This window comes from Lissotriton helveticus, chromosome 11 (genome assembly GCF_964261635.1).
Source record: "Lissotriton helveticus chromosome 11, aLisHel1.1, whole genome shotgun sequence".
Taxonomy (NCBI): domain Eukaryota; kingdom Metazoa; phylum Chordata; class Amphibia; order Caudata; family Salamandridae; genus Lissotriton; species Lissotriton helveticus.
Genome location: NC_136072.1, coordinates 490,061,596 through 490,547,899, shown reverse-complemented (window position 1 = coordinate 490,547,899; position 486,304 = coordinate 490,061,596). Strand labels below are relative to the sequence as shown.

At 45.3% G+C, this 486,304-nt stretch overlaps 1 protein-coding gene and 1 pseudogene across 1 annotated transcript; one reads left to right on the top strand and one right to left on the bottom strand.

Moving 5' to 3' along the window:
• Positions 1–64,769: 64,769 nt before the first annotated feature.
• Positions 64,770–66,585, bottom strand: LOC144792916 (uncharacterized; annotated as a pseudogene).
• Positions 66,586–75,037: 8,452 nt separating this feature from the next.
• LOC144791421 (vesicle-associated membrane protein 2-like) lies at positions 75,038–411,196 on the top strand. Its single transcript, XM_078666103.1, has 5 exons — positions 75,038–75,132; positions 274,982–275,099; positions 329,562–329,720; positions 354,147–354,198; positions 404,068–411,196. Coding segments are annotated over exons 1-5 (348 nt in total). The 5' UTR covers positions 75,038–75,130; the 3' UTR covers positions 404,085–411,196.
• The last annotated feature ends 75,108 nt before the right edge of the window (positions 411,197–486,304 follow it).

Here is a 486,304-nt window from a genome sequence, read left to right as displayed (position 1 = left end):
TAGTTGGCTTTTGTGCTTACTACCATTCTTATGTGAATTTAGAGTTTTTCTGTTTGTATCTGTTAAGTAACTCATGTACTCTGAAATCCTTATGTAATGTAACTGGTCCTTTTGTAAAGCGCTGACACCTTCGGGTAACGTTTGTGCTATATAAAATTGCATTAAATAAAATAAATAAATACATAAATAAAGGTAATCCTAAAAAGAAAAAAATATTCTGTAGCTATTTTGTTGGTCTTTCACTTTCAGTTAATTGTATATAGAATAATGCACACCTTAAATTAAATAATAAATAAAAGTTAAACTAATCAGTTGGAAAGTTTACGTTATGTTAGTGATCACTGCAAAAGTCGGTATGTGTAACCAAAGAGCCACCAAATTAAATAGTTTTTGGTTCAGTGGGGAATAGTGACTTTTATTTTTATTTTTGGTCCTACAAGGTCACAACCTGTGACAAGAAGCACTGCAAGTCATTATGTTTAACTTCATTGCACACAGTTTTAGATAGCCTGCAACACACTATATTAAAAGATTTAGGTATAAGATAAAAAAGTAAACATATTACAGTATTGTGCAGCCTGTACCTAGTGCGAACATTTTTATAGGTTCCATAAAAGTACACACTCCACAGATTAGATGATAGCCTTACAATAGCTATCAAAAAGAAGACATGTTTGTCAACAAAAAGCTTCAAGTGAACTAGTCTGTCCCTCCCTTGACTTCACAGCACAGGAGACTCCCTCCCTTCCACTTCCAATGAGGCATCTCAACTGTCAGAATTACCTCTTCCTAGACCGTTATCTTTTAACAAGAAGTAGGGAACTGTTTTTGTTAAAAGTAAAAAGTATGGGCACCTATGGTTGCAGGCCTGGCTTTGTGGTGTGTGCTTCTAGGAAAGGAACCTTGGCTCATCTAAGATGTGATAGGCTGAGATGTGTTGCTGAGAAGATCTATACCTATATGTCAGCACTTCAATAATCCAGAAATTGTGAGGCTAACCTGGGTTTTCCGCAGAGGCAAAGTGGAAGGGACAGATGCTGGGGCTTAACTTCCCTCATCCACCTCTTTTGCCCAACAAAGTCAAAGTCAAAGAGGAGAAGGTGGGGAAGAGGGGGAAACAAAACAATGGAAAAAGACACAATTCTTAAGTAGTGAAAAGACAATTGGTAGTGGTGTTCCCTAAAGGGAGTAACCGCACAGTAAAATATGTGTAAGTATAAACAAACCTATTAATCAGGGCACACAATATTACGATTACTGTAGGTACAGTAGGAGTGCTAAGGACACCACTGCCACCCACTACCCAGAGTGACTAGAGCAAATCAAAAGGACCTGCCGGCACAGAAATTCAGAAGGGTCAATACAGCACTATACAGCACTATCCAGATTACAATATTAGTAATGACTTGTTGGTCTCAAAATTCTTTCAAGAATACAGTTGCTATAAACATGATGTATCAAAACATTGTTCTTCGGACAAGATGATCAAAACGAAGACTTTGAGCTTGTGATGTTCTTTTTATTCGTATATTCAAATTCAAATGTCAAAAGCAGCCAGCTAACACGTGTTTCGTCAATACAAAATCCGTACCAAGACTTCCTCAAGGCAAAAAATCTTAAATCGATCAAGCCGCTTGGAGTAGTGGTATGATAACCACAAAGAATTATGTCAGTCACTGTAGGATGTGGAGTTGATATCAAGCAGGGAATGAATACGTCGGGCAGGTCCCGACATGAACTGTGACGCAGGTAAAAGGTTCTTTGATACCATATATAAAATGGCTCACTTCAAAATGACCAACTTGCGTTCTTGAGAACTGTATCCGCTCATTATGAAAACGCAAATATAGTAAGAGCCATAAGATCAACAATTGTTACCCGAGGAATTAAAATAAAGATGTTGAAATTAAACCCGAGCAACAGAGTCCTGCCCATCCAGTGTCGTAAGTACGGAAAAACCGCCCGCTACTAGTCGAGGTGTGAGTTTGGCCTGAAAAAACGGGACAGGCAGCTCTGAGACACCCCACCTACCACAGCAATCACCCCCTGGTAACTCCCAGATGCAAGCAGGTGTGGGCTACAGAGCACCTGGACATAGGGTGGGATGGCATGCGCCCTTGGGGTTGGGTGCTCCAAAAGTGGGTGGAGGTCCCTGATCAAGTCCAGGATGGTTTGGGGGTGTAGCCTGTACCTTTGCAATATCTCTGGCTCAGTGAGTTGAAAGAGCATAATCCTCTGTCTGTACACTTGCTCCTCCCCTCTGTCCTGCTGCCTGTAGCCGTAGCCTCCTTGCTATCACGTAAAATGCCGCCATTTTGGTCAAACTGTTGCATTTTGGGGCCTTTTTAATGGCCTGCACCTGGTTACCACCTGCTTTCAATCCATGGTAAATACCGACTCTTAAATACCGAATTTCATGAAATTCGTTATTTTAGAAGTTTCCTACATCTCAAAACTCATTTTTTACCATTTCTTATTTACCGATTTGGTAAATAAGAATTCGATAATTTCCGAATCGGTAATTTTCGATTCGGTAAATTCAGAATCAGTAAATTCCGAAATCAGTAAATTACTGACTCGTATTTACCGAATCTCAAAAGCCAAATACCGTTCGGTAATGGCCGAAATTCGGTATTTTCGCCCGTTACCGACCGGTATTTGGATACCTACATCTGACCCTTAGTTTCAAGAAAAAGTGCAAATATATTGCATCCTACCGTGTCTGTGAACTATGATTCTTTAATTAATTTTGTTTTATCGTATACAGGCACAGGAATAGCAGAGGTAGGAAAGGCAGAGATTGGAAAGTTACAGACTGGCCAGCAAGGGAGGCGCTGATACAGCAACTATGCCTCGGAAGAGGAGCGGTGACCTGGAAGCACTGATTCGGAGGACGATAGGAAGAGACTGTAAGAATGTCCCTGCTCTCCGACGTGAACAAGAAAATCCAGGTAAGAGATGGCAAAGGGGGTAGCGATGGAGGCCTAGCAGGGGTTCGTGACAGAACACGAATCGCGTTCCCCTCGCGCCACCTTCGCCAGCCGCCAAGAGTCGGCAAGCGGGGCGTGCGCAGGAGTCTGTGGGCGGGGCTAGAAACACTGCTGCAGGCAGCGCTGCATGACAGAAAAAATACTGTTCAGTAGTGATTGGAAATTGACCATGATTGCTGGTTCAATAACATTGTTAAAAACAGGAAATAATAACGATACTAATAGTAATAACAATAATAAACAAGAATTGGCAAAGCCAAAAGATCTGCTGGCTGCCATTTCTTCAGTTTTTTTCCATTCTAGTTTTGTTTTGTCGTGGTTTTCGCAAAACTTTATTGTTGCAGAATCTACCAGGCCCTCATCAATCTAAAAGAAAAACACATTACCATAGCAGTCTCTGGCACTTTAGGGAACTGATTTGACTGTGAGTGGGCTCCTTGTGAAAAGGCTGCATGCAGCAACTTACAGTGAAGCAAGCCAATGGTTGATGTGGATGATCCATTGCCCCATGATGCCTACTGGAGTGGGTAGAAGAAAAATGGGAATGACACAAGAACAGACTAATGGATAATGTCTGACTGAAATCCTCTAAAAGTAACTATGTTATACACATAATTGTAGTAAAATCAAAAAGTCTTGGCTAATACCAGACCTAAAAAATCAATTTGTTCCCGAGTTAGCCTGCCAACCTCTTGCCTTTGCTAGTGCTTTTTTGGATTTTTTTGTAAATCTTGATTACATCTAGATGGAGAGCGCTGAAAAGATAGATAAATAGCGAGGTTTACAAAGACAGACAAAGAGGGTTGTATATATAGATAGTGTTGCATAAATAGACAGATGTAAGAAATTGGGTTATTAGTTGTAAAGGGTTGTGAGTCGTTCACAAAAAAATAGGTCCACAACTGTTTATTTACTGGGAATTAAGAACCCCATTGCATCCCTTATTTCTCTCAGGGTAGTGATGCAGAGCAGTCTAAAACTCCAGGGAGGTGGTGTGGGCCATCAATCTCAACGTGCTGGCAAGCACAACAATACTCAAGAAATTATTGTCCAGTCAGTGCTTTTTCTTTTAAAAAGGAAAGGAAGGAAAATGATATAATACTGTCAAAAAAGAGAGCTGATATTCTCTTGCTGCAGGAGACCAAAATAGGTAAGGACATTGCCCAGAATCTCATAAAAAATTAGTATTTGGAACTGGCTTGTTCCCCTGACTCTGATAAGAAAAACGGTGTTGTCACTGTCTTTGCCAGATCTACAGGCCTTAAAGTAATTAAGAACATACATGACACAGAAAGTTGTTGGGTCATCTCTCAAATCTCCAAGGACAACCAGGAACTTTTTGCTGTCAACATTTACGCAGCATTGCGGGTCTCTAGAGAATACACCAATCACACAACAGTCCCCACCTACTAGCCCACCCCCAGGCCTGCAATCTGAGGACCCGAAAGATGAATTCCAATGTCGTGCAGTAGGAGTCCAGTGGTAGATGGTAGATGTGGTGTGAGTGGGAATGGAGATTGAGGCCAGCACCCTAGAGGCTGTCCGTAGGTGTCTCAGTCCTAATAAGAATACCTCTGCTGCTATAAGAGGCACCTACCCTCCGCTCTGTGGACTCAAACAGTCCCTGGATGACATTTCTGATGTCATGAGGCAAAGGCATGAACAACTGCCAAGCCAAAGTGACACCAGCTTGCTTGCCTAACAACTGGGGGCCTGGAGTCCATGGAGCAGAAGCAGGACACACACAACCCAACTATGGGTGCCTACTACTTTGTCATTACTGCTGTGCAGACAAACCAGCAGTCCCTTTTCAGGGCACTGCTCCCTCATGTGTTGGCACAGAAAAATGATGCTACTGTGCACCAGGGCTCCACATCTTCAGCCATGATGTGTGTGTGCCTCCTTCACCTAGAACACCCCCCTCATCTGAAGCACCAAACACTTCAGAGGTCGAAGTTGTGGACTTCAGCTCTTCCCAACGTAAATCTGCCCGGTAGCATTTCTCTGTGATAAATTGCCAATTTCTCCTTTGCCTAGTGCTGATGACCATGCCAGAGTACTTCCCACTGGTACTGTCCTCAATTTGCTGTTCCACCTGTTGAGCTCACCCATTTGTGGACTGTCCATGTGGCCTATCTTCTCTATCATCCTCTTCATCACTTACACTCCTCTCCTCCACTTGTCCCATGCAGTGTTACCCCATGGAGTCTATCTGGACATCCAATAGCTCACACAAGCTGTTGAGGTTGTTTTTGAAAGAACTGTGCCTGTGATCCTAATCAATTTTGCACATGTAAATACATGCACTGAGTTCAACATGTGTGTTGTATGTTTGTGGATGGAGTAAGTACAACATGGTGGATTTTGGGAGCAAAGACACCAACTACTATACAAAGGGACATGTGTGTCATTGAGCCAAGGACAAAGCTACACAGGCCGAGGGAAACATTATTTTGGTTAACCCTATGTGTACAAAGACTAACAAGAAGTTACTTACGGTCACAAGCATAAAGTGAAACAAATAGCATGCAGTCAATGTTAATAGTGAATGAAGTCACAGCACTGGTGGTGAGCATATCCATGACTACTAGCCAGCTAGTATAACTGCTGTGACAAGCAAACAATGCAAGGGTGAGTATGTAAGAGATCTGCATCAGTGTGTGACCCAATGTGGTGCTTTTAAGAGGCTGGTCCGGAGGTAAATGTGAGGAGGCTTAGGTGGTTTCTCGATGGTGTCTTTTTATCCAAAGTATTTTAGATATTGATAATTGCCCATAAAGATTGGGCGTGTAAGTATATAAGTCCTCCCTTTTTTGTGTGAGTGAAAACTGGCGGTTTTCCAGACAAACTACGAGAACCATAATCCCTTGTGATATACTTTGTATGAGCGGAGAATGGAATTGCCTCTATAGGTTAGGAATACGGGTACATGTGTCCTCTCTTTTGATGTGAGTGAAAGTTGAACATATGGTCCATTGTGAAATGAGCCTTGTGTGACCCATGGGTTCACTTTCTGTTTTTTTTTGTAGGCGGTGCGCATTCATCGTGATTCAATAACGATTAGGGGTACCATCCCACTGATATGACTTTGGTGTGGTTGATTCTACTATTACACCAACTGGATCATGGTATTTAGTAAGCTTATTCTTAGACTTAATCCGAGTGGTGTATTAAAAGTTTAGTTCCCCCTCGCTGAATGTAACAATTTTGGTGGTTAATGAAATTTAATATGAGTTGTTCAATCGAGTTCCACTCACCATTATTTAAAGCACTGTTGACTTATGGAATTTATGATAAGTAAGGCCTATTATTATTATTATTTATTTTTTGGGGCTCATTATGGCCTATACCAGAGATGTCTGATTAAAGCCCCCTTTATCTATCTCTAAGAGTAGGTTGGCTAATTAATGATAATGTGATATGTTTAAATTAAGTCGCTCTCATCTATATAAAAAAAAAACTTTTTATGCATGTTAGGTTTATGAATTTTATCATATGTATATTAAATTATGGTATTATATTAATTGTTTTAGACCTTGCTTCTTTTGATCAACATTGACATTATCAAAACAGGATTGTAAGCAGCCATTGCAGTTATAATTTAGGCAAATTCGTAAAGATGAAGACTTTAATTGTCTGTCCTTTTCCTGTATCCTCCTTTTTTTGCTCCCTTGTATGGTCCATTAAATCTTTGGTTCGTGCTCTGTCTTGTTAAAATAATCATGCTATGTGCGCAGAGATTAGACACTATACCACAAAGATTTAATTTATAATAATGAGGTAATAACTATAAATGTGATATCGGAGACAGGGAAAATAACCAAAAGGTGAAATAATGTTTGTTTTAATGCCCCCCCCAGACCCAAATTGTGTAATAGCCTATATGCAAATAATCTTAATTATGTGATTTGTGTGTGATATTACTAAGTTTTGTTTGTGATCATTTTCATTTATTAATATGTTTTTGCAATTATGTTGTTCTTTGTTGTTGTGTATTAAATTGTAATAAATTGTATATATGTAGTCTGTCAAAATGTTATGGTTCTGTATGTCTTATATATATGTTTTGTGTTACTTTATCTGCAGTCCTGAAGAAGTTCTTGTGGCAGTTTGCCAATTGGAACGAAACACATTGGCTGCTTTTTTTTTTAGAGAAATGCATAACTTGAAATGATAATAAAGGATTAAAAGAAACTGTAAAAAGGCTCAAATGCTTTCTGATCACGTGCACTGCTCTTTGAAAAGTATACGTTTGGAATTTGTGAACAGTGGCATAAGAGCAGTGGGTGCTGAGATGTGTGCACAAACCTGGCTATTAATAGGCCAACGGTATCAAGTGAGGTGCTTATGTTCGATAATTCCGTTGCTCTTTTGTAGTTTTGGAATTGATGCATTTGAAAACAATATCTTTTCCAATGGAAATTTCCGTTTTCTTCAGTTAGTAATGGGTACAATAATAATGCCTAGAAGTCTCCGTCAGCCACACCTCTGGTGATTAGATAGGAAAAGAGGGAGGGTTTCAGTGAAGACAACCAAAGGTTATTGGTGTTGTCTTTGTTACTCAGTACGTACAAGGTTAGTTATGTCTCTGTATATTTTCCCTGTAATTGAAACGAAGAGTGTTCCAAAGAAAAAGAAAGGGAGGGGAAAAAAAGAAAAGGAAATAATATATGCCCCTTGTTTTGGGACTATTAAGAGAAGTTCTATTCAGGGTGGTTTTCAGAATAATATCCCTTGTGTTTAGTCTGCCTTAAAGTCTTATGGGACTTGTAGTCGTTTATGGTTAGATATTTTGCTGGCATTTATATGCATGCGGTGCAGTTTATTTTAATTCATGCTTTCATTTAGAAACAAGGTGAACTGTGCATATGCCCTTCACCAACCGTGCCCGTATCTAACCGGCAATCCCTCCCCGCTCTAAAATGAAATGAAATGAATTCATACTTGTATAGCGCACTTATATCCTGAGGTGTCTTAGCACTGTACGCATACTGCTGTGGAACCCTTTATGGCTTTTCCCTGTGAAATGCCCACTCCTGGGCACCCCCAAGGTGAAGCCAGGCATCCCAGCGCTGTTGGGGCCGTTGTGGAGATTAAGCAAGCTATTGCCCAGAGGTGCAGAGTGGGACCCATGATTAGAATAGGCACGAGGCGAGAATTATCAGGTCCGAGGAAATTGAGTCCAAGACTTGCCGAGGCGGGAATTGAACCTCTCCATCAGGGTCTGCCGCTCTAACCATTGAGCCACACTTCTCCACTTTGGCCCCGGCACTTACTTGTTCTGCTGCAACGCTCCAGATTTGCCGTGGCTAGTCAACATCCTTCGGGGATATCCACCATTCCTTGGGACCTGACTCAGCATCCTCTCGACCATGACTGACACAGCCTCTGGCTCGGCAGCTTCCGATACAATCCTCCTATGGGTTTGGCACTCCATCCACTCATCAAGGGTGTTACAGGCACTCCTTCCCTTCTCTGACTCAGTTTCATCCTCTGGGAGTTTTGTGTCCACATCCTCTCTCTCCTCTTATGATTTTGATGTTTCAGTCTTCTTTGGGCTAACCTCTTCCCATTGGTTGGCTCAGTGAGCCTGTTTAAAGAGACAGGCCCCTTTTATTACAGTGTCAGTCTGTTTCACATTTCTTTCTTTCTTTTACCAGGTCCTGCAGAGACAAGGAACTCCAGCAGCAGAATGTCCAGGCAGTGATTTGGCAGGAGAGGACTCCCTGGTAGGTAAATCCTCACACCCAAATAATCCATAATGAATTACAATGGTTTAACAATGCCATCCCTCAAATCCATGTTGCATGATTGACACAAAGTGCAACAGTAGGCAAATACATGGCTTGACCTTTCTATCTACTCACGGTAAGATGGCCACTTACATTGCTCATCTATGTTTGTAGATCACATAAGTGACTCTATTGAAAACTTGTCAGGATCCTCTCCTTTGGTGCTCACCTAGTTACACATGTATACAAATACTGCCAAGGAATCCTACAGCATGTGCTCTGCCCAAAGAAAGCATATATGACAACTGCCAGTGAGTCAATGAGCAAGCAGGTGTGAAAGTGGCAACATTTTTTTAACTTAAATCACCATTAAAAAGTAATATTCTAAACTAACTAAACTGCACTAACTATGCCTACCTAAACTATGCCTACACTAACCTATGCTAAATCAACTACACTATCCTAACTTAATACTAACCCAACCTACCTAAACTTAACTTATACTTTTCTACACGTATACCACAACAGACAGGTTAAACATTAATCCTCAACCCTTAATAATAATAATAAATATAATAATATCCACATTTGTAAAGCGCACAATCACCCGTTAGGGTCTCTAGGCGCTGGGGGCCGTCGGGAAGATTAAGCAAGCTATTGCCCAGAGTCACATGGTGCTGGGCTAATCTGCCGCCGGTGCCGGGGATCGAACCGTGATCCCCAGATTCCGGAGTCAGTCGCCCTGGCCGCGGCGCCACACCTCTTCCTTTAATACACATTCGCACATGAGAAAAACAAAAACTACACCTGTACACAAACTACCTAAAGATTAAAACCTAAAAAAGTATTTTTTATATATATTTTTTTAATACACATACTAAACATTAACCCTCATTCACTTAGTAACCCACCCACCCATATCCCCACCTAACAACAGATAAATATAAAAATCTATATTAACACCAACACTTACCTACCCTATCACTAATCTAAAACCTATCCTAACGTATGTTAAAACTACATACACTATGAATTATATAAAAAAATAACTTGGGAGGGGCAGAATGTTGGAGGAAGAACCTAAATTTGCTCAGCAATTTTGTCCACTAATTGCTGCTTTTTTTTCACCATCTGCAACAGTATTACCATATGAAGTTCAAGCCCTACCAGCCTCAAGTACATGTCTGCATTGTCCTTCGGTCTTGCCTCTCAAAGTCTGTAGGCTGAGCCGAAGTAGGGGTCACCTGTGGTGCCACTGCTTGCGGAGCTGTGGAGGGTCCTGCTACCGCACTAGGATCAGATGCATATGAGATGGCCACTTCAGGGCTGGTCCTTGTACTGTCCTGTGCTGTCTGGGCCCGAGGTGGTGACTTCCAGGTCTCTGCTGCCCTTGCGTTCACGTACTGCCTCCCAATCTTCTGGAAGACCTTGGCCACATGCCTGATGTGGTGGTACCTCTTGTTCGTGATGCAGTACCGGTGTTCCTGCTCAGGGATCATGTTGATTGTTGGGGAGGAAGGACATATATATCAGACCTAGCTGAACCAGGTATCCATCAATTACTTGCATGAATTACAATAGGCTGCACAAGTGGCATGTCCAGCCAAATATGCAACATCTATGGAATAAATCATGACCAAACATCACAAGAAGCATGTACTGTTCCTAAAGTTACAATACTAAAGTACTCAGGCCTTGGCCTTGTAGGCATATGAAATGGCAGTGTCTGGCCTAATAAACGTTGACCCATGTGCATATTAAGATAGATTCTGCACAATTATTTTGAGTACACATGGAACAGTATTAATAGTCCATCTAGGTACTCCCTTTGGGATTGTAATGTAGCACACAAGAGGATAAAATCAATGGCCTATCACCTTTGTGCAATTAGTAATGTGTGGCATGTACACATATTGTGCCTCAGCAATGCTTCACTATTATGGCACATACACAAGGTCACACACATTGCAGTATAGATTGACACTGTGCCAGGTAGTTGAGACATAGAGTGTGGCTACCTCCCTCCAAATCAACAGATCTGTTTGACACTTTTCCAAGGGTGAAACATGGACATACCTGGAGCACATTATCCTAGACCACTTAATGGAAACCTACCTATGGCACGTGGCCATTCACATATCCAAGATTGTGCCCATAAATGTCCCGTAAGAATTGTTACCTAGATGCATATCAACTATTACTTAATCCATGTGATGAGTGTGTGCATGCTTGCTCTAGATCTCATATGTATGAGTATATTGTGCTGTATCTTGCAGGTAATTTGCAAAAATTGTACTATGGTGACATGCTGTCAGGCAATCAGGCAATCTTGAGGGCGATCTCGACCTCCTGCAGACTTGGCTTGTGGAGAGACTGGACGAATTAGCTCCGGCGGTAACCACCCGTAAGCCCACCTGCCACGCGTCTGCCCAGTGGTTCACGGCTGCACTGGTTGAGAAGCGGCGGCAGTGTAAGAGAGCCAAAAGGGTCTTGCGCCGCCACTATGATCCCAGAGCCAAGATGGCTTATAAAGAATCTATCAAATTATACCACTGTGACATTATCTTGGAAAAGAAAGCCTACCTAGCTAGAAGAATTGAAGCAGCTACAAATACCAGCAAAGAAATATTTTTTATTGTTAAGGAATTCACGTCCCCCACTACGAGCACGCCTGCTCACTCTTTTTCCGAAGTCTGGGTCACCCAACTAGCTGATTTCTTTGCAAATAAAATCAAGTCCAGTCAGGACTCTTCTTTACTTTCTGATGCAGCGGTAGCTCCCGGTACTACGGTTCTCCCTTCTTCGCCCCTTGCTACCGACGGCCCTACCCTCTTTAACTTCCCCTCTCTCTCTCTGTCAGCATCATTGGATCTTCTGACTAAATTAAAATCAGGTTCCCTTCTGGATCCTTGTCCAGCCACATTTCTCGCAAAATCAGCACAAGCTATTAACGCTCTAATTAATCCTGTGCTTAACATTTCACTTAGCACGGGAGTGGTCCCTTTGGCTTGGAAGCAGGCTCTTATTTTACCGCTTCTCAAAAAGCCTAATCTGGATCCTTTGGTACATGCCAATTATAGGCCCATCTCGCTCCTTCCAGCATTTGCCAAGGTCGTGGAGAAACATGTCCACTGCTCCCTCTCCAACTTCCTTGAGACCAACAACATCCTGCACAACACTCAGTCCGGCTTCCACACCAACATGAGCACGGAGACTGCTCTATTAGAAGTTACGGAGGCAATCAAGGAGATTCTGGATTCGGGGGGAAAGGCGAAGCTGGTAATGCTGGATCTCTCGGCGGCCTTTGACACCGTCCCCCACTGCGGTCTCCTTTCAAGACTCAGTGAGATTGGTCTGCGGGGGACGGTGTTCAGCTGGCTCGAGTCCTTTCTAGCGGACCGCCGTCAAACGGTCTGGGCCCCTCCGTACTCTGCCGTAGTGCCGCCATTGGAGGTAGGAGTTCCTCCGGGCTCAATTTTGAGCCCTACTCTCTTTAACATCTTTATGGCCCCCTTGGCGACACTGGCGGAGTCATACGATGCCCAGATCGTTTCATATGCGGATGACACCCAGCTCCTCTTCTCTTGTATGAAGGGCGCTGATTTTGATGGAGAGAGCATTAAAGGTTGCCTTGAGGCCGTGTTCAAATGGTTCCAGCTAAACAGCCTCAAGTGCAACTCGGACAAATCAGAGGTGCTCTTTTTTGGCTGCCTTTCAGACCCTAGGTGGAAGGCTTGGTGGCCTGCCGCTATGTCTCCTCCCTCCGCCGCTTCTGCAACAGCCAAGAATCTAGGAGTAATGATTGACAACTGCCTCACTTTGAAGCCCCAGATTCTTGGCCTAGTTGGTAAATGCTTCGGCATTCTTAAGATGCTCAGGAAATGTCTTCCGTTGCTCTCCCCTGGCCATAGAAAAGTCACCGTGCAGGCACTCATAGGTTCTCGCCTGGACTATGCTAACGTGTTATATCTCGGACTTCTGGAGTATCTTCTATCACGTCTTCAAATAGTCCAAAATTCGGCCGCGCGCACGATTTTTGGCCTTCACCGGAGAGCCAGTGCTAAAGATCTTCTGAAAACTCTCCACTGGCTTCCTATTCGGAAACGTATCGTTTTCAAGACGCTTACGCTGGCCTTTAAAGCTTTTCACGGAACTGGCGCGAAGTATATCAGTAAGCGGCTGGTCTTCTACCAGCCATCTAGATCACTTAGGTCAGCTTCGCTGGCCTTGGCAGCCGTTCCTGGTATTCGGCGGGTCCGTATCGGAGGCCGTTCTTTTAGACGCCTAGCGCCTCAACTGTGGAATTCCTTGCCGGTCACTCTGAGAAAGACTGTCACCCTGCTGGCTTTTAGGAAAGACCTGAAGTCCCGGCTTTTCATTCAGTAGAACCGGCCATCCTTTGCCTGCCCTGCTCCTCATCGGGTTTGAAGCTCCGGGACACTCCTCGGAGTAGCTGAGCGCTATACAAAACATACAATAACATAACATAACATAACATAACATGGGGGAACGGTATGGGTAACAACAGCAGTAGGTGGACTATGAAATGGCCTGTATGCTGACTCCACAGTGCATACATGCCTGTGGCCTTATATCTCACAAAACACTGCTAAGGTGTGGACACATGTCTATTACAGGGCATTGGATATATGGGCAGGAATCAAGCATGAAATAGCAGTGGCATATGTGGACTGGTGACATGTTCCACATCCAATCATACCTATTCAGTCTGCCTGGTGTAAGATTCATCACAGCCTGTGTGGCCCTACCACACAAAAAAACAATAAATTCCCACGCGCACGCTTAAAGTAGCAATGTGCAACAGACATGCAGATAAAAGGTCATCCCTCCAATTCCATGTTCACACTGAGTTTTTTTCACAACTTCCTTTGTTCCACCATCCCATATCGGCAAGATCACCTCTGGCATCCCATCTCACATGCCACCCATGTGCAGCACTCTGAGGGATGTGCTGGTACCAATGATGTGGGATGACTGTTGCCACATATCATGACCAACGTGGGCTTAGGGGTGAACCCAAGAAAATCATTGTCTTGGACAATAGACTTATGGACTCACTGCAACAAATTGGGCTACGTAACTTGCCCACTGGTTATGCTATCATGAATGAGACATGTTAACTACGCCACCTCACAAATACATATGCAGCCTCTGTACTAGGATGGAATCATGTTTTGGTATGCCGAGCCTGCTCATATGGTTGGCCAAGTCTATTGGGGTCCAAACTTTGGGTAGACGCTGTACTACAGGTACATGTATGGATCACAAAACAATTTGCTGTTTGAGTGACATAACTGTCTGACATGCCTTCAATCATTTAGATTGTACCAATGTTGGTAGGGTGGAGGCCGGTATTCTGCAGGCATGTGCATGGTAAGATGTGAACACACAATAGGAGGACACATATTTTGGTAAAATGTCCACTGTGCACATGTCAGCAATCAATGTGCTGTTTACATTTTGAAATATGGTTTATGATATGTGTTACACCCCAACCACACCTTTGTCCTGCTCAAATTTGGACTTGGGCAAACATGATGAGTCCAGGAAATCAAAGCCTATTCCATGGAACATTTGTGTCACATATTTCAGCTAACATGTTGGCACTTTCTGTCCATGGTATGGGTGAGAGACATTAGAACCAATGACCATCAGTTGGTTTTGGGGCAGGTGATGGTCCATGTGCCAGAGCATCCACACCATAGCTGCAACAACAGTTGCTCAGAATATTAAGAGGCATCCATCATGTGGGCCTGCATACATTGGAAATGATTCCACATAGCAATTTGGTATGGTCAATTACACTTACAACTTTGTCCTACTTCTGTTGTCAATCCACATGTAAGCTACAGCTTTTTCCACATAGTGATAAAAGCTCTTGCACATCTCACTGCAAACCATTTAAGCAAACACACACACACTTCTTACATAGCACAGAAAAAATCAGGTGACACTTACTAGTAACATGGGATCTCGGAAGGTCACCACCTAACCACGGGTGTATGGGTCTGGTCCACTCCCAAGACAAAAACATGGTACATTGATCTGTGAATGCTGAACATGTACACTGTGTACATATGAAGCATGGTACATTGACATCACAAATGCCTAGTATTCTCTGTACATTGGACTTGTAGCATGAGGCACAGTTGGAACACCCTCACGATGGAGATATGTAAGTCATGTTGCAGAGCATTCAGATGATAGCAAGCACATCACATATGAGGTGCACAGAGTGCGGAAAAGGTACAAGACCAGCCTAGCTTGCGACATGGTGCAAGGGTGCCAGGCATTAATGGCTATCTGAAGAGTCCTATTTGAGGGACCACACTCTGCATAGTATGACAATTCTGGGACCTTCTCAGGTCAATAGGTGTTCTTTACATTGGTACACACATCGCACAGTACCAATGCTGGTTTGTCTTCTTCACTTGGCTCCTTACATGTGACCAGTGCACTGTAAATGAAGAATGATCAATCAAGGCCCATACAGGCTCATAAATGAATGATTTCCATTTGTTTACACATAGACATATGTCTGACCATTTGGGGGCGGAACCAAACACCCTGTCCAACCTTTGCTTGATGACTAGTGAGTGTGATCCCTTGCAACATACATGGCGGGTGTTCTCCACAGTCAGTAATGACCTACCAGGCCATGTGAAAATACTCCCTAAACAGTGCTGGATGGACATCACCAATGGGCCTCCCCAGCACTGTATGGTAGGGTTTGGCTAATGTGATGCCTCTGTGAACAGACCCCTGTGGCACGGCCAATGTATGTATTGAAGTTATCCAGTATCATACCATAGTAACCTATATACATATCTAGGCCTTCTGGAATGAAAGCTATTTGAAGGCCCTCATTTACAAGAGGCCTGCGCCACCAGAGCATCACTTTTTCTGATGATTCGGTGGCGTAGGCCTCTCAATCATATTGATGAGGCAACGCAAAGCCACCCTGCATTGCTTTGCATCTCCTAATAGATATGGAGTAAGTCAAGGCAGTGCAAAGCGTGGCCTTGCTTTACTCTATGTCAAGGAGGTGTTCATGGGTGTTGCTGTGGGTGTTCCCACTCATCACCTATGGAAGATGAGACTGCCCCAAATTTACAACTTCATATACATCTGGGGCAGTGCCAAAAATGTACATCTCCCCAGAACAGGTAATGTAAACATTTCTCCTTGTTTTTTCCACTTTCCATGACACATGGAACATGAAAAATGCCTCTCGTGATTGTTTAGGTGCAGGAAGTTGCCACTTCCTGCACAAAAACAAGAATGTCAACAAAACATACACCCTTGCACCATGATGTAAGGGTGCCTGCGTTGGTGAGCAGCTGCAAATTGTGCATCAGCGCTGGCTGAAAGGACAGGAATGCACCATGTCTCTTAAATATTGTGCATTCCTGCCCTTTCGAATTGTCGTAGGGCAGTGCAGCAAAATGACTTGCGGCGCGGCCCTACACCAATTCTTTGTAAATGAGGCCCAAAGTATTGTGCAAAAGTCACACAACTACAAGCTCATGTTATATAGTGACTTACCGGTAGCCCCACCAACTTCGATCCCCAGGTGGTCCAGAAGATCTTGCTCCTGGCTGATGACATCAGCCCACCTATGCTTGAGTTAATGAACGTTTTGCTGGACATTGAAGAGGTGCGATAGCTGAAAGCGAACCTTCTCTCAATGCTGATGCCTCTCTGGGGTTGGGTATACCTGGCTGATCCAGCTTCCACAGACAATCATGTTGGGCAGGTACCTGTATATCAGCCAGTGCAGGCCCCCAAACTCTTCCTCTGTCAGGCTCTTGGCCCTGCCCCTGCCCAACATATCCGTAACCCCAAAAGCCACCCTAAACCAAAACAAAAAGACTATCCCTTCCCGAATATCCCTACAACTATAAACCCCTATTTGGACAAACACCCAACAATACACTACACAAAACAACACAAATTACAATGATAAAACAAAAATGACAGTTTGGGGACACAACAGGAAAAGCACAGACACAAATAAGACCAAGAAAGAGCACCAAACTCTCCAGCAAACAACAAACACCTTCACCAGCCAGCACAAACAAAAAGACTGTAAGTCAAAGTGAAAGGAACTTGAAAATTCCTGGTTTGCAGCATGGCTGAGCCATTGCATAATTTCCTGGGTGGATGCGTCATGTTTCCGACCTATGCTTAATGTTTCCTAATAAAGTGTTATTTCTTTCTAACACATAATTAGGGAAGTAGCCAAAGCGCAAGTTACATACAACACACTATAATGCCCAGAGCAGTGTTTTGATACTTTTGCGTTGATGTGCGGCTTCTGTCTGACACAGTTTCCACTGAAGCGTCATGTTTTCAGGTAAAACTGGACTTTTCCTACAAAAGCGTTGTTTCCTACAAATGGGTCACCTTTCCTATCAGAGTCTGTCCTTTCCTACTCAAGTGTCACGTTTTCTGGTAAAGCGGGACTTTTCCCATAAAAAAGTCACCTTTCCTACAAATGCTTCACTTTTCCTCCCAGAGTGTCACCTTTCCTACTTAAACATCACATTTTCAGGTAAAGCAGGACTTTTTCCACAAACGTGTCACGTTTCCTACAAATGCATCACCTTTCCTACTAGAGGGTCACCTTTCCTACTCTAGAGTCACGTTGACTACTATAGTGTCACACTTACTACTATAGTGTCACGTTGACTACTATAATGTCAGATTTACAAATTTAGTGTCACGTTGACTGCTATTGTGTCATGTGTACTACTATCATGTCACATTGACTACTATAGCGCTATGTTTCTTAATAAAGATTTGTTGATTGCAGACACATTGCTAGGGAACTAGCCAATGGGCAAGTTGACCACGACACATGGCAATGCACAATGCATTGGTACTGAGGCTTTGATTTTTAGTTCCCCAGACGCTGCATTCACTGCTGGCTGTATCCGCGCCTGCCTGCCTGCCTGCTGTTTAAGCGCACTCAGCGCTTGGTATCGTTTTTCAGTAGATTTAATTATTTATCTCAATATTGTACTCGGCGCTTGGTGGTATCTGCCTGCTTGCACTATACTGATCTCCTGCTGCGCACTACTGCTAATTAATCAGGGGAAGAGTCGATTGTGTGGAGTGCATTTTACTGTGTTTAGAAACGTGTTGCCCACTCCGGCTGTGACCCAGTTTCGATTCAGGGTCCGGGCTCCATTGTAGCTCTGTTTACCCTCGGCAGCACGTGGCTACTCCCAGATCCCGCCTCCCAGCTGCCCCTCCCACCCACAAGCACAGCTAACGCGTCACGTCCTCCCACCATTTGTGACCGAGTGGACACTCTCCTGTGCGGTTGCTCCCCTCGCCCTCTGCCTTCCCCAGACGCTGCATTCACTGCTGGCTGTATCCACGCCTGCCTGCCTGCCTGCCTGCTGTTTAAGCGCACTCAGCGCTTGGTATCGTTTTTCAGTAGATTTAATTATTTATCTCAATATTGTACTCGGCGCTTGGTGGTATCTGCCTGCTTGCACTATACTGATCTCCTGCTGCGCACTACTGCTAATTAATCAGGGGAAGAGTCGATTGTGTGGAGTGCATTTTACTGTGTTTAGAAAAGTGTTGCCCACTCCGGCTGTGACCCAGATTCGATTCAGGGTCCGGGCTCCATTGTAGCTCTGTTTACCCTCGGCAGCCCGTGGCTCCTCCCAGATCCCGCCTCCCAGCTGCCCCTCCCACGCTCCGCCCCCCACCACTCATTTATGGCTGATGCCTCAACGCGCAGCGTCCACGCGCTGCGGCCGCGCCGAAGGTGCGCCAAAGGTAAGCCCGTCTACGCCCGTCCGCGCCTGGACCGCGCCCAGCACCAGACCCCCTGTTCCACGCAATGCCCAGCCCACCCGCATTACATACGACTCAGCCACCCTCCTAGCACTTAATCCTGGCCGACTCCCTAACTGCGCCCAAGCAGCACCAGGACACACCCATGGACCCTTCGCCTGCCACTCCTGCAAATTCGACGGCACCAAGTCCAACTCCACATCCACTAAAACCAAACTGAGACCTGACACCAACCACCTAAAATGCATCCTGCTCAACACCCGCTCGGTCCACAGACATGCCATCGACCTTTGGAATCTACTAGACACCACCTCCCCGGACGTCGCCTTCCTAACAGAAACATGGATGAACGCCTCCTCAGCCCCAGACATCACCATTGCCATCCCGGAAGGCTACAAGATCATCCGGAAAGACCGCGCCAAGCAAACAGGAGGAGGCATCGCTATCGTCCATAAGAATTCCATCCGCATCTCAACCACCTCAGACATCAACCTCGCTAGCGCCGAACACCTTCACTTCCAGATCCACATTGACCCCAAGACTACACTCAGAGGCACCTTCCTCTACAGGCCACCAGGACCCCGTGCTCAATTCAGTGAAGACATCACTGACTTTATCACCCCTCACGCCCTCCCCTCCGAGGACTACATTCTATTGGGAGACCTCAATTTTCACCTGGAAAAACAACGACAGCAACACCACCACCCTTCTGGACAATCTCGCCAACCTCGGACTCAAACAACTTGTTAATACCCCCACTCACGACGCAGGTCACACACTCGACCCTATCTTCACCTCCAGCAAACATATCTCCTTCAGTCACACCACAACCCTCCATTGGACGGACCACAGCTGCGTTCACTTTTTCTACAAAAAGCCCACAACCCACAACCATCCTCAACCTACTATGCGAAGAAACTGGAACAAAATCACTATCGACCAGATCTCCTCATCGCTTCTTCAAAACCCCCCTGCCCACTCTTCGAACCCCAACCAAGCAGCCATTAACCTCACTCAATGGCTAACCAACAGCGCCCACAACCTAGCTCCCCTGAGAAAAGGTCAAATCAAACTAGGCAACAAAAACGCCCCCTGGTTCAACGATGATCTTAAGAAATCCAAGAAACTCTGCCGCTCCCTTGAGAGGGCATGGAAAAAAGACCCAAACACCAGTACCAGGGACGCCTTCAAAAACGCCACTCGCATACACCACCAACTGATACGGACTGCCAAGAAAGCCGCCTTCAAAGACCGACTCGACAATAACGCCCACAACAGCAAGGAATTATTCAACATCGTCAAAGAGTTTACCAACCCCGCCGCCAACTCTAACGACATCACTCCCTCCCAAGCCCTCTGCGACTCCCTAGCTTCGTTCTTCCACGACAAAATCGCAGACATCCACAACAGCTTCGTCAACCAACCCGGAGAACAACCCACCCAACCTTCCGCCGTACCTTCACCCCCCTTGAACATCCTTACTGAATTGAACACAATCTCCACTGAGGACACCATCCGCCTGATGAACTCCATCCACTCAGGATCCCCCACAGACCCATGCCCTCACCACATCTTCAACAAAGCTGATTCCATCATAGCACCACACCTCCGAGACGTCATCAATTGCTCCCTCAACTCCGCCACATTCCCGGAAAGCTGGAAACACGCCGAACTCAGCGCCCTTCTGAAAAAACCCACAGCTGACCCCTCTGAACTCAAAAACTACCGCCCCATCTCGCTACTTCCATTCCCGGCCAAAGTCATCGAGAAAGCTGTCAACAACCAACTCGCCGCCTTCCTCGAAACCAACAAATCCCTCGACGCCTCACAGTCCGGCTTCCGAGCAAAACACAGCACGGAGACCGCACTTATCGCAGCAACAGACGACATTCGAACTCTACTGGACAATGGAGACACAGTCGCCCTCATCCTCCTTGACCTCTCCGCAGCCTTCGACACAGTCTGCCATATAACCCTGTTACAACGCCTCAGAAACATCGGAATCCAATGAAAAGCACTGGAATGGATCACCTCGTTCCTTGCCGGAAGAACTCAGAAAGTCCGCCTCCCACCATTCAAGTCAGAGGCCACTGAAGTCAGCTGTGGCGTGCCACAAGGATCTTCACTCAGTCCCACCCTCTTCAACGTATACATGAGCCCCCTCGCGGCCATCGCACGCCAACACAACCTCAACATCATCTCCTACGCTGATGACACTCAACTGATCCTCTCACTCACCAAAGACCCTAACACCGCCAAAACAAACCTACATGAAGGAATGAAAGAAGTAGCCGATTGGATGAAGCACAGCCGTCTGAAACTGAATTCCGACAAAACAGAAGTCCTTATCCTAGGAACCTCCCCCTCGGCCTGGGACGACTCTTGGTGGCCAGAAGCCCTTGGAAAAGCACCCATCCCAACGGATCACGCACGGAACCTAGGCGTCATCCTGGATTCCTCACTCTCGATGACCAGACAAGTCAACGCCGTCTCCTCATCTTGCTTCAACATTCTACGCATGCTCAAAAAAACATTTCGCTGGATCCCCACCGAAACTAGAAAAACGGTCACCCACGCACTGGTTACAAGCCGCCTTGACTACGGAAACACCCTTTACGCCGGTACCACCGCAAAACTTCAGAAAAAACTCCAACGCATCCGGAACGCATCAGCCAGACTCATATTAGACATCCCGCGTAAAGAACACATTTCTGGTCACCTGAAAAACCTACACTGGCTCCCCGTCAATAAGAGAATAACTTTCCGCCTCCTCACCCACGCACACAAAGCTCTCTACGAACTTGGACCCGAATGCCTCAATTCACGTCTTTCCTTCTACACCCCCTCACGCCAGCTGCGCTCTTCCAACCAAGCCCTCGCTACTGTTCCCCGCGTCAACAAAACCACCATGGGAGGAAGATCATTCTCCTACCTAGCGGCCAAAACCTGGAACTCACTTCCCACTCACCTTCGCCTCACTCAAAACCACCTAGCATTCAGAAAGCAGCTTAAAACCTGGATATTCGAGAAGTAATTCCCCACCCCTCCTCAAGCGCCTTGAGACCCTCTGGGTATGTAGCGCGCTATATAAATTTATTGACTTGACTTGACTTGAATCCATCACGCTTTGGACCAATGTGTACTTTTTTCATTGATGCAACTAGCCCATTGTATGTGGTACAGTGTATTGATAGGTGCAATGCAGGTAAACACTCCCAGTGGTCACTTTTCTTGATAATATTTTCTTGGCTGACATGCTTGTAAACCTGGGATGTATTGCATGTGTATATTGACAGTGCACATATGTGGTACTTGTTGCATTACTAGGACCCTTTACACATAGTGTGAACTATCCCCATTTGCACCACGGCGTAATTTAGAGTGTGCAATGTGCGCTAAAAGAGAAAGTGTGCCATATTACATTGAATGTGCAGCCACCAGGGCAACCCGCAACTTGCAATGGCCTGGGGCAGTGCATGCACGTGTGAAACGGAGCAGCTGCTTTAAAGCCACTCCATGTTTCACTGTGTATGTGGCAACCCGCCTGCAATTTAAAGTCATTAGAGTTTCCCTTTGCATGCGGGTGCAGTGAGTGACGACCCCCCGCTCAATACCCCAGCAATGTCCCAATGGCACAGAGTTCAGCAACCTGGCCTATTGAGGTGCCTTGATTTACTCCATAGCTATGAGGCCATGATGAGCCACACAGGGTGATTGCTTGAGGCCTCATAGTTATGGTTTAGAGGCTTGCGCCTCCTGAGATCCCCAAGTAGTGAGCCACCAGCGACACCAGCCTGTGGCACATGGGCCCTTATCTAGCTCCTTTGCTATACTAGGATATGTGATGGATACATTACCCTCTCATGGATTGACATATGCTGGCTGGTTCAGCCAGTCTGCAGTGTATGTGGCATCCGGGCGGACACATTGACTGTCTAGATGTGCAATAGATGTGGCAAGACATATACGACGCATGTTGATGTGTGCAAACCAACAGTTTCGATAGACTGATAACCTACAACCACCATATCATGTCATGGAATGCACTCATCAAATCTTTGTCTTTATTTTGGTGATCACAAGGACAGCTTGGGTAGTAACCCTGGGCGTAGTTCGCGGAGCCGCACTCCGCGGAGCTACGCGAAGACCCACTTGCACTCCGCGACCTACGCGTAGCTCCGCGGACATGCGTAGTTGCTTGCTAGACCCGTTCGCGCGCCGTTTTTCGTCTTCGGGAGCGCGGTGCGCGTGTTCGGGGCGCTGCCTGCATGCTCGAGATAGCTAGCGCGCTAAGTTACCCAAGAGGTTTGTCCCGCCCGCTTGCGTTCCCTTATTTCCTGTTCCGGGTCACAAGTAACGTGTTCGCGTTGTGTAAGACATGTTCGGGAACTCATCTTCTCGTTCGCACTACAAAAGTGCGTGATCGCGTCAAATATCGCGCGAACCTACCCAGGCGGTCGCGACGGGCGGAGCCATCTTGGATTTCACACTCTGACTATGGTTTTGGGCCTACTTTAGCATCTAACTCCTATCTCTGCAATCCTGGTCTTTTCACTCACTTTTTCAAACTTTCTTTAGTTATTACCTATCTCTCTCTGTGCCTAGGTTTATATTTTTCATTTTATTTCTACTTTTACAACTTTTTTGCAACTTTTCTCTTGTTTTATATTACTTCCTTCTTTTACCTTGCTTCTTCCTTCCCCTACCTTTTTGTCTTCAACTTTTCTTCTCCCCTCCACCCAGAACCATGGTGAAGGGTGCCAGCAGCATCGGCGGCTCAAAGGGCAAGGCGGCTGTGCCCAAAAAAACCCGGCTGCCTTGCGGCAGAATGCGCCCCGCAGGAGTGACGGCCCGCCAACTTTTTGGGGAGGAGGAGGTGGCTGCCTTGGTCTTTTTTATCCAGCGCCACCTCCCCTTGACCTTGGCAGCAGGCAGCAGGCCCGACTCCGGCTACCGGCGTATTGAAGAGCGTCTCCGGCGGTGGGCGAAGGTGCGCCGGGCAGTCTTCCGCTGCTCCGGTATCCGGCGTACCCACCATCAGCTGTCCCACCGCTGGGCCGACATTTTGGACCGGGAGCAGGACCTGTTGGACCTGCTTGGTGTCGAGGTTGTGGGTCTTGGTGAGTGGCTACCCAAAAAAAAAAGTGTGTGTGTGTGTATATATATATATAGTTATATATATATATATATATATATATAGTAGTATAAATATTGTTATTGTATCTTTGTAAATATTGGCTGAATAAGTAACGCGATGACTGTTGCTCCTAGTTACATTTCCGATGTATTCCGGTATATCTACTGTAATTGTATGACACTGTTCTTCTTCACTGACTCTTGCGTGTTGTTTCAACTTGGCGCTAGCTGTTGCTGTTTATTGATGTGAGATTTTCTTTATTGTAGAGAACTGAAGTTAGTTAATGCTATTAATAGAGTCTTGTCCTTTCTTTGTCCGTCAGTGAAATAGCGGTGGATGGATAATTGTACGTAGTTTGCATATTGTAGCATTTTTTTCACGGCCTTCTCTTCTGCATGAATCCTCCTCTGGCAATGAATGCTGAAGTTACTTTGTTCTTCTTACCTCAGCCAGGGCCGGCTTTAGGCATGTGCAAGCTGTGCAACTGCACAGGGCCACCAAACTTCAGGGACCACCGCACCAATATATCCTTAATTTAATAATCCTCTGAGGATGGATACATATTTGCGTGGCGGCCCCTGGCAGGGATTTGTTGCCTCCGGCTCTGTTCCACTTCCAAACACCCTGACTCCCCCTCTTCACTGTCCTCCGTCCTCCGCCCCGACCTCCTCTTCCGGGGCCCCCTACCTACGCTCCCTGCCCAGGAGGGCCACCATGAGCCTAGAGCCACCCCTGCCTCAGCCCTCCATAGAACTGATGTAGTTTGTTTAATGAGTGGTAGGCTTGGCAGCAGTAGCATTCAGTCAGTAGGAGAACAAAATATGATGCAACGAACGTACAATTTCGTGTATGCACAAAATTTCTGCATGTCTCCTCCTTGTGATCTATGCATTTTGCTGGCAAAAATGAAAAAGAAATGACTACTCACAGATAATTGATTACCCCATTCTTGAATCTCTTGAATCGGTGGTGTTGTTCAGGTGTTACTGCCTCTGTGTTACTTAGTAATCTGCAATCAGAATGTTTATGGAACATTTGATTTGTTTTCTACAAGTATACAGTCAGTAAATCCTGCAAGGCAGTAGTCATTTGGTAGATCAATGTTTGTTTCTTTTAATGTTCTAGCAGTGGTTTTTGAAATGATGTCTATGTTTCACAGCACTCAATGTTTGTCTCTTTGTTTATTATTTCTTACATGAACCACAGAACCCAGGGGCAAGCAGAATGCTGGGACCGAGTCGGCGGGTGAACCACCACAGGCACAGAGCTCCTCTACTGAGGATCCTGCTGCTGTCCCCAGTAAGTCCAACAGTGCTTTCTTTTGGAACAATGATATTTCCCTAACTTTGTAACGGAGCTTTTTTTTTTCAACCGATTAATTACATTTACTTCCTAAAGAAATTTTGACTCTTTAGTAAAGGTATTAATCTTTTCCATAAATATGTGATAAAAAAAAATTAGAATAGCTGTAGGCACAGGGTCCAGTCCTGTCTTAGGTTTTTTCCTCTGTAATGTCTCTGCTTTGGCAATTGACACCAACCAAGTATGCATCCAGATGTTTGTTTAGTATTTTGTAAACGTTAGTATACCACTACTAGTCTTGTGGGTATTCTATCTTCTATGGAGTCATATACATATTACATAACTATGTATGCACCAGAAAATTGGATGTTGGTGCTGATAGGCAGGTTGGACCTTACTTACACCTCAGTCACAGAACTCTGAGGAACCCACAATTCACTGAACGACAACCTATATGGGCTCAGTCATTGGTCAATTATTCAATTATCACACTCCTGAACCCCAATACCAAGATGCCCAATGCTTTTATTACACAAACCATAACCTAAGAAACCCCCTTTTGCTCACTCACTCGTGTGAGTCTACAAGACAACAGACACTGAAAATAAACTTCAGTTCAGAGTCAAAGTGGTACTTCAAAAGCTTTATTTTGTTAGAAGTAAGTAAGTAACATCAATGTTTTTAAGTTGTTCCGTGAAATACGTCGAGGGGCCCACCAGAAAAAATCCAGAGTTAAAAAAGGCAGAATAAAGTAATCAACATTTGTACAGCTACTAGTGCACGATAGGGAAATGTGGGAAATGTCCCCTCACCATTCAACGTATACTGGTTACATATGCCTCTTTTTGGTAAGCTCTGGAAATGTCAGCTTCGTAGAAGGAAATCTTCTCATCTGCCGAAAATTAATGACAAAAGTGGTGCACGTTAGACAGTATGAAATACATTTAGGCCAGTTTTATGCAGCCATGCTAAAAAGAAGTTGTAACCTGTAAGCAAACTCTATTCCACAATCCACATAGAAAACTTAAATACGGGCCCTTTTATTTTCCAACCTCTTCAGGTGTATGCATTGTACAATCATGTTGCCTCAAAGGCGTCTTCTCGTACTGCGCAACAAGCTGCGAGGTAGCATGCGCAAAACTGGATACATTGATGTACAAAGGTTACATAGTTCACTTCAAATTTCCAAGGACTAGAGTAGCAGTACAGATGAGATGAGCTTGGGTACCATACCATAACAATGAATGCTAATATGTGTAGTGACTCTGCTGTACTATGCAATGTGGACTCCTACTGATTACGTACATTGTACTTAACTGTTTGAAGAACTCCATTCTTGGTGAACAAGTACAATGGGGGCTGTGTATCCATCTAAAAAGGTGTACTTATTTTTATAGGTACAGAAGCCGTACCATCCACCAGTGCCGACGGGGACAGCGGCGCAGCGTCAGCGATCCCGGCGGGGACAGGAGGATCAGAGGCACCTACACCAGCACCAGCAGCAGTGGGGGGGGGAGCCAACAGCGGTGGGCGATGGTAAGTTACATTCAATAGTGATCCGCATTACTTGGTGGGAGGGGAAAACTTCCTCACTGTACTCTACTGGACAATATATGATGTTACCTTTACTTGTCATTACCATGCTTAGCATTACCACTACAGTAATGCAGGTGGCTGATAGCAGTCGGATGCATGGGTTGTTGTTGAAGCATGGAAAGGGGAAAACACAGCTGCCAGCGTGGTTGGGAGACACACCCTATATCGGTGGTTAGTGGATAGTCTCAGCAGCAGCGGTGTTTTGGTCAAACCCCAAGGGAAGGAGGGGACGACTGGATGCATGGGTCGTTGCTGGTGAAACACAAACCAAATAAGGTTTGTTGCGCGATATAAAGAATGATAGTCTCTACTAGACATGTACTACTAGCTGCCCCCTGTTAATTAATGTTAGTTTGAGACTGTTCCCGCCTTCCCGGAATCAGAGTATATAATATAAAACGAGATATGAAAAAGACAGGTGTTCGTTCTAATGTGTGTGACCGTTGAAGTACACCCATGCTACTAGGGCAGGCATAATGCCGTGCCAAAAAGTCCAACAAATTAATTATATAGGCCGTAGAATGTTCAAGATAGATGCAACACAATTTTTTGTACTCAGCTTGCTTGCTAGTGCTACTGTGCCACTATGTGTTGAATCAATGTTGTGTTCTTGATTTGCGGGGATTTTGGATTACAACAATTCTGTTTCTTTCTTTATAGTTACTCCTTCCAAACCAACAAGGAAGGAGTTGGCAGTCCGGGCCCGGCAGCCGAAACTGCAGGCCATCGTAGAGGCCTACCGCCGGCTGGTGGATCAGGCCGAGGAAGAGGAGGAGGAGGCGGCGGCAGCAGCTGCTGCCTCTTCCAATGCCCCGGCCCCCAAGCCTGCAGGACTACGTCGTCGTGGTCAGGCAGCCGCCCGCCGCCGAATTGTTACATCATCGGCGGCCCCCCACAACATGCGTGCAAATGTAGGTGCCGGGAATTTCAAGAAAAGATTCTCCGCCGGGTAGCGAGGCTTGAGGATGGAATAGAGGAGCGTGTCAAGATCATGGTGGACAAACACCTGAAAGCCCGCCGGCTTTGAAATGGACCCTGTTGTTTGCCCCTTTTTAAATCCTTTTGTTGGTGGGTGGGATTTGGGTGTTGGGGTTTACATTTAACTTTGAAATTTGGTTGGGGTTAGGGGAGGGTAGGGACAGCTGTGGGCCTGGGGTAAGATTTGATATATATTTTATTTTTCTATCATCTTTCTTTATGTTATGTTAAAATAAAAATGAGACAAAGTTATTTTCAAAAGAAAACATTTGAAGTTCATTTGTGTTTGTTGGGGGGGTGGAGGGGGGACTGTTTCACCAAATAATGTACGTTGTGCAACATCACAACGTTTAATTGGCCATGCAGGTCAGGGGACAGTGCTTTCAAATTAAAAAATATATTTTCCACATCTTTTACATGCAGACAGGTAGATGCGGTAAACCCTCACCGAGTTATATTTAGAGTATTAGAAGAACTACCAGTCTGTCTTGCGTTATACCTCACAGAAAACTTATCTTACCTGTGATTGCTGATGATGAAGTGGGCTGCATTTGTTTCCCAAGACAATGGATAAGAATCTGTTGTTCTGAACTTCTGTGATAGTAGTAGTAGACAGACCCTGCCAGTAGCATTTTGAGACAAAAAGAAAGAGGCAGTCATTTTCGTGATAGACAATGTGGGGGTAGTATAAGTATTAAGTACAGTACATTACACGACTGACCCAATACAATTTTGCAACTGCTAAACTGAAACAAAACAATGGTTTTGAGTAAGTGCAAGAGAAGATAAGAAGTTCAACTGTAGTTGTAGTACTCACGTCAACGTCAAACTTTTCTAAATCATAATGCTGTAAACTTAAACACAAACAATGACGCCAATTCATTACGTATTCGTTGTTTGATGGTAATGGTAAATTAATTGGCATTATACACAGAGCTTGAGTTGGGAAGCAGAAGAAGATCCCGGCCATGCCTTGTTGAAATGACACTATTGTTGCTTTCACCACATCTGCCCCAGCAAGCGCGTGATCAAATTGTTGGTGTATATTTAATGTAACAAACATCGCACCTCAATGAAACCACGCAGCCCGGGGGAAGAGGGTTAGGGTTTGTTGAATGGATGGGTACGGGGGTTTGCGGAAAGGTTTGAGAAATAAAAACAGTACGCATGTAGACAACAAAAGCAAAACAATGAAGACGATGATTTATGATGTTGAATTTGATCCACTAGCCAATGAATGTAAGGAATAAACGTAGAACCAGGATACGCAGAATATCATTCTTTGTTTCCCGCCATCCAATTGCTTGATGATGATGATGATTAGTGGTAATGGTGAGTAGACGCTCATAGTATAATAGCAGTGGGTGAAAAACGTCCAGCCTGTGTGGATTGAAAAAGAAAAGGCAAATACAAAAGAATGTGAATGACCTAAACAAAGTGTATTTGAAATACAGTGCAGATCAAAAAAATAATACAAGCGGAGTAGTCGTAAAGAGAGGACTTTCAGACTGAGGCGGCTTCGATACAATATGTTATGTATAAGTCTACTAGTTGCACATCATTATTAATCTAGAAGTACAAGAAAAGATAGGAGCCAGCAGAGAACAGACCCACGACACAGGGTCGCCAGTAACACAAACTGCATTTACCTAACAATTTGGCTGAGCCAGAGAAAGGGGCATAAAAATTAAAAAAGCAACCTAGCGTTTTCAAAATTAATCAACAAAATCAATGCGTCATTCTCAGTCACCACTGTACCACTGCACAGTGCACACACATGAAGTAGCCTGGGTCTACTGTGCTGTGCCTCTTATTTGTATTTACCTTGTATTCCACTCCAAGAAACATCGTACATCAATCAGCGCAGATCCAACTGCCTGACAGCGTGCAATGATATGTGTGGTGTCACCATCATTATCAGGTCTGGCACGTCTAGTCCAACAGCACCAGCAACTCAGTCTACTCTGTAGTGAGTGACTACGAACGATAAATTAAGTCCTGACTGCACCTGTAGTAGTAGGATCACAAGTGCGTAAATAATTTATATTATTAAATAACATGGAAAAATTGCCCATCACGTGAGTCTGAACTTACTAGTATACTTCAATTCCATGCACATTTGCTCAGAGTCAGCTAAACATCCTATGCAATGCATTGCATCATTCATTTAATATACCTGTCTTGCTCTTGTCTTTCACTATCAGATGATTGATCACAGATGCTGCCGAGCCTTTTAAAAATAATGACGAGTCACAACAAGTTGACTTCAGTTGTGGATGCCTGCTCAATGACACTGAAGAGTCGTCTATGAATGCCTGCAGACAGAGGTGGTAGCCTTAAGAGTAAGACAGTGATGAGTTGCAGATTTCAAATGATATAGCGGATGGCTGTAGTCATGACTGTACGGTTCACTTGTTATGGAGGGACTGTTAGAGGCTACATTATTGTACTATACTCCATCTACATACAACATCCAATGTATGGCTGGCAAGATGGAATTGTATTGACTTGAGTGGGAGGCAAGAAGATGGAGCAAGACTCTGAGGAGTGCTGCAGTCAACAAATGCACAGGTGTGCAACTCCAGTAGGTAAATAAAAAGATACAGTGAAAATAAATGCACAGGCGTGCAACTCCAGTAGGTACATAAAAAGAATCAGTGGTGGGGATGGATTTGGTTGTGGTTTTGCAGTTTAGCACCAGGAAGCCATTGTTAATAAGAAAATAACACAAATAAAGGAAGGGAGAAAGTAACAATTTAAAAGCCTAGTTGTCAGGGAAGAGGAGCTCGTCCTCAAACTCTGTGCGTTCGGACAGAAGTAGGTCATGTAACCCAGTAGTGAGGAGGTCTTCGGACTCGCTTTCTTCATCCTGCTCTGATTCACGTACTTTATAGTCTGGTGGTATGAAGCGTTGATTCATTTTTATCATTGTCAGCCTCTCCACGCTTTTGGGGGAGAGACTAGTCCTTTTCGATGTCACAATGGCACCAGTAGCACTGAAAACCCGCTCAGAAGAGACACTGGCTACAGGACAAGCCAGATACTTTATCGCCAGCCTGCTCAGCACTGGCCACTGTCTCCTTCTTTCATACCAATAGACCAATGGGCTTTGCTCCATGAACACCTCTGTTGTGTCATCCAGATAGGCCTGAACCATCCGCTCAGTGTTCATTGGGGCTCGGCTTTGCTGGTCCTCTTTCCCCTTTCCAACAGCAACGGACTTACCCATCCCTTTCTGTAGAAAAAAAGCAGTTATGCTTTTGGTTGGGTCTGCTGAATCAGATCGTGTAGGTGCTGCTTTTGGTACTGTTGGTGCCTGCTGGAAAGCAGACGCACTGCTCTCATGCTGTGAAGAACTTGCGTCAGGACTCGGTACTTGGACTGGCCTGGGCTGGCACTGGCAGACCTTTAAGTAACAGCCGTTCAGTTTCTAAATCATTAGCTTCCGCAGCTATGGAAGTTTTGTACTTGGCAACATCCTCATCTGAAAAAGGAATTACTGCGCTACTGCTGACAAATAATTTGTACCGTGGATCCAACATTGTTGCAGTTATGTAATGTTCACCTGACACAATCATTTGAAGCCTTGCGTTTAGAGATAAGCGGTTGTCTAAGCCCTTGGCCAAGGTATATGCCTCAACTTTTAGTTCGTCACTTTCGTATGTTTGACAGACCTCCTTCACCTGTTGCTCAAGCATGTACAACAATGGGATGGCTTGGCCCATAGTACAGTCCTCCCTGCTAACTGCACGTGTGAAGACCTCAAAGGGTAGTAGCATCTCTGTGATGCATTTAATGAGGTCCCACTGCCACATCTCAATGGTCAGGGCTTTAAGATTAACAGTAGGATCCCCTAATCTTCTTGACATGACATAAGCATTCAGTGGTATGTACTGCTCAAAGAGACGCTCAAGCATGAAATAAGTTGAGTTCCAACGTGTTGGGACCTCCTGGATCAGTGCTTTGACTGGCAATTTATGCTCACGCTGAATGACCCGTAGCAGCTTCCGTCCTTTAAAAGAATGGTTAAAGTGCGTGCATATTCTTCTGCAGATGATCAGTATGTTGCTGACTTTGGCTTCAGTTTTCAGAAAGTCTTGCACGACTAAGTTGATGCAGTGTGCCAAACAGGGTACCCTGAAATAATGTCCTTCTCTCATTGCCTTCACTACATTACTGCCATTGTCGGTGGCAACAAAACCAATCTTAAGGCCTCTTGGTTTCAGCCATTCAAAGACCTTGGTGTTAAACTCTGACAAAATGTTTTCAGCAGTATGACTTTTCTCCATAGCAAACATGGCTATAGTTGCATGTCTGCGCGTATCATTAAAAATCCCAGCAACGTGAAGGAGGCCTGAAGTTAACTTGTCTTTAACACCTGCAAAAGAGATCCAGTGTGCGGTGATGCACATGAAATCTGTAGCATCGCAACTGCTCCACATGTCTGTTGTCAGGTGGATACAATGGACAACACTCTGTTGTAAGGCTTTCCCAATCAATTCCAGCACGTCGTGGTGTAGTGCTGGAACAGCAACTCGGGCAAAATAGTATCGACTGGGAACTTTCCATTTTGGGCAGAGGGTTGCCACTAATTCCAGAAATCCAACAGCCTCAACAAATGAAAATGGGAGAAGGTCCAGTGCCAACATTTTCGCAAGTTTCGCATTGTACAAACGTGCTATTGGGTGGTTCCGCTCGTACTTTCCCTCCTGCCTAAACATGCTAGGAATGGTGGGCTGCTTTGTATTTCTTTCAGTTATGCTAGACGGACCACCTTGCATCGCAGACTTTGCACTCCTTGGTGTCTCCAGCTGACTCTGGTGCCACTGAGAAGTTGCTGATGCGGAGGATGTGGACTTTACCACTCCAGTGCTGGCGACAGGGCTCATTTGTGTACCACTCCTAGATAGAAGGTCATCGTCTCCCTCTTCTTCTACCTCCTGGTCAACCATGAGTGGACCTTGTAGCACTGTATCCCCACCAACACCAGTGCTCACATTTTTTAAGCTTGCAAGGTGGTTCTCCCACCTGATTAAGTGTGTTTTTTTCAAATGGGTAGTTTGGCCTCCAGTACCATAGTTTGTACCAATCTTACCACGACTAACATTGACATGACAAATGGTGCATACAGCAATGTTCTACTGAACTGGGTGAACCGTAAAGAAGTCCCACACTGGGGAGGTAAACTTTTGTCTCCTGCCATAGGAAGAGGAGGACCCACTCCCAATGCCGGATGGACTGGAGGATTGTTGAATTTCACTATGTGACAGCTCAGTCCTAGTACTGCCACTACCTCCTTCTGTTGAAGTGGCGCTTCTGCTGGATGTCGGATGCTGCCGGGCCTTCGCTAATGAAAAAATGGGAGCTGGTGTTACTTTGGGTGTTGAGTGTGTAGGAGTTATGCGTGCTACCTGCTCATCACTAATCGCAGCATTTCTGGATAGGGTAAAAATGTTGGTCTCTACATCCTCTGCACCAGGAATACCGCTCGTGATGATGACAGTGTCAGACCCGTCTTTATCACCAGCAGTATCCTGCTCACCTACATCGGCCTCCATAAGTTCAAGCCTTGCTGGAAACTTCCTTTTTCCTAGCCTGGTCTTCTTGGGATGTCTCTCCTTTGAATGCTCAGATAGTTGTGGCTGCCAATCCGTATCAAGGTCATCGGAAGGGATGCTTGGCGAAGAACTCGATGCACTAACACTCCTTTCCCTTGGTGAATTCAAAGACAATAGATCACCTCCAGAAGTGGCTTCCTCTTCTTCTTGCTCGGAATGAGGCTCTACTTCCTGAACTGCCCCGACTTCGGGAGGAACAACTACTACTATTGCGTGCGGAGATGGTGGTTGTTGTTCTTGAGGAAGTACTATTGTGGCCTGTGGTTCTTCAACAACTAATATTGTGGGATTTGGTTGTTGTTGTTGAACAACTCCAATTGCGGGCGGTGGTTGTGGTTGTTCAACAGCTGTTGCGGGCGGTGGTTGTGGTTGTTCAACAACTGTTGCGGGAAGTGGTTGTGGGTGAACAACTCCTATTGCGGGCGGTGGTTGTGGTTGTTGAACATCTACTGCTGGCGGTGGTTGTTGAGCACTTCCATCTTGCGTGGATTGTGTACTACTTTGAGACAGCGATAAGTTTAGTTCAGGCTCAGTATCACTGCCAGCAAACATTAGGCTGGCTACCTCTTCGACCCTCATCATGTGCTTGGCCCTGGGTTGGTGGCTTGACGCCACTAATGCGGATGTGCTGGTCCCAGCTTGCACCCCAGACACCGCTGCTGCAGGCGTACCTTTTGGGGTCCCAAAAAAGGTTTTGGGGTCCATACCAGACTTAAGTGACACTTCCTTCTTCTGTTCCTTCTTCTCAGCAACTTTCTTGGTGGTGGAGGACCTGGTAGCTTTCTTAGGGCCCATCTTCTTCTGATGTCAGCTCACAGCAGCACAAATTGCAGAGATGTCTGGTCAGATGAGTCACACACCACACGTGGCGTACAACTGAAGGACGTCCGTCTGGCAGTAGAACGGGCGATGGATGAAAAAACAACCAGCACCTCCTCAGTCTTTTTTTGTGCACCTACAAGCAAAGAAGGCAGAACAACATCAGTCAAACAAGCAGTAAGGCAACATGAACAATTGAAAGACACACAGGCCAATGTATAAAAGACAAAACAGAAGACTAATACTACCAGTCCAGCACCACAGCTCCAAGCCACATGAAGTCCAGAAAGAACCAATAAAGTCAAGCAGGCTTATATATACCAATATGGACAGAAAAAGGAGGATGCCTGCTGCACATGACAGGTTAATGCAAGGAATAAAAATACCCCATGGCTAAGACAGAGGTTGTAAACCTAACACCGCAAAAACACATACAAAACCCCTGCCCAGACAACACATTTTGGAATGCAATGCCAGACACACATGCCCTAATGATGTTAATTGCATACACCGAATGAAAACAGCTACATAAAGGCAGCACCCCCGCTAACTACTACCTCTGGGACTCTGGCCTACTGTCAGATCAGACCAAAAGCTGGGAGACCAATGATAAATGCACAAAGGAAGTACCTACAAAATGGCCGCCACCACATGGCCTGGCCACCCCCAGCAACATGAAAAGAAAGAGAAAAGAGAAGACAGACAATAAATGCCTATGGGAAAGGGACAATGCTTTGTTTTGCTTCACAAAGTAGCCGCACCGCTGCCCACGTGGTCAGCCCACCCACAAACCAGAAGACAGACACAGGAATTGTTCCAGGCTCCAAAAACTACAACCAAATGACAACTTCAGTTTTTTTGGGTGCACAAGAAACACATGCAACATTTTCGAGAAACTTTTATGCAACTCGGGACATATTGTTCGCGAGAATGCAAAATCGGCGTGTTCGGCAGCGCGAATGGAATAAAACGTCGTTATCGCGTTCCCGAGCAAGTACATTGAGCGCGCGAACAAGACAAAAAATGTAATGTCGCGTGTCAAGAGTTGATTAACTTTAATGCACCTATGGCTATGAGTGGTAGTAACTCTGCCCTACTGCCAGAATAGTCAAAAACCTTGGATGCCTATGGCAAAAGCACAAAGGAAGGACACACAAAATGGCCGCCACAATAGGGCCTGGCCACCAACAACAACATGGAAAATTCACAAAGGATGTATACACAAAATGGCCTCCACCACATGGCCTGGCCACCAACAACAACATGGCAAAATCACAAAGGAAGCATACACAAAATGGCCGCCACCATAGGGCCTGGCCACCAACAACAACATGGAAAATTTTAATGTATACACAAAATGGCCTCCACCACATGGCCTGGCCACCAACAACAACATGGCAAAATCACAAAGGAAGCATACACAAAATGGCCGCCACCACATGGCCTGGCCACCAACAACAACATGAAAAGAAAGAGAAGACAGACAATAATGCCTATGGCAAAGGGACAATGCTTTGCTTCACAAAATGGACACACCACCACCGCCCAAATTGGTCACCCCACCCATAAACAAGAAATCCTTACATAGAGGACAGAAAATGGAAGTGGTCCATGCTCCAAAAAGAGAAAACTACAACCAAATGACAACATAAATGAGGACTTTTTGTAGCACAAGAAACACATTAAACATTTTCGGCGTGTTCGGCAGCGCGAATGGAATAAAACGTCGTTTTTGCGTTCCCGAGCAAGTACATTGAGTGCGCGAACAAGACAAAAAATGTAAGGTCACGTTCTCACACTGTGCGAAGTTACCAAAACTACCCAAGCTGTATTCCTAGGGTTACCTAATGGCAGAAATTGACAGAGTATTTAAACACACCCAAAACCTGAAATACCCCACACATAAAAATAAGATTTTCTACATCAATCCAACCCATCAATGATTTTCAAATTAAGGGTACACCACAAAAACAGTTGATTAACTTTCATGACCCTATGAGTGGTACCTCTGGCCTACTGGCAGAGTAGGCCACAAGGTTGGAGGCCTATGGCAAGAGCAAAGTGGCTGGAAACATAAAATGGCCGCCAACATATGGCCAGGCCAACCACAGAAAGTTAATACAATGAACTCAAGCATGCCTACACACTAACTACATGGAGTACTAGGGTCAGCTATTGGCTTAAAAAATAAAAACATTTTAAATTCCACAAACAGAAATTCCACAACAGACATTGCTATTGCATAATGAACATAATCCAATGCCATCCATGATGTTTGTTTACAAACTGGAATAAAAATTTCAACACAGACTACAGAAACATGATTGGACCCATGGGTACCTCTCTATGTAGCCTAAATGAAATAAAAAAAAAATACAAGTTGGGACCTCATAAAAGTACAGGCCTCCATCAATAATTTAACTCCAGGATTGAATACTGTAGTTAAAAAAAACTCAAATCAAACAAACACAAGTCTACATCATACTCACTCATTCATTACACAAACTTACTTGAAAAAGAGAATTCCAAATCCAAAAGTCCTCAATAAATCCAAGAAAAATCAGTAATGCAGCCAACACACACAGAAAGTGATCCTTCCAGCTCAAAATCCAAAGGAAAGTGAGCACCACATGGACAAAGCACTGGGAGGAGCCTGGTGGACAGGAACAGGAAGTTGTAAACTCAAGGGCCCTTCCTCCTTACTCCTTACTCTTCAAAACAAGAGTAGAAACAAAAAGAGGGCTCCTTCCCCCCAAAAAATACAGCCAAAGGTACAACTTTAAGGTTTTTTTCCATTTTTTTGCTAACCAAAATGGTAATTTATTATGGTTTTAACATGCTCACGAGTTATTCTGTGCAAGAATGCAGTTTCTGCGTGTTCGGCAACTCGATCTTACCAACAAGCATCCTCGCGCATCCTTATGACGCTATCGCGCATCCAAATGACGTTATCGCGTTCGCACAGTCGCACGGGATTGTGCGAGAGTGTTTCCAAACATGGTGGCACACGCGACCAGGAAAAAGCGAACGCAGAACCAAGGTAAGCCATTGCCGCGCACGCGATAATGTTATTCAGCGCGCGAGAACTACGCTACGCACCGGATCGCGGAGTAATCGACAGCTTCGCGTTCTCCGTAGAACGCGGAGTTGCCGAAACTCCGCAAGCTCCGCGAACGGAGCGTAGTTCTTCGCCCAGGGTTATTGGGTAGCCACATTAAGTCTACTTTATTCCAAGGAGATGTATGTTTGCTATTGGCATGAATCACAAATTGTGTTGTTGCCTCAATGGTTTTCATGCAGCAAGGGACACCTTCCTGCACCAAAATCAATCATTGGAGACTTTTTCAAATTTCTATGTGTTCTGCAGAATGTAGCACACTTAGAAACAGGTAATAACCATGAGAGATAAATATATTTCTCCTCATTACGCACCCCCTGGTGAGGCACAAAGTTTTGACACATTTCCAGGTTTACATATACCTGAAAATATAGGCATTTGTGTCAAAACTCATTGGTGTTGGGTGGGAAAAGGTACTGCAAGGCCCATGGAATACATCCTTGATGTAGAGTAAGGCAACGCAGCACTTTGCACTGCCTTGCCTTACTCCATATCTATGAGGCTATGTAAAGGCATGCAGAGTGACTTTGCTTTGCCTCATGGATATGATTGGGAGACCTGCTCCACCAGAGCCTCATGGAAATTGAATTTCCAGCAGTGCAGGACTCTTGTGAATGAGACTCACAGTCACTTACCAGGTCTTCACATGTGTGACTTGCAGGTTTGTGTAGCACATGTGCCATGTAGTGTGGTGCAAGTATGAGGCCCACACCTGCTATGTATCGACTATCTCATTCACCCAACCCAAATATGGCTATTTTATCCAACATTTTTAACTGTCATGAGGTCAGTCATTTGCTTCCAATGTACTTATCAACCAGTAGGCCATTCCCTTATGTCCCATTCTGGAAGCACTTGTTTATGATGTCTAAAGATGTATGCATCATGATTACTCCCAGGGTACTTTGCCAGCACATTGACGAACATTCCCACATGGCCTACTATTCCCTGCATGTTGATTGATTATGTGTGCTTCCAATTGCAGTACAGGTGGGATGTAGCAGGAGAAGGCACCAGGAGGTACTGGGGAGTGAGGCTTACCATGGCATCGAGGATGAAGGGGAAGAATGCATAAAAGGATGGCTGAGATATTCACACCACTCTGGTTGTGGTGGTTTGGAATGAGCCAGACAGCAGCATGTGGAGTACTGACATTGGCTTGGCCTGCAGAAGGATGTTGGTGCACCTCTGGGATGTTGTCTGGAGCATTGGTGCAATTTGGTGCAGGTGCTGGACAATGGACTTCCTTAGTGAGCCTCTAATAGGCGATGACCTCCTCCCTCCTAAGGTCAATAAGGGTATTTCTCTGCAGGTATGTCCGCTCCCTTCTCCTGTGCTGCCTCTAGGGTGGTCGTGGAGGTGGAGGTGGGGGTGTGGGTCGTCATCATCTTCTCCCTGCTCCGAGCTGAAGGATGAGTGGCTCCATGGCATAGTAGAGCTTACCAAAGTGCTCTGGGTATGTTCTGCTTATGTACCAATGATGATGCATAATTTTTACGCCTGTGTTGCTGATGCGCAAGGATTTTGTTGCATTTTAGACTCAGCGCAACGATGCGTCACTTTCCAAAAATGTGTAAATATGGATTTTGTTTTCTATGTGGGATTTTACGGGGGAACGCCTACCTTGCATATAATTAATGAAACGTGATGCAACCGGTTGTAGAGTTGGAGAAAAACGATGCAGGACAGAGAAAAGTGAATTAGTATGCCTAATGCATCACTTTGTAAATATGGAGCAAGAAGTGTGCTGCTATGTCAAAAAAAGCTCCTTGTAAATATGCCCCCAGAGTCCTGGTGGCCAGACCGGAAATCCTAATCCGTGACAAACCCTATAGCTTCAAACTGGCAGGACTTGATTTGTAAAATAATGAGTGCCGGGGCCTAAAGATCGGCCTAAAGAAGCCAGCGGCTATCACAACTAAATGTCAGCATGCTGAAGGTTGAATCCACTTCAAGCCTTTTTAATCCACAGCTAGGTACTCCCTGACCTTTTATCTCACTTTTGCATCTTACTGCTTTCTCCCTTTATGGCGCTTTCTCAGTCCTTCTCTTCCTCCTTCTTTCTGCTTTGTTTATTTTTGCCTTTCTTGGTACAGGGAAATGTTTGATGATAAAAGGAAAGTGTTGGTCATCAAAATAAAGTGCTGATGTCCCCCACTGGAAACCACTCGCTGGAAATAAGCACTGCAAATGGGGCCTCCATAAAACCGACCGATAAAAATGTTGAAGTTTGACCTCTGTGCATTAGTCCAAGACTCATCATCAGGACAATAAAACACATTAGAAGCATCTGAGATCGTTGAAAGATATAAGTAAATAATGATAGTACATAATGCAACAATAGTGCAGATATTGTGTATGAGTACATGTCGAAAAAGCAGGAAAACTCACTAAGTTCAACAGAAGTCAAAAAGATCCGAGTAGTCAGAATGCTGAATTATTCCAGCTTTTTTTGTACAGCACCTTTTCACTACACTGAGCACTGCGACATTGTTGCACTTTTCATTTTCACCTATTATAATTTCGTACAAGATTAAAGAACTGCATATTGTGACCTTTATGTGATCTCTATTATTATTACAATTAGTGGATGGGGTAGTCTTTTATGGAAGTTGCTGTAGGAAGAATCATTATTGCCATTTAATGGAGTACCCACGTTCCTCTGTACCTTTGGATTAACCTGTTTAAGTTTATGTAGAAGTATGTAAAAATGTCCGATTTTGTAAAGAACACCCTTTGTTAACATATTCAGTCATTTTACTTTTCTGCATCTAACTTTATATAATTGACACTTTAAGTACTGAATTCTACAACTCAATGAAAATCCCCCTTCCCTTGAGATTCATATTGTATCTGCTACTGCTTCGAATACTTTTCCTAATATTTAGAAGCATATACATTTTTTTTTAATAATATGAATGCCTGCTGTTTAATTATTATTAAAACACTTCTCACTAGTATCAGAAGAGTGTAAGAGAGAACATTGTGATAAACAATGTTTTTGCATTTGTTTGGTTTGCCCATGTCAGCATGTTTAAACCTAGTTTACCACACTCAGCTTGTTGGTCATTGACCACATGGTATGACTTTCTGCCATGACAAAAACACAAAATTTACAAAGGGGTCCCAGGGGAAAAAAAGTTTAAAGACCAACAGGCACCCTATCCCCTAATCTAACTAATGAAACAACACCTAGGGGGTACTAATGGTCTGAGGGGGTTATAAGAAAGAGTAGTGTGCATGTGTACGAACTCCTAGGTGAAGAAAACCCATCAGCCCACCCATTGGCGGAGCTTCATCATTTGGGATTTTATGTACAGGCTGGTATCCACCAGGTGCCTTGCTTCCAAAGGTGACAAGGAATTTACTGGTTGCGGATTACCAGTGAAGAGCTGCCAAAGAATGATGGTAGAGGGCTGTGGGGGAGAAGAAAAGAAGTGTTGCAGTGTAAGAGAAAGAAGTGTATGGTGATAATGTGATAGTTAAGATTGACTATCAAGGTGCCAAATAAGAAACTTTATTAGGAGGGCCACCAAGATGTCAAGATTAAAAACAGAATGTGGACAGCATTATAAACAAATATTACTGTCTGATGGTCAGTATGTTGGTCAACATGTTTCAGCCAAGAATGGCTTTCTTCAGGACCTAAATTAGTTACTACTGCAACTGTAAAAGTAAAAACTAGAGTTTCAAACCATGCAATTTGTGATGTCACCTACCATATAGTGATGCTAAATGGTAAGGAATGAAGTCATAGTTGAGGAGGATTTAAACCTAGGACAAAAAATAAATACAAACACACAATCAAAAGCTATGTAAAGCAAATGTGGAAAAATGAATACATGATACTTTAACATGTACTAACCCCAGGAGCACTAGCTCCATACAAACAATTTTTATTAATTTTGATCACTCACCCAAATTCTGTTTGGGAGTGGCCTCACCTCGCCTGGCGCTCGCTCAGGAAAAAGAGGCCCCGCTCTGAGGGGATGGAAAACAAAAGGTAAAATATACCAGTTACAAGAAGATTACAATGGTATATAAACCATCTCCTTATATCAACTATGATGTCTGGGTGTATCTGACAAGACTGCACACTCCATTAGCCTCATGAAGTGATGAACAATACTAGACGTGACGTTGTTGGTAGATGTTTTCACACACAAGTATGATTATTGTCAATATCCAAAATGAAACAGCATTTAAGGACTCTATAAATAGACTGTAGTGCCTCCCTCACGATGTTAATATGCAGGGTATATATGCACGTCGAGTTCAGATATGAGCACAATTTGCTTCAGTCAAAAATACTGTAAAGCAAACTTCAGAGCGCTTGAACCAGAAATGCCATACCTTGTACCCAGTGTAGAAGCTCTGCAGCAAAGAGCCTTTAGGATTAAGAGGGCCCTATTTGCAAGCTCCTTGGGCTGCCGATGCATCACTTTTTTGACACAACGGCGGCACAGTGTGCTAACCCATATTTATAAGGCCAAGCAAAGCAACCCTCCATGGCTTTTCATGGCTTTGTAAATACGGCCCCTTTTCACGCATCACTTTCCATGGAAGAGCCAGGCCATGAGGAGGGCCGGCTTTAGAGCGGTGCAACAGGTGCCACTTAACAGGTGCCAAACTGAGGGGGGCGCATTAGCGCTATGCCCCAAATGAGCACCACTGACGTTGTCATGGAAATAAAAAAATTTAAAACGAGCAGCGGTGCTTACATGGTAACGAATGGTTGGACTCTGCCACGAGGTGTGACCTACCCGAGGACAAATTCAGCTGCAGAACGTGCAGCCCGCATTACTGCTGACACATTTTGATCAGAAAGCTTCCTTCGACCTCATGAAGCAGCCACCACTCCTCCAGATTTCTTCTTAGGAGGCAGACACCTACTGATCCATAGAAGCGCCCAGGCATCCACTTCTCATACCGGAACTCGCGGTCACCTTAAAGGTCAGCGTGGATGGTTTGGAGCAGGGAAGGAAGGGGCACTGGCTTTTGTTTCATGCCTCTTTAAAAATTCATAAGCACGTTGGCTGCATCTTCTGTGTCAGCCTACTGGGAGGAGACCCTTCAATAGGCCTAGTTTTTAGTGGGCGTGCTACCTCAGAATAATTCAGAACTTGAAAGGAAGTTTTGCTATTGCCCTTCACAAAGCAATCCAGGTCATTAAAAGCTCATCAGAGTTGGCATGGAATGGCTTTACCTTTGTCTGCACAGGGAGCTCAACAGCCTCTTTTGGGTGTGTTTATTAATTATGATTCTCCTAAACTGTCAAGAGAATAAGGGCACCTTGAGGACACGAGTAATGCCCTTCTATTTGCTATTCTCGTGCCCATCCAAACATCGGCATTTACACTGCTGCAAACAACATGACATGTGAGTTGCCATAATGTATGCGAACTAGTGGCAGAACAATAGGCAACACTTTTCAGTGTTATTCCATGCTTTCAAATCTAGATTTATTCAGTGCTATGAGGGCGTAATGTGCCAAATGCTTTTACCCCTCAGTGTCTAGGGGAAAATGGGTCGATTCATAAAGGACCTTCTTCTAATTTCTGTCTTTTTGAGCCTTCTGAAGCAACACTTTGTTCAGGCAGCGTGTGTGTGTGTGTGTGCGTGCGTGCGTGCGCGCGTGCGCGTGTGTGTTTTTTGCCACACCTGTAAGCTGCCTGCCTCTTGTCCAAATACTTTTCTTCTTTTAATGACTGAAGTAAATGCTACGTTTTAAATCAAAGTATGTGCCCAGAGTGGCACACATCTGAGAATGCATTATAAACACGACATCAGGCCATTGTTTACCTGCATAAATTCAACATACAAAACCTTGTTGGGGGCACAAAGATTGTCGCATCGCACCTGGGCCCCACTCAGCCTAAAGCCTAGGAATATCTGGGAGCCTTAGGGGCCCCTCACCATGTTCTCTAGGGGGGCAATCATTTTGTGTTACATTACTTCTTTTGAGTGATCAAGCACAGCGCTCTAAGGTGTCAGGGGCAAGTGAGCTCCTAAACTCCATCAAGAGAAACAACAGAAAATGTGACCAATCTGCACACTCTAGTTCTTCAGGCAGTAAGTTAAAATTATCTTCTACATGCCTAGGGTGTCCGATGGTTGGACTAACCAGTCTCTCAAGCTTGGCATCGTCTGCTTACCCCATAAGGCCAGCATAGATTCTGTTGCTGAGACTAAGGCGAGTGTTAGCTTTTTGCCCCTTGTGATTTGTAGGATCTCTTCCCTACAAATGACAGACTTAAAAGGACTACCTTCCTCTCTTTGGGATCTGCGACCCAAAATATTTGTCGCTTGGGGTACCCGTTCTCAATAGAAGCCCAATTTCGGTCACTGCCTGAATAAATGTGTGAAGGTACGGGTTGCCTTGCTGCCCAGCACCCAGCATCAGATATTTAACCAATTCCTAGCCCCATATGAGTCCAAGGTCTACTGCCAGTACATGAGAAGCTTGCACTGTGGACAGTCTCGCCTGCCTTGTTGCACACGTCCTACTGGCAAACTCTCTCCCCATTTCTCTTTCTTGTCACTTTTTGACCTTGGCTCCTGTCTTGGGACAACTTCTTGTATTATGTTGCCGAGATCGCATGTCTATCATCGCTAGCAGTGTTTGGTCAGGTGTGAAACAATGAAGTCTAGTAGTATTTGGTCAGCTGTGAATCAATCACGGATAGCAGTATTTGGCGAGCTGTGAATCAACCAATGCTATCAGTGTTTGGTTAACTGTGAATCAATCATGGCTAGCAGTAGCTCGTCAGCCAGTACTGGCATGCCCATATATTGCAACCATTAAATGATGGGTAATACATTCGCATCAAGTTTGCTAAGCCTTATTCCTCTTTCAATTGCAAAGACTGATATGGCCATGTGATCTAGTGTCAGAAGATAACCCTTGATTTTGTTCACTTAGTGGCTTCCACTCAGTTGGATTTTTTTCCATGCTTTCTACAATGTTGTAGTTCTAGTATACTCTCAATCATATGCTGAGACACATTTATCACAAATTGTTCTTGTTCCACTTGATGGTACTTAGCAGAACAAGGGTACTCTAGAGCTTTTTCTCCACCTTACAACAACTTGTTCTTTCACTATCACCGATGAGCCTATTGAATCACCAAAGATACCTTTTCTGTTGAATAGATCCCATCTTTTTCCCTCACATACCCCTTTTCGGTAAGGCTGTAATTCTGCATAACAGTATATGTAGCTAAACTGCCCATATCACCTGCGAATTTCTACATGTATCGGGCGTATAACATTTTTTAAAAATGTATGTCATTGGTACATGCCCATAACCTGCTTAAAAAGAAATGCAGTGTAAATCAACTAGAGCTAATCTACCATTCATTTGCAGTATATTTGTGCCATATGTCTAGTTTATAGATGATATGTCCATTTTCTGTTGACATGATTTGCTGAAGACAGCTAGAATGAGATGTATAATCAATTATGAACATTGCTTCGTTCCCATTCTTTGATAGTTAATATTTGTGCTGTAAAATTGTTTGCTGTAATCACTATATTCATATAGTTGTTCAATTTTCAGTATTGACATAGGTATTTTTTTCCTCAAACGTGCAAAGAATTTTTAACAGCTTTTACCATCTCGATAATCCATGCATGGTATTAGGACTAGAGGAAGTAGGACTACGTTTGATGTGGTGACAATGTGCTCTATACAACCTGAAGCATTAACACATATTTTCACCCTACTGACTTGGGCTATTCTACATGTTAAAGACCCTCTCCTTCATTGTAGGCTGTTATCTGAAGCTCAGGCCTATACCTCAAGTCTGGCACCTTTATCAACCTTTAAACCCTTGGCAGCAGACTATAATGCTCTATTAGAACATTGGAACGTTGACAGCTCATCTGGAGACAATGGAGTGGCTCCGGGCTTATAATGACTGGTATAAGCCTTCTGTTCCAACATTCCAATGTTTGTCTTTCTGTTTCTCCCTTTTTAATATAGAACAGTCTACCCTTAGTGGGTGGAATGTTCTAATAAAAATAAACAACAAGAATCCACCAGATGGGGTGAAGTGTTCCCTACAATGGTGGGGAGCACAAAGTGTTTGTAAAATACCCCTCACACACCAAAAGGACCCTTGGTGTCATGCTTCATCATTGGGGTCTTCGCACCCCTCTACGGGATGCGGCGTGCTACGACCTACGGCTACGCGGGAGCACTGATAGTTGACTATGCGTGGTGCATGTGGGGATTAGGTGTGAGTAGGTGGTGAGGTAATGTGAGTACGTGAATGTTATTTAAAAAAAATACCTGGCTTGTGGGGTAGGTCAGAATTAATTTAATGAGCCCCCGGGCTGGTAATATTAAAATGGGTGCAGGATGAGGTAATAGTGTGATATTAAGCACAGTACCTCTTTGGGTGCGTCAACATGTTTCGGAGATCAACTCCTTCTTCAGGACGGGGTGCACCACACCCCACCTTACTCACGTTTATTTAACAAAAATGGTGTATAATACAGAAAAGTGAAAAGTAGTGCTATAATGTTCCTAATGATTGAATAAAGTTACGCCAATATGCAAGCAACCTAGAAGGAAAAAAGAAGACCACGTTTTGCAGCAATCAACTCCTTATTATTTGCACTGGATATGGTGACCTGTAAAAATAAATAGTGGGGGTCACTAGACAAGAATTATGTCATACTACTAGTGCAGGTGACCCTGTGAAAAAAAGGACAAAATACAGTACAAACACACATATAACATAAAGCACACTCTCTATGGTGTTAGATTCCTTGTGCCTGAGGGAACATAACTTTATGGAGTGGAAGAATCAAGTATTGGAGGGTTAAGAGACATACTTTTCTGTCCTAGGTAGAGTGCCCCATGAGCCTTCAAGAACGTTGGGGGTCAGACTCGCCCAATGGCTCCTGTAAGATAGTACATATTACAGTGGTTGTTGATACTCACAGGCTTTTGAAGAAAAGGTCCCTTTGTTCTAGCCAGTTTTTACTCACGGATTACAGCAGTTGCAATCCTTGTTCCCCCTGAGCGCGGCTCCGCGGTGAATGAGGTAGCGCGTTAAGGATGCCTTTTTATAATGGTTGGGGATTGCGTAGTTATTGGTTAATTGGTAAAGCTAAGTGGCCGGAATAGCCTAATATGGGAGTTCCGTTTTTTGTAGTTATCGTGTCCGGATGGTCAGTAACACTCATGCGCGTGTGTTACCTCCTTGTGTATCGAATGAGCGCATGCGCGGTTGTGCGGTCCGAGCTGCCCATGCGCATAATCTTGACACTAATCCCTTCGCTATTTGTACAATACATGGTAAAGTATAGGGGATAGCCCGGCAGTTAAATACGAGCGTGCATGGTTCCCAGTGCTGTTTATATGTGCACGATTGATCAGACTACGCAGCGTTAGACTGTGGTCCCTCCCAGTGTCAATATTGCCCGTATGGAGAAAGGGGTACATGTTATTGTAAATCCCACAAGGGGAGGGTGGCATTTATGTTAGCATGGAGATAACAGTGATCCACACACGTAGATGATAAAGATTCCTTATACTGATCAATACAGGATAAGTTTTTCTTGATATAGAGACAGATCCTGTGTAGGTGGTTCAACCAACAAGAAAGTACCCAGTTGGTGATATAGATACTGAATCAGGTTAGTTGCCCCCATGGGATGTCATCATTTAATCCATGAATATGTGTTCCCAGATGGAACACGCAACGTTGTTCCTTTTGGAACAGGCCCTTGTCTGTTGGTAATTGTTCGATCACTGTCCATTTCATGTCATTTACACAGTGGTGTGCCTCGAGAAAGTGAGTCGCCATTTTGGTGGTGCTCTTCTTGCACCGGATATTACTCTTGTGTTCATTAATACGTGTTTTGACTGCTCTCGATGTCATACTCACGTATTCCAGTGTGCATGGACATGTAATCAGATAGACTACATTTCTGCTGTTGCAGGTGGTGAGACTCCTTTGTTCCCATTTCGTGCCGTTCTTAAATGTTAGGTTTTTACTTTTGCTGGTGAGGTGGCAACTACTACAATTTCCACAGGGGAAATGTCCCTGTATTCCATGTATTGACGGTGTAGTAGTGTGGCACTCTTTTGGGCGGGTGTGTACCAGAATGTCTTTGAGATTTCTCCCACGTTTTTGGACGAACATGGGTTTCTCATAAGTTAGCTGGCCACAATTCAGGATTCGCCAATTCTTGTTAATGATTTTGGTGACCTCATTTGATAGTGTGTTGTATGTTGTCACACATACTTGTCTTTTTTGGTCACCGTCTGTTATTATTTTGTCTTCGAGGAGGGCATCTCGGTTATTATTCCTTGCCCTTTTCATTGCAGTGTCAATTATTCGGTCTGGGTAGTGTCTATGTTGTAGTTTGGTTTTGAGATCCTTGGCTTGTATCTTAAATTGAGCAACATCAGTGCAGTTCCGCCTGAGGCGGAGGAACTGGCCATATGGTAGATTTGTACGGAGATGGCGGGGATGGAAACTGTCAAACCTCAGGAGACAGTTTCTAGCAGTCGGTTTGAAGTGGGTTGATGTCTTGAGTGTACCCGCTTCGGAGTATATGTTCAAATCAAGGAACACTAGGGACTCACTGGAAACAGAGCTCGTGAATTTTAGGTTGACATTCCGGTTATTGGGCGAGTCTGACCCCCAACGTTCTTGAAGGCTCATGAGGCACTGTACCTAGGACAGAAAAGTATGTCTCTTAACCCTCCAATACTTGATTCTTCCACTCCATAAAGTTATGTTCCCTCAGGCACAAGGAATCTAACACCATAGAGAGTGTGCTTTATGTTATATGTGTGTTTGTACTGTATTTTGTCCTTTTTTTCACAGGGTCACCTGCACTAGTAGTATGACATAATTCTTGTCTAGTGACCCCCACTATTTATTTTTACAGGTCACCATATCCTGTGCAAATAATAAGGAGTTGATTGCTGCAAAACGTGGTCTTCTTTTTTCCTTCTAGGTTACTTGCATATTGGCGTAACTTTATTCAATCAGTAGGAACATTATAGTACTACTTTTCACTTTTCTGTATTATTCACCATTTTTGTTAAATAAACGTGAGTAAGGTGGGGTGTGGTGCACCCCGTCCTGAAGAAGGAGTTGATCTCCGAAACATGTCGACGCACCCAAAGAGGTACTGTGCTTAATATCACACTATTACCTCATCCTGCACCCATTTTAATATTACCAGCCCGGGGGCTCATTAAATTAATTCTGACCTACCCCACGAGCCAGGTATTTTTTTAAATAACATTCACGTACTCACATTACCTCACCACATACTCACACCTAATCCCCACATGCCCCACGCATAGTCAACTATCAGTGCTCCCGCGTAGCCGTAGGTCGTAGCACGCCGCATCCCGTGGATGGGGTGCGAAGACCCCAATGATGAAGCATGCCACCAAGGGTCCTTTTGGTGTGTGAGGGGTATTTTACAAACACTTTGTGCTCCCCACCATTGTAGGGAACACTTCACCCCATCTTGTGGATTCTTGTTGTTTATTTATACTACCTGGGAGAAAGAATCCATTCTTATCTCTCTCTCCCCCTCCTTGTTTTTTATGGAATGTTCTAATAGCCTTATAACCCTTCTGCCTTGAGGGATCACTGACATAATATCGAGGGACATAATATCGACTAGCAAAAATATCGGTGACAAAATATCGACAGACAGAATATCGAGTTTGTATCTACAAACAGGTAAGTACAAAAATATCGATTAAAAAACATCGTTTACAAAAATACAGTTTATAAAAATATCGACTTTATTAAAAACAGTGTTAAATTAAATTAATATAATTTTTTTTAACTAAAATATACTTAAAAATACTTAAATTAACTTATAATAATTAAATAATTAATGAAAGTTATAAAAAATGTTTTTACTATAATATTTGTTAACACATATATATATAGTAACATAATAATAATTAAATAATATCCAATAATATTACCGTACGATAGCGGAAGTGTAAAAATTAGAGAGTGCAACAGTAGGGAAAGCGTTGGATAGCGTAGGGATCAAAATTACTATTCCCACTCCAGTGAGTACAACAGTAGGGAAAGCGTTGGATAGCGTAGGGGTAAAAATTACTATTCCCACTCCAGTGGGTGCAACAGTAGGGAAAGCGTTGGATAGCGTAGGGATAAAAATTACTATTCCAACTCCAAAGAGTGCAACAGTAGGGAAAGCGTTGGATAGTGTAGGGGTAAAAATTACTATCCCCACTCCAAATAGTGCAACAGTAGGGAAAGCGTTGTATAGCGTAGGGGTTAAAATTACTATTCCCACTCCAAAGAGTGCAACAGTAGGGAAAGCGTTGGATAGCGTAGGGGTAAAAATTACTATTCCCACTCCAGTGGGTGCAACAGTAGGGAAAGCGTTGGATAGCATAGGGGTAAAAATTACTATTCCCACTCCAGTGAGTACAACAGTAGGGAAAGCGTTGGATAGCGTAGAGGTAAAAATTACTATTCCCACTCCAGTGGGTGCAACAGTGGGAAAGCGTTGGATAGCGTAGGGGTAAAAATTACTATTCTCACTCCAGTGAGTGCAACAGTAGGGAAAGCGTTGGATAGCGTAGAGGTAAAAATTACTATTCCAACTCCAAAGAGTGCAACAATAGGGAAAGCGCTGGATAGCGCAGGGGTAAAAATTACTATTCCCACTCCAAATAGTGCAAAAGTAGGAAAGCGTTGGATATCGTGGGGGTTAAAATTACTATTCCCACTCCAGTGGGTGCAACAGTAGGGAAAGCGTGGGATAGCGTAGAGGTAAAAATTACTATTCCCACCCCAGTGGGTGCAACATTGAGGAAAGCGTTGGATAGCGTAGGGGTAAAAATTACTATTCCCACTCCAGTGAGTGCAACAGTAGGGAAAGCGTTGGATAGCGTAGAGGTAAAATTTACTATTCCCACTCCAAAGAGTGCAACAGTAGGGAAAACGTTGGATAGCGTAGGGGTTAAAATTAGTATTCCCACTCCAAAGAGTGCAACAGTAGAGAAAGCATTGGATAGCATAGGAGTTAAAATTACTATTCCCACTCCAAAGAGTGCAACAGTAGGGAAATCGTTGTATAGCATAGTGGTAAAAATTACTATTCCCACTCCAGAGAGTGCAACAGTAGGGAAAGTAAATACTTCATATATTATTTTAAAAAATATAAATGAATATCGATAAAAAATTAATTAAAAGTAATTACCAATTTAATATAATATAATAACTAATCAATTAAAATTACACATTAAAATTAATTATTACAATTAATTACCTATTAATACAAATTATTTACAAATTAACAATTAATAATTTAACATTTAAAAATTAATTAACAATGAATTCAAATTAAATACAATTAAATAAATTGATTTATTTAATAAATTATAAATAAATTACTTCCCACCCTATTCCCCTATAAACCCACAACCCGCTACAGAAAATAAATTAGTAAAATTAACATAATTAGCAATTAATCAATTAAATAAAATTATTTGGCAATTCAAATGTAATTAATTACCCATAAAAAATGAATTAACAATTAATTCTAAATAAATACCACTAAATAATTTTACATATTTAATCAATTATGAATAAATTACTTCCCACCCAATTCCCCTATAAACCCACAACCCGCTACAGAAAATAAATTAGTAAAATTAACATAATTAGCAATTAATCAATTAATTAAAATTAATTGCCTAATAAAATTTAATTAATGACCAAATATAAAATAATTAACAATTAATTAAAAATGAATACCAATAAATAAATTTACATATTTAATTAATTATAATTAAATTACTTCCCACCCTATTCCCCTATACACCCACAACCCGCTACAGAAAATAAATTAGTAAAATTAACATAATTAGCAATTAATCAATTAATTAAAATTAATTGCCTATTAAAATTTAATTAATGACCAAATATAAAATAATTAACAATTAATTAAAAATGAATACCAATAAATACATTTACATATTTAATTAATTATAATTAAATTACTTCCCACCCTATTCCCCTATAAACATACAACCCGCTACAGAATTGAATTACGCAAAAATTGAAAAAACAAAATTAATTAATTAAAATAAATTATAACATAAATACACATTTTTCACACATATAATAACATAAAAAACACTATAAAAAATTCTATATTATTAAAAATTCGATAATTTTAGTAACCTATATTATATACTTCGATATTTTAACTTTCTATATTTTTAACATTCGATATTACATTACTTACCTTAAAAACGATATTTTTGATGTCTATATTCTGTCCATTTGATATTTGGTCCATTCTATATTTTAAACTCGATATTATGTCCATTCGATATTTTGTAGTCGATATTTTGACTGTTTACCGCCTTGAGCTATACCTGTTGTTAAAGAACATCGCACTCGTTATAGGCTGCTCAATGTCTTTATCTAATGGTATAGCCCTTGGCAGTGGGCCATAACTCTGTATTTTAAAACATTAGAATGTTGACAGCTCAACCGAAGACAATGAAGTGGGTCAAGGCCAATAATGGCTGTTCAACATTTCAATGTTTGTATTTCTGTTCCTCCCTGTTTATTTTGAACACTCTACTCTCAGGAATGCTCTAAAAGCATTAGAGCTCTTTTGTCTCAGTCTATGCCAGTTGTTAAAGCTCTTCTCCCCTGAAATAGACGTTCAGCACTGGGGGCTAGTGATTTAACTGCCATTATAGGCCTTGGCCGTTGGCTATAATGTGTATTACTGCTGAGGCATCTAAGCAATCATCTTCCCACTTACATTAATTCAGACCAGAACTAAAAATCCATGCTGTTCTTTCAAATGTTGGTACTCCACTTTCGTATGTCCGACATCTCGTTTCCTTTTTATTTCATGTATGGAAGAGAAAAAGGAAACAAAACATCAAGTAATATTCAGCTTTTTTGATTTCTTGTTTGCTCCTTGCCCCTTTCTAAATCATCCTGTTGCTGATGTTGTGATGTGTTGTAGTTGCTATCCGGTGCTGCTATTGCTGGTAAATTTTACCCAGTAAAAGAGAAAAAGAAATGTTAGGCTGGTCTTGCCCTCCTTTTGTGAGATTTTGCTTATGGAGAAAGTTATTTATTTTCGTTTTTTCTTTTCCTTCTTGAACTCCCTGCAATTTGTTTACTTTGTGTGATATGGAACTACTGTGTGTCCCAATCCTGGGATGTGCAGTAAGTGGACTCTGTATTTGGCTTTATCTGTGAGTCGCATATGGCCCTACACCAAACAAAGTATCCCTTGTAGCACCTTGGACGTTATATGTTATACATAATTAAAATCATAGCCACAACTAAAGGCAGCACGAGAAACTTCCAGGAGTGCGGAAAGAGTACCTTCTTTGGCGCAATAAGGAGGAACAGTAAAAAGATTAACAACAAAAGTGTTATGTGAAGCCCTGAGTCACAGCAACCTTTGACCCCGTCCTCAGGCAGGTCGCCCCCCCAGTTGCCGCACGGTCCTCCTGCGATGCCTGCCCCCGCTGACCTTACCGCCTCGCTCTCGCCGCCGCCTGGGACTCCTGCGTGAGTCCTTCGCCCTCTGATCTATTTATCTTGCCCTCTTACTTATTTTTCCTTTGCCCCTCTGTTCTATCTTCTTTTGTCCACACTTGCTTGCCCACCCCCTCTGTTGTGCCCTCTGTGCCCCCCCCTGCCCCGTCCCGCTTTCGTGTCCCTTCCCGCCGCTGCGTCCCTGTGTACCCGCTCCCCGCTGTCCCATTCGCCTGCCCCGCTCCCGCCTCCCAGCTGCTCCTCCCTCCCACAGCCCCTCATATGGAGGCCGCGCAGCAGCCACGCTGCTGGCGCGCCGGCAAGCCTGTCTGTGCCCGTCCGCACCTGGACCGCACCCAGCACCAGAACCCCTGGCCCTCGCCGGAGCCAGGGCACCCAACTGAGATACGACACCACCACCCTCAACGCACTCAACACCGGACGACCACCCGCCTGCTACCGAGCCACCCCAAAGTGAACCCACGGACCCTTCACCTGCCAAGCCTGCAAATTTACCTGCCTCCCAACCTACACCCCGCCCGTCGAACCCAGCAACAACAACAACCTCAAATGCATCCTCCTCAACACCCGCTCCGTCCATAAACACGCCATCAAACTCTGGGACCTCCTCAACACAACAGCACCGGACGTCGCCTTCCTCACGGAAACCTCGATGAACGCCTCCTCAGCCCCCCACATCGCCATAGCCATCCCGGACAGCTACAAGATTACCTGGAAGGACCGCGTCAACCAAACCGGAGGAGGAATCGCCATTGTCTACAGGAACACCATCAGTGTCACGACCAACGCCGAAGACACTCTCCACCGTGGAACAACTACACTTCCAGATCCGCACCGATCCCAAAACCACACTCAGAGGAACCCTCATCTACAGACCCTCGGGCCCGCGCACACAATTCAGCGAAACCATCGCCGATATCATCAGCCCAGCACGCACTAACATCACCAGAATACATCCTCCTAGGGGACCTGAACTTCCAGCTGGAGAACAACAACGACAGCAACACTACCACCCTGCTCGACAACCTCGCCAACCTCGGACTCAAGCAACTGGTGAACACCCCCACCCACTACGCCGGCCACATGCTGGACCCCATCTTCTCCGCCAGCAACCACGTCTCCTTCAGCCACTCCACCGGACTACACTGGACCGACCACAGCTGCATCCATTTCACCTACAAGAAGACTATAACACACCACCGCACGCTACAGATCCCCCGCAGATGCTGGAGCAAAGTCACTATAGACCAGCTTACCACATCACTGAGCCAGAACCCACCAGCCAACACCTCCAACACCAACGACGCAGCTCACAATCTCACACAGTGGATCACCAACTGCGCCGACTTCCTCGCTCCGCTGAAGAACCCCCCCAAGCAAGATCAGCAACAGAAAAACTACATGGTTCACCAACGCCCTGAAAGACTCAAAGAAATCATGCCGCACGCTCGAATAAATCTGGCGCCACGAACGGACGACAGAAAACCTGATAGCCCTCAAGAACGCCACTCACGAACACCACCAGCTGATTCGCCACCAAAAGGACATCATTCAAAGAGCGGCTGGACAACAACACCCACAACAGCAAGGAACTCTTCAGCATCGTAAAAGAGCTCTCCAACCCCAACGCCAGCAACAACGGCATCACACCATCACAAGACCTCTGCAACTCCCTCGCCACGTTCTTCTACCGCAAGATCGCAGATATACACAACAGCTTTGATGCCCAGATGCCGCCTCCAGTCACCAAACCAACAACCCCCACCACCACCCTAAGCAACTGGACCCCCATCAGCACCCACGTCATGAACACCATCCACTCCGGCTCTCCCTCTGACCCATACCCCCACCACATCTACAACAAAGCAGACGCCATCATCGCACCCCACCTCCGGAATGTCATAAACAACTCCTTCGCTTCAGCCACCTTCCCAGAGAGCTGGAAGCATGCAGAGATCAAGGCCCTTCTGAATAACCCCACAGCTGACCCTAAAGACCTCAAGAACTAACTTCCGCCCCATCTCACTTCTTCCCTTCCCGGCTAAAGTCATCAAGAAGACTATCAACAAACAGCTGACTGCATTCCTCGAGACAAATAACTCGCTCGACCCATCCCAATCCGGATTCCGAGCCAACCACAGCACCGAGACAGCCCTCATAGCAGCCACCGATGACATCAGGACCCTGATGGACAACGGGGAGACAACCGCACTCATCCTCCTAGACCTCTCAGCCGCCTTTGATACCGTCTGCCATCGCACCCTAATAACCCGCCTCTACAACACTGGGATCCAAAGAAAAGCGCTGGACTGGATCACCTCGTTCCTCTCCAACAGAACCCAGAGAGTCTGCCTCCCGCCGTTCCGCTCCACGGCCACCAAGATCATCTGCGGCGTACCCCAAGGCTCCTCACTCAGCCCATCCCTCTTCAATACATGACCCCCCTCGCCGCCATTGCACGCAAACACAACCTCAACATCATCTCCTACGCCGACGACACCCAGCTGATACTCTCCCTCACCAAAGACCCAACCACCGCCAAAACCAACTTCAAGGAAGGAATGAAGGACGTCGTGGAATGGATGAAGCTCAGTCGGCTGAAACTGAACTCAGACAAAACGGAGGTCCTCATCCTCGGACAATCCCCATCTGCCTGGGACGACTCCTGGTGGCCCACAGCGCTGGGCTCCGCACCGTCACCCACGGACCACGCATGCAACCTGGGATTCATCCTGGACTCCTCGCTCACGATGACCAAACAAGTCAACGCCATCTCATCCTCCTGCTTCAACACCCTGCGCATGCTCTGAAAGATCTTCCGGTGGATCCCCACAGAAACCAGAAAGACGGTCACGCAGGCCGTCGTCACCAGCCGACTGGACTACGGGAACGCCCTTTACGCAGGAACCACAACCAAACTTCAGAAACAACTTCAGCGCATACAGAACGCCTCCGCACGACTCATCCTCAACATCCCTCGCCACAGCCACATATCGGTCCACCTGAGAAATCTGCACTGGCTCCCCGTCAGCAAGAGGATCACGCTCAGGCTCCTCACCCACGCACACAAAGCACTCCACGACATGGGCCCCGAATACCTCAACAACTGACTCTCATTCTACTCTCCTACCCGCCAGCTCCGCTCCACCAGCCTCGACCTCGCAAACGTCCCACCGATCCGCAGAGCCACCACCGGAGGAAGATCGTTCTCCAACCTGGCCGCCAAGAAATGGAACTCCCTCCCCGCACACCTATGACTGACCCAGGACCATCTCACCTTCAGGAAACACCTCAAGACCTGGCTATTCGAGCAGTAGGAGTGTGCAAATCTTTCCTCGTCATATTTCTTTTATTAATATTTGCTTATTTACTTGTATCAATGAACTGAAACGGCACACTTGTTGGTCTTAAAAGCACTGAAACACGTAACGTGCAGCAAAGGGAAAAAATAAAGTGTGAAAGATAAAATAATGGTGGTACTATGATCTGGCATATACATTACATTTGAATGTTTGCACCCACTCAAGGGGGCAGCATGTTTTGGCGCTACGATTTGCCTTCACAGGATACAGCCCCTGCTTGAAAACCTAGGCACACACTTGGATCTGTTCTCACAAACTCATGTGGTGGCTCTCAAACCGTGAAAAGCACAACTGTTGGATAAATAAAAGGGAATGTTTATTCCCCTGTGGTGGTGAGCCTCAGCAAGGCCTACCAGTGCTAGGGGTTCTCCCTTCTCTGCACAGAGTCCTCAGACCAATAGAAAGAAGTTGACACAGAAGCTGGAATAGAAAAGACAGAGTTTATTAAACCTCATGAGGTGGAACTACATTCACATTACACCCTTCGGCAATGTATGAAGTAGCACTCTGACTGGAAGGAGCTTGGTCCTTTTATACCCACACAGGGGCTCAAATGAAGGCAGTACAAGTACATAATTCTGGTTTTAAATACATATAAGGTCATACAGAGAGTGAGCTGGCAACAAGTGGGAGGGGCTGACAGTTAGCTAATTCTGGTGGACACATCCTGACAGTTACAAGTTGGAGACAGCTTAAGCTCAACTGAGCATGTGCGAAGCAGAAGAGCCTAAATATATCTCGTCTCTAGGCAGATTTCAAGAGCAGTTGACAGGAAGGTAGGACAGAGCACATGGCGAGCACATGGCAAACAAAATGGCTGCAAAATGGATTCCACACAACGGACAAGATGTATTTTGCTAATGCTTAACCTAATCGCTGCTAAATTACAACAGAAAATCCTTTCAGCATTAGCTGAAGACATTCGTTTATCTGGGGTAATCTTGATATGCATCCTGTACATTGATGTTTATCATCTCAGTAGTTTCATTATTTAACATTTGTTGTGCTTTTATGTTTGCAGTATTTCCTTTGGCAGGTGTACAAGCAGCGATGCACAAGGAGCAAAGCATAGGACCACATTGTATACAAGTGCAGCATGTAAATAGTATCACCAGTAGTATACATAGAATAGTCAGTAGCTTCCAGCCCCAAGTAGCAAAGAGTGTCCATATCCAGTTTGAAAATGTCCATGTACCAGTCTCTGTGTGAATTTCTGCAGCAATCTTATGCAGTTTTGAGATTGCATCATATACTGAAGGTGAGTGATCTGGTATGGATACACAACAACTGCTACCGATGATGCAACATGCACCACCTCGATCAGCCAAAATCACGTCTAGCACCATCCTATTTTGGAGTGCTACGATCCTCACAACTTGTACTTCCTCTGTAATGTTCCCAAGTGCCATAGCTGTTTGATTCGTGACAGATTCCACAACACGAGTTAATCGCCTTATCTTTCTGCTATTCAGTGCAGCACCCACAAAGAAGAACAAAGCCAAATTGAAATCGACATATTGTTGCAAAGTGGTATCTGCCTGGTCAACCTCATCTGTATTTATTGTTTGTTTGTATCTATTCTTGGAAATATCATTATACAACTTAAGTTCGAGGTGATATGACGCAGGTGCTAAAAACACAGGGGGTAACAAAAATGATATGTAACATACCCCGGACCACCCAACAGGCAATTGATAGTATCCTTTATTACCACATACAAAGTATTTATTGTGTGATGATATAAAACTACTATTATTAGCTCCTTCAATAATCAATGTCAAAATACATTCACTCCGTCCTACGGGAATTCTCCCAGCACTGCCAATACATAAATCTGCTTTAGCTCTGGTCACAGAAATAACAAAGGGTCCAGTGTTTTTGATTGTTCTCATATTTGTGAAGACATATGGAGTCAAACTATTGTCCGGTTTATACTCTTCCCATTCCCATTTAGTCCCTTTAGCTTGAGGATAACCATCTTCATCTTGGTAGCATACTTTATTCAACCGAAAGATGATTCCACCTACTGAGGGCTTTCCAAAAGCAAACAAAAGGGCATACCAAGCTTGACATGAACGATTGTGGGAAAACGGTAGAGGAATAAAAGGTGTTCCTCCTTTCTTTTGGTGTGCAGGTATCATCCCACACACCCAACAATTGGTAGTATTCGTGGCATTGTGTGTATGATGCAACATCTGGATGAATGTGTTATTTAGGTAGGATTGTCCATGCTTCTGCTCGTAATAGGGAAGTGTAAAATAGTGATGTTTCACTGAAGCTGGAGTAGTGGCAACAAGCTGTCGAGCAGGAGCCACTTTCTCAACAAACCAGGTGATTATCGCCATAACCACCAGAGCAACAACAAACCCTACAGCACAAATGATTCTTTTGTTATTCATTTCAGCAACATCGATAATTGATCTTCCTAAAAACTCATTGAAAACAATTGTTGGAGCTCTTATCCTTTGGGCAGCCGCTGATTTCTTCACCACGGGCCAAGACGGGTGTCACTACATTAACGCAGGGCTGATCCCCCCCTTGCCACATCGGCTCTCCGTTTCACTAACCCAGGGCGGTATCTCAACCAGTCTTTTTCAACACTGCAGATTCTTTCCTTGGTCTCAAGTGGTATCGCGATGCTCCAGGAATCATGTGGTCGATGAAGACTTTCGCAGATTCATCAGGTGAGATAGCTTGACCTTTCTCCGTCTCCAGAATCTCTTGATGGTCGGTCAGCACAGCAGGTTCCACCAAGGCAGTCGACATACGCTTACAGTGTGTGCTGTGGACCCAGTTCTTCTTGTTCGTCACTCAAACTGCTGTCCTTGTAGTCAGGAGCACCTGCTCCGGACCTCGCCACCTCGGTTCCAGGCTGTTCGATCTGTTGTAGACCTTGACCATCACATAGTCGCCAGGACGGAGTTCGTGGGCTTCACCTGTAGATCTGTCAGGAAGCGCTTCTCAAACCTGTTGATGAATAGAGATCAAACTGTCGGTTAACTGTGCTAAATAATCATTCATCAGAATACAAGGAACATCATGTATGGGGCGTGGCTTAGGAACTCCCCAAATATTCATCGGTCTCCCAAAGACCACTTCGTACTGGGTAAGACCCGATCGTGAATGTGGCACTGATCTTATGGACAACAATGCCAAGGGTAATGCATCTGGCCACTTTAAAGACTTTAAAGACATGGAAGCCAGTATTTTCGCCAACTTCAATTTTAAAGTAGCATTGTATCTTTCCACTAATCCTGCGCAGCTTATGTGCCATTTGAACCATAGGTTGTAAATAGGCTGCAGGCAATTTCCACTTATTAATTTCTTTATTACGCCAACAACCCTCATCATCTAACATTCCTTCTTTAGACCATTGCTCAAGCTCTTCCACAGAGGCAGATCTCTGTATATCCAATACTTCCTCTCTAGCGTCACGCCAACGCTCAGCTTGAGACTTCACTACGGGGTGAATGTTTTGCCATTGTGCAACATTCCGTCCATCATCTTGTGTGTTTTGCTGAGACTTCACTATGTACATGGAAGTAGTGTTTCACTGCATCGCAGTTTCGCGAGCTACGCGATCTGCAAAGGCATTGCCTTGTCCTATTTTGTCAATGATTTTCTTGTGTGCGCTACACTTCATAATAGCAACTTTCTTTGGGTATGTAAGTGCAGTCAAGAGATTATGTACTAATTCTTCGTGCATTATCTGCATCCCGTGGGATGTAAGAAAGCCTCTTTCCTTCCAGAGTAGACCAAAATCATGAACCACTGCAAAAGCATAGCGGCTATCCGTGTAAATGTTCACACACAAGTCAGTGCTAAGTTCATACGCTTGTGTCAAAGCTATTAGTTCAGTTGCTTGAGCTGACTTCTGAGGTATGCGAGCTGTTTCCACTACTGTCTCAAGCATGGTGATTGCACAAGTAGCTGAAGTCGTGCCATCTGATAACTTCAGAAAGGACCCATCAACCCACAGTTCCCTATCTACATCTGGAAGGGGCGTATCTTGCAAATTGATGCAACACTTTATCTGTTCCTTAATAAGGAATATACAATCGTGAGGTTCCTTTGACTGGGACTGAGTCGCAGGATATGGCAACAAAGTGGCTGGGTTCAGTGTCGCGCACCTCTTCAAGGTAATATGAGGTGCTAACAGTGTCAATTCGTATCCTGTCAGGCGAGCATTAGTTAAGTGTTGTGTCTTGGTCTGATTCAAAAGGGCATCTACTGCATGGGGTACTAGCACCAATAGCTTGTGTGACAAAACTATCCTTTCACTCTGATCTATGGACACAGCTGTTGCTGCAACTGAACGGAAGCATCCAGGCAACGCACGAGCAACAGGATCAAGAACTGCAGAAAAATATGCACAGGGATGCTGCTTATCACCATGTGTCTGTACTAAAACTGACAATGCACATCCATCTTTCTGGTGTACATAGAGTGTAAAAACCTTCGTGTAATCTGGTGTGCCTAACACTGATGCAGGGCAGAGAGCTTTTCTTAACTGACGAAAAGCATTTTGGCATTCATCTGTCCATGGAAGTGGGATCAGGGTGTTTTTAGTCAAAAGCGCTAGCAGGGGTTTAACAATGTGTGAAAAGCCCAATATCCATTGCCTACAAAACGAAGTCAAACCAATGAAGACACGGACATCTTTCTGTGTGGAAGGTACTGGGGTGTCTAAAATTGCTTGAATGCCATCTGGTGTCAATGCACGGCCCTCCTTAGACAGAAGGTGACCTAAGTAGGTTTCCTTAGGTCTACAATATTGCAATTTCTTTTGTGATACTTTATGATGGCATGTAGCAAGAACAGAAAGCAAAGACAAAGTACATTTTTCACACTGCTCAGGCGTATCAGCTGCCAACAAGATGTCATCGACATATTGTATGAGAGCCACTCCTTCAGACAAAGTATAGGAATCGAGTTGTTTTAAGGCTTGACTATAAATACTCGGACTCTCAGTGTACCCTTGAGGAACTCTACAAAATCTTTATGATCGATTATTCAGAGTGAAACCGAACCAATATCAGGATGAATAGGAATCGAGAAGAAAGCATTCTCCAAATCGATTACAGAAAATGTAGTTGCTGTTGGAGGGACCAGTGTAAGTAATGTCGTTTTGTCTCAGAGTCCTTTGATGAGACTGAGTTACGTGACTGAGAGGCCGTGATTATTATTGAGGAGGTACCGCGCAGGGTACCGAAAAAATGATTAGAAGCTAATAAGTATGCGGACCTAGCGAACTGCGTTGTAAGAGAACTTACTGTTTGTAGTGCAGGGGTGCAGAAGATGGAAGCAGGAAGCTGGACCCTGCTGGACCCTGCTTCAGTAACAGCAGTCAGTCAGCGCGCAGCGGGCGGCGTGTAGCCGTGGAGCAGAGGTAAGTGTAATTACGGTGTGGGGATAATTGAAGGAGGCATCTCCCATGGAACTTTGTGGGGGTACTAAAGGAGTACGATAGGAGACCACGCTTATACGGAGAATTGTTATTAGACACTAAGGACATATTAAGCTGGGTAGGGCACTGAAGATGATGGCCCTTGGGAGAACAAGAGCCGGGAAGGGCATTCAAAAAAAGAAGAAACAAAACCCGGATCTCAGCATAACGGAAGAAGAAGGTATGGAAGAAAGGGGTAAAGAGTTGGTTAAGGGAGGGACAAAAGGTATACATGGCACAGATACCGGCACGTAAAAAAAACCCACTGAAGGAGCAAATACCCCCGGATACTATACTGCAGCAGGCCTGCCCAAGGAGGGTAAAGGGCAGTTCTTCTGCTACAAAATCAATTAAAGACTTTGTGGGGAAATATTATAAAGGAAAGAGCTCGAAGGATGGGGAATTAAGTGCGGATATGAATCCCCCAGCCTCAGCAAATATGATATGCTCAATTTCAGACAATTCAGTAAGTTTAGGACAAGATTCACAGGTGCTGTTTGACCTTAATCTCTCCGGAGCATCGTTGGACCCAAGATTGTCCTCATCCCCAAGACTTTCGCCAAGACTATATACCTCACCAAATGCCTCGCCAAGTGTCCAAGAGATAGGGAGGGAGACGGAGGAACGGGGGATAGAGGTAGAGGAGTATCTAAGAATTATTCACCCTTCAAAAGAATATCGGGATGAGAGGGAGAAGGACGGAGCGGAAACCTATCAGGAAAAAACAACTGACTCCATCAGTCCATCTGTGTCCAATCTAGAGGTTACGGGGACTTCTAGTGTTTCAATGTTGGATGCGATGTTGATACTACAAAATACTTTGCAAGGTTTACTTGCGGTAGCAGTATTAAATAATAGAGCCATAAAGGCTCAAAGGGATCAGTTAATTATTATGATAGGGGAGTTAAAACAAATGAAAGATCTTATGCCTTCTATGGTTAGACCGGTTGGAGAGGAACTTCGAGAGGGGGGAAGTCAGCTGCCCAATATATTGATAGAGAAGTCCGAACCTAATGTGTACGTCTCGAGATACCCAATGATAATAAAAAAAAGGAGTGAGAGGAGGGGTTTCAAATTACGCATCCCTCGACCACGAGTGTGGGAGGGTAAGAGAAAAATTAGAAGGACCCAATCTTCTACTCAGCAGAGTCCAATAAATGAAGTTTTTGAGAAAGAACGAGAGGGTGAAAAAGAGGCAGTAAGTTTTGCCCAGTTAATGGAAAATAAGCGAGGTGAAGGAACTGCCTCTGACGTGCCCGAAGTGGTAGGCACAAGTAAAAAATACATTAGAAATCCTAAGAACAAGAAAGATAGCCCTGGTAAGGATCGTGTGGCACAAGATCAGGGGATAAAGGCTAAATAGAAGGGAATGAGACCGCAAGTTGGTGAAAGTAGTAGCTCTACCAAAGGGCAGGTCGAGACTGGTATCCTCCATGAAAGAAGTATAAGCATAAGGGACCCATTAAGGATCCCCCGAGAGCTAGAGGTAAAAAGTGGGTCAGATTTGTGGTTATATTTTGAGCCGAGTGACCGGGGAAATGGGGGGAAAAAGGTGAGGAAATGAATCCCGCTAAATAGACCACAACTTCTTTTCTCTCTTGCTAACTGTAAAAGTTTACGTAGTATTGGCTCAGCAAATCTTAAAGAAGTGGGGTTCTCTGTAAATAATAAGGGGACTGAAGTCACTAAGGTTCTGCTGTATTCTGAATTAGTTAAGTCTGCATTAATTAGAGCGGAACCAGAGTTATATAAAGAAGGTATTAGATTGGTTAAAAAGATAGAAATGCAAGGATCAACTACGCATGAGAGACCATTCCTATTAAACCATGCAGGTCTGGGACAAAGGCAGGTCAGAATGATTGGTGCCTGCTGGGAAGAAAAGGATGATATAGAAATTATGATAAGAAAGAGTGATCAGTAGTCAGGTGAAGAAGCAATATTAGCTGGAAATAGATATAGAGCCTTGGCACTTCCTGATTATGATATAAACAGGAGCCTAAATGAAATTGACTAGGTATCTGGGTCGTTGCACAGCCTAACAGTGTTATCTTGGAATGTTTATGGGTTTAAAAGAATAGAAAATCAGGCAAATTTTAAAAAGATCATTGATAGCTGTGAAATTGTGTGCCTGCAAGAGACCTGGCTGTGTGACGATACCCAAGTGAGTGTAGGGTTTGTTCAGCAGACAAAGGTAGTGGTAAGAAGACGCTTTGGTAGACCTTCAGGTGGGCAAGCGACGTAGGTATCGACCAAAATTGCCAAGAAAGTGGTTCTGTTGAATGTAAAATGTAAATGGGTTATAGGATGTACAGTGTTATTGTTGAACTCTGACCCTCGGTTTGACTGTATTATTATTGTAAATGTGTACATTCATAAGGGAGAAGAAAGGCCGTACGGGGAAGATATGGAAAAACTAAATGAAGATCTGTCAACTATGACAGAGAACTATCCAAGAGATGTAGTTAAACCCTGCGAGGACTGATCAATGGTGTCAGGATCTATTGCATTTCTATAAAATTGGGAACGAAATATTTCCAAGGGTGGCAAAGTCAGAACATGACTCGACTTTAGGTCAAATGATGGGGGCCTTGGGGTTGATTTGTGCAAATGGTAGACTTGATGTAGATAGACCAGCAAAGCGAACCTTTAAGTCAGGCCAGCAACTCTGCCCAATCGACTATGTTTATTTACAAGCTTGGAATTTTGAGCTGATCAAAAAATTTGAGGTGCTATGTGAAGAAGGAAGTGATCACTTCCTGTTGAGGCTGGAAATATGTGAGCAAAAAAACAAAGGGATAAGATGTTGCCGGTCCAAGTTGATTATCCCAGATGACTCACAACCCGGATTACGGAGGAATATTTGGAAAAATTAGTAGCTGTTCAACAGACGTCGCTGGTAGAAGATATCCCAAACGTATATGACAGCTCCTGGTTTGAGAACTCAATTAGTGTATTAGTGGAATGTCTGAGGGTAAAAATTAAAGAAGGAAACCCCAGATGTGGGAGGGAAAATACAGTATATATAGGCTTTCCTGTTTTCAGTTTCTATTTTGGGTAAATTCTGGTGGTGTTTTGTCAGTGTTTTCCAGTGATTTCAATACCTGAAAAAAACAGTGCTTTTCAGTGATTTCTAATTTTCGCGCCATAAAAAACAACTGAAACGGTGTTTTTCCGGTGTTTATGAAACACTTTGCTATTATTATTGCTGGCTTTCTTCATTGATGCATGGCATATAGACAGTGCATGTACGTGTATATGAAGTCCAAATACATTTTCACAAGTCAAATTTATTGTAGTACACCATACAATATTTCTTCAGAGATTCTTTAGTCATTCGTGCTCTCTCTTTCCTTCCCATGTACACTTTTATTTGTGAAAATGCCCTCTCAACATTGGCACTTGAGACTGGCAACGCCAAAACAGCCAGTACACAACTTGCCAACTCTGGCCACTGACGTAGCTTCCCATGCCAGTACTGGTGCACCTCAAGGTTGACATTCTCTGGGACAGGTTCTGCAACATACGCGTTGAACTGGGTGCACATGCCCTCAGAGGTATTAAAGCGGTCAAAAATGAAGCTGTACTTTGAAAAGTCCGGAGAAAATTCCCCTTTACGGAATGGATCTAACCTTTGTGCAGCGTACCAAAGTGAGGCTTCATTGACTTCAAACACCATGGTTGGTGAAGGGACATTTCTATGCATCATAGCTAGCCATTTCTCATGCATGGTAAAATAAAATTTCCTGAATTGGTTGTCAACACTTCTTTGCTTCCCAAGTGGCAAGCATTCTAACAGGGAACATGTTGCCGTGCCAAAGTCACTAAAAGTGTCGTCTAGCCTACTCTCGAGGAGATGTTTGACATCAACACCAATTATACTGAACACTTGGTAGACAAGGGTGTTTTCTGACTCTAGTTTTTTTTATTATGTCCACTACAGCAGTCATGTTTTCCTGTAAAAATCTAAGGATGCAGTACAGTGTACTTTTCTTGACATCACTATCAATATGCACCCGAAGATCCTCACATTTCTTGCCTTTTGCATCATCACTAAGCAAAAATTCAGTAAGGGGTCGCCACATAGATAATATTGCATTCACGGCCTCTAGTACTGAGAACCACCTACTAAATGACACAGTTGGGATGACTCTTTCTTTGCTGCCACACAAATCACAAAATGAGAAATATTTGCGTTTGAGTTCCCGCGCATAACGAAACAGTGCGCCTGAATGTACTACAAAATCAATAGCATTCTTCATCAGCTCAGAAGATTGTAATGCTGCTTTCAGCATACCATCTAGCAAGTGGCAAGGATCTCTCACAGGGAAACACTTCAGCTCAGGTATTGCTTTTGACAGGTCATCACATAACTTTTTCATATACGTAGCTGAATCGCTGCAAATACAAACAATATCTCCCCAATCTTTGCTAAACTTGGTAAGAACTCTCTGCAGCAGCATTCCAAGTGACACTGCATTGCATGTTTCCAGTACATCCAGATCTGCCATGATGGTACGTCTGTGCCATCCATTTTTTGCATCACAAAATGTGATTAGCACTGCCACTGCTGGGTCGCCACGCATCTCTGGGGTTTCATTAATGGTAACAGAGATCTTAACATCACCTTGCAGTAACTCTGAAATATGTTCAATATCTGCAAGGAACACCTCTGGTAGGTATTTCTCATACATTTGTGTTGGTTTTGGTAATGTTTTGAATGCTGGTGCACGCTTGCGGAATAGATTCCCAATCGGTCCATCAGCTTGGTGTAAGCTGGTTCCAGATTGCACTAGGGCACGTACAAATTCATGTGCCACATCCTTTTCTTCCTCACGTTTTCTTTTGAAGCGGGTCATTGTCTCAGCAAGAGACATCTGGCAAAGGCTGTCGCTATTAGGTGGCTCTTTCAATTTCAAGTGGGTCTTGGTGACAAGATGTTCAGCAATTCGGCTTGCAGTTTTCCCACTTACTATTGGGACAGTCACTCTGCAAAACCTGCAAATTAACATCTTTTGCCTACGCACTTCTTCAACCATGAAATCTTTGTTTTCCAGCACATAATCTTCTGCCGTCTTTATTCTGTGGGGCATTTTGTTCTGCGCAAAGTAGATCATAAAAAAAGACACTTAGAAACCGGTTGTGTACTGTTGAGAAAATGATGCCACTGAACAGGCTGCCAACCAATTGGTGAAATTGAAGAACACATATTTGAGGCGTAGCATAAGGATCCATTTTATCTTTAGCTTTTGATTTAAAACTTTAAAAATCTGTAACCTAGGTACCCTAAATGCTTATTAACCATCATGCTTTAAAAAAAAGAATTAGTTTCTGGATGTATGCAAATTAGCTAACCTCCAGCTTGCCTAAAAGTGATTAATACTTGGTGGTCGAAAGCCCTCAGGCCAATTTCACACTTTATAAAATTGCAAAGGAATGCAATGTATATACAGATGCAGGTCAGGTAACCTATTGTCAGGAGAATGTTCAGCTTAATGAAAGGGGAATGTTGAATCCATATGTGTCCAGTATGAAACATTCAAATACAGTTCAACAGTAATAACGACCAGTGGCGTAAATATACTTACATAGCTCCCAGACGCGCAACTACAGTCAAATTTCGGGGTGGAGGGGTAGATTCTTCCAGCAATTGGCAGAATGGAGATGCAGGGGTTCTAAGAAGGGGTGAAATCAAGAAAGCCTTGTTAAGTAAAATGTTCTTGTTCAGACCTGTGAAGTACTCAGGTGCGATTGCAGTAAGACAGACGCCAGAACACAATAGCTCCTCTCCCCCCCCCCCATGTGAGTCAGGCAGGGGGCCTGGTGTTTCTCTGGCCTTTGGCCTTTCACAGCTCAGCTCCCCATTCTCTTGTCTGTCTTCACCCCCTGCACTCTGTGTTGCACTAAACAATGTCAGAAGAGGTTGTATCGCAAATGGTGCTCATGTAAAGCGCTCTGATACCTCCGGGTTTTGTGTGCGCTATATAAAACCCTCCCCTCTGTGATTAGCAGTGCCACTGGAAAGGAGGCGTGAGACATACACAGTGCTGGGCAGGAGCACTGTCGAAGACTCACGGGTGGGAGGAGACCTTCTGCACCCCACAGTTGGATAAGAGACCTGTTGGAGCGCGAGGGTGGGGAGGGGGCTGCGGGCAGTGGGAGCAAGGCTGCCATGGACCCCTATGCGAGTAGAGGAAATAGAAGTCCAGAGTGCCCAGTTGGATATCAAAAGACTGTTCTGAGCAAAATTATTTTTTTACTGCAAGGACATGGCACTGAAATAAAAATAACAATGACGCCTCTACATATAGTTGCCAAGTCCCTGCAACAAACACTCGCTGGTGTGGCGCTGGTGACTGCTGCATCGGCGCGTGGGTTGTTATGCTCAGCACGGGGTGAGAGGGGTGGCAGGGCCCTGCTGAACCCATCAAAAAACGCATTTAAAATAAGGAGGTGAGCCTGCAGAGGCGCTGTAATTTACACCGAGGCACGTTTTAACTGTGCAAAATTGACTGTCTGGTGGCGCTAAGCTCCCCATTCTAAGAAGGGGTGAAAAACAAGAAAGCCTCAACAAGTAAAATGGTCTTGTACAGACCCGTGAAGTACTCGGGTGCGGCTGCAGTTAAACAGACGCCAAAACACATTAGCTCCTCTCCCCCCCACGTGAGTCCGGCAGGGGGCCTGGTGTTTCTCTGGCCCTTTGGACTTTCACACCTCGGCTCCCCATTCTCTTGTCTGCCTTCGCCCCCTGCACTCTGGCACTCATGTAAAGTGCTCTGATACCTCTGCGTTTTTGTGTCCCCGCATGCCAGCAATCATACCCCTAAATGCGAGTGCAAATGCACTAAGAAAGTGCGAACATCAGCAAAATATGAAATACAAGGCAAACAATACAGAATAGATTGGTCAGAGCGCACTGCACACAATCACCACCACTGCTTCAACCAAGGTACACAACTCTCATGAGTTGGGGGAGATCCGTTTTAAAAATGTAAAACTCAATGGAATTGGACATTCGCTACAATGTGTTTTACCTAGCGCTTGAGACCGTACTTTGCTATCGCAGCGCTGTGTCTGGCAGATGCTCTTTCTGTATGTGTTCCAGTCCTTAAACAGAAGGGGGAACGGAGACCATGCAGGGGATCGATCATGTGCATTTGTGCACGCTTCCCCCGAAGGTGTCCCCTGGCTGAAACACAAAAGTCTATTGATGGCCAACTTAATGGTGGTCCTCATTTATCGACCTCAGAAGGATGTCAGAATGGGTGGACCTGCCGGGATTTACCTGAGCCATAGGGTCAAACACAGTCCTCATACAGTGGATGCAATAGTCTGCTAGTAACTACACCCGTATCTTCATTCTACAAGGGGAGTTTGCTTTTCCCCCTCTTTTTTTATTAAACAAGGAATGCCACGCATGCAGCGCTCCCTCTCTACCGAATAATAATGACCTGCACTGGCAAGATGAGGGGAACACAGGTGTATATCGCCTGCAACATTCTCTTACACTGTGTGAGACTAATCTCAGGATGCCATGGAGTGCTCTATTCTTTGATTTTCCATACCCACTCCTGTCTCTGCCCCAGCCTGTGCAATTACACGGTGTGGGAGGGGCCCTCTAATGCATTTGAAGATGCAGCTGTGAAATAGGCAAACATATCAAGCATGTGAATGTGACTGTTTTATACTAACTTCTCGAAGCAACATATAGAAAACCTGTGCGCTCTCTTATGCTAGGAAATGTTTTCGCATTACTGGACCCAGCTTTCGTATCTGAAAATAATTACCCTGAGTCCCAGCGGCTAATTAATACCACCAAGACGATGAACGAGTGGGGACACTTTGGGGCTTCAGCAAGGACATGCGTGCAGTCGCTGCATCTGTTGGCCTCGCGACATTCATTTACACCGAAGCACATTTTAACTGTGCAAAATTGACTGTCTGATGGCGCTAAGCTCCCCATTCTAAGAAGGGGTGAAAAACAAGAAAGCCTCAACAAGTAAAATGGTCTTGTACAGACCCGTGAAGTACTCGGGTGCGGCTGCAGTTAAACAGACGCCAAAACACATTAGCTCATCTCCCCCCCACGTGAGTCAGGCAGGGGGCCTGGTGTTTCTCTGGCCCTTTGGCCTTTCACACCTCGGCTCCCCATTCTCTTGTCTGCCTTCGCCCCCTGCACTCTGGCGCTCATGTAAAGCACTCTGCTACCTCTGCGTTTTGTGTCCCCGCATGCCAGCAATCATACCCCTTAATGCGAGTGCAAATGCACAAAGAAATAAAAATAACAATGACGCCTCTAGCCCTCTACACATGCCAAGTCCCTGCAACAAACACTCGCTGGTGTGGCGCTGGTGACTGCTGCATCGGCGCGTGGGTTGTTATGCCCAGCACGGGGTGAGAGGGACGGCAGGGCCCTGCTGAACCCATCAAATAACACATTTAAAATGAGGAGGTGAGCCTGCAGAGGCGGCACTGTAATTTACACCAAGGCACGTTTTAACAAAAGGCCAACCCTGTCCTCCCTCCGCTATTCTGCCCCTGCTTGTAAGGTACAGGGGGCATCAAAGCTGATGATTCTGTAGCAATTTTAAAGTGCGACAAAACACACACTTTCACTTACCAGCTGGGCCTTAGAGCACTTGCAGTACTGGCGGTCGTCCTCTGGTCGTCTTCTTGTCGTCGTGCGGGACTGGAATGTGCTGCGGTGTGCTTCGGTGTGTGGGGCCAGACAAAGTGCGGACAGCATTTTCAATGGGACCTGGCCCCACCCACCAACCTTGCCAACCAATGTGTCTCCCCGAATTTAATGGGGGTGACACACATGCCAAACTGCTTTGTTCTCGGCCTAAATTGGAGCTTTTCTTTGAATGCTTTGGCTCCATCAAGTGGCCAAGTGGTGCAATAACAATGAAAATCGGTGACACTCGGGTTAAACCTTGTCAGCTGATTTTCACACCGGTAGTGTATTGTCGGGCAGATTCGGTTTTAACCGAATTCCAGACTGCCTAAGTATATAAGAAAGCTGGGGGATGGTGTGACGAGGAATGTAGGAAGGCCAAAATCGTAATTTGGCAACAGGAACGAAGATTAGAATTGTTGTATATCTCCAGAAGCAAAGGAGACTTTATAAAATGTTGGTGAGGAATAAAAACGATGTTATAGAGAGAGTTGCTGGGATAAACTGCTGACCGCAATAGAATCCAAAGATCTGAAAGGGTTTTGGAGATTGGTACAAGAAAGTTCAAGTAAAGTAAGGGGAGCCCTGAAATGTGTGATTCCTGAAAATGAGTGGGCAATATTCTTGGGGGAAATCTATGGGGACTGGAAAGAAATTGAATGTTTAAATTCAATAGTATGGTGTGGAGTGAGTAAAGAAATGGAGGATCATTTTTCAGTTGTTAATGTAAAAAAAATTATATCTAACTTAAATTTGACGCGTGCAGCTGGCCCTGGTAATCTCCCTGCGATGGTGATAAAAAAGAGGTCGGAGTGGTGGGCTCTGTTCTTTTCAAAAATGTTCCAGGGGATACTTACCTCAGGCCAAATCCCAGAAAATTGGAGAGGGGCAATTATAAGGCGTATCCGCAAAAAAGGTGACCTGAAAATGATAGATTAATGAATCTGTTGGATAAAGGCAAAAAAGTATTTGCCAAATTGATCCTGGAAAGACTAAAGGAGTGGTCAGAGACGAATCAAGTTGTACCTCCAGAACAAAGGATGTTTAAGGAGGGCCATTCGACGGTCGACCACTGTTTTGCACTTTGGTCTATTGCAGGGAAGTCCATGGAGCAGAATGGTAGGTTGTGCTGTTGCTTCGTGGACTTACGTGCGGCATTTGATTTAGTGGACCGAGAGAAGCTGTGGGAGACATTGATTGGCTATGATATTCCCAGAGATTTGTTGAGCCTAATACAGTTTCTGCGCACTGCAAACTGAGCACGGATTATTTTAGACACAGATGGGAGTATATCTAGAAAAATTCAAATTGGAAATGGGCTAAGACAAGGGTGTGTTTTGGCCAACTTTTTTCACTTTTTATAGCAGACTTACCCTCAATTTTAGGTAGAGCAAGGGGGGCAAGCCCTAAGATAAATTGGAAACATATAGCATGTCTTTTATATGCAGACGATTTGGTAATTTTCGACCAAACAGAGATCGGGTTGCAAAGAAAGTTGAACAACTTCTATGAGTATTGTAAGTTTAAAAAGTTAGTAGCAAACATGGATAAAACAAAGATTCTTTGTTTTGGGAGAAGGGAAATAAGATATAGCTGGTTCCTAGGTCCTGTGAAGCTGGAAACAGTGGAGGAATACAGGTATCTGGGCATGTGGTTTCTGAAAAATCTCAAATGGATCACCCACCTAGATGCATTTAGAACAAGGTCAGCAGCCTCGATAAACGGCCTAAAGAAATTTAACGGAATCTACAGAGAAAAATAAGAAAGGCCGGTTTTAAAGGCATATCTAGCTATGGTCCCCCCGCAATTTCTATATGGGGCCGAGTTATTGTTTTTGGGTGATAAACATGGTTGGGACATCGAGGAGGGAAAAACTTTGAAAAATCTATTTTCACTCCCTAAATGCTCAATGGTGCAAGCTGTAAGGTTAGAAACATGTGTAAACCTCATGGAAGATTACAGTTTGTATGGCCTTAGTTAGATGCTGGCAGCGCCTGGGCTCTGAGGAAGATCATAAAGTCTCGCAATGGTGTAGGAGGGAAGCCATGATGAGTGAACTATCATGGGCTAAAGGGGTTAGAAATTCCCTTAGGATAGTTGGCAAACTGCTGAGACTGGATGTAAGCCCCGTGACCCTCCAAATGGAGGTTACGAGGAAGGCTCTTAGGGATGTTGGATATGAAGTATCCCGAGCCGAGGACCAAGTTTACCTGGTGACGAAAAAGTCGGTACAGTTTATGGCCCAATCCTGGCTAAAAGACATACATTTTCCTTATATGGATAGACTACCAAATAGATGGCTGAGGAGAGAAGTTCTAAGGATAAGAACTGGATTGAATCCTTGCTATTGTAATATTAGAGTAAGAAAAGAGATGATAGATAGCATTGGGAACTGTAAGTGTATATTGGGAACTACATCCGATATGATGCATATTTTATTGGATTGTTCAAAGTTTTTAGAACCACGGAAAGAGATCTTATGCCCCATTTTAAAAAAATACGGTATACATAATAGACTTGCTGCAAGTGTTCTCCTAACAGAAATGATGAACTTAGATATTGTTTGTGCATTAGGGAGATTAATGCAAAAAGTTAAACGAAATTTGAATTGTGATTAGCTTAAGTCGTGTGTGATCTATTTTAATGAGTTATAAGTCATATACTGTTTTAAAGTTTTTATGTAAAAATGTATTGCTTTTAAAATGCTTTTATCTGTTTAGGGACAATGGTCCAAATAAACTTTGATTTTGAACTGAACTGAACAGAAGCTGTACGATTTTAAAAAATTACAGTTCACTGTAGATCCAGTTGGTCTGAGATGAGTCCTAAAGCTCTGGCTGTGGAATTTGTCACCTCCTCTAAGGTCCTTGCCACAGTTTTGAAATCCTACATGGGGATCCCTTGGGAACAAGATTGCAATCCTAGCATTGGAAATGCCGACTGCGTCAATGAACAAGCCAGAAAAGAGCAAGGAAGGGAATTCTGAGGTTTTCATAGCAAATCAACTAGGGACAGTATCAATAATTCAGAGTTTAGTTTTGTTATAATTTAAATTTTTGAAGCATGGACCATTGTAATCAACTGGAATCAAGGTATTCACTGGAAAGGCTGGCACCTCTCTGGCTGTCCTAATAATTAGGGTACTGATTTTGCAATATCTGCATAACTTTGAGATGATAAGTTTTATGTTAAATTGGGAAAATGTAATTTCTAATGTCCTAAATACCAACAATTAAAACATGATGCTCCTTGTGTGGCTCATTCTCCTCTTCTTCTTTTTCCCTTCCTGGGCTTCTACCCTCTTGACCTCCCTGTTGCTCATCCACATCTCCAGCATGAATCATCTCTCCTCTGCCCCTCCCTGTTACCACTTGCTGGGACTACTGCATCTGCAAATCCATCAGATGATATTCATTAGAGTCCTTTTTACTTTTCAGCATTGCCACAGATAGTTGGCGGTGGAGACCGAGTCAGACAAACTCTTTGTCTGTCATCTGATACAGATGGTACACAATTGTTCATGGACCAGTAGCAATCCCTGAATAATGGCAGCACCTGAGTTTGTTCCCTATGCTTAGAAGACTCTAAGACTCCGCGCATGAGCCGAGCTAAGACAACGTCTGCCATGTATATTGTGCAACATCCATAACGTAAAATATGATGCCATTTTTTTTAAATTCATAAAAGTGTATTTCATCAACACGTGCAAGCGTTTCACCTTAGTACATCAGATTATATCACTGCATTGACAGACATTTATTAAAAGTAATCATTTTTAGAAACGTTCTTGGCTCGCCCCCAATGATATTGCCATTGGTGATCTAAGAACCAAGCTAGTAGTCATGCAAGCCCTTAATGTGCCCTTGATTCCTATTATAGATGGAGCAACATCATAGTACATTAAATCAAACATAAGCAGTGCCTGTACAGTGCTCATCCTCAAGTCAAGCATTTAAATGTGTGCTCAGATGTGATAATAAAGAAAAAGGAGAGAATGAAATAAAATATGTGCCTAGGATCACACAATTAGGACAAGCAGAGAAACTGGTATTGATTCCAAGTTATCCGGATTCACATTTTGAAAACTAGCCACCAGACGGGTATCTCTGTCTCTATTTCCCGTTCAGTGCCTTAAATTGAAATATTGAAATGCAGGTACACACTATTTAGAGTAACTGTTTGCTCCTGAGAAGTGCTGGTACTCTCTTATTAAAATATATGGCAACAATGCTGAGAAGTGCAGGTACTCCCCATTTAAATTAAAGGAGGGCAGGAACTCAGTACCGAAGAGCACCTGCCCATTTAAAACACTGTATCTGTTTAAATCAAAGGTCTCAAAATGTGTCTTTCATTCTTGGCTCACTACCAGAACTTACACAGAGATAGCAACCCGGCTTGGGGCCCCTGACCCATCAAACAAACCAAGAATGCATTTATTCGGAAGGTGCCACACTCCAAACACCCCACCTGGAACTACACTCCGGCCCTAACCGGTAATGCCCCCTTCAATTCCTGAGGGCACGCCATGCCCTATATATGCATGTTTCCATCTGTCTCTTCCTCCCTGTCTGTGATGCGGAACAAACGTGCTCAAACACCGCCCTTTCCCTCCCGAAACCACTGGCAATGCCCTGTGTGCGCCTTGAAGCGACCCCAGCGTCTCTGCCCCTTTGCCTCTGACGATGCAGGGGCAGACATGCTCAGTCGCCTCCTGAGATCCCTGGCACTGCCCGGTGCGCGCACGTCCCCCCCTGCCTCCGCTTCCACGTCTGTGATGCTGGAGCGGGCATGCTCAGTTCCCTCCCGAGATCACTGACAATGCCCTGATTGCCTGGCAGGGGAGGATCCGCGCGTGACGTCACGAGCCGAGCCAGAAAGCCATCTTTGCTGGCTGGGAAAGAGGAGCTCGAGAAGCAACAGTCGCCCCGGAACCCCATCGGATCCCTCCTGACGGCCAAACAATGTGAGTAGCTGGCAAAAACTGGTTCCAAAAACACTGCTTTTTATGGGGGAATGGACGGGCCCGAGGCTTCTCTGCCCCAAGAGCGGCAGCGGCGAGATGGTGTTGAGGCGCTCTCCACCAAGTGTGGTGCTGAAAGTCTCGGCGCTGCCGGTCCGTAGTCTGCTTGGCGGAGCCCGTCTCTATTGAAAATCCTGTTTGCTTGCACACTATTTGTCAGTTATGGCGGACGATTTCCTTGGTTTTTGAGACGGTGTGAATGAGGAGCGGTAAACGATACATGTGGAGCGAGAGAATATGATGCTGTTTTAATCGGTGTTTTCAAAATGTATTATTTTTAAAGTGCTGCGTATACGGTCATCGTCGTGCGTGTGACTTCGTCAGACACACATCACGACACGTAGATGCAAATTCGGAGTATTAAGAGAATAATAGTTTGAAGGGGTGTTCTAGTATCATTAGCAGACAGGACGTATGGATCTTTGCCTTTCAGGGACCATAGTGAGACGAAGTGTCAGCTTCATAGGGTGCACATTTAATTAGGCAGCTTGTGGATAAAGGTGCCAGACTTTGAGGGTGCAGAGTAAGCCAGTAGCCTGCCTCTTAGGATACACAGGGAATCAGTTGGCTTCTCTTTCCGGGTGCACGGGGACGAAGGACTCGCATGTCAGGGTGCACAGTAAGCCTGTCTTTGATGGTACACAGTAAAATCAGGAAGCATGCAAGACAGGGCTCAAAGTGACTGAAAGTGCCTTCGTTTGAGGCGCATAGTAAATGAGAGTGCCAGCGGCGCAGGGTGCAGAGTGCACGGGAGTGACTGCCTTTCAGGGTGCAGAGTTTATCCGCCTTTCAGAGTGCACTGTGAGTGTGCACGCTGGATCTTTGTCTTTGAGAATGCATATGAATAGGTGCTCTGACTTTCAGGGCGCATAATGGAGGGAATGAGGGCAAAACTCGGGCTTCACGGCGCACGTTGAATGAGTGTCTTTGGCGTTCAGTGTACAGGTGAGTGAGGGTTTCGGTTTTCCATTGTGCATGGTGAACAGGTGTTCCTGCATTTCATTGCGGATGGTGAGTGAAGGTTTCTGCCTCTCTGGGAAGACAAAGAGGCCATCATTTGTTTTGTTTAGAGAATAGGAGCAGGGCTCGAGTCGGGGGGTACACGCAGGTACACGGCGTTCCCCCACTTTTTTCACAGGGTGGACGCCGCCCCCCCTGCCAAGAAGCTGGGATCCACAGAAATATGCTGAACGTGCCCAGTGTAATTGTCAGACACCGGGACACGTTCAGCACGTGATGTCATGAGGTCATTTGCATATTGTCAGTCAGCCCACTTCTTTTTATAGGACTTGTGCCCTGAACAGGAGTGTTTGTCATTCAGCTTGCCCCGTAGAATGAGGGTTTGTACCTTTTGGGTAACAGGCTTTTAGACGGCATGACGAGCCATGAGGGGCCCTCAAGTTTTGGGTACAGAGGAAGGGGGGGCGATCCCGAACCGCATGCGTGCGGGCGGAATTCCGCTCGTAGGCTGAGATTTTTAAAAGCGCACTTTTTACGTGACAAGCTGGGCTCGTCATCAGCGTGCGAGGAGGCTACCTCATGACGAGCCCAGCTCGTCATCAGCGTGGAAGGGGTTAAGTGAACTTTAAAAGTGAGTGAGTGTCCCTGCTTTTCACTGATGTGCAGAGGGAATGAGGGCCATTGTGTTCATGGTAGAGAGTGAGGGCCCATGCTTTTTTCGATAGAGAGTGAATCGGAAGTTCAGTCATTCACACTTCATAGACTCAGAGGGGCTTATTTACAAGCGACTGGTGCCACCCGTACGTCACTTTTCCCATGTTAGAAATGACGCAAAAGTGTCGCAAGGGGCTTGCAAATAAGCCCCAGAGTGTCCATGACCTCTGTTACACAGAATACACGAATGTGGTTGCTGACGTTTTGAGTTACAACGTGAGTGAGAGTTCATGACATTCACGGTACATAGGGGCATATTACCAAGCTATAGCGATAATTATCGCTAAGCTTCGTTAGCGGGAATTAAAATATCGCAGCGCACCGACGATTTTTACCGCTGAGATACCTTGATATTATCAAAGTTTATCTCAAAAGCGGTAAAAATCGTGGGAAATGCATGAATATCGCTGTAAAATCAGTGATATTCATGCATTATCGTGACAATGCTCTTAGCCATGTTATCCACCTTCCATTGGATAACATGGCTAAGAACTGCTCTGGGCAGGGGATGGCTTTTGGAGATAATCGCGCTTAGCACGATTATTTTCAAAAGTTGGTAATAGGGGATAGCGATGTTAGCGACTGTTTCCAGTCGCTAACATCTTGGCACGCCCACTTTGCATGTCATTAGCGATAATCATCGCTGACATGCAGAGTGGGCCCTCAAATGCCCGCTATTGCCTATTAGCTGTCGCTGACAGGTGTTAGCGACAGCTAGGTAATAGGGCGATACAATTATCGCCACTTTAGCGGGAAAAATGCCCGCTAAAGCGGCAATAATGCCCTTGGTAATATGCCCCATAGTGAGTTAGGAGCCTCCCTTTCGGAGTAGTGAGTAGGTGAGGGCGCTACCTGTCAAGTTGTAGTGTCTGAACTTCATATTTTAAGGGTACCTGGTTATGAGGGGGCAAACCAACTGAAAACCTACAGTTTCACGACTCAGACGGGGCTGGTTTCCTTGCATCTCATAATATAGGGGGGGGGGTGAGTTTTCCCACCTTTCAGCTCACAGTGTGAATGCCCTTCAGGGTCCATAAATTGTGAAAACGGCAACACCGAAGACAACTGGGGTCTTTCGGACCCATCACAGAAACGTGACTAAGCAGCACCCATGGAGAAGCAGCTGTTTGCGTTGTAGACTCCAACTCTCGCACCAAACGTCACGCTCGCGCACGGCCCATGAATCAGATCTCGTGATGTCAGTGACTCAGCCCTACATGCTCACACCTATTTATACACCGACGGACATAAGCGTGCATATCACGCAAGCCCCAGGTTACTCACACTCACCGTGCCAACATATAGAAACACACAAACATGTATCTCCACATGTTGGGACACACTCCTGCACACCAGCACACATCCAGGTTCTGTATTTTTATACCCAGGCACGTGACTGTAACTGATTTGTTGGCCCACCTGATATGCATATTAATGCATTCACCTCATGTATGGTCGTTTATGTAGCTGTCATTCAAGCGTTATTTTTTAATTATATAATTAAACGCGTTGTGGTGTTACAGTGAAAGAAAGCACCATATTTGGGGTGTAGAAAACAAGAGAGATAGACCAAGTGGCGAACACCCACTTGGAAGGTATGGTGGCCTGCCTAGCACACTTCAACTCGCGTTTCTCATTGGTTAAATCACAAATAATAGAATAATCAATGGCTTGTGTTGGAGGGAGCATGTCTTAGAAGCCAGACGTCATTGCAATGGCCCTATCAAAGTTTAGATCACCTTCAGAAGTGCCTGACTTGACGTCAGATAGCTTCACGGTGTAGCCATTGCCTACAATTTTCCATCCAAGTTGCCATCCTTTGAAATAACTTTCCTAACCATTTTCGGGCCTATACTTGTAACATCACCAACAAATGCAGGCTGAAGATCCAATTGTCCTGACTTAGTTTTGATCACTCGTGCCTAGCGGTCTAAACGGGTAATTGTTCACAATACAAATGTATGTAGTCAGTCAGTTAGAAAGTTGTTTCCACCTGCGCCAAGGAGATGGACTGCCCGCCCTTCAACCGCATCCGGTGTCCTCATCTCTATGAGAAGCTGGAGTTCATCAGTGGCTCCTGATTGGCTGGAAGGTAGTCTGACTCTACAGTATGGGCAACCAGGGGACATAATGGGATGTCTGCCACTCCTAAGGAAACCATAATGAATGTTCATTCGGTAGCTCGTAGGACAATACCTTCAGGAAAGATGCACATTTGAATTAAAACTTTGAATTTGAGTGGCCATTTGGGTTGGATCAACTGCCTGTGTTATGAATTACAGTCAAAATCAAAATCATCTTTATTCGGTCATAATTTGACATTAAAAGCGAAGAATAAAAACATCTACATCTTTAAAAATATAAATAATACTTTACAAGCATTGTGAAAAAATGTGTCTTTAAAGTGCATAGGTTCTTCTTAATTTGATAACAGCAATGATATAACTAAGAACAGCAGTGCAAACATCAAGTGATTGTAAACGTTGTGTTATGAATTGTAGCTATTTTTATATAGACCAGCTCAGATTTCACTTTGTACTTGAAAAGCTCGGTGCACATGTAAAGAGAAAGGTCTTGGCAAAATGGGTTCAGCTAAAAAGAAAGCCATCTTAAAAGCCTGTTTTAAAAAATGCTTGGATTTCTTCATTTCTAAATTCAAAACACCCCAAAACGGGAATTTATTGCCAGACACTGATAGAGAAAATTACTAAAATGGCAGAGCTTTTCCTGTTCTCAGAGAGCACCCTTGAACGTTGTTTTCAGGTCTGTTACCGTCACAACCCAACAAGGCCAAATTCTGCAAAAGAATAAATATTTCACTCTCCCATATTCCTCATGGGCTCACCCTCAATTCCTGCTGCACCTTATCCAAGAACTCTTAAGCCACTCAGGTTGCTTGCAGTGCATTAACATATTAATTAAAATAAAGAGCGTTTCTGTAAATACTAAAATCCGTATGTTGACGATGAAGCTTTTGCAATTCTCTTAATATGAAGTGTTCAAAATAACTCCTACACCTCTCATCCTCTATGCCACGTGGTAAAAAGCTAGATCACAGCCTAGCATCAGCCAAGTAACAGGTCTTGTAGGCATATGGGTGAGACCACTCCTGTGCACTCAATCCCTGCTAGTTTACAGAGTAAAAACCCTAACACTCCACTGAAGCATAGGACCAACCGTAGCTTACACAAGGAGATGATGGACGGAGTGTTGAAACTTTTCAGACACTCACCCACAGTCACAGATCTGGGTTGAATCCATCATCGTTCTTTAGCTTATTTCGTCACCCCAGTTCAGACCCAGCCATATGCAAATCAGTCTTGACTCTGTACCTCATGGGAACAGTCCAGCCCGAACTGCCAGGCCAGGACCTCCCTGGACCGGAAACAAGCATCCTGGAACCGGTTTCGGGATAACACTCCTCATACCTCACCCTGCGCTTTTGACTTGTTCTGCTGAGTGATTAGATAGGTCAGACAGGGGTCAGTTGTGAATGTGTCAGTCTTGACCCAGGAAGCTAATGAACAACCAATGAAGAGCACATACAACCTGGTGCACACAATAATCCCTCAGGCTTGCAGGACCAATAGACACAGACATGTCACCCAATATATGTGGTGATAAGGATTTTATGTTTAGTGGACATTGAACCTTACTTGAAGCACAAGCATCAGTAGTTAATCTAGGGCTATGTGCTTGACATTTTACATGACTACACAAGAATACAGGAAATGTTGTACGTGTGTTTTTTTTTTGACACTCCATTATCTACACCTCAAAACTCCTTCACCGCCCCCTAAATAATGTGAAAAGCCTAAAAGCCTTTTCCTGGCACATACTTGCCAACACTTGGACAAAAATAGAGGCAGACTTTTCAGGTTTCAAAACTAAGCGACATAAGGCTAACACCACGGCACATGACGTCACATGACCTTAGGGCTTATCATGACGTCAAAAGAACTCACATCACAGTACGTGGACCCAGATTGAAGGATTTTTATCCAGACTGCACTGTGCCTTTAGTAGCTGCTGGCTGCTGTGAGGCCTGTATTTCAAGATCCCGTGTGACGTTCAGTGAGTTGATAGGGATGTTCTTCTTGCTCAGGGTCTGCCTGGTTTTCAACCCCTAATAGGTTCACTCCTCAGCTTTCCCATAAGCAGTGGGATGATTTTAATAACTGCGCATGCCATAGTTTTCCAAAGATTGGCAAGCGCAACCAGGTATACACAGACTATCTATCTTCCTCTGTGGGTTTTGTTTTCATCCTCTGAGCCCTCACCAAACCGACAATGAAGCTGTGGCGGCTGCAACCGCCGGCCTTGAATCCACCATTCTTGGCACACAATGTCGCGTCTCCAGGTGCAAGAGCAGGTTGTTCAGCAACTCCACTAAAGCACATTTCAAGTGACTCTGAGGGCGTTGGACCTACAGGGCACTGTTGCTGCCCTATTAATTATTAATGTTCCAGTAGACACGCCTGATGTAGGTAGGGCGGGTCTGACACACAGGTGAGACATTCAGAACTGCTCCTGTAGGGTTGTACCACACTTCAGATCTCTGGTATCACCAGAAGAGTCAATCATGATCCCTACTTGTGTTTAGAGCAGATTTAAGGAGTACCCGTCTCTACACATTTTGGCCATGGGCATGTAGATCCAAGTGAGATCCCGGTGCTTTGTCGCAGATCACTTCAGATCAAACCCCGCAGGCAAAGCAGCGAGTGTTCAAGATCCTACCGGCTCTTCCATGGCAGGGTTTGGTAAACAACGTTTACCACGAAGTTTTGACAACGCGGTACCTTTACCACACGGCCGTTACAACGCAAGTCGTTACCACGACTTGCGCTGGAGGGCGCTGTGGGATAAGGAATTTAATAAATTTATATTCCAACACCTTCCCTAGTATCCACGGGACTGGTGTTGGAATATAAAATTATAAAAACCCTAAATCCGCGCCCTCCAACGCAAGTCATGGTAACGACTTGCGTTGTAGCGGCCGCGTGCTAAAGGTATGCGTTGTTACAACCCGCGTTGTAACAACGTACATCCCAGGGTTTAAAGACTGGGATTGTTTGCCTTGAGTGGTTTTGTGCTTGGTCATTCAGTGAACGAGAGTTTTTCTGTCTTTGAGTTTGCCTGTACACAGATCCGGTCAATGGAGTGTGTGTGTCTCAGATGTGTACCTAAAATTTCACTACCTGTTAATTGGAGTGTGTGTGTGTTTTCATGGATTCAGTGACTGGAGTATGCGCAGATGAGCATCTGCTTAGGTTGTCCCCCCAAGAATTCAGTACATGTTATTGAAGTGTGGTTATGTACACTGATGCAGTAAACAACAAAAGCATGGAGGTGAGTATGACTAGGGTGTGTCCGTAAGGTTTGGGTACATATTAACTGGCGTGTGTGTGTACACATACTCAGTAAAGGGAGGGTGCGCGGGAGCAGTGTCTGCCAAGGGTGTGTCACTAAGAATACAATCAGTGCCGGACTGGGAACAGAAACCGGCCCTGGGGTGACGGGGAGTGCAGCCGGGCAGTTTGCGAGGGCCAGTTTTGGCTGATTTTATTAACAGGGGCCGATATTACCAACCCCGGTAACAAAAACGGCCCCCAGGGCCCAAAACTGGCCCCACCCTAACGCCTACCGGGAAAGTGCCCGGTGCCCGCTATGGCCAGTCCGGCCCTGGATACAATAAGGGGAGGGTGTCCAGAGATGTGCCTATCCAGAGTGGGTCCTTAAGAATGAATTAGGTGGTAATTGGAGTGTGTGATTGCCATATTTGAGAGATATGTGTACGTAGGAGGGGAGCTGTGTGCACTATAGTGAGAAGGGCGTGAACTATTGTGATTTAGTAGGCTCAGCTTCTGTGTCAAACACCTGTTTGAGTGAGCGAACCCGATGTAGTTGATAGTATGCGTGGATGTCAGACTGCATTGCATATAGGTTCCTAATTTGTTGAAAGTAGTGTTTGTGGGAAGATGAAGTGCGTAAAAATAGATTTTGGGGGATGAAGTGGTTGAGTGGCGGAAATAGGTTCTTGAGTGGAGCAGGAATGAACATTAGAACGACGGAATGCTCAGATCTCAGTTGAAGAAATTAGAGTGCTGCATAAGCTAATATTGGCTGGTACAGATCTTTTGTTCCAACTTTCTATATATATGTCTTTCTGTTTGCCTCTGTTTATTTTATAACTTTTTACACTTTGGCCCTGATTACGAGTCTGGTGGTCCGAGAACTGCCAGACTTGTAAGGATGCGGCGTTGGGGGCCCAGCCACCGCCGCACTGTTGGTCCGACCGCCCCATTACAAGTTGGGCAGTCGGACCTCCCTGCGATCACTGCTGCCTCTAGGGAACCGCCATTTCCTGGAGGTGGCATGGTGGTAAGAGGCCGCAATATGCTTGGCCGGACTGCGGCAGTTCCGCCAAGCATATTACAAGTTTCCTCTCCGCCGGAAATTACATGGAGGTTTCTAATTCATGTCAACCCTAGTAGAATGGAGACAGAGTGGGCCCTAGAGGGCCCCATGTGCCTCCTCTGCTTGTGGATGCACACAGGGGGCATAACATGTGCCCCGCCTGTGTGCATGTACAACAGTTCCTGCATGGCATGGACTCATAAGTTCATGAAGTGCAGGAATCTTGTAAGGCATTCCCATTGCGGTGTCTTTTCCAAAGGCACTGCAGCCTTTAAAGGAGGGACCTCCCTGGGACCACCCTCCAGACTACTTAAAAGTCATAATCTGGCGGGTGTGCGGTGGCGAGTCTCGGCGGTGCGGCTGTGGCGTGCCACCCGCCCACTTCACCTCCAAAACTTGTAATCAGACATTTAGTGGATGGGATGTTCAAATAGCATTATAGCCCCTATGCTTCAGGCTGTACCCGTTGTTTGAGGCCCTCACCTTCGTTATTGACCCTCGTCTGTGGTCTGGACCTGTAACTTGAGTTCAGAGTCTTTAACAACTGTTTTAGCCTCCTTGTAGTAGGCTATAATATCACATTTAGTGTGCATGCATGAAACGTTTACAGTACAGTGACAGAGTGGATTTTTACGTATGTAATACATAATAAAAAAGACACTTCTTTATTCTTTTTGTTTTGTTTTCTTCACTTTATTTTGTAACTTGACTTCCTTTTGCAGATTTGGAAACTCTAATACCTCTTAATGAGGTTCTATCTATGAAAATCCCTCTATAGCAGATAGCTGCTCGTTTATTTAAAATGTGCATAATTTATCAACCATCTGACACATTCATTTTTAGTCTGCTGCATTACGAAGTGAATTAAAATAAACTAAAATGTTTGAGGCAAAGAGCCTTAAATGCTTTAACCATTGCAAGCTAGAGAGGTGTTTTGTTTATTGACACTCTACGAAGGACCATTCCAAAGCACTGTCTCTGTGATTGGGTAACCCCAAGATAGACAGTCCGAGCCTGGTGGAACACAAGCGTGGGTGAGATGCATCAAGATAGTCTGACTTCTGGACAGGGCGTATGTTTGGGAAATACCGCACTTGTGGTCAGGAGGCCCTTGACCACATAATGAAGCAAACTCAGCAATACTGCCTTTCCCACTCCAGCACTCGGCATCTAATTTATTCCTCCACCTCCTGTGTTTCTGTATATCTAATGTTCTCCACCAAATACCGCTTAGTTGTTACACTTGATGTCTTTCAAATGTACATTTTGTAAAACCCCCTGACATCCTACGTTCTCAAATATTGTTAGGAACTCAGATTTTCTATTTTTTGCTATTCTACTTTGTTCTTCTTCTTTTTATTTTTTATTTTTAGAAAACGACCCCCCCCCCCACTTCTTCCCCTACTGCGTTATCCACATACCATCTTCCTCCCCCGCTTTTTTCTCTCTTCTTTTTTTTATAAACAGTCAAGTACTGCCTCTGGCTCCTGCTCACTGGTATCTGTTGTTGTGCTGTGTAAACAGCTGTGCTTTCCCTCGGGGGCAGGTCCCTGCTACATAAATATGGCAACCAAAATAATTACGAATTATCAGCAAGCGAGAATATGTTTCATCTCAGAAATATGGAACAATCAACTATTTATTTACAGCGTCTTCTGACGGGTAAAGGTGTATGCTATAGCAAAATGTATATCCCCAGTTATCTCAATCTGGTGAATCAGATGGTTTGAGGAAGGTCCTCTTTAAATGTCTGTCTTTTTTGTATCTTCAGACCTTACTTGCTAGGAGGAAGGGGTGCTTGAGCTCTGTGTTGCACTGGCGTATCGAATGTTGAGGGGGCCCCTTGCAAGGTACATGGGGGGACCCGTTCCGGAAGAGGTGTGGCGCCGCGGCTAGGGCGACTGACTCCGGAATCTGGGGATCACAGTCCGATCCCCAGCACCGGCAGCAGATTAGCCCAGCACCATGTGACTCTGGGCAATAGCTTGCTTAATCTTCCCGACAGCCCCCAGCGCCTAGAGACCCTTACAGGTGATTGTGCGCTTTACAAATGTGGATTATTATTATTGAATCCGGAGCTCTCAGGACTGACTATTGTGCTGATGCCCCCCCGCCCCCCCCGCACCGCGGGGGATGCGGGTGCCTGTGTTATGCCTCTGCTGTGTTGCTGTCATACATAAGGTGGCCTTTACTAGTGCAAAGGAATCCTCAGGAGCATGGCGGGATTGGGAACTGCAGCAGCCCTGGAAACTTTGTCCGACCAGCCCCGGTGGGTACTGGGGGTGTGCAAGTGTCAAGCACTGCTGCTTTTAAATTTCTTTTTTTTTTACTGGGGGCCAATATTGCAGCACTGCTGTAAAAAAGCCCCACAGTAACAAAACCGCCCCCCACAGCTGCAAAAGCGGCTTCCACCTTTCCAGTCTCCCAGGGAAATGACCGATGCCTGCTATGGCCAGTCCGGCCCCTGCTCAGGAGAAGCAGAGCGGATGAAGGCAGCAGGGCGTGGAGACAGCGGAGATATTTCTGGAACGTCAAAGCCAAGCACACAGGAGTCATGATTCCTTACCGATGTATGCTGAGGAAAATTAAACTCATTTCCGCAGTACGCAGCAGGGAAGCAAGAAGTATTTTTAAGCTGCTAATGAAAGGTCATTTCCAGAAGGTCTCTCTTTTGGTGATAACTGCTGATTTGGCTACACAACGTTCGCCCCTGTATAGATTCACAACACATGTGCTAGAGGTTACATAAGTGAGACCTTAATTGTCCAGTTCAAGTGCAAAAAGTTTAAACACAATCTGCAATAAAGCCTTTTTCTCCCACAACTTAGTGTAAGTAGGTACTCCACATACTACATGTGCTCATCTGAAAATGGGCAGTAGTAATTAGCTGAAAAAGTCTTGCCGACTGCTTGTCTGGATGTTGGAAATGCAGACATACTTTCTGGCCGCCATGTCTAATGTGTCCTGTGGTGTCACCCTACACAAGAATGGAGCAGTTGACCAATATCTGGCTACTGCTTCCACTGAAGGAAGAGATGCTTGATTCCTAGAAGTAGAGAGGTGGGCATTTCCTTTAATGTCCTCTTTCTTCCCGACTGGAGCTAAGAATTATTAGCCACTCTGAACTGAGAAAAGTGAGAAATGTACTGGGTGGGTCTTGCAAGTAATATCAATTATCCATCTGCTATGTTCACATCGCCCTCCTCCTAAACTGGGTTGGATCGGCCAGTATCTGGATGTCCCTTGTCTGTCATTCTGTGATATTGTGGCATAGGCCAATGTCCCATCTCTTTATTTGTAGGGCCCCTACAGCCAGAACTCTTTTATTTTGTACCCACATTGTTGGCCAAATTGTGTGACTCACTGGTGGGAGTCTGCTTTTTCACATTTTTTGGGGGAATTTTCTGTCTTTTCGTTTGAGGTAATGGGAGATTAGGAGAGGCTCTCCAACCTTCTCCTAGGCTGAGAGTGTAGAAGCACAGCCATCCCAGCAACCAGAGATTTCTCTCCAACCCTGTGTGTGCATCCGTTAGTCAGAGGCGTTAACGCAAAATGATGGGAATCCCCGCAGAATGTGAAGAGGGGCCCCTGAGGCTCCCATTTCTCACTGATACTCATTGACCTTGGACTGAATGAGTGACACTTGAAGGGTTGGGGGCCCCTGAAAGGTTTGGCCCCTCCCTGTGCCACAGATGTTGTATGGGCCTGCGTATAGCACCTGTTGTTTGCCGCAAGATGCTTGGCAGGGGATTGTTGAGACAGTTTGCTGTGTGTTGGTTCCTCGCCTCTACACTCTGCTCCAGCTGACTCTGCCGCTTGGTGCGCCATGCTTGTTCATTCTACAAAGTTGAGGTGAAGCACATGGCGGTTGAGACAGACACAGTCTTGGAGACAGGCTGCGGTAAGGTTGAGATGCAATGCCCAAGCCTGACACTTTACTTCTGAAGTTGAGGAGAGGATGGAAAGAGGACACTGCAGTGGAGCTTGGGCTCCACCTACATGATGGTTGCCCCCTACTTGTTAAGTAAACTGTTTTACCATTCCACGTCTTAGCTGGTGAACACAAGGCTAAATGCAGGTTTGTGGCTGTAGTGCACAGGAATGGCATAGCTTGCACTTTCAGTTTGAGTAGTAAGCAGACACTCTTGAGTCAAACAGCTACAGTCTAAAAGTAAAAAAAAAATCCAGAGCTTGCTGTTTTAAGACTAGATGTGCTAACCCCTTCCTAGGGAGGAAGGGAAGTAGGCAAAGCAGTTAGACAAAATGGAACATCCTGCTGGAGCAATACAGACCTTGACATTGAAATCTAGTACAATGACCTCAATAAGAAATATCTGGTACTTTCTAATTGATAATAGCAGAGTATCGAAGTAGAATAGGATGTTAAAGTGATGACTTCTAATGTAGATGGTGTATCAACCGAAGAAGCGGTGATATGGCATGAGATACAAGAATAAAGACAAAATATCATCAAGCAGAACTTTCTTTGAGAGTGATCCAGTCAGGAACAGCACTAACGAGGCAGTGGAATTGTTGCTTATGCTGAATATGGGTGGGGCTGACAGCATCATACTATCTACTAAGATGATCTACTACAAAAAAGTGATGGATGGAATGCTTGAAATAATCTCAGCCACTGGTAATTACTCAGGCAACATTGTGTTTTAGCACACCATGCCACCTCAGTTTGGACCCAACTATATGAAAATCAGTCTTGATCCTGCTCCAATAGGGACAGTTCAGCCAAACAGCCAAGCCAGGTCCTCCTTGATCAGGAACAGAAGTAATCCAGGATCAGTTTTGCCCATGAGAGTTCAGGCTGGATTTTTCCAATTTTAGCAGGGTCAAGACTGATTTGCATATAGCTGGGTCCAAACTGAAGTGAAATGGTGTGCTAAATAATGATGGTTTGGGATGCAGCCCGAGAAATTACCAGTGGCTGAGAATAATTCAAGCATTCCATCCATCATTTTGTTGTGTTCTTTATGTTTTGCCTTAAGTGGGACGCGTATGCCCAGACGTAGGTCCCATGCACAGTGTGTCATTGAAAACAAGCTGTACCCGGCTGATGAGCCCATAACTAGGGTGAAACTGGTCCTGGGTTGCTTGTGTTCTGGTTCAAGGAGGACCCAGTTTTTTGTGTGCTTTAATTGACCCTCTTACCCCAGCATCAGTAGGACAGAGGTATGGGATGAAGAAGAAATGTCCTACTTACTCTCCCATCAGACACACACATATAAAGGCTGAATGCCAAATGTCCTGTTGCTCACAATGTCACTTATGAATGCTCTGAACATCTGACAAACACAGCTGTATGCTACTGACATATACAGTTCAATGCACATTTACACGCAGACAAGACGGGAATGGCAAGCCCACGGCAAGGGATTATTGGGCGTGCACACATTGGACACCTGATTGGTATCCATGTTTGTGTTCTGGCACATGCTGTGTGAGTGTGACAACTAAACTCAGTCACCGCTTGGGGGCCTTGTACCATATTGCCCATGCCAAGCCCAGCCTGCTTCAGCAAATAGGGGTGAGTGCAGCAGGAGCCCTAGGCGGGAGTTGGTTGCAAGAGTATCAGACTTAAGTATGGTACTAGGGTCTTTGCATCGCTGAGGCAGCCGATCCCTTTATCAAGTGAGGCTGGAACCACCTTGGGTCGAATTGAAGCTCAATGCATGTGATGGCCAACCACAGCAATCATTGGGCGGCGGACACTGGATGCATGCAGTGAGAATTATATGATATGTTTGGTCACTGGATTCACTGAATTCCCCTAGGGCTCTGTTGAGTGGAGACCTGAGCAGAAGCAGAGTTTACCCTGGAATCTGCCTTATGAACTTAGTTGCATCAAGAATATGCAATCCATGACTGTAAGCTTACCTAGGTGTCCTGCCATGGTTAGGCACAAGAGTTGACTCTGGATCAGTGGATCTGCTGATAGCACCACCCAGACCGTTTCACACTAGTTCTATGACACCATATAGTATGTTACATTATATTATTTTTTCCTATGTGCTCCAACACACCAGCTTTATGGCGCTATCTAAAAACACAACGTCATAGTAAAATAAATATTAGAGAAAAATCATCCTGTTTTAAGATATTTTCTAAAAGTACAGAGAATCGATTCACGAAACACCTACTCTTCCTTTGGTCTCACTCAGTGACCTTTTGATGGAAGTGAGCAAGTTATACCTCTGAAACGCCAATACTAGCCAAAAAATGGAAAGTTGCCTGGTTCTGCCTGGTTCTGTTTGTTTTGTAAAGAAAAAAGGTATATTGATGCCACCACATATGTTTCTGTTTGGATCATTGTCAGATTTACGGTGTTATAATTGGGTTTAATATTTCAGCATGTAGATGTGTTGCTTTGCTCTTTTGCTATTTATTATAAGCTTTGCTGTACCTTGTTGTTTCTGTTTTATGTCATATGTTTAAGTAAGGTCTGACGTTTTTGTAAGTGGATTTTCTTCATTAAATGTAAACCCCATATATGACTGCTTCAGTGTCACATTTAACTATGCCACGCTTTAGTAATAAATGAGAGATTCCTAATAGTTCAAATGTAATATTTTGAGGCACTTGATAAAATGGCTGCTTTAACCCACTGCAAAAATATCAAAAGCTTAAGATTTTGAGTTTCATATATTGGTTTGCTTTTGGCGGACGACAGTGAAGTTTATTCAATAGGAATACATTGCTGGCTGGGCATTCCTCATTTTAGTGACAAATTCCAGTTAAATGATGTGCCTCATCTCCAAAGCTGTGGGATTAGAGAAGAGCACATCCTCGATCAGGGCTGAACCATTGCCTCAGGATTTCTGCATACCTAATAATATTTTATATAGCGCTTCGTACAGCACTTCTGCGAATGCTAAGCAATGTAAATATCACGTGTAACTGTGTCACCATATATTGCTACTCATTTTGTCAATTTCGGAAGGATTGGAGGCTCAGCTGGTCTTGCCTGGCTGGACTCAAGACCATGATGTACAGATCACAGCCAATGTCAGAAGTGAGCTTTTAAATTATGCAGCCATCTTGATGACTAGTGAAGGGGTGTACCATTTCTAATGATGTTGCTCATGGGCCAATTTGCCGGTGTTCCTGCATTTGAAGTTACTGAGTTTGGGAATGGCAGCTGTGATATTGCTCAGTGCATTTTTAGCCCGCGGTAAAAGCTCTACAGACTCTGGAGTTAGGCTGCAGACAGAGGATGAGGCCTAATGGCCAAAGCTGCTGACTTCAAAAACTGGGGAAACAGGTTCGAGTCCCAGCGTCAGCTCAACATCCTGTGATTCTGGGCAAATTACTAAATCCCCCCATAAATTAATGTATTCTTAACTGGTGCTCATGAAAAGTGGTACTGTTGATGATTAAGTGCTGGTGCTGAGTACTGGAACCCCCCCGGCTCGAATTAAGCACTGGTTCGAGATTCAACTTGCTCTTATGGATCTGTGCAGATTTCTTTCCTACTTTGGATGTGTGCCCCATTGTACAGCACACATACAAAGCATGACAAGTATTAAAGGATAGTTTTGTACTGGAAGGCTCCCTTTCCAGTACAAAAACTGTTCCTTAAAATGCACACACACCTTTGCACTTTGGCACAAGGATGTATGCATTAGCCCGTGGCAGTCAAAAGTGGGCCAGCGAGGGAGAGAGAAAACAGCACTACATCTTTGAAGATATGGCACTGTTCTGCTGTCTTCCATTCACACAATGCAGTGTAGCCACTCCATTTGCTGTGCTGTGCTTCGTTACATTTGAGTAAATCTGGACCTAGTGTGGCCACTTCAAATATTTGTAATACCTGCTAAACCACAAATTAACGATGTAGATTAATTCAAACATTTCAGTTAATCACTTTTTTCCTTTTTCTCACAGTACAAATAGGCAATGTCTGGGAAATGTATATTCCTTCACAGTTGTTGTCATTACCCATTCAATGTACACCGTTACTTCTGGTTGCTATTACTTTCAATTTGCCCTTTTATTTTTAGTTGACATTATTTTTACTATCAACATTAAATATACATCCTTTAGTAAAATACTGTTCTCTTTGAAGCTGCAATGTTTTAACAACTATTAACAAATCCAGTAGGCTTGGTTTTAATGTTTTAAGCATAGAAACTGCACTTGTGCATGCTCATGTTTCTATCCAATACAATATTAAAAACAAAGCCATTGGCTTTGCCAATGCTTGTTTAGTTTTAAGTGTCTGGATTGTGTAGTGGTTTGCAGGGTTGTGTTTGTGTGTAGACATATATGGGTACATGTAGGAAGGACTCACAAATGATTCTTGACCAAAACATTTAAAGAAAGAAAAACTGTTGCCGTGAAAAAACACAAAACAGGATGGTTTTCCTTGTACAATGCACATGTGAAATAAAGAAACTAGGGCCAGGTGTACTAAACACTGGTCACAAAATGTGGTCGAATTTGTGACCAGAATTTTTACGACCCATGTGGTATTTTGCAAACCAATGTATGTAGTAATAGGTCAGTTCACTAAATACTGAATAGTAGTGGGTTGTAATTCGACCTATCTCATGAATATTAGAGAGGTAGGTTGTAAATTGCAATTTACTATAATCCACTGCCATCACAAGGATTGCTGGGGGTCAGCAGACCACCAAGTCTGTGATTGCTTTTAAATAAACAAATTATTTTTTGTTAAACGAAGCTCGTTTTTTCTTAAAGAATGGAATGTATTTAAAAATAAGTAAAGTTTAACAAACATTTTCTAAAACTAGGTAGTGGTCCTTGGGACCACTGCCTACTCTCAAAAAATATTTTTCTCAACATTCACATAGGGGAAGACGTCCCTTAGGGACCCCTTCCTGTTTGCAAATAGTTTACCACTAACTTTTAACCCTTTCCATTCTCATGACGGCTCCACGCCCAAGCGGCACTAATTCACCTCCTGTGCAGGCGAATTAGTGAGTGGGTGGGATCATGACTGCTCCACGCCATCATGAGCACCCGCCACCTGTTACTCATGACGGCGTGGATCCGTCATGAGTAAGGGAGTGTCAGTAGCACATACATAAGTGCAATTTTGCAGTCACAAATGGCCCAATTTTGAGAATCGTTCCCTTTGTGACCACAAAACAGCTTAGTACATCTGACCCTTATTGTGTAATAATTCAGTGTACTTTGAGATGTAAAATAGTCTGTCATGCATTCCAATGCATGCGCTTCATAGGAGGTGGAATGATATATCAAACAATCAATAGCATGAAGTGCGAAACAAATCCTTCTTTGGGTGGAGCCAAGCTCACTACAGTATATGCTAATGAAATGTTAACAATAGGTCATAGAAACGTTGAACTATCAAGTCAGACCCAAGGGTGCGTTTCTTTGGTGTTATGTTTACTCTCAATGTGCTTACTAGCAGCAATAATGACATACCACTGACGCTTATGCAGAATTCAAACATTACCATCTATAAGATTGCTGACAGACTGTGGTTCACAAGTGTCAGTACATCTAAAAATAGACCATTTGGTCTCTATTCACCCAATTATGTTTATGCTATTTGAACTCTACTTGGAATGATATTATTAGACTTTGTCATTCTTTAAATCATCCCTGAGTATCCCCATCAGGGTACTGCACATATTCAAGTCTCTTCTTTCCCTCCTAGCTACACGACTAATCCATCCCCTTATTACACTTACTCAAGCCTAACACAGTCCGAAAGTCTATGCCCAGTGATCTGTTCCCCAGCCTCGGCGGCCAATAACGAGCCCTAGATGACTCAAACAAACGCCCAAAACAGACACAAACACCTCCTTAGTACCAGCCTTTCTTGCACGGATGTAGCCCTCCTAGCTTCAGATGTTCAGTCTTCTCTATCACACTTATCTAGTTCTGGGCTTTTTGGCTGCTGTCTCTGAGCAGATCTTCTCTCTTAGCTCTTAAATCAAGAGGCATCCGAATCAATGTTAGGCCTTTGGATGGTAGCGATAACTAAGGATTGGGCGGTTGAGTATTCCAATGAGATAGAGTGGTCTGAAGCAGGCAGGCTTAGAGGTTCTGCTTAGCCATGGTGGATGCAGTGTAGATTTATAGGTAGTCCTACCTGAGGAAATTGAGGTTTCTAGGGACACCCTATCGGAAAGGGAGTGTCGTCGGTAGCCATGTGGGTTGAAGCTGGCAGTACGGCCGGACTAGGAACCGAAAGCAGCCCTGGCAATTTTGATAGGAACAGCTCTGGGGGATGAGGTGGTTTACAAGTTTGAAGCATGCTTTTGGTACTGTGGGCAGATATTGCAGCAGTGTTGCAAAATTGGCACCAAGTAACAAAATGACAACCCCCACAGCTGGAAAACCAGCTCTCACTTTTCCAGCCTCTCAGTAAAATACCCGATTCCCACTATAGCCAGTCCGGCCCTGGCTGGCAGTCAGACCAACAGTGGTAGGTGACCCAAAGAACACTACAAGCTGAATATGAGGGCAGGTGTGGAGCTAAGGGAAGTTGCTGGGCTTCTAAAGAAGGACATAATAAAGCATAATGGAGCACTAGAAATTTGTTTCTCATGAGGGGTATATTAGAAACATGCTATATACATCCTAGTTTGGGTAGTTTCTTTATGTGCAACTTTGCTTCGATTTGCCCTCTATGCTCTCATAAAGGAACACAATTAAAACAACTTAGGCAGACACCAGAATGGCTTAACTGGAAATCAAAATCCGCTATGGCATTAATACTTATACCAGTCCAGACTGCAGGAGGCCACGAGTGCGTGCATGGTGGTGTCATGGCACCCATTTTATCTCAAAGCAGACCCCTAGCCTGAAGTCCTCTGGGAAAATACCAGAAGGTCTAGTTCTTTGGGAAGAAGGAGCAGGTGTCAGGTCTGAAGAGGACATGTATTTCAGTGCTTGATAGAGTTGTACAGGCCACATGTGTGCAAGCTGTGACTTCTACTATGTTGAAATGGAAAATGCAAAACCAAAAATCCCAGAAACCGTAAACTGCCAGTTGTGACTAAGGATGACTTTCACAATTAAGGGCCAGTTATAGCTGTGGAAAGTATTGCTGTTTAACTATATCAGACCTCCAGGTGTGTACTGGGGGATGGTAGCCAAACTGCACTTTTGCCACTACTTCCATCTAAAAAATGACCTCTTCTGCCTTTAGGAGCATGAATGAGGATGCCGTAGCAAGTACATGAATGACTGGCACTTTGGTGGAGAGTTTCTGCTAGAAGAACGAGTAAATGCAGAGCACCAGTCTGCAGGGACACCAGCAAGTGCACATATGGTTGGCCACGGATGTAGAGTTTTGGTTGGTGGAATGGGTATATGCAGAGTTTCAGCCTCTAGGAATTACACAGATGGCTAGCCCGGGGGTGGAGAGTTTTTGTGGCAGGTAACGGATGTAGCAGAACATGAGTATGTGTTGACACCACAGTAAGTGCACAGATGGTTGCCACGGGTGGTTAAATTCATATCCGTCATCGGGATCTCAAACTAGTCCTTCAAACATAGAGCTGAGTATTGTTTTTAGTCATAATCAGTTAGATTTCTCCTGTTTAGTTCACATGGCTGAGGCGTGGGTGGCATCTGTAGTTTGAGTCCAGCACACTGGGTTACATGTAAAGATGATCAACGGATGTGCACAACTGAGGCATTCCAACTACAAACAATACTCAGCTCTAAGTTTGAAGCACTAGTTTGAGATCCATCGTACGGATTTGAATTTAAGTTGGACACCATCGCAGAAATAGCTGGATATGGGAGAAGCCATGGAAACCTCCGTACTTTAATATTTAGGAACAATTCATGATTATTTCTTTGGCCCTGAAGAAGGCCAAATGTTGGGCAAAACGCGTTGGCTGTGCTGAACTGTCTTTCACATTTGAGAAGATGTTGAATAAAAGAATCATAACAAGCTAAGAAAAGACCTCTCAAATCATTCTTTTGTTATAAATACAGCAATGTGCTGTGTCATGTTTTCTTTTGGAAATTGCCTCTCTACTCTCTGGTATATATTGGAATATGAAAGACTAATGTTGTTGGCTAGCCTTTTGAGGCAGGCAAGAAACGTACGTAGTGGTGCAGTAAATAGTATCCCTTGCCGCCGATACTTGTGCGGGCTTCAGACTGTGTTGACTCAACAGGAAATATACAGATGGGTGGCCCCAGTGGTGGAGATTTTCTGCTGGAGTAATAGATGGATGCAGAGTTTTAAGCTGTGTTGACACCACAGGAGGCACGCGGACAGCTGTTCCCGATGTGGAGTTTCTGATGGAGAAATGAGTAAATGCAGACCATCAGTCTGTGTTGACACCACAGGAGGCATGCGGAGAGTAGACCCAGAGTTTGAGAGTCCCCCCTGGAGGAACAGATGGAGGCAGATTTTAAGACTGTGTTGACACCACAGGAAGCACGCTGATGGCTGGCCCAAAGATGAGGAGTTTTTGATAGCAATACGGGTGGCTGCAGAGCTACTGAATGTGCTGGCACCGCTGGAAGTACAAGAATGTTTGGCATTGGAGTGTAGCGTTTCAGGCGAAGGAACAGACGAATGGAGAGCTTCAGACCGTATTGACACCACAGGAAGTACGCAGATGGCTGGCCTGGTGGTGGAGATTTTTTGATGGAGGAACGTGTGGTTGCAGAGCTTCAGAATATGTTAGCACCAATTGGAAGCACTCAGTTGGCTGGCAGCGGGGTGGAGCATTTCAGCTGGAGGAATGGATGGATGCAGTGTTTCAGACAGTGTTGAAACTTCCAGAAGTCTTCGAATGGCTGGCACCAGGGTGTAGAGTTTCAGATGGAGGAACAGATGGATGCAGTGCTTGATTACGTGTTCTTACCAAAGGAAGTACGTGTATGGCTGACCTGAGGTGGTTGCAGAGACTCTGAATATGTTGGCACCTCAGGAAGTATGCGAATGGCTTGCACCGGGGTGTAGAGTTTCAGCTAGAGGTACGGATGGATGCAGTGCTTCCGATTGTGTTGACACCACAGAAAGTACATGGACGGCTGTCCTCGGGGTGGAGAGTTTCTGTTGGAGGACTGAGTGAATGGTGAGCATCAGTCTGTGTAGACACCACAGGAAGTATGCGGACAGCAGGCCCTGAGAATGGAAAGTTTCACCTGGAGCAACGGGTGGAGGCAGAAAATCAGAAGGTGTTGACACCAAAGGAAAAATGCAGATAGATGGCCTGGTGATGGAGAGTTTTTGATGGAGTAATGTGTGTTAGCAGATTTTCAGAATCTGGTGGCACCACTGGAAGTACACAATTACTGGCACTGGGGGTAGAGTTTCAGCCGGAGAAATGGATGGATGTAGAGCTTCAGACTGTGTTGCCACCACAGGAAGTACGAGGATGTCTGGCCCAGTGATGGAGAATTTTTGACGGAGGAACATGCGGTTACTAAACAGTCAGATTGGGTTGGTACCACTGGAAGTAGGTGGATGGCTGCCACTGGGGTGGAGAGTTTTAGCTGGAGGAACGGATGGATGCAGGGCTTTAGACTATCTTGACACTTCAGAAAGTATGCGGTTGGCTGGCACCGGGGTTTAGAGTTTGAGCTGGAGGATTGGAAAGACACAGAGCTTCTCACTGGGTTGACACCAAAGGAAGTACATGGAGGGCTTTCCCCAGGTGGAGAGTTTCTGGAGGGAATTAAATTAAATACATGTTTTCATAAAACGCTTAAATGCCCAGAGGTGTCTTGGCACTACAACTACATAAGGGTATGATGGGAAGGATTTACGATGACAGGGCAGGATGAAGTAATGAAGATGGATAGTCTATTGGCTGAGCAGCCATGTTTTTAATGCTTTTCTGAAGGGAAGAAGACCTGTCATTACATAAGAGGAAGAGTGTTCCAGAGGTTGGCAGTGCAAATTACAATGCTTCTGCGCCCAATGTGATCATCTGAACTTGAGACTGACATTTTTGGGTGAAGAACTCAATGACCTGAACGGAGAATGCCAGGAAAAATTGCTTTTAAGATAGTCTGGGTCAAAATCATGAAGTGCTTTAAAACCAATACACAGAGCTTCGAAATCAATACGTTTCCTTATAGGCAACCACTGTAGCTTAATTAGGGCCTGTGAGGCTGACTGATGCCTAGAAGTCTCTAGCAGCAAACAAGCTGCAGCGGTCTCACAGAACCTGCTGTTTATTTAGGAGTTTTTGATCCGTGTTGATGTAAGGGGGATTGGTATAATCCAGTTTGGATAGGATAAGAGCAGTGACTACAGTCTTCGGCAGCTTATGGGGAATTATTTATTTATTTATTTTATTTTATCGATTTTTAGAGCGCGCAAATACCCGAAGGTGTCTCGGCGCTATTGTTGCAGAGCTTCACTGTCGGAGAAAGGGGAAGTTAGGCTGAAAACAACCAAGTTTTCAGTTTTTTTCTGAAGTTGAGCAGAGTTGGTGCACATTTAATGTGGAGAGGGAGTGTGTTCCACAATTTGGGTGTGGCAACAGAGAAACGTTTGTCTCCCCAATTGGCCCTTCTTGTGCGGGGAACTCTTAGCAGGTGAGCCGAGGATGAACGTAATGTCCTTTGGTGTTCGAGCAGGCTGAAGGATTGTTTAAGGAATAGGGGGCCATGGTTGTGAATAGCTTTGTACGCTATACATAAAGCTTTAAATTTGATGCGGCTCCTCACCGGCAGCCAGTGTAGCTGTTGGATGTAAGGGGAGACAGATGCAAATTTAGGAATGGCTAGCAGGGTCATTAGAATAAGAGGGAGCACTTTCCTGAGAATCTTCAGAGTGTAAAAGGATGACAAGGTCATGGTATTGATTTTACTTTCAAAGAAAAATTTGTCCTCAAAAAGAATCTTGATGTCGACTCATCCCTCAGCATACCTCAGAACCACTTGTGCCGGGAAGCCTCTTCTGAGGTAGCCTAGTGCTTTATAAATTTTATTGTATGGTATTGTTAGTTACTCACTTTCCTTATAGGGGTTGGCAAGGTGCACAATTCTTGAGGCCACTAGCTAGGGGACCAAATGGAGATGTTGTTGGCAAACAGGACAACCTCAGTTTTCCTGAGTTCTATTTAAGGCAGTTGTTATACATCCAGTTGCCTATATGCAGCATGCAGTTTTGGAATCTGGCTGCAGTGTCATTAGGACTACTGGACATTGAGACCACAATTTGGGTGTCATCAGCGTAAGATTTTACAGAGAAGCAAAAAGTTTGTATAAGCCTCGCCAAAGGAGTGGCATATAAATGTAAAAGGCTGGGACTCAGGGAAGACCCCTGCGGCACACCACACGGTTGAGAGAAAGGGTTGGAGACAAATTTGTTCAAGGCAACAAATTGTTCCCATTCAGACAAAAAGGATTTCACAAAAGCGAGCCCTGCTCTCCTGATTCCAATAGTGTATATATGGTCAATCAACAAGTCATGATTGACCGTGTTGAGCGCCGCCGAGAGATCAAGGTTGCATTTTCTCCTTTACCCAGGGTGGAACTTATGTGTTCGGAAGTAACAATCAGGGTTGATTCAGAGCTGTGCTTGCTCCTAAACCCAAACTGAGTAGGATTGAGCAGTTGGTTAGTGATCATAAAGGAACAACAGAATGTATAGGATCAGTCTGTGTTGACACCACAGGAAGTATGCGGACAGTAGGCCCCGCGAGTGAAGTTTCACCTGGATAAACAGGTGGAGGCAAAGCAAATTATGTTGACACCGCAGTAAGTACCTGGCTGATTGACTTGCCTAGGGATTTAGAGTTTTTGATGGATGCAAGGGTGGTTGCAGAGCTTCTGAATGTGTTGGCACCACTGGAGGTACGCGGATGGCTGGCCGAGGGGTGTGGAGCTTCAGCTGGAGGAACGGATGGATGCAGAGCTTCTGGCTGTGTTGACACCCCAGCATGTACGCAGATGGTTGGCTCTCAGGGTGGTGAGTTCCTGCTGAAGGAACGGGTGGGTGGAGAGCAATAGCTTCTATCTATGGTGCTTGTGCTCCGCAGCGCAGTCACAAGGCCGCGCCTGCGCTCAGAATGAACGTGGCTAGCAACCAGTCAGCCTTCACCCGCTTCTCTAATTTAAGTCGTTACCACACAACCATGGGCAGAAAATGCAGCAGGGGACAGGGATGAAAAAAGGCTTTTCAATTACAATAAAGAGTGAGTCACATTTTACCAAGGTTACCAAGTTAAATTCAGCTCGACGGCGAAAATAGAAATTCTCTCTTACTACCACTGAGCAGGAACATGCAACAGCAGGCATGCAAAAGCAATGATTCCAGCTTTTGCTCACACCTGTTCCAGCTAAGAACCTTGGTTTTTGGAGTCCAGTCTTCCGGTTTTTCACTATTGATGATGTAAATGATATTCTTAATGATTCATGTCTGTAAATGTAGCTTATGTAGATATTCTGAAACCTGTAGACATAAAGATGCCCCCTGAGTAGTTAGCACTTCTTTTCACTTCTTTGTGTGATTGGTTTTCACCAAGACACTGGCCTTTCCTCCTGCTCTTATATCGTCCCTGCCCCTCTGATTTGATTTTTTTTCCCATTGGCCAGTTGCAGAATGGGAAAAGCAATATCCTTGTACACAAGAGTGGATTGCTGCTCGGCTCTCCATGTCTTTCTGCTTGGACATAGACATGCTCTTCTGTCACCAGCACAGATGAGGTCTGCTGATTCTGAGAACTGCAATTGGTGATGAGACTTCCTGAAATGCCCACATAAAACAATATTCAAACAACACATACTTACCCTTCTAGGGATTGGGCGACCGGGGCATTTAACAAAATCCCAGGGATTGTGGTACTTCAACGCGGCCTTGGACTCTCTCCTGCATCTATGGGAAACCATAACAACCTCACATACAAACAGGCCTGTGTGATCACAGGTTTTTTGTTGAATGCCTCTTAACTGAGAATTTCTATTTAATATAAAAAGCATCAATTTCAGCAATTAATGCTCTGACAGGCTAGTGTTTTAACTGTTGCATAGTTTCACTTTAGATGGTGTCATTCGCTTGTGGTTTTTAGACAATCCATCAGAAGGGTCACTTCTTCAGAACAAACCTGTCTGCCTTGTCTTAAATGGGTCAACAGAAAAAACACGGGGGCTTATTTATGAGAGGCTTGAACCACCGGAGCATCACTTTTTTGGACGCTCCAGTGGTGCACGCCTCCCTGCGTGGGTTTGCTTGGCCTCATAGACATGGAGTAAGGCAAAGCAGCGCAAGCCACTGCGTTGCCTTACTTTGCTTCAAGGAGGCATTCCATTGGCGTTGCGGTGGGTGTTCCCATGGATTTTGACACTGCCCTAGATTTACTTAATCACGTAAAAATGGGCCAACGCTTAAACCTGGGGAGTCCCCAGAGCAGGCGTAATGAGGAGAAATATATTTTTTTCTCATTGTTTTTTCCTCTTTCCGCTTTCATACAAAGAGGAAAACGCCACTCGAGGTTTGTTTTGTGCAGGAAGGTGCTCCTTCCTGCACAAGAACAATCCTGCTGGCAACGGAGGGATCCTTGTGCAAGGGTGCCTACTACGTTGGCACTAGGCAGCAAATTGTGTGCCAGTGCAGAGGGAAAGGACAGGAATGCACAGTTTTTCATTAGCACAGTGCATTCCTGCCCTTTCAAATTTGCGAAGGCCAACACAGTAAGAAGACATGTGGCACTGCCCTATGCCAATTCCTCATAAATGAGGCCCACAGTTTCTACTCCTGGTTTGTGGAGTGCTGGAACCGGTCACAGGTGACAGAACTCACAGACACATTGTGAATTGTTTTTGCTTCTTAACCAATTGATTGAATCATTAACTGCAATAGGTAACAGTGAAACTCATATGTTCTGGGGCCTATTCACGAATTGATTTTGGAGTAGGTAAAGTAGAACTTCTGTAGTCCATTAACCCAAAACATCTAAAATGTGAATTAAATGGGAATATCTAGTGTTTTTTTACATGCTATTAGTAAAATTAGAAAGGGCTGTATAAGCTTTACAGTATTACAAATGGAGTTGGACGTTTCAGACCCTACTAATAAACAATTTTTTGACTCGGCCCCAATATATCTTAATCTTGGTGAACAACCGTTACAACGAAACTTTTACAACGCACTACCATTACAACGCGGTCATTACAACGCAAACTATTACATCGCATTGCTCTGAGGGGCCCTCTAGGATAGGGAATAGGTTAATTTACTATCTGATAACCTTCCCTAGTGTCCACGGGGACTGGAGTTGGAATAGTATATTAAACTATTCACTATCCAGCACCCCAAAGCGCTATGCGTTGTAATGGACTGCGATGTAAAAACCGCGTTGTAAAGGCATGCGATGTAAAAGCATGCGTTGTAATGTCATACATCCCTTAATCTTTATCATTGTTTCTATTTTTATTGCATTATAAAGAATGATATTACCAATGCTGTAACCTGTAATTTAAAAAAAATATTTATGTCTTAATATATACCGGTGTGGTGTACAACCTTTACAACGCAACTTTTACCACGCAGTGCCTTTACGACACAACTTTTACAACGCAAACCAATACAACGCATTGCGCTGGGGGGCGCTCTAGGATAGGGAATATATTTAATTTACTATCCAACACCTTCCCTACTATCCACGGGGACTGGAGTTGGAATAGTAAATTAAATAAATCACTATCCAACACCCAAAAGCACTATGCGTTGTAATGGTATGCGTTGTAACGTCATACATCCACCGGTGTACATCCCCTAGTCATACCCCTAGAATTCTCCTATTTGTGGTGTTCATGTGCACTTGTGGTTCATGTCATCTTTGTGAAATAAGCACTTATGACTATCAGCTGTGTCATCACCAGGCTGCTTGGAGTAATACCTGAGTTAATACTCAAATATTCCAGGTTCACCTTGACGTACAGTAACCAGACGAATATAGTAGTTCATTTATATTTCATCAGTATTATCAGCTGAGGCAGAATCCAAAACTGACACCACAGGCAAGTCTAATCGAATGATGCATTAATGATTTTTTGGATAGCAAATTGACCAAGGAGCAATGCATTGCTGCTTGTATTCCATGGCATTCCTTGATACCTCATTTAAATGATCTCACCAGAGGTTGGTGCTTCTTCAGCAAGAGGTGATTGATTAAAGAGGTGTCCTCCCCAGGTGTGACTTCTTTCCCATAACCGCTTCAGTGCGGCGCCGATTCCCCCCCTGTGCTGGACATTCCAGAACAGGGTGCGGTCGTGACGGAACCGTTCTGTCATCAGCACAGCTCAACCGTGACTGATGACGGAATGGTTCCGTCACAAGCATTGAAGGGGTTAATAAGATCAGTGCACTAAAACATGAGATCTTTGCCAACATGATGCATGATCTTGGGTCATGCAAGCTAGCCTTGTAAAATATGGAGTCTATATAAGAGAGACACAAAAATGATATGTTTTTGAAGTATGTTTAACATAAATAATATCCTAGGATCTAAATCCCTGATCCAACCTACCTTCATTCATTTCTTTTCAGCTCTTTACTTGCTTTCTTCTTCGAAGCCTCAGCAGCCAGTTGGTTCTCTCCTGGACATCTTAATTGAGGAAGTCCTTTGCCCATTTTATCATGAGCTACCCACATGTGAACAGAATAAGATCTATTTGTCCAGGATTCTCTGACCGACTGCCAATATAGCGTAAGAAAGGAAAAGTCTATCAAAGCAACTCTGAGGGATGTGCATTAGCTCCCTCTAAGATCCTGAAACAAGTTTACAATTCTGGCGCAAATGGGCAGACAATGCTGGTGATAAGAAGAGGAGAGGCTTTAGAGAATCTCGGAATGGTTATATGCAATCAGATGCTATGCTTGATTTTGATTGGCCTGTTTCTGATTAAGCAACCTGGCATTTATCCCCATATAGTTGGTTTTGTAGAAATCGAGACGTAAACCTGCTAACGCAGCCAGCGCTGTTAGTCCACCAACAAGGGTAAGCAGGGGGGTGATTTACCATCATTTGCTGAAATAAAAAGTGCTGGAAGACACCACTGAGGAAACTTGAGAAGGCAGGTGGAGCCTGTTGTGCTTTTGACTGCACAGCTTTTTGCTGAGATAGACTGATTGGGACATGAGTCTAAATCAGAAGGCCAGACAAAGGATACCTCGAGAGTGGGTTGAGCCAGCAGCTGTCCATCTGGTCCGTAATATTTAGAGACAATGTTCAAGTGGAAAATTACTGCTTAAGGGACTGTAAAGATTAGCATAATCTTCCTGTTGTCAGTATAAGGGTGGAATTTGAGGCCCCAAAGCCTCATCAGTGAATCAAATTGTATTTGTAAAGAGCGTTAATCACCACAGGGGTATTCAGGTGCTGTGTTGGAGGGGGAGCTACTCAAACATCCAGGTCTTGATGCTGCTCCTGAATTCGGAAAGGGAGGGGAAGGTTCAGAGGGGGATGGGGAGATTGTTCCAGGCTTTGGCGGTGAGGTGAGAGAAGGCGCGTCCTCCGGCTCGAGTGGGTTGGATTGGGGAAATGGTGGCGAGGGCCAGGGAAGCCGAGCCAGGTGTCTTGTGGGGTGGTGGAAGTCAGGCAGTTGCCCAGGTATTCAGGTCCTGAGTTGCGGAGGGCTTTCTAGCCATGGATAAGATTAGCCCATAGATGGTTGTATAGACTTAACGAGTTAGGAGAAGTATTGAGTTTTGGGGAAAACTGTGTGGGAAAGCCAGCCGCGGCAGTAGTGGGAGTACCGGCCGGGCGTTGACGTGGGGAGGGGGATGGGCAGGGTGGGGGGTAGTAATGTATGGATTACGGACTTTAACAGGTAAGTAAACATAAAAATAAATAAAACGAATTTCGTTTCGCACACTGCATCGTATTTGGTGATGCAGTGCATGCAACGAAATTCGTTTTATTTATTTTTATGTTTACTTACCTGTTAAAGTCCGTAATCCATACATTACTACCCCCACCCTGCCGATCCCCCTCCCCACATCGCCGCCCGGCCGGTACTCCCACTACCGGCCGCTGCTGGGGAAAGCAGTAAAGGAGGAGGAGAATTGCCAAAGGAGACCGTTTGAGTCCGATTGTTGAGAAAGGAAGGGAACCAGTCTAGGGCTGTACTGCCAATGTCTACGCTGCTTAATTTGTGAAGAAGCAGTGATTAGTCGACAATGTCAAATGCCGATTTTTCCTTTTCTGAGTTTTGACGATTATTCTGAGTTTTTCTCTGGAAAATAAAAGATTTCAAATAGAATCCACGTGTTCCTCGCTGAATTATGTATGTGTCAGAATTTACAGCATATATATTATGCCCCTGAAAATTTCAGCAGCTTTCACCTGCCGACATTTTTCAGAGGACAATGCAGGGGTGCACTGTTGACCCCAAATCTCAGAAATTCTAACCCCGTGCAAATGGGACTTTGGGGAGTAATTGGAATTTGACTCCACCTTGAACCACAAAGCTCATGGAACATTCTCCAGCTTTACCTCCAGGGACTGAGAAATGGGAATTTACAAAACACATCAGAAAGTTGTCAAAAGTAAAACTCAACTAAAACACTTCTCTAAAACATCTTACAAAGTCCACCCAGACATGGATCAGAAGCAGAGGGCGCACTAATGATCACAGGTTCATGGTAATTACAGTACAGCAAAGGAATGGGCCACGGCAGGAGTGCGCTAAAATGGTACAATTAACTTATAATGTTGAAAGGAAAACCTTTGCGTTCTAAAATACCAAAAAATGAAAGACTGAAAGTGGAGCACTGTGCAGGAGTTTGAAGCCAGCCAGAGAGCAGAAAAAGTACAAAGAAAAGTTTGTCATAAAATAAAACTCAAGATGACTAGTTAAGTTCTTAGCAGACTGAATAGTTTATTTTGTTAAATCTAGCAAAAACCCTTTTATCGAACTTTAAAGATGTGATTTTGCAGCAGACTGGCAGTTATGCAGTTGCATTTTGAGCAGCCACACTTCCCATGTTGTACTTCCATTATAAGAGGGACATCTCAATAGACAGCTGCCAACTGGTCTGATATCACCTGGAACACTTTCAGGCACTTCATACTTTGTTGCCAAAAGTATATTTCCCTGGCACTTGTAGTTTGCTTTTTAACATTAGGATCAATGCTGGCATGTACGAAGTCAGTCAATAATAATTGATTTGGTAATTCAAAACCATATAGAGTCGACAAGCCATTAAAATCAAGTATATTAATAAATATATGTAACAAAATACAATTCTGGCATGCAAAGTGTGTTGTTGATTGAAAGATTCACACATGACTTGGAGGTACTTGACAGCTGTGGCAGTAACCATGCAGGCTCGAGTGTTGGACTGGTTTGGAGGGATCTTCGATCGGGGTCCTCTATGAGGCTGGGGTCTCAAGAGGCTCACCCTTACTGTATGTACATGTATTTGCTCTGTGGTGAGAAGAATCTGTTCTTAGTAGTCACGTTTGTGTTCTAGCTCCTGATGTATTAGACATGTTGTTGATCTATCATCCATTTTAGGTCTTGCCTCAGACAGAACATAGGATGTCCATTACAAGACATTTTGTTCTTAGAGCCTGCCCATAATTTACAATTGCTTGGCTTCCTTGTCACATGCATTTACTTGCTTCTAATTTATCAACTTCTGCAGTCTTTCCTTCCTCCCTGAACAATGAATGTTTTACTGTGCAATCCACAACTCACTTTTTCAGGCACTACATTTTTCTTTTTGTTTAAGCACTATACAAGAGCGCATGTGTTTTCCAGCTTTCTCTCTAGTACTTTCCCCTTACTCTGTGTTCTTCCTCTATTGTCTCCCACCCACCCCTGTTGTCCATTGGCTTCTACCACCCTCTCCCTCCCTCCCTTCATTGTCTTTATGCTTGCCCCAAACCCCTCACCCACCCTGCATTGTCCATGTGCTGCCCCCAGACGATCTCACCCATCCTCTGTTGTTCATGCACTTTCCGTTGCCCGTTTGCATGCCCCTCTCATCCATCATCTGTTGTCCGTGTGCTCTTCTGCCGACCCTCCATTGTCCATGAGCTACCCCATCCTTTCTCATTTGTCCTCCACCCGCTGTAGGATCCTCCCCAGCCCAGGTACTCGCCAACGACTACTCGACACACGGAGTTTAGCATAACATACCTTTTTTTCTTCCATGTGAAACCACAAACTCAATATTCTAAACCTGCATTAAAATCACTATGCTGTAAGGCTAATGTCATTGTTCTACGGAGTCCATCAGTAGCCGCAAAGGTTCCATAATTACATGTGCAAATAACATTACATTTCCTCTTTGTTAAATACATGTTTTATTCTTTTTACAAATATATACAATAAGAGCTCTTCAATGAGTCTTCGAGGTGCTTTGATCACACGTCCTGACCATGTCTGTAAAAACTGGAGACCGTCAGTAGAATTGTCCATGACTGACATTGGTGATGGAGAGAAAGCAGCAGGCAGGGTCTCTTCACTTCTTTTTCATGCCCATTCTTTGCAATGACATCATTGTTAATTGTTAATTGTTAACTTCGGTTTCTATAGCGCCAACTCACCGGCAGGTCTCAGGGCGCTCACGACCGAAGGACAAGACAACTCTTTAACAGATCGACGAATCAGTAGCGTATACAAATTAATGTGAACCCAGGGCCTCTCTGAATAGAAGTGTTTTTAATGATTTCCTGAAGCGTAAGAGGTTACCTTCTTTACGAAGGGACATCAGTGCCTGATGAGCAACCCGTCTTCAATGTGAGGAATCTTGCGTAATGGACTTCCCAGGACCCTGGGCAGGCAACATTGTTGTTTGCTGGACTCAACATGACATAGTTCAGCATCGAAAGGAGCATCAGACCTTCTGTTTCTATGCTGACGCACAAGAACTCGATCTTCTTTCATGATGGTGACCTTTTATGCATGTCAACACTTGTCTGCGTAGACTTCCAATTTCCTCTTATGACCCAAGTCTTTCATGCGTGTTTCTTCTTAGGTATTTGCTCTTCTGTTGGTTCATTGCGGTAACTTGGTTGTCATGGCTCCCCTGAACATCAAAGTTGCAGGGCTTTCCCCCTTGGTCGGGTGAGGGTTTGAGCTGTAAGCTAGAAGGGTGGAATTCAGAATTACTTTAAAGTTGAGCTTTTCTAACAGAGCACACCGGTTAGCTTTCTTTAGAGTACTCATGAAACGTTTGCCATGGTCATTGGCCTGTTGCCACAGAGGAGTGCTCTTCTGATATGTCACATTAAGATGACTAAGAAAGTCTTTGAAATCCCGACTGTTAAAATGTGGGCCATTGTCAAACTTTAAAATCACAGGAACACCCCAGGTCACGAAGTTGCTGTCTAATCTCTCAATGACACGTTCTTGAGTGATAGATGAGAGATCTTTGATCAATGGAAAGCTGGAATGTTCATCAGCGATTACCACCAGGTGATGTCCTTTGTCAAGTGGACCGAAGAAGTCCACTGCAATTCTTTCCCATGCATGTCTTGGCAACTCTGACATGCTTAACAGGTGTTGAGTGGTTTTCGATAACAGGCAGTTGCATTAGTGAGAGGCCTTTAATTCTATTTGAACCCTCTAGTTGAGATGGGGAAACCAGACTTGGTCTTTGAGAGCTTGCTTGGTGGCAACAATTCAATAATGTCCTACCAGGGCCACTTCAATTATCTGCTGTTGCAGACTCTCCGGAATGTCATTTCTCAACCCTCGTAGAATAATACCTTCCTGAGTAATGGACAGTTCATCTTTGACATTTTTAAACGTTTGATATTCACTGTCACTTGTAAGAGGTCGAGGATGCTGGTACGAAGACTGATCTCTAATAATGTCATTCAGTTTCAGCATGTCACTTTCTTGACTTGTGGCTGTGACGATTTGTTTTATCGAAATTGCAGCTGGAGGGCTTGATTTTACTATGAAATCTACGTAGAATGGGTGCCAGGGCATTGGGGAGGCACTTGTGAAAAGTACTCAGCAGGTTTCTGACATTTCCCTGGATGATGTAATTGTACATTTGCTATCAAAGACCCCAATGTTTTATGTTAGGAGGCATTTTTGCAATGTCAAAGATAGTCAATAATTCTTCATAATCAGTTACAAGCATAAAGGGCATCACATACAAGAACACGTGGAAATGTTCACAAGCCCACACCACTGACAAGCTCTCTTTTTCAGGTTGTGAGCAAGCATGTTCAGTTTAGGACAAATTTACAGTTGCAAATGCCCCGATATGTTTTCAGCATTTGGATGTCTGCTGGGCAAGGATGGTGCATCACTGGACAAGGCCGGCCTCAATAACAACCTCAGAATGAAGCTTTGTATCAAAATGTACCATTTCAGTAGTGTTCCCAATAGCATGCTTGATTTTCAAGAAGCTCTGCTCACATTGATGTAACCTAAGAAAATAATTTTTTTTTTTATTATGTCTCTTAATAGCACACTGACAGTGGCAAATTACTGTATGTATCTAGAGCAATAGCTGTCAAGGAATGAATGTTACATGGAACCATTGTGTGGGGGACTGGCATTTGACAGTGCTTGCACTTTAGCAGGATCCATTGCCATGTCCCATCAGGAAAGATGTGGCCACAGAATTTTAACTTTGTCTTATGGAACTCACATTTGTCACCATTCAATGTTAAATCCGCATCAGTGAGTAACTGACCCACTTGAGTGAGAGCTTTGTCATGGCCCTTCTGTGTAGCTCCAAAAATAAATGTCATCCCTGTAATTGAAAGCATTCCCGGCATGCTGTATGATAAGTCAAATTACATCTTTGAATAGTTGAGCAGCTGATGACTCACTAAAAACGTATTCTCTTGTAATGGAACAGACCTACACGTGTAGAAAAGTTTGTAATGTACCTGCACTTCTCCTCGTGTTTCAACTGATGATATCCTTTATTCAGATTCAGGTGAGAGAATACCTTTGCCCATTTCAGTTGTGCTACCATGTCAACAATGTGCATACCTTGATGTTGTTCTCTTTCAAAGGCTTTGTTTGTTTGATGCACCTATTTTACAGCTCCTTCACTGACCTTTTTGGGTGCTATCACTATGGGAGAAACACATGGAGTTAGACCAGAAGAAAACTCAATAATATTGTACTTAAGTAAAAATTCAAGCTCCTTTTTAGCAGCTTCCTGTAAGTGAAAGGCAATTCTTCTGTGTCTTTGAGCAATAGGATGGACCTCCTCAATAATGTATAATTGGACGTTCATAGTCTTGAGTCTTCTCATCCCATGAAAAAATGAAGGGCATTGACTTACTATTATGTGATGAGCATTCATGTTATACTTCTCGGATATCAGTCTAACATCAGCAGCTGTGCTGAAGCTGAGTAAACAGGTGCTTGCTGCTGTACCTTGAAGTACGTGATTGGAGCTTGTATTTTTGTTTTCTTATACTTCATTGTTACCACAAATGAACCTTGACTTTTTAGTGACACCGATGCAGCCCACATATACACTTTCCAATTCAATTGTGTTGGGTCACTGGAAACAGTTCATTAGTTTTCTTCTCAGGCATAATATTTTTTGATGCACCACTATCAATAATAAAAGCTATTGAACATCCATTGACCTTTAGTGTGATCTTTGGACAATGTTTGAATGACTTTGGTGCTTTGTCATGTCGTTTTTTTAGGATCAATGTTTTTCTTCATTGGTGGCGAGTTCAACATGCGCGTGCTTCTCTGAGGTGAACATCAATGTGGCACTCCCATCTTCTTCACTTTCACTTGCTATTGACACGGAATAATGTTTTGATGAAGATTTGAAGGTCGATTGAATTCTTTTGGTGTTGATTTGCCACAGCTGATGGGGTTGCTTGGCCTCATGGGAGTGTGTTGCTTCTGGAGCGTTCTAGTGACCATTTTGTCTTTATGCTGTGATGCATCTACGTTTTCTTTCGTCTTCCATACCATCACAAAATGGTTCTCCATTCCACACCCTTTGCAGACCTGCCTAATGGCGAAACATTTACCTTTTATGTGGAAATGAACATCCACACATGAAACACAGCTTCTTTTTCTGTGGAGAATTCACTCTGTGTCCCTCGGCCTTGTGCTTTGGCCTATTTCTCACATTCATAACTGACTCATTCTGGGCACCCCTGGCCTGCATGTCAGTTGCTTGTCGATTAGCATGATCTTCATCTCTGGCAGAGAGGAGTACTTTCTCCAGACTAAGAGTTACTCTCAGCATTCGTCTTCTGAACGAATCTGACAAACACCTGTCAATCACTCTGAGGCACATATCTTCCTCATAATTAAATAAATTGAGCTTACAGTGTTTGATGAGCGTATAAAGTCCCTCAAAAAATGTGCTGATGGTCTCACCAGCTTTCTGTCTTTCTTGAATGAAGATGTATCTTTCATAATTTGCATTTGGCATTGGTTTAAACTTAACATTCAAGACTGCTTTGATTTGTTGTGTATGTGGTATGTTTCTGGGGGACATACCAATGTGATGGTATGGTGTGATTTAATTGATGTTTAATGTTGAAGGGTGCGCTAGCAGTAAGTGGTGTGGCTCTGCCTCGTGTGGCGCAATGTGAATGATTTGTTTTAAAGTTGTGTATAGTGTGCGCTGATATAGGGAGGCGGTGCTACGGTGCTGTGCAGTATAGTGTGGTGCTGTGGGACTTAGTGGGGTTTAATGTATAAGAAGTTGTTAGTGTTGAGGCTAAAGTGCAGCAAGAAGATTTTAAGTTTTGGTGCTAAGTGAGTTGTTGTGGTGATGTTCACTGAGGACTTTTGTGATATGATTGCTCAAATTGCATTATGGAATGTGCGGTGATGTGTGGGGAGTGTGATATTGTGTGGACAACTCAAATAATGTGTAACGGTGGTAATGAATATTGTTGTATGGTTTGCCGAAGAGTGTAGAGTGTGGTGTGTAGCGGTGGGAACTGGTCTAAGGCTGTGGGGTAAAGTGTGCTGATGTGGGTGTTACAGTGTAGCCTATTGAGCTATGGCATTCTGGTTTGTTGGCTGGGTGATTTAGTTGAGTGAAGTGGTGGGAATGGAGTGCATATCTCCCATATTTTCTGACATTGTGTATTGTGGTGTGGTGGTTTTGTGTTTGTTTGTTTATGTTACAATGTGTGAAACTGTAAAATGTCATGTGTTATCAAGGGGTTTCGAGGGTGGTCTGAGGTAATGTGCTGAGAAGTTGAGTGCTATGTTAGTGTCTTCTGCCCAATTATATGTTTGCACTGTGTACCCCTAGCTTCATCTCTCTGCTGTTGCTCTGTAGTGCAAACTTTGCTAGCCATCAGACTACCAGCTCTTCATAGTCGTTGACCGCGGGCAGGCTTCATTTTCGTATTAATATACATATATATATATTAATATAGTAATTTATACCTGCCTTTCTATGCTCTGTAAATATCAAGTGTTACTGTTCTCCAATTAATTTAATGTTAATTCATTCTCTGATCTCAGAATGATGGATGGCTGACTGGGCCACGACAGGGAAGCTGTAATTCGTCATATTCGTCAGTGGCGAGAGTATACCTCACTGAGCCATTTTACTTAAAATGGCTACTCTGCTTGCCTGTGGGAACTTATCACTCAACCCCTAGATCAGGTGAACGAACTACTCGCGCATGAGGAGTTTCCTTTCTCGAAACTAAAACATATGCTGCACAGAAAGCCTTGTCGGTGGCTCGCTGCGCCCACCATCGAATTTTTTTATCTCGATCTAAAAAAAGAAAGATGTTGGAATGCTAATTTATGCAGATGAGAGGCAAGAAATACCATCGTCAGCCTGGAATGTGTGAACATAGGTGACAATTTATGCAGCGCTTGACAATAACACCTTCAGCTGGCAGCGGGCAGACGCATCCAGATTGCTGTTATGTATAATAACGGCACTGTGCAAATGTTTTCGACTACATGTAATTAAAACATTATGCCGTCACGCTGAAGAAACTGTTTAAGATGCATACCTCAGCATCTAAATGGAATTTATTTATAGCGAGAGCGCTTCTAGTGCACAGCTGAGAGTTAGGGTATCTAGAGTAATAGCAGACACTTCCGGAAAGATCTGATCATTAAATAGCGTCCCCTACTTTTCATTATCAGTGGGATAGAGTACCCCTGCCATACATTATAAGGATATTGCAATTCACTGATAAATTCCTTGACTATGCAGAGGAATGAGGCCGAAGGCCGAGTTTATTTATAAGGTCATGGAAGGCTGAGGTGATTTTCAAAATCCTTGAAATGTAGAGCAGTGGGTATTTTATTCCCTATAATTAGGGCTCCTGGTTTTATGGCATATATTATTTTGTCATTTCCGTCTGTATTTCTGTATTTATCAATAATAATTTTTTGCAAATTGTATCCGTATTTATCCATATTTATTTTGGGTTTTATGGAAAAAGTACGCGGAAATTAGTATATTTCCACATTTATTTAACCGATAAATATGCACTCATGCTTGAATGTCTGCCAGGTTTCAGTGCTGTGAACACCAGCAGAAGATGAATCAGTGCACTTATATGAAATTATGCAAATTTCAGTATCAATCTTGAGCATTTCTACTGCTGTTAAAGCCTCTTTGCTAAAATCCCTTTCTTTTTTAACCCCGTTATCTATCAATCCACACATCTATTGGCCTGGCAGTCATGGGAGACAGTATTCAGAATTACTCAAAAGCAACCCATTTTCCGTTTTTATCCACGCCCTTTTGGCTGCCTTGCACCAATGAAGGCACCCTTAAACCATGGTGCAATGGTGCTTGTGCTGCATACTGGATTGTTTTTGTGCAGGAAGGGACACCTTCCTGCACAAAACAATCCTGAGAGGCATATTCATTTGTGTATGTGTGCTGCAGAATGCATTACAGATAGAAAGAGGAAGAAATACGGAAAAAATAGAGATATTTCTCCTCGCTACCCCTCCCCTGGGAAGGTGTTAGATTTTTGTGCATTCCTAGGTTTACAAGTTCCTGTAAATCTGGGAATGCCTCAAAAACCATGGGAGTTGCATAGGAACACCCCCACAGTGCCCAGGAAATGCCTTCACAGGGCAGATTAGAGCAACGCAGTGATTTGCGCTGCGTTACAAAATCTGACTCAGAGGTTTGTGTCACGCATGTGCTATGTTGCATAGTGCAAAAGCCAATAAGCCTCTCATAAATATGCCTCATACTGTCTTTCTCTTTCACATGAAAGAGGAAATATGGTTGCAGACATTAAGAGTAAAAGTGGACTCTAATATGAAATTAAAAACATCAAAAAAATAATATATTGAAAAATTTATTAGAATCAGTCTAACCTAAGACATTTTTAAAAAGTACAGGCTCAGACTGTGTAGAGAAAGGCAACAAGGCTCTGTATTTTCTGTAGTGAACTTAAGTGTGCAAAAGATAAAAATTTTGTCATAAATATCTCCCTTTTGTGCTCCACTATTTGTTTTAGAAAAACAGGCCACAATAAAGAAATGCAAGTTTTTGTGTTTGTGCTTTGTTTAAACTGCAGCTGCAATTATACTGTGTGACATGCCTTGCACCTGGACGCCTGGCTCTGGCAGGAGGCATTCAGACATCAGAACTGAGCTGTAATAAGTTATTACCATTGAGCAGCTATGTCGTTTCATTATTAGAGGCAACTAGAGATGTAAGAAGTTGCCTGGATTAAGGAATTTAGAAACAGGATTTTATACAGGGATTGCAGGTTCCTATGTGTTATAAGGATATTACAGATCAATGAGGGTTTTTGTGACCATATAGAGGGACAATGGCAATACATTATTACAAGTCAAAGTTGGGGTATATTACTCCTTGGAATATATGATCACTATTAATATTTTCTCAGCTGTCATTTATATATATATATATATATATATATATATATAACTATATATATATATATATATATATATATATATATATATACAACAATCCTTCAAAAAAGGAAGCAGAGGCCACGTCGGGGGAGACAGGGAACACCTTTATTGGAGCTAGGACTCTCATTCAGCGAATGCATTTCGGCATTTCTAAAGCCTTCCTCAGCGCTTAGAGTCAATTAGCAGGGTGTGGGCAAAAGTAAAAAGTTTATACAATGTCCTGCCGCACAACCATTGGGTTCGCCACTGACCCCGCCTCCCAAGTGGTCAATCTACTACACCTGAAGCTGGGAGACTGCAGCGCGACTACAGGTCCCAGAATGCAGCGCTTCAATGAGGTGAGTGATGCGGGGGGATCAGTTGCATGTTGCGGCGACAATTGGACTTTTTCTTTGCTGCCACCAGTGTCCTGTTTGTCGCTCCATGTAAAGTGCCCCCTTGAGTCCCCTGAACCGCACAACCTCCGAAGAAAGAGCAGGAAAAATGACGGGGGCTCGTCCTGGGTTCCAACTTGCCCGTCGTGGTGCATGAAAGCCTCCAACACCGCCAAAGTCCTTGCAACTTGAATCCGAGGGTGGCCTGGCAAGATTCAGTAACCTGAAGAGGGATGGCGCCGAAGCGGTGGTCAGTAGAAGCCAGGCCAGCTTGTAGTGCGGGGGCCCCTGAGACGCGATACTGGCAATCGCGTGAATTACACAACAACAATCCTTCAAAAAAGGAAGCAGAGGCCACGTCGGGGGAGACAGGGAACACCTTTATTGGAGCTAGGACTCTCATTCAGCGAATGCATTTCGGCATTTCTAAAGCCTTCCTCAGCGCTTAGAGTCAATTAGCAGGGTGTGGGCAAAAGTAAAAAGTTTATACAATGTCCTGCCGCACAACCATTGGGTTCGCCACTGACCCCGCCTCCCAAGTGGTCAATCTACTACACCTGAAGCTGGGAGACTGCAGCGCGACTACAGGTCCCAGAATGCAGCGCTTCAATGAGGTGAGTGATGCGGGGGGATCAGTTGCATGTTGCGGCGACAATTGGACTTTTTCTTTGCTGCCACCAGTGTCCTGTTTGTCGCTCCATGTAAAGTGCCCCCTTGAGTCCCCTGAACCGCACAACCTCCGAAGAAAGAGCAGGAAAAATGACGGGGGCTCGTCCTGGGTTCCAACTTGCCCGTCGTGGTGCATGAAAGCCTCCAACACCGCCAAAGTCCTTGCAACTTGAATCCGAGGGTGGCCTGGCAAGATTCAGTAACCTGAAGAGGGATGGCGCCGAAGCGGTGGTCAGTAGAAGCCAGGCCAGCTTGTAGTGCGGGGGCCCCTGAGACGCGATACTGGCAATCGCGTGAATTACACAACAACAATCCTTCAAAAAAGGAAGCAGAGGCCACGTCGGGGGAGACAGGGAACACCTTTATTGGAGCTAGGACTCTCATTCAGCGAATGCATTTCGGCATTTCTAAAGCCTTCCTCAGCGCTTAGAGTCAATTAGCAGGGTGTGGGCAAAAGTAAAAAGTTTATACAATGTCCTGCCGCACAACCATTGGGTTCGCCACTGACCCCGCCTCCCAAGTGGTCAATCTACTACACCTGAAGCTGGGAGACTGCAGCGCGACTACAGGTCCCAGAATGCAGCGCTTCAATGAGGTGAGTGATGCGGGGGGATCAGTTGCATGTTGCGGCGACAATTGGACTTTTTCTTTGCTGCCACCAGTGTCCTGTTTGTCGCTCCATGTAAAGTGCCCCCTTGAGTCCCCTGAACCGCACAACCTCCGAAGAAAGAGCAGGAAAAATGACGGGGGCTCGTCCTGGGTTCCAACTTGCCCGTCGTGGTGCATGAAAGCCTCCAACACCGCCAAAGTCCTTGCAACTTGAATCCGAGGGTGGCCTGGCAAGATTCAGTAACCTGAAGAGGGATGGCGCCGAAGCGGTGGTCAGTAGAAGCCAGGCCAGCTTGTAGTGCGGGGGCCCCTGAGACGCGATACTGGCAATCGCGTGAATTACACAACAACAATCCTTCAAAAAAGGAAGCAGAGGCCACGTCGGGGGAGACAGGGAACACCTTTATTGGAGCTAGGACTCTCATTCAGCGAATGCATTTCGGCATTTCTAAAGCCTTCCTCAGCGCTTAGAGTCAATTAGCAGGGTGTGGGCAAAAGTAAAAAGTTTATACAATGTCCTGCCGCAAAACCATTGGGTTCGCCACTGACCCCGCCTCCCAAGTGGTCAATCTACTACACCTGAAGCTGGGAGACTGCAGCGCGACTACAGGTCCCAGAATGCAGCGCTTCAATGAGGTGAGTGATGCGGGGGGATCAGTTGCATGTTGCGGCGACAATTGGACTTTTTCTTTGCTGCCACCAGTGTCCTGTTTGTCGCTCCATGTAAAGTGCCCCCTTGAGTCCCCTGAACCGCACAACCTCCGAAGAAAGAGCAGGAAAAATGACGGGGGCTCGTCCTGGGTTCCAACTTGCCCGTCGTGGTGCATGAAAGCCTCCAACACCGCCAAAGTCCTTGCAACTTGAATCCGAGGGTGGCTTGGCAAGATTCAGTAACCTGAAGAGGGATGGCGCCGAAGCGGTGGTCAGTAGAAGCCAGGCCAGCTTGTAGTGCGGGGGCCCCTGAGACGCGATACTGGCAATCGCGTGAATTACACAACAACAATCCTTCAAAAAAGGAAGCAGAGGCCACGTCGGGGGAGACAGGGAACACCTTTATTGGAGCTAGGACTCTCATTCAGCGAATGCATTTCGGCATTTCTAAAGCCTTCCTCAGCGCTTAGAGTCAATTAGCAGGGTGTGGGCAAAAGTAAAAAGTTTATACAATGTCCTGCCGCACAACCATTGGGTTCGCCACTGACCCCGCCTCCCAAGTGGTCAATCTACTACACCTGAAGCTGGGAGACTGCAGCGCGACTACAGGTCCCAGAATGCAGCGCTTCAATGAGGTGAGTGATGCGGGGGGATCAGTTGCATGTTGCGGCGACAATTGGACTTTTTCTTTGCTGCCACCAGTGTCCTGTTTGTCGCTCCATGTAAAGTGCCCCCTTGAGTCCCCTGAACCGCACAACCTCCGAAGAAAGAGCAGGAAAAATGACGGGGGCTCGTCCTGGGTTCCAACTTGCCCGTCGTGGTGCATGAAAGCCTCCAACACCGCCAAAGTCCTTGCAACTTGAATCCGAGGGTGGCCTGGCAAGATTCAGTAACCTGAAGAGGGATGGCGCCGAAGCGGTGGTCAGTAGAAGCCAGGCCAGCTTGTAGTGCGGGGGCCCCTGAGACGCGATACTGGCAATCGCGTGAATTACACAACAACAATCCTTCAAAAAAGGAAGCAGAGGCCACGTCGGGGGAGACAGGGAACACCTTTATTGGAGCTAGGACTCTCATTCAGCGAATGCATTTCGGCATTTCTAAAGCCTTCCTCAGCGCTTAGAGTCAATTAGCAGGGTGTGGGCAAAAGTAAAAAGTTTATACAATGTCCTGCCGCACAACCATTGGGTTCGCCACTGACCCCGCCTCCCAAGTGGTCAATCTACTACACCTGAAGCTGGGAGACTGCAGCGCGACTACAGGTCCCAGAATGCAGCGCTTCAATGAGGTGAGTGATGCGGGGGGATCAGTTGCATGTTGCGGCGACAATTGGACTTTTTCTTTGCTGCCACCAGTGTCCTGTTTGTCGCTCCATGTAAAGTGCCCCCTTGAGTCCCCTGAACCGCACAACCTCCGAAGAAAGAGCATGAAAAATGACGGGGGCTCGTCCTGGGTTCCAACTTGCCCGTCGTGGTGCATGAAAGCCTCCAACACCGCCAAAGTCCTTGCAACTTGAATCCGAGGGTGGCCTGGCAAGATTCAGTAACCTGAAGAGGGATGGCGCCGAAGCGGTGGTCAGTAGAAGCCAGGCCAGCTTGTAGTGCGGGGGCCCCTGAGACGCGATACTGGCAATCGCGTGAATTACACAACAACAATCCTTCAAAAAAGGAAGCAGAGGCCACGTCGGGGGAGACAGGGAACACCTTTATTGGAGCTAGGACTCTCATTCAGCGAATGCATTTCGGCATTTCTAAAGCCTTCCTCAGCGCTTAGAGTCAATTAGCAGGGTGTGGGCAAAAGTAAAAAGTTTATACAATGTCCTGCCGCACAACCATTGGGTTCGCCACTGACCCCGCCTCCCAAGTGGTCAATCTACTACACCTGAAGCTGGGAGACTGCAGCGCGACTACAGGTCCCAGAATGCAGCGCTTCAATGAGGTGAGTGATGCGGGGGGATCAGTTGCATGTTGCGGCGACAATTGGACTTTTTCTTTGCTGCCACCAGTGTCCTGTTTGTCGCTCCATGTAAAGTGCCCCCTTGAGTCCCCTGAACCGCACAACCTCCGAAGAAAGAGCAGGAAAAATGACATATTCATTCATATTTAGGTCTGGCTTGGCAGCACAGCTGTTGCAAAACATTACGTGATTAACCTAAAAATGGCTTTAAGACGCATTGCTGGATGAGGCGCTTCAGCTCAGCCCACATGGTGGTGGGTAGGAGTACATGCTTTGATTTGGCTGGCATTGTATGCTTCAACAAAAATGCTTTCCCTCCAAGCAGCTGTTATCATTTCATTTATTTATCCAGCTATCTGTGATTGAACATTCAGGAGCATGCACATGATATTGTAATGTTATTAAAGTATCTTAGATAACTAGATAATTTACAGTGCTCATTTGTTTCTGGTAGCAGCAGGATAGGAGAAGGACACTAATTAACTTTAGTCTTCAGAACGCAGATTGTGTTTGAAAACCCAGGGCATACTAATTTACATGGATTTTTCAGATTTGGCTTGACAGCGGCACTCACCTTATGCGATGAACAAAAAGAGCTCACAGTGTCCTACTGAGATAGGAGTTTTCGCACATGTTCATTTCAGTACAGAATTCGATCGGGACACATTTGTGTGCTTCCACTAAAAGACTGGTTGTAGTGTACTTTTTTGTCTTGTGGCAAACTTTATACCTGATACAGCAGGACTGGGTTAGTTATTGTGGTAAATCAAAGATTATGGCTCTAGTCCTGATCAGTTTATCATGAAATAATATGATAAAGGTGCTAGGCCTGACACATTTATTGTAAAAATCATATGTTGAAGTCAATAGATATTTAAGGGTGAATTATATACCTACAGATAAGTATTTTGTTACATGGAATTTCACAAATTACCGTACTAGGTAATGGTTTTGATGTTGGTCCCCCGGTGTGACATGCCATGGATGTAGAAGATCTGTTTGTGAGAATCCTTGTTAGGCTGCTTCAGGAGAGATAGGGCCATATTATCAAGAACGGCAATAACATTATCGCCGCTTTAGCGGCAGGAAACTGCCGCTAAAGCGGCGATAAGGGGCTTGATAATATGCCCTTGAAAATTCCAATAGAAGCCCAGGTTTGTGGTCCTTCACACCAGAACCTGGGCTTCTATTGGAATTCTCTAGGGCATATTATCAAGCCCCTTTAGCGACAGTTTCCTGTCGCTAAAGCAGCAATAATGTTATCACCGTTCTTGATAATATTGCCCATAGACTTTTGCAATTTTTCCCTTGTGGAAAAGCTTATGCTTAAAACTGTCGGCCTGAGTTGGCTGTGGCGACAAGCTATACACCAGTTGAGTGCACTGGGAATGTTATGTTCAATGACATAGGTCTGGTCTGCTTTTTAAGAAAGATTATGACAAATGCACTTGGGCTAGCTAATTAACTGAGCAGGGTAGGTTTCAAAAAGTCCCAGAAAATAACATTAAAATGTTAATAAAAATAATTTATTACCATTTTATTTTTCACCAATCTGTTCCGAACCGAGTTTCAGGGCAGGGTAGGGCCTGCTGAGTGGCAGCAGCAGTGAGTAGTGATGGGCTGCCTATGCACTTAAGTATAAAGCGCGCATGTCCTTTTGGCCGGATGTCTTGCGCACTTTAAACATTTCTAACCCAGCTTTCCTAGACAGTTGGGTTGCTAGCAAGCACAGACCTACAGTGCCCTTGGGAGCTTGGAGAGACGCCACTCCCTCCAATCCTGGCACTTCTTTCCTGCTGGTTAATAGTATGAGAGCAGGCCCAGGATTGGTTAAGGGTTTTGGTTGGGGCCCATGCTGAACATGGGACTGGAGCGAGGAAGACATGTTGTGCAGAATGTAAAATAATTGAGTTCTCATTTATTTTATTTGCCCCCTACATGTAGTGCACGATATTGCATGCACCCACCTACCACCCATTTGCCCGCCGACTACTCTTCATAGATGCCAGCCACCACTGTAACTGGAAAAAAATATGTTAGAACCAGTAAGCCTTTAACAGTCTGTTGTTGTCACATTATGTTAAAGGCTATAGGCAGGTATTTTGTTACATGTAATCTCACAGATCACCATGTTAGGTGAGGGTGGTGGCATTGGCCATCCACTCTAACAAACACTGGGGGGTTTCACTGTGATGATTCTTGTAGGCCCTGTTGAGAGTTGATGTATATTGTTTTGTGAGCAAGCTGTATTTTTCTGCATATTTGTAATTTATGACTGTATATATAATGGTTGCAAGTGAATGGGCAATTGAATAGGCCGGTTTTGTGAAAGGTGTAAAGCTAATGTTAAAGGGAAAAGTCATACTGAATAGATTATTACACTGTGCTAAAGTCTGTAAGCAGGCATTTTGTTACTTGGAATTTCACAGTAGTAGTAAATGTCTTTTGTGTTGTTGAGCCCCCGAATAAACTGTGAGGAAAGAAGGTATGCAATAATCCTCGTTGGAATTTCTTATCTCAGAGATATAGTATTCTGCTTTGGCAACTGTAATTTTGTATGCTACATAATTTTATGACTGCATGCCTGATGCTTACGTTACCTTCTGAGAAAGCTTGCACTCAGCACAGGAGGCTTCAGTTGTTTGGCGTGATAAGCCAATAATAACAGCTACAGGCCTGATTGGTTTAACAAGGAAAAATATTTTTGTTGCCATAGGTTGATCTGTTTATTATGAAAAGTTATGAGAAACACATTAGACCTGGCATATTGATTGTGAAAAGCATATATTGAAACCAATGGGCAATTAAGGGCGGGTTGGTATTTATCTCTATTAAAGCCTACAGATTGGTTTTTGATACCTAAAATGTCACATATGACATTTGTAAGGAATGATTCTGATATTGCTTACTGCACTACATTAATTCATGTTAGAATCACTTCTTAGCCATCTTCCAGGATTTCGAGTAAAGAAGTAATGGAATAACACATAGATCCATATATATATATATAAATATATCCATACACATACAGAGAGGATCTTTGGGTCAGCTCTGTTCTGCCATTGGTCTGTCTGACTGTCATTTATACTCTACTTCCACCAATGAGAGCACACTTCTTGGGGTAATGGTTCAAACCATGTCTGTCATTTGCTTTCTTGCTCTGTGAATTAAGGCATTGTTTACATGTGTACAGCCACCTGAAAATGAGTGTGCTTCAGTGTCAGGGCTGGTTGGCCAATCCTGTAGTTCTGGATGATTTTCTTCTATAGCTCTCCTTTTATTTCTTTGCTTCTTCCCTTTTTTTTAATGTTTCTTAAGAGGATACGTCAGCTCTTCAGGCAATGCTAACGTATTGCTTGCTGGGCCCTATTCTGTCTGTTGAGTGCCGCTCCCCACAAGGCTCCTTTCTCTAAACTAGGATACCAACATGGAATGTGGTTATAAATGTGGAGGCCATGCTTGAACTTTAAGACACCAATAGACCATTTGTTATACCTATTATATCGCTGCAATATTTAGTTTTGTTTTCGCAAGCATACGCCCATCATGGTAGATGGCAGTGAGATTTTTTGTACTTATATTCGTTTAATTTTATCTTGCATATGTTGTTGTATTTGTGTGTGTTTTAGCACAGTTGTATCAGAGGGTGAATGCAAGAATTAGTCAGTGAATACATTACTGTATGCATGAGTGCAAGGATGAGTGACAAAGTGCATGTATGATGATTTATGGGGTGCCTAAATCCATCAATAACACAATTGGCATTTATATTCATAAGCCAGAACTGTTGTCATTGCCAATGCTTGTTTTTTTTTTTTTACAGCATACCAAGAGTCAACATGTACAGTTAGCATAGACACATCAGCATTAAGTCAATCAAATATAAAATAACATAGCAGAAATACTTAAGAGTTGAACAGAGCTAGTAATCGTGAGAAGGTCATCCTTCTTGCCCTGCTCACCCCCATTGTTTTGACTGATACTGGTGGTAACTGACTCTGGTAACCACACCCAGGGCCACTTCTCTATTTAAAAATGTATATGTAATTAGGTGTAATTACAATTGACACTGATAACCTTCATGTAAGCTCCTAGTACATGGTAGGGCATGTAGGTTTAGAGACCCAGCATCTTTGAGGCACTAAAGTGTGCACTGCTGCCTGGTCCGCTGTCAATCTAAAAGTCAGCCCTGCTTTGCAAGCTGCTCTTAAGTTGAAAGTATATGCAAATTTGACTTTGGATTTAAAGGTATTTTCCAAAAATGAAACTACCTAGTTTTTACATATAGGTCACCCATAAGGCCTACCCTAGGTGCTCCCAGGTTAGAGTGCCCTGGAAAAATAATAGGGACATTTTAAAAGAAGATGTTTTATATGTGCTGGTGAGGGAACAACTACCAATTTAGGTTACCCCATTGTAGCATTTTAGTTCCATAGGCTAACTTGGGAATACTGTAATGCAGGGCAATTATTGACAGGAGTGAGCTAAAATACTATTTTAAGGACGTAAAAGATTGGTAATGATAAATCCAATAACCTGTCACTGTTGAAGTTATCATAACTAGTAGACAAAAAACGTTATAGAACTTTCTTTTCTTTGAGCCAAAAGTCAGCTTTCTAGCAGCCTCTCCTGATTGGCCAGTCTTGACAGGCTGAGCCAAACTGCTTTGATGAGGTAATGAGTGCCCTGCATAGAAACATAGGTTATCTGGTGGGGGGGGGGGTATGCAGCTGCAGACACCAGGCCAAGAAGGAGGCTGAGTAAAAAACTGATCTTCAAAGAAAGCAGGACAGTAAGGAATGCCAGCCAGGCCAACCCCCTCTTTCTGTACCCCACAGCCAGATGGGAGCCCCAGGAATGGAATTTGCAGGAGGTCTGGAAGGGGAGTATTAAGGGAAATGAGCCACACCAGTAGGTTGGCTTAGCCTGATCTTACTCTCAAGGAGAGAAGTTCTCCATCTTGAATTTTAAAGTACAGTTTTTATTGGGACAAGAACAGGCCACACTTTGGAAGAAGCTGTCATGCTTTTGGGTGGCAACCTGTACTTCATTGGTCAGGTGTGCCCCCCTGCTTGTGATCCCAGGCCACTGGATAAATATGTGAGAGCTGCATAGCAACTCAGACCTACTGCTTGAAACTACAAGGAGAAGAAGGACTGTGCTGCTGGAACTCTGGTCTGCACCCCAAAAGACCACAACTGCTGCACACTTATAACTACAGCCCTGAGGAGTTTACCTTGCTTCAGAAAGGATTAAGGAATGGACTCCCTGAAAGCAACATGTTAACAGAGATCACCTGCACTATATCCCCCAAGAAGTACCCAGCCTGACTGCGTCCAGTGAATATTTAAGGATTTGGCCAAGTGCATTGTGGGAATTGTAGTCCTAAACTTCCAAGGACCATCTCAGAGGTTCTAGACCATTTGATTTGTGATTTGGACTCTTTAAACCCACAGGAGGAGCTTCAAAAAGAAGTTCGAGACGTTTGGAGCAACTTTTGGAAAAAGCTTCATAATGTGACCAACTGACTTCGAGAGTCAAGTCAACTATGTCTAACTGCGACCAAGCCTAGATTTCAGGTACATCCCACTGAAAGTTCCAGAGCTTAAGATTTCCAGGAGTTGACCTGGGGTTCACGCTGAACCAAGCAGATGAAGCCGGTGGAAATCCAGCCTGCTGAAGAGACCTGCTCGACGTCGAGAGAAAATCCTCCAGAAAGGTTTCTAAGTGCAAAGGTACAATTTTGACCGAGGCCTCCCTCTTAGTGTATCCGACCAGGGCTCCATTGCGGTCGGCCTTAAACTTTGACTTTGTCCCGGTCAATCGTGACCAGAGGTCCCAAAGTGGAGCCATATGTTTTTAAGCACTAGAAAGTGTTTATTCTTTAAAAAGTCATATCTCATGTACCCTACTTTGGATTTTGTCATGTTGGTGTCTGTGTTCATACAAATATAACCTTTTTGTATAACTTGGTCTTGGATTTTATTGGGTACTGTGTCTTCCTTATTTAATGTATTGATGTTTTTAAATGCTTTACCTACCTGTCTCCTACGTTAAGCCTGCCTGTTTGGTGGCAGCTACCAAGGGTTGAGCAAATTGAATAATTTATTGAGACCTTATTTTGCGTTGGTGTCTTTATTGCTAGTGGTAGGTGCAGGCTTGCCTCTACTAATAATCCACTTTCCAATAGTAATTATCTATTGGCAGGCCTGATTTGGAGATTGTCAGATCAGAAGGAGGATTCTGGGCCTCAACTGTGTTGGTTGAGGTTTTTTTGTCACTGGTATCCTAGGGTATGTCCAACAATGGTTGTGCAAACTTGCCACGTACGCCCTTTTCACAATTCACACTCAGAGTAGTGAGGGTGAGCTACCAAAGAGTTCTCAGGATAGTATTGTGAAGCACATGAGTTAAGAAGGCAACAGTCAACAAACAGACATAATGTTGTATTGGCCAGTCCAGTGCTTAACTTTGATTTAATTGTTTTTATTTAATCACACAGAGTTGCTCAATACTACAAAGTTTAATCAGGGGAGTGCAACAGAGAGTTCAATTCCCGTTTGTGATCCTCAGCTTCTGACCTCTTCAGTACCCATCCCTGTTGAGTTCGCCTTTGTATGTAATGCCCAGAGTTTCTTCTGGGATACTGAGCTGATTATGCACAGATGTAATTAATTCAGTCACCCACGTAGATTAAATGCACCCAATAGTTCAATTAACTTTCCATTTCTTGATATTGTGCATCAAAAACCTTAGGGACAGATTTACGAGTTCTCTGCTAATCATCAGAGATGCGCCAGAAGAGTTGCGATGCATCTGCCCACCCGTGCGCCACCGCTGATGCGCCGCATTTACAATGTGGCGCACCGTGGCGCTCGGATGGGCAGATGCGTGACGCATCCCCGGCGGAAATGTGGTGCATTGCTGGAGTTGCGTCGCAAGCGCGACGCAGCTCCCGCAAGGCTCGGGGGTGCCCTATCTCCAACATGCTGCGTAAATCCTTACGTCTGCTTCAAGCAGGCGCAGGGTTTTGAAGCAGCATGGCCCTAAAAAGTGACAGAGTGAAATCTTGTAGATTTCACTCAGCCACTTTTAGGAGGCGTTCCTGCATCGAAACGCCCCACCCCCCCTGCGCAGGACTGCCTTCTTGTGGCACAGGGCTTTACAACGTGATGCATCTCCCTGATGCGTCACATTGTAAGTACCCCGCACCATGACCCTGGATTTCTGCCACAGCTGCGTCAAAGTGTTGCAATGGCGGTATAAAACAGGCGCAAGGGGCTTGTAAATCTGACTCTTAGTTCATACTCCAGACCTCAGTCAGCTATTCGGTCTATCATTCTCACATAGTTTGCCAGTCCTGCTGTCACCTGTGTGTGTAAATTGCAGTAAAAGCTGGTGCAGGATGGATGTGTGTTGTGCTCTTGCACCACCTTTTGAGCTGTAATAGCTACAGCAGCAGGCTTGCTTGAAACTTGAGACTTTAGGGTTTTCAGCAAATAGCTCCCAGTGTTGGTGATTAGCTTCAGCAGCTGTGGCTTCCCTAGACCAGATGCAGATGGGATGCGGGTCTGGTAGGTGCGACCTCCAGGCCAATCTCAACCTCATGGAGGACTTCCACAGTTGTGGCTTCCGGGATTATTTGTGCTCAGACCTGATGTCAACAGTGGCAGCACCAGAGTTTCGGTCATTGTGGGCTTCCAATCACACTCGATTCATAATGTTTGCAGAATAATTGATGTGGTTTATGACCAGTATCATTTAGGGAGACAGGGGGAGCCTTTCCAAAGATGGAACAAGTAGCCTTCTAGGCTCTAAGCAGACCATCAGCTCCTCCAGCAGAAAGTACAGACTTCAGGCGAAATCCTCTCACCACTGGGAAACTGAGTGTCATGCAGATACCAACTCTGGGCACACAGCAGTCGTTTGTTCAAATACCTTTATTCGATTTGATTAAATCATAAAAGTTTGCATACATACATTAAAAAAAGCAAGACAGAATATACGTAGGAAACTTTTGTGCAAGGATTAAATATACAGTACATCTATTTTCTTTTCCCAGGTCATATTATCCCAGCACTAATTCTAGAAGTTTGAAGAAAAACCTCCTGCCGTTCTACAACATATTTATACAAGATATTAAAAACCCATAAAATCACTAAAATTTATATTCATACATTAAAAAACAAGACTTAATATACATAAGAAACATTTTGTGCAAAGATGTAATATACAGTACACCTAATTTCTTTTCCTAGGTCATATTATCCTAGCCCAGATTCTAGGAATTTGAAGAAAACCTCCTGCCGTTCTACAACATATTTATGCAAGATATTAATAACCCCTACAATCACTAAAATGTAAATGAATGTTACGATTCATAGCATTTCCTAATTAAAAGTGCAGTTCTAATGAAGTTGAGCACAGCACTGCAGATGGCTGCAGAAGATTAAGACAGCAAATAATTAAAACCCTCCTGATAGGAACAGGGACGTATTTCCTTTAAAATAAGCTTGATAAAACGTGCCATTGGGTCTTTATAAAGTGTGCAAAACATCATAAAGTGCATTTTGCTCTGATGGACTAAATTATTACAGGGACAGGGGGTTAGTCTCTCACACCAATCTGCCAGATTGGGGAAAGCCACAAGAAAGTGCAATGTGCAAAGATGGAATTTGGTCATTAAGAAATGTGATTGAATGTGCACGGTAAACGACAAGTAAAATTGCTGTTGACTTGGAAACACACAATCTAGTAATATATGATCTAGGTTAGACATACATATTCAGTCTGAAATTCATTTTTTATGATCTGTTTCATGTTTTGTTGGACTCCCTCTGGATTATCATAGCAATTTTCCAAGCCTATTTTATAAAAAGTATCTTTGATATAACATAGCCAAGGAAGTGACATTGCATTACCTAGATTCATACAATCTCTAAGGATATTCCTTGAGAACAATAAGTCCTCTGAGGTCCAGATTTTCCCCCATAAAATCAATGGGGCAATATTTATGCTATCTTATACATAGTCCAGACCCACTTCAGAGTGACAGAAAAATGTTGAAGAACTGTTCAGAATCATCAGTAACTTTTTTTAAAATGTGTTCTCTAGAATCTGGATCTGGGAACTTTTATGGTAGCCCCATACTCCAGCGCCAAAGGTGGGTACTGACACCCATTTCGATTTATATAAGGTTAACATTTCTGCTACCGGCTTATGTTCGAGTTTACCAGCAAAGCAAAAGAGCCCCTCTATTATTCTACTGGTATATTGACTCCTAGCCACAATTAGATTATCCCAATTTAATTTATTATTAAAAACATTCCCCAGGTGTGTAAAATTTGACACCTTGTCAATAATGTTTTCCTTTACGATAAATGTTCTTGTTTTTGTCGGATTGGGACCGCATACCATAATAAATGATTTACTAAAGTTTACCTTTAAATCCAATTCCATCATAAATTCGGTAAATGCGTTCAAACATTTTTGGAGACTATTGGCCGTTAAGGATATCAACACTATAACATCTGAATAAGACAACAATGGAACCAGTTTACCTTATATGCATGGGAAGTCCAATTGCTGTTCTAACAGGAATGATTCTAATCCATTTGTATATATTAAGAATAAAAAAGGGGCCAGAATGCAACCCTGGCATACAATCTCAGTGAAAGCAATAGGCCCAGTCTTCTCTCCTCCAGGTACAAGCGAATAGCTACAGTAGTAGACGTATGTAGCCTAAGCAACAGGGTAATGAGGGGTTCTTCAAAACCTATATTTTCCATCGGTGTCCACAACTTCCCCCGGCTCACTGTATCGAAAGAACTGGACAAGTCCATGAAGGCCAGGTGGATCGACCCCCTCCTGGCCTTCATATACTTGTCCATGATCATGGACAAGTTGAGGCACTGTTCATTTGTTCCCATACCCCGTCTGAAGCCATATTGAGTATTCAATATAAGTCCCGAGGCATTGGCCCATGACTCCAAACGTGCAAGGATTACCCTCTGTTAGAAATGGGATCCCTGGCTGGCCAGGGCTTGCGCCAAAGTCAGTCAGAGACCACCACTTCCACATCAGGGCAAGGGTGTTACACGCCAAGATAACCCCTGCTCACCCCCTTGGTAACGTAGCACGAGCAGTAAGGCTAAACTCGGAGGCAATGTGAGTTAAGTGTTTGCGCACGCACCCCAGCAACAACACCCAAGGCCCACCACAAAGGAAACTCCACACAAGGTTATGTATAAAAATAGCCTTTGTATTACACCAAAACACATTAGAATCATAATCACAGGTTGTACATTGTGCCAACTGGCACGGGCAATATTTACAAGGGCTTATATGTACACAGGACAGGGCCACACGGGCCACTGTCAGGAATAAGCACTTGGTAAAGAAATAGCACTTTTAGAACTTAGAATACAATACTTGTAGGCCTAGAACTCCGAACATAGAGCCTATCGGACAGTACCTTCCGTCCTGGTTGCGCGGGATAATGCGAGTGATCTCCTTAGTAGGCTTGAGCGGGCGGCCGGCTGGCTACAAGCGTTTGTCTGGGGCGACCAACGTGTGGGACTCAGAGGAGGAGGGGGGAAGGGTGCGGGCGGAGCCAGCATTGTGTGGGAAAAGCCCAGCCCTATTCAGGATCCAGGTGCATTCCTCCCCAGCCATCAGCATGCTAATCTCTCCATTCACCACCGGGGCAGACCCACACAGACTCCTGGAGCCAGGCTCCCCAGCCAGCTTGAGCCAATCACGCGCCAGCATACTCACTGCACAGACAGGCACATGTCTAGAAGTGGCACTTCCATACTAGACACAAACACGCCGCAAACATCATTTCGCAGCATTCAATCACACGAGTCCACACATACCAGACTCGAGCCTGTACACACCACGCATCAGGAACTACCAGGGACACATACATTCCCCATGCATTCCTATGGGAGGGCAGGCCTATCTCACCACATGCACTCAGGGAGCGCACACACTTTACACTGCGCCACAGTGTCAAAGTGCGCAAACACCAGCAATCACCATCACCAATAAAAGCAAAAAGTTCAGGGGTGAACCTGCCAGAAGGGCCAAGTCCAACACCCTCCCCATAACCTTTCACGTGGCGTCAATTAAAGAGATCAGCCTGTAGCATGTGGGGTCATTCCTGTTACCTTTTTTAAAAATCGGGACTATCACTGCATTTCTTCATGATAATGGAATACAACCCACTATAACAGCTTTGAACACATTTAGCATCAGGGGACCCCATGGATGACTTCCGCAGGTGTGATTTCCGGGATTATTTGTGCTCTGACCTGATGTCAACAGTGGCAGCACCAGAGTTTTGATTATTGTGGGCTTCCAATCACACTCAATTCATAATGTTTGCAGAATAATTGATGTGGTTTATCACCAGAATCATTTAGGGAGACAGGGGGAACCTTTCCAAAGATGGAACACGCCCTGGCAGGTTCATGCTTTCTCAGGCTAGTCCCCACATAGGAAATACACTGGGCTTCTCTTCCTGGAATGTCTGTCTTCCTGCCGGGTCAGGGGCACTTCTTCCCTATTTCAGTGGACAGGTAGGCTTCTAGGCTCTAAGCAGACCATCAGCTCCTCCAGCAGAAAGGACAGACTTCAGGTGAAATCATCTCACCACTGGGAAACTGAGTGTCATGCAGATACCAACTCTGGGCACATAGCAGTCCTTAGAATCGTCTCTGGAAAACTCTCTTTCTTGGTAATGAAAAACGTGGAGTTGGGACATTGCGGGGTGGTTTGAATCCCATTTTAATACAAGTATTCTAGACTGGGTATGTAGATCCACTTGTTTGGAATGGTTCACTTTCTGAGGTCATTTTATGACTTTTCCTCAGACACAGCCTTTGTGCTAAGTGATGTCTCTCATAGTAGCTAGAGATGATGTTCCAAGCAGAAATATCCAAAACAAGGGCACAATGAAGAGTGGGTTCTCTGCACCTTACTCTCATCAGCCTTCCTGAAGCAGTTTAGTTTTTGTTTAGACTGCACTTGTCTGAAATCATTGGCCTCTGGCTCCTTTTTTTCAAAGAGATACCATGGAAACAGATATGTAGAATAGATGTGAAATCTGGCCTGTGAAAATAAAAATGCCAATATGCAGCTTGTTATAGGTTGCAAAATGTACTGTAAAAAAGCTTAACGTAACTTTATAATGAGGTGCTAGTTTATGCTTTCCTTTAACAAACTCAGTCATTGCGTTAAATACATGTACTACTTTAGATGCCTACTTCTCAGCTTTTGATAGTTCTTTCAGCAAAAAGAGTTCAATATTGAGCAGTAATAGTTCTGCTCTCAGGTTCTCCTTCTGCATTGTCTGCCTGTTAGCTCTGTCCCAAGTATTGTGAGTTCACAAGTGCAATGTTATGAGTTTTACAGCTGTTTTATAGAGAAAGAAAAAGCCTTGGGCTGGTATGGGCAACACATCTTTAACTTTCTCTTTAATGCTGGAATGTGCTCTTATTGGCTACTTTCCACTGGAGTTGGGTTCCCTACCCATTTAATGTTCAGTTAATAAATAAAACTAGCATGAGCACCCCCCATCAATTAGATTACATACCTGTATTTATTATCATCAAGCACTTTAGAAAGTACAATGGTCCATAGGTAGACATTTAGCAAAATGTGATTCTGGTATTGTTTAGGTAAGTTCTAGCTGACATGTGTTTCACTCATATGAGCTTTAACAAAGCTAGGAAAAATCGCATTCAGTTCAATTAGGCTTTTCTGCAGCTTCAAGTCAATTTATTTTGGCCCCTTATTTATTTATTTAGAGAGTTTTTATATAGCGCTACTGGACCGAAGGGTATCAGAGCGCTTTACAAGGTAGGTATACATACAAGAAATCGTCCACAATGTGCATTAATCATGAAAGATATATATAAAAAAAACACATTACATTCAAATGGATGTGGAGTGGCAATATATGACGACTAAAGCCGCAAAAAACATAGCCTTTAAATGAGTGAGTGGGGAGGAGAGGCCAGGTGATAATAAAGGGGATGGAGAGTGTAGAGAATCCGAGACATAAGGGGTGTAGAACAGGAGGAGAGGAGGAAAGAGAGGCGGGAAGTGGGTGTTGTGAGGGGATAGCAGGGGAGCAGGAGTGGACAGTGCTCGAATCAGAGACATTAGGTGCCCCAATATTTGTTGAGAAGAAGCGATTTGAACCTTTTTTTGAAGAGAGGGTAGGAGGGGTTGCAGTGGAGATCCTTGGGGAGGGAGTTCCAAATCGTAGGGGCATTACCAGAGAATGCATGGGATTGGGCTTTTTTGCATTTGAGTCTGGGAGGGATTAGGACACGGGAGTTGGTGCTCCTAAGGGACCTAGAGCAACCAGCTTTTTGTAATTTGTCAGCAAGATAAGAGGGGATGTTTAGGTGGAGAGCTTTGTGTGTGATACATGCAATCTTGTAGTTGGATTTTCCTTCGATTGGGAGCCAGTTGAGGTTTTTAAGGACAGGAGCGATGTGGTCGAATTTTTTACATTCGGAGACGAGTCTGGCACAGAGGTTGAGAACACAGTTAATCGGAGCCAGGTGGATTTTAGGGGTGCCAGCGAGTGTTGCGTTACTATAATCAATTTTGGATAGGACAAGAGATTGGACAACGATTCTAAAGTCATCGGCTGGAATAAAAAGTTTCAGTTTTTTGAGGTGGTGAAGGGTGAAAAGGGCACTTTTGGCAGCATTTTTTATGTGTGGGATGAGTGTCAGGTTTAGATCAATACTGATGCCTAGGGATTTGATAGAGTTGGAGGTGGAGAGGGGGCAGTTAAGAGCAGTGATATCGTTGCTCCAGGGCTGGATAGGGAGAGAGTTGCTCTTGGGACTAAATAGGAGGATTTCAGTTTTTTAGGGTTCAGTTTCAGATGATTAAGGTGGATCCAGGCTTGAATTTTCATCAATGTGTCGTTGAGGTGAAGGATGTCATTGTGGGATTTGATCTTGTAGTAAAGTTGAGTGTCATCGGCATAGAGGTGGTAGCATATTTTGGCTTGTTTGAGAATGAGGGTGAGTGGTTCCATGAATAGATTGAATAGGGTGGGGGAGAGGATAGAGCCTTGTGGCATGCCAAGTGTGACCGGTTGGGGTTCGGAGAGGCAATGACTGAGCTTAATTTGTTGGGATCTGTTTTTAAGAAATGAGGAGAACCATTTGAGTACGGTGCCCTCAAAACCAAGCGAGCTTTAAGGGTGCTAAGATGGGTGGGATGGTGGACAGTATCAAATGCCGCCGAAAGGTCAAGGAGGATTAGTAGAGAGGATTCACCTCTGTCTAGAGAGCGGTGAATATCGTCTGTAATATTGAGCATGGCCGTTTCGGTACTGCATCCTTTTCTGAAGCCCGATTGGAACATGTCAAGGAGATTGTAGGAGATGATGTGGTTATCAAGTTGGGAAAGGACACATTTTTCCAGGGCTTTAGAGAGGAAGGGAAGTTTAGAGATGGGGCGTAGGTTGTTAAGGTCATTGGGGTCGGCGGAGGGATTTTTGAGGATGGGGTAGATTTGGCCTAACTGAAGGGAGGCGGGAACACAGCCCGTGGAGAGAGAGGAGTTGATGATATTGGTCCAAAGCGGGGCAATGATGTGTTTGAGTTCTTGGACCAGGTGAGAGGGAAGCGGGTCTTTGGTGTGAGAGGAGGGTTGGAGTTTAGAGATGATGTTGACGATAGCTGTTTCAGAGACAGGGGAGAATTCGCTCCAGGAGGCATTGGTTTTAGCTTGTTGGTGTATGAGACTGGAGACTGGGAGGGGGGAACAGAGAGTGGTTGGGAGTTATCTAGAAATGGGGGGCGGAAGGCAAGTTAGTGCTACGAATGTTAGGGACGAGGTGAAGTTTGAGGGGCGGTTGGGGTGGGAGGGGGGTGGAGGTGAAGGAAAGTTTGATCGCATTGACTTTTTTGGAGAAGAAGCTGGCGATTTCATTACATCTTTCAGTAGTGGCTAGAATTTTGGGAGGGCCAGAGGAGGTTTGTTTTTTGACAATGTTAAAGAGTTCTCTAGGGCGGTTTCTAGCCTGGTCTAGCTGCGCTCGGAGAAAGGAGGCTTTTTCATTAAAGATGTGTTTTTTTGTATTGGGTCCTGGCATTTCTTAGAAGCACTAAATTGTCAGTGGTGGGATGATTCCTCCAGGTACGTTCTGAGTGCCTGAGTGCCCATCTTTCCTTGTTAAGGTCCGCATTGAACCAGGATTTTGGTGGGATGTTTTTTTTCTTGTTTGTATTTGATAGGGGCAATTTGATCAAGGGCTTCTAGAATAGAATTGTTGTAGTGTTCGGTAAGGTCATTGGTGCTGTGGGAGAGAGGGGTGAGAAGTAGGCGGGATTCAATGGCGGCTTCCAATTCGCCCGGCGGAATAAGGTGAAGTTTACGGGTAGGTTTCAAAGGTAAACTGCCTCTGGGGGCCGGGTGTATAATGGAGCTATTTAAGTTGAAGAGGATACGGTGATGGTCGGACCAGTCTATAGGAAGGATCTTTGAGAGGAAGGCGAGATCCTTGCTAGTCAGGATAGCATCAAGGGTGGCTCCTTTGGTGTGAGTTGGGGATTGGCAGAGTTGGGTCAGGTCGGCGATGTCCATGATATCATTAAACCGGGAGACAGCAGGGTCATCATTCTTGTTCCAGTGGATGTTATAGTCCCCTAGAAAGATGTTCTTAGAGTGGGAGAGTGACGCTTGAGTAATAAGATTGGACATCTCTTCAGTAAAGGAGATGGAGTTTTCAGGGGGGTGGTAGATAGTGTGGAGCCAAATGACGGGGGAGTCCGGGGTATTGATATCCGCTCAGAGGTACTTAAATGTGGAAGGGTCTTGTACTTCGATAAGCGTGAGATTAAGATTATCTCTAAAGATGACGGCAAGGCCCCCTCCTATTTGTTCACTTCTATCTTTTTTGATGATGCGATAACCAGGGGGGATCAGCAAGTCTAGAATAGGAGTGGAATGGGGGTTAAGCCAGGTTTCGGTAAGGAATGCTATGTCTATGTTTTTACCGAGAATAGTTTCTGCAATCTCAGTTGCGTGACAGGAAGCGGATCGGCAGTAAATTAGCATGCATGACAGGGGGGTGGGGTTGGGTAATTGTAATGGGGGACAGGGGGGTATTGGTCTTAGTTGTTGTGGGGGTCTAGGTGATGACGGAAGGAGGGGTAATCTACTCGCACCCAGGAGTACTGGGATAGTGGACCGAGGGCTAGGGGGAGTAGGAGGGTAGGATTCTGGGGGGAAGCAAAAGAGCTAGTAAGGGAGTTGGATTCAGCGAATGGAGTGCATGTGTCATGTGATATTTGGGGGAAGTGTTGGCAATGAAGGCATGTGCGATTTTGGTGAGTTCAGTGGGTATGGATGAGGTATTAAGGTTACGAGGGAGGGTAGTGCAAGGTGGAGTGCTGGTGTCGGTGGTTGCGCCAGGAGGCGTGTTGGAGTTGATAACCGCATCAGTGCTGGCCGGGTGGTTATTGAGGGGATTGAGAGGAGAGGAGTTGGGGTGTGGTGATAGGGGGGGTAGTGATTTGCGAAGGGACCAGTGTGTGAGCCTGGTCAGGGGAGTGGGTTTTAGTGAGGAGTGAGACATCAGTACTGAATGAGGCGAGCTCAACAACCAGTGACATCAGGAGTAGTTCAACATTAAGGAGTGATTGAGTGAGAAGTGAGGAGTGAAGTGGATCGGTAGTGCTGGGGAAGTTAAAGGAGTTTGTGTAATCAAGGGGACGGGTATAGATGAGCGGAAGGGGGGGATAGCCTGGGGGGGAGGGGACTTGGAGTATGGTGAGAAGGGTGATCATCTTTTGGGAGAAGGGAGGCAAAGGAGGACGACGTGGGAGGGGAATCAGTGTAAAAAGTAGTATTCTATCCTCTTCTGTTCATGTTCAAACTTCATTTGATAGAGTTTGCCCTTGCCTAATAACTAACTTAAAACAACAGAGTTGGGTATGTCCTTTATTGGTTAATGATGTCACAACTAGACTGTTTAAAAAGAATTAGAGCTAGATTTTTATATAGTCATTAGATTCTTTCAAATATTACATATGTGTATATATATATATATATATATATATATATATATATATATATATATATATATATATATATATATATATATTATTCCAAAAGCCTCCGCGCTTAGAGAATGCACTCCACAGGGAAAAGTTTGACAAAACCTTTAATGCAGGGAGCATTTAACCCAGTCCGACAGATTGATTCCCCTACGCGTTTCGGTGCCCTGCACCTTAATCATGGGGTAGTGAGGCAAGTTAAAAACAGGTGTTTGCATACCACATATATTACCCTTTGAGGCACGTGTCCACCAGTGCACAGCATGCCGGGAGTGGTAGTCCCGATTTTTCCTCTCTGGTGAGGTCCGTTTTTTAACTTTCATTTCTTCAGCCTCTGTAAACAACAATGTTCCGACCCTCCAGTGGGTCTCAGTTCCGTTTAGACGCTTCCCAAATGGCTTATTTCCTTGTGCTGGAACAGGCTGTTGCAGTGCACAGCCACACAGACCTTCCTTCGGTGATTTCGGCGGTGCACTCCCCCACGGCTGGAGCTGCCGTGTGTCATGTTATTCCAAAAGCCTCCGCGCTTAGAGAATGCACTCCACAGGGAAAAGTTTGACAAAACCTTTAATGCAGGGAGCATTTAACCCAGTCCGACAGATTGATTCCCCTACGCGTTTCGGTGCCCTGCACCTTAATCATGGGGTAGTGAGGCAAGTTAAAAACAGGTGTTTGCATACCACATATATTACCCTTTGAGGCACGTGTCCACCAGTGCACAGCATGCCGGGAGTGGTAGTCCCGATTTTTCCTCTCTGGTGAGGTCCGTTTTTTAACTTTCATTTCTTCAGCCTCTGTAAACAACAATGTTCCGACCCTCCAGTGGGTCTCAGTTCCGTTTAGACGCTTCCCAAATGGCTTATTTCCTTGTGCTGGAACAGGCTGTTGCAGTGCACAGCCACACAGACCTTCCTTCGGTGATTTCGGCGGTGCACTCCCCCACGGCTGGAGCTGCCGTGTGTCATGTTATTCCAAAAGCCTCCGCGCTTAGAGAATGCACTCCACAGGGAAAAGTTTGACAAAACCTTTAATGCAGGGAGCATTTAACCCAGTCCGACAGATTGATTCCCCTACGCGTTTCGGTGCCCTGCACCTTAATCATGGGGTAGTGAGGCAAGTTAAAAACAGGTGTTTGCATACCACATATATTACCCTTTGAGGCACGTGTCCACCAGTGCACAGCATGCCGGGAGTGGTAGTCCCGATTTTTCCTCTCTGGTGAGGTCCGTTTTTTAACTTTCATTTCTTCAGCCTCTGTAAACAACAATGTTCCGACCCTCCAGTGGGTCTCAGTTCCGTTTAGACGCTTCCCAAATGGCTTATTTCCTTGTGCTGGAACAGGCTGTTGCAGTGCACAGCCACACAGACCTTCCTTCGGTGATTTCGGCGGTGCACTCCCCCACGGCTGGAGCTGCCGTGTGTCATGTTATTCCAAAAGCCTCCGCGCTTAGAGAATGCACTCCACAGGGAAAAGTTTGACAAAACCTTTAATGCAGGGAGCATTTAACCCAGTCCGACAGATTGATTCCCCTACGCGTTTCGGTGCCCTGCACCTTAATCATGGGGTAGTGAGGCAAGTTAAAAACAGGTGTTTGCATACCACATATATTACCCTTTGAGGCACGTGTCCACCAGTCCACAGCATGCCGGGAGTGGTAGTCCCGATTTTTCCTCTCTGGTGAGGTCCGTTTTTTAACTTTCATTTCTTCAGCCTCTGTAAACAACAATGTTCTGACCCTCCAGTGGGTCTCAGTTCCGTTTAGACGCTTCCCAAATGGCTTATTTCCTTGTGCTGGAACAGGCTGTTGCAGTGCACAGCCACACAGACCTTCCTTCGGTGATTTCGGCGGTGCACTTCCCCACGGCTGGAGCTGCCGTGTGTCATGTTATTCCAAAAGCCTCCGCGCTTAGAGAATGCACTCCACAGGGAAAAGTTTGACAAAACCTTTAATGCAGGGAGCATTTAACCCAGTCCGACAGATTGATTCCCCTACGCGTTTCGGTGCCCTGCACCTTAATCATGGGGTAGTGAGGCAAGTTAAAAACAGGTGTTTGCATACCACATATATTACCCTTTGAGGCACGTGTCCACCAGTGCACAGCATGCCGGGAGTGGTAGTCCCGATTTTTCCTCTCTGGTGAGGTCCGTTTTTTAACTTTCATTTCTTCAGCCTCTGTAAACAACAATGTTCCGACCCTCCAGTGGGTCTCAGTTCCGTTTAGACGCTTCCCAAATGGCTTATTTCCTTGTGCTGGAACAGGCTGTTGCAGTGCACAGCCACACAGACCTTCCTTCGGTGATTTCGGCGGTGCACTCCCCCACGGCTGGAGCTGCCGTGTGTCATGTTATTCCAAAAGCCTCCGCGCTTAGAGAATGCACTCCACAGGGAAAAGTTTGACAAAACCTTTAATGCAGGGAGCATTTAACCCAGTCCGACAGATTGATTCCCCTACGCGTTTCGGTGCCCTGCACCTTAATCATGGGGTAGTGAGGCAAGTTAAAAACAGGTGTTTGCATACCACATATATTACCCTTTGAGGCACGTGTCCACCAGTGCACAGCATGCCGGGAGTGGTAGTCCCGATTTTTCCTCTCTGGTGAGGTCCGTTTTTTAACTTTCATTTCTTCAGCCTCTGTAAACAACAATGTTTCCTCTCTGGTGTTGTTTACAGAGGCTGAAGAAATGAAAGTTAAAAAACGGACCTCACCAGAGAGGAAAAATCGGGACTACCACTCCCGGCATGCTGTGCACTGGTGGACACGTGCCTCAAAGGGTAATATATGTGGTATGCAAACACCTGTTTTTAACTTGCCTCACTACCACATGATTAAGGTGCAGGGCACCGAAACGCGTAGGGGAATCAATCTGTCGGACTGGGTTAAATGCTCCCTGCATTAAAGGTTTTGTCAAACTTTTCCCTGTGGAGTGCATTCTCTAAGCGCGGAGGCTTTTGGAATAACATGACACACGGCAGCTCCAGCCGTGGGGGAGTGCACCGCCGAAATCACCGAAGGAAGGTCTGTGTGGCTGTGCACTGCAACAGCCTGTTCCAGCACAAGGAAATAAGCCATTTGGGAAGCGTCTAAACGGAACTGAGACCCACTGGAGGGTCGGAACATTGTTGTTTACAGAGGCTGAAGAAATGAAAGTTAAAAAACGGACCTCACCAGAGAGGAAAAATCGGGACTACCACTCCCGGCATGCTGTGCACTGGTGGACACGTGCCTCAAAGGGTAATATATGTGGTATGCAAACACCTGTTTTTAACTTGCCTCACTACCCCATGATTAAGGTGCAGGGCACCGAAACGCGTAGGGGAATCAATCTGTCGGACTGGGTTAAATGCTCCCTGCATTAAAGGTTTTGTCAAACTTTTCCCTGTGGAGTGCATTCTCTAAGCGCGGAGGCTTTTGGAATAACATGACACACGGCAGCTCCAGCCGTGGGGGAGTGCACTGCCGAAATCACCGAAGGAAGGTCTGTGTGGCTGTGCACTGCAACAGCCTGTTCCAGCACAAGGAAATAAGCCATTTGGGAAGCGTCTAAACGGAACTGAGACCCACTGGAGGGTCGGAACATTGTTGTTTACAGAGGCTGAAGAAATGAAAGTTAAAAAACGGACCTCACCAGAGAGGAAAAATCGGGACTACCACTCCCGGCATGCTGTGCACTGGTGGACACGTGCCTCAAAGGGTAATATATGTGGTATGCAAACACCTGTTTTTAACTTGCCTCACTACTCCATGATTAAGGTGCAGGGCACCGAAACGCGTAGGGGAATCAATCTGTCGGACTGGGTTAAATGCTCCCTGCAATAAAGGTTTTGTCAAACTTTTCCCTGTGGAGTGCATTCTCTAAGCGCGGAGGCTTTTGGAATAATATATATATATATATATATATATATATGCAGGAAACTCCTCCACGCCACAATCCAGTTGGACCAACGAAGCGTTACATAGGAGACGGACCACAGGATCGGTTACAGGTATTCTTTATTCAAATACAGCTGGGAGAAGGTGCATAACGCGTTTTGGGCTGTGTAAGCCCTTGCTCACATGCAACAATTGTTTGTAACTTTTGCAGTTTTATAGTGCTTGGTGACTGCGCAAACCCAGCCCTCTGATCCAGTCATGTGACCATAGACATAGAAAACATGTCAATTGTTATGTATCATTACTGTGCAAAATACGCAAAAAAAGAGAAATAAAATTAACATTTCTTTATAAGCTTATTCTTTGGAATCTTCAATTATTACAGGATAAATACTAGAAGATGTTTTTGAAAAACATTATGTAAACCAAGAATTCTTATTTATATACCATTGCGTACATCACATATTGTCAGGGAGGACTTACGTGGGAAAGTGCTTTTTTAAAGTGAATAGTATAGTGCAAAACAATGCATGTCTAAAGTGCAGAACTGGAAAAAGTGCCATGTGTCGACATTAGAGAATAAAGTGCTACAGTCAAAGATAAAACTACCTGTATACATATATATAAATAAATAGATTGAATGCAATTAATACTATTTTTAGAATATAAACATATTTCAATATGTATTAAAGCATAACCTAAAACATTTCATAATGAACACAGACTTTATCATAAATAACTGTTTAAAAACACCCTGTGACTAAGAACAATATTAAAAAGTGAATAGAAAATTGAAAGGAAAACAGGATATTTAATATATTTACACATGTTGAAAATGCAGAAGGACTGAGAATAAATCCCATCTGGCTAACAGGGAACCTGACTAACCAGAAAGGATATATATATATATATTACCTACTGGCGGTCGCCAGGAGGTATATATAGTTAGGACCTAGTTACCATAGGAATTTCCGAACATTCTATTGGGAATAACTTTGACGCCGATTGAGGGATCTGCCTGTAATTTTCCTTAAATTTGCCTCGCTCCGCTCCGCTCCTTTCTTGAAAGTTTTGGGGGGATTCGTCAAGCGGGGGCCGAGAAAAAAGGGGGGTCCCAAAACGTGTTTTCCCCATGTTAATTTCCATAGGGACATTTTGACAAGGCTACAGCCCGAACGGCTGAACGGAATTACACCAGATTTGGCAAAATGGTAGGGACTGGTATGCAGCAGTACCTTTTGTGTTTGGTGTAAATCTCTCCAGTAGTTCTTGAGAAAATTGAATTTGAAATTTTGCAAATGGCATTTTCTATGGGACCTTTAGACGCGGCTACAGCCCGAACGGCTGAACGAAATTACACCAAACTTGGCAAAATGGTAGGGACAGGTATGCAGTAGTGACTTTTCTATATTTGGTGAAAATCCCTCCAATAGTTGTTGAGAATTTGAATTTGAGCAAATTATATATCTATATGCGCTCAACATTCTATTGGAAATAACTTTGGCGCCGATTGAGGAATCTGTGTGTAATTTTCCAGAATTTTGGCCCGCTCCGCTCCGCTCCGCTCCGCTCCGCTCCGCTCCTTCCCTGAAAGTTTTGGGGGGATTCCTCAAGCGGGGGCCGAAAGAGGGGTCCCAAAACGTGTTTTCCCCATGTTAATTTCCATAGGGACCTTTAGACACGGCTACAGCCCGAACGGCTGAATGGAATTACACCAAACTTGGCAAAATGGTAGGGCCTGGTATGCAGATGTGCCTTTGCTATGTTTGGTAAAAATCCCTCCAGTAGTTCTTGAGAAAATTGAATTTGAAAATGTTCAAATGGCATTTTCCATGGGACCTTTAGACACGGCTACAGCCCGAACGGCTGAACGGAATTACACCAAACTTGGCAAAATGGTAGGGACACGTATGCAGTAGTGCCTTTTCTATATTTGGTGAAAATCCCTCCAGTAGTTGTTGAGAAAATTGAATTTTAGCAAATTATATATCTATATGCGCTCACCGAACGTGCACCGTACGGTACGCGTACCGTACGCGTACCTGCGCGTACCCTTACGTGCGCGAGCGAGTTTCTGATTGGCTGGCAGTTGACTGTCAACATTCCAAACTGTCCAAACCAGGAAGTGTTGGCCACCATCTTGTTTTTCAGGAGAACTGAGGCACAAGAGAGCCCAAAACAAGAGTGGAAAACACAAAAAGGGGGCAGGGTAGAGACCCCCCAATCCTCTAGCCCTTCTCAGGGGATCCCAAAAGGACCCCCAAGGGCAAAAAAAAAAATGTAAAAAGAATCGCGGGGTACGCGCACCATACGCGCACGGTACGCGTACCGTGCGGGTACCCCACGATTTTAAAAAAAAGATGTCACCAGTGATGTCATCAGGGATGTCACTGACCATGTCATGAATGATGTAATATGTGACATCATCAGCAGTGGATTGTGGGTGCGCAAAATATAGTTAGTACAACTAACTATATAGGAGCAATTTCAATGGTTTTTTAAATGCTAATTCCTAACTATATAAGGCCTAAAACCTATGGTTTTTTAAGTGAATATATATATATATATATACAATAAAAAGTTGAGGTTTATAACATGGTTTATGTGAATGCAAATGTTCTTTCGCCCATAGAGAAACAGGTTTTCCTGACATTCTTTAATCGCAGCTGTTAAATCTCCTCCGCCAAAGCTTGGCATTGCAGACCGACACAGGTACATTGGGGGATGAGCGGTAGTGGTCTAGTGGGGTGATATGTTCTTTTATTGTAACTTGGACACTCAGCCCTGCCATGTACCACGCTTCAGGGGTTAGAGAAATGGAGTTTAATGCTGGTACTAACATCACTGCACTAAAATGCATTAGTCATGCATTATAGCAACCCATAAACCATCCTGAGGCATGCTCAAGCATTTAAGCAGCGAGCATGCTCTGGTAATGGCCCTGCTGCTGCCCATAGATAGCCTCTTCATGAATGTCTAAAAAAAAAACATCGGATTACAGATATCAAGCACTGGTGGTGGGGTATTAAAGACCAACCTTAAAGCAAATATATGCAAGAACCAATAGTGTATTGTCATACAATTACCATTCGTAGCTTTATTATTCAAAGTAAGTCTGATCAAGGTAGGAAGAGTCATTTTCCCGGTACATGGCCCAATTCTGAATCATTGTTAATAAAATGTTTCCTTGCCAAACTTTAGAAGTGGGCATTTTTTTTTCTTATAGTGTCTCTCACTTCGCTTCTGCAGTTTCCAAGCGCATTTAATAAACACAAGCCACTGTTAGCCAATGTATAGGACTTAATCTTCTGAACTCAATGTAAAATAGACGATGTCTGTCTTGCTTGTTTGTGACACGCACATCACCGTAGATAGCCACGGCAGGAAACATCCTTTACAACGCAACTTTTACCACGCAGTGCCTTTACGACGCAACTTTTACAACGCAAACCATTACAACGCATTGCGCTGGGGGGCGTTCTAGGATAGGGAATAGGTTTAATTTACCATCCAACACCTTCCCTACTATCCACGGGGACTGGAGTTGGAATAGTAAATTAAACTATTCACTATCCAGCGTCCCAAAGCACTATGCGTTGTAATGGTATGCGATGTAAAAACCGCGTTGTAAAAGCATGCGATGTAAAAGTATGCATTGTAATGTCATACATCCAGCCACAGCTAATATTAGCTACCATGGCTGTTAACTCACTGAGCCATAGTGCCAGTTATTGATAGACAAAAGGGCGAATCTGCAGACGAGTGGACTTGCAGCGTAAGTAGTTTTCCTCTTCTGTCCAACTTGGAAGTAGCTATAACATAAACTTAGTTCCAGTTTTCTGTGAATTTCTTGGTTTATAATTTATGGCTAGTTTCTATTTTTAGAGACTTTCACTTTCTCTGTTTCACTAGGACATTCTTGATTTACACACATATTTAGGATTTACCATACATGTCAACATTGGGAAAGTAGAAAGTTCAAGATTTTACAAACATTAAAAAAAATTATTGGGGGATTTATTTCTACCATTGACTTGCATTGAAGTAGGGACAATTTCAGGCGGGAAAAAGCTGTAAAATTGGAAGTATACCACTTAAATCAGTCTGTTGGCATGTATACATTTCCAGTCTGGGCAGATAGCTATGAGCAGAGGTTTTCTTGGCACGAGAAGAAAAGAGTGATGTTGAGCTGGGGTCAGTACAAAAGAATCCTAATGTGAAGCGGCTAATGATTATCGCATGGCGAACTGAAAGGACAGCCTGGTGAGCTCAAAGGAACCGAGTTTCCCTTTTTGGAACACGCCCTTAGCACTGAACATTAGAAATAGTGCATTGTTGTGGGGGCTTCAGGAGGAGTTTTAGCTGTGCTTGGGAGCTCAAAGGACCTGAGTCCCCGTTTGTCAGCAGAAGTCTCGCTTACAATCTCACGGCATGTTTAAAAGGCACACAGCCAAATATTGCAGGAGACACGCATGGTAGGGTGAACAGATTTTGAAAAGCAAAACTGGGAAAAGAAGGAGGACAATTTAACTTCAGCCAAGGGGCACATAATGACTCAAATGATAGCACTCATCAACATAGAAACACAAGCAAGGCACTCAGGGCCATATGTATCAAGCAAATTCGCATTCGCAAACGCCAAAATTCGCAGAATTTCGGCGTTTGCGAATTTGCCAAATGGTATGTATAAAGGAAAATCTGGTGCAAAACAAGGAATTGCAAAATTTGCAATTCCTTATTTTGCAATTGCATTTAAGAAATCGCAAATTTGGCAATTCCTTAAATGCAACGTATGAAGCAAAAAAAAAATGCAAATTATCCTTAAGGAATCGCAAATTACCACCAACTTCAAGTTGGTGGTAATTTGCGAATTCCTTGAAAAATGCACATTTTAGCATTTTTCAAAGTGCCATGTGACACACATACATGTGCGTCACATGTGCACCCATGCTTATTTCATGCTTATTTCAGGGGTGCAACAGGGTGGACACCCCTGCACCCTTGAAAATATTTTCAATTTGCGATTCTCGAATTGCGAATCGCAAATTGAGAATAACTTCCCATTCATTCCTATGGGCCTCCTGGCCCATAGAAATAAATGGGAAAGTATTCCTTAATTGCGATTCGCAATTTGCTAATCACAATTAAGGAATACTAAGAATTCGCAAAAAAATTGTGAATTTGTACATACATCCCAATTTGCGATTCTGAAAGAGCGATTAAAAAAAAATCGCTATTTCAGAATCACAAATCTGGTTGATGATACATATGGCCCTAAGGAACTAAATTAAATTCAACTTTTAGACCCAGCCTCATGCATGATAACCAAATTGCTTTCTGATAGGAGCTGCTAACACGTTTTGCCTTGGTACTCATAAAAATATGCCTCCCTCTGTTTTCAATTGATGCTCTTAAGATTGTGACACGTACAAAATTTGACAAAATCTGCTGGGACAGCTGTGGGAAAAAGGAGACTCACCCCGCAGTTCTACAATGCCTGTCTTAACGCATGGGCTCTCAGTCGCAGACCAAAGACTTGGCCCGTCTTTTGGTTTTTAGTTCTCACCTAGGCAGCACATGCGCTGTTTACTCGAGACATGCTGTATCTTCGAGACATGCTGTATCTATTCTGTGGGCTTACAGCCTGCCCATTTATTGGTTGGTAACTTCAAGTGTCCATTGTAAATCCTTGCTTTTAAGTGGTCATTTGTTCTCATATGTCCCTCCTTTTCATGTGCTGCTACCGCCCAGGAAGCAACACCGTATTCTTGTCGCCTTTCTCCTTTCTACATTTGTGTTCGTGCGCTCAATTTCTTTTTGGGTTTCTGTTCGTGTTTCATGAAGGTTCCCTTTTTGTTCTCTGCATTGGCCGTGTAGCTTTAATTCGTTTGTCATGTGCTGTTTATGTTATTGGCAATACGGTAATTCTTGTTTTCGCATTCAGATCAAAATACGCTCAACCTACGGATGTTTTTTTAAATTTGGAATTATAATTACCTTTATTTTGGGTTTATTGAGTCAGCGTCATTCTCTGCCATGTTGCTGAATCTTTAAACCTTTTTTTTTTGCAGTTGCCTCTGAGTGTCCTTTAGGAGCTGCCTGCTCCTCGCTCTGCCTGCATTTTGACCCCCTGTGGCCCCTCTCTGACCCAGCCTGCACTGCACTGTTGTACTCACACAATAACCATCTGCGGAAATGGCGCCTGAAGCAGCTCAGGACCAAGTGCAACTGCCTGCCCCTCTTCCAAATTAAAACAAGCCAGTGAGTTCAGAACTTCTCCAGTTCCTGAGAAGAATGCTTTCCCAGACAAGAATGCTGGGTTTGCTTCAGTTGTTTTTTACAGCCCTACTTGTCTTTCTGAGGCATCAACCCAACATGTGCCTAAATGGCGCCCATCCATTCCGAAGGCACTAGCCTGAAATAAGACTGTCTCTGCCCCAACCCATCTTTCTTTGAGAGACACCTTCCTGGCATGTGAGTGACTACAGAAGCCCTTTGGGCTCCTGAGCTGAGACAGACTCTGCCCCAGCCCCACAGCTCTTTCAAAGGGCCCCAACTGGTATGGGACTGTCAATTCTGTTTTCTTTACCTGCCAGTTCAGACCTAACTTTGGGGCCCATTAGGATGGCGGAGGGATCGCCACCGCCAATGAGGCGGTGGCGATCCGTCCGCCATCCTTGCCATCCTTGCCCGTCCGCCATCCTTGCCATCCTTGCCCGTCCGCCACCTTTCTTCTCCCCGCCATATTACAATGGCGGGGGAGACCGTGGTGGAGGGGAAGACTGTCCGCTGCTTTTCCGCCTGGGGGAAAAGGCCTGATATGGTGGCGGTGCCTATCAGACACCGCCAGCCATATTAGGATGGCCTGGGAGGAATGCCTTTCCGTGGCGGCAATGCCGCCACAAATAGGCATACGGTTCCTGCTTTGGGGGCCCGTTGCAGGCCCCCAGGGTGAAGGGGGGTTGGGGGGTGCACATAGGGGTACCTATAGTACCCCCCTGCGTTTCACAGCACAACATGGCAGGCACCGCACGGTGCCTGTCATGTTGTGCTATGAAACGCACAACAAGCATTTTTCACATTGCGGCGGCCGGTGCTTTAAACACCGTCCGCCGCAATGTTAAAAATGCGGGATGCACCCGCCACTGTGGCGGGTGCATCCTAATTGGGGCCACGGTTCCTCCGCCCTTGTGGCGGACGGTACCTGCCCCCGACATGATGACGCCCGAACTTTGTCCGTCCGCCATCCTAATGGACCCCTTTATTGGCACTAAGGGCCTGATTACGAATTTGGCAGATGGGATACTCTGCCACAAACGTGAGGGATAGCTGTCTGCTCTATTACAAGTTGCATAGGATAAAATGGAATTGGAATAGGTGGACAGGATATTCGTCACATTTGTGACAGAGTAACCCTGTCCGCCAAACTCATAATCAGGCATATTAATGCTCCTAATGCAAATATCTGTATATAGCGTTCCCTACTGATTCAGCTGACTCCAATATACCCATATCCGAGTTCAATTAAATTAGTCCTATGTTAAGTTGTGTATTGAAAACGGTGTAAGTAGTTGTTTGTTAACCCTGAACATGTAATTCTGCCTTCCTCACCTTCATCCCCCTCCCCCAAATACCTGCCTATTAAGTGTGCGTGGGAGGCGCCAATGCATTTAAAATAAATTTGAGACACCTGAATTTTACGGAATTTCCTTCATTTCTCACGTTTCCCTAACTTCCTATGCAGATTATTTTTTAACCCAAAAATATTGTTTCCATGCTGTGTGTAACCTGGACGGGGCATATTCCAAACTCAGAAAAAGAGCCCAGACGGTTAAATATACTTTCTAGGCACATCTCTGATTATCCTGCAGAACACAGGACCGAATAGCATGAGATAGCTCCTGAGGTTTGTGTTCCTGTTGCAGAGACCTTCCCTCCTGCATGCTGCAGGGCCCCTTTGCAGTAAAGTGTCTCAGTAGATCTATGAACCTGCTGCAAATATCTCTCTATATCGGACAAATCACACACCCCGGCTAGCTACCCTGGTAGGTGAGTGTGCCTACGGCAGATGTACATGTCGCCTGCAGGCTGTGGGTTACAAATCAAGAAATATTCGTGCACGTGCTCCAGAAATCTAGGTGTAACGTGCACATCTCTGTTTCAAGCCTGCATGAGATAGACATGTGGATAAGAAAGACACTTGCTGCAGAGATCTTCCAAACATCTAAGTCCACAGATTTTAGTGCTATTAACATAGCTTAGTGTGTTCATGCACCTGCGGACAAAAACAATATATCCTCTGGGCCACAGACACTGTTACTGGAATTATGCAACAATGTTAACTAAACTATGCAGAAAGGAAATGTGCTTTATGTGCCATGTTGTGTGATTTTAGGCACATTCAAATTAGGCAACTTACTTTGAGGTATTTGTTATGTATCAATTTTGACCTTGTACAACGCAGATACTCTTATGGAGAACAACTATACACAAATGGTCAAATTCAGTTCACAAAGTTAATCACCAACAATTAACAAACAGGCCATGCGAGAAGCACAGGCAAGCCATTTTATTAACAGTTTTTCCTAGGTTCCAGAGCAAAACACCTTGGCCCAGATGTAGGTCGCCATTTACCGGTCGGTAACGGCCGAATTCGGCCGTTACCGACCGGTATTTTGGATTTGGCATGTAAGGGGCATCTTATTTACAGAATCGGTATATTTACCGATTCGGTAAATATACAGAATCGGTAAATTACCGAATCGGTAAATTTACCGATTCTGTAAATCAAGATGTAGGTGGCACTTCAAAGAGTGCCACAGGGCCTTTAGGAGTCGGTATTTACTACCCAATCCTATTGGGTGGTAAAATACCGATTTCCAGTGTACATGCACATCTGTGCATGTACACCTATGCCATGTGACACACAGACATGCCCTTAGGGCATGTATGTGTGCCACATGGCACACAAGTCTGCAATTGGGGTGCTACAGGGTGTCAAAGTGACACCCCGTTCCCCCTGCCAGGATTCGGTATTTACCGATTCGGTAAATACCGAATCGGTATTTCCCATTGATTCCTATGGGCTTCAAAGCCCATAGGAATCAATGGGAAATACCGATTCGGTATTTACCGAATCGGTAAATACCGAATCTTAAAGATTAGGGGCCGGATGTAGGTAGCCAAATACCGGTGGGTAACAGCCGATTTTGGCCGTTACCGACCGGTATTTGGCTTTTGAGATGTAGGTGGGTCGGAATTTACAGAATCGGTATATTTACCGATTCGGTAAATTTACCACTTCGGTATTTTTCCGAATCGGTAAATATACTGATTCTGTAAATCCATATGTAGGTGGCACAGTTTGCAGTGCCACAGGCCCTTAGGATTTCTTATTTTACCACCCAATCCTATTGGGTGGTAAAATACCGAATTCCAGTGTACATGCACATCTGTGCATGTACACCTATGCCATGTGACACGTAGACATGCCCTTCGGGCATGTATGTGTGCCACATGGCTTACAAGCCTGCATTTGGGGTGCTACAGGGTGTCAACGTGACACCCCGTTCTCCCTGCCAGGATTCGGTATTTACCGATTCTGTGAATACCGAATCTGTATTTCCCATTGATTCCTATGGGCTTCAGGGCCCTCATGAATCAATGGGAAATACCGATTCGGTATTTACAGAATCGGTAAATACCGACTCGTACAGAATCGGTAATTTTTTACCTACATCTGCCTCCTTCCAATTTACCGACTCTTAAATACCGATTCGGTATGAGTCGGTATTTAAGAGTCGGTAAATCGGAATTACCTACATCTGGCCCTAGGTAATTGTAAATTAAAAAATACCTACATGTGCCTCCTTCTAATTTACCGATTCATAAATACCGAATTGGTAAAATTCGGTATTTATGAGTCGGTAAATTAGATTTACCTACATCGGGGCCCTAGTGTGCAACAAATGCAAAAGTACACTGAGAGGAAGGCAGTTTGCATGTATGTGTTTCTTCTAAAAGAAAAAAGTGCACCTTGTTTATTTCGTACAGTATAGCCCAGCTACATTCTAAAACATGTCTGTTTCTTGGGCGTCCATGCGGTGGTGACCTGGAAGCACCTCTTTCCCTCAACCAGCTGCCATGGGGAAGCAGTGCAGTAGGCTGATGTGGACTGACAGCATCTCACGAGGGGACACTCTTGAACACAAAACATTGGCGTTTTATAAAGATGCAAGAAGTCTGGGATTCTTGTCACATCTTAATCCCCTCTGGAAAGATCTGCCACTTTGAGAACACTTTCTGGGGACAGCACAAATGTGTTTTAATATAAAAAATAATTAGAACAAAGAAGAAACCATTCGTTCTGCACTCAAATTGCATTTACACATTCTGGGGTTTCGTTTCCTGCTGCAGACAAAAGCCCTTCTCTATGCAGTGGTAAACATAATGGGGCATATTACCAAGGGTAACTATTGCCATTTTTTCGGCGAATTGTGCCTAGAAAGCGGCGATACTGCTAGAGCCCTATTAACAAGGGCAATTTAAAGCCTGGCGCAAGCCCACTTTGCATGTCGGCGATAAACATCGCTAATGACATGCAAAGTGGGCGTTCCCACGTCCAACCACATCTAAAATGTGGTTGGAGGTGGGAACACCCTATTACCTAGGCAGGCGTTGGGAGAGGGAGACCTGCGATAAACTCGTTTATCGCAGGTCTCCCAACGCCTGCTCTGACCAGGTGTTAGGGCATTGCTAACATGGGGGAGTGGATCATAAAGCTGAATCCACCCCCCATATTATCAAGGCACACATTAGCTCATGAAAACAACGTTTGTTTTCATGCGCTAATGTGCCATATCGCCGACTATCGCCGGATTTCAATTCGCCTACGTGATGCGCATTGATAATTGCGCGCTAAAACGGCGATGAAATCCGGCGATAGCTGGAGATATGGGGATGCGCGTTGTGCGTTTACTAACGCAATTCTTGGTAATATGCCCCAATGTCTTTAAAAGCCTACAGAAAGAAACCAGCTGCTGAGGGTGACCCTTGAAAAAGTGAGATTTGGCTATACAACCTCTGTGCAGAATTGTGAGAACTGTTAATGTGTCTGATATAGAAATAAAACAGATTATGGAGAAAAAAAATGGCAAATGCAGCTCATTTATATGCCGCAAATTCTCATTTTTCCTGTGGTCCTGGACAAAAACTTCAATCCCAAACTGATAGCCCTGTGAACAGAACTTTGCATCCTGCGATTTGTAGTTTCATCATTTCCACTGTGGACATGTGGCTATAAAGTGCGAAACTTAAAATGCTGTTGGCTTAGGGTCAGGGCAGATGAGAGGTGCCACAGCCAGCACATGGTCATCCCATCTGGCAGATCTGGTAATGCTGTTCCTTTTTATGTCTCCAGTGATGCCCTGAAACCACATGTTCCAATAACCCTTGTGGCTTAAGGTCATCTGACACCAAACTGTGAAACAGTTTTCCCACACAGGCCAGAGATTTCCCAGACAGACCAGAAGGGCTGGGACATTTAGAGCTACAGAAGTGTGTGTCTGTGTGTCCCCCCATAGGTGCGATGACCTACTAAGCTTCTCATCCTTCCGAGGTGAGTACAATGTGTGGGATGACACCATCAGCTATTATTTTTGCAGGTGCCTGCCGTTAGTTCAGTGTGGGCTTTGGCTTGCACACGACAGTCGTTATCCATTTAGTAAACCACCCGACTGCGGAAAGATAACTTTTATAGCGCTTTGAAGCTCCTGTGCTGTCTATCGCTGTTTTCACAAGCTGCTGCGTTACCTCCCAGTACTTCGACAGGTCAGAGTATTAAATTCCAGTATTTATAAAAGACACCATTAACTTTCAGCATGCGTGCAAGCCCCGATATGCCCCTCTGCATTAATCTAGGCAAGCACATGGTATCTCTGTATTTCTAGGAGTTTCAGCATAACCTCCAATTTTATTGTAGACTCTAGAAGTGCCCCTTTCCACAGCAATCTCTTGATTCTAAAGCCTACCTTTTGGAATTTTTGCATGTTTCAGTATTACTCCCACACCCCAGTATTTCTCCAGATCCCATTTTTAGTGCTCACCTAGGCAACACGTGCGCTGTCTCTTCGAGATATTCCGTATCCACTTTGTGGGCTTACAGCCCACCCATTATTTTAGATTAATTTCTTTGTGTGTCCTTCCCAAAAGCTTGCTTCTATGTGGGTTATCTGTGTTTTTGTCCTTCCTTCTCGTGTCTTGCTCCTTCCCTTGAAGCAGTGGCCAATTACTTGTATCCTTTCACTTTTGCCTATTTCAGTTCGTATAGGGGCACTATTTTTTTTTGTATCTTTCATTCCGTGTTTTGGGTTGTTCCCTTTTATTTCTTTGTAGCGTTGATGCTCCTAGCGCAGTTTCAGTAAACAGCCCTGCAAAACTTGTCCATATAATCACATTTGCTGTTTTCGAGGAGGCCTGTTTCGTCCACCCTCCCCCTCCATAATCACTGCTTGCCCCCTCCATTGTCAGACACTCTTTCTGTCTCCTTCCCATAGATTTGCTTTAGCTGCCCAGCCCCTCGTTACAGCTGCTTCCAATGGAGAACTACACACACGTGCCAATCAACACACAAAGTCACAATGCATTAACGATAATTATTGCAACCATATATGCAAACCAGCTATGTATTTCATAAAACAAACCATGCACTTTTGTCTATTTCAGTTCGTGTGCTAGCACTGTTGTTTTTGTTTTTTTCATGCTTGTGTTTCGGGAAGGGTTCCCTATTTTTTAGGTCTCGCCTGAGCCAGCGCAAGCGATGCTCTGGTGAGACATTTGGTGAGTGGGCTTTAAAAAGCCTACCACAGTTTTTTGTGTGGCATACTGCGTGCGGTTATACGCACAGGCACGAGCAGAGGCGCCATCTGGCTTTCCTCTCGCTCTCCCAAGCGCGAGCGCGCGCCTCGCCCGCCTCTCTGTCTTGCTCGCCCCTCCCCCACCATAGTGCGCGTCTCACGGCTGCGCGTCTAGTGCTTGATATTTCTTGACTGGGTCGGCTTGTCCTAGGATTCACTCTTCGTTTTAGAATATTGATATTCTTTTGCTGCCTACCCAGGGCTAAATGATGAGCCCTCGGTCCCTGACTCCTCACCACCCGTTAATGAGAATTTTTTCCCCCGGCTCTGGAGATCACATGTACATGATCACATGCATATGGATGTACTGGGTTCTTTAACCCAGTACATCCATTGATAACTCTTTCCTTTCCGGCGGTTTTGAGCCCTGGGATTTTCCCCTAAGCTGTTCACCCGCTAGACCGTCATCTGACATCAAAATCTCGTTTCCGAGCATATCCGCTCCTTCCATTGGCAACATTGTATCTACGGATGAGGTTTGTACGAGCCCCGCCCGTCACTTCCTTCTGCGCAGGTGCTGAGGAAGCATTCTTCAACTTAGACTCACCAGAGGCAGCCTTCGTTCCTACGGTAACTGACAAGAAAGTTCCCACCATTAGTGGCTGCTTAGAGCCGCCAGGATCTGTGCTCGTTCTTTGATGTTTCCCCTGAGTTTCTCTCTCCACTTCCTTCTCTGCTGTAGCAGCGGCTTCCTCCTGCTTCTTGGCTGAGACACCTCGGTGAGGTTGGCTCCAGGTACGTCCCGCTACTGCTCCCGCCACGTCCTTCACAGCCTTGTTGCTTTTCGGAGCCATTTCCATTAGGAGAAACCCAAGCCTCCTCAGCAGGGTGCTGACCACCGACTTGATCACCGACAGAGCTGCGACAATCGCGCTACGTGTTCCTCGAGATTGGACATCACTGCAGAGCCGCGAAGGGTCAGCGATATATGTATCTTTCAGCATACTAATACATCATTCATGTTTTTTTAGGGCCAAAGTGCCAGAGCGCCTCACGCAGTGGTCAAGCAGCCACCATCTTGCTCCTCAAAAAGTTCCCTCCCACTTCTGTTGTAGTAGGCACCTGTATGCAGTAAATTCTAACATTTTCACTTTATTTACTGCTTTTAGAACTTCATAAATAGTGATCTACTTTCTTATTGAGGTTCAGCTCCAAATATCTTACAGACATTCCCTTATGTTGTTCAGGTGATCTTTGTGTATTCACTGCATTTTTGTTTACATCCCAGTTGTTAAGGGTGGCAGCTCTACTAAGAATAGTGCATGGTCTGACTCTGTCATTGACTCTATTCTAATTCCGCCATATGGACAAACAAACTCTAGTGCAGACCCAGGAATTCTTCACTCTGACTTACGAACATTGCAAAAGAGGCTATCGCTAATGTGCAATAGCCTTCCTCTACCAGGCCCACTCCTTAGCTCTCCTGGGACAACTTTCGATCTGCCCCAAGTCCTTTTTAATCTGTCTAAATTTAGATGGTTATCTAGAACCAGCTCCACCTGCCCTAAAGAACTGAAATATGCTGTTGATTTTATTATTCATCAAACAGCTCCTGTCCGTGGCTCTGTGTGTATATTGATCCTGATCTTAATTTCTCTGTACTTTTATGCCATTCAGAAGAATGCACCTCCTGTGCTTCTCCACAAACCTTTCATTGAGCCTGCATTCTGTAGTTTTTAACTTCTGAGATATGTTGTAAGGAATTTTAAAGGTACATTGTACAAATAGTAGAAAAATAAATGTTCACATTAAGTAGTGGATTACATTATATATTTATGACACTGGCCAGGATGACTATTAATATTGAAACATACCTATTACATGAATATCTTTGGAGAGAAAATCTTTCAGTATGTGTATTTAATTTGGTGTACAGAGAGGTATGAGAATGATATGCACATGGGTATGATTATTAGAATCTTCATGTTGCAACATCTGCCCATGTATACATGTGTCCATCTTTATTTAGGGGGGGGCTGTACCCCCGGGCCAGGTCCGACAGTTCTGCATCTAGAAGAGTTGTTATATATATAGTAGCTGCCTGTTGTCAGAAGCTTGCTCAAGCATGGCTGGCTGAGTTCATACAAATTAACAGTGAACTCGCCAGCAATATGGGAATATTCCAACACATGCTATAAACACAATAGGATGGTTCTGCGAGGTCAACAGTCACTGTTAGAAGATGCAGTAATCAGAAGGTCTCGCTTTTAGGACCTTATAAGTGTTTAGCCATGCAACAGTTGATGTTGTTGCACCAAGGATATTGTGCTGCATAACTAAATACTTATAAGGTCCCAAAAGCGAGACCTATTGGCTATGCCAATGCTTGTTCTCTATAGCCTTTTGTATTTGTTTCGTTTTGTAATTGCATTTATATAGCGCTTACTACCCCTGATGAGGCGTCGAAGCGCTTTTTCGGTGAGTAGCATGCTACTCCGGGACCCATAGAGGATTAGTGTTAAATTAGTATAGTCAGTTATTTGGATTTGGAATGATAGCAGAAGGCTAGAGGAGGAAAAAGGTTTGTATTTATATAGCGCTTGTTACCCATGATGGGGTGTTGAAGCACGCTACTCCAGAAGCCCATAAAGGATTAGTGGTGAATTAATATGGTGAAATATGAAAGTAATTTCAGTGGTGGATATTAGTCAGTCTTTTGGGTCCTTCGGCAACGTTGCAGCAAGTGAATGCATTTATGGAGGCCATGCTTCGTATTTTTAGCACATTACAGGTTCCCTCTAGTGCACTTTCAGGCCTCAAAGAACTGCAGAGGCCTCCAGTTGGCCTTCTCAGTGTCGTCTGCGCCTCTTGAGCCCACCTCTGGTCCAGTTCTAGTGTAGATTTTGGTCCTGGCGCCACCCACTGTGGCGGTTCCCTTCACAACGACATTGGTGCCACCACCGAAGGAGGAAACGCAACCTATTGTGATCTCAGACTCTGAGCAGACTAAAAGGTCGACTGAGGCTGCGCAATGATCCCACCGGAGCTCTGCCAGTTGATAACCTTTCGATACATTGCCCTTACCATGAGGTCAGGCCCAGAACTTGCACTATCGTTTTGGCAATGATTCAGATGGAAAATGATACTTACCAGTAGGCATCTGTTCTTGGCATGTAGAGCTGCAGAATGACATACCCATGCATAGACCGCCATCCGGTGCGTTGATACCCCTATCGCAGTTTCAGTAAATAGCCGTGTAAAACTTGTTCTTATCTCATCACATTTGCTCTTTTTCGAGGTGGCCTGTTTTGTTCACCTACACCCTCCCTCCATTGTCGGACACTCCTTCCATCTCCTCCCCACAGTTTTGCTTTAGCTTCCCCGCCCCTCATTACAACCGCTTCCAATGGAGAGCTACTCACACATGTGAGACAGCCAATCATCATACAGAGGCACAATGCATTCACAATAATTATTGCACCCATACATGCAAACCGAAACCTTTAGAGCTATGAATTTTATAAAAGGAACTGTTAGTGCACAGTATTGCGGCTACCCCGCATGTTCCAAAAGGTAATGTTCAAGAGCAAAGATAGCAGGTGTGTGTGTGTGTGTGTGTGTGTGTGAGCAGTCTACTTCATCTTCTTCACCCTGCAACACGTGACTCAAGTTCTCTGACGGGTTGCGCAGAGAAGATGCTGCAAGAGGTGATTGATTTACAGACATTAATTCACACTTTTACGTCAAACCGCATACACAGCACTCCACAAATCAGCTATTACTTCTATCATATGTTGTGATGGCTTAGCCTTGATAATATACAGAGTTCTGCTGCCTTTCAATTAGGTTTATATATAAATGCCTTATACATAAAAGTGTTCTAAATGTAGGCTAAAATAGGACCCCCTCTCCTACTGAAAAATTCAAACCTCTGTGTGCTGTGCTAAAGTGGCTTAATTCAAACATGTACTATAGCATGCTGAACACATGCAAAAGGGAGCTTATGTAATCTGCAGCGATGGTTTCCAATGCCATTGCGGCAGTGCAGTACATGCTTCAGTTGGCTAACATCGACAAAAAACATTTGCAAAGCCAATAGGTCTACTGAGGCAGACAAAGGGCCCGATTCACAGAACTAACCTAAGCCAAAATCCTAAACTTACTACCATTTTGGTTTTCACAGAAGGCACTTACTCATTTCGGTATTCACAGAAGTTAGGAGTCCTAACTTTAGGACTCCTAAATGCCTTCTGTGAATACCGAAAGTTTTCTCAGTTTAGGAGTAGTAAAGTTAACTTTACTCCTCCTAAACTGGGAAAAATCCTAACTTTAAGACTTTCGGTATTCATAAAAGGCATTCAGGAGTCCTAAAGTTAGGACTCCTAACTTTACTACTCCTAAACTGAGAAAAGTCCTAACTTTAAGACTTTCAGTATTCACAGAAAGCATTTAGGAGTCCTAAAGTTAGGACTCCTAACTTGTGTGAATACCGAAATGAGTAAGTGCCTTCTGTGAATAACATAATGGTAGCAAGTATAGGATTTTGTCTTACGTTAGTTCTGTGAATTGGGCCCAAAACATCCAACGTACATCACTTAGTCAGCAAAACATTAAAAACTATTTTATTAGCACAAACATAAATAATCTACACTTACTATCCAATCAAATACTGTAGAATACAGAAGAAAAAAAAACCTCTTGCAAAGGCAAAACTGATTGTCTTTGCCAATGCTTGTTTAATCAAAGTATTCGGCATTTTGTCTGCATAAGCACTTGTCACCATGGGGAGATGTAAATCTTCTGTTCCTCTCATGAAGGACACTGTGGGTAAGAAAAAGCAATCTACCAAAACTATTGAGTGTTTTTGGAAAAGATGGTGAGGCTTATTAATCAGGCGATTGCACAAGCAGTCACGCTTTAATGCTCTGTAGGATGTTAGTCGAAAGACAGCATCTGGCAACCCTTCAGTTTCACCTAATGAATTTACATCTACCAACATATATAATGATGACATTACCAGAATATATGCCAATAACGTTACTTAAACTAATGTCAAGGTTTTTTGAAGATTGGAAATAATCTTCAATACCGACTTGCCCTGACACTCCAGCTGTTGCAGGAGTCTTTTAACAATAATTTTTCTGGCAAAATTAATATTAAATTACAAGCGATGGTAACTGTTCTGAATAATTTTGCTGATAGATGTACTACCCGGAAGCTTGTTTCCTTTCAAGTAAAGAATTGGCTTGGTAGTTTGGTCTGCCCTGTTCCCATGATGCACTGGGCCAGGGTCAGACTAATTTGCATGTAGCCAGGTTCTGAACTGGGATGGTGCAGTGAGCTAAAAAATGGTGATGGATCAAGCCCTGATCTTTTGACTGGGTAGGAGTGTTCTGCTTAATTCAGATACTCTGTCCATGACCACCCCCTTTTGAATCGTTTTGGCCACCACAAGTGTGGAAGGGTATGCTCAGATGTGAGTCCCTTGCTCACTGCACCATCAGGATTCAAGCAAGCCGGGCCGAAGACGGCTGTAATGCCAGAAACCGGTCCCCGGAAGCTTGTTTCCTTTCCAGTAAAGAATTGGCTTGGTAGTTTGGTCTGCCCTGTTCCCATGATGCACTGGGCCAGGGTCAGACTAATTTGCATGTAGCCAGGTTCTGAACTGGGATGGTGCAGTGAGCTAAAAAACGGTGATGGATCAAGCCCTGATCTTTTGACTGGGTAGGAGTGTTCTGCTTAATTCAGATACTCTGTCCATGACCACCCCCTTTTGAATAGATGTACTACCCGAGCAGTTATTTTCCAGCCCTAAGTAGCACTTCATCACCAGGGGGATTTTATTCGCCTTAAATTGGCAGGTTATGCCAGACGTGGGTCCCTTACTCACTTTGCAACTGGATTCAAGCTAGCCTGGCTGATGAGGGTTGTTACCCCGAAACCGGTCCCAAGATGCTTCTTTCCTGTCCAGGGAAGACATGGCTTGGCAGTTCAGGCTGGACTGTTCCCATGAGGCACAGGGTCAAGACTGGTTTGCATACAGCTCGTTCTGAACTGGTGTGGCGAAATGAGCTAAAGGACAATGATGGATTCAACCCAATTTTGTGACTGGGGGTGAGTCTCTGAAACGTTTCAGTGCTCCGTCCAGGGTATGCCCAGACATGAGTCCCTAGCTCGCTTTGCCACAGGATTCAAACTAGCCTGGCTGAGGAGGTGTGTTACCCCGAAACCGGTCCCAGGATGCTTGTTTCCTGTCCAGAGAAGAGCTGGCTTGGCAGTTCGGGCTGGACTGTTCCCAAGAGGCACAGAGTCAAGACTGATTTGCATATAGCTTGGTCTGGACTGGAGTGGCGAAGTGAGCTAAAGAACGATGATGGATTCAACCCAGATCTGTGACTGGGGTGAGTGTCTGAAAAGTTTCAGTTCTCCATCCATCATCTCCTTGTGTTTGCTTTGTTTGCCCTAAATTGGCAGGGTACGCCCAGTTGTGGGTCCCTTGCTTACTTTGTCACTGGATTCAAGCTAGCCTGGCTCTGCCTATCATCTCCTTGTGTTCGGCCTTTTTTTATTAGACTGCATTGCTAGATTACATTTACATAATACCAACTAGCCCTTTTCACATTTTAGACCTCATCTTCTTACATTTTCTGCAAGAGGTTGTTCTAGCACCATATACTATATTTCCGAGTCTAGTCCTGTGCTGGAGAACCGTACTGATAATAACCTTATTTCAAGTTCATTTGCTCTCTAAAATTCACAAAAAATTGTTCTTGAGACACAGCATTTTCTTAAACTATATGTGTTAGCAATTCTACTAATCAATTCTATTAATGATTGGGTATTTTTAGACTACGTTAGAATGGTACTGATCCCTTGTAGACCCTTTCTTAGGTCTCAAATATCATTAGGGCACATTTTTCAACCTAGCAACAGGTCTGGTAAATGGTTTAAAAGATCATGAAGTGCAGCTAATTGGAATATTCATCTTACACTGAAGCTCTCACCTCATAACTAGGAGCAAGTTACCGAGCTCCTTATGAAATTATTATGAAGGAGAGGTAGTTATTGGTTTGAAACAAAGCATAGAATATCACCTGTGTTGCTAAGGATCTGGCTGCTTTTTGGAAAGTGGTTAATCTCTCTCTATTTCAGAAGGATCCTCTTTAAGCTAAGATGGAGGCATATATCATGACTGAATCATGGGTTACCCATTTTCCCAACATGTATAACTCTGCAGGATTTCAAAGCCCATATCTTTCATGCATTGCAGGCACTAGACAGTTTTTTATTCTTGCTAAAATGATTGATGCTGTTATGGATAATCCCTTTGGTAAAGTCCAAAGACCTGATGGGATGCTTCTAAATTGTATCAAGCATAACATTGAATTGTGGGCCCTTATGATAACATATGTGTTAAATGCTTCAAGTAATTCATCTAATCAGGTTTACTGGTCATATTCATTTATCATCCTCATTGTTAAAGAGGAAAAAAGAGACAATCCTAGTTGTCATGGCCAATCTCTTTGATAGATCATTTGCTAAGGTGGCAGGAAGAATTTAAATTACAGGAATTCAAGCTTGGGCACAGCCTCATGGAAGTCTGGCTGAAACTCAGTAGGGCTTTATTGATGGACTGAAGATGATGGAACAGGGACACGTTTTACATCTTACCTTGTAAATATGAGGTTGTCCATGAAGGGTTCTTTTGTCTAGACTTTATGGACCCTAGTTCGGCCTTCTACTGTGTCATCAGGCTGAGACTCTGCTGTATTATAAATTCTCTGGTGGTGACCCAGCAATTTCCTGGGGGAGGAGGGTGGGAGTGCTCCGAGGGTTTCAATTGGGCTAGAGGTATTTTATGGGGTGTGTCCTAACAACTTTCTCTACTTCTCTTTACTGGGAAACATCCTTTACAACGCAACTTTTACCACGCAGTGCCTTTACGACGCAACTTTTACAATGCAAACCATTACAATGCATTGCGCTGGGAGGCGCTCTAGGATAGGGAATAGATTTAATTTACTATCCAACACCTTCCCTACTATCCACGGGGACTGGAGTTGGAATAGTAAATTAAACTATTCACTATCCAGCCCCCAAAGCACTATGCGTTGTAAAGGTATTCGTTGTAAATACCGCATTGTAAAGGCATGTGTGGTAAAACTATGCGTTGTAACGTCATACATCCCTCTTTACTGTATACAAAAATCAGTTGGAGGCTGGTTTCAGGAAACTGGGACAGGATACCCCTAGACTGGGCAGAAATACTGATCCTATCTTACCGTATGAAGATAACCCTCTTCTAATATGTGGAAAACCTGGAGTGCCCAAAAAAGTGTGGGTTGCTTGGCTTGCCGGACCTCCATTAAATTACATTTGGCCTGTAATTGTGTTTAGGTCCTACAATTTTCAATTGGTGCCTTATTTCCTATGGCAACATTTTTGCCTTAGAACGTATCCAATTTTAATCATTTTGGTGTTTTTTTTACTCAATAAAGTTTTCTTGATTTTTCTAAATTGATTTGTGAATTTTATTGTGCTATGTTCAACACTTGGAAATTCTTTGGCGCTTCTTGAATGTTACACTTACTACTCTTTTGAATTTCCTGCAGCTTGTTCCATTGCTACCAGTGGTTATTTTCGAACAGTGTTGTTGTAACCTAATCAGATTTTGCTTATTATGTTGGTACTGCTCTAAAAGAATTTGGGGGAATATTTACTGAACATTGACACAGCGCAGAAAGCCACCTTGCTGTGCCACGCTGCTTGAAAGGGCAGGCATGCGCCATATTTAACATTATGTGGCGCATTCCATTTCTCTCCTTCTGCTGGTGCCCATGGTGCAAGGGTGCCTGAGTTGTAGGCAGGATTGTTCTTGTGCAGGAAGGGACACATTCCTGTACGTAAACAATCCTCAGAGGCATTTCCTCTTTCTAAGTGTGCAGCAGAATGCATGCAACAAGGAGGAATAAAGATATTTCTTCTCATTGCCCCTCCCCTGGGGAGGCACAGCATTTTGACACATTCCCAGGTTTACCAGTGTAGGTAAATCTGGGAATGCGTCAAAATCCATTGGTGGATGTGTTGGAATACCCACGGTCCACCGATGGAACACCTCCCTGGGGCAGATTAACGCAACACAGTGATTTGCACTGCATTCCATTGCTCCAGATTTATCAAGCCATGAAGGGCCACGCAAGATGTCCTTGTGTGGGGAAACAACCTTTACAACCCAACTTTTACAACGCACTACGATTACAACGAAACTTTTACAACGCAACGCAACGCAACATCCATTACAACGCATGCCATTACAATGGAACCATTACAACGCATGACACTACAACGCATACCACTACAACGCATACCACTACAACGCATGTCATTACAACGCATACCATTACAACGCATACCATCACAACTCATAGTACCCTTAAACTATCCAACACTTACCCTACTGTTGCACCCCCTGGAGTTAGAATAGTAATTTTTACCCCTACACTATCCAAATCTTACCCTACTGTTGCACCCCCCTGGAGTTAGAATAGTAATGTTTACCCCTACACTATCCAATACTTACCATACATGCAATGTAATGGCATGCGTTGTAATGGTATGCGTTGTAAAGGTAGTATGCGTTGTAATGGAATGCGTTGCAAAGGTGTTTTTAAAAAATTTGTTGTAATGACATGCATTGTAATGGAATGCGTTGTAATGGATGTTGCGTTGTAAAAAATGCGTTGTAAAGGTATGCGTTATAAAAGTATGCGTTGTAACGTCATACATCCCCTTGTGTGGCTTCATAAATCTTACTTTACTGCTGCGTCCCTCTTCTGCACCCCCTCCCTGCATGGCACAAGGGCCACGCAACACTTTGATAAATACGCCCTCAAATATCTGGTAACTAGTATATTGTAAATTGAGTGAAGACTGGAGTTATTTGGACACTTAAGTGATATAAACAGTACGTTTGTTAATTGTTAATATTCTGTGGTGCACATCATCTTATTCACATAGAACCCTGCCCTGCGTGTGGTGGGTAACTGCCTTGTGAGGCAGTATATTTTACATTTATTTTTAATACGATCATGTCTGCTTCAGGCGAACTCTTTCACGCTTCGAACACCACACTCAGCTGATATAAAAAGATTGAAAAATTCTTTGCTTGAGACGACGCAGAGGCTAAAAAGTAGAAAGATAGAAGGAAACAAAATAAATAATAAATTAAGTGAACAAATATATACATAAATTAAAACTGCCCATGTTTAAGTGTTTGATTATCCTGGTGCAATAATAACGAAAATTGAAATTGGAAATTTTCTGAATCATATTGTAGTGTTCTTTTCTTTCAGGTTTTTAGTTGGCTTGATAATTCACACATGCGACAGGAAGCAATAAGCTGACTGAAATAGCAAGTTTTTTTCTTCACAGATGTGGCGGGATATGTGAGAATTTTCTAGTTTTAACAAGATTAGTTTGTGAGATAATTGCAACAATGTAGAGGATCTTCGCAGGAACTATTCTTAAGTCTTCAAAGCCAAGGAATGTTAGACTCTCAAAATAGCAGGAGCTTATTTTCCTCATCTGGAAGCAGGTAGCCAACAGGTTGTGGTGGGAGATGGCACCAGGTGACAATGACATGCTGGTAACTGCTGATAGACTGAGCTCTTGACGATTAAACAGTAGGAATAATACAGCGCTGGTGACCCAGCTCTCTTTGTTTAAGAGAAAACACTCTTCTTTACTATTATAACTTCACGTGGATAGTTAGTTACATTCTGAGTTCATATAGTCAGTGTTTAATTTGAGCCGGTGGTTGCAGCTAAGTCCCACAGGCACTCATTTTTGAGGACCAGCCCTTATTTTTCCCAAACAGACTTTGATACAGAGTGAGGGAGATAAAAATACAAAAGGAGAAAGAATGAGGAAGAAAAGAATGGAAAAACAATGACAGCAAAAAGAAGGATGAAAATGAACCTGGAAGAGTGAGGTCAAGGGGCAGGGAGAGTCTGGTAATAGATTAACCAGGCATAAGGTGGAATCAAGACTACACAGTCTTGGGTGGTGGCCAAGATGGCGTCGGAGTAGGACGCTTCTTCAGGTCTCTCCGGCGCCGATCCGAAAAAGCTACTAACAGCGCGGTCCTGGTGTAGCTGCCCGGGTCCAGAGGGGTGGCGGAAGGGCCCCCAACGCAGCGGAGTGCAGCGGTGCCGTCTGAGGAGCGGAGTGACCCTTGAACGTCCGCAGGGATACCTCGCCTCTGGGGCCTGTGAAGCACCGGCCTCGCGTAGTCGGGGAGCCGACGTGGTGACTTGCTGCGCTCGCGGCACTTGGGGAAGTGCCGCCTGTGTTTATTCAGCGCCTGCCGGAGGTGGGGGCAGGGGTCCTGCCGGCAGGGACACGAGCCTGGGCTTCAGAGCCCTGTTGCGGAGGACGGCGGGGACAGCAAGAAGGTGGAGGTGACTCCGGCGGCCGGACAGTAGAGGTGCGGTGAGCACGCCACGGAGCGTCCAGAACCGGCAGACTACCGGCGGGCTGCGCAGACCAGGGCCACTGGAGGAGCGTGGTATCACGCGGGGCCCAGTGCTGATGTGAACAGGCGGTGCAGGGTCGAAGTAAGGGCCCGGCTGCGGTGCCGACCCGAGCGAGGGCTGTCGGCAGGGTGAGTGCCTCTCCAGGAGGGGGCGTGAGCGGCCGTGATACCTGGGGCAGCGGGACCTGGAGCTCTCTACAACTGCTGCGACACTGCTTTGGCTTATAGGCGGGGGCTGGCTGGACGATTGCAGTTGCCACGTGGTGCCAGGGCGACCTGCGTCGTGATCCACGGCCTCGAGTGAGCAGTGCAGACCCGTTTGGATCACAGACCCCGTTAGGGGACCGGATTGCTGGGGCCGGACTGCTGCACCCTTGCCCCCTGGGTCCGCATCTCATCTGCATCTGACGCAGTTCCAGTTCAGTTACTTCCCGGAGGCCACGGCGTGGACAGCGCTACCCTTGGAGTGGACTGTGACTGCCTTGCCCTGAAGAGCCCTGCCTCCTGCTCGCACCTAGTTGGTGGTAGGGACCCCTGACCCCCAGCATCTGGCTCGCCTGCTTCAGATCTGCCTTCCGGTGATCCCTGGATAGTGAGGGGGTTCCATTTGAGCTGCCTGGTAAGAAGCGTTGCGATCCTCGGGCTCCACGAGCTCCCATAGCGCCTGTTTCCTGTCTGACTGGGGGGGTCTGTTCCCCCGGTCTGCGTGTCACCAGCCAAGATGTCCACCGTGTCACGCAAGGGGGGTCGACAGGGTAAGGATGGAGCTTCCAAGTCCTCTCAGCAGCCGGCGTCCCCGGGGGCCAGTGGCTCGCAGAAGGTGTCGGATGACGAGGCGCCTGCTACTAAGGCCTTCATGTCTGAACTATTTGCATCCATTAAGGAGGATATTTCTGAGCTCAAGGCTCAGTTGGCCTCTGACCTGAGGGAAGTGCGCAGAGACGTGGACGGCATTGGCGAGAGAGTGGCGACCCTGGAAGACCATGATTTGAGCATGGCTAACGATGTGCACTTGCTGCAACAAGATATCATCCGCCTCACCGAACAGAATCTGGACCTACAGTTGCACACGGAGGACCTGGAAAACCGTTCCAGGAGGAACAACATCCGCATTCGGGCGGTGCCGTGGGATGGTGAGGCGGGAGACCTGCGTGGTTACGTCCGGGACTTGTTTTTACAGATCTTGGACGAGGAGGAGGTGAGGGAAATCGAGATGGATAGAGTACACAGAGTGGGTCTGCCTAGGCGAGGAAGGGGTCCCCCTCCTGACATCCTCGTCTGTGTTCATGATTTCCAAATCAAAGAACGCATTCTTCGCAAAGCCAGGGCCATCACGTCACTGCAATTCAGGGGCCATGCCCCTCAGCTGTTCCAGGACTTGGCAGCCTCCACGCTGCGGAAGAGAAGGGAGTTTCGCCCGGTGACTACCTTCTTGAGAGAACGTAACATCTCCTACTCATGGGGCCACCCCTTCAGGATCATCTTCCGATGGCAGAATCGGCTGGCACAGATTAATTCTCTTCAAGCAGCAAAGGACCTCTTGGGTCTACAGGATGTCCCTTCTTCACAGGAGGCGAATGCTTCGCCATCTAGGAGACGCCACCGCTCGTCCTCATGGCATAGGGTTGGGGCTTCCCCAGACCGGCGGCGGCCGGATCGTGCCTCTGGTTTGCAGGAAAGGGCCGAAGCAGTGGCTTCGGTGGCCTCAGCCACTCTGGCGGATACGCAAGAAAGCTCTGGAGCGGCATGACCACCACGGATTTGATCTGACCAGGATCGGCGCTGGGGGGGCTTCGTTGCCTTGGTCTGGGTATGGATGTACTTTTTGGGAAGACACCTCAGACCATGGCCGCGGGGGTTGACCAACTGGCACCCCTGCTCCACTTCCAGTTAGGAAGGCCCCTCACGAACTTTGGACTACTGGACCTGATGAGTATTCTCTTTATCCTTTATGATTTCCACTTCTTTTGTTTGTTGTTTCTTTCTCTACGGGTAGGGTTGGGTGTTGGGGAGTTTGGGGGCTCGGGGTTGGGGGGGCGCTGTGACTTGTGCTATGCTTGGATTGCTTATCTACTGGGGTGGGGTGGGGATGGGGGTTGTTGGGGACGGTGGGGAGGGACCCGTGACGGAGGGCCGAAGGGGATGTTTGTTGTGTGTCTGCTGCTGAGTACGTACTTTACTGCTGGCACCTTAGTGCCACGTACGTTCTGGAAGCTACTGGTTGTCTGCTGCCTGATGGCGGGGCTGAATGCGGGGTGGGTGGCACTTGGCATGCTGAGAGCGATTTTTGGGTTTTCTTTCCGCTATGCCACTTAGTGTAGGGACGTGGAATGTTAAGGGCTTGAATTCGCCACAGAAGCGGCAGAGAGTACTGAAGTATGTGATGGATCATCAACTTGATGTGGTTGGATTGCAAGAAACCCACTTGGCACGAAAGGATGAGGCGAGGCTTCGCCATAGGGCATACCCCATTGTTTACAGGTCCTCTGCTGTTACGAAGCATCGGGGGGTGGCGCTTCTGTTCAGGGCTACGTTGCATTTTCAGCCGGTGGAGGTCCGACATGACAAGGAGGGTCGATGGCTGATGGTTAAGGGGCACATTCAGGGCAGGTTGTGTACGTTTGTGGTAGTATATTTGCCCAATGCGGGTCAGAACAAGTATTTGCAAGAATTGCTGGAGAAGATTGGGGACTTTGCGGAGGGGCTCTTGCTCCTGTTGGGAGATTTTAACTTGGTGTGGGACAGGGACTTGGACAGCTCGGGGGGGCGCAGGGCGGACACAGGGGTCTTTTCGGATTCCACGCAGCAAGGGGTGGGGGAGTTGGGTCTAGTAGACGGATGGCGAATTTTCCACCCTGCCATGAAAGACTACACATTCTTTTCACATGTGCACCACTCCTACTCTCGCTTGGATCACATTTTTCTTAGCCAGTCCCTCAGAGGGAACATTTTAGATGCCGCCATTCTTCCGATTTCGGTATCGGACCACAGTCTCTTGGTGCTCACTCTCCGTTGGGCGCCACCCGACACCGCGAGCCGGAAGTGGTACTTCCCGGCGTCAGTGGTCAGGGATGAGGTTTCCAATCAAGCCTTACGCCTGGCCATCCGTGAATTTTTCGAGTGCAATCCACCGTCGGATACTTCTCTGACGACTACATGGGACGCCTTTAAGGCGACGATCAGAGGGACGTGCTTGGGCCTCAACTCGCAACTTAACACCCTGCGTAGAAAGGAGCGGGACGCACTGGAAGCCGAGGTGCTTGAACTCGAGAGGGCTCATAAGCTCAATCCCTCGAGGGTGACCCTGCGTCCGCTTACGGCGGTTAGGGGCAAATTGAAGGCACACTATGCAAATAGAGCCGAGCTTACTCTCTTGCGATTGGGGCGACATTCATACTCTAGTGGCAATAAGATTGGCAGACACTTGGCCCGGCAATTGCGGGACAAGAGGGAACGTGAATACATAGGAGGGATCAGAGACCCCGCAGGAGTTCTCCATCATCGAGACGGGGCGAAGGCGGACATATTTGGCCGCTTTTATGCCGATTTGTATACGGGCGAGGAGTTGGATGCGACGGCGCAGCGGGAGTTCCTGCAGCGCTTACCGCTCCCACAGGTCTCCAAGGCGTGGAACGATCTGTTAGAGGCTCCGATCTCGAGGGAGGAAGTCCTCTCCGCCATTAAAAACTTGAAATTACATAAAGCCCCCGGCCCGGATGGGTACACTGCTGTCTTCTATAAAACCTACGCAACTGAGGTGTGCGACTTTCTAGTTGCCCTCTTTAATGACATGGCTACGTCCGGAGTGAATACCGGGACTCTGGCGGAAGCGGTGATTACGGTCCTGCCGAAGCCGGGGAAGGATCCTGAGCTCTGTCCCTCCTTCCGCCCCATAGCCTTGCTTAATATTGACGCGAAGCTGTATTCGGCGATACTAGCGAGCCGCCTCCAGGACTTGTTACCGGCGATTGTTCATCCGGATCAATCCGGTTTTATCAAAGGCCGCCAAACGCACGACAATACGCGCAGGGTGATTCATCTCATTGAGAAGGCGAACAGGTTCCACATTCCGGCGGTATTGGTAGGCCTAGATGCGGAGAAGGCCTTCGACCGCGTGGACTGGAGCTTTCTATTTCACACGTTGCAGGCGTTTGGGTTCTCCGACCGGTTCATCACCATGGTGAGGGCTAATTTCTGTAGCCCGCGCTCGAGGGTGGCGGTGAACGGCCACCTATCGGCCTTCTTCCAGCACTCGCGAGGTACCAGACAAGGATGCCCCCTCTCTCCCTTATTGTTTGCGCTTAGCATTGAACCCTTGGCGATGGCGGTCCGGGAGCATGAGGGGGTGAAGGGCATTCCATTCACAGGGGAGCAGCACAAAATCTCTCTCTTTGCGGATGATGTTCTGCTATCAGTGGCTGACCCCGCTAACTCTCTCCCATGCGTGCGGGATCTTTTGCTGGAATTCGAGGGAGTGGCTGGCTTCAAGGTAAACTACGGCAAGTCTTATGTCCTGAATTTAACCTTATCACAAGCCGACGTTGCTCGGGTAGGCACTTCGACGCCGCTACCCTGGGCTTCGGGCTCGATACTTTACTTAGGAGTCCACCTCACTCCCACGGTGGGTGGCTTATTTGCAGCCAACTTCCCGCCCTTGGTGGCTAAGACGCGGGCCGAACTGGAGAAGTGGAAGCCCAAATTCCTGTCATGGTTGGGTAGGGTGCATGCCATTAAAATGGTCCTTCTCCCTAAATACTTGTATCTCTTTCAGGCCCTACCGATTCCACTGAGCACTTCATTTTTTGGACAGCTCAGAACATTGATCTTAAAATTTGTCTGGCAGGGAGGCCGGGCGCGGCTTTCGTTTGCACTCTTGCGACGGTTGCGGGCTGACGGAGGGGTCGGCCTCCCGGACCTACACCTCTATTATAAAGCTGCCCAACTAAGAGTCATGGTGGAATGGTCACAGCAATTTTCCGACAAACATTGGTTGCATATGGACCGGAGCGTGACTGGCCGGTCCATATGGGATTTGGCCTGGAAGCCCAAGCGTGATCGACCGTTGAACGCGTACATTAGTACGCCCACAGGGACTACACTGAAAGTGTGGGACACCCTGGCGGGGGATGAGCGATGGACGACCTTCCCGTCTCCATTCACTCCATTGCATTTCAATCCGGCGTTCCGGCCGGCACTCGCCGAGGGTCCCTTTGATACTTGGAGGGAGGGAGGATGCCGCGCATTGCTCCATCTGTTCCATGGCTCTGATCCCCTGACTTTTGAGAATTGCATGCGGGACTACCATGTGCAGCCAACTGAAAAATACAGGCATATGCAACTGCTCCACTGGGCCACGTCACCAGGAGTTCGGGAGGCTGCCACGAGGCCTCTCTCCGAATTTGAGGCCTTTCTGCTGAAAACATCTGCCATGAAGGGGGCCATCTCCTTTCTATACCAACTGTTGCTTCGTTCTGCCCTTTCTCCTAGACCGCGCTACATGGAACAGTGGGAGGAGATGGTGGGGAGGGACATCGCCGATGGAGAATGGTCGGCGTTGTGGAGGGACATGACGCAATTTAACCACTCAATTCTACTGAGGGAGGCTCATTTGAAGACTCTCACACAATGGTACATGGTCCCCGCCCGACTTCACCGTATTTACCCGGTAGTTTCGGATAGATGTTGGAGGGGCTGTGGCCTGCTGGGGGACTTCCGCCACATCTGGTGGGATTGCCCGGTCATCAAACCCTTCTGGGACGAGATTCTATCCCATATTAAAGATATTTTGCAGTATCCCATTGATAACTCTTTGGCATCCGTGGTCCTGGGCCTGCGGGATCCTGGCCTTGAGCACCAGACGCGCGCGGACAAGAAGATTCTATGGCTCTGCCTCGGCGCTGCCAAGCTCACGCTGGCGGCCGCATGGAAGCGGAAAGAGGCACCGGCGATCTCACTTTGGCACGCTAGGCTGTGGAGGCTTCTGAGTCTTGAGAGAATGGCGGACATCTTCCTAGGCAACTACAAAAACTTTAAGCACACATGGGGCCCCCTGGTGTCCTTTCTCTCTACTGGTTTACCCTCGGCAGTTTGCCCGGCATCGCTGAGGACCCTACATCTGTTTCAGTTCTAAGTGTGTGTGATGGATGAGTGAGGAATGGATGAGGCGCCGTCACGGGAGGGGGGGGGGTTGGGATGGGGGAAGTTAAGTTTGTGTTCCGCTATTGGGGCATATGTGCCGCTGGGACGAGGCTTAGTTTGATGGCTTTGTGACTCTGAACTTCTACCGGCTGGACTAGACGTATTCCCCAACTGGGGTTACATTCGAGACTACATCTTTTCTGCGGATGTTGGAGCCTGGCATCTACTCGCTTCTCGTGCACTGCATTATTGCCTCGTCTTGCATTATTGCTTTCCCACTGTATGGGACCATCTATGCACCCGATGCGGTAACTTTTGTTTACTGTTTTATCTCTGTGTTTTGCAAAATAAAAAATTTTACAAAAAAAAAAAAAAAAAAAAAAAGACTACACAGTCTTGATATTCAGCACTCTGACCATTGACATCGCCAGCGTCGGCTTCAAAGGAATACTTTGAGCCCGGCACTTATTTTTTTTTTACAAATTAAGCTCTGCTATTGGTATATATTGTGTTCAGTGATGTTCATGTTGTTGTCAAGGCTATTTGTGTGCTGCCAGATCCCTTCATCTCGGTCTGAGTAGCAGTTGCAAGGTCCAGCCTGTGCCCAGGCTAAGAAGTTCTAAGAAGGACCTGTGACCAAATACAGAAATCAATGATCAGCTTTACACCCAATTAGAACATTGGAATGTTGGGAGCTCCATTGCAGACAATGGAGTGCTCCCTGCTTCTACGGGCCGGTAACGGCCCGCAGAGCAACATTCCAATATTCTACAAAGGCTTCTCGAAGCTCGAGGGGATTTATATCCCCTCGAGCTTCGAGAACCCTTTGTTAAATTTGTTAGAACATTCTGCCCTCTAGTGGCAGAATGTTCTAATAGCCTTATAGCCCTTCGTAGCAGGGCTATACCGGCAATTAAAGTCCCGCTGTCTCGTTAAAGTCCCTCGCCTTCGGCTCGAGCCTTTAACGATTCAGCGGGCCTTTAATAGCCGGTATAGCCCGCTACGGCGGGCTATAAGGCTATATTAGAGTGATTCCATGATCCAATAATTGGCCATGCTCGTAGATTCCAAGTTCCACTCTGGGAACCTTATTACAAGTGCATTATGTCCTAATACAATAAGACAGGTGGTATAACTGTTCCGTTTGTGATAGTGTACCTGTCTGTCAACCTCTAAATCAGGCCTGAAGATCCAAACTAAGCAGAGGCGGAGAGATTCAAAGATTGAATCTAGGCACAAACGTAGCGAATCTAAAATCCAAACTTGGCTCGAAATTCAAGGTGCAATTTGTGCCTACACACATGAAATCCAACTGTCAATCTCTGTCCATATGTGGTAGTTCGACATTACATTCTATCCCGAAGGATAACTAAAATCCAGGCAGAATAGTTGCCCCACAGTGGGATCCAAGAGTGCTCTTGCATCCAAGCCCTAGAAGTACAGTTTCAAGATCCAGTGGTAATCTCTGGAGAAGCAAATTCAAAAGCAAAATCTATGCAGAAAAGTTTAAGATTTCAGAGAACTTCGAAGATGTGGAGCTGGAAGTAGGGGTTGAGCAAGGGGCTCCAGCAATCCCACATAAACTATAGGAGGCTAAAAAGGCAAATGGACAAAAAAGAAGCTGTTAATCTTGTCTTTTTCTTGCAGCATGTGCTATGAAGTTTAAAGACAGTCAGTCGCAGTATGGGTGTAATTAAACCAGGGATCATACTTCTTTTTTACAAACCAGTATTTTGTCTATTATTACTCGAATGTATTTCACAGTCATCTGCCTGCGAGCTGAGTGCATTTTCACCTTTCGCACACCTTAGATAAACAACTTCTGGTATTGTTTTGTTATTCCATTATGTAGTTGATTTAGAAATGTGAACTCTAAAGACACCCTTGATGGTGTCAAGGAGCAGGTGAAGAGGTGAAAGACATTCTTATCTCAGAGGCGAAAGCCATTTAGTTGTTTCCTTTCCATACTTTAGAAACATGGGAAAATATATTATGAAGATATTTTCAATATAAAACCATAGTATGTTTAAATATATTACCACTATCAGAATTACAAATTATATACAGTCCCTCTCAATGCTGAAGTTTGAGGAGAATGTATGTACTAAGCAATGTAAAAAACACAAGGCAAGACACATTTAGTAAAAAAAAAAATGCTGTGATTTATCATTCTACTTTTGTAAGCATCTCCTCTTTGTGATAATCCTATTACAACTGCAAACCCGCAAACCAATGTTTTGAGTGATATTACTGACAAGTCCAAAGCATTACTTCTATACATTGCTGCTTCTCTTCTAGTGTACATATAACTAGGTTAGATTTTTCATGTTGAAAGCCCCTCATTTCTTCAAATGCATATTTATTCATGCTTTAATATTTATTAATTGTAGGTATTTGATACTGTACAAAGTTGTAAGGAAAGGTAGAGACGTTTACGTAGAACATATTTATTGCAGCAGTAGCATCTGAAACACAAGGTACTCCATATAGAATTGTATGCGTGTGGAAGTGTGCGCGCGCCCCCATACATAGGGTGTGATTGAAGTCAATTTATCAGAAGGCATGGTGTGATGAGAAGGTGTTGGGGTAATGCCAGACAGTGTACTTATTGTACATTGTGTATATTTACTATTTAAATCACATGTAGATGAAGTGATTTTCTCAGAATCGCACATTTTTTTGTCAACGGCCAGAAGCCAGGATTAGAAAGTAATTCTCAGGGATAGAAGATAAATCGCTAAGCTTTTGAATCAAATCCCTTTCTTCATTTTATGCTACTTTATTATATATTGTTAAAGTAGACTTACCTCTACGGTTTAGATTTTTCCCTGAACAACCGTACAGTTAATAAATTAATAGACATTCAGCTGTTCCTTAGGAGTCTGTCTGCTCCTGGTCGTCCCCTTTTTTAAAAATATATTTGTATTTGTTTTCAATTGTTTAAGAAACATGTATACTGTACAGCAACGTGTTACAACAAAAATATGTCGGAGGGTCTAACACAGAATATATCCCAACAGGGTGCCCTATACAGACCTCAAACCAAGTGTATCTAAAACAAGAAGGTCATCCCCATAATGATCAAAGAGGGATGCCCATCAGTCACCACACGGAACCGCCCTTCATCATTTGGGATTCCACCAAGACCACTACTGGGGTAGCCAAACAACTATCACGGTCGGGGGTCCTGATGTTAAAAGGAGCTCCACCGCCGATCAGTGAGGTCTAACTGAGGTCTTGCTACTCAAGTTCTGAGGATGAAAGTATCAAAACTTTGGGACTGATGTTGCAGTGCTCGAAAAAGGTGTAAAGATAAGAAAAAACTAGTGAATGTAAAATAGGATAGGGGGGTACTAATAACTTTATTCCGGTGTTACCCTACCTTCCAATCTTAAAAAGTAGTAGTTAATGACAGTCAAAGATATACAGACCGTCTGGAGATTTCTATGTGGTCGACATGTTTCAGCAAACTACAGACATATTCGTCAATTGCTTTCTTCAGGACCATATTAACTATTGGCTACTGCAAACTAAGTGATGGTGAATACAACTGAGTGCTCAAAATCAAAATAAGATACAGAGGTCACCTGATGTCACTAGCCGCCATATGTATCATCAAACAATTTTGCATTTCCTAAATAGCGAATTTTAAGGAATCGCTATTTAGGAAATGCAAAACGGTATGTATGTACAAAATCGCTATTAAATAGCGATTCTTTACCATTCCTAATTTGTGATTAGCAAATTGCTAATCGCAAATTACCCATTCATTTCCATGGGCCAGGAGGCCCATAGGAATGAAGGTGCAATTTGGATTAGCAATTAGCTAATCGCAAATTAGGAATTTTTCCAAGGGTGCAGGGGTGTTTCAAGAACACCCTGCTGCACCCCTGAAAAAGAAATTTGGGGGCATGTGGCGCACATACATGCCCTAAGGGCATGTTTGGGCGTCATATAGCACCTTTTGTTTTTTTGAAAAAAGCTTTTTGAAAAGAATTAGCAAATTACCACCAACTAGAAGTTGGTGGTAATTTGCTAATCCTTAATGGCATTTTTTGCATATTTTTTGTTTGATACATTGCATTTAAGGAATCGCAAAATTTGCAATTCCTTAAGTGCAATCGCAAAATAAGGAATAGCAAATTTTGCTATTCCTTATTTTGCATCAAACATGTTTGATACATACCATTTGTCTAATTAGCATTCGCAAAGGCCGAAATTCGCAGAATTTCGGCCTTTGCGAATGCTAATTAGCTTGATACATATGGCCCTAGGTGTTCTGCTCCCTCTTAACATGAATTCTGAAAAAGAGGAAACAGTAAGGTTTGAGGGATGTAACCAAGGCTGTTCTGTTGGAAAAACGGCGTAACATTAAAATCATAGTTATGATTAATAACGAGTATCAATACAGTATACTAGCTGCTTCTATTCATGAAGTGCATATGTATAATCACTGGATCCAATCTGTTGACTACCAATGAAGAGTTTTAACCCATCTTACCATCTTTGTAAGAGGTATAAACCTCACCCCACCTGGCCACGGCTCAGGAAAGAGGAGAAGCACCGCTCTGCGATAGAAAGAGATGCAAATACGCAAGTATTAGTACACTCAAACTACCGTTCTACTCCAAAAATCAAAGTGGCACACTTCGAACCAGGCAATCGTTCGCTCTCACCCCGCACACATAACAGTATGCACATGGATGGCTAGAGACATGCCATCACAGGGTACATGCTGAAAATGAACACGGCTCCATAACGTAATTATTGCTGCCTCTATCTCAAAGAGAAGACAGAGTCCACACCGAGTTTTGTTCATCTGTATATCACGGACAGTTCAGTGTGTTTCAGTCACTCGATATATTAAATACATTCAAGTCATGTGTGGCCTGTTATGAGTGTCTCTCAATGGCACACACATTTTTTATCTCAACCATTCGGGGTGTCACACACACAGAAGAATAAACTAAAGTAAAAGCCTTTTCAGACGGTGAAATGACCCGGTATGCATTCCTTACCTGTCCGTCGGTACTACAGCGTCGGCATCCAAGCCGATCGGGGAGGTACCGGCCGACGGTCAGGTGGACAATTAAATTGTGTCGTGTGATTGGTCTACCCTGCTCACGTGGTGGTATTTCGCAGTCAGAGAGTAAGCTCTCTCCTGATTGACTAAAGAGAACGAACTAGTAGCCAATCAGGACGCCGTATTTATCAGATGGCGTGCTGCTGTTGGTAAACACCGCCCTGCACGCAAACTCTCAATAACTTTATTTAATGAAAAACACAGACATCGAACACACAAACAAATCACCAAAAAGGGGGAATTTAATCCTCTGCATGTGATCACAGGGATTAAATAGGGCTATTGTGCACCCAATAGAATATTTGGCGATATCAATACCAAAATTGCCTGCTAGTGACAACAGACTAAGGTAATACTGGTAATCGCAATGTGACAATGGGTATATCCCAAGCAGATTATAGATAGGAAAAAATCCCGGACCGGTGGTTAATTGTACCAAACCAAAAGTAATCTCTAGTAATGCACAGGATTAAACATCTTCGGATCAGACAAAGAATGATTGTACTTCGCACTGATATGCGACAAATCAACAGTATGAGGTGACTAACGAAGAGTATAGATGTTTGTCGCCAGCACTCATCCACAGATCTTATACTAAACATGTTTGATTATGTCTGAGGACAAAATGTTGGTGTAGGGAATGATAACTACTCCTATATACAAGGGCAGGTCCATGTTCACTTGAGGTTACACTGACCCTAGCAGACTGTATGGTAATCAAAGAAAAACCTATTAGGATCACAGGGTTGACCAAGGTATGCCATCATTTAACCCCACCCGGTTGGTGCCCATCCTAAACACCCATTTTTGTTCTCTGAGTAACAGGTATTTGGATACATCAGTGATATGGGCAGGGATGTGAGGCTGTTCAATCACAGTCCACTGGAACGCAGTTGAGGGATGACGTGCTTCTAAGAAATGATTCGTGAGTTTGGTCGCCTGCCTTCTACACCTAATGGTGCTCTTATGTTCGGAGATTCTTATCCTGATCTTTCGAGTTGTCATCCCTATGTACTTCAACCCACAGGGGCAGGTGATAAGATACACAAGGTTCTCACTGTTGCAGTTTGTGAACTTAGACTGGATCCATGGTCTGGAAGTGCCAATGTCCAATTTAGTAGACTTTTTCGTTTGGGGACACGAGTTGCACATCCCACAAGGATGGTGTCCTACAACTGGAGGGAGGTCCCATAACGTGCCTAGAGCCCTAGGTCTGTCCTCACGTAGTCGTGTATGGACCAGTCGATCCCTGAGATTGGGTCCCTCTTTCCTGAGCCGTGGCCAGGTGGGGTGAGGTTTATACCTCTTACAAAGATGGTAAGATGGGTTAAAACTCTTCATTGGTAGTCAACAGATTGGATCCAGTGATTATACATATGCACTTCATGAATAGAAGCAGCTAGTATACTGTATTGATACTTGTTATTAATCATAACTATGATTTTAATGTTACGCCGTTTTTCCAACAGAACAGCCTTGGTTACATCCCTCAAACCTTACTGTTTCCTCTTTTTCAGAATTCATGTTAAGAGGGAGCAGAACACCTAGTGACATCAGGTGACCTCTGTATCTTATTTTGATTTTGAGCACTCAGTTGTATTCACCATCACTTAGTTTGCAGTAGCCAATAGTTAATATGGTCCTGAAGAAAGCAATTGACGAATATGTCTGTAGTTTGCTGAAACATGTCGACCACATAGAAATCTCCAGACGGTCTGTATACCTTTGACTGTCATTAACTTCTACTTTTTAAGATTGGAAGGTAGAGTAACACCGGAATAAAGTTATTAGTACCCCCCTATCCTATTTTACATTCACTAGTTTTTTCTTATCTTTACACCTTTTTCGAGCACTGCAACATCAGTCCCAAAGTTTTGATACTTTCATCCTCAGAACTTGAGTAGCAAGACCTCAGTTAGACCTCACTGATCGGCGGTGGAGCTCCTTTTAACATCAGGACCCCCGACCGTGGTAGTTGTTTGGCTCCCCCAGTAGTGGTCTTGGTGGAATCCCAAATGATGAAGGGCGGTTCCGTATGGTGACTGATGGGCATCCCTCTTTGATCATCATGGGGATGACCTTCTTGTTTTAGGTACACTTGGTTTGAGGTCTGTATAGGGCACCCTGTTGGGATATATGTGTGTTAGACCCTCCGACATATTTTTGTTGTAACATGTTTGTAGGGAACATATTGGAGCTTGGTCTTTAAAATTCCCTTTGGTCCTAACTACCTGTTTATTCCCTACTGTACAGCAACAACAACAAGTTGCACTCAGGTCAGTCATGTTAGTTCAGCTTTCTCATCTCAGTTCTGGTCCTCCTATCTCAACCGGCTCACTCACTATCCAGGTATATATGACAGATACTAAGAGTGTGGTCTCTTTTTATTTAGTTGGCTTCGCTTATAAAAAAAGATGTAAGTGACATATTGTTTATGAAATTCTGCACGCTTTTGGGAGCTACACACATTTATTAAAAAGTGTCTCTGATTTACAAAGTGGTTAAGAAGGGTTTGAGGCCCCCTTTTTTAGGTCGAGCCTGGGCAGCGCATGCGCTGCTGCGAGTTGTGCCGTATTGGAGTATGGCTTTGAAGCCCCGCCCACTCTCCGCACATATTTTTAATTGTCTTTTGTCATTGTCCTTTATAAACGGTGGCTTCCGAGTCGTTATTATGCTTGCTAGTCCCTCCTTTGTACCGCCTTGTCTCCATTTGTAACCTCCCATGGCGACTGGCCCTTTTACTTGTGTTGCGACACAGTATGTCTTATTTAGTCTGTGAACGCTATTTTCTTTTATGAGTTTCTCCTACTGCAGGCACAACGTGCTTTCCTCGCCATGCACGCTTTCACTTTCAAGCAGCGCCGGACAATGGGGGGCGCTTCCTTGAAGTGAAATAGGTCTCGCATTTACTAGAGTTTGAGCTATTGCCATTGTAAATAACAATAGCTTAAACTCTTGTAAATGCAAGACCTATTGCATTGCATATGCTTGTTAATAAAATGCTGTTTAACAAGAAGGTTGCTCATATTAGTATTGCATTACTATTTGTTTTACAATGATGTTCTAAATGAATATTAGGACAGGTGCCATCGTCTGTACCTTTTAATTTAATGGGCATTTATCATAAGTCTCTCGGGTCTGATCATGTAGACACTGGCTATTTTACATAGATAAAACACTAAGAATATTTCAGAATACTGTGCACTTTAATTGCTTACAACTAGCAAGTGTAGCATTTTGAGATATATGTTGCAAGTGGTGCCATACAATAATCCTTATTTCAGCGTATAGGCCTGGAGAGCACTTTATTCGACCATGCATCATGAGGCTAAAGTGTGTGCCCTCAGTAATCTGTGCTCACGACACATTTCATAGGAGCACTCCTTTGTGGCATTATTTACACTAGACACAGAGGATTTTAAAGGTCAATATGTTTCAGTGGCGGGCGGGAGAGGTGAAAAAAACAAAGAAATTACATTTCACTTACCTTTGCATACAGTCTCTCCAATGTTGTCTCTCCTCCGCTTCTCTTCCCGGAAGCAGGAAGCACCCAGGCTCCCCTAAGCCAACCACGAAGCCGCTATCACCATGACAGCAGAGTCATGATTGGTATCAGTGCCATGGGTCGGTGCTCAGATGGGAACTACAAGCCTATGCATGATCTCTACCCAGGCTGTGCATTACAGCCTGCTGGAAAACATGCTAAGTGCGCATGAATGTTTGGCCGGCCCAAGACTGCCGGACAAACTGTCATGCGCACTTAGAAAGTGCCCCAACTTCGAGTTATTATCATTTTATTTTTAATTTTTTACACAGCTGAAAAGCAGTGTGGTGACGCTCCTCTGCCTTAGCGGGGGAGCTGCCTCTGATATGTTTCCTGGTCAGTACTGCCTATGGTGTTTTTTTCTGTAACCATAATACATCAATCCTTGATGCCCATTATTTCTTCTTTAATTGTCTTTATGATGGTCAGGACTTCAGCTGTGGTTAAGTGTCTCAGTTGGGCACAGTTTTAAACATGAGGCTGCAGAACTCGGCATCTCAAAAATCCATTTATCAGATCAGATATATGGTGTGTCCAGGTGCAACACCAACTGTGCACACCATATTATTAAGGGGCATAAATTGATTTCCGAGGTATAGAGGAGAGGACTATCACATCTGGGCACAGTTGAAAAATGAGCTGCATTTTTTATTTTATTTTATTTATTGAGTTTTCTCAACATATAACATAACAATACAGATTGCATATCAGTTAATACTGCACATAGTTGGTAGTGTCATTCAAAAAATGCAAGATGGGTAGAGGGGGTGCTATAGGAGGAAAGGGGAGAAGAGAAGCAGGAGGGGGGATAGAAGGGTAATATAACCAAGAAGTTAACCAACATCTTGCCCCTCAAAGGGTATACTTCTTGCTAGATGGTTTAGGGCTGGATTAAGCCCATCTGTTCATGGCAGATTGTTAAAGTGACTATTGGACTAAGTGTGGCGTGCAGGCATATCGTCTCCATGTGGGGGAGATGCAGGCTGGGATGAAGTCTATGGCTAGCAGCCATGACATGGTGTATCCTCTGTCGGATCGCTAAGTGTCCTAGGATAGCTTGTCAGTGGAGTCCAGATGTCCCTGGAGCGGAGGCGGACTGGCATCCCCTCCCAGTACGCATCTAGCTCCTCTGGGCAAAGAGCTGCATCATGTAACCATGCATTTCTTTTGGGGACCTTATGTCTGCCCAGTGAATCGCCACCCTACTCTTGGCTAGTAGGAGCAATTCTCTTAAGAATTACATTGTGCTGCATTGGCAGGACTCTAAAACACTTTTTTTCCATTTTGCCTGTGCATTTTAATTCTCCTCCCATATTCTAACATTAGCACAAGGTGCCCTCCACGGACCACAAGATCTTTATCTCAACATTTCGCCTTCACATCATCCATTTACACCCTGATGGCTATTTTGGTTCAATAGGGATGGTTTTACATGTGTACGAAGAGCTGCCTGAGGTAGGCAGGTTTCTGCTGAGATTAACACATTGTAATATAAATAGCCAGCTTTCACAGGCTTCCATCTGCCACGATAATGTTCACGAGTTCTGGGTATTTTTTCTCGTGCTGCAAATCCGTGTTTTATCAGGTTCATCAACACTGAGCTCGAGAAAAATGGTGGTTGGGAGGGATGTGTGCTTAAAAGAAAGTTGGTGGAAGTGGGGAAGGTTTTAGGTCTGGTCCTGATCCTTTGTAATAAAATTATATATTTATATATTAAACTTACTTATAGAGGCTTCCAGCATACCTCTTCATTAGGGGTGGGCGGAATTTGCAGAATTGCATTACGCAAATTTACGCGAAACAGTAAAAATCTCCGCGAACACGCAGAAATTCCGCAAACATGTGGAATTGCTTGTTCGCGATGCTTTTTTACCGTTCGCAATCGCTGTTTGCGTGCTCGGGGGGAAATATCTCGCAAACACGCATTTGAGAACGCGAACAAGCAAAAAATTCCGCGAAGTCACGGATCGCAGAATTTGGGACAATTTCACGTTTCTGTGGAACGCAAAATTACCCAAATTCATCAAATTCCACGAGCAGAACGGAATTTACCACCCAGGCCTACTCTTCATCCATTGGTCTGTGTTTTTGTCTTTCTCATTTTTCTTCCGTCCACTGCAGCATACAGCATGGAGAAAGCAGTCAGTTAGCTACAGCCATTGGCTAACCCTACTGTGAAAGACAGCATTCTGTTCCTTTGCCGGGAGCACAGTGTAGTAACAATCGTTGCCAGGTACTACTACGTAATGCATGCTTTTGGTGACCCCAAAATACTTTTGCTTCTGGTGAATTTTATTATTTAATAATTACATTTTATCATTTAATAATGAAAAAAGGCCCCCCAAAATAATGCTTTGCAAGAAAAATGTTAAACAAAAGAAACACTTACAAAGCCTAAAGGCTGTTAGCCAATATCAGAGGTTTTGACTGTACCAGTGCTTGTTTCGAAAACTAGCCATCACCCTATAATTTAAGGGAGGGTGTGCAAAGACATCAGTGTTAACATGGAGTTAGTTTGTTAATGCCATGTATGTGATGGGAATACAATTGCAGTTTGTTTGTGTCGGTATTCTTGAAAAATACAAACAATCTTGGTTAGAGAAGTGTTTCCTTTTCTAAAGTCATTATAAATTATATCACGCATAGCTCCAGACATAGATGTGCAAATTCTCTTAAAGCAACATGGTACCTTGGTGGCCATTATGACTGTAGGAATGAATTATTTTGCTGATGCTATTTGCTTTGTTATCACTAAAGATAAGAATGTAAGTTCTGGTTGAGATGCATAGCATGTTTCCCATGTCTCTTTTCATTGCTGTTATCGAAATCCTGTTCCTTACTTCACCTTCCTTGATTATGGGATTTGCAATTTAGTATGTTTTGATTACAAAGTTAATTTCTCCATTGATGATCAATTTACATGCTAGCATGTCGAATGTGGAATCTTTCCTCTCTTTCAATACATTGATCAAAAGCATGTACTTTAGTGAAAGACCTATTAAAGACTCAAAGTGATTTCCAAGAGGGAATGGTAAAAAACATGAAATGTCTAAAACAACAAGCTGGAAGTTTGATGTGGGTTGTGGTATCTAAGACTCGAGGTAGCTAAGGCACAGGAGAACACAACAAATTATTTGATTTGAGATTTTGAAGGACACAACCTATCCATGTCTCAAGTCAAAAGCTGTGCTTGCATTGGTCCGTGATTGGCGGTGGGCATCACAAGTACTATTATCTGGAATCTGTGGATTGTGGGATTTATAGTGGTTACATCTTTGGAGGTGTGATATTGTCAAAGCTGTCAATCATGTTGAGTCACGTGGTGTCAGATGCTTACTGTCACAGGGAAGGATGTCACACACACAGTGGCTCTCAATATGCATGAGCACTCAGTGACGTAGCAGGGGAGGGCAATCCCCCCCAGGTGGCCTGAGTTTTGTGGGCAACGGCCTCCTCCCCCTCTTACCTGCCATCTCGGGCGGCAATTGCCAGCACCTCGCACTACTCTGCTCTACAATGCAGCCAACGCGGGGCGGCAATCAGCGGGATGTCACCAGCACCCCTCCCGCTCATCCCGGGGTGGCAAACACAGGGACCGCCATGGGCGGCCAAAGGGCTAGCTACGTCACCGTGAACACTGCCTTACCTATTCAGCTGTTCCCCACCGAGAATCTCTGGAGAGATATGGCCAAATGGCCCAGACCAATGGACCCAGTTCTGCCTGCCCTCCCTTGTCATTGCCATTCGGTGGGACTGGGAGGGCGCTGGGAGTGTGGAAATTATTGGGCTATGACAGCCTCAAAGTAAACCTTGTGTCTGCAACACGTCTTCGCCACAGACAATAGCACTTGTTTTTCAAAATTACAAGTCTATTACAAGTCTAATAGTGACATAAGTCACCTGTAATAGGAAAGTAGTATGAAATTGACATAAACATTTGTTGCAGCTGAGTCGTGCAGTGACAATATCTGCTGCCCACGCCAGCCGCAATAAAAAAAGCTGATTACTCAACATGCTACCAACAGCCAGTAAAGCATTCGTATTTAGAACATAAATACTCCTAGTCAAAAGATGGGCTTTTTATTCATTATATTCCATCTGATTCTCTTTTTCACAATTGGATGCACATTTTTGCCTTACCCAAGTAGTTTTATGCACAACTCACATCTTTTGACAAATGCCTCTCAAGGTATTATGTTGCCTAGGACACTGTACATTTTTGCCCCCCCCCTTTCTTTTTGGCACATGTACTTTCATACTTGATCAATGAGATATTGTGTGAGCCCCTAGGATGTTAGCCTTTGCTTAGAACGAACCCTGCATCACTTACTCTTTGATGCTGTGGAGATTAGGAACAATAGCCACCTCTCTATCCATTATGTAATTCATTTGGACTTTTACATGTTCTTATTAATCCGCAATATGAGTCATCCCTCTAAGGCATATTTTTAAGAAAACTACATTTATCTAATTGTGGATATGGTAAAAATCTGGCATGGATCCGGCCCTCCAGGAACGACATTGGAGAACCCCGCTCTAAGGCATTGCCTTCTTTTAGACCTTGCTTGAAGCTGGAGATTGGATCCTCGTGATTTTCAATCTCATACCTCCATTAGGCATTGGGTCTCTCCAGAGTAGGCTGATCTAAATTCAGGCGATGGATACCAGTGATGCCAATCACAAAGGTGTTGCACTGTCTGAGCTAGATGGACCATGGAACAACAAATCAACAAAATTATTCCATGAGAACATGTGCGACACATATCAGGCACACTTGCCAACATACAGTACTCTTTGGAATCCATTTGGAATCCATCTTTGTTGCACTTGTCTTTTCTGGTGACAGCCTAACTCATGCAGACTTATATTCATTGTCACCTTTAGATCTCTTGGCCAAGCACTGCACTATAATCACAATAGTCCCATGCCACTACACCAGTGGCAATGTTGCTAGGTATTTGTATCCTTCTAGCATCCCTCAAGTGAAGCCCCCTCTCTCCTCTGCCTCAGCCTGGGACCCTGATCAGGTCTGACCCATTTAAGGAATAACAATGTTGACTCTTTGAGCCACCGCCGTGGTTGTGGCATTATTGAAATACATTTATCCTATCTGTCATCTGGCCAGGTGACAAGAATCAGAATCAGGACAGGAACGGGTGAGAAAATGATCCCTGGCTAATATCCCTACATGATGGCAGGCCACAAGTAGAATGGGTCCAGGGTGTCCCGGTTGAATCATAGCAGCCTACCCCGCTACGAAATCAGCCTCCTCACCTTCAGCCCACCAGGAAAATGGAAGAGTGGTAGGGTGACCAATCTGGCCTTGAGCAGGAAACAGAATCTTCATCCGTCTTCTGTTCCTCTGTCAAACAATGGCACTTGTGGAGTTGCTGTATTACTAGGACCTCTGGGGCTGGCCTCCTGCATCGCCAGGCGGAACCATGTCAGTGTCTTGCTTTAAATAACTCTTGACCAGGTACCAAGATAAAGCATTTGCAAAAGAAATTTACAAAGCCCAGAAATAATTTATACCATTTACACTTACAGAGACACTTTCAGGCTTGTGTTCTGGTCTGTCCTTCTCTGGTTAGTCCTTCACCAATGCTGGCCATAAAAGCATAGGTCAATTATCATTACTGTTCTTTTGATGAATTCTTGCAAAAATGCTAATGAACTATTACAACACAAAAAAAAACTCTTTAGGTGGGAAACTTTACTGTTCTTTGCAATTGTGCTTTAACACTCAGTTAGAAATTAATACACAACTACATATAAAACAAAACGGGGACTTTTTTGTGCATATTATTTTATACGTAAGAGGAAAAATTACCTCATGACTGTTGTCAAATGGAATTTGTTTTTTGTGAGAATTTTTTTTAAATTTCTTTTGAACCCTGCCTTGCTAAAGTTTCAGCTTCTTTCAGCCCATTCAACTGTTTTTTTCTGTCATATTTATAGTCACGGAATAATTTTGGATCAGAGATAACCATGCACCAATAGCATTCAGTTTGTCTCACCCATTATGAGAAGCATATGCTTCTAAATAGTTTTGCTTTTCAAGCTAATTGCAACACAAAACGTCTATTTGATGTTCACCAAGAAGGGCATCTTGATGCAGAAAACAAATGTTTATTGGTAGCCAACTCAATGGTACTCTTTTGATCAACCTTGGGAGGATGAAAAGCTGAGTAGACCCATTGGGGTTTGAACCTGTGACCATGAGGTCAAATACAGGGCCCAACAGTGGGAGCATTAGTCAACTCAGCCACCAGACCAGTACACTTGAATAATGGATTTTATCCAATGTGACCTTTTGAATTTCTATCATCTCTTTGTGTGAAGAAACGTTTTTTAATTCACGTTTACAGTGTCTTTCTCACCTTTTTGTTCACAATTCTTTAATTATTAGTTATTTAATTAATTTGCAAAGTGTTCGGGTGATATAATATACACATTTTTTATCAGTTGGGTACCAGTATGTTAACTTTTACAATATGTGCATTATATCCCCTCTCTCAGTGCCTAGTGTGTTTGGGATCATGCTGCATTGACCCAGTGCCTCTGCTTTTGGCCCTATATACTTCTATTGTAAATGTTAACCAACAGATTTAAACAAATGATATATTAATTATAATCCAGATTCATAGTTTTCCATTAAAGAAGCAAATGTCTAAAATGTTGCACTTGCTGGTAAATTCTGCATAAATTCCAGGCAATTGTGCACTGGAGTAGTGCAATTTTGCATCAACCTTCAGACCAACAAGCCGTTGAACAAATTCTCAACAACTAATCAAATCAAAAAAGTAATTTTGCAGCAGTCAGCTGGTCGAAATATCCGGGCAAAAATAGCCCATGCAGTTTCTCACCTTGATTCTTTGAATATTTTGAATTGTAATTGGTAATTTTTTCATACAAATTTTAGATATTTGGTTCCTTACCCTGATTTTTTGCATTCTAATCATGGGCCAATAGTGTCCAAAACCTGGTCTGTTCTTTTTAAACCATAATCAGTGGCTGCTGCTACCAACAAAGGTGGTGTGGCGGGTGGGGGAAGCGCGGGGGTGGCAGAGCGAGCATGGGGGGGATTAATAATAAATCATTTAAAAAACGTACCTGACGCGCTGGCTGCCTCCAACGTCACTCCTGCTGGCCTCTTCCTGGGTCCTAGCAGCCCTTGGGACAGACTCCCATCCAATCCCCGTGCTGCAGATCAGCGCAGGGATTGGCCTGAGCGGGCAGGAACGACTCTCCACTCAGCTCATAGAGTCTGTGGGATTTCTCCAGCCCGGCTGCTGAATGTAGTGGGCTGGAGAAACCTAAGTGCTCATGTGCATTTTGATCGGCCCAAGACGGCTAGCCAAATGCATTTGCGTACTTAGGGAGTTCACAAGCACTCCTCCTCCCCCTTGCATTGCCCCACCCCTCCATGCACCAGCTGGCTCAAAGCTCAAAAATGAAAAATAAAACGATGCTAGAGCATCGTTTTATTTTTCATTTGTTGGCTCTGCGCCAGGCAGTGAGGTGACGCTCCTCCGCCATTGCAGAGGAGCCGCCACTGGGAAAGTTGCCTTTTCAAGCCTGGACTTTTGTGTTCCATGCATAAACTGTTCAATTCTAACCTGGGACCAAAATATTCAAATGTTTAATCAGATATCTCTCACTCTGAGGGGATTGTTTAATGGTTGGTGATCATGGTACATATGCTATGATCTGGCTAACGCCCCGTTGCACCAACATTGCGTTTCTCTGTCTCATTTAGAGGTGCAGAATGGTGCAGTCTCATCTAGCTCTGCCATTGCAAACTCCACCACTCATTGGTGTCGAAAAGCTCCCCCTTTTTAGGATAGGTCTTTCCAACAATTTTTAGGTTTTGCTTGGCAATGCGTACGAAGTACGCATGCGCTAGCAAAATCTTATGTTTTGCTCTGTGGGGTCGGGTATCCGCCCCCTCCTCGCCCCCTCCTCCCATTGGCTAGCTCCATAAATGGAGGCTAGCCATTGGGAGCGGGATCTGTCCGTCAAGGCCGGACCAGATTCGGGGGCGTTCCCGAGATTTTTCCCTCTCCGCCTCTGCGATGTCGTCATCGCGGCGGTGGGCGGAGTTACGTTTTTTTTTACATTTGTTTGTTTTTCCCATTATGCGTCCGACCGCCGCTGGAGGAAGTCGAGGTGAGTGCTGCCGTTCCCTCCCCCCTCCCGCTGTCCGCGAGCCCCCCCTCCCCGCCCACCTCCCATGAGTGAAAGAACGGCGCTACACGGGAGGACGGCGAGGGGTGCTTTTTTTTTCGGAGGTCCCGCAGACAAGTACCATGGCGCACACCCTGCCGATAGGTGAGTCCTCTAAGCGCTGGACAGCGATCTTCCAAGCGAGACATCTTCCCCTCACAGACAGCCCCGTGACCCTCATCAAATTTGCACGGCCCGTGCACTGGGGGTCTTGACCTCTCGTGGCTGTCTCCGTTCTGAAACGGTCTCTAGCAAGGCGCTGTCAGCTGCGCGCCCCTGAGAGGGAGCACGACCCGGGGTACTGGTACAACATTGGGCGGCTCTGCTCCTTGGATGCTTTAGCATCTTGCAGGGCCTTGCCCCCTGCCGTACATACACGTGAGTGCGTGCGTGGCTCTGCGTGTTTTGGGAGACTGCACGGTGCTGTCATCTTGATCCCTTCGGTTTCGGGGACACTGGCAGATTGCGCGGCTCCTGGTGCTGGGGCACATTACGCGGTGCCGCCACCCTGTACCCTCCTGGGGCGCACACTCATGGTACATTGGATGTATCCTCCCGGAGTGCAGGGCTCATGGGACATTGGCACATTGCACGGTAGCTGTCATCCTGCACCCTCCCGGGGCGCACGGCTCGTGGGACATTGGCACATTGAGAAGGGGGGCTGCCACACTGGTCCCTCCCAGAGAGTATAGCTCGTGGGACATTGGCACAGTGCTGTCACTCTGTAACCTCTCAGAGCGCACAACGGTGGAGCGCACACTCGTGGGACATTGCCACATTGAGGAGGGGGCTGTCACACTGGTCCCTCCCAGAGAGGGCAGCTCGTGGGACATTGGCACATTGCACAGTGCTATCACTATGTACCCTCCCAGACCGCACGGCGCGTGGTACATTGCCACATTGAAGAGGGGGGCTGTCACACTGGCCCCTCCAGAAAGGATAGCTCGTGGCACATTGCACAGTGCTGTCACTCTGTACCCTGCCGGGCGCACGGCTCACAGCGGGGTGCTCTTACAGTGCTTAATTTGTGCCGGTGCTTTCCGGTGCTTAGCACCGGCACTTAATTGACAGGGCCGGGTCTACATGCATTGCAGAACGTCATTGACTTTCTTGGATAATAATTTACCTGACCTCTATTACTGTACTTGGCTGTGTGTATCACAGTGTGTTACTGTTATTTTATGTTACAGTGTCTGCTGCTAAGTTCGTCCGTCTGTCTCATTCTCATCAATCAGAGTCAGTGCAATGAAATCTCTATGTTCCGCGGCCGTGCTGCCCTTTGTTCAGTGTTCCCGGCTGGAGGGGCGGGATGGGCTGGATTGTGGTTCTTCTGCGGGGGTTGGGCGGCAGCAGACAGCGTGAGCGTGCGCAGATTTCCGATTGCGCATTGCCACGCCCTACCATTGCCGCGCACGAGCCGGTCGCACCCCACCACTGAGTAAACGTGACTACTGGTACTTCAATCAATGGCCGTTCAACTTAAGTCTCCAGCGACGACCGACAACTACGTTGGTTGAGGATCGCAGGCAGCAGTAGTAGTGGGGCCATACTACAGTAAACAGGCAACAGCTGCAGCACAAGGTGAGGCAGGCACTGCAGGCCCGCCTGGCCCAGTGTGCCCTTATTTTTCAGTTAACGCACACACCGCAGCGCACTTTCTGCACTCTGCAGTCACTGCGTGTCTGCGTTCTTCTGGCTTTGCTGTATTTTTGAACACTGACTGACTGACGACTCACCTGGTCCCCGGCCCCCTCCCCCGACGTTCCATTGATCCTACACCCCCCACTCCTTGAAAAAGTATGCTAGTCTACTGTAGAATGAGCACCTACCTCCTGCACATTGTCTGCGTGCGTCTGCGGTAGTAGTTCACCTCTGGCCTTAAAATGTTAGCGCAATAATATAAACAAAAGAATGCATTTTATTTCGAATGCAAACACATACAGATTTTTAGTAATCCAGGCCAGCCGCCCGGCCCACCACGTCAACAAACAAACCCTAAGTTTAAGTAGATGTAAGCAGGAAGTTAGTTAACTAGACAAGTAGTGTAGTAGCAAGTGCGACGTAGAGTAGCCACCATGCGCCTGCCGTCCATGCCATGATGATTGATGATCATCTTCAGCTAGACATACCTCTCCAGCGCTCCAGTTACACTGAGCACTTCATTGTCTGCCTTGTTTTCCCTGCAATGTTACCTTAGGGCCCACAACATCGCAGTGCGAATTTCCTTTCAGATAAAAAAAAAGTTTTAGTTTTAATATGTTTATGTAATCTTTTTATCGATCCACTTAAAGGATATATTGCAGGTTTCCCAATTGACATAAAACACGAAGTGACAAACAAACATATTGTGGATAATGGCGTGATTAAAATGAGAACCCGATGTTCAATCCATAAGTAATTTAACAAGACTGTTAGTACCTTCCAAGTCACTGCTTAATACTGCTTTGTTTTCGTCTCGTGTCTTCCGTGCCTCTGCTACTTCATCTCCCCTTGCTGTGTTCTCCCCATGCCCCCACCACTAGCTGCTTTAAAAACACTCTTAAGATGGCCTTTTTTTAATGTACACTGTTTGTGTGTAGACTGACTCATGGTCTATCAAGTTACCCAATCTGGTGGTAAGTGGTTTTATTTTATAAACTGTTGTAATTCATTTTAATTTTCAGGCTGTTAAGTTGTAGTTTCACTCATGTTTGTTTTTTTCGACTCACTTGTTTCACTTGTTCGAATGCCTGTTTCACTTGTTCAAATGGAATATGCATAATGATGTTACTTTCACCCTATTAGACAACAAACTCGTCCTGCTTCCTTCTTTTCTAATCACACTTTACGCTCTTTGGCTTGTTACCTGATCTGCCATGTTTTATTGTAGAAAGAACACCATATCAGCCAAAATACTCCAAACAACAATTAATTTGCAATGCAACAGGTCTTGCATTTATGCGAATTTGAGCTATAGGCATGTAAATGACAATGCCTTTTATGTATGGTTTGGTTTTTAAACTGACGTGTAGTGGCACTTCTATCATTCATGCTGAACATATATTCTATACATACTCCCTATGGCTTTGGTTCAGCCTCCTTCTGCTTGTGGCTTCTTTGGTTCAAGAACCTTCAGACATTGGCTTGAAATATTGTCAGTCACATCTTGGATCAGCCACAGGAGTATTTTTGTTTCATCTTCTGTATGAGGGACTATTAGATTAAGCTATTGACATTGTAAATGATAATGCCATTTATTTATCTGTTTTCAAAACCAACACATAAATAAACAATTTGTCATTTACAATGCTAATAGCTCTAACTTTGGCAAAGGCAAAACCGTTGCATTGTAAATGCTTGTTTATCTGGTCTCGACGGATTTGTAAACGACAGCAGTTGCGTCATAAAAGAGAAACAATGACCTCCCATTTAATAGGAGAACATTCCAAGCATTTCAGGGTCGCTTTTTTTTTTTGAATTTCAGAACAAAACCTCTGCTTCGGGGTTTTGGTTTTTGAACATCAAAGAAAATGTTGTCAGCATTACATTTTCAATTAAAGTTTGCCAGCGGAGGCAAGGAACACACCTTCAGAATAGATTGGCAGATATTCCGCCATACTCCTAATGACTCATTGATCAATTCATGCTGATCTGGATTTATTGCAATCAAACTCTGAATAAGTGTAATACAATGCAGGATAACGTGGGTGCTGTCTCTCAGAAAATATGTATGATTAAGGGAAAGCGCCCAGAACAGGGCCAGGGATGGGGCTCTCCTCAAGAATAGATGAGGCAATGTGTGATAAGATTCAGAAAAGCATTTCAAGATATAGTCAATAAAAGAAGGAAAGACTCAAGGATTGGATCATTAATTTGGGAAAACCATGAAAGTTTATTAAAATGTTAAAGTGCAGTACAGAAGGCAAAATATAGCCAGTCTCAATTAATCAGTCTTTAGAAATGAATTGCCATGAAGGCTTTTGAGCATTTTAGATAGATGCAGCGATGAGCAAAATCCGAAAAATAGGTTCAGTCCAAAGGGTGCAGCAAATCATTAAAGAAATTGGCAGCATCCGTAGTAGAGACCCCAAAAGTGCTCTGCCCCACCCACAAAATCACAGAGCCTTTTATAATAATTTTCAGCATAAAAAGCAATGGAAATCACACAGTCAGCATGGGGTGAGCACTTGTAACAACAAATAAAAAAACAGCATTATAAAACATTTTATAATGTTATATATGTATATTATATATAATACCACCATCCTAGCCCTTCCCCAAAATATATAGTTATGAGCACTTATGACCTAATGCCATTGGAGGTGTCAGAACAAATGTGGGTACCTAATCATTGAAAAGACTCACACATGAATTGCCCACAGTGAGTGAGCAGGAAGATCCTTGGAAGTATCAAAAAGACTTCCTCTGGAGTTCTTTGAGAATAGTATGTCAATACAAAACAATAGAGCAGATTTGTGTGTCTGCGGTGACAATGTGAAATATAAACAATGATTTTCATGAAGCAGCCTCACAAGTTCAAGATGGAATTGCACCGCTGTGCTTGTGACGAGCTCAGCTCGTCATGAGGCACAGTGGAGCTGCACTCATGACGCGCTGAGCTCGTCATGGCCACACCCGTTTTGGAACGTTCAGCACAGCGTGGAAATTATCCCCGCGTGCGAACGTTCCAACGGCCGTGACGAGCTCAGCTCGTCATGAGTGCAGCTGCACTGTGCCTCATGACGGACTGAGCTCGTCACAAGCACTCTGCGGGTTAAACAAATCCTATGCATGTTCTGCGCCTGCCCGAGGCCACCCGGTGGCCATCAGGGGGGCGGGCCCTTAGTCGCGGAGGGCCGCCCCGCCCCTAGCCAGCTAGGGTCAGCCACCCCCCCTCAGGGCAGACTTGCCTGGTGGAGGTGGGCGGACCGGTGACGCACGTCCGGGGGCGGCAGGCAGGAAGAGGGTATATCTCTCCCTCGGGCCATCTTGGTGGCCTCTTTGCCGCCCCGGACGTCACGTGGACACGTCGGGACATGCTTTTCGGGACACTCCGCATCGGTGAGTGGCCTACGGGTTGAGCCTACGGGCATTACCCCCCCTCCGCCTACTCCCTCCCCGTGGAGGTTGTCGAGTTATGGCCAGGCGGCCCGCTTAGCGTCGGGCCGCTGTGGAGGTGGGGGTTACAGGCTGGTTAGCGGCATCGGGGACGGGGTCCTGGCCTCGGCCTGTGGTACAGTTCCGCATCTCCGTGGTCCGGGCGGCTTCGAGCGGCGGCAGCCTCGTTTGTCCGCAGACTAGGGCTGGGGCCACGTGGCAAGGCGACGGATCCCTTTGTCTTCGGCGGGTGCGGAAGGGGATCGTTGGCCTGCCCTCCCAGTCCCCCTCTGGCACTGTGTGTCTTCATGTGCCTGTAGCTGGGACCCGCCGAGAGGTAGGCGGGCGGGAGTTATCGGGGGAATGTGTCGCGGCCTGCACCATCTCCGTGCGTTAGGCGGAGGCGGAGTTACAGGGCAATCCGGAACCAGAGAGGTGCAACACTGTACTTCAGCGGGCACATAGGGGTGCCAGAGCCTAACCTAGAACCTCAGGGGAGGTCTAGGAATCCGAGTCGGCGCCCCAGTAGTCCTTCGGGTGGTTGTGGGCCTGTGCAACCGGGGGTTTGCCTAGATACGCCCCGCAAGGGGCGTGAGTAGTATTACCATAATGGTCAGCAGCTGGGTTGTTCGCCACGGTGCTGATTGGCTCAGCAGGCGGGCAGGTGGCGAGAATGCGGCCTGCCCTTGGATTGCCCGTAAGATAACCCACCGTGATTACATAATGTTGTATGTAACAATAAACCTGCAGCAAATTTTCCCAATCTTAACAATCGTGTCTGTGTGTTATTTGCGGGATGATGGTTATGTTGGGGGCGGGGGGTTCCTGTGGCCCTGAAGCGACTATTAACAAGTGCAATGCGCAATTGCAAGAATCATTATCAAGGGAAGGGACCCATACAAATGTGAGCTGGCTAAAGATGGACACTAAAATGAAATGCCTCTTCAGTTCAATGTAATGTTAAAAATGTTGCACATAATCTTTACACATGGAAAAACTGCAAGTCCCACAAGGACATCTAGAAACGTTGGGATTCCAGGAAAATGGAATCATTTTGCATGGTAAAACTTTTGTGACAGCTGAAACAAGCATTGCGTGATGCCACCGTTCATCACACCTAAACAATAGGTTTTACGCTTATGTAAGTCGGCGGTATTTTGTTTAATCACTGCAGATTCATAGAAGCCGGCTAGCCTTTCAATTTTTCAAAATCCAGTTTATCGAGTCATCCTAGTGTCTGACTAAGATTGTACCCTTTTTCTGTGTAATAAGGTGGGTGCATCTCTTGGCCTGCCTGGAATAGCAGCGTGACAAACACTTGTGTCGTGCTGCACCACTGGCTGTGCTCAAGGCCCTCGGAGGATGTGATCTCTCACAGGTGTGCCTCCTCTGTTAGTCATCGGATCTGCACACTGTGCGCACGTCACCGACTGCGGATGCCCTTGGCAGCACAGCGCAGCTGCTTGTCTTTGAAACGTCACGTCCTGTCTCAGCGGTGGGTTGCTGTGCTCCGTGTTTACTCAGCTGTGTCATGCTCATTCAGATGTTCAGACACGAAATAACAGAGTGCACTTCAGTGACAACACAAAGGGGACAAAAGATCAAAAGGGGGTTGTGGTCTTGCTTTGTTTGATGGCCTCTACGTCAGAGATGTAACTGCTGAAAATATCCTACCGCGCGCTCTTCGTTCGAAACACGGGGAAACTCGCCCTTCAAAGGGCTATAGTGCTCTTCTTGCATTGCGCAACACGACCAGAGATGCGTTAACTACTACAGCCGCATTAGATTTAGGAAGTTAAAACATTGTTAACTTTTTTATTTTCTGCTGTACTATAACAGAAGAAATTAACTTCTAGTGAGACATAGAACATTCATGAATATTCTCATTTATGACAACATAACAAGAAACGTCGATTTATAGCACATGGCATAGCGGAGGAGGTCCCAAAATGCATGGGTGTCAGACGTTGTCCAGAGGAAGCATCCATTCCATGACAGGTTTTCAGCACCTACGTGTGAGATACATTTACAGACATTGAATGTCAATGAGAGTCATTGAAATATTCCATGGTTATCCTGAAGACCTGGCATGGATCCGTCCCCACTCGTCCTCCATTTTCACCTCTGCATCAATGGAGCCTATAGTGGGCCTGACTATAATCAAATTAGTGCTGTCATCAAAGGATATTGTTCTATTCACTAGAGCCATGAAAAAAAGAGCATTCCCTCTGAGAAAAATGCTTATATTGCACGTAACTAGCTGTGCATATTACAGCTTCATTAAACAATGTATTTATTTGTACAATTTTATATATCGCATACGAGACCATTGGGGTATCTGAGTACTTTATATAAGCTATATGCTTTTACAGTGGCAAAAAACATTGTATAGACCTAAGGGCCAAAAAGGGGTATTCCAGATTGTAATTTTAAGGTGATGTAAACTGCACACTTAGTCCTATGTGATTATTGATGCAAGAATTGTTTTAGTTTCTTTTTGAAGGGCTCAAATGCAGTGGCATAACGCAAAATGATGGAGCCCAGCACCCCCGTAGAATGTGAAGGGGCCCCTGAGTCTTGCATATTTGACAGATACTTATTAGCTTTGGGTCGAAAAGAGGTTCCTCTGAAGTATTAGGGACCCCTTGAAGGATTGGGTACCTCCCACTGCAGTGGCTTGCAGGGGCCAGCTTTACTACCCTGCTCAAGTGATGGGCTTACGCATATTCAAGATACATTGGTGTCGTGCCCACACGATGGCACTAGGACCCTGGGGACTCAGGGTCTGGGGACAAGGACACCGGACACCACATCCGGTCAGGGAAGGGAATGAGGGCAGTCGGGATCAGGACCTCGGGGCAAGAGGTCAGGGGCAGAGCATGCAGTGACAACAAAGCAACAACATAATAAAGAGATCATCGGACTGGGAACTGAAAGCAGCCCTGGCAAATTTTGGCAGACCAGCCCCCGTCCGGCGCGTAGCGAGCGAGCGTAGCGAGCGAGCCCGACTGCTACTAGAGGGGTTTGGGGGGGTTCTCCCCCCACGAAATTTTTTGAAAAAGACAGACCAAAATGGTGAATTTTACAGCACCTTTTTCATTACATATTCATTACATATTCAATTGTATCACCTTTTAAAGCACAGTAAATAGTAGATGATGACCTTAAAGAGCATCAGGTTACCCACCCAGTCATATGTACTTATAGACATTCTTTCAGAGAGCACCGAAAATGGGCACAAGTAGTGAATCTGAGAACAAGGTAAAAGTGAACAGGCACACAGGCCCATACGAGCCCAAAACAGACTACATTAATATCTGTATTCTCAAACATGAGTCAGTTCGTAAATCTCTGTATACAAAACATGGCTGCTGCTAAAGAAAAAAATTCTATACAAGTTCAATGTTTTGCATATGCAAGTGAATTCAAGCTTCACCATTTCCGATATGTCCATCCACAGCACAAGATTCTCTAATGCAGACAGCACAATTACGAGATGTGCATCAAGCATGCACTCTTTCCTAACACACAGGCGCATGGGAACATAAGAGGAAGCAGTGCAAGCTTCCCCCTCAGGCAGGTACATATCACGGTCTGCAGTATTTTTTTTTGTTTTAATGCAAAAGACCAGTAAAGCACAGTGACAGTGCATGCTTTGCCAACACGCATCAACACGTTAGCATGGACAGAATGACTGCAAGGTTTCTTCACACAAATTTCAGTGAGAAGGATAAGCTACCCTCACCTAGTAACCGTATAGGAGAATGCTGGTTGAAAACAGCTAAAGCCATGGCAGATTTAGAATGCCCACAAAAGAAATTTGCATGCATTTAAATCCAAACAAGAATCATTTACGTAATTCAGGATTACAAAATAGATGTGGAAGTACTTCTAAAGCATGAATATGTTTGGCGAAGCAATGGAGCAATAAAGGTCAGGAGCCCAAGGTACATTGTAGATGTGTAACCAACACGTAAGGTGGCAGTATTTAGTGAACAAGGGCTTTTTCGAGATCATCTGAACCGCAGGATTTGAGCAGTTTTTAGGTCTGTCTGGATGCTGCTCCAGACCCCTGCTATAGAGGGCAGCATTCCAGTCTTTTGGCCCAGTGTCTCCAGGTCTCCAATTTGGCAATGTTTTGGCTTCCTGTGTGCACTGTCCACCTGAGATTGCCAAGTTCTGGTCTAGGTGTGCAGGGATGTTGTTTCTGAAGTCCGTTTAAGTGACGCATGATGGTTTTAAACATGATGCAGCTCCACGGCCAGAGCCAGCATGGCTACTTCAGGGAGGGAATGGCTATTTTCTATATACCAATGAGGAGACCAGCAGCAGTATTTACGATTCGTTTGACATAGCTGCCAAGGTTTCAGAATGTTGTGTGTGGCATTTTCACAATTTCAGTGTAATTATGAGTGACACTTCAACTTCTATGAGTGACACTTTCTTGCAAACAAAAATCAAGCAATGAAGAGGAGGGAAACATAGAAATATCAGACATCACACCCATTGGAGCATCGAGAAACTTTAAGAAGATATTGCAACTGCTGCAAAGCACCAGAAATCAGGTGAGTGAGGCACACATTATAGCCAGCCAGGACAATGTATTAGACTGGACTATAGAACTGTTTGCTCAACCCTAATAAAAGTGATTACCAGCACTACTGAGTGGTGTCTGCCCCAGTGGGCGCCCCGCTGCCTGCTGGGCAACCCCGCAGCACCAGATGACAGCAACAGGTGGTGGCTGCCAAGGAGCTACTACAAACACCAGGCTCTTCACTATGTCACGCCGGATGGACTGAAAGTTGGACCAGCACCACCGTGGTCACTGCGCGCTAGATCTATAATTATAGGCTGCACTGACTAGGGCTGCCTGAAGCTCCAGAGCTCTCTTGGTACTAAGAGGAGTTATCTCAGGCCAGTTTCCTATGAATCACTGTGCGGCCCTAGTCCGCGTCCCACCCAGTGTGGGTGCTGCAAGATGGCATCAGGTTGACCACTGCTTAGAAGAGGTAGCTGCGTCTGATACCTGTTCTGCACACCATATGATCATTGCCCAGACTGACCAGATAAGTTGCAGAGCCAGTGGTATCAGGCTAACACCATTGGCACTGCGAGGCACAAGCAGGGACCAAGGTAAAAGTATTCAGAAAGCCACCACTGTAGACTTTGATGCGAAGTGTACAAATACAGGCACAGAGATGCACGTATTCAGCAGATGGAGCAAGATAGGTGTGACTGTGTGTGCATTATCAAGTATACAGTACCAGGTAATGTAGCACTCCTGTATTGTATTCAGGGGCTGATGCTGTTCCTCCGCCTTTGGGTTTCAGGTATGATGATCAATTTGGCTTTCTGGAATATCCGAAGCGGTTATTGTGTCTGTTAGTGAACAGAATGAATGCTTTTACTGTGTTACGGTGTATAGTGTCACTATAAAAACAATTACAGTGGTTAAGCCCTTCCCAAGCGGAGCAACACATGTCCGGGATTTGTCATCCCTGTTTGCAATGTAAGAAGGACCTGAAAATGCTCCTCAGAAGGTGCTGAATCAACGTATGCTCCTTGTGTGCAGCGATGCTTGGAGAGCTGTTTTAGACACTGGCTTACGCCTGCCCCTGGGGATAGGAACACCTGTTATCTAGGCCACAAAGGCATCGGCTACAAGTGGCATCTCTCAGGCTGCTGCCACTGATGGCTGTCATCACTCAGGCATGAGACTGCAATGGCGGAAGTACAGCTCACCAGAAACTCATTCACCTACAATCCACCCTTTCCGGAATAGCTAGAAATGTGATGTATGTGTGCGCCAATACAGTATATATCTACAGCCAGTTACTAGGAAGAGAATTGAGGCTGCCGATCCTGCGCTTTCAGTTCAACGCAGAAAAAAAATTCTATTACCACGTTTTTTTTCTCCCCGTTGCATTTCTATTTTTGCAATATCTTGCTACGTCACATGTCTTGTCTTTTTATTTGACACTTATGTATGGAAAAAGCTTGTGTCATTACAAATAATGAATTTCATAATGTTTACCTTCTTGTCAAATACATTGAGACAGCAGGCCGTGGTTCCAGGCCGACCCCAGGGCTCTGGTCCCATCACCCAGACAGAGCCACCCTTATGCCTAGGAATGCAGACACTTCCGCTAAGCATGGACAATGAGGACAATTCAGGTGGTTCAAACCCTGCTCCTTGGTCATTAAACCATACACTTCTCGCTTTCATCCTTTTCCTGCTCTGCCTCCGACCAGCACTTGTTTCTGTACCTTGTAATCTGCAGCGGCTCTCTCGTCCAGTCCTGCCGCTAATTTAAATGTCTGAGCTGATCACGACTTTGTTGTGTGCCTGTGCCTCTCTGCTAGTGTCCCTATGTTCAAGTGATGCTCTCTTTGTACCTGTGTCTGGTTGTGTGCCTGTGCCTCTCTGCTAGTGTCCCTATGTTCAAGTGATGCTCTCTTTGTACCTGTGTCTGGTTGTGTCTCTATGTTCTAGTGTTCTCTTCTCTTTCTCTTTGTTTGGTTGTGTGCCTTATCCTTTCTTTCCTGCTGGTGTCGCTCTGTTCTAGCAATGGTGCTTGTTCGTTTTTCAGAGTGGGGGTGCTGCCATCAAGGTAACTGCACTGAAGTCACAGGAGTTGTGAAACATCCAAACATCACACAAACAGCTAGTGTTACAAATGAGCCACGCCCCTTCGGCAGGAGAGGGGTGAGGGTGGGGTGTGTAGCCTGATGTGTATTAGGTCACACTCTCACAAATATACTACTAAAGGAGTGTATAGTAGTACAGTCATTTACAGACAGCACCTTTTCCATCGAGATGGGCATTACATGTGCACAGGTATCCAGTTTTACCTATGAAACTACCTACAGCACAAACAATAATATTTGTGGAAATCTGTTTTTCAGCAAATATTTGTTGTGTACATCCCCATGTAAAGTCTTGTGACTTTGTTTTGATCCTAGTAAAAACTTTGTTTCCTTCACATTTCTAAATTACAAAAAGTGCTTATTTTCTGGTTTCCGAACAGCTGACGCAGAAAATAAAGAAAACACCAATCTCCAGGTTAAAAGAATAAGCATCGATTTGTCTAAAGGCATGCATGGCCTGGCGTTTGACCTCCGTCTATGAACTCACAGTAAACGTGACAAAATAAAAACACAAGTTAAGGCGTTTTATTCCTAATTCACTTCTAAACTCTAAGGTGGTTATTTTGGGGTTGCAGCAGCACCCCTACACTCAGTGCCTCTGGGTTGTAGCATTCCTCTGTATGGTGTATCTTTGTCTAGTGGTGTGTTTGTGTCTCTCTGCTCATGTCCATGGGTTCTAGGGTTTCTCTCTTTATCTGGTTCTGTGCATGTTTTTCTGCTCATGTCTCTTAAGTTCTAGTTTCTCCCTCTCTTCCTCTTTGTCGGGTTGTGTACATGTCTCCGTCTGTTCATTTACCTCTGATCCTGTCTCTGCATCTGTGTTCAGTTGTGTGCCTGTATCTTTCTGCTCTACTGTTGTCCCCCTGCTCTATTGTTCCTCTCTCTGTATCTTTATCTGGTTGTGTGTCTGTGTGTACCTGCTCTAGTTCTCGAGAACAATTCGTAATGTATGTTAACAACAGCGCTCCACGTGTCTTAAATACAAAGAACCCCTTTCACGGCTGCGATGCCAGTTCCAGCAAACTCCAGGCAGGCCCTGTATTTTTGTGATTAATGATCAGGAGCCTCCTTGCCGATTATCATGGGTAGGCCGGGGCCTAATGGCTTTTGTTTTTAATTGCGGGCCGGGTGGAATTCCTGCAGGACACACGTGTCGACCTCTCCGCCTCACACGGAAGATAGCCACTTATTGCGGGCCCCGCTTCTGTCACCAGTGGTGGCCTGGCGAGTGGCGACTGTATTTAGCAAGGGTGAGGGTATCTGATGGAGGGGGTCTGTAGAGTAAACCCTTCACGCCTGAGTCACCTCCAATGTATAAACTACCCCCACCCAGGCGTGAAGCTGCCATTTCAGAGTATTCTCATCCCTCCCTCCCAGATCTCTCTCAATAACAGGGTCTGCGGCAAGGTGCGCGCAAAGGAGACTTTTATATCCAATGCATTATAATAAAACGTTAGTGCAGGACATGCGGACTGAAAAATAACATGCCAATTTCAAATTTACATGAAACTTACTGGCAAAGAGTCACTCGAGGATTGTCAGGGTTGTACATGACAAAGTACAGAACATCAACTACAATATGGTGCGCAGTTTATGATGAATGGAAGAACATTAATAATATGAATATTAATAAGTACACTTATTTTATATGAAGGAGATCGGCGTATACGAACACTTGCAGATACAACGGCTTGCATTAATAGTAATTCATGGTCGGTAAACTCAATACCATTGAGTTGGTTGCAGCTAATAATGTTTACAGCACATAGAGCGATAGAGGTGGTATTGAAGCGCTACATTTAAAACATGTTGTTATTCGGAGAGCTGCACCGGGGCGAGCGTGGCTGGGACCAGGTGCGACACCCCCATCGGACTCCTCCCACACTGCTGGACGGACCCTCCTGGTGGTGGTCGCAGAGGGGAATGAATGAGTCCTGCAGCCTCTCTGGAAATGTTGCGACGGCTGCGAAGTTAGCAATTGTTAGGGGCCTCCTGCTAGAGGCCATTCCTGCTGCCTGTACAACTCCCCTCCTCCCCCCTAGCACCTGACTACGGTGGGGCATTGTCGGTGGAAGGGTCGGTCAGTCGCCCCTACAACAACACAACCTATCAAGTGTCTCCCACGCCTGAGAAATAAACAGCCGAGATAACACATGATGGTGACGCTGCCTCTGTAAATGGGTCTGTACACCACTGTCCCGAATAGCAGTTTGCTATCCTGTGTAAACTCCCTCGGCTGTCGAATTACCAGCCCAGGCGCTATTTGCGCCCGGGACCGATCGAACGGCATCCGCCCCGACTCCCTCCCCCCACCCCACCCCCCAGCCTGGCCATGAAAATCAAGCCTGTCACTCACCTTTGGCTGCGGCCGCCGGGCGGGAGACACGGGGGCAGGCTCCACACCATCCATGTCAGCCTGTCTTTCAGTCTTCTCTCCCATGCGCACTTTTTATTGCCCGACCCGCCGACCCCTAATGCGCTTGCGCTCCCTCCAGACTCCACCCTAAGGGTGAATAACTATACCGCGGCACGTGACATCACTGCGCGCCGCGCATCACGGTGCGGTGCACCCTGGCCCACCACCCAACCCAGGTCAGAGGTGACAGGCGGAATTTTTATAATTTAAATAAAATCGGCTGACCTCAAGGTCACTGTCCCAGAAGGTGCGTGCAGCACCAGCAGCAGCTGCATTTTATACAGATTGTGCTCGTTTGCTCGGTCACGCCTCAGGCTCCAAATCGGCCCCAGGAACAAAAACCGGCCCCCCTGTCACCAAACCGGCCCCCACCCCGTCCAGCCGACCGGGGGATTGCCCGGTGCCCGGAATTGCCAGTCCGGGCCTGGCTGCACCCTACCGTCTCCTGGTTATTGTGTGGGGGTCGACGACGCGACAATTGGGTTCCATATTTTAGGTGCATTTCCTGGGAAGAAAGAAGCTAGAGTTAGTTTTTTGTTTCTGGAACCTTGGGGGGTTGCATGAGCATGGATACCAAACTTTGCAGGGCACAGTTTCTCCCAGACAGGATGCGTGTCTGTACCATGTTCATCAGAGCTGTGGATGGAGCTGTGGGTAATACATGTTATTTTGAAAGTGCTTCTAGCTTGTATGAAGAGCTATTGGAGGTTCGCAAAGGTTGGTGTAACTTCTGTGATGAGTTTTGTAAAAAAGTAGGTGCTGTTTAGAAATGTCAAAAGAATATTCAGAATCGCTGTGCGACGACATTTCCATAGTCCTATATGGCTCAATCCTGTGCTTGTACTACTATTTTTAAATCTGGCTCTGATAAAAACGAGTTTTATCCCTCTTGAAAGTTTCAACTCTTATTTAGCGGTTTTGCTAGCATAGTTATATGTCATTGAAGGTTCAATGTTTCTCAAATGTTGAGCTTTGTTGGAGTGGGGAGAAGAAATGAGTTGAAACTCTGAGCCTGATTTAGAGTTTGGTGGACCAGTTGCTCTGTCACATCCTGTCTGCTTTGTTACAAGTGCATGATATCCTAAGGCACATGTGATCAGGCAGACAGCCTAAACCATTCTCCAAACTCTAAATCAGGCCCACAGTCTGGACGGGGTTTGTTTAGGTCAGGGGTACTCAAAGTACGGCCCGCGGGCCAGTAGCGGCCCGGCAAGCCTTCAGTGGCGGCCCGCGGAGCTTGAGACACATCGCACCTGTGTGTGTTTTTTTTTTACTTCAGCAAACACCTCGGATTCCAGCCACAGTCAAGAGTGGAGCTGCAGGGGCGCTAAGAGGTGAAAAAAGCCTCTTTTACATACAAATGGTCGTTTAAAGACCTGTGCAGTACTGGGGTGCCCGGGAGGCTGTGTCAGCCAGGCTGACGCACAGGGGAGAGGGGGTGGGAGGGGGGAGGACATCAGGAACTGAGAGCCCAATGAGGTGGGAGGGCAGAGCAGGGAGTGAGAGCCCGGGTGAGGGAGGTGGAGGGCAGAGCATGGAGTGAGAGCCTGGGTGAGGGAGGTGGAGGGCAGAGCAGAGAGTGAGAGCCTGGGTGAGGGAGGTGGAGGGCAGCATGGAGTGAGAGCCGGGTGAGGGAGGTGGAGGGCAGAGCAGGGAGTGAGAGCCTGTGTGAGGGAGGTGGAGGGCAGAGCAGGGAGTGAGAGCCCGGGTGAGGGAGGTGGAGGGCAGAGCAGGGAGTGAGAGCCTGGGTGAGGGAGGTGGAGGGCAGAGCAGGGAGTGAGAGCCTGGGTGAGGGAGGTGGAGGGCAGAGCAGGGAGTGAGAGCCTGGGTGAGGGAGGTGGAGGGCAGAGCAGGGAGTGAGAGCCTGGGTGAGGGAGGTGGGAGGGCAGCAGGGAGTGAGAGCCGGCTGAGGTGGGAGGGCAGAGCAGGGAGTGAGAGCCTGGGTGAGTGAGGTGGAGGGCGGAGCAGGGAGTGAGAGCCTGGGTGAGGGAGGTGGGAGGGCAGCAGGGAGTGAGAGCCTGGGTGAGGGAGGTGGGAGGGCAGCAGGGAGTGAGAGCCGGGTGAGGTGGGAGGGCAGAGCAGGGAGTGAGAGCCTGGGTGAGGGAGGTGGAGGGCAGAGCAGGGAGTGAGAGCCTGGGTGAGGGAGGTGGGAGGGCAGCAGGGAGTGAGAGCCTGGGTGAGGTGGGAGGGCACAGCAGGGAGTGAGAGCCCGGGTGAGGGGGAGGGCAGCAGGGAATGAGAGCCCGGGTGAGGGGGAGGGCAGCAGGGAGTGAGAGCCGGGTGAGGGGGAGGGCAGCAGGGAGTGAGAGCCGGGTGAGGTGGGAGGGCAGCAGGGAGTGAGAGCCGGGTGAGGTGGGAGGGCAGCAGGGAATGAGAGCCAGGTGAGGTGACAGAGGGCAGCAGGGAGTGAGAGCCGGGTGAGGGGGAGGGCAGCAGGGAGTGAGAGCCCGGGTGAGGTGAGACAGATAGAGATAGAGACAGATAAATACATATAGAGACAGATAGAGACAGGGACAGACACAGAGCTAGTTAGGGTCAGAGACAGACAGAGACAGAGACAGACAGAGACAGAGACAGACAGCGATAGAGACAGACAGCGATAGAGACAGACAGCGATAGAGACAGACAGCGATAGAGACAGACAGCGAGACAGAGGGAGAGAGGGAGACAAACAGAGGGAGAGAGGGAGACAGAGGGAGACAGACAGACAGACAGAGGGAGAGAGGGAGACAGACAGAGGGAGAGAGGGAGACAGAGGGAGACAGACAGACAGAGGGAGGGAGACAGACAGACAGAGGGAGGGAGACAGACAGACAGAGGGAGGGAGACAGAAAGACAGAGGGAGGGAGACAGAGGGAGGGAGACAGAGGGAGAGAGGGAGAGAGACAGACAGACAGAGGGAGGGAGGCAGACAGACAGAGGGAGGGAGACAGAAAGACAGAGGGAGGGAGACAGAAAGACAGAGGGAGGGAGACAGGGAGACAGAAAGACAGAGGGAGGGAGACAGAGGGAGGGAGACAGAGGGAGGGAGACAGACTGAGGGAGACAGACGGAGGGAGGTACACAGAAAGACAGAGTGAGACAGACAGAGGGAGGGAGATAGACAGAGGGAGGGAGATAGACAGAGGGAGGGAGATAGACAGAGGGAGGGAGATAGACAGAGGGAGGGAGACAGGCAGAGGGGGGGAGACAGGCAGAGGGGGGAGACAGGCAGAGGGGGGAGGGAGACAGAGGGAGGGAGGGAGGGAAACAGAGGGAGGGATGGAGACTGACAGAGGGAGGGAGGGAGACAGGGAGATGGACAGTGGGACACAGATAGAGGGAGACAGATGGAGGGAGATGGAGAGAGGGAAGAGAGGGAGGGAGACAGAGAGAGAAAGAGAGGTAAGACAGAGAGAGACAGAGGGAGACAGAGAGAGAGGGAAGGAGGGAGCGAGAGAGAGATAGAAGGAGGGAGACAGAGGGAGGGAGAGAAAGAGAGATGTGTGTGTATGCTGGTCTGTTGGCTCAGTGGATGAACGTCTCCGCTGCAGGGGCCTGTGTTCAACTTCATGGTCACAGTTTTTTTCTTTCTAGCCCCTTCCCCCTCCCCCACTGACCCCGCCTCCACCGGTGCGGCCCTCAGCCACAAACCACACTGTAAATTTGGCCCCCGAGAGAAAGTTTGTGAGTACCCATGGTTTAGGTGGTGACATTACATCCAGGACAGTATGTCCTCTAATATTCAACTTATGTGTTGATGTTATCCGGAGATGTGACTTTCAGGTCCAGTTGTGCATCATCTCCATAGAGATGGTTTGAAATGTGTTTTGATAGTGAGCTGAGATACTCTACATAAAGACTGAAATTGTTAGGGGTGTGGATTAAACCCTGCTTTAAGGAGAAGGGACAGAGAGATTCCAGCACATTTTTATTTATCAAAAGTTATTTTCATGGTAGAAGGAGAACCAATGCAAGATGATTCAGTTTATCCGCATTATCTCTTTGAGGATGCTCAGGAGTGTGTAGTGGCCAAATGTCAAAATGTCAGGGGTAACCAGAAGAAAAGAGTCCCCACTGTCTAAAAGACACAGTGTGTCATCAATTATTAGGTCGAGCCTGAGTCAGCGTGCATGCGCTGCAAGACTTATTGAAGTGGAGTATGGAAGAGAAGCCTCGCCCACTCTCCACCCATATTTTTCATTGGCTTGTGTCATTGTCCTTTGTAAATGCTGGCTTGCGAGTCGTTATTAGGGTTGGTAGTCCCTCCTTGGTACCGCCTTGTCTGCATTTGTAACCTCCCATGGCGACTGGCCCTTTTACTTTGATGCAACACGGTACGTCTTATTTAGTCTGTAAGCACTCTTTACTTTAATCTGTTTCGCCTACTGCAGGCACAACGTGCTTTCTTCCTCATACCTGCTTTTACTTCGAAGCAGTCCTGGACAATGCCGGCTGCTTCTTTGAGGTGAAACAGGCCTCGCATTTACAAGAGTTTGAGCTATTGCCATTGTAAATGACAATAGCTTAAACGCTCGTAAATGCGAGATCTAATGCATTGCAAATGCTTGTTATTAAAATGGCTGTTTCACTGCTAAAGGCTGGAATAAAACTGAATTTGAGATCATGGAACAGGTTATTTTTTTCAATGTATTGATTGTGTTGAGAAGCTACACTTCATTCAATTGATTTCAATAGACACTGTAGCTTTGGTGGCAGTGGTTGAATCCTTCAGGGTCCGCTTCTGTTTTTTAGGAGTGGAGCAGCCTTGTAATATTTGAGCGGGATTGGAATTTTGCCTTGCTGCAAGGGTGCGTTAATTGGTTAGGCAAGTATGGGATGATGTGAGTGCTCACCTCTTTTAACACTGAGGTAGGTATCTGATCACTAAAAAGAGAGTGTGACCTTGTTTTTGATATCCTAGTGCTGAAATCTATTTCTGTGATTTCTCCAAAAATGTCCCAAAGCACTTTTTTCTCTGCTTCTAATTATATGGAGTGGCTTTTTACTTTAAAAAAGAGAATGTGGTAGCTTCAACATTCATGCCTCTTTTGAGTTATGAAATCCAGTCATTAGGCAGTTGTTTATTGTTTTACTAGGTTAAAAAATACATTTGTCCCATTTTGTTCTATGTTTAGTAGGGCTCTAAAGAGGGAGGCCTTGACGTCAAAGTTATTTTAAAATGTTATATTTGTTTATATTTGTTTCCCTTTCAGTGCACTGAGAATCAAGGCTGAGAATCAAAGTTTTACTGCCAAACTCTTTCTGGTGCTGTGGGTTTTCTGGTGTGTTCAGCCCGATGTACTAATAGATGAAAATAATGGGTGTACATTACATTCTGACTCAGGCGTAAAAAGGCATTACAGATGATTTGCACTCTAGTGGCTTAATGGCTTTCCAGTTGCCTGATCTAAAATCGAATGATACTCAAAGAAAGTAAAGGCTGAGGTGGTTGACCCGAAATCACTCTCTAAGTATTTTTAGGTCGAGCACATGGTCCATGACTGGCTACCCGCCCCTCCCAGCTTACCACACCACACCTTGAAGAATTGACATAAGCAAATTGTCTTTGGAAGGCGGGGGGTCAGGGACCCCCCGGCCGTATTTATTATACAAAACAATAAAAGTATGAATATCAACATGACATCAATATGTTAGAATAACAAAATTCCAGACATTAGATTTACAGTATTGAAGACAAGTATTGAAGGCTAACCTTAACAAAAAGTCTAATACAGCGTGTTTCCTATCCGAATCTAACATCCTACCTGAATTTTGCATTCTAACATTTCAGGCCCTGACGACAAGGTCGCTAACCGGTGTCAAGTCCTACCACCACGCCCTTACCTACAGGTGCGCATGCGCGACAGGGGACCGCCTACCCCGTCGGCATCCTGAACTCCATTTAACCAACAAGGAGGGCCCTTACACTCTGCGTCATATGCTGACGTCATGGTGTATGTGCGGGGTGGCTAGTGGCCTAAGGAAAGCGTGACTCCCTCCCCCGCATTTTTAGCAGCTAGCGGATATACCTGCCCCTGAAGTTCTAGGAGGGACCAGTGGCCCCTCCCCCTGGGCCGTCCCCTCCGTGGATGGTGACGCCCCCCCTTAGGACCTTAAATTGCTGCTCACAGATCATGACCTTACCGCATGACCTACCCTAATAAATACGACGATGAACCTAGAAAAGAAAACCTCACTAAAGGACAACTACACTCAACTAAAACAGAAATAGTACCTGTGCATGCTGTACTAATGGGAAAAAGGCCTAAGAACACGTAATATTATATTTTATAGGCAAAATGGTCACAGCTAGAAAACGGGAAAAAGGCCTAAGTATACAAAACCATAATTGAACACAAGTAAAATTAAACAGAAGCATTCACAGCTATACACGGGAAAAAAGGTCTAAGTACACAAAATCATCATTGAACGCAAGCCATCACAGCTATAAAGGGAAAAAAGGCCTAAGTACTTCAATCACGTCCAACCGCCTAAACATGAAATGGGAAAAAAGGCCTAAGTTACAAATCGCATATTGCCTACAGCTATTATTGTCTTTTAGCTTGCTTTTTGGGGATGGTGGGTGGGTAAAATTAGGATCCCCAAGCGTGGGGTGGCGAGGTCTGCGGGGAGCGAGTCAGGGGCAAAGAGGGCGCACCGCTCGCTCCCCGGCCCTCTTAAACTGCTGACCCGCCGGGGGGTCGCCGGCCCCGCTGACCCGCCCCCAAGTCTACCCGCCCCCATGCCCCGGAAGCTATCCAGCTGCTTCCGGGTCAAGGGGGAGGCTTCAACCTATCGGTGGTGGGGCGCGCCGCGCGCGTCATCGCCAGGCGACACGCCCCACCATCGACAGGCCGGGGGAGGGGGGGCGCCGCACCGCCATGTGGGCGGGAGGGCCGAGCGGCCCCCCCTTTTCACATGGTCCGTGACTGGCTACCCGCCCCTCCCAGCTTACCACACCACACCTTGTAGAATTGACATAAGCAAATTGTCTTTGGAAGGCGGGGGGTCAGGGACCCCCCGGCCGTATTTATTATACAAAACAATAAAAGTATGAATATCAACATGACATCAATATGTTAGAATAACAAAATTCCAGACATTAGATTTACAGTATTGAAGACAAGTATTGAAGGCTAACCTTAACAAAAAGTCTAATACAGCGTGTTTCCTATCCGAATCTAACATCCTACCTGAATTTTGCATTCTAACATTTCAGGCCCTGACGGCAAGGTCGCTAACCGGTGTCAAGTCCTACCACCACGCCCTTACCTACAGGTGCGCATGCGCGACAGGGAACCGCCTACCCCGTCGGCATCCTGAACTCCATTTAACCAACAAGGAGGGCCTTTACACTCTGCGTCATATGCTGACGTCATGGTGTATGTGCGGGGTGGCTAGTGGCCTAAGGAAAGCGTGACTCCCTCCCCCGCATTTTTAGCAGCTAGCGGATATACCTGCCCCTGAAGTTCTAGGAGGGACCAGTGGCCCCTCCCCCTGGGCCGTCCCCTCCGTGGATGGTGACGCCCCCCATAGGACCTTAAATTGCTGCTCACCGATCATGACCTTACCGCCACAGGCCAGCATTGTTTACCGACGATCTGGCCCCCCACAACTCCTCACTGAAAGGTCATCCCTACCTCACAAAGCCCTTCAACCAAGCTAGGATATTATCGCACCATATTGCATTCCCTGCCTCAGTCAAATGGACCCCATCTTGTAAGTACAACTCATCCCCCCAAATGGTCCCATGAGGGATGGTCTGTAAATGGGTGGTTTGGAATAGCTTTTCTAACTTGGTATTGATCCTCTTTACCGAGTGATTAAATGCCCTGACGGAATCACCCCCACGCCATTGCAGCCGCGGTATCAGCTGAGACCAAACTACAGTGCAGTCAGGGCAAACCCTCCTTACCCAACCCGCTGCTGAGATGATCTCCTCCAGAAGGACCCTTCTACCCAGTCTAGCAAGGTCATTCCCTCCCAGGTGAAGAATGACCACCGCCGGCGGTGTAGCATGTTGGGCGACCAATTCTGCAAAGAATCCCCTACATTTGCTAAGGCAGAGACCCCCCCTCCCAAAGAAGGAGATTGACAATCCTTTGTGCTCTAGCTCCCTTCTATCCTTGCCTGTAAAAAATTCATGTTTAGCACGATTCACATAGGAATGACCAACAATCCAAACCCTGCATGACTGCGTCCTGTGTTCCTGATTGTCCATGCCGTGATGATTTGCCGATGAACCTTGATGATGACCCGAAGCGAGTCCTCTGCCTGCGTCACAGAGCGAAGAAACTGCAAAAACCAGAAAAACAACCTGATGTCAGCAACGCTCTAGGTACTTTACAGCATGTGTACCCGCACATAACGTTTGTAGCAATTGGATGACCATCTCCCAATTCTCTTAACACTGTTCACCTGCAGACCCCTTGTGGTTGCCTCGGTGGCTGCGCCTATCCTAAAGGAGTGTGTGCCAAAATCCTTCGGGTCAAGGCCCACCCTGTTAATAGCCAACTCCATGACTCTCCTGAACTGGTATTTAGTTAAAGGGGTGCCATCGGCGTGCAATAAGAGCGGCCCACCCAGCAATCCCTCTCGCTGTTTGATGAAAGCCTCCAGATGGCGTACCGGGCAGCAAGGATTGGCTCTTGCCCTGTGCAGCACCACAGTCTCCCCTCGCGCCTCCTGATCCGTTTTCGATCTCAAAATTGTCACCCGCAATGTGTCTCCCTGTATTGTTGTGTTCAGTAACTGAATACCCCCTTGCCTATCTGCCTTGGAGGCAGCAACCAACTCGCTCAGTCTTAGGGCTCCATAGAAGGCCAATGTGAAGGCCGCTTTAAATAATTGTATCTCCCAGTCTGAAGTACAGACGTCATGCAGTGCAGGCAATAATGCTGTTAACCTCCCCAAGCCTATTGGTTTCCTAGTGTCAGCTGTGCTGCCTTGTAGGCGGCGCCAACCCCTCAATCCCTTACGCACCACAAAGCTATTAGTAGGGTCTTTCACTCCTTTTGTCTGTGCGTAGAAGGAGACCACTGCCCTATGCCTGTTAGCTGTTGCCACTGAGAGACCCTCCTGGTGCAATCTACCCAGGTAATCTGCAAAACTATTCTCCAGATCCCATTTGGATTCCCAGTCTTGCCCTAGAAAAGTACAATATGAACCAAACGCCCCTTCATAGGCTGTTCTTGTCTTGGGGGCTAAGCTAGCAGCCACGAGGTCCTGTAATTTGGGGCACCAATCTGCCAGAGTGTGGACGGGAAGTGTGTCGGTGTAGGTTCTGCTGTCGGAAGATGCTCCCTGAATACCTGCATTTTTTGGCGAGAGAGTGCATCAGCTGCATTATTAAGGACACCTGGCACATGTTTTGCCCTGAATATAACCTTCAATTTCAAGCATCTCAACACAATCTCCTTCAAGAGGCGGAGTATGAACCTACAGCGTGCTGCTTGCTGATTAATACACTCTACTACCGTCATGTTGTCAGACCAGAATATCACTGATTTGTTGCGCAGATGCTCAGGCCAAACCATCAATGCCACCCAAATGGGGAACAACTCCAGGAAGCCAATGTTTGTTGTCAATTCACTGCACACCCAGTCCTCTGGCCACCTGTGGGTGACCCACTTGTTTCCAAGGATGGCACCAAACCCCACACTTCCAGCAGCATCAGTCCATAAACCTAACTCTGCTGAAGTCGTGGGGGGGCCGGACCACACAATCCTGCCATTGAAGCCCTCCAGAAATGCCATCCATATTTGCATGTCCTGGCGAACCTCAAGTGACAGTCTAGTGCGGTGGTGTTTTTCTCGCAGACCTCTCATTGCCTGCGCAATTGAGCGCGAAAAGGGGCTGGCCATTGGTATCACTCTCAACGCGAAATTCAATTGGCCCACTGTTTCCTGGAGTTGTTGTAAAGAGACCTTCTCTCTGGACAGGCACGCGCGTATTGCCGCCTTGAATTTTGTTACCTTCTCCTTTGGGAGTCTGAAACAACCCTCCACAGAGTCTATCTCTATGCCCAGAAATTCCAGGCAAGTAGCTGGACCCACTGTCTTTCCTGGTGCCAGCTGACCCCAAGAGCCCGCATAAGCATGCAAAATTCCTGCAGTGCAAACGCACACTCCTGAGACCCAGCCTTGCCCAGGAAGAAAAAATCATCCAGGTAGTGCATGACCTGTTGATGTCCGGTAGCCTGCCTCATTACCCATTCCAAGAAGGAACTGAAGGTCTCAAAATAGGCACAAGAGATAGAACAACCCATAGGCATGCATTTGTTCATGTAATATTTCCCATCAAACTTGAAACCCAAAAGGTGGTGATCACCCTGATGCACTGGGAGAAGACGAAACGCCGACTCTATGTCAGACTTGGCCATCAATGCCCCTGGACCCAGGGCCCTAAGCAACTCCACCGCTTGGTCAAAAGAGGCATATTTTACACTGCAGACATTCTCATCTATAGCATCATTCAAGGATGCCCCCCTCGGAGCTGAGAGATTATGAATGAGTCTAAACTCGCCTCTCTCTTTTTTGGGGACAACACCAAGTGGGGAACAAACAAAGTTGCGCACCGGCACCTCATCATAGGGACCTGCTAGCCTGCCCAGGCGTAATTCTTTCTCAATTTTTGCAGCCACTACCCCTGGGTTATGCTTCACTGACAGTTGGTTCCTACACTCACTCTTGCCTGTGTACCCACCTGCAGGAATCCTAAAACCCCGCAAAAATCCATCCTGAAGTAATTTAGCCGCTGAGTGATCTGGGTATCTGTTCAGCCAAGGAATCATTGCCATAACATCAATGGGAGTTTGTGGTACTAAACCCCCCTCCTGTCTATTCAGGTTTCCTTCTCCCCCTGGCCCCCTGGTTGCCACCCTTAAATCTGCAGGAAGTCTCGGGGTGTGAGGGGTGTCCACACAAGGCACAGGCGTGTTTAAACTTACATGTGCCCGCTGCCCTAGTACAGGACCGTTTGTTGAAATCCCAACATACGCCCTTTTTATCCCCTCAACCCTTACCCTTTCCTGGCACCTCGCTTCCCTGCGCATGGCAAAAGGGCTGTTGTGGTTTAGACAGGTATATTTTCTGTGCACCTGTTGGCCCCATCGCTGCTGATCCCCCAGTTATCTGGCTGTACCATGACAGGGAATCTACCATATCCCATGTTAAAGAGTTATTGAATTCTTTAGCTTTCCTAAACACAATGTCATATTCCTTCCACCCGTCCCCCACGTGTTTCTCGCTCCACATTGCAATCCTGCTTTGGTAGCAGGCCATCTCTGCGTGTAGATTGGGTGACTTTTCAGCAGTAATGGCACTGAATACGGAAAAGGCCCTCATCCAGTTAATAAATGTCTCCTCTACTCTGAACTTAACTAACTCTGTTCTCCATTCACTGGGTAACATCCATTCCTTTTGTTACTTAGCATATTCAAGTTCCCTATTATCAAGTAGCAATGAGAAAATGTTGATATATTTGCCTGCCCATATCATCTCTTTCACAGCCTGAGAAACATGTTGCGCCAGATTCTCCCTCCTAGAGGGTATAGCAGCATCCTCTAGCAATGGTAAAGCCACCTCCTTACCACTGTCACTGACTTGCGATGTAGCACCATCCTTCTTAGCCGTCTGATCGCTGGAGGGACCTGTATGGGAAGGAATTGGAGCCACTGGTGCCCCTTCACTCGCCCTGGCCAACTTAATCACCTCAACCAGTTTCAAGGCTTCCGCCGAATGATCCTGGGAAGATGGCAAAACCCCACCCAACTGTAACCAGGGTAGAACGGCGGCTATCTGGGATGCCAGTTCCGCCGGGACAGAGCTGGCCGGTGGTGTTGGTACCCCGGCGGGGATGGGAGCAGTGGTCACGGGGGTGACAGGGGCAATGACCCCGAGTGGGGCCACCGGAATTGCTGCATTAACAGGAGCTGGGACCGCCGGTGGAATTGGGGGCACTAAGGGGGTGTCCATAGGCAAGGGAGTATCCATAGGTACTACCACTGGCGTTCCCTGTCCTGCAGCAGTGTTCCTGGGCACTGTCCCTCCCCTTTTTTTGGACTTGCCCCTCTTAGGGGGAGTGACAAAATCACCTCTGGGTAATGGCGGATTAGTAGTCCTTCTCGGCCTGACTTGTGGTCCCGTAGGGCCATCCAACCTCTGATTAATTTCAGCCACACTCCTCCCCAGCTCGTCTATTTTCCCAAGACGCTTGTCCATCGCGGTCATCTTACGCATCATAGTTTGAAACATTAGCTCCATGTGAGCACTCTTGTTGACTGCAGTCTTATTGACTCGTGGGCCTGGCATTCTAATACAATACCCCAGTGCACTCTACTCCCAGCCTAAACAAGTCTCTGAGTGCATGTGTGCACTTGTACCTTCTTTGTAGATGGGGGAAGTGAAGATGGCCGTAAGCACCATGCAACTGTGACCGCAAACACACTAGCTAGTCTTAGCGTGTGGGCGAGCGCCAACCCCTTGTAGGAAGGTCTCAAGCCCAGCGGCCCTCCAGAAGCAATGAAGTGCAGGCCCGCCTCACTCCCCTTACCACCAATCTCCTGCGTGTCCCCTGTCCGATGCCGTCCTCAGCGCACGGGCTCGGTTGACTGCACCGGATGAAGCAGCTGAAACAAGAAGCACCACCAAGCTTCCTAGGGGGAAACAAATGTTAATATAATGCACACATGTTTTAATCAAAAAGAGGCTACAAGGGCACTATCCAGGCACAATAAAAGTTTGTCCCAACCTGCACAATAGCTTTAGTATATTTGAACCCTGCAATATACTTAAAAAGGCTTGAAAAGTGGGTTAAACAATCACCACATGTATTGACAAAATTATTTGGCAACCAAGCTCTGTAAAATTGGCTTCTAGGCAGTTAAAATTACAGTCCCTCAATGGTCTCCCATCCACTGGCTGCCCTGCCAAATCCTGCTTCGCCCCACATGCAGTGAATTGCCAGCGTTTGACTCTCAATCTTGCTAAAAACCTCTTCGGCTCGCTAAGCGATATAACTAAATGATGCTTCACTGAGCGCTGTATTTAAACGGTGTCCGTTTCCTATACAGAGCCCCCTCCTTCGCCTAAGAATACAAGGCGCCCAGCAGTCTTGAACTCGTGGTAGCCGTAATACTGAGAACACTCAGCCGAGTGTCTCACGCCACCAAACTGCACCCCAGCAGCACGTGGGCTCCTAAAGGCTCCGGCTGCCGAATATTAATGCCGCCTTGACTCACCGGCAATCGCCGAAGGATGCTCCCGCCCCCGATAAATACCTGGTTGCTTAGGCAAACCGCTGCTCTCCGAGCAGCTTGACCTCACGCCTCCGCGATCCGAGCAATGGCTCCGGCTGCCAATCCACGAGCCTCCCGACGTTCTGGCTTCAAAGCCACGAGGCCCGTGTTCTGGAATATAAAAAATAGAAAATTAGGAGCCCCAAGCGTGGGGCGGCGAGGTCTGCGGGGAGCGAGTCAGGGGCAAAGAGGGCGCACCGCTCGCTCCCCGGCCCTCTTAAACTGCTGACCCGCCGGGGGGTCGCCGGCCCCGCTGACCCTCCCCCAAGTCTACCCGCCCCCATGCCCCGGAAGCTATCCAGCTGCTTCCGGGTCAAGGGGGAGGCTTCAACCTATCGGTGGTGGGGCGCGCCGCGCGCGTCATCGCCAGGCGACACGCCCCACCATCGACAGGCCGGGGGAGGGGGGGCGCCGCACCGCCATGTGGGCGGGAGGGCCGAGCGCCCCCCCCTTTTCATTCGAGACCTCTTGTATATACTTTAGTATATACTTATATATGTATGTACTTTGTGGGCTCTGGAGATCAGCCCTAGGATTTGTCTGCTTCCACATAGAGACTTTTTTTCTGTTCAACTGCCTCAATTTAATTGTCTTGATAGAAAACGACCAGTAGAGGTTAGTAAAATACCAGAATTGCTTTCTGCTGAGGGACTTTCTTTTTTTAATTTTTCTGGCAACTGCCTCTATTTAACTTTCTTGATAGAAAATGACCAGGAGAGGTCAATACAATACCGGAATCACTTTAGCATCCTCTAGATTCCAGTCCATAGACATTGTGCTCCACGAGCACCCGTAGACAATTATATTTTTTTCAAATTTTGTATTTTCAGTGATATGGCCGCCTAAGGCCCTGCTTTTATATTAAAAACAGAGCTTTGGACTATACCATTTCCTGCTGAAAGGCAATACTTCTCTCCATGTGTTCCCATACCTGGTGTGTCACACAGTTTGGTGCTTACTTTCCCTCCATGTTAAAGAACAGTAGATGTTTCAGCACCCAGGCTAATGTGCTGCATAGCTAAACACATATAAGGTCCCAAAGACGCGAGACCAATAGCATTGCAAATGCTTGTTTACTTCATTCTTACAAAAGCTCTGGCAGACAGCTAAATTGATCCCTATGCCAGAACTAAAATTAGACATTTAGTAAGAGAAAAACAATGGATAGAGAGGCTCTGAAACATAAAGGGGTTTCTAAGTTTGAATGTTGGTACTCTCAGAAGGAGTGTAAAGAATTAAACTATGCATTCACTTATTTCTGGATCAATACGCCCCAGCGTCATTGAATGGCCAACACTCTTAGAATGGCTTTGTTTAGTACCCTCCATAAACCCATGCATCTCAGCAGCTTGGACTATGGTGATACCTTAAAGAAACAGAGCATGTACTTGGCTGACTTGTAGTGAACATACAGCTTATTTGAAGTGAAAGTGCACTCCTCCTTGAAGCAGCCTAGAATTCTTACCTGTTCACTGACGTTCAATACTGACTTTAGTAGTTGTTAGATTTTAGATGCAGGATGGAAATTCTTTTAGTTTTTTCATTGGCCCTGCAGAAGAACAGTTGGTTAACAGGTGCCTGGGACTGCCTAGACTTGTAGAACACTGAGATACCCCTGTAGGGGTGTTTTGTGTGCGATATCAAATTATGCTAACATAGCATGCCAGAACGTATACTGCTGGTGGTAAATAAAAATAAACAAGCATTGGCATGGCCCATAGGGCTCCCCATTTTGGATCTTATAAGTGTTTAACAGATCTATTTGCCGTGACAATATTTTTCAGCTGTGTTGTAGGGCAGTGTGGCTGCTGAGCAGCATGATGAGAAGTTGGTTAACACATATGGAACATCTTTTCTCACTGTTTAGCAAAGCTAGTGCCAAGACACCTTTGGGTATTCCAGCGCTCTGGAAGTTTCCGTAACATAACATAACCAATCCTGATCTTGAGTTCACGAAGTTGTCATTTTGAATATTTAAATTAAAACATATTTGAACATTTAAATTAAAACGTATGTGTGCAAAAAGCTTTGTGGATCTGGCCTTCTGAAAACGTTACATTTTCATGTTTCAGGAAAAACTGGGGCTGATTACATTTTGGGATTATTCCTGGATTTGCCATAAAAATGGTTTCTAACCAGGCAATGAAGAACGCTGGGGATAGGAATCTGCAAGATTCGGAGTAACCTACAGGAAACATTGTCTAATCCCATGCAGGTGGGGTCAGGGCTGGGGAAGAGTCAGTCATATGGCAGACTACTCATGGCACATGACTGAGTCAGCGCCAAGCCTCCCAGATTTAAAGAGGCATGATTGGAATTCTCCTCTAGCCCAGTCCATGTTGGCAGAGGAAGGAAGGAAATGGGTGAAGTGAAAAACGGTGGGAAATCTGAGATTTGAGCGAGCGGTTTAAAAAAAGCATGAGTATGTTGTTTCAAAACATGACATCTCTTACATGAGCATCCAATTGCTGGAGGAGCGCATCCCTGGAGGACATCCGTGGCCTTTCACACACTAACCAAATGAGGGGGAACGGGTTAACAACATCCACATGCCACCCCTGGAGTTGAGAGACAGGCAGCTGGGTAGTGCTTGGGTGTGGGGGGGTCGCAGTGCAAGGTCTCAACCCTGAGAAACCCACAGCTGTTTGTGTGCTTGGAGGGTGGGGGGAGGGATCTGAGCGCAATGAGGAAAGGGGAAAGCCACAAACAGGTAGCAACGCAAGGAAAAGTGAGGGCTGCCCTAATAGCAATGTGTCCAAAACTTATTGTGTCTGTGAAGCCTAGCTGATAGACGAACAAAGGGAAAGGAAGACAAGCAAAGCAAGAGTTCGGGAGAGCTGTCCTGATGTGTCAGCCATAACAACATAAGAAAGTACCTGGGGAGGCGGCGAGGGCGGCAGCCTCTTCCTCCACTTTCCTCGGGTCTGGAAAGACCTGCTGGAGTTAACGCACAGAGGACGCAGGCCCCTATGTGTGTTGTCACAGTTACTTCCGTCCTGCACGTAGTGTTGCATCAGTAGATGTTCCAAGACAGCACTTTACGTCACAGGGTCTTCAAATGACAAATGCATTCTGTAAGTTGAAGTCAGGGCGTACAATATGGCCCTAGGCAGACAAAACATAGTTACACAAAGAAGGCGAGAAAGTATGAATCATATAATGAGTGCCAGAGATCTTGGCATGTAACTAAGGGAAAGCAAACCATGATTAAGGCTGCTGAACACGTTATGATCAGTGTGCAAAGAGGTCAATTAACTCACCTCTATATCTGATCCTACTTAATTGTACTGTGGAAGTGAGACAACAAAGGGCCGGGAGCCGGCGTGAGTCCTGGCATCCATGGGTTTGAGAGCGGCTTGGGGCATAGCAACTTGGTAATCTCAGCGAGCATGCCGGAATGTAATCTCAAAGATCTCAGTGTATAACTAAGGGGAGACAAATCAAGTATCAATGGCAGACCCAAAGCCAATGGGTATGCATCGAGAGGACAACCAACTCACCTCATAGTCGAGAAACCGTGGTACTAATTAATAGAGCTGTAAATACCTTCCATAAGAGCGAAAACTTAATATACGCTGACAGAAACAATAAACAAAGCTGGAACTGCAACCGCAAAGATCAAAGATGAAGCGCGGCGGCCGAGAACAAAGCAATGTTTACGTGAAGCCTTTATGGCACGCGTCACGCTGACAATCCAAACAAAATAATAAACAATTGTTTTTTTCGGGTGCACTGAAAAAGACACTACTGTATTCATCAGTATTTCCTTTCGCAATTGAAACCCCAAATACATTTTGGAACCTCAGAGTAACCCATTTGAGATTTTGATACAGAAAGAATTGTGTGCTACTTTTTGACTGCCTACTCACACCAGACTCCAAAGGAAAGCCCGGCTGGGTCTACTTGGAGGCTACCATGCATATCCCCTACCCCATCCCTCAGTCCTGATGAAGACCCGCACAGACGCTTCAAGAGCGCGACATTGGGGTTGAAACGTCGACATTTACATATTAGTGGACCATATTTCCAAAGATTCTGTATTTCAAACTGACGATTGTGGTATACAGTTTACTGTGAATAATTGTAATATTGGTCACCACTACCCCCTCCCCAAAACCCCTCCGTCACGTAAAATTGACACTGTATATATTTATGGCACAATATCCACTCAGCACTAATTGTCACATTCTTCACCTTGTGCACTGTTTGATAGCCTTCATATTGTGTTAATGAAAGTACTTATAGATGAATACAATTTATAAAGTATCTCCTAAACTTTGTAGACGGTTTGGATTTCTCTCTTTATTACCTAATTTGTATTTATGTTTTGACTTATCCGTTTAGTTACAAAGGAATATGTTGCTCAAAATAAGAAATAAGTGAAATTCAGTGCACCCGAAAGAACCAATTGTTTATTATTTTGCCTTACTGCCCAGGTTCCTAGGGATACTGGGTCGCCCCATTGTTACTTAACTTCGACAATCCAAACAAGTTAGCACATTAAAAAAATACAACCATAGAATGCATCATGCACAAGCTTCTGAAAAACACGCATTACACACAAGCTTAATAAAAAGAAAACAAGCCCGTGAGTGGTGCGTGCGCTCACGCGCCAGAGGAATTTATGGAATGCAGCTGGCACACTGCGTGCCCCTGCTCGCTCTGCTAGCTCCCGAGACCCATAGGCCATGGGAGTTAACGTTCACAGAAAAGGCGGGACATATCCCCGCCTTTGGTCATTTGCGTGCTTTCACTTTTGAAAGCCACACAAAAAGGCCAATGGAATGTGTGGGAGTCTCTTAGAAGTCTGGAGTGATTCCAAGAGGCCCTCTCCTAGAGCAGCGCATGCACGCTGTGCTAGGCGACACCTAAAAATGGCATTTGGTACTAAGAGGCAGTTTGCTCTGGCCTCTCAATCTTCCAGCCATGCACAATTGATGAATTATTTAAGACAATGCATTTTCCACCCGGATCACCTAATATCTGGAAGATATGTAGGGCCAGAGTTACCAATATTTTGCACCAAAAATATGGCACAAACCAGCACAAAATGTTTATTTCTAATTTATTTTTCAATGTAGTTTTGTGCTGGAAAGTCCCTGAAAGTGCTTTTCGCTGCTTTGCACTACGTTGCTTCAAGGTGTCCCGCCCTGGGTTGTATGTGGGCAACCCCATGGAATTACCCATAGTTTTTGATGCAGAGTTCTGTCTACTAACAATAGTATACAGAATTTTGCACCAACAAAGAATGCCTCTTAGAGGCTGGGGTTAAAAGGAGAAATGTTTTATCTCCAAAGTTTTCTGACTTTGCATGTCTGCTGCACTTTACAGCGAGGTTGTATTACAAAATATTGTAATCAACAATATAGTGATAGAAGACTGTTGTGTCAAAAATATCATCTACAAAAAGTTTACATACTTTGGGGCCCATTATGATGTTGGTGGGACCGACATCTCTAATCGTAGTCAGACCGCAGCATTAGGAAGCGGTCGGTTGGACCGCATTGGCCCAGGGACTAGTCGGGCGGTCGGTCCAATCGCATTCTCCACAATGGAGGCAGTGCCTTCTCAGACCCCGCTTTTGGGATTTCAATCCACCTTCCGCCAGCCATTTCATGTTGGTTCTTCTGACGTGAAAAGGCTGGCTTAAAGGCTGTTTTTGGACCCCTCCTAGGTCCCCTGTCCCCTATGGCCCCCGATATGGGCCCTGGGGGCCACCTGTGGTGCCTCCTTAAACATTCCTGGATTGTGTGGCAAGCACAGCATTGTGCAGGGGTGTTTGAAAACAAGCCTCTTTGCATTGGGGCATGTGTTGCTGCTCTTTTCAGGGCCTCAATACAGGCCTCAATACAATGAGGCATGTTCCGTCTGCCTCCACAGCAGTCAGATCCTAATTTGTCGGGCAGGACCATGACTACCGGTGTTGTCCAATAAACCTTCACACTACTGCTCCTTTACATTTGGCAATGTACACTCTTAAAAATACATGAATGTCCATCTTGTATTAAAACAAAACTTGAGAAGGTAAGAAAGAATAGTCCATAGGAGAGATGGGCTGTTCGTCGACATTTTGGTCTCATACAGTGTAAATCCATGAGACCACCTTCAGGACACTTAAGACCACTAAGCAATTCAGAACGTATGCTCCACAAGGGTGGAAGTAGCTAATTATATAGACAAAGTTCAAGGCCAATCTGTGAAGCAATCCAACGATTTGTAGTAGGAGAGGCGACGCTGCACGACATCCAACTGCACGGGAAGTGAGCCAGCTTGGAACTGATCCCGTCAGATTGATTCACCAATTGGATTGCACATTGTCTACATAATTGGTTATTTCCAGTCTTGTGGAGCATACGTTCTGAATTACTTTGCAGTCTCAATGTCTATTTGATTACCACTACGAGATAAATTATTCATTTCATGAAGTTGTCTCTCTTCTAGATTGGGGTCTTTTGTGTATCTCCATTAAAAATTGTGCTCCTGAAGATGGTCTTATGAATTTACATCATGTGGGACTGAAACGTCGAAGAACATCCCATCTCTCCTACAGACTATTATTTCTTACCATCGCAAGTTTTGTCTTAATACAAGACGGACATTCATGTGTTTTCACTTGAGAGTGGGCCTTTGGTACAGTGCCAAATGTAAAGGAGCAGCAGTGTGAAGCTTTATTCAACAACTTATTGTCAATGTATTATATGCTATCATTGTAATTAAACCCCATCATTTATTTCTGTTTGAGTCTAATATCATTTGCTGCATTTATTTAAGTATATACGCCCGTCTTTATGACTTATTTGCCATTTTATTGTTTCAGATTATTAATAATTCATGTATGATGTCACCCAGGGACATCCTCAACTGACTTCAATGTTTAAAAAATTAAATATTTGAATGATTCTCTTTTATGCAGTTTACCTTACCAATAGTTTGATACCCAAGCCCACAAGGGAATATTGTGTTTCCTTTTATACACAAGGGTTTAATATATATTGCCTTAAAAGTAAGTTACGTACAATATAAAAGTAGAAAATAATCATATCATTAAAATGAAATAATTTTAACAAGTAATATAAATAACATATATACAAATATATGTGTACAAACACAACAATAGCAATTGAGCAATTTAAAAAAAAACACATTAATTTAAATACAGAAACAACTTAAAATGAAAAGTTAACTAACATATACATAGCCAAAAACATATATGTAACCTAATTTAAAAATGAAAATTAATGTAAAAAATGTTTTAATTGATACTGTGAATTAAATAATTCAACACATAATTTAAAATATAGCATAAAGTGTAAACCATTTTAGAAAATGACATAAATAATGTTAACAATAGCTTAAATTTGAATGTAACAAATATATATTAGCAATAACATATATCACAGTTAAAAAATACAATTAATATTAAAAAGTGAAAGTTAAGAAAAAACATATAGTTTCGAAATAATATAAACGTTAAAAAATACACAGATAAAAAAACTGCAGTCAAAAATAAACAACACTAGCAAAAGTTTTGCACCTCAAAAGTCAGATTAAGTAATCTAACTCCTATTTCAGCTCATGTAGGAAAAATGTTTGACTTTTCAGATTTTAGATTTACTAATCCTACTCCAGCCTAAGCACTGAAGGGAAAATTGATGTACAGTGAAAAGTGGCCATTTGACTGCCCACTCAAGATCAGGCGGGCGTGAAATGGCCAAACGTCCGTCGCTGACATACTGAGGTTCCACGTAGCCCTAAATGAGGTGGGGTAACTTCAGTTTGGCAGGGAGGGTACTCCATCACCGTTTGATGGAGTACCCTTCTGGCAAACTTTAAATCAGGGCCAAACTTCTCACAGGATCTAATTACAAAGCAAGTTGCAAATGTGTGGATTTATTCTGCCACTTGAACTTTACATCAAGGATAGGATGGTGACAACTCATGGTTCCATTAGGTCTCTTTTTGGGATAAAATTGAATTCAAATACATGGTGGTAATTCTCTGGTCCGAATTTGGTCATAGTAGTTCCTAGATGTCCCACACTCAAGGATTGCATTGCTTCAACATCTCCAAGGCACTCCATATCCAACTAAGCCTACCATTTAACAGCCCACTGCCGCAGGTGATCACTCAGTGATCATCCAGTGAGGCCATGAAGACCTTGTTGAAGGTATGACATTTCGAATGTTAGAATGTCATAAATCCATGAGGGATTGAAATGTAGAGATTTGCATAGCATAAAAAAATGAAAAACACAAATTATGACTTAAATTAAGGAGTTTATTTGTTATTTCTGGTCATCTGTCTTTTCCAACTTTTAGCGAGGTAGACTGCGTGGTATTCGTTGACTGTTCATCATTTTCTTCTTTTTTTCAAAAAACAGGGCATGCGTACAAATGTAGCCAAGAGATGATCAGTGATGTAAAGTTTAGTTTACCTCCCATATTGTCATATATTTTTAAACTACATACCACAGAACAAGTTATCACTTTAAATGTTTGCATGTAAGCACATGTGCCTGTTGTGTTTTCTGAAGAAGCATGTTTATCTGTCTTTCAGTGTGCTGGATATGCATGCAGCTAGCTAGTGTATATGTTTGTTATGTAAGTATGCCTACAGTGCTGTCTGTCTCCATGTGCCCTATAATAACGCCAGACTTAATGGCTTCCCCAATGCTTGTTGGAATGTGAAATCAAATCTACAGCCTTTGTTCACATTCTGAGTGTAGGGATCATCTGCCAAAACCTACAACAACCTATCCCGTCAATCTGAAGAGGAAAAGTAAAAGAGGTACAGGAGTGAGATGATTGTGAATCAATACATTGCAAAGCTTGTGGAGATGAATGCTGAGTCAAGCTTAACAACTCTGTGGCAACAAAGGTCTCCGGTAGGTGGGAGGGGGGTTAGATTGTGGTGTATTAATCTGGCAACGGTTACGCCCACTAGTCGTAAACCACACAAGGCATAGCCAAAGTTACATTTTCATTACTTTGAACAGAATTTTGAAAATAGATATTAATAATACAAAAATCACGTCTGATTTGTAGTTTTGGCTGCCATAATCTGTTGCTGTCTGAAGCACAACTTGCATCTGCGTTAGACAGAAATTGGACTGGCACACTGAATCTTTTGTCAGTAGATTCTACGCATGTACGCATTGCACTGGGGGTGGAAGTGGTAGTTCAGAGTTCTACGGTTGGCAGAATTTCACCCATTAGGGCAAAAAAGATTCGAAATTACGCAGAATCTGCAGTACACATTTGACTGTGTGCACGGGAAGGACCAGGAAGCAGGAATCCCTGAGGGCATTGTTCTTTTACCCAATCCCATTAACTGAAATTACACAGGAAAAAGCCCATCCGAAAACGAGGGCTTAAAAAACCTCCTCACCCGCTCCCTTTTGAAATTTTGAGAGGTCAGTTCCAGAGCCGCCATAACACGCTAGAGCTAGAGTAAACATGAACACATGGGCATCATGGCCATTTAATCCTCTTCTGCACAAAACTGTAAAGTTGTCCACTACCACAGCCTGTGCACTGTGACTCCACTTGCACAAATGATCAAACTAGACAGGTAAATTGACTCACTAATTCCCCCCAAAACGACTCCTGTAGTGTCATTAAATTAATGAACTGAGCTGCATTAATATGCAGAGTTGACTAATATTAATTTATTTACATCCTTATGTTTGTACAATATTCTATTACCTTAAATAATCATGTGTCACTATTATTCCAATCACGACAAATAAAGGGCATCATTCATGGCTTTTAGGTACTCTTGTCTCATTTATCACAGCATGATTCTGATATCATTTATAAACATTTCTTTCACTAACTTACTATTATTATCTTCCATATATTTGGGCCCTTATTACTAGTTACCCATTACTTGGTTCAGAAAGTCTGTGATATCTCTAATTCCAGTTGGTATCCACAACAAGTCATGGATAGTCAAAATGTTTCCACCCAGATTAGGGAATACCATGCAGACCCAGGACCACTGGGTCTGTTCTGCATGAAACTTCTCCATCTGGGCTGAACAATAGGCCTTTTCCGTTGCCTTTTAGCACGTGCTTTGAGGCTGCGGTTTACAGCCGCAGGAGATTGCTGGTGATTGGTGGCTGTGATGCAGAGCGAAAGCACAGGTAAAAGCAGGAAGTCTGAGGAGGGCATTCCCTGCTTCCTCCTTGGTTATACATGAGCTGGGTGGGGGCAGAGCAGTGGCTCTGTCCACAGCTTCTGCCCATTCTTCATGGGGTATGGATGTGCTCCTGGTCAAATTGAGCCCAGGACTTCAAACCTCTGATCACTGGTGTCCAGTATTGGTCGACCGGTCATCTCAGGTCCGGAAGCACACAAGTATTTTTTAGACTTTATTAAACTAATGTTTCATGGGCATTGAATCCTGGTCTTTTTCAGCTATGAATTGATCTCTTGTAAGAAAGTGATCATATAGGCCACTGGGTGTGCTGGCCTTGAAGAAAAAGGACTAAAGGTCATAAAAAGAAGTTTAGATAAAATGTGAGGGGTTTGTTTAGGGTTTGAGTGGAGTTGGAGCACCATTGTATCCTTTTCAGTCAAAATTAACAGACTAACATGCTCACTTCTCAAATTCCATATTCAACTATACTAATTCACCACTAATCCTTTATGGGTTCCTGAGTGGCGTGCTACTCGCCAGAAAAGCGCTTCAACACCCATCAGGGGTAACAAGTGCAATATGAATGCAAACCTTTCTTCCCCTTTTATCCCTCTGCTATCCTTCTCACTCCAAATAACTGACTAATATCCACCACTGAAATTACTGTCATATTTCACCATATTAATTCACCACTAATCCTTTATGGGCTTCCGGAGTAGCGTGCTTCAACACCCCTTCATGGGTAACAAGCGCTATATAAATACAAACCTTTTTCCTCCTCTATCCTTCTGCTATCATTCCAAATCCAAATAACTGACTAACCTATCCCCCACTTAAAATGTACTTGCATGTTTCACTATACTAATTCAACACTAATCCTCTATGGGTCCCGGAGTAGCGTGCTACTCGCCGAAAAAGCACTTCGACGCCTCGTCAGGGTTAGTAAGCGCTATATAAATGTAATTACAATTCAATACAATACAATTGTAAAAAAACCTCTGCTCTGTCAAATCTGCCATTAACCCCGACTCATTTAGAGGCAATAGCTCTGCTTTCTGAAACCCGTGATCAGCTGGCCATGGCAATGTGTCGGAAGGCCCGCCCAATTTATTAGGTCTTCTAAGGTACATTCTTCCTGCCAGGAGCCACCATCTGTGACACGGTGGCCACGGGAAGGAAAAGAAATCAGTGGCCCCCACTCGTACAATACAAGACAAAACAATAAAGTTTATAAAGCGTGCAGCTGCTTCCAAAAAAGCGTCCAAGTGCTAGCGGCAGAAAAAACAGAAAAACAGAAAGACCAAAAACCCTCAAGAGGCAGAGAGCCTAGAGCCAAGCAACAAAGAAGAAAGTCCTCAGTTGTTTACGAAAAATGGATTCAGAGGGGGCAGAGTGGAGCGCAGTAGAAAGGGAGTTCCAGAGTTTAGTAGTCAAAAATGCTAAAGATCTTCCTCCCCTTCTCGACATGTGCACCCTTAGTACTTGTATTAGTATCAGCAGTGATAGAAGTGGGCGGGGACGGAAGGGCACGGCGTGCCCCTACTTCTAAAAAATTGTTCAGTCCATTCCCCTACTTCGGACGGCAAGAATAGTCCAACTTTAAAATGATTTTTTCTTTCTGCTTCCATGGGCTGCTCGCACTTCTCTGTTGTACTCCAGAGGCTGCAGCAGCCCCCGCCCCCCTGAGCTCGCACAGACAGAGGGCAGGCCATTGTCATTCCGATTGAGGCAGATTAGCCCCTTTAGAATGACAATGCGGCCGCCCTCTGCCTTTAACATATCAAGTGCCCCTGAGATCGGAGTTGGTGATTAGAGAGGAGCTTTCCCCAAGCAGAGTACTGTGGGGAACTTGACACCTTTGTCAATGTTGTACACCGAGTGAAGTGAACTGGGCAGGAGCAGTGACCACAGTGACCGGACAGAAGAGGCGACAGGAAAGGAGAGGTACTAGGGCAGGAGAGGTGTTGGGGCAGGAGAATTGACAGGGCAGGAAAGGTGACGGGGCAGGAGAGGTGACGGGGCAGGAGAGGTGACGGGGCAAGGGAGGTGACGGGGCAGGGGAGGTGACGGGGCAGGGGAGGTGACGGGCACGAGAGGTGACGGGGCAGGGGAGGTGACGGGGCAGGGGAGGTGACGGGGCAGGGGAGGTGACGGGCACGAGAGGTGACGGGGCAGGGGAGGTGACGGGGCAGGGGAGGTGACGGGACAGGGGAGGTGACGGGGCAGGGGAGGTGACGGGGCAGGGGAGGTGACGGGGCAGGAGAGGTGACGGGCAGGAGAGGTGACGGGGCAGGAGAGGTGACGGGGCAGGAGAGGTGACGGGGCAGGAGAGGTGATGGGGCAGGAGAAGTGATGGGGCAGGAGAAGTGACAAGGCAAGAGAAGTGACGGGGCATGAGCTAGAGCAGTAACCGGGCGTGAGCGGTGAAAGGACAGGAGCGGTGAAAGGACAGGAGCGGTGAAAGTACAGGAGCGGTGAAAGGACAGAAGCGGTGAAAGGGCAGGAGCAGGGAACAGGACAGGAGCGGTGAACAGGGCAGGAGCGGTGAACAGGGCAGGAGCGGTGAACAGGGCAGGAGCGGTGAACAGGGCAGGAGCGGTGAACAGGGCAGGAGCGGTGAACAGGGCAGGAGCGGTGAACAGGGCAGGAGCGGTGAACAGGGCAGGAGCGGTGAACAGGGCAGGAGAAGGGAACAGGGCAGGAGAAGGGAACAGGCCAGTAGAAGTGACGGCCAGGAGAAGTGACGGGCCAGGAGAAGGGAGGGGCCAGGAGAAGGGAGGGGGCAGGGGAATTGACGAAGCAGGAGTGTTGATCGAGCATGAGCAGGAGTACTGACTGGACTGGAGCAGTGAAAGGGCAGGAGCAGGCGTTTCCCAGGGCGACTGGAAGGGTAGGGGGCCAGTTTAGTTTGGGGGGACCGGTTTTGTACAAGTGCAGGAGTTATAAAAACACTGCAAAGTTCTTTGTATATTCAGCAGGTTTTGGTCAACAATACAAGTGCCAAGATAACTTTGGTGATCAATGTACCTGCTGGAGAGAGATGGGAGCATGTTTTGTCTAGTGGCTGTTTTACTCATCTAAGGTAGTGCAGAGTGGTAATATGCCTGCTGCAAAGAACATGTACCATGCATATCAAAGAGCAATATGTTATGTGCATAGTTCATTGGGTACTGCTTTGTGTTCACTTCCCGAATGAAAGGACACTTGAATACATATGGCCTGGCAGTTCGGGCTGGACTGTTCACATTGGGCGCAGGATCAAGACTGATTTGCATATGGCTCGGTCCAAACTGGAATGGCATGGTGAGCACAAAACGATGGGTTTAAGCCCAGATCTCTGAACTGGGGTGAATGTATGACATTGTTCTGCCTTCTGTCCATCAATTGTTCTTTTTGCATTTGTCACCCCGAGTGGGACAGGTATGCTCAGATAATAGTCCTGTGCTCTCCATGCCACTGGAATCAAGCTATCTTGGCTGATGAGGGCTGAAAGCCCGAAACCGGTCCTAGGATGCTTGATTCCGGTCCAGGGAGGACCTGGCCTGGCAGTTCGGGCTGGACTGTTCTCATTGGGTGCAGTATCAAGACTGATTTGCATATGGCTGGGTCCAAACTGGAATGGCATGGTGAGCAAAGAAACAATGGATTTAGGCCCAGATCTCTGTACTGGGGTGAATGTATGATATTGTTCTGGATTCTGTCCACCAGTTGTTCTTTTTGCTATATTATGATTGAGCAGCTAGCTGGCTGGCATGAATATGAAGGAGCCTTTGTGGGTTTCCTTGAGTCTAGATTCTCCTGAAGAGTCCCTTTCTCTTCTGAGCCCTGCTTAACACATGTGTACAGGAGATGCCCTGTATTCATGTCCTCAATGTTTGAGACAAAAAAATAATCATGGATTTCTGAACAATGAGAGTAAAAGCATTAAGGCTTCATGTTGTTCCTGCTTATATTTCACATGCTTTACATAAACCTGTATTCCCAATGCGTGTTTGCTTTTTCCTGAATTAAACCTCAAATAAACATATCCATTCTTTTAATTAAATAATGTTATAAGCCAGTGGTTCCCAAACTTTTTTGACCCGTGGCTCCCTTGATCTAATTGGCAGTTGGCCGTGGCTCCCCCCATTTTTTTACCGGTGGACGGGTGGGTGGGGATGTAAGCCCGACCTCGGGAGTACTTCCTGTTGTTTTGCCTGCTTCGGTTGTGCCCTCAGACTACCCTTCTGTCTGTGCCTGCCCCCATACCCCTGACTACCCCTTCTGTCCATACATGCCCCCGTGCACTCTGACTGCCCCCTCTGTCCATGCCAGCCCCCGCGCCCTCAGACTGCCCCTTCTGTGCATGCCTCCTTTCTTCGTGCACTCAGTCTGCTCCTTGTGTCCATGACTGCTCCATTTGTACCCCCTGATTGATCCATCTGGCAATGCCTGCTCCCACTGTGCTTACAGACTTCCCCTTCTGTCCATCCCAGCCCCCTTCGTGCTCTCAGACTACCTCGTCTGTCCATGCCTTTCCTCCATGCCTTCTACCTTCGTGCCCTGAGACTGCCCCTTTCCTCCATGCCTGCTCCCTTCGTGCCCTGAGACTGCCCCTTTCCTCCATGCCTGCTCTTTGTGCCCTGAGACTGCCCCTTTCCTCCATGCCTTCTCCCTTTGTGCCCTGAGACTGCCCCTTTCCTCCATGCCTGCTCCCTTCGTGCTCTAAGACTGCCCCTTTCCTCCATGCCTTCTCCCTTCATGCACTGAGACTGCCCATTTCATCCATGCCTGCTCCCTTCGTGCCCTGAGACTGCCCTTTTCCTCCATGCCTGCTCCCTTCGTGCCTTAAGACTGTCCCTTTCTTCCATGTCTGCTCCCTTCGTGCCCTGAGACTGCCCCTTTCCTCCATGCCTTCTCCCTTTGTGCCCTGAGACTGCCCCTTTCCTCCATGCCTTCTCCCTTCGTGCCCTGAGACTGCCCTTTTCCTCCATGTCTGCTCCCTTCGTGCCCTGAGACTGCCCTTTTCCTCCATGTCTGCTCCCTTCGTGCCCTGAGACTGCCCCTTTCCTCCATGCCTTCTCCCTCTATCCATTATTCCATGCCTGTTGTCTTTGTGCCCTCAGACTCAGGCGCGCAACACCCATTGGACTCACAGGGCTTCAGCCCCCGACCCAGAAGCCCCCCGACCCCCACGGGTGTCAATCTGTGAAGCTGGCAGCTTAGAAACTGGATATGGACTGTGCCAAGTTTTTCATGGGGCTGGGATTCATTTGGGTGGTAAGAGGAGGGAGCTATGACAGTAGGCATTTAGTGTTGAGGCTGTGTTTTACAGATTCTGCGTGTCTGAATGGGGTTGACATCATGTCTGCTATTCAGCAGGAAGGGATGCGATGGGTCAAACCCCAAGAGACGATGTCTTTTTCGAATTTGATCCCTGAAATAAGTGTGATTCAGTTCAGCGAGGGTGCACCTGGTGTGAAATACGCATTAAAAAAAATCAGATGAGGGGGCTTTAAAGTGACCCGGGAAAAGAAACAGGAAGGATAACTTAGACTAAAACCCGCATTTTGTCCCTGAGCTCGTTGGCGGTGGGGTTGGCATGCTGGTTTGTGTGCTGTTGCACAAGAAAGGAACAATCAATGTGACATTGACGAGGAGCAACAAGGCCCCTTGCTCCCCAGCCCCCCCCCCCCCCCCACCGCCTCCCCTTCGTGTGTGGCAGCCCAGGATGAGACAGCATCCCAGGTGCACACACAGCCGCACCCGAGTGCTTAACAGGTCTTTAAAAGACCATTTGCGTGCTAATGAGGCCCTGCTGTTTTTCCCCCTGTCTAAGAGCCCCTGCAGCTCCACTCTGCATGTTGCCCACATCGTGCCGCGGCGCCCCTGGCAAGTCATAACGGCGCACCAGGGTGCCGCGGCGCACAGTTTGGGAACCACGGTTATAAGCTGTAACTGGTCAGTGAAATGCTAAACGTACAAAAAATTGGTATGTTTTGCTATTTCTAGCCACACCCCTGACTCCGCCCACTGATTCAATCTTCGGTTATTCCCGCCCCCTGATTCTCCACCCACAGTTCCCCTACTTTTGTTTTCCCACTTCGACCACTGAGTATCAGAGCCTTAGAGCGCAAGGCGCCACCCTGACAGTACACTTTCAGCCTTCTTCTCAGATACAAAGGGCCTTTCAAGCTAAAGGCTCTGTACGCATAAATGAATGCGATACATTTGATGCGACAACTGATGGGCATCCAGTGCAGTTGGCGCAGGGAGGCAGAAACTGAGAGGTGCATCTGCACCTTCAGTATGAGGCATGCCGCTGCATTGTGGATGCTCTGCAGCAGCCGAGGTCGGTAGTGGGAGTAGGTGCCGGGCGGTGACGTGGGGAGGGGGAGGGGCAGGGGCAGGGGCAGGGTGGGGGGTAGTAAACTATGGATTACGGAGGATTACAGGTAAGTAAACATATGAATAATTAAAATGAATTTTGTTGCACGCACTGCATCCCCAAATGCGATGCAGTGCACGCAGCGAAATTAATTTTATTTATTTATATGTTTACTTACCCGTAATCCTCCATAATCCATAGTTTACTATCCCCCACCCTGCCCCTCCCCCTCCCCACATCACCGCCCGGCAGCTACTCCCACTACCGACCGCGGCTGCTCTGCAGACGATGCAGCAGGGAAGATGACAAGCCGTGGTACAGACTGTTTGCATAATTCAATTTGGATGTAACCAAAGCATGTACAGTGGTCTTTTGATTAGTTTCCGACACTAGATGAAGCATTTTTCTAAGTGATTTCAAAGTGAAAAAGCAACTGGCAGACACAGGCCTATCCTGTGGTTCGAAGGACAGGTTAGAATCAAATTTAAAATCAACGTTTCTTACACATGAAGAGGATACAGGAGGAAGTCCAAGCTCCGAAGGCCACCAGTTATGTGACTCTGGGTGGATGTTAGTGCCCAAAACAGAAGAATTTCAGTTTTACCAGAATTCAGTTTTAGGCAAATATCATTCATCCTGCCCCACGACACCTTCAAATGTTGCTTGAAGGGCTGCAGAGCCTCGACCTAATTATTCTGAAAGGTCTGCATCAGCCGAGTATCGTCAGCATAAGAGATTACACTTATACCACAAGCTTCACACAAGGCTAGCAAGAGGCATCAGATAATCATTAAAAAGGGTCAGAATCAAGGCCGAGCCTTGGGGCACCCCACAGTCAAGTGGTTTTAAGGTTGATGTAAAAAGGGCAAGAAAAAAAGCCTTTTTACCTGCCTTCTAGGTAGGATCTAGGCCAAGCCAATGCCTGACTGTAGTGTTGGGGTTTATTGTGTCTCGAGTTGCTCCTACGGTCCACACCTGGTTGGGTGCGTTCTCCTGTGGGTGATGCATTTGTGCTAATAAAGTACTTTCATCATTCCTACATGCGTCTCCTGTACTTTACACAGGCCTTGGACTCCACATTCCATGACCTGCTAAGAAGGATTGAATGTGATACAGTGGTGCACGTATTCCTTTTTTTTCTATGTTGGTATTTGCTTGGGTACTCCCTTATAACCTCTCAGGTCTGGGTATAATTAACAATCACCTAAAAAAATGGTTCCCTTCTTCATTAGTACTGATCTGGTCAATCAATTAAGATCGTTCATAGTTACACTCTGTTGCACCGTAATTTTCAAGAGCATGTTGGGAAGATTTTCAGAAAATGTGTTTATTCAGTATTTTGCCAGCACCCATGAAGGCCATGATCACTGGGCCTTGGTCATGCGCTCCTCATTGATTTTACTAGGAGGCTATGAGAGATGTACAACACAGCACACTACTTATGCCAACAACCTGCTATTCGCAGGTCCCCATGAATTCAATTGTCTTACATTTTATAAAGAAATCTCTGTAATCAAGTTCTGCCAGTGTCATCACACTTTGTCATGTGCTTAAGGAAATTCTTAGCAGGCAATAGTTATTTTAAGTTTTTTTTTAGTGTGAATTGTATTTTACAATATTGGATCCTACTATCATCAAAGCCATTTTTAATCATGCTAAAAGTAGTCCTCATTCTAACATCTAAAGTTCCCACATTTGTATTTGTTAATAATATTGCCTATTTGAGGCTCATGTAATCAAAACAGAAATTCGGGATAGGTCACTGGTAAATAACTAACCCTAGGATATAAAGGACTGGATTGCCATCCCAAATGTAATTTTCAAATGGATCTCCTGCTTGTTGAGACCAGCCGCGGCCCGTGCAGGTAACAGTGGTGAGGCCAAGTAAGGGGGGATTTTGAGGGACGATGCAGAGGGAAAATTAAATAAATAAATAATTTTCCCTCTGCGTTGTCCCTCTAAATCCCCCCTTACTCGGCCCAATCGCCCCACACAGACCGCGGCTGGTTTAGACTCCATTGGCTTCTGTGCACCACCTTGCCACTTGGGAGTTGCGATATAGTAGCGCACTGCTTATCTGCAGGCTGAAGAACACAAAAGCTGCTTCTGCGTCATTCTGGTCTGCCAAGCCATTAATCCCTGTTCTGCGCTTTGACCAGCAGCCACGCGAGGATGAGTCAGCCTCTGCGAGACGCTTGTTGCTTAGTAGCTGCTTGTAACATTTGAAGATAAGTGTTTGATAGGAGGATGGGTGGAAAGGGGGAGTGAGAGAAGGCTATTGTTTTGTGTCTCAGTTCAGTAGTTGTTTTTCATCCTGATCTTGCTGCCTTGTAGGCGATGGCGCTAAAAATTGTGTTTTCCTATTGCAAGGAGGGCATTTGTGAAGTTCAATTTTAGCAAATTTTTAAATTAAGGAACCATTTTATTGACGCTGTGAACTGTCACTGACCTGTATGTGTTGCCTTGGTTACTGTTGTCGTCATTCTGGCAAGATTTTCTTCCAGAGTTCCCTAAACATTGGAGAGGATATGGCACGTCTCTCAGAATCTAGAAGGTCCTCACCCATATGAATTCAGATCAGAATTCAAGGAGACTTGATTTGCAGCCGGTCCTGTGTGAAATAAACTCATAGCAAATCTTTAGATTGCCTGAGAGACAGCTAGAAAGATGGTCAAAGAGGTTCATTATTGTTGGACAACGATTGGGTTGGTAGAACGTGTGTCCATTCAGTTGTGATGCAATTCCTTAAATAACTAGTTCAGTTGTGTATAGCGCACTTTGAAGCTTTGCAGTTGCTTCGATTCACAGCTGTGAAGGAAATGAGCCAATTTCATATATGCCAAACTAGACCATTTCTACTTTTCAGGGTAATGTTTCTTCTTGGTTGATCAGGAGAAATTACACTATAGATCAAAATTTGAGTTAAAAATCCACATTCTATCAAAGTTAATAAATTGGCAAAATAAGTAACATAAAGCGCCTTGTTAGTCTAAGATAAAAACTCTAATACACTTGAGGCATTGTGTGTCCTTTGCTGATGGCATACACATTCTGGGGCAAGTATAGTTGGCCAATCAACAGGATCCTGTATCACATTGAAGGAAATTTTGTCAGGCAAGGTTTGACCTGATACAATCACATCAGATAAAACGGAACAACCCTCGACCTCGATGGCATTAAAGTAAGCAGTAACACGACTTTTGCTGATTATGAAATTAAATTATTTGACATTATGAAAGTGGTTATACCATGAGCCCCCTATGCAGTGCTTAATTTGAGTCAGCTGTTACTGGTGGTGGCCAGCATTTATTGTTCCTCATCAGACATTGACTGCGAGCAAGAGAGGGAAAACAAATAAAGTGGATAGACATAGGGAAAGAATGATGGAAAAACCATCATAAAATGAGAAAGCAGGTACCCGCAAGAGAGAGATAAATGGGCAGGGAGTGTTTGGTGGTGAATTAGGGAGGCATGAGGTGGGCTCCAAACTTTGCAGCCTTAATTGCAATGTACTCTATGCCACTGTACTCCATGCTACTCTAATCTTTGTCACTCTATTCTACACCACTCCACTACACTTCAGTCTACACCACTCTACATCACTCCACTGTATGCCACTCTACTCTACTCTACCCCTCTCTACTCCATTCCATACAATGCCACTCTAAGCCACTACACTCCACTTCACTCTACTCAAGCCCACTCTAGTCTATGCCACTCTACTCTTTGCCACTTTACTTTAAACCACTTTTCTCTACGCCACTCTAACCCACGCCACCACACTCTATGGCACTCCATTCTATGTCACTCTATTCTACTCCACCCTATGCCACTCCACTCAATACCAATCTACTGTACGCCACTCTACACCACTCAGTGCCACTCCACTCTCAGTTGACACCACTCTGTCCTATTCCACTCTACACCACAACACTCCACTCTAGGACACTCCACTTAACTCCACTCCACTTAACTCCACTAAATACCAGTCTTTGGTACTCTACACAACACCACCCTCTGCCACTGTACTCTACATCATTCTACTCAATGTCACTCTACTCCTTGTCACTCTACTCTATGCCACTCAACTCTATGCCACTCAGCTCTAGTCCACGCCACTCTACTGTATGCCACTCTTCCCTATGCCACTCTACTCGATGCCAGTCTACTCTACGCCACTCAGTGCCACTCCATTCCACCCTACATCACTCTACTCTACACCACGTCACTCCATGCCTCTCTATTTTATGCCACTCTACTCAATGTCACTCTACTGTGTCACTTTACCGTACACCACTACACTCTATGTTTTACTCTACTCTACGTGACTCTACCCTATGCCATTCTGCTCTATGCCACTCCACTCAATGCTACTCTTCTCTACACCACTCCACTCTATGCTATGCCACTCTACTCTACACCACTGTACTCCTCCCTCATCTTTGCCACTCTTCGCTATGCCACTCTGCTCTATGCCACACCACTAACTTTTAGCCATGCTGAACAGCATCTACTCTGTGGTACAACACAGCTAAAAGACATTGTCAGGAAGATCAGCACAAAAGGCATTTTGTGCTGCACTCCGCCACTTGCGGAACTCCGCTGAATTCTTTTGTCACTTCACGGAGTCCTGCGCGGAACTCCGCGAACACTGCTCAGGCCTAAAAATGATATTGTCAATAAATGTGAAGCACAGAATGATTAAGTTTTCAACCCATAAATCAGATTAGTATCATTTAATGATTAAAAATGCATATGCTCAATTAATATGCACTTCAAATAATTTAAATAAAAAATGAATTCAGAAGACGTACCAGCATGGAGTCACCTGTAAGAGAAAGACAAAGGAAAGATAAAGGTTCGCTCATTAAGAGAGTACTCTAAATCTTCTACTCTGCTCTATGCTTCATCAAAAACATTCTGTCCTACACTTTATACTGCACTAACTTAAATCACACAGTTCTAACGTTCAACACACTTTCACACATTTCTCATGAGACTGCGCAATGAGATTAAGGCAAGATGATACAATGATGTGCTCATTAGGTTGTCAGGTGTCCTCACAATACAGCTTCTCTCAGTGTCCCTCAAACTTAAACTATCTATAGCAAGTTGAGATACAGGGGCCAGCCTGTACTGCAGGTATCTTCGTGGATGTGCTAATTTTTTAAGCATTCCATGATCATAACAAAAAATAGAAAACATTTATTTTGGGAAAGAGAGAAAAAGAACATTGCATTTGACCATTAGTACTCCAGCATCACCTACAAATAAAATGTTCACTTGTCACAAAGCAATATGGCAACCAGTGTCAGCCATTTAAATATGCAGGCCTACATTAGCTATGGTAAGTCTATAATTAAATGCACCTATTTCACCTACAAATAACATTTGTGTTCTTATTGTTAATTTCAAGTTGAGGCAAGCCATTTAATATTTTTTAAAAGTCACCACGGCCATCCAACCAAATGTAATGGCTATCTGCTGCTAATTAGTGTAATTGCAGCAACCTGTATTATTCATTTACCGCAATGTACTCAAAGTACATCAAAACTCACATGTTCCGTGATATAGCTGGCAGTAGCGTAGTCAGTGTGTCATAGGCTCTAGGGAAAGGAAGATAATGGGCCCCTTGGCTGCTGTTGGCTTATAAAATACAGCAATAATCAAGGTTCATTGGGCTTCTAAAGCCTCTGGGCCCAGGTGTCACTGCATCTGCTGAACCTATGGATGCTATGTCTCTGGCAGCTGGTGGCATTACATATCCTATCGCCATTACCATCTTCCAAAATATCATTGGTGGCGCAAGGGAAACAAACTTTTCAACGCATGCGTTTACAACGCAAGTCGTTACAATGACTTGCGGTAGTGGGCGGAAGGTGCTGGATTTGTTGGATTTTCAATCCAACACCTTCCCTACTGTTGCACACACTGGAGTTGGAATAGTAAATTATACTATTCCAAACTCCAGTGTCCCCCCTACCGTCGCTGCAATGACTTGCATTGTAATGTCATGCGATTTAACAACGCGTCGTTGTAACGACTTGCGTTGTAAATGCATGCGTTGTAAATGCATGCGTTGTAAACGCAGCGTTGTAAGAGTGCTATTTGTGGCACAAAAGAATATAGTCTTCCACATTTGTTATTATCAGTTCAACATCCAGTCTTGCTCCTATAGTTATTTGCTTCTGGCCACCTACATGTTCAAAGCGTCTCTGAAGCCTTCAAACTACAATTAACACACTGTCAATGTAAATCGTCAAGTTTATAATCTGACGATGATGGTGGTAACATGTTCTCGTCATTAACAGAGCGCCAGCTGCACCAAACCCCTGCAGCTGTCCGTGTGAGTGATAATGAGGGGCGAGGGAGGCCGTACGTAGGTGGGCGCTTGGTTTTACCTCACGGAGTCCGCTGCGCATCCTTTCTGCTGGAACTGCTAATGAACATTACGCAGCGCCTCTCATTCAGCGGCCCACGCGGAGGGAGCACGCGCGCTCCAGGTGGAGCACGCGCGCTCCAGACGGCTTCCCAACATCAGTCGAATGACCTAGTTTAATCATTGATGGATTGCCTCAGCTGCTCTGAATTGCATTTTAGAGCAACGTTTGCAGCGGTAAACATTTTTTAATTAGAGTTTGGGACTGAGAGGACTCTAAAAAGATAAGTGGTGACTGATCAATACATTATAAGAATGATTTCATGAGCGGAAGCACACACAACAATTATTCAAAGTCTCCTCTGCAGCTGCTTTCTGCATTTCATTGTAAAAGACGAACTATTTTTTTTTTCGTTTCATGCAAAAGGTGAGCTAAACCTGCTGAAAGGGGAACAAACAGCTTCTTGTGTGTGGGTAGTTTTATAAAGCGTGAACTAGACCCGATGATATCGGAGCGCTTTACATGAGCACCAGTTACAGACGGACATATTCATTTTTGTTAGGCACAGGGAGATTAACCCCCAGATTCATCAAGAACACACTTTGCTATTCCTTAATAGCGAAAAATACCGATTCGCTATTAAGGAATAGGAAAATGCTATGCATCAAGAAATCACTACAAAAATAGCGGTTTCTAATAATTCCTTAATTGCGACTCGCAAATTGCGAGTCGCAATTAAGGAATATCTCCCCATGCATTCCTATGAGCCTAGGGGCCCATAGAAATGAATGGGAAGACATTCTCAATTTGCTAATCGCAATTAGCGATTCGCAAATTGAGATTGCGATTTCAAGGGTGCAGGGGTGTCCAAAGGACACCCTGTTGCACCCCTGAAATTGATGTGTGCACATATGTTGCGCACACACATGCCCTTAGGGCATGTGTGTGCGCAACATGAAACTTTGAAAGATGCACTTTAGTGCATTTTTCAAAGTTTTAGCAAATTACCACGAAGATGTACTTCATGGTAATTTGCGTGCCCCAATAGCGAAACCGCAATTTTTTTAACTTTCATGCATTGCATTTAAGGAATCTCAATTTGAGATTCCTTAAATGCAAAGAATCGCAATTTAGCGAATTCTTAATTAGCGATTTTTGCATTTGGAATGATGCATCCCAAATGCAAAAATACCGCTCGCAAAGCGGATTTGAGCTTGATGAATCTAGCTGTAAGTGATTTGCCCAGAATCACAGAATGGAGAGCGTCCCTGCCAAGACTCGAACTCAGTTCCTCAGCTCCGTGGTCCACCGCCCTAGCCCTTAGACCATTTTCTCTCCCCAAAGCTTCTTGCATTGGAAGCAGTACAGACCTGTCCTCTAAGTACAGCTCAATGGATGGGACTCTCAACTGGACTCAGAGCAGTGCACAGAACCATATATGTGATGTACTTTTTGACCATGTCTGCTTCAATGTACTTTTGCAGCAGCAGGGCCAGATAAAGAAACTGTTTCGTCATGTCAATGCCTTTCCAGAAACCATATTGGGTGTTGGCTATATGTTACGTTCCAATCACAGATGAAAGTGCCAGAGACTTCATATATTGGAATATCCTCTTTAATACGTTATAAGTAACAGAGACCCCGACCACCCACAGCAGCATCCAACAGCTAACTGAGCTAGAGCCTTCAGTTCACAAATGCATCCTAGCAACTAACTAAATGTTCCAACTTACAGGGTCATTCTTAGACTGCAGAACACTACATCACCTCCCTTCCCAATTTTATTAAACAAAGAACGTAAATTCCACATAGTCCAATTAAAAAGTAACAAAATATATGTACATTGACTGAAACAAGAAGTGCACAAAACAGCAAAATATGCCAAGCTAAAACACTTGGGCTCAAACATTGCCTTTCAGGTACAAAGGTGCCCTCTTGATTTGTTGTGATCAGGCCATTACCCAAAGCAGTACCACTAGGGCCTGGAGACTCTGACACGGGAGACGGAATCCCAGAGTCGCCCTCTACTGGATATTTGACAACTCTGTTGAGATTCCATATCTTATGATCACTCGCTTTCACAGCATTTTGAAACATTTTGATACTTTTCAAAGGTTGACTACATTTAGAAACTTTATTGTAGGAGATGTTATTTCAATCCTGTCACCAACCTGAACTATGGTCCTCTTCACAGCTTTAGGCACATCATACAAACTTTTCTTCATCATCATTCTCTCCTTCTCTCTCTCTTTCCACCCTTTCACATTGCCTACTTGATCATCCACCACTGCTCTCTTCTCATTCACCCACAACAGAATCACCTCACTATTGGGAAGCCTGGCCATGACCAATTGAAACAGTATGTCTCCTGTCGATGAGTATGGGCTAGGGCTAGGCGATAGTCGCGCACCTTCCTCCGGAGTTCACACTCCATATTCATACCACTTACGACAGCTTGTTGCAAACATTCCTTTAATACTTTTGTAAAACGTTCCACCACACCGTTGCTTCGTGATAATAAAATGCTGCCTTTTTATGCTTTATACCACTTGCCTTTAGAAACTGAAACTTTAGAGCTGTAGAAAAACACTCCCTTTCAAATAGTTCCTCCATAAAACGTATTATCACACCGGACTCCACAGAGTTCACTACTTTAATCTCCAACCAACGAGAGAACATGTCAATGCAGATGATGACATAACTATCACATGCTTTGACCTTCACAGAACCCAAAATATCTAACTCAATGTCCGCTCAAGGACCCAAGGCCTGTTCTCTCACAGCCATGGGTTGTGTCCTGCACTTTAGCACCATATCACTGCGTACACACCCTATAGAATTTCTCACCTCCCTTTTAATCATCATTTCCTTTGTGGGCCACCAGTAAGCTTCTTGAACTCTCCTTGGATTTGGCGTTCGCCACGTGACTGGCATGAGCATTCATCACCAACCCCTTTCTAAGATTGTGTGGGGGTATAAGTTGACTTCCTGTCATCAACAAACCATCTACAATATTTCACTCATCTTTCACTTGCCAAAACCCTCCACTGTTTTCGTCACATTGGTTCTTGTCACACCAACCATCAGAAATCATCTTCATGATTTTCTGTAGTAATGGATCATCACCCTGTTTCTTTCCTCCGCTTTTCTTCCTGTATAATACCATCAGTAAAGACAAACATTCACCTCCTTTTCAAATTCCTCACCTCCAAAGAAATCAATTTGTTCTGAAACCTCATCAGTGTCACCCAACCTGGAGAAATAATCTGCCAGGAAATTATCGGCACCAGGCACATATGACAAGTCAAATTCAAACTCTTGAAGGGCAACAACCCACTAACGGATCCTATGGTATACAAAATATATGCGTTTCTTGGTAAATACCTCCTTTAGAAGTTTGTGATGAGTCTTAATCACACATTTGAGCTTCCAAAGAAACTTTTTCAACTTTATAATAGCCCAGAAGACTCCCAAAGACTCTTTCTCAATTACAGAGTAATTAAGTTGCATTCCTCTCAACCCTCTTGATATAAACAAAATGGTCCTGTCCTGCCCCTTGGATGTTTGCATCAAAACAGCTCCGAAACCTTTTAAGCTTTCATCAGTCATCACATAAGTCTCATCTCTGAGTTAAAAACTTCTTAAGCTCGTAGCTTTATTCAAACTTGCCTTAATATTTTCGAACTCTTTCTCCAACAATTAGCACCAGAGAAACCCCTTACCTTTTTTTTTAATAAACTTCTCAGTAAATTGTGGCACAAACCGATTATAAAATTCCGCCATACCAAGAAATTTTACCACTTCCTCCCTATTCTTGGGTTCTTGATTGGCTCTACAAATTAAGTTTTTGACTTAATCCCCAGGGCCAATTTGAGTTTGGGGAGGAGGCTACATGCTGCCCTCATATAATACACATGTTTTTAGCCCTGGGGACTGGGGTCCCTTGGGCCTCTTAAGGCTAAGGATGGGGAACTGCAGCAAACAATCTGATGGACAGCAGCCACCCAAAGCCAGCAATTTCTGGATGGAAAATCATCCTCATCCTTGCATCACTTGCTGCCAGGTGAAGTGGTGCCTGTAGGTGTATAAGGGGGAGTGAGACATAGTTATTTGGTCCTGCTGTCCCTTGCATTACTGCCCCCCACCTCAAGGAACTCCAGCAGGTGCATGTGGGTTGTGGCCCCTCTTCATAGATGCGTGGGCTCAGGCATGCTGCATCAGCCCACCCCCGCCTCCCTGGGCCCTACTTGTCAGCTTTCCTTGCTTCTGAGCCCAGAAGATATGCACGGTGCGGCTGTTTGGTCACCTAACTTAGTGCTTGGAGAAGAGTAAAAGTCACAACAAGCAGTCATTTGAGAAAAGATACACAAAAATAATGGCAGACAGTCGATCATATGTGAGTGGGCATATGATGTCAGAGCCCATCGTCCAAAAAGAGACCCAAGACATGACATTGTTCCTCAGAGTAATGCAACAGAGACTCCCTTCAATGGACAATAAAATAGACATGCTCACCTCAAAGATGAATTTGCTAAACAATAAAATGGGCATGCAGGAAATTCGCCTAATGTTAATTGAAAAGCAGGTCTGTGATATTGGGGCAGCTTTGTGATATTGATGATGGCATGCATGAAAAAAATTAAAAGCTTCTAAATGTGGAGAAGGTGTAGATTTTACCTAAAACTAAGCACAGAACCTTGGAGCCAGAACTCAATGCAGTAACCTCCACATTCTTGAACTTTGAAGGGTCAGGTGGCCTAAGGCATGGGAAGGCACCTTTGCATTCTCCGTGCACAACTCAGGATCGAGACTGGTCTTCTGGCTGACCACTATGGATATTAATGTTTGGGGGCAATCAATACAGCATCTGGCTACCATGTGTTTTGCTCATTCCCCTGTCTTGTTGTGCCTTGAGTTACTGGGTGTGGATCCTGCTCTGTTTGCGGGCCACTTGCAACCTGGCCCTTTGACAGTTAGCGTCTTATGGAATGAAATGGGAGAAGAGATATTGGAATACTTTTACAACAATGTGGGGTTGGTGGATGACCGGAGCACAGTTTGGGAAGCCTTCAAAGTGGTTATCAAAGGAACTTGTATGGAATTACAGAATGGCATACTCAATTCACTTAGATCCTGCATGCAGAAGCTGGAGCAAGAAATCCGGACTGTAGAAACTGAATATAGGGCTAGGCCTTGCTCCTCTACGCTGACTGAAAACCAGTTAAAAGATGACTATAACAATGCAGCTGTCAGTGAGGCCCAATGCCCGGTAAAAAGAGCTGAGGCATGCACCTTTGCTGAAGGAGAGAGATCAGGCAGGACTTTAGGTGCAATGGTTAAATAGCCTTGGGCTTCTAGTAATTTTGTTTTTATAAATAAGGGGCACACAATTAAGACCACACTTCAGGGCATAATTACCTTTTATACTGATTTGTATGCGTTAAACCACATGCTAATGAAGGCAACATACTTGATTATTTAGCTACTATTTCACCTGCATGTCTGGAGGATGGGCACCGTGAATTTCCTATGCAACCTATTACCGCAGAAGAGTTAGAGGCTGCGATTAGGGGCATTCCGGGCAGCAAGGTACCTGGAGGTGATAGCCTACTGGGCAACTTTTATAAAGAATACATCACCGTGCCAGTGCCGTATCTTCTGGTACTATTTGAAAAGGCACCTGAAAAGCATATCCTCCTCCTCCATGAGAGTGGCCCTCATTATTACACCCCTTAAACCAGCCTATGAACCACATCTTTGTGAGTCAAATCGATTTTCATCATTTATTAATAGAGACTCAAAAATACTAGCATAAATAATCGCGCATAGACTTATCCCACTGTTCCTGGACTAGATCATACCTGAACAATCAGGCTTTGTTCCCCCAGATCCACATACTGTAAGGTGAGGACACTTTTTGCAGTACAACATCAGTTGAATCCAGAACTGTAAACAACAGCTGTGCTTTTAAATGCTTGTAAGAAGTTTGAGTCATATGAGTTGGAGTTCCTATTCCTGATACTCAAGCACATGGGTATGCCGCTGCCTTTTCTCGACTGTGTCCGGTTGCTTTATACTAACCTCACCGTATGCCTCTGCACCAATTGACATCTCTGGCCCAATGTCAATGACTTGTAGCACCAAGCAGGATTGCCCCCTCTCACCCATCCTATTGACCCTGGTGTTGGAGACCCTCACATGTCCAGTATGCCAGCATTACTCTCAGTGGGTCCTCAGTTTCAACGTCCGTAAACTGCTAATATCCTTAAACCACAGTGACATGGTAGTCTTAGTCTGCGACTCCCTATGGAAATCTATCTCCCATATTGACAGAGCATTTAAGATTCATGTACCTGCCTGGTCTTAATAAAAACTTGAGCAAGACTCTTGTCCTATCACTGCTAGCACTACAGAATGTCCAATGGACCACTCGCTTTTGTGGTGCATGGATTTGGTGAAGAACCATGGAATATGGATCAACCAAGGTCCTGTCGCTATCACAAGGGACAACCATGGTGTGGCAGCCACCATTCTTGAATCCCAGTCAGACACTGCTTCATTTTAGCCCTCTAGCTTGCTGGAAGAAGAGTAATCATGAAAAAGATTGTCCTCTGGAAATTCCGTTATCTATTTAACAATATTCCCCTACCTTTGCCTTTACACTGAGATCATTGCCAATTAGATTATCCTGAACCTGGAGGCAATGTAGGCTTACATGGGAGATCTTTACCCTATCATAACCCTAGCAGGTTTTCAGTGCCAGACCTTGAGTTATAATATTTATGTGCCCAACCCAACCATGCCCAATACTAATATCACCTTTTCGCCACATATAGCGATCGAGAATGATATTGTGGCCCCTGGCCCACTACGCGCTAGACTGCATTGGCCAGACTTCAATAGAAGGTCCGAAGTCAACACATTTACATGCATGGTCTTGGGGAAGAAATTGTGTATGAGGGTGCAGTTACACGTCTTATATTCAACAAACGTGGCAATACTGTACCTGCCCATTTTCATTCCTGCTTGTCAAGAAACATCTTTGTAATTGCTACAGCAGATTAAATTCTCTACATTTTGTGACGTATTTCCAGAGGGCACAATTATTCAAAAACACGACATAACCAATGAAATAGGCCAACCAACTCTTATAATATTCCTCTACATCGCAATGCATGCAGCATGCAGGGGTCCCTTCCCCACATTTCTTCTCTAACCAATGCATGTTAAAACACTGATGATACTCATGGCAACATCCACTAAGGGCCCCATTACACACTTATACAACTCTGTGCACCCAGAGGCTCACTTAATCAAACCTGCATCCATGGGCAAATGGTATTCTGAGGTCCCCAATTTGCTCTCAGACTTGTTCTGAGCCTATTTCTGTGCACAGACAGGAGCACCGCCTAGCATACACCACAAATGTATATGCAGAATCTGCCATGCACCTCTGAGCATAGTGTGCACTGGGCTCAGAAAAGATGCTTTATGCTCTCGAAGCAGACATTTTATATCTATACATAGAAGAAACAATGGTTCACTAGGGCATCAATTAAAATGAGAGAACATTATGTCTGCATTGATTTAAGACACATCATGAAGTACCCATGGCAAGATGAAAAAAAGGTAAAAGCAGGCTTTAAATACTGTATAACAATGTATTCTGCTCCCCTACTTCATAAGGCCTCCCCAAACGAAACAGAATAACAATCAGCATATACTCTTCATGCCATAAGAGACACTACTAGAACTTGATGACATCCCTCAAAGTGACATGTTCTCCAAGCCTCTGTCACATCTTTGGTTGCCATAGACTTCGATTGAATAAAATATCAGGGGTAGCACAAGTGACATTAACAACCCTTTGACCCTAATGACCTCATAGTGTTGACCCCTTTTCCCACCATTAGCCATACAACAGCCTCTGGGATAGCACAAGTGACATTAAAAACCCTTTGACCTGATGACCTCATAGTGTTTCCCACCATTTGCCATACAACAGCCTCCTGTTTGCTTCTGAGAGGCGAGGGTAGAATGTACAGAAGTAAGAAGGGCTCTCGGAGCTCTGTTTACTTCCTGTTCTGGTGGCTGGCTTCATGACCTTGAAGACCAGCTGTTGCAAGGTCAATGACGGCCAGGATGTATAATAAAAACAACAGGGGATCGCAACTGCGGCCCTTAAGTCACATCCAGGTTTGGCCATTGACCATCTTTTGTCTTTTAAAGAGCAGAAGTCCCTCCTGAGGCCTTGTCAGACCCAGGAACACCTGTGACGTAGTACCACTAAAACAAACTGCCGCTTCGAGAACGTTCTAGTCAATTGGCGCCATTTCATTCCTTCTCTTTTTACCCGCAAGGTGAAAAAACGTGTACCAGCCCGCAGGAGGTGTTAAGAGTGGTCTTAGTGACTCAGATGTGCTACATGGGGCTTCTCCTGCCTGACAGGCCGCCTTCATGCGTGTGGGATGTTGCAGATACGGGGACTGTGATCTCGCGTGCACAGGCACGAGGAATCCCTTAGCAGCTGGGCAAAGAGAAGGCGAGAGGGGAGGGGGACATCAAGAGGGAGGGGATTCTAAAGAGTGAGAGGATGAATCACGCTTCCAGCTGTGGGCGAGAGAAATGCCTCATCTGAGTCACGGACCGACAGATCAGAGGGATTTCTGTACAGCGGCACCCCATCCTACAAGATTGGAGCTGCGCACATCTTCCAGGGGGAAGTCGCATGACAATAGGCTGATTTTAGGGCCTTTCTACTGACAGCTTCAGCTGTTGGACACAGATCATATCTACAACACATCCTGATACACAGAGAGGGGCTTTGGCTGTGCCCACTTCACTCATTGGTTGATTTGAATATGCCCATGTAGCCATTGGTCGCCTGAGACGGTGTCATTGACATCTTCGCTCTCACTGTTAACTATTGGCTATTACGTTTGTTATCCTGTCACCATTCATGTGGCTGCATTTTGGTGAAACAAAGTACCCATGCACTGCAATGGAGTTATACTTGGATGTGACTGTGAAGCTGGGGAACCAGGTTCGAGTCTCGGCAGGGATGCCCAAGCATCCCGTGATTCTGGGTAAATTACTTAATCCCCCGCCCCCCTATTAAAAAATATATATATATATATATGAATGTGGCCGTCTGTAATGCAACTGATGTTCATGTAAATCAATCTGATACCTTTGGGTCGAGTTCGCGCTATATAAAACTGCAAAAAAAGGCGATTCTGTACGTAAATGTGATTGTGCTCCTATGCATATTTTGACACTCTGTTGATGTTGCATCACTATTGATTTTGCACCTAAAAATGTTTTCCTTCGACATATGGATTGTGTTCTAAAAACCTCTTGCCACCCTCATGTTGATGTTGCACCAAGGTTGATTTTGCACCTTAATGTTATTGTGTACCTGACTGTGATTTTGCACCTACGTGTTTACTGTACTTCAGCCGAATATGCACTGACATGGGTTGTGCTTCTTCTTTATGCACGTTAATGGGGTTTTGCCCAAAAAGTGTCATCACTCTCCTATTGATATTGCACCCTAAGTGATTTTGCACCTAAATGTGTTTTTACACCTAGATGTGTTTTTGCACATTAAATGTAATTTTGGGCCTTATTGTGTTTTACCTTAGAAATGTTACTTGTACTCCTAAAAGGGTTTCCACATACCAGTTGATTTTGCAGTAGGGCTGGTTTGCCTTCTAAATATGATATTACAACCCTGCTTAAATTGCACCAGCAGTGATTTTGAGCCACCCAAGTGTTATGGTACTGAAACATGCTTTCTGAGTACACTTTTCAATCCACAGACCTCCCTACAAGCAGTGCACTACCAGACCACAAATGCACTTCAGCACTTCGTCAATGTTATAAATCACAACATAAATGCAATTATACTGCAATGCAATTCAAGATCCTATGAGGAAGTGCATTTACCATTTAGATTATTCACCCACATTTCTAAGACCTAACTGTATGGAGCATTCTACAGACAATTGGAAAACCCAATCAACAATACCGTTTTCATGAATTTCTGGGTTCCTAAGGCATGTGGCAATAGCATGTTTCCTGCTTGAATAACTCAATTGAAGTTGTAGTTTTTCATATGTTAGTTAGCATGCCTTCTGTTTAAATGACCAATAAGAAATCTATATGGTGACTGAGGGAGGACAGATTATCTGCCTGAATGGCACTATTATTCTTGTGATCCCTCTACGCAAGAGATATAAAAGAAATGTGTCACATTCTTTCACACAGTGGCGGCTCCTCTGCTATGGCGGAGGAGCATTGCCCAAAAAGAAAAAAGTAAATGACAATAACGTATTGCTATTGCATTTTATTTTTCCTATTGCTTCCAGCGCATGTCCAGTGTGGGGCGGGGCTGGCCAGAGCAGGGGAGTAGTGTTTTGCACTCCCAAAGTACGCATGAACTGTTTGGCTGGCCCTCTTAGGCCGACCAAACAGTTCATGCGCACTTTGCATATGCCTACCAGGCTGCATTGCACAGACTGGTGAGGAACATGCACAGGCTCCCTGTTCGAGTCTGAGCACCGATCCATAGCGCTCAGACCTATCACAATGCTGCATTGTAGCATTGTGATTGGCTCAGGGGAGCCTGTGGGCTGATTGCTTCCGGCTGCCGGCCGGACTGCAGGAAGGAAGAGGACGCAGGGGAGGCGGCGGCCGTCCAGCTGTTTTACAGTAAGTTTTTTTGTTGCTAATTAACCCCCCTCCCACTGCGCCACCTCCTCCATGCCCCCCCACCCCATCCGCTAGCAGTCGCTACTACTTTCACATGAAACACATCATCTATTAGGCTGGACATAGAGGTAAATATTTTGTATTCAGTGGCCCTCTGTCTGGCCCTCTGTCTTCCCAGAAACTGTCCTATGTATTGGAATTTCCTTGTTTTCTTTATCATCACACATCTTTGCAAGTGTATCTCTCCTCTCATCAACCTTGTTCAATTACTAGCTTCCGGCTCGGAGCAGTAGGTGAGAGCATGCGCAAATCTCAGGCTGCTGCACAGTAGAACGGATTGCTTTCCGAGCAGCCCCAACTAATCTTATTTGGTGCTGGTCAGTTAAGGAAAGGAGAGCTGAGACCACTGGAATGGACAATGGTGTGCAAAACAAATGTGAAGGAATTTTTTTAGATGAGAAAAAAACAGCACAGAAAGAGTTTTGGGTCTAGCGTTAATCAGGACCTTTGATCCTACTACAATTATATGTATAATATACTTACTTATAAAGGCTTTTAGTCAGCCATCTTCATCCCAATTTTCTCTTTCTGTGCCATTTACATTTTGATTCCACACACTACAGCATACAGCATGAGGCATTGGGGAAGTCCACTTCAAACACTGGCTACCTTCCAAGAGGGCCACTTGGATGTGAAGCTCTGGCTCCTGGAAGCCCCATAATTGACAATTTCGGCCGCAATCACCCATATACTGCCATCGAGATGCGGCACATTCTACAACAATGTAAGAGGCACATCTACACTGAATATGATTTCCAGCTTGCATTGGGAGGCGGTGATACCTGACGCATGGGGTGGCGCCCGACCTGAGTCTCGAAAATCCTATGGTGACAGGGGCAGAGGTTGAGCCTGAGTCGAGGTCTATTGAGCCCTGCTGGGTGCCCCGATGGATCTCTGGTGTTTGAGCCCTGCTTTCCCTGTGCCTTGATACCAGTAGGGACAAGGCCTGTCTCCCTGGGGTCTTCTTTGGGTGCCCTAGACGGAGCTGTGCGGCCGGATAATCCTGCACCGAGAGTTGCAGGTCGTTACCAGCCCCCACTGCGCTGAGTTAAGTTCCAGCAAGTGTATGGCGGAGCAGCTCTTCCTTAGGGCTGCTGGTGTGGCTCCCGGGCCTTGCCACGACCATCCTGGGACAGCACGAGGAGTGGTAGCTTCCTGTGCCAGATATGGTCGACCCACGATGCCCTTTATGGAAGTGCGGTGAATGGCCCTGGGGACACCTCTACCTTGCTGTCTTCCCAGATACAGCAGACCCCTCACCCTCTCTGTTTACATTACCCCATTGTCAGACTTAAGACCAGTGTGGAGGTATAGTGGCACATTCAGGGGTCTGCCTGAGGCTTGGATTGGGATCACAGACTTCAGTATTCATATCAATGTGCCCCATTGAGGAGGTTGCTACTCTGCATTGGTGCCGTCTTGGGCTAGACGTCGAGTGATCACCCGTAGAGGGGCACCGGGGTGCAGGCTTCCCCATCGGCAGTCTGCACCTCACAATTATTAGTGGCCCAGTCTCACTCCTGTGTTTGATACCTGGTAGTGCTTTCTTAGCAGGCCCTACAGACTGCTAAGCCATAACTTTGGTGAAAAAATTGCCCTGGGCTGTGTTTCATCAGAAAGTTGCCTTCCACATAGGCATAGGCCTCCCATATCCCCCTTTCAACTTTGTGCCTACGTATTGGGCTGACACTGAATGGGTCACAGAGACCCAAAGCAGAGAAAGCTACTGTTCGAAAACACCAGCGATCAGGATAGATCTGAGACTGCAGCAGACATGGCCAATCGGTCAACCTCCACCCCATAGCCCAATAAGCACTGATGGCAGAGATCCACTTTGGCTTCCTAGCCATGGACGCCTGGTTCGACACCCTGACCAGCAGGCTGAATGGCATGAGTGAGAGCCTATGTCGACATCAGACTCGCTTAGACAGTGCAAAAGAACACCTCACAACACTGGAGGAGGGAGAGGCAAAGGCATTAAAGCGACTGTACAAATTAGAAAGCCTCCTCAAATCAGTTGCTATAAAAATGAGGACTTGGAAGCCCGACCATCCTGCAATAACCTGCTCATAATGGGAGTTTCTGAGTCAACAGACACCGGTAAGATGGATCTTTTGGTGGAACGCCTCCTGATAGACCTTTTTGGCTGTAAACGTTTTACTTCTACCTTCATGGTGGAGTGGGCCCACTGCTCGCTGGGCCCACAACCGCCCCCAGTGTCTCACTCGATCCATCATTGCCTGTCTCTTAAATTTCTAGGGACTGTGACACTGCTTCTCAGTTTACACGTAAGGCTGGGCAGGTGCAGTACCGAGGGACTAAGCTTGCCTTCTTTCCTGACTTTACATTAGTGGTACAGAAGGCAGAGCGCAAATATACTGACATCAAATACATGCTGGGAAAACTAGGCCTGAAGTACGGCATTCTTGCAAGTGGAGGTCAATGGTAAGGTGCAGATTTTCGATAACCCTGCAGATGCCCAGGCGTTCTGCAAGCAATATGCCAAAGACCATCAATCGCTATGCTGTGGCATGCTATAATGCTCCCCACCGGATCTACATGCCATCAATAGATCCGATCACTTCCAATGATGAACCAATCACAGGGGGCTGCAGCATCGCCCTGACACTGGAACTCACATGCTGAAATATGCCTTTATATGTCCTCTTATTAACTTTTAGCCCCTTCTCATCCTCTCATTGCCATCTCCGACTGCTGTCTCTACCTTCTTTTGTGTTGATCCTTGGCCTTAATTTGTTTTCCAAAATTTCAATCCCCTGTCATGATAGGGGCCCAGTTGCTGCAGTGTTGCCACCCACCTTGGTGTACACCACTGTGATTTTATCGTTTTTTTGTCATAGTATTGACAATTTGTATTATAGGTATTCGCTGGACAATTATGGGCCTGGTGACGGCGGGTATGCTTTATTTGCTGGTTATTGTTAGTCTATTTGACCTCTGATTGTAAGTACTATACCCCTACACCACACACTACATTTCTTGAATATCATTCCCAACTTTCCAATGACACGAAGTCCCATTGATACAAGGGTCAAGATACAATTGCTATCTGTGAAAATCAGGGGCATCAAAAACCCTTGTAAGGGTAAGCTGGTGTTAACGCGGGGTTTCTGGTCTCTATTTACCTTACCAGATCCCAAATCATGACGACTGAATCGTTGGTACCTGTCATTGAGTAAAAGATAATCTACTACTAGGTTAGTCAATTAAGAACTTACACCACTCTAAAGAATCACTTACCATTGGGAAAGGTTAAAAGGTTTTAATTCAAAGCCAAAAGTATCTGGAGATACAAACATCTCAGAATAAGATTCAAAAGGTATACAGGTATTAGTACAAAAAGATACTCTCTGAATATCCTTAAACGACAAAAGGAAATTATCAAAACTACTTCAAAGAGCATCAATGTGGCAAGAATCGCTGTGAGTTGCAACCTGAGAGTCATTTATAGAAAGGAAAAAATACAAGTTTAGTCTGTCCCTACCCTAGACTAAGTGACATCCCTACTTAACAAGATCTTTACCTAAAAAGGTGTCAGCCGTGGTGACTTCCTAAGAAGATCACGCACTTCTCTTAGTCTCTTCTGTAAATCGGTCTCTTGTGATCAGCCTAACTGCCTACCCAAACGCTTTCTTAGGCTCCCAAAATCATCTGCTCTCCCTCTCCCTCGGGTCGCTTTCCCTAATACAAAATCACATTTCCGATAGGAACGCCCCTCGGGACGCCCCTCACGTGGTACCGATTTCAGCGGCAAAACTCCATGATGATACTCTTCGGGACCCTCGTTAAAGTTGACCTTGGTTCCCAGGCTTCTTCTCCAGTTCGCTGGTACCCCCTGAAATTCCTGAAACCTCCTCCAGGCCTGCGCCAGGCGTCGCTGAACAAAGCTCCATTCGTTACAACTGATTAGGACCCCTCGCACCTGCATTCAGACCATCCTACAGTGGGCCTCAAATTCCAGACTCCACCATATCTATAGGCCATAAAACACGTGTAAAACTCTGTACTTGGAGCCTCTCGACCTCTTCTCTAACGAGCACATTGCAGATCAAAGAAACGACATTATCTGTTCAGGCCTACTTGATTTACATGAAGCGGGTCCCTGCACTCTGAAAACATTTAACTCGGTTTAAACAGTATTCTCTAACTAGCACACATTTCTATAATGCAACACATCTATAAAATATATACTTCAATACTAGGCCTAATAATACATTTGCACTCTAATGACTTTAAAATCCACGTCACTAAAAGTGTAGCAGCATCTTTCGTTTCCTGTGAAATGCCATGTGGCCTACACATTTTCATGGTTTGCAGAATTACATTTCGTTTTCACTTATTCATTTAACGTGTGACTCCAGCATCATTTTAACATTTCTGCAACCTCTACATTAGTTTTCCACTCTTATATATGCATCTATTCTAATTAAAACAAACACTCATATATTTTCTCTTATATAAGTTGACACTCTTGTGCAATACAATTTAAACTAACACTACGTGCTTGTAAATATGGTGTACTTATACATTTTTCAGATTTGTGCTCTCTCAGTCCCCCCTTTGATGACTTTCAGGAGTCATCACCATCAAAACACCATCTCTAAAATGTAGGACCCTTCAAAGTGAAGTCATGGCAGTACCACTTCTTTTCATTGTCTCCAATGCCTTCAGACTCTTATATTGTGTATCTTGCATCGCCGTTAATCTTTCCTCCTGTTCTCTCATAGATCTCTGCAACCTGTTTGCTCTATACCATTGATACAATCTCACCAATCCCCACAAAGTGATTACACAAATCACAATTATGATGATGGGTTTCAATATGTACCAAACGATACCCTTTCCTAGGTTGGCAAACCAACCTCCAACTTTACCCATTCCATGACCTACCTTTTCCCACACATTTATTTTTGTCAGATCCTCAATTTCGTGGTGAATTGCAGTAATGTTTTGGATGCACTTCTCTAGAGGTTTTGAATTGTCTGGAATGTAAGTGCAACATTCCTGGACCTTCAAAGCCTTACAGACTCCGCCCTCCTTGGCTAACAGAACATCTAAAGCAAGTCGGTTCTGAAGAACCATTGCTCTTATCGATTGCATCTCTCCCTCCACCAGCATTAAAGATCTAGCAGTACTGGCAGATAACCTATCTACGACTGTAGCCAATCTTCTAATTTTGATGTCATTCAGTATCAATCCCAAGATAGGGAATGCAGCACCAAATACATCCCCAATTACCTCTTCAGCACCTAACCCTCTCTTCCCTCTTGTTGGTATTCCTCTCTTTGTCGTTTCTAAATTCTCAACATGATATATTTTGGGGAAGACAATTGCTAGATAGCATGATCCGTACCAATTATCTGGTAGTTTCACATATGCATTTCTTCCACATATAAAATATACATTTGGAATTGCTTGCATCTCTTTCAAAAAATCTTTGGAGTAGTACTCCAATTGGAAAGCATGTTCACAACTGACTTGACCTACATACAGATTCTCATAATAGGAATAACTCCTGTGAATGCACAGTTTCCCCCGTTTCTCCTTGTCTAAAGCAATTGGACCAAAGCTACCCTTTCTTTGCTGTATCCTTTCTTCCTTGGTCCAATCTGTTTCCCATTGTCCTGAAGCCTTTAGAATCTTCTGCCTCCTGTATCTAGTATCCACCTGCCCTATAAACTTTTTCTCGATTTCTGACACTTGACAAGTCAGATTATTTCTTCGGGCATGTGAAGTATCTAACGTTTTCCATGGAATGAACCATTTCTGTAATCTGTCTTCGCTCTTGTAATAGTCCCACTTGTTCAGATGCTTGTAATTTGGGACCTCTGGCAATGTCGAGTCGAAATTCGAGAAATAATACTCGAACCCCTCTCGTCCATAGAATATGCTTAACAACAAACTACATGTGATTCCATATGTCAATGGAAGATGATGGTATCTGATACCCTCATCCACCGAAGCTGGTAATTTTATACAAACGTAGCAATTCTTCGCCTCCATGACATCAATGTATTCGTAAAGCAACTTGGCATAAGCATTTGACCTAAAGTTCCCCTTTGATTCGTCAACATGTAATCTTTTGATCTCAGCATCTAACAAAGCCTTTTCTTTCTCAGTGTTTTCTCCTTTTACCTCAGCAACAGTGATAGGCTTTTGTGTTGATGCTTTCTTAGTTTCTAATCTCGTCTTTGTTTCATTTTCATGTCCCACTATATATGATACAGTAACCTCTAAAACTATAAGAGAAATCACTACCCCTAAAAGTGTGCCAACTATACATTTTGCCCTGCGGTTCGGGTTGCCGGCCTCCATGTTTTCAAACAGTGTAGTTTTGGGTGTTCTTCTAGCACCAGTTTCTCCTTCTCTCCGAACAAAGTCTCTCTTTCGAACAGCGTTTCTCTTTTGAACACCTGGAAGCTGACAGTTTACTCCGCAAACAACATTAGAGTCCTGTAGAAATAGACAACCCTAGCCCTTCTCCGTCCGCTAAAAGGAAGTCCCTACCATTTTCTTCTTTCACTCGGCGCTAGGTTATCTTGCAGCAATATTTACAAAGTTCTTTTCAAAGTCTTTTATCAATCTGAAACTATAAGTGTTCCAAGAAGTGCCACCACATCCTCATAAATGTCCATACGAAGAAGGATTCCCTCAAGTATTGGGCAGTTCGTACAACAACATGGAAATTCGACTGTCTCTAGGATTATTCTTCTTATTTCACTCAGGACAAGAGGACAAACGAAATTAAGAGTTAATGTTTTTTCAATCTCCACTCCTGGTACTATCAACTCTACATCCACAGTTACAAAGGGGTCCGTTCTGACCAAGATCACTTTCTTCACCTTCCCAGTTCTGCGCCCCTTTGAAGACATCCGCAACAAGGTATTAATCCAAGACAATGAGTGTTCCAAGAACTTCCACTACTCGTTCAAGCATTTCCAAATGAAGAAGAGTTCCCTCCAATATTGGATATTGTGAACAACAAACCGGAAAATCAACTGTCTCTAAAATCAATTTTCTGATTCCGCTCAGGAGAGGAGGATAGACGATGTTGAGTGTCAGCAATCTTTCGGCCTCCACTCCTGGTAGCTGGAACCTTAATTGCACTGTGATAATTGGTTCAATTCTGATCAGGCTCACTTCCCTGACCCTCCCGGTTCTGTGACCCACGGACATCTGCAACGAGGTAGGTCCAATCAGGAGTAGAGTACCTTCTGCTAGGCACTCGCACCCTCCTTGATCTTCTGGGACCCTCCTCGGCTTGATCCTGGGTATCTTCTTCCGGATCCGAGTCTTCAGATATAGGAGCAAGCGTTTCTTCCCGAGCTGACCTTAAGCTTAGCCTCCTCCTTCTTTCCGGCCAGGTGGCTGCTCCACGCTTTGTTCTCCTATTTCTCGTCCTCACACTCGGTTCTTGATCACTCTGGTACTGATCTGTGTCTGAGTCGTATTCACTGCAGCTCTCTCCTTCAGTTGCGTCTTCGGTCTCACTGCCGTCCTGCCTTCCTTCCTCTTCAGGATCAGATGCGTTCCCAACTCCTTCCGACACCCCCACAGCTGATCTGGTCCCCTCTTGGGATTCTTCTTCCACGACTGGACTTTCGTCTGGGAGAGGAGCTGTTTCTTCTAGAGGTGCTGAAACTCTCCGAGTATGGGATGCATGGATCCAATTTGGCAGCCCTCCGCACTTCACCGCGGTATTCGTGATCAGGATTACCTGAAAGGGCCCACGCCAACGTACATCTAGGCAGTTCTTCCGGACGTGCTTCTTGACCAGCACCCAGTCCCCTGGGCACAGATCATGACACAGGTTCCTTGATGATGGAACTTCAGCCGCCTGCACCTGAAGGGACACAGAATGGATGGCGTCAGACAGTCCCTTACAGTAATCCAAGATCAGATCATCTGTAATGTTCAATAAGGCAGCAGTTGGAACAGTGGGAAGTCTCATGGCCCTCCCCATCAGAACCTCGTGTGGAGAGAGACCTGTCCTCCTGTCAGGTGTGCTACGCATGCTCATGAGTACTAAAGGAAGAGCATCTGGCCAACTCAAAGATGTGGATGAACAGACTTTAGCTAGTCGACTCTTCAGGGTGCCATTTACTTGTTCCACGATCCCTGAGGCTTCTGGTCGATAACTACAATGCAGTTTTTGATCGATCTTTAATGCAGAGCACAACATCTTCACAATTTCGCTGTTAAAATGTGTTCCTCTGTCCGATTCCAGAGAGGCAGGCACCCCGAAGCGTGGTATCAACTCCCTGAGCAATAGTTTGGCTACTGTGAGTGTATCGCACCTGCGTGTGGGGTATGCTTCAACCCATCTGGAAAATATGCATACAACCACCAAAACATACCTAAGGCGGTTGATTTTTGGCATTTCTATAAAGTCCAATTGCATTCTATTGAAAGGCCCCCCAGACCTCCCAATGTGACTCAGTGTAACTGGTGTTCTTTTCCCTATGTTTAACTGTTGGCAGGTAACACATCTCTTGCATACTGATTCTGCCGCTATCCTAAATTTAGGGCAATACCAAGTCTGCCTAAACACTCTCAGCATAGCATCTCTTCCTAGGTGTACTGGACCATGTATTTGTCTTGCCATTGGATTCGCTAGTTCCTCAGGTAACACTGCCCTCCCATCTGCTGAAATCCAAAAATCCATCTCGCTTCTCACGCAACCTGCTATCTCCCATGCCTTTTTCTCTGTTTCAGGTGCGTTCTCCTGCATCACTCTTAAATCCTCCCAAGTGTCTACTGTTTCCAACATCATGCTCAATTCTGTCTTCTCTTCCGCCCCTTCTATTTCTACCTTTGTGAAGGAATAGTCCTGCTCCGCACAATAGCCGGCGACTTCGTCTGCATAACGGTTACCTTGTGACACAAAATCTGTATTCTTAGTGTGAGCTACACACTTTACAATAGCAATGGCAGCTGGACCTTGTAATGCTTCCAACAACAGTCGCACAAATTCTCCATTTCGAATGGGCGAACCAGAAGAGGTCATGTAACCTCTCTGAGACCACAATTGCCCGAAATCGTGAACCACACCGAAACCATATTGACTGTCAGTGTATATGGTGACTCTCCTTCCGCTACCTGCTATACAGGCACGAGTTAATGCAATGATTTCTGCTACCTGTGCGGAATGTACTCCTTCCAGGCAAGCGGCTTCCACAACTCCAGTAATGGTGCAAACAGCATAAGCTGCTCTCAACCGACCAGTATCATCTCTTAAACATGAGCCATCGACAAAGTAAATCTCATCAGGGTCAGACAACGGCTCATCCACAATATCTGGTCTGGGCTTCGTGCATAGTTCAGTCACATCAAGGCAATCGTGGTCTTCACATTCTTCGCCTTCTATTACAGTAGGTAGTGGCATCAATGTAGCAGGATTCAAAACAGAGCATCTCTTAAGGGTCACGTTCTCCGCAGCAAGGATAACTTGCTCGTAGCGCGTGAGCCTACTATTGGTCAGATGCTGCGTCTTGGTCCTGGTCATTAACAATTCTACTGAATGTGGTACATACACCACTAACTGGTGTCCCATGACAATACTCTCACACCTTTCAATGCTGACACCCGTTGCAGCAACGGATTTGAGACATCCGGGCAACGCTGCGGCTACCGGATCTAATGTAGCCGAAAAGTAGGCAACTGGTCTACGGGCATTTCCATGGGTCTGTGCCAAGACTGACAAGGCACATCCCTCTCTCTCACAGCAGTAACGTGAAAAAGACTTCTCGTAATCGGGCATCCCCAAAGCCAGAGCACGACACAAGTCGTCTCTCAGCTGCAGGAATGCCACTAGGCATTCATCGTCCCATGGTACCGGATCACTCACCTCCTTGTGCGTCAGTTTCTGTAAGGGTTTTGCTTTCAGTGAAAAGTTAACTATCCACTGTCGGCAATAACCAACCATTCCTAGGAACATCCTAACTTCTCTCTGTGTCGTAGGCGCATTCATCTTCATTATCGCCTCAATCCTGTCTGGAGACACCTTACACTTTCCCTTTTCTAACCGGTGTCCCAAATACTGCACTTCGGTCAGACAGTACTGTAACTTGCTCGGAGATATCTTATGTCCATTTTCAGCTAAATGGTTCAACAAGGCAATGGAATCTATTTTACAAGCTTCCTCGGTCTCTGACGCAACAAGTAGGTCATCTATGTACTGGACCAGAACCGAATTCTGCAGCAGTACTAGATTTTCGAGATTCTTCTTCAACAACTGGTTGAAGATTGATGGTCTATCTGTGAATCCTTGTGGGATTCGACACCATGTTAAGACGCGATTTTCCATTTTAAAAGCGAAAAGGTACCTGCTTTCTTCATCCAATGGGATTGAAAAGAAAGCCTGGCAAAGATCTATCACTGTGAACCATTCTGCTTGGCATGGTATCTGAAACAGTATCACTGATGGATTCGGTACCACTGGACAACATGAAACAACTATATTGTTAATTTTTCGAAGGTCCTGAACTATTCTGAATTTCCCACTAGGTTTCTGTAAACCCATAATCGGGGAGTTACAAGGACTTCCCACGATTTCTTGTAGTATTCCCTGTTGAATCATTGACTCGATCACAGGTTTTATTCCTGCAATCGTATCCTGGGACAATTTGTATTGAGGCGTTCTGGGATACTCGGCATTTGGCTTTACTATTATTTTCACTGGTTCTACCCCCTTGATCAATCCTATTTCCTCGCCTGTGAAATCCCATACCCCCGACGCCACAGCATCTCGTAGGTCCTGGGGAAGATCTTCTACAGTCAGAGTAGGATATAGTTCTATGCAGGATTTTGAATTGGCTACCTTGAAGGTAGCGTCATCGTCTGTAGTCTGTACCTCCACTCCTTGCGGGGTGCAGTATATTGTGCAGTTCAATTTGCATAACAAATCCCTTCCTAACAGACATACAGGACTCGAATCACATACTACAAACTGATGTTCATTCATATGATTTCCTATTTTCACGGATACTGGTTCAGTCAAGGGACTAGTCATCCTTTTGTTTGCAACTCCTACCACTTGAATTGTTTCCCCTGACATCGGTAAATCTGGAACCACCACTGATCTCAGAGTTGATCGAGTAGCTCCAGTATCCACCAGGAACGTTGTAGGACATCCTGCCACTTCAGCCTCAACAAATGGCCCCCTTTGATCCACCTCTAGGACTGCCCCGAGGGTACAGTCCTCTTCCCTACTCACACGCTGTCCTGTCAATGGATCAATATAATAACACTTTTCTTCCTCAATAAAAAGAGGCATCTGTTTAAAGACCTTTCCCCCTGTCGCGATTTTCGGTGGCTGTGGAAACTGAGCTCTTGGAGCCGAAGTCCCCCCTTTGACCACCTTGCTTCCTGGGACTGTCGCCTTTTGAGCTGGAACCTCTTGAACTTGCTCTTCTAATTCTAGCTCTCCATTTTCAGGGTTAAAGGGACACTCGCGTCTCCAATGTCCCACCTGGTGACACTGGTGGCACTTTGTCGTCTTCTTTAAAGTGGCAAAGTCTATTCTAGGTCTCTGCCCTTCTTCATTATCCTTGTTCTGACCATTCGACTTTCGTCCCATCCCCTGTTTCTGTTGTCCGCCCTTTCCGGCTGACTGCATTTGCACCACCATCAGCTTCTCCTTTAGATTTTTCTTTTTAGAATCTATTTCGTCACTGCAGTATCTTGCATATCGCAGGATCTCATCTAGCGGTTTGTTTTGCCAACAGATTAAATGTTGTTGAATCATCAAACAAATATCTGGTCTCAGCCCCAAAACGAACTTTGACACAAACTGTCCTATGTCTTTGGGATCCATTACATCGAGTCCACTATATTGTTTGAATATTTTCAGTAATCTTTCATAAAATTCATGAACTGTCTCTTTGGGTTCCTGTCTCGTTCTGTCTATTTTTACCCAATCTATATCTTGTGGAGGCACTTTATCCTTTAGCCAGGCTATTACTCTTTCATATTTCTCCATGACACTGTCCGACGGTCCATTAGTTCTAGCATTCCTCTCAGGTTCTACATTTGGCCACTGGACACTAATCTTGCAGGTTACCCACAAATCCCCTGGAACCACAATGTCAAACAAGGTGTTCAAATCAATCCACAATACTTTGGAGATCTTTACAAACCTCTCTACCTGCTTATACCACTCAACTGGATTCTCCCTTAACTTCGGAAATGAGTTGGTAAATGCAGCTAAATCTCCTCTACTCCAGGGCACATGTACATAATTTCCGTTCGATATTTCTCGCAAAGGGAACGCCTCCATCTGCATTACCCTTCCCTCTGGAGACATCACACTTGTACTCCGTCTAACTGTACCCCTTTTGGACCATCTCTCCTCCCATTTGTCCAGATCTCTCCACACCCTTATTCCCGATATCAACTCTCTTACGTGTGTTTTTAATCCTGTAGTTCTCTTCTCGTCTAGGTCTTGGTCTGAGTACTGCAACCTATGGTTACTCTGTAACGTCTTTGTTCTGGACAAATCTACCATGTACCTGTCTGCCAGGTTAGACAGTTTCTCATGAATTGCTCTGGCCTTTCTAGTAATATCCTTTGCTATAAATAGCAGTTCATCTTGTTCGTACAAATCAATCCTTTCTAAAGACACCGTCCCTTCTATAATCTCGTCTAGATCGGATTTTAGGCTGGAGACATCAAGCCTTTTAACCTTTATCGCTGCTTTCAGTACTTCAGCTCTAGGTGCTCCTTCAGCATCTTTCCCATCCCAGCTCCTAGTTCTACGTCTAGGCTCTGGTGTGTTATGTGGAGTCCTCCCATGCTCCCATCTCTCTAGGTCCCATGCCTTTCCATCTTCTCGGGGAGTATGGTGAAACACTCCTTCGCGCCTCATAGCCCCGCATTCCCCATCCTGTCTAGGTTCTCGGGATGCATGGTAAGGCATTCCGTTACTCCCTCTTTCTTCTCCCTGCATCTGTGACCTCTGATCACTTGATGTATGACGTGATCTGTCACTGTTCCCTCTTTGCCAGTGTTGTACATCTTCCCCAGGTGCGTGATGAGTGCACCTAAACCTATCTCTGTACTCTTGTGTTCTTTGGTCTCCTTCGTTTTGCATGAGGCGAGGCATCTCCTCACACTCCATACTCCTACCATTCTGCTCCTGCTGTTCCCTCCCATTCATAGGACGTGTAACTCCTCTATTCTCCTGACTTTGACCCTCTCGCCCCTGACTGCTTTCGCTAGCCCCGCAATGAGATACAGTCCCGTTACCTCGGTTTTCCCACTCGGGTTCTGTTCTTGACCTATTACTCGGAGTTACCGTGGACCCATCCCATTCTCTCAAGTCTGCTCTTAATTCTGTATAAGATTTCGGCCGAGGTCACCTCAGGTCCATCGGTCCTCTCTGTCCTCCCTGTCCTGTGTTGGGACCCACAGTCGTATCGAATGGGGTGTTCCACGTTACCGATCCTGGCAATTGCTTCCATGCATTTGTCGTGTTATTCCTCCTTTCCATCTCCATCCTTTCTCTATCTAACCGTGCCTGCTCTTCCCCTCTCCCATGATCTGGATTGTAAATCGACACTATAGGTCCTATGGTAACAGGTACTTGAAGAGCATCCGGTAATCCAAAAGACTCAGCCTTTTCGGTGATTGGCGTCTTTTGTACCACAAACCTTCCCACTACACTCTGTATAGTGTTGTTTTGAGGTGTCTCCTCGCCTTTGATAGGTGTCCATTCCGATATAGGGAGTGGTGTAAACCCCTCTATGGCAGTCCCATCTTCCCTTGCTAGTCCTCTATCTTCAATTTCCCCAATCCTCGGAGGTGGTCTGTCTATCAACAATCTGTTTATCACATTGTCCTCCGAATCGCTCTCCTCATCCTCTTCCATGAGGTTCCTCCCACCTACCACCTCCCTCATTGGATACAACTTCTCTACCTCAATAGCCTGTACCCTCCATCTCTTTGCCTCCTCGTCCCATTTAGAATCTCGCACCGCTCTTACCGATCGAGTCAATCTTTGTTGACGCCTGTTCAAATTCCTGTCGTGCGCCGCCCTAATCCATGCATTAAGGGCCTCAAACTGGGTTGGTCTAGGCGGGGGTTTCAATGAGGACATGGTTGCTTTTAACCGATGTAACACTTCTAACTTAAACGTCCCATACTTAGGGAACTGCATTTCTTCATTTCCTTCCGTAAGCTTATTCCAAGCCCCAATCCATAATATCGTATGCAGCCCCACATTCGCTGCCATATAATGAGCTGGTGTACCCTCCGGCGGTGCCTCTTCCCCGTAATAATGTTCACTTCTTTTTCTTTTAAAAATCCCTTTCGAACACTTAAAGCACTTCATGATTTCTCTTTTATCCGCGTTTGTTTACTTCCTGATGACAATCTACCAATCACCGCGCTGTTCTCGCTAACTGGCCTATCCAATCGCGACTTCTCACTGACGTCGTACCAGCCGCCCAATCGCGTCGCGGCTCTTGCCGACGTCACACCAACCGTCCTATCGCAACGCGGCTCTTCACTCGCCACCCTATCTCAGCGCGGCTCTTTCTGACGTCACTCGTCCCCCTTCGCAGCAGTTCCCCTCCTTTTTCAGCTCGTCTCCTCGGTCATGCGTGCATCCCATTCATACTCTGAAAAATGATTACTTCTGTCCAAGCGATCACCTTTCTTGACTGTACGCCCACAGTCTTTCTGTAGTTGTCCCCTTAACTTGACGAAATGTCTTTCCGTTTACTTCCAGACAATCGCCTTCTCTGATAGGTTACTCACACACAGTAACTTCCGACCAGCGTCCGTTACTCATACGCTCACTCTTACACTCCCCCTATCTCGGTCCCACGGCGGTCAATGGTACCTCATGACTTCCGTACTATGGTCGACAACTACTCTGGATGTTCGATACACCCAAAACCACTTAAGCTCTGGCCTGAACTTAAGATTCACCGGTTCGCCCGTTTACCAGGTAACCAATTTACCAGGTTGCGCGCGCTCACAACCTTCTCACAATCACGCTACAGGCATTCAACTCCGCAAGACATTACAATACAAATACAACACAAAACACCGCAATCTGTTCACGCATGACCCTTGTTATACTCACTCTCCTCCGATACTGCTGCTTTTCTTGCCCCGTCTGCACCTTCGGCGCACGATTCTTCCGCTGCTCGTCTCTCGATGTCTAGGGGCCTTGGGGTAAACTAACCTAATCTAGATTACCTTCCTCAAGAAGATAACCATCCTCTGCTACCAACTGTTAACGCGGGGTTTCTGGTCTCTATTTACCTTACCAGATCCCAAATCATGTCGACTGAATCGTTGGTACCTGTCATTGAGTAAAAGATAATCTACTACTAGGTTAGTCAATTAAGAACTTACACCACTCTAAAGAATCACTTACCATTGGGAAAGGTTAAAAGGTTTTAATTCAAAGCCAAAAGTATCTGGAGATACAAACATCTCAGAATAAGATTCAAAAGGTATACAGGTATTAGTACAAAAAGATACTCTCTGAATATCCTTAAACGACAAAAGGAAATTATCAAAACTACTTCAAAGAGCATCAATGTGGCAAGAATCGCTGTGAGTTGCAACCTGAGAGTCATTTATAGAAAGGAAAAAATACAAGTTTAGTCTGTCCCTACCCTAGACTAAGTGACATCCCTACTTAACAAGATCTTTACCTAAAAAGGTGTCAGCCGTGGTGACTTCCTAAGAAGATCACGCACTTCTCTTAGTCTCTTCTGTAAATCGGTCTCTTGTGATCAGCCTAACTGCCTACCCAACCGCTTTCTTAGGCTCCCAAAATCATCTGCTCTCCCTCTCCCTCGGGTCGCTTTCCCTAATACAAAATCACATTTCCGATAGGAACGCCCCTCGGGACGCCCCTCACGTGGTACCGATTTCAGCGGCAAAACTCCATGATGATACTCTTCGGGACCCTCGTTAAAGTTGACCTTGGTTCCCAGGCTTCTTCTCCAGTTCGCTGGTACCCCCTGAAATTCCTGAAACCTCCTCCAGGCCTGCGCCAGGCGTCGCTGAACAAAGCTCCATTCATTACAACTGATTAGGACCCCTCGCACCTGCATTCAGACCATCCTACAGTGGGCCTCAAATTCCAGACTGCACCATATCTATAGGCCATAAAACACGTGTAAAACTCTGTACTTGGAGCCTCTCGACCTCTTCTCTAACGAGCACATTGCAGATCAAAGAAACAACATTATCTGTTCAGGCCTACTTGATTTACATGAAGCGGGTCCCTGCACTCTGAAAACATTTAACTCGGTTTAAACAGTATTCTCTAACTAGCACACATTTCTATAATGCAACACATCTATAAAATATATACTTCAATACTAGGCCTAATAATACATTTGCACTCTAATGACTTTAAAATCCACGTCACTAAAAGTGTAGCAGCATCTTTCGTTTCCTGTGAAATGCCATGTGGCCTACACATTTTCATGGTTTGCAGAATTACATTTCGTTTTCACTTATTCATTTAACGTGTGACTCCAGCATCATTTTAACATTTCTACAACCTCTACATTAGTTTTCCACTCTTATATATGCATCTATTCTAATTAAAACAAACACTCATATATTTTCTCTTATATAAGTTGACACTCTTGTGCAATACAATTTAAACTAACACTACGTGCTTGTAAATATGGTGTACTTATACATTTTTCAGATTTGTGCTCTCTCACTGGTGTTACGATATTTGACCCGTCATGGTATTAAAATAACATTTTTACAGGAGACACATTTCCCCCCAGGCACGTCACACAATTTCACAGCTTTATGGGGGCCACATAGGTTTTTCTCCACCCTTAGTACATATTCACGTCACGTGGGGTCTGCATTTTAAAACACTGCTCTGTCTCCTTTAACCCCAGAGCACATTTTACTGATGCTGAAGGCCACTACGTGGCTGAAGTGCTGGAGTGCCGCAGTGTATTACTTCTAATTGTAATTCACCCCAATGTCGACACCCCAGATTTCTTTCACGACATGCGCTCCCTTCTGGGGCGAATCGATGCCAACCATGTTATAGTGGGGGGGGGGGGGTGATCTTAACATTTTTTGTACCCTTTTGCTGGATTCCACAGCCACAGCACCTTGTGGCAAACAAAAATCCTTGAAAGTACTCTGCAACGCTTACTCTTTTTGAGATGCATAGTGCTTTCAGCATGCTTCACTCCTGGGTTACACATTTTACTCAGCGCCCCATAACACATGGTCCCACATTGATTATTGGTTGCAATCATCCACAGTGCTTCCCTGGTTGGGGGACATTCCCCATCTTTCACGTACATTATCGTACCACTCCCCAGTTTGCATGGTACTGGCGATACCATTTGACGGGGGTAGAGAACGCAGCTGCCTTTTTTCCTGCAATGCTGTCTATGATGGTGTTTTCCATGACGAGCTGTGCACTGCCATAATAGATTACTTTGAACTGAATGTGGGATCTGTTGCGAAGCAGGCCACCATTTGGGAGGCTTTTAAAGCCTATATACGTGGGATTTGTGTTTCAAAACACGCAGGTTTACTACGTGACTGCCAATAAGCCTTGTCCCAAATGGAAACTGCCCTGTGTGACTTAGATGACGCAGCAGTGTGAAGACCTGTTGACCTGCAACTACTGCACCACACCTCCCTTAATGATTAGTTTAGGGAGCTGGCTGATCGATAGGTGGTGAATTTACGGAAACACACTAGAGGCCAGTGTTATAGGGAGGGTGAACACTTGCGGTACTGCTGTGCCCACCGAGGGGCGGGGGATACATCCTTAAACTGCTGCTTGACGATGGGATGCACACAACAGATAATAAGGTGGTACTCGCTGAGGTCTTGCGTTATTATGCCCATTTATACACCTCCCACTACAAGGGTGATGGGAGGGATCAGGGCCGGACTGCCCATAGCTGGCACCGGGCAAACACCCGGTGCGCCACACGGGTGGGGGACGGTTTTGGGCCCCTGGGGGCCGTTTTTGCTACAGGGCCGTTTTTGCAGCATAGCTCTGTACCAAAATCAGCCGAACACCGGCCCCGGCAAAGAGCTCGGCGGCACCTACAACACCCCCAAGTGGGGAGGGGGGGGCCGGCCGAGCACTTTGCAGGGCCGGTTGTGGTTCCCAGTCCGGCCGTGGGAGGGATGTCTCTGAGTACCGCTCAGAGATCCCTATGGTCTAGCTCACTAACACCCAACAGCAGTTCCTAATCAAACCCATCTCTATGGAGGAAACCAAAGCCACCATTTACTCTTTAGATGGCGCTAAGGCCCTCGGTTTGGACAGCCTAATGGGAAGACCTATAAGCACCTTCTGACACCACACCTACTTGCAATGTACGCCTAATCCCTTGATGCTGGGGTGCTGCCCTCTACACTGCGAGAGGCTCTGATTTTGCAACTTCTGAAGCCAGGCAAATATCCTCTTAACTGTACCTCCTGCAGACCACTGTCCCTCCTCAATCTCTACAATATGATACAGGCCAAGATCATTGCAACCCATTTGTCACTGTTACTTGAGACAATTATATTTCCCTTGCAATCAGGCTTCCTTCTCCACCACTCTACCTCCCTTAACTTACGTGCCCATTTTTTCGACGTTGAATAGAATATCACTGGATGTTCCAGCGGCGGTGGTATTTATTGATACCGAAAAGGCTTGTGACTTTTTTGAACGCTACGCTACAAAAGTTGGGTTTGCTGCGTGGATTTACCTCCCTAATTAAACTCCTCTATTCCGAGCCATTGGCCCGCATTCGCGCCAATTACTCCCTTACCGCACCATTAGCAGTTACTTGTGGGACGAGGCATTGCTGCCAAGTGTCGTCATTACTATTTAAAATCACTATGGACCTCCTAGTTCGACATTTACAAGCGAAACATCTCGATCATGGCCTGCAGTTTCGAACTGGCCCGATGCTCCTGTCACTATACGCAGATGATGTTTTACATTTCTCCGCCACCTAGCAAATAATTTAGCTCCCATGTGCATGAGTTTTTGCGTTACAGACTCCTGTCTGGCCTATCAATAAACTGGGAAAAGTCAGAACTATTCCCACTCACAGAAGAGATGCACTTGTGGCATGCAAATTTTAACTGCGGTGATGCGTGGATTGTGTCAAATATTTGGGCATTCACGTCCATCAGGATAAGGAGCAAGTTCTCTGATTAAAATATGACCAAGTAGTGGACAGATTGATGACAAAGATAGAGGGCTGGATACTCCTCCCGCTCCCTCACCATTTCCTTCTTTACCATGCTAAGAAGTCTGCTCCCATGATTGATCTGGGCAGGCCGTAGACCCTGAGTTGGGAGGGATACTTTGTAACTCCCCTATGAGCAGGGAGGGTTCGGTGTGCCACATTTGCAGCTTTACTATCTAGTGGCTCAGTGCCAGTATGCCCACCACTGGCACCACAGAGATGCCCGGCTCCCCTACGATATGCCTGAGCATGACCAAGCTAAGGGGGCGATGTTGCACCATCCTCCCTTATGGGATCCATTTCAATCCCAATGATATCCAGAGACTTTCTATCGCTTGCGGGTCATGGCATAAGCTCCTTAGAGTCTTATATCTTGACATGCTATACTCTTGCTCGTTACCAATAACCCATGGTTGCCTTCTGCATCGGAACCCCTTAATAAAAACACCCTGGCGCGACATGTGCTGAGTACGTTCGATTATCTAATTCCAGTTGGCCACGTACTTTCCCATGCTGATGATGTATGTTTTGCAGTGGCCATCAGCATGTAACATTTCGTCCTATGGCACGTGCGCAGTGCGTTGCATGCACAGATTCCCTTTTATCCCATCCCCCCACGGAATTCACCCCACTGACTGTAGTGATAGGTAACTCTGATGGGGCACCGAGTTTCCAAGCTCTAATATACCAGCCATGTTCTTCCTCCCAATTTGGGATGGGCATCTTCTGGAACACTTGGAGCAGGATATGTACTGACCCTTCTCAGATCAGATTTGGTACTACTGCTGTCAGCAAACAAAACTTGTTTCTCCCAATCACAGACAAGAGCTTGCACATTTTAAAGTGTGTTTTAAACCCTGGCGGTATGGACACGCTAAGGCCCACCCTTACCTAGGGACGTGAAAGTGAAAATAAGGAAAACAGTGAAAAAGTGCAAAAAATATTAGGAAGAAAGGATTGTCTCCCTAATCACTCCTGGTTTAGGAGGCTTCAACCTTACGGTTTCTGCACTTTGTTGGTGTTAAGGAAGAACACCATGGGTCACCGGAGGGGGGTGGGAACGTAATTGGACCCCGAAGAGGGTCCAGTAGAGGATGATGAAGGTACACTGAGGGTGCCGAGCGTCGAGGGCGGTGTGCCAATTACAGGTTTAAAGCACACTTTTAGTCCTGAAGAATTGCCTGGTAAAATTACACCGTTTCGTGGCAAGAAACATGTCGACTGATATCTAGGAATCTACCACTCAACTAAATGTGGACTGCTTCTATACACATAGATTTTAATATAATGTCTTTAGTGATCATAGAATAACATTTCTTTTTGATACACTACAGACAATGTTTAATACCCTCACCATTCACTAGTTTAGTTTGCACAAACACGTCCTAAATCTCACTAACCTGCTCCGCAGTAGACCTGGCGTTGTAGCACACCAAAGAGACACTCGGTCTCTTTGGTGGAGCCCAATGATGAAGCATGTCATCACCAGGTGGTGAGCTTCTCTGTATATACTATATCAAAGTGAGGTATAGTGTGCACAGAATCCTGCGGAACCCAAAAGGTAGGCAGAGGTAAAAGTAGATAGAACCTTACTCTCTATTTGGGGTAGTGTGTTCAAGCAGCAAGGCAGTATCTGAGGACAATGTTAAGCATTTTTTGTACACACTCAGCAAATGAATTCACACACTCAAAGACTGAAATTCAGACCAATTGTTTTTGTATGAAAATATTCTTTTAGTTATTTCATTTCCTAGAACCAAGCAAGCCTGGCACAAGTAAGTGATAAATACTTTGCAGTAAATAAGTAAATAAACTTTTATAACACAGTGTGGATTGGTAATTGTATATGCACTTTGTTTTGACTTACAGTACTGTTTCAGAGAAATGCAATGCTTTGTAAATACAGTACATAGACTTGAATGGGCTTTTGAGTAAAATACCAGGTAAGTTACTTTTTAGATTACTTTCCTTACTCCGAATAGTATACCTGGATACTACTCTGGGACATTTCCTGCAAACAGGTAAGTAAATAGCACAATTTAAAAGAATTTCTTTAGGTTTTCAAACTCCACACTAGGGTAAGTATATGGTAGTGGGATTTGAGGTTCTGGGGTAGACTCAGGGGTCCCCCAGGGTCAGGGATGCACTCTTGATACAACCTCTGCAGCACTAGGGCGGCCGGGTGCACAGTGCTGATGCCCAATGTTATCCAGTCCGGGATAGGGGGCCTCGGTTGGTGGCTGCTGACGAGCAGTCCTCTTGATTGTGGGAGCAAAGCTCATACTTTAGCTCAGGGCAAATGGAGAAACAGGTAGCACCAAAAGTTCACCCTCAGCGGCACTAGGGCGGCCAGGTGCAGGGTGCTGTTCGACGTTGGGCACCCTGTTGTTTGCAATGGGTAACATCTGATTTGCAAAGGCACTGCAGGCTTAGGCACAAAGGTCTTCTGGGGGGACCTCCTTGTGGTGTTGGCCCATTCGAGCTCGGGCCTGGAGGTTGCAGATCAACAAATCCGGTGTTCACCTGAGACACAGTCTTTGGGTTGAATACTCTGTCCATCACCACCCCCTTTTTTTAATCGTTTTGACCACCACAAGTGTGGAAGGGTATGCTCAGATGTGAGTCCCTTGCTCACTGCACCATCAGGATTCAAGCAAGCCGGGCCGAAGACGGCTGTAATGCCAGAAACCGGTCCCCGGAAGCTTGTTTCCTTTCCAGTAAAGAATTGGCTTGGTAGTTTGGTCTGCCCTGTTCCCATGATGCACTGGGCCAGGGACAGACTAATTTGCATGTAGCCAGGTTCTGAACTGGGATGGTGCAGTGAGCTAAAAAACGGTGATGGATCAAGCCCTGATCTTTTGACTGGGTAGGAGTGTTCTGCTTAATTTAGATACTCTGTCCATCACCACCCCCTTTTTGAATCGTTTTGGCCACCACAAGTGTGGAAGGGTATGCTCAGATGTGAGTCCCTTGCTCACTGCACCATCAGGATTCAAGCAAGCCGGGCCGAAGACGGCTGTAATGCCAGAAACCGGTCCCCGGAAGCTTGTTTCCTTTCCAGTAAAGAATTGGCTTGGTAGTTTGGTCTGCCCTGTTCCCATGATGCACTGGGCCAGGGACAGACTAATTTGCATGTAGCCAGGTTCTGAACTGGGATGGTGCAGTGAGCTAAAAAACGGTGATGGATCAAGCCCTGATCTTTTGACTGGGTAGGAGAGTTCTGCTTAATTCAGATACTCTGTCCATCACCACCCCCTTTTTTGAATCGTTTTGGCCACCACAAGTGTGGAAGGGTATGCTCAGATGTGAGTCCCTTGCTCACTGCACCATCAGGATTCAAGCAAGCCGGGCCGAAGACGGCTGTAATGCCAGAAACCGGTCCCCGGAAGCTTGTTTCCTTTCCAGTAAAGAATTGGCTTGGTAGTTTGGTCTGCCCTGTTCCCATGATGCACTGGGCCAGGGACAGACTAATTTGCATGTAGCCAGGTTCTGAACTGGGATGGTGCAGTGAGCTAAAAAACGGTGATGGATCAAGCCCTGATCTTTTGACTGGGTAGGAGTGTTCTGCTTAATTCAGATACTCTGTCCATCACCACCCCCTTTTTTGAATCGTTTAGGTTGAAGTCAGGCAGATCCTCCAAGGCTTTCAAGGCTTCTGGCCACAGGACACACTGGAATTTCGAAAGGAGCAGGTTCGAGGTGGAGTCAGGCCGATAGGGCTGGAGCCAAGTCAGTGGGCATCTTCCTCTTGTTAGCTTCGGCATGGCTGTTTGGTCTTTCTTCTTCTTTTCTTGTAGTTGATGCTGGTCTGAGGAAGGAAGTTTCAGTGGGAAGCCTTTCCCTGGTTGGCTGAGTCCCTCCATCTGCAAGATGGCAGGGACTGAGAGTTGTGCTTCACCTCGCCTCCCCCACCTGAGGGTTTGAGTTGGCAGAGGTGGGCAAACCACTCTTCATCACTTGTTTTTCCAGCTGGTTCTCCCACCCAAAGCAGGGGTCAGAACCAGTTGCTGAAAGCAGCAAGTGGCCTGGGGGAGCTCACAAAGGCGGAAAGCCTTTGAAGCTTCCCCTTCGTGAACCCTGCCCAGCCTGGGGGAGGAGACTTGGCACCACGTCCCAGGATGTGCATTGTTTCAGGCCCCAAGGGCAGCAGGCTCTCCACCCTGGGGTCCAGAAACATGTCTGGCGGTGGCAGCCGAAAGCAGCCACTCAGCCAGGACACTAGTGGTAGGTTAGTTTTCAGGGGGCATCTCTAAGATGCCCTCTGTGTGCATTTTTCATTAAATCCCACACTGGCATCAGTGTGGGTTTAATGTGCTGAGAAGTTTGACACCAAACTTCTCAGTTTTCAGTGTAGCCATTATGGTGCTGTGGAGTTTGTAATGACAAACTCCTAGCACCATATACTCTTAATGGCAGCACTGCACTTACAATGTCTAAGAATGGACTTAGACACTGTAGGGGTACAGGGCTCATGCACCTGTACCCTCATCACTGATATAGTGCACCCAGATATAGAGGTGACTGATCTATGCCAGGGCAGTGAGTTGTAGTTGTGGCACACAGGGATGTGTGCCATGTCGTCGCTTCACTTTGTTCTGCACCAAAACACGCAGCCTGCAAAGGCAGTGTGTGAGTGTGAAGGTACAGGACATCTAAGGGTGGCACAATAAGTGTTGCAGCCCTGTTGCAGGCCTTCTCTGGTCACAGTGCCCTGGGTACCTGTGGTACCATTTACCAGGGGCTGACCTCTGGCCAGAGATGCCAATTGGGTTTAGGCTTCAATGCAGTTTTAGGGAAAAAAACATAGCCTTGGGCACCTGATTAGCAGGAGCCCAGGGCACACTCAGTCAAAGCAAATCAGCAATTCAGCAAAAAGTGGGGGCAACCATGCAGAAAGATGGCACTTTCTCACAGACACCACCAACGAAATGTATACTTCATTACAGCCACCCTCCTCCAGGCCCAGAAATATGTGGCTACCACTACGTGACTATTCGCTGCAGCAAGAACAGCTAGAATCAGTGAGCAAACCTACTGTAAAATAATGTATACTCCACAGGGCACATGTCCTCTGGTTACCAACATACCTATTATAATACTTATATATCCGCTGCCTGGGGTTCCTCCTTTTTTCCTTCCTATTTCTTTCTTCCTCCTTTTGTGACTTGAATGCTTTGTAGCGTGTTATATTATTGGTAAACGCATTCTCATCCGGAATGGTTAGTTCTTCCAATTAATGTTACTTTCGATATTGTACATGATTGTTTCCCCTGATTACAGGGTATTGCATGTGAGTTTTGTGTATGAGTTTAAATGATAAATAAAAATTAAGAAAAAAAAACATTTGTTGGATAAGTTACTACTTTTGCATAACTCTGCAGGATGTTCTTTCCCATCCACGGGTGACACAGTGAACTTGTTTTAATGCACTAGCGATGAATGCGACAGACAGATTATTGCAGCCCCACAAAACACTATTTAATGTGTAACTGACAAGGAAGTATTGTTTTTGGGTTACAAACAATCTCATAAAGGGATAAGGGGCACAGTGGAAACAGAGGCAAACCTTATTTCTTCATTCACAGTATCACACACACTGTACTTAGAAGAATGAACACTTTTAAGTTAGGAGTATGTATTAAACTGAAATAATCTGTTCATCTAAAACAACTACAAAGAATATTATAAAAACAGCAAGACACCACGTTATAAATAATGAGAACAAAATGAACATTTCTAGCATTGTTTAAAATTTAATTTAGGATGTCATCTAGAACCTAAGACCCTAACGTCTACTTTTCTGCGCTATACTGTGAGAGCATGGAAGGCAGAGCAACTTGCAGCCTAGAGTTTTTTAGGGAGAGAAGATGTACTGCATACCTTGTTTACACAAAGAGCTGCTTTTATCAGCAGAGGAACAAAGACAGTGTTCACAGCGAACTACAATCACACATTGTGGTAGCAGTCAGTCAGTCTTCCTCCGGGACTCAGTGTACTATCTTCAGGCGAGGTGTAGAATCTGTGAAGTGTGCCAACTGTAGGTTAGGGCATCTCTGGCAGGATCTTGGGCACTAATATGAGTGAAGCACCTCTCCTCACAAGTGGTCAAGTGGTTTCCATATATACTCAAACTTATCAGAGATTGGAATTTCTGACATAAGTTTAAGAATGTCTGACATACATTATGTGCTTCAAGGTATGCATCCTAGATGTTTCCCTATGAACATATAAGGTAAAAGGACATCAATTTGGACTATACTATTTTGGTTATATGTGGGCATGTGTTTTTAATGAATGTATATGTTACAATGAAAACTATTACAACGCATACCTTTATAACGCTGTTTTTACAACGCAACTTCCATTACAATGCATGCCATTACAACGCAAGCCATTACAACGCATGCACCATTACAACAAAAATGACTATTCTAACACCACCGGCTGCTTACCTCAGGGAAGGTGCTGGTCAGTAAGGGAAATGCGTTGTAATGGCATGCGTTGTAATGGAGCTTGCGTTGTATTGACTGTGTTGTAAAGGCATTACGTTATAATGCCTTTGTTGTATTGGATGTTTCCCGTTCTTAATCAGACTTAACATGGTAGAAAATCGATCAAAAGGCTTCATGCTTTTGTAGTTCTTAGCAAAATAAGCTAGGGCGACATCTACGTCTAATATCAAACGTGATATTAGTCAAGGTGGAGGCGAGGCCTACATAAAATGAAGCCAGACCTTAGGAACTTTATGTCTCATCCTTGCCCCAGAATTACCATTACTGGGGTCCCAGTAATTACATGAACAGGGAAATAATGAGGATTACGAGATTTGGGCGAATAAAAATGCATGAATCCGTTTTTCTGCACTAATTCCGGCTTGTTTCCTCACACAGAGTTTGGCTGGGTCAGCAACTGCAATCTCTGTGTGAATCACAGAGAATTTATGATTCCAAAATTCACATTAACTTCTATTACAGACCACTCATAATGATTTACAAATAGACTTTGTCATGTTATGTGCATTTTATCAATCTGTACTTAAATTGTTGACCCTGGATTTTCATTAATGAAGGAATGGACTTTAGATTTACAGTTTGTGTTTTACAATTAAATTTTAAATGCCTTTCTATTGATTAGTTTTTAAAATGCACTGCAGATTTTCTGGTGTATGATAACTGTTTAGATTGCCATATTTCACATGACTCTAATTGTTGAACATGGCCTCCTTAGGGGAAATTACCCTTAAACTTTTCGCTTTTTCCTCCTACTCTTTGCCGACTCTCTCTGCATAACCTTAGGAGACTGGGCACCTCCCCATTGTACAGCAGAGGAAAGGTGCCCAAGCCTGCCTTACTCGCAGTAGGCGGGGGTGCGGATATGATAGGGTTTTGGTGCTGTATCTCGATGCGCCCTGTAAACAGGTAATACACTTACCTGGGGTGGATACAGCACTCGCTAGTAGTGGGACGTAGCATTGAGTGTCACCCACTGGATAGCCGTCAACCCTATATCGGGTCTGCTATGGCAGGCATGTGAAGCACCATTGCGCCCCTGCCTAGGTTGGCATATGCCTTGGCCAACTGTAAGTGATGAGCGTATACCAGCAACCCCGGTGTTCTAATCAAACACTGCACGCAATGAGCGTGACTACTCAGTGCAAGCTGCCCAAGGGTGAGCACGGGTTATGCACCAAGAATAGTCATTTGCCTTTGATGGGAGCGGTTGTTCAGCCTGACTGGGGGCATTACTTCAGCCAGCCAGACACAGCCGGTTCTAGCACAAATTGTATAATGTAAGATTTTGTTTGTCATACAAGAAAGTTGTACAACTTCTACTACTTCCATAATTCTGTATTGCTCCAACAAAGGTATTAAAAACTGCTGTCCAACAAAAATAATGATCCCGAAAGTAACTTGACATTAGCTAATATTTTTTTGTCTTGAACCTAAAATGCAAAGTTGCCATTAATTAGCACACAGTGGTAACTTCCATTGATCCCTTTTCAGGTCTGCTCCAGCTCCCAGCCAAACTGCAGGAGGTGCTCCCGGAGCAGGGGCTCCTACCCAGCCCCCGAACACGACCAGTAACAGAAGATTACAACAGACACAGGCACAAGTCAATGAGGTAAGTCAACTAACTACACATCAAGAGTCTCTGCTGTTTTCATACGATATTGAAGCCTCCAATAAGTCATAGGGCAGATTCTGCAAATGTGAGCCAGCTCTCTTTGAAATTATCAAGAAGAAAAAAAAAATAGTAAATACATCTATATATATAAAAACTAATGTATGTCTGTTTGTCCTGTATGCATTACTACACCATCCGACCGCCATGAAACTTTGGGAAGTTGTTGAGTACACTCACGCAAAGGTTTCTGGCATAAATTTGTTTTTTAAATATCGGCCCCCCAGGGCCCTCATAATCTTTCGAATACTGATGTACGCACCAGGAGGAAAAACAACAAATCATGTATCCACAAGCACTCGAATAAATAAATAGAATTAAAACACCATTCATCCTATCGCCAGGAAACTTTGGGAAGTTGTTGAGTACACTCCCGCGAAGGTTTCTGGCATAATTTGTTTTAAAATATCGGCCCCCAAGGCCCTCATAATCTATCGAATACTGATGTATGCACCAGATGGAAAACCAAAAAATTGTGTATCCACAAGCACTCGAATAAATAAATAGAATTAAAACGACACTTTGAAATGTTTTCCATATTAAAATGAATAAGTTTCAATAAAAATGACACAATGTAAATTGAATCTTATCATAACGAGTTTCCTTCAATTTCCTTTCTTCGGAGATCACAGCAACGCGCGACGGGTAAGCTAGTAGTAAATACAAATACTGCGAGACTGCTCTTTTATGCTTTCTTCTGCTGTGTACTAGATATCCCAGCTACAAGTAAACAAAGTTTTAGGTGTATCTGAGGTACAATTATGTAATAATGTTCCATAAAGTAGTATAACTAGTAAAGGATATTATAGAAGACCATGAATCTTACCGATCTAACAACCTCAGAGGGGCTTATTTACAAGCCTCTTGCGCCGCCAGTGCATCACTTTTAATATGGGAATAAGTGACATTCAGGTGGCGCCAGGGGCTTGTAAATAAGCCCCCAAAAGTTTAAAAACTATTCTTTTTGATGCGTCTGGTTTCATTACTTAGTGGTGGTATCATGGGAAGAAGTGTAACTTGTCCAAAGTCTTTCAGTATTCTTTGTGTAAAATTTCTTAACCACAAATAAACTTTAGTGCTTTCCACGATCAGCCTTTTTGTTCTTAATGAATGCTAGCTCAAACGTTCAAATATATGCTATTTGTTGGGGAGCAAACTTTTCCGTTGACGAAACTTTGAGGACGAGTTTTTAAAAAGTTTACACACGCAGAGCTGCAAATGAAGTTGCTGCGCTGCGTTACGTCAACGAGAGAGAGCAGAACTGCGCCATATCTTCAAAGAAATAGACCAGTTTCGCTCTCTCCATGCACATGCACACTTGTGGCTGTCTAGCGCCAACACAGGCACCCTTGCACTCTAGTGCAAGGGTTTCTACGTTAAGGCCAGCATGGTTTTTGTGTAGGAAGGGATCCCTTCCTGCACAAAAACTACCTTTTGAGGCTATTACCTTTTTGTATGTGTGCCGCAGAATTCAGCACACATGCAAAGAAGAAATAACAAGCAGAAATAAAAATGTTTCTCTTCTTTACACCAGTCTCAGGCAGTTGCACCATTCTGGCACAAAATCATGTCTACAAGTGTTGGTAAATATGGGCTTCCTTAAAATCCATGGGTGGATGTATGGGAACCTATATGCACCACCCATGGAACGCCTACCTAACATATATGTATTTATGTACGCATGTATTTACACGTGTGTGTGTGTGTGTATTTTTATTTCTATTATATGTTTTCAAAAAAGAGGAGGCAGGTGAGAAAGCTAATGCTGTGTCATGGACAGACCTAAAAAACTGAAGTTGTTAAGTAAATTTCGTTTTGCAAAATTTGTGTAAATTGTTTAAGGTGAGGGAAATACCAGAAATTGTCATTGTCTTTGAGAGACTCAGGGGGCTTTTTGATACTCGAGAACATTAAAAAAGCTATAATAAAAGAGCATGTCTTCAGGGTACTGTGGTCATGGTTAAATCTGTGCAGAGGAGCCATGTGGTTTGGCCTGAACCATGCCCTGGCTTTCCTGAAAACATGAATACTGTGTGCAAGGGATTTGGCAAAGACCATATTCTGGGCATGTTTAATAGTTTAGCGGGTGGGATACTCTGTTGCAAACAAGACAGATATACTTCCCACTGTATTACAAGTTGCATATAATATAATGTGTCAGACAGGATATCCTTCATGTTTATGATGGAGTATTCCATCAGCCAAGTTCTAGATCAGGCCCTCTATGAGCATTATCGCTCAGGCATGTCTGCATGTCATGAATGTTTTGGGTATCATGCGCGCGGGTAATGAGCTCAGAGCCAATGGATGCACTGCTAGTATTGCTGACTGGTACTGAGTGCAGAGCGTAATGACGCACTGCAAATACTTGATCATAATGAATCCTGCCTCCTAATCCTCCTTGACCTCTCATCTGCATTTGATATGGTCAAACGTGATAGCCTTCTTGATTGATTGGAACACAGGATGGGACTTGCTGGTCCTGTCCTATACTGGTTCGACTAATTCCTCAACAATCGATCCCAAAGAAAAAAGATTAACCACTGCCTATCTAACCCCACGCCTGTCACACTAGGTGTTCTGCATGGTTCCTCGCTATCACTCACTCTCTTCAACCTGTTCATAGAACTGTTAACTGAAATTCTGAAAGCATCTAACATCAAGGATCACATGTATGCAGACAACACATAACTTTACCTTAAAATCTCCTCTCCTGAAGATAGAAGTTATCTGAATACAACTTTACAAAAAACTCACAATAGGCTGACCTTCAACCACCTCAAACTAAACACTCTCAAAATATAATTTCTCTTAATTTCACCCCCCCACCAAGCACTCACTAGACATTGCAGAATGGTTGAAACATCTAACTGCCCTCAATTGCATCCCACAGGTCATTGACTCCACGAAATCACTTGGAATAACACTTAAACATGCAGGAAAACATCGGCGCAACTACCCGGGTAGCTAACTTCCAAATGAGCATCCTAAGGAAAATTAAAGCCTTCCTCCCCTTCTAGGACTTCAAGTCAGTGGTTCATGCCCTAGTTATCTCCAGGTTGAACTATGGAAATACATTCCTTTTGGGCCTTCCAAGATTAAAGCTGACCCCCCTCAGGGCTTCACTTAATTTAGCTGCAAGGCTCATTACCAATCCAAACGATACAACCACATCACACCAGGTTTGAATCTCTACACTCGCGCCCTCTTGAGGCAAGAATTCTACTAAAAATTGCATGCTTGACACACGAAGCCCTACACAAAAACGGGAGCTATCTGGCAGAGCTAGATCCTCAAGAAGCAATGCCTCTTTACGTCTGAAACCATAAAAATTTAAGAAGAAGAAGAAAACCTATGACTGGGCCTGCTCTGGTGCTGCCCCAAGAATCTGGAATTCCCTTCCTTCTGAAATCCGAGTTAATTCATCATTGGTGACTTTCAAAGCACAAGTAAAACTGTTATTGATGAACAAATACCTACCCTACTTCACAGGTCCTTGTCGCATCGACCTTGACTATTTTCTGGGCTTTACTTGCACTATGTTGCGCTGCACCTTAATCTGTTATGTATCTTTGTTTCTTTATTTTGGGTCTAAAGGTAATACCTCACCACGTCCTCATACCACTACTACATGTACTTTTAATTTTGACTGTTGTTATTGCTTCTCAATGTCTGCTTTGCTTACCTTTTGCATCCTGTTCATGTGTGAAACGCTCTGATAACCTTGTGGGTCATGTTAGCACTATATAAAACTCTAAATACATAAATACATAGTCATGCTTTGTGCCTCGTATTCCAATGGAAGGATCCAGGCCATGACCTCTTGGTACTTCTAGCACAGGTACTGGTCACAGGGCATTGCTGCAACTTTTAACTTGCCTCAAGCATCTGCAAGGCATCACCCAGGGTGCAATGAGCATGTGTAATAAGCACAGATAATTATTTTGTTCTTTCAAGGTTACAGGTGAAATGAAAGGCTAAGGCCAGCACTATGATCCAATGCCTGCAGTGCATCCCTGCAAATACTACAGGCATTGGTTCAGGCATAATGCATTGCTGAAAACCTTTACTGGAGCCCATGCCTTATAGTTTTTGCATGGACAGAAAATGCCATTTACATCAAAGAAATCTGCAGAAAAAGCCTAATTGAAGAACATTATACTTCACTAACAAGATCACAAACTGACCTGCGTTAAAAATATGTTTCCAACCCTCGGTCCCCCCCCTAAAAAAACTTGAAGGATGTATTATCCACAATATGGTAAATATAAGTTTCAAAAGAACTGCTCATAACCTTTCACACGTCTTACCCAATTAAATCATAACCAATTACATTGTCCATGCAGTCAGTGATGACTTTACTTACGTCTTCACCAATGACATCATCAACAACAAAGGCCTTGGTGTATATGGCTAATGAGCATGCATATATCATGCATGAGCGTATGCCCTATAATTGCAATATATAAATGTTTGTAGTGTGTATGATGCAATCAAAAAGCCCTCCATATAGAGATGTTACCTGTTGCCATCTAGGAGGCATGCACAAAACCATGCCTATATAGTAATTAACCCTGTATTTAACTAGTGCACATGATTCCCAAAGGCCATGCACTTTGTAAACCACAGACAGGGCTCTGTGTACACCTTGTCCACGTATGTAGTGCAAACCGGGCAGTGCTAAATGTATACATGACTCAGTCACTTGACTTGTCTTTTTGACCTTTGTCCCTATATTTAATGCTTGTGAGTGCACACATATGCACACACACAAACAATGTTTTACTTTAAGATGGTAAGGTTGATGTTTCAAATGTGACCTGTGAGTTTTTTGTTGTTGCTGGAAATGCAAACAAGTATGTTAGACCTGTCAGTCTTAGAGTGGTCTTCCTCCCAACATTTTGCTTTCCTCCCCCTTTTTTCTGATCTCGTTTCTGCTGGCATTAGGACTTTGTACACGTTACCACTGATAACCAATGAATGCTAAAGGGCATGCGCTCCTCCTCTAAACCTGGTGACATTAGCTTATCTCCAATTGGCATATTTATTTTACTTGTAAGTCCATATTAAATGTAATGATACTAGTGTGCCTGTTGCACTGGGCGTGCCACTCAACTTAAGTAACCCCTTTAAAAAATGTCTCACGCCTGCCCTTGCAGACCCTGTGTGAGCAGTTTTAAACTGCCATTTCCACCTGGCAAAATAAATCTTTTCCCAGGCCCAAACCTTCCTTTTAACATATATAAGTCAGCCATAGGATAAGCCATGGACAACCCAGAGGGCAGGGTGAAATGTATTTAAAACGTGGGGCATGTACTTTTAAGTTTTACATGTCCTGGTAGTGATAAACTCTTAAATTTGTTTTTCACTACTGCAAGTCCTATCCCTCCCATAGGGTAATATTGAAGTGGTCTTATTATATTTTATAAGTGTAATTTCCAAATGGGAAGAGATAGTTGGATCTTGTTTGATGTCTCCGGAATCCTAATTTAAAATCCCAAGTTATGGTGAAGTAGGATTTTACACTACAATTTTGAAAATGCCACTTGTAGAAAGATGGCATTTTCTTGCTTTAGGGAATATAACTGGCACGCCCTGCATGCCAGAACAGACACACAACCAAAAACAAAATCTTTTTCTTTACAATAAACCAATGTTCAAATAGTAATCTTGTGTAATCCATGTCTTACATTTATTTTTTATCTTCAATCAGAGTTAATGCATTCACTTCAACTACTGCATTGTTCCACATTTTTTCAAATGTTAGTGGCATGCCCATCCATGCATTAACACTAACATGTAGGAATTGACAAGTCATCATGTTTAACCTCATGTACTTTTCACCCATGTGACTCAACGCTAGTTCAACCATGCACCTTAAAGAAATATATACACAGCCCGTCTGCAGAATGGTGCTCCCCCAAAACATCAATGTAAACATTATTAAAAAATAAACTGTGTCATGGTGGTTTGTAAACAGCATGATGGAGATTCATTTGTGTAAAGATTGATTTTGTGTGCATTAATGTTTTGAGGGGTAAGCACACTGTTCAGTAGACGGGCTGTGTGTATATTTCTTTTAGTGCATGGTTGAACTAACGTTGGTATACGTGGGTGGGTTACACCTCCATGGCAACTTGAAATAGATGGTTTTCACATGCAACAGGTTAGATGGTGATCTTTATGGTCAAAAGAGCACGCTCTTGGCAGCAAGGAGTGCGGAGCAGTTTGTTACGTTGACGGTCACGGCATGAAAGGTGCAACTTGGTAGAACTGATGTCATGGGGTACGGGGTTAATATTAGGTCAGTACATATGAGCACTGCATAGATGATGGGTTTCTTTATAAACTATGGGTGCATTTAATAATTTTATCCTTTGGATTGCACTAGTTTATTTATGAAATATCAGTGGGCAACATGGGATGACTTCAGTTTAAAAGCAGTCATGATAATATACAGAGTGATTAGTGTTTAGAATATAGCATGTTGTTAGATTAAGTTTGTTATCATGAGGCCAGTCTTATGGGTACTGAGTACAATGTTTGATTTCCTTTTTTCCAATGACCCCTGATGAAGGGCAGTAGTGCCCGAATAGCATTGGGTGAAAAGTACATGAGGTTAAACATGTTGAATTGTCAAGTCCTACGTGTCACTGTTAAGGCCTGGATGGGCATGCCTGTGACATTTGAAAAAATGTGGAATGATGAAGCCATTGAAGTGAATGGATTAACTATGTTTGAAGATGAAAAATAAATTTAAGACATGGATTACACAAAATTACTATTTGAACATTGGTTTATTGTCAAGAAAAGGATTTTGTTTTTCGTTTGTGCGTTTGTTCTGGCATGCAGGGCGTGCCAGTTATATTCCTTGGATCATTCATGCGTACTATTTGGGGCAGAGCACGCTTTCAGGCAGCCCACTGTCACATTGCTACAAGCAAGTATAGAACAGTTGAGTACAAACACGTGTGCATTCTACCAATTTCAGCACATTTTCTTGCTTTAGCCATTTGGTGATTGCAGCTTGTCTCTAGTCCAAAGACTGTGTGTACATGGCAGTTGGGCTTTGTGTATTCCTCCTAGACAGTCACACACAATGGAAGCTTAGGTGTGACTGGATGGGTCATCACTGGCAGGACCGGAGTGAAGAGTAGGACCCAGTCTCACTTACACCTGAATAGGTTGTGTCCTGTCTCCACACAAAGAGCTGCATTCCACCTGTAGTTATTCTGGAGCCAGGGCAGGGACGGCAGGGCATCTGTGCACTTTAATGGCATATCTCTAGAAATTTCTTCCCACTTCAAAGGCACAGCTGGGTATAAATACTGGACACCAACTCTTCAGTACACCTCTGGACCTGTGGATACTCTGCCAGGAAGAAGGACTGTTGTGCTGCTAAAGGACTGCCACTCTGCTGGACTCCTGCTTTGCTGTGCTGACCCGCTGACTGCTGCTCTCTTACCTAGGTGAGAAGGACTGGACCTACATCCCCTGAACCTAGAACCCTGAGTGACTCCAAGGGCTAATTGGCTTCTAACTACCTTGCATCTGCACCTGGACTCTGCCATCTGTGTGGTTACCTTCAAAGTGATGCCACCTGAGTCCTGGACCCTTGGAAGTGGTCTTAAGGTGCTCTGTGAGCCTCTGTGCATCCACTGGAACCAACTAATCTCCTTTGCTGCACAGCTCAACCCCAAGCTGAACCAGCGCATCTCGGCTCCTTCATGGCTAGGACCCATCGCAAAGACTCTCATCACTGCCACAGCCCGAATCATCTTTGGAACCACTGCTGTGCGATGCGTCCATAACTAGGATAAAACTGGTCCTGGGCTGCTTGTGTTCCAGTTCAGGGAGGATCTGGCTAGACAGTTCGGGCTGGACTGTTCCCATGAGGAATAGGGTCCAGACTGATCTGCATATGGCTGTGTCCAAACTGAGGTGGCATGATGAGCAAAAGAACAATGGGTTGGAGTGCTACCCAGAGGAATTGCCAGTGGTTAGATTTATTGCAAGCAGCCTTCCATCACCTTTTTTATGCTTTGTGCATGGCATCCTTGGCGCAGGTTCTCGCATCTCTCGTAGAAGGCAGCCTCAAAGATGACGGCAAACTCCGCATCGTAGCCGTGCAGCTCCTCAGAAGAGGCGCATCACTCCGACTGCTCGACACATCTCTGACTCCAGACTTCACATCGCAAGCCCTCACCGATGGTATCCTCAACGTCAATGCAACAGGACTCCACCCCGTAACCTTGCCGCCTCTTGGAACTGATACACCGCTTCGGCTACCCGATACTTATTCAAAGCGGATTCACGCAGCACTCAGAGAACCAGGATTTAAGGTACTCTGTTCCACGGACCTTACTGGGTACCTGTAGCTGGACCATGCTCCATCGTGGTTTGCCTGAGCTAGTGACTTTGTCCCGGTCCGGAGCAACAAGACATCCCCATTTGGCGATTTACGCCTTTTGGCGCAATTTGCTCTAAATACTTTACATTTCAATATCTCCAGTTCTACTTATTGGATTTTTGTCATTTTGAGTTTATTTATTTTAAAAAAAATCTGTGTATTTTTTAAATTCTTTTGTGGGCTCCTTTTGTGGTGTGCTTTTTGTTACTGTTTGAAGTGTTGCACAAATACTTTACACATTGCCTCTAACTTAAGCCTGACTGCTCTGTGCTAAGCTACCAGGGGGTTGAGCACAGGTTGATTTGGAGTTTGCTTGTGCCTTACCATGACAAAGATTGCGGTTGCTGCTTGACCATGGCTCACATCCTAGTCAACCAACAACCCAATTTCGTAAAAAGTACATGCAAGCAGGCAACTTCTTTACACCGCCAAAAGTAAATGTTTTGCCAACTATCTGTTAAATGAGGTGCTTTAACATTATAAGGATAATATATTGAAAACTTGTTTTAATTAGGAGTTAACTTTACAATGGGTGATGACAATATAAACACAAGTCATTTAATGATCAAAGAAAGTCTTCATTATACTGATATGGCTGTGTTAAGCTGCAGAATTAGTGATAAAAAGTTATTACAAGACCATAACTATACTCTCAAATTTATGAAGATGAGTCAGGCCAACTGTCTGTTCAGAGTTCGCAGCACTAAGCAGCTGTATTGAAAAGCCTTACAAAGAAGGGTTTAAGCAGAGTTTTACCAAGTCTTTGAGGCATCCCATAATAGGGGCCTCATGGCAGGGGTGCTGGTCATAGAAAATTGATGCCAGTGGAGTACAGATTAGAATGAGGAGCAATCTGGGTTATGAGAATCAAACCTAGGGCTCGGGTACTTATAACATTTGACTACTGTTGGGACGGGAATGTCTCATGCATGATGAACGGGGTTGGACCCCTATCCTGAGACCCCGACCCCATGTGAAACTGGTATCTTGACTTTTATTTCTGGCCCTGGGTTTACGCTATGCAATCATCCGCCTCCAGGCCTAATTTAGTTCCTGGTAATATGAAGTACAAAACCAGTTCTGTGACCTGGAGGAGTGCAGCGAGTGTAACCGCGTAGTGACCAGTTGACTCCTATCCATGCCTTATGAGTATGCCATGAAGTAGTGCTGGCAATGTGTCTTGTTTTGTGACTCTGTAGTGTGACCAGACCTTTTCTCTGTGTTATGAGAGATCATAGTCTACTGACCACTCTTGTGTAATGGTCCATTGTGATGTGAAACCTAAATCCTTGTGCTGATATCCCATATGCATGTAGTGCAGTATGTGTGGCACATGTATGGTAGTTGGGCTCTTCATGTTGTGTGGGACTTAGTACTGAAGCCATTGGGGTCCGTTTTGGATGTTCCTGGTTTAGCATGGTATAAGACGGAGGGCAAAGACAATTTCCCCTGTACACTAGAAGTGTATTCCTTGTATTCCTGTAGACAAAGGGGGAGGGTGCAGACACAGACACTGAAGTGAGAAGGATGGACACAGGGCTTTCTTTAGAAATTCCATGAAGGTCTTCTAATCAAAGGCCTATTGATAGGATTATCCTAATAACTGTCCTTTGGTAGATGGTAGGGGTGAGGGGTGGGACTGCACTTTCCATTGTGCAAGTTCAGCAAGTTTCCATGTAGGTTTTCCCTTTTGTCTGCCTCTCATTATGGCTTCAGGGATGCTGATGACAGCCAGATGCAGAGAGCTCACACTTTATTGTGCCCATGTTTTTGAGAGTCCTTTGAAGCAAGAGTATCCAGAATAGAAGAAGAGTGCCTGAGCCTGGATGAGGAGTGACTAACCAGGAGGAGAAGTGGAGCCTTTCCTTTGGGTGTGCGACACACAGAAATAGCTGCCTAATCTATGCCAGTACACATGCCTATGCTTGTGTCGCACAAGAGAGTAGGGCGATAACAGGCACTGTAACAAAAAAATAATTTCTATAAATCCCGTAGGAGATATACAACCTTAAATAGAATCACCGTTGGAATGTATTGTATTTTGTTTTGTTGTACAATCAAAGTACTGTCTTTTTAACAAAAGATAACTTCTGTGTTGGACAATAGGCTATTGCTTCTGTTGTTTAACTGTTCTGCTTCCCCCCACACACACACAGTACTTGCCTGAAAATCCTTGGGCTACTGACCTTGGCTTAAACACCTTCTTAGGCCACAAAAGTACAAATGCTTAGAGAAATCTGGTGTACGATGTAATTTGCATTCTGTCCAGTAGGTGGTGTTCTGAATTGCCATCATCAGGTGTTTTGATTGTGAAATGTCATAAGATTAGGGTGCTCTCTCTCTCTCTCTCTTTCTCTCTCTCTGTCTCTCTCTCTCTTTAAAGTTACATACAATTGGTGCTGTCAGTCCAGCTATAAAGCCATTAGCCCGTCTGTGATGACTGATGGCTCCGGTGCTTCATTAAAGACACGTTTAGATGCATTAGCAGGTAGAATCAAGGCGCCATGAAGCCTGAGGACTATGGAAATCCAAGATGCCAAATAATGGGGGCGGCGGCGGGGGGGGGGGGTCTCCAGCACCTTCTTCTTCCTCTGTGTGTTTACATTGTACCCATATTCAGTGACAACACCAGCAGAAACTAGGCACTTGTGATGTCTAACCTACTTTTTGTTACTAAGCCAAAGGTTGTCAGAATTGGTTACATTGATAGATAACTACCCATCTTATTATTTGTCTGGACATGCTTATGAAAATAATGTTATAATCCGTCTGCCCGCTGAATACATCGTCGTAGGTTGGAATGTACCAGAAGTCAGTGTAATACACAGCTTTCTTTGGTAATCACATTTTATTTAGTTTCATAGCACAATTCAAATTTAAAACATTGCTGTCGCTTGGTGAAGGATCAAAAGGTATCACAAAAAAACATCAGCGGCAGGCATCCACCCCACCCCCGACATGAATAACAACTACAGCCCCTTCCCAGCCTTGAGCGGCAACTAAAAATGTGTCAAACGATATAGTAATACCTCTTGTTCAGGATCCCTAATTAGGGGTGTAATCGCAGGGGTATCTACTAGGTCCCTCCCTGTTGCAGTGTATGTAGTGCATGAGCTCTCATCTGGGTAGTCAGGTATACAACCTTTACAACGAAACTTTTACAATGACCTACCATTACAACACAACTTTTAAAACGCAAACTATTACAACGCATTGCTCTGGGGGGCGCTCTAGGATAGGGAATAGGTTAATTTACTATCCAATAACCTTCCCTACTATCCACGGGGACTGGAGTTGGAATAGTAAATTAAACTATTCACTATCCAGCACCCCAAAGCGCTATGCATTGTAATTGTATGCGTTGTAAAAACCGCGTTGTAAAGGTAGGCGTTGTAAAAGTATGCGTTGTAACGTCATACATCCCGGTAGTCAATATAGTTACTACAATTGCTGGGGATTGGCTGGAGTAGGTGAACCTCCATTCAACTGTTGTGAAGGATCAGAAGCCACGGCCTTAAGGCCCTCCATCAAGGCTTCCCATGCTCGGGCTACATCTATCGTACCTATCCCTCTCCTAGCCTCTCTCATTAGTACCTTCCCTCGTAATCTGCCCATCTCTCAAGTTCCTTCCTCCAGGCGGTCACTCTGGGCCCTCCTGGGGCCTTCCAAAGTCGTATGAGTTCCCGTTTTGCCAAAAGAAAATCTAAGTCTTGAAACTTGTTGGTAACCTTGGTTTTGGAGGTATGGGGGAACCAGCCTAGCAAACAATGGCCAGGGGAGCAGGATTCTTTTTATCCAGTGACTTCAGTCAGTGCTGTTAATATCTCTTCCAAGTAACTGGTTGTAGGTAAGTGCCTCTTTTTGCATGTTTAGCCCCCACTTTTTGCCTGATATGATTTTGAACTGTAAGTGCACTGGGTCCCTGATAACCAGGTTCACAGTACCAGATCTTTTTCCCAAACACTGTACCATGATTGACACCATTTCAGCCCTGTTACGGCACTCAGACCAATCACAATGCTCCGTTCGAGCATTGTGATTGGCTTAGGGGTGGGAGCCTGGCTGCCTGCTACCCTTCCGACCTGAAGTTGGACACAGGCAGCAGGAGAGAAGGGGAAAAACGTGTCTTTGTTTTTACCATATGGAACATACGATTTACATGCCTAGATATGAGCAGCACTAACAGAAAGTAAAAAATGTAGCAGACATGAAACAATGAAGTGACTTCATTGAAATACTCTGATAAAAAAGGCCCTCGGGAAGTAAAAATGTTGTGCACAACCATACTGCCATTCCTAGAAGCCATTGTAGTTTATGTGGAGTTCAGGAGTAATAAAAAGAGGCATTTTTTTTCTAAGCATGCTACTGAATTACTATAAACAGCCCAGCTGCACACCAGAAGATTAAAAGGCAGTGCTGCTCCGTGGCCACCAGCATAAGCTCCCTGCCTGCTGATTGCAGGCACCAGCCCAGTCCATAGCTAAAGCAAGCCTTGTCAATGGTCTGTGCTAGGCTGAGAGTTTCCCCTCCTTCCACAGTGCTTATGTTGCAACCTGTTACTGGCAGTTTGTGTACGACATCCACACCTTGGTACCCCGAATTCACTCACCTAAACTGACATGAGAGGGCAGAGCAGGCAGGAGTGTAGATGAACTGTGACATAGATAAGGCACAATATAGCAGTGCATTGAGAAGTACTTATTTAAAAATGATACTTTTGTACAACTGGTATTCTGAGCTCACATATTTGAAAGCGATTTTATGTGTGCTAATGAAGAAAAAAACATTTTGGTGAATTCAAATATTTTGCCAAGATACACATTTTAATCAGAGAAGCAGCAATTTATCCAGGGTTTCTGGTTTCACGTTGTAAAGTCAGTCAGGAAATAGGCATCTATTTGTATTTCCTTATGTTAAAGCTTTGAAAGCTGAGCGCTTTGCATGAGCACTTTTTACCTTACAAAGCACCGTTTATAGGTATGGGTAGATTAAGTGATGTGCCCATAATCACAAGATGTTGAGCAGATGTCAAAAGGGTTAGTGGGATGGGGTTGGTAGCCATGGGCACAACCAGATCATATTTATGCAAAAAAGACATTCCAAGGGAAGACCAATAGATTTTAAGTGCCCTTGAGAGACCTCCAAGTCCATCTGTTTTCATTCACAGCTGAAGTAGAGGCTAGCTTTGCGCTGGGCAATAACAGAGCAAAGAAACACAAAATTGAAAGCAATTCAGATACTGTGCTCACTTCTGTGCACAAAGAAGCCACCAAGGAGTCATCATGTGACATAACTCCCCCTGCTCTTCCCCCTGCCTGAGAGAGGATGCTTACAAAACACACCAAAGATGCCTAAAGTAAACAAAATAAAAGGAAAATCACGCACCAAAAAGCTTCCGGCACGAGGTTTGAATGAGCACATTGTTCCACTTGAAACCGTTTCTAGTTTCACAGGCACAACAAGAACGAGGGCGGTTGGGGGTTATGGGGTTAAGGGGGGGGTTATGAAACAAAGAAGAGGCAGGTCAGGTGGAGAAGAAACAGATTGTGGCAGAGGGGAAAAACACAAGTACTTATGTGTAGTGTAGTTCCTATATTACCCATGCAGGACCTTCACGTTTGGATAACATAAACTGTAGGATTGGCGGCAGACTAATTCTGAGCACCCCACCGCGTATGTTAGCCTGTTTGCATCAGCTAGCTCAGTGTGTCACTAGAATCTCCTCTTATCGGGGAGAGAACAGTTTCTGGCAACCTTAGAACATGATAACCCTGATCCCCCAGGATTGTGGAAACACTGCACTACTTTTCGCTCAGTCCCTCGTGCTCACTTAGTTTCTTTCAGAGAGTTACACAGAAGAAACATTTGGGCGTGTTTACAATAAGTATTTATTGCACATTTTTTGTTCTTCTAGTGTAAAATATATGTGCTGCGACAACCGTTAGAGTTGTAGCAGAGATATATGATCAGCAGTACAGTGAATATAAAAGGATAATACAGTTCTACCATTTTGCAATAGTCATGAACACATACATTAATTTAAAATGCATGATAAAAGAAAGCGTGCATACTCATATGATGCCTAGCTAGATGTAACTAAGTGCACCTAGAATGTGAGTAGGTGTAAAGCCAAGAATCCCTCTAGGTTTAGTCTAAACCCATTACCTTACCAGGAGAGTGTAGGACCCGTCCTGGTCTCGTGTTGAATACCCCGCAAGGAATGTTTAGACTGCTGTCAGCTGGAGTGTCTGCATGCAGGAGCCTCAGCGTCTCTGGTCAGTGTGTCGGCCTAGAAGTCTTGGTTCCCTCTAACTAATACTAGCAAGAGGTGCTGTATTTATATAAAAAGTATCCAGGGTTCCTTTGTCCCTTGTTTCTTGTATCAGCCATTGTTGGGTTTGAGGATGACGTATGGGATGAACCTTGTACGTAGATATTATGCATGTGGATGTAGCCCCAGCCTGGTTTGCAAGAACCCTTATGAATATTCATTCATACTGTGTCAGTCCAAAGATGAAGTCATAGAACGCCATTGTTCAGGGTAACCCTCCTTCTGCGCCCAGGACTAGAACTAGGTAAAGGTTCAGTCCTAAAAAGCTTGTTACTGTGTAGTGTAGGGGAGGTGATGTAGGTGAAAGGGTATGATGTTACCCGGGCATATATTAGGGTACCAGTATGAAGATTAACACTGGAACTTAAATGAAATTAAACAGACTCGAGCCGAGGGGAAAACACAAGCACTCAAGTTAAGTGCTGCAGCAAAAAGAGAAAATTAGCTCCAAAAAAAGGAGCAGCTGATGGACACAATACTTGTTCCATGCTCCAGGGCACAGCCAAGCACAAGGAGAGGGCATGATACAGGCATGCCTTCACAAACTGTAATTAAGGAAATGAGAGTGACGCTGCAGCAATTAAATGAACACCTCTGGGCGGGCTGAGAGCCCACGATGTGTAAACAACATATCTCAAAGAGACAGTGCACGCACCATCTAGCTGAGACCTAAAAATGTCAAAATAATGAAGTTAAACTGTCACAAAATGTGCCACATTATGCTGCATAATTAGTTTTTTCGTGACACATTATTTACTCAAGCCTGCCACACAATTTGGCCCTCCCCTGCAGCATAAGTCCAGTGGCCCTGTTCATGATTCCACCAGTAGGGTTTGAGCATGCTTGTGTGCATGCACTGCATAATGGTTTTGCCCATGTTACAGCTTTTGTCACCCGGAGATCAGAGTCGGATCGTTCCATCATGGGGAAAGCAATTTATTTCATAAACATGGATGAAAGCCCATGAAACGTGTTCTCAGCTAGAACCCGCAACTAGGTTGTGTTGTCTCTTTTGTTGTCACATCCCACACCAACATCAAGTAAGAGATAAGACCCATGTAGGCAATGAATCATCTTGGCGCCCCTTGCTTTGATCCCCGTGAGCTTTAAACATAGTACTTATGACCAGTAAAAGCAAGTGTAGATTTCAGGAATTTGCCCGATGAGTTGTATACTTTAGAAGTCATAGATGACTATTCAAAGTATTCATTGGAGGAAATGGTGAACACCACCTCTGCAGAAGAGGTGACATAAGTATGAGAAAATAATGGCAACACAACGTTTCACTGTTCAAAGGGCAAAAGAGGCATATTTCCTGAAACAATTTCACATCAGCCACCTGAAGGTGACACCTCATTTGCCTCAGGCAAATGGGGATGCTGAAAGATGTATGCAAACCCTCACAAAGATAAGACAAATAGCCCTGGCAGATGATCAGAACATTAATAAAGCCATGTATTTCTTCCTCGAGTTGTACTGCTTGACACCGCACAGAACTGAAGGACAAGCTCCTTAGTCAACTGTGACTGGGCGGGACGGCAGCAGATGTCATTACTCATCATATTGTGTCCATTGAACCCTGCAGATGAAGAGGCTAGCAACAAGAAGTACAAAGCACAATGAAAAAGCCAGTCTGAAGCATAGAGCCAAAGATTGCAACTTAGGATTGAACAACCTGGTTCTGGTCAGGGATTGACATCAAGGAAGCACGTCCTTCGTCCCTTATGAACTAGCTCCCTGAAAGATCACCGAGTTCACTGGATGATGTTAACAACAAAAGGGGCACTGAAAGCGGTGACCAGAAATGCCTCTTTCTTTCACCACAATTGGTGTTTGTATGACCAGTCAGGCAAAAACGTTTTCCCTGTTTCCCTCCATTTGTTTGGTGAAATTTGTTTTTGTTGGCAATAGGACTCTGTGTACTTTACCACTTATAACCATGCTATAGTGTGTGTGCTCACTCCCCTAAACATGGTTAAATGGGTTTAAAACTGATTGGCCTATCTAATTTAAGTATAAGCCCCTTACAGAGTGGTATGTCATAAACTTCGGACCTGTAAATTAAAGGCTGCTAGTGGACCTAGAGCACATATTGTGCCACTCACTTAAGTAGGCCCTTAAAACATGTCCCAGGCTTGAAAATGCAGCCTGAATACAGTTTTATCAAAGTATACAAAACAGTGATAGATGGAATGCTTCAATTAATCTCAGTCACTGGAATTCCTCATGGCCTCATCCCAATCCATAGTTATTTTACACACCGTGGCACCTCTGTTTGGATCCATCTATATGCAAATCCGTCTTCACCCTGCTCCAGTGAGAACAGTCCAGCCTGAACTGCCAAACCAGGTCCTTCCTGAACCAGAACACAAACAACCCACGACCGGTTTTGCCCTAGTTATGGGCTCATCAGCCGTGTACAGCTTGGTTCCAGTGACACAGTGTGCACGGGATCAACGTCACCGCGACTTTATCCAGCGGCTTCTCGATGACAACACTCCCTCTTTGAAACTGCCTGCAGTCTTGCCCCACCAAACTTTAACTTGTCAGAACTTTTCACCAGAATTTCTTCAAAGTCCTAGCTAAACACCATTGAAGTCCAAACCACTCTTTGTGTCCGACCCGCACTTCATCACCGTCGGTCATATTTCTCAACTTTGACCCGGTATCACAAGACTAGACGTCCGCAGTTGCGCTTGATATTTTAGTCACTAATGTTTACAAAAACCTTTAAAAATTCATAACTCCTTTTCTACTATTTGGGGTTTTGTTGTTTTGTTTTTTAAATCGTTTAGTGAAATTTCTAACTTGGTGTGGGATTTCTCTTATGTTCTATTTTCACTTTATGTTTTGTTTGTGTGCTGCATAAATATTTACACATTGCCTCTATTTTAAGCCTTACTGCTTTTTGTGCCAGGCTACCCAGGGTTAAGCACAGGTTAATTTAGTGACTTATTGTAGTTCACCCTCCCACGGAATGTGGCTGTTGCTAATAAGGGCTATCACCCCAGTCAACCAACAACCCAAATTCTCAAAGGTTTCGAGGAAGAATATGGAATCTCAGCAGAGTCAACAAGTCCAGCAGTTCCCCAAGATCTAGTGATCAGTGGGAGGTTGCCTAGTATCCAGGTAACCTGTTGGCTAAAAGTGTTTCAGGGGTCGAGGATGCAGGTAGTAGGAGAAAGGTGGGTGAGCTAGATCCAAAATTTAATGTAGGTGCCTTGCAGGCATGATCTGATCATCCCAATACCACCTCTAAGCCATCTTGAACCCCTTGCAGCACTGCAAAGACTGTGGGCAATAGATTCTGTTTTGTGTGTGACTGCTACTGGTCAGCGAGCATAGTCTGACTACCTGTTTGTTTTGGAGGGATGTAGTGTTTGATTGTGTTATTATGCACAATAATGTTGCCCGTGATGCAGTGTTGGTCACCTGGAGATTGGAGCCAGAAGGTGTGCCCCGGGTGACGTCTGTTATTCAATTATGGTGGCTGAAAGCCTGCAAATTGAGTTTTTGGTGAAAAGCTTCAACTTTGTTGTTGAATCACATGCCGACACCACACCAGCCCCAGGATGTCAGGGTAATCTCTAGGATGCTGTTGAAATTTAGAGTGAATCCTGCAGAAGATACAGCCAGAATAACTGGATAAGATTACGGAGAAGTGAACGTTTAAAGAAAATTGATTGGTGCCAAAATTCATGCATTTAACACGTTTTGATGCAATATCTATATTGTTTGCCAAGAAATGTCAGGACCACCCCAAATAAACTGGAAAACTAGACTGAGTTTCAATACCGCACCATGAGGAACATTGAGCAGTCATTCTGAAAACCATAACAATAACAAGAAAAGCATGCTTGAGTAAAGAAAAAAAGTAAAGGATCTGCAAAAATACATACATGCTGGTTTTGGTTAGTTTTTGTTAAAACAAATACACATGAAGAAATGACATGGACATGTGTCATTGCAGTTCAGCTGCACTTTCCATTGGAAAGGCATTTTTAAACTTGCCTATCAATGTAAGTTTACCAAATTTGCCACTCACTTTGCATAGTCAGCCAAGGTCTAGGAGCCACATTTAATGCAGTTCTGTGTGAGGATAAAAACATAAAGATGGGAGTCAAAAATGTGTATTATCCTTTTTTTCCTCCCATAGAAAATCTTGCTCGCATGTGCAGCCAAAACCACTCAACTGATTTACATCAAACTTGCCATGAATGAAGAACGTTTTCTAGAAAGTGTGTGTTTCTTGGTTTGAGGGAAATAAGTTCAATAGTTTTTGAGATATCAGCATTTGCAAAAGGTTCTTGTTAGAATTTAAAGAGTTAAAACATATCGTTCAGTTGAATAGCCATTGTTAATTTGCCTATAACCCAGGCATTATTTGAAAAATATGTTTGAAATTTGGCAGACAGGTAGTATGTTGATATTACTCTTGATATTTTCATATTCTCGCAAATCCACCTGGGGGTGGTTAACAAGGGGGATGGGAAACACGTGTTCATTTGCTAGTAACTTTGACATTATGTGATGGGTCTAAACAAAATTTGGCTGAAGTGTGAAATGATTAGTTTTCTATTGGTGTGTCAAGTTTTGTGCCAATCCATTATGGCTGAGTGGGGCCAATAACATTTTCATTTGGTTATAATGTCGGCACTGTTTGAGAAATCTGGCACAACTGTAACGTACAGTTAGCTAGTTACACCAAATGTGGAGATTTCAAAGTTTGGGAAGATACAATGCAAGAGGGACAAACTTAAACGGGGGTTTAAAAAATATGTTTGATTTAATAGTAACTTTGGAACCGTTTGATGTATGTGTATGAAATTTGGCAGAGACTTCTTTTGGTATTTTGAGGTTTGTGCATATCCATCAAGGGGTAGCAGTTGAAAAGGAGGGGTTGTTCATTTGTTAATTATATTGTCACTGTGCAATGAATCTGAACAAACTATGGCAGAAGCTTGGTATGTCAAGTTTTATGCCTGTCCATTTGGGGGGTGCAAAGTTAAATGGATAGCACAGTTAATGGGATTGATACAGCCAAGCAAAAGCAAAAAAAATTATTTGCCATTGTCAAGTCCTTCACACATCCTAGAGCTCTTCAAATAGAAATCCCGCCCTCTTTAGAATTTTGCAATCAGATTGCGGACTTCTTTGAAGAAAAAATCTCATTGATAAAAAAGGACTTCCAAACTCCCTGTCATGTTCTGTCCGCCACCTCATTGGATTGTGAAAAGAATCTGAAGGCATGTTTTAGAACCTTTACCCCGGTCACGCTCCACCAGACCCGGGAGGCTATTATGTCATGTAAATTGGGTGCCCCCTCGGATTCATGTCCACCCAGAATCCTTCACCAACTTATTGAGGTTGTCAATCCTATCATTAACGAGATTGTTAATGCTTCCCTGAGCACAGGTGTTGTGCCAAGCGAATGGAAATATGCTATCGTGAGACCCCTCATGAAAAAAGCGAACAAATCTCCTACAGATCTTGCCAACCTACGCCCGATCTCACTCCTTCCAGTGCTGGGCAAGATCACTGAGCAAATGGTCCATAAAGAATTAAAAAACTATGTAGATACACATTACATTCTTCATCCGCAGCAGTCGGGCTTCCGTTCACAACATTCCACGGAATCTGCCCTGATTGAACTCACGGATTCAATAAAACTGTTGCAAGATCAGGGAAAGAATGCCGTCCTAATTTTATTAGATCTCACGGCGGCGTTCGATACCATCTCCCATCCCATATTGATCAATAGACTTAGGGAGATAGGATTACGGATGTTGCATTGGATTGGATAATCTCCTTCCTGACAGACAGGTCCCAGACTATCTCCTTGGGCACCTTTCTTTCTAAAGAGAAGAAGGTACATTCTGGAGTTCCCCAGGGATCTATATTGAGACCCTTATTGTTCAATATATACATGGTCCCTCTCATCTCTTTAATTGAGTCATATGGCATATTAGTAACATCATATGCCGACGACACACAGCTGATTGTTCCTCTGGAGAACAATTCTACAAATGCTGAGGTGAATTTTAAGAGGTGCCTTTTGCTGGATGGAGAAAAACCACCTTAAATGTAACACCAGTAAGACGGAAATTCTGCCCATGGGTAGAAATTCCCAATTCTGTCCCAGTAATTGGTGGCCCGAGAACATCCCTGCGCCACCACAAGTAGTTACATCAGCAAGAAACCTTGGCGTCCTATTCGACACCAAATTATCCTTTGACCAACATGTCAGGAATGTTGCAGGAAGTTGTTTTAATATCATTAAGTCAATGAAGAAGTTCTTTGACTTTCTTCCCATAGACTCAAGAAAGGCAGTGGCAGTGGCCTTAATTCTTGCACGTCTTGACTACTGCAACGGTTTGATGGCAGGCGTTAAAACGAAAAACACCCTTAGAAAACTCCAAAGCGTGCAACAGGCAGCGGCCAGACTTGTGCTCAAGCTACCCAGGAGATCATCTGCCTCGGCAGCCTTAAAAACCTTACACTGGCTACCACTCCCTAAAAGAATATTGTTTAAAATCTTAATAATAGCATTCCGTGCATTCAATGGCACTGGCCCGGCGTATCTCATTAAACGGTTTCCGCAGTATAAGCCTGTAAGGTCTTTAAGATCTTCAGGTCAGAACCTGATTAAGCCACTAAAATTTCAACTTAAGACCAAAGGAGGCAAGCCTCTGACTTTTCTATCTGGGAAAGCGTGGAATTCTATTCCTATCCACCTCAGATCTTTGACCAAGGAAAAACAATTCAGAAAACAACTTAAAACATGGATCTATTCCCTTTCTGACGATTATGTAACGTCTTTTATCTAGCTCCTTTCTCTGTTTCTGATTATTTTGTTTGCACACTTTGTAGTTAGCGCCAGGATGCTCCTTCCGGAGCGATTGTTTGGGCTTTATAAATACATAAAAATACAAATACAAATACAAATAGCACATAAAATTGTAAGTCTTATAATAGTTATTTTTGATAAATCTGCATGAAAGTGTCCAGCAGTCGACAAATTACTTCAACTGCAGGTATATCAGGTTTTGTGCAGATCCCGTGCAGGTGTGAGCCATAAAAAAGGGTTGAGGGTCGAACATTTTTGATTTACTAATAACGTTGGCACTGTTTGATAGATCTGCATGAACTTCGCAAGAGATTTAGAATATTTAGCCTACTCTTTGTCTTCTCAGTTGGGAAACGCACTTTACATGAGGTTTTTACCACGTTGTGACTTTACCACGCATTTTTAAGCACACATGTTTTCACAATGCGTATGTTTTTACAACGGATGCCTTTACCTCGAATTTGAGGTAAGTTGGGGGAGTGTGGGGGATCTCCCCCCACAAATACATTGTTTCCAAATGAATAAACAATGTGTTGTTATGGCATCCGTTGTAAAAACATACGTCTTAAAAAAAATGTGTGGTAAGAAATGCATGGTTAACCGCTTGACCGCGACGCGAATTCCGTGGCAGTGCTGGTGGAATAATGAGTGGGTGGGGTTTGGATGGCCCCCAGCCGTCTTCCGCACATGCCCACCATGACGTCAGGCGGCTGGGGGCTGTCCGACGCATGGAAGGGGTTAAGGCTTGTGACCTATTTCCGTGCGTTGTTCTGTCGTACAACCTCTCAGTTTCATGGTGCTGTTTGATGAAACTATAAAATATCTGCCAGCTAGCAAATTAAGTCCAGAGCAAAGCCAAGCAGACTTAGCACCCTAAGTCTGCTGTGCACAGTTCAAGCTGGTTGAGCACATTTCCTGAAAAAAGGCTGTGCACAGGGCAGTATGGGTTCATGGTGGGGAAATCTGGTACATCATAAAAACGCAAGAAATGCACTGAAAAAACATATTCGAAAGTCAGTTATAGTTCTACAAACACAAAACTAAAAACACCCTGAAATGCACCAGTTATGGTGTGCAACGTACGCTGCTGCTGTACTCAGTATACCTCTTAGATAATGACATGTACAGAAATAGGATGTCTACAAAGAGCTAACAATGGCAGGGTTAGGTGCAGAAGGCAGAAAACTGGCTGCTCTCATTTCACTGACATGTGCTTCAATACACCACAAAGGCTTCTGCAACCCGGAGCCCCAAGCTTAGGAAAGGTATTAGCAATTATCAAGTATAAATATCAGATCAAATATTTAAAGTGCTGAAGAAGCCTGAACAGCATGGCAGTGAATCAAACTTGTAAATAAGAGGGCAAAAATGTGAGCAAGGCCATCAGTGTGAGCAAGCACAAAGAAACTGGTTCAACAAAGAATACCTTTTACAGATGTGGCTCCAACTCACAAATTGTGCCCTCGAAGAGTGGTGTTGCAGCAGCAAAAGAGTATTAGGAATATGACATGAAAGGACATGTTTTCTGTGTATGCAAAGCAGAACCTTTTAACACTGAAAAAAGAAGAGAGGTACTGACGACAAATGCTTTTATCCTCCCTAGGTATACTAGAATCACAAAGTGGAAAGTATAGGGCTATACACTTTTTTGTCAATCTATTTTTTTACAAGGTCAACATGTTTTGGCCAATGTGTATAAGCCCTATGGTTCAGCGGCCTTTGTCAGGACATTGGAAAATCTGGCTGCCTATGTATAATAGTCTGACTGGGTTCTAACACTTAGGGGCTCATTAGGATGGCGGACGGACTTGCGTCCGTCCACCACCCTAGAGGAGGAGGGACCGTCCGCAGGGGCAGCGGCGGTCCCTCCAGTGCAATTAGGATGTGACCGCCAGCCTGGCGGTCACATCCTCAATCTTTAACATTGCGGCGGGTGCAGCTTCAAGCTGCACCCGCCGCAATGTTAAAAATGCATACATTGCATATGTATGCAGCAAGCAGCAGGCACCGCGCGGTGCCTGCTGCTTGCTGCATACATATGCAGGGGGGTACCATAGGTACCCCCCATGTTCACCCCCCACCCCCCCTTCACCCAGGGGGCCCGCAACGGGCCCCCGCAGTGCAGCTCCGTATGCTTTTTCACGGCGGAAAATCCACCGTGGAAAAGCATTTCTTTCAGGGCATCCTAATATGGCTGACGGTGTCTGATAGACACCGTCACCATATTAGTGCTTTTCCGCCGCGGTTGTAAGCCAACCGCGGCGGAAAAGCTGCGGACGGAAACCAGGACCCACCAGCCATCCTAATGTGGCGGTGGGTCTTTGGTGAGTCCGCTGCGGTTTTTCCGCATCCTCTGGGCCGGCGGTGGCTTCCGCCGGCCCGGAGGATGCGGAAAAACCGCTATCCTAATGAGCCCCTTAATGCATGTACGCACGATGAATCATGACAAAGCCAAAAACAAACACAGAAACCCATCTTATGAGAGTTACTCATATTTTGTATGCATGCTTGCAATCGGATATAATATGTGCACAAGAGAGTATAATTTACATTGAGTTATATATGTTCACCTTCTCTGCAGTACTTATTTTTGGTTTTTGAATGCATGGTCTTTTGAGAAGTGAGGCACAGCACGCAATGAAGCTCAGTATACATGGTATGGATAGTGGTAGTATACACGTACAATTAGTTTATCACACTCTTACCCGAGAATTGAGATATTTGATCTCAATCAGGGAAATATGGAGATCTTCATTTACCCTGTAGTCACACACTGTGGGAGAACACAAATACATTATTCTTACCCCTGTTTTCAGGTTTGCGGTGGTGTCATTTGATGGAATATGTAAGCAGAAGGTCAATATATGCCCTTCTACGTGGCAACTGAGTTTTCTAATGTTGGCAAGGTTTATGGCGTGCTTGCATTAGTCACTCATTCCTAGAGATTGCTCTATTTGGCTGTGCAAAAAAAGTTTCTCTTTGTGAGAAATCCTTCTAGTGACATTTTGTGTGGTCTATTGATATGAGCACTAGCATCATGTGCATGATACTTCTGTGGAGATAACAGGCTTTCTTTAAGCCGAATAGGAAAAAACATGATACAACAGTATACAGGATGTGTAAGACCCATTTGTTTAAAACCTGCCCATTGTTTTCATATTTTAATTATGTATTTTTCCCCACATTTCAACAGTGTTTGTTAACACAATCTGGCTGTGAAAGACATCAATTAGGGACTCTCCATTGCACCAGGAATCTACTTATGGGGTGTAGAATAGCCTCCATAGTTGGCATGTTAGTTTCTTCTTCCAGGGGAAGATTCCGCCATTCAATGCCCTGGATACCCTCCCATGTGGGAGGGTCCCTCAGACCTTTTACGTTTAACTGGGCCGTCTGTTCTGGCGCAGCAGTAGATAGAGGACGGGCTGCACACTGATATGTGCATCTGGCATTAGACATGTTTGTCCAGTATTACTTGTTACTCTTTGCAAGGGTAACAAGTTTGGTTATTACAGGGGTTTTAGTCCTTTCAAATTCAGGTCTATAGCTACCTTTTTTTGGTTTGGTTTATCTTATGTATTATATTCAGGCGTTTTTTTATGAAGCAGAAATGTAATAGTTTAAATAGTTTAAAGAAATGTGTGTTAATTCCACTGACAGATAATTCAATTAATAAGCATGTAAATATAATAGTCATGGTGTAAAAAGAAAAAAACTTCTATCTTGTGCCTATAGGCCCAGGACTTGGGTAACTCTGCCCCTTCGGGTCGAGTTCGCGCTATATAAAACTCGAAACAAATAAAAAAAATTGTCGACTGCCAGGTATTCCTAAAGTGTTACTGTTGGGGATATGTGGGTGAGGGCCTTTTATTTCCCAAGGAAATACATTCATATTAAAATTGATTGGCGAAAAAGATGGCTATAGCTCTAAACTTTTCACTTTGAGATTCCTCCAAAGCACGCCCTTCAAAGTGTCTATTTTCCATTGAAGAAGAGGAATCAGGATTGAAAGACCATTTAGAAAATCTTGGTGTCTGTTGCACAAAAAAGGATGATGAGGATCAGCCTGGATGTGAAGTACAGGCAATAGGAGTTTGATGTGAACATATTAGTGGACACAGGTGACAGATCATTATACTATCTTTTGAAATATACAACATAGTTCTGAAAGGTATTTGGAAGCAGGATAATACCTGGACAGTGTGGAGGTCATAAGCTTGTGTTTCGATGCAGTGGTCAATGCCAAATACAATTTGGAAACACGCATATGAGAATTAAGTATTGTGGAAGGCCTTATAATTTCAATATTGTTTAAGTCAACTTCAAGGTTAATCTGCAAAAATACAAATCAGGATTCAGAGCAAAATTGGCATTGCCAAAGGTTTACAGTAAGGTATCATTTTACAAGAAAAAATTAAACCAATAAAACATAAGGCGCTTAACATTCTCTTTCTGTGAGAAATAAAGTCAAGATTATGTTAGGGGACTGGTGAAAAGTTGAAGTCGTTGAGTCTATAACTGCCTACAATGGCTCTCTCAGCTGTCAAACATGGAAGACTCGAGGAGAACTAAGATTGGGTCAAAACTTAGGGCAATGAATCACCACGATAGTTGACTGCCAACCATTGCTTTTATTGCAGGAAATGATGATGACACTGGGACAGGAGACCATATTTATTAATCTCAGTGGCGGCTCCTCCGCTAAGGCAGAGGAGCGTTGCCCCACTTCCCATATTGCAGTAAAAGCGGAAAAATAAAATGATAATAACAACGTTATGATCATTTTATTGTTCATTACTGCGGAGCTTACGGTTCAGGGAGGAGGAGTGGTTTGTGCACACTTAAGTGGCATGACTGCTTAGCCTGCCGTCTTGGCCCAGCCAAACATTCATGCGCACTTTGCATATTCCCCACCAAGCTGTAATGCATAGCCTGGTGGGGAATATGCACAGGCTCCCTGTCCCCATCTGAGTGCCGATCCACGGCGCTCAGTCCAGCGTTGTGATTAGCTCAGGGGAGCCTGGGTGCCCGGGTGCTTCCTGCAGCTACTACCAGACTGGTGTCAGGAAGAGAAGAGAAGTACAGACGGAGAAGGGGGGTAGAAAAGATAAGTGGTTTTAACCGCATGCGTGCGGCGGCTATTTTTGCGCTACGCGGCTTTTTTCAAAAAGCCGCGTTACATGACGAGCTGAGCTGGTCATCAGCGTGCGCGCGGCACAGCTCATGACAAGCTCAGCTGGTCATGAGCGCCGAAGGGGTTAAAAAAAAATGTCAATCTCCCCTATCCCCCTGCCTACCACTCCCGTTCACTGCCACTTGCCACTGATTAACCTCGATTTTATTGTGGCCTAACACCAATTTAAATTACATGAAGACTCGAGGCCCCGGACCGCTTTTTTAACCCTTTAATAATCATATTAGTATTGTTACATGCCATTTGTCCTATGGTCGCCGTCAGCTGTCTTTCAAATACACATATTTCTCCCTGTTATGCCTCTCCTGGGAAGGCCTAGTATTTTATTTTGCGCATTCCCAGGTCTACCACTCATGGTAAATCTGGGAATGCACCAAAATCCATGGGTGGATGAGTGGGAACACCCATGTTCCACCCACGGAATGCTTCCCTTTGGCAAACTTACATGAAGCAGCGACTTTCGCTTACCAAGCCCTGCATGGCCACGCAAGATGGCCTTGCGTGGCTTGGTAAATCTCAATTAGGTTTTGTGTCACCCTTGTGTTACCTTGTGTGGTACAAGGGCAACACAAAATCTTGGTGAATATGTCCCAATGTTTACAAAGCTGGAAAAGCCTGACAGCCATTTTGTTCTTTCTGCATGGACACAGCCCATCATGTCACGCTCAAATTGACTGTTTTTCTAGTAGTGTTGTGGTCTAGTTGAAGATATAGAGATCAGGGCACAGGAAGGGGGTCTCTAGGGCAGTTAACTCTAGAATAGCGAGGTAAGGAATGTAAGACACTACCACTGGGGCGTGTGTGCTGGTGGTCCCATAACAACAAATCTTATCCAATAGTAGGCTTCTAATCACATGGGACACAAGAAGAGAAGCCACTGTCTCTCCTGTTGAGCCCTAGCAAAAGCAGCTGACCACTGGAGCACCCAATCAAGATGCCCCCCAAGGCCATCCATCTCGCCCGGTGGTGCTTTCGATCTAGTCATGACACATCCCAAACGGGCAAAAGGCAATGCAAAGCTCAGTTTCCCTGAGTAGCGGAGCTTGAAGTGTGAAGCCCCAAGATGGAGCAAACCATCCTGAAGGTATTAGGAGGGCTGATCACATCTGTGCATTATACTGTCCCCAAGGTACCCCATCAATGCGTAGCCACTCTCAAGGTCAAAGGAGTCGCCCCACAGTGATGACCTGACCTGTCAGGCAGTCTGGCACTACCAGATGTGCCGGTTTGAAAAGGTAAGACAGCGCATGTGATGTCATTGTGAAATCTCTTGTAAACAAAAAAAGCTTAAAATGGACTTAGAGCCTATCCCTTACTTACTATTATTTCCAATTGGTTGGCTTCAACATCACTCTCATTTCCATGCTTCTCATTGGTCAGCACCTCCTGCTTCCACTTTCTCTTTGTGTCTTCCATAGAGCATGGTCCTATTACAGGTTCCTGTCAGCGGCCAGTGTCCTTCCACTGGCCGCATACTTGCAGAGGCACTTTTCTTCATTTAAATTTTTGTATCTAGCACTGCACACTCCACTTTATCCCTCCCTGTCCATCTGACCTACTTTGGGGTCCTTGTTTCTTGCCCTCGTTCCTCTCACCTCCTTCTGCATCCTTCCTTGTGGCTTGCTCCCCCTGTCCCTCCCACTCCATCTTGCAGACTTGTTGCTTGTACCCATCTCCCCCACACCTCCTGTGATCTTGTTGCTTGCCTCATCCCTCCCAACTACTCCTGCTTCATTGCTGTTTGCCCTGTCCCTCCCACATTGCTGTTGCAACATTGTTGCTTGCCACAACCCTCCCACCTCCTCCCACTTTGTCATTGCTTGCCCTCATCTCTCCAATCTACTCCCAAGTGCTTCTTTTTTGCCCTCTGTCCATCAGAAAAAAGCACTATGACACAGTCATGGTGCTTTTCCCCCCTAATTTTTAGCCATGTGCACAGCAGCTACGCCATGTGCACAGCAGCGACGGCGCTACTGTGCAACATGACTGAAAGTAACGAAATCAATAGTTATAGGACGCAGTCAACTTTTTGTATTTATTTTTCTTTGTGCCGTGTTGCACAGCAGTCTGGTCTGCTGTGCCACAGAATATTGACAAAGCAAATAGATCTCTTGCATAGCCAAAACCTATTGGCTTTGCCAGTGCTTGGTTTCTCGGTGTTGTTACGACCCATGGAACAAAACAATGACTCACACACTGACCCATTCAAGCTGCCACGTTTTGCAGTGTCAGAGAGCCGTCCATCATTGTCTCCTCCCACAATAAGAGTTCTGCAATTGACTAGATCTGCAGTGGGGGCAACAAGACTGGTAATCATGCATGAGCTGCAGCAAGGAGCTTCCATTCCAGTGCCACCTTCAGGTGCTCATCTGTTCGTTGGACAGTGAATGAACTATAAACTAAATATAGCGCCTGCTAGAATAAGTCAGCAACTTCAGAAATAAAGATGACATTGAGTACTTCATTCTCTATAGGCAGACTTCTTTACCTTGTATCACATTGAAGATAAAGGCTGACCTAGACATTAGCAAATTCAAGATCACTTGAGTGTACACCATGGAATTTTGTTTGAGCGGTGGATTGTTGCTATATCTGTGTGACATGCAAATGCGGTGGTCTTCCGGCAATGTGGCCCTGCACTACAACCAAGGGGTAGCAAATATATAGGTCTGGCTTTTTTGTGCTAACACATGCTGACACAAATACTGTTTGCGTGCATTGAAATATCAAAGCGCGACCTCTGTTTTTTCTTATTATACTTATTTTCACAGAAAGATTAACTATATCAAAAACTACAAGGTACTGAGTTTCTTTTTTTTACTAACAAGCAGTAGCTGCTGCCCCCTGCCCCATGGGGGAGGAATGTCATAAAAAGGGGCATGTAATATAAAAAAGAAAGGACTTACATTTAATGGCCGGCCTCTCGTCCTCTTCATCTTCCTGTCCCGGCCGGCGGCAACAGGAAGCACCTGAGCAGACGGGCTTCCCTGAGCCAATCACAATGATGCAATGCAGCGTTGTGATTGGTGTGAGCACCTTGAATTGGCGCCCAGACTGGAACAGGGAGCCTGTGCATGTTCCTGACCAGGCTGTGTAATACAGCCTGGTAGGAACGTGCAAAGTGCACATAAACTGTTTGGTCGGCCCAAGAGGGCCGGCCAAACAGTTCATGCACACTTAAGGAGTGCACACCACTCCTACCCTGATCTGACCAGCCCCACCCCACGACTGACTGCAATAGGGAAAATAAAATGCTAATAACAATACGATATTATCATTTTATTTTTCCTTTTGGTCAGTGGGGCGACACTCCTCTGCCTTAGCGGAGTAGTCACCACTGCTAACAAGGCAGCAAACAACCTTTACATGGTGGTATCTTCTGATTAACTTTATTACTCACGGAAAATTGCAAACTAAAATGCAATTCATCCAAACTGAAACTTTAAATAATATTTGTGAAATTATCATTTTGCAAATTCTCTCTTAAAGGCAAAATATAGTGATGCACAAAAAAGTGATGCAGTACTGGGTGGAGATATTTGTTGTCTCAAGTGTAGAGTCCTTTACAATAAAAAAAGTTGACTACTTTGACAATATCACAGTAAATTACTGGGCATATAATTGTGCCAATGTTTCCATACAGACGACTTCTAAACAAAATACTCAAGGCCTTATTTATGAAGGCTTGCCCTAGGCAGATGCGTCACTTCGTAAACCCCTGCGCTACATTATACCTGCGTGGGTATAATGTATGCATGGTGGGCGCTCCGCCGTAAGAGAGGGTCGTAGGAGTGGCGCAGTGAAATTTATGAGATTTTGCTGCGCCACTTCTAGGACGCCAATGCTTCAAAACCTTACGCCTGCCTCACGGTAGGCGTAAGGGTGACACAGGCCCTTTCACATGAGGCTTGCACCATGTGAAAGGAACATTGCTGGAGTTGCGTCACGCTTCCTACACAACTCCAGCAATGCCCCACTTTTGCGCACACAGATACGTCAGTAATACTGACGTATCTATCATTCCTTGCGACATGATGTGTCATACTGTAAATATGACTCATCATTGATGTCGCAAAGAGGGCGCACTGAGAAGCGATGCTCCACTTCTCATAATGAGGCCCTCAAAACTTTGGGCCTAAATTAGATCTTGGCGGAGGGGATTACTCCATTGCAAACGTGAAGGCGATCCCGTCCGCCGTATTACGATCAAATTGTATCGTTGACAGGGCGGACTGGATATCTATCTTCACGTTAGTGATTCCATCCGCGGAGATCTAAGCCTTACGTTTTAGTATAGTAAAAATGTTTGTAACCAGTGGGTGGCAGCAGAGTCATTGTAATTCAAGGGACTTTCAGCTTGCGCTTTCCGGCTCCAGGATTGGAGATGTAGGTGCGTCATGACGAGCTTGGGTGAACCTTGATGGTTAACGGGGATCAGCTGAAAAACAACAAATGGCTTAGGGTTCATCTGATATTTTCCATGATGCATTCTGGTCGCTTCTGACATTTTTGACACAAAAGCCACCGCGCAAAGAGCTACATACTTACACTGTTGACCAGATTAATCAAAATTCCACAAAGAAATTTTACTTGAAAAAATGTTGACGCTTTCATGTTTCTGAATTTCCTTCTGTCTTAATTCACAAAGGTATGTTAACTCTATTATATATCCACTCCAAGCACTACTATGTTTTGCTAGACAGTCGGTTGACGTAGCATGTGACGTATATGAGTGACAGGGTGGATGCAAAAAATCTTTTTTATTGTATGGTAGGTTAAAGGCCCGCATAAGACGTCTTTATGAATACCAGTACATGGAAAGTTTTGTTCTGGATGGTAATGTTACTTAATGCTAGCAAATATTGTTTTGGAGGCTGCACAACATCACTAAGGGGCAGATTTACAATAAGTGACGCATCCCTGAATATCAACAGGGATGCGCCACTAATTGTGTGCCACGCCTCCGCCACCATAGATGCGCCGCTTTTACAATGCAGTGAGCTAAATAACGGTGATGGATCAAGCCCTGATCTTTGGACTGGGTAAGAGTGGTCTGCTTAATTCAGACACTCTGTTCATCACCACCCCCTTTTCTGAATCGCTTTTAAAATGGGGCAAAAAGGCACAGATGCTTGACGCATCTGTGCCGTAAAGGCGGCGCATTGCTGGAGTTGCGCTGCAAGCGCGACGCAGCTCCAGCAATGCTCTGGGGGTGCCAATCTTGTTAATGCAGCGTCAATCCTTACACCTGCTTCAAGCAGGCGCAGGGTGTTGATGCAGCATGGGCCCCAAAGTAAGTGAGTGAAATCTTGTAGATTTCACTCAGCCACTTTTAGGAGGCGTTCCTGTGCCAGAACACCCCCCTCTGCGCCGGAACGCCTCCTTCTGGGGCAGGACTTTACAACGTGACGCATCTTCCAGATGCGTCACGTTGTAAATACCCTGCACCATGGTCCATCTTTTGCGCCACCGCTGCGTCACAAAAGTGACACAACGGCGGAGTAAAAGAGGCGCAAGGGCCTTGTAAATCTGCCCCCTAATGTGTAGTAAAAACACACTCAGGGATGCAGTGCAAAGATTTTAAACAGCAGTTTTAAACAGTTCACATTTGTAGCTGCAATAGCATGTCAGAGTATCAGAAAAATGTTTGCCAACCATCGAGGGTTGAGATCAATGGCTTCCGGATTCTTACCCCTTACTGATTAGTAAGATACCCTAATTGATTGTAAACCTATTCAGGAGCTTCGTACTAATTCACTTGGCCACATGGCTCTCATATACCCAAAGATGCCAAGGTTTCATATTGCTTATGTGTGACATTTTTCATGGTTTCCGTATATTTATGAGTGACATTCAAGATCAAATGTGTGACACATAGAGTGACAATTTCTCCTGAGCAAAACCAAGCAATGAAGTAAATGGAATTAGATACATATCAGAAATTACACCCATTTAATGAACAACAAGAAACTCTGAAAAGATCTTGAAACTATTGCAGAGCAGCTGAAATGGAAAGGCACTGTGATAAAAGCAGTAACTCACGAGCAATCACATTAAATACAGTTCTGGGAAATGCTGGTAGACTTTCTTTGCAGCAGGCATATTAAACCTCTGCACTACTTAATGGGGAGCCAAAACTGCCAGTGGACAAAACTCTTCTGATGTCTTTCCAGCAGGCACATTAATCATCAGAGTTATCTTTGACATTTTTATTGTTGCCTGAAAACTGATGAGCACATAGGTAACTCTGCAGCTTGTGCTTTTAAACCCATATGTTGTAAGCACAGAACCCCACCCCAGCTCAGTGCCAGGTGGGGCTGAACCCCAAAAAACAATAAGATTTCTGTGACAAAAGCAGTAACCCACTGAGCTATCCACCTTATATGCATGGTACACGTTCTTTGCAGCAGGCACACAAAACTCACTCAGGCAGTGGCAGTGCGTGGATAAACAAAGACTGCATCATTTAAATAAATAAATAAGTAAATAAATAAATAAATAAATGAATAAATGCTCTCGCTGCAGCAGTCCGTGGACTCGCACGCGCTCACAGCTGAGAGCTGCTCCGGTCAGTTGCTGATGAAGATGGGAGAGTTGCAGATGCTTCTCTCTGCCTGCAGTCCTGTAGAAGGTGTGATGCTGGCAAGTTCAGAGCAGGCCCATGACGTGTCTTTTAAAGACACAGTAAGCACTCTACGACCACTGGACACAAACGGCTGACCCAGTACATACACAAGCAGGGCAGCATATGTTGAAGAGGCCATACATCTAGTTATCCACTGGCATTCCAGTGTGTGGGGCCTGGCAGCAGCGATTTCTTCCTGAGGACTGGCAATAATTAATTAAAAACAACATTTATTCGCCGACCGTACCCTTACGTCTAACTGGCAGGCAGCTGGCTACAGTGGTGCTGCACGCCCACAAATGTGCTGAATGGACTAGTCACTAGGGTTTTCAGGAGCCCCACTCTGGTGGCGGGCTCCACACAAGAGATTAAAACAACTCACAGAGGTTGCCCCAGAATCATCTGCTCGTTGGCGCCACACAGAAAAGGCAATGCTTAATTTGAGCCAGTGCTTTCAGGGGCTCGGCACTGGCACTTAGTTGTCAGCACCGGTGCTTGTGACAGACTGCCCCTAGGTGGCACTTTATGGCAACATTAGAGATGCCCACAACAACAGTTAAGTATTAATTAAATATATTTCAAAAATGACAATTACCTGCCGCCCAGGTCATTCTTATAGCTTTGGGGGCCTGAAATAGTTCAAATTGTCCCACTTTTGGAAGTGGGATGGTTAATAGTTGAGTTGTTGCCATCATCGGTAGTGCTGGCAGGGGCAATCTGTGGTGCAAGCTGCAGTAGACTCCTGACGAGAGCCCTGGCACTTAATTTTTTTACAAATTAAGTACTGAGAAAAGGTCATTGTACCACTACTTGTGGGTTGGCGCTAGGTGCCGGAAAACGAAAACATCAGGCGGCTTAACGCTCTGCCCCCTGGATTCATTAAGGCACTGCCAGAGACTATTCTCAAACTGCAGTAGACTCCGGATAAGATGTAGGCAGCCCACTTGACTTGATATGGCCTGTGAGCTGGAGTGGTGGGTTCTCAGCTTGAATCATCAATCAGCTGAGCCCAGCCCCATATGTAAGCAAGTGTCAAATTTACTAAACACAGCAAGTGTGTGGGTCTCAACAAAATTAATCTTCAGCACACTGTGCAGTGCACATGTCGGAGCCCACAGTACTCGCCTCGATGTTTAATCGCGGTCAAATCCCGTCCCTCAGCAGCCACTCAGGTGGTGTTAAGACGCTGTTATAACGCATGACTGTGAATTTTAGTAGGGCGATGCGGACCGCCACGCTAAAATGCATTAGTCTAACCCCAGATGCGTGGTACTTGGCAGGGCTGTATACCAAAATCTGAGCAGATCCGTTGCAGGCCACGTCTGTAATACAGTACTCACATTACCTAACAGTATCTGACAACTCTATATTACCGTCGGGACAAAAATGGAAAAACGTTCTAAAGAGATCTGCTGCTCATTTATGGCCACCACTGGATTTTACCATAGTCGTCCTCGGTAGGTTCCAGCTAGCTGCATACTGTTATTGTTTCTTGACCTAACGCAGGTCCATAAGGCCACAGAACGGAACACCCCATGTGGTATCCATCTTTGTAGACTGTAACATACAAGAACCTTCATAGAGGAGCCTGAAGAGTTGATCACGGATGCTAGCATACTCCCAGACATAACTGTGTATCTACCTCCCACATTTCCTCATCCACCACATTGCTAAGCACTGCAACCTATAATGTGATAACCGCAACTCAGTGGACATCATGCACAACATGTAAACACTTACTACATAGGATCAAAACAAGAACAACACCCTTCCAACCACATACCGTACAATGCGTAGCATGCTGTCCATGCTTGCAAGCACTTCAGTGTTGCACGTAGGAGTTGTAAGTGCTATATAAATGTTACGATGCAATATGTCATTTGCATTTGCAGAACAACTATGTATTGTATTGTAAGTGCATTTATATAGCGCTTACTACCCCTGACGAGGCATCACATCGCTTTTTCGGCCAGTAGCACGCTACTTCGGAACCCATAAAGGATTAGTGTTGAATTAGTATAGTGAAATATGAAAGTAATGTGAGTGGTGGATAGGTTAGTCAGTTATTTGGATTGAGAAGGATAGCGAAGGAATAGAAGAGGGAAAAAGGTTTGCATTTATATAGCGCTTGTTACCCCTGATGGGGGTGTTGAAGCGCTTTTTTGGAAAGTAGCACGCTACTCCGGAACCCATAAAAGATTAGTGGTGAATTAGTATAGTGAAATATGAAAAGAATTTGAGTGGTGGATATTAGTCAGTTATTTGGATTGAGAAGGATAGCGGAGGGATAGAAGAGGGAAAAAGATTGCATTTTTATAGCGCTTGTTACCCCTGATGGGGTATTGAGGCGCTTTTTTGGCTAGTAGCACGCTACTTTGGAACCCATAAAGGATTAGTGTTGAATTCGTATAGAGAAATATGAAAGTAATTTGAGTGGTGGAAATGTTATTCTGTTATTTGGATAGAGAAGGGTAGTGGAGGGATAGAAGAGGGAAAAAAGGTTAGCATTTATATAGTGCTTGCTACCCCATATGAGGTGTTGAATCGCTTTTTCGGCAAGTAGCACACTACTCTGGAGCCCATAAAGGATTAGTGGTGAATTAGTATAATGAAAACATGAACATTTAGAAGTGGACATGTTAGTCTGTTATTTTGATTGAAAAGGATAGTGGAGGGATAGAACAGTGAAGAATTTAGACTTTTTTTGGGGAGGTCATATCAGTAGGAGGAGGCTTGGGATGAGTAAAAATGGATGTGGAGTGGAAGAGTCAGTGGGAAAAGTTTAGAAAGGCTTGTTTTGGGGGATCAGTATAGTAAAAGAGGTGCCAGATGATGCAAGTATGGGTAGTGTAAGGGAGAGTCAATAAATGGTTATTTTGGGTACCATAGTAGTGGTATGTGGTTTGGGATGAATGAGAGAGTGGATATAGAGGAAATATTGATAGAGGTATAGGGTGAGAAATAGGGTAGTGTATTGGAAAGAGTAGTTGAAAGAGGTTTGAGATGAGTCAGAGAGTTGAGGTAGAAGATATATTGAGAGAGCCAAGGGTGAGAAATAGGGTAGTACATTGGATATGCTGAATTAGAAGAAATTAATAAATATATAGATCCATAAGTACATGGAAAGTAAATAGATGCATAAAGGAAGTAAGTATATGTAGATTAAAGATATTGATCGAGGTATAGGGTGAGAAATAGCGTAGTGCATTGAATGTTCTTTTTTGGAGAAAAGTAATAAATATATAGATCCAAGTACATGGAAGTTATATAGATGCATGAAGTAAGTAAGTATATGTAGATTAAAGATGCATTAGATGAACTCTTGTTTTCAAGTGTTGTTGTACTTAAAAACGTATTTTATTTATTTTTTTAAAACATAATTATTCTACATGCTTATACAAAGCAATAAACATATATAGGTACATGTCTATAGTACAAATAAATGCTTATTTACAGAGGGATAAGCTGCATATTTCTGTTTGCATATGGTGCGTATGTCAGGAAGAGCCAATTCTTGAGTAGTTTTCTGAAGATAAGGTGGTTGTCCCTGGATCTTATGTTGGGTGGTAAAGAGTTCCATAGTATGGCTTCTTGAACAGAGAAGGATGTGCCATCGATGTGTTTTTCTTGTATCTTGGGATTTTGAGGCGAGGTGCCACTCGAGAGCGGGGTTTCCTTTGTTGAATGCTGATTTTATTCCTGATGAAGAGTGGTCGCATTCCATGTATCGCTTTGTGGGTGATACAAAACAGCTTGAACGTGGATCTTCTGGCAACCGGTAACCAAAGCAGGGCTTTCAAGGCAGGGGAGACATGGTCTTGCAGTTTGATATGCAAGAGTAGTCTGGCAGCCGAGTTCTGAATCCGTTGTAGTCTTTTCATTATTGTTAATGCTGATCAATGATAGAGGCTATTGGCGTAATTGACTTTGGACAGAACAAGGGAGATGGTAGCTTGGACCCTGTGTGGAAATCCCAAATATGGGAAGATTAGTCGCAGAGTTTCTATAGTAACAAAGTTTGATCTGGCTAGTTTGTCCACTTGGGCATTCATCGATAGCTTAGAGTCCATGGTCATTCTGAGGTTTCCTACTTCCTTCGATACTTTAGGCGGTGATCCCAGTTCATCAGGCCAGGCGGCAAGTGGGTCATAATGTTTCCAATCGGCATTGGTGAGTATTTCTGTTTTGGAAGCCTTCAATTTGAGATGGCTCCAAGTCCTCCATTGATCCACGGCTCTGAGACAACTGAGATATGGCAAGTTTCCAATGTCTTCGGGGCATTCCAGTTGAAGGAGTATTTGTTTGTCATCTGCATAGTTATAGAACGTGAGGTGAAATTGATTGATCAGTACCAAGTAACTACTTCATGTAGATGTTGAAAAGCATGGGTGAGAAGATAGAGCCTTGAGGAAATCCTGCTTTTGTGGATTATGGCTTGGATGAGAAAGGCGGGGTATGGATGACATTAGTTCTGTTTTGAAGGTAGTACGCGATCCATTCTAGAGCTGTCCACTCTATGCCGGTTTTATAGAATCTTTGTATCAGAGTGTCATGGTCAACCATGTCAAAGGCAGCCAAGCGGTCCTAGAGAAGCAGCGCAGCAACCCCGTTGTGGTCAACTGTGTTCTTCAGGTCATCCCAGATGGCAAGGAGGGCAGATTCTGTGCCTCTTCCCGATGGAATCCTGTTTGGAAGTCTGAAAGTATGGCATTCTCTTCAATGAATTGTGACATCTGGGCGAATGCTGTTTTTTCTATCAGTTTGCCCAGGAAAGGTCCATTTGTAATGGGTCTGTAGTTGTTAGGATTCAGCAGGTTCAAGTTTGTTTTCTTCAGTAAAGGGCATATGTATCACTTTTTGAGTTCCTCTAGAAATCTTTCAGTAGTTAAGGAATCGTTGATAATTCATCTTACTGGCGTGGCAGCAGAGGTTTTTACAAGAATTGTCTTGAAAGTTTGCGGCACGGGTCCGTAGGGCTGCCGGCAGGCCTGCTTGCTTTGACCAGGTCCATAAATTCATCTCGTGAAATGTGTTTGAAGGAACGGAGAGGCAGGGTTAGAGTATTCTTGGATTGTTGTTCTGTAAAAGGGTTAGTGCTGGTGCTTTGTCTCTGTTTTAAGTATGAGTCCAACATGTCTGCTTTGTCCATGTAGTGATTTGCCAGTTTGTCTGTGAAATCTTAAGTGACAGGATGAGTTCCTTCTAGGCAAGTTGGTTTACGAAAATCATTGAGTATTTTATAGAATTATTTATTTGCACATTTAGCATTTTGAATTCTGTCTGAATAGTACCTTTTCTTTGCTTTTTTGATAGCTGACTTGTATAATGTGTTAATTTTCTGTAGCTGAAGTTTGTCTTGTTTGGCATTTGTTTTGAGCCAGGCATGTTGCAGCTTTCTAATTTGTTGTTTTATGTCTTTTATCTTTGTATTTCTCCAAGTTGCGTGTTTTCTTTTGTGTGGTTTTGAGTGGTATCAGGATACCAAATACTTCCTGTAGGTACTTGTATAGTTTTTTAACATAATTTATTATTTCCAGATCTGTACTGGATGTTAGTTTTGTTTCTAAGTGTTCCAAATTGAGTTTTTTCCATGGTCGATAGGTGGATGCATGTAAGGTGGTTTTAAGTGAGTCGCTTAGTGTTGTTTTATGTTGGAAAGCAAGCAAATGGTGGTCTCACTATGTGACTGGAGTTATAGTTTGAAAGGTAACTAGTTCGGTATTAACAAAAATGACATTTAGGATGTGTCCAGCGATGTCTGTGGGTTTGTGGACGATTTGAAGCAGGTTCAGTGTGTCTAAGCCAGTGGTTATTCTTTTTGGATGGAGCATATTGGGTCTGTCAAACCAAATGTTGAGGTCACCCAGAACGCATAGGTTGGAGTGTATTGTTATTAGGTTTGAAACTGTGTCTAGAAATGTGTCTGGGAATGTCACCTTGGTAGGTGGAGTTCTGTAACAAAGCAGGAAGTCACAGGAGGAAGACGGTGTATACAATGGAAAGAGAGACAGAGAGAGAGAGAGAGAGAGAGAGAGAGAGAGAGAGAGAGATAGGGAGAGAGAGAGAGAGAGAGAGAGAGAGAGAGAGAGAGAGAGAGAAAGAAAGAAAGAAAGAAGATGAATATGAACTGGCAGGCAGAATTCCTTGCTATACAAATGGAAACCTAAATACCTGGCTTGAACGGTCTGCTTATTTCAGAAAAGTGTCAATTGGGCTCCAACCAGCAGGCAACTCAAATCCAAAGTTGGATCAAACCCTTTCCTCTACCATATGCATTTCACAGTTTGTTGTGTTCAGTTTCATTTGTTTAAAAAATAATCCAAATGTCTTTATGTCTTTTTGTAAGTGTAAGCTACACATGCTGCCATAGAACCTACCGCAAGGGAGCTTTGCACTCCAGCTGAAGAGCATAGAGTTCCAGCTAAGATCTAAAAAATATGATAAGCTCTCCTGGGGTCATGGGTTTAATTACCCAGGAGACTTACTGTTTTTTTAAATGTTGCTGGGGGGTTTCTGCCCATTACAAAAGGGTCTGGTGGTGCCAATGCCCCTTATAAGGACACCATAATTCTTCGGAAAATATGTATAAAAAGCCCTCACATTTTGCGGGGAGCTGGTTTTAATGGTTCCCTGTGCTCGTCTTCTCCTTTTCTGGCTCCTGGTGCCCCTCTGCTGCTTGTTGAGGAAGAGAACCTCCTTTTCACACACCCCAACACCAGAGCCTCCTGGCTGCCTGGCCGAATACTTGGGGGGCAGTGAAGTCCAGATCTTCCCCAACTGATCCTCAGGAGGCATAAGGGGACAAGCACCACTGGCCCTGGATAGACCCATCTAGTCCTCTGGGTCATCTGGAGACAAAGAGTCCCTTTTAGATCTTGGAGTTTTATGATACTTCATTGCAACACCGCCGGGTATACTTACTGGCAAGAATGCGGTCCACTCGCCAAATTTAATTGGGGCAGACCTCAAGGTTGATCAAAGAGGAGGATACTCTGTTTTGCCTGTGATTAATCCGGATCACTGAAAGAATATCGACTACCACAATATCGAGTACCCAAAATATCGAGGTGAAAATATCTACTACAAAAATATCGAGTTTGTATGTACAAACAGGTAAGTACCAAAATATCGACTACAAAATATCGTTTACAAAAATATCGTTGTAAAAAATATCGACTTTACTAAAAACAATGTTTAATTACATTAATATAAAAAATTAATTACTAAAATATAATTAACAATACTTAAAATAACTTTTAATAATTAAATATTTAATGAAAGTAAAAAATAAAAAATATTTTTAATCATATTTCTTAAAACATATATATATAGTAACAACATTTAATTAAATAATAGGCAATATTGTATATGTACCCCAAAAACCCAAAACTGACCCTGAACCCTAAAAATACCCCTTTACCCAAAAACTAAAAACTGACCCTGAACCCTAAAAATAACCCTTTACCCAAAAACTGAAAACTGACCCTGAACCCTAAAAATACCCCTTTACCCAAAAACTGAAAACTGACCCTGAACCCTAAAAATACCCCTTGACCCAAAAACTGAAAACTGACCCTGAACCCTAAAAATACCCCTTGACCCAAAAACTGAAAACTGACCCTGAACCCTAAAAATACCCCTTTACCCAAAAACTGAAAACTGACCCTGAACCCTAAAAATACCCCTTTACCCAAAAACTAAAAACTGACCCTGAACCCTAAAAATACCCCTTTACCCAAAAACTGAAAACTGACCCTGAACCCTAAAAATACCCCTTTACCCAAAAACTGAAAACTGACCCTGAACCCTAAAAATACCCCTTTACCCAAAAACTAAAAACTGACCCTGAACCCTAAAAATACCCCTTTACCCAAAAACTGAAAACTGACCCTGAACCCTAAAAATACCCCTTTACCCAAAAACTAAAAACTGACCCTGAACCCTAAAAATACCCCTTTCATTTAACATAATTAGCAATTAATCAATTAAATAAAATTAATTACCAATTACATTTTAATTAATTAACAAACATTTTTTAATTAACAATTAATTAAATATTACTACCAATTATTAAATTAACATATTTAATTAATTATAATTAAATTACTTCCCACCCTATTCCCCTATAAACCCACAACCCGCTAGAGAAAATACATTATTTTAATTGACATAATTAGCAATTAATCAATTAAATAAAATTAATTACCAATTAAATTTTAAATAATTAACATATATTATTTAATTACCAATTAATTAATTATTACTACCAATTAATAAATTTACATATTTAATTAATTATAATTAAATTACTTCCCACCCTATTCCCCTATAAACCCACAACCCGCTAGAGAAAATAAATTATTTTAACTGACATAATTAGCAATTAATCAATTAAATAAAATTAATTACCAATTAAATTTTAAATAATTAACATATATTATTTAATTACCAATTAATTAATTATTACTACCAATTAATAAATTTACATATTTAATTAATTATAATTAAATTACTTCCCACCCTATTCCCCTATAAACCCACAACCCGCTAGAGAAAATAAATTATTTTAATTGACATAATTAGCAATTAATCAATTAAATAAAATTAATTACCAATTAAATTTTAAATAATTAACATATATTATTTAATTACCAATTAATTAATTATTACTACCAATTAATAAATTTACATATTTAATTAATTATAATTAAATTACTTCCCACCCTATTCCCCTATAAACCCACAACCCGCTACAGAATTAAATTACACAATAATTAAAAAAATAATTAATTAAAAAAAATAATAAAATAAATTGACACTTTTCACACATATTATAACATAAACACACTATAAATAATTAAATATTATTTAAAAAACTATATTTTTTACTATCTAGATTATATACTTGGATATTTTCACTGTCTATATTATTTACAGTCGATATTACTTCACTTACCTTAAAAACGATATTTTGGCTGTCGATATTCTGTCTAGTCGATATTTTCTCCAAACGATATTTAAAACTCGATATTCTGTCCAGACGATATTTTGGAGTCGATATTATGTCTGTGCACCGATTAATCCCCATCCAACAGCCCTGTGGAGTAAGAGCCTTTGGAGGCTGATTTGTCATTCTGCCCATCTATTTTAGATAGGCAGCATTACAGTTCAGTTTTCACTTCCTGTCACGGCCTGGAAAACCTTGTTGGTAAAATCCTGTTTAATAAAGGAACCTGTTTGGTATGGGCTCCATCACGCTGATGAAGCCCTGCACCAAACAGACATTTATTAATTTGGCGGGTAATATATCCACCAGGATGACTAAGTTATTTACTCCGTTACCCTGGTGAAACAATGGGCAGCCACCCAAAATTAAGTCAGCCCCTAAGTCTATAACAGGGCATCAGATGGCCTCTCCTTCCAGTTGTCCATGATTTTGCTGTTGCCACCTTCCTGATCTAGGGCCTTGTTCAATATCTTTCCCTTGTGCAGGGGTTTATAGGTAGAGTTTATAAGTGGGGTTCTAGATGCAAGTGACCCCTGGCCAATCCTTGGATGCCACATCATCCCTCCACCCCTGTCCCAAAAATCCTCCACAGCATTCTAAGACATGACTCGTACTATAGTAGCCCCACACGCACAGCCCACACGTGTGCACATGTATTCACACGTAACCACCCCATTGCCCCTTACCTTAGCTGTGCTGCAGTGGCGTAATCTTAAATAAGCAGATACTTGCAGAAAATACGAAGTTCGATTACCGTAAAATTACTGTGAATAAGCTCAGATAATGAGACTCACCCACAGCAAAGTTCCAAAAACTCAGTGATCAAAAGCGAAAAATCCTGGTGGACTAAATAGACATACCTTATTGGCAACAGTCAGCTTTTTCAGCTCCCAGTACAGCCTAGAATTCGCAAAGTAGTGATGCCTATTTAATTCAGTGGGACAAAGAGTTTTATATAAAATTTCAAGAGATACTTGCGTTAAATGAATTCCTTACAACTCTGGAAAGCTCTCCCTTTGTATGGCGTCCAGTTTCCTTTCATCTGCTTTCAGGAAAAATAAATATGATTTACGACTTCCTTCTTACAGCTGCTCCATAATTTGCTAGACATTCAAATGATGAGATACTGTGGATCAAATCCTATATTTTGTGTCCCTCAACCATTTAGTTAACTGATATTTACTTGAGTCGAGTCAGGCCTCTGCCAAATATCTTTATTCAGGCTTCTTAAGAAACAATTTCTTCTGAGTCCATTAGTTGCAATACATTCTATTTCTTGAGTAGTTCTCTAACTTAATTCATCACACCTTTTAGATTAGTCTCGGGCAGCATTCATACTTTGGAAATAAGAGTGACTTCTGGGTGTCTAATTTTTAACCTGACAATAAGGCTGGTGTATTTTCAGTTGCAAACCATTGTTCCTGATTTTTCACTATTTGCCCTATATGCAGAGATTCCTGAAAAATCTGCTAAAAACCTCTCTAGTTTGGCTAACCAGCATGTACTGCTACCTTTTTCTCAGCCCATTAATATTTAACTAGCACGGTCACTGCTGTTTTCCTGATTTTGCATGCCATAGTAGGGAAGAGAGGGAAATTCCCTGCTCCGTTCCCTGCTTTATGCAAATCTATTCTGTGGGCTCATTTATAACCACTACCTTTTCTGATGGATATTGGCACTCCATTTTTATCAATTCAAAAAGAGGAACAGATTCGCACCTTATCAAACATTACGTGTATCAATAATTCTCCTAAACGTCTTCATTCGCTCCGTTGGCCAGCAGGTGGCAGCCAATAACCATCTGTGCTAAACCACAGCTACTCATTACTGCGCAGCACAAAAAATCATTATCACGGATCAGACCGACATGTTTGAGATGAATGGAAAATCAGCTGACGATTATATAAGATGTGCCACAAGTTGGAAAAAAATCAGGTCACGGTTGACAATGTTCCTGGCGGACTGCCTCTGATCTTCCATTTCCTGCCAAGATGTGCATTCTCTTCGCTTGCTTGTGTTATCAGTTACCGAAAGTTTAAAGCACAACAATTATCTCAAACGCATACATGAAACGACTGGGGTTGCAGAGGGCAAGAAGCTTCAGATAAAAACAAAAATAGGACTGGCTGTTTCTGTGTTACTTAGTTTACTTTTACAAGGATGAAATGTTAAGTTGGCCTTGCAGAGATGTTGGTTGTTGGGCTAAATAGTTGTCAGCTGTGTGTATTAACACAGAGGGACTAGGGTTTTAAAAGGGCCATTACGCTCAGGCACACCGAGGGGCATATTATCAAGCCCACCATCGCCGCTTTAGCAGCCGTTTTCGGCCGAAAAGCGCTTATCTCCATATTATCAATGCGCCGCTAACATGCATTAGCGCATGTTAGCAGCAGTTTTACTAACACCTCGAATGACTAATTAGATGCAAAGTAGGCGTTCCTTCACAAAAGTACAGCAAAATAGTCACAAACACAACATCGCGCTATTAACAAGCCGGACACGCGATGCGATAAAAATAGCCGCCCTAACCGCGGTTATCGCAGGAATCTAACATCAGGTAAACTCCTGATTTAGCTATCTTTTTAATAGGAGGTGGATTGACAGATTAAGCCCAAACTCCCATATTTATAAGCTTTTCATTAGCGCTGTGAAATCATCGCTTGATTTCACACGCTATTGATGTTTTTATCGCCGTCTATCGCTGGTTTGAACATCGCCTGTTAGCAAAGCGTTGCTAATACGCCATTAACACAGCGATTTAAGTCAGCGATAGACAAAAACGCGATAGGCGCGCTTTGCGATCATTATCGCAATTACTTGATAATATGGCCCAGAATCTCCACGTCTTTAAATTGAAATAAGAGGACAGGCATCTATTTTCACTTTTCACTGAACTCCGCCTATGCAATGAGCATTGCTTCATCCTCATTTCAAGGTCACAGTGTATCTGTCATTGACCTAGGTACACAAATGCGTGACCTGCTGTGTGTCTTTCAAACGCGGGAGGGCAGGCCAGAGGTGCAGACTTTGGAGCTGTAGAACCTGGTTCGAGTCCCCGGCGTCAGCTCAACATCTTGTGATTCTAGGCAAATCACTTATTTCCCCGTGCCTTAAAAAAACAACAACAACAAAAAACACACAAATCTGACCTTGTATAATGCAATCTGGTGTTCTGGTGAAGCGTTCCAATGCCCTTGGGCCAGGTTCAAGCTATATAAACCTGCAAAAATCATAAGCAAAAGTTGCCTGTGCATTTTAATTAATTTATTAATAAGGGACTACCAATGGGATTATTGTCTTAATCAACAATTGACAGGATGTAGCAAAGTAGCCCAAGGGATCAAGGCAATCCACGGATATCATGCCTCATTAATGTACATGAGGCAGGGCTGTCTGTGCAAATCCCTGGGAATGAAGAAATGCAGCCCCACGAGTGACAGTGGACTTCCATGTCCCCATTAGCATTTGCAAAGGACTCATATTTCAATCTCTTATAGGGATAGGGCCTGTAATGTCAAATAATATGGCAAAATGTGGGGCAGGCAGCAATCCATTGACTGCTGCTGCCTCCCTCTCATTGCCCCATGCATGATTTATTTTATTTATATATTTATGCATTTTTTTTATAGCGACGACTAACCCAAAGGTGCCAGAGTGCTTTACTACAAGAATAGATCATTACATAGGGCACACAAATTACATTAGACTAAGGTTTTGGGACATTTACAATAAGCTAAGAACATTAGAGTATGGTAAATTGCAGCAGTCATAAATATTTAGCAATAGGATGTTGACTGGAGTCACGTACACAAAATCATGTTAGAGAGGTAAGCCTCACAGCCGTGGCTCGTGCAGGTAAGAGTGGTGGGGCCGGGTTGGGGGGGGATTTCGAGAAACGACGATGAGGGAAAATTAAATAAATAATTCATTTTCCCTCGTTGCTGTCTGTCGAAATCTCACCCCCACCCCTCTAAACCTGCATGGGCCGCGACTGAAGCCTCAAGGCTTCGATCAGTGCACAGACTAAACCAACGAGGTCAAGAATGGTGATGGAAGCCTTCAATTAGAGCATCCACTTTTCAAATGGGCTGATCTTGGCAGTCAGTAACATTTGAACGGTTTGCGACTATAGGAATGATCACACTTCATTAATGTTGATTTTCCTTGTGAGTCTCAAGGAAGGGGGTCTTACCACTTACTTGGACCTGCGACTTGCAAGGAGTCACCTTGCAGACTTTGCAAGTTATAAAGCCCTTTGTAAATTACAATGTCATTTTCATTGGTTATGAATTGGGTTTTTGCAAAACGCAAAAGCTGCCATTTTTTGTTGAATACAGGTGTTTCAATTCTTAAAACCCATCAGGCATCTTGACCTTGGTCATTGAGCTACTCGTGAATAGGTAACTAAGTGGGTGAGTGAAAGAATTGATGCATGAATGGGGTTTTGAGTGGGGCGGTAGAAGATTATGTAACAAACTGGATGAATGAGTGGGCAATTGACTGAGTGCATGTTAGGATGGGCTACTCAGTAAGTGAAGGGATAGGTGGTGGATAAATGTGGGATGGTAAAGTGAGCATATGCATGAGTGAAATAACAAATGAATTAAACAGGTCTGATTTGGTGAGCTAGGGATTGAATAGTTGAGTTTGTTGTTAAGCAAGCGAGTGTGTAGGCCAGTGAGCTGGCGAGTATCTAGGTGACTGGGTATGTTGTGATAGGCAATTATTCGTTGAATGGCTGGTGGACCACAATGAACATGACCTCTTATGAAGAACCCCACTATTGTTCTTACTGGTGTACCCTCTACCACTCCTTCTCAAATATTCCAGTCCCCTGGAAGATTCTAGAATATGAGGCCACTGTTTAAACCATGAACTTCCTAGGTCCGCATTGGGTTTTTAGTTGGAATTATGGAAGTAGAGGCACAGCTACCTCCATGACATTTGTTGAGAGAAATATCTTGGGCAGATTAGATCAGATGAAGGTGAAGTGTGAGAACGAAAGGGTGTGTCCTGTTACCACGATCCCTGAGAGTATTGAGAGTGTTGTGTTCTGGGGTGCCAACTCACTTGTTTCTCTGGAAAAGGTTAGGAGGGCAAGTGAGGAACTATAGCTAGTCGAACATCGGCTAACACAGACTGGGGTAGTATGATGACTCAATCCCTACATGCCAATATTCTTTCATCCTAAGCATGGTTCTGTTCCTGGGCAGAATTCTGCAACATGGCACTGCCAAGGTTTTGGTCAGGTACTTATTTGCAGGAACCCTACGTAGTGCTTGTGCTTTTCCACAATACCCTTGCACCTTTGTACCAGATGTATCTGTGGTGTTGGGGATCCTCCACAGTTTTAAGGTTGAAGCTAGTTCTGTTGGTTTTTCAAGCTTGAATAGTAAAAGGTTTCATACCCTGTTTGTGCTCTACTTTGAATCTGTTATAAATTACTTATGGCACAACCTATTGTGATTGCGGAAACTGCAGTATATGCCCATTTACAACACCATGGAGTCCCTAATGCGGGAGCTCCTGTATATTTTGTAGTAGAAGCGGACACTGCATTCTGCTTTGACGTTTTTTATTCCTGGGTCACATTTCTGGCTGTGGACGCTAACACTAACACTTTTCATGAATACACTATATCCCTGGCACCAGCAGCATATAGACCTTATGCCCTTGTTGAAATTCCTCTTACAGTTAGTGAACACCAGACTTGGTTAAATGGTGGCCTTGCCCATGTGCCTGGGCCAGTTTGAATGGGTCCTTTCAGTAATGGTGGGGTTACTTGGCCTGCTTTGGCTGGATATACACCATATCCTGATTTAGTTAATTTAAATCTAGTACAAACCCATGCTTTGTATAATGTTCTTGTCATCCTATATTGACTTCTTACTCAATTTATTTCATGTACATTAGTAGCTGGTCCGCCTGGTCTTGGCCTGCACATGCAAGCCCATTTGCCTGCAGCACCTCTAATAAGTCCTGTAATTGTTCATTCAGTTATGGGCAAAGAGCTCACTAATCGTGAGGAAGTGCCATTTTGGATTGGCCAAAAAATCAATCAACTTGAAGCTGTGTTTCCGCTTACGGGATCACAAGAAAGCACAGAATTTTGACTATGTGCTTACACACTGGACTGGTTCCCGCTCTAACTGACTTCAACGCCTGGGGGACTATTTTTGCCACAGTATACACACTTCGTCATGGCATTCCATCGATGGCCATTCTACCAAATGTCCTCAAACAAATACAGAATGAGCATGTGGCAGGCCCTGCCCTCGATTTGGGACTGTGGCGTAACAAAACTTGAGGGGGCCCCTCTGCAAAGTGCATGGAGGGGCCCCCTTCGAGACTTACTCAGGAGCTCTCAGGCCAGGGTAATTTTCCAGTTGTCTCTGAAATTATTCTTTCTAATGTTAACGGTGAAGCCGCTTCTTTGGCTAGAGACCAGCGCCCGTGAACGTGAGTTGCCGGTTATCATTGCTAATGTAAATACGTCTTTAGGACAAACAGTTTGGAAACCAGCCCTTCAGTACCACCACTTACCAAGCCTAGCTCTGACAAGGATGCCAGACCAGTCCGTGAGTTTGCTAAAAAACCACGGGATGAATCTAAACAACAACAACAGAAAGGTAGACAACGTGGAGGTTCTCTACCCCAGAGTCCTCTGAAAGATGGTACGGTTTTTGTGATCACACTACAATAAAGCCTCCAGACAGATATCAGCCTCCTGATACATGTCCTCCTTGTTCCTTTCAGGAATATTTTGATCAACATTATGACAGAGGGCGATCTGACTGCAGACAAGAAGAGTACATGAAACCGAAAAGGGAAACACAACACTCGTCTGAAGAAAAGATAAAGTTGGAGGACAAGGCCTCCTACTTAAAAAAATCCTTTTCTTTCAGAAAAAGAAAGTTACAGCTTTAACTGCTAAATGTGCCACAGACAGTGAGAACCCTCCTCCTGAACTGGAGTTGGGTGGTGACTCTCCTCAACACCGCCGCAGAAGTCAAATAGTACGCCGGACTCTCCACCAATTTCTGGTAGCGAAAAAAATGGAAACATTTATTATGGTTGAAACCATGACACTCACGTAGCCCCTCCACTTAGACTATATCACTTAGATTTTCGAATTGAAGGTGAAGTTAAATGCGCAATTAAAGCAATATTTTGGGACAACTTAACTACATCTTATGACATACTTCTGGCGGAGGTCGATTGGCCCCCAACTTTTGTTCTTGCATCCCCAAAGGAGAGGATGTGAATCTACCTTCTTTTGCACATCTTATCGTGGAGTAACTCAAATGCGCTTATGCATCTGAATGAGTCCTTGCATTGGCCCCTGCACTTTATCGTAACCATACTCGTTGGGATAAGGATTTTACTTTCCATGTCATTCCTGTACGGTCGACATCTCAAGTCCAACCACAGTATCCTATTAGATGGGGGATACTAAAGCACCTGTAAAGAATATTCTTTCCCAACTGGAATACCAGCGAGGAATTGAACTCTGTGTATCTCAAATGAATAATCCTATTTTTCCTGTTCTGAAACCTGATCATTCATATCACATTGTCTTAGATTATAGACATTTGAACAGTCATACATGCACATTTGCGGTGCAAAACACACATAGGATGGCACTCATTAATAATGTGTAGTCCGTAAAAAATACAAAATCACTTTGGATGTTTCCAACGTTTTTTTAAGTCACATTTTGGCTCCTGAGAGCAGAGACTGGTCAGCATTTAACGCCTTAGGATTTTAAATGGGGGGAGGAGGAGAGGATGTGGACCAACGGCTAGACAGGTTGACCTCGGAGCTGGGGAACCAGGCTTTAGTCTTTGCAGGGACACTTAACATCCTTTGATCTGGGCAAAGCACATATAATTTAACACTCAAAATGTATAAAAATACTCACAGTCACCAGATGATGTCATCAGTAATGTCATTTGAGATGTAATCAGTTATGTAGCTGACCATGTTATGAGTGATGTAATATTTGAGGTGCATTACGGGGGCACGAGTTATAGTTAGCTAGCTAACTATAACTGCTGAATTTCTCTAGTTCTGTATGAGTGAAACATGAGCTTAACTATAATGTCTCTGTAACCTTTGTTTTTTTCAGTGAATTTCTAAAGTTTTTTAAATTCTATTTCCTAAGTATAACATCCCCGTAACCTTTGTTTTTTTCAGTGAATTTCCAAGGTTTTTTAAATGCTAATTCCTAACTAAAATGTCCCTGTAACCTTTGTTTTTTTCAGTGAATTTCTATGTTTTTTTTAACTAGTAGTCACGTTTGCAGATTGGTGGAGAAAGGGGGCTGGGCCTCTGACCAGCTCTCAGGAATACTGCTATGTAGGACTTACAGGAGGGCTTCTTGGCGATCAAGGTCCTTCAGGAATTAAGTGGACTTCATCCCCCAAGCAGTAGTGCACCACAAGTCGTGTTTGCATAGTAGTGGAGAAAGGGGGCACAGCCTTCGAAGCCCACTTAGCAATCCCTCTGTGTGGGACTTATTGGAGATAACAGGAGGGGTAGTTGGCCTCCAAGGACATCCATGGGGGCCAACTACCCCCCCTATTACCTCCAGTAAGTACAGCAGAGTAGGATTGCTGAAACCTAATAGGAGGCCATGCTCCCTTTCACCACCACTCTGCAAACGCGCCTCCTGGTGCACTACTAGTAGGGCAATGAAATCTCCTTACTAGTGAGAGTCCTTTGGGTCCAACTACCCTCCTGTTACCTCCAACAAGTCCCCCACAGGAGAGTGCCAGGAGGTGCGTTTGCAGAGTAGTGGAGAAAGCAGCAGGGCCTCTGGTGAGTTGCCAGTTTTTTTAAATTTGTAATCATTTTTATGAAGGGGACTGCCTGGACCCGCTTACCTGGACCGTTTTGCGCCCAGGGGACCCCATCCCCTGGGGCCTGGCCCTTAAAAAAACCAAAATTATTAAAAAAAGGGAGAGGGCCTTGCGTCCCCCCGGCTGGGTCCTTTTCGTCCCAGGGGACTCCATCCACCAGGACCCAACCTTTATTTATTTTTTAATAATTCAAAGGCACTGGAGCTGAGTGGCCCTCTCCTGGGCCATTTTCAGCCCTGGGGCCCAATCACCTGGGGCCTGCCCCTTATTTAATATAATTCTTTATTTTTAAAAAGGGAGGTTGACCCATCCCCCAGGACTAGGCCTTTATTTATTTATTTTTAAAAGGGAGGGGGCCGCACAGCCTCCCCAGGCCAATTTCAGCCCCTGGGAACGCATCCCTGGGGCCAGGCCTTTTCTTTTTTTTTGTGTTTTTGAAAGGGAGGGGGGCTGAGCGCCCCCCCCAACCCAGGCCATTTTTGGTCATCCCTCTGGGCCAGGCCTCTCCATTGCGGCCCGCCGGGGGAGCATGAAGGTCCCAGTGTCCCGGCCAGCTTCCCGCCTCCTGCGGGAGCTGGCATTGCTTTTACACACGCAGAGCTGCTGACATGCAGCTCTCTGTTTGTAAAAGCAAAGTGTGCTCTGATTTGAGCAAGCAAGAGCAAAATTGTCTTGCTTGCTAAGCAGAGCACCCTGTTTGCTATGACATGGCAGGAGCAACGCAAACTGCAATGTCCCTGGGGTGGGCACACCGGGACATTGCTGAAGCCGGCCCTGGGTGGGTGGTGGTCCCCGGGCCATCTAGGGTTCCTGGAGGGGTGCAGCACGGCCCCCCTCCTTTGTTCACATTTGCCCCAGGGACGTGGTGGTCACCGTGGCTGGGGGTCCGCAACAGACCTCCTTCATCAATGCATTTGTGATCCAGGTAGGGGGCAGTCCCCGGAGCTGGGGGGGAGGCTGTACCCCCACTTTTTTTTATAAAGTATGTGCCCCAGGAAGGTGGAGGTCACCGGGGCAGTGGGGGAGACCCTACGGCCTCATCTGCATTACTTAATAAAAACAGTGTGTCCTCATTCATTATTTAAAAGTGCCCCAGGAAGGTGGTGGTCCTTGGGGCAGGGGGATCCACGAGAACTTCCCATCTTGTTTTAATTAGTCCCAGGGAGGTTTTGGTCTCCTGGGTTGTGGGCGGGGCCAGTGGGCCTGCCACATTCATAATGAAGAGTTCCCCGGGAAGGTGGCGGTCCTCGGGGCTTTGATAAGCCCTAGGAAGGGGGCCTTGTGCACCCCCTACTAAATTGACCATATGCCCCTAGGACTTGGCCCACCTGGGGGTTATTTTTAAGCAAACCCGCACTGTTTAAAAATGTTGCGGATCTGCAGCAAAATAAAAAATAAAAATGTGTTTTACCACTCAGGGACCCCCCTCACCATATATGGGGGGTCTGGGTATTCCTACCCTGCCCCCTTTTTAAAACATTTTTTTCTGGGACTTGGCTTCAAGCCAAATCCCAAGATAGCTGCCAACACTTCCTAGTTGAAGTGTTGGCAGCCAATCAAAATTTAGTAGGATTAGTGAGTCCACTGCAAGGACTCACGTCCACAGATATTCATACTCTTCTCAAAAGCTACTAAACGGATTTACACCAAATTACAAAAACCACGCTTTCTGGACCAACTTCTAGCTTTCTGCCAAATTTGGTGTAATTCCGTTCAGAAGTTCGGGCTGTAGTCGTATTCAAAAAATGAAAAATCCCCATAGACTTAACATGGGGAAAATATGTTTTGGGACCCCCTTTTTTATCGATCCCGCTTGACAGATCATCCCGAAACTTTCAACACAGCAGCTGAACCAAAAAGGGGAAGTTTTGTGAAAATTTCATGGAGATTCGTCAAGTTGCGGCAAAGTTATTTCCTATGGAAACTTTGGTCCTAACTACAACTACCTACTGTCTATATATATCAGAACGTGTTGAGCAAAAAAATGTCACTTTTTAAACAAGATCGGCACACCTCTTTTTTTACTGCTGACAGTTGCAATTTTAGTATGTGCCTCTTCAGTAGAAGATAAGCAGCCAACTCATGTTGCTCCCCACATTCACCACTTAGCTCAATGCATTGTGGTGCCCAGCTCCGAAGCACTTGGATGTATTCAGGGATGGGCCAGTCTTAAATACGAGATGTTAACATACCAGACAATGGCTCTCCCAGAAGCCACTCCATTCATCTTCGATGTTGGTTTGTTCTTCGGGGGCAGACCGGCTTCATGTGTCATGACCGCAGTGCGATGCGGTTTCACCGGTTTGCTCCTGACGGCTGGTGGTGGAGACGGGGGCGCCCACTGACTCCAATAAATCAACACTGTCTTCTCAAATACATATATATTTATATATGTATATACGCATATATAGATATGTTTTCATTCACCAATATCTGCTTATCACTTGTTAACAGACTTTGGCTCTCACCACAAGGGCATCATTTGCAAATATGGGATTTATATCTAGGTATATCTCAGTTTAGATAGATGACATGTTTCAGCTGGAAGATATACAAAGAAGGCATTCCAGCTGAAAGGCGTCATCCATTTGAACTGAGATGTACCTGGAAATAAATCTTACAATTGCACATTATAACCTCGTGTTGAGTGCCCAAGTCTGTTGGCAAGTGACTAAGCAGAAATTGGTGAAAGAATATGCAATACGGTTTGTTTCAAGATTCTGCATCTTTTCATGTACCCACTAAAATCTGACATCTGGGTAAAAAGCAACGTGTGTTGGACTCTCTTACATAGATATGTATACACACAAAGTCAGAATTAACCCTTTTAAGCAAGGGATATATACCAGTGTAGGCAGCCCCACCGGAAATATGGGTGGCCCAATGTATGCAACCCCCACATTAAAATTCACTTCTAGACACACCACTGAAATATTACTGAACCTATCTCCAGCAAAAATTCCTATTAGTCTTACTCTGATAGCTTAGTAATGCTAGTGTTTGCCTAGTACGCAAGACAATAGATAGGTTAGAAGACAGATCCTGGCAAGCTCTGAAAGATTAGAAAAGCTACAAACAAACTGGTTTGATTATAGGATCCCATAACCACTGCTTTTTTTTGTTCCAGGTGGTGGACATCATGCGGGTAAACGTGGATAAGGTTCTGGAGCGGGACCAGAAGCTCTCGGAATTGGACGATCGAGCAGATGCGCTGCAGGCGGGTGCATCCCAGTTTGAAACTAGTGCTGCCAAATTGAAGAGGAAATACTGGTGGAAAAACTGTAAGGTGAGTATCTGATTAAATTAATTGAGTGCTTCTCAAGTCTTCTAAAACCTTCTCCTTGTGCTGTCAAACGTTTATCTCTGTTGCATTCTGAAACATCATTAGTTTATAGAATAACTTCGGCCTGATTCAAAAAATCATTTTCATGAAATAGGTGTGTCTTATCCCAGGTTTAAATGTGGGTTACACCTGAATATCCTTGAAGCATTTGCTACGCTGTGGTGTGTTTGATTCGAATATTTTGCAGAAGGAAGGATTGCATGTAGTTCCTTGAGTAAACATGTCCTACTCCTGGAAACTACCCACAGAAAATGGTTTGTGAATCAGGTTTTGATATGCATGTTTAAGTCACATGTAAGCAGGAGTAAGACAAAACTACTACTGGGAAAAAAACACTTTCTGAATTTGGGTGATGCATTTGATATAATCAATAAAACATAGAAAGAAACAATCATTCTATCCTCCAAAAGTTTGAAGTTAATCGCCCAAAAGTTTGTATTGCCTTTTTAAACTTCAGCAATGAAAGCAAATTCTGCAGAACTCTGGGTGGATCCTGCTAGATGTTTACTCCAAGGAGTCACAGAGAGATCTTCGCTCATCCTTTCTGTCTTTTGCCTATTTGTGTGCAAATGTTTGGCAAGAGAGTGTTCCTTTTTTGAAATTTATTTTGGTACTTCTGAAAAAAACGTATTTCTCAAACAATAAGCACGACTCTCATCTGGATCTGTGTGGCAACTGGTAGCTAACTAAGTTTTATCCTGGCCATTGTAAGACAGTCCATCTTCTCAAGCCACCAAAAATGCAGATTGCCTGATTCAGTGAATACTGTGGTTTTGGAAGCAATATTCTGACAGGGGTATCTAAGTTTACAAACAGAATTGAACTTCGGGCGATACAGTTGGCTCAACAAGTATCTCATTATAACTAGAGGTGTTTGGCATTTGCGAAATGTGCTTTCAATAATTACATGAAATTTCTGAAAAATTTGGCAAAAAGACATGAAATTACATGAAATGCGAAACCAGTATCTGGTGCTATATTTTATCATGAACTGCGTCCTCACGTCTATTTGTGGATGTGAAGACGCATTTTATGCTAAAAACCCCTAAATATGTACCTTGTGGGTCTATCCATGTACATGTGGGATGAAAAGGTGGCGACATTTTAATCAGGATTGCCACTCCCCTTGAGCCAGTTGTGTATCCTGCATGTACTACTCCCTGCCAAGTAGTTTTAATTTCTTTCCCTTCATATGTGTCTTCTGAAGGAACGCTACATCTGGGTGTATTTGTGTTATGTATCTATTCACAATGCCTCTCTTAATCTCATCCTCAAGGCCATTGACGTTCCATTTTAGGATGGAGATAGGGTTTTTATCCAGTGTCATTGCCATGTCTTTTGCTATATTTGACCTTCTTCATAGGGTATATTAGAGACTGGTCCTGGCTCGGTGTCTCTGTCGTGACATACATCCTGTATGTGTCCTGCGACTAGAACTAAACCCTAACACAACAATTCTTAGTCCCCGCCAACCAACCCCCCTCCCCACCTCCAACCTCCTCTTCTGCATACCATTCCCAACCATTTCGTTTCAGGTCCCGTGGGCATGGGGAAGTAGAGGTCTGTCACCCACCCTCCTACCAACTTACACTATGAGCTCAACCGGTTGTGAGACTTACAATATAGAGAACAGAAAAATAAAAAAGTAAGAGAGAGGAGAGTCAATAAGAAAAGGATTGTTGCAGGCCTTTACAGACCTGTCTCCTTAACTTAGTCTCTGGGTCTCTGTCCAGTAAAGTGACAAGGAGACGAGTGGGGGTGTCCACACAGTCTCTCGCTCCTCTGATCCAAATTTTACTGCAGTCTCATATTTCTTTTTCAGCTTGATACTGGTGCCTCTTCTTGTCTCAACGGTGTTTCAGCTTCCATGTCTTGTTCCATTGCTGCTATTTCTTACACTGGTGGGTGTTGATTTTATTCTTCTTCTTCTCCTTCCTTCGATGTGATTTCTCTACTCTCTGAGTCTGTCCGGTATTCCCTTTGACTGGGTACATGGGTACTTTGGCAGTCGTTTCCCTTTCCGGATTCTCTTGAGCCCTCTTTCTTGCTAAGAGATGTGCCTGCGCCTCTAAATAGGTAAAGGGTTGCCCCTCTTGTGCGTGTCCTTTTGTGTTCCAGGGCTCTCGTCTTTTTCGAGGTTTTGTTTGTTTGTGTATCTATTTCATGTATCCTCTATCCTCTCAGCTGCGGCCTGCCCGATCTATGTAGGTTTGGTCATTCCTCTACCCATTTCCAGGGCTCTTCCGGTGTCTGAAAGAAATGCATTTTGTCTTTAAAGATTACCTTCAGTTTTGCCGGGAATAAGAGCATGTACTGAATCTGATGAGCCCTGAGCCTCTGTTTCACAGAATCAAAGGTTTGTCTTTGTTGTTGTATCTCCCTGATGCAGTCTGGCAATATCATGATGCATGAGTTCTTTTCTGATGTCTCCCAGTCTTCTGGCTTCTCTGAGTATCAGGTCTCTGTCTAGGAAGTTAAGAAATCTTGCTATGATGTGCCTCAACGGGACGCCCGGAGGGGGCTTAGCTGCCAGCGCCCTATGTGCTCTCTCAATTATAAAACATGCCAGGAATTGTCTCAGCTGGATGATGTTTTGGAACCAGGAGTGCAAAAATTCGGGCACATTCATTCCTTCAACCCCTTCCTGGAAGCCCATGAAGCGTAGGTTGCTTCTTTTCGTTCTATTTTTGGCATCTTCTATGTGCCATTGTATATCCTTACTTGAAGCCTGTAATTCAGCGACCCCCCCTCCGAAGTTCTTTCACTGCCTCTTCTACTTCTGTCACTCTAGTCTCAGATTCTGTTAATCTTTCAGATAAATTATGTAGGTCCTGCCTCAGCAGCCTAACATCAGAGCCCACTGCTTCTATTTTCTCTTCTAGCATAGTTCTGGACGCGTGAATTGCCTGTAGCAGCATATCCGTGTCGGACATAGGGGGTTGAGTGACCACCTTGGTGTAGCAGTCCATTTTCCCCTGTCTGGGGAGTTTGGGGTCTTTATCTTTGTCCTTACCCATTGCCTGGTCGGATGCAGTAACTGTCTTGAGGGCCAGCTACTTCTTAAGGTGACTCACCCCGTGTTGCGTATTCTTTGAGTATAGAGCCTTGTTGTCAGCCCCCTGTTGGTGGCACCACTCTCTCCCTTCTAGGTGGGTGTATGCTTCATCTGTGTGGCCTGTTCCAGATTTAGTTATCTGTCCCAACTAGCCATGGACCGACCCAAAGCGATATCTCTCTCCCTTCAACTTGTCGCGGAGCCAACTCTCAGCACAGGCTTTTTCATTCAGGAGAGACACCGTATAATTCACATAGCTTTGCAGGGACTTGTCACGTCAAATTTCCTTCTCCGTCTCCCAGTGTGCAACATAGAACAGCCCCTGTCTCTATCTTACAATCACTTGTGCAGTCCATCACCTTCACAGAACAGTGTTATGATCCCTCTTTTCCCCTCCAGATGTAGCTCTGGTGTATCTCTATATGGGTCTCCTGTATTGGCCTTGGCCTTGTCTCTGGCACCTGACTCTAAACTCAGTCCCAGAACCTTCCGTTGGCATAACGCAGGCAAGCCCTGGTGGCCTTCACCCCTCTGGAATGCAATCCATGCCTTTCCCGGGCCCTGTGCGTCTCAAGCAGGCCTATGCCTACATCCCTTCTACCCGTGAAAGTCCCTTCTGGCTCTGGGCCCTAAAAATCCACTCTCTGCCCCCCTTGCATGAGATTCAGAGCATACGGGCCTCAGTCTGATCTGGGCCGCGTCAGGATAGTCTCACCTGACTGTCTCAGTCCCACCAATTATGTCAATCCCAATCTTATTCCATGGTGATGCCGGTAAACTGACAGGTTGTGGTATACTGGGCAAAGCTTTGGCCGTTTTGTCACTGTTAGTACACAAATCACACAATTTCACCTGCTGTTCAACAAAATAATCTATACCCGGCCACCAGAAATTATTCTTCAACCGTCTTCTAGTGACCGATATCCCAAAATGCCCAACATGAGCTAAATCTAAAAACTTTTTTCTGAGACCGAAAGGTGGAATAAATTTATCATTCCTCAACAATATCCCATTTTCTATGGTTAATTCATCCTTAATCATATGATAACTCATTAAACTACCTGTAAGGTCTTTTTTTCCAGGCCAACCATTTAACACATATTCTTTCACTTTTGTGAGTTCTAAATCTTTGTTCATTTCTTCATTCCATGTTTCCTCCTTAACTATTGAACTTTCACCAAACACTAAATTAACGTCATTATAAACACATGCTACTTCACATTCATCTTTATCAATCACATCAGTATCTCTGCATGGTAATGGAAGCCTTGACATACAATCTGCATGAACATTCGATTTCCCAGGAATATATTCTAAAGAATATTGGAAATTCTGCAACCTTGATGATAATCTGGCTAACCTCGAAGAAAGAGTGCGTCCTCCACCCGGTGACAATATATGTACTAAAGGTTTGTGATCAGTTTTTATTGTGAATTTCGTTCCCCATAAGAAAGGTCTGAAATGTTCAGCACCCCAAACACACGCCAGGAGTTCCCTTTCAATCACCGAATAATGACGTTCAGTCTCTCTCAACGTTCTTGAAGCATATGAAACAATCCATTCTTTACCCCACTCTTCTTGAATCAGCACAGCACCCAACCCACAATTACTTGCATCTACTGTCACTATACATTTCTTGCCAATTACAAATGGTTTAAGACAAGGTGCTTTGGTAATCATTGACTTCACAGTATTGAAAGTTCCTGTCATAGTTTCTGTCCACTCAAATTTTGCATTTTTCTTTAAAAGTATCCTGAAAGGTTCAATTACACTCGCATAGTTCTGGATAAATTTTGAATAGAATTCAACAAGACCTAAAAATGCAACTAACTGTTCCTTGTTCTGAGGAATAGGGGCTTTGCTGATGTTTTCCAAATGTGAATTTTTTGGTCTAATGCCATTAGCACTAATACAATGTCCAAGATATTCTACTTCATCTCTCCTAAATTTACATTTGGATGCACGTAATGTTAGCCCCTTCTTGGCCAAAGCGTTTAATACTTTAAATAGATGGTTGTCATGTTCAATTATGTCTTTCCCAAAAACTAAAATGTCATCCTGGAATGCAATTGCCCCTGTTAAACCTTCTAGTGTCTCTTTCATTAGCCTTTGAAAAACTGCAGCTGCACTTGCTAATCCAAAAGGCATCCTGCAAAATCTATATAATCCTTCAGGAGTTATAAAAGCTGTTAAGTCCTTTGAGTCTTCATGTAAGACCACTTGATGATACGCACTCGCTAGATCTAAGCTTGAAAATTTTTTTGCGTTGTTAAGAGTAGATACCATTTCGTGTAGATTGGGCAAAGGATGTGAGTCTACACAAATTGCATTGTTTAAACTGCGCAAATCTATGCACACACGAAGATCTCCCCCAGATTTGATTGAAATCACGATGGGAGAAACCCATGGAGACGATTCAATGGGTTCTATGATGTTCTTTTTGCACATGTCATCAAGGATTTCTTTCAACTTTCCTCTGTAAGAAAGAGGTACATTCCTTACTTTATGGCGGACAGGTAAAGCATTTGTATGTACTTTTATTCGATGTTCAAACCCTTTATATTTACCTAGAACATCACAAAATAAGTTGGGAAATGCTTCTTTAATTTTTGAGATTAAATTTCCTTCAGTTTCACCATGTACAGGTTCATTTGATCCAGAGTCAATTGCATAAACTGGTGGATCAGCGCTGGGATCAAGTTTCATACCTAGTTGATCAGCATGTGGCCAACTTAATAATGAATCACCAGATTCTGTTATATATACTTTCCCATGTGCAGAGTAGTTTTTAAATTTCAGTTCAGCAACAAAATATCCAATGAGTTGCAATTTATGTCCTGTATATCCACTTGGTGTGGCATCTGGTGGTAATAGTTTGATATCAGGCCAGTTAGATTTGAACAAGATATTAGGTAGGACTGTGTACCATGAGCAAGAGTCAACAAATACTTTGGTAGAGACTCCATTAATGGTGATTAAACACGAAGGAAATTTCTTTACTTTTTGTTCTTTAGTTATACACATTATGGTATTCACATCAAATTCACAATCACTTGAATTCTCTTGTTCTTGTTCTTGCACTAAACTGACTTTCCTTGGTGCTGATCTGCAAACTTTTGAAAAATGCCCTTTTTTTTCACATCTTGAACATACTTTGTCTAAAGCTGGGCACAATCTCGAATTCCCCAAATGAAGATTACTTCCACATCTGAAACAGTATATATTATAAGTTCTTGTGTCTGGTTTCTGCCACATATTCACTCTCTGATCAGATCTTTGCCATGTATTCATTCTCTGATCAGGTTTCTGCCATCTATTTCTGTATTCGTTTTTATACTGGTTATCATTCCTTGTATTGGTATATTTCCCATATTTCCCTGAATCTTTAAATCTCTCACTTTCCTTGTTTATGACTGAAACATCAGATTTACTACTATTCTGTGAACGTATTTCATCTACAAATTTTTCTGAATGTTCTATTGATTTCGCAATTTCGATTGCTGCATTTAAAGTCATATCTGAAGTTGTCCATAGCCTTTGTTGTATTTTCTTGTTGTTTGTACACATGAGGATCTGGTCTCTTAAAACCTGGTCATAGTTAATGTGTTCAAAATCACAAGTTACCGCCAATGCTCTCAATGCAGATACATAGTTGTCTATAGATTCATCTGCTTGTTGTTTTCTTGAGTAAAATTTAAATCTTTCCATAACCATATTAATTTTTTTTCCATACCTAATGGCTAATTGTCTGGTAGCAATTTGGTATACATTTAAATTAGAGGTGTCACTTAATGGAGGAAGGCTTTTGAATTCTTTGAGAGCTATTCCACCAAGACAATGTTTCAATAAGGCTAGTTTTCTTTCTGCTTCACACTCACCTTCCTCTAGAACTTCAACATACGCTAAAAACATAGGTTCCCAAATGTCCCATTCGATAGGAGGATCACCTTTGCTAGCTAAAAATAAGGGAGGAGGTTGAATTCCAGTCATGGTTATTTAAACAAGGGGTTTAAAAGTAAAAGGTACAATTATTTATAATTACTTGTGACTCACAATAGTGTGTGCGAATCACAGATGTCACTTACTGTCAATATTTCCTTGTAAATGCCTCTCTCCTTGTAAATTCCAGTTGTTACTGATCCACGATGAGCTGAATAATAAAGTATTCGGTTTTTTTTTTTTTTTTTAAAATGCCCAGGGAATAACCAATGAGATGAGCTCTTAGTAATCCATATATTGTGATCCAATCAGAAGCGCTGAAAACCATCCAATAGGAGATGCTGGTGCGAATTCTCCCACAGGTTGCAGCCAATGAAAACGATTTAATGTAAAAAAAGTGAAAATCCTTGAAAAATGTATTCGTTGCACGCATAAATACGTGTTCCCGATCGTCGCCAGTGTAATAAAAGATGAAATGACTTCCAGGAGGCAATTTGAATTGAATAAGTAAGTAGAGCCTTTATTTGTGAAGCTTGCAGGTCGAGCGTAAGATCTTGAATGCCGGTTAACTGTTCGGCAACTCTACTTCTGCAGCGCATCCCCATTTGAACATCAACACACATACACGCGACTCTCACACGCGACACAGACTTGCATGCATACATCAACATTCAAGAAACAACATACCAGCTCGCGGCACCAACTTACATATACACCACACGCACACATGCACGCGATATTCACATTCAAACCATTACTCGATATTTGTTGTTATGAATGACGCGCATGAGCACACGCGCGTCATTACTAACAACAACCACTCACTACACTGACCTGTCACCCACCAAGGTTACTCCTTCCTCACCTCGAGCTCCGGAGGGGTAGCCGCTTCTTCCTTGATCTTCAGTGCTGCTTCCTTGGTTTTCTGGTGCAGGCTTTCCATGTCAGCCTTTGGTGGTCTTCAAGCAGCATTTCCTGGGCCCTCGAGGCACCTATGCCGGGAACACAGCCCTCTGTCCATGGGCCTGCGCCATTTTTATGTTCTCCAGCGGTGCAGCGTCTCTCCAGGTAAGCGGGGGAGGGGTAGGGAAGCAGCTGTCAAGGGTATATATATCTGGCTCTTTCCCCTCTCCGTTTGAGTTCCAATTAGACCCCTTCCCTGCTGCGTCGCTTCACTTATTAATTGCAGCCGTCATCTGGATGAGCTGGGTCGTTGTCTCCCCCTCCGGCTGGTCCCTTCAGCGAGTTCCCTCAGGCCTGATGCCATGGACCCTGGGGGCCTGGTCCAGGTGCTCTGTCACCCGGGGATCAGTGAGTTTTACTCTGTTTTTGGGCCTGAGGCTGATCGTCTCCCTGCCACCGCAGCCTCTGTAAAGGTACCAGCCCCACCTTCCCTTCCGGGCCCAGTCCCAGGTGGGATTCTCCAGCCTCCGCGGCGTCTTTTCCTTCAACAACTTTCGGTTGTTTACTCACCTTTTTTGAGTCTGTGTGATCGTTGGCTTAGTTGTTGGTGGTGGTCTCCCACTCTTGGGTAAGTTTTATCTTGTACGAGACTGCCAGATTAACTTTGGATCTATAGCGCTAGCTGGAGCTTCTTGAGAACACTTCTCACTCGGCCATGCCCCTAAGAGTCTGCCTAAAGCAAGCATTCTATTGATTACTCATGTCTCCCATAGGAAAACTGAGGAGCTGAGGCACTGCTATGTCTCATTTAGAACCATTTCAGGTACAGAAGTGGTATCACCACTTCACCAGGAAGGGGGGAGCTTTTTTTAATAAGATGTTCACTAATGGAAAGGAAACAAGATGGTTTCATGAACAAAGCAAATTACTGACATTGGCAATAAAATGGCAGTTTACATTTTTGGGACATATAAGTATCTAAGAAGAAGCTTCTCAGCTGCATAGCCGGGTGGCTTTCCACTGTGTATGTCAACATCATAAAGAAACTTGCGATACCTGTGCCCATGGCACCATGTTTTTAGCTAGCGGCACTTTTCATCCTATATTGTTTTAGCCAATACAACTTTTGATTCCCAGCCCAGTCCTGTAGCCAGCCTTCTACACCTAGTCGGCAGATAGGACTATATTGAGCAGAAGAGGTAGACAGGAGTAGAGGAAAGTACTTTAAGGAAAGGTACTGAGAAAGAGAACAACGTTTTCGACTGATTCATGATTATGAGAGGGTCCATGGGCCAACAAAGACTTATATCAATGTCAATGTCAATGTCAAATGTTCTTGTTAAGCGCACATATAACCGGGGAGGTCTCATGGCGCTGGGCAGAAATTCAGCAAGAAGACGATGTAATAACTAGTTTACTGGAGAAAGTCTTTAATTCTCTTCAAAAGCATCTATGATCAATTATGGATAGTAGATGAGATGGTAGCTTATTCCAAAGCTTAGGGGCCCGATAAGAAAATGATTGACCACCATTTCGAGATGTTCGTATACGTGGCAAGACAAGGTGGAGTTTGGTGATGGATCTTAGGGATCTGCAGGGCTTATACCATTGCAGTTTCTTGGCTAGATATCTTACAGGATTTTGTGTGTGAGGCACAGAATTTAAAAATTTTAAAATGTCCTCTCTGCCACACCGGAAGCCAATGGAAAGTTTTAAGATTGGGAGCAGAGGGCGATCTAGGTGGGAGATTTAGAATGAGTCTGGCAGCGGTATTCTGAAGAATCTGGAGCTTGGAAAGCTTATCTTCATTGAGTGCAACCAGCAGTGCATTCCCGTAATCCAGGCAGCTGATAATCAGACCTTGCACCAGAGGCTTCCTGGATTCAATGGGTAACCATTTGAAAATGCTGCGGAGCTTACGCATGATCCCATAGCAAGTGCCGAGTACCCTGTTAACATGAATTTTCATGGACAATGTGTTATCAATGGTTACTCCAAGGTTGCGCACTGCTTGCTTGGGAGATTGTCATGGTTCCAATTCCGAGGGCCACCAGTCATGTGACCAGTGTTCCTCCGCTCTACCAAACAGAATAATCTCGGTCTTGCTGCCATTGAGTTGTAATTTATGCCTGCACATCCAATCATTCACATGGACCATACAGTTTTTAAAACAAGATTTTTTGTCCACGTGATCTGGACCAAAGGTGATAAGTAGTTGAGTGTCATCAGCGTATGACACTGTTTCAAAACCATATGATCTAATGATACCTGTCAACGGTGTTAAGTAGAGATTAAACAGCATAGGGCTGAGGATGGAACCATGTGGGACACCTACACTTACTGGTCGACTGCACGAGGATATAGAATCAATAAGGACGGTAGTTGAGTGGTCCGTTAAATAGTTGCAAGCCATTCCTTATTGTTATTATGACTTTGGTGGTCTTAGAGCATGGCCGCCACTCCGCAGCTCCGCTCCAAGACCGCCAAAGCGACAACGATCTTTTTTGTCTCTGGTGGACATTTTTTTGTGGTCTCACAGCAGTGTCTATGAAAAAGGCACTCCGCAAAGAAAGTATAGGAGGCCCCCTGAAATATGGTATGGGACCAGGGGAATAAAATAATTTTGTTTTTTACAAAGTCCCTGAAAACAACGATACCCGGAGGAGTAATCACCCAGGGTTCCCACTATACTAGTATGATTCCTGAACACAACCACCAGTTACCTCAGATAGTATATGTCTGATTTACATCAAATCATATATCTACCAGTTTTCATGCAATGCTATGGAATGCCCAGTGATAGTTACATGAACAACAAGAATATTTTAGTGACAGGTTAAAACACTACAACAGAAAATAAAATAGAAACATAAGTTTATTACACATAGTAAACAAATTAAAACAATTTTCTTAGAGTTGTGAGGTACATCATATAAAAACACTTGTTATACAGTCCTTAAACAATACATTAAAAATGTTCATGAGAACACGAGTCGACGCAGCGTTTCGGTTTAAAAAACCTTCATCAGGACAGTTTCTCAAGGTATATATGAATGGCTCAGGTATTCATTCTGAGATCCATAACTTTAAAAAACGAGAGAGGTGTCCTGTTTTTTGGTCCACACTCTGAATTACACAGAACACTTTATTTAATCAGAGTCTGGTAATGATTGATATTATCTTTTTGTTGGGTCTGTCAATTTTTCACTGTGTCGGAGGGGCCACCGTTTGGTGTGTATACACACAAGGACTGTTTATGCAATCGCTGTAGCCGCGTGTTGAATTTACTTCGTCAGCTAGATCTGATCACCGCGATCTCAAAGTATATCTGTAAATCTGGATTTAAAAGATCGGCCTCCCTACTCCTCCATACACAGCGTCTGGGGGTTCTATTATTTTTCAGTGAACGGCGGCTTGCGTGTGGATCCACACGCAAGCCGCCGGTATCCTGACCCTTGGCTGGTGTACCTACTACGATTTAACTCAATAGCAGTTCCTGTATTTTTCCAGGTCCCCTACCGCCGGATTTCAATTTATTGCCGTGATCTGAGCCTGATGCCCCCTCCGGCCCTCTGGACTATTCAGTCCCCTGGCGGTGAGACGAACCTCGCCGGATCCATTGGACCGGGTCGAGACTTCGCCACCCAACAGCACTGAAAACGAGACAACCTTGTCCTGAAGATGGTCCACATTGATTAAGGACCGAAACGTCGTCGACTCCACAGCGCAATTATAGGCGCATCTTTCGTTGTGGCTCAATTGAAATTGTGAATTGTGAAAAAAAGTCACCAATACTTTGTCACACTTCGAGCCACTCACTGTAAAATATTTCACTTTGCTCACTTTGCGCCGCTTCTCGCTGTTCACTTACACTTGCGTTGCCACATATCACTTGTGTATATTGAGCACCGAGTCCTGTCGGTTGTCATATGAATTGTCTAACCTTGCGCTGTACAGAATTGCTCCCACATGACATTTTTCCCCTTCCCTTTTTTTGAATACTACAAATACAAAAATTAACTTTGACTTGAAAATCACCTGAATAAGTGTCTCCTTTTTCTCTGCTCTGTGTAATGCCTTGTGCATGCAACAAAAATTGTCTTTTGAATTCTACCTATTGGGCTATTGTATTACCTTTATATCTTTGAACCCCAATCCCGATTGGTTTATGGTTCACACTCCTGTTCCTCTTACAAAGGCATGTTGAGGCATGTTCACAACATATTTAAAGACCCGGTTCATGCACGCACTCTTACCCCTAGAATAAATATTAAACATAAACCTGCACTGTCAGATCCAGCTTTCATTAAAGGCCAATTACCATTACACTCTTTAATGGCTTATAATGCCCGTAAACGGGCCAATTCATTGACGTCAGGAGAAGCCCCCCTCCAGATAAAGAGTGTAAACTGTAAAGTGTAAGATGCCTTTGGGGGAAGAGTAGCCGCCCAAGCCGCAAATCACTGGCGTATTGCTAATACCCAGGCCCTTCTAGCCAGATATGACAGAGCGCACTGGGACGAAATGGAGAAATTGCTCCAATTTCTGCCAGATAAGCATAAATCCAAAGCTCAAGACTTGATTCAAAAAGTGAAGCTCATCTCTAATTCTTCAAACAAGTGCACATTAGATACCGCTGACACTTCAATTAGGACAATTAATACTAGAGTATTATTAAGAAGACACACTTGGTTAAGGATTTCCGGGTTTAAACCTGAAGTCCAGGCTTCCATTCTTAACACGCCATTCAACAAACAACATCTCTTTTGTCCTGTTGTAAACATGTCCTTAGAGAAAATGAAAAAAGACACAGACGTAGCAAAGTCTATGGGAGCCCTACAGTCCCCTTCCAATTGTGGTTCCTTTTGTCGCTCCTACTATCATGGGGGGTCAAAGAATATTTCTTCAGACGCTGCCTCTGCAACATACAAAGGCAACAATCAGTCCTCTTCCTCAAGACATTTCTTTAGAGGAGGGTACAGCGGCAACAACAGCAAGGGTATAGGTAAAGGTTCCACAACATGTACTTCCCCTTCTCCTAACAAACAGTGACTTACCTTCGCTTCCTCCCAGTCATTCAACACCTGTCCGGGAACGTCTTTCACAATTCCTCCCTGTCTGGCAATCAACAACTACAGATAAATGAGTGCTAGGAATTATCCAATCTGGTTATTGCCTGGAGCTTACCAACAATCCTCCAAACATTGCCCCATGTTCATACAAAATGTCACTAGAGCTTCTACACCTCCTCAAGCATGAGGTTCAGTCTCTCCTACTAAAGGAAGCCATAGAGTCCGTACTGCTACAATATCAAGGGTCGGGCGTATACTCCCTATACTTTCTAATACCCAAAAAGGACGGCTCTCTCAGAACCATACTAGACCTCAGAGAGCTAAATCATTACATACAATCGGATCATTTTCACATGGTGACACTTCAACAAGTGCCACTTCTACAGCAAGGCGACTTTATGTCTACTCTAGACTTAAAGGATGCATATTTCCATATTCCAATACATCCCGCTCATTGCAAATATCTCAGATTTGTGTTAGCAGGGCAGCATTACCAATTCAAAGTGCTTCTATTTGGAGTCACCACTGCTCCCAGAGTGTTCACCTATTGCCTGGCAGTAGTCGCTGCTCATCTGCGAAGACAACATATTTATGACTTCCAGTACTTGGAGAACTGGCTCATTAAAGCCAGCACTTACCCAAAGTGTCTCCAACACACTCAGATAGCACCCCAATTGCTGCACTGACTAGGGTTTACAGTAAATCTGTTAAAGTCTCATCTCCAATCTTCCAACACACAATCCTATCTGGGAGCCACTTTAGATTGACAAAAAGCTCTAGCTTGTCCCAATGCAGCTAGAATTCACAATATTCAGGCTCTAATAACTCAGTTTCAACCCAACCAATCACTACCAGCTCAAGTGTAGATGCAACTGCTGGTAATGATGTCATCTTGCATTATGGTTGTTACTCATGGAAGGCTTCACATGCGTCCCCTTCATGAATGCTTAGTGAGTCAGTGGAACCAGTCGCAGGGTCAATTAACTGATTTAGTGTCGGTAAACGCCCGCACCCTTTACTCCCTGCAGTGGTGGAACCCACACAATCTGTCCAAAGGGTGGTCCTTCATCGACCCTGTTCCATAGACAGTGCTAACAGCAGACGCGTCGCTCACAGGTTGGGGAGATTATTTTCAAGATCACACAATTTAAGGCACTTAGAGTCAAACACAAAAACATCTCCACATAAAGCACCTAGAGCTGAAGCAGTGTTTCTAGCACTCAAAGCCTTTCAAATTCACCTTGTCGGCAAAACTGTCTTAGTTCGTACCTACAACATGACAGCCATGTGCTATATACAAAAACAGGGGGGAGGGACACTCTCTCCAACTGTCACACTTAGTACAAGCTATTTGGAAGTGGGCCATACACCACAGAATTTATCTCCTAGCAGAACACCTTCCAGGAGAAAACAATCAAATTGCTGACCTCCTAAACAGACGAAGGCAGCAAATCCATGAGTAGGAACTGTACCCTCATGCTATCCTCCCATATTTTCAAAGGTGGGGTTTTCCTCAAATAGAGCTATTCGCCACACACCAAAATGATAAATGCTCAAGCTTTGCCTTCAGGTATCCACACCCATTCTCCAAGGGCAATGCACTATAGATGAACTGGTCAGGGATATTTGCCTATGCTTTTCCGCCTCTCCCACTCATTCCACAAGTGGTTCGGAAGCTCAGGCAAACATCCCTCACACTATTCCTAGTAGCTCCCACATGGGCCCAACAACCATGGTTCACAACCATGTTGGAGCTGTCAGTAGTACCACATCAAAAGCTGCAACTCACATCCAGTCTCCTCACTCAGAGCCATGGAGAAATAAGACATCCAGGTTCCAAAGCACACCACCTAGCGATCTGGCTCCGGAAGTCATAGCGTTTGGTTATCTGAATCTTCTACCAGACTGTATGAACCCTATTCAAGAAGCCAGAAGGCCTACAACTATAAGGGCCTGGTATGCAACTAAATGGAAATGATTTGTTATATATTTTAATGATAACAATATCAATCCTTTGGATGTTTCCATACAAAGTATCATCTCTTATTTATTACACTTGCAGCAGGCAGGATTAGCATACACATCCACCCGCTAACATCTCTCTGCAATAGCTGCATACCTACAAAACAGACAGCACTTTAATGCCTGTATGGAAGGACTAAAAAGAGTAATACCACCAAAACCTCCACCTGCCCCAGCGTGGAACCTTAACATAGTCCTTACACGATTAATGGGTCCAACTTTTGAACCAATGCATAAATGTGAACTACAATTTCTTTCATGGAAAGTCGCTTTCCTCATTGCAATTATCTCACTGAGGAGAGTAGGGGAGCTACAGGCGCTAACCATAGAATAACCTTTTTTCCAGCTTAACAAAGACAAAGTGGTTCTTCGTACTAACCCTAAATTTCTGCCTAAAGTAGTTTCTGACTTTCATATCAATCAATCGGTTGACTTACCTGTGTTTTTTCCTCAACCAGATTCAGCGGCGGAACGAGCTCTACACACCTTAGATGTTAGAGGAGCTGTACTATATTACATAGAAAGAACAAAACCATTTTGCAAAACAAAAAAACTCTTTGTTGCTTTTTCTCCACCAGACAAAAGCGATCCTATATACAAATGAGGTATTGCTGGATGGATTGTCAAATGTATTCAGACATGTTATGCGGAAGCAAAAAGAACTTTAACAATACTCCCTAGAGCGCATTCTACTCGCAAAATAGGGGCTACTACGGCTTTCTTAGGAAACATTCCCATAGCTGACATCTTTAAAGCTGCAACATGGTCTAACCCTCACACAATCACCAAGCACTATTGTGTAGATGTGTTAGTGAGGCAGCAAGCTAATGTAGGCCAGGCAGTACTTAGAACACTCTTTCAGACAACTGCAACAGTTACAGGTTTGCCACCGCTTTGGGAGAATACTGCTGTATAGTCTATGCAAATCATTTGATCTACAGCTCACATGCCTCAAACGGAAAATGTTTCTTCCCCAGTAAGCATTTGTTCTTGGCATGTAGAGCTGTAGATTCACATGTGCCCACCCGCCTCCCCGAGGATCTTTTACCTGTTGCTGTTTCTTACTCATATACATACGCATAGACATCTTTTTCAACACTTACTAACTCCATTCTCACCCTCTGCGGGAAAACAATCTAACAATGGAGTCGATGCCCATTTACACTATCACTGAAAGAAGGAGTCACTCTACCTTCGAAGAAAAACAACTTGCAAACATCCGTACCCAACACTAGATGGCAGGAGTATGCAAAGCATGTGAATCTACAGCTCTACATGCCAAGAACAGATGCTTACTAGGTAAGTAGCATTTTTCTTACCTGCTGTCTCTTCTGTAAATCAAGAACAAGAGAGATATGCTGGTCATCGGAACGGCCCTCACACACCATGCAATACTAATACTCTTATCGAGGCAAGAATTGATTCTTCATTTCCACGTATAGTTGGGCTCAGACACATTGTTCATCATCAATATTTGTAAATGACAAATGCATTTCTTTGCATATAATTGTGTTCTTTTTTATGAGCAGAGATCTAACATGCAGGCCTTTGGAGGATTACCCAGGACTCAGATACAGAAACTGTCTGCACATAGCTCCACAGTTCATAGAGGGGGTAGATATTAGAAAAGAACATGTCCTCTGCTGGGAAACTATGTGATGGGCTTGAAAGTAAGCTTGGTGCAAATTTTGGCAATTTTCAGAAAGATGCAGGCTGATGGTACCTCACCTAAATATGCTCAGGCAAAAAAGAGCACTGCAGAAAGGTACAAGCCTTCGTTCTTTCTACTGCTAAATCCCTTAGTGAATAGCAAACAATTGTAAACCATTTAAAAACTGTAACTTTGTGAATCAGGCCCTCAATGTTTCCTGGAAGCAAAGCCTGGGCTCACCCATGGTTGTCTTCCAGCCACTTAGTATTATTATTATTTTTGCAGCAGTTTTATATAGTGCATATTTGACCAGAAGGTACTGGAATGCTTTAGATGAGCACCAGTTACATTACACAAGGACACATTCATTTGAGAGATTACGTGATTTTCCCAGAATCAAAAGATGTTGAGCCAGCGCAGAGACTTGAACCTAGTTCTCTGGCCCTAAGGCCTCATCCTCGCCCAGTATCAGCCACCTCCCACTGTTTACTTCTTAAGCTGAGACCCCCCCCTCCCTGCACCTCTTATTCAGCAGAGATCACAGCTGTTTGTGGAGTTTAGGCACACAGCAAAGCCTATAGAAAGCCAAGCACAGAACCTACAAAGAAGGACAGGCTCTGCTCCCAACCCACCACCCACTACATGCTGTTGCTGTGTGAGAAACAGATGGGCTATTTACCAGCCCCAACTTCTACATGACAGATACCTTGCCTCACTGTGGTGTCGAGCTTGGTCTGAAGCCCATAATCCTATGGGTGGGATTTATTTCTGCATCATTGATCCTACCCAATGCTATGGGTGGTGCTTACTGGGAGCAACACACATTTTCAGTGAGAAAAGCAGGATGCAGAGGGCTCCTGAGCTCAGTTATTCCAGTGAATACCACACATTGACGTGAAGACATGTGAACACTACTATACTGATGGTAAGGAGTCTCTGTACAGAGGTAGTGACAGACAAATCTACAAAAAAACTGAGTGGGGCATGCTCTGGCCTGTGTGTGGACCCTCATGAGGCCTGCTCTGTTCTGTACACCTTGGGAAGGGTGCATCTCTTCTGCTTGTATACATGTCGATCAAGGGGAGAGACTTGACTAGCTCTACCCTGGCGGGCAGATGTCCAACAAATCAGTGAGGCTGCGGTGACTCGTCAGCAGTAGTAGCCTGAACTCTTTGTAAGGGGGCCCTTTGGACACCTTTATACTTTCGCGCTGTCACTTGACACATTATGCTTTTTTCAACCCCCTCCAGGTTATGACTACAGGGCCACCCACTTGTGCCCCGTGTGGATAACAGTCTTCGGTGATCTGGATGAGTTGATAATTATAATGATCATTGACATCTTTACCCATTAAGTATATGCACATTTCTTCATAAATGGAAAATTCAGAGCAGGGTACATAGGATGATTTAAGTATTGTTTTATGAACATGTTAGTCTTGAACCGCATAAAGTTGGTTGCCACTTCTGAATCCTTCCATTTGTGGGACTATCGTGCACTGCAACATTACCCATGACTATTTGTTTTGATACACCAGTCGATGTGCATGAGCATGTATATGGAGTAGACACCAATGAGTGAAACACATATGTTTTATTAGTATGAAAAAAGCATGCAAGGACAGGTGACTGGTGAGATGTATTGGAGCAACCCCCTGTTGGCATTTATACTTGTGCCATATATACACTCACTTTTAGGAACTACCTAGATTGGCAAGTATTAGCACTGCCTGTGCATGCTTTGAATACAATTGCATGCCACACACAGAAATACACGTTTTATACATTTGTGGGGGTGATATAAGTATGATTCCACTCTGACGAAAGCCCAGGACTTTTAGGACATTAGTATAGGGCTGAAACATGTTGGTGTTTTAGGGTCATAGGACCATTATATTCTTCCAACCCCTAATATAGTTTTAATCTTTCCCATCCACCCCACCAATAAAGAGATACAGTGGGAGTGAATGAGGATTATTTATCGTTAAAGTTATGCCCCCTATTTATTTGTCTTCTTAAGAGTTCCCTGGGATAAGGTCGAGGATGAAGCATGCAACTACTAGAGTGGGTGAGGGTTATAGGTTATATAAAAAAAGGATTTTGTCCTTTTCCTGCTCGTATTAAAGTGGGGCTTAGGTTTGACATGTGATCCCATTGTTTAATGGCACGTACAACAATAGTCTAGAGGGGATACTTTTTAGGTCAGAAGTTTTCAGGGCCCTCGCCACATTCTGTGGCGAAGCCAAGAGCCTCAAACGAAACAGTAGCAAAACCTAAATCCTGATTTAGGGCGGTTTGGATGATTCAGGTCTCTGTCGATTGGCTCAAAACTATTCATTTTTGTGCAGTCCCAGTCAACTCCATTTATAAACTGGGAATTATATTTGATGACCGGTAGCCCAGAACATTCTCCCCGTGTTCACACAAAAAGGAAGGCTAATGCTAATAATAGTGACTGCTTTGACTTAATCCCACTGTAACTGTGGTAAATCACTCCAATTCCAAACCCCGATTGTTGCAGGTTATGGCAACTGGTGCAGTTCTTAATGTCAAAATGCCTGATTCCATTCAACCACATCTACAGAACCGTATACCTCCTTTTGCAGCAGCATATTTTATTAAAAGTTTTTTACATTATTCAAGGCCCATCAGAAAGTTAGGTTAGAAGGGGTATTATTACCCAGGCTCTGCACCTTTCAAGGCCTTGCCATCCTGCTGGCAAATCTTTTTATACATTTTGAAGCACATATATCCTATTCATTTAAGGCACCAACCTTCCTAATGATAATAATAATAATAAAGAAAATGTATAAAGTGCATGGTTACGCCATCTCGGTGTGTCCCCGCGCTGAGTGAGAGGGGGGACAACTGGATAGCGGCATACAGTGGCGTAACAAAACTTAAGGGAGCTCCCCTGCAAAGTACATGAAGGGGGCCTCCCGCTCTCCAGACCCAGTCAGGAATTTTCAGGCCAGGGCCTCCACAGCTGCCAAGGTTTGAGATTGCATATGTGTGACTTTTTCATGATTTTAGTGTACTTATGAGTGATATTCAATGACCAAATGTTTGACACTTAGAGTAACACTTTCTTATGAGCAAAACTAAGCAGTAACGTCCATTTCACATCCTCCTCACATCATCACACATGATGGTACACCTCCTCTCATCACTACAGCTGAGTTGCTTGCAGTAACATGGGCAAATTATAACATTCATTGGTTTCTCCGAGCAGACACTGTAAAATTGCCAGGCCATTGTAACTTGGCTACATAACCATCTTTTAGCACAATGTAGCATTTATAAATCCAACTCCAGTCCTCTGTCAATAAAGTACTACCAAATTAGTATGCTATCAATCTCAAACAACACAATGACAGTGAGCTCTGACTTACTCTCTCAGGGCCGACATTAGCACTGGTGGTGCCCGGTGCTACAATGACCACCTTGTCCACAGATTCCCTCACGATCATGCTCCACCACTGCCCCTCATCTCTCCACAGCCCCTCTCTCACATCCATTAAATTGTTTTATAGTGTTGCTTATACCAGTGTAGGGTGGCAGAGCACTTTACTTCACACATACATTAGGCAAAGACAATGAATCACACATGAGTAAATCAGTCTAGTAAATGGCACATAACACAAAGAGAATTACAAGGTGTAGGAATCACATGTCATCCATACTTGTAGACTATACATCACGGGGCATATTATCAAGGACCGGTGTTAAGATTATCGCCGTTTTATCGGCAGGAAACTGCCGATAAAACGGCGATAATGGGCTTGATAATACGCCCTTGTTAATTCCCATAGAAGCCCATGTTCTGATGTTAAGATGGGCTTCTATGGGAATTAACAAGGGCGTATTATCAAGCCCATTATCGCCGTTTTATCGACAGTTTCCTGCCGATAAAACAGCAATAATTTTAACACCGGTCCTTGATAATATGCCCCTAAGAGTGTTTGACTGGAAATGCTCAAACGCAGGATTTAATACCAACCACAGTGGCCGGGATTGGCTTTGCTAATAGGAATGCATTTACACCCAAACGTACCCCTTTTAGCAACATTAGGATAATGAAAGACTGGGGAAAAACATAACATTCAAATTCATACCATGCAGTTTACATGCAACTAAGCTCTTTGATGACAGTTTAGAAGACACTGCAAGTATCAGAATTATCTAAGTGACAACAGCACTAACCCACTGCCCTATGCACATAAAATGCAGTTCCATCTATCTGCATGGTACACATTCCGCAACAGGCATTTAATGAACCTGTCCGTGCTAGTTTATCATGAGTCAAAACTGCCACTCAAAACTGGGATTTCTCGCCAGTAAGAGCATTAATGACGACAGTTATCTCATTCTTCCATGGGCATTTTTATTGTTGCCTGAAAACTGTTGGACGCACAATGGATCTCCACAGCAGCACTCCCAGTTAAGCGCCCGGTGCAGGTGCAACACCCCTCATATTTGATCGCCTCTCAAAGGCGACCCCTGCACGCATTAATAGTGCTAGCTCTCCACGCGCATGCGCTGTATAGTTTGAACTATGTCTAGTAAAGTTAACTGGCTGCAGTTACACTTTCATTAATACTTACCGAAAGTTGTTACTGAAAAGAAATCATGTTTTTCCGATTTTAAAAGTTTTTTTTGGCTTCCTGTGTTTGCCTATGTTCTTACACATATTAGCAAGTGCACTGGGCAACTATAGCCTTGTTATTAGGGTGACCAGGTGTCCCCGTTTTGCCAGGACGGTCCCTGTTTTTAACCAGCTGTCCCAGCAAATTTCAAGAAATTTAGCTCATGTCCCCGTTTTTGGAGAGGGTCGACTGAAAACGGTGGGAGGTGTTTTTTATGTTCTACAAAGCAGGGATAGTTAGCAGTTGTTTCAAGAAAGCAATTTAATTAACAGGCAAGCTACTGGGCTTAAAAATGGCTTGCATTTTATGTATGTTCTTACTGCCTGTTCTGTAATTTTCTGCTGAGGACCGCTCTCATCGCTTGAAGTAAAATTGTAGTCCTTCTTCTATTTTCGTGAAATGTCCCGGTTTTTTACTTTAAAATTCTAGTCACCCTACTTATTATGCATAAGGCTGCTTTGCTAAAACAGAAAGCCAATATACAGACCCGCTCTGAACAGGCAATTTTATATTCATATAGCGCTAACCGGCAACACAGTTTGAAAGTGTGCAGCCTGTACTGAAATCGGTTACCTGTAAAAACACAACGATTACCGTCTAGCACGCAATTAGAACCAACTTTCCAATTTAAGACGTCATCACTCTCGCAGATGCACTGGGCTGACGAGGCTTGAGTCTGACCTCGGGCTGCTCCTGGCTGCGTCATCCGGCAGCTGCCAAGGACAAGATGTACAGGGCAGGCTGGCAGTAAACTGTCCCATCCTGCCGTTCTGGGGTCCCTGCTGGCAGGCTGGGGTGCAGCAGGTCGTATCTCAAAACACACAATTATCAGCCTTGCCTGTGCTGGAAGATCCAGCAGTCACACATGCGTCACAGAGAGGCCGGGCGGGCGAGGCTGACAGAAGGAGCACAATCTGATTTTGCACACAGCAAACAAACAATGTATGCCTATGTGCCATGTTAACATGACAACAGCCCTCCAGGCCCACGCCGGGAACCTATATTCCTGAGCAGCGGTGCTGCACACGGCACTGTTTTTGAGCACCTCATGATCCCCAAAGGGTGTCAGGGAGCTACATATGCGTGACCAATACATTTTAATGTGGCGATGCAGATTCCGGCATTAAAATGCGTTAGTCTAACTCCTGATAAGTGGTACTTGGGAGCCCACCTGCCACCCATGTACAGGGCCGGAGGGGGTCTCCTGGACCTCGCCCCCCCACAATGTGGGGCTGTGGGGGGCTATAGTCACGCCTAGGGCCAGCTTTAGCGCTGATGGCCCCAGTGCGACAATCTTTTTTAGCACCATCCCCCCATGACTTCCTCTTCGGATTCCCTCACTACCGCCAGGAAAATGGACCCCTCATCTCTCCATAGCCCCTCTCGCATACATTTCATTTGTTTTAAAGTGCTGGTAAAGGCTAGCTTTACTAATCAACTCAGCTATCCACATTAAATACAGATGTTGTTTGAACCAGGCATAATAACCCTCTGCACTACTTTATTATGAGTCAAAACTGCTACTAGACAAAACTCCAATCTCTCTCTCTTGCAAAAACATTTAATCACAAGAGTTATCTTGACATTTGTATTGCTGCCTGAAATCTGGACCACAAGGAACTCTGCATCAGCTGCTTTTAAATCATAAGTTATTGCTAAACACAGCACCACCACACCAGGTCAGCACCCTGTGCGGCTGCACCGGTCGCATTGCCCTAAAGCCACTGGCACCACATACTGATATCTTTACATGGCATAATTTTTGTCTAAGGTCCCACAAGCACTTCTGATATGATCACATTGTTCATTGTTCTGTTCATAAGTTTTCCACTATGTTCTCATAGAATGTGCTGCCCCCCTACACCCACAGCCGAGTCCAGCAGTTAGCTATTTTTTTGCATTCCTAACTAGAAGTGTCTGAGACCTTGAGGCCGATCTTCTTTATTGGACTTTAAAAGTTAAGGGTGGGCGTAGTTCATGAAGTAGCGCTACGCGTAGCTACGCAAAGTGCACTTCGTACTACACGAGCTACGCGTAGCACTACGCGAACTGTGTAGTAGCATGTTCGCACTGTGCAAGATGCCGTTTTCAATGATTGCACAGTGCGGACAAGCATCTGGCACTATGCAATCATTGAAAACGGCATCTGTACTTTTCTGCCGCTCGAGTAGATTTTTACTCGAACTGCAGCTTTCTCAATGCGGACTGGTAGTTTCTCATCACGAACGGTTGCGAGTATGCGCGCCCACTCGCAATGAGAAACCTGACCTCCCTACGTTGAGAATCTCGCCGGGAGGTTTATTTTCCACGCCCGCGATTGGCAACTTGATGTTGCTGATCGCGAACGAGGAAAAAGTCTCACGAGGATGTCATTTTGCTTGCTCGAGGTCGCCAACTTGACGTTGAGGACCGCGAGCAAGCAAAAAATGACCGCTGCACTATGCTACGCATGTTTGCACTGTGCTACGTGCAGTTCGTGCAGTGCGAAGTTGCGGAAACTCCGCAAACTACGCGAGCGTAGCGTAGTGCTTTGCCCAGGGTTACTTTAAAGGTTTTTACTAACCCTGGGCAAAGCGCTACGCTACACTCGCGTAGTTTGCGAAGTTTCCGCGATGAGAAACTACCAGTCCACGGTGAGAAAGCTGCAGCTCGAGTAAAAATCTACTCGAGCAGCAAAAAAGTACAGCTCACACTGTGCAATGATTGAAAACGGCATCTTGCACAGTGCGAACATGCCACTACGCAGTTCGCGTAGTGCTACGCATAGCTTGCATAGTGCGAAGTGCACTTTGCGCAGCTATGCGTAGCGCTACTTCGCGAACTACGCCCACCCTTAATTTTTACACCCTCCCTTAGACACTTCCAAAACAAACAAGTGTTTAAAAGTCTAAAATGAAATCAAAGACACATTTCTAATGACCATGCATGCCTTGCATATTTTTAGAGATGCACAAATACACGCAAGATCCATTTAGTTGGTTCATTTTACATTTCTTGAGTATAGAGCTGTAAGGAATGGGGTGCCTGCATCATCTTAGAATTATTGTGGCACAATTTTAATTTTTCTTCTTTTTTATTACAGATGATGATCATCCTGGGAGCAATATGTGCAATCATTCTTATTATAATAATAAGTAAGTATATTTCTAGAATGGGGATGATATCTTTTTCAGTTCAGAAAAAGTTTATTGATGAAAATAAGATAGAAATATGCAAGTTACAGTAATAACAATGATATGATAAACATACAGCAAAATTAGAATCATCAATAGAGGAAAAAGTCAATAACAATAAAACAATGTGTAAATAAAACCAGCAATTAGCAATTATGAATCAAATAAGTATTAGATAAAGTAGATATGAAAACAAGACGTATAATATAACAAAAAGATTATGTTGACTTAAAGGAATTTATGGAGGTTTGGCAACGTCTTGTTGTGGAGGGGTTGGAGACAGAGAACGCCTAGCACTCATATCGAAAAATGATGTAACTGGATCCCACAATTGTTTTCTTTTGGGGATGGGGATGATATCTAACTAGTGTTTTAAAATGGTGGGAATGTCACGAGCCATTAGTGCTAATACAATCAAATTCAAATTGCTAAATAGATACGTTGACTGTTCGGGCCAATGGTAGTGCAGCATACTGAAATTGGAGACGTGTCAGTTTCTGTCATGTGAAGGTGACCGTAGCTGAAGTGTGATTGACTAATTGATACATTTTTAAATATATTATGCACACCTTCTAGAACACTTGATACATAATCCACTATATCCATCAGATTCCCTATATCAACAAAAATAGTTGTAGATCCATTGTTTAAGTTGTTATGAAACACGCTGTATATTGGGAGCAACGCTGCACCACACTTTGCAAACCTGTTCACCTGTTCACCTTTCTGAAGAATTCATGGATTTAAAGAAGTGACAATTTTACCTAATCGGTGTTAACATCACCATTGCCTGGACTAGGAAGGGCTTTTTGGTCACAGCAGGCAAAAATAAACTGTACATAATTAAATATAATCTATTCGTTGTTAAAATAAAAACTCATGCTTTTTCATGACAATATTTTGTTTCACTATTCATGCATATTTCTACTTCTCTAAAACTGTTCTTCCAGATAAACTATTATCATAGCAGCAGTTACTTCCACAGGCCACCCAGAGCTTAGAACAATGCCCCAAAAACTATTGCATCTCTTTTAAGGTGAATTGTCTTAAAGTTGAAAGTACCTTATAGCGAGTCATCTACATAGTTCATATTAAATGTACATTCATTATTTGCAGGGCTGTTTCTTAATAAAAAGAATTGCTTCCATCGGTACAGAAGTGTGAATACAGAGTTAAACTAAAACTGCAGAAAAGTTTTAAAGCAAAACTGGGTTGCACAGAATAAAAAGGCACCTTTTATTACATGAAGCGCATGAAGGTAGACATGTTTCCTGCTGACTATGTCACAGCATTTTACTTTGGGTAGAAAAGACAGTGCAGCTATGTCATTACTCTGCTTAGGTTTGTATGTCAGCAAACTCTTTCAGTTTTGGTCAATAACATTTTGAAGATCGCTGTGTATTTGCAATACATTAGGTATATTAAGTATTTGATTTGTGTCAATATGCGTTAATATGCCAACGTAGCTAGATAACAATGTTGCAGAATGTTCTGTGTAATTTGTCTTTTGTTAACTAATGGGGCGCATAATGTGTCTTTACTTTGAAACCTAATTTGCTTTCACTTTGCCACATTATTTACTTAACCATACCGCATTGGTATGCCCTCCTTTGCCACATAATTCCTGTGTCCCTACTTATAGCGATATTGAAACCAGCCAATAAAGTCTTGGAGAATGTGTTGTCTATTTAAACATTTACATTTGTTAAACTTGTCTGACTTGTGTGTGAGGCTTCACTTTGAGGGGTAACTGTGAAGGAGCGAGTATTTTTAACCTTTCTGGTAGTTTAGTGTGAGGGTGACGACAGCAGCAACATGGTAGCTGCAAAATGTAGAACTCTTGATTTGACACCTCAGGGAAGTTAAAGATTAATAGATGAGTCAAGGAAGAATGTTATTCTGTGAGAAGATGCCAGCCTTCACTCAATGTTTTCTGTAAGCTTGGTATGATGGCTCAGAGAGTCAAGTGTTTGATGTTTACATCTTTTTGTTGCATTGTAAAGCACTTTTTGTCTTCCAAGCAACTAGCTACTTCATCTGTAAAATGTATGTGGCACCTCTTAAACCTGATGAAACCACATAGTGCTCCTATTTTCATCATGGACTGTGCCACCTTTGGGTGTATTTTTGAAAAAGTGTTAGCAAAGTCTTGGGCTACTTGAGAAAACCTTTAAAGCAAATGCATTGATATTGTAAAGCAGAGTAGAAATGTGACAGCACATAAGCCCATGTGTAGTTGACAGTGACAGTGTAAGTATAACACAACAGTGGATATGGTTACTTACCATCTCTGTGTGTCTGTTGGTATGAGATGTTGTAGATACTGATGGCTGTGCAGTCCAATAGTTAGTACCCTATCAAAGGCATCACTCTGCTGTGGGATCAGACAGGGATCACCATATAATTTAGTGGATTATCGAGTACCTCTAAGGGCTTACTCATGATACCATGGAGGGCCACCCGGCAGCATTATGATCTATTTGATGAAGAATCGGCAGCTCTGTTGCCTGAATCAATTGTGTGTTGGTTATGTGGATCAATTCTTGACTTGTATCAAAGCTAAGTAAGTCACGTCACGTTTTTATCGCCTTTCTGAAATTTAGGTGGGAGCACGATGTCCTTATTGTCTTGACTAAAGTGGTCCACAGTTTGATTGTTTGTACAGAGAAGGAGCTGCCACCTACTCAGGTTCATCAGAAAGGCGGGATGATTAGCAGCGGTGTCATTCACAATTCAATTTCCTCCATAGGGTTTGAATTTTGAATCTGCATTATAGGACAATCCGTCCAAATCTATGGAAAAGCCTGTGAGAGATGAAGAGAGTTTTGTACAAGATTCTTGAAGCAACAGGTTGCCAGGGTAGGCCCTAGAGGGTACAGTGATGTGGTCATGTTGGTCCGGGGTAGGAACTCGTCTGGTGGCTGCATTCTGAATTCTTTGGAGTTTGTTGTTTAGATGCCCAAAGTAGAGCCCAAAGTAGAACCTGTTAGTATAGTCAAGGTCTAAGGGTTTTAGAGCTGTGGAGACATGAACCCTGTGTAGATGCTTACCTATGGCATGTTCCTTCATAATTCTTCCAAGGCCCCTTTTATCATATTTTGGCCTGAGTTTGAAGTTAGAGTTTACAGTCCATGATCACACCAGAAGACTTTACTTCTGTTGATGCGTTGGTTGAAATCTAGTCTCTTCAGGCTAAACTGCTGTAGGATCAAAGGTTTTCCTTGCTCCTCAAGTTAAGATCTCTGTTCTTCATGTTTTTAAAAAATTTTCAGTTATCTTCTTCCAGCAGGCATTCTACGAGAACAGACATGAGATTTTGTTAATTTTCCTGTATAGGAATAATCTTGGTGTTGTCTGCACTGCTGTAATAAACTGATCGCTCAAGCAGAGGCAATTATTAAGCCTTGTGGAACACCCAACCTTTGCAAGAATTGTGCTGACTGATATGTAGGCAGTTATATAGTTTTGTTGTTTCCATTAGGGTTCATTTTAAGACTGCGCTCCGTATTCTTGAGTTGTTCTGTCTTTGAAGTAGAGGTTTGAAGTCCACCATATCAAAGATGCTGAGATGTCAAGAGGAGTGTAGTCAATATGTTGGAATAGCCAATGTTCTTGAGGTAATCCCAGGTTACAATTAATGCTGATTTGTTGCCTTTTCCAGGTGGGAAGGCCGCGTTTTAGCCTGAAAGGACATTGGTATTCGCAAGGAAGTCTGAGTTCTGAATGAATGCTGCCTTTTCAATCCCTTACCCAGATATTATCTGTTATGATTTTTATTTAATCGAATAAAGTATGTTTTGACTTGACTATCTGTTTGAGAAAGGTCTGTCTTTTGCTGTTTACAGTGTGTGCAATTCATTCAATCTTCTTCAACATTGTCTTGATGTAGGGTTTTTAAAAGTCACTTGGGTACTCCCTGCATGATAGACGTTAATGACCAAAAATGCCGATATGACCGGAGAGATAGCTTTTAAAATTAGCTAGAATATATTTGTGATGTTGATAATCTTGAATATATTCGCAATATTGGTAGTCAGGAGAGGCTCATTTGTTTCTTTTAGGAATATTAGTTTAAAGGAGTGCAGCTTTGGATGTTTGTTTTAGTGGTTATAGTTTGGTACTGTTTTGTTTCTTTTGGGGCATTTTGTTTTCCTTCACTCTCTTCCCAAGACTATCATTTTCCATTTTTATTGGTTATGTTCAAATTGAGCCATCCTGAATTCTGTTGTGATGAGCCACTGGTTGCATTGTCTTTTTAAAAAATATATTTTTTATTCAAGTAGAAAAAGTCAAATTACATGTATTGCTCAGAATTAGCGAGAATAGAGTATTAAAGGATTGACAAGGAAAATAGAGGTATACATAGAAAATTCAACAAAAACCCCATGATTCCATAGAAATTACACAAATCACAAACTATCTGGTTCAAAATGAATTACAACAAACGATCACGACTTCAGGCAAAGCATTCCAGATTTCCACAAATTTTTCCTAGCCCCAATTTTTGCTGCATGGAGAATCTCGTGCTGTTTCAACCGCTCGATCTTGTTTAGCCTTTGTCTGAAAGTAGACACCTCAGTAGATTTACATTTTTGAAAAAATTATGATTTAGCAATCACAAATTGCCCCCTAGATTTTGGGGTCTTTCCAAACAAAGCCCCATAAGGGTCTGGCTGTAGATCCACCTGAAGCCAATGACTAACAAATTGAAATATGCACTCCCAAAAGTGGAAAGAGAATGACATGTGAAACATATATGCAGCCAGTTGCACTTGGATTTGCCCGATCTGAAACATGCATCTCTCGACCCAACATGCAGCATATACACCAAGATCATCTTGTTTCTTACAAAAACTAAGATTCAACTTTGCGTTAAAAGACCCAAGGTGGGCCGACCACCCTCAGGGGGAAGAATATACCTGTTTTTCAAAGTGTCTATAATTCTGCCTCCAGGATTGAGTGTTTTTTATATGCCGCAATTGGAATAGAGGTAAAATAGGTATATTAGCTAACCCCTGTTTGGATATTCAGCCCCCATTATTAATTTGCAGATAAAGGACCGTAGAGATGATCGACCTATATGGTGTTTCGACTGTTAACCAATGAAAATTGTGTTGAAGCATGAGTATTGCGATAGATTTATTTCTGGCAAGAAACATTGGTTCAGCATCTTGTTTGCTGGTCTGGGGTGAAGTGAAAACCTTCAGTTGGGGGGAAGCACAAGGCACAAGTGAGTAAGCAAAGGAAAGCGCTGGCCATGCATTTACAGCCCCTGTTGGATACTGCCACCCTGGCTTATTCTGCACTTCGTTCTCCCACAACCAGATTACATCTACAACAAGGGTGTAAACATTTAAAGGACCATTTTATGGGTATAGAAATAGTCAATCAAAACACATGTTTTCAGAAACGTCACGAAGAAAGTGAACACGTAGGCGGTGTTTGGTTGGTCAATTAAGAAGAGAAGGAATAACCATACCATCAAAGCAATCTTTGATGCAGCTGAGAACAGAGTAGTTACCCATACTGATTTCATTTGTAACATTTACAGTTCTATATACATTAAGAAGATAAGCCTACTACTGAGAGTATTGATGAGTTTCTCTACCCCATTCAGCTGCCAGTTATAGCAAATAATTTACAAGTCGTAGTGTTCACTTCACCCCCATTACATTATCCGAAGTGAAGGATGCAGCAGCGAGGGCCTAACTGCAAAAATATATAAGCTGTTCAAAAATCAAGTTGCTAAATTCTTGATGACTCTATTAAATGCATTTTAGAAGGCGGCGATTGGCCAACTTCATTCACTGAAGCAGTTAGTGTAAGTTTTCTGACAAAGGATAAGCCTTCTGCGAGCCTGGGCTCGCATCGTCAAATTAGCTTGTTGAACATCAATTATAACAAGCATTTGCAATGCAATAGGTCTCGCATTTACGCAAGTTTGAGCAATTGGTATTGTAAATGACAATGCCTTTTATTTAAATGTAGCTTTTTAAAACATACATAAAAGGCATTGTCATTTACAATGCCAATAGCTTAAACTCACGTAAATGCGAGACCTATTGCATTGCAAATGCTTGTTAGGAATGCACGTGACTTTAAAGCCTTGGAAGAGCTGGCTACATGGCTGTCTCAGGCCCAGGACAGTAACTATGACCCTTCGAGTTACGATTTGCATCAGCAAAGCTGAGACCTCTATATAAATAAGGATCTCAGACACGCTGCTTTAAAGAAAGAAAAAATAACAAAAACTCCCTGCTTTCTTTGTTCAACAGTTGCACCTCAAGCAAACTATGCCTTTTTGAGTGTGGCATTAAATGGACTTCCTTTCTTATGTGTAGCCAATAAAGAGGGCCAAAAGGTCATTGCCAGTGAAAAAGCAGCAGTAAAAAGGCAAATTACCAGTGAAAAGCATCTGTAAATAATTAACTGCTGAGAAGGGTGGAGAGTGAGGGAGGGAGAGAAGCAAAGTAAAGCTGATTGCAAGCGAAACATCGAAAGAAAACAAAAGACATTGCTGGGGCAGAGGAGGAGAAGCTGTCACGACTTTGAACATAAAATGAATTAAAAACATATTTATGCACAAGCTCTTACTAAGTATCGAGTGTTTTACAGTTAGGAGCTAAACCTACAGAAGGGTGTTAAACTCCGAGTCCTTTTAAGACTCACTCCTGCAGTTACATGTGCTGGCTACACACATGACACGCACAGAGACACCGATGGGAGGCACTGCTGGACAAACGTACTACTACATCCCAACACATCTGCTAACGCAGGATTTCTGGTTACTAATTATCTTGCCAAATCCCTTCTTCCTGTCGACTGAATCGTTGGTACCTGTCTTGAGTAAAAGGTAATCTCGAGGTAAACAATCAATTTAAGAACTTACACCACTCTAAATGACCACTGACCAAAATTAAGTTTTAAAGATTTAATATAAAGTCAAAGATAACTGAAGATACAAACTTCTCAAAATGAGATTCAAAAGGTATATCGGAATCACTATGAACATGAACTTCTTGAATAGTCTGAGTCTGAAGAACAAAATAATAAGTACAAGTTCGAATACCATCAGGGTTGCTAAAATGGATACAAGTTGCAACCTCAAAGTCATTACAGAAAAGAAAATCAAAGTTAGTCTGTCCCTACACTATACTAAATGACATCCCTACTTAACAAGATCTTAACCCTCTAGGTGTCAGCCGTGGTGACTTCCTAAGAAGATCACGCACTTCTCTTTGTCTCTTCTCTGATAATGGGTCTCTCCTGATCAGCCTATCTGCCTACCCATCCGCTTCCTTAGGCTCCCAAAATCATCTGCTCTGCTCTCCTCCCGGGTCACTTTCCCTAATACCAAATCACATTTCCAATAGAAACGCCCCTTGGGACGCCCCTCACGTGGTACATCTTTCCGCGGCAAACTCCATGATGGTACTCTTGAAGACCCTCGTTAAAGTTGACCTTGGTTCCCGGGCTTCTTCTTCAGTGCGCTGATACCCCCTGAAATTCCTGGAAACTCCTACAGGCCTGCGCAAGGCGCCACTGAACAAAGTCCCTTTCATTCGAGCTGATTAGGACCCTCGCACCTGCATACAGCTCGTCCTACAGTGGGCCTCAAATTCCAGACTTCACCATATCTTAGGCCATAAAACACTCTCTGAGCTTCATACTGGACACCTCACGACCTCTCCTCTAACGAGCACATGACGATTTAAACTACATGACATTATCGGCTCTGGCCTACTTGATTTACATGCAGCAGGTTCCTGCACTCTTAAAACGTTAACTTGATTTAAACAGCAAACATTCTTAACTAGCATACGTTTCTAAAATAACACATCTATAAAGCATATACTTTTAACCCTAAGTTCAATAGTACATTTTGAAAGAACCATGTCAACCTTGTCTCACATTATTTTAGCAGCATGTTTAGATTTGTTTGTGAATTGCCATGAGGCCTACACAAAATACTGGGTTTTTGTTACATTCAACTCTTACATTATTCCTTTAACATGAGAACATGAGGTTTTCATATTCATCCCAAACATTTCTACATTAGTCTCACACAGTTATGATTATCGTTACTCTACTTTAAACATTCTATGCATTTCACCACTGAATATAAGACACTCGGTGTATTTCACTTCTAAATATAAACACTCTGGTGCAAAGTACATGTTAACTAACTACGTGCTTGTAAATATGGCGTACTTATACATTTTTTCCAAACTTGTGCTCTCTCAGTCCCCCCTTTGATGACCTTCAGGGGTCATCATCACCATGACACAAAAATGTAGAACCTTTAAAGTGAAGTCAGGACAGTACCACTTCTTTTCATACTCTCTAATGCTTTCAGACTCTTATATTGAGTGTCCTGCATCGCTGTCAACTCTTCTTCCTGTTTCTTCATAGCTCTCTGTAACCTATTTGCTCTATACCATTGATACAAACGCACCAATCCCCACAAAGTGATTACACAAATCACTACTATGATGATGGGCTTCAATATGTACCAAACGATACCCTTTCCTAAGTTGGCAAACCAACTTCCAACTTTACCCATTCCATGGCCTACTTTTTCCCACACATTTACCTTTGCCAGGTCCTCAATTTCGTAGTGTATAGCAGTGATGTTTTGTATATACTTCTCTAGAGGCTTTGAATTGTCTGGAATGTAAGTACAACATTCCTGGACCTTCAAGGCCCTACAGACTCCTCCCTCTTTTGCTAACAGAACATCTAAAGCAAGTCGGTTCTGAAGAACCATTGCCCTAATCGATTGCATCTCTCCCTCTATCAGCATCAAGGATCTTGCAGTACTGGCAGACAGTCTATCTACGACTGTAGCTAACCTCCTGATCTTAATGTCATTCATTATCAATCCTAAGAAAGGGAATGCAGCACCTATTACATCTCCAATTACTTCTGCTGCACCCAGTCCTCGCTTCCATCTAGTTGATATTTCTTTCTTAGGCGTGTCTAAATTCTCAACATGATATATTTTAGGGAAGACAACAGCCAGATAGCATGATCCGTACCAATTATCTGGTAACTTCACATAGGCATATCTTCCACATACAAAATATACATTTGGTATTGCTTGCATCCCTTTCATGAAGTTCTTAGAGTAGTACTCCAATTGAAAAGCATGTTCGCAATTGACTTGTCCTACATAAACGTTTTCATAGTAGGAGTAACTCCTGTGAATGCACAGTTTCCCCCGTTTCTCCTTATCCAAAGCAATTGGACCAATACTACCTTTTCGTTGTTGTGCCCTTTCTTCCTTGGTCCAATCTGTTTCTCCTTGTCCTGATGCCTTCAATGCCTTCTGCTTTCTGTATCTAGTATCTACCTGAGCTATAAACTTTTTCTCAACTTCTGATATTTGACAAGTCAGATTGTTGTTTCGAGCATGTGAAGTATCTAACGTTCTCCATGGAATAAACCATTTGTGTAACCTGTCTTCGCTTTTGTAGTAGTCCCATTTGTTCAAATGCTTGAAATTCGGAACCTCTGGCAATGTCGAGTCGAAATTCGAGAAGTAATACTCAAATCCGTCTCGTCCATAAAACATACTTAACAATAAACTGCACGTTATTCCATATGTCAACGGGAGATGATGGTATTTGATACCCTCCTCCACCGAAATTGGTAACTGCATACATACATAGCAGTCCTTTACCTCCATGGCATCAACATATTCATAAAGCAACTTAGCATAAGCATTTGACTTGTAATTCCCCTGTGATTCATCCATGTGTAACCTTTTTACTTCTGCATCTAACAACACTTTGTCTTTCTCATTGATGTTTCCCTTCTCCTTAACTGTGGTAGTTCTCGGTGTTGACACTCCCCTATCCTCCTTAACTGTGGTTCCATCCCCTTCGTGTCCCGCTAGGAATGAAACAGTTACCACTAAAATTATAAGAGAAACCACTACTCCTAAAAATGTAACAGCTATACATTTTGCCCTGCGGTTCGGGTTGCCAGCCTCCATGTTCTCAAACAGTGTAGTTTTCGACTATCTTCCAGCATTCACTTCCTCTTCTTTTCAAACAAAGTCTTTCTCTCTTGCAATGTCTTTCTTGAAACACTTGGAAGCTTGACAATTTGTTTCCGCAAAACAGTTCAAAGTCCAGTAGAAAATAGACAACCCTAGCCCTTCTCCATCCACTAAAATGAAACCCCTATCACTTTTCTTCTTCCACTCGGCGCTAGGTTATCTTGCAACAAGTTTACAATTTCTTTTCAAAAGTCTTATTTTCGTCTGAAGTTATGTATGACTCAAGGAGTAACACTACTTCTTCATAAATGTCCATCCGAAGTATCATTCCCTCAGGTTCTGGACAATTCGTACCACACCATGGAAAGTCAACCTTTTCTAGGATTATTCTCCTTATTTCGCTCAAGACAAGTGGACGGACGAAATTGAGAGTTAGCGTTTTTTCAATTTCTAATCCTGGTACTATCAGTTCTATATCCACAATTACAAAGGGGTCCGTTCTAATCAAGATCACTTTCTTCACTTTTCCAGATCTGCACCCCTTTGAAGACATTCGTAGTATGGTTTTAGTCCACAACCATAAGCACTCCTAGCAATTCTACTACTCGTTCAAGCATTTCCAAACGAAGAAGAGTTCCCTCCAATATTGGATATCGTGAACAGCAAACTGGAAACTCAACTGTCTCTAAAAGCAATTTTCTTATTCCACTCAGGAGAGCAGGATGAACGATGTTGAGTGTCAGCAACCTTTCGGTCTCCGCTCCTGGCAGTAGAAACTTTATTTGCACTGTGATGATCGGGTCAGTTCTGATCAGTTCCACTTCCCTGATCCTCCCTGTTCTGTGTCTCCCAGACATCTGCAACAAGGTAGGTCCAGTCGGGAGTAGAGTATCTTCTGCTAGGCACTCGCACTCTACTTGATCTTCTAAGACCCTCCTCGGCTTGATCCTGGATATCTTCTTCTGGATCTGAGTCTTCGGATATAGGAGTAAGCGTTTCTTCTTGGGCCGACCTCAAACTTAGCCTTCTTCTTCTTGTTGGCCAAGTGGCAGCTCCAAGCCTTATTCTCCTATTCCTTGTCCTCCCACTTGGTTCTTGATCGCTCCGATACGGATCTGAGTCTGAGTCGTATTCACTTCTGCTCTCTCCTTCAGTTGCGTCTTCTGTCTCACTGCCGTCCTGCCTTCGCTCTTCTTCTGAATCCGATGCGTTCCCAACTTCTTCCGACACCTCCTCAGCTGCCTCAATCCCTTCTTGCGACTCTTCTTCCACTTCCGGGCTTTCGTCTGGGATGGGAGCTGTTCCTTCTAGAGGTGCTGGAACTCTTCTAGTATGGGATGCATGGATCCAATTTGGCAGCCCCCCGCACTTCACCGCGGTGTTCGTGATCAGGATTACCTGAAAGGGCCCACGCCAGCGAACATCTAGGCAGTTCTTCCGGACGTGTTTTTTAACCAGGACCCAGTCCCCTGGGTTCAGGTCATGACACAGGTTCCTCGCTGTTGGAACTTCAGCCGCATGCACCTGAAGGGACACAGAATGGATGGCGTCAGACAGTCCTTTACAATAATCCAAGATCAGATCATCTGTAATATTCAATAGAGCAGTAGTTGGAACTGTAGGAAGTCTCATGGCCCTCCCCATCAGGATCTCGTGGGGAGAAAGACCTGTCCTCCTATCAGGCGTGCTGCGCATGCTCATGAGCACCAATGGAAGAGCATCTGGCCAACTCAAAGATGTGGATGCCACTACTTTAGCCAATCTATTCTTCAAAGTGCCATTCACTTGTTCCACAATTCCTGAAGCCTCTGGTCGATAACTACAATGCAGCTTTTGATCGATATTCAGCGTGGAGCACAACATCTTCACTATTTCGCTGTTAAAATGTTTTCCTCTGTCCGATTCCAAAGAGGCAGGCACCCCGAAGCGCGGTATCAACTCCCTGAGCAACAATTTAGCCACTGTGAGTGTATCGCACCTACGTGTAGGGTATGCCTCAACCCATCTGGAAAATACGCATACAATCACCAACACATACCGAAGGCGATTGACTCTTGGCATTTCGATGAAGTCTAGTTGCATTCTATTGAAAGGCCCCCCTGACCTCCCAATGTGACTCAGTGTGACTGGTGTTCGTTTGCCTACGTTCAGTTGTTGGCAGGTAACACATCGCTTACATACTGATTCTGCTGCTATTCTGAATTTCGGGCAATACCAAGTCTGCCTAAAAACTCTCATCATAGCATCCCTTCCTAGATGTACTGGACCATGTATTTCTCTCGCCATGGGATTAGCTAATTCTTCAGGTAACACAGCTCTCCCATCTGCTGAAACCCAAAAATCCATTTCACTTCGCACACAGCCTGCTATTTCCCATGCCTTTTTCTCTTTTTCAGGTGCGTTCTCCTGCATTATTCTTAAATCCTCCCAAGTGTCTACAGTTTCTAACATCATACTTAATTCAGTCTTTTCTTCTGCACCTTCTATTTCCACCTTTGAGAAAGAATAACTTTGTTCCGCACAATAGCGTGCGACTTCATCAGCATATCTATTACCTTGTGACACAAAATCTGTATTCTTAGTATGAGCTACACACTTCACCACTGCAATATCAACAGGACCTTGTAATGCTTCTATCAGCAATCTCACAAATTCTCCATTTCGAATGGGCGAACCAGAGGAGGTCATGTAACCCCTCTGAGACCACAACTGCCCGAAATCATGAACCACACCGAAACCATATTGGCTGTCCGTGTAGATGGTGACTCTCTTTCCATTTCCTGCTATGCAGGCACGAGTTAGGGCAATAATCTCTGCTACCTGTGCGGAATGTACTCCTTCCAGGCAAGCGGCTTCCACAACTCCAGTAATGGTACAAACAGCATAAGCTGCTCTTAACCGACCAGTATCGTCTCTTAAACATGAGCCATCGACAAAGTAAATCTCATCAGGGTCAGACAATGGCTCTTCCACTATATCTGGTCTGGGTTTCGTGCATAGTTCAGTCACATCAAGGCAATCGTGGTCTTCACATCCTTCGCCTTCTATTACAGTAGGTAATGGCATCAAAGTAGCAGGATTCAAGACAGAGCATCTCCTGAGAGTCACGTTTTCTGCGGCAAGTATAACTTGCTCATAACGCGTGAGCCTACTATTGGTCAGATGCTGCGTCTTCGTCCTGGTCATTAACAATTCAACTGAATGCGGTACATACACTACTACTGGATGTCCCATTACAATACTTTCGCTCCTTTCAATGCTGACACCCGTTGCAGCAACGGATTTGAGACATCCGGGCAACGCTGCGGCTACTGGATCTAATGTAGCCGAAAAATATGCAACTGGTCTACGGGCATTACCGTGGGTCTGTGCCAAGACTGACAAAGCACATCCCTCTCTCTCACAGCAATAGAGTGAAAACGACTTTTCATAATCTGGCATTCCCAGAGCCGGAGCACGACATAAATCGTCCCTCAGCTGTAAAAACGCCACCAGACATTCTTCATCCCATGGTACCGGATCACTCACCTCCTTGTGCGTCAGTTTCTGTAAGGGCTTTGCTTTCAGTGAAAAGTTAACTATCCACTGTCGGCAGTAACCCACCATTCCTAGGAACATTCTAACCTCTCTCTGAGTTGTAGGCGCATTCATTTTCATTATCGCCTCAATCCTCTCTGGGGACACCTTACGTTTCCCTTTTTCTAACCTGTGCCCTAGATACTGTACTTCTGTCAGACAATACTGTAACTTGCTCGGAGATACCTTATGTCCATTTTCAGCTAAATGATTCAGTAAGGCAATTGAATCTACTTTACAAGCTTCCTCTGTTTCTGACGCAACAAGTAGGTCATCTATGTACTGTACCAGAACCGAGTTCTGTGGCAGTACTAGATTCTCAAGATTCTTTTTCAACAACTGATTAAAGATGGATGGACTGTCTGTGAATCCTTGTGGAATTCGACACCATGTTAAAACGCGATCTTCCATTTTAAACGCAAAAAGGTACCTGCTCTCTTCATCCAATGGGATTGAAAAGAAAGCCTGGCAAAGATCTATCACTGTGAACCATTCTGCTTGACATGGTATTTGAAACAATATCACTGATGGATTCGGTACCACGGGACAACATGAAACGACTATGTTGTTAATCTTTCGTAAATCCTGAACTATCCTAAACTTCCCACTAGGTTTCTGCAAACCCATAATCGGGGAGTTACAAGGACTGCCCACGATTTCCTTCAGTATTCCCTGCTGTATCATTGACTCGATCACAGGCTTTATTCCTGCAATCGTTTCCTGGGACAATTTGTATTGAGGCGTTCTTGGAAACTCAACATTTGGTTTTACCAGAATTTTTACCGGTTCTACCCCTTTAATCAATCCTATATCTTCTCCTGTGAAATCCCACACCTCTGACGCCACTGCATCTCTTAAGTCTTGTGGAAGATCTTCTACAGTCAGAGTAGGATATAGTTCTACACAGAATTTTGAATTGGCCACCTTAAAGGTAGCATCATCGTCGGTAGTCTGTACCTCCACTCCTTGTGGGGTGCAGTATATGGTGCAATTCAATTTGCATAACAAATCCCTACCTAACAGACATACCGGACTCGAGTCACAAACCACAAACTGATGTTCGTTCATGTGGTTTCCAATTTTCACAGACACTGGTTCTGTCAAGGGACTAGTCATTCTTTTATTTGCGACTCCTACCACCTGAATTGTTTCCCCTGACATCGGCAAGTCTGGAACCACCGCTGATCTCAGAGTCGAACGAGTAGCCCCAGTGTCCACTAAGAACGTAGTGGGACACCCTGCCACTTCTGCCTCAACAAATGGCCCTCTCTGATCCACTTCTAGAACTGCCCCGAGGGTACAGTCTTCTTCACTGCTCACCCGTTGTCCTGTCAATGGATCAATGTAATAACATTTTTCTTCCTCGATAAACAGAGGCATTTGTTTAAAGACCTTTCCTCCAGCTGCTATCTTCGGTGGCTGTGGGAATTGGGCCCGTGGAGCCGAAGTCCCCCCTTTGGCCACCTTACTGCTTGGGACTGTCACTTTTTGCACTGTGTCTTCTTGGACCTGCTCTTTTACTTCTTGCTCTCCGTTTTCAGGGTTAAAGGGACACTCGCGTCGCCAATGCCCCACCTGGTGACACAGATGACACTTGGTCGTTTTCTTTAAAGTGGCAAAGTCTATCCTAGGTCTCTGCCCTTCTTCATTATCTTTGTTCTGACCATTTGGTTTTCGTCCCATCCCCTGCTTCTGCTGGCCACCCTTCCCAGCGGACTGCATTTGCACCACCATCAATTTCTCCTTTAGATTCTTGGCTTTAGAATCTATCTCGTCACTGCAGTACCTCGCATATCGTAAAATCTCATCTAGTGGTTTGTTCTGCCAACAGATTAAATGTTGCTGTATCATCAAACAAATATCAGGTCTCAACCCCAATACAAACTTTGACACGAACTGCCCTATGTCTTTGGGATCCATTACATCTAGTCCACTGTATTGCTTGAATGTTTTCAATAATCTTTCATAAAACTCGTGAACTGTCTCCTTGGGTTCCTGCCTTGTTCGGTCTATTTTTACCCAATCTATATCCTGTGGTGGTACCTTATCTTTCAGCCATGCTATTACCCTTTCATACTTTCGCATGACTATCTCAGCTGGTCCATTAGTTCGAACATCTCTCAATGGTTCAGCATTTGGCCATTCGACACTAGTCTTACAAGGGGTCCACAAATCAGATGGGACCACGATGTCAAACAACGTGTTCAAATCTATCCACAATACTTTCGAAATTTTAACAAACCTCTCTACCTGCTTATACCACTCGACTGGGTTGTCCCGCAACTTCGGGAATGAGTTGGTAAATGCGGCTAAGTCTCCTCTACTCCAGGGCACATGTACATAATTTCCATTTGATATTTCTCGCAAAGGGAATGCCTCCATCTGCATTACCCTTCCCTCAGGGGTCATCACATTTGTACTTCGCCTAACTGTGCCCTTTTTCGACCACCTTTCTTCCCATTTATCCAGTTCTCTCCACACTCTTATCCCTGTTACCAGCTCTCTTATGTGTGTTTTTAATCCAGCAGTTCTCTTCTCATCTAGATCTTGGTCTGCGTACTGTAATCTGTGGTTACTCTGTAATGCCCTTGTCCTAGACAAATCCACGGCATACTTGTCTGCCAAATCGGTCAGTTTTTCATGAACCGCTCTAGCTTTCCTAGTAATATCCTTTGCCATGAACAATAACTCATCCTGTTCATACAATTCTATCCTCTCCAAAGGCAATGTTCCATCTATTATCTCATCTACATCTGACTTTAAACTGGTAACATCAAGCCTTTTTGCCTTTATTTCAGCTTTCAAGACACTCAATTTAGCTCCTCCATCCGCATCTCTCCCATCCCAGCTCCGAGATCTACGTTTAGGTATTGGTGAATTATAGGGAGTCCTCCCCTGTTCCCATCTCTCTAAGTCCCATGCCTTTCCGTCTTCTCGGGGTGGGTGGTGAAACACTCCTTCATGCCTCCCAGCCTCTCTCTCTCCATCCTGGCTAGTTTCACGGGATTGAGGATAAGAGGTTCTCTTACTCCCTCTTTCTTCCCTACTTCCCTGTGCTTCCTGAGTATTCGAGGCGTGGCGGGACCTATCGCTGTTCTCCTTTCTCCAATGTTGAACGTCTTCCCCAAGCGTATGGTGAAGGCACCTAAACCTATTCTGAAAATTCCGTACCGCCTCATCTCCTCCGTTCCCCCAAAGACGGGACATTTCCTCACATTCTACAATCCTAGTATTTTGTTCCGACTGTTCTCTCTGATTTGTAGGACCTGCATCCCCTCTATTCTCTTGACTTTGGCCTTCCCGGCCCTGACTGCTTTCGCTGGCCCCACAATGAGATACAGTCCCGTTACCCCTGCTTTCCCACTCTGGTTCCGTTCTTGTCCTGTTACTCGGAGATACTATGGACCCGTCCCATTCCCTCAAATCAGCTCTTAACTCTGAAAAAGATCTTGGCCGCGGTCCCCTTAGATCCATTGGTCCTCTCGGACCTCCCTGTTCTGAATTGGGACCGACAGTTGTGTCTAATGGGGTGTTCCACGTTACCGAACCTGGTAATTGTTTCCATGCATTCGTCACATTATTCCTCCTTTCCATCTCAATCCTTTCCCTATCCAATTGCCTTTGTTGTTCCCCTCTATCTCTCTCAGAATTATAGATCGAAACTATGGGTCCTATGGTAACAGGCACTTGAAGAGCGTCTGGCAATCCCACAGACTCAACCCTTTCTGTGGTTGGCGTTTTCTGCACCACAAACCTTCCCACTACACTCTGTACAGTGTTGTTTGGAGGTGTTTCTCCGCCTTTGCTAGGTGTCCATTCCGATATAGGGAGTGGTGTATACCCCTCTATCTCATTCCCATCTTCCCTTGCGAGCCCTCTATCTTCTATCAATCCCACTCTCGGAGGTGGTCTATCCATTAACAATCTGTTTATCAGATTGTCCTCCGACTCGCTTTCCTCGTCTTCTTCCATGAGGTTTCCTCCTCCTGACACCTCCCTCATCGGATACATTTTCTCCACCTCAATAGTCTGTACCCTCCAACGCTTTTCCTCCTCATCCCATTTGGAATCTCGCACTGCCCTTACCGATCGCGTCAGCCTTTGTTGACGCCTGTTCAAATTTCGGTCGTGTGCAGCCTTAATCCATGCATTAAGAGCCTCAAACTGTGTTGGTCTAGGTGAAGGTTTCAATGAGGACATGGTTGCTTTTAGCCGATGTAACACCTCTAACTTAAACGTTCCATACTTTGGGAACTGCATTTCCTCATTTCCTTCCGTAAGCTTATTCCAAGCCCCAATCCATAATATCGTATGCAGCCCCACATTCGTTGCCATATAATGAGCTGGCGTACCCTCTGGGGGAGCCTCTTCCCCGTAATAATGTTCACTTCGTTTACGTTTAAAAATCCCTTTCAAACACTTAAAACACTTCATGATTTCTCTTTTCTCCGCGTTTGTTTACTTCCTGATGATATTCCACCAATCTCGGCGCCGTTCTCACTAACTGGCCTATCCGTACGCGGCTTTCCTCCGACGTCACTCTAGCCGCCCAACCAGAGCGCGGCTCTAGCTAACGTCACACCAACCGCTCAATCACAGCGCGGCTCTAGCCGACGTCACCCGTCCCCCTTCGCAGCAGTTCCCCTCCTTTCTCAGCTCGTCTCCTCGGTCATGCACGCATCCCATTCATACACTGAAAAATGATTACTTCCGTCCAAGCGATCACCTTTCTTTGACTGTACGCCCACAGTCTTTCTGTAGTTGTCACCCTAACTTGGCGAGATGTCTTTCCGTTTACTTCCAGACAATCGCCTTCTCCGATAGGTTACTCACACGCAGTAACTTTCGACCAGCGTCCGTTACTCATACACTCACTCTTACACTCCCCCTATCTTGGATCCACGGCGGTCAATGGTACCTCGTGACCTCCGTACTATGGTCGACAACTACCCTGGATGTTCGATACACCCAAAACCACTTAAGCTCTGGCCTGAACTTAAGATTTCACCAGTACACCCGTTTACCAGGTTACCAGTTTACCAGGTTGCGCGCGCTCACAACCTTCTCTCATTCACACTACAGGCATTCAACTCCGCAAGACATTACAATACAAATACAACACAAAACACCGCAATCTGTTCACGCATGACCCTTTTTATACTCACTCTCCGATACTGCTGCTTTTCTCGCACCGTCTGCACCTTTCGGCACACGATTCTTCCGCTGCTCGTCTCTCGACGTCTCGGGCCTTGGGGTAAACTAACCTCTCTAGATTACCTTCCTCAAGAAGATAACCATCCTCACTCTGCTACCAACTGCTAACGCGGGATTTCTGGTTACTAATTATCTTGCCAAATCCCTTCTTCCTGTCGACTGAATCGTTGGTACCTGTCTTGAGTAAAAGGTAATCTCGAGGTAAACAATCAATTTAAGAACTTACACCACTCTAAATGACCACTGACCAAAATTAAGTTTTAAAGATTTAATATAAAGTCAAAGATAACTGAAGATACAAACTTCTCAAAATGAGATTCAAAAGGTATATCGGAATCACTATGAACATGAACTTCTTGAATAGTCTGAGTCTGAAGAACAAAATAATAAGTACAAGTTCGAATACCATCAGGGTTGCTAAAATGGATACAAGTTGCAACCTCAAAGTCATTACAGAAAAGAAAATCAAAGTTAGTCTGTCCCTACACTATACTAAATGACATCCCTACTTAACAAGATCTTAACCCTCTAGGTGTCAGCCGTGGTGACTTCCTAAGAAGATCACGCACTTCTCTTTGTCTCTTCTCTGATAATGGGTCTCTCCTGATCAGCCTATCTGCCTACCCATCCGCTTCCTTAGGCTCCCAAAATCATCTGCTCTGCTCTCCTCCCGGGTCACTTTCCCTAATACCAAATCACATTTCCAATAGAAACGCCCCTTGGGACGCCCCTCACGTGGTACATCTTTCCGCGGCAAACTCCATGATGGTACTCTTGAAGACCCTCGTTAAAGTTGACCTTGGTTCCCGGGCTTCTTCTTCAGTGCGCTGATACCCCCTGAAATTCCTGGAAACTCCTACAGGCCTGCGCAAGGCGCCACTGAACAAAGTCCCTTTCATTCGAGCTGATTAGGACCCTCGCACCTGCATACAGCTCGTCCTACAGTGGGCCTCAAATTCCAGACTTCACCATATCTTAGGCCATAAAACACTCTCTGAGCTTCATACTGGACACCTCACGACCTCTCCTCTAACGAGCACATGACGATTTAAACTACATGACATTATCGGCTCTGGCCTACTTGATTTACATGCAGCAGGTTCCTGCACTCTTAAAACGTTAACTTGATTTAAACAGCAAACATTCTTAACTAGCATACGTTTCTAAAATAACACATCTATAAAGCATATACTTTTAACCCTAAGTTCAATAGTACATTTTGAAAGAACCATGTCAACCTTGTCTCACATTATTTTAGCAGCACGTTTAGATTTGTTTGTGAATTGCCATGAGGCCTACACAAAATACTGGGTTTTTGTTACATTCAACTCTTACATTATTCCTTTAACATGAGAACATGAGGTTTTCATATTCATCCCAAACATTTCTACATTAGTCTCACACAGTTATGATTATCGTTACTCTACTTTAAACATTCTATGCATTTCACCACTGAATATAAGACACTCGGTGTATTTCACTTCTAAATATAAACACTCTGGTGCAAAGTACATGTTAACTAACTACGTGCTTGTAAATATGGCGTACTTATACATTTTTTCCAAACTTGTGCTCTCTCACATCTATCACACGGGCAGCTCCACAGATAAAGCGGCTAAGCTGACGTGTAGGAGGCCTGCAAGTCGATAACTCCGGGATCTGCAAATCAGATGCAAAGCCACTCCTAACTGTTCCAGGCACCCCACCTCCTCGAGTACCAGGATGAACCCTTAGGTGGCAGCGGAGAGCGTGTCGTAGCAGAAGGGATACTCCTAACAGATCTAAACCACATACACACAAGTTCCCTGATAGCGCCGCCCAGGGGCCCCAAAACACTGCTAAAGAACGAGTGCACACGATCTAGGAAACTTGTGCATCTTGTTTTCAGATGGTCGGAGTCGGGGCCCTAGGCTCTCATGCTATTAATGACTGAGACTCAGGACACACTGCATACAGGGTGCAACTGGCCCAGAGCACGTGCGCTCAGCCACTTTTATTAGAGCTGTGTCACCTGACCAGTGACAGCAGTGGTGGGTGGGTGTTTAGTGTAATTACACAGTTAGCACTAGAATGCTAACTGACTCTGGGTCCTTACATCCCTCCCAAAATTGGTGAAAATCAAACCAAACGGAAAATGTCCAAAACCCTGTGGGGAAAAGAAAACACCAAAGTATAACATTGGACTCATGGTTTCAAACAAGTCTCTTTGGCTGCTTGCAGGCCGCAGGCAGTGTAGTTCCTGTATCTAGTACTACCAGTTCTCTGTGGCACGGCTCGCAGTTGTTCGGCGGGTTCATACTTTGTCTGTGCCGTCTGGATGTTGTTCTCAGCCCTGCCTTTTGCTTTGCTCTCTTGGTGACGCTGAATAGTTAAAGAGAGAGATGGATGACATGGGTGTTGTTTGTCTTCTGGCTTCTTTTCTCCATGCTGGTTCCGTGATGTTTCCGGGCAGGCTTTAGTGTGTCTCTTGGCAGGTGAAGAGAGTAAGTGCAAACATTCCTCTCACTAGGATGCCCCTCTCGCCAGTGTTCTTCCCTCACAAGACGTCCGGCAGGACCTCCTTACCAGGTTTCCACTGGACTGGTGTTGTCGGTCTTGTTGCTCTGCCATAGCCTTCGGGCCGTGAGCAGGGCGCTCTACGAGTCTCAACGTTGTGTCCTAGTTCCACCTGAAGGTTGGGTTGTTGACTCTTTTCCTTGCTCGCGAGGCTTTCATCCCCGTGGGTCCTGCAGACGCGCATCTGTAGACCTGTCTGCCGTGCGGGACTTGCTGCCACCAGAGTCCCTTGAGGCCTCTGCTTCCTGGGTTGCCACGGGCTGGTGTGAGGTGGTCAGTTCCTCGGCTTCCAGAGGCCTGAGCAGTCTCGCCATCCAATCTTCCGTTCAACCCCAGAGGTAGATGTCGCCAACAGTCTAGCTTGCTCTCTTCTGCGATCGCCATGTGGATGGATGGCTCGTAGGTAGATGTCCTTGGTCTGCACTGCTGGTGCTCTTGTCAGGCCGTGTTCTCCAATGCACTCAGGTGTTCCAGTGCCTGTCATCTTCCTTCTTTCCGCAAGGGGCGGCTTCTTCTTGCAGTGGCAGCGTGCCACTCTGATTTCTCCTTCCTTCTTTCTCGGTGGCGGTGGCCACTTTGATCTTTCTTCCTTCTTCTTGAAATGGCAGTGTGCCACTCTTATTTCTTCTTCCTTCTTTTCTAGTGGCGGTGGCCACTCTGATCTTTCTTCCTTCTGCTTGAAATGCCAGTGTGCCACTCTGATTTCTTCTTCCTTCTTTTCTAGTGGCGGTGGCTACTCTGATCTTTCTTCCTTCTTCTTGAAATGGAAGTGTGCTACTCTGATTTCTTCTTCCTTCTGTTCTCAGTGGCAGTGGCCACTCTTCTTCTTCTCGCGACGTAACCTGGCCCGATCTTCTTCATCTTTTCTGGCCAGGCTTCCCCCTTCAGTGCGCGCACTCTGCACGCATCTTCCTGGTCTTGTCCTAGTCCTAGGACACTGTCTTCTTGTCACTCACTTCCCAGGGTTAGCGTCGCGACCTTCACTTTCCTCTTTCCGTCGCCTTCATTAATTATGAAGTTGAAGTTCGTTGGTCCATGTCCACGGACTGCGCCTTGGATGAACTTCTTGGACCTCGTGCTGGTCCCGTCTGGCAGGTAGGCTTCATGGTGCGACAATCTGGCTGGTCGACTTCTTGGTGCGACCATCTGGCTGGTTGGATTCGTGCTTTGTGACCAGGCTGAGTGGTCAGGTTGCTCTTGTGCTGAGTCTTCCATGCTGCGGGTTGTCGGCGCAACCATTTTTCTTTCATCGCAGTTTGATTGCTTTGGTGCGCAACTGGGTGCGCTCTTCGGGTGTCCCTTGTGATTTGTTGCTTTGGGCTGGTGCAGTCTGCACTGCCGCGCATTTGTGTCATGCGGCGTCGCGCTTCCTGTTGCCGGGTTCCAGAACCATTGTCGGTTCGTGAGGGGTGCTCCTACTTTCGCCATACTGCTGCAGCGATGGCCTGTGGCCACTAGGCATCGCTGTGTTCTTTTCCGGCGTGGGGTAGGTGCTTCTTGGGTGTTGCTTTTTGAGGGTTGCATCACCACTCCATTGACCTTCTTCTGGTCTTGCTTCTTCTTTACGTTGTTGGTTGCGACCCTTTGGAATGTCCTGTGTGGAGTTGCTGCACTCCTGACGAGCTTCTGGGTCTTCTGTAGCGTTTCTGGGGTTCTGTCATGTTATTGCGGTTCTGGCGCTCTCCTGCACCGTCGCCTTTTATCTTCTCAGGCTGTGTGGTGTCTTGGTGGCGTTCCGGTGTGCAGTGTTCTTCCGCATTCTTCACGGTGCCTTGTGTGCCTGCTTTTCATTCACCATTGCTGACTGTCTCTTGTGTGTTTTCCAGTTTCCTTCTGCTTGGGAGTAGCCACCTGCCAGCAGGTGGTTCTCTATCAGTCTCTGGGCATCACTTGTGGGGGCTATGCGCTCTTGGCTGGGCTGTGTGTTTATTTGGCTTGTCGTATGCTTGTTTCTGTTAATTTCCTGCAGTTTCGAAAAGGTCCACTAGATGGCAGAGTTGCATTATACTTCGATCCAGCAGCAGCCTTCTTTACAGGTAGACCTTCTTCCCGTGTTTGTTTTTCCTTTTCTTACAACCGGCTTCTCCCGGGCCGTACCGGGGCTGGAGGCACCGCTGATCACCAGGATTAGGACACCGCCTCATCTACAGGTAAGTTTCATCTTTTGTTCAGGCCAACATGGGGGCCGGAGTGCACAAGTATCATGAGGCATTACTGTGTCTATTGCGTGAAGGGTGTGCAGACTCCGGTCCCTTGGAGAGAGTGGGCAGGGCACTTCGGAATTCCTGCCGATTGCATGCTGTAGCTTGTACCGCCGCATTCACCCCCCTTTATTTCTATTTCCGCGACACTGGCCGCTTGCAGGCATTTCGTTCCTCTACCGGGGCTCAGGAGGTGGGGGCACATTTCTTTTCGCCATCTTCCGCGTTTTCTTTGCCCTCCCTACCTCGCCAGCTTCAAGCAGTCCTCGCGCGGGTCGGGAGGGGGCTGGGGGCCATGTGTGGTCGTGTGGGATAGGCACCCGCCAGCTACCCTTTCTCCGGGCAGCGTTGGCTGTCGCTTCCTCTGCTCCCTGCGGCAGGTAAACCAGTCCTCGTTGCTCCTCCCGCCCCTGCAGCACGCCCGCCTTGCTTCACCACGGGCTGTGCCAGGGCGGGGTGATGGCGCTGTGCAGACCAGCCGCGGGTGGGCTCCGCACCGGCTTGGCCTACTCGGGGTGCAGTAGCTGGCACCAGTGCTCGCTGGTGCAGGCGGGGCAAAGTTTCCTCCTTACCGCGGGTGGGCTCCGCTTTAATTATTCGGCACCCGGCAGCTCTCCACACGCTGTGGGCGCTCCCCTTTCCAGTTCATTCACCCCGCCGCCGCAGCCTCACATCACACACGCTGCGCGGCAGGGGACGCTGCAGGCAGGCCGCGGGTGGGCTCCGCTGGTCTTGCCTCATTAAGGGGGCAATATATGGTGCGCTCGCAGTGTTGGGGCAACGTGTCCAGTTTATAGCGGGTGGGCTCCGCTTTGCACGTAGTCTCGGCGGTGCTAGCTGGCGGCCGCCATTATACTGTTCTGACCATTGCGGGTGGGCTCCGCTTTCGTTGCCGGTCAAGGGGCTCACCTTCGGCCGACGGGCCTATTCAACCACGTGGGTGGGCTCCGCGTTGGTCTCTTCGTGATGGGGTCAGTGGCGGCTGACGCGGGTGGGCTCCAGTCGGTCCGCTTATCTTCCTGGGGGCACCGCCACGACAGGGCAGGTCACAGGAGGCCTGAGAGGTGCGGGGTGGGCTCCCGGTCACCTTCTCATTCTTTTCCATGCCCAGGGCTCGACATACGCCCTGCGGGCCTCTCGGATGCTGGCTACTTTCCTCGGGGGTGTGCTTTCGCTTTCCCATCAAGTTTTCTTCGTGCTGTGACACGCTGGGCACAGCTCCGTCCTCGTCGCCATTGTAGAGTCGGGGCCCTAGGCCCTCATGTTATTAATGACTGAGACACAGGACACACTGCATACCGGATGCAACTGGCCCAGAGCACGTGCGCTCGGCCACTTTTATTAGAGCTGTGTCACCTGACCAGTGACATCAGTGGTGGGTGGGTGTTTAGTGTAATTACACTGTTAGCACTAGAATGCTAACTGACTCTGGGTCCTTACATCGGGCATCCAGCACTCACTGTGGAGCCTGTGACATGTTCATCACCACACTTTGACCCACAACAAGAGATAGGGAGGGGCAGAAAAGGGAAAGGCAGGGAAGCAGTGACACAAGAAGATAGAAGGGGTGAAAAAGAACCCACAAAACAAAAGTGAAATAGGAAGGCATAGTGTGTGGTCATGCACGGTGGAATCAACACTAGCCAGCGGCCTGTTCATCTGCAACGCCAGCATTGGGCATGGCCGGTGGGGGCTCCATGAAACCCTTCTGGACCCGGCATTCCTTCAATTATACACACGAAGAACCGTCTTTAGGCACCTTCGAACTTTGTAGAATAGTCGGTTTTTATACACAGTGCATGAAGCCGGGTCTCAGCTTCTTCCCGAGCGCTCCCAACTCTACCAAAAATGACGTGAAACCTGAGCGAAATGAAGTGATAGCACAGACCTACTCCACGAGCAATCAGGATTGCAACAATTCACTTCACAGTGTCCCCGTTTTTAAGTTTCACCAGACACCCAGAGACATACAGACCTACAGGTTTGTTTTTTTGTTTTGCTCGACACTCATAAGTACAGACTACATTCGTACAGGGTGCCGAAAGGGCCAGTCATAATTTTTTGGGGGTGACGCATTAGCTGTCGAGATAAAGAGTATTGCAAGCTACTCAGCGGCTTCAGGGCACTATGGCACACGAGATGCAGTGATCAGGCAGGCAGACAGCGTGTAAGTACAGTAGTGAGGCGCCCTTCTTGAGGCTTGGCCTGAAATCACATGCTACTAGGGGGTCATGGCAGCGTGCAGTGATCCAAGGGGAACTCTGAAATCCGATAGATGGATATGACTAGGCACACACATGCTTATTATTACAAAAAGCTCTCACGCGTGATATACTTTTATGAAGGCCTGGTCCGGGTTGCGGGGCGTCCAAACTGCCACCCTGAAGTTACACTATTCTTCCACTAGGCGCCTTAATCATCTGAGCCGTCTTCTCTGTTGACACTCTTTGGAGACCCCGTGCACCCTCGGAGCCCCAATGCGCACCCTTGGTCACTCGATGTGCCCCTCCAGGTCTCTGAGTGGAGGGGCTGTAGTGGCAGGGCTGCAGCTCACACACTACTATGGACTCATCGTCTTCTGCCCCAAACCCAAGAGTAGCGCATCACAGCAATGAGTGCAGCACCAGTCAACCCCAGCTAACAACCAGACCGGCAATTCACAGACTGCTGCCACTTGATTAATACATGTTGGTACTTCAGGAGACTCGTGTCAAAATCATACAGATGAAAGTCCGAGTTGGCCCTGCGGGAAGGTGCGGCCCACGGGGTTTACCCGGATCACTCCAGCGACCCACTAGTCTATCATTCCAGCTCTTCTTCATAGGCATTCAAGGCATCGCCCCGACCAGGGGCTCTTTTCAGCGCACTGAGTCCCAAACCTAGGTAGGGTTTAAGCAACTGTCAATGTGAACCCAAAGACTGCCATGGGGGCCAGAAATCCCGCTGCATGTTAACTATCAGGACTCGCCGGGAGAGTACTCCCGCGCCCACTCCCCCCAAAATCACTGAAGAATTCCGAGAACCCCGAACGATTCAAGGGTCTAGCTCCATGGTACAGTCTCACCCCTAACTACTCACCCTGGTACACTCACCCTTAGCTACTATGAAGAAATCAAAGTTCTACTGGGTCTCACTCTACAGTACCATTTCACCCATAACTAGTCTTCATGGTACACTCTCGCCTATAGCGTCTAGGAAGAATTCAATGGAGCTCAATTGAGTCTTGCGCTGTAGGACAGTCTCCCCATAACTACTCTTGGTGGTACACTCTCGCCCTTGGTCACTCTGACGAATTATAGAACTTCGTTGGAGCCTCACCACACGGTAAGGTCTCACTCACAACCAACGTGCAGAATCCAAGCGGCGTCACTGGGGTACCCGTCCAGAATACGGTATCACTCTTAAGCACCGCATGGCTCTTCTAAAGGGTCTCCGCACAAGCACCTAGGGCTAGCATCAGAAACTGTACCTATCTGAAAAGTATCCCCAATGAGCAGTGCAAGGCATCCTGTCCATGAGCGTGGTCTCAATCCAAGGAGTACCATGATGCCCACGCACTGTCAGCGTCAAGGCCACTCCTCTGATTACGTGTGATGCCAAAAAGGGGTCCACCTCCAGACTCCCCCAACTCTGGATAATAGTAGCACAGAGTAGTGAGGTAGTCAGGCGAGGGAAAAAATTTATGAGGGAAGGACCCTCGTAAAGTGGGAGACCTGAAACAAAAGAAGACAGTTTTAATACAAATCCTGTTAATCTTACTACGCTCATAAATTCTCACTAGAGCTCGCTAGTACCTGTCCACTGGCCGAGGGATTCTGTGCCTTTACATAAAACATGTAAGCCTTCAGCTTCTGACTTCAAAGCCTTCCTACAATGACAAACCACAGCATTACATAAAGCACTTGACATTCATACTCTTTCCAAAGAACGGGGAAAAGATATATAAACATACATACCCTGCAAACATTCATCCAAGAGTTAACAGAACACAGCTCAAAAGAAAAGGGGCTTCCTTCCTTTCCAACCTTGCATGTTAAAACGAACCCCAGGAAAGAATAAGGCACTAATGTCGAGCAGAATCTCCAACCAGAGATGTGGAAACAAAATAATAAACTCAGGGTCCAAAGTACGGATCAATATAATCCTCAGTGTATGGAAAAAACCCAAATCATACTTAGGCGCTTTCTTCAGCGCGAGGCAACCGGGAAACAGTTCCAAATAATCCACACGATAAGAACGCCAACTGTTCCCTGCCAACGAATGAAGGATCACAAAGTCTGGGGCTTTGAATTACGAGCGCTTCCGATAGCGCGGAATTAAGTGGCCCCAAATTAAAAAACAATGAGCGAGCTCGGGGTGCGTTTACGTCAACGCGAGCCCCGAACAGGAATGTAGTCTTGAAAAGCGCTTCCTTCAGCGCGAAGTCAGTAATCAATTCAGGGAGAAATAAATCCGAAAGGAAAAATAAACAAATGAACTTTCCTCTTGACTTAGTCTTTAGTAATGTTCAGCAAGGCAACCGAAGGAAGAGTTTCTTCTGAAGGAATCGCGCTGAGGCAGCGCGTTAAGAAACTCCGGCGATGGTCACAGCCCGCTGATACAAAGGAGGGAGCCTCCACGCAACCCGCGTGAGACCCGGGACAAGGAGAACTGGAACTATGGCAGATTACGCGCACCAACGCCCTGGCGTTGCTGTCTAACATAGACGATGCTCCTCCCCTACAGGCATTCTGGGAGATGTAGTCCCGAGTGCAGCTACTAAAACCAGGTAGGCGCTCTGAATACTGTTGGTCCAAGTCAGCGCCTGACACGCACTGCCTTAACCACCGAATACTTGCAAGCGAGTCGCAAACCTCACAATCTGTCCTTTCTCACACCCCCAACCTTCTGCAACGCAGTGACAGGCGCCCCCAGTTCCCAGGCTGCCATGTGCAGCCCAGGGTCGGTACCCCGTGGAGGCAAGGGCAGTGTGGGAGAGGAAACAGGGGGCCTCCACGATTGTGCTGGTTCTCAGGTCATTCAGCAGAGTCCTCCAGGGCAGGGCAGAGAGAAGAGAAAGCTCTACTCAGAGGCATTAACACCCTTCACGAAGGACGCAAGCGTTACCAGGGGTTGAAGAGGTGAGGCTGGCACCGGCCTGGGGCTCCCCCGGTCTTCGGGACACTAGGCTCCTGGTGAAGCTGCATGGAGAAGGAGCGGGGCAGCCCTTTCGGTTTCGAGCGCACTCACATCCTGCTGGGCGGCCCCTCTCTGCAGCGGTGACGCGGCTGAATGGAATCCCGGTTCCTGGCCAACGCATAGCATTACAAACAAAGAGCAAAGGGCGGGGGGGCTGCAACACCACGAAAAGTGGTGCGTGCATATTAAAGTGTGCGCAAGCAAGGCACCACGTAAAAGGAAAAAAATAGTCCCTACATTAAAAGATACCACCCTGCAGTGTAGGTTAATTGTAGTTGGTTGATGCTGCTTCCTCCAGAAACAGAAGAAAATGGAAGTGACGCATCAGCCATCCAGCCAATAAGAAGCAAGATAACAACAGTATTGGCAGATTTCACCGATGGCAAGCAGCAAAACAAAGACAAACTCCATGAGTGGAGTTTGACAAGTAATACTGATTACTTGATGCCTCGTAGAGGTAGCACATGCGCTGCCTATGCGAGACCTAAAAATGTTGCCAAAGTAATTATGAGCAGACTGACCCCATTAGCACAGACTTCGGTCCACCCAGATCAAAATGACTTTTTACCAGTTAGTCTGTTTACAACTAACACTCATTTTTTGGTGCAAGCTATTGATTACTATTCAGGGAACAGCATTAAGGCAGCAATAATCATGATAGATGCGAAAAAGCCTTTGATCGAGACCAGTGCAAGGTCCTGTATGCTATATTACTGAAATTCTAATTCCCCCAGCAATTGGTACATTTGCTCCAGAATATATATAACAAAGATGATGCTAAAGTTGTCATCAGTTTGCAAGTGGTTGGGCATGTTACAATCAAGAGGGGAACGAGATAAGGGTGCCCTATGTCATCCGTTCTTTTTGCCTTTTTATTGAGCTCTTGGCTGCAGAATTAAGGCAAGATGTGTGCATAATAGCTCAAGTCCAAGGCGTAGCACATATAAAACCTTTTGCTGACAACATGATTTTATATTTGGCTGTCAATTACCAAAATATCCAAAATGCGTTCGCTAAGATTAAAGAGTTCACAGGTTTTTGGGGGTACAGAATCAATCACTCCAAGTCTGAAGCCTTGTTACAGAATTGTTCCCCTTCAGTTCTTCCTGTCGGAATAAGGATGCATTATTTCCATACTCGTCCCATCAGATATCTGAGGATCCATGTCGCAATCAATTATATGCAAACCTGTTCAGCTATACTACCATGTTGAATAAGGCTCGCGGGATACTTTGTGTTAATTTTTTCAAATGTCATGATCAAAATTCACCAATCACTTTTGGATGAGGACAACCAAATGATATGCCACTTCTTATAGTAGAGTAAAAAATCTCGTACCAACTTCAAGACAGTGCAGTCACATGTATAAGATGGCGGGCTGGCACAATCATAAGTCAGAATGTACTATCAGGCTGCCTTTTTGGATTGGCTTGTTTGAGCAGCAACTACTAACGTTCACTCTAGTTATTTCTATCTCAAAATGATGCTAAGTGAGGTAGAGGCCAAGCTTCCCTTTTTCCTAAAGATATCAAGACTGCCAAAGTAGACCAGTTACAGGTTACCTTATGTTTTGCTCTTTAGATTTGAGGCGATAAGGCACGAGTTCCAGATTCCCCAGTTTCAGCCATCTATGTGATTAAGAGATTGCCATACGCTAGTTGTACAGTTAAAGGCTTCGGCCATAGATGACTGGGAAAGGATGGGATATTGCAAACTCTGGCATTTTATGTTAGCCGGTTAAATAACATTTTGTCAACCGACAGTCTCCAATCACCCTGCTTTTGCCTCCAAACTAGTATTCATCTAGTTGCAAAGTAGCCATTTCCTTTGAGAGAGCAGTCAGGCATCCAGTAAGCTGTCCGGGAATATCAGCAAATACTTTTTTGTTGCATGTCTCAAAGGCATAGTCAACTGGTATCATCAATTGTACTAGAAATTACGGAAAGAAGTGCCACCTTCGCTTCTAGTTAAAGTTGCGGCCTCCACAAATTGTAAGACCGATTGGCATTCATGGTCATGATATAATCAAATGGCCCATAAAGCCATTCATGGGGCTAATTCTAAGAATGTCCTTTTTTTCAAAATGGATGTTGTCCCATACCCTGTATCGATTTCAAAAGCTGTAGTCTACTGTTCACCGGTAGCATTGTCTATGGACATTAAATAAGTTTATTTCCAAATTGCTGTCTGGAATGTGGCTATGTTGAAACCCTTCCAAAGGTGTTGCTAGTAATGGAACTGAAGATGGAAGGTTTAAGCAGAAGTAAATAATATGATGTTCGAGGCATGTGTGGCTGTAGACACACATGCTCTGCATATTTACACCATCTAGTGTTGGGCCCGGATGTGTGTAACCTGGGAGACATTTTTCGAGTCACAAGACAAAGTGACTTCTCCTCTTGGTGCTTATATGCATGGCATCGACTCCATGGTTAGATTGTTTTCTTTCTGCCATCAGGTTCGGAAGTGTTGTATAGCGCTCCAGTTTCAGACAGTTTTGGACTCACTTTGGTTTGCTGTTCATTTCCACCCTCATAGGTATTGTTTCAAATGTGTTTCCATCACCGCGTACAGAAAACTAGAAAATATTCACCCATCCATTTAACGTGCTCCTATAGTGGCCTTTGAGCCTCACTCATTCATGCCTACTATTTGTATCTCCGACGTTGACAGAGAATGCACTGCAAATGGAATGGACTCCATTATGCTTCTGTCCCAGTTGCCACGCAAAGTACCAGAGAACCGACCTCCATCAGGTTTGCAAGTTATGTCTTTCCTCAGACCATCAGAAGGCAGTCTGTGAGGCTTGTCGAAAAATACTTTATGGGAATGTTGGGTGTGTCGCAGAGAAATGCAGCGCAGACAGATGAAACACCCAACATCTTTAAACACCAAGATGTCAAACAAGGAGAGCATCATAAGGTCTCTGCGGCTGAGAAGGAGGCCTTCTCCATCCACAACATCGGTTCCGAATCTAGTTCTCGATCCAGCTCCGACTCCAACCTTGACATCGGTCTCCAGATACAGCACATTCCTTTGGCCCAGTGTACCATAAGTACCCATGCCCCTGTTCCACCTGCCGAAAAACTTACAGTTTCCACTAAATATAAGGCTCCACGGCCACCACTGCCAGTAGGCCATGCAACGAAGACCGACCCTCTGGCTCACCACCAAAGCAAAGCCGAAAGACCTGCAGTCTGCACCGAGCGGAATAGACTGGCTCTTCAGTTGTGAGCACGTCACTCTGAACCCCTTTTTTTCTCCGACCATCTCGGCTCGTAAAAAGAAAACTATTTTGGCACCGAAACCAACGACCTCTGCGTCCAAGTTGCCTCCAGAATCAGTCCTCTAACTTATGCAGGAGCTGATTGATCTGGAGCAGAAATAACTGCACATACAGCATTGCACTGGTTGGATTTTAGCTTAAACTGTGCATTCGGTGCCCCAACTATTTAATCACCAATTTTCTTTCAAAGAGGCCATTGATGCACCACTATCTGCTACAAAGAAGAAGAAGGACATTCCAATGAGTCCTTAGCAGACTCCCTTTACTTCTCTACCACCTCAGCCCCATCCTACACCATCTCTCCACCACCACCTTCACCACATCATCCTCAAGATGAAACAGGGAACATTATGCCAGTGGGGTCTCCACAGTTTTCCACTGATGATCATGAGGGGTAGAGGGGAGATGATGCTTTTCCACAGCCCACAGAGCCTTGTGATAATTTTGACATTGATCCCCTGAGTGATACTGATCCAGATCGGTACCCTTCCAGACCATAACCGCCGATGATGCTTCATGGTAAGAAGGCCTCATTGCTAGGGCAGCAGCATATTCCCAGGTCCCCTTATATAAAGACCCTATATATGACGATTTTCATTTTGTAACCTTGTGCAACCACAGAGATCATGTAAATATCTTCTATGTTAAAGGAAATGCTACGCCAGTCTGACATCGTTTTCAAAAGACCCAGTGCAGGCATGAATCATTACATCCAAAAAGAAATACAAATTGGCACCGTCAGACCCTATTTATATCAGGAGTAATCTTCTCCCAGACTCCCTGGTGGTATCTAATACTTTAAAAAGTACTAATTCACAAGCATTAGCAGATGCACCTCCACCTGACAAAGAGTCCAAACTTATTGAAGCTTCAGGTAAGTGCGTGGCAGCATAATCCTCCAAACACTGGTGGATTGCCAACACTCAAGCTCTATTAGCAAGATACAATAGGGCACATTGGGATGAAATGGAGGAGCTCCTACAACACCTCCCTGAGGAGCTTAACAAAAGGTGACATGACATTGTAAATGAGGGCAAATTAATTTCCGACAATTCAATCAGGTGTGCCCTAGATTCAGTAGACACAGCAACCAGAGGCGTTAATACAAGCGTATTATTGCATAGACATGCTTGGCTCCGTATATCTGGCTACAAGTCCTTTAGATTTCGATGTCAGAGACGTCAATGAAGCTATTGTGTCTCTTCCCTCAAACAAAGTTCCTGGGTCAGATGGGGTTTCCGGGGACCTTTCTAATTCATGTGGGGATTTTTGGTCCCCTTCAGTCACCTAGCATCTTAATGCGAAAGGTCATCTTCCCTCCTCTAGGCACAGATATGTCATTGTACTAGTATAAAAAAAGGGAATCACGCAGACCCATCCTGCTATTTCCCCATTTCTCTAGTGGATGCTGAAGAGACGGTTATAGGGAGATTACTGTTATCTCGATTGAGTGACTGGGCAGAGAATGGGAATATTATTTCAGACATCCCATATAATTTTAGATCAGGGAGAGGGACGATCAAGCAAAACTTAATCTTTATTTATTAGTCAACAAGTATATTAAGGTGAGGAAGGAGGCAATACATTTGGCCTTCGTAGACCTCAGCACAGCCTTTGATACAGTTGATAGAGCTACGGTATGGACTGTGCTGGAGGACATGGGAGTCGAGAAGGCTCCTATACATTTTAAGATACATTTGCACAACAAGTTGGAAGCCTCAGTAAGATATGGGGTGAACGAGGACTGCACATTACACTTTTGGGTAGGGAGAGGAGTCCATCAACACTGTATTTAAGCCCCTATGTTATTTATTTGATATATAAATCAGTCGGAATAGTTAGTGGCATGGTGCAAGGATGTCTCTTAGGTAGGTAAAAGGCAGGTGCTAGCCTTGCTGTATGCAGATGGCACTGTGCTTAGAGCACATACTGCTAATGGACTGCAACATTTAATTGATTGTTTTTTTAATTTTATGAGCAGTCTAGACCTGAAAACTAATTTGACAAAAAAGTATGTGAAGGTGCCTGAGTCTAAAAGCGTGTAAACGAAATTCCAGATGATAAGGGGACAGCACATTAGCAGGATGGACAAATTCTGCTATTTAGAAATTTGGCTAGATGAAAGATTACATTGGCATCTTTTAGTTAGTGCCCGTTTGCGGTCTTTTAAAATTTTGTATTGTTAAAACATTTTTTTTTTAATTTTTCCGTGAATTCACATGTGGACCTGCGGTTCTGTGGCAACAGTGAAAAAAAAAGAGACACTGGCTCCCGCGCATCTTTTATAGGAAGCCTCTGAATGGGAAAAATCCTGTGGGCTGTGTATTTTAATTATGCGGGTGGTGCCCACGTGGCACCCCGGTGCCCTGGGGACCACCACCTCCCCAGAGCAAACAATATTAAAATCATGCGGGGGCCCGCACGGCCCCCTCGCAGCCCTGGGACCCACCACCTCCCTGGTGCTATTTGTAAAATAAGTATAGGGAGGCCCGTGTGGCCTTCTTCACAGCCCCAGGGACCACCGCCTTCCCAGGGCAAACAATGCTAAGAATGCGAGGGGGGCAGGGGACCGCCACCTCTCTGGAGAAAACAATAGTAACAATGCAAGGGGGCCCAACCGGCCACCCCACAGCCCCAGGGACTGCCACCTTCCTGGGGCAAACAATAGTAACAATACAGGGGGCCTGTCTGCCCCCGCATCCTCGAGAACCATCACCTACCAGAGGCAAACTCAGACAAAGGAGGTGGAGCCCTATATAAATATATATTTACTAAAAGAAATAATTACAGGGACATTATAGTTAGGCCCAGATTTCACTCATACAAAACTATTGAAATTCAACAGTTATAGTTACCTGAGCCAACAATAATTTACGCCATCGCAATGCACTGCTTATGACCTCACATATTACATCACTCATGACATGGTCAGTGACATCACTGATGATATCATTGATCTACTATGCTCTCTATGTTGCCTCTTTCTGCTTGTTTTACCCATTATTTTACCTCTTTTTGCTTGCTCCTGACTTTAATTCTGCCTCCGGCTGCTCGTTTCTGACCTCTATTTTGCTTCTTGCTGCTCGTTTCTCACCTGCGTTTTACCTCTTTCTGCTCGTTCTGCCCATTATTTTGCCTCTTTGTGCTCCCTCCTGACCATTACTTTGCCTCTTTATTCTCATTTCTGATTTATTCCACCTCTTTGTGCTTCTTTTGACCTTTACTCTGCTGATTTCTGCTCATTGATGACCATTTTTCTGCCTCTTTCTGCTTGTTGCTGACATTTAATCTACCTCTTTGTGCTCATTTCTCACCTTTATGTCCCATCTTTCTGCTTGTTTCTGACCTTAACCCTGCCTCTTTCTGCTCCCTTTTTTCTGTTCCCCTGGGACAACGGAGGGAGCCTCAAGGCCCCTATGCTCCCAGCTAACTCCATGCCTCCTGTGGGAGCCAGCATTGCTGCTGTACGGAGGTGGCTCCCTCTGTTCATGAGCAATATGTTTAATCTCTTTCCTTGCCAGCATGTCTGCAGGCAGGGAAAAAGATGAGACCTCCACTTCCAGTGGGCGAGAGCACATTAACAGCCCCTGCCCCCTGGAACTGGAGTGTTTTCTTTAGGTTGGCCGGAGCTGTCAGAGCTTTTGCCAAGCTAAAGCAAACAGCTATGTCCCGGGGGTCGTCACCCTGGTAAACAGCAGGAGCTGGTCATGGGGGGGGTAGCGATCCCCAGGGCTATTATTGGCTCCAAGAGGGGGGCCATGCTGCCCTACTCCTTTGATTTTCAAGGTCCTGACCCTGGGAGATAGTGGTCCCCAGGGCCAAGAATGGCTCGAGAGGGGGCCACCCATCAGTGTTTCAATAGCTCTGGGAGGTGGTGATCCCTGGTGCTTATAAAGCCCATGGAGGTGGGCGACGTGCACCACCATCCGTTTTTTCAAAAAAAAAAATAAAACCCCAGGGAGGTGGTGGTCCTCAGGGCTCCATGAGCCTCAAGAGGGGGGCCCTGTGCGCCCCTCCATCTTTTAAAATATTCCCACAGGACCTGGCCCCCCGGGGGCTTTTTTTCTCAAACAAGCACTGAAGTCCATGCTTGTGTGTTTTTTTTTACAGTTTCGCCGGAGTCGCTGATCCAAAGTGATTTTCAGTGTGCTGGGTTATCAATATGTTCTAATTTTCGGCTGCCTTGCATTTTTCCTGTCCCTCCTTTCGGCGACCGTTTCAAGCTTGCTTCGCTCATTGAAAACTATATTTCGCGCCTGAAGGTGCAAGGACCCTTTCTAGTGCAGGCTCAAAACATAGCAACATTCGTTCTTTCATTGTGATCCACATACATCCTATATTACATATTACTTGGCGTGTGTTACCTCATAGGGACAATATGTAATGTGACCTGCGCATGTGTGCGAACGGTTTGTAAAGCCCCTTACCCGTTTCATACATTTTGTGTTTCATAACCAATGTGCTGACGTAATGGGCAATGCTCCTCCGCCTGCCACTGTCAAAGGTTTATATAACAGCGTTCTGAGAAATGGAATACCATTCACCTTGTGACAGGAGAACCGGTAATTGTATATTAATATAAGACATTGTATCACGCTACAGAGACATTCACTCCGTTCTCACGCTGTTCAAAAAAAAAAACGAAAAAAAAAAACGAACAACATATATTATCATACTTACACAAATCTAAAACAACAATAGTATCCAAAATCGTACTGACCCGCGTTGTCTTTTTTAATGTATGCTTTTTTTCTGTAGCTTTTTATTTATTGTACATTCACATCGAGGCTGTTACTTAAGCTGACCAGGCCTCCATGCACATGCCAGCCCTGCACGTGCAGAGTGAGGTAATGCCGCCCGATCCAAGCCCTGAAGACGTGAGGGTTGGCAGTGCTTCCCTGCCGGGCTCATCCACCACCATCACATTCTTGGCCAGGCGACTCTGCCATTCATATGTCATTCGTGCCCGCTCATGGTTCTGATTTGCAAATGGTAGATAAAAGACATTATGAAAAACACATGTTTCTGCAACTCCTGGGAAGACCATCAATTATTTCATAATATCACATTTGGAAAGGACGGTTTCATCAGGGTTAGGGAAAGCGGCGCTGGACTGTTGCGCAGACTGGAGTTGGTATAGTAAATTATAGCTCTTTGAAGTCCAACGCTTTCCCTAAGGCATGTCGTGGTAAAGATATGCGTGGTAAAGGGATGCGTGGTAAAGACGCATTTGTTGGAAGGTCAGCGATGTAACGGCATGGTAAAGGTATGCCTTAATTCGACATACAACCATTTTAGGGTTAATATGTGTCCTCAAGCGCTGGCTTCACAAAGTAAGATACAAGCTCCACTTGCAATGCTTTAGTGACTCACAAATTTTCAAATAATAATAACTTTCTTTATATACAGTGCTTAATACCATACTTCTGACATTTCCAAGTGCTGTAAATAACCAGTGTTACTATTACCCAGAGCCACTTGAATTATGCATCAGAGGAGCACCAAATTATGCAGGAGGGTTGATTACATTATTCAGAAAAAATGGCAAATTATGTGGCATAATGCGGCACATTTTTTTATAGCATTACTTCTACTACTTCATTATTTTGACATTTTTGCACACGAAAATACTGTTGACGCAAATATTTCCCTTCATTAGTCTAAGTTAACAACCAAATACAGAAATAAGTAACTGAAATATGACCAGTTTTGTTTTGCAAAGGACCTTCCACTGCGCACAAACACATTGCTAAGTTTTTAGCATATTTTGATCCATTTGATTTAGTAACAATTTTATTAAAAAGTCTGTTGATTATGCAGCAGATGAATTATGTGGCTATTGCAGCAAATGCATATTTATGAAAAAAAAGTTGCCTACTCAGATTCTCATAATACCAGTGGGTCTGCTAGTGTACTATACTTCCAGAGGCTTTCGGGCAGCCCTCTTCATTCATTGGTCTGTTATTGTGTCATTCACATTTTTTTTCCACCCACCACAGTATACAGCATATGGTAATGGGTCAGCCGACTTCAGCCATTGGCTAAATTCACCTCGAGTCACAGCATTCTACCCTTGTAAATCCAAAGTAGTTCCCTTCTGTGCCAGGGACTACAATGGCAATGTGTTCTTTTTGGCACCAAATAATGTGTGACCCACACACCCCACAAGCAAGCATTCACCTATGAAGAACCGCTCATTACTGGTGGATGTGGAAGAAAACTCTGTGATGCCTACTTCTATGCCTGAAAACCCCAAGACTGTGCCGCAGTGGCCCCCAGTCCCACCTCAACCGTATAATTCAAGGGCTGCAGTCTAACCCAGCACTAGAGAACACAAAGCTGTGAATGCTGACACACACAATGCACCCCAGTATACCAGCGCATAGTACATCTCAACTCCAGGGCACATAGTACTCTCAACACGTAGCCTGCCATTGCTTGCAGACACTTAACAAAAGATTCAATTTTAGAGTAAGCCATCTGGTTGCTGTGAGAATATGTGCACTAGGACCCTTGAGGGTCTGGGCGTATTCCACAGAAGAATTATGTAACTTGCTGGGAGGTGTTAAGGTGTTGTCATTAACGGTTATGACGTAATCAGTGTGTGGTGTATGATCGTATGCTTAGGAGACCTGGCTGCATGATAGTGCAGGTCCCGATGTAGCCGCTGCCTTGCCCTCTAACTATGCTATTGCTAGAGTAGATAGAGAAAGACAGGTAGGAGGGGGTATTGCTGTGATTTTTAACAGGGAGTTTAACTGTGATCTCGAAGTGGTTAACATTCCCGGATGCGAAGCAGCATTTTTTTAAATTTCACTGAACCCAAATTTTATGTTTTCTGGTTTTTTAATTTATCGCCCTCCTGGAAACAGTAGTGCTTGGGCTGCGAATTTGGTTAATTTCATCTCGCCTTACTTTCTTAATGCCCAAAACCTGACTATATTGGGTGATTTAAATCTCCATTTGGAGGACAAATCAAACAGTATAGCTGTCAACCTCTTGGAGGATTTTACTACTTTGAATATGATACTGCGAAATGAGGGCCCTACTCACAAAGCTGGACATTTGTTGGACCCCATTATATCCAACATACAGGAGTTAAAATGGCTAAGAACTGACCCTATTTGTTGGTCTGACAATTTTTTAACTCTTTTTAGTATTACCCTTAGAGAACCTAAGCAGTCACGCTCCACCCGGCCTCCGATCCTTATGAGAAATTGGAAAAGGCTGTACCTGACTGAGCTGCAGAATGCACTAAAGATATCCCCCCCTGCTCTGGGTTGTGATATGGAAAAAAATGCGCTGGAAACCCACATTTGGTTGGAGAGAGCAGTTGATACTTGTCTGCATGTTGCCAGGTGTAGAGGGATTGTTCATCGCCCACCGGCTCCCTGGTACACTGAAGAACTCAAATTAGAAAAAACTAAGTGTAAGGCACTCGAACGGAAATGGCGCAAACATTACGACCCTTTAAAAAAAGAAATATACCGTAAGGCCAGAAACCTTTATCACTCGGCCTGCACGAGAGCCAAAGCCTGTTATGTAACAGAGACCATTAACACTGCTGCCAATAAAGCACGGACTCTTTTTAATACAGTCAAGGAACTAGCTGGAGCAAATTCTATGGCGGCCGCACGCCCCCTTACCACCCAAAAATGTCAAGATCTTGCCACTTATTTTGTGGAAAAGATTGAGACCATTATTGCCAACATTAACCCCCCGGTGAGGGATGGCAGAGAAGTTCCGTCCCCAGTTAGATCAATAGGATACCGGCTTGACTCTTGGCCATCCATCTCCTTGGACACCCTGAAATCCTTGGCTATTTCTAATAAGTCAGGCTCTCCTTGTGACCCTCTTCCTATTGGCATTCTGAGCCAACTTGATGACTCTGCTCTGAGGATCATTTCGGAGACATTAAATGCCTCTATCCATCTGGCAAAAGTCCCAGCGTCCTGGAAGCACGCCATGGTCAGCCCTCTGTTGAAGAAACCGTCTGCTGATCCTGAGGTGCTGGCCAACTATCGCCCCATCTCCCTGTTGCCTGCTTTCTCAAAAATCTTGGAGAAGCACATTCACGGTGTACTTACAACATACACGGAGAATAACAACTTACTCCATTTCTCCCAGTCAGGTTTCAGGGCTGGTCATTCCACCGAGTCCGCCCTCCTGGGAGTCACCGAGAAGATCAGGGGGCTCTTGGACGATGGGCAAACGGTTGCGCTTGTCCTGCTTGATCTAAGCGCGGCCTTCGACACCATCTCGCACAGCAGACTGCTTGCCAGGCTGAGTGAGGATGGTGTCGGAGGGACAGCGCTGGACTGGATCGAGTCCTATTTGTGCAACCGGACGTTTCAGATCTCGTCCTCTCAGGCTCAGTCAGGCACCTTTGTTTCACCCCATGGCGTGCCTCAGGGCTCAATTTTGAGTCCGCTATTTTTTAACCTGTATCTCCGCCCTCTCGCCGATCTAGCAGAGCGAGTAGGTCTAGAACTCATGACCTATGCGGATGATTCGCAGATTATTTTTTCTCTCACCAACTCGGAGCCTTCATCCCCCTCTGCGCTGAAACTAGGTCTTCACGAAGTCTTCAGCTGGATGTCAACGAACCAGCTGAAGCTCAACGGGGAGAAGACGGAGATCCTTCTCTTAGGTAAAAACAGAGACCTGTGGCAGGATACTCATTGGCCGCCATCTTTGGGCGCTTTTCCTATCCCGGCTACCCAGGTCAGAAACTTAGGGGTGTGCATCGATGATTCACTATCGATGAAACAGCAGGTCAATAAAGTGGCTGGCACTTGCTTCACTATCCTCAAATGGCTGCGGAAGATTATCTGGATGCTGCCTGTTGATACCCAGAAGACCGTAGTCAATGCACTTATTACATCTAGGCTTGACTACGGTAACATCTTATACCTGGGTTCCAACTTAGCCGTGATCAGGCGGCTTCAGCTAGTCCAGAACTCCGCAGCCAGGCTGCTGTGTAAAATCCCCAGGACAGCAAGGATTTCGAAGCACCTTAAGGACCTACACTGGCTCAGGGTTGAGAACCGGGTTCGGTTCAAAGCTTTGACCTATATGTTTAAGATCAAGGCAGGAACCGCACCAAAATATTTGCAAAAACTAGTTAGGCCCTACTCTCCTGCACGCAATCTCCGCTCTTCAAATGGAGCAAATTTTGTGGTTCCTAGATTTAAACTGGCCCGAGTGGGAGGGAAATCCTTTTCCCATCTGGGACCATTCCTTTGGAACTCCCTTCCCCCAGCTCTACGAAAGGAGGAGAACTTTGCCAGCTTTAAGAAAAGCGCTAAAACCTGGCTTTTCAATAAATAATTGTGGTCCTTGGCCGTGTTGCTTTCTGTGTTGTCGGTCTCTTAGTCCTGGCGCCGGGAAACCCTTTGTGGGTATCTGCGCGCATTATAAATGCAAAAAAAAAAAAAAAAAAAAAAGGAGTAAAGACATTTTTTACAGAGCTCCATGTGTTGTGTATTTATTTGCATGGTCCCAGGATGCTACAACTGGTGATCAGTAGGGGATACGAGCCCTGAAGAAACAAGACTGCTCTCCCTGAGTGTTAGCAACGATACAGTAAACTGTTGAGTTTTGGAGTATCATAGGCTACAGAAATATTTTTGTATGTTATATGTCGAACAATTCAACCTGCTACAAATGCTTATAACTAAAGTGGTGAAAGCAAAAAAAACAAATGATGGATGGAATGCTGAACAATGCAAATATTCCCCCAATCACAAATATCTGATTTTAATCCATTATTTATTTGCTCACCACGCCACCACAGTTTGGACCCAGCCATATGCAAATCATTTTTGACCCTGCTCCTCAAGGGAACAGTCCAGCCCAAACTGCTAAGCCAGGTCCTCCCTTGACTAGAAACATGCATCCTGGGACAAGTTTTGAGGGATCACCCCTAAACAGCCAGGCTTGCTTAAATCCAGTGGTGCAGGGAGCATGAGACCCACATCTGGGCATACCCTTCCCATTTAGGGCTACAAAAGCAAAAAAGAACACATGATTGATGGAATGCTGAACAATGCAAGCATTCACCCCAGTCACAAAGATCTGGATTTAATCCATCGTTTTTTTGCTCACCACAACACCACAGTTTGGACCCAGCCATATGAAAATCAGTCTTGACCCTAGCCCTAACTGCCAAGCCAGGTCCTCCCTGGACCTTAAACAAGCATCCTGGGGCCGGTTTCCGGTATCACCCCTCATCAGCCTACACAACAGTGATGGCATGTTGGTGTTTGAGACACCGTAAAAGGAGCACGACAAGGCTCTTGAACAAGTGTGCCAGCTTCTTGCGAATGCAGGTCTCAATCTGAACGCAACAAAGTGTGAGTCTCACAAGACGAAACTTAAGTTCTTTGGGCACATATTCTCTGATGGGGGAATGACTTCTGAACCAGTTTAAGTGCAAGTACTGTCAGCCACTTGCCCCCCACAAGATGCCACCATGCTGCGATCTTTGTTAATTTCAAAAAGGGGTGGTGATGGACAGAGTATCTGAGTTAATCAGAACACTCCTACCCAGTCAACAGATCAGGGCTTGATCCATCACCGTTTTTTAGCTCACTGCACCATCCCAGTTCAGAACCTGGCTATATGCAAATTAGTCTGTCCCTGGCCCAGTGCATCATGGGAACAGGGCAGACCAAACTATCAAGCCAATTCTTCACTGGAAAGGAAACAAGCTTCCGGGGACCGGTTTCTGGCATTACAGCCGTCTTCGGCCCGGCTTGCTTGAATCCTGATGGTGCAGTGAGCAAGGGACTCATGTCTGAGCATACCCTTCCACACTCATGGTGGCCAAAATAATTTCAAAAAGGGGTGGTGATGGACAGAGTATCTGAGTTAATCAGAACACTCCTACCCAGTCAACAGATCAGGGCTTGATCCATCACCGTTTTTTAGCTCACTGCACCATCCCAGTTCAGAACCTGGCTATATGCAAATTAGTCTGTCCCTGGCCCAGTGCATCATGGGAACAGGGCAGACCAAACTACCAAGCCAATTCTTCACTGGAAAGGAAACAAGCTTCCGGGGACCGGTTTCTGGCATTACAGCCGTCTTCGGCCCGGCTTGCTTGAATCCTGATGGTGCAGTGAGCAAGGGACTCATGTCTGAGCATACCCTTCCACACTCATGGTGGCCAAAATAATTTCAAAAAGGGGTGGTGATGGACAGAGTATCTGAGTTAATCAGAACACTCCTACCCAGTCAACAGATCAGGGCTTGATCCATCACTGTTTTTTAGCTCACTGCACCATCCCAGTTCAGAACCTGGCTATATGCAAATTAGTCTGTCCCTGGCCCAGTGCATCATGGGAACAGGGCAGACCAAACTACCAAGCCAATTCTTCACTGGAAAGGAAACAAGCTTCCGGGGACCGGTTTCTGGCATTACAGCCGTCTTCGGCCCGGCTTGCTTGAATCCTGATGGTGCAGTGAGCAAGGGACTCATGTCTGAGCATACCCTTCCACACTCATGGTGGCCAAAATAATTTCAAAAAGGGTGGTGATGGACAGAGTATCTGAGTTAATCAGAACACTCCTACCCAGTCAACAGATCAGGGCTTGATCCATTACCGTTTTTTAGCTCACTGCACCACCCCAGTTCAGAACCTGGCTATATGCAAATTAGTCTGTCCCTGGCCCAGTGCATCATGGGAACAGGGCAGACCAAACTACCAAGCCAATTCTTCACTGGAAAGGAAACAAGCTTCCGGGGACCGGTTTCTGGCATTACAGCCATCTTCGGCCCGGCTTGCTTGAATCCTGATGGTGCAGTGAGCAAGGGACTCATGTCTGAGCATACCCTTCCACACTCATGGTGGCCAAAATAATTTCAAAAAGGGGTGGTGATGGACAGAGTATCTGAGTTTATCAGAACACTCCTACCCAGTCAACAGATCAGGGCTTGATCCATCACCGTTTTTTAGCTCACTGCACCATCCCAGTTCAGAACCTGGCTATATGCAAATTAGTCTGTCCCTGGCCCAGTGCATCATGGGAACAGGGCAGACCAAACTACCAAGCCAATTCTTCACTGGAAAGGAAAAAAGCTTCCGGGGACCGGTTTCTGGCATGGCCACATATTGCTCAAGGTACATTTGTGACTTTGCTACTGTGAGCGCCCCATTGAGAGACTTCACAAAACTAAATGTTCCTTTCCAGTGGTCTCCTGAATTTGATCATAGTTTCAAAAGAATAAAACATGCGATTGAGAATGCAGCTGAGATTACCTGTTTTGACTCCAAGTTACATACTGTGATCACAGTAGATGCAAGCCCGGAGGGGCTGAGGGCAAACCTTGCTCAATGTAATGGTCATTCAAATGCGCAAAGACACATTGTCACCTATGCCAGTCAAAGCTTGTCTGACATAGAATGTGCCTATTCTTAGCCAGAGAAGGAGGGTCTGGCAGTAGATGTCGGCCTGCTAACATTTTCATGTGTTCCTATATTGAAAATGTTTCAATATTGCTACAGATCACCAAGCGCTGCGCACTATTTTTGAAAACCCGAAATCCACGATGCCCACTTGTTTGAGAGGTGGAGGGTGAAACTGGAAGAATACAACTATGCAATTGTACATAAGCCAGGTAAAGATCAGAACCTCGCTGATGACTGAGCACTGCTACATTGCCCCAGTTTAACATCCAAAATGGCTGAGGAGTACATCAACTTCCTTATGAGGTCCAGCACACCAGCAGCCCTATCCGTTGAACATATTATTACTGCTACTAAAGCTGACAACATGCTTGTCCTCAAAGACATCGTTTCAACTCAGTTGTAGAAGAGTACTCGACATTTTGCTGACAATGTTGAATTTCAAAAAATCAAAAATGTACAGGATGAATTGTCCTTTACCAGGGAATGTGTTGTTTCGAGAGGCTTGAGAATCATCATACCTGAGAGCCTAAGACAGCAAATCATTGAACTAGCCCATGCAGGACATCGAGGTATTGTAGCCACCAAATGAGCCCTAAAGGACAGAGTATGTTCTGAACACCTAGATGAGAGGGGTTAGAGAGAACTAAAAAAGTGCCATCTTTGCAACTGTCTTTCCCCCAAATTGACACAGCATCCATTGACAATGTCTGACCTTCCTGTTCATGTCTGGGAAAAAGTTGCAGTTGATTTCTTTGGGCCCTTAAGAAAAGTACATTATCCCATGGTAGTCATTGATGAGTGTTCACACTTTCCTTTAGTGGTGAAGTTATCATCAACAACCAATGTAAAGGTAATGAGCGGCTGGATGACATCTTTGCAGCATGTGGTATCACCTCCATTCTAAAATCTGACAATGGTCCGCCATTTAGTTGGAAAGAATTCAAGGACTTTCTAGTCAGACTCAGTATCAAGCATCAAAAGAGTACACCTCTGTGGCGCCAAGCCAATTGTGTAATGGAACGATTCATGAGTGGGTAACCTCAAAAGGGTAGTCAATGAGCATCGAAGGAGAGAATAGTGTTAAACCAGGCCCTGTGTAAAGCCCTTAGTGCTTATCATTCAACTCCTCTCTCCACAACTGGTGAGAGACCTACCACCTTGCTATTTGGGAGAGCTGTCGGAACCAAACTGCCACAGTGGATAGCTTACTGATCCATGAATGCTGATAAGGTTCGCATAATAATAATCCACATTTGTAAAGCGCACAATCACCCGTAACGGTCTCTAGGCGCTGGGGGCAGTCGGGAAGATTAAGCAAGCTATTGCCCAGAGTCACATGGTGCTGGGCTAATCTGCTGCCGGAGCCGGGGATCGAACCGTGATCCCCAGATTCCGGAGTCAGTCGCCCTGGCTGCGGCGCCACGCATCACCAACACTTCTTGAAAGTGCACAACTAAAGATATATCGATTGGCATCGATGAGCTCAGGAAACAGTCTTCAATGACAGTGCCAGGGTCCTGGTCAATCAGAAACAAAAGTGGAAAACAAACACTCCCATTTGCTGTAGATCCTCTGAGGGTTGTGACATGCAAAGAACACGTGGTGACAGCACATCATCCCGGAAAGTCCATCTCACGGAACCCATCCCACTTTAAGACCCTACCTCAATGTTCGTCAGTTCCTACAATCATGAATGAGGCAATCACATCTAACTGTCCTGATCAAGCATCAGAACCTGTGCCATAGGTGCACAATCAGAGTGCATCTCAAACACCTCATAGCACTCGATCTGTCCAACTAGTGCGTGCGCCACAACAACTTATTAAAGATATATGATGTGACTGTTTGTACTTTTTATTTAACAAAGAGGGAGAAGTAGTGTTGTGAAACTATGTGCGCTAGGACCCTTTTAGGTCTGGGCAAACTCAACAGAGGAAATACATAACTTGCAGGGAGTTGTTAGATTGTAATCAGTCTGCAGTGTATGGTTTCATACTGAGGAATAAAGACGTCTGTTACAGAGCTCCTAGTATGGCGTATTTATTTACATGCTCCTGGGCTGGGGAGGATGCTACAGTTGCCAAGGCAGTAATGCATCAGGTTTTGTATCCAAACTTGCCTTGACATGCGCCAGGTTGGATAGAGTAGCTTAAAGCACCATTATGTCTGAGGTTTTGACCAATCACTGGCTTTTTGGCCGCCTGAGCAGGGCTTTGAGGTTAGACTTGGCTCTTGGAGGTCCAATTTGAGAATTGGACAGGCTATGGTGCAGCTTCCTGAAACTTAGTGGACACTTTGAAACATGGCTAGAAAAAAATGTATCCCAACAGAAAATGCGCATTACAAGCACAAAGGTAGTTAATTAATAAGGAGACAAGTGGGTTTGCTGTACAGGAGCCGAGATCGCAAGACAAAGAACTGATGAATTCAAGCAGCAGCATAAAGAGAGAGACTAAAGGATCAGAGGACCTAGGACCATAGCTGTGCATAGAGGAGGAGCAAATGCCATAGCAAGGAACAAGGTGTTACCGTCCATAAAGAAACATTTCCCATTAACAAGAACTTTATTTATTGCCATTGGCTAGACATTCCAGAATATTTTCTCTACCAGACTTATTTTAAGACCTACATGGAATAGTTCTTTACCAACCTTATGGCAGGATTATGTATAAAGAAATGGATTCTGGGTGCCATTACACGTGTGTTTCATGTACTCAAGCTTTATTAATCTCGTGGGTCCTAATCTCCCTCAAAAGGTTAGTTCAGCAAACTAAAATTCGTATTTATTAAAAGCTGTTCGTACTAGGAACAACTATATTGGTAAATGCTTAATTAAATGCTTAATTAAACAATGACCAAGCTAATAACTGAGACACTAGTCACCAAATGCCAGTACAGCTATTAGTAAAGACAGGTATAGTTTAAAAAATCCTTAAATACTATACTATTTGTCTGAATCTCTGTAAAGGTGTGCTTTAGCATGTTATGCTGTGTTCAGTTAATGGGGGAGGCATTCTACCATATGACAGAGTCATGTGATTGAGTAAATGATGCTTACTCAGTTAAACAAACGGCATAGAGTAGAAACTGCTACGAATTGTGACGGAACATGCCATTTATAAACTGTTCCATTGAAAATCTTATATGAGTGTTACATTTTCTTTTGCTAAGTGCCAAGTGAAGTTTGTATGTTTTGAAGCAAAGGGTTCCTGTTCAATGGGGGTTCTCATCACCATGCACCACTATAGCAATTTATCGAAGAAAGAAATGGACACCACCTTTAAAAGATCAGATGGAAAATACCAGAAGAAACACAGTACCCTCACTATGCAGCACAACAAAGTTGAGAAGGCTTTTCAGGTGTCAGCACTAGTGGGGTCATCTAACAAACCCTCAGTACCAAAATGAAGCACTACAGAAAACAGGCCACACCAGCAGTCCAATGATTTGACTGAAGCATGCGAAAGAAAAAGCTGGAAGGAGTTCTGAAAACAGCAGGATTAGAATGACTTTGTGGGCTGTTATCACAAGGCATGAATGATAGCGAAAGGCAAGTTTGAGGGAGCTGTGGCCTGTAAGAAAAGATGGTGCCAAATCCATTTCTTCAAACCAGACTGAACAAAGAATGCTAACTACCTACAGCTTCAAGGAACAAGAATCGTGTAACCACTTGCCAGACCCAAACCTTCCCTTTTACTACATATAATTCATCCCTAAAATAGGCCTAAAGCAGCCCCATGGGCAAGGCGCAGTGTATGTAAAAGGTAGGGTATGTACTGGTATGTTTTACATGTCCTAATAGTGAATACTGCTCATTCAATTTTTCGCTAGTGCAAGGACTATCACACCCATAGGGTAACACGGAGGTTGCCTTGAAATATCTTTTCAATGGAATTTCCCATTGAGAGCTGATAGAGGTTTGGAGTCTCGATTCATAATTTAAAAATACATCTTTTGGTGAAGTTGGCTTTAAAATTGCATGTTTGAAAATGCCACTTTTAGAAAGTGCAAACAACTATAACAACAGTGGCTGGTTTAAATGTAAAACTTTTTACTGAAGGAACAGTTAGTTTATAAACTGGACCTATGTTTTCATATCACAGTTCATTAGATATGGTAATACATTTCAAACAAGTCTTCAAAGGAAAAAATACCTCTTCAACACAAATCAAATCTATACAATAAACCGATGACAGTGAAATCATGTACAAATAAGTGATAGTGACTTAGCATAGTGCTATTAACATAGAAAACGAAAATTATCAAAATGAATACATAAAAAACACATCAAATATTCAAACCAGTCCAATGATTTTTTAACCGAAGGGTTATATCGTGGCAGCTGAAAACTAGCCTATCCCTATCGGAACCGCCACTCGGGTTCCCAAACATCCACTATGGGTGGGTTAGTTGATATGCATCTTGGTTCCACTGTCCATATGAATGTAATATACATGGAATACAGTAGCGGCTCGTGGAGGGAGTGTCGCAGGGCGGGGGAGGGGCAGGGTGGGGGGTAATAAACTCCAGCTCTCGGCCGACCGAAGTAATGTACGCCAAATGCGTTTCAGCGCGTGCAATGAAATTAATTTTATTTATTTATTTATTTACATTACTCCGGTCGGCCGTGAGCTGGAGTTTACTACCTCCGACCCTGCCCCTCCCCCACCCCACCGCCCTGCGGCACTCCCTCCACGAGCTGCTACTGATGGAATTCCTGATGGTTGTAGTCAATGCATTTCAAACCATTAGTCTCTATGGGTTCTCTTAAGGGCTTTGGGCTGGTACATCTTATATCTCCAATGTGGGGCTGATCCCAACTGAAATTTTGTTGTGCGCAAGGTGGACAACTCTTTTCTTTCTTCAGGGTAGCTCTAAATTATTTCCATCCTCTGCAATAAATTGGTGTTTTTTCCACCAATTCTTTGTAGAGGATGGAAGCACAAAGTACCCGTGCTTTGCAGTAAAATACACTTCACAATGAAAACAATTTGGAGCTCCAGCATTGATGAGAGATATTATGAATGCTTTCCAAGAAAAAGCTTTGTCAACCTAAATTGTGCCACATCCTCTCAGTCATCTGTGAATAAAATGCTGCTACACTGCTGCTTATCTGTGTATTGCTCTGCCCTAAAAAGCAACTGTTGTATAACCTGTATAGAACATCTGAGACACTCAAATGCCTATGTTAATTCTTTATAAACGTATTGCCATTTAAATACATTTGCCACTGAAATAAGCTTTGCACTGAACAACTAACATAATAATTCTAGACTCCCCTCTTTATAGTGTCTACATGAAAGTGCTAACTGATTCTAACAGTACTGAGTATGTGTTTTAGGGAACAATTATTTAATTCAAAAACATGCTGTTTAATTTTTTCTTTTTTTCTTTACATTACAGTTTATTTCAGCACTTGAGGAACTGAAGAGAGAATACCTGGCATGGCTTTCTTCATAGTCCAACTCTATTCTGATGTTTACTCATTGAACTCGGCTTTTTGAACTCCTGGCGTTTTATTTTTGTGGGGCAATGGGAGGGCGGGATTTCCTGTAATAATCCATACAAATTTGATGTTGTTTGTTCAGTACTATGTTGTTTCTATAGAAAATTGTACCAGCTAAAACACTGCCAGTTGCTACAACAAATCCTCATGATGCATGTCATTTTTCCATTCCTAATATCCTCTCTTATGACGTTTTGGGGTGAGGCAAACCCCGAAGAATATTGTGTCGCCTTTGCCACATGGACAGACATGGTAACTTTGGAGGAGTGTCAGCAAGTTTTTCTATTTGTTGGCATGGTAAATAGGACAAAAGAGAGCATATTGATGGACCGCCTATTATAAGAGGCTAAAGGGCGGTGATGAATACATTTATGTGCATATTGTGTCAATTCCATAAAATAGCTTTCTTTATTATTTTATATTTTTAATGAAAGATTATTTCGCAATGATGCAAAACAGGATGCTGGGAGGATCATGGTTATAGTTTCTTTAAGGGTAGTAGATAGGAGTGATGAGTAACAAAAACCGTGGAGCGCTCTCTCTCGTTTGTTTTAATTTCAGGGAGATTTAAGAAAAAATGGCAGTTGTGACTGAGAGCGTTATATCCTACGAGGCGACTTTTGTGTTTTAAGACAGATGCGGGCTTTTATAAAATGCTAGGATTCCATTCCTTTGGTGCCATTGTATTTTCACTATAACGGCTTTACCAATCAGATTGTAGAAGACAGGACAGCACAAATATCATGCAGTTGTACCAGATTGATACATTCCTATATCTAATCATAGCTTTTCTCTTCCCCTTTGTGGGCGGGGTCACTGGCTGTGGGCAGAACTAAAACGACAATAACTAATTGTGAATGTGGATAACATCTTAATACTTTCATTTGTATGAGGCTAAATTCCCAATAACTGAATACAAGCTTCACCAAAACCACAATAAGTAACCATTTGACGGTTGAGTACTTACCACCCTAGAAAAACTCATTTTCTTGGGGGAAAGATGCAACTTTCTCAGTTTGCTGCTGTGTACACACAGATAGGTTTGGCAATATCAAACTCTACTGGGAATAATAAGCCAATCACTGGAGCCAATCATCAAAAGTAAAGGGTGAAAGAAAGTGACATACCATTTCCTTTTATTCTGGAAAACACTATGGTAAATAATATCATGATATCACAACACATGTGAGCCCATTTCTGGGCCAGAGTATTCGTTTTTATCGTATTTTTAAGTAAAATGTGATTCCTCAACATTTTAATCGAGATTGACAAGCAACACAAACAAATCAATCACTAAAACAAACAAAAGCCAAAGTCATATCTTGGAAAGCCCAGTAGTCAGATAAAATCATAGGGTTTCCAAAGTAGCACACAGCGATTGCAAGCAGTAGCAGCTACTCTTGAATGCAAGTCCCTCTTATTAAAAGTAGAAATAGGGCATATTTCTTTGTATTCATACTAATTGTACATGAATATTCTCTAAATATTTATATTTCATTCCTATGTTAGATGTTTTGGGGGCAAATTCAGAAAGGTACATAAGAGAACGTAAAAGTGTACAACAGGAGTGCAACTTCACGTACTCCAAAATACTTTTGTGATTAGGCCCCGTTATTTCCTTAATTTTTGAGACAGAGGATCATCTTCTCCCATTTTAGGAAGCCTCCTTAATGAACCTTGGAGAAGACTTCATTATGTTCTTGAAGAGTAACTAGTGATAGTAGACTTTGCGCAATTGTGAATAGTCTGAGATACTGTTCCTCACTCTCCCACCCTTTGCCTTCCTCTAGACAGATATCTAGATGTAATAATAGTGAAAGTGGAGTTGGCATGGCAATAGCCTATACCAACAAAAACATTTTCTTAGGGTTGGGTCCATGCCAGGTTTTCCAGATACCCACATAAGATATATGAGAATAGAGTAAAATATATTGTCAGTGTTTATCCTGAAAATGTTGAATGGATCTAGCCCACCCAGACACACTAAACACCCTGGCTCTAGAACAAAGAGCAGACAACATGATGGGCATCAGGATCAAGGATCATTAGAACCTTATGCGTTTTTTCCCTGTCCTTGAATCTTATGCCAAGTTGTTCACCAGCCCTTGCTAAATTCAAGTTATCATTTAGCAGTAATTCAGCCAACAAGCTCCTCACCCCTCAATGCATCTAGAGGTTGTTGACAATCTACAGATGCCGATACAAATCCCGCTTCTGGTAACAGTAGCATACACCAAGGTAGCATGATGTGTGCCCTGGCTATCTCTATTTTTCATACATGATTTGTACATTTGACAGTTTCGTAGCCAAGCCAAATTTTACCACAGAATGAAAAATTCTTCTTCATTAACTTTTATCATTTGAAAATGCCTATTTACTTACGTCTTTAATATTACTTGTAACATATCATACATTTGTTTGATAAGAAGCCCATAAAAATACAAATTTAATGGTAATTAAAAAAAGGTTATTGAAAGAAGTATGGTAACATATATAATCCTCTGATAAGCAGTGTTAAGTGCACTCTCAACATGATATAATTACCTTTATATATTTGCATATAAATGAAAGCATTTATTCCATCATTTTATATTTAAAAAAGGTTTTTAAAGCTGTTTTAACTTATTTATTTACCATCTGGTACTGTAATAGTGTACCTTGTTAGATCCTCCCATCCTTATTTATATAATTAAGGTTGTGGTTTTAGCCATAATTAGTTTATCTCATAATAATGTACTTTGGTGGATATCATTTCTCCTTATTTTTGAGTATTTTTCATTGTATTGCTGGCCTTAGTTAAGGTCTATATCAATACATTTTTATTTAATTGAATCAAATTCAGTACCCAGTAAGCACTTCAAGGCGACCCATTTATTTGAGACTAACTGTTTGGGGCTAATTTGCAAACTGGTGTCTCAATCACCCTCTCTATGCCTAACCTAGGAGCCAAATCTTCTACTGAGCATTTTATTAATTTGCTCTCATTTTCACAACATTTGTCTAAAGGTGATCTTTTGGGTATCTTGCCATTGATTCCACTTCACTTACTGTCTTTCCTTTAAGGGTCTAGGTGTTAGGTGCACAGGGCAATTACAGGGCTTCTTTTCAACAGACCAGTTTTTTGGGTCAATTATCCAACATTCTTCTTTTTTCTACAATGAGCTGCTTTCATCAATTGAATATTTATGAGTTAGGCAACCCAAGAAACCATCAGAAGGCCTCTACCTTTGCCAAAAGGATCATTATATAATCCTTATTCTAAAAAATCTATGAGGTGCATGATCTAAACGTTAACGTTTCTGCAAATACTGTAGCACAGTTGCTTGTACAGCACTTTTATTGTCAATTATTCAAATGTAATTTTTTTAAAGGGTGCATTAGTGAGTGGCAGTGCACAGACCCAGTTCACTTTAAATGTGTTAGTTACTATGTAGCTTACTCAAATATATCTCCCCAGTATCGAAACCCCAGGGTAACTGTTAATGACATGCTGTAGAAGAAAGACTTTTTAAGAAAACGTATTTTATTTGTATGAAATGTTTACAGAATTCAGCAAAATCAGTAAAATCGCATATAAATCCATATTTCAGAAGAACACGTTTCACATTTGCAAACATGAAGAATACAATCACAGCAATTCTACATAAGAGTAAATTACCATTGTAAATCCCCTTTGTCAAATACAATTCACAATGCCCCTACCAACAGAACACGCCTTCATTAAAATATCTCCTTAATATGTCTCCACGCATGCACACCAGCAGTGCTTCATACACTGACTAAAATAGTCCTAACCTAGATTAATACTGCCTGTATAATTAGGCTAACAGTGAATCATGATCAAATAGAGCACATGAGATTTAATATCTGTATAGAGTCAACTATGTTTTGGCTCATTGCACAATTTGTATAGGCCTTCCTCAGCACAGTATGCATGCCACAGTATTAATGAGAGAGGTACATACCCAGATTTCAGCATGGCGTTTCTCAAGACATGGGAACAGAGCCATGTACATTCCTCCCAATCAAAAGAGATATCAAATCCGTCTCTTGTTTTTATATTTGCTAGATTCCAGCTAGTCTCATAAATCTCTCTTGATTTGTACCGCACTTCCACAGTCACAAAAATAAAATTGTGAGTAAACATTTAGCAGGCAAAGATAGTTTCCCTAAAGAAAAGTTCCTCGTCAAGCAAAGTTAGTTTTGTTACAATAGAGGCTAGATTATTCAGCAGTGCTTTGCATTGCCTATGTAAAAAGCTAGAATTAAATCTGAGAAAGCTCTGGGTCCAATCAGTAAATGAACAAACTTGTTCTCCTCCACACGTGCCCCCTCCAAAAAATGTAAGAAATGATTTTGAAGGGCTCTTAAGAGTAGTTCTCCAGAAGCTGCTAAGAAATTGATTCAGATTTAGAATTGTTAAAACCTGCAAGTAAATTAATTTGAGCTGCCTTCACTTTAATAGGAGGCCTTGTCCTTGGCTTAGAAGCCTAACTTAAGGTCACCAGATGAACTGGTTACATCATCTGCAGAAAACACTAACCACTTGTAACATACTCACCAATGGGCAATAGCAATGGGCAATAACACTTAATTAGCCATCCATTTGTTGGAAAAACAATGTCCAGTATTACTTGGTTAAATCCTACTCTAATACTCAGATGCCATGCCTATGAGGATAATTGAGTCATGTTAGTGTTCTTTTGTGGACATGAGGTTCCATATTTGCTTCCCAAAGATTCCTCTTCCTGCTGGAATGGTTTCACCAGAGTTGGTCAAATGGCAGTGAATGGATAGGTGGCTGGCAAATTTAACCCGAAGCGGGCCACCATTGTGTAGGAAATGGCAAGTTCACATTTCCCTTAAAGAAGCCTCTAATATTCTACAAGTAATTGTCAGGGGCATTTTGCTTGAGATAGCATGCCAATGTCGTTTGGGTGACAAGATGGAGATGATCACAGTTACTGTAAATTTGACTTTGTGTCTTCATAGAACCGCACCCAACGTCCTGCCTATGGTGGATGAAAACCAAACTTTACAGCAGGCAAACGTGCAGAGTTGTGATCAATTCCCATGTCTGATTCACCAAGGAGAGGCAAAGAGAATCAAAACTTCTCTTTAAGAAAGAAACCAATCATCATTGCTTCTGTTAATATATCAGTGTCAATAGATCCGAATGAACATCAACGCCTCATTTGAGCCCACATGAGAGAAACCATTCGTGCAAACAGGTATTCTTCCACTCCTACCCACTGATGGAGGCATCATTTCACTTCTGTTCTAGTCGCCCCGCTTGGTGATGCATTGTAGGGTTGTAGCATAATATGGCAATGCCCTCCTGCATATTTTATTAACTGTGGCTGTAGCACACCAACAATTTCAAAACCAGACATAATCCTAATGTGGACTTAAAAAGAGTAGGACACCATTTTCTGATTTCATTATCTTTTTAGTACGTCAGGGAGGTAATACTTTTAAAGCGGAATGGGTTTAGATCTGCAGTTATGTGCATTAATGACTACTATAGACCTGCTCCAAATTTCCACTGTTTGTCTTTTCTTTTCTGCCAGTTTAATTTAGTGCATTCTACCTCCAGTGTTCTATCTAACTCAGTTAGAGGACAGTTAACCAGTAAAGCTCTCAGCTGTGATCTGTCGGCCTCTACAAGCTAATTTATTTTCCAAACCTTGCCATCTCTTTAGCCTCTCTGCAGCAAATAGCATGCAATAGAGTGTCTAATGGTGGGACAAGCTACCCCTGGCAACTTGGTGAATTAACAGCTATGACTGCTTCCCAAAGCCATTAGTGAAAGGAGAAATGTTAGTCAATTTGAAGTTATATTCTATAATCATGGACCTCGTATGCTGTTTTACTGGTATTGTACATGTGTTCGCTGTGTACTGCCCCCTACTTTTCCAGTGTGTGGTTTTAAATCTTGTGTATTACAGGTGCACTGATGTGAAACTTCACTGAGTCTGGTACATGCACTGTTCACCAGGGAATATCAGCACCGGACATTTCCACCCTGCTGGTAGTGCCTGGACATAGATACTCTTAACAGATTCTACTCCAGATCAGACCAATCCCTCTTTTTCCCTCAAACATGACATGCATTCCAGAAACAGTCTAGTGGCTACTGGGAAAGAGGGAATATAGCATTAACATAAATAATTATCTGAAGAAAGGGTTTGAGGCACTAATGCCAGGGCAGAAATATCTTGTACTAGCCTTACATGCACCATCCCTTTGGATTGTAGAAGTGCATTGTTTGTCTCACTGACATTTAACCTAGGAATTGTTGGCCGAGGGGTGGGAAGGAGGAAAAAGTTGTAATGAATTTTGAACTGGATTCAATTTAGCAGATTAAAGACCATATTTTATGTTCTTAGAGCAATTCTTCAACTCTTTGTTTGTGCAGAATGCCAAGTGACCCATGAATGCTGCCTGGTTTTTGGGACTTCATGCTCTCCTTGACCTTGACGAAATTTAAAGGCTAGAATGTACTTGTCTTGAAAGCCATGGCTAAGTACTCCTGCACACCCGCTTTGTTCTTCGGGCTAGTCCTGCTACTTTTAATTCACGCCAACTGCTGATATCATGAATCCTGTTTGACATCACATTTCAGTGCCAGGAGTAAGACATAGCCTCAGTGTCGTCAACATACATTTACCCGAATGCAGGGTTGTGATCTGTGCCTCTCAAACATTCCAGCCAACAGACGCCTGACGTAGAGTTAGCTCTTCTTACAAAGTTGCTGTTGAGACCAATACCGTTGTTCAAGTGCTTTACCTGGAGGTCGTCGAAGCTCCATTCCAAAAGGTGACATGTCAGGGTTTTGCATGCAAGACGTTTCCCTTTCTGTCACGTTTTTGATGCTACAATTGTGTCATTGTTTACAACGTTTGATAACTGGTAATTTTTTCACGTGTGTACAAGTGATTTCTGAAGTGTTTGATACGTTTTCAAATTTCCTGTCTACATTTGTAACTTATGTTTGCGCAAATAAAGTTTTGTTTAAGAAAACTGCTTTCATGTCAAGGTGTTTTCTTGAGAAGTGTTGTTCTATTGCTAAAAACCACCCAGGCCCTGTAGGAAGGTGCAGGTGTAAAGGATTAGGGGACATATTTACAAGCCCCTATCGCCACAGGAATGGCACTTTTAAAGACGTTCCTTTGGCGATATGGGCTTGGCCTAATTTACAAGGCAGTTTTAAGCCACCTAACATGGCTTTACGCTGCCTTGTAAATAAGGCACTCTTTCACGCTATACTTAGCGTGAAAGGGGTGGACAATGGGTGTTGCAGTGGGCGTTCCATCGCAGCACCCACTGATTTTGACACTGCACCCTATTTACAAGGGTGGCATAAATTGGAGGCAGCGGCAACAGTAAGACCAGGAAAAACCTTGTCTTAACATGGCGAAATGAGGAGAAATGCTTTATTTCTCCTCGTTTTGCTGTTTCTACACATAGAAACAGCAAATTGCCATGAATGATTGTTTATGTGCAGGAAGGTGTCCCTTCCTGGAAATAAACAATCATTTTAAAAATGACGAGTTGTAACTTCTATGTGTGCTGCTCAAAGCTGCACACATAGAAGTTGAAAATAGCTATTTAAGATTGTGTATGTGCAGGAAGGGACACCTTCCTGCACATAAACAATCATACCCCCCCCTAATGCAGGCACCCTTGGACCATGGTGCAAGGGGGCCTGCATTGGCGCTAGGCAGCTGAAATTAGCACAATGCAGGGCTGCACCGTATTGTTGTAAATGCGGTGCAGCCCTGCGTTTCTGAAGTGGATGAGTGTGGTGTTAAGCCAAGTAGGCTTACCCTGTGCTCCGTCACGTCTTTGTAAAGATGGCTCAAATTCAATACAAAAAGATCCCTGTACCCTGGACATTGGTTAGCACATGTCTAGTAGACATGAGTACATGATTGTCTGGACAAAATATACTGTTTAGTTCCAGACACACCCCCTCTGTATTTATAGTTGGGTGTGTGTTCTCTAATGCCTTACTGTCCACAACAAACCATTGTTTGTCACTTAAAACAGGAGATTCCGGGCAAGGTTCAACTCAACATATCCAATGATGTCTGCCCCACTGAGACAGTCCATCCACCCACACTTAAAAAATAAATGAATGAAAAAATGTGTGGCGGAGAGGAAGGCACCTCACGGGCGAACAACCCTCGGGGAACTTGGTAGATGTTACCAATTCTATGCCCCTTTCTCATCATCGGTTGCCCTTCCTTTTCCAAGAAGACAGTGTCAAAAGTAAAAGGTGCGAACAGAGAAGTGCTAAACCAGAGACTAAAGAAATAGCTCCCTGGTGAGACAAATAACGAAGAGTGAGATAAAATCAACAGACACACCAATTATACAACTTTATTACTAACTCTGGTGTGTACTGGTGAGATAAAAAGGCTGGTAGCTTACTGTCGCATACCACTACCTGTAACCAACATGTTTCACTGCCTGGTGAATTTTATGGCAGATTCATCAGGGTTCACCACTCGGTCACCGCACCAGTGTTGGACATCTGTATAGGAAACTGTCGAGTTGAAAAACAAGCCCCACATAAAATCAGATCTGGACCATTCTCATCTCCTTATTGAATCAAGTGTGAAACAAACGGGGTTAAAAACACCAAAATCATTACCCTCAACCAGCCATGTCCTCTCATACCAGCTGATCAGGCAATTATCCGCCCTACTGTAGATTGTAGTATCAATTTGCAAATAATCAACAGGTGGTTAGAGCTATGGGGTCTGCCTGAACAAACATGCAATCACACTATGCATTGGAGTTCAAAACAAAATGTTCCCAGTATCCATTCTATGCTATATAAGCTCATATTCTCAAAAATGCGTGTCAGCTACACTGCACTTCAGACACGGGCTGTAGCCTAAATTCGCACCAGGTAGCCCCCCATGAATCTCTATAAACAACCTTGTATGCGAAAGTGAAATATCCAGTGACTGCCCGGACCCGGAGACATTATCGTCTGACGCCGCAGTCGAGCATTTCACTGATACGAGGGCATAAATCATTCCTGCCGCCCCCCAATCTCCTCACCGTACAGACATGGAACCAGGACCTTGTATCATCCCAGGAACGCCGCGTAACAGATGACCACACTTTTTAAAGTTAACAGGATGTTACCGATCCCGGAGCTGTCCGATCACGTGGTTTATAAAGCATGCTCAAAGGACCCTCGACCTCACTAGGGAATATGGGCGCCATCTTAGAGTGGAGTAAAAAATGTAGGTTTGAAGACAGAACCCACACTGTCATTTATAAATGTTCTGTAAGTATCCATCTTTTGGAGCCATATGCAAAATAAACATTAAGCCCTCGATGTTATTGCTAATTTTTAACCGCATTAAATTTTGTTCTCAAAAGCCACACTGGATGAATCTCGTCATACTGCATCACGCAAAATTTATAAAACCATTATACAGTCTTTACATGCAAACCCGGACACCGGAAAAGCTGCAAACATCGTTGCAAAAAGGAAGGTAGTTGCAGATCGAACATATTCATACTAGACAGGTTGTCTTTTTAGTAATACCCTCATTTTAAGAATCTCCCAAAAAACTTTATTGGCTATTCCTTGAAAATACACGTTATCTAGCCCTATATAATCTGCGGGCGAGCAGGACCAAAAAGGACTTAACTGTATTTTCATTTTCAATGCCATTAACCCGTGTTGGGTCACAAATGGCAGATTAACTTCTGATTAAGTTATGAACCCAACCCCTATTCACTCCAGATGGACAGTAAGGGCACCGGTCCGGGGAAATATATACATAGTCCTGAAAAAATCCCCATATTGGAAAAGCCAATACGGATTCTGTTACTTGACTCTGTTCCATTCAATAATCTCGTTCAGGCCCTGTGTGTCGCTACGTTCTCTAAAAATCCATCTAGCTTCCTTGGTTAGTAATACTGCCTCAATGTTGTTGGGATTGCCCTTTACTGTTTCCAGCACAGTCCATGTGAAGCCATGTTTCTCCTGATGACAGTGCTGGACAAGTTTGGTAGTTAGTTTACCTGCCTTAATCGTACTGAGGTGTTCTTGCATACGGACCTTTATTTTTCTTGTGGTCAATCCAATATATTGGAGCCCACATCTGCACAGTAATCTATAAACCACATTCGCGGTGTTACAGTTGCCGAAATGGTTAAAAAAACATTCCTTTCCTGTTGTCAATGTCACACTACTGCATTTCTTAGTTAATGGACATACCGAGCACATCCCACAAGGATAGTGCCCATTAGGAACAGTCGTGGATTCGCTTCTCGGGGGCAACCGGTCACGGGTGTGAACAAGCCTGTCCTTTAGATTACCCGACCGTTTGAAGGCAAATCTAGGTGGTGGCATAGAAAAATCTTTATTGGATAGTAAATTCCAGTGCTTTCTAATAGACTGCCTGACCTTAGTGGCCATTGGGTCAAACGTCATCACTACTGGTAGGCAATCTTTTCTTTCTTGGTTGGTATGTTCAAGAAGGACGCTACGCGGGGTGTTAAGTGCCCTCTTCCTGGCGTTCCTAACCACCTTTCGAGGGTAACTGCGTTGTTCAAGTTTCTTGGTCAAATCAACGGACTGTTCCAAGAACGTATCTGTGGTTGAACAGTTCCTCCGGTACCTTAGAAATTGACCCATCGGAAGGTTGTCCCGGAGGGCTCTGGGATGATACGAGTTGTACAGGAGGAGGGAATTTCTGTTTGTGAGTTTTTGATGGCCCTGGGTATTAAGGCTTCCCTCTATACCTGCCTCTATATCAAGGTCCAAGTATATAGCATTCGTGTGGCTATATGACCAGGTAAATTTGAGACTCTGGTCCTGTGAGTTCAACCAGGTCAGGAAATCTAACAAGGATTCCTCAGAGCCTGACCATATACAGAGCACATCGTCTATATATCTCTTCCAGAGGCAAATCTGCCTCTGGAAGGGGTTGGTCTCTGGGTAGACGATGTGCTCCTCAAATTGGCCTATGTATATACATGCCAAACTGGGGGCCATAGTGGCCCCCTTTGAAGTGCCAGAGGTTTGAAGGTAGAGTTGGTCTTTATACCCGAAATAGTTCCGAGTAAGAGCCAACTCAACACATTCCATGACAAACGATTGCGGGGTGTCATAAAACCATTCAAGAGCCCCCAGGGCACGCGCTGCTGCCACCAGCGTCGCGTCCTAGGGAATACTTGTGTACAGGGACTCGATATCAATTGTTACCAAAAACTGTGTACATGGATCATACGGGACGCTCTCCAAGATGTTAAGAACATCGGTGGTGTCCTTAACAAAGGACTGTTGGTTAACCACCGATTCGCGGAGAAAATAATCCGTGTATTGGGAGAGGGGCTCCAGAACTGACTGTATCCCCGAAACTATGGGCCTGCCGGGTGGTGGACGAGTAGGTTTGTGTATCTTTGGTAAGATATAAAACGCAGGAGTCCTGGAGGTATCATTCACAAGGAACTCCGCTTCTTTAACTAATATGTTCACAAATGATTGGGAGGCAGTTAAAGGACTAGAGAAGAACCCATTGCTGACTATTAAGCCAGCGAATAAAGGGGGCGCGGTGGTGGTCCTGAATACACGGGATTATGACGCAGAGATACAAAGCCTGTTAAGTGTACGCACCAACTATAGACCCCTCAACAGGGATCCGGCTGAAGGCTTGTTGAAAACCATCTGGGAAATAGTCAGCAAAGCTAAGACCAATAAATGGATCTCAGGATATTTCACTTTCACGTACAAGGTTGTTTATAGGGATTCATGGGGGGCTACCTGACGCGAATTTAGGCTACAGCCCGTGTCTGAAGTGCAGTGTAGCTGACACGCATTTTGGAGAATATGAGCCTATATAGCATAGAATTGATACTGGGAACATTTTGTTTTGAACTCCAATGCATAGTGTGATTGCATGTTTGTTCAGGCAGACCCCATAGCTCTAACCTCATGTTGATTATTTGCAGATTGATATCACAATCTACAGTAGGGCGGATAATTGCCTGATCAGCTGGTATGAGAGGACTTGGCTGGTTGAGGGTAATGATTTTGGTGTTTTTAACCCCGTTTGTTCCACACTTGATTTAATAAGGAGATGAGAATGGTCCAGATCTGATTTTATGTGGGGCTTGTTTTTCAACTCGACAGTTTCCTATACAGATGTCCAACACTGGTGCGGTGACCGAGTGGTGAACCCTGATGAATCTGCCATACAATTCACCAGGCAGTGAAACATGTCGGTTACAGGTAGTGGTATGCGACAGTAAGCTACCAGCCTTTTTATCTCACCAGTACACACCAGAGTTAGTAATAAAGTTGTATAATTGGTGTGTCTGTTGATTTTATCTCACTCTTTGTTATTTGTCTCACCAGGGAGGTATTCCTTTAGTCTCTGGTTATGCACTTCTCTGTACGCACCTTTTACTTTTGACACTGTCTTCTTGGAAAAGGAATGGCAACCGATGATGAGAAAGGGGCATAGAATTGGGAACATCTGCCAAGTTCCCCGAGGGTTGTTCGCCCGTGAGGTGCCTTCCTCTCCGCCACACATTTTTTCATTCATTTATATTTTAAGTGTGGGTGGATGGACTGTCTCAGTGGGGCAGACATCATTGGATATGTTGAGTTGAACCTTTCCCGGAATCTCCTGTTTTAAATGACAAACAATGGTTTGTAGTGGACAGTAAGGCATTAGAGAACACACACCCAACTATAAATACAGAGGGGGTGTGTCTGGAACTAAACAGTATATTTTGTCCAGACAATCATGTACTCATGTCTACTAGACGTGTGCTAACCAATGTCCAGGGTACAGGGATCTTTTTGTATTGAATTTGATTGAGTGGAGGGCAATCCCAATGGTACCCGTGTCTCCCTCCTAACTCCTTTTTGTTATTATTTGTAAAGATGGCCCCAGGTTCACTGATCCTCAGGATCGGCTTCAATTTGTCAGTTCACTGCTGAGAGAATGCTCTGATCTTAGTTACCTCACCCCCGCTGGTCATCATCATTAGTCACTTGTAAAGCTGTACGAAAATAATTCTTGGCATCTATGCGCTAGCACAAGCAAATGACAACCTTGGGAATCAAAAAAAGGTTCTGAAAAGCGTTCATATTCTTAAGAGGTGTCACTTCGACAGTTTATGGAGAGAAAAAAGCTTACTGTTGCCTTTATTTTTTATGGATTTGGAATTATTTTCTCAAGTCTATACTTTACCCTTTCCTTCCTATTGTGCCATACCTCTGACCAGCGGTGCTAAGTAAATGAAGAGAAGTGTTTGGGGAAAATCGGGGGTTCATTGTACAGAAATGTTTGTGAGAAAAAAGATGTAATATTTAGAAAAGATTATTATCAAGATCAAGATTTATTTTTGGCAAACAGTGCACTTTGAAGAACTGTAATGCAATTACAGCCTACAAGGAAATGCTGGCCTTTGAGTGAGAAGAACAAGACTCAGAGGTCAAAGTGCTGTGGTAAAATAAGGAAGTTGTGGGGTATAAACAGTGGTTCCAAACTGCAAAAAGTAGGTTTACCTGACTTTATTCAGAGGATTATGGGGTTGTTCTCCAAATACATTTTTGTAAATTATGGGGCCAAATTGTTCTTTTTACATTCACCAATTTGTCTAAAAGGCCACAGGTTTTATAATCACTGTTGAAGCGGCACTCATGAAATATTCCATTACTTACATGAAGTGAAAGCTTGTCCGACCCAACACACAGGAGTTGGTGAGGTTCACCCCTTATAAATGCTTTGAAAACATTTTAGTAAATGGTGTAATATCCAATACAATTCTTTCCCAAAAATAAAAGATCGATCCCCTCCATGAGGAGTCTTGACCTTAGTCAAAAAGCGGTCAAAAAATGGGAAACACGAAGGATTGGTTCCAACAAAAATGATGAGGGACGAAGATAGTATACTACATTTTAGCATTGTGAGAGGATCCAATTGGCTTTAAATGTTATCTTTTAATAAATGATTGCTATATAAAAAAGGGTAACATCCACAAATGGTTCGACTCAGAATGCTCCAGAGCACAATCTAGCCTAACGAAGGCATTACGTCAAGTGCCTCGTGACAGGGGTTTGGTTAGATCCGCAAGGAAAACTTATAGAGATGCGATCACTAAACGAAAAAATGACCTAAAAATTCAGGCATGGGATGATCTGGGCAGAGCCTCGTAACTAAAGGATAGTCGACTCTTTTGGGAGGTTATAAATCGCCCCTTCCTAAAAAGTGAAGATAAGGACACCCTCCAGACACACATCCCAGGGGGTATATGGGAGGCACATTACAGGGGTATTTTTAATCCAAAGGGGGCTCCACTCGTAACTAGTTTCGAGGGGCCGCCCGATATTAAGTGGGAATCTGCAAATGCGCTTAGCCTCTCTTTGACTCTCCCTGAGGTAGAGACCGCTCTCAAAAAGGGCATAGCACTGAAAGCCCCAGGGCCGGATGCGGTACCTTTGGACTTTTTTAGACATAACATAGAGGTGTGGGCACCCCTTTTATTATTATTGTTTAAAGCAGTTGTAGTAGTTCGCATTCCGACATCATGGCAAGAGGCTGTATTGGTCCCGATAGTCAAAAAAGGCAACAAATGTGACCCTTGTTGTTATAGGCCAATATCGCTAATAGATGCGTCCTGTAAATTAATGGGTAGAGTGATTCTGGTTTAGAAACCTGGGCCGAATCTAATAATATTATTGTTGAATCCCAATATGGTTTCAGTCGGGGTAAGGGCACCACTGAGCAGTGCCTAAATTTGGCGCCGATCATGGGTAAGTACATGAGAGCCAAGCGTGGGTGTATCCACCTGGCTTTCATGGACTTATCCAGTGCCTTCGATACTGTTTGTAGGGAAAGATTATGGCAAATGATGGAGTCTATGGGGTTCGAGGAGCCATTGGTTACATTACTTCGTAGACTCCACACTGCCACTACAGTAAAGATCAGATTTGGGCCTAGAGGGGAGATGACAAAACCCATACCATCAACCGAGGGGGTTCGCCAGGGGTGTATATTGGCCCCTTTTTTGTTTCTGGTGTACACCAACGGGTTGGAAGCCTTTTTGTTGAAAAGCTGCGCTGATTTTCCCCGGGTAAATGGTAAACGTATACCGATGTTATCGTATGCAGATGACACGGTTTTAATGACCCTAACTGCAAATAGCATGCAAACCTGCTTAAATGCTTTTGATACCTTTATGCAGGGGTTAGATCTGAGGGTCAATTTCGCAAAGTCCTTCGCCATGGTCTGTGGCCCGAAAGGGGTAAAATCTCGCAGGCTCGTGGTGAAGGACTCGACCATTGCGAAAGTTGATAATTTTAACTATCTGGGGAATCTATTTCATAAAACCTTAAGCTGGGATTCGTTAATATCAGCGCGTGTGCAAAAAACTACTCAAATTGCTGAGGCCATCTTTCGTTTTTCCAGCAAATTGGGTCAGAGGCCGGTTGCAGAATTAAAATCCCTATACAAAGCTAAATGTATCCCGGTTGCAACATATGGCGCGGGAATATGGGGTACACAATCCTGCAATGACATTCAAATTATGGAAAACAAGTTCATAAAATGCCTCTTATGTGTTCCAACAAGCACCTCTAACATCTTTTGCCACACTGAGGCGGGATTTGAATTTGATAATGATACCATACCTTTGCTGCTTTGGTCTAAGGTTTGGTGCTCTGATGATCTGAAACTTTCCAAGAAAAAACTACAGGACTGTCTTAAGCTTGAGCATTTTGATAAAATCCCATGGTTACTATATGTTAGGGACACCCTCTTTAAGATAGGTCTGGGCCATATCTTTTTGAAAGTCGAGACTATCGGTGCTGAGACAAAGCATTTAATTAAAGAGGCTTATCGCTCAGAATTAGGCATGCTGCGAAGTAGTGAGATCGCGGTCTACCACAGGGGAAGGCTGCTTCATCAACCTTACCTATCATACATAGGGCAGACACAATGGCGCTTTTATTTAACTAGGTTTCGTTTGAACACACTACATTTTCTATTTGCATTTCCACAGCAGGTGGACTGGTGTGAGAGTTTACCCTTGTGTGCTTGTAACAACAAAGTTTCTCAAAATACTCTCCATCTTATACTTTTTTGTTCCCTGTACAAAGATCCAAGGAGTAGATTTATTAAACCAATTTTGTCATCATTTGGATCCCGCTTTTATAAAGAGGGATATGAACACTTACTCTCATTATCAACCCCAGCAATATGCAATGCTGTTCTTAGTTTTATTAGAGTAGCACTTAGCATTAGAAACCAATATTAATTATTGACAGGGATTGCTGTTTCCTACTTATGCAACTAGTTTAGAGTTTGGCACCATTATCCATTATCTTTTGTATTTGTACTGGTAAATTGTCTCTTTTTACCTTATTTGATTTCTTTTATATTCATCTGTAAATCATGTAATGATAATATCATAATGTTTTGAGATAAGTGCATGATTCTTTTAAATTGTGTATTCTGTTTATGTCATACTTTTATGATTCTGTATTTATGAATCGAAATAAAGTTTTTGAGACAGAGAGATTGCTATATAGAACCCCACAATTTCTTTCACATGTCAATCCCAGCTGATCGGGTCATTCTTCCAATGTACTTTGGGGGCTGTGGCCAATTGGGTGCATGTATTGGACTGTGAACTCATCCAGGAATTCTGGAAGGCAATATTTCAATATTTGGAGAACGATTGCAGGTTAAACTAACTCCCAGCATTTGTTGGAGAGTCCTGAGGTATGATCCTGTTGCTGGTCTTTGGATGGAACTGGTAAAACTGTTATATGTAGCGATGGCAGTGGCCAGATCCCTGCTACTCCAGAAATGACGGACACAGCTGATCTGTACAATGGGGGAATGATTACGAAAAATTAAGCATGTCAGAAATAATGAACAGTTATAAGCAATGCGTAACTGGGGGTTTAGGACATTTGATAAACTCTGGGGCGGTTTATGGATGAAGCTGCAGGGTCAGTCTAGAAGTTTGAGGTGCACCTTTTTTTTTTATTTAAATTTGTTTTTATTGTTGCAGTAAAGTATTTCAGTACAGAATAAGCAGATCGCCGACGTGGCCTCAACATTCAGCCACGAACAGCTATGTGTGCAACGTTTTCTTGCTATATAGAACTGGTACACATAAACATGACTTCGGTGAATCAGTGCATTATAATCATGCAAAGGCTCCTGCAGGCTGAAAGGTGATGGGACGGTATCGCAAGTTTGAGGTGCACCTTATTGCTTTTTTGCACATTTAGCACTTTATGCACTGTTGGAGGATTATCTAAAAAGTCAGCTGTTTCAGATCTGTTTTTTGTATTTATCTTATGTGGAGTTTTATGTATTGAAGATTCTTATGTTCCTGGATGAATTCTAGTAAAAACAAATGATTCCCTTGGTTGTCTCAACTATCCCTCAACCCTATCGTCCTAGCACCTTACTCGCTAAGATCTGTTCCTCTAGGTATGTAGAGTTCATCAAACATACTAATCAATCATTCAGCTGGGACTAGTCTTTACTAGAAGTGAAACCACAAAAACACTTACAATCTAAAAAGGTAAATAGGTAAATACGTAGCCTAGGGAAAATACTCACATGATTTTATTTTTATAAAAACAAAGAAAACGATAAACTTGATCCGCCACAAAGAATACTGATTTTTGTCAGTCCGTCATACAGTTATTTTTGTGACAGGGACTAGATTTCATCCAACTACATACAATACATACATCAAATAAGCATTCTATATTTAACAACTAGGCATTTTGTGTTCAATCATGTGCAGAAAAAACATATAATATAAAATTCACAAATAAAATTCATTAAAAAGTGTCGACGCGTTTCGGTGGATCCTGCTGTGCGCACCACCTTCCTCAGGACAAGTTTAAAAACAATCTTATTAGTAGCCTTCAGACGCTCCACAACTTAAAACTCGGTTTGGTAGCGTAAACAGCTTTCATTAGCTTTTTCAACGAGTAGCTCTAAACAGGGGAGATGTCTCCTCTCCTGGTTATATTGTCTCAGCCTCTCAGTCTGCGTTAAGAAGAGTACCTTTAGTAGTCTGTGATACCACTCTAGCTTTAATGTAGGCACTTCTCATCTGCTTTTTGTGCTCTACCGCGATAGCTCCTGTTGCTCTGTGTCGGAAGTTATTCAATTGTCCCAGTTTCAGAGTCCTTGCACTCTCTTATTCTCAACCGCGTAGATTCTGGATGAATTCTGTCATGAAATATGTTTTTATAGCTGGTGTGTGTATATCATGAATGGTTGTATTTTTCTGCAATGTTTGGATCTCAAAAATATATTTTTAAAAATCCCCAAATTGTTAAAAAAGTTAGACTCCAGAGTCAGCTCAAAAATCTAGGTATCTACGTTTACAAGGCTTTCTATAATTTGTATCCATATAAAATGTATCCAAAAAAATTCTAAATATCTTGTTACTAGTCTTATCATCTAGAATCTACAGAAAACCTTTGTTTATAAATATATTTATTGGAGATACCCAAACTATTGAAAAGAACTTTGATATTCAACAGTCTATCAAACTTCTGAGATCAGCTAACAAAAAACTGTGGAGGATCCCAAAAACTGTCAAATACACAGAAGGTAGATGGGAAGACGTTCCTGTGTTCTGCCTTCCTTGTGAAGCAACTTCCTTGATGTTTTAAGACAGGCAAATCAACTACTCTATTCAGAAATGTCTTTAACAAACAGTTTTATGATTGAGTGCACCTTGCACCACCCACAGCTTGAAGCCCTTTATTGCCCTTATGAGATTTGATGGTGACCTACACTTCAGCTTTAACATTCCTTCCACGATAAATCTCTTGCCCACACACTTCTTCTCTATGACTGCTGAGTGATTTGCTGATGAAAAGTAAGGGATTCTTCTTTTAATAGCACTTTATGGATGAGAGTTGCTATATGATGAACAAATCCTACAGAGCGAATGCTGACTGAGGGGTACAGTCATCTGACAATGCTGCGACCCATGGTGTAGAATTGATATTTGTTATATAAAGTTCTATAATCTCTATTTTCAGTGCCACCACTTGACCTACAACCCTGAGGGTCGAAGTCCTCTGTACTAATACACTGTGCACAAATGAGTACAAGCTATGAATACAACTACAATGGCAGGGATAAAATACCATATAATTTTTAAATTGTACTTCCGCTAGGTGACACAAATTAATTAGTATTTACAACAAGTCATTGACATTAGATTATGCATTTGTGTATACTTAAGAAAATGATCATATTATGATAGGGTGTTGCAAACCAATAAGTTCAACAGCTTCAAGATTTCTTGTGCTCACCATCCAGGGGTTTTCAGTGAGCTCTTACAGTGGGGTGAGTGCTCTACATTCAGAAAATTGTCTTTTGACCTCCCCAGAATTTTCCTCAGGACATGAACCAAGATTTAGTATTGAGAGCATTTTTTAAACATTTGCAATCATTTGAGTTATAGCCAACAGTTTTTTAATAGGAGATAAAATCAGCATCCTCTATGTGCTCTTTTAATATGACAAGCTTACTTTCAAATGAATAAATAACATTCATCATTAAGAACCCACGCTGTTGTTTGCCTTGTAGCACCAAATTGAGTGCATTGAAATGCTTGAATGCAACTGAATGAAAATGGAGCATGGTGAGACATTTCACATCATTAATTTCTGGGAAAGAATGACCTTGATTGTTTATGAAGTTTTTAATTTTAGAAGGCAATGCAATGACCCACTGCAGAATTTACCTTTTGCTGTACTTCAGTGTACAGCAAGATGTCTGCATATTCATAACTCTTCAGTATTAATTTAAAAGTCTATGGTTAAGGACTTTGACACAAATAAAATTAACTATTTTCAAAACAAGTTTAAGACAATATTCAGTTCTCCTTGCTCTATTTTTGCTCACAGAAGTTCTTGAATTATGGTACATTTTAAACAGTGATACAAAGCTCTCTCATGGACTACAATGTGGGGCGCACCATCCGTTGTGAAGTTGACAAGAGTCTTCAATTCTAAGTGATGTGATCTTCTTTTCTTGTGTGCTCCTGCAGTGACAAAAAGGCACCAGAGCTCTTCTTTTGGATTAACTGATTACTCCAAATGCTATACCCAAACGAATTACTGGGCCGCAGCACCTATATCTGTTGACTTATCTGTGACAATGCTGAAGAATGGCAACTCATAGACTGCTTTGATCACCTGCTACTGAGCGTGTTTGCCCATTGTCTCTATTCTTCTTGCACAAGTGGAATCTGATAGCCACAATGCACTAATTTCCATTACAATATTGGCTTTATTGCTATATGTACCAAATTGGGAGTATTACTTGAGGGGGGTAACTTCAAGTAATAATAACAAAATTATTTTAAGGTGAATCACTGAAGTCACTAAATTTACCTCAGCTGAACCTCCTGGTAGATATGGCACAGAGTGCAAAGGCGTAATTCAGAGGCAATGTATAAACTATTTATGCATTACCAAAACCGTAATAATATCAAAACACAATCCAAGAAAATCACAAACCAATTTGGAAAAATAGAGTACATTTAAGTTAATGAAATGACACAAAAACAACAAAAATCCATTAATGGGAATCAGAGATATACATTTTTTAAAGTTAAAGTTAAAAATAGTGCGAAAAAGTATTAAGCGTCAACCCCAGGCAACAGGTCACGATAGACTAGGACCTCTGCATGATTTGACGCTAACTTCAATGAGGTGCTGGTCGGCTACTAAAACCAGGTTCAACTTGTATGGAAGGTTTACCTTCAGACTCAAGGTCAGATTTGCTAGGAATCATGTAAGGCTATGTTACGTAGCGTTTTATTATAAAACATTGCATTGCATTACACTGCTTTGTTGACTCATGTGTGTGCTGTATTTACAAAATGACACACAACAATATAAGCACAACTCTACACGACACAACGGTTATGCAAAGTTGTAGTAGTTGCTCTAAAGCAACTGCATGTGTGTCATAAAGCTGAGTTTCATGGCGCAATCTACATTTGCATCACGCAAGAAGGAATTGCGTCACACTTCAGCTTAAAAACCGAATGCAGTTTGATACATCGTTTTCCTACTTTCAACATGGCCAACAAAAAAATTGCTGCCAGCCATAAGGGTCCTACCAACGATGCGATGGAGGTTCTATCTTGGAGAGTGGTAAAAAAAGGAAAGTCAACCTTATAGATCCCACAGTAACCACATTTTGATTTATGGGGTGACAAAGCAAAAGCAATATATCTTTCTCACTTCCAAATTACCTTTATCTAAGATGAATACTTTGTGGCAAACAATTGTGGAATACACTAATGCTGTAGCCCCAACACTAAGGACTGTATTGGATTGCAAGAAAAGGTAGCATGATTATAAGTACAGGACTAAGGAGAAACTGGCCAGGAATCTGAATACTGCGGTGACCACTGGAAGAAGACTAGCAATGCAGGATGACTTGACTCCAATGGAATCATCACGCATTTCAGCAAAGCTGGTTGCTGAGTCAAAGGTGCACACAATACAGAACTGGAGACATTGCTACAGGCTCAGAATAATTGCCAATCAAAGTCATTGAACATATCTAATAATGTTTTATTTTTCAAGTTCTTTGATCTTTTGCTTATCATCATAATGTTTTATAGTTTATTATTTTGTTGTGTAAAGTGCTTATGTTTCGATGTGTACCTTTATATATGTATATCTTAAGGGTTTCGGTATTTAGGCCTGGATTTACTAAGGCTTGACACAATGCAGTGAAGCAATGGAGACCACCATATCAGCTAACATATGGTGATGTTTTGGTCCCCCTGCCCTGGTCGACTGTATGCTGCCATGCACCGTCACAGACACACTTGCATCATAGTAAAAGGGTGTCTGTGTTGTGGTAAGCATAGCATTGGTACAGGAAGGTGTGTCTTCCGTTGGATGGCATTTCCTTCTTTGTGTGGTGTACATTGCAGCAAACATGCCAAGAGAGTAAAGGGAGGAGAAATGATTTAATTTCATTACAAGACCGGAGGCTACCATTAAGCATATTACTTTTAATGCCGACCCAAGCAGCCGCATACATCATAAAGCAAAGTTCCACAATAGAACATTAGCAAAGATAAAACGCATGAGCACATAACAATAAGCCTCTTTTAAATGCAGCTCCAAGCAAATAAGTTCCTCCTTTTGTTACTCTTGCTAATTGTCCTAAATAATTGGTTTACATTGTTTCTATCTGTCATTGCCTGTTCATTGATGGCTTTACTGTATATTTATCTTGTTGATTTACTTATTCAGCTTCTTTTTACGCTTTATTCAGTAATTTACTCGGTCACCCGATCTCCAATTTATAGAGGCCGGCTCCCGTCCTTGCCGATTCGTTTACCCTCCTCACACGGTCTCTAATTCTGTTTTTTGTTCTCCCTTCAACGTTTTTGCCGCCTTGGCTGCCTTCAGCGGAGCGAGTCTTTCAACTGGCGCCTCACTCGAGGGGAGCGCTTCCCTCACCTCCAGCCTCACTCCCGCTGTTTGCCGACTAATTTAGAGCAACCGCTTCATCCTTTTCCTGTCCTTAGTTGCTCCATGCGCTTACCGAAGGTCTCCTTTGATGAAACCCTTATCCCCTCAGCGCTTCCGAGCGCCGTTAAAGGAATAGACCTTGGCAGCGCAGCGTTGCCAAGGCTCTTTTCTCTCTTACAGTAAGCGTCCTAGCAACAACTGATCGCGCTCGAGTGCAAAAGCAGTTGCTCAACGCGCAGATCGGCTGTTTTCTCCATTTTGGGATACTTTTGGACAACGCTTATCTAATATAAAAGGGATTTAACCCCCTCCTTACCTGATTCTCTCTTCCCTGGGTCTCTCTTGTCCTGCTGGACCCTCTCCAAATCGCCTTTTTTGCCCCCCTTCTCATTACCTGACCTCAATTAATATAAAAAAATAAATTTAAAAAAGAGGTTATATTTCAATCAATCAATCAATCAATGACATTTATAGAGCGCACTACATACCCGTAGGGTCTCAAGGCGCTGGGGGAGGGGGGGTGCCGCTACTGCTCGAACAGCCAGGTCTTCAGCTTCTTCCTGAAGGAGAGGTGGTCTTGGGTCAGGCGCAGGTCGGTTGGGAGGGAGTTCCAGGTCTTGGCGGCCAGGTAGGAGAAGGACCTTCCTCCTGTAGTCGCTCTTCGGATGCGGGGGACGGCGGCGAGGGCGTGGTTGGCTGATCGGAGGTGGCGTTTGGGAGCGTAGAAGTTGATTTGGCTGTTGAGGTAGCTCGGGCCTTGGTCGTGTAGGGCTTTGTGTGCGTGGGTGAGGAGGCGGAAGGTGATTCTTTTGTTGACGGGGAGCCAGTGGAGGTCTCTCAGGTGTCCGGAGATGTGGCTGGTTCGTGGGATGTCGAGGATGAGTCTGGCAGAGGCGTTCTGGATCCGCTGGAGTCTTTTCTGGAGTTTGGCGGTGGTACCGGCGTAGAGGGCGTTGCCGTAGTCCAGTCGGCTAGTGACGAGGGCCTGGGTGACGGTCTTCCTGGTCTCGGTGGGGATCCACCAGAAGATCTTCCGTAGCATGCGTAGGATGTTGAAGCACGCCGAGGAGACGTTGTTGACTTGCCTGGTCATGGAGAGGGAGGAGTCCAGGATGAAGCCCAGGTTGCGTGCATGGTCTGTCGGTTTGGGTGCGGTGCCCAGGGCGGGAGGCCACCAGGAGTCGTCCCAGGCGGAGGGTGAAGAGCCCAGGATGAGGACCTCCGTCTTGTCGGAGTTCAGTTTCAGGCGGCTGGTCATCATCCACTCGGCTACCTCTTTCATCCCTTCGTGCAGGTCGGCTCTGGCGGCGGCTGGGTCGTTGGTCAGGGAGAGGATCAGCTGGGTGTCGTCGGCGTAGGAGATTATGCTGAGGTTGTGTTGGCGTGCGATGGCCGCGAGTGGGCTCATGTAGACGTTGAAGAGGGTGGGGCTCAGAGAGGATCCTTGAGGGACGCCGCAGATGACTTCGGATGCCTCTGACTTGTACGGTGGGAGGCGGACTCTCTGTGTTCTTCCGTCGAGGAAGCAGATGATCCATTCCAGCGCCTTGTCCTGGATTCCGACGTTGCTGAGGCGCTGTACTAGGGTGCGGTGGCAGACAGTGTCGAATGCCGCGGAGAGGTCTAGGAGGATGAGGGCCGCTGTTTCTCCGTTGTCCATCAGGGTTCGGATGTCATCGGTGGCGGCGATGAGGGCGGTCTCGGTGCTGTGATTGGCTCGGAAGCCGGTCTGTGAGGGGTCGAGGGATCCATTCGTCTCGAGGAAGGCGGCCATCTGCTTGTTGACGGTCTTCTCGATGACTTTGGCTGGAAATGGGAGGAGCGAGATGGGGCGGTAATTCTTGAGTTCGGTGGGGTCCGCTGTGGGTTTCTTGAGTAGAGCGCTGAGTTCGGCGTGCTTCCAGCACTCAGGGAAGGTGGCGGTGTCGAAGGATGTGTTGATGATGTCTCGCAGGTGGGGTGCGATGACAGCGTCGGCCTTATTGAAGACGTAGTGAGGGCAGGGGTCTGTCGGAGATCCGGAGTGGATGGAGTTCATCGTTTGGATGGTGTCTTCGGTGCTGATCGGGGTCCAGGCGTGGAGGGTGGTGGTGGGGGGTGGTTGTTCGGTCCTGGTGTGCGTTGGTTGGTTGTTGAAACTGTTGTGTATGTCTGCGATCTTGTTGTGGAAGTATGTAGCGAGGGAGTTGCAGAGGTCTTGCGATGGGGTGATGTCGTTGTTTCCTGCGCTGGGGTTGGATAGCTCTTTCACGATGTTGAAGAGTTCCTTGCAGTTGTGTGCGTTGTTGTCCAACCGGTCCTTAAATGCGGTTTTCTTGGCGGCGCGGATCAGCTGGTGGTGCTTCCGGGTGGCCAGCTTGAGGGTGGTCCTGTTGTCCGGTGTAGGTTCCCTTCTCCAGACTTTCTCGAGGGCTCGGCAGTTCTTCTTGGAGCTCTTGAGTTCGTCGGTGAACCACGGGGCTTTCTTGCTGCCGGGTCTGCTGGGCGGGGTCCTTAGCGGGGCGAGCTCGTCCGCGCAGATGCTGATCCACTTCGTGAGGTTGTCGGCAGCCTGGCTGGGGTTCGCTGAGCTGGCAGGAGGGTGCTGGCTCAGGGAGGTGGCGAGCTGGTCTGCTGTGATCTTGTTCCAGCTTCTGCGGGCGGTCTGTTGCTGGTGGTGGTGGGTCGTCGTTCTCTTGAAGGTGAAGTGGACGCAGCTGTGGTCCGTCCATTGAAGCTCTGTGGCGTGGCTGAAGTCGATGTCTGGGCTGGAAGAGAAGACTGCGTCGAGTGTGTGTCCGGCGAGGTAGGTGGGGGTGGACACCAGCTGCTTGAGTCCAAGATTGGCGAGGTTGTCGAGCAGGGAGCTGGTGTTGCGGTCGTTGTTGTTCTCCAGGTGGAAGTTGAGGTCCCCCAGGAGGATGTAGTCGGCGGAGGGGAGGGCGTGCGGGCTGACGAAGTCGGCGATGTCCTCGCTGAATTGTGTGCGTGGTCCCGGGGGTCGGTAGATCAGGGTGCCTCTGAGGGTGGTCTTCGGGTCGGTGTGGATCTGGAAATGCAGGTGTTCGGCGGTGGTCAGGGTGTTGTCGGTGCTGGTTGTGAGCCGGATGGTGTTCCTGTGGATGATGGCGATGCCTCCTCCCATCTGGTTGGCGTTGCGGTCCCTCCGGACGATCTTGTAGCCTTCTGGGATAGCGATGGCGATGTCGGGAGCTGAGGAGGCGTTCATCCAGGTCTCCGTGAGGAAGGCGACGTCAGGGGCTGTGGCGTCTAGGAGGTTCCAGAGTTCGATGGCGTGTCTGTGGACGGAGCGGGCGTTGAGCAGGATGCACTTGAGGTGGTTGCTGCTGGTGTTCGGCTTGGCGGGTGCTGGTGTGCGGCAGGTCCGGATGCAGGTGAACTTGCAGGCGTGGCAGCTGAAAGGTCCGTGGGTGCGTCGTGGTGAGGCTTGGTGGCATTCTGGGAGTCGGCCGGTGTTGAGTGCGATGAGGGTGGCGGCGGTGTACGTCAGGCGGGTCGGTCGGGGTCTTCGTGGGCCAGGGGTCCTGGCGCTGGTCGTGATCCGGTCGCGGATGGGCGCAGACGGGCTTACCTTTGGCGCGCCTTCGGCGCACAATCGGCGCGCCCGCTGCGCGTGAACGCTGCGCGTTCGCACGGTCGCCATATAAGGCGAAGTGCGCGGGTGGGCGGAGCAGCTGGGAGGCGGGAGCGGGGAGGGAACAGAAGGAAAAAAAGGGGCGGGGTCTGCGGTGGTGGCGGGAAGCGGGGAGCGGGGAGGGAAGACGGGGGGCGGCGAGGAGGGCGGGAAACAGAAGGAGGACGCTAACACGGGCAAAAACTATTAACAAAACAAGCACAAATGGAGAACAAAACAAGCTAACACGGGCAAAAACTATTAACAAAACAAGCACAAATGGAGAACAAAACAAAGCAAAACAAACGACAGCAGGGTCAGCCGGCAGCGAGGCAGGCAGCGAGGCAGAGAGCAAGGAAAGGGGGCACACGCAGCAGCTGGTGGCCGTGCGGCGCGGGGGTGTCCCACAAGTGGGTCACACTTACCTGTGTCGCACGGTCGCCATATAAGGCCAAGTGCGCGGGTGGGCGGAGCAGCTGGGAGGCGGGAGCGGGGAGGGAACAGAAGGAAAAAAAAGGGGCGGGGTCTGCGGTGGTGGCGGGAAGCGGGGAGCGGGGAGGGAAGACGGGGGGCGGCGAGGAGGGCGGGAAACAGAAGGAGGACGCTAACACGGGCAAAAACTATTAACAAAACAAGCACAAATGGAGAACAAAACAAGCTAACACGGGCAAAAACTATTAACAAAACAAGCACAAATGGAGAACAAAACAAGCTAACACGGGCAAAAACTATTAACAAAACAAGCACAAATGGAGAACAAAACAAAGCAAAACAAACGACAGCAGGGTCAGCCGGCAGCGAGGCAGGCAGCGAGGCAGAGAGCAAGGAAAGGAGGCACACGCAGCAGCTGGTGGCCGTGCGGCGCGGGGGTGTCCCACAAGTGATATATATATATATATTTTTTTAAAAAGGGTCATACAAAAAAAAAGAAGGGGTAATATTTATTACACTATGTCTGACACAGACTCAGATCAGGCTACCGCCGCTGAATCTGGTATTAATAATGAGGCAATTAAAAATCTAATTCATAAGGAAATGTGATCCTGTATGTTCTCAACACTATCCCAGGTTAAGGCCTCCAAAAGATCATTCCCCCCTGAAGAGGATGACACCACCGAACTTGACCTGACAGATGAGAACGATCTCATTGAAACAAGGGGTAAGAAATCTAAAAACACAACAAATATTGAATGTACTTCAAAGAGCACTACAGGAGGTCTTTGCACCTCTAGATTTATGGGATGTCTCCGCACCTCGAACTTTTCAGGTGTCCTTAGCGGCACAACATTGAAAGGTGTCCTCAGCGGCACAAAGTATATGGGTGTCCCCCGCGGCACAAACTATCAAGGTGCTCAAAGTGATGATGTTCTTCAATTTGGACATGATGACAACTTTCATGCCGATGACCATGATGATAGCGCCTCTGAATTTCTGGATGAATATATCCTTGACCTAAATGAGGACGAACAAGATCTTGATTCCCATCTCTTTGAGGATAACTCACCTTCTTCCTCAAAAGACAGTATCATTGCATTGACCCCCTGGGAGAGGAGATGTTTTCTCCCTTTAATGTTAAACATCCCAGGAGTTCAGAGTGGACCCCCCATGATCATGTATGCAAATGTATTGCAAAATGGGTAAGGAATCCTTTGGAGAGGGAGACCCGCAACCTTTTAAGAGCAGAATGCTCCAGACTTTCAATCGAGGGTAGGGTTTGCCAGACCCCAAATCTCGACCCCGAACTTTTAACATACCTTTTCAAACTTGGTAGAGACCCTATAAAGGGCTTAGAGAGATCCCTTAAAATGTGCCAAGACAGAGTCCTGGATATTCTAGGATCTTTAACTAAAATCATTGATGCTGCCTTAGACATCTACTTTAATGGCTCCCCTCTGAACACCCATATGATTTGGGCTTGGAGTCAAAGGACCCTAGTTTTACTGGGCAACGCAAATGCAGGCCTTAACTCAGAGAGGAGAAGAGTAGTCTTAATTAAGATGAGCCCCAAATTAAGTGACTTGGCTGGCAAGGAACCCTCTCTCAACCCTAAGGGTTTGCTTTTAGGTGAAGACTTAATTAAAAGCCTTGGTAAATATGTTTCTAAATTTACGGCATTGGACGAAGCCCATCAGAATATAAAAAGGGTCTTCAATTCCAACAACGTTTTTGGCAGGGCCGGAAGAAGGGGCCAATCTTTCCGCCCACTTCAACCGCTGGCCCTATTCGAGATCCAGAGGTTATGGTGGAGGAGGATACCAACCTTCCAATCAACATCAATTCTACCCCCCAAGAGGAAGGTGCTTCCGTTCAAGAGGCTTCAGAGCGAGAGGAGCGTCTGCTGACACCAACCCTCAGAGTGAGTACTTCATTCCCTTATCCTCCCCTTCTTCTTCACCAAAAGTGGGAGGCAGACTGAAATTCTTTTACCAGGATTGGAAACTCACCACTCAAGACCCTTGGGTTTTAAATACTGTGGTCGGATTTTCTATAGATTTCACACAAACTCCAATTCAAAACTCACTTCCCATGGAAATTCCCCTAACTTTAGCTCAGGAGAAAATAATAGAGGAGATCTCCTCAAAACTTCAGAAAGGTACAATTATAGAAGTTCCTATGGAATTTCTGAGGTTTATAAGCACTCTCTTTCTAGAAAAAAAGGACAAAGGTTGGAGACCCGTCATAAACCTGAGGGAACTCAACAAATACCTTGTTTACAGACATTTCAAAATGGAAGGCATCCATCTTATGAGAGACCTTTTGTTGGAAGGGGACTGGTTAGTTAAATTAGATCTCAAAGATGCCTACTTGACCATTCCAATGGCAGAGGAATATCAACCCTTCCTTCAGTTTATTTGGAAAAACTGTCTCTTTCAATTCCAAGCCCTTCCCTTCGGCCTCTCCTCAGCCCCTTGGCGTATCACCAAGGTGATGAGAACAGTCGCCTCGTCTTTAAGAGAAAAGGGTATTCGTCTCATCATCTATCTAGACAACATCCTTATCCTGTCTCAAGATCACTCTCAAATTATCCAAGATCTGAAAACTGTAGTAGACCTTTTAGAAAGCCTGGGATTTATCATAAACAAGGAGAAATCAATACTATCTCCCTCAAAGACTATGGAATTCCTGGATTTCACCGTAGACACCACGAATTGCCTTCTTCTTCTTCCTCCAAAGAAGATTTCCAAAATCAGGAAAGAGATAAGACATGTCCTGAAGCAACAAAATCTATCTTTAAGAGAACTAGCCTGAGTCCTGGGCCTTCTCCCTTCTTCTATTCAGGCTATCTTTCCGGGCCCCCTAAATTATCGAGCCCTTCAAATAATAAAAGCAAGGGCTCTGAGATCAGGCCTCTGGTACGGAGATCGTGTTTACTTGAACCAGGAGGCCACCTTGGAACTGACCTGGTGGTTAAACAATTTGTATGCATGGAATGGCAGAGCGATCTTTGATTTAAGCCAGATTTTATTTTGGAATCAGATGCGAGCCTTCATGGCTGGGGGGCTTGTCTCCTGGATCAGAACACTGGAGGAGTTTGGTCTCAGGAAGAATCTTCTCACCACATCAATTACCTAGAGTTAATTTTCTGCCTGGAACACAAAATCTCTCATGAGAGCGGAATTCCTCCCAGGGAAATCCTACCTTTGTGCAGATTGGAACTCGAGGTTCCTCTTAGACCACTTCCCGTAACAATTTTTGGGGTCCTTTCCAAATAGATCTATTCGTGAGCAGACTAACATTCCGGTTTGAGAATTATTACAGCTGGATGCCCGACCCGGATGCTCTAGTGGTAAACGCATTTCTCCAATCTTGGGAAGGGACCAACGCTTATGCCTTCCCTCCATTTGCCATTATCCAGAGAGTCCTGTAGAAAGTGAGACATCAACACTCTTCAATTGTCCTGTTAATCCCCTTTTGGCCATCCCAAGCCTGGTTCCAACCTGCCCTAGAACTGATTTACGATCTTCCCTTCCTAATTCCTTCCCTCGTGGACCTTCTTACAGACATAGATGGTCAAATTCACTCTCTTGTTCAAACAGGGAATTTGAACCTTCTTGCATGGAGAGTGTCAGGAGATCCAATGATCTCACGGGACTTTTGTAGACTGCTTCAACTATCCTCGGTGAATCATGGGCCCCTGGTACACACTACCGGTACAACAACATTTGGAAAGTCTGGTTTTGTTGGTGCCTGGAAAGCAACATGGATTCCGTGGAAGGATCTATCGTTGATATAGTTAACTTTCTTGTGGAACATTTTGAAAGGGGCCTTAGTTACAGATCTATCAATTGGTATAGATCGGCTATTTCCGCAGGCCATGATCAACGGTAAAACGGTAGGTAAAAATCCCATTATTTGTAGAGTTCTTAAAAGTATTAGATTAAGGAGACCTCCTAAACCAAGATACCAATCTCTCTGGGATGTCAATTTAATCCTTAATCTTTTTTCTAGTTGGCCTGATAACTCCCTTTTGAACAGAACGAACCTTTCCATTAAACTCGCTACACTACTTTGTCTAATATCTTGCCATAGAGTCTCCGATGTTAAAGCTCTTGATATCTCTTATGGATCCTATGACATGTTTGGAGTCAAATTTGAAGTGTATAGAAGAACCAAGACTATGTCTGATTCTATCTTCTACCCACAGGTATCGATCTGAATATTTTTAAACCACATTCTATCAGGGGTGCAATGGCCAGTAAGTCCTTCTGGTCTGGAGGTAAGTTGGATGATATCCTTAAAGCTGCTGATTGGTCTAATTCTAGAACTTTTGCTCATCACTATTGCAAACCAATCGCTCATATGTCTGATGTTGTCTTACATGGCTACCAACATGCATAATGGTAGCCTACGGTCTTGTAAAGACATTACTATTCTCCTATTACCATGTCTAGAGAATCTGGATTTCATTAAAGACTCGAAGGCTAGCATTCTCGCTCCCACCCTTCCCCTTGGGTGGTTATTTAGACATTCAATATACATTTCTTTATTTCTATTCTTATGTACTCATGTTTTGCTTATTGCTATGTTTATCATAATTGCTTACGTTTTTTCTCTTACATGTGCTTCATGAGCAATTTTTAGATTATTCATACTTTTATCTCCTTTTTTCAGATAACCTCTCATAACTTGGTTTTGTTCTTCGGACAAGTTCATTCAACCTTCATACTTTCTTCTTCGTGATGGCTTAAAGATTTGTTATCGTCTCTTGTTAAAGTTAAAGTTTATGGGACTTCTCCTTCCGTTCACCACATTTAAAAGAGGCTTATTATTACGTGCTCATGCCTTTTATCTTTGTTAAAATTCTATTGTGGAACTTTGCTTTATGATGTATGCGGCTGCATGGGTCTGCATTAAAAGTGATATGCATAATGCTAGCCTCCGAGTCTTTAATGAAATCCAGATTCTCTACACATGGTAATAGGAGAATCGGAATTTACCATTGCCATACCTGCCTCAAGGTGGTGCTAGATTTTGGCCTCAATTCCTGTCTATAATTTTTGTAGATGGGGATTCAACTCTAAATTCATGGGTGGTTGTATGGGAATACACATGCACCTGCCATGGATTGCACCTTTGATTCAAACGAACACAAGGCATCACATAGCCCAGCTTTGTTTTACTTGTGGTTATTGTAATCAAATGCAAATTTTTTTGTCTTGGATTAAAAATACCACCGCAACAATTTGTATGGGATTGGCTCGAGAATCTTACATCAACAACAATGCACAAACTATTTCTATATATTGGCTTAAATGTCAATATAATAATTTATTTATTAAGGTTAAATTGTAAATGTACTCAAATATTTCATTACTTAAACTTCTTTTAAAGTATTTCTTTAGAACTAATTAAATTAAACCTTCAATTTATACTTCACCTTCTAAGCCAGAAGCTCAAGAACATGTTTCTGAGCTGCAGAATACCTGTGGTGTCTCCTGATCTTGACTCCAACCTGCCTCTGTTTGACGATGACACCTATCATGATCTCCTAGAATGGGAAACATTGTTTACCCCACATTTTTTACTCTGCAATAACTTTTACAGCGCAGGGCTTTACACCACAAAACTGTTACAACACATTCCCCAAAGTAACGCCCCGCTGGAGTTAGAATAGTAATTGCATTGGAATGGGGAATGTGTTGCAACAAACTGCATTGTAAAGCCCTGTGTTGTAAATGTTATTGCGGAGTAAAAAATGCGGAGTAAAGCCATGCAGAGTAAAAAATGCGGGTTAAAATGTCCTATTCCTCCTAGGATATATTAATGTGTTCCCTTCTATGTTGGCAAGTGATAACTATGATGCTGCGTCTCCACGTAAACTGACCCACAATTCACATCGAACTCCTGCCTAGCATGCTACAGAAGATCCAGATGACCCAGAAGTTCAGTTTTAATACAAAGTTTTTGGTGTATACCTGCGGCTTCTAGAAGAGGTGACATTGCAGGAGTCATGAGAGCGAGGAGGATGTATGACATTACAACGCATGCTTTTACCACGCATGCCTTTACAACGCGGTTTTTACAACGCATGCCTTTACAACGCATAGTGCTTTGGGGCGCTGGATAGTGAATAGTTTAATTTACTATTCCAACTCCAGTCCCCGTGGATAGTAGGGAAGGTGTTGGATAGTAAATTAAACCTATTCCCTATCCTAGAGCGCCCCCCAGCGCAATGCGTTGTAATGGTTTGCGATATAAAAGTTGCGTCGTAAAGGCACTGCGTGGTAAAAGTTGCGTTGTAAAGGATGTTCCCCGAGCGAGGAGCAAGCACAATAAATGTCTTCCTCTGGTTCTAGTGAAGTAGCTAGAGCTAATACATTCTTCAATCCATTATTTTCACAATGAAATGGAGGCCAAAATGAGCTCTTTCGTTTCCACCTTGAGTGCCCCTAACAGCAATGTTGTTGCTATGTTACAAAATCAGCAGTGCTTGCTAATGTTTACTGAAGTAACTATGTTTCACCCCCCCACATGCACAGTGTTGTCATCAATGATGTCATTTCAGATGACGCATTGATGTTACAATGATGAGTGAGTCAGAGACTAAGTCAGATAGAGTGAGTCTCTGTGAGAATGAGTGAGACTGAGTGAGTCAGACTGAGTGAGAATGATTGAGTCTGAGTGACTTAAAGTGAGAGTGAGTCAGAATGAGTATGTACGAGTGAGGAAGAGTGAGCCAGGGTGGTATTGATGGCTGCAGCCGTGACAGTGGTGGCAGGAACACTGAATAACTCCAGACTTTTTAAGGGGAATTCAAGCGGAGGAGCTCAGCCCTCCACCATGTACCGGCCAAGCAGGCGAAGGCAAAGCACCAAGACACCGCGGGAGGAAATCAAGCGGGTGAGCCACGAAAAAGTTGCAGCCCCACAGCCACTGCACGGAGGGGGCAGAACCACCCGGCAATAACTCGAGTAGCAACCGTACCGTGCTGGGGAAGCCCAAAAAAACACGAACAGAACCTGCCGAGACGTTGGTTGCACGCCGAAACATCAAGCAGCAGAAGCTTTCCCATCACGGCTGCTTCTTTCGGCGTGTGGTCAGTCACGAGCATGGCAACAGGGGGAGGCACTTTTCAATTGCTCAAATATCGCTTTTAGATATGTATTTGTAAACACATTCAGTTTGCCCCATAATGCTTAGTTACCCTTCTACAATGAACAGTCCCACACCCATTCCGATACCCATACACCTACTCACTCACCAATACAGGTGCTCATGTACCCATACAAACACACACTCATTCACAACCCCATACAGCCACTGACACACCCACTCACTCACCCACACACCCACTCACTCAACAATTTACACATCCAATTACTCACTCATACACCCACTCACTCACTAGCACAAAAACTCACTCACTCATATTCTTTCCTATACATACAGAAACATAAAGTTATATTTTTTTTAAACAAGAAGTCTGGTTCTAATTAGAACCTCCATTTTTTGCCATTTTTTAGAACTTTTTTGGTTTTTTAGCATTTTGTATTTCTTTTTTTAATTACAAATAAAATGGCAATTGGAAAATGATTTCACTCAAAAAAATCAAAACTGGTGATAGAAGTGTCATTAAAAATGCATTTGTGGACCTCTGCTGCTTCTAGATCTGCAGCAACAGATTATTCCCCTACGGTGAGGACTTTCTTGCAGTCCAAACAAAATGTCCCAATTCTTTTTGCAGAGGCCGCCTCGCCCTCCCGAAGGGGGGGCGAGGCTCAGGGGCCGGCGCCATAACCCTCGCCGTGCCCCCAAGGGAACAAACCGGTTCAGGGCGCTTTGCAAGCGCCCTGAAGCAAAAGGGCGGAAGCATCCTCCTCCCGCCAAATCAGGCGACCAGCGGATGGCGCCAAATGGCGACCAATGGGCGGACACCGCGGCGTTCGAACCCCCCAATCAGGGGGGGGCACCACCTGAACCCCAGGTACACGGAAGGGGGCGCCAGGAAGCGACCAACAGGAGCAAGCCGCGATGTTCGAACCCACCAATCAGGGGGCATCACCTGAACCCCAGGTTGGCGGAATTGGGAATATAAGCCGCCACTCGCCCAGGTGGCTCCCATCTTCGGGGAGCAGGGCGAGTGGCGCACCGACGGAAGATCTGCTGAAAAACGAAGGCGAGGCTCGGCTCAGGGGGACCAGCTGACGACCATCGAAGGACATCGGTGCGCCGGAAGGAATCACGGGAAGACCGCCTCAAGCCCGGTAGGCCTCCGTGGTATTCAGCTTCTCCAGCGCGCATTGTGCCGCTCGGAAGGAGGTGAGAAGCACAACGTCGGACGAGAGGCCGGAGCAATCTGCGTGGGCAGGAAAGGCCTGGACGGGCACTGCACTCCAGAAGCCTGCTGTTCGGCAGCGCAAAAAACGATCGAGGCAGCTCCTCTTCGGAGAATCACCGTTTCGAGCCGGGGGGCAGGAACACCAAGAGCGCGGCAGGCCGGCGTAGCGGCGGAGAGCCCTCAGCCCAAAGCGGGAAACCCAGCGCGGGAAATGGCCGAGGGTCAGCCTGAAGAGGTCACCGAACTCCTAAAACGGATCCGCGAGGTATCGGCAATACACGGCGATGAGTGGCTGCAGCCACACCGGGAGCGGTCCGGCGGCGCTGGCCCAGACCCGCAAAAAGCCGACGAAACGGCCCTTCCTGCGCCCAAGAAACGCAAGATCACGCCGCCAAAGAAGAATTCAAGGAAGAAGCCTCCACGGAAGGAACAACCAAGCGGGGGCTCATCACCGAGGACGAGGGACCGTGACGACGCTAGCAGCGGCATGGCGAATGGTGAGCATATTGCGAGCATGTTGAAAGAATGCCTTAGGTCATTGTCAGCGCAGGAGGGGACAGTTCGGGGGGTATCAAGGCCAGAAGCGCAGCGCGCAGAGAAAACGGCAGGGGTGCCATGGCACCTACTCGACCCAGGCCAAGCGCGTCAGGAAAAAATACAGGGACAGGTGGTACAAGCAGGGCTAGGAGAGCAGGGGTCACCAGTAGCAGCATGGGGATACAGTGCCAATACGGGCCCCACTCAACCAGAGGGTCCGGTCACGGACCTCTACACCAGGCCATCCCCCGGCCCGGCGTCGCTGACCACGAAGGCCACCGGGCTAGCCTGCCTTATCCCTCTGCCAGTCAAAGAGAGGATATGGCGAAAAGAATTCATAGATATTTTCTCCCTGCTGGAGATTCAGCTCGACGGCTTGGATCTGACAACCTGTGACAAGAGGGACGAGGATAGAAGGGAAAGGCGCGGTGCGAGAAAGGAAAGAAATTTTGACAACTGGCTAGATGCATTCAGAACTATGGCCTGTATTATAGTAGAGAAATTCCCACACTGCGCTGCGGATTTGTGGCTTTACGAGGCCAATATCCATTGGGCACAAAGGCAATTCCCCGGGGACGCGTGGCTGGAGTATGACAAAGGTTTCAGACTCAAGATGCAGCGCCACCCTGAGATGGAATGGAACGAAGAAGATGTATCGGGTTTTATTCACAAGATGCTAGTGGCGAAGGAAGCGAGGGTATGGGCAGGGAAAGGCGACCAGTCCTTTCGGGGCCCGCACCACAAAGAGAAGGGAAGAACATTTCACAGATCAAAACATAGCACAGGGAAGCCCTCGTCCCCCAATGGGGGCGCGGCCATCTGCTGGAAGTACGAGGCCGGTGATTGCTCTTGGGGCGCCGCATGCAAATTTTCACACATATGCTCAAGCTGCGGAGGAGGGCACCCAGCTGCGGCCTGTCGGAGCAAACGCGAGTCCAAAAAAGATAAGAAAGATAGGAGCAAAAAACGGTAGCGGTGAGGAAACAGGCGGGGTTCTGAGTGACATTCGAGATTGCCAGCTGGCCAGATCCCCAATCATTACACAGCAGCTGCGCAGATTAGCTAATAAATACCCAAACAAGACCGACGCCACAGTCTTAGTGAAGGGATTCGATGAGGGCTTTGTAATACCATTTAGGGGCCCGCTACCCCTAGAAGGGGACAAAAACCTGAAATCAGCATTACAACATCCCGAGGTGGTGAGAACAAAACTGGATAAGGAGAAGGCTCTAGGCAGGATTGAGGGCCCCCTCCCCGCACAGCTGCACAAGAGGATAGTGGTATCCCCCCTGGGCGTGGTCCCCAAGAAGGAACCCGGACAATTCAGGCTCATACACCACCTCTCATTCCCCGAAGGGTCCTCCGTGAACGATGGGATCGCTCCCGAGGCTTGCTCAGTGGGATATGCGTCCGTGGATGACGCAATTGACCTAGTGAAAGCAGCAGGAAAGGGGGCATTGATGGCCAAAGCGGACATCGAATCCGCTTTTCGCCTGTTGCCTGTCCACCCATCCAGTTTCCATCTCCTGGGGTTCCAGTGGAACGGTGACGTGTTTATTGACAAGGCAATGCCCATGGGTTGTGCCATTTCGTGCGCATATTTTGAGAAATTTGCCACCTTTCTGGAATGGGCACTACACGACCGACACCCGGCGGGCGGAAAACTTCACTACTTAGACGATTTTCTGTTTACTGGCCCCGCGGGTTCTACCATATGCGGGAACACCCTGGCCGCTTTTGAGGAGGTAGCCAGGACTCTTGGGGTCCCCCTGGCGCCCGAAAAGACAACGGGCCCGACGACAAAACTCACGTTCCTGGGCATTGAGCTAGACTCCATCGCTGGGACAGCGAGTCTCCCTCCAGAGAAAGTGGAGGATTTCAGGGGTGAGGTCAAAAGGTTGTGCGGCCGTAACAAGGCCACACTCCGCGAGCTACAAAGTCTAATTGGAAAACTCAATTTCGCGTCCAGGGTCATTCCCGCGGGAAAGGTTTTTGCACGACGCCTGACGCAGCTGACATCTGGCATCAGTCACAAACACCACCGCATCCGACTGGGAGCCGGGGTGAAGCAGGACCTACTCATGTGGGGGGATTTCCTCACACATTTCAACGGCATCCTGATTTGGAGAGAGGGTTGGGTGACAGCTAGGCAAGTAGCCTTGTTCACAGATGCCGCGGGGAGCTTGGGTTTCGGCGCGATCTTGGGAAACCGATGGTGCGCAGGCCAATGGCCAGAAAGATGGCACAGGCGGGGCACCACGGGGAATATCACATTCCTAGAACTATTCCCAATAATAGTGGCACTAACGGTATGGAAACAGGAGCTAAGAAACATGAAGCTGACCCTCTGGTCAGATAACAAAGGGGTAGTGCAGGCCATCAACAGAGGCGCAGCTAGGTGCCTTGACACGTTGAGGCTAATGCGTCAGTTGATTAAATTGCAGCTGGGGGGGAACCTGGAGCTGAAAGCACGACACGTGCCAGGAGCGGAGAACACGGCGGCGGACGCCTTGTCTCGCTTCCAGATGAAGCAATTCAGAGAGCTCGTGCCAGGGGCGGACAGGGAGATGACCCCTTTTCCAGCATACCTGTGGGACCTGGGGGGATAGACTTGTCTAGACTGATACACCAGTCCCTCACCCCCGAGGCAACGAGAAGATACAAAAAATATGCCTCCACTGTACTGAGAATTGGGAGCATGCAATCATTCGGTGATAAGACACAGACACAGACAGCAGTGGAAAAATTCATCCAGTGGGCATTTGATAACAAAAAGAGCAGGTCATGGGATCAAGCTCACCTGGCGGCCATGGCACATTTTGCTAAAATCTACACAGGGGAGGACCCCACTGCATCCTGGTATGTCAAAACAGCATTAAAGGGGTGGAGAAGATCGGAGGGGGTAGGGGCAGACACCAGGCGCCCCATTGATTTCAGGAAACTGGGACAGTTATTAGAGGCCCTGGTGAAGGTGACAAGCAGCAGTTTTGAACTTAAACTTTTCAGGGCAGCGTTTACAACAGCATTCTTTGGCGCATTCCGCATCAGTGAACTGGTGGCACCTAGCAGGCAGGGTGCTGCGCACCGATGCCTCCAAGCCACGGATGTCAAACCCCTGGGAGGCATGGTAGAAATGGTACTGAGAAAATCAAAAACGGATAAGTCAGGAAAGGGGGCGATCATTCGACTACGGTGCATCCCAGAGTCCAGCGTGTGCGCGGTATGCTGCCTGGTTAGATACATGGTAGCACGACCGGCAGGCGAGGGACCATTTTTCAAGCACCAAAATGGCAGCAATTTGACCAAGTTCCAGTTCACAGCTGTGATGCGCCAGGGCCTAGCGAGAGCCGGGCTACAGCCAGAGATCTTTGCCTCGCACTCTTTCAGAATCGGCGCAGCCACATCGGCAGCGCAGCATGGCATGCCAGAGGAGGGGATTAGAGCTGTGGGCAGGTGGCGCTCACAGGCTTACAAAACGTATGTGCGCCCACACCTGATGTAAAACAGAAACAGTTGACAATCGGTGCGCAGCAGGCCACCTTATGTACGTCCTCTTCTTTTTTCAGGGAGCCGCCCGCAGCTGGTATGGGTGGTGGGTCACTCCTTCGTGGCCAGGATGGAACGCTGGTGGCAAAAAACAGGGCACAAGGCAGAGAACAGACCCAGAGCAACTTGCATCCGCTGGGTGGGGCAGCCAGGGATGAAGTGGAACCAGCTACCCGCAGTACTGGACGATCTACTGGAGGACTCAGCATGGCACCCGGACGTGTTGCTCATACACCTCGGGGGGAATGACCTGACCCAGATGGGGCGCAGGGCATTGGGGCTGGCCATCCAGTCGGATCTCACCAGGGCGGCCACACGGTTCGGGGACACAACAATTATATGGTCCGAGATGATCAGCAGGAAACATTGGAGAGGCGCAGAATCCAACAAGGCAGTGGACAACGCCAGGAGGAAGCTGAACACCGCGATGCACAAATTTTGCCAGATCAATGGCCTGGACTCCATCAGACACGGTCTGATACACCCAGGACGTCCAGAACTGTATGGACCGGACGGGGTCCATCTCTCCGCCAGTGGTATGAGGGTCTTCTGGGACAACCTATGGGGAGCACTGGCCCTCACAGGTTGCAGATAAAAAAAAACTAAAAAAAAACAATCCTTACCTGGGGGGGGGGCGGGAGCCGCAGGAAGACGTGCGCCCCCCTGCGGCGTGGCGGAAGTTGGTGCAAGGATTGGCTAAAAAGACACACCGACGGGCGGTGTGCAGGATGGGGGCCACTCACTTTGGGATGCCGCACGGCAGAGTGAGGTGGCCGCGCCAAGGAGGGGAGTAGCAAAAGGAGACGGCGCTCGCGGCCCAGACCCCGCCAGACGGCAGGGCACAAAAAGGTAGCGAGCTGGGGGCCTAACTCCAGGGACAGAAGCTACCCTCCATGACACGCAGAGGGCGTGGGCGCTCAACCAAAAGGGTGGTCCCGAAAATAACCAACAAAGAGGACTACCAGGAACTAACGAGAGGAACTGGTTTTAGAGGTGCCATTTACGAATTGACAAATATCACAAGAGCAGCGGCCCAGCAGCGGGCCAGGACTTGTTATGTTATGACATGTATGATTTATGATCCATCTAGGGCAGTTCGCAAATGACAAATGTTAAACCAGTGGAATGTACAATATTAATAAATCTGCGGCCAACAACGACCACAACCATCCACGTATTGTTGGCTAAGAATCTTTGGGGGGCCGGGAGACGGGCAAAGGGGGAGGGGCTTTTGTTGTGCACGGTATGGGGCAGTGCGAGGGTTATTGCAGAGGCCGCCTCGCCCTCCCGAAGGGGGGGCGAGGCTCAGGGGCCGGCGCCATAACCCTCGCCGTGCCCCCAAGGGGACAAACCGGTTCAGGGCGCTTTGCAAGTGCCCTGAAGCAAAAGGGCGGAAGCATCCTCCTCCCGCCAAATCAGGCGACCAGCGGATGGCGCCAAATGGCGACCAATGGGCGGACACCGCGGCGTTCGAACCCCCCAATCAGGGGGGGGCACCACCTGAACCCCAGGTACACGGAAGGGGGCGCCAGGAAGCGACCAACAGGAGCAAGCCGCGATGTTCGAACCCACCAATCAGGGGGCATCACCTGAACCCCAGGTTGGCGGAATTGGGAATATAAGCCGCCACTCGCCCAGGTGGCTCCCATCTTCGGGGAGCAGGGTGAGTGGCGCACCGACGGAAGATCTGCTGAAACCCACCCACCCACACCTAAGAAACAGCAGCGTCGCAGGGCTGGTCAGTGGCAAGGGTGTTTGCGGAAGTTGGTGCAAGGATTGGCTAAAAAGACACTGTTAGACCTGGCACCTTGGCGTGAGTTTCCCTTCCACTTTTTGCTGTTGTGCCTCAAATGTTTTGCTGGTGTCTGCTACTCAGGGCACTGCGCCACGGCCAACCCGTGCCGCAGTGCAAGTGCTCCCTACTGTAAAGTGTACCTGTGATTGATGTCCCTGATTGGTTCATTGGATTTACTGTTAGTCCCTAGTAAAGTGCACCAGGAGTGCCAGGGCTTGTGAATGCCAACACTGCTAGTGGGCCTGCAGCGCTGGTTGCGCCACCCACAGAAGCAGCCTTAAAATGTGTCTAGGGTCTGCCATTGCAGATCCTGCGTGCAGTCTGGTACTGTCACACTGGCTGGGCAAGTGCACACACTTGCCAGCCCCTAAACCTTCCCTTAACTTCATATTAGTCACCCCTATGGTAGGCCTGAGGGCAGGGTGCATTGTAAGTGTAAGGTAGGACATGCCCTGATGTGTGTGGCATGTTCTAATAGTGAATTACTGCCAAATTCGTTTTTCACTATTGTAAGGCTACCAGTTCCCTTCTAGGCCAGATGGGCTGCTGGAATTATTACACTCTATAATCTCAGCAGGCTCAGGGGACATGGTAGAAATTAATGTTTAGTATGCCTGAACTCAGAATAATAAAATACTTCTTTTAGTAAAGTTTATTTTAATATCCTGTGTTTGCAAATGCTACTTTTAGAAAGCTAGCATTTGCTTGCCTAACCATTTCAGCCCGCCTCTGCTTTTGTGTGTATCTGACTGTCTGAGTTGTGTGAGTGACAGGGCTGGGAGTTGACAGGTTGTGAATAGCAGGATGACACCTTAGTGGGTGGTGGGAGTTTCCCCTGAATGATGCATCAGGCTGTGCTCTGCCCCCACAATGCTGGCTCCGCCCTCCTGGGGAGCGACTGATGACTCAGCCTGCACCTGGCCCAGGAAGGACCGAAGCTTGTCAACAAAGTGCTCAGGCTGCCCCTGTCCTCACAATGCCGGCTCCGCCCCCCTGGGGAGCGGCTGATGTGCCTGCCCTCACACTGAATGCAGAAGCAGAAGTACCCACCACAAGTGCTCAGGAGCTGAGAGCAGTTATGCAGAGGCCCCCCTGGCCAGTGAGAACAAAAGAAACTGTGTATAAAAGTAGGAGCCCTGCTCCTTGTAAATCAGAATCCTGTTTTACCACAAAGAACCTCTGCCCGAATAGAAGGAGAAGAAGACGCTGGAAGGACTGGCCTGCTGCTTGCCTTGCTGAGGAAGGAGAGGAGAAGACTTTGCTAAAAGACTTTGCTGACTTGTGCTTGAGACTTTTCTCCAAGGGCTTGATTGAGCTTGCCCCCTGAACTGAACCCCAGGACCAGTGGGTTCTCCTGTGCTTTGGCTCGTCCCCTGCCTGAGGCCGAGTATTTCCTCCCGCCGGAGGTGAAGTCTGCCCCCTCTCGCCCCCTCCTAGGGCCGTGGTACTCGGGAGCCAGCCTGCCCTCTTGCCCTTGAGAGCCTCGCTCCACCCGGAGTCGCTCTCTGCCCCAGGGCTAAGGCCGGCCGCTCCTCTACCCCTGCCTGCTTCACGGAGCCCTTGAGGAGACTTCAGCCCCTCCCGCCGGAATCCCGGGGACTCGAGCAGCCTGTAGCCTGGACCCCGTGCATCTGATTGCACCCGGCTGCCCTGCCTTGCTCTGCCCCCCCCAGGAGAGGCCACACCCCGCACTGTGAAGGGTGCCTTGCCTCCCGGAGATCCTCCGCTGTCAGAAGGGACCCCTCTGCACTGACAATTCCTGAAAGAAAGCATTCCTGAAGGTGCCTTGGCCCCAGAGGCTCCTCTCACCCTTCCCTGCTCCTCACTGCAGCTGAGAGCCCCCACCTCTGGAAAAAGCCCGGGGCTCCTCTGATCGCCTGCTTGCTGCTCTGCTCCGCAGCTCAGCCCCCACCTCTGGAAAAGGCCCAGGGTTTTTCAAGCCCCTCTCTGGTGTCCATTCCAAGCCTACCGCGAGATGCGTGAGAGTTGGTAGGGGCCGAGTCAGTTTCACCCTTGAAGGCAGGAGAGGCGCTGCAAGGCGCTCCGAAGGCCGGGGAGGGTCCCAAAGCCCCAGAACAGAGAGAGGCTTTCTCTTTGAAAGGAAAGAACACTGAAAGAACTGTTTGGGAATAACACTAAACAAAGATTGCTTATTACTGAGAAAGAACTGTGGCAACTTAACCTAAAGAGTAACTGGAACCTGCATTTGAAATAACCAAGACTGTATTTACAAGCCTGCTTGAAATTTATATAAAGAGAATATATTTTTACAAATACAGTTTGGTGTCATTGTGTGGTGGGTTGGTTGTGACGGTGTAATATTGCAAATGTTTAACCTTACATGCCCCAGAGATTAGCCTAAGACTGCTTAAGCCACACTACCTAGAGGGTAAGCAGAGGTTGTCTTGAAGGTAACCCTCAGCCCTGACGAGGAAGAGAGAGGCCCTGATTGTCGCCAGTATTGCACTGCGCCAACCAGAGACTCCCCCTTCCTACATTGGACGCAGCGGTGAGGATTCGCGAATTTACATTTGCAGTATTTTACCTTAGCTACTGACCATTGCATAGTGATTACAGTCCAGTATCTTAGCCACAGACTTTTTGATTTTTAATTTTGCTAAAGAAGAAGATCCCTAGTGTTGCAAACATGCCTGGCACAAACAGCATTGATGGAGGAGAGTCCATAGCCTCTGGTGCGCAGGAGCTGGAATGGGATGCATCAAAGCTGGATGACTACACAAAGAAGCAGTTGAGTTATTTTTGCAGGAAACTCAAGGTTCCACACGCAGGATGCAAGAACAAACCCGAGTTCTACAAGGCCATGAGAGCCTGGATTGAATCTAGGAAGGCACCTGAGGATCAGGGTGCACCTGTGGATCCTGTGAGTCTGGAAAAACCAGACAGCGTTCTTAGCTTTGGCAGAGGCCTGTCGCCAGAGGAGCTGGCAGACAGACAGGCAACCAGGGATCATGAGATAAAACTGGCAGAATTGAATTTAAAGGGCCAAATGGAGCTTGAAAGCAAAAGGATGGCTCTGGAAGAGCGAAAACTCCAGTTGGAGTATGATGTGAAGATGAGGGAGATGAGTCTAAAAGAGAAAACCTTGGATCATCCTCCCTCTGGTGGCAGCGCAATGCCGGTGCAGGTAGAGTCAAGAGTGCACATCCCCAAAGATGTAGTTAAAGAGTTCTTTAAGGGGGATGACATAGGACAATGGTTTAGGGCATATGAGGTAGCCATGTTTTCCCACCGGGTCCCTGAGAAGGATTGGGGAGCGGGGTTATGGGGAAGGTTCCTTAGCGAAGGGCGGGACACCCTGCTAGATTTGCCCACTGAAGACCAGAGATCCTATCCCCATATGAAAGAAGCTTTAATGACCAGGTATGGGCTTACCCCTGAAATGTATAGGCAGAAGTTTAGGGGGTGTAATAAGCGGCCTGGGAATACATATGTGGAGTTTGTGACTTTTTTTTGCAGAGCACTGGATGATTGGGTGAAGGGTAACAAAGTGAATGATTTTCAGGGTCTCTTTGATTTAATTGCATGGGAGCACTTGTCTGAACAATGTTTTCCTGAGTTACGCCAGCACCTGATTGATAGCAAGTTGTCCAACCCGAGGAAGCTTGCTGAGGAGGCGGACCGCTGGCTCAGCACCAGGGTCCACAAGGGTCCAGTGGGAGACTCCGCCAAGGGTGGGCAGGGTCCCCAGCAGAAGAGTGGGGGGGACAAGGGAAAACAGAAAGGGTTCCAAAAAGGCCCCCAAAGTAATCCCCAAGGGGACCAGCAGAAAGGTTCTCAGCCTCCCCCACCCCCTAAGCAGAATGGGGCCCCGACAGGTAGACCTGTTCCAAAGGGGCCCTTCAATTGTTACAAATGTGGTGACCCGGGGCACATAGCCAGTGACCCCAAGTGTCGCCTGTTTGGAAAACCAGCACCCACTGGTGCTCCGCCCCGACAAGTGACCAGTGTTCACTTAGGAGAAGAAGTGATGGTCCCGGGGGGTGGAGATCCTGTTCAGATGACCCTAGTCTCACTAGGAGACAGTGAGATGGTCCCTACAAACTACCTGCCCTCTAACACTAAAAAATATGGGCAGGTGGTTACCATCAATGGTAAGAAAGCTGAGGCTCTTAGAGACACAGGGGCCAGTGTGACTGCAGTGAGGCATCACCTGGTGTCTCAAGAGCAGGTTGTACCCCATGCCTACTGTAGGGTTGTCAACGCTGACAATTCAGAGAGTCAGTGTCCGATGGCTCAAGTTCCCTTCGAGTGGGGGGGGGTCTCTGGTACTCTGCAGGTCTGTGTGAGGAAAGCCATGCCTGTTGACTGTTTGCTAGGGAACGACTTGGAGGACTCCCCTTGGGAAAAGGTGGAGAAAACGACTCACCTGAAGATGGTGGGTCTACCTGACTGGGCGTGCATGACCACCCGGTCAATGGCAGCCAGTAGGGGTGATCAAGAGGTCCTGGGGCCTGAAGGAGAGGCCCAGGAACCGGCCTTAGGGAGAAGGCGCAGGGTGCGCGGGAAACCAGCCCCTGAAGTTCCCACGGTCCAGGAGGAAGCAGACCTTGAGGGGGATGCCCTGGAGCCTACTGGGGAACAGATTGCCGAACTGGGGGACCTGCCTGAGCTGACCCATTGGCAGCAAGAAGGAGGCCCCTCCAGGGAGGAATTCTGCAGGGAGCAGAAAGAATGCCCTTCTCTCGTGGGTATGCGGCAGCAGGCTGCAGACCAGGCCAATGGTGTTCAGGCCAAAACACATTATGTGTACTGGGAGAATGACCTCCTGTATTCAGAGCCTAAGGCTGCTGAACCTGGGTCAGCCCGTGTGCTGGTGGTACCCCAGAAGTTCAGAGCCTTCCTACTGGGACTGGCTCATGATGTGCCTTTAGCAGGACATTTGGGGATGGACAAGACCTATGACAGGCTTGTCACCCACTTCTACTGGCCCCAAATGCACAAGAGCTCAGATGCTCATTGTAGGACCTGTCCAACTTGCCAGGCAAGTGGGAAGAGCGGAGGGAAGATCAAGGCTCCCCTCCAACCCTTCCCTGTGGTCAGTACTCCATTCCAACGAGTGGGTATTGACATTGTTGGGCCTCTGGACCCCAAGACAGCCATGGGCAACAGGTTCATCCTGGTCTTGGTGGATCATGCCACCCGGTACCCTGAAGCCATCCCTCTGAGGACAGTGACGGCCCCCGTGGTGGGGCGTGCACTGATGGGAATTTTCTCCAGAGTGGGATTCCCTCTAGAGGTGGTGAGCGACAGGGGGACCAACTTTATATCCAAGTATATGAAGTCCCTTTGGCAAGAGTGTGGTGTAACCTACAAGTTCACCACACCTTACCATCCCCAAGGAAATGGGTTGGTTGAAAGATTCAACCGAACCCTGAAGGGCATGATCATGGGCCTGGAAGGTCCAATGAGGCGTAAGTGGGACGTCCTCTTACCATGCCTGCTCTTTGCATACCGCGAGGTGCCACAGAAGTCTCTAGGGTTCAGCCCCTTTGAGCTGCTGTATGGTCACCCCGTGAGAGGACCACTGAGTTTGGTAAAGGAAGGCTGGGAGCAATCTCCCAGGAAACCTCCCCAGAATGTATATAGCTACATGCTGGCCTTCAGAAACCAAACCAGGCGCTTCAGACAACTTGCTGAGGCAAATCTGGAAGCAAGCCAGGAGGAGATGAAGCGGTGGTACGACCAGAATGCCACTCTGGTAGAGCTTCAGCCTGGACAGGAGGTGTATGTCTTGGCCCCAGTGGAACCCTGTGCACTTCAGGATAAGTGGACAGGCCCATTTGAGGTTGTGGAGCGCAAGAGCTCAGTGACATACTTGGTGGACATGAAGACGCCCAGGAATCCTTTACGGGTCCTACATGTCAACCGCCTCAAGCCCCACTTGAAACGGTCCGAAGTGGGCATGCTGTTGGCCACTGATGATGGAATGGAAGAGGAGTCTGAGCCTCTCCCTGACCTCTTAGTGGCCTGTGAGAAGGATGGGTCAGTGGATGGAGTTAACCTCTCACCCACCCTGACCCCTGAGCAACAGGAAGACTGCCGCCAATTGCTGGGGCAGTTTCCAGATCTGTTCTCCCTGGTTCCTAGTGTCACAGATTGGTGCGTCCATGATGTGGACACAGGAGACAGCTTACCCGTGAAGCATAAGGCTTACAGGGTGACTGACAGGATCAGGGCCTGCATCAAGGAGGAGGTCTCCAAGATGCTTGCTCTTAGGGTGGTTGAGTCTTCCAGCAGTCCTTGGTCCAGCCCCGTGGTCTTGGTCCCAAAGGCTGCTGCGCCGGGAGCCACACCTGAACTCCGGTTCTGTGTGGACTACAGAGGACTCAATTCAGTCACCAAGACTGACGCGCACCCTATCCCCAGAGCTGATGAGCTCATTGATCGGCTTGGGGCTGCCCGGTTCCTCAGCACGTTTGATTTAACGTCTGGGTACTGGCAGATCGCCTTGACCGATGGGGCAAAGGAGAGGTCAGCATTCTCCACACCAGATGGGCATTTCCAGTTCCGGGTTATGCCATTTGGGATGAAGAATGCCCCTGCCACCTTTCAGAGGTTGGTCAACCAGGTGTTGGTTGGGCTGGATGAGTTCAGTGCCGCCTACCTGGATGACATCGCAGTGTTCAGTGGCACCTGGCCAGAACACCTGCGGCACCTCTGGGAAGTGTTGATGGCGCTGCGCAAGGCAGGCCTCACAATCAAGGCAAGCAAGTGCCAGATTGGGCAGGGTTCAGTGGTGTACTTGGGACACCAAGTGGGGAGTGGCAAGGTGGCACCCTTGCAACCCAAAATTGCAACCATCCTGGCTTGGGAACCCCCCAAGACCCAGACTGCAGTGAGAGCCTTCCTGGGGCTCACTGGGTATTACAGGAGGTTTGTCAAGGGCTATGGCACTATTGTGACCCCCTTGACAGAGCTGACTTCTAAGAAGCAGCCCAGGAATGTGATTTGGACTGACACCTGTCAGAAGGCTTTTGACACCCTGAAGACTGCCATGTGCACGGCGCCCGTGCTCCTGGCTCCTGATTTCTCCAAGGAATTCATAGTGCAAACAGACGCTTCAGAGCATGGTGTAGGGGCTGTTCTCTCACAGATGACTGAGGAGGGCTGGGACCAACCCGTAGCCTTCATCAGTAGGAGGTTACTTCCACGGGAAAGTAGGTGGAGTGCAATAGAGCGAGAAGCATTTGCTGTGGTCTGGGCGCTGAAGAAGCTAAGACCCTACTTGTTTGGGTCTCACTTCCGGGTTCAGACAGACCACAGGCCCCTCAGATGGTTGATGCAAATGAGGGGTGAGAACCCAAAACTGTTGAGGTGGTCCATCTCCCTACAGGGTATGGACTTCACGGTGGAACACCGCCCTGGCACAGATCACGCCAACGCTGATGGTCTGTCCAGATTTTTCCGCCTTAGTGATGTGGAACTCCCTGGGGAAGGGTAGTTCCCCCCACATTTCAGCTGGAGGGGACACGTGTTAGACCTGGCACCTTGGCGTGAGTTTCCCTTCCACTTTTTGCTGTTGTGCCTCAAATGTTTTGCTGGTGTCTGCTACTCAGGGCACTGCGCCACGGCCAACCCGTGCCGCAGTGCAAGTGCTCCCTACTGTAAAGTGTACCTGTGATTGATGTCCCTGATTGGTTCATTGGATTTACTGTTAGTCCCTAGTAAAGTGCACCAGGAGTGCCAGGGCTTGTGAATGCCAACACTGCTAGTGGGCCTGCAGCGCTGGTTGCGCCACCCACAGAAGCAGCCTTAAAATGTGTCTAGGGTCTGCCATTGCAGATCCTGCGTGCAGTCTGGTACTGTCACACTGGCTGGGCAAGTGCACACACTTGCCAGCCCCTAAACCTTCCCTTAACTTCATATTAGTCACCCCTATGGTAGGCCTGAGGGCAGGGTGCATTGTAAGTGTAAGGTAGGACATGCCCTGAGGTGTGTGGCATGTTCTAATAGTGAATTACTGCCAAATTCGTTTTTCACTATTGTAAGGCTACCAGTTCCCTTCTAGGCCAGATGGGCTGCTGGAATTATTACACTCTATAATCCCAGCAGGCTCAGGGGACATGGTAGAAATGAATGTTTAGTATGCCTGAACTCAGAATAATAAAATACTTCTTTTAGTAAAGTTTATTTTAATATCCTGTGTTTGCAAATGCTACTTTTAGAAAGCTAGCATTTGCTTGCCTAACCATTTCAGCCCGCCTCTGCTTTTGTGTGTATCTGACTGTCTGAGTTGTGTGAGTGACAGGGCTGGGAGTTGACAGGTTGTGAATAGCAGGATGACACCTTAGTGGGTGGTGGGAGTTTCCCCTGAATGATGCATCAGGCTGTGCTCTGCCCCCACAATGCTGGCTCCGCCCTCCTGGGGAGCGACTGATGACTCAGCCTGCACCTGGCCCAGGAAGGACCGAAGCTTGTCAACAAAGTGCTCAGGCTGCCCCTGTCCTCACAATGCCGGCTCCGCCCCCCTGGGGAGCGGCTGATGTGCCTGCCCTCACACTGAATGCAGAAGCAGAAGTACCCACCACAAGTGCTCAGGAGCTGAGAGCAGTTATGCAGAGGCCCCCCTGGCCAGTGAGAACAAAAGAAACTGTGTATAAAAGTAGGAGCCCTGCTCCTTGTAAATCAGAATCCTGTTTTACCACAAAGAACCTCTGCCCGAATAGAAGGAGAAGAAGACGCTGGAAGGACTGGCCTGCTGCTTGCCTTGCTGAGGAAGGAGAGGAGAAGACTTTGCTAAAAGACTTTGCTGACTTGTGCTTGAGACTTTTCTCCAAGGGCTTGATTGAGCTTGCCCCCTGAACTGAACCCCAGGGCCAGTGGGTTCTCCTGTGCTTTGGCTCGTCCCCTGCCTGAGGCCGAGTATTTCCTCCCGCCGGAGGTGAAGTCTGCCCCCTCTCGCCCCCTCCTAGGGCCGTGGTACTCGGGAGCCAGCCTGCCCTCTTGCCCTTGAGAGCCTCGCTCCACCCGGAGTCGCTCTCTGCCCCAGGGCTAAGGCCGGCCGCTCCTCTACCCCTGCCTGCTTCACGGAGCCCTTGAGGAGACTTCAGCCCCTCCCGCCGGAATCCCGGGGACTCGAGCAGCCTGTAGCCTGGACCCCGTGCATCTGATTGCACCCGGCTGCCCTGCCTTGCTCTGCCCCCCCCAGGAGAGGCCACACCCCGCACTGTGAAGGGTGCCTTGCCTCCCGGAGATCCTCCGCTGTCAGAAGGGACCCCTCTGCACTGACAATTCCTGAAAGAAAGCATTCCTGAAGGTGCCTTGGCCCCAGAGGCTCCTCTCACCCTTCCCTGCTCCTCACTGCAGCTGAGAGCCCCCACCTCTGGAAAAGGCCCGGGGCTCCTCTGATCGCCTGCTTGCTGCTCTGCTCCGCAGCTCAGCCCCCACCTCTGGAAAAGGCCCAGGGTTTTTCAAGCCCCTCTCTGGTGTCCATTCCAAGCCTACCGCGAGATGCGTGAGAGTTGGTAGGGGCCGAGTCAGTTTCACCCTTGAAGGCAGGAGAGGCGCTGCAAGGCGCTCCGAAGGCCGGGGAGGGTCCCAAAGCCCCAGAACAGAGAGAGGCTTTCTCTTTGAAAGGAAAGAACACTGAAAGAACTGTTTGGGAATAACACTAAACAAAGATTGCTTATTACTGAGAAAGAACTGTGGCAACTTAACCTAAAGAGTAACTGGAACCTGCATTTGAAATAACCAAGACTGTATTTACAAGCCTGCTTGAAATTTATATAAAGAGAATATATTTTTACAAATACAGTTTGGTGTCATTGTGTGGTGGGTTGGTTGTGACGGTGTAATATTGCAAATGTTTAACCTTACATGCCCCAGAGATTAGCCTAAGACTGCTTAAGCCACACTACCTAGAGGGTAAGCAGAGGTTGTCTTGAAGGTAACCCTCAGCCCTGACGAGGAAGAGAGAGGCCCTGATTGTCGCCAGTATTGCACTGCGCCAACCAGAGACTCCCCCTTCCTACAGACACACCGACGGGCGGTGTGCAGGATGGGGGCCACTCACTTTGGGATGCCGCACGGCAGAGTGAGGTGGCCGCGCCAAGGAGGGGAGTAGCAAAAGGAGACGGCGCTCGCGGCCCAGACCCCGCCGGACGGCAGGGCACAAAAAGGTAGCGAGCTGGGGGCCTAACTCCAGGGACAGAAGCTACCCTCCACGACACGCAGAGGGCGTGGGCGCTCAACCAAAAGGGTGGTCCCGAAAATAACCAACAAAGAGGACTACCAGGAACTAACGAAAGGAACTGGTTTTAGGGGTGCCATTTACGAACTGACAAATATCACAAGAGCAGCGGCCCAGCAGCGGGTCAGGACTTGTTATGTTATGACATGTATGATTTATGACCCATCTAGGGCAGTTCGCAAATGACAAATGTTAAACCAGTGGAATGTACAATATTAATAAATCTGCGGCCAACAACGACCACAACCATCCACGTATTGTTGGCTAAGAATCTTTGGGGGGCCGGGAGACGGGCAAAGAGGGAGGGGCTTATGTTGGGCACGGTATGGGGCAGTGCGAGGGTTATGTGCTCTCACGACCTCTCAGGGATATGTTGCTGGACCTCAGTGTGTATAGCCTCCCCTGGTGCAATTGGTGTCTCACTTGATGTGGATGCATTGTCTTCACTGACCTCCCTCTATGCTCTGGTGAGGTGCTTGGAGTAGTACGTCTTTAGGTGTATCAGCATACTCGTTGTGCCACACAAATAATGCTTCGACATACCCCTGAGATGGTCTTCTCACATAGAGAGAACTTCATGTGCTTTACCATAGTTTTCTTGTCCCTGGAGGGGATGTCGAAAAAAATTCCCACACAAAGATTGGCTCTTCACCTGGGCTTCCCCCTCTGATGAATTGTCTTCCACAGGATGTGGCTTCTGATCTCCACTGCCACCAGATGCCATTTTATTTTTCAACTGAAATAAAAAAAAACTCCAAAATGACTTTTGTTGGAAATGGGATCCCCGGCTGGCCAGGGCTTTCGCCAAAGTCAGTCAGAGACCACCACACCCAAGTCAGGGCAAGGGAGTTACACACCAAGATAACCCCTACTCACCCTCTAGGTAACGTGGCGCGAGCAGCAAGGCTAAACTTGGAGGCGATGTAAGTTAAGTATCTGCGCACGCACCCCAGCAACAACAACCAAAGGCCCACCACAAAGGAAACTCCACACAAGGTTATATAAAAATAGCCTTTGTATTACACCAAAACACATTAGATAAAACACACACTTTACAATGTGCCAGAGGCACGGGCAGAATTTACAAGGGATTATTTACAAGACAGGGCCACCTGGACCACTGTCAGGAATCAGAAATAGCACTTTCAGAAATAGCACTTAGTACATAGAATATAGCACAAAATAGCACACAACCAGTAATCACTGGTAACCAGGACCTCACTAGCACCACCTGTACTAGGGAGAAAACAACCACCTATGTATTACAATACCTGTAGGGGTGTAAGAGGAAAACACATGATGCAATGCATAACATTCATTCAGAGGTGTAAGGAGGAAAACACATGATGCATCACAATACATTCAGAGGTGTAAGGCACATGACGCATAAAAACACATTCAGAGGTGCAGAAAGTACAATTGCGCCAAACTCACATAAGTCACCACCTGTGACTGTCCCTAGACCCTCTGGCCTTGTTGGGGCTAGGACGCCCTGTGTCCAATGTCCAGGGTCCTAAACGTGGCAGCTGCCCACGAAGTGCTGGGCAGCTGTGTGGCAATTGATGGGGCCAATGTGGGAGCCTCTCTAGGCTCTGCCCAATTGACTGTCTCCTGAGCCTCTCTGGGCTCGTGAAATAAATGCCCCCTGAGCCTCTCTGGCTCGCAAAACAATCTGGCGCCTCGAGCCTCTCTGGGCTACAAGTAAATCAAACTGCCCCCATAGAGCCTCTCTGGACTCTTAAGCCACAATGGCCGCCGTTGGAGTCCCCCTCCTGGGGACTCGAAGCACAATTGCGGCACCTGGAGCTTCTCCTGGCTCTGTATCAACTGCGGGGTCTGGGAGTCCCTCACGGGGGACTCAGGACACAAGGAAATGCCCCAGAGCCTCTCGGGCTCACGGAAAAGCTCCCGCTCGTTGGAGCCTCTCTCAGGCTTCGTTGGAGTCCCCCTCCTGGGGACTCGGGAATCACTTGAGGCCCACTCGGGCCTCTTAGCACAAGGGACGCGCTCCGAAGGGGAGGGGCGGGCACTCACCGGTCTCTGGCGGCTGTAGCTCCTCTGATTCGGGCGGCTCTGCACGGGAGCTCCCGCTCCTCGGGGGCTCCCTCCACATTTCTCCCTCCCTCTCCTGTGCTCTCCCTCGCTTAGGGAGCCTGGGAGGGGAGACAAGAAAAGACGCCGGCTTCCGCCCTCACCGGAGCGCGGGGTGGCCTCCCGTCCGCTTCCGGTTGCTTCTTTGTCCTGCCCCCGGCCTGCCTGACTTCCGGGTCGCGGCTGTGGGGGCGGGACTTCTGCCGGGCCGCGCTCGGATTGGCCGGCCGGCAGGAGCACTTCCGGGTCGTCGCGGGCAGCGCGGCGGCCCGTCTCCGGCACTTCTAGGCGGGGGCTTAATTAACCGATGGCTCCCTCGAGGTAAATTTAAAAACAGCGGCACATCACCGGGGCAATGCCGGGTGGGCACCGGCTTTCTTAAATAAATACTCCAATCGAGGTGGGCACTCGATCTGGCAGGCCAAGCGCTAGAGGGGCAATCACAGCGCTCCAGGCGCTATAATCAGAAAACAAAGCGCTTCCAAGCGCTAGAGGGCATAAAGCGCGCTCCTAGCGCTACAAACAGGATCAAGCGCTCCCAGGGGCAAGGACAGAGCACAAGTCCAGTTAGAAGTCCTTCAGGCAGGCAAGGGGGGGCAAGGCTGGGCCCAGAGCCAGCACACTGGGTCTCCAGGCAGGGAGACACCCCAAGTGGCGGTCCTCTGGCCCAGCAGCAGCAACAGCCCCCTCAGGATCCTGGAAGAGAACAACTTCAGTGGGGACACAGCCCCATTTTTATACAGTGCATTCCTTTGTTCAAGGGTACAGAGTGGGGGCGGAACCAGTCGCAGCTGGTTCTTGAGTACTCTGTTTACCTCAACCACCCTCTCTATTCACTGGCAGGGCTTGGGTCATTAGACACACCACAGGGGGGCGGAGCCAGCATTGTGTGGGGAAAACCCAGCCCATCCAGGACACAGGTACACTCCTCCCACACATCACTCATGCTAATCTCCCACTCACCACCGGGCAGACCCATCCAGACTTCCTGGAGCCTGGCATGCCAGCCAGCTCCAGCCAATCACACGCCAGCACCCTCACAGCACACGTACAGCCATGTCTAGAAATGGCGCTTCGCTACTAGACACATACATGCTGCATACACCATCTCGCAGCATTCACTCTCACGAGTTCACACATACCAGACTCAAGCCTGTACACCCCACGCATCAGGAACTACCAGGGACACATACATTCCCCATGCATTCCTATGGGCGGGCAGGCCTAGCTCAGCACATGCACTCAGAGTGCGCACGCACTTTCCACTGGGACACAGTGAAAGTGCGCAGAATCCCTAAAATCACCATTGCCAGGTCACCATTTCTAGCAAAAAGTCTAGGGGTGAACCTGCCCTAAGGGCCAAAGTCCAACATAACCCCCTTCCAGCCAAAACGCAGGGGAGACCAATCACCACCGTGATGGACTTCCCTGCTTGGGGCGATAGAACACAGACGCGGGCCCACAACTGCAGGGACACCCTCCTGTTCTACGCCACGGTGAACCCATGGGATTCCTTCTAAACACACTGTCTGGACCAACTGGGCTACCCCACTGGTACTCCCAAGTTGTCCGCGGCCAGGACCAGGCCCTGGGCCACCCAGGTGCCACTGGTCCATGCCAATTCGCAGAGCGGGGGGTAGTAACCCCTGGCACATAGGAGCCATTCTCCACTCTTCCTGTCTGCAAGACAGGACTAGACTGCCACTGGTTCTCCAGCCTAAGGCCTACAACCTCAGGCGGACCAGGAGTCTCAGGGAAGGCTCTCCTCCCCCTACCTCTTCTCCTAGGGTTCCTCCTCCCTCTGCGAGGGGTACCCCTAGAACGCCATTCCAACCCAGGACTTATCCACTCAGGTTGCACCGGGGTCAGAGGTGGGCTCTCCCACCCTCTGCACCCCCTTCCAGAGGTCTGCCCTCTCCCACCTGGAGAAGTTCCTCTGGAAGAAGAACCGGTCAGGGCACTGGTTACAGTCATCCTACCCTTCAGGTCAGGCTGATCCTGAACCTGGCCTCCCAACCTCTGGTCTAGAACCTTCGGTGGAACAATTGCCTGGCACTCCAGGACTTCTGGGGATTCACACGCAATCCCCCTGAGGCTAACAAATGTCACATCTGTTGCGTGACTGTCTGTCTGGCGTAGATCTCCCGCCCTCTGTCCACCTGACAGTGCGTGACGATCCCCCAGACCAGAAGTGGTGTTACCATGGTCACTACACGGGAACCTAGCCCAACTGGGTAGTCCCTGACCCACTGGTCCTTCCACTGGGGAACTCCCCCAATCACTCCTCACTCTGGACTCCTGTACCCTCCCTATCGGAGCGGTACTGCCAGACTCTAGAACCACAGGAGCTCTGGTTACAGACGCTCCAGGTCCTCTACTCACTAGGAGATCCTCCTCAACTGGGTTAACAGGACAGCCTAGGTCCCCAACCTGGTGTTCCCTCAAGAAACCACCCAGGTTCTGAGACAGGGCTTCGGGCCTCTGGGGGCTCTCAGCCACCCACTGACTCCTGCTCCACTGAGCCAGGCAGTCAGCCCCTACACCCTTCTCACTAACCAGGGACCTAGCTGGGCTACACTGAGCCTCTTCCACCACGCTGGGCTGGAAGATCCCTGACCCACTACTTTTGGAGTCACTCACCAATGACTCTACAGAACCTCTGGTCCCTTCCCAGCGGTCTGCTTCCTCTGCCAGCTCACATGGTTCAGACAATCCACACCCTAACAGGTGTTGGCGCAACCCTGGTGAACAACAACTGAGCAACTGCTCTCTGAGAACCATATCGAACAATAGGTCCCAATCACATTTCGTGGGCTCCCGTACCCAATCACACAGGGCTTCACAACAGTCATCCTCAAAGTCTTCCCAAGACTGATGAGACGGTTTCCTAAGGTTCCTAAACCTCAACCTATTCTCCTCCTCTGGGGAAACAGGAACCATACTCTGGGAACTGGGACTTTCTAGACTGAGATTTAAATAGCTGCCACCACTGGACCCAACCCTCCCTGGGGGATCCAGACACTCAACACTGCGCGCAGGGGATAGTCTACCCTCCAGAGCTACTTTGCCTCTGGTGGCGGCCCTCTCAGCCTCCTCTATCCTGTCCTGCGCTAAGACCCTCTCGGTCTCCAGCTGTTGCTTCTTAACCTCCAGCTGTTGCTTTCTAATGCCCAGCTGTGCCATAGCCTGGGCATGCTCCAACCTGAGCTTTTCTAAAGCCAGCTGGTGCTCCCTTTCTCTCCTCCTATCTTCCAGCTCCTCTGGGGACAGGGAAAGGGATGAGGCGCTGCCTCCTAAACTGGACCCAGCAAGGGACTCCCTATCTATGGGGTCCTCACTATCTGCTGGCGTCCCTGTGCTATCATCTTCTTCCTCCTCCTCAGACTCTTCAGGGCTCCCCTCTGACCCACCACCCTCATGGTGTGAGACCCGGGCCCTCTCCGCACTGTGCTCACGCTCCCAGTCATCCTTCTGCCATTGGATCAGGTTACCCCTAAGTTGGGACTGGGTGTCTGACTCATTCACTGCAATGTCTCTCTCTTCGCAAAACTCTCTCAGTTCATGCAAAAACAGACCCCAGACATTAAAAGCAGACTCCATCTTGGCAAGATGCTCACAGACACGTGCAACACAGGGGACTGAACAATCTGAAGTAAGAGGACACAATTCCAAAACTTCAACAATCTCCTTATCAAAGAGAACTCATACTCATGCGTCCAGGAAAACACACCATTCATCCACACACACCCTCCCCTCGGATCGGTAAGGCAGTTTCTACCACCCCTGACTTCTCAACCTGACCAAAAGCGACACAGGTACCAAACTCTGGAAGCAGGGCGGGGGACAAATGTACTGAACACAATCAAATGACACTCTTCAGGAGAAGAAACAATGGAATTTCAAAAACAATCCCCTAAAATGTGGTCATCTAAAATGCAGAGTTTTGTGGTATGGCCAGTTACTACTAAGGTACAACGCAAACACAAATCCTTATCCCGCCGCTTGCCGCCAATGTTGGAAATGGGATCCCCGGCTGGCCAGGGCTTTCGCCAAAGTCAGTCAGAGACCACCACACCCAAGTCAGGGCAAGGGAGTTACACGCCAAGATAACCCCTACTCACCCTCTAGGTAACGTGGCGCGAGCAGCAAGGCTAAACTTGGAGGCGATGTAAGTTAAGTATCTGCGCACGCACCCCAGCAACAACAACCAAAGGCCCACCACAAAGGAAACTCCACACAAGGTTATATAAAAATAGCCTTTGTATTACACCAAAACACATTAGATAAAACACACACTTTACAATGTGCCAGAGGCACGGGCAGAATTTACAAGGGATTATTTACAAGACAGGGCCACCTGGACCACTGTCAGGAATCAGAAATAGCACTTTCAGAAATAGCACTTAGTACATAGAATATAGCACAAAATAGCACACAACCAGTAATCACTGGTAACCAGGACCTCACTAGCACCACCTGTACTAGGGAGAAAACAACCACCTATGTATTACAATACCTGTAGGGGTGTAAGAGGAAAACACATGATGCAATGCATAACATTCATTCAGAGGTGTAAGGAGGAAAACACATGATGCATCACAATACATTCAGAGGTGTAAGGCACATGACGCATAAAAACACATTCAGAGGTGCAGAAAGTACAATTGCGCCAAACTCACATAAGTCACCACCTGTGACTGTCCCTAGACCCTCTGGCCTTGTTGGGGCTAGGACGCCCTGTGTCCAATGTCCAGGGTCCTAAACGTGGCAGCTGCCCACGAAGTGCTGGGCAGCTGTGTGGCAATTGATGGGCCCAATGTGGGAGCCTCTCTAGGCTCTGCCCAATTGACTGTCTCCTGAGCCTCTCTGGGCTCGTGAAATAAATGCCCCCTGAGCCTCTCTGGCTCGCAAAACAATCTGGCGCCTCGAGCCTCTCTGGGCTACAAGTAAATCAAACTGCCCCCATAGAGCCTCTCTGGACTCTTAAGCCACAATGGCCGCCGTTGGAGTCCCCCTCCTGGGGACTCGAAGCACAATTGCGGCACCTGGAGCTTCTCCTGGCTCTGTATCAACTGCGGGGTCTGGGAGTCCCTCACGGGGGACTCAGGACACAAGGAAATGCCCCAGAGCCTCTCGGGCTCACGGAAAAGCTCCCGCTCGTTGGAGCCTCTCTCAGGCTTCGTTGGAGTCCCCCTCCTGGGGACTCGGGAATCACTTGAGGCCCACTCGGGCCTCTTAGCACAAGGGACGCGCTCCGAAGGGGAGGGGCGGGCACTCACCGGTCTCTGGCGGCTGTAGCTCCTCTGCTTCGGGCGGCTCTGCACGGGAGCTCCCGCTCCTCGGGGGCTCCCTCCACACTTCTCCCTCCCTCTCCTGGGCTCTCCCTCGCTTAGGGAGCCTGGGAGGGGAGACAAGAAAAGACGCCGGCTTCCGCCCTCACCGGAGCGCGGGGTGGCCTCCCGTCCGCTTCCGGTTGCTTCTTTGTCCTGCCCCCGGCCTGCCTGACTTCCGGGTCGCGGCTGTGGGGGCGGGACTTCTGCAGGGCCGCGCTCGGATTGGCCGGCCGGCAGGAGCACTTCCGGGTCGTCGTGGGCAGCGCGGCGGCCCGTCTCCGGCACTTCTAGGCGGGGGCTTAATTAACCGATGGCTCCCTCGAGGTAAATTTAAAAACAGCGGCACATCACCGGGGCAATGCCGGGTGGGCACCGGCTTTCTTAAATAAATACTCCAATCGAGGTGGGCACTCGATCTGGCAGGCCAAGCGCTAGAGGGGCAATCACAGCGCTCCAGGCGCTATAATCAGAAAACAAAGCGCTTCCAAGCGCTAGAGGGCATAAAGCGCGCTCCTAGCGCTACAAACAGGATCAAGCGCTCCCAGGGGCAAGGACAGAGCACAAGTCCAGTTAGAAGTCCTTCAGGCAGGCAAGGGGGGGCAAGGCTGGGCCCAGAGCCAGCACACTGGGTCTCCAGGCAGGGAGACACCCCAAGTGGCGGTCCTCTGGCCCAGCAGCAGCAACAGCCCCCTCAGGATCCTGGAAGAGAACAACTTCAGTGGGGACACAGCCCCATTTTTATACAGTGCATTCCTTTGTTCAAGGGTACAGAGTGGGGGCGGAACCAGTCGCAGCTGGTTCTTGAGTACTCTGTTTACCTCAACCACCCTCTCTATTCACTGGCAGGGCTTGGGTCATTAGACACACCACAGGGGGGCGGAGCCAGCATTGTGTGGGGAAAACCCAGCCCATCCAGGACACAGGTACACTCCTCCCACACATCACTCATGCTAATCTCCCACTCACCACCGGGCAGACCCATCCAGACTTCCTGGAGCCTGGCATGCCAGCCAGCTCCAGCCAATCACACGCCAGCACCCTCACAGCACACGTACAGCCATGTCTAGAAATGGCGCTTCGCTACTAGACACATACATGCTGCATACACCATCTCGCAGCATTCACTCTCACGAGTTCACACATACCAGACTCAAGCCTGTACACCCCACGCATCAGGAACTACCAGGGACACATACATTCCCCATGCATTCCTATGGGCGGGCAGGCCTAGCTCAGCAAATGCACTCAGAGTGCGCACGCACTTTCCACTGGGACACAGTGAAAGTGCGCAGAATCCCTAAAATCACCATTGCCAGGTCACCATTTCTAGCAAAAAGTCTAGGGGTGAACCTGCCCTAAGGGCCAAAGTCCAACAACTTTCCAATAGGGAAACAGAAGGTGTTGGAATGTGAACCTCCAATCTCTGCACTTGAAGTCTAAAGAAAAGAAAAATGGGAGGGGGTTTCCTTTCTAGCATAATGAAAAGTGTTTAGTCCAATGAAATCCCCTTAATCTGTAGTCATGTGATATTTGTGAATGCTGACTCTTTGCGAACACCGACGTATTCAGGATAACAGTAAATGGAATAAAAGAGTGTTGAAACATAAAATTACTTACGAAAAGATCACCCTATATGTTATATTGGTAAACTACTGATCACAAACATCAATTACAATATGTACACATAAATATGTATTTTACACTTTCTAAAAATTATGCTGAATTCATGAATAACCTTGGTACCGGAATGTACGTTTTGAAACCGTTCGCAACAAATTTGCAAATATAAACAATAGAGACAAAAAAGAGGCTTTTGTGCAGATCTGTTCCTTGCAAGATAGAATATTTCTATAAATGTAAAATAATCCTAAATTCCTAGGCTTTGCGAAGGCCAAGTAAGTGTGTTTTGTCAGCAATTCCACATTAAAATAAGATCTGAAATGCTTGGTGGATGTGAATGCATTATTGATCAATCGGAGAGCAATGTGCAGTGACTGTGATGAGTGGGTTCTTTGTTGCCCGCTGTTGATGAGAGGAGGATACATGATTCTCCCTTTACATTATTGTAAGTATACACTTCCTTGAAGTCTCATTATCTTCTCTCTAAGAGTATTCATGTTATCATACATTTCTGGAAAAAGATGCATGAGGAAAGATCACATTGCTGAAAAGCACACAAGGGCTCAGAAGAAATGTCATCCTGGTCCATTATGCTGCTGAACTGTACCGTATGCACTACACATTTACCAAACAAGGTAGCACTTACTAGTTAACCAATAGAAAGTGCTTCAGTTGGGTAGACATTTTGTGCAAAGCTGTGCACAAATTAAAGGATACAGGGATGTTATAGTTAGGAAATATAATTTTAAAAACCTTCGAAAGTCACTGAAAAACTAAAGGTTACAGGAACATTACAGTTAGGAAATACAATTTTAAAAAACTTAGAAAATTCAGTGAAAAAAGCCAAAGGTTACAGGGAAGTTATGGTAAGGCTCAGATTTTACTTGTTCAAAACCATTAAAATCCAGCAGTTATAGTTACTTGAGCTTACTATACTTATGCACCCACAATGCACTGCTTATGACCTCACATATTACATCACTCATGAACATGGTCAGTGACATCACCAATGACATCATTGATTATATCTCAAATGACATCACTGATGATATCATCCATAGAAACACTCACATACCTACTGACACCCCCATACAACCCCTCCTTCATCCACTCACACACAGCCACCAACAAACCAATTCACAGACCCATTCACACAGACACTCACTCACCCATACAGCTACTAACAGAGCTACTCACTCACACATACAGCCCCTCATACATTCATTCACTCATCCACAAAACCACTTACCTACCCATTCACATATCGATACACGCACTCACCCACCCACTCACTCACCTATACAGCCATCAACACAGATACTTACTGTGCTAAACAGTCACCCTTACACCCACTCACTTACCCATACACTCACTGAAACAGCTACTCACTTACCCATACACCCACTTACACACCCAGTCACTCACTCATAGAGCCATTCACACAGCCACTCAGTCGCCCACGTAGCCACTCATACACACACTCACCCATCAATAGAGCTGATCACACAGCCACTCATCCACTGATACAGCCACACACACACTAACCTACTCATATAGCTACCCACACAGCCACTCACCGACCCACGCGGTGACTCACACACCCACTGACCCACTGTTAGAAAGGCGATTCCAGGGGAGACAGAAGATGTCTGACTGCCCGCCCCGAGAACCACCTCTCCGTATGGAATTGGCTGAGCGCCGTCGAGAGGCCTCCTTGGCGAGGCTCCTCTCCTACTATCGTAACAGCCAAGCAATCACACCACCACAGAGAGACAACACACAAGAGTAGATGTAAGAGTCTTTATATAAAGAATAAAGGCAAGTTTCCGCAGCAATGTGTACAGGGGGATCGTGAGATCCTCAAAAAGTCTCAGTGTCCGGGGAAGGGGGTAGTGGGACAGTCTGGGTACCAGCTGGTACTAGGATACCCTGCGCACAGCTCTCAATCCTCGAGCTGGGGGGTGCAAGGAGCCGCGACGTCGTCAGCAGGGCTCTGAGGATGGTTCAGCTTGGTCGGGCCGCGACAGCGTCAGCAGGGCTCCGAAGGTGGTTCAACTCGGTCGAGCCGCGACAGCGTCAGCAGGGCTCTGAAGGTGGTTCAGCTTGGTCGAGCCGCGACAGCGTCAGCAGGGCTCTGAGGATGGTTCAGCTTGGTCGGGCCGCGACAGCGTCAGCAGGGCTCCGAAGGTGGTTCAACTCGCCCGAGCCGCGACAGCGTCAGCAGGGCTCCGAAGGTGGTTCAGCTTGGTCAAGCCGCGACAGCGTCAGCAGGGCTCAGAGGATGGTTCAGCTTGGTGGAGCCGCGACAGCGTCAGCAGGGCTCAGAGGTTCCAGGTTCCAGGCACAAGAGTTCTTATCAGGATCAGCCGCGACGAGGTCAGCAGGGCTTCGACTCCCAGATACAACTGACTTCCTGATCCAGGGCTGGCCCAGATATAGGATTGGAGTCCTTTGATGTCCGGACCCTCGTGCCTGGGGGTCAGAGGGGCCGGGATGAAGGTGTCCAGACACCCAGCAGGGGGGTGGAGCCAGCGCTCAGGGAGGCCGTAGGGCGATCGATACCAGGCGTCCGGGGGCGGCCGGAGGGCCATCAAAACTCCTCTCCTCCGGAATCCGTCAAGTGGCCACTTTACCACCTGGGTGGATCTTGGTGCCACGATGTCGGAGTTTTGCTGGGGCCGCGGACAGGGTCGGGCCGAGGCCACGTGCTCGGGACGCGATGGGCCCAAGATGGAGTCGGGCCTAAAAGGGTGGCCCGGGGTGGTGACCGGACCTGCAGAGTTGGGGCGAGCCGGGTTCGTCGGGTTCCAGGGGGGAAGAGCCGGGGGTTGCCAGGGGGCGGCTCTCGTCGAGAGTTCGTTGAGGGTGGTGTCCGGGGGCAACAGCGGGTCGATGGAGGGCCGATGTCGTCCAGGGCCCGCCATGCGGGAGGGGTAGGACCACGCCACAAGGCCGGGTCCAACACACGTCCCCTCCAGCTGAAGGCGGGGAGAGTCATCCATCTTCTAGGGGATTCTCCTCGTCGAGGCGGAAGTAGCAGGAGGCGCGGGCCATTCCTGCTCTTCGGTCGGGGCGGCCTCAGCCGGCGCCGGGGCCCGGGCTGCCATGGATCGGGTTGTCACGCAAACCCACTCGGGTAGTCCCAGCATCCCCAGATGCTCTCTCCGCTCGACTTGGGCCCAGGGGGAACTCTCGAGGTCGTTTCCGAGGAGGCAGTCCACGGGGACGTCGTCCCGGACGGTCACCTTTAGCATACCCGATACCCCTCCCCACTCGAAGGGGATTCGGGCCATCTGGCACAGGGTCTCGGAATTGTCGGCGGCCAGCACAGGGCACAGCACATTCGTGAGGATCTGTTTGGGGGTCACCAGGTGGCAGCGGACGGCTGTCACACTGGCTGTAGTGTCACGGAGTGCTTCGGTCCGGCGCCCATTAATGTTGACCCACTGACGGTACTTTTGGGTGTTGATTGGGAGTGGAGCCCGGGGAATCATGTCTCTCTCGCCCAGACAGACTAGGGCCATGGCGGCTGGCTCCCACTCGGTCTGGTCCTCGTGATAGACCTCTTCTTCTTCCTCCCCTCCTTCTCCCAGGGCTGCGGCAGCGATCTGGCGGGTCGGAGGTCCCGCGATGCTGGTACGCTGGTTCATTGGGCAGTGGGGGTCACTGGCGAAGTGACCTGGCCGCTGGCATCTGTGGCAGGTAATGTTCGGGCGGGGCCCCGGCCGTGCTGGGGGGGACCTCTTTGGGTCAGGGACGGTGAAGTGTTGTTCTGGGGCGACCCCCGGGGGGGACTCCGGGGCGGCGCAGGCGGAAAGTCTCGGCTCCGGTTCTGGCCTCCTCCGCCGCCTCGCTGGCGGGGGTGCCCTTGCGTGTTCCGTCCGGACTCTCCTACCGGGGTCCGGGGGACCCGGGTGCTCACCCATCGATCGGCCTCGACGGCGAGTTTCCGTGGCTCGGTCAGCTTGCTGTCGAGTAGATGCTGTCTGAGCTCGACAAAGCAGTTGTTGGAGAGGTGCTCCCACACGATGAGGTCGAACAGCTGCTCGTAGGTGGTCACTTTGCTGCCCTTGATCCACCCTTCTAGCGCTTGCTATAAAAGTTCACGTACTCCACCCATGTAGTACCGGGGATCTTTTTACAGTCTCTGAATTTCTGCTGGTACATCTCAGGGGTGAGTCCATACCGGGTGAGCAGGGCGTCCTTCATGTGATCATAGGAGGACATCACGTCGTCGGCCAGGTCCAGCAGGGTGTCTCTTCCTTCGCTGACGAATCTCCCCCATAAGCCGGCACCCCAATCTTTTCGGGGTATGCGGTGCGCGGCCATGGCGACTTCGTAGGCCTTAAACCACTGCTGGATGTCGTCATTTTTGTAGTACTCTCTAACGACATCCTTGGGAATGTGGACCTTCGTGTCGGCAGGAGGCGGGGGGTTTCGGATCACAGCGGCGCCAGCTTCTTCGCTCTTGGCCTTGATCTCCAGCTCTTTGAGGCCACGCTCGTGCTCGAACGTGAGTTTCTTTTCTTCCAATTCGCTCTGCCTCCGTCTTTCCTCCAGGTCTCCTTGCAGCCGTAGTTGCTCAAGGGCGATTTTCTTTTCTGCTAGCTGGAGTTCTCCGTCCAGCCGGAGTCGGGCGAGCTCCAACTCGTGGAGCCGGCTTCTCTCTCGTTCTTGGGCATCTTCGTGGGAGGAGCCCGGGTCTCTGTTGGTGTTTCTTTCCTCTGCGGGGGCTGCTGAGGTCCCCTGGTGCACGTCTGGGACCCTATCACCTTCGGTCGGGGGTGGTGTCCCTCGGGCCTCCACCCATGTTTGCAGCGCTTCTTTAAAATCTTCCTTTGTACTTAGTCCGGTGGTAGCGATACCTAAGTTTTTGCAGAACTGTTTGAGTTCTTTATGTGTGTACTTCTCCAATAGTTCTTTCTGGAACTCTACGGTCGTTCCGGCTTCTTTATCGCTCATGGTTGCTGTGGGTCTCTGTTAGTAGTGGGCGAGTTACTCGCTGTACGATATGCGTCGGCTCGGATCCCGTCGCCTGCCACCAATGTTAGAAAGGCGATTCCAGGGGAGACAGAAGATGTCTGATTGCCCGCCCCGAGAACCACCTCTCCGTATGGAATTGGCCGAGCGCCGTCGAGAGGCCTCCTTGGCGAGGCTCCTCTCCTACTATCGTAACAGCCGAGCAATCACACCACCACAGAGAGACAACACACAAGAGTAGATGTAAGAGTCTTTATATAAAGAATAAAGGCAAGTTTCCGCAGCAATGTGTACAGGGGGATCGTGAGATCCTCAAAAAGTCTCAGTGTCCGGGGAAGGGGGTAGTGGGACAGTCTGGGTACCAGCTGGTACTAGGATACCCTGCGCACAGCTCTCAATCCTCGAGCTGGGGGGTGCAAGGAGCCGCGACGTCGTCAGCAGGGCTCTGAGGATGGTTCAGCTTGGTCGGGCCGCGACAGCGTCAGCAGGGCTCCGAAGGTGGTTCAACTCGGTCGAGCCGCGACAGCGTCAGCAGGGCTCGGAAGGTGGTTCAGCTTGGTCGAGCCGCGACAGCGTCAGCAGGGCTCTGAGGATGGTTCAGCTTGGTCGGGCCGCGACAGCGTCAGCAGGGCTCCGAAGGTGGTTCAACTCCGTCGAGCCGCGACAGCGTCAGCAGGGCTCCAAAGGTGGTTCAGCTTGGTCAAGCCGCGACAGCATCAGCAGGGCTCAGAGGATGGTTCAGCTTGGTGGAGCCGCGACAGCGTCAGCAGGGCTCAGAGGTTCCAGGTTCCAGGCACAAGAGTTCTTATCAGGATCAGCCGCGACGAGGTCAGTAGGGCTTCGACTCCCAGATACAACTGACTTCCTGATCCAGGGCTGGCCCAGATATAGGACTGGAGTCCTTTGATGTCCGGACCCTCGTGCCTGGGGGTCAGAGGGGCCGGGATGAAGGTGTCCAGACACCCAGCAGGGGGGTGGAGCCAGCGCCCAGGGAGGCCGGAGGGCGATCGATACGAGGCATCCGGGGGCGGCCGGAGGGCCATCGAAACTCCTCTCCTCCGGGATCCGTCAAGTGGCCACTTTAGCACCTGGGTGGATCTTGGTGCCACGATGTCAGGGTTTTTCTGGGGCCGCGGCCAGGGTCGGGCCGAGGCCACGTGCTCGGGACGCGATGGGCCCAAGATGGATTCGGGCCTAAAAGGGTGGCCCGGGGTGGTGACCGGACCTGCAGAGTTGGGGCCAGCCGGGTTCGTCGGGTTCCAGGAGGGAAGAGCCGGGGGTTGCCAGGGGGCGGCTCTCGTCGAGATTTCGTTGAGGGTGGTGTCCGGGGGCGACAGCGGGTCGATGGAGGGCCGATGTCGTCCAGGGCCCGCCATGCGGGAGGGGTAGGACCACGCCACGAGGCCGGGTCCAACACCCACCAATATAGCCAATCTCAGTCACTCACTCTCACTCCCCCATACAATTACTCACATACCTGTTTATTCATCTATACAGCCAGTTACACACCCACCACCACATTGATACAGACAGTCATACAGCCACTCAGAAGACATATGTTAGAAACTGTATAACTCATTAGTAGTACGAAAAGAATAGTAATTGAACTTTTAGAGTAGCTTAGTATATATCTTTAAGTCTCAGAAACATTTACAAAACACTTACACTCACTGGATGGTGTCATCAGTGTTGTGATCAGTGATGTCATTTGAGATGTAATCAGTGATATCACTGACCATGTCATGAGTTAAGTAACATGTGAGGTCATAAGCAATGCATTGTGAGGGCATAAGTTATAGTTAGCTCAGATAACTATAACTGCTGAATTTCAATGGTATTGTATGATTGAAATCTGAACCTAACCATAACACTAACTATAATGTCCCTATACCTTTGTTTTTTTTATACTGAATTTATATATATATCTTCATGAAATTTCCCCAAAAACAAAACAAAACACTTGTTGTGCATGAAAAGTTTCAGGGTGATCCGTCAGAGGGGACTCTTTTCTCAGACAGCATACTTAATGTGATTTAGGGACCAATTTCTATCTTCGCGGTAATGATATTCCATTGCAATGGCGACAGAGTATATTTACAGCCATGATAATGGTCCACCTGCCAATTTATATACAGGCAGACCATTGGTGTAAACATTGTGGAGACTACTCCATCTCCACCATGATTAGATCCCTCCAATGGATTGACAGAGTAAGGACGTCAGAATATTGTTAACATGTCTGTCTGCATAATTAGGATGTGTAGACATATAGCTGTTTTTGTACTCTCCGTCACTGCCAGGCTAACCCTGGGAGACAGTCAATGAAAGAGAAATAATGCCCCACTCGCTATCGGAGATGACTCTGATGTAAAGGGAGGCTACATTTTTCTTATTTTAAAAAAGAAAATTCAGTTTCAGGATTTTCTTTTTGAAATTTAAAAAAGAAGACTGTTTGGTGCAAGTAGTAGCGGCCCGTCCCCTGCCAAACTGGTGAGGCGGGGTAGGCCACAGGATGGAGGAAGGAGGTGGGAGGCGTTCGGGGGACAGAATTCTTTTTTGTTTAATTAAAAAAAAACGTACCTGAATGCTGTTGCTGGCACATCGCGCTCCTCCAGGCTTCTTCTTCTGGGCACAGGCTCCCAGACTGCTCTGCGGCCAATCATGACGCAGCATGAAAGCATTGACGGGAAAGGCCTGAGCTATGGCAACTTGTGCTCCCAGGCAGACTGGGAGCTTGTGCCTGCTCTCTCCAGCCCCAGTAACTCAGCTGGGGCTGGGTAGAGCTTCACTGCGCATGAGGGTTTGGCCGCCTGAGACGGCCGGCCAAATCCTTATGTGTATTTAAGGGAGTGCCCACCACTCCCCCACCAGAAGTGTCATCCCCTGGACCCACCCCCAAGACTCGTCAGATTCCTGCGGGTGGGTCCAGGGGATTAAAATAAAACGATAATAAAACAGGTTTAAAACCTAAACTAAGCAGCATAATGCATTGCTTTTTGAAAGTCAAAAAGAAAACTGTTTAGTGCAAAGCTCTCTCATGTTCGTGGAAATCTGCACCGAACAGCAAAATACATTGGGGCATATTCTCAAGAAAGTGTGATAACCATTGCAAAAGTTACTTAACGCAACTTCCAACATTGCAGTGTATCGCGGGAATATTACGCCGTGTTAACCAAGCATTCTCAACACAGTGGTACAATGCAATAGTCTCCAGATAACGTGTCAACTGACAGCGTTAAAATCAACACCATGCAGCAAAAATGCCAAACGCGAACGCAAAATGATGTGATGAGGCCAATTGCGATACTGAAATCAGTGAAAACCAGGCCTGCAAATCCCACACATCTGGTGGGAAAATGCACTATAAAAGCTACAAATACAACACACCAGAAACAATCCAAAGTGCGTAGCAACATGGATGCACCCTGACCAAGCGCAGAGGCGGGCGTGAACCCCTCAACCCCCACAGACCACCAGCAAGGAACAACGGGGTCGGGGAAGGTCAGGGAGAAGAGGGAGGAGAGGGAGAGGAAGACAGGGTGCAGTCTGCAGGAAAAGCAGATCAGCGTCACGGAGGTGACCGAACACTACCATCAACTGGCCCACAATTAGACTACCATGAATGCAGTCGGAGTGTCGAGGAGGCCAATGGAGGAGGCCTTGAGGAGCTGGCATGATGTGAAAACCTAAACCAGGCATAAAGCCGCTGCCAAAAGGAAGGCAGCAACGGTGACAGGAGGCGTGAGTCCTGCGCCACAGGAGGAAAGGGAGGCCACAGTTAGCAGTGTGGAGACGGTGCAAGCAGTCAGGAGTACATACACAATTCGGGAAGATCTGACACAACATCCACAGGGTGAGTAATGACCAGGGACTGGAGGGACAGGGGGAGATGGGCACAATGGCACACATACACAATGAGGTCTAGCACACTCTTATATTGTATAAATAAGGGATAGCCCAATAGAGATCATTGTGGCCAGAATATAATTAGTGTTGGTTGAGTGGGAGGTGCATGTATATGTATACTCAATCAATCAATCAATCAGAGCATTTATATAGCGCACTACTCACCCAGAGGGTCTCAAGGCGCTCGGGGAGGGGGGTCCGCTACTGCTCGAACAGCCAGGTCTTGAGTTGCTTCCTGAAGGCGAGGTGGTCCTGGGTCAGGCGGAGGTGGGTCGGGAGGGAGTTCCAAGTCTTGGCGGCGAGGTAGGAGAAGGACCGTCCCCCTGTGGTGGCTCTTCGGATGCGGTGGACGGCGGCGAGGGCGTGGCCGGTCGATCAAAGCTGGCGTTTGGGAGCGTAGAAGTTGAGGCGGCTGTTGAGGTATCCTGGGCCTTGGTTGTGTAGGGCTTTGTGTGCGTGGGTGAGGAGACGGAAGGTGATTCTCTTGTTGACCGGGAGCCAGTGCAGGTCTCTCAGGTGTCCGGAGATGTGGCTGCGGCGGGGGATGTCTAGGATGAGTCGTGCTGAGGCGTTCTGGATCCGCTGGAGTCTCTTCTGGAGTTTGGCGGTGGTTCCGGCGTAGAGGGAGTTGCCGTAGTCCAGACGGCTGGTGACGAGGGCCTGGGTGACCGTCTTCCTGGTCTCGGTGGGGATCCACCGGAAGATCTTACGTAGCATGCGCAGGATGCTGAAGCACGACGAGGAGACGGCGTTGACTTGTTTGGTTATGGAGAGGGAGGAGTCCAGTATGAAGCCCAGGTTGCGTGCGTGGTCTGTTGGTTTGGGTGCGTTGCCTAGGGCGGGGGGTCACCAGGAGTCGTCCCAGGCGGAGGGTGAAGATCCCAGGATGAGGACTTCCGTCTTGTCCGAGTTCAGTTTCAGGCGGCTGTTCTTCATCCATTCGGCTACCTCTTTCATCCCTTCGTGTAGGTTGGCTCTGGCGGTGGCGGGGTCGTTGGTGAGGGAGAGGATCAGCTGGGTGTCGTCGGCGTAGGAGATGATGTTGAGGTTGTGCTGGCGTGCGATGTCTGCGAGGGGGCTCATGTAGACGTTGAAGAGGGTTGGACTGAGCGAGGAGCCTTGAGGAATGCCGCAGATGACTTCGGTGGCTTCTGATCTGAACGGGGGGAGGCGGACTCTCTGTGTCCTTCCGGCGAGGAAGGAGATGATCCACTCCAGTGCCTTCTCCTGGATTCCGACGTTGCTGAGGCGCTGCACTAGTGTACGGTTGCAGACAATGTCGAAGGCCGCGGAGAGGTCTAGGAGGATGAGGGCTGCTGTTTCTCCGTTGTCAAGCAGGGCTCGGATGTCATCGGTGGCTGCGATCAGGGCGGTCTCGGTGCTGTGGTTGGCCCGGAAGCCAGACTGCGAGAGGTCGAGAGATCCGTTCGTCTCGAGGAAGGCGGCCAGCTGCTTGTTGACGGTCTTCTCGATGACTTTTGCAGGGAACGGGAGCAGCGAGATGGGGCGGTAGTTCTTGAGGTCGGTGGGGTCGGCTGATGGCTTCTTAAGTAGAGCGCTGAGTTCGGCGTTCTTCCAGCTCTCCGGGAAGGTGGCGGCGTCGAAGGAGGTGTTGATGATGTCCCGCAGGTGGGGTGCGATGACAGCGTCGGCCTTGTTGAAGACGTGGTGAGGGCAGGGGTCGGTCGGAGATCCGGAGTGGATGGAGTTCATCGTGCGGACGATGTCTTTGGTGCTGATTGGGGTCCAGGCGCGGAGGGTGGTGGTGGGGGCGATGGTTCGGTCATGGCGTGCGTCGGTTGAGTGCTGAAGCTGTTGTGTATGTCCGCGATCTTGTTGTGGAAGTAGGAGGCGAGGGAGTTGCAGAGGTCTTGCGACGGGGTGATGTCGTTGTTTCCGGCGTTGGGGTTGGAGAGCTCTTTAACGATGTTGAAGAGTTCTTTGCTGTCGTGTGCGTTGTTGTCCAGTCGTTCCTTGAATGCGGTTTTCTTGGTGGCGTGGATCAGTTGGTGGTGTTTTCGGGTGGCGAGCTTGAGGGCAGTCATGTTGTCCGGTGTGGGTCTCTGCGCCAGGCTCTCTCAAGGGCTCTGCAGTTCTTCTTGGAGCTTTTGAGTTCGTCGGTGAACCATGGGGCTTTCTTGCTGCCGGGTCTGCTAGGCGGGGTCCTCAGTGGGGCGAGGTCATCTGCGCAGTCGCTGATCCACTTCGTGAGGTTGGTGGCCGCTTGGCTGGTGTTCGTTGCGCCGGTGGGAGGGTTCTTGCTCAGGGAAGTCGCGAGCTGGTTGGCTGTGATCTTGTTCCAGTTTCTGCGTGCACCTGTTGCTGGTGGTGGTGGATCGTGGTCCTTCTGAAGCTGAAGTGGACGCAGCTGTGGTCCGTCCAGTGGAGTCCGGTGGCGTGGCTGAAGGTGATGTCCTTGCTGGATGAGAAGACGGGGTCGAGTGTGTGTCCGGCGTAGTGGGTGGGGGTGGTCACCATCTGCTTGAGTCCGAGGTTTGCGAGGTTGTCCAGCAGGGTGGTGGTGTTGCGGTCGTTGTTGTTCTCCAGGTGGAAGTTGAGGTCCCCGAGGAGGATGTAGTCAGCGGAGGGGAGGGCGTGCGGGCTGACGAAGTCGGCAATGTCCTCGCTGAATTGTGTGCGTGGTCCCGGGGGTCTGTAGATGAGGGTGCCTCTGAGGGTGGTCTTGGGGTTGATGTGGACCTGGAAGTGCAGGTGCTCGGCGGGTGCGAGGGTGTCGTCGGTGTTGGTCTTGATGCGGATGGTGTTCTTGTGGATGATGGCGATGCCTCCTCCAGTCTGGTTGATGCGGTCCCTCCGGATGATCTTGTAGCCGTCTGGGATGGCGCTAGCGATGTCGGGCGCTGAAGAGGCGTTCATCCAGGTTTCCGTGAGAAAGGCGATGTCTGGGGCTGTGGTGTCGCGCAGGTTCCAGAGCTCGACGGCGTGTCTGTGGACGGAGCGGGTGTTGAGCAGGATGCATTTCAGGTGGCTGCTGCTGTTGCTCGTCTTGGTCTTGGTCGGTGCTGGAGTGGTGCAGGTCCGGATGCAGGTGAACTTGCAGGAGTGGCAGCAGAAGGTTCCGTGGGTGCGACTCGGGGTGGCTCGGTAGCAGCCCAGGATTCGGCCGGCGTTGAGTGCGTTGAGTTCGGTGGCGTCGTAGGTCCAGCGGGTGGGTGGGTGTCTGCGGGGGCCAGGGGTCATGGCACTGGGCGTGGTCCAGGCGCGGACGGGCGCAGACGGGCTTACCTTTGGCGCACCTTCGGCGCACAATCGGCGCGCCCGCTGCGCGTCAACGCTGCGCATCAACGCTGCGCGTTCGCCCGGTCGCCATATATGGCGAAGTGGGAGGGAGGGAGGAGCTGGGAGGCGGGGAGGGTACACAAAGAAAAGGGGGCGTGGCCTCGAGCACGGCGGCGGGAAGCGGGGAGCGGGGCGGGGGGCACAGGGGGAGCAATAACACGGGGATTAAGCAAGAGTCACAAGCTCAGGGCGATACAAAACAACAAATAACACTGGAGAAAAAAGCACAAAATCACCGAGCACTAGCACACTGCACACCCACAATGACCCAGGATCATGTCCATGTTCCGCGTAGCACACTCCAGCACACACAAATAGCATGAATAGCACACCCACAGTTACGAAAATGTGGTACAATGCACAAACACAACTCTGCATAACAGAGGACACAACTGGATTCGCACACGCACAGAAACAGGCCTACTACATCTGACAGAGCTGGAAACTGTGAAATTAAAATGTACGTGTACAACCTCACATCCGTCATGTAGTCCAAATATATATGGTCCTGCATTTCAAATCCTGCACCTCCCAAACAGTCACAATATACATTGTTATAGAGTTTGTATGTAAACAAGAACAATGCGCCAACATACATGTCAACACAATATCAACATGCATCTCCCCTTCACATTGCAGAGGGACACACAACACCACCAGCAGAGCACAGAAGACCACACATCAGTGATGCCGCAGAGGACCACCACACCTTTGACACCAATGCCCTGCAATAGCCCATGCACATCCCACGCAACCTACCACCAGGGCAGCCAAGCTACGCAGAGGACAACACAGACCCTGCAACAGACCACACAACAGGAAGCACCCGCATGCACGACTGGCTCACAACACTTCACCGAGCTACACATGGCATCCCAATGCCAGATGTCAGAACGCCAAAAGGAGGGGGCCGAACAGGTGCGGGAGGGGTCCGAACCAATGGAAGGAAAACTAGATCACACACGTGGGTGTCCATTATCCTTCAGGGACCACCTACACGCCACATTGGAGACCCACACAGCCTTTGACACATGCAGATGCACATAACCAGGACATAACCACGCCCATGGGCACGCTAACATCAGTCACAAACCCACGTTGGGATGTGCACAAAAAATGTAGCAGCGGACCCTACGATGCCACACCTTGAACCCAGTTCCAAATATTTGTAAGTTTATGTGCAGCCACCCTCGACGTCAGCTGCTAATTGGCGTCGCTGTGTTTTCCAGATCATGGGTAGTTTGTTAGCTTATATGGGGGCGCACAGATAAAAAGTCCAAGAAAGATATAGAATTTGGTATGTGAAGAAGTCCTTTATTTAATATTATTAATTATTTTAAAAGTAGTCAAAGTGCAATTAGCAAAACAGTCAGCCAACGCGTTTCACTCCCTACCAGGGAGTTTCTTCAGGGGCTGAAACCAAATAGATAAAAAAAATCCTCATGAGTCTTACATTTTTAAACAGATCTTGATCATAATCACTGTTTGTAAAAGAGAAACATTTAACATTGTATTTAAAAACATATTTACAAAGGACACACTACAAGAGACAATACATCAATCAATACAAAAAGAAACACGTGCAACCTCAATGCAAAATTCATTACCTTAAACGTTTTCCTCTCTATTTTTCAGTCTATTTCATTAGGAAACCAGTTAAAAAGGATCTCAGGTTACAGAGCTAAAGTTTGTCCTGGACTCATGTCACCCATACTGTACCCACATGGATTCAGTCTATACCTAACTTTAGTCATTCAGAGCTTATTTCTTTTCGCAGATATGTAAAATCATATAGAATCATATTTGTCCTCCAATTTCTCCCTGTGAGGCAACAGGAGGGGGGGTAAGAAAAGGAGCAACACATGGATGGAGAAACCAGGGGAAATATGTGCCAGAAAAAGTCACACATATCAGTCAAACTGGTAACCATAAGGGATCGTCAGAGGAATCACACCCTAATACTAACTAACACTTGTCTGTGAGATTCAGTGAACGGACCTTAGCCCATATGATCATACATTTTCCATCATTGTTCTTTAATTAGAATCAGCATTATTATGAGGTTATGAAAAAGCGAAGAGTAGTAAAAGAAAGGAAAAGAGGAAAAGAAAAAGAAAGAAAAAAGAAAGAAAAAGAAAAAGAGAGAGAGAAAGAGAGAAGAAAAAGAAAGAAAAAGAGAGAGATGGAGGGGAGGGAAGCCAAGAAACAGTCTAACTGAAAAACAGGCACCGAAGAAGCCCATTTGTCCACAATATCGTTGTGTGCACTAACACTATCTTTCTTATTACCCCCAATCAAGACCTCCTAATTCCTCTTTTATAGATGTATCAATGACAACTAAGCTTACCAAGATGAAAATACATCCGGTAACGCATACGTGGATCCTCCAAAGTTGCAAGAGAAACAGAGAAAGACAGAACCGTCGGCAGTTTTCCGTAGCAGGTAAGGATTCCTAAGGGTAAGAAAACAGTAATGTCACCTGCCGCAGTCCTATTAACTATGTGAGTCTAGAGTCCAAGCTTGAACATTCTCTAATACGTTCATTGTGCGAAAAGCAGTTTAACATCTCTAGCGGGTTTGCCGTATTCGCTGAGGAATCCCAATTTCGTATTCTATGCGGAGTAAGTACTCCATATGCTCGTCTCCCTGCCGCTATACTGACCTTAGTCGGAGCCGCTGTAGCCCAAGCGGTTTAGTGGTCTTACTCCTAGTCTCTCTGTTTATTCAGTTGTGCTGTTTTCAATTTATTGATAGACCTTGAATTATTCGTGAACCTTGGCTACACCTATATGGATAGAAGGAAACATCTATAACAACTCCCTCAAATTTCATAAAGAAGGGTCAACCAGCATACTTAGAGTTTCTAGTACATACCTCTAGGTCTGAGTTACAAGGATCCCTTAATTATAAGTGTCGCGCTCTGGCGTCGTGGATTAGGGTATGGAAGCCGTGTCAGTTCCTTCTCCCACAATTATATATTGGTTCAAAAATTGTGAACCTAATAGAGAAAAAAACAACACACAATATATCTAGACTTAGAGCCATAGATAAGGGCGAGTCATAATAGGCAGAGTATCTATAATCCCCTAGGCATACAGTTAGAAAGCCCCCACCTATCTTATTTTTAGCAGTTCACTGTGGTCACACGGACCACAAATCCCAGCATTCCGTTCAGTAGCGATTAGTAATACAACCAGGGCTTCTCCCTAGCTCAAATTTGTGCTCTGTGGAAAAGTAAATTTTGCCATGTTCTGTGTCCCTACGCCTCATCCATCATATGTTATGTGTGCATGACCAATATGCATATGTTATTCCCCATGTCCGATTAATGACGCCATTACAGTTGTGTCCACCTCTAGTATGCCAGTTTCCAGTCCTCGTGAATACTACGAATATCAGGCCTATGTAAAGCTACGTTGCCACGTTTCCCAGTGTGCACGTTATTTCATTATAAAGTCCCCGTTTCCAGGCCTCAATAGGGCCCGGACCCTAGATTCAGCTCCTGTCTCCTGAAGCCTCGCTAAGGAGCGATTCAGCCCCCACCTGTATCCTCGACCCTTCACTTACTTCCTGCCTCGCAGTGCCCGGTGCAGCTTGGCTCTGCCTCGGAGTCTGCCAAGAGTATGTTATGATTCCAGCTATCAGTTTAGTCCTCCTTCTCTGCATTCCTAAGCTACTGAACTGCATCAATAGTTTCCGTCATTGTCTAGCCTTCACGTCTCCATGTTAAGAGAAATACTGTATTTACTGGTCATTTAATATTCTTCATCACGCACTACATGTAGAATAATGCATGGTCCAGTCTTATAGTCAAGTTAGCTTTTCCCCTCATGACTTCTAGTTTATATCAACATGTTCCCTAAACATCAGATACTAGATAGGGTTTAGGTACATGTCGCTCCGACCCTCCAGACTTTAGTCTCTGCTCCTAGCACAGAGTTCATAGCCCCCAGCTTCTCCTCGTAACACGTCATTGCCAGTTTGCGCGCACCATCAGGTTAAAGGTCCCGGCTCCTTAGGTAGCCCCCTCCTATGTTTCCGCCCCATTCATGACATATTCTGTTACGTTCTGTTACGTTTGCACCACATGTCTATGTATACTCCCAGTTACACCTACTTTTACTGTTATCTTTCGCGACTGCTACGCGGCACGCCTTCTGCTCCACCCACTGCTACGCCTACTGCAATGTAATGCTATGTGTTCGCGCTATGTATATATGCCTGTGTTTTGTTATTGAATGTTAGCGCGCTCATCCCAGACCCAGCCCCGGCAGCTGCCGGGCCACTCTAGCCCTGCCATTCTGTTCCTATGCAGGTTGTCCTGATCCTGTCCTTATGCTGTAATAAACCTGCAGAAACTCCTACTACCTCGAATCTTGACTCTTATTTATTGAGCTATCTGTTATGATATATGCCTAGTCAAAAATAGGGTATTATTTATTTATTTACCACATAATGGCGCCCGAATAGGGACTTGCCCTTTCCCCACGCGTCGGTGAAGCCACGCCGACCCCCTGACCCTCTGCAGTCGTGACGGAACCATACCGTGCACTGGCAGATATTTCTGCTCCAAGTATCCCTCAGGCCCACGGAGGAGACGGAGGAGGCGGTCCAGCATCCGAACGAGATGGTGGAGGAACGCGGCGAGTCCCGACCAGAGCCCAAGCCGAGAGTCCAAGGTCCGAGGTATCCGGAGGCCCACCCGTAACTGAAGTCCGAAGTCCGAAGTTCGTCGTCGTAGCAGTCCAGTCCCGTCCGAGGCCTTCCGTTCCGTGCTGCCCGGTGAGTACCATTGCTGGGGTAGTATCTAGACAGGACCAATCTAAATTGACTCCTGGTCCGTGGGTTGGTGGTACCCAGACTCACAAACGAAGTGTTCACCTAGGTGGATACGGGTCTTGATGCGTCCCTATATGGGACCGGTATGTTCCGTACTGTTACAGCAGTGCATCCAGTAATTCTAGTCTGTTCCGTTCTCGAGAAAATTCTTGTATTTCTGCTTTCAGTATTCCAGGTAATATTCTGTTCGAACTGTTATTTATAATGTTCTTCATGTATTTTAATGTTGTGGTATGAGTGTGACGTGATTTCGTGTTTATTGTGTATTGTACTGTGCCTAGATTACAGTTCAGTCATGCCTATATTTTCCAAGTTACGTCAGTTAAAAACTAGAAAGGGTTTATTAGAAGAAGCAGTTCCTGTTCCGCCGAGGGACAGTCCAGGTCATTTTATGTATCAGAAACATGGCATAAGTGCCATATTGTATTTAGATTTATGGGTAGAGTATACCAAACAGTTAGAAGAAAAGTATAGATGGCCCGTATCGGGTACATGGGATGCCGAATGTATCATGCGAGTAGAGGAAGCATTATGGAAAAAGAAAGCCAGACAGTCACAGAAAGATGCCATCGAGTTATGGCGCAAGGAAGCGCATAGAAGAACCGAAAAGGAAGTCAGAAAGTCAGAGTTAAGTAGAGAATCCCAAGAACGAGCCCAAGAAAGAGAATTAATCGAGATAGGTGAACAAGTCAAAGCCGAACAGTCAGACAGACAGAGGCATGCCCTTATTAAGGGTATGTATCCTCTTCTTGCCGAGGGCTTGCCAAAAGCGACCCCAGAGGCATCCAGTAATTTCCCGCCACCATTAGTTCCGACTAAGCTACGTCACAAACAGACCGCAGCTGATATTTTTATTTCGTCCTATTTGGACGACACAGTCCCAGAATATGCAAATCCTGTTCGCACTCCACCAGTCCCTGTAAATCAGGCACTTCCCGCTCTTCCAGACACCGGAGTACCTGCTACGGTACCCCCGGTCCAGCCAGCATTTCAACTTCCCGCTCCGCCACGAAGAATGTCAATCGACGATTCTAGTCTAGGGGCCGCAGGAGTAGGTCCTCCTCAAACCCCGCCGCCACACAAGCGTTTAACATTAGCCGAATTACATGCACAAGCGTCACAGCGTACGCCTAGATACCAGACTGTAGCAGAAATAAGAAAATCCCTTGCCGAATGTTGCTATGATCCAGTCCCAGGCGAGGATAATATGGTTTTATATTCATTCCGCGTAAGAAAGGTGACCGAGTATCTAGTCACCTTACCGAATATGAAAGAAGATCTAGACAGAATATATCGTTTCATCCGTACAGGGGATGATCCAGAAAGTATTGGCGAGACCATGTCTCAAAGGAAAGCCGAGATCCAGCTCATGATATTAAAGTTCCTGATCAATTGTTTAATAAGAGAACAAGATTACCCGTCTAAAGATTCCGCCGAAATGAGAATCCTGACAAGGTGGAGTGATAATATAGCCGAGGGTAAGCACAAGACCGTCGGTGCTATGGAGAGTATGTACAAGAAGATCCGTAAAGAAATAATAAAGATACACGAACAGCGTAAAGCAGCACAAGTAAGCGAGAAAGAAAGTATCTCTGATCCTGAAGAAGAAGAGGACGAGAATCCCGCCAGAATAGCGTATGTAGGAAAATCTAGATTTCCAGATCGCCATTTACGCCTAGAACACAAGTCTATTTTCCATCATTCAGCACCAGAACAAGGTTCTCTAGAACAAGTATTTCAAGCTACCGATCACATTCTGAAATCACGAATCGGTTATAGTGAGTTAAGTACTATGCATGAACAAGAAATAGCCCGATCAGCAGTCCGATGGATTACTGATTCTACCACTTTTCCAGACGAAATAGTGGCACAAATGTTCCTGAAAATGCCCCCAGCCGAGCAACGACTGGTGGGTATGTATATGATCCAGCACCTCATTACTTTGTATGAGGGTCAACACTCTGATCCAGGTCCGTTACATGATATCCTGAACGAGTTACTCCAGTATAAATGGATAGGTCTAGGGACCGATTTAATTAGTGTAATTCTAGAACAGCGTCACAAATATAGAACGTTCTTGAACCCGCATTTTGTTCATGTCTCACCTCCAGAAAATAAATCATTTTACATAGACAGACAGAATCCGTTACGAGAAGTCCACCCAGTTAAAGGAACGGGTGGCGAAATGCAACGAGTGTTTGTATACACTCCGATTACAAAGATGGAACTCCTTGAAATGAAGAAATTAATTCCCTGTCATGACAAAGATCCAGCAGGGTTCCATAGAGAATTAAAAGACATGCTCCGTATGGGAGAATACACTTACCCAGATATCATTAAAATGTTAAAGGTTCTGTTGCCCGCAGGGGTGTATGAAAAGCTAAAGGAAAAAGAATGGGAGGTGGGAGAGAAAAAGATAGATTGGGCAGCTCTAGAAGCTGAAGACAAGGCACGAGTACCAGGTACCGGTCTTGGAGATAAATGTAAAGAATTACCAGAATTATCGATTCAAGTTTTACCCAGATTATTGACAACGAGAAAGGAAGACTGGGATGCAATCTCAGCCTGTAAACAGAAACAAGAAGAAGATATTAGTGATTTTTATTCTAGATTTGAAAAATGTTTTAGTATTAACAGTGGTCTCAAGACAAGTAGTGAGTCATACCCTCACCTTTTCGTTACTAAATTAGTCGAGAATTCAAGTTCACCAATTAAAAATCGAGTTTTGAAAGTCGAAAGCACCTGGCAAGCAAATACTCCGTCCCAGATGCTCCAGATGCTCCAGTATCACCAGAATAGAATCAGGGAAGAGCAAGAACACGAAAGAAAACGTATGAAAGACACGAAAATGAAAGTACTAGTTGCACAATCTGTTCCTCAAGACAGTCAGAAGAGGGGTCCGAATCAAGCCAGTCATCCTGCAGCTCCCGTTAAAGGGAATTGCAATTATTGTAAACAGCCAGGTCATTTTATAAATGAGTGTGCAGTTCTGAAACACAACATAGCTACTGGTAAGACTAAAGAAAGACCACGTCCGCCTAGACAAGAACAAGTTTCACAGATTTCTCAGCCACAGAATGCACTGCAGACAGTTACAGCACCGCAGCCTATCGCTGCAACACAGCACGTTACATCACAGATGTACCAGTATGCACAGTCCGAGTATCCAGAGTACCAGCCATATTCATGAAACAGCCTAGAGAGGGAGGTAGGCTTGCCTCTCATCGAGATACCTGTAGATCAAGAAGGTCCCTATGTTCACAGTCAAGTATTAGGGAAAGACAGAAAGTTTTTGATTGATACAGGGGCAAGTAGGACCACAATTAGTCATGCCGAAGTTCCAGGGGCTCCGCTCTCAGGCTCAAGAAATGTTTCCCTTGGATTTTCAGGAAAACCGATCGTTAATGAGATTTCAAAGCCAGTCACTCTAGAAGTAGGTCCATTGTCCCGTACTACTGATCTGTTACTTACTAAGTCATGTCCAGAAAATCTATTAGGCATTAAGACACTGAAAGAATTAGGTGCAGTTATTTGCTGTTCCCCAGAGGGAATACGTCTGTTCCTACGTGACTTCAAGGGTCACTATGTATTACGAGATTTTGATTCTAGATTGTCTAAAGTTCCGCAGCATTTATGGGCGCAAGGTCCAACTGATGTAGGTTATATGCAAATCACACCCCATCGTGTGACTCTCAAACCAGGTGTAGTGTTACCACGAATCAGACAGTACAGATTGCCACCCGAGGCTGTAGCAGCCTTATCCAAAATTATAGACGAGCTCATGGCACAAGGAGTAGTTGTAGAAACTGACTCCAATGTATGTAATTCCCCGATCATTCCAGTCATGAAACGCACTGATCCAAATGCACCTCCAGTATATCGATTAGTGATTGATTTACGAGAACTTAATAAATGTATTATTCCGCAGTACCCAGTTGTCCCAGATATCTCTTCCCTGTTAACAGCCATTGATTCCGAAGCCATGTTCTTCACTGTCATAGACCTCAAGAATGCATTTTTTAGTGTTCCCATTCATCCAGACAGCCAGTTTCTTTTTGGATTCTGTTTAAATGGAAGGAGCTATATGTTCACACGCGCTCCTCAAGGTTTCACAGAAAGTCCTAGTATTTACAGTCAAGCACTTAAGAGACAACTTGATAATATTCACATGCCAACTGACACTGCCCTGCTCCAGTATGTCGATGATCTACTGATCACAGCCCGTTCTGAACGTGACTGCGAGCGAGCATCACTCACAGTTCTGTATTTCCTAGCCGAGATGGGGCACAAGGTGTCCCCTTCGAAGCTTCAATTCTGTGTCCAGCAAGTGGTCTACTTAGGACACTTACTGTCCAAGAGGGGTAGGCAGTTGACACCCGACCGTATCCAGTTGATAGCGAGTCTTCCCCAGCCCAGAACCCAGAAGGAGGTACGTGCTTTTATCGGCCTCACTTCTTATTGCCGACAATGGATTCCTCAGTATGCATTTCTAGCCAAGCCACTGATACAGTTAACGACACAGGAGGCAGCCGTATCGACTGTCCTCCCTTGGACATCTGACCATACACTTAGTTTCAACGAGTTAAAGAAAGCTCTATGTCAAGCTCCAGTTCTAGCTACACCGAACTACAGTAAGCCTTTTACGCTTTTCGTTACTGAACGTGAAGGTACAGCATTATCTGTTCTTACACAAGATCAAGCAGGACAATACAAGCCCTGTGCTTATTTTTCGAGCACACTAGATCCAGTCGCCCAGGCGTTGCCTGCGTGCCTCAAGTCAGTTGCAGCCACAGCACTAGCTATCAGACAAAGTGATTCCATAGTTTTAGGACACTCCCTGACAGTACAAGTCCCCCACTCCGTGGAAGTTCTTTTAAACCGAACACAAACTCAGCACTTGACAATTGCACGTTTAACAGGTTATGAATTGACACTGTTCCAGCCACACATAGAAATCAGACGCTGCAACGTTTTAAATCCTGCTACACTGTTACCATCAGTTAGTTCAAATTCTGCCACACATGATTGTGTGGAAGTAGTTA

What these genes read in the sequence shown, in the direction of transcription:
- LOC144791421 (XM_078666103.1), top strand. An exon ending in CACAGGCACAAGTCAATGAG is followed by an intron (nt 275,100 to 329,561) that starts GTAAGTCAACTA and finishes TTTTTGTTCCAG; the next exon opens with GTGGTGGACATCATGCGGGT. An exon ending in ACTGGTGGAAAAACTGTAAG is followed by an intron (nt 329,721 to 354,146) that starts GTGAGTATCTGA and finishes TTTTTATTACAG; the next exon opens with ATGATGATCATCCTGGGAGC.